The sequence below is a fragment of the Rissa tridactyla genome, chromosome 3 (assembly GCF_028500815.1).
Source record: "Rissa tridactyla isolate bRisTri1 chromosome 3, bRisTri1.patW.cur.20221130, whole genome shotgun sequence".
Taxonomy (NCBI): Eukaryota; Metazoa; Chordata; class Aves; order Charadriiformes; family Laridae; genus Rissa; species Rissa tridactyla.
This window is the reverse complement of record NC_071468.1, coordinates 59,893,033-60,469,748: the sequence shown is the minus strand read 5'-3', so window position 1 is coordinate 60,469,748 and position 576,716 is coordinate 59,893,033. Positions and strand designations below refer to the sequence as shown.

Sequence of the window (576,716 nt, the reverse complement as noted above, 5' to 3'; positions counted from 1 at the left end):
CAAATCTTGTTATCACTGTATAACTGGTTTCATTCAGGGAGGGTAGGGGAAATGGAAGAAGAGAAGGAGGCAAGGGGGTAAGCCAGGCGGGAAGGGCTGGCGTGAGCTCCCACGGCCGTGAGGGAGCGGGAAGGGCTCAGAGCAGGCAGCGCAGGGCAGGAGCATCCAGATACTCTCCAAGGCAGCGCTGTGCTGCCAAACCAAACCACCTGCAGATGCTGCTGGGGCCACAACTCCCCAGTGCTGCCTGCCCCAAGGCAGGGATCTGCTCCCCGAGCGATGGGGGCAGCCCGGGACACTGCTGCCCTGAAACAGTCACACAGGCTGGGAAGGAACTTAGAAATACATGCAAATGGAGGATTTCTGTTGTATTAGTGTGGGCAGAGAGTGGTTCCTCTGAAATAAGCAGCGGCACTCATGATTTAAGCTAGCCGTCCCACAGTCGCTGGAGTGTCTCCTGCTTATATCAAATAAAGCAGAACAGAATTTGCCTTGATCTGGTCTATATTGAAACCCTTTTCCAAAGCTACTTTGTGCTACTAACTTTGCTGGACTCAGTGCAGTTACTCTGAAATTCGAACAACACAGCAGTAAACAGATATTTATCTGAAGAGGTTTAAAAGCCAACAGCCTGGTTATGGAGACTGGTGAGATTTCCTTTATTGACTGTGCAATCATCAGTGTGATTTAGAGCCCCCACAGGGGCCCTGCTGCAGGCTCTCTAAGAGGCAGCTGCGACAAAAATCCCCCCACAAGCTCTGCTGGGCACTGCTGCTGGGGACAGCAGAGCTTGTGGGGGGACTTTTGTCCCCAGCTGCTGTCCCCAGCAGCAATGGCACTGGGAGGTTCCTCATGATCATCATCTTCCCACCCTCCTGGTCCTGCCTTCCTGGTGTCCTGCCCTCCCACAGGACCAGTTATTTGTCTGGCATCACACCCCTGCTTCCCAAGGTAATGAATTACTGCGGGATGCAGCTTTGCACTGAACTTCATTAACCGCAAATACTGTCATCCCTTTTCCTGCCACACCATGCAAGCCAGATATCCGTGACTATCGGCAGTAGATACGCATTTCTCAGGCTCCCGGGAGGACCCACTGGTGTGTAGCAGATGGTGCACTGGACTGATGGATGCACAGGGCTGGGGAGGTGATTAACCCTTCTTGTCTCTTGGGATCATATCCCAGTACAGCCTGGCACTCCTGTGCTGCTCCGTTCCCGTGCCAGTGCAAGGGGTTTATGTACCTTGTTAATATTGAAAAAAGAGGGATGTAAGTTGAGGAGCCTCATTCGGTACTGTCTTGCTCCATTTTTGGACAGCATTGGTACTCTGAAAAAGTACCAGGCTTAAGTGAAATAGTGGGCAGCCAGATCCAAAAAACTAGAAGTAAGCACAAGACTGAACATCAAGGTGCAGTAAGACGGATCCAGCCCCACGCTATGGGTGCGAGTGCCAGGGCTGTGTTATGTCTAAAGAAAATAGCACTTTTTCAGAGTATATTGAAGGGTTACTTTTGAAAGAAGTTAAGTAAGGAAAAAAATTGATCTTCGGGCAGTCAGCATCCCAACTTTCTTTGCTAGATAATCACCTACTTTTTTTCTTTTTGTTCCTTTCCCACTTTCTCACCAAAATTAGATGAATAAAGAGAGGTTAAAAAGAAAGAAATGGGAAGAAGAGAGAACATTACGCTTATCTGAAATTCTGATTTTTTACAATGTCATCTCTGCTGACAACTTTGAACAAAACATATTATTTTTTTCTTTTTTTTTTCCTCTTAACTCTTTTTTTCAGTGAGCTCTCTCTTACTGGAAAATAGTCCATTTTTGCTAGCAGTCCTACTTATGAAGAGCAGGAGGAACAATGGAAAGCCAGATCAGTTGGCATGTAAAATACACTTCCAGTCATTATATTTGGGAGCTCTGAAGCTTCTACTTATGATGCGTGCATCTCTGTGTAAGCGCTTCATGCAGAGAGCCCCGGCCACTAATCTCATTTTTTGTGGAAGAATCTATTTGTCAAAGCTGACAATGACATGAAGAAATACTGTGTTTTGGTGCAGAGATTCAGTCCCCGGCAATTTTCTTTTTGTTTCCCAGCCAGCATCTCGCTCCTGTCTGAGGTCAGACTAAATGATGTAACGGTCCCTTCTGGCCTCCCAGTCGATGCGCTGGCGGCCGGGGCTCCTCTCCCCGCTGACAGGAGCGATGGCTGCAGCTGAGACCCCCCCTGGGGACCGGGCTTTGGTCCTGGGCTCACACCAGACTACCAGGTGCTGTGGGACAGAGTTCACAGCGTGCACTAATGTGAAACGTGTCTCTTGCGATGATGTTAAACCTCCCCATAACAAGAACAACAACAACGACAATAAAAAAACCCCAACCTCTTTAACTCTTTCCCTCACACAGATACAGCCAAGAAACCCTCCGGTTTTATTTTGACCATTTACTCGTGGCTGAGGGTTTGATTTTGTTTGTTGTGTTTTGCAGGACTCTGCTGCCCTAAAGCGGTGTCTGAGCAGTTTCACCATGCAGGGATGTCGTCGAGCAGTCTCTTCAAATGCTGTCCCTGGCAGGAGTCGGGGCACTGCAGGTTTGCCTGACCTCTGATAATCTGACCGCGATACCACCCGACTCCTGTGACCCTCTTTCTCAGGATAAGGAGCGCTCTGCGGTCCAGGGCTGGGAGCACGAATGTGTTGAACCCCACAGTACGGGACTGGTCCAGCGCCCTGGGAAGTGCCTTTCCAGACTTACGGAAGAGAAGGCTCGGGTTTTTCTTTTCACCAAATTCAAGACGGGGCTCGAAGACCCAAGCAGCCTCCCCAGCAGTCCCTACCCTCAAATAACCCGCGGCGGCAGCAGCCAGCATCACCTCCAAACACCTGGGAAAGCGGGGTGCTGCCCGGCGCCCCCGCCCCGCTCCCCACCTCCCGCCCCGCCGCTCCGCACTCACCGACTGGGACGCGGGGATCCCCCCGACGCCGCCGCCGCCGCCGCCGCCGCCGCCGCTGCCCCGCCGCGCCGCCTCGCCACCCCGCCGGCCCGGCATCGCGGCGGCAAAGCGGCCGCAGGAGCGGGGCCGGTCCGCCTGGGGCGCGGAGCCGGAGCGAGTGAGCGGAGACCCCGCTGCCGGCTTTCCCCCCCCCCCCCGCCCCCCCCCCCCCAGCCCTCCCAGCCGAGGGAGGAGTCGCTGCCTCCCCTGGCAGCCCAAGGCGAGGGGACCGCCAGGATGCCGAGCTGGGCGATGGCAGAGCCGGGATCGCTAGGATACCCGTTTTCTCGCCCTAAAAGGGGGACAAAAGATCGATAGGTAGGGAGAAACGAAGTGAAAACAAGAGAAGACCCTTCATGGCTGCTTATTTATTGCTGGCACAGCCAAGCCCTCCCCACTGGGATTATTACTGAGGCAGCGCGGCAGGGATGAATGTAGAATCATAGAATCATAGAAGCATCTAGGTTGGAAGGAACCTTTAAGATCATTGAGTCCAACCATCAACCTAACATTGACAAAACCACCACTAAACCGTGTCCCTCAGCACCACGTCTACCCGTCTTTTAAATACCTCCAGGGATGGTGATTCCACCACTTCCCTGGGCAGCCTGTTCCAATGTTTGATAGCCCTTTCGGTGAATAAATTTTTCCTAATATCGACCCTAAACCTCCCCTGGTGCTACTTGAGGCTGTTGCCTCTTGTCCTGTCGCTTGTTACTTGGGAGAAGAGACAGACCCCCACCTCTCTACAACCTCCTTTCAGGTATGTATGTAATGCTGTAGGGTGTCGGAAATAATGAGCACTGCTGCTGGGGAACCTGCAGCCCAAATTTGAGTCCCTCTGGCATGCAGGAATGAGGGATAAGGCCAAGGGACATTAGGGATGGGGGACTGTGTCACCACTGGCCTGGAGGTAAAGGCTCTATAATGCACTCGTCATCCCTAAAAGTGTCCAGTTCAGTTTGGAAAACACATCCTCAGCATCCTCCTGGGCACAGGTTTGGGGAACCACCCTTTTAACTCCGGTAAGAATTGCACAGGGATCTTAAACAACTGTGAATGACTTTCTACTACTGAGCACGCTCCATCTTCTTATTGAAATCTAAGTGACCCAAGCACAGGGGGGCTTTATCAGTTCAAAGTGGGCTATTTCTTCTACAGACTTGCCTGTACTTAACCATCATATTTTACAAGTGACTTGCTCTCACTGAGCTGTGCTGCTTGGCAGCTAGAGATAAAGTTGAAGGATTTGTTTCAGGCAATGATGAATTGCCTCCAGATGGGACACTACCTCTTGCAGTCCGGGTTATGGTATTTAAGCTAGGAAAAAGCATAGGAACTGCTCTTTCCCATGAGAAGGACAAGTAAGCGTGCTGTCAAATGTGGGACGGATAATTAGCGCTCCAGTTTGTCCTTGAGGAGGGGAAGGGATGAATTATCACGTCCCTGACTGTCCACAATGCACTCCTTAGAAAAAAAAAAAAAAAACCACAGCAAAATATAGCACCTTTCAAAATCACTCAGGTCCCTTGAAAGGACAGGTAGATACAGACTTCTGCAAAAGCTGCATCTAATCACAGTGACTCTGCCCTTGCTGGTGTACAGCCGGCCGCTGCAAATCAGCTGCCCAGCTCTGCCAGTATTTCCCTCCTTTTCCTGGCTCTGTGTGATCCAGGGAGTTCTGGGGGGCTTTTTGGTTTGTTTGGGTTTTTTCCTCTTGTATTTTTTCAGCTTTATTGCTGAGCACATCTCTTGTATAAAATATTAATAAAACTTCCTTCCAAGGTGCCGGGTTCCCTCTGTGACACCCTCTGGCAGCCTGCAAAAATCAAGGGGGAAGTTACACGAGGTTTGGCATCATCAGTGCTACTATTGTGGAGGCTCAGTTAAGCCCTCCAGGACATGAACGCGGGCCAGCTTTTGTGGAAGTTGCAATATGTTCCCAGACAACATGATCAGGAGTGATTGATTTCTACATTTACAGATCTGTTTATTATTTGATATTAGCTAAAGTTGGACAGATAAAACTATGGCTTGAGGCCTTCAGAGAAGTGAGACAGATCGTTGCTTTCTGCCTATTGTTGTTTAGATCAGAAATGTCTTCTGGATCACCGCAAAGGGAAGAAATTTTTTCTACGCTCACACAATGTCTTGTCCAGGACCTATTGGAGATATTGGAGAATTTCAGAAGGTGGTAACTGAAGACTAAAGTGAAAGGAAGAAAGTGAAAATAAGAATTGCAAACATGGTCATATTATTTCTTACAATTCATGGTTCTTTTGGTGCTTATGCTAAAAAAAAGCCCCGTGTTTTGCTCTGCACAAAGCCTCAAAAGTGTCAGCGGTGTAAGATTAACTGTGACGCCTAATTAAAACAGGCAGTCTCCAATTAAGATAATAAAAAAATGCTATTTGAAATGCATAAGAGACTGAGAAGTTAAAGAGACACTTATCTTATCCAAGAGCTTAGCAGGCTTTCATTTGCAGATACTCAAGAGAAAAAAAAGTGAAAACGCACTCTGGAACATAGCCCAGGAAAATCAGAGCGGAGTCTGCGAGCTCCTGTGACGCTTCATTACTGAAGTGCCTGCTGCCAGCCAGCCCGTTTGCTTTTGCACTCCATCTGCCACGTCTTGTACATACTGAGATCCAGGCCCTGCTGCCATCCCTTCTCTTGACAGCTTCCCCTCAGGTGTCCCTAACGACACTGCTCGGAACACCTGAACGGTGCAGGACCTGCACCAGCACCCGGGTTTTGCTTGGGGCAGGGACAGCATTTCACTGACGTTCAGCCAATGTTGCTCGCTCTTGCCCCCCTGGGAGCTCCATGCCATACAGTAATAACAATAATTAGTTCAAGGAATTGATAGCAATTCTCCAAAACCTGAAGTTTATTTCAAATTTATTTTTCCCATCTGAAAAGCTGACTCGGTCTCCTTTGCCTGCTGTTGTTACTAAGCGAATTAGCTCCCGGGGAGTACATATGTATGTTCAGGTATAGAAACAGATGTACAAAGCCTGTGAGCACGTATGTGCGTGAGAGTGTGGTGGGTTAACCTTGGCCGGCTGCCAGACACCCACCCAGATGCTTTCTCACCCCTGCTCCTCAGCAGGACAGGGGGAGAAAATAAGAAGAAAAAAAACCCTTGTGGGTTGAGAGAAAGACAGTTTAATAAGAAAAGCAAAAATCTGTGTGCGCAAGCAAAGCAAAAAGAGGAATTCATTCACAACTTCCCATCGGCAGGCAGATGTCCAGCCACTCCATGGGAAGCAGGGCCTCAGCACACGTAATGGCTGCATGGGAAGACAAACGCCATAACCACGGACATCCCCTTTTCCTCCTTCTTTCCCTGAGCTTATTTTGCAGAGCACGATGTCATGTGGTGGGGAATATCCCTTTGGTCAGCTGGGGTCAGCTGTCCCGGCTATGTCCCCTCCCAGCCTCTTGCCCATTCCAGCCTACTCGGTTTTGGGGCACAGAGAAGAGAGAGAAAGAGAGAAAGCCTTGACACCATCCAAGCACTGTTCAGCAGTGATGTGTTATCAACACTGTTCTAGCCCCAAAACCAAAGCACAGCACCATACAGGCTGTGAGGGGGAAAGCTACCTTTCTAACTTCATCCCAGCCAGACCCAGCACAATCTCCATCCCTTATTCCCTAGCATTTTTGTCATGCTCAGGTCCCGCACTACCTAATATATCTAGGTATCCTCTGACCATCCCATTCTATCTGTTTCTCATTCCTGAAGTCCCCTCTTACCAGCACTTACCATTTATACTACATATTTGAACCTTCTTTACACCCAACAGTCAGGTTTATACATCCTCAAAGTCAGGTTTATACATCCTCATTAACCACTATACCCTGTTCCTTGACATACAGAGAGGTATTATTCCCCTGTTCCATGGAGCTCCCCCACAAAATGTCCATAACATCAGCCAGTGAGTCAGGCCCCATCTGTCCAGGCCATTGCCCAGTACAGGAGAAGCAGCATGTGGGATTGCTGGGCATCAAGATCACCTTGGATTGGGTCACTGCTGCACTTGCCTGGTTCCTGGTGAAGCTCATTCTCCATTAGTTAAGGCAGTTCCTGATGCGTTACTTCCTACAGCATACAACTCAATTCGTGGTTTATTTTTCCCCCAAGACTAAATCCCCTTGAGATACACACTGGATCTCCCCATCATTCCACATTACTTGCCACGTGTACCCACATCCTTGAGCGAAGACAATCCCATGAGTGGGCTTGCCTTTTTCCAAAGGGAGGAGCAATGCACACTGCTCTTCCCAGCCACCTCCCTACGTGCACTACAGGGACCTTATCTCCTCCCACAGTACGTGGGGCATTGTTTGGGCAGGACCAGGATGGTCAGCAGATCCTCTGCTAAATTTACATCCCAGTGTTTTCATGCCCTAGCACACAGTGTTCTCAGCAGTCTTAACAGTTCATTGTATCGTTCAATCTTTCCAGAGGCTTCTGGGTGATAAGGGGTGAGATACATCCAATCAATGCCATGTTTCTTGGCCCAGGAGTCCATGAGATTATTTCAGAAATAAGTCCCATGGTCTGACTCAATTATTTCTGCGTTACCATGTCACCACAAAGCTTGCCTTTCAAGGCCCAGGATGCTGTTTCAGGTAGTAGTATGGGTTACAGGGTATATTTCCAGCCATCTGCTAGTGGCTTCCACTATGATGAGCATGTAGCCCTTGCTTTGGTGGGTTTGTGGCAGTGGTCCAATATAGCCAAATCTGCCAGGCCTCTATTCCCTCTGTTCCAGGGAGACTTTACTCACTTGGCCCACTTGCTTAAGACACTTTGCACATTCATGGGTGACCTGTGTGATGGCTTCGGTGGTCAGGTCCACCACTTGATGATGAGACCATTTGTATGTTGCATGTCTCCCTAGATGTCCTGATGTTCACGGGCCCACCAAGCTACAAATAGCTCACTCTTACATTCCCCATCCAGGTCCACATGAGCTACTCCAATTCTAGTGGCCTGTCTACCTACTCATTGTTTTGATGTTTTTCAGTGGCACAGTTCTTAGGCTTGTGAGCATCTACATGACATACCTTCACAACAACGTTGTCTTCCCAGGCAGTGATGTCTTGCCACAATGCAGCAATACAGACAGTTGTACCTCTGTGCTACAGCTGGTCTGCTTCTATTGCTGTAACAAGCCCCACAGGGCATCTGCTGCCACCCATGAGTCAGTATAGAGATAGAGGGCTGGCCACTTTTCTCTTCCAGCAATCTCAAGGGCCAGATGGATGGCTTTCACTTCTGCAAATGCACTTGACTCACTCGACTCCTTCAACAGCTTCACCAACTTGTCTTGTGGGAGTCCACACAGCAGCTTTTCACTTCTCATGGTTTCTTACAAAACAATAGGATCTGTTAGTAAACAGAGCATGCTGCCTTTCACTTTCTGCTAACTCAGACGGTGGTGCTTCTTAGGCTTCTTGGGCAATCCCCTGAAATCTTCTTCTTCTGGCCAAGCCATGATCTCTTCCAAGACCCCTGGGTGGTTGGGGCTCCCCATTCAAGCCTGTTGCATGATCAGTGTTACCCTCTTACTGCACGTAGCGTCAGTTGCTTCCTTGGAAAATCCAGTGCCACACATGGAATCATGGTGCCCAGAGGAGCTGTGCTTCTGTGTCAACAACTTCTGAAGTGGCTTGAACTCCTTCGTATGCTGCTAGTATCTCTTTGGCTGTTGGGATATAATGGGCTTCAGGTGCTCAGTGGTCCCAGCCCCAAAATCCTGAAGGTAGACCTCAGGTTTTTCCAGGTGTTTTCTGCCAGAGGCTCCAGGTGAGGCCATGCTCCCCCGCTACAGCGTAGGGCACATTTCACATGGATGGTCCTATACAGATGGGCCAGTCACAATGGGATGCTTTTGCCATTTGTCCCCTGTTCAGCTCACCTCAGCCTCCAATACAGACAGCTTTGGGATCCCACTGCCACTCCAGAAATCCAGATGGGTTCCTCCTTGCTGTGCCCTGATGGCATTAGGGTACACTGTGCACCAGTGTCCACCAAAGCTTTACACTTCTGTGGATCTCATGCACCAGGCCATCAAATGCACACAGTCCAGTAAACCTGGTCATCCCTTTCCTCCTCCTGGCCAAAGGCAGGGACCCTCTGTCTGCAGTGTCGGACCAGTAGTCCCTTCTCCAAAATCAAGGGAGGCACTCTCAGTCCTCTTCTGTACCTGGGGAATGACTGGTTGTCTTCTACTATCTCAGGAGCAGCTGAACTGACAGGCATCTTGGGTGGCCCCTTCTTAGCAGCTCTCTTCCCCCACAGTTTGCATACATGGGCTCCTAACTTAGAGGTAGGCTCACCATCCCACTTCCTCATGTCCTCCTGGTGATGCAGGAAGAACCAGAGACTGCCCATGCAGTGTGTGCCTGGGCTCCCTGCCCTTCTGGCTGAGGAGAAGCGGGGAGGGCTCTGCAGGGTGCCCCTAACGGCCGAGACGCTGGCCTGTGGGGATGAGTAGGGAGACAGGTTTTCTTCAAAACATCAGAAACGATGGGATGCTCTCTCTGCAGTTGGTATATCAAAGTCTGGCCGGTCCATCGTCACCAGATGGCTGGAATATGAGGTCAGTGCATTTCAGACCATCCTCTTCTACATGATTTGTGTACACTGGACATCATCTGAATCTCTGGAGACCTAGTTGTCGTACAGGTCACTGTAGAAGACTTCCAGCACTGCTAATTCCCTCAAATATCGGATGCCTTCTTCTGTAGTAGTGGCAGCAATCTGCTTGCCTGTCTGGTGGTTGTAATCTTTTTGCATACTGCATACAATCTTTCTCCCAGGTTAGGGACCAGTGAGTTTCTGCTGATGGGGTGATTTCTTTCAATTCTTCCCCTTGCTTCTTTGTTGAAGGACCAGCTTCCTGATCAGACCCTTCCTCCTTCTCCTCCTGTACTAACTGACGTTATGGACCCGTTGACCTCTGCATCCAGTGCTTCTTTTTGACTACTGGGGCAATCACTATAGTTAGGGTTTCAGTCCCTATCTTACCCATGGTGTTCCCAGATGTGCTTTGGGTCCCTGCCTCAACCGTGCTCCTCTGATGGTGCTGAATGGAGGCTTGAGAGACATGGGGAAAGACCCAGTACAGTGCTAAGAGCCGCTGGGTTTCACTGGGGTAGGTATCAAGTAGTGCGCCAATTCAATGGAATTACACGCCTGTAGAGGTGTAAGATCCCAGGCTATCAGAGGTGATAACCAACCCAGGCAGCTGCCCAAATCCTCCCACACACCCTACCACCCAGGGATCGACAGCCTAAAGGCATGTTTCCTTGTCACCTCACTGACAATCTGTTTCCTCTTAACGTCAGAATGAAGCCTGCTTCCACACAAATGACAAAAAGATGATGACGTTAATCGAGCAGCTTACAAAAGGATGTGCGAGGACCTCGGGAGCAACGAGGTGGCCACATCAGTCCTGGAGGGAAAGAGGGATGTGCAATCCCTCACCCTCTCTGCAGGACAGCCCTCCCGGCACAGGAGCAGTACACATGCCAGGACCAAAAGCACGGCCACTGCTTTTATCAGAATGTTCCCAGGCACAGCTAAACACAGAGATAAGCGGTGCAGCAAAGAGGGGAGCTGAAAGCAGTTGCTGACGAGCCCTAGGCTCTGTTACACAGTAAATCGAGCTTGGGTAAACCAAACAAGCTCTGTGACCTGCGCAGAAGCCTGCCAATTATCAGCTACCACAGCTATAGTATGCCCAGATCAAAACTGTCGTTATCTCGTGCCCCACGTTGGGCGGCAATAAAAAGGACTGGTGAATTGATGATGGCCGGCTGCCAGGTCCCCACCCAGATGCTTTCGCACTCCCCCTCCTCAGCAGGACAGGGGGAGAAAATAAAATGAAAAAAAATAATCTTTTGGGTCGAGATAAAGACAGTTTAATAAGAAAAGCAAAAGCTGCGTGGGCAAGTAAAGCAAAAAAGAGGAATTCATTCATGACTTCCCATCAGCGGGCAGATGTCCAGACACTCCGTGGGAAGCAGGGCCTCAGCACGCGTAACAGTGGCTTGGGAAGACAAACACCATAATCCTCCTTTCCCTGAGCTTTTATCAAAAAAGATGTCCAGCCTCTTGTTTGTGTGCTGTCTGCTGTGCGAAGCTCTGTGGACCGTATTGGAGGGCTGGGAAGTGTGACCCACTGAGCCCTTGGCAGGGACCCCACAGTGAATGAATGTCTGTCTTTATGTGTGCGGGGTGGGGGGGGCTGTGTGTGCCCGGTGGGTCTCTACTTGGGAAGAGATTTGGCACCAGAGAGCTCATGGCTCTTGCACTGGGCCACAGGAAAGCTCTGCATCTGGGAGAAATGCTGCCTGCAGTGCTGACGGGCAGCAGAGAGCAGCGTGGGTGAGACTAACAAGGCAGGGGTACGACATGGATCATACCCCGAGCTGCTGTGTGTGGGTCAGGCGCTGCTAATGCTGTGGATCTGCATATCCCGGGATGTTTCACGACGACTGCTCCGGAACTGTATGTTGAAGGGTTTGTACGCTCAGAAAAGAGGCACATCCGCATCTTTTTCTTGTCCCCAACCCTGACTGGCAAGATCTGCTTGCAAAAGAGTCCAGACCTATGGTCTGGAGGGAAATGGGTGTCAGGTGGTGTGGAATGAGGCAATATTTGTTCCTTTAGGCCAAAGAGCAGCAGATAAATTGCTGGTGGATCCTGAGCAGTGAGGCAGCAGGAATGCATTCCTTCTGGAAACATTGCTACAAGTACACACAATAAGGCTTAGCTGAATGTTTGCTGAGCGCTCCTTCCAGGTCTCCATGGGAAGAAAACGTTAGTGATTTACGTAGGTGGCTGCTTATCAGGGACTGGGGTAGGAGCGGTGTCAGGGCCTGTGCCGGCAGCTCTGCTCTTGGGAAAGCGGCCAGAGGTGCTGGAGGAGATGAATAACCAGCTCCATCTCTGGGACTGCAGACTAAATGTGTTTAATGCAGTGTGCAAACAGAACAAGGTTGCTCCCTACACAGGGTTTGGCAATGAGCCCACAATAATCTGTGTTTTTTGAGGCACAGCATGCGTTTTTCAGGTAACCGTTGAGTGTTTTGTTTGGTTTTATCCAGCCTGCTCTACACGCAGTTTGGATTTGTGTCTGTGTATTTGATTTTAGATGTGCCCTGTCATTTCCAGTGAGATGCGCGACTGGATTTCCACATGGACAGTGTCCCTGGACATGTTTTCAAAGTGGCCAGGAGCTTGAGCTCTTCTGAAAATTTCCCCAGGTATTTTGGAACCCATGTGGGACATAAATTTTTTGGAGGATCTGCTCCAGGGAATAACTTCTGGTTTTCAGCGGTTTTGTTCTGCCACTTCCTTTATCCTCCTGGAAATTACAGGAAGATTTCCATAAGAACCATCAAACACAAAGCAGAAGTCCAGCATCCTGCCTATCTGTGTGCTACAGCCTCTGCTTCACTCTTACAAAGTGTGCTGGAGCTGTGTTGCACCTTTTCTTCCACCTCCTGGCTGAGGAACCTCATGATGGTGGTGCAAAGCTAAAACACCAAAATCTGGCTCCATAGCAAGGAAGTTACAAGGGTTACTCACTGGGACATCTGAAAAGATGGTTGAATATAGGCAGGTGTCGTGGATTAACCACAGACAGCAACTAGGACCACGAAGCTGCTTGCTCGTTCCCCTCAGTTGGGAGAGAGAACTGGAAGAGTAAAAGTGAGAAAAAACTCGTGGGTTGAGATAAAGACAATTTAATAGGTAGAGCAAAAGCTGTGCACGCAAGCAAAGCAAAACAAGGAGTTCATTCACTGCTTCCCATCGACAGGCAGGTGTTCAGCCATCTCCAGGAAAGCAGGGCTCCATCATAATAATGGTTTACTTGGGAAGACAAAACGCCATAACTCTGAACATCCCCCGCTTCCTTCTTCTTCCCCCAGCTTTATATACTGAGCATCACATCATATGGTATGGAATACTCCTTTGGTCAGTTGGGGACAGCTGTCCTGGCTGTGTCCCCTCCCAACTTTTTGTGCACCCCCAACCCACTCGCTGATGGGGCGGTGTGAGGAGCAGAAAAGGCTTTGGCTGCTTAGCAACCACCAAAAACATCAGTGCGCTCTCAACATCGCTTTCATCCCAAATCCAAAACATAGCATTACACCAGCTGCTAGTAGGAAAGTTAACTCTGTCCCAACTGAAACCATCACAGCAGGTAAATGTATTTTTCCTCCAATCTCATTCAAAGGACAGGCTGAAACAGTTTTGCTGAACTTTTTGAAAGGGTTCAGCCCAGGGCTGAGACATAGCATGGAAATACTCAGCAGCTGCAGTGAGAAAGCCCCGAAACCCAGGATCTCAGTGTGGACTAAGCAGGGGACATGTGGACATGTCAGAGGCATTGGACTAGATGATCTTTAAAGGTCCCTTCCAACTCAAACTATTCTGTAAGTCTGTGATCTTAGTGTAGACTGTGTAGGGTGACCCCAAGTGTTGGCTCCTCATGTTACGAGTAGATTTTGCAAAAGGTCGACACCTTCAGGGTTTATCAGAGGAGGGAAATCCAGACAGGTGTCACTAGTGCAGGGTGTGCAACAGGTGACATCAGTGTCTTTATATATGTCCCTGCAGCCAGATTGCTGTGGCCTGTCCTGCCCTCCAGTGCCTGCAGTGCCATCTCCCTCTGTCCCCTCTCCTATCCTTCTTACACCCACACACACACTTGAGGGATGCTGCTGTGGCTCTGATCAGGGATCAGAAGCTGCAGACCACCAGGGTCTCCCCTGTGCCACTGTGGGTGCAAGACCCAAGCTGCAGCAGTAGACATCATGAAAAGCTCTGTGAGGAAGCGGAAGGCTTCTTCTCAAACCCACAGTGGTGGAAGGCTTCTTATCAAACACAAAGTAAAAACCATTTCCTTCCAGCTGACATGTCCAGGACTGCATTTTACCTCAATATTCAAAAAATTGCAGTTGATATTTTCCATAGCAGCCAGGCACCCACCCTGCAGGGCCCAAGCCCCAGTTGTGAAGACCCATGTGCAGAGAGCAGCTACATGCCAGCCCCCGTGCACTGGGGCTCAGCTGCCCCTCTGGAGGCCCAGGCCCACAACCAACTGCCCTCCTTCGTTTCTGTGTCTCCTCAGCCCAAGTCACGATGACCCTCCCTGTGTGCTCAGGGGTAGCACCCAAAGCCTCATCTAAATCTCTTGGCCTTGCAGGACTTCCTCCGAAATATTCCCTCCAAACTCCTGTCGGCCGACCTCTATGAGAAGTGGATGCAAGCTCTGGAGAAGCCAAGCAAGCAGGAAAAAATTGAAGAATTGAAAGAGTAAGTTTTGCAACCAGAAAGTTTTGCAACCAGGCCCAATGTGAGGGACTGGCTGGTAGTGTCCAGTGACATCTCCTGAAATTGAGAGTCTCATTTAAAAGCCTGTCATTTACTTCAGCTTGCTATTGCTCCATGGGGATTTGTTTGGAGAGCTCTAGCAGCAGCACTTCCTGAAGTTATTTGAATTGCCCTATGAAAGGACTAGTGTAGGAAGAGGAGAGAGGCTGCAGTGCCTCAGCCAAGGCAGTCACTGCGCTGTGGGACAGGCACTGACAGGCAGCCTTCACATCTGCTGGCGGTGAGGTCAGGCATGTGGAGACCATGGCCGTGTTTTGCCCTTTAGAAAGAGCAGCTGTGGAGGCCAACTGGGAGTGCTTTGAAAGCTGCACAGCACAACTGCAGCCTTTCACGTGCCTTTGGGAAGTCTCCAGTGACATCTCCTGGTGCCATCTCATCTACTCAAAGACATGGACTGCTGTAATGCTTGCCTTTCAGTCAAGATCTCATCATTCAAGATCTTCTAATTAACCACACGCTCAGCTGCCGTTGGGGATTTCTGAATGATACTTCTGCTAAGCAGTGAAGAAAGCACACGCGTGCCTCTCTCTGGAGGAAGTGGAATCTGTCTGAGTTTAATTGAGACTTGCTCGAATAAAGAAGTGGTGGCTGCTGCACCATGCATTAACGTCACATTTTGTTTGTCTTCCTGCAGGGTGGCTGACAAACTGCCTAGACCAAACCTCGTCTTGCTCAAGCACTTGCTGTCTCTGCTCCACCACATCAGCCAAAACGCCGAGACCAACAGGATGGACTCCAGCAATCTGGCCATCTGCGTTGGCCCAAATATGCTGAGCCCAGAGACGGACAACACGCTCCCGCTGGAAGTGCAGAAGGAGATGAATGACAAGGTGTGTTGAACCCACCAAGCAGCCACCCGCTTTGGGGCAGCTCAGAGCCATCCCTAGGGGTCCCTCCGCCACTGCAAAAGCCAAATGAAAGAGCACCCCTGGACATCGGGGGTGCCCCTCAGCTCAGGTGCCTGCAATGTGATGGGCAAGGCTGTCCCTCGCCTCACCTCCTCTGGGCAATAGTAGCAGTGGCCCTGCAGTCCCCTACGTTGTATCACAGCTCCTGAATATTTGTCATGCAGAGAGCAAGGGGCACCTGGTGGGCATTGCCACCCACGGGCCCTCTGGGCAGTGAGGCTGAAGCTGTGGCTGATGGCGGTTTGTTTGTATCGGGGCAGATCAATTTGTCTGCGGCATCAGGCCTCATCCTCCAAAGTGGACTCACCCTCTGACTTTAAGCGAGGATTTTTTGCCCAGAAAGGTTGGACCAAATGATCCTTGAGGTCCCTTCCAACCTGCTATTCTATGATTCTATGAGTTTGACAGAAGCCACTCTGCTCTGTGCTGCCCTTCACACAAAGACAGCAGGCGGGAGCAGGAAAGACTGTTTAGAATGTTTTCATCCCTTTTGACTGGAACTGTTTTCTCTGTGCAGGTGACAGTGTTGGTGGAGTTCCTTATAAACAATTGCTCAGAGATATTTGGGGAGGACATTGCCTTGCCTGTCTGTGCCTCGGCTGAGGAGTCACCAGAGCACACAGACAGCTCCACAGGTATGCGAACAAGCTGGGGATGTCACAGACTGGGGCTGCTGGGCTACATTATTTATTTTGGTATGGGAATCCATCTGTGGAAACACAGAGAGTTGCAGAGGGTTCAATATGTTGTTGCATTTTTTTTTCTACAGGAACACTTTCCAGAAGTTCAAAATGACAACACCCACAGAACAAAATTAAATCCCAATGTTAAACATCTGCCTCAAGCACATTCTGTTACAGATGTGCTTATACCTCAAGGACCTTTCTGGCAGTCCTCAAAACAGAGTATCATTCTCCTAACACAACAGATCCAGAGGTCTCTCTTTTGTCACTGCGTCTCAGGAGGAACAGGCTATGAAAAGAAAGACACGTTTTCAGCATACTGATATCATATCAGTGTCCTTTTTTGCACTTGCCTTATCAGTTAACTTCTCCAAGAGCTGTTTATTCTTCAAGGTTAGCTGAAACTCAAACGTCTAGGCACGGGCTTCAGAAGTCTGTGGAGTGAAATGTCCTTTCAGGAACCGCTTTCAAGAAGAGCGGACGTTATAGAGTACATGTCATCAGAGCATGCACAGGTGCCTTGTGCATGCTTTAAATTTGGGTTTGAGTTTTGGTTTTGGCTTCACAAAAATAATTTTACCATTCATTTCTTGGATAATTTTTGCCTTACTGAAAGGCCGTGGTTGACTGAGAAGTTAGGTGACCACCACTTTTCACCAGAACAATGTCTTACCTCCTCAGCAGTCAATAATCATGTCCTTGCTTTTGAAATAGATTAAAATATCACCCGTCTTTTGGGCTAGTTCAAGATAAGTATTCAAGTTCTTTTATTTGTCAGTCTTCCGAGGCTGCAGTTGAAACACCTGAACAATCTAAACTCTGTCTGTGTAAAGAAACACAAAATCGTGATGAACACATGTCCACCATGATGGTCCTGCATCAAACCACTTTTTATCCTTGCGTTACATCTTTCATTCCTATTGTTTTCCTCCTGCTGTGATTTTGTGTTTGAATTACAATTGTGTTTGTTTCCTTTGGGTTTATTTTCTGTTTATTGAGGACCCTGAATTTTCTTTAAAGTATAATTTGGATAATTACAGCTGGTCTGTTAGGTATTCTATCCTATGATATATGTGCCGGTATGTACACTTAAGGATCACTTCTTCATGTAGGTCTTCACAGGGGATGGAGTTTTCTTTCCTTTTAAGTAAGAAGTGTTGTATATGTCTCTTGGATAAACATCCCAAGGAGAATGCTGCTGTAGGATGTACTGTTGATGAGTTAACTCCTCATATTCCTATTAAATCTCTTTTCTTACAACTTTTACAACTAGATACACCTTATCTGGGATGCACAGAGAGGCTGGAGCATGCTAACAAACTCCACCAGCCTGCCTCTGTTTCGCTTTTCCATATTTGCTGCCTAGCTCATCAACACCTGGCCTAGGCCGGATGAGAGCTCAGGAGGTCTCAGTCCAACCTCCTGCCATGCGCTGCTGGGAAGAGCCCGGCTCTGTCATCCTGCTGACCCCCCCACAGGTGCTGGGGGGCTGCTGTCAGGCTCTGCTGAAGCCACCTCAGCCCCAGGCTGTACCAGTCCTGGTCCCTCAGCCTCCCTTCACAGGACAAGTGCTCCAGCCCCATCCACTTTGGTGGCCCACTGCTAAACTCACTTCCGTTGATGAGAATTCTTTCTTTTTGTGCAAAACCCAACCCATCAATTACCAATGGAGTCTTTTGCAGCACCTCTGAATTGTCCTATTTTCTTTATTAAGTTCCTTCACCTTCACTGGTGGCCTGTTTAATTTGTCATAGTCATTATTCAGATTATGTATTTCCAATTGGGAGTTGAATTAGTGCCATATTCATTGATTTAGAAGGGCTATAAGGTTTGGAATACTTACAAAAGCTATATGTAGCTAACAATAACAAAGAACAGGTATTCATCAACTGCTTTTCAGGCACACTAAATAACTTTGGTTGCTTCTTTTCTTCCATAGTTTCCCACCACCAAAAAATACCATGCTCTGTACAGGCAGTGTCCTGGTTAGTCCTTGCTCCTGGCACGGAGCACGGTCATTATATGGTTTTGTCTGAAAGAAATACACTTTGGGAAATACAACTTTGTAAAATACTTCAATCAGGATTAGCCATTTAGACTCGTACAACGACTTGAAAAAGATTAAAACTGAATTTACTGTCTATTACCAGCAGATGTCACTGATAACACTAAAGCAAAGCGCATTCACCTGTGTGGCTGAAGTCTTCCCCCAAAAGCAGGTCTGCACACCCACCTATTGTCTACAGTTTGCACCATGGCCACAGGCAGTTGACGTTGCAGGCATTAATTTCGTATTTGTCATGCGGAGCTTATTCAGTGTAAAGCCCTTCCTAGCATTGTTCCTGCTTATCGTGCATTTTGAGTTGTGTAATATTTTTGCCGGAATCTCCCTAGGTTGGATGGAGATGGGGTTGGGGACCGAACTTCCCTAAACATACATCCATGGGAGTGACTGGGAGACCAGTGTGTCAGGCTTACTGATGCAACCTGGCGAGGTACCAAAAGACACACTTTCCATAGCTTCAGGTCAAAATCAAAAACCTGAAAACTGAAATGGTAATAAAATTCTACCTTCTGACTTGTTCCACAATGTTTGTAGCAAGAAACAGAGGATTAGGCTCATCCTGCAAAGATCCGTCATGGAGTTTGAAGTTGCCAATACAGAGGGGATGCCAGCAGCCACCCTCAACCCCTTGCCCAAGGCAGGCAGAGGGGAGAGATCCAGCCAGGATGGGCCTGAGGGCTGTCAGGGTGCTGGGAAATGACTAACAATAGGAAAGCTATCGTCATGTCTGCCTCTTCTGCCCTTCAGCCTCACTTGGGCATCTCAGCAGGCAACAGAGCGAAGGCTGCTGTTCCTGAAGCTCTTCAGGTTCAGAGCGTTATATGCCACATGTGCTAACCCAGCGGGCCAGATCCCAGAGAGTGGGATGTCAGGAATGACACCTGAAGAGACAAGTACTGGCTCCACATCTCATAGCCTCAAAAGGGATGTCCAGACTTTTCACTGGACCGCTTGTACGTGCGGCTTCACAGGCAGACCCTGCCTTCCCTCCATGCTGGGCTAGGACACCCAGTGATAATCAGGGCAGCTGTTGGTTACATGGAAAGCTCCCTTGGAAGGTGTCAGTTATTCACCTCTCTCTGTAGGTAGCTGAAAATAAGAAGTAATGAGATGTAACCCCTAACAAATCCACTCGGTCTGAGGATCTGCAGATTTCAATGTGTTAAGCTGAGTGTCTGTAGTCAGAGGCTTTGAGGTCAAAATTGGGCTAGTAGACCCAGACACTTTGTAAAGATGGAATATTCCTCTGTAAGCTCCTCTGTTTTTTAAGTTGCAGTAATTCAACAAACCGTGCTATATTTTTCATTTATTATTCACTCCTAAAAGTATCCAAATATATGTCATCCATCTGAAATTAAAATAATCCATGCTCACTACACCTGCCTGTTAGTATTTGAGAACAATCGCTCAGTTTCTTTTGATGACACACAAGACTGGAGTCAAAGGCTGGCAGTGAAAATTTCATTTAGGTGTCAAAGTCAATGGGACCAAGATTTCACATTGGTTTTGCTTCCACAACGATGGAGACTCCTGTCATGGCTTGATATAAATCAGCCTCATTACGGCTAAGTTTATCTGGATGAAAATAAATTAAAAGGACATTAAGGTGTGGCTTGTGAGAACTGTAAACATTTTAGCTTCTCTAGTGGAATACTATATGTCAGTTTTAGGGATTACTCATTACTGGATATCTTGTCACATCTATACAAGAGATTTAGCATCACTAAAAGGACTACTGTGGATATTTGTGAAAGGATTCAAGCAACCGAATGCTGACTTGAAGATTTGTTTTGGAAATTGTCCAAGGGGGAAGTGGTGAACTGGAAGATTTTAATTTCTGCCACTTCTGCTTTGTGCTTTATTAGCTGGAAAATTTAGTTAGAGTGTTAAATTGTTGCATTTAAATTGTCTGTGACATTATTTTTGTTATTTAGGTTGCTATAAGAAAAATTAATGAATTGTATCCATTGCAATAATTCGGGAATATTGGCTTATGAAAGGTCAAGACCATGTTTAGAAGAAATTTGACAGCTTGTGCTTCTTATCTGAATTTCACATAACATTACAGTACTGTGCAGGAAGTCCCTGTCCTCACTTATCTGAAGTGATGTGAACTACGCACAACTATAGAAAAGAAAGCATGTTTAGTCATAGCTAGAAAGACATACTCTTGATTTCATAACAACACTTTTTTAAAAGTAGAATGTGAAGAGTTCGATTGATTGTTTATGGTCTCAAATTGCCAACAGACTATAAGGTAAGTCTAAGGTGTTTTAGCTAATGCTGCTTGGGATTTCAACTGCTATAATGCAGGTATAGGGATATATGCATATATAACGCATAAATTATGGAAAGTTATGTGAGAACTTATGTTTAGGTATCCTGCAGCATCATTCATATGAGACAGTGCCATTTTTACTTCATTAGAATTTACAAATACAATCCAAGCCTGTAAATCATATCTATACTTTAAAGTCTGTGCTTAAGAAAACAAATGTGGCAAGAAGATAATACTACATTGTAAAAATTATCTTACAGTAAATTTGCAGAATGTATTAGAATAGGGGAAACAATTCTTTCAGTCCTGAAGTATGGTGCAATCTGTGTTCTTTTGTTAACAGCTAATGGCTGTGTTTGGTAAAAAACTCATAAACCTGCTTCCATCCTCCTTAAATACAATATTTGTTTAATGATAACAGCAGTATGGAATGCTTATTTGATGAAAAATATTTCTTCATATGGATAAGGTGTACCCAAGCTTATAAGAAAGAGATTATAATGGCCATCCCCGAGCCACCTTTTGCAAGTGACTCCTTGCTGGTGGAAGGACATTACTGCGCTCTGCAGTCAGTCACGTTCCTCTGCCTAAAATGGAATTATTTAAGTTCGCCCCAACTTAAAGATAGCAATAGCAACAGGATTTACTTAGAAGCCTGTCTTGTTCCTATGCCAATAAAAATTGCTCTGCACCAACCCAGAGAGGGCATCTTGCTAGCAGACAGATCGGTGGTTGGGCAGGTTCTGCTGCATTTCCTTCCTTTTGCCCCAGAACATTTGCAGAAAGCAGTGTTAGAAATGTGCAGCGGGGACAAACTGACACATGGGGAGGGAGCTGGTTGGTGATGAGAGGTAGCTGAGTTGTGTGCCTGACAGAAACAAGAGTTACAGCTCATCCTTGGGTCTGTGCTGTGCAGGGGTGGCAAGTGAATGTCTTGAAGCTGGAGGAAAAGTGAGGTTACTCCATGGTGACCAACCTTCATGCTCCTGTAAGCTGCCTGCCAAAATCCTCATGTGATCAAGGGTTAGGGAAGAGGAAAGAGCTCCAGCATGGGTCCACCTGCTCCCCATGGGCCCATGCTCTCCATGGGGGTGGACAGCCACATCTGCCAACGTACTTCTTCACCGAGCTGGTGCCTGAGGTGCCTGGCAGTGTCTGTGCCTGCACAACCCACTGCTCATTGTGTGAGACCACTCCAGCCGGGGAACCACACTTGCCCTGCTCAAGGATCCACTGCTGGCCACCCCTGATCTGTGATCCTCAATGACACAATCCTTCCAGATGCATACACTGCTTCTGAAGGGTATTTTACTCATGTGTCAGAGCCAAACTCACAAGCATTAGGATTTGCCAGAGCAACCCTCAAGGTCCTTACACTGGACACTTGACAGGTGCCTGTGGAGAGTCTCACGGTCCTGCTCCATGCAGTGCCAAGGATGGACTTGCCATGGGAGCCACCTGGGGCCACAGCACTACAGGGTCTTGTTGGGGACAGTGGCGGGTTTGTGGCCAAGGGCTGCAGGCAGAGAGAGAGCAGGCCGGCCGTGACACCACTACTGGGATTCCTCAAATCTTGTCTCTTCCACTGAGGTCACATGCAATGCTGGGTGACTGTGAGTGAATCAGCTGAGAAACATACTTTTCTGTTCCAGCCAGGCATAAAAATCAACTAATTTAAAAAAACTTAAGAACATGGTCATTGCAAACAATCAGTTCACTAATACTGGAATTCACAAATGCAGCTAATAGTACCTTTGTTTAACAACTATTGATTCAGTATATGCCTCTGTAAGTACACTCAGATTATTTCCAACAAACAATTTTAAAACTGCAGTTTTCTGGATTTTTACTTGAATTGCAATTTCCCTCCAACAGTAGCTTGACACATGCAGATGGGTCGCACAGGGCTGCAGCAGCACCTGTGGGAACGGCTGGGATGAGCTGAAGGAAAATGAAGAGGGTACCAAAGTCAGGCCTTGTTCAGAAGCTGAAACTCACAGGAGCTGGGAGAGCTTTTCCCTGTTCCTCTATGGACTTTGCGTGAGCTTCCAGGGAATACAATGGTTTTTTACTGCGTGTACGCACACATAGATACAACCAGAACATGCAACCAGCACTTGACAGAAGCTCAGACTGTGTCAAAGTACATTCATGAGAATGGTTCAAAGGAAACATTTGGTTCACCATATGAACTTGAGAAGAACCCAAACCTCAAACAACTTTTAAGACAGAGGCACGTGGGGACTGGCAGTGAGAGTCTCTGAAAGAAAAATCATGCACTGGCACAGCAGTGTGGGACTTGAGACTGGAAAACCCCTCAACCACAGGGACACAGTGCCAGCGCCCCTGACCTCTCACTTTCTACGGGACCTCATACTTGTGACTTTTGGACATCTACTACCAGTCTGAGGTTTGTTAAAAGTTACCAGGAAGTACAGAAGTTGGCTACACGCTTGCAGCCAGGATGGTATAAATGCATGTTGAGAGTGGGGCAGGTGGAATAACCGCCCTGCAGCCTATTCTGGACTGAAGCCCAATCCCTGCTGCTGGTCCTGTGGGACTAACCTCGGTGACCTACCCCATCCTCTCCAGGCCTGTGACCTCCAACCAAAGACTAAATTCAGTTTTATTGTCATTATTTACAATATATGCTAACACACTCCTGGAGAAAAGCATTATACGAAGCATCTGAGTCCGAGGTGCAGCTGCCTGTTTAAGCGGCTGTTGAAGAACTGCTCACCCTTATGAAACTGCTACCTCTGAGGGGCTGCTCAAGCCATGGTCTGGATGGCTATCAGCAACACAAACGGCAGTTGCATAAAAGAGATGTGACTTCGCAGCAGGACTGGCTTCCATTGCCAACCCCTATAAGCACGTGCTGTCTCTCATTCTGTACGTATGCAGCTTCTCTCCAATCCCCTGCAAGATCAGCAGAGCAACAGGAACACGGGTGAGGCAAACAGGAAGAACAACAGGTTCATCACTTGGCTTTTGCTGGGCTACCCACATCCATCCTGAACTGGATCCTTATATACCTGGGAGGTTGTGCCCCTGAGCCAAGAGCTGTACACTGGTATAAAATCCTATCCATATGGCAAGGGTACTCCTCAGCAGAATCACATGCCCGTCCTCTTTTCACTTCTCCTTAGGGATAGGGTCTTCCCCCATGTTGTTTTCCACTGCCCAAGGACTGATACGTTGGATTTCCATTATGTTTAAAATGAGCATGAGAGTCTATAGTGGTTCTCCAGCCTTGGCAGGAAAGGAATTAGGGCTTTTTCGGGAGATCTATGCTGAATATTGTTCAATACAATGGGATGATCATGCTCCCGTTCCCCATATGGTCTCAGGGCACTTCCATTCCTGAGCACAAAAATTAGGCTTGTCTTTGGAAAAAAACAACAGGAACAACTGACTCTTCAATGGAAAATGTATGCATCGCCCCTTCTCCTTCTGGCAGAAAGGCTGGAACAGGAGCTACCTGTGTCACACAACGCAACTGTACGTCCCTGCTACAAGGAAAAATCCGAGGACCAAGCCCAGCTGACCCCATTTCCAATTTCCGAGCTGGCCATCAGCAGGTGCCCGCTCAACCCCTCACAAGTGCCTCTGTGGCCCCTCGGAGACACCCCCTCCTCTCTGCTGAAGGCACTGCTGTGTACCACACGTGGACATGGAGCAGGAGAACGCCTCCGCCGTGTGTGGACCCACCGTGGGCCACAGCCAGTGCCAGGCTTTGCCAGGTCAGGTGCAGCACCAGCACGTGGCTCAACGTAGGGGAGGCAGGGGCTGGCACCACGCAGCCCCCCACGTCTCTTCTGCCGCACCGACGCCTCACCCTTGGTCTCAGCCTTGGGCGTCAGCGCGTTCGCAAGGCCTGGTCCCGTGCTCCTACGTAATAAACACGAGTGCTGCAGATGTGGAGCCTGGAATTTGTAGCTCTTTAGGCAGGTATTGCTGGTATTTTAATCACTTTCTCAAGTGGCCCATCTGGCTAATTCTGACAGCAAAGACGACGGTTTCTCACTTAGGATGAGAAGTCATCGCTTTATACGAGCAGTAAACTTTTTGGCTTGTGGCCATCTTCAGAAATACAGATTATTAATATTTATTTATATCAAATAACTGCCTAGAAAATACAGGCACAGACCAGTGCTCAGCTTGATAGAGCAGCACTACACAAGCACATAGCAAAGCAACCTTCCATCCCCCACTCACAGAATCGCCTAGGTTGGAAGGGACCTTTCAGATCATCGAGTCCAACCATCAACCTAACTCTGACAAAAACTATCACTAAACCACGTCCCTCAGCACCACGTCTATCCATCTTTTAATTACCTCCAGGGATGACAATTCCACCAGTTCCCTGGGCAGCCTGTTCCCATGTTTGATTACCCTTTCAGTGAAGAAATTTTTCCTAATATCCAACCTAACCTCCCCTGGTGCAACTGGAGGCCGTTTCCTCTTGTCCTATCACTTGTTACCTGGGAGAAGAGACCGATCCCCACCTCCCTACACTCTCCTTTCAGGTAGTTGTAGAGAGTGATAAGGTCTCCCCTCAGCCTCCTTTTCTCCAGGCTGAACAACCCCAGTTCTCTCAGCCGCTCCTCGTAAGACTTGTGCTCTAGACCCCTCACCAGCTTTATTGCCCTTCTCTGGACTCACAGCACCAGGCAAGAAAGAAGTAAGATGCATGGAGCATACAGAAACGGCATTTAGGTATCACAAAAGTTTATTGCAAGGATTGCCGTTTATGATTGATTAAAGATTGTGGAAAAAAACATGTTGAGTGAAATGACAGTTAAACATAGGGAGGACCGTGCTTGGTCAGAGCAGCAGCATTTCTAGACCAGTCCAGGCCTCTATCTCCAAGACCAGCTGACACGAATCGTCTAATGACAGCGTGAGGACATGGGAGGCTGCTCCCCAAAATGCTTCCGCAGGATGCGGATTTGCACCTCAAAGGGCTCCTGAATCAGAGGTGTTTGTGTTAAGCATCCCTGCGCAGATCGTGCCTAATTGCTTTTTGAACTTCTGACATCCCCGACATCCTGTAGCAATGAGTCCTAAGATTTAATTGCGTTCCGTGTGAAGGGGTACCTTCTTTTGAACCTGCCACCTCATAATTTCATTTGATGATCCCTCTTCTCCCTCAGCTGCTATGTTAAGCATTTCAGTAAATACTTCTCCTTGAATCCAGTGGCAACTCCATATTTAGAGAATTCGTCTGTGTTACATATATAAGATACACTGCAGGATATCCTCCCAAGTAGCAAATGCATATTCTTTATTATCTTACCAAGGTCTCACCAAAAAAAAAGAGCAAAAAGAAACCACCCAACAAAAAAAAAAACAAACAAAAACAAAACAAAAACAAACCTGGTGATCCTACAGCAGATACCTTATCTGATATGAGAGTAGCAATGCAGTATATGCAAGTAGTAAGCTAAGAACATGCGTAACACAATGGCACAGCACAGACCAAGAACAGGGATGCTATGGGCATTTCCACAAAACCAGCGTAGCTTAAGCAAGTAAAAACACATCTTCAAGTGATCCACTGCACTTCTAGCGCTTGCAATCTTTTGAGTATAGTCAGGAACTGGGCATATTTTTAACATTTTCCTAATCAGATATTAAAAATAAAGCAAAAATATTCAAATAGAAGGCCATTTGCTTTCATAATCAGTCATGTTTGTTTTAATACTGTTCTCTATTCACCTCCATATGATGCATCCTAATCTTTCCAAGAGCAAAAAGGGATAAAAAGACAACCCCACTTCATGTTGCTCTATTCGTGGACACTCTTAGTTTACACATTCATTGTGCATGCCAGTATAGGATTGGGAGGCTTGAGCATTAAGCCCCAAGCAGGGACTTTTCCATCAGTATCTTATACAGAACGGGCCTGGCCCTGTAACACCTCTGAAACCGCAGCATGTTTCAGACTAATGGAGAAAAGATGGCAGAATATAGGCCAACACGATAAGCTTTATCACTCCACTTCCTTCACTGGTAACAGCCAGTCTCAGATCTTAAAACAGATGCTGTTTTAAGAGCACGCACAAGAAATTACTGCCAGGGAAGTGTTTCTTCGTGACAGCATGGCACTGGCTGCCCTCAGTCACTTCAGAGAGAGGAGGACAGCAGGCATCAAAGGAAGAAACAAACTAAAATCAGGAGGAAGCGTCACCGAGTCCCTGAGGGGGAGCCGAAGTGACGAGGCCAGGCACCAAAGCCCCGAGGACGTCGCGCCCTGCCCCGGGGCCTCTCCCAAGACAGGAGGATGCGCTCCCGCCCTCCAGCCGCCCCGCCGGCGCCCAGCCGGTTCCCCGAGCCGGGCTGGTATCAGGGAGCCGTGACAGGGATCACGTGGGGCGGGGGAGGCGGCGGGAACCGGGCCGAGGCAGCGGCCCCTCAAACCACGCCCACCGCTGCACCTGCACCCGCGCGACACCAACCGCTGCCCGCGGGCTGCTATTTATAGGGCGCTATTTTAATCGCGCTCGCTCATTGGCTGCCGCCCCTGTGACGACGCGGGCTCTCCCAGGGCAAAGTCCCTCCGTTCCCTTCTTCCCCCGCGGCGCGCGGGTGGCGGCGGCTGCTGCTTTGCGCACGCGCAGGGCCTCTGGGGTCTGTGGGGCGAGGGAGCCGGGTGTTACCCCGATGGGGCCGGTTCTGGAGCGGCTCCGGGGCGGGCGCTCCATTACAGCCTCATCGCGTTGGGGAGGAACACTGTGGCTTCTTCCCCAGCTGGAGGTGGGGGATACCCGGGTCGCCCCTGTCCCGAGGTGCTGTGCTGCCTCCGGGCAGTTTGGAGCTGCCCGCTCAAGATGGCGGCGGGGCTAAGGGAGGCTTCCGCGGAGACGGGCAGAAGGTTGCTGCTGCCGGGGCAGGCTGGGGCGGGCAGCAGCGCCCGAGGGCGGGGTTGCGAGGGATCTGCAGGCAGGGGTGGTTAGAGCCAGATTTCAGGGGTTTCATCCCTAGCCTTCCCTGCAGAAGGGAAGAACATCCCGTGATTCTGCACGTCCATCTGTGTCCTTGCAGCAGCGAAGAGATGAAAGGCTGGCAGGGACAGCTGGGCTTAAGCATACACCTGAGGGGAGGGCGGGTGACAGGGACCAGCTGCGGCAGCCACAGCTGCTTTAGGTATTGGTCTGGCTGTAAAAGTGTGCTGTGGTAGCTCTGCATACCACTGACGCCGATGTAAATGAACCCTCAGGAAGTGGCCAGGCTGTGTCCATCTCTACATCTACAGACAACTTTAATTCAGGGTTGCTGATTTTGGTCTCTAGGTAGGAGCATCCTCACATTCCCACTCCTGCAGGACAGGATGGCACAGAGTCAGATGGATCAGGTCACTGCAGATTTATTTTTGGCATATTGCACAAGTGCTTTGTGAACACTTAATCAAATATGTTATCAGGACTCAGTGCCACTCAAAAATAGACTCCAGAACACCTGGCCCGTAAAAGCCATGTGTGACTTTCATACTCTGTTTATAGAAACAGTTTGTGATTATGGCTGGGTTGTACGCTTTTAGCAGCTGCAGTCCCTCACTTCTCCAGCAGGTCTGCTGGTACGTTGGTATGTACCTGAGATTACAGTCTGAAAACTCTCCTGGGGAAGATGAAAGACCAGATTGCCATTTCATGTGGTCAAAGAGCTCAACAGTAAGTGGTGTCAAGATATAGTTGTATTCTTACATGGGCGTGGATGTTTCTCCAGTTCACCAAACTCTGTTCAACTAAGCACTTTGAGAAAGGTGCAACTGCAAGTATTAGCTTGGCAAACGTAGCACGAGACTGAACAAGCAGTGCTAATTGCCTCCCTTAAGTCTTGCAAGAATCATGATCCCTGGAATTCTTGGCTGTAGCTCTCAGGAGGGTGCAGAAGTAAAGCCATGTGGAGATGGGTGTCATGGGGAATCCCCAGTTTTCTACAGCCAGTGCCTCTTCCGGCAGTTAGACAAGTTGGAAATGCAACAACGTATCAGTGTGTCCCTGAAGTACTCATTTGTGTAAACCCTTCCTCTCCCACAGGAATTTGTCTGCGCAGGCAAGATCTACCTTAATCTGGAGCCTGGGCCAAAAGACTCCTGGACAGTTTCCACCAGGTGATAGGCCTATCACATGCTAAGCACAAAGATGGTGAAGAAGCACTTTTTACAGTTTTGCCTGCTAACACCTGTAGTAAAATATTAATAATTTGGACTTTGGCTTAGTTAATGCCATTTCCTGAGACAGACCACATTTCTGGCAAGTGGAGTGCAATACACAAACTTTGCAGAAGCTCTTTCACTTTGTCCAACTTCTGTTGTAGGCTTTCAGAACCTGTTTATTTTATGGATTAAAAATTATTCTCAAAAGCATTGAATTGTTTAAACTAAAGATTATGCTACTGGTCACCTGGTAGTGCTTCTTAATTTCTAAAGAGCAATCCTGGGTATATGTCTTATACATATATTTAGAAGTGTATCATGCTTTCCATGTATTTACTCTACATATGAAGCACTGTTGAAAGAAAGACAAAGAAACACATTCCTCCCAGCATCTGCTGCCCATTAATTCATTAAAAGAAAATCTTCTTTCAGAAGGCAGGTTACTCAGGAATTACCCTATTCTATACTATAGGGGTTCCCCTGCTGTCACAGCTGAACCACTGTCAAGCTGTATACAACAGCGTACTATAAAATTTTACACAGTGTTTCACAGAGCTGGGCGCTTCCGTCACTGTTAGTGTTCCAACATTGATAGTGTTCCATCACTATCTAGAAAAGGAAATTGAGGAGTCTCTTGCCTCTCACATTCAGAGCTTGATTACAAATCCATTGAAACCTATGAGTCTTTTCAAGAATTTCACTGTATTCCAGGCCGTGCCCTCAGGCCATAAAGATTCATGGAATTTTTTATAAGCCCGCTGCTAAATTGTCTTTACAGGGGAAAAAGTTAAGGAGGGAGCAGAAAGTGAAGTCTGCAGTTTTAGTATAGATCTGCCTCATAGCTGGTTGGCTCGGACCATGTCATGTGTCTTCAGTCACTTTAGCCAAATAAAAATAAAACTAGATTCTGGTTTTAGAATAGTCTTAATTTAAAGCCAGTTTACAATGATTGGAAAGTCAAAGTTCACTGACAGTAAGGGTCCTGACCAGGCAACATAATTTCAGTATTGTTCCTCAATGAGTGGTTTTGGAAACTTCTTCCCAAATGCTTCAATTAACCAAAGTTTAAGAAGAAATCCAAGACTGTGTTATCAATTGATAAATCCATCTGTCAACTAAGATCCCACGAAAGCTCATATTTGGATGCAAAGATTTTATTACCTTTGAGCTAACAATATCAACTGCCTGATAAGCAAAGCACTTCTACTAATATTTGGAGAATAAACTGTGGCTGCTGGGATTATCCCCTGTCACTGAAGCAAAGCGAGAGATTCTCCAGGGTGTCATTGACTTAACTGGGAATTAAATCAGAACCTGTGCCAAAAGCAAAATGCAAGTAATTCCCCAACATTAAAACAGTGAAACTGCATTGTTAGTGGAGGTGTTGATTTGTGTGGGTTTTATCAATTAAATGTTGTAATTGTATTGGGACAAGCAGTTTTGCCACCACCACAAATCAAAGGCATCATCAAAGAATGTCAGCAAAGTTTTGCACTCGCTGAATCTCATCTGTTGGGGGGAAAAAGAGATTTGAGAGTAGTGTTTAAGAATTACATAGATCCAGTTTCTGCCTTGCCAGTGCCTGCCATGCCAATGCCTAGTGCACTGCTCAGAGCTTTCTGAGACACCAGAATGACAAATAATGAACTGTAACCATTAAGGAACAGCTTGTAATTGAGGAAAGTTTGGGAATGATGTTATAGTCATAAAAGATGCTAATTTTAGGTCACCTTTGTTAACACATTTTCATGATAGATTGCATAAAATCAGATTCAGACGGCCTCATTAATAAACAATTTGTAATGCGCAGGGAAGGGTAGACTGAGCAGTAGTGTCTGCCTTTGCATTCAGAAGGCTCTTTTAAAAGACTAATGTAAAGGGGTGCTTAAATAAAATGAATTTGCCACATGCAAAAGATCGCTTACCAGGCTGCCCATATTCTTGTCAACCTAATGAGAGGCTGAAAATCTGTTTGCAAAGACAGTCTTGTTGCAAATGTTGCTGCACAGGAAAATAATTGCACCTTTTATCGCGAAAATGTGAGCTCCAGAGTTCAGGGAAACAGTGCACAATTTTGCAGAAGGGAACACAGAGGTCATTTTGTGTGCATGCTCATTAGGGAAAGGAATTGCACCGGAATGTGGGAGGGTAGAGAGTAAAAATTTGAAGCTCCTGTGTCTACAAGAGAACAGGGCAGTATGTGTGCCACAGTGACTGACGATGTACAGACACCATACTGAAATGATTCCAAAAATGTTAAGGATGAAAATTAGTTTTACTGAAGATCAGTCACTAGAAGTTGTCCATCACCTCTCCCCCTACAGATTAGTCAACTATTATCCTTGAGCATGTACAGGAATGCCTGCTGGGTTCATGCTTTATTCAGGCTTCAGTTCAGCAAGACTCGCAAGTATACATATGGGGTTAAAAAATATTGTCATTTCACTGAATTATGGAGGATGCTTGGTTTCAAGAATGAACCAGTCAGTAGCCTCACAAAGAGGTACATGCCTTGCCACAGGGTCCTGGCGAACAGTTTGGATACCTGCAAGGAAACAATGCAAATCTGAGGAGGGTCTTGCAGATCCCAGTCTCCATCTGGGTCAGTTCCATTTGCCATTCATCAGTGAAACTGCACTGCTGGAAACAGTGTTACATCTGCAGAGAAAGAAACGATGCAGTAATGACGTTTGAAACCTGCTCTGTGATTTAGGGAACAAGAAGAGAGGAAAATCTGCCTCTTCTACAGAGGCAGATGTAACAGGACAATACAGGGGTTGTACAATTGTATATTTATAAATAATTCTAATTTTTAAAGAGTATTTTAAGGTGCTTTTAACAAATTACTCAGATGCTGGGAAGTAATCAATCCCTTGGGCTTCCTTTCTCACCCTTTTGGTTTCAGGTACCCATCCCGGGCCTGATCCCGACTGACTGAAATCCATGAGAGTTTTGGAGTAAGGGCAGGGCCTCTCTAATGCTGTGTTCATTCTGCATGAAGCAGAAGTCCTGTGGAAATAACCGAAACATTGATTTTTAAAGAGCATGTTGGGATCATTTTCAGTTCCTCGATTTTTTCATTAACAACATTGATTTATTTTCACGCTGTCACAGGCTGGTAGCGGCGCGGGCTGGGACTGGATCAAAAGTGCTTGGTTTTCTCCAAAGTGTTGTGTTTGCTCACCTGAATTTGCCACTACTCCCATAAAAATGCAGTACTTAATGTGACTCAAGTGTTTACACAGAACCATTGTAAAGGAGGCAGTAAATTAATTCCTTTATGGATAGACCTGTGGGTACATTCTGCTCACTGCCATGCTAACTGGATATTAATAATTAATGAAAAAAAGACATGAAGAATAGTGAAACCAACTCATTACACTGTTAGGATAATATAACATTTACTGGCTGCTGTAGCTGCCCTGTACATGTGCTCCAGTGAAGGTCCTTGTGCATCCCAGAGCAGCCTGTTCCCAGCCCAGAACACCTGGAGCCAGCTCACCCTGTTTATACGCAGTTTTTTTATTAACCATATTGCACAGAACAAAACTCTTAATCCCATAAGGCTCGGCCTTTGTTGTAGGGCCTGGATGGGCAACTCCAAGGAACCTTCACCTAATAAACCTTCTTCCTGCTTGCCGGCTGGCCTTTGATGAGAGAGTGTTTCAGGCAAATTCAGGATGAGCTGCGCCTTCCTTCCTTCCTGGGGACGACAGGGATCGATCTGCTCCTCGCTCCACCGGGCTCTCCTCTCTCTCCCTCCTCACCTGGGTGCAGCTGCCTCCCCAGCTGGGATAAGGGGTGAGGAGGGCTCAAAGAGGAGCTGAACCATGGGGTAGCTTGAAGGGCATCGTTGAGAGGCTGTGAAAGAGGAGGCATTGGGTAAACAAGTATTGAAAAAGCAGCTTTGGGTTGGAAGATACAAAAGGAACTGCTGAGCAGAGCAAATTCTGTAGGAGAGATGGAGAGGGACTCTTTATGAGGGAGTGTAGCGATAGGATGAGGGGTAATGGTTTTAAACTGAAAGAAGGGTGGTTTAGATTAGATATTAGGAAGAAATTCTTTACTCTGGGGCTGGTGAGACACTGGAACAGGCTACGCAGGGAAGCTGTCAGTGCCCCATCCCTGGAAGTGTTCCAGGCCAGGCTGGATGGGGCTTTGAGCAGCCTGGTCTAGTGGGAGGTGTCCCTGCCCATTGCAGAGGGGTTGGAACTCGATGATCTTTAAGGTCCCTTCCAACCCAAACCACTCTATGATTCTACAATTCTATAAATCCAGTAATAGCACTGTGGCTAAAAGTAGCAGAATGAGGCTGGTAAGATCCATTTCCAGACTGGCATGCACAAACTCTTAATCTAATGTCTGATAAGGCCCATAAACAGCTGGATTACTGCGATCCTGTGATCAGGCTGACAGAATCAGCCCGATTCTGACCCCACACAAGCGCAAAAGAATTTCTGACTTTGTCCCTGTATGCTGCGTGCAGGTCTTTTGGTAATGCTTAAACCATGAACACAGTTCAAGGTTATCATTTCACATTAACAAGGGTTGGCTGAGAGAGTAATCTAAAGTAACCAATTAAGAATTACAATGGGAGCCTGTCGTAGTGAAGTCATGGAATTTTCTCCACTAAACCCCTCGGTTACAGGCCTGGTCCCACCATCTTGACTCTGAAGGACTTTGACATCAGGGCAGGATTACAAGCTTGAGTCCTGTGGGAAGGGGCTCACTTACAAGCATCAGTAGTTTGCATTGAAAGAATTTGCAGCTTTCATTCTCTTCTCTGCAAGCAGGGTTTCACTGCACCTGTGTTTCCCGTAGATGGGTTCCACAGAATTAATTACTGGGTCTAAACATGATTCAATTACCTTTTTCCAAATGTTCTGAGGTGGCTTACAGGATGTGAGTTTGAATCCATCTGGGTACTGGATACATAGCATTGCATTTCTCCTCAAGGGAGGAATAATCAGGTTACCAGAAGAGCAAGAAAATAACAAAAATTCACATTTCAATCCTGCAATGTACTTTCCAGTGCAAGTTTTACTGGTTTGGGGGTTTTTTTTCAAAGTATACTCATTACAGAAATAAATAATTTAGACACGTGTAGTTGCTGCGATTGTTTTTCCCATGTATTAAAAATTTAAACAAAAATTTTATACCTGAAGTGAAAAAACTTAAACTCAGAGTTTTACAACCATGGTAAAAATCAGTGGTTAAAGATTTTACATCCAGGAGAGATAATTTTGATTATCTGCCTGGTCTAACATGAAACTCAGGTTGTCAGTCAGGAATTCCAGTAACTTTTGTTTAGGGCTTTGTTTGAGTTAAGATTGTCCTGCTGAAATTTAACACCTGCAAAAGCAAACAAAACTTTTTCGTACTTCTTATTTAAGTCATTCTTTACTCACCAGTTGCTGTGTCGTGGCATTTGAAACACAATACTTAATTGCTGCTTGAAGCACAGAAAAAGAGGTCGTTTCAAATACTACATATTGGCAACCATGAGGAAAATGGTGACTTTCTTTGCAAGCATGTCCAGCCGTTACTCCACCCCATGAATCAGCTGCACATTTCTTTGCAAAGAAATCTTAGTTGAAACACCACCACTATTTCAAAAGTCCTTAGCGCTGCACTCATGATATTGCATGCTGCATTTTAAGGTAATTCCTGTAAAGTGGAGGGTTTTGTTACATTCCTTTTTTTTTTTTTTCAAATAAGGGTGCAGACTGAACTCTGAGACAAGAAAGAACTTTGTGCAAGTCTGCGCTGTTATCTAGAGAATATTGTTTCTTATCTCTCTGGATCCGTACAGCACAGCTAAACCCACTACAGTGATGACTGAGCAGTTATTTCAGGCGACAGGGGTGGAGGGTACTGAGAGCAATGCAGGGAAGGAGCACATTTAGATACCAGGAAAGATAACTTGGTAGAAAATTATTCCTTGCTGTGACATTGCTCGCTTATGGGACAGCCTCCTGAAGGGATGAGGAGAGTTCCCATCAATTTGAACACAATTGGAAAAAATGCTGTATTGCTAGAGGGTAGGTTTTTTTTGCTTTTGTTAGTCCTGTCCACATTGCTTTCTGGGAGCACCTTAGGCACAGATCTCCAGGATGCCCCTGAGCCACATCTGCATCGTGGAGGGTCCCTGCCTATGAGACCGGTGGCTTTCCTTGCAAGCACGTCCAGCTGTTCCTCCACCCCATGAATCAGCTGCACATACACACCCTGTTTTGTTGTCGTCTCTAAGGCCCTTTTGGCGTGTTCCTGGCCTAATGCGTCAGGCAGGTGAAGGGAAGTTAGGCCAACAGCCAGGACTCTCCGTTTTCCCACTCTGTGCCGCTGTCCTGCCTGGCAGAGCAGCCATGGAGGGCTGGGCAGAGAAACTGCCCCACAGGCCTGGCCTGCCATGTCTGCATGGAGCGGGCCGAGCATTTCTCGCAGGCTTTCACAGAGACCAGTTTCCCCATGGAAGGTAGACAAGAAGCCACTCGTGGCCCTAGGCCCAGAGCACCTAGAGACTGAACTGAGGCCATGCCTGAGGTGACTGCTCTTCAACACGCTGTGTCAGAAACAGGCCCGTGTTAGCCAGTATGGCCTACTGTGAAGCCCTTGTTGTAACAATATCCCAAGCGCTAACAGGATCTGGCCTTAAAACTGAACTCTGCGAAAGGCCATAGCTGATGTTGTACTTTCACCTCACTTTCCATCTGCCCTGGTGGGCAGCCCATGGTCAGGGAGAACAACACAGGGCAGCCCGCTTGCTCATAGGAAAATGCCACACGTAACAGCGTAGCATACTTTAGGGACAACATGGTTCAGCCATCTCTACAAGGTGTCTCCAGCTCTTGTGCTCCTGGTCTCTCTCAGATCCAGCATAGAGCTAAGCATGGCTTTGGAGATAATCCAAGGCAAGTCTATGAAGGTCTCTAATGGACATATGTTCATGCTAAACCACCCAAAGCAAAGTCCGTAAGGCCAAATGACATAGTTGGGAAAACCAGACAAAATCTAGGATACAGAAACTCTACTTCATGCCCGATTGCTGCAACAACAATGTTTTTACCACTGCAAGATAATTAAACAATTAGCTCATGAGCCATCAGCTCCAGAGTCACCAGATCCTCACCCTCAACTGATACCAGGTGGAGGGACACAACACCCTGCTTCTGGAGTCCAGCAGCACCTCACCCTTCTCCTCCCACACTGTAAGCACTTGAAGGTCAAAACAGAGCAGTGGGCCAACAAATCTGGCTCCAAAGGGCTTGCTAGGAATTGCTGAGAGGTCATGCAGATGAGAAGGTGATCATAAGGTTATATGTTACATGCAACCACATAGCTTTTCCCCCTCATCTTACATTTGCCTTTTATTAAAAGAGACCAAAGAATTCATCATGTCACCTTTAAAAGCTAATCAGCTTATTAGTAAGTGAAATGCCGAGCCGTGTTCTGCCTAGGAGCAAATCAAGTCTGCGTGAAATCCTGGTTACCTCTGAGGCAGCACTTCACCTCTATTTTGAAGGCTGAAGTGGTACTCAATTAGTACCTAGGTCCTGAGTTACCTGCTGCAAACAGGTGAAATCCACCTGCTATTTTAAAGGTAGCGTAATGATATTATTTTCCAACGTGTTTTGAGTTGCTAGCCAACATGCTACAAGACTCAGTGTTTATCTTTAGTGTCATGCGTCAGAGGTAATTACTTCACAAACTAGGTGTGTCACTGGGAAGCACTGAAAACTCCCTTTGTTTCAGGTTGCCTGCATGCCTGAGTGTGGCAGGTGAGCAGTAATCAACCCGATCCCCTTCTCCTCCAGCAAGGCCTCACAGAAGTTATCTGGTTTGGTAGCCTCTTTGTTTCTGAGTTACTGACTTTAAGGCAGCTGGGGCTGATTAGATAAGGTGACTGTGTATCTGCAGCCTTGACATAAAATGGATTTAGTTTGCCCTCAGTGTTTAGCGGGGTTGTTGAAAACTAATTAAGGATATATGTAGCCATTTGTAAATTGTGTATGAGCTGTTCGCTATGAAACACAAATAGCTTTTTCTCATGAATGAATATTTGATTGCGGTACAGTTCCAGCTAAACTCTTGCAAAATATCAGAGTTAAAATTAAAGTCTGGTGAAAGTAGGCAGTGTTCTGCTTTGTTTAGCAATGTCACCCTGCTTATACCTGCCTTGTATTTGGTCTTGCGTCTTTATTAGTGGCTGCCTGTTTTCAGCATTATTGTGTTATCACAGAGCAAACAGGATTTCCCAGGAGATAGGTGGATTCTTGTACTTCAGACTCCAGCTTAGTGTCTTACTCCTGATATATTAAGGTCAAAATTACCCTCCTTTATCTGCGAGAGAAGTCTCCATTGTATATTCGCTTCTAGCTCGGTGCTGGGAGTTCCCTGTGCAGCCTGCACTGCCGCTGGGCAGCTGCAGCCTGAGTGGAGCAGACACAACTTTAGCTCCTCGTGGCACTTGGAAATGTTCTTGTCTACAGCAGAAGGAAGTGATGCAGAGTAGGAGGGCTAATGTATGACTAGCAATAAACAGCAGCACCAATATTATGTATTTTCTGTTTCTCTTGTTGTTGGATGCAGCTGTTAAAGCTAACCAGCCTTATGCTGCAAAATAAACCTCATCTGTAATGTTCAAAGGCGGGGAGGCCTTGTTGTGTAGAGCACTTAAATGAGGCTAGGCAAAATACAGGAAGATAATCTGAAAGAGACAGTACTGAGTGGAAAAATAGGCTAGAGTGATATTTGGGACCTTCTGAACTTTATCTAGTAACCTCTGCATCAAGCAATTTTTTCTGTTTCAATTAGGGAAAAATAAGAGAAAACAGTCATTTATTTTGATAGCTGGAGAGTAATGCTCAAATTCTATTACTTAGTGGAGGTAAGAGCCATGCTAAATGTTTTATCTTGTCTCAGTATTTAACTGGAAATTGCATTCTAGATAGTGCATCTTCTGAAATTGAATGAGAAATACAAGTGCCAGTCAACGCAAACAACTTTCACAACTCATACTGAAAGAGCACTTGTCTACGGAGAGAACTGGACAGGAGGTAGAATCACTGTCATTCAGTCTTGAGACTGGGATTTAAGGCCTTTCTAATGTTACAGGCTTGATTTGAGACTCACCAGGAGAAACCCAACAGCTTAGTTTACGCTGAAAGTCAAATAACATGGTCTTTCTGATCTTAAAAGGTGTGAGTCAGCATCATATCACAGGAAAAGAAAAGGTACTCTATGTCCATTAATTGTACATTGAACTCTACAATCTTATTTTAGCCCTAAAAGTCTAAATTTTGGCACTCTTAGTTAATTTGAAATTGCTTATTATTTGTATTTTTGAAGTCTTATAGCCTCATTCCCACCGTGAGAGTGATATAAATGTCAGCAGCACACATAATTGTAAAACAACCTGGAGTAAAAAAAACCTCCTGAACATAGACTGATGAATTATTTTTCCCTCTATCAACCAATGGGCATTTATTTTGCCTCCACCTTCCTTACTGCTCACACCTGCTCTAAGCACACATCTGTGCTCCATTTGTGAAGCACATGAACTAAGTTAGTTACAATTATTTGACCTGCTTTTTTTTGTCAACACTGTCCTTATACATCTCTAGTCTGATGTTAAAAACAAAAACAAAACTAAAAGAGCTGGTCCTGGTAGAAAGAGTTCAGGCTTGCAGGGGGCATTTGCAGTATATGGCACTCAGCTCTGCTTTTAATCAGACTCCAAATAAAAAACACACAAAGGAAGATATCAAGGTGGAATAGAGATTACTTAACCAAGGGAACTCCCTTCCTCTTTCCTTTCTTATCATATGCATTAAGATCATTATTTCATTTTGAGACGTAAAAGCTGCGTTGCCCCTAGTTTCCATTTGCTTTGAGTCTTCAACAAACATGGCTGGATTTACATGTGTAGTATAATCTCCACAAATTCAGTATGTCATGAACTTCATTTGTCATTTTACACATTTTTAAACAATGTTTTGTGACATGATTGTTCTCATTCAATAGATTCAGAAAACTTAGTGCTTTTTCTATTTGTTTATTTTTGTTGGTAAGATCAATAGTTCATTGTGGATTTCAGTTACACAGATGATTACCATAGATTTTCCTTCTCTGATCACATGCGTGTTTAAACCTGCCTTTACTTTGACTAATATTTTATCTATATTTTACCTATCACTATGTCTTGCCTTCCCCATCCATTGTAAATAATTTCTCAGTCTCAGCATACTCCAAATGTAAATGCCACATTATGTTTTGTTTCAGTCCACAAGAAGATTTTATTGCACACTTTGCATCACTCCCTGTGAAAGTTTCCCATGGAAGACAAGCAAAGAATGTGTTACCAGAGTTATTACTAAGGCAACTCTAATGGGAGCCAAAAGCAAACTGGCTTTGGAAATTTTCAGAATTTTTGCTGAGAAGAAACATAATCTTCCTTTGAGCTTTTCTCTCTTTTGATGATGGGTAAGAACAAACCAGATAAAAGCTTGAAGTCTTGTCTGCTTCTTTTTCCTTCTTACCACATTTTAAAATAATCCTTCATGAACTTCATTATATATACATTTCTTCATAACCTAGCATGTCCCCATAGGGCTCCGTGATGATCAATCAAAGGGTCAGGTAATCCCAAGCAACGCTTGGGGGTGCAGCTGGAAAATAAAATTAATGCAAAAATAAGGGCCTTCCAGCATGTAACCACTGGATCATATAATGAGATTTATTTGCAGGCCTGAAACCACCTAACCATTTGCTAGTACGAAGTAACTTGTGGGAATCCACGCTTACTGGAAAAAAAACCATTAACTGAACTTGGCAGCAGCTTCTCATTTAGGAACAACAGAAAATGAGGCACAAGCTTTGCACTTGTATATCCCCTTCAAAAGAAACTCAGAGAATGTCAACACTGCTTTGTCAAATAGATCCTGGTCAACTCTGACCTGAATTCATCAGGTTTTCAATAAGCTCAGTGTGGGTAGTGGGAAAGCAGCTCTCAGTGCAGACAGAAATAGAACTCTGCAGGTCCTTGGCCACTCTTCCTGAAGTCTGACATTTCAGGAATTATCATGCCAAAATTTCAGAAACTGCAATGGGGAATAAACTGCCTATTCAGTCACGCACAATGAAAAAGAAGCTATTGTCAATAAAACCATGTGGTTCTTTTTCCTCCTACAGTTCTTTCAATTGACAAAGAAAATCACCCTCTTGACTGTCCTCGATGAGGGCAAATCTCGTTAAATCTGTACAACATGGTGCAGAATGTGGCATCCTTTCTTTTAATCTCTATACTGAATGTCCTTTCTTTTAACTGCTATACTAAATGCACAGTCTGTGAGCTGTTAATAGGACAGACTTAGATACTATAGATTTCCAGTTAGTAAAAAAGCCCCAGAGTAAAACGGCAAATGAACCAGCAGAGATGCTGCAAAACTCTTCCAGCTATGCCTTGCCAAAAATCCTAAACCTGGGTGAAGCTTTCTATATGGAGAAACAAGGAGTTCAAGGCTGCCTCTTGTTGAGACTGTTCATTTTGTGTGAGTGACCACGAATGGTGGTTTTAGGGCACAGGGTTCCATGTTTCCCAGTTCCGGGATGATCCAGTTTAGGAAGTTTTACAGTGACTAAAAACTGGCTGGCACTGAGCCTGTTAAGCAAAAGCCACTTTATAGTGATAGGATTTGCTTGAGCAAATTATGGCAAATACTTGGAATTCATAAATGTTTCACATCAAGTTGGAATGTTATTACAGATTAAAGTAGACCAGGAAAAATAAATGGGTCTTCTCTTTAAAACACGGATGGCAGGCTTGATGAGGATGACAACGCACAGTTTGGTTAGGGGTCAGTAAGGTACAGGAACTGTTACAGAGAAGAAAACAGAAACTAGGTTCTGCTACTGACCTGCTGAGCAATTGAGATCCTTTCATCACCTCCTCTGCCTTAGTAATTCCTGTAAATTGCTAGTAATGCTATCCTCTTAATAAAGCAGGTTAAGAATAAGTGCTGGATCAGAGCAGATCTTAATCCTGTAATTTAAAGGCTTCCTTTTGATTTCAGTCTTACGCTTATTTGTGAGGTCTGACTGAAGATGCTGTAGTTAGGGTGGCTATAAAAGCTCTATTGTTTAGTTAACGCCTAAATCTAGAAGTAACCAAGTTCCATAGATTTTTCATGTGAAAATTTCCCTGGCTTCTATATTTGTACTTCTGCCCCAGGCTGTCTTGATGGGGGTTGATTTCTTTGCACCCATTTCATGCCCGCTCCGATGGCTCCAAAGGAGTTTCAGTCTGTAAGCATTCACAGATGATGCTTCTCAGTATTACACGATGTCCATGCTCCAAAAATTCAATATGCTGACTGTCAGGACACTCTAAAGAAAGGCAGGGTACTGAAGCCTTTCATCCCCCCTCTGGAGGAGAGGGGAGCTCAACTAGTTGTACTGCATCTGCAAAGGATGAGTGGGCTTCTGTATAAAAGGGAGGAATTATATACTCTCTTATCCATTCGAGGGGGAGGTGGGGAGAGAAACATAAAGAGCTCAGGGACCCAGCTATAGAAGAGACTTTCTTACTGCAACAAAGACACCCTGCTACCCCCACCTAACTGAGTAGCTAGTAAGGCACCACGCTCTGCAGCCGAGGTTTGAAAATGCACCTAGAAGAAGGCAAAAGCCCAAGAAGGAGGCAAAGGGTCTCTAACTTATGCTCCAAGCTGGCAGTTGTTCTGGTTCCTTCCACTGAAGACAATTCTGCATGTGTAAGCTCAGCATGTTCATGGTGGTTGGTTTTGGGTGGAGCGGCATTGAGTAAGCTGGTAGTTATGGGTACCATTGAGGTATCTACCTTTCCCCATGTATTGCAGGTGATTGTGGGAGAATGGCACAAGGTTATGTGCTGTGGCAAACAGGAACCTAAAGATTGTATGTTGCCACACTTAATTATTAGTCACTGAAATTCCTTTTGCCTCTAGGTCTGTGTGGTTAGGTAGCAATGGTAAGTGTAAAAATAAAAAGGGGTTTAAGCTTGCGTATATAACTAACATAGGGAAACAAATACTCACCTGACTGATTCAAGACATTGAAGAGATTATGATTTATTAAATGAGGCATCGTTCTGACGTGGAATCACTCAAACATGGAGCCCCAGGGTGACGTCTCTAAACCCATGTTGAGCTATGGACAGGAAAGGATTTTGGGAATGGAAATCTCCCAGGATGGAAATGAGCTTCCCATTAGATCTGTGCAATACCCTATCTCGGGCATACAGACACATGTACTTTGTTTGGCTTTTCTTTTTCCAATCACAACCAAAATCTGGATTTTAAGACTAAGGAATGAAAATATCTCACCTCTATCCTTTTCCACCCCCAAAAAAAATCCATGAACGCCACTTAGGCTTCTGAGTGAGAGCTGCAAAAGCTGGGTTCTTACAGCACTGCTTACTTGAAACAGTCGTTCCTTGTGCTTGGCAGCCTACCCAAAACACTGTGATAATCTGGTCTGGTCCATCTCCAGTATTATCCTACTGAATAAGGCACGAATCCCAACATAAACTTATTGCTTAACAGAAGTGCATAGAAAGCCTCCTCACAAATCATATTTTGTTAAATTAACCTGATCCAAGCAAATCTCAGTGGAATTGTTTCATCTGAAAACAGAGGCCACATCTGTTTCCCAAAGATGTTTGATGCCATGGCCCTTTGCTTAGAATCTGTTCAGCTTAGACTATTCACCTGCTCTTGCCAGCTGCCACCCCCAGGGCTCCATTTTGACAGTAAAGCCTCCTCTAATCCCCAGGGATCATGCAACAGGAAAGGAACATAACCGTGAATTCTCTCAGCCTCTGACTTGGCTTTCTCCACAGACCTGACACAATAACGATTCTTCGATTTTAATGTGGCACTATCAATTGTTGCCAAGTGGACTCTGTGGGGGAAGACACCATTTGGATCTTCTCCTATGCAGGAACTGTGTTGTTAGGGCTGTCCTTTTTGTTACCATCCCTTGATGTTTACCAGGCTCTCCACTGCCCTGTATTTTCCATTTACTGGGTTGTTATTTGCCTTGTTCTGTGCCTCCCAGTTCCTGTCCTATGCCGTTTCTGACCCAAGAGCCAGGCGCTGCTTGAAGTGGGGATGTTGCAGGCAGCAGCGTGGGTACAGGCTGTGCGATTTCTTTAATCCCACAGCTCAGCTGCATGCCATTGCCGGCACAGCGGAAGAGCTGCGTCCTACAGGCCGTTGCCCATGACTATGTAAATACAATGTGCTGGTACGACCAGCCAAGCGAGGAGATGCTGTGGGAGGCCAGCAGCTCCTACGGAGCTGACGGACACTTTAGCTGCAGCAGTGTGTTCGTGAATGAAGAGGGAGAAGGAACAAGGGGCAGAGACACAGACTTTGTCATCTTTGTATCCCTATAAATTGTTAGGCTACTTGCATGATCTTTTTTGGTCCTGATGAAAGGTCGGGGCCAGATGAATATACTCTTTTCTTTCTAGTTTCTGAGTTTAAATGGATTTTCAAACTTTTCTCTCTTGCTGCTGTAGCTGCAAATGTGCTTTAATACACAAAACAATCCTGTGTTTGGTTAAGTAATTTTATCTCCCAGCTTTGAACTGCAAGAAACAACACCGACTATTACAGACTCGCAATAGAACGGAAGACACGCCGGTGCCCCTCATCACAAGAAACGCCGGTAACCCATTCCGCCGTCCCGGGGCTGGCGGCAGGGTGAGCCCCCTCAGACTCCTCTCCTTCCCCGGTGCCGGGCACCGTTGCCCGAGCCATCCTCCGCCTTGGCAAGCGCCGTCCCCGCCGCACCGGGTGGGGCCCTGCCCGGCTGGCGGCGGCGGCGGCAGGGGCAGGTGCGGGGGCGGCGGCGCGCTGGCCCCGGCGGCCATGTTGCGCTGGGCAGGGCGGTGGGCGTGAGGGTCTCACCGCGGGGGAGGACACACTGAGGAGAGGCGACCCAAGGAGGCCCCGCCGCCGCTCGGCTGTGTCCGCCGCGTTACCGGGCGCCGCCCCCGCCCACCGGCACCTGTTGCCTGACGGTTCGTGCCTCTCACTCCGCGGGGCCTGGAGGCTGAACCCGAGTGTCCCCCCCTCGCGCCCCGGGGGACGGCGAGGCCGGCCGGGGTGCCCGGCGGAGCTGGGTGAGGCCGGTGCCGCGCTCGGAAAGCGCCAGGGGGGAGCGGCGGGTAATGGCCGGCGGCGGTGAGTCACCGCGGCGGCCCCACCTGCGTACTTAACCGCCGCCGGGCGGCCGGCGACGCACTCGCGGGCTGTGCTGCCGCCGTGGCCGGGAGCGGCTCCTTCCTCCTCCTCCTCCTCCCTCTCCCACCTCCTCCTCACAGGGCGCTCGGCTGAGGCGAGGCAGCCGCTGCGTGAACGTTTGCCTGAGGAGCAGGAGAAGCACCAGCAGCCCTCAAAATGCCGAAGCCGGTAAGCGGGGCATGGGGCTGGGAGGGGAGAGGACGCTCTGTGGGACCGTGCCGGGGCCCGCCCGGCGCTGGCCGTTGAGGTCTGCCCGCGCCCGGGCGCCTGACGGGGCGGTCGTCTCCCCGGTGGGGTGGTGAGGGCTTTTCCCGGGGCCCCGCCGCCTCCGCGCCCAAGGCTCCGCCGCGGCTTGTTTAAGCGTGAGCCCTCCGGAGCGGCTCCAGAGCTGCACCGAGCGGGCGGAGGGACGGCGGCGCCCGGGGTGGGCTGGAGGTGCGAGGGCCCTGCCGCCGCGGGGAGGGCGGGAAGGAGCGGTGGGAGCCGGGAAGGCGCCTGCCGGGGATCAAAGGGTGGATTTCTTCTGCGGCGCTCCCGATCTCGGAACACACAGCCCTCCCGAGCAACTCATACAAGAAGAGATTTTTATCGCCCTCCCGCTTAGCGAGGGATGGCAAAACTGCACCGGCTTCCACGTAGTATTTGCATGGCCTGTGCAATTTATCTACGGGAAGTGTCCATGTGTCTGCAAACGTAGGAGAAACTTTTTCCTCCCCCTTGCTTTGTGATGTAAAGACTAAGTGCCAGGGGTTCTTAATGCAGTTCTCCGCAGTGGTCTCTAGCAGTCATTATCAAAACCTGTTTTTTCTTTCTGTATTTTTTTTTTTTAATGGAACAAACTTGTCAGTCTTTTTCATCCCTCCTTCTTTTTTCCTTGACACCCTCGATTTTCTAGTGTTTTGGTGTTTGTTTTTGTTTTTTTTTATTTTGTTTTAAAATCTGCTACTATTCCGCCAGTTAAAAAAAAACAATTCCCTTGAGGAGCTAACTGCCTAACACGAAGCTTTGAGCAGTCATCGGAGCAGGTGCGCTTTTGAACACTGAAGAGCATAATCAAAACAGATTATTGTTGCTATCTATTTCCAATAGAGGCAATATTTCTTAAAATGCAGTGCAGTGAAGGACTTATCTGAGTATCAGCTACCCCCTGTGAAATGGGAGTAAAAAAAAGCTTATCTTTATGGTAATAAGTAATCGATGTTTTACCACCATAACATTAAAGTTAGTTTAAATTCCTACTTTTTTTTTTCCCCTCCAAAAAAGGAGTGCTTAGGTTAACTTATTTTGCAGTTTCTGTAAACCAGAAATGCACTCAATCCTTTTTAAGAACTGCTAAATCTTTAGTCTCCCTGGGTGTGTTTCACCCGTAGGAGGTGATCTATCACTGCATATAAAAATGTATACTGGAAGACCCTTCTGCAGATGGGGGAGAAAATACGTAATTTACAAAGCATGGATGTAAAAAGTTGTGTGTGAATAATCTCTCACTGCCTTATTAGCCATTTGCTAATTACAGAGTGCTTTCTTGAAATATCCTGGTCAGAATAATCTGAAATCCTGGTTTAGGACTAAGCCTTACTGGAAGCCATGGATAGGTGTGGAAAAACTCTTTAATCTCTTATAAAAAAAAAAAAAAATAAAATTACTGTCATGTTCGTCCTTTTACCTGACATAGCTATGTTCATATTATTCATAGATTGTGATTTTTGTTTGTTTCTTGGCTGACTAGCCAGTGAATAACAAAGGTGGATGGTGTAAACCACCTTCCACTGGGGAAGGACAGTTGTACTCTAGTGATTTGAGAAGTGACCTACTGTCTGGGATTTATGAAGAAGACTCTGTGTCAATAGTTTGTATGATACAAGCACTTTTTTTTTTAACCTGCTGTTCAGTAGGGCTAACTTTCACCTTACAGTACACAGAAAAGAGGAATCTTGCAGACGTTATTTTAATAAAACACACCGGTTGGTCCAACTGCTTCAGACTGAGACTGGATTTGGATCCTTCCCAACCCAGCTCATTTGTTCTTAATGCAGCTAAATAGGATTCCTGTCAGTTTGCAGGGAGCAGGGGGAGAGGATGTAAAGCTGTCACTCCAGAGGCAGAACTGTGCTCAGGATGAACATGACAACAGCCTTTGGCATGCGTGAGGAATGATAGCATGAACTCTTGGGACGCACAGGGAAGCAGTTTTAGTTTCTGATGGGTATGTGACGTGGGTACTAAATATTTATTACCTACGCTTGTTTGCATGTATCTTGTCTGCATGGCATAAGTAGATATGATGTTGCCTGTCAGACTTCATTCTGCTGTGGGTGAAGTTTGACAGGCTGGTCATCAATTCTTACAAGTAAAGATTAAGATGACGGAAAGCAAAATCTTGGCAACGCCCACCCCCCAAAAACCACTAAGTTAAACCTTTATATGAAACTTTTGTTTTAACAAAAATTATGCATGCACACACAAAGCTCGCAGACCATGTTTGGAATCTATTCTTTCACAGTAAACAAATGGTAAGTCCATTAACACTAGAACGTTAGTGATTTTGTATTTTAATTGAGTACCAAAGTGAAGTGCTAGAGAGCCAACTGTATTCCAGATTCTGTGGTGACATTCACTGACAATAAGTTGGATCTGATGCATGTTTACAGTGCTCAAAATAAATTTTAGTACCAGTTGAGAAAATAATTCTGACATAAAAATATTTGTTAATATAGGCAAGTGTTAATTTATAATTTGACACAGACATTCTGCCATGTGTAACAGTTACAAAGTAACAAGATCCCTCTGAGGTAAGCTATAAATATATAACTTTTTGTACCTGGTGCGTAAGGGTTTATGGCTGGGAGTTCATCAGCAGTTCAGATGCATAACTTTTATCTAGTCTGTACAGAGGTTCGTTAAGTTTCATAGGTGGTGAATTATTATGTAAGGAAATGCAAGAGATGTCATTTTGTCCAAATCTTGCTGTGTTATTTGAAGACAAGTGAAATGCCAAATAAACTTATTTGCTCAGCCTTGCATCTTTTTATTGATGGAGTGTCTGTGTGCTCTCTGTGTTTTCCCTAGATGTGTGTTACTAGTTTATTTCTGTTTGACTCATTGAATGGTTGGTGTTTTAGCAGAATTACATCCTTTTGCAAAACAAACCAATCTAATAAATTGTGGCTAGAACAGCATGGCTGTGGGCTAATGAGCATTACTTACAGAAGGAGAAGGAAATGTGATCTCTGGTCTATAGACCTGTTAATTTGATCTGACCTGCCAGCATTCTCTGTTACATTATCAAAAGTGGATTTTTTGTTTCCAGTTGGTGGAAAAAACTTAAAGCTTCACAAGAAATGAAGTCAGCTTTGCAGTAGAGCATTTGATGTATTGTCACACAAGAACTTTTAATACTTGTGTGCAGGTATATAAAACTGTGTAAAGAAAGTACAGCAGTAAATGCAATCTAACAGCTTCTCGTGCTAAAGAGTGGATAATCTCAAGAGGCACCATTTTTTTTTAATACCTTTACTAGTGGCCTGTGGTCAGAAAGCTGAGCATACTAATGAAATCTGCTTATACCATGCTGTTGAGAGGGAAGTATTATTGATGCAGAGGGTGGCCGTATAAAGGGGATTGAAGGACTGGGATAATAAGGTCCCATTGCAATAGTTAAACTTAGACGGGTGGAAGAAGGTCTCTAACTATATAGGATAGAAGTATATAGATTAATCAGTGGTAAGGTGACTGTTTTGTTGCCTGTGTCATCTGCAATGCATAGTGTTTCTCTAATGGAAAGCATTAATTGAAAGTGCTAGTGAGATCTTTCCTTGAATACATGAGAGTCAAATTCAAAGCAGAACCTAGAGAAGGGGTTTGGGTTGGCTAGAGGCAGAAAGCCACCTCATGATGAGGAAGTGCCTGGCTACTTTAGCCTGGTAGAATTAAACAAGTTACCTCTTCCTTCACCTGTATAAAATGTAAGGGGTTTAAATGCCAAAGAGGAGGAACTGCTTTAAGCAGAACTTGTGGTTTAAGGGACTTTTAAACATTAGAGCAGTTGTGTGTGTGGTGGGTTTGTTTTTTTTCCCTGCTTGTAGGTCTTATTAGGAGACTATTACAAGACCTTGCATCCCTTAAGGTAGTTTGACAAGGACACGATTTAATGCTGCTGCCTGTGGGAGTGAGGAGCTGGAACTGATGACTCAAAAGGTTTTTCCCAGCCCTGCGTTGTAATAATGTGCTAGTGTGAGCTAAGCGTTAAGTGGTTAGACAAGTCCTCCATACCTGTTTGATGTTGAATATACATTAATTCTGAAAAAAAAGAACTTGAAGACAGCATGCAGGTCTTCTGCCTAACCTTTAGCTGTCTGTTAACAGATTATGGTATTAAAATTAAACAAGTTTATGATAAGCCAGCCCAAGAGATGCAAGTGCAGTGACAGGAATTTATTCTAAATACAAATAATAATAATAATTGTTCCTAGACCTTCCCAATTTATTCTTGAATGTGTATCTGCTGACTACACATAGTTTTATCTCCAAGTTCTTCACAGTAGATATAACTGGGCTGAAATAAAAATTATTTATTTTTGTATCCTTAAGTGCTCGTAATTAATTAAAATACTCTTAGCTTATGGATAGCTATAGATTTAGTCAGGAATAAAATCTTACCCTTTCCTTGTAAGCACCAATTACAGTACATCAGATAATATGGTGTATGGCGTACTTAACTGATACCAGGAGGTGTATACTCTGGTGCAAAATGGCAATGTTAGGAAGCTTTAATTTGCCAAATATGAGAACTCCCACTCATAGCTGCAAAAGGAAGGTGGAGGATTCTATTAATAGTAAATTTAGGGAGTAGTTCACAGATGACTAAAGTTACAAGAGAATGAGCTCACAATTGTGCCAAAAATCTGAATTACTGCATGAGCTGAGTAAGCATTTCTGAGGGCAGTTTGTTCTGGGATGTTAACTGCTGCAGAGAAATCAAGGGTGTTAACTGTTATGTTAGTCACTACTTAAAGAATTTCTTAGCCTTCTTAAAGAGCGGGGGGGGGGGGTGGGGGGGGGAGATAAGCCTTCCTGTTCTTCGCTCTCCCTCCGCCCACATGAATGTCTTCCTCTGTCCGTGAAAAAAACAACCTGCGATACGTCAGGACTTTTTGAGAATAAGAATTCTTGATGACCACTGAAGATTCCCACATTAGTGTTGTTCTTGTTTGTCACTCTGTGTCCAAAGGGCTTTATGTGCACTGTAAATCCCATAATCACTCAATTGACCTTGAAGGAAGGCAGTGCTGCCTAAGATCACTGAACCACACAGCACTCTGTGTTAAGTAATGTGTTTTAGCTGCGTTGTGTGCTTGCTTTGAAGCCTGGTTTCAGCATTAGATAACATTTAGCCTGTGAGCTGAGATGTATAGCTCTTTGCAGAAGCAACTGAAGTCCTTGGCTTTCACTGGCACTGTACAGGATCTTTTCCCCCTAGGAAAGGGAGAAAATTGCTGCTATGTGAGTCTGGAAGCAATGTTCAGCTCAGTATAACAGCTAACCGTATTGCCCCTATATTACTCACTTGTTCAGATCCAGATTTGGTTCTCTTTCTAGTTCCTACTTCATAGTAAGGAAAAATCACCTGCCTTCCCTGCCTCTGCTCTCATCTTTGAGAGAGCATGAGTAGCAGCCATATTCTCAGCTGGGACTGATGAGCACCTGATACTATCAGCTGTCAAAGTAAAAGTCTAAGAATTAGCATGCAGGACTCTCATCTGACTGAGTGAGCAAGTGAAACTGTTGCTTGATGACCAAGGACTTGTATTTGACTACCTGTTGTGTAAGCTCGGCAGAAGAGGTGCTGGCACCCCTATACAAGGCCTGTGGACTCCTGCTAGTTTTGAGAAGGGAGTATGGAATTGCCCAGTTTGAGAGCAGGTTATTGTGTGTTTGCTTCTCCTTCCCATTTTCATGAGCAGGTGCTCTAGCTATTGGGTAAAACTCAGGCATCGCTATCACCATCTCTTCCTCTCTGTCCTTGTTTGCTGTGGTTGTTCAAACCTCAGTGTGGAATGTGTGAAAGAAAGGGATGCGAGAAAACGTGCAGTTGATGAATCTTGAGAAGGCTTATGAAACAGGTGCAGAGCTTCTCGGTTCTGCCAGGTCCACCGTTCTGCACATATAGAGCAGATCTACGAGCTGCCTGCTACCCAAAGCAGCAGAGATGAAAGAATTTCGCGTTTGTACCAGGGTGCCTGAGTTTAACCCGTGTAGCCTAGTAGAGGACTTCAAAGTCTGTACTGTAGGATCTGGGCTTCAGAGTTCTTTGTGGGAGCTAAAGTTATTCTTTAACACCTACCTGAATACACTTTAATCGTGAAAGCTTAGTTTGCTTAACTTCTTGTCTTTGTAGAGAGAAGTGTTTATAGAAAGTTCCTGGTGCACAAAGTATGTGGTGTGAATTGGTGGGTGGATTTGCATAATTGATATTTGGTGATATCAGTGTGGGAGAGAATAACTTTGCCCTTAAAAACTCATACAGCCATGCAGGCAAACTTTTGGAAGTTACTTTTTCTGTCCCTGCTGTGCTCTGGGTACACTTTGGGAATCACGGGGGCATGTTTGTTTGCCATCACACTTATAAAGTGAAGGGCCTGTGAAGAGTGTGAAACTCAGAAGCCCTCCAGCTGTTTTAGGAGTCAGGAAGGGGTATTTTGTCAATCCTTCCAATTGCTTTTCCTGTGCAATCTATAACTTCTCAAGAGCAATTTCCTTGTGCTTAGGTGACGTTCCAGGACTTGCAATGACCTCCCTTTATCTGGGAGCAAATAGCGCCCATTGCATACTGTTTGAAGTACCTTGTTGGGAGGTGTGAGCGTTGTAGTGTGTTGGACATAGATCAGGTTATCAAGCTATAGGAGGTGATCACATCACATAATTCCACTCATAAATTTTGCAAATGCCATGTGCTATGTTCCACTGAAGTCCATGGAGTAAAATGAAAGAGCTGATTACGGAACAGGTAAAACAGAAGGGTGGGGTATTGGATCAATAAATCCCTCTTTAACAAATGGATTCATAACTAGAATGCAGAATGAACACACATCATTACTGGGCCTTGTGTGACTTGTTACACTGCTATTTCTCCTTAAGTAAAGGCAGTTTTTGTTCCTTCTACGCTTTGACTTCTATAAGAACATGGCTGGCCTTGCCAGGTCAGGCAGAAAGCCCCTGTAGCCTAATAGTATGCCTCTGATGTCGGCCAAAAGCTGATGTTTGAGGAAGAGTATTTCAAAGATACACAGCATTGCTTTCCTTTGAGCTGCTGAGGTCCCGGAGTCTGAAAGTTCCTATATAATGAGTTACTAAATGGATTTCTGTGAACTTGTCCAGTCTCCCCTTGAAACCATGTGAACTCCAGCATCCACAGCATGCTTTAACAAAGGTTGTCCTAGATAACCTTCACGTTGTTTCGAAAGTTATCAACGAAACTCCTTGCTACAGCATTATTTGAAAAACTTTTCTCTTGTTCAGAGTGTTGGTGCTCTGTAGTTATTCTATCGATAGAGCAGTGAACACATGGTCCTTGTCCATGCTGTTCATATAGCTCATTAATTTATATGCTCTTACATCCTAGCCTCAGTTAACTTTCTTTCAAACCGAGAAGTCCTAACCAGCTTAGTTGATCCTTGCATGGAAATTATTCCGTGCCTTTAAACATCCTCAAGCTTCTTCCAGTTTACATCTGATGAAAAATACTGTTTTGCATCCTGTAATGTCTGCATTTGGGAAGAGCACAGTTGTTGAGACCATTTCTCCAACATTTGGTTCTTGGTCCCCTTTAAACTCTGAAGGCATAATCCTGTGAGAGCGTAAGTCGTAGATTCTCCTTGTGTTCACACAGCCCAGCCTGCTTCAACATAACGTGCCAGTTTTCTACCTCAGAAGAATCTTCATTGTACCTTGTGCTAGTACTGTTCATGCAGGGTCTACTGAAAGTGTTGAGAGCTGTGCGTTCACAGGTTGTGGTGTTGCCTGGTCTCCAAGTGAGTATCCGCTAGTGCTCTCTAGAACCTCTGCATCTGCATAAGCATTGGAGTATAAGGCACTGGTATTGGTGCTCGTATTCAGGCAAAGCTCTGAGGCTATTATAGCTTTTATTTAGAATATTCATGTCTTCAGACCCTGCCTCTGTTTTGTTGTGACTTGGTACTGTGAGGTTCAGCTTTTGCATAGATTGTTGCATACCTTTCATTTCTGAATGAGAAAGTCAGGCAGAGGTATGAAACGATGTTTGTGTTCTGGACCAAGAGTATAAGATACTCAATTATTTTTTTTTATTTTCCCTTGTGGGGATTGCAGAAGGATCATATTAGTTTATGTAGCTGACTTATAAATATTGGAGATGTTAACTTGTTTAAAAGACTTTGAAACTATAATAAAACTTGCAATCTTAAACCTCTATATTATTTGCACTTGGTCCCACGCTGATGTTTCTGATAGAAGAGCACAAAAGATGGTCTGATTTGCTCTGGACTCTCGGTGACTTCTTGAGGTAAAACTTAGTTGAGGATTGGTTGTGAGGCTTTCTTTAAACTTCATGTGTAAAGCCTTAGTCTTGCAACTTCATTATGTTTAATTAGATACAACAGCTGTCATGATAAAACAGTCTGTGTATGAAGGAGTTTGATCCCGTGGCCTGCAGCTTCCCTCTGTATTTATCCTTTAGGTACAAAGGACCTATTCTTGCTGCAGTCTGTGTTCCTAAATCCATTCTAATGTCAGCTGAGGGCAAATGGCTCATCCAAGCAGCAGTGCTGTGCTGAGCCTGCTGTCACTGGCTGTGTGTTCCTTCCTTGAAAAACACAGGTATTCCGACAGTGTTAATAGAGCATTATACAGTGTCAGAGAGTCTTTAAAGTGAAAGGTAATGTATATCAAGAGAGTGCCATAAACCCTACTACCGCTTCCTAGCCGTGTCTTGTGTTCAGAGTAAACCGTTCCTACAGATCTTGAGAAAGAGCAAATGTTTTGCATGAAAAACATCTGTGCTCCCCGGGTGTGTGGGGCTTTGTTAAAGGGCAATGTCTTGGGGCCTTTCAGGCTCAAACTGCATTGCTTTATGTCTTGTCAGAACGTAGGGCTGTCCCTAGGTAATTTAAGATTTTAAACAATTTGAATTGTAAAATCTTTAAAAGGTCTCTGTCTCAGTTTTTCAGCTGTCCCTAACTGGGACAGTTAACTTTGGATAGAGAAAGGTTTTTCTCTGGGAAGAGTACCTGCTTGGTTTTACGGTTTCACTGAGCAACTAATGTTAACTTTACAGAGCTGGCCAGAGGTGGAGAATGCTGGAAGTCTGTCTGAGGCCTAGGCATTTGGGAACCAGGGCTGTCAGAGATGCGATGTCATGCACGCTTGCCACACCTGCATGAAATCTTCATGATCTTCTGGCACGCAGAGCATTGTTGCTTGAGCTAAGATAAAGAAGTGAATTACAGCCATGGCTGCTTCAAAGCTTTTCACGCAGATGCTATGCAGTTGTTATATGCTGACAGAAGATATATCAGACTTTGGTTAAGGAAACTGAGATAGGCATGTAATTTAGTATGGCATCTTTTGCACAGATAAACTGAAAAAGTTTGGATTTATGTCCTAGGATTAGCTTCATGTTTAATTATAAGGAAGGTTTCATGCTATATCACAAAGAAGAGTCAAGTGACCTGGCTGCAAAACCAAACTCAATGCGTTGGCTTTTTTGTGATCTGTTTGTGTATGCTGGCAGGGAGGGGGAAGTTTGTTCTGAAGATTCAACCTGCTTTGCTAAAACTGGAATTTCTGGATGATTCCCCAGGTCTGGGTATTCAAGGTTTTCCTGCCCATGTGAGCACCCTCCCACCAACTTCATCAAAAGAGTCTCTAGCTTTCAGATTTCATGTCAAAATTATTCTTGGCTTCCCCTCAAAGTACTTTTTCCTCTCTTCAGAAAAACTTCCACAGAAATTGTAAAGCTTTTTCACCTTGCATGAGAGCAGCAAATACCTGGCCTCCTTTTCTCTTGAGTAAATTTTAAAAAATTCAGTGAAGTATAGCTAGTATAGTTATTGCTCCTTAAATACTGAGGATTACTACGAAAAAAAAATAAAATGGTTGTACAAGCTGTTGCATTAAAGCTGACTAGTAGTTAAGGCTACAACCATGCTGGAGAATTCTAAAGTAAGTACTAGCTTTCTAGCTTATTATATACACCTTTATTTACACTCAGTGGTATTTCCCCCTCTCATGGGAAGGTGAGCAAGGTCTTAAGGAACAAAGACTAGCCTATTCAACTCTAATTTTACCTGTTGCAAATGCAGCAGTACCTAACTCTGCTTCATAGACTCGGAGGAATTCCAGTGGGACGTGACTTAATGTTCCCATTTATTTGCAATGAGGAAGCAATGTTTAACACAATGAGATTTGAAATGGAACATGTCCTTCAGTTCACAGTCCGGTCTCTCTGATTTAACACGGTATGCTGAGAAACTTGGGTGGTTAAATCGGTGCAATGAGCTTGCCTTGTCAGTCAAGTGGATGCCAATAAGACCGTCCCCTACTCATGTTTTGTGAACTGATGAGGCTGTTTTCTCCCTTGGTAGCAAACTGTGTGCTTTGCAGTGTGGAAGGGAACTCTTGGGACTGTTTTGCTGTGCTGCCAGTGCCCTCTCTGAAATGTTAGGTGTTGCACAGGTAGTGCAGAAAAGATTCTGGCATGGGAGCAGGGGAGGAGCGTGTGGATCCTACTGAAAGGCTTTCTTCAGTTTTGTGCTGTACGTCTCTTTCCCACTGTCATAGGAATCAGATTCTCCCTCCCACAGAAGAGAAATTGCAGGTTTGTCATTTGCCTTCTCATTTTAGCTTCTTGGAGATCCTTTAAATCACAAAAATGTAGCACTGGGGGGGACATGAACCCATGTTGTCTGAAGGCCTCATGGAAGTGGTTATTCAGTATCCCAATATCTTACCACTCCAGCAATTATTGTTTCTTTTCCTGTTACCCAGCCTGCAAAATAAGAGGGCTTTTTGGTGTTTTCCTCTGTGTGCATTTAAAAGTTGCTGTCTTCTCCATAAACCCTTCATGCTTCAGACAGCTCCCATTTGGAAGAGACCAGCGTCATGCTAAGAAATCAACTCCAGGTTGAAACAAAAAAGAACCCAAAAAAACCCTGCAACCAACTCAAAACCACGTGATCTGCAGATTAGTGCAGACTTTCCTTGATTAATTTGCTCCCTTCCAAAATAAGCATTCAAATTTGGGTTACAGCATTCCAACTGGCAAGTCATCAGGCAAGCAGAACAGAGTAGTCACCTTCTGTAATGCTTCCGGTGACAAATACACTCAAGAATGTAATTTTTCCTCCTATGCAATAGCATCACACAAGGAAACGTGGTGTTTTTGTGGGGATTATAATAGGCCACATCCTTGTCTGCAGTCCTGCTGTACCCCATTGTTTGCAAGCCTGTAATTTGTTCATCTCTTTGTCTGCTTCTTCTCCGTTCTCACCTCTCCAAGTGTAACACCTGTAACTATTTCTCAGACCTACCAAGATCTTTGCATTCCGACCCTGTCCTCCTAAAGAGTTTCTTTTTCATTCTTGACTAGGTGCTCTTTGTGAACTTAAAGTGCATTCCATCTTCCAGGACTGGGAGAATACTTAACTGCGTTTTCTTATTCCCTCTACCCCACCACACTCATATCCCTCTTTCAAGACCTTGTCCTGCCATGAGAAGGTCAGAATACATTTCCCAACAGTAGTTCCAACAAGATGAAGGTGCTGAGCCCAACTGAGATGGAAATTGTGCTTTGGCAATCCTGCAGTGGTGAATAGAATTGATAATTTCCTTGATATTAATGACATTGTCTCTTGCTTTGACGGAAGCTATGGAGAATTTAGGTGTACAACTTGTCATTCAGTTGTAATTTCATGTGGCTCAGATTTGTCTGAGGTCAGAGACCTAGTCTATGTCATATGGGACCACATAAATTATATTACTAGATGGGGTTTGATTCATCAGGCAGGTTATTCTATCGGAGAAGAAACAACTGGCTCTAGGTGCTGTGTTCTTGACACATAAGTGTTCATGAGTACTAAAGAATAATATATTAAATTGAATTAATATCTGTCCAGTTGCTTGGGTTATCTGTGCTGCTTACTTCCCAGAGTTGCCCTCTCCTCTCCAGTCTCTGAACCATTAGCTGTTGACTGAAGTAACTTGAGGATAGAGAAATGTAGACGCTGATGTGTTAGTAGGTCAGCTCTGAGCTCTGGAGCCTCTAGGATTAATTTTTTTTTTTCCTAATCAAGGTTGAAAATTTTCCAAAATAGTTTCCAGGAGCTGGGACTACAGTTACTCCATCAATTAGCACAATATCTTTCTTTATTGGTGGGCCTGGAACCAACGAACACTAATGCATGGAAAGTAGAAGAATAGAGAGCAGTTTCAGTGCTCATCTGATGCTGCTATGTGAAATTGCTCTCCCTGTTACCAGAGATATCTAATCACTACACGCATCTATGAACAGGTCTGGTTGCTAAGGTTGAAATGAGATTACTTTGTCCATGCAGATGCATTACAACTCAGGGCAAAAAAGTTGTCTGTTATTTATTACAAGTACAATAGTAGTTATTGCTTGTGTTGTGGCAGAGTAGACCTGTGGAAGTGAGAATGCAAGCTTGATACTACTGCTTTCTTAGTAGTATTCTTAATACTACAGTTTTTTCTTTGTTGTTGTTAAGAATGACATATTCCTTCACCACAAGCATGTCCATGTGATATATGGTCAGTTTGCTTATGTGCAAGAAACCTTAACAGGTCTGCATGCTGTTTTTCACCATATGTGCTGTGCAGGTACAGTGCTTCAAAGCCCCTTATCCCCTCTGTGCTATGTGGTTGATCTGCTTACGTGTTCCAGCTGCTTGCCTGGGATTTCCAGACATCCAGTGACTGAAGAAAGAAGGCACGCCTATCTGGGAGGTTTCTCCACTATGATACTGCTAATTGCCACCACTTGGAAAGATACTTCTCCAGCATTTGCACTTGTAAACCTGCTATTTAAGAGACTCTGGTCTTTATCCCTCCTTGGAAGGAGGAAGAAAACATTCCTGAGCATTGTCTGAGGCATTTACAGCTGCATAATAATAATGATATGCAGCATGTTGAGTACTGGTTTGTCTTGCATATGTGGGTAAAAGTTGGTATTTACTACCCTTTATCTTATGTATTCACTGGAAATAAATTGTATGGTATTCTAAATGACTTGCACAACTTCATGATTTCACTAAACCATTTTATTATGCAAGTGAACTTAAGGAGTATTGGATTTCATGCATCAGGATGTCAAATATCCTTGATGGCTTACTGTGTGTGAGGGCTGTGGGGGTTTTTTCCTGTTCTGCCTTCCTCTTCCCCTCCTGTGTAGGATGTTTTGCAGTGGAGCTGCGATATCAGGAGGAGGATGATGGTTAACTTCAAAGATAATATGTTGCCTGCAACCACAGACAGATTCTGGACCAACAGGCTGTAGCTCAAGAATCAGACTTTAGCAAAAAAACCTACCTGTGCACCCAGAGTGTACAACACACCTGGAAACTGTGCATTTGTGAGATGAAGTGGTTGAAGAGGCAATGTCATCTTGGGTTCCTATCTAGGTCTTGGATCTTACACAGAGAAGATGTTGCCACTCAGTAGGTTGGCAATGTGTTACGTCCTTAAGAGACAACGTTTTCTGAATGTTTTTCAAATGGCACTTTCATTTTCAAAGTTAGATACCATATAGTGCACAGTCTCTGAAAGGCTGCAGTGTCCCATAGATTGATCTACTGACTTAGCATTAGAAGAGATGTTGTCTTAACAACAAAAAAGTAAGAACAAAGGCATGACTTGAGGGCATTGCTAAAGCAAGGAAGATCCCATTCTAACTACTGTAACTCCTAGTACAGAAACTTTCCGTAGTGTTATGATTATTTAAACTATATTCTGAATTCTCTCCAGCTCCATCTTTCATCTTACTTCCGCTGTCTTGTTGGAAATGTAGGTAACACGTTACAGTCCACTCTGAACAGTCTGAAGCCATGGAATTAGTGCTCAGCATTTGGTGTAGTAAGTTGTTCGGTTTCTGTTGTCTGTTACAATTCATGGAGCTCTTTTTCCTTTAAATGCAAATGGCATTGCCTTTTCCACAGCATTTTTCCCCTCTGGATCAAATTTGCTAGCAATTTTATGCATCCTGAGAGAAGGGAAGAGGAGCACCTTTTGTTCTGTAATGTTTTTGTAGACACAAGCAAATCTTCTAAGGCCCTATTTGTCATTCATTTTAAGTATGTTAGGCTCAGACATAAAAGTGTAATCATAAAGTGTTACGGCATTGGCCTATTGAGAGGGAAGCGTGCTGTGTGCATTTAAAAACCCTTATTTCATGTATAACAGCCGTGTGTTATCCCCTCTCCGTGCACCTTGTGTTCTGAAACAATTAAAAACTGCTTTCTTTTTGGTTATGGCTTCAGTTTCGTCCTGGGGTACTGCCAGGGTTTGGTAGGGATCTTGCAAATGACCTGCCTTGTCTACACAGGGTAAGCAGGACTTCACTTTCAAAAGTTGTCGTAACTGTGTTTTGCTCTTCTGTTGTTCAGAAATTAGCCTGAGTTGTTCCCTGTTTTCCTCCCCAACAATATCTTGAATAGTTTAGCACCTTGGGTTTTGATTTAATCATCTTGGCGCCATGGGGAGTTTCATGTGGTCTGAGCTGAATGCCAAACTGATCGTCTCTCAGCCTAACAGACACCAAGGTTTCTTCAGAGTGTCTAAACCAGGGCTTCAAGTGGGTTAAGCTCTGTTTGCTTTGCTACCAGCTTCTCTGTGGCTAAAAGCTTGTGTGGAGTGGTTGTAGGACATCCATTTAGAAGCACTGTTAAAACCATTATGTTCATCTTGAAGTCAAGGCTAAGGTTTGGAGATGAGAAGCAAGAGGACTTAATATGGCAGGAAGGAGACTCAAAGGATTTTCCCAGGCAGTCATCAACACATTGAGGTGACAACTGCTTGAGGCCCTGTCTCTTCTTACTCTGCCTGTCATGTGGCTAGCAGCTTGTCTGAGGGCACACCAGGGAGTTCCTCTTTGTCCCGCTGGTTGTTCAAGCCCTTAAGAACACAGAAATTAACCTTCACCACACAGCCCAAGTGTCCTTGAAAGCTTTTTGGGTAACCAAGCAGTCATGTTCCTGCATGCTTATTGCTTTAAATGACTGAAGTGGAAAGCAGATGACTTAAATTTTTGGTCTTAATACTGAAATAAAAGATGTAGCAGGTAGATGGCTTTAGCACTAAATAGCTCACTGTATAGCTGATCTTTTAGGAAGGCGACTGTATCCAGGAGGGACTTTCAGGGTTTCAGTAATACAGGGTATTCCCCTAGACTAGGGACTTTACCTTTTTTACTAGCAAATAACCACTAATGAGATGGGGTAAAAGATGAATGTACCGGTAGTGACAGGAATTCTGCGCTCAGCCAAGATCCTCCAGGTTTTCTGGTAAGGAGTGGGAAGCACATCCTTTCTTGTAAAGTGATATTTATTTTACACACCCACTGTGGTGCTTCAGCCAGAAGTACTAAATAACTTGCACAATACAAAACTGCGGATTACGAGCGTGTGTTTTCTTGAAGGGGGTAGAAAGGGATTAGAATATGATTAGGGATTTATTGTTGAGAGGGATTAAGCAACAGGAGCTTTTTAAGGTCACATCTTCAAATTGCAGTCCTGCTGTTCCTGATAATGTGGTATCTGAACTACTCCTTCCTTCCTACACTGGAAGCAGCGTTTGGGAAACCTTTGGTTCTTAAGGCACAGGAAGAAAGCCTTAAGCTTACTTCCATTATGGATCCCAAATGCTACAGCTGGGAAAAGGAGCTCTTAGAAAACATTTCTTGCTTGTTCTTTCTTGTTGCTTTTAGATGATTTTTTTTTTTTTTTTTTTTTTAAATCCTAATTTAAAGGACACTGCTTCATAAATGTAGCTTGAAAGTGACAAGGCACCTGAGCAGTCATCTTCTCTGGTTCAGTTCTGGGGTTCCATGTCTTGGAAACTGCCTTCAGTCATCTTTCTGTGGGAGGGTCCTCTGTCATCTGGGAGGGAGCAGGAAAAACAACCGTCTCTATAAATGTTTGAAGACACTTGATGCCTTCATGTCTTACTAAAAAGAACACAAAATTTTCTAATACATTGGACGAAACTTAGCTGAGGCAACTTGTTTTATTCACAGTTCTGTGTTAACTGTAACATTGCTTTACCTGACACTTAGCCTAGATTTTAAATATACTTTATTGAGTGCCTGGGAACTGTTGCAATGTCAAGGTTTTATAGTGAGTGATTCTGTTCCTCTTCTGCTCCTTCCTCTTGTTTCTTCAAATGTGTGCCTCTGCGCTGGGCACCAGTGCCGCAGCTGTAGCAGGCTCTCCTGGGCTGTTAGCTCTGGCTTTCCGTAATGTGACATTTGTAAAATGTTGGGAAAATGTCATGAAATCTTATCTGTGTGTAGCTTACCCGTTGTCTGGCCTTGTATTTTTTATGTGTCCACTTTTTCTTCTTTTTCCTTTAAAATACCAAGCTACAAATCTAACTTGTTAGTAGAACTACACTACCCAATCATACAATTTGGGGTTTTTTTTTATTTTGTTTTTAATTTGCGTTTGGGGTGGTAGTTTGGTTTTTTGGGTTGTTTTGTGGTTTGTTTTTTTTTTTTTGAGATATAGTATAATATTGCAAGCAATACAGTCTCCTGTAGTTGGAACAGTTGGAGATAATCCTTCCCTGATTTGCCATTTTGCCAGCCCTTATGCTATTCCCTGGAAGCTTAGTTGCTGCTTTTGCCTCCTGATTAACTGCTAATAGACTTTTTCTAGTCATTGCCTTCTGCATACAATAGTAACCTCTGTCTTGCAGCCTACTGCTGCCATTGCAGTAAATCTGGTTATGCTGTTTCTTCACTAACAGCAATAGCTTAGTGAACTCTTGCCCTATATTATCATTCGGTTCCCGTAGCTGCCGTTTTTGTGTGCTGAGTAGATTATTATGAGGGAAAGAATGAACGTTTATTGGGTTAATGCTGATTGCTTCGTAAGAATAATCTGCAGCCTTTTGCCTTTAAAACCTCAGATTAATTCCAGCTCTAATATAAATGGAAGTTAAATTATAAGTCTTAAATTTAATTTAGTCATTAGGGCCTTTCGTAATCCAAGGGATGGCCTGCAGGCAGCTATGCTGTGCACTCACAGGTGCTCTTACTCCAAGGGGGTTTAGGCCTGGAAACAGTCAACTCTGAAATGCCTTGCCATTAAACCAGAAGCTCAGTCCAATCCTGTGTTGAGTAGGAAAACCTGTAGAGCAATCTGGATAAGACAGCAAAGTCAGTGCCCCAATTAAGTTTCGTGGTGTGATAATGCAAATCTAATTGGGCCTTAAGTGTGTATATTACAGAGGTTACGGTAGTGCATCAAAGCATGGAGACTGTATTGTACATAAAGTACTGTGTTAACGCTGAGAAATAGCTTTAAATACATCTTAAACAATGCTTTTTGTTTTTCTCCCTAGATCAATGTTCGAGTGGTTACTATGGATGCAGAGCTGGAGTTTGCCATCCAGCCAAACACTACAGGCAAACAGTTGTTTGACCAGGTCAGTGAAGGGTTGGTGTGGGCTCTTGTTTAAGTTTGGAGTACATTGCAGACTATAGTGTTTTCTTAAGACTGGATTCCAAACCTACCTTTCTTTCTTCTCTCCACCTCTTAATCAAAGGGCCCTGGTCTGAACTAAGATCTTTAAATTCCATCACAGTAAAAGAAAAAAGCAAAAATCCTTGCAGATATGTTTTATGTTCCAGTGAAACCTGTCTTCCTAGCAGTGTTGGGTGATGAAATGTCATAAGGGATCTAAAATGTCTAGACAGCATAGGTAGCGTGTAAAAATGCACCTTTTGCTTTGAAATACAGCTTAGCTCTTATTAATTTCTGAAATTCTAAATTTGAAGTGTTGTCCCTGTGCAAAAAAAATCCCAAACCTCTTCAGAATCAGCTCTATAGGCATAGCTGCATTCATTCAGAAGCGGGGTTGGAGGCAGCCACTTGCCACAGGTGTTTGAGTTTGCCAAACAACTGAAAAACCAGAAAAGTTTGTGATCTCCATGCAGCAACTATAGCAACATGCCTTGTAAGAAGCCCTTGCGCAGCAAGATGGAGCAGAGACTTGTCCAGCCTTCCTCCGGGAGTTCCCGGGGAACTGGAGGGCATGAGTAGCCAAGACTCTCCTCCCTTACTGTTATTCTTCCTGCTGCTGCATTAACAATATAGAGGTCTGTTTGGAGATGGACCTACAAAGGTCAGATAAAGACAACTAAAATAAATAAACACCACTTTGTAAAACTTTATTATTCTTTTAAGAAGCTTGCTCTTATAAAACTAAAACAAGGCCAATATTTCAGCAGACAAATTTAACTTGCTGTTCTGGAATTTAAAAAAAAAAAAAAGAGCTTGCTCTGGCTATTCCTGCTGGAACTCTGAAAACTAAGAATTGATCTAGGCAGACTTCAGTTACACATAATAAGTTGTTTACAAAGTGTTATAGCAATTCCTTTGCAATTCTCCCCTTGTCCCCTGCTAGCCTTCATAGCAAAGGGTGGTTGAGCTTTAACTCAAGTAGGCAGAACCAGCTAAACAGTTTCCATTCCTTCTAAGTTTTGTTGGTACAATTTCTTGTTACGGTGAGTTAGCTGGAACTTGCTAGGCTTTATGGCAACTCTTCCAAAAAACAACTAACCAACTAAACAAAAATGCCCACAAAAGCCCAAAACCCTAACAAAAAGGAAAAAAAAAAACCCAAATATTTGGTGGGTTCTTGGAGGGAGTGAAAGGAGGAAACCAAATTATAATCACCGCAGAACTTTGCAGTACAAAATAGAGAACTACAAATTGTGTTTAGCATTAATAAACAAAAGGAATTAAAGCTATATTTACTGATGTGGGATAAACTTCAAGTATTCATTGACTGGAAATTTGGTGAAGTGCATATGAAACCTGCATTTTTATGGAACCAGCATTTGACTTTCCATTCACTGCTGACCACCCTTGCATCAGGGTAATTTCCTCCCCCAGCCCGTTTCATGTGAACCCAAAACAGAGAACTCGTGTTTTGTCTCTGAGGATACAAAAATCCAAATGACTAAAAGCCACTTTTTTAAAAAGCAATGCCTTAGATCAGACAGTGTAAGTATGTCCTGTGTTCCTTGTGACAAGGATTCAATAAGGACTCTTTTTTTCCCCACCATGTATCCACTAATGTTTACATCTGTTAACAGTCAGTCATCTCTGGCAGAAGAGAAACTACTTTCTTGACCTCAGCTGAGAAGCAGAAAATCCTGAGAACACGGAAAAAGTCAGGATGCTTCAGATCCAAGATAGTTCTAGCTTGCTGTCTATGTAGTTTTGAACTTGTGAAGACTGCTTGTTGCAGCACTTATTGCACTGTTGGGATAGAATATCACCTCATGAAGATTTGCTCCTTACATCCTATGGCTCTAGTTTAAAACCTGTGATTGGAAGTTCTTGTCTGTAGCCCATACCTTGGAGTGCACTTCTGCACACCGAGAGAAGGCTAAGGCAGAAGCGTGCAGCAGAAAAACAGGGAAGATGAAGACCATGTGTTTAGTTGCAACTGTTCTGGCATCGTCTCTTCACTTCTGCTGTGCAAGCCTTGTACTAGGCCCTTATCTCGAATGGAGTTTACGCTCAGATAAAGCCTATGGGGGCAACAAGTTTTTGCAGGTATGGGGAGTGGCCCGACTTGAACTGCAGAACCACTGGGGGGTGGGGGGGAAAGGGTGTTGACGAAGCAGGCTATTTTTAAAAACCACAAGATGACTTCTTTGCCTCCTGTCAGCTAGCAAAACTACTCTGGCAGTGCCTTTGTGCTTTAGGCTTTGCTAGCATAAATCTATCGTGCACGTAAGGTGGATTATAACTGCCTTTTATAGAAAGGGGAAGATAATAGAAACCTGTGAATATTGAGTTCAGCTCCACTCAAGCCAGACCTCTGCAGAGTTTACACCGGAACGGTCCGAGGTGTCCCAAGAGCCAACACAACGGGCTCTGCAGCTGGGCTGGAGTACCTCCCAGGCGGTCGTGTGCTGTCCTGGCCACGAGAAAGAGGTTCAAATGGAGGAGAGAGTGTCACTGGCAGTTTCTGTGGGTGAATGCATTTCTGGGTAGAGTGGCCAGACTTAAGATTTGCTGTCTCATGCATTTGAGGAGGTGGGGGAGGTGTCTCCCATCTTGAACAGAATGCCTTGGTTCTTATTTCTTCCTTGTTTTGCTATGGAAGAAGTTTACAAACCACTTCCAGAACACAGACTAAAACATTCATGTCCTCAGCCCAGAGCAAGGGCCGGTGTGGGACCCAAATGGCCAAATTGTGACGTTTAGCTTAATACTTTCTCCTTCCCTGCCTTTAGGTTTTGGGAAGAACTTGGGGGTCATAACTTCTGCAAGCTTTCTAACTTGATTTATGGAAAAAATGTACTTTTTCAGTTGTAAGAGACATTCAGCAATAATGACCTGATAACTGCTTGATTTATGTAACTCTTTATGTTAACAAAGTTGCAACACTTTTTTGTGCAACAGGAAGCACCACGCTCAACATACCCCTGCTTTTCTGCTAGGATTGAGTAAAGCCCAGTTCTGACCCTTCTAAAAATACATGTAGCTGCCAGAAAACTTGTCTGTGGTGAAACAAGACACTTTGGGGGAGGAGGTGAAAGGAATTTTAGTCAAGTAAAGGCTGAAGTATTTTTCAGACCCCAGCTCTTTTTAAAAAATATTGTGGGGTTTGGGGTTTTTTGTTTGTTGGGTTGGTTTTTTTCCTAAGGTAAACTCTAATTAGTGATAACTAGTTACTTACGGCCCTGCTGAAGTAGAATATATAAACCATAGCCTACTGAATACAGCCCACCATGTCTAGCTGTGAAGCTATCCCATTTCCTCAACTAGTAGGCACTGACCTCTTTATCCTTAAAAATTATGTTTACTTAGTTACATTTTTCATATTACTATGCAATTTTCTTGTTCTGCTTATATCACTAAACTTTGTAGATTGCCTATTATTCAATGACGTCACAGGAAACAGTAATTCTCAGTGTGCTAATCAGAATGGTGCATTTTTCCCTATCTACCTTAACAAATCCAGGAGGCTCTTGCTTACAGGTACAGACTGGCTTCTAGCTCACCAGTATGAAAATTTAAGGGAAACTACAGCAAAAACTGATTAAGTGTCCTAAAATCATTGTCTGTCTTAAGTCTGCTCTTTAGTCAGAGTGTCTCCAGCAATGGTGAGGGCGAAACGGATCCTTGGTTGAGATCTTAGACTTGTTGAAGCACATGTAGCTACACCCTCTTGAGTCTGTCATGCTTTCCTAACTTGCAAAGTAGTTTTAAAAAGCTCTCGTCTTCCACTCAGTTCAGCTCTCTATGATGATGCCTGCATCACTTTTTGAGGGGCTACTCTGCAAATAACATCAAGGAAGTGATCCAGATATGTACATAGTGGATCTTTCTAGATCTTGGCTCTGCCTAGAGCACAGCTTTACAGGTAGATGGGCTGTCAGCAAACTACTGGGCTAAAAGAACAAGTGGTCAAGAGTAGGAGGAGGTCAGGAACTTGTTAGACTATCTCCTCCCTGACAAAAAGGAATGTGTCCCATCAGGACTATTTTCACTAGTATGTGTGCCATCCAGTCAACAGATGATGCTTCTGGATCTTTCATCTGGTCAGTATTTATAATATATGAAATTAAATTTGTCCTAATGTTGGGCCATCCATGTATTTTTTTTTCCTTCAAAATGAGCCTTTGTGTGAGTTTAAAAAAAGAATACCCTTGACTGAGAATACTTGCAGCTTGTTTTAATTCTCAAAACCATATGGGGAGCTTACTGCAGCAGCTGTGTGAAGCATTCCTCAGCTGCTTCCTCCAGTCAAATAATCTTTGGCGACTGACAGACAAGGTCACTTGACTCATTAGTACTGCTAACTACTTGTAGTTAGTACTAACACCATTACAGACCATCTTACCGTAAGCATTGGTGAAAAAAGTAACTTAGCTTCACCAAGTACAGATTTAAGGACCAGTAGATACAAGCGAGCTGAAGCCCCGCCTGCTGCCAGTGTGCCAGTCAAGCAGTTGGTGGCCTGTCACTTGCCCCTTTTGTCTGTCTCTCTGTTTGCCCAGAATCATTTTCTCCTAGGAACTGAGTAGGACAAGTAGCTTAGCCTATGCCGTTGCTGTCATCTGCTACAGCAGCTGTATATCTTTGTCTACAAGGTGAAATTAAGAAATGCCAGATGAGTAAATTTAGGCTGTTGCCTGTACCTGCAGGTGATATGGGACTTGAGAGGATACCTGGACCTCAAGTGAACTGTTGCCTACAATAACTTTTTTTTTCTGGACTTTTCTGTTTCAGGTGGTTAAAACCATAGGTTTGCGAGAAGTGTGGTACTTTGGTCTTCAGTATGTGGACAACAAGGGATTCCAGACTTGGCTGAAGCTTGATAAAAAGGTAACAGACTTTGGACTAATTGCTGAACGAAGGTTAAAGTTTACATTATTCTTGATGTGTTATTGGTCGCAACTTTATATACCTTGTACCTGTTGTTGATTGTTCCTTAATTCTCATAACTCAGGACTATTTTTAGAGAAAACTTTCAGACCTCCATGAGAACTGTTTGGGTGAGGTGTGGCCCGGTGGAAGTTTGCCCTGTCTTTCTGTGTAAATTGTAGAAAGCTTTATAGCATTTGTCAGATGTACAGCAGCAGCTTGATATTGTACTGTGTTGGGTGCAAGCAGCTATTCTTGCTGTGACTGGAGGAGCATCTTGGCTAGTGATGGTTTTAGTCTCTGTGCAGGATCAGTTGTTGCACTAATTAGGGCTGAGCAGTTGCACTTCAAGGCTGGTCAGTTGTAACAGTGTGCGGATGCCTCAGATGTGCTCTTGTTTGTGGAGTTGCAATTCTTATGATGGTAGGAACTGTTTTCCTTGATGGGACAGTCAGTGACACACCTGTTAAATGTCAGGGGGCTGTTCTCTGTCAAATGCATACAATACTGGATGGGGTTTGCCATCTGATACAGCATGGTAAATCGTTCTCCAGTGACGAAGGCTTGCTGTGCAAACAGAATTTTACTGGATTAGTTGTAAAATATAATGCATCCCCCCCTGTTTTCTCATACCAGTAAGCAGCCAGAATTAAGGAATTCCAGTAATGAGTTGCCAGTCACTCACCTCTTAAGGCAAATGCCCCAAATCCTTTTTACTGTGTAAGGGCAATATATTCTGTTGTTTGCAACCCTGATTAGTTGTGGTGTCACCTCTGTCGTCAGGTTTCTGCTCAAGAAATCAGAAAGGAGAATCCCCTCCAGTTCAGATTTCGTGCCAAGTTCTTCCCAGAGGATGTGTCTGAAGAGCTGATCCAGGACATCACGCAGAAGCTCTTCTTCCTGCAGGTGAAGGAAGGGATCCTCAGCGATGAGATCTACTGTCCTCCTGAAACAGCAGTACTTCTTGGCTCCTATGCGGTGCAGGCCAAATTTGGAGATTACAACAAAGATGTGCACAAGCCTGGATACCTCAATTCAGAGCGTCTGATTCCTCAAAGGTGAAAGAGTTGGTTGATGCAATCTTCCATTTTTTGGGGTTTTTTTTTTTTGTTTGTTTAACAGTCAAGAATTTGCATTCTACTTAAATACAAAGAGTTTCACCGAGAGCATGCTGGTAACTGGCAATATGAATGTCTCCTCTATAAGAAGAAAAGAGCGGCATTCAGTCAAGAATGTGTCATCCCTGGAGAATGTTGGGTTGTGCGTCCTTAATCCTGACGTACAGTCCTAAAAATCTTGTATCTGGACAGCGTGTCTGGAGGCTATTTAGTCCATCCCCAGGATGGACTAATCACAGGATAAGTGTAAGTTATCAGACAAATGGCTTCTGTTTACTCTTCCTGATGATACGCTGCAGCAGTGTCTAATTCCAGGAATGACACTTTTGCTTTGTCTTAACCCTGTAATATCTACAGTGTGTATGTGATTCTTTTCCAGTGTTCTGCTTAGGCCTCTCATGTCGCTGGGTCAGTGACCAGAAAGGCTTTGCAGAGGGGTTTTGTTCATTCTGAATTGCTCCGCTTCACAGCGTACATTTTTGGGCTGAGTAAGATCTTCCTCTTGGTTTCAGTAAGGCTTCATGTGCAGCACTAGTTTTTCAGTCAGCAATAGCAAAGATCAGCATCAATGGATACTGCAAAACACAAAGTCTAATCTTCCTAATTTCTCTTTCCTTGTGTAGGGTGATGGACCAGCACAAACTCTCCAGAGAGCAGTGGGAAGAACGCATCCAGGTGTGGCATGCTGAACACAGTGGCATGGTCAAGTAAGTGTTTTGTATTGGTCCTTAGGCTGGTCACTTTTTTACTGGTTGATTACCTTAAGCTTGCGGTTCTACAACGTGCTTTTGAAATAGACTGCAAGAGTTGCCTGTGTGTGGGAACTCTTCATGTATGTTTTCTAGTCCAAGATCAAATTGCATGGTAAAACTCAGTAGGATATTTGCACTTGTGCTGAGAATGATGTCTTGCATGGCTTCCTGAGGATCCTGGAACTAGGTATAGCGTATCAGTGACGACTGAGTAGCAGGGTGAAAGTAAAGGTGTATGTCTAACCTTATGTTCATTGAAGATTTGCGTTGGCAGGTGAGGAAAGTTCAGATACTACACCTTTCCTGCTGACTGTACCTTGAGACAAGGATGAATGCCAAGAGAGATGAATGTTGCTAATTTTCTGTCCGGAAATATTAGGGCTCGGGAAATGGGAGTACTCTGTGTGTGTTTGTTCATAGGTGTAATATCATAACTTCTATAGTGAGTCCCAAATGACGAATGTTCAGTTTTAAACCCTGTATTTGATGTGTGTGTTTAGGAAGTTAATTGTTTCTTCTGAGGGCTTTGTGCTTTCTGAGATAGTTAGTTAGATAAATGCGAAGCTAACATCTGCTCTCCTTCCTGTCTCGACCAGAGAGAATGCCATGCTGGAATACCTGAAGATTGCTCAAGACCTGGAAATGTATGGAATTAACTACTTTGAAATCAAGAATAAGAAAGGAACTGACCTTTGGCTGGGGGTTGATGCTTTGGGGCTCAACATCTATGAAAAGGATGATAAGTAAGGCTTTTTGTTTTCTATTCTGATCTCCCAGAATGAGGGCTGGTGTGGGACCCAAAGGACATTTCTCATTTACAGGATCAGGGCAAAGTTTAGAGCTTGTTTGTATTACAGTTTTTGACCAGTAGGTAGAACTGTGCTAGGAAGTGAACTTCCACATCGTTTATGCCTTCATGGCTTTCCTGACCTTTGTAGCCTAACCTGCTAATGCTACCTACTGTATAAAAAGAGATGTCAGTTGTACAATGGCATCTGGCAAATCGTGCACAGTTGTAGAGCTGAACCCTGAACTAAGGATTTTACGGAGCTTTTCCTTGAGTCAAGTTGCCAGGTATGCCAGCAGTGGATACAATACAAGAACCTAGATAGGCTAACATACCTGCAGAGTGTTTGGACATCTAAGGCCATTCCTATAGTGAAGTTAATGATAGATGTGCGTACAGCTGCCTGGTTTTGAAAAAGACAGATTATGGGGTGGACACGAAACCAAAGCTGGATAACACCCAAAACCCAGGAAGGAGTGAACCTGTATATTTATCATGAATGAGGACTGAAATGATGTCTTGCTGAGGTATGCATAGTTTTAATCAGCCCTTCTGGTAAAGGCAGAGCCATTATTAGGTGGGAAATGATAGACTACATCTATAAATAAACACAGAAGGAAGGTGAGAACAGCTGTGTCTAAGCCTGCTAGTCTATTCTAATACTCCACAACTGAAAGATTGAAGGGGAGTTAAACCAGACATTTTTTAGATGAAGGTTGCTGTCTTAGAATGCTTTTTTTTTTAAAATTATTTTTTCCCCTACATTCTAAGTCTTAGTTTCATGTCACGAATCTATGAGACTATCAGTGTAATACAGAAGGCACTTCACATGTTCTACATCTTTGCTTCCAAAAAGCTTTGAATGCAACCCAAATGTTAATTGGAACTCTCCGGAGCTTCTGTTAAGATGGCAAAGAGAAATACAGTCTTTTCTGCAATGCTAATATGTGCTGTCACCCAGAAAACAAGGAGTGTCACTTGAAAGAAAAGTAGTTTCGCTCATGTAATACTTCGGTCTTGAACGACTAGTCTTGCTATGTAACCATGGTCACACAAACAGGTTTTTCGAGCTGCAGAAGCAGACAGAATATAGCCATTGACTGTAAAGAACTATCAAGAGCGTTTGCAAAACAAATACAGTGCTGGAATAAACTGCATGTTTCTGCTGTAATTCTTGCTACTCTGTAATTAAGTCTTTTGAGCAGATACGGGGACTAGAAAAATAGTAACGTGTACCTCGCCTCTGGTTTGTATGTGCAAAATTTGGGGACAGGGGCAAAGGTGAAAAAGCAAAGGCTTCATTGTTGAAGTTCAACCTGAGGAAAATGAGACCATGCTATAGATCTGCAAACCTCTGTACTGCAGTGTATGGCGGTGTCTCACTTCTAGGTATTTTCAAGCTTTTTTTTCCTGCATTAAAGAGCAGAGTCGGCAATGGAACTTATTAATAAGTGAATTATTTTACTTGTCTGTCCTGCTGTATTATCTAGGGTTAATATGACAGAGGCTGGAGTATTTAATTAATCTTAGTCTAATCAAATAATTTTCTTTATAGTTCTTACTTAATGTTATGCACACACTGTTGCTTAATCTTGCAGATGAGTTAAAGGTTAGGGAATGGTAAATTCTGCATAGGATGTATTTTATTCTTGATGTCTGATTTTAAATGAAGTGGGGTTTTTTATGCTTGGGCCCAGCAAAATCATGCTATGCAGTAGCTTTCAATCTCTGTGACAATGAGTCAAATTCCTCCAAAATTTCCAGTTTCCTTCCTTAACCAATGAGCTCCATACAAAGGATTCTTACAAAGTTTGAGCGGTTCACTGTGATGATAGACGTTTCTCTAAGTGCTAAACATGAAATACTTGTGTCTTCAAACCGTTTGCTAGAAATAATGGTTAGCACTTCAGTGTTTGTCAGACACACATATGGAAGGGTTAAATAATAACAAGACGTTGATCTTTAAGGTCCCTACCAACCTAAACCATTCTATGATTATCATTTATGTAAGACACAATTCTTAATCAGTAACTGCTGTCTGTAGAGAATATACCCTTCCTTGATAAGATAAAAGAATAATAATGTGATATTAAACATAGAACTTGAAATATTGGGTTGGGGGGGAATTAAAGGAATTACAGTCAAATGTGCAAGTCCTTGTAATATCAGAACTTGCTGCAGAGTATGGGCAGGTATGTAAGGGTATGTACTGGAACGGCTTGGAAACATTTGATCTCGGGAATAACTTGATGCTTTTTATATGCAAGACTCTGGAGAAATTAAAGCAGAGGAAAATCTCAAATGATTAGTGAAGCTTAAAGAAGTAATTTTAAACAAACAAACTGACCTGAGCTCCTAGGCAGTGAGGAAGAGCTGGGAGTCTGAGTCTCGCCCTTTGCTTCTTAAGGAGTCCGTCTCCAACAGGAGAGAGCCCACGTGGTGCAGCTCGTTGCACGACCAACATGTGAAGTTCTGCTTGGGGACTTGTGGGGTGGGCTGAAAGAGCAGTTTGCATGGAAGGAAAGAACAGGGCTCTCTGTTATTAGCCTCGCCTATAATCTAGGGGAGGGGGAAAAAAAAGATTAGAAATCTGCTTTTACCAATTGTGTTCATGCCTGCCCAGCATTTCAGAAGTGAAGGCAGCGTGGCGGTAACTGGGCTAGCTGTAACATGGCAGGGTAGACTTCTCTGTGGCTGCTAGACGGTGGGAGCAGCTGAGTTACTTTGGCTTTTGCCTCCCATGATGTAAGAGAAGCCTCCAGGAAGCGCAGCACATATACCTAAAGTCTGCATTCTGTGGATTTTAGGCCCTCACTTCAAAGTGAACTTAAAGCAGGTGTGTGGCTTCGGTAGAGACCATTCCTGTTGCATAGCCAAAGGTCAGTAGCGTGGCTGACCAAAATGAGAAGAGACTCTGTAAGGGAGGTGACTGGGCTTCTTTTTCTACTCCCTGTGGGTTTGTGGTTCAACTCCCGTCTTCTCTCTGTTGGGAGAGCTGTGTGAAGTGTTGCATCCCACTGAGTCTGTTGTTAGAAGCAGTGTGGGGGGGAAAAAATGTTTATTGCAGCATCTCTTAAAAATATTTCTCTTCTGTCCAGGCTGACTCCAAAGATTGGGTTTCCCTGGAGCGAAATCAGAAACATCTCTTTCAATGACAAGAAGTTTGTTATAAAGCCTATTGACAAGAAGGCACCAGTAAGTATATCTAGTATGGATTCCTGGGTACTGCATACGAACAACTAATGCTGTTTCGTCTCAAAATAAAGTAGTCTTTGGGAAGGAGAAAGCTGCAGATATTCTAGATGCAAAATGAGCCTTAGTATTTAGGGTCTATTTAGAGCTGTCTGGTTTTCTGTGCAGCATAAATAAAGGGCTTATGGTGGTATCTAACGTGGAGAAAGACAAGGATTTTACAAGTGCAGAGTCTTTTTTTTTTTTTTTTTTCTTTCTAGAAAAGTAGGTAACCCTATGCTTAAATCTGAGATTCTTTGCAAGTTCTGTGAGTCTTCTGTGTAGCCAGATTATACTGAGACCAGTCTTCTCCCTACTTCTTTCAGTGCGTGGAAGCTGGTGGGTAACTTTTTTGTTGTTCATTTAAAAAAAAAAAAAAAAAAAAACACAAAAATCATTCAAATGCTACTGCAAAACTACCTGTGTACATATGCTCCCTTCCACACTACTGGAAGAGTAAAAGCCAGTTAAGGGCCACGGTGTTCATTGACCTTGAGTACTAGGGTAAATGGCAGGGGTTTGATTTCCGTGGAAAACTGAAATATAGCTACCTGTGAATGTTGCTTTTTCAACACTTACAAACATGTTTTCAGAGTTATTTTAGTGAAGAATTATCAACTTTGACCTGTTGAGAACGTAAAGTGGAATAACTGGTATAGGTGGATCTCACTCTGTCAGTCTTGTGAAACTATTGGAATAGTTGAGAAAGGCCTCCTCTTCTTCTCTTCCCCCACCCCAGTGCTTGGCCTTGGTGGGTAAGTACAGCCCTGAGAAATAATAAGCAGTTTGGCTTTGGCAAAGAGTGATGGATTATAAATCTCTTTAACAGAAAAAGATCCTCCCAGTAATTTAAAGAATAATAATGCACAGTGTGCTGCTCCAGATAACGACCTGGGTTTTGGGGGAAGAGGAGCTTCTTTCTGTGATGCTGTTAGCGAAAGCCAACAAAACTCCACAGAGACAGAAAGCTGGTCTGTCAGGCATGCTTTTCTCAATAGAAGAGCCTCTTTGACTTGTTGTACATGTTATGAAATATTAATCTCCTGTTTATGGATCGCAGTTTTCCCTCCACTCCCCAACAGTAAATCTGACTGAGTTTGAAATGGGAGACTTGCAAGAGGCTGATACAGAAAGGTGTTAACACTGAAAACTTTAATTGCATTTCCTCCTTCTGTCAGTTGTGCTTTTCCCTCTGGGTGGTGGTATGTTTGAAGCTATGCCTGAAAGAAGGATTTATCTGGACACTAATTCTGAGCATTCAGGAAGTTGTCTGGGTCTTTTCATATGCTTGTGTCTCCTTTTAAAGAGACAAGTATTATAGCTACAGCGAAATAGCCAGGCCACCCAAGATGTGGGTTGGAAGCTCCCCTTTAATTTGGAGGACTCTACATGTCAGTGTTTAAATGGACACTAATGTAATGGGTAGAGTCCTGTGGCACCTTGACAGGAATAAGCTTTTTAATTTTTCGTAGAATCACAGAATGGTTTGGGTTGGAAGGGACCTTAAATATCATCTAGTTTCGACCCCCCTGCCATGGCCAGGGACACCTCCCACTAGACCCTCTCCTGCTGACCCGCGATCCTTCTCCAGGCTCTGGGCATCTGTTGCTGGCACTGGCATCAAACTGGTAGCAGTGGGATGGATTGAGGTTCCCCTCCCCCTGCAACTTAAGTTTTAGGCCTGTCTGCCCACATACTCCAACATCTTTACCACGTTATCTTTAAAATATCCAGTTGGGCTGATGGTACTCCCAGTTGTGTGAGACCAGGGGGAGGCTGGGGATGAGGAAAGGAACATGTTCTTTCATGGCCTTAAATGACAAACGCAACCACCATCCATGCCCACGGTATTTACTCCCATGGAAGTGAACCTTGCCTCAGGATAGGACCTGTTCATCACCATGTACACAAACTGTTTGTTTTTTAAATTAGTTGTCAGAAGTAGGAGGTGGGATGAAAACCTTCAGGGACAGTGCGCAGTGTCAGACCTGTACAGCTCGGAATGGCTGTGGCAGGACTTGGTGGGGCAGCACAGCACAGCACACCACAGCACACCGCGCTGGCTGCCTCTTTTGCAGTCAGCGTGTGGATTAGGAAAACGCGTTGAAGAAAACGAGTCTTTGTCAGCATATTCATGTTCCTCTTAATAGGACTTGGAGAGCTTTTCATTGCTTCTAGTGTGACTTCCAGTTTTCCTGGAGATAGCCACAACTTGTGCTTCTGAGCTCAGGCAACTAAAAACAGGATCGCTGCTGCCATGCAAGAATCTAGAGCCTGTGCGCCCCTTCTCAGTTCCACCTGTTGCCAACAGGGAGGCAGTCCATAGGAGAGCGATTCTAAGGAATGGGTACTGGTTTATAGTGGTAGTGTGGCAGCTTGCCCACTGCCTGTATCGCCGTCCACATAGTACACAAAAAAATGGCACATAGATGCAGAGTTTTTTCACTGTGTAACTTCAGACTGGGTTGTAAACATGGGTGGTCGTGGACTCAGAAAAATCGTCAGGCAGGTAATGGACTTGGCCCTCTGTATCCCTTCCTTAGCAGATTTGTTTCTGGAAGATCCATCCTGGTGTGTCATTTCTGTAAAAGCCTGGTTATAACACAGATAAGAAAAAATTTGGAGCTCTTCTTTTTGTAGAAACAGAAATTTTAGAATATCTCGTGTTTTGTTACTGCTTGCAACCCGATATTGGAAATAATCTGTATGTTTGGTGGTTCAAGAAAAAATAATAAAAAAAAAAGTTTTCTACTCGACACTCGTGTAACAGTCCACCTCAACTTAGCTAGGAAATGCCACGGAGAGGAAAGAATGATACTGGAAGGTGTTTCTGCAGGGGTGGGGATTTCTTCTCTTTCTTTGAAAAAACACAGTTGGTGCCTTGAATACTGATTCAAATAGATCAGGAAATTCTACAAAGTTACTTTAATAGTCTGCAATACATTTTTAGTTTTGTGCTTTATCTTTCTGTCACAAAGCCATGCAAACTTAAAAACTAATTACTCAATACTAGAGGTCTGTGAGTTGCCCAGATGGTTACCTGCCAACCCAGAATCTTTTGCAACATTTCCAAACTCCACAAGGTCTCCTCTAAATAGAAACTGTTAATTTTATCTAAAAGATACTTTTTCTAGAGGAGTAATTTGTCAATTCTATGTAAATTTGAAATGGAGAATATATGTAACAATTGTTTTGGCTTGAAATGATGTTGGCAGTCCCTACTGCTATATTTAAATGGACCTGTGTCATTTAAATATAATACTAATATAATATAATATTAAATATTGTCTTGAGTACAGTGAAATTAGTGGCAGGATGACCTGCCTGCAGCTAGTTGGCAGAAGGGAAAGCACGCTTGGAAAACTGACTGTATGGTGTCTTCTCTTCTAGGACTTTGTGTTTTACGCCCCTCGTCTGAGAATTAACAAGAGGATCCTGCAGCTCTGCATGGGCAACCACGAGCTCTACATGAGGCGCAGGAAGCCCGACACCATTGAGGTGCAGCAGATGAAAGCCCAGGCCCGGGAGGAGAAGCACCAGAAACAACTGGAAAGGTGAGCGTGACTATAGAGAGCAGGGACGGGGTGGCAAAGAGAAATGACGCTGAACTCCCAGGGTTCAGCAGGCAGCTGTACCTGCAGGGCAGCGGCTGGTAACGTGGGTTTCGCTTAGGCAAGGCCGTGAGCCACCCCGTGTGGCTCTAGAGCTCTGGCTTACGGGGTGGGCTCGGGATGCCCTGCGGTGGGACTATAAGCATTGCTCTGCTGGCTTGGACCTGTGGCTGTGTAGTCTGCTGTCCTGTTTGCGGTCTTGAGAGTTGCAGGGAGATGTGCAAGTAAAGGTGGCGTGGGCTCTTGCGTGGTGGCACACACCTAGAGAGGGCTTCTCCCAGCTCTTGAGTGTTAGGTCCCAATTTCTGTGTTGGGCCATGGGATGGTTGGGAGTAAGGGAGAAACCTTCCCAGGGAGGATGTGTGTACACTGTGAAGAGAGGAGAGGGGACTGGGAGACCTCTTACAGGCATGGAAAAAGGATTAGCAATTCCATTGGACTTCTGCTGCTGGCTGCACGTTGCTTATGATTCAAGAAATCGTGTCGCTTTTCTCCTGTCTTTGTGGCTTGTTTGTCTTCCTTCCCTCAGTGCTTGTGTTTGATGCCTCCTTGACTTTCCTTATGACAGAAGTAACAAAGTTAAATCTCCTCTGCTGTGCAGAGCAGAGTCCTGGTTTTCTCTCTCTGCTTCCAGTAGCTATTTGGTGTGCTAAATTTCTGGGGTGGGCAACAAAAATACAAATATTTTTTATGAAATGAGATATCCAAAACTGAGTAAAAATTCCGAAGCAATGAAGGAACAGGCTATATGTATTTCTGTCTTCTGGCTCTTGTTTTGTGGCAGTCACATGGTCATTTCTCATGGAGCTGCCTGGAGAAATGCCCAGCCAACTCTCTTGCCTGGCTGTAGCTTAGGTCTGAAAGCGAGCTTCAAGCATGAAATCTGTTTCTAACAGGCAACAACTAGAAAATGAAAAGAAGAAGAGGGAGATAATTGAGAGAGAGAAAGAACAAATGTTGAGGGAGAAGGAGGAGCTGCTGGTGAGGCTACAAGAGTATGAGGTGAAGACTCAGAAAGCAGAGAAAGGTAAAGTACTTGTATGGGCTGACCAGACCTCGTGTATTGTGCTCCACAGAAGGGTTATATGGGCCGCTGCCCACACCTAGCCTAAATCTGACGACACTGCGATCTCTTGTCAAGGTTTACTAATATCTGCCCGTACAAACAAATACACACGTGTGCGCGCGCTGCTGAGATCATCCACAGCGTGAAAGCAGCATAAAATCTGCTGATTGTATTTGGGAACTGAAGGTCACACGAACTCTTGTTTTCCCCCGTTGCCAAGAGAGTTTGGGTAGTGTGGCCTCTTCCAGCAGTGAGTAACAGAGCTCAGCTCTCAAGGACTCTTCACCTAACTCCTAACAGAAAAAGTACTTTGGGAACGAGCCTTTCCAGGGAAAGGGAAGCTCCTGTTTCAATGTACCGATGAGCAGACTGGAGACAGCAACATCTGATCCTTGCAGTAAACTGTCAATTAAGGGCAGCAGAATCATGTCGGTGTTACAGACTGCAAATATCTTGCAGAAGATTTAATTATAATGTGTGGCTGACTGCTTCTGAATTCAGTTGCTTGATGTATTATGCAAATAACTACTTTGAGGTGCGCAGTGAAGGGATGTTGCAAGCAGGACTCAAGTTCTTGTCATGACTTCTGCAGTCACCCAAGAGACTGCCAGTAGTCCCTTCGCTTTGACCGGGCTTGTGGACTAACTGCATTGAGCCCTCTTTTTCCAGAGCTCTCAGATCAGATCCAAAGAGCCATTCAGCTGGAGGAGGAAAGGAGACGAGCCCAGGAGGAAGCAGAACGCTTGGAAGCGGATCGTTTGGCTGCTCTGCAGGCCAAGGAAGAGCTGGAGAGACAAACTATGGACCAGATAAAGAGCCAGGAACAGCTGGTAAGACCCGGTCATGTTGAGGATAAGATACGTGGGCATGTTACTGTGCCCTTTGAGTAAGGCAAAGCCTTGTTCTCCAGGGAAAAACGTAGTGCAGTGAAGTACTAGGCCATGTGATAGTATCATTATGGCACTGGCTTCTATCACAAGCAATCTACTTTTTTGCTCTTAATTTCCTATTCAGTTTTTATTACAGTGGAGTGTAACACTTGGGTCTTTTCTCAGTCAACAATGTTTCGGTTTTCTGTTTGTTTTTTTGTTTACTTTAGTTTATTTTTTTAAGAGTCCTTATAACTCCAGTTTTATTATTCAACAGGCTACAGAGCTTGCAGAATATACAGCCAAGATTGCACTTCTGGAAGAGGCACGGAGGCGTAAAGAGAGTGAGGTTGAAGAGTGGCAAATCAGAGTGAGTATCTCTGTTTTACAAAGATGCTCTGAAGTTGTAGGCTTGAGCAGAGCGTACCGCAGTGCCCAGCCTGGTGTGACTTCTCTAAACATGCAGAGACAAACATCTCATAGACGAGCAGAGAAGGGCAGACTTGTGATGAATGTGCAACATGCCTGCAAAACACCTTTCTTCCAACAAGCCTTCAGTCAAAATTCAAAGTGGAAGCCTGTATAAAACCTAAAGGCGCGCTGATTGTCTTGGAGCCATGGAGGGGAAGGGGCACATGTATAAATGCTGCATTTATTCCATGATGTAATGTCTGAAAACATTATATCAGTCAAGAGAAGACGCTGCAAATGCAGCCACACTGCAGGTACCAGGAGTCTGTGCTGTTGTCCGTGGCTTCCTGGCCAGTCTCTTCCTGGTTAGGAGAGTTGAAAAATTTGATGCAGTAAATAAATCAAAAACCAAAAATAAACCACGCAAGGCTCAGTGTGCCCAGTGCCCTGTAACTAGTGCTGCAGGCTAGTTACAGGGAGGGCACAACCACTAAAGTAGCGAGGAAGCTGACTGTCTAGTGCATAATTGCATTAAAAATGCCAAATCAGGAATCTGAGTTCTTGCTCTGTGGAAGCCATGTTTATAGCTGGGGTGGTTTGGGCCGGACTGAGGCGAATGACAGAGGCTCTCCCCCACCCCTCTCTCCGAGCTCTTCAAATGGAGGACAGGATGAACGTAACTAGCTTCCCACAGAACCGTTTTTCCTAGACTATGTTTTATTGGAAGAAGATTCTTTGTTTCGATCCCCTGCACATTACACAGTGGATGACGATAGCATCACTAGCAAAATAAAAAAAAAAAAAAAGATGTTCTGCAAAAGACTGTAACAGAGCACTGTCAGCTGCAGAGATTTAACTCTTCGTTTCTTGCTTTTCATAGTAGATTGACAAAACTTGGGGAGATAAGCATTGAAGCATTCATTAAGGTGGTGTAAAGAAATGCATGAAAATATTTTTCACTCTTTTCCCAAAGGCCAAGGAAGCCCAGGAGGATCTGGTAAAGACAAAGGAGGAGCTACACCTGGTAATGACTGCTCCGCCTCCACCCCCACCGCCCGTCTACGAGCCAGTCAGCTACCATGTCCAGGATAACTTGCAAGATGAAGGATCCGAGTACTCTGCCTACAGCGCAGAGTTCTCCAGCGAGGGGATCAGGAATGACCGCAATGAGGAGAAACGCATTACTGAAGCAGAGAAGAATGAACGTGTACAGAGGCAACTGAGGGTAAGAAAAAGTTTCCAGGAGTGGGAGTAACGGAAACAATCAGTTCCTGGAAAATAGATCATTTAACCACTTGGTTAAGCACATAAACGTGATAGTCTCTGTTTACAGTTCCTGTATGGAATTTGTATTAAAGACAAGGTATACAAAGATCATTCTCATTGCTCAGGCTTTGAGATTACTTACATGATCCATAGTGTTTATGGAAAGCATAAGTTGTAGCCGTATCACTGATCTGTCCAGTCATCTAACAACTGTCAGTTCTCACCAAAGAACGCTACTGGCATGAGCTGAAACCTTCTCGTGTATAATCTGTATTTAATGTTCTTTATATTGCAGGCGCTGACAGATGAGCTGGCCCAGGCTAGAGATGAAAATAAGAGGACCCACAATGATATTATCCACTCAGAGAACATGCGACAGGGACGTGACAAGTACAAGACGCTGCGGCAGATCCGGCAAGGCAACACCAAGCAGAGAATTGATGAGTTTGAGGCGATGTAATAACGCTTATAACAAGAAGGCAGGACTGTGGGAAAGGCAGATCTTGATGCTGTGTTCTTGTTTTGGGTTTTTTTTTGTTGTGTGTTTGTGGTTTTTTTTCCCTGAGGAGGGAGTCACTGTATGACATTTAACAAATGTTCTCTAAACACAGAGGTGTTTGAATCTCCCTTTTATTCCATACCTTCTATTAAATTTGGTATAGTTAAAAACTCATTGTACTGCTGATCCTGGTAACTTGCTCATGCCTTTGCTTAGTGCCAAAAGGCCTTATGTCACATCTCTCTTGAAGCAAGAAAAATTTTAATAGGCCGTGCTTCTAGTTGAAGATACGTGTCCTGTGCAGGTGCTGGATTCAGCTTGGTCTAAAAATAAGCAACTGTGGGTGAATTTTGTGCCATACGTCTTTGTATTATTAGTTACAAGTCCAACAGTGGAAAAGACAGGTTGTAGAACTCGAGATCTGCAAGTACCTGTATGTACGTGTGTCCATGTGGTTTTACACCCTGTGTTTTGTCTTGATGACCACCACCACCCTGCTCCCAAAAGAACTGACGACACCTCAGAACTACTTTGTGTAGAAATTAGGCTTTTTCTGGTTGCTGTTCTCAAGCGGAGAAATTCTGCGGTGATGGCTCCGAAGTGTGGCATAGGGACCCTGATACCCTCCTCGCGTAACAGCTAGGCAAATACTCTGTTGGAATCTAATACACTACTGTGTTTGCATTCCAGCTTCATTCCTGATCAGTTATAGTGTAGTATTTATATATATATATATATTTATATATATATATATATAAATATAAAACATGCAATACGTGGATTGCAATACTAGTTTAAAAGAAAATAGTTTTGCTCTGTATATTTTGTTACTTTTCAGATTTAATAAGACTTGCATCTGTAAAAATGCCTGAACAACACTGTAGTCTGATACAGTGCAGCTGATTATTTGCTATAAAGCATTATTTGTAAAGATCATTTTTTTTACTTAATGAAAATTGTTATATGTACACATGATCCAATATATACAATTTTACTGCACCTATTTTTCTAACAAATTTTCTAATTTTTTTAAATGTTTGATTTAAAGTTTCAGACTCCAAAGATGAAGGGACTGCTTGTTTATATCACAGTTGTATTCTCTCTAGTAGAGAGCATTTCTGTGACCATTCCTTCCCCACTAATCTCCCCCTTTCCTTGAAAATCTGTTAGAAAGTGAGATACAGTATGTTGTCAGCTCTTCTCTTCCATTTACAACACCTATGCTGCTTTATACTTGAGTTGAATCCTGTGTGTGGTTTTTTGTTGTTTTGTTTTTTTTTTTATTTGCAGCAGCAAACACCTAAATAAAAGATCTGCAAAGTAACAAAGGACTTGGTGTCAAGTGTTTCTTGTGTGGGGTGTATTTCGTGTAAGGTGTGCTACTGCTCTTTTAGTTCCTGAGCTTAGCCTATGAATCCCTGTGTCTTTAACTCTAAAGTCCTTAAAGGCCGTGTTGACCTGGAAAGGAAGAAAGGAGAATGTGTGCTGTAATGACTAGTGTGACCATCTTCACCCAAGTCCCAGGGAAGAGGTACACAGCAGCAGCACCAGGTACAGTGTGTATGTGGAGTTCCTGCTGACTGTAACACTACAGCTGAGGCACAATGAACCGACACAGCAGTTGGGCCTTAAGCTTGCATTTCCACCAGTTCACATGAATAAGTGATAACCTTAGCTAAACTCTTGTCCTATGCTGTACGCCATACGGGTCAGACTTGTTAATACTGTCTTGCATCAGCAGCTGATAAGAACAAGGAACTTCCTACAACCACACTTACTCTATTAGCTGTTGTGCCACACTCCTACTGAGGGAGAATTTATACATTTACCTGGTTTTAAGCTCCGTGATAGAGCACGCATTTGGAAGGCATGTGGCCACAGGCCAGAGCTTTGTAGGATCATGTGAAATAATACTGCTACTGTACGTAAGTCTGAAGCATGGAGGTGTCAACATCACCCATCTGCAGCAAGTAAAGATAAGCTAGTTTTCAATTCTCTCTGAACATCTATAAAATATCAAGATCAGAGTGAAAGCATATACCCTCCTTACTTCTTAGAGAGAAAGCTTATCTATGATTAAATTTAATAATTACAGTTGGGCCGTGCCCAGAAATGGAAACCTGCATATTATCTGGCTACTGTTGCCTTGTCAGCATACTGCATTTGTTGCTCCTGAAGAAACAATACTAACCTTAAACTGCAGCTAGAGACACAGATAACAAAGCCTTAACTCTTGGAGAAATAAAACCTTCAGAACATCACATACTTTCAAATGCATAACTCTATTCCCCAAAAGATGGAGTAGGTACTGTTGCAGTGCACCTTTGCCCAGAGCTGAAAGGCATGTGCCGCTTGAATTTAAAACATCAGACATGGGGAAGGAAAAGTTGTTGTGTGGTAATCTCTCATGATTTAAAGTTTTCCTTATTTGAATGCAGTACAAGTGTGAAGTCCATCCACGTGTTTGGGTTGCGGAGCACTTCCTGCCATTGCCGCACTGATGGAGAAGCAAGGTCTGTGCAGCCAAACGATTCCTCTGCAAGAAAGCAAAAGGAAAGGTCACAGGGTTACTTTTCGCTTCCCTGACTTCTGGCCCAATTGACTACGTAACAAACAATCTGCTTCTCCCACTTCTACAGTGATTTCAGCTGTTCTGTACCTCCGAAGGCATTAATTGCAATAAACTGTAGTTATATTTTTGAAGCATTATTTACATCCTGTTAAAGTAGGATCATGCTCAGCCTGCAGCAAAGAACAATTTTTTGGTTGTATGACTTAAAAGCAGGGCAGCAGGTGTGCACATTACAAATAGCAGAATGGCACAAAGCCTCCTGCTTCAGTTCATCTCCAGTGACTTTAACGCATTGCTAGGCTTAGGGCTTGGATAGTCTCCGTCACTTGGCATCAGGTATTCCCTGCTCTAGCAGAAAGGAAAACGCTGGGTAGGACAATCAAAAGAAGCTCAGGAGGAAGCCTGCACAGCACTGACTTATTACTAGTGATAATACGCCTCTGAAGTGCATGTTGACACCATGACAGCGCCTCAATCTCTTTGAGCCTTTCATCTCAAATACTGAAACCAAAGCACTTATTCTCTGGGAAGACAGGGGTGAGAGACTCCAGTCTCTCTGGGCAGTCTTCAAGTGACAATGCTTCCTCGCTCAACTACCAGTTAAATCGCGCCTATTCAGTGAGCAGACGGTTTCTCAGACTTGAGAAATAGGGCTCTTTGCTATGGTAGAACAGAGCCCAAAACTCAGACATGCACAAGTTTCACTTTCTGTATCTCCCATTAATTGGCTTGATTTGTGCGTGTCAAATTATAAGCACAAATATACGGAAGGTTGGAGTCTACTAGATCATTAGTTCTTGTGCTTCCTTTTGATGAGACAGTAGTTCAGAGTAGCCAATTCTTAGAAAGACAGCTCGAGGAACAAGTCTTAAAAAAAAATAAGAAAAAAAAAATCTCTAGATGAGTAGCCTCCACCCAGCTTTTCTGTGCCTGTCTTACCATGGCCAGGCTCTGGCCCTAAAAGTTGCCACATGGCTTTCCTGAAAATTCCCCCTAACACCCTTGAGCTTCTGCACAGATCTGAACTAAAACACATGCATCCATTCTCGCAGGATCGAAGCCCAAGATTGCAAGTTGCTTTGGACAGGGCCTGCAGCTATATGTGCAGGCACATGACAGCAGGTAATAAATAGTACAGTGTAAATATTATTATTTAGAATGTAAACTAAATGAACTCTTTCCCAAATTACCTTCAATTTTTAGTGACAAAGAACTTACCTGCACCAAGCTTGGTGCCTCCAAGGAACTGATCACTTGAGCTGAAAGCTGACTGCTCCCAGACAGTCAAGTGTAGGCACGATTGCTGTAGCTGAACTGGGGTAACACCATCAAAGGCAAACAAGTGTTTCCACTGGGGACAGGCTTCTTTCTTCAGGACAGGAGTCTTTTGCTTCACCTCTGCTTGGCCTGGAAGGATAAGACAACTTCCCAAAAACAATGAGAGTTCAGCAAGGTTAGTGCTTGCTCAACCAGAAAATGGAACATTTGCAATAATCAACTATGACTCTTTGCCTTAAATAGCAAAAAAGTTCAGCTTAAGTGCAAGGCAGAACATGGTGCCCAGTGTGTTTATTTTGGGACTTGCTCCTTTTCCTGTCTGCCTTCAGTGTGTGCGCGGTGCAAGTAGGCTCTTCTGATCTGCTTTTGTTTTGCTGTCACTGACTGCTGAGGGAGTCTTTACTCCCCATTCTGTTACCCAATACTGCCCGAAACCTGCCTTTCAGTAGATAAAATGCTCACCCATTTCACTGAGGATAGGTGCCACAGCAGCTGAAATGGCTTTAAGAGATGTTTTAAGTGTACTCCAGTAGCACAGTTCCAATGGCATCAGATGCCTGACAGTAAGAAAGTAAAGCGAGCCCACATACAAGCTACTCAGTGCACTGAAGAAAAACTCAGTCCCTCCTCTTTTTAAAATGTCTACAATGAAGAGGATAAAAGTTTCCTTTTCAATGTATGCAAAGCTGTTTTTCATTCTGCAAAGGCACAGCTGAAAATAGGAATGAAAATACCTTCATGATTTGCACTTTTTCCCCTCTCCTAATAGCTACAAGCAGATTTTTAAACTAGTGAACTCTAAATTTTAATGACATCAGTAAATTCTGGAGTTCATTCAGGACCCAAACAGCCCACTCAGGTGGGACCCGTCACTGCCCTGCTGAGTGCTGCTGTTGGGCAGACACCCAAATGTCACCATTACAAGGAAGTCTGACTAAGAGTGTGGACAATGCCACTTCCACATGCCAGTCTCCTGACGAGAACACACTAATACTTACCTTTGCTATTATTTGAAGTGTTAGGGCTCATACGTACCCTTTAACGAACGAGTTGGGCACTCCAGCAGATCTCAGCAAAGGCAAGTTCTTGGCCCCAGATATCATAACCTGAAGCTGGCAGTTAGGAACTCCTTCATCTTTTTTTCCTGAAACAGGAGAACTCATCACATTAAATAACCAGTTATCTCAGCTGCTAGCCTGAGATGCTGCTGTAACTAAGTAGGAAAATGACTAAGCAGTACTACTGCGATAAGGACTCCTAGCGCTATATTAGGATCGTTTGACAGATTTCAACCTGCTTGTACCGTGTATGATTCACACACAAAAAAAGCAAGCAATAAGGAGCAGGTTGCTTTGTGATGCCTGTTCCAAACACAGAGCTTTCTGTTGTATTTGTGAAAAGTAAACACAGGGCAGTACCACAGGAGTGTTTTTCTGAAACAAAGCCAGAAGCAGGAGAAACAGCCAAACCCACAGTGTGATACCGCTCCACTATTAAAGCTCTAGTTACAGAGCAGAGACGCAGTACACAGGCTTGCACAGGGAGGAAAAATGGAAGAAAGCAAGCTGGTAACTTTGGGGTCATCTGGAAAAGAAAAGGGCACAAAATTAATGTAACAGCTAATTAGATCTTTCTATTGGTCTCTACTTGTTGCTGTGATCCTGAACACAGACGCCACTAGAGCTCTGAACGTTTGCATGCGTCACTATGATCCAGGGAAGTAAGGAAAGTGAGGGTGTCCTATCCCTGCCCTCCCCAAGTGTTTATTTTACTCCACCAGCAGGTGCTTGCTCAGACACTACAGCAATACTTAATGTACCTCACAAGTCTTTCATTACCAAAAACTGGATCCTGACTGTACATTTTGAACCTAACATCTTCCAAGTGAAACAATCTCTCTAAAGTGAGACCACTGGAGGAAGCCAAGGGTGCCGGTCTGGTACCCTTGCAGCCATTTCCCTTCTCCCTTTTTCCTAAATTGGCAGTCTCCACCTTGGGCAGTAAAACTGCTGCATCTCCTCCAGAATAAGGTCTACTGGCAACACCACGACAGGCACAAGCTGTCCAGCCAAACAGCTGGATGCATCGTACTGCTGTCATTATAATGTGCAGCTTTCATTGGCATTAAAAAGAACAAAAAGATGAAGTTGGCAAATGTCTGTATTTCAATTAATTTAAAATATAGCACACCACAAACCACTATTTGCAGTAGCTGTTTATCAATGCCATACAGGAATATTATATGAACATATTGTCAGTCCTTCATTGATCTCAATTATTTTCTAGCCAAAGGATTCATGTATACTGAAACGATTTATACCTTCGAACTGGAAATTTTTATACTGGGCTGGTACTGACAGTCTTGCAGACACGAGGAGTTCGCCGCTGTACTGGACAAGATCGTCTTCAGGCTTTTCAAGCTGAAGAAAGGGACATACAGAAATCTGCTTTACTGTAATCATTCTATTCCACGTTGCTCTCACAGATTGTTTACGTTTGCAACACATCTTCCTAATGGACTGGATTGACAGCATTTTTCCTTCAATGACCTCAGAACGGAGATCTTTTCTTAGCTTTCACTACATCCTGCTCTTGAGATACAAGCACAAAAACTAAGAATCACCTTGGGTTTGAGCTGGTACCAGTTGAACAACTGCATCGAGTTATCTTCGAAATTCCATGCTGCCAGTGGAATCACCACTTCCCCCAAAAACACCCTGTATTTGAGTGCTCCTGCATGCCACACAGATATCTGAAGCTGCCGACTTCCCAGCTGTGAGTATTCAATCTTGTACTAGAAAGATAAACAACATTTACACAGCAATACACAGGATGAACACAGGCCTATGCTCACAACCTGCTCAAAGGAAGCCCAGCCACATGGCTGACGGCATCTGGATGCAGACAGAACCATGTTGTCTGAATGTGCTTTGTAATTTGCATATTACCCCACTACTTAAATGCTAAATAATGCTCACCCAAATATGAAAAAACATTCCAGGAATACCTTGGCCTGCCTTGTTAAAGATGTTGATTGTTGATTCGGCACTTTAAATCCTTGACCATTTTTTTCTGTTTTTTTTTTTTTTTTTATATTTGCGTTTCACAGTCCCAGCAGAATTTGGCTGCTCTGGAGGTCAGTTCAAGATTAGGACACTTAGCGAAGATGCTAAAATTTCCATTCTAGTAAGTGGACATCTACCCAATGCAGTCACTAGGGGCAAGGAAGTAATTCAGCTGACCACTAATTAGAGCCCTGATCCACTCCTGAAACACAGTAAGAAACCTTTGAGACATTGTTGGGTATCTAATACACCTACATGAGACTGGTAAATGTGATATCCAGCCTGCAAGTGACCTGCACCCACATGGACTGAAAAATGGAGGTGAAGGCATGGACGAGGGCATCGCTACCCACATTTAAGCTGCTGAATCACAAGCTGGGTGTAGGCTTTAGGGCAAATCACGCCCAGTGATTCTAAGAGCACTTACATACATACAGCCACCTAAATGCAGGTGCCTTAATTTGCAGATGAATCCCACTGAGCAGGATCTCAGTGTCATGATACAGTTGACTTGCACTAGCACTGTGGTGGTCTTTTGACCATTTCTGCTACTCTGAACGAACTAATAATTAAACTAATTTAAAAGATTTCTAACTAAACTACCTTTAGTGTTCATGCAACCAATTCAGGCATGGCCCTCCCTCTCCCTTTATCAGTTCTGCATGGCTCTGGCATTGAAAAGGGACTATAAAATTAGGACCAGTTATTCCAACTCCAGGCTCTTTTTTCTCCCAACTTAAACCCTACATACATACTTTGGGATACATGGCCATCACATACATTTTATACAAATTTTTTGTTGTTGTTATCAAATTTTAACAATGGTCTTTTCAAACATTTTGCCTGTTTCACTTGCTACAAATTCTTGATGTTCGTACATACCAAGAGATGGGGGTAACTGAAACTCTTCTGTAGTTCAAGGAGCAACAATACAAGTTTGTCCCTCCACTAACCTTGTTTCATATCTTTTCCAAGACAATACATTACTGAAGAGGTCATCATCTTATGTGCTGCTGCAGCTTGCTGATGCACACAAAAAGATGGGTTCGTAGTGATCCGAGTACAAAACTGGAGCTGGGAACAACCAAACTAATCCAGCCCCTCCCAGCTGACAGTACTCAGCTTCAGCGTCACATTTCATTAAGTGTCTATGAACTGCGAATAACAGCTCCTGTTTTCTACACAAAGTTCTTACAGGGATGCAAGAAGTAATATTGCAAGGCATTAAGGAATTAAAATCATAACTACTGTTCTCTGGTGGGTTTATTAATGTTTGAAATCAGACACTACAGATTGCCTGACATCAGTTGCATGGGGAAAAGGAAGCAGACAACGTTTTAGAGGTGGTGGAATTCAGTTAGTGTTCAGCTAACTATAGAGAGACACTCCCAGGTGGCACCGACAAAAGGGATATTAGTTGAAAGGGAAACTTGTCTAAAACACTAACTGCTCTGCAATACACCCAGTTCCTGAATGCACAAAGTGTCTATGGAAGACACTTTGCTTTTGCCACATGGTAACTCGGAACACTGGAATTCATTAAAAGTGTTTTCATGGACAAAGGCAGACTCTTCTGATGGTTCGCAATTTACTATTTGTACCTCCAAAAGCATTTTCTCTTATTTGGACTGAAAAACATTATTTTTTTAATTATTGTTGTCAATGACTCCTAGATTTGCCCCCACCAGGACAATTCTGAGCTTGCAGGATTTTACATTGCAGAAGGAGGCATTACCATGGAAAAGTACACTTAGTGATACAAAATCTAAACCAGTACCTTCAAAGATTCATCGAATTCTGGATCCACTGTGCTCTTTTTGACAGCTGTCTTCCGCTTACTCCGAGGAGATTTATCAGGAAGTAAATAAACCTTAACATACCTTGTAGATAGAGAGAAGGATATATGGAAAGTGACAGGGAGAAGGGGAGGAGAACCAAACTAAGAAGAAAAATTAATTAGATGAGAGGAGTTTTTTCTTAATTCTTAAACAATTTTATTGACTTTATAATTTTCCAAGCAATAAAATGGAAAATTGTGATTTATATCCTTTCTCAATAAAAGCAGACAGACTATAATGATCCCTGTATATCATTCGGCTAATGTGTTTCAATTCTATTCTAACTGGGAAAGGAAAAGAATAGGAATTTTTTTTTTTCATACTCTTGGCATCTGATAAAATAGCCACCAAGCCACAACCTTGTCAGTTGTACTAACAGTTTTATGATGAAAACAAACAGCATATTATGTGCTCAAAGACCAAAAAAAAAATCGACTCAATCAACTTTAGGATCATTGCTGCTTCATTTCATGAAGAAAATACCTCATCTTTACAACACAAAGTACCATGTAGCAAAAAAAGGTCTAATCATATAAATAATACATAATAACTCACAACTCACAAATTCTAATTTGTAGCCACTAGAGTGAAAATGGGAGAGTGTCTAAAGTGCTCAAAATTTCCCTAACATTGATTGAAAGAAAATCACCAAAAAAAAATTCTAGAAGCCAAGTTGGACCAATATCAAGCACCAATGACTCCTACCCACAGTTTCTCATGTGCAGATCACATGAACAATAATATTTAAATATTCCCCTTAATATGAATTCAGTGGGCTGAATTCAGTGGGCTGTATTTGTGTTATGGCTTCAGAACTAAAGAGTATTAGCAATAAAGACTGCTGGCTCACAGGTTGGCAGGGAAAGGAGTGATTGTTAACATAATACTAAATATTTTTAAATGGTATTTGTTGTATTTATCTCAGGTATTATGTTTTAAACCAATTTTAAAACAGACTCTTGATTAACTTACTGGGTAAATAAAATCAGCTGTAGCTGATATCATCAGTGCAGAATTTAAACATAGAATCATAGAATCGCCTAGGTTGGAAGGGACCTTTCAGATCACCTAGTCCAACATCTTCCCTATTCATTCCAAACTCATCCATACGTAAAACTACCTTTTTAAAATATTCGGGTAGTAGGAGTTTTAGTTTCTTACTCCATCACCCCAGATCAATTTAATTAAAAACCAGACAGTCAGACCTCAAACCAGTCAACAAGCTAAATAATTCAACAGGTTTTAAAAAGCAGTTAAAAGTCTGCTTTTCAGCAAGTGCGTTAAGTGAGTACACTGACTGTACTTCTTCTGTTGGCCTGGAAACCAACAGAAATATATAAATATATACCAATAGAGACATAATATTCTCTATACAGCACTTCCCACATTGCCTTTCAGGCTTCCTGGACCTGTTTGCCTGGCTTAATTACTGAGACTTAAAGAACCTTGACCCACTTCTGAAGTGCTCTCAAACTGCCCTGCTTCACGAGCTGCTGTTCCAGCAAGGCTCCTTCTGTCACCAAGCTCGTCTTTACGCACAACCTTTGCAAGACGCGCAAAAGCCATATTCCTTCTGGGTGATGGTGACTGCACCTCCACAATTCCAATGTGGTCACTCCAGTGCTCAAACATGGCATGACAGCAGGGGCCAGAACAGGTAGGTAGTTATTCTACCTGGTGATTTTCTATGAATGGTTGCTGCATGGTCAGAGAGGATCGTTTAGTAATAAACAGACAAATCACCAAGGCTTAACTATCCAACCAAACATTTCTATGGCATATTTTATCCACAGAAGTAGGTATTTCTTCCTCTTACAATAATACATAGTTATTAAACAGCTTTAGATTTTAAAACATATTGCAGTATCTGAAATGTCTATTCTTATTACAGAAGATGGAAGCACAGAAGTTGTGTAACAATCACCCAGTGACCCACAGTGAGTCAGCAGATGAATTAGGAACATGACATCTCACGTTTTAGCCACATATGTATTAATTTTGCAGACACAACTTGAGAGCTAAAATCTGAACAGCTATTCTTGAGATCCAGAGGTGCTCATCAGCAACATAGATACCCATCTCCCTGGTCACAGGCAAGGAAAGAGACAGTTACTAGCAGAAAATGGTTAGAACGGAATAAGCACTGGTATGAAACCTATTTGTCTTGCAGTGTGTATATGCAAGAAGGGCTGGTATAAATTTTGGATGTTCTGAAGGTGCTAACATGGCATACCATCATATATCAATCAATTTCAATCACAACATACACAAGTATCTTAAAAACAGAATATTTTCCTTATTTATTTCTCCTTCTCTACTTACGGGTTACACTTTTTCTTCTTCTCTTCTCCATAAGCCAGGTTCTTGCATCCCTTGATGCAAATTTCTAAGATGCAAGCTTTGAAGATGTATCTTATGGCAAACTCTATTTCTCCCGTGATGTTAGCCTTGCCAAAATTGCCAGACTCAGTGCAAGTGCTGTTAAGACTATACAAACTCCCCTAAGAAAAGACAAATTTTGGGAAAAGTACCTTCAGGTCAAACAGGATAAAACATTTATTTCCCTCAAAGGTGAGTATCTTTACAGACATGACTATAGAGCTCCTGCAAATCACAAAGATTTAAGGTAACCTATATAAAACATTCTGTTGCTTCCATAACAGCCTTGAAAAACTATGACTGTAATTGCAGTTCTACTGCATTGCCTTTTTCTCTTTAGTAAGCTTTCTAGACTAAGTAAATGTTTTCTTAGGTAACTTCTGGATCTAGAAATTGTCTCCAAATAAAACTGCTATGTGGCTTCCCATGATAAAATGAGACAAGTTTCTGAAAGGAAGAGAGTGAAAAAAACCTGACAAATCTAAGAACAAAAAGATACAAAACATCAAACTAGACTGCATTTAATACATAGCTCATAGGGTACACTGCTGAGACGTCAGGTTCTATCATGTATTAAAGGAAACAAAAGTGGCTTTGTATATCCAGTAAATATTCTACAAGATTCCCCAATTCCATGTAAAAATGGCATACTCCATACTGCAGCAGACTGTTCAGAAAAGATTAAAATACGAAGACATCCAGTTGTCGTATTTTGGTGCATAAAGAAGATGTTTCTTAGCTCACCTCTGACACTTTGCTGTCCTCTCATCTACTCTTGCCTATGGGGCAAAGGTTTGGATGCTGTCCATCCACATATATAAACAACATTTGTGTCCAGCATTTACAGAGATCATGAAACTGCAATGAAGGAAGAGACTACAATCCTTTCTGTGGCCCAGCACAGACATATAATTTTATGGTGCTATCTAGCCTTCAGTGTAACAAATTATCAATTCAGTCAAAATAGTTTGGTCTCCATTCATTTAGAATGATACTCTTTAAGGTGAGCCCTAGAAATTTTTTACACAGCATATGTCATGAAGACACAATTGTTGTTGTGATTACTCTCACAGCAACACCGTCCCAGATTGCTAAGGTATCTGTGTAAGATCACTCCTCCCTCCGAAAGTAAACACCAACCCACGCAGGACTGGTTTACCAAGGAGTTCTGCATTGCCCAACCCAGCAGCTAAGAGTTCAGAATAGCGTTTATAAGATCATATCTCTCTTCCATGCAGATGCTGCTCTTTGTTTATGCAGTTTGCCAAATATTCATTTTAAAATTCACACCAACAGCTTAATTAGATTAAAGAAGCTATCTCCTCTATTTTATAAGCTTTAAGTAACAGACAAACTTGACAAAAGAAGGGTCAGATCCTTATTGAGGAAATGACAAGAAGCGTTAGGACTGTTTTGACCCGATGTTTATTGCAAGAATCTTGCTCCCTCCACAAGATGTGTTATCAGCATAATCAATCTCCCTTGCAGCTTTGTTCAGCTCTGGTCTTTCACTCACTGACATATTTTTATTCATCTGACCAGAAAATGCTTATTTTCCCCCAAAATCCTTCATGACAAAGGAATGCAAATAGATTTTTGTCTTAGCTCATATGTCCTAAAAAAAGTTCTGCAAAAGCCCCTAATATTTATTCCACAGAACCTCTTAATTATTTAGAGAGGCTGGGTAGGTGTTCTGATTAATGATGTTTGGACTGAGTATCACGTATGTCTCCCACCCGAGCAAAAGCCAAATACATTCAATGTAGAAATCAGTTATCCTTTTGGTTCTGTGAACAGGGATTTAGCAATGACTTCATGTATTGCACTCCTGGTGGCATGACTGGAAGCAACGCCATCTGATATTTTGGAAGATACATTTTCATGGAGTGGTAATCAACATCCAACACTTACCCATAAAGGGAAGTTTAATGGATCTTGACCTTTCCCTTTATAAGACAGTAGAAAATACTTCACTTTTAAGCCTAGGCTGTCTATAGCCCAGTTCAAACGGCTGTCATTAGAATCACAAATGTAATCCAAAACTGTTATCCATTTGTCAGTTTAACACCTTGGACTCCACAGTGCTGTAAACTATGAGAGAGCACGAAGGTCCTTGTGCATTTTTTTATTACTCTGCAAAGTGAACAGGCTGGTTTAATTTTGATTCCCTAAAAGTCATTTTAGTGCCCTCTTTTACAATATCAGTCATGGATTCTTTGGATACTTCCCCCTGCTTAACCTCATTGCTAATACATAGAAATTAGCTTCCACAGTAAATCACAGAAACTTTAAAGCATGTGCTGAATTCTTTTATACCTGGCTTCCTTCTCTCTCATTTGCAGGATTCAAAATGCTATCCATCAGAGGATGATTCAATGCCATCCCCTAAACCTATGAACTGCTCTCCTGGCTTTCATCACTGTCAGCTTCCTCTTCATTCACTGACATTCTGACATTTGAATTTCCACTGACATTTCCACTACCACAGTTCTTGCAGAATAACAAAGCCCTTCAGATAAATGAAGTTTTAAGAGAAAAGGCTAGCTACTAGGTTAGAAAGAACTGTGTCCACGATATCAACCCCAATATAAAATGGGGAGAACATTAGTTGTATTTGCAAATTTCAGAGGAAGCTGATCTATCAATTATTCATTATTAATGGATATATCCATCTATCAATTATCCATTATTAATTTGATTGGGCTTCTGCTGTAAAAGTATTATACTTTCACGGTATTACTATGAGGACCATGCCAATGGCAGTCAGCCTTTCATCAGATACAAAGTCAAGTAAAATTCTTCCTGCATTTTGTAATATAATCCAAAATACACCAACATTTTGCACAAGATCTTAGCTTTTGTATCTCCCCATTAGGCACCTGTTCTGGTGTGCTTCACCCTCCAACTTACATGTTTTCTGCCATCACAGAAAACTGCATCACTTGTGGGACTGGTTGTCATGTCTTCTTCCTCCTTGCAATTCCTTTTGGTCAGAATTCCACTGTCATTTTGGGCGCTAGTGATGAGCTGTTGAAGGCTGGGTGTACTTTTAATCTGTAAGAAATTCAGCAAGTAACTTTTTTTAATTTAAGAAAAATTTCATGATTCCTTCAGGAATGCTATCAGAAAAAAAATCAGTAAATACAATTCACTCTGATCAATGTCACGCAGGTGGCACACTTTCTAAGACAATGTAGTAACTTAATTTAAATGTTGACTTACAACTCTGTCATCCCAGCTAGTAGTACATTCATTATATTCATAATCTTCTAAAATCAACATACCACCACCTAATCTAAGGATCACTACCACAGCAACTACTAACAACAGTCTACTAATAACACACCAAAAGTAGCAATAAAAGGCCTTATTAGCCTTAAACAAAACAGTAATTTTGCAAGAAAAAAAAAATCTTGCCTCCAGGAAATTAAAAAAATTAAAAATAGTGTTTTGCAATATGCATGACACATGCCTATGTCTACCCATGCCAGAACAAATATAGGTTGAAAGAGACTTGAAAACAGAAACAGACTCACAAGTTCTTACTTAGCTTTTATTACAGAAAAAGTTTAAATTTCTGAGGTGTTCTTGACTTTCCTTTGACTAAGTCCATTCACCTTTCCAATCTTCCCATGAAAACGCTGATCATTTCTGGAAAATTAAGGTATATATAGTAGCAAAACTCCCTGAGATTTACCTTCAGCCACCTCTGTTACCAATAACAACAGTTAATGGAATGAAGAGCCAAAAGACTAATACATACAGCTAGAAAAATGCTGAAAATAGATTTTAGCTCATTCTGGCATGCCACTAGCCCTGGATAATACAATCTGTGCAAAGTATGATCATGGTTCAATGGATAGGAAAAGAGTGAGGTAAGAAATTATACATAGTTAGGATCTAAGAAAATGATTTATTTTAAAAAATTGTGTAACACGGATTACCTGAAAGACTAGAAAGAACATAGTGTGACTGAATCAACAAAAAGGATAGGGACTTACTTGCATAAAAGGAGCAGATAATATATATTTAACAAACCTAGGAACCCCTCCTGCACAGTCAGCAGAAAGCACTGAAGAATGAGGGCAACCGAGGAGATAATATATCGAGATTCCTTCTGAAAAAACAGGATGTGCAAAATCCAAACCAGTATGCTGTTATTATAGCACACAGAAATTGTTATGCGTAATAACTGCCCTACCTTAAGAATAGATGTAAGAATTCATTAAGTTCCCTTGTGAGAAGGAAACAGACAGAAAACGCATTCAGAATATAGCCTCAAAAAAAACCCAAACAAAAGCAAAACTTCATATTTCTCAGCAGAGAGATTGTCTTCCACTTTATGAAAACCTGGAACACCACCAATTTCATTTGCTAACCAAAACAACCTACTACACACTGAATTTTAGCTTCTACTTGGATCAGAAAGACTTCTCTATTGTGTTAAACAGAACATAAGCGAATGACAGGGCAACAGAACTACCAGTGCTAAACTTAGCATCAGGTCACATAAGCAAGACTCCCACCTAGCCCAGCTCTAACGTCTGCAGCAGCACGCATCTGCTGTCACAGGAGGGGTAACCCACAGCTACTGACACACCACAAGCAGCTCCCAAAGCTTGCACATGTCTGCTTGTTCCCCAACTGAGGCAGGTATAATTGCAGTTCCTTTAATGAACTTAGAGATTCTGATGATGAGGCGCCCTAGAAAATACTATTCAATGAACTTCCTAAATCCAGATTTTACACTGGTTGGTAGCTCTTGCCATTGGATTTTTTTTTTTTAACTATTACTGAAGTTAAATATAATCTCTTTCAACTTCAATCTGAAGGAATCAAGTTCCAAACGTATCACAAATTTGGAAAACTTACTTAAGAAACAGATAGTGCTCTTGAGACTGAAGTGGTGCCCCAGCCTTACACCCTGCACATTCAAAACAGCAGAGTTACAGCTATTACTTCCCAGTCATTCCTGGGAGAAAAATCCACACTTTCTAGCCGAAAAAAAATACAGTTTGGATTCATTCTCTGAAAATTAAAGTTCTTTCTGGGGTGGAAATCACAAGTAAAATTTCTACATCGTATTTTGTTATACGTTTCAGTAATTAATTGTTTTGCAAGTGTAATTTAAAACAGGTTTTGTCCCTAAACTTAAGTCATAGTTCTTGTAAAGATGTAAACAGCTACCCTTACTAAAGGAAAAACAAAGATGGAAAAGAAAAAAATAAATGCAAGAATAATGCAATAGTGCCATTGACAGACATTAAAAATAATTTTTAAAATCACAGTAAAGATACAAAAAAGACATCATATAAGTGCAGGGATAGACAAGTAAAATTTCCTTCAATATTAAAAAAAAAATAAATGGCAAAGATGACATTCACAAGAAAAAAGATCCACAGTAATTCTAGCAAAACTATAATTCTAGTTTAAATATAGTCTAACTGGTTCGAATGAAACAAAAGCTCCCTGACTCAGAGAAACAGTGCTCGGACACATAAACAATATTGAAATCTATCTTTCAAAATCTGTAATGCAAAGGGTGGACATAAATTGAGTCCTAAATCTTTAAATGAGCAATTAAAAACCCACACAAATAATTTGGAATCTCCTACTAACACATTTCTCAAGCTAAAGAATCCATATCCATCTTTTAAATATGACAGGCTGTATGTGATCAGCATGCAATGAAGCAGTTTAAGTTCATATTATCTCCAACTCTGATGTTTTTCAATGCATTAAAAGAGCAGTGCTCTGCCAATGGAATAAAGTAACACTGAAGTGTGGTTTGCCACAGTGAAAACAGCACTCAGGTAGTTAGTAACTGTTTGCCAATTTTGTTTATAAAATAATTGCATACAAAAATACCAGAACTACTTTCACAGAGTTCACAGACCTTGCTGGGCCAATTCAAACCACTAGTCCATGTGGTCTGACCTCCTGTCTCTTCCATTTATCAACACCTAACACTTCAGAGGAAGTTGAAAATTGTGCACCAAGGGAGCTGTAATATTTGCCATGAGGTCTGGCCCAAAGCAAAAGCTTTTCTCAGCATCTAATTCAGGCACTTAGCAGACCGCATTTACCTCATTCAGATGAACAAGGTGATTCAGTAAGCACCCATTATATGGAAAACTGAGTATGGACAAAGTTCAGTCACTTGAGAGGTTAAAGTGAAGTGTAAAGCAGATTTTGTAAAGCAAAATCTTCAGTGTTACTTTAAAGCAGATGTGTGACATCACCTTTAGCCCTGCACAATTTGTGGAAAAACAGATGACTGGATTTTTCTCAGACTTCTCAAGAAAACACTGAAAGCTAGAGACTGTAACCAAAGCAAAAGGAAAAGGGAAGCTGCCCAACAACTAACAGCAGTCAACATTTTCTCCTTGCCAAATCAAAAGTGCTCAGAAAGTGTCAGGATGGGTTTTGGATGGTCATAGCTTGGTCCTGTTCAGCAGCAAGAGGGGCAGGAGGAGGACAAGAGACCGAGCATCTCCCTGCAGTCCAATAATCACACAGAGCAGACATCAATCAGCCCCAAGAGAGACTGTGAGCATCTGAGAGCAAAAGAACCCAACCTCTCCCTCCCTATGTGAGGGTCTTTGTAAAATCTCAGTCTAACATTTCAGCTCTGGGCTGAGATCAAGTGTGCAGACTCAGTCAAAAACCTTGTGAAGAATCAGAGTTCTGGCCACAGTCAGTGAATGTCAGCTAAGCCCTGCTCATATAATAAAAGTCAAATTCCACTATGTAAGTCATTATTCTTACAAATATATTCCATTCCTGAAACAGCCCTTACAGTTAGAGACTGTGTATAATAATATGGATACCCTGCTTGTAATGTTGATGGCAGTGTCAGACTGGCTCCTTCTTTGCTTCCTTCTTTCCATGTTCTGCCCATAATCTGTGGTTAGGAGACGTCTGTCAGCCATATCATTCTGGGACTTAGAGATTTCTGAAGTGAAAATAAAGAGAGAAGTCACTATAACAAATGTTGCAAGTAATCCTTGCAAATCCAAGATTTATAGGCTAATTTTGTAGCTTTCAAATTTTCATCCTGGAATTTTAGTATTGATCTCCTAAGGGTACGAAACAGATGGGAAGGTAAATGCTTGTCCCAATTTGTATAATTATATTTTGCCTACCTAAATCTTTCCTGCTGTTTCAACTGGAAATTATATTCCTTGCTTCCTATCATTATAGCTGCTGCAAGGAATTCTTGTATGCTATCAAATACAGTTTCCTTGCAGAAGTAGCTACTACAATTCCTATATACAGTCTGATTCATAAAGCAGTTTGGTTTGGTTCAGGATAAAAGCAAGATCATTATAACAACATAAAGTGACATGACCGTGGAAATTAGAAAGCAGAGCATATTGGAAAATATTTAGACATTTATCCAAAATACGGATGAAAGGAGAGATATTACATACTCTGGTCCCAAAACACATACAATTTTAAGAACATGAGTAGCCCCCATTGACTTCAATAACATTACTCATATGGATAAGCATATTGAATTAGCACTTCAGTAACATCTAGTTTATTGTCAAATAAATCTATAGGACAATTGGACATTTAGTGCACCACTTTTTGCTTCTTATTCCTCAGGGTACAGTCAGAACTTCACTTAAAGTGAAGGGCAGCACTAATCCATGATTTCTGAAGCTGAAAACTAGCAGGCTTAGCAGCAGACACTTTGTTGTAAATCCCAGACAGACTCTCATGAAGAATTAACAACTTATAAGTGGTACATGAAATAGCTATCGTATGTTTAATTCATACAGAAGAAATAAATATTTCTCTCACAACATGAGCCTCTGTGGAGGAACCTCAGACAGCAGACAATATGTCATTAGGGTATTCAAAAACAATGGCACGCTTAAGTGTGATTTTTAAAGCCACTTTGGGTTAGTTTTGCTCTTAGCAGCAATCAGTCCTCAGATGTTTACTGTACTCTGTGTACACCATTAAGGCATCATGTGACATGCTCATAGGCAAGCTCAATTAAGTCATCTTGGACTGTAAATGAAACCGGGTTTTTAAAATACACAGTGAGATCAGAGATCATAAAGGAGACTGGAGTGAGAGATCTAATGGAGTAGATAGAATCTGAGTAGCTTGACCAGCAGTAGAAGCAGAAACACTAGCTTGCCTCACACTCTCTTAAAATGAACAGGTTACAGTGCAGGTTACTGTGAGAAAAAAAAAAATATTTTCAGTTTCTTGTCTATTCCTCCTTTGACTTCTCTACCCAAACGGTCAGTAAGATGGACACTACCTCCAGTGCAAGGGACAATTTTGCACTGCAAATAAAACTGCAACTACCAACTCATTTTACATTCACCAAATGGTAACCATTGGATTATAATCTCCTGTTGCTGCCAAACCATGTTGGAACAGGAGGTAACAGCATAAAGAGCAGACTGTACAATGGCAGCATTGTGCTGCGCGCGCTAGTCCTTTGTTCCCACTGCTCTCAGACACACACACGCACACTGGCTCCAGTGATAGAATCAGAGACATAACGAGGTTCTCCAGGTTTATTTACTGCAATACACAAGAGCTGGGTGTATTAAATACCTCTGCAAACCAGGACATTTTTATCTAGATAAGATATAGAGTACTAACTTTAGACACTCGTGACCGAAAGCATTTATCAGCACAGTACCAGGCTTCATTAAGAGGCCATGTTGCCTGAAAGAGCTGTTTTCTTAAGTCAAGAAGCCCAACTTTTTCTCTCTATAAAACTTCCTATGCTTTTTAATTATTGACTTCGGTGACTGCAACAGCCTGTTATTTTCTCAGAAATTAAAAGGTTCTACCCGATGATAGCACCTAAGTGGGGTTTCACATACAGCTGAACTGAGCTAACAACTTGCTGCCATCACCCTCTGCAACCACAGCTCTTCCCTCATCAATCCCTGGCTCCTAGATACATGGCCCAGCACCCTCTGTTGTGCAGTCTCCAACATATAGACCGTACCTTGAGCCTATTTAACTCACTAAACCAGCAGAAAAGTACCTGTGTGTTTTGTCTGGGTTAATGTTCTGCCCTTTTAATTATCTAAATCAGTTTCCAGAGGGGTCCAGAGACACTAGTGGTAATTCAAGTGAAGTGAAGGCAGCATAAGGCCAGAAACAGGGAGGGAAGAAAGACGTGGGAGGAGTAGGTCCTTCCGTTTGGTAGCAGCAAACTACTAAATTAGCTTGCTGCAGTCCTGACAGTGTTTACCAGTAACTGTGGGATATGACCAGGCTTCAAACTAACAGAAAGCAGAATAAATTACTTTGCATCCAATTCTGTGCTGTCTCAGCTACCAGCTTCCAGTAACAAAGAATCCTATGCCACCCTACACTACACTTCTCTTCAGGAGAGAGAGCCATTGTCTGTCTGCATAGATTTAGTATGTGTTCACACAAACACAACATTAAATTTTTGTACTTAAAGAAGAATACGCCTTTAGGATGGGTGGAAGAAGTTAGAGGAAAGACCAAACCAGAGCTAAGACAAGAATTAGGGGGAAAGGCAGAAAGGCACTAAAGCCAAATTTATTCAAGTTTAATCTCATATTTGGTGTTGTCTAAGATGATGCTAGTAAGAAAACACTAAGGGTTGTTCAAATACATGCAAATCTGCAAGCCCCTGAAATCTTCATGAGACTCAGAAGTTGTTTTCCTCTGGTCACTGATGCCTTTAATCTGTTCTTCACAAAGACAGGCTGTCCCCAGTGTAGTTAGCCTTAGAGGGGCATACACAGTCTGCACCCTAAACAATAGCAGGCAGCGTAAAGTGAATGGAAGGAACCAAAAGTATCAGAATGCAAGAAAAGTTGTTAGGACTGGGTGGCTCAGAAGTTTGCACTGAAAAAAACCACACAACTAGATGGACTGAGAAAGAGGAAGGAAGTCCTCTTGAAAACTGCCAGGGAATGAAAATAAACTCTACTTCCACTACATGACAGGTTCTTTGATGGGGTCAGTTGGGGTTCAGTCAGATAGATCACACCAAGATCACTACAGTAGAAAGTGATTATTACTCTGTGCTAACATGACATATAATTTATATTTTAAAAAATACAGTCGTTTCACATCTTTATAAAAAAGTCATTCTGTGTTGGTATCACCAGCTTGTTAAACAACCAGCAGATTACTGAAGGAAAATTAGACTTAGTGTACTATTTTTCAGGTTGGCTTAGTCTTGGCATTAGTCATTTCAGCCATTACTCAATACCTTTTGTTTATCACTATTTTTTGGCCAACAATTTGGACAAAAAATTGAAACATTTGACTACATTACTCTAGAATAACAAAGCAGTGAAAGTTACTTACTTTTTATATGTGTTGTGAGAGACAAAAACAAGTTTTCCACAGATTTATTAAAACTTTTAGACTGTCTGAGTTCCTGCAAATGGGAGATGCCAAAAGTAAGAAAACACAAAATATTTGCTGTTTTAAAGTTTCCATGATCACGTATCTACAGACCACATAACAATCAGATGGTAAGGCTGCAGCCCTTTGCTCACTTCTATCGACAAATGCATCTGAGGACATATGTTGACACAGTTGGAAACTATCACACTGATGCTTGAAGATGGAAAATAATCTTTTCAGTTCCATACTTTTTGACATATAAGTGGAACTCCTTATAGAAAGATCACATAGCAATTTCATAAATACAACTAATTACATCACTGATTTGTTGTAACGTATTTAATACTTCAAGTAGAAAAGTCTTATCCACTACAGATGGTCCTGTGCCTCTGAATCAAGAGTTTTCATCAAACTCCAGGTAAGCACGTATTAGAATGTTTACATAATTGCAACGTGCTTCAAAACCAGGGCCTGATGCCCCAGTCCAAAATGAACTGCAATCGTAATTTAGTGCAATTTCAATGAGTTATGAGCCATGTCCTACTATTCTGTCCACTAGAAACTGTAATGCAAAGGCAATCATCAAATTCACCACTTTTCATTCAGTAATGAAAGTAACGCATGGAATGATCGCTTTATAAACGACTATTGAGTATCATAGGATCATGGGATCCTTCAGGCTGGAGGGGAGCTTAGGAGATCTCAGTCCAGCCTTACGTAGCAAGGCATCAAAAACCAGGTGCAGTATTCTACTGCCTAATAAAAAAAAAACTCAAGAACTGAAAACTAATTGAAAACATCCCTCATGATAGAGTCTGGCCTTTCTCTCCTACTACCAATGCAGCATTAAAAAAATAACAAAGGAACACAAAGCAGCATTTATATTGCAATATGATGCTACAGCAGTTGCTATTTACTGCATTCCTGTGGCTGGCCTTTTCATACGAATGACACCCTAAGAGGAGCGTGTATGTGTATATTATGCAGATACATACATTTACTGCCATGTTGCTTCCTGCTGCGGATTCTGTGAAAGGAGGTGGAGTTGGAGGTACGACAGAAATTTTACTAGAAATTTAAGAGACAATAAAGAGTGCAACAATTAATGTATTATGCTAATAGATGGATAAATAAACCATATTCATGCACAGTATCTTTATTATCCGTCTTTCCTGCAACCTAAAGATCTTGGTTGAGATCCTGTGTGTTTAAGAGTTGCAGCACAGGCTTATTGCCTGTCTGTAAGAATTAGGACCACCTTTCTATCTTCTCAATCTTGGGTTGCTCTAGGCAGAATTACTAATTTAAAACAATCCCGAAGACCTAATTTAGGACAGGCTTCCCAGATTTCTATATGGCTGGCAATATTACAATCTGTGTCCCAAGTGTTAAACCACAATTCCTGTGTAACACACCTCATTCTCAGTTTCAGGGATGTTTTCAGAAAACAGTCATCTTTATTTACAATACTAAAAGGATCCTTCCTTGCCTGGGGCTAGAGCTGTTAGAGCCCCTTCACAGCATTCCAGCCATTTCATCTGTTGCAAATAGCCCTGGTCTGTGAAAAAAAATTTGACCATTATCTGACTGATTCTGTTATCACGGCACAATCACGGACCCTAAAGGCAGGCAGTTAACTTCCGTTTTGATTCTCTTTTACTTTTACCACATCTCGGTAAACACAAGTCCTTATGTAGCCCTGGTTAAGATCGTATCTAGCTGACTATAAGTTTCTGTCTTATGCAGCTATGCCTCACCAGATAATTATAATAAAATTGAAGCCCCCTCTTTGTATCTTATTTTACTTTTTATTTTTTTAAGGAAGAGGGTTTCTTTTATACAATATAGTTTAAGACAACTGTTATTTCATGATATATCACTGATAATAACTTCAGTATGGGCATGCTTAGGCCTCAAGTCAAAGTATTTATTCAGTGTAAACTGGATTTTTTACTTGTTTTAAGTTTTGATAAGTGAGCACGTTTTACAGCATACAGAGCTTCTTGTCTATTATTTATTCCAAACCAATCAAATCAGCAACATCTCCCATTGAGCAAATAATGCTATTGCTATTACACCTAGTAAATAATTCTAATCTCTGACCATTTACAAGTAGTGTGTAAATTTGAAAGACAACGGTGTGAAGAGGTATGCAAAAAAAATACACAGATATAACAAAAATAACGCATATTCCTTCAACAAAATAAGAAACTATTACTCTAAACATAGTACTCTTTTTTGTACTTGAGACTCTTTCTATGGATTGCCGAGAGACAGAAGTGGCATTTTCTTCTATGCTTTTATCATCTGTACTCCAGAAATATTTAAATTTGTTTTTCATAATAAAAAAAATACTGTCTGCTGGCTGGTTTATAACACACAATATATGGCCTATACAAAGTCTCGGTGTCCTAGGACCATTTGTCCTTTTATGAGTCTTACCTCAGTTTCTGATAAGATTTCAAGAGCTTTGCACCAACTGTTTCATGTCTGCCTGTGAAGGAGAAATAAAATAACACCCAAAGGTCATTTAGCAACAACAGCAGTTACACCTGTATAATACATTTTAAAATCAGTGCCTTTTCAGGAACTGGCCTGTGTTTACAGAAGCTCATGCACATGCAAGCCAGGAGTGAAATCAATCCCCACGGATGTATCCGCATACAAGCCAAGCAACACACAAGTCTCTCCTGTATCACAAACACCATCATGATTTCACCTTCACCTCTCGCAAGTGACACGTTCAGATGAGCTCTTCACAAATGCTGAGGACAACCATGTACAGATGCTAACAGGCCCTTTCCTAGAGGTTACTAAGTGCTCTCAGCCTCCTGAGGTCCAGAAGGTAGGTAGTGCCTGGGCCTACTGCACTAAATACTTCAACCATAAAAGTCAAACACTATGGAGAGCTTGAAAATGCGTACAAGAGCAGGCACATGGTCATCTCTTGCATCTTATGAAAAATTCTTTTCACTTTTCCTACTAGAGACCTGAACAGTCATGAAAACACATGACTAGCTCACAACCAGGAGCAAAACCCTTTGCTAGGGCCATCCCTGTGGGGAAACCTCAACCATGTCACGTTCCTCAGGTGAGCAGACACATGATGTAAAGAACACCAAGGAGCAATCGCTCCACCAGGCACAAACAATGAAGACTCATAAAAATGCAGTTTGCTCCTGAGTGAGTGCCAACAGGAAGAAGGGCTAGATGCAAGTAACAAATGGCCAACTGAAAATGCCTGGAGTGGCTTTAGCCACTAATCATTCCTAATACAGAAAGCAGCATGGGATCTATGCTTTGCTGAAGATGTTATTAATTATAACATTTTACTTACATATAAGTAGCAGATCTTGGTGGTGGTAGAAATAATAATCTTTTTTTGATGTTACAAATTTCAATCAGAACTCCAGACTTAATGCTCTGCTATTACTAAGTAATATTTGGTATCTTGATTTATTGCAGCATTATATGATTTCTTAGATTTTTAGTTTATTAGTCAGTAAGACAATCTACCACTTTTATGAAAATAGTATTTTTTCTTTATGTATAAGCTATACAAAATTAATGAAAAGCATATTGATGCAACTTTTTTTTTTACTCTGCAACATGAGAAAACTTCACTGTAATGTGTACGTTTTCAGTTAAACTTACTTTACAGTGAATACTTCACTTGTGTTATATTCTCAAACCAGAAGAGGGCACTGTGTCTCCGAGCTTGAAGGATACATAACCACTGCGGCTGCTGTTTTAAAAGTCTGCCATTTTTTAACCCCTTTAATCATATCTGTTGGTCTAATCAAAGGAACTGAACAAAACATATTCTTCCCTGCAGGCTTATAATCTATATATCCTTTAGATCTTTGTGACTTCAACATTATTACTGTTAGACTAATTCAGGAAAACGCTTCAAGCACCCACAAAGCTTTGATAATGCAAGGTGAGAACTCAATTATTTTACTGAAAAGAGGGACAGTTAGTATCTTGCAATATCAGATTCGGTGCCTGAGAACAACAGCTACAGTGCATTCCTTTTTACCAGCTATTTTTAAATCTAGATACCATGCAGATACTGGAAATGAAACTAACATTTAGCTACAGTCAGGCACAAAGTGAAATAGTTGCCTATCTGAACTGTTGCTTCATGGGAAAGAGGAAGGAAATCCTCTCCACCTTATTAGTCATTGTAGGTGAAAACGAAGACTAACAGCCCCTTCACTGGTGAAACACATTGCCCATAGGGCAATCCATCCACATCATCTGTAACTTCTTTTACGGTTTTGTATTTTTAATTGCACTGAAAAGACTGAACACAAGGCAATGCCGCAGCTGGCTGAAAGTAAAGAAACAGAAAGCATTTAGCTCACTGTTGATTTATAGCTATACACGTTTGTCTTTATTCCATTCTGTCATTTTTTTAAGCTTTAGAGTTTTCTCAGTGAAAACAACTGAAGTTTTAACTTCGACAAACCATGGATGCCAGATCATTTCCTTCCTGCACATGTATTTTAACATTTCTATGTTTATTTCATGTCATTGTATTTCTTAGAAGCCTTACACGCTCATTAATTCAAATTGATATGACCAGCAATTTTCTTATTCTTATTACTCATAAAAAATAAATTATACTTTTAAACACATTCTGCTAGGTTATGTTCATGTTTTATTTAGTGCATAGACAAATGCACTGCATGATAATTTCTGACAAATCTCTCACCAAGTGGAAGAAACATTAAATACAGTGGCAGACTACATTCTGTGTTTCACTTGGAGGACTACACGTTACACAGCAGTTTATGGTCTGTTCCAGCAATTACCTTCACCTGGATATTTCTTTGCTCGCTCCTCAAAGAACCATTCACCAGCCTTTACTTTAACATCTCTGAAAAACAGGCAAAAGACATTTGAATCAACTTTTCCAAAGTGCATTTCAAGTGTTTGATAACCATTTAGCAATCCAACAATCCTTCTTAATCCTGCCATAAAACTAGGATTTCATGACTGCTCGCTCCATCGACCGATTTTGCTGTGGGTCTGTAAGCAAAGGATTCCTCCCCTCCATTATTTTTTTTCCTTTTTGCTATGTAGGAATGCCCATGGAAAACAATATATACTGCTCTAGGCATTGCTCTGAAGCCAGGAGTTCTGGGTCCATTCCAGTTTACACAACCAACCTGCGTAACAGCCCCAGGCACTTCTGCTGACACCACTGCTTACAGCTGCAGCCTACTCTGAGAAGCAGGGAAAGTCAGTGATAGTGGATACGCTCCCAAGCAGAACTTGGGATGGCTACCAGGGAACACTGAGCTCCACAACCCTGATAGTGTGATAGCTTCATGGCCCATCTGTCTCCATTTTGTGGAGGTTAACATCAATGATGTCCATGTCATACACAGGCACCCGGATCACAGGATGAGAAAAGTAATGATTAACAAGCATAAAATGATATCAGACTAAATAGCTCTGTCAAGGGCAGATTTTCAGCAGATTTGACTCTTGCGTTTTGTTGTCTCCAACTGAATTACATGAAGTCTGCAATCTGAACTCATCCGTTATTAAAGAGGCAAAAAATTCTCCAACTGAGGAGAAGATTCTCTGGAGTCTTCAGGTTCCAAATTCTCATCTAAATGTTTTACTAATTTTTAGGGCATGTATAATATCTCTGTTCCTTGTGGATTTTCTGATGCTTATTATAGGATGAAGTCCCACTGCACAAATTTCCTCTGTGCAGGCACCGATAAACTTCCTTCTCTACCCAGTAGTTCGTTTTCCTTCTATGAAATTAATCTCTTTATTACCATTCCCACTGCCAAACTTGCTTGCAAACGGCAACAACATAGAGACAGTAAATTCATGTAAGGCTTGCCTCCTTAAGAAAGAAAAATCTCTAAACACAAGAGCTATGCTGATATCCACCAAAGGCCACGCAACAAAACCCCTGGGTCTGCCATTTCACACCTCACCTTACTCTATGGTAAGACAGACAAACTACAGATAGCATGCTGTTTGTTTTTTCTGTGGCTCGATTTTAAGGCATTTAAAATATACCTTTGTAAGTAGCAATGCAGAATATTAAAAAAAATTCACTACCTGTGTAGATCACACTATTTATTTTCATGCCTAACCATTGATCCTTGAGCAGAACTGAACACAGAGGAGTTTGAAAATTAGGTTAAAATAACTTTGAGACGGGATACTTATTTACTTTGGGCAGAGACCTATTAACTAATAAATGTCTGAAATCTTTGGCTGCACTAGATCTTCAAGGGCTCTGCATTGGTAGTGCCTCAGTTCTCATCTCCAGCCTTCCCCTTATGTTCTTCACACTACCCATGGTTATCACGCCAGAGTTTAATCTCCAGTTCTGCACAGGCTCATGTGATGATGAGACCACTAACAAGATGAAAAAAGATCTGGAGATCTGGAAATACACTTTTTTTTTCTTTTTTTTTTTTTTTCAGGCTAAAGAGTGTATTAAGCTAAGCTATGAGCAAAAGTATGACAACGAAGCTGATAAACAACTATCCTTGTCAAGTAAAATAGGCTAACCTTCTTCAAACCAAATGTCTGTCTAGACACCTAGAAGAAAAGACTCCTTTAAAAAACACACTATACCAACTCCATTCACATAAGAGATGCCTCTTCCATGTGAGGAATACAAACTTTGTCAGTTCACAAGTCTTTTTAAATTTCTTATTTTGTAAACAACAAACATTCACCTATCCCAGTTCTTCCACTGAGGCACTTAAGCACGTTCGTTACAAATATGACCCTAGTGTCTACGTGAGAATCTCCTAGTGCTGCTGCTGATAATGTTTTGTTGAGGAAAAAAATACGCTACTGGTAACCAAATCTCAAAATTGTGGTTGCTCTGGACTTGAAAATAAGCTCTTACATTTCTTAGTCATCCTATTTTTCCCCTCACTGGGGTAAACAAAATGCACTGAGTAACATTTACCACACTGCTGCGCTCCCTACCCTTCTTCACATTTGCAGCCTTGATGAAAAGCTCGCTGAAGGGAACGGAAGAAGTCTGACCTATTTTAATGGACTTTGCATCGTGACTAAACCAGATCAAACGTGCTGTCTCTCTGCTATAAAGAGAACATCAATGACAGCTGAAGAATTCCTCTATATTGGCAAGACAAAAAAAGTAATTTCCTCAAGAAAAAGTAAAAATGTCTTTTATTTCTTTTAAATAATGCTTTCCTGGTTTTACCATAAAATATCTGGACAAGCTTATGAAATAATTAAGGGTGTGCAGCACTATACAAGGCAGCTTAACAACTAGCTACTCCGTTAGGGGATTTCCACTGTGGCCACAAAATAACTGGAGACCAATTTAAAAGAAGAGGAAGTGGAGGGAGGTATCTAGAGGGGAATACTGAAAGTTAATTTTTTAACCTTTCCTTTTAGTGCTTACCGTGTGAAGCACAAGATAGGGAAATATATGCATCAAAATTTAGTAACTGCTTTATATCAAATATAGATGGAGCTAATCTGTCTATTTTATGTATAAATCACAAAATAAACTGAGGATTTGGAGAACAGATTTTTAGTGATAGTTTATAGTCTCTTCCAAACTATAGAAACTTCAAACTAGTAGTAGAAAATCATTTAGGTTAAGCCCAATACCTTGCCTTACATTTCTCAGGCATTATTTAAATCTCATTTTGGCATCTTAAGAGGGAGTGAAGTGGTGCGTTAATCTTGTGTTGGCATAAAGTAAAATTTAATCCAAATCCTCACCCTTTGTACAGGGTTATATATCATCCAGCAGAGCTCTTGATTCATTTTCAAAACTGTCTTTCTTTGCCTACATAATATTATTTTTCACCAATTTGGTTTAGAAAGATTCCGATAAATAGGAGGGACTATGATGGAATCTTTTGATGTAAAAATTATATCAATACAGTAAAAGATTGTTTCCCATTTCCTGGAAAATGAAAAAAAGCAAGGTGACACAGTAAAAGAAGAAAACAACTAAGAGTAAATAAATTTTGATTTCTGACCTCATTTAAACAATTCCTGATAATGTTATTAAAGCTTTTTGCTTTTTAAATATATAAAAAACATGACTTCAAATTATTCATCAATCCAGGTTCCTCACTCCTATAGTATGAGGCAAAAACCTCATGATTAGGAAATTGACAAGAAATTGGCTATACTAACCAAAACCACAGCACCTTCAGCAACTTGTTGTGATGCACTGGTTCCATATGGAGTCAGGGGAAGGAGTTCTATCTACAATTCAGAAACTAACAACTGTTAGCTTTCCCGTTATCATTTTTGTCACTCTGACTTACCTTGAAGATCCATTTTGCTAAATACAGGAAGGGAAATTCTGACTACATGAAGTAGAACATAAAATTCCCATCAATTTCATTGCTACCAGGACTTCATCCAACATTTTTATTGTGCCAGAGGCTTTGTTTCATTAATAGTTTAAGCAACAGATACACACAAAACCAGCGTGCATTCACTGGATAACTATTGTAAAACAGCACTTACCCAAACCAGTAAAATTTCTTACCCGTGAGCATAACAAACAGTGCATTTCCAAAGGCAGGGATTCAGGCAGACACGGCATTCAGAGCACACTCGATGACTGCACCCGTTGCATACTGCGCCTCTGTTCATCAATAACCCCAGTGATTTCTGACAGCGAGCGCAACATCTCTCCTGGTATTCATGGCTTACATTTCTTGCCCCTTTCCACCGAAGCTGCTGCAGCTGCAGGTTCAGTTTTCTAATCCCCCAGGTTAAAAAAAAAAAAAAAAGGAAAAAAAGATAAAATAGACCAAAACCCTCATGTAAGTCACAAGTTTGACCTCACCTGAGCACTGTCTGAAAGTGTCTACACACAGCATTTTTGCACTGTGACTGTATACACAACCACAACTGTGCATACAGAATAACCGTCTAGTACAAATGGGGTTCTGTTCATGTCAGTTATGCATGCCCAGGGCAGGGCACCGCAATTGTGCGTGCAAGTGATTATATATTCACATACAAAACCTGAGACTTTATGGTGCTCTCTTTCATTTGATGATGTTTTTTATCTTATTTATCCAAGAATCAAACCCCCTATCAAGTAAGAATAACCATAACAAATGCATCATCTGGAAGTTAAATAAAAACCATATCAGACCAAAATATCAAAGCCTCTCCCTTTCATTACCTTCGCTTCCATTACACATGCCAATAATCAAGATCTATGTTTTTAATTGTTCGCTACCTCATCAACAGTTGTCAGGGATTTTCTAACCCATTTGGACTTTCTTTATAACCCTTTACATACTTTTCACACTCATTTAATATGTCCAGGAATACCTACATAAATGTTTGCTGTAAACAAAGTTTAAGTTTCGACATTTAAGAGACTAAAAATTTCTAATTTAGCAACACAAATACCCTGTTTTACAATGTGACAAAGCAGGGTACAAGCTGCAAGGAAATCCTTGCCTTAGCCCTGATACAAAGCAAATAAAATGCTGGAGGATTATCCCTTATCCTTCACAACTGACACACTCAGAGATAATTAAATAGAATCCTTTTCCTAACGAATGACACCTATTAACACTAGCAACAACCTCCAAGGCAGTGTGGCGCGCTTGCTACCTGTTGTATGTGAGAAGGGACAGTGACAGATTCAGCAAAATGAAGAGGTATCCAATGATTCTTAACTCCAGTTTTGGCACAACATAAGTTACATGAGCCAGCCAAAGACCCAAACATGTTCTGTGTTACCAGAACTTTATAGGCATACATAGGAACACGATGAGAATGCCATAAATTCTTCATAGGAAAAATACAGGCAGCAGCTGAACTTTCTATGAAGGCTAGAAGTAAAATTCATCAAGTAGATTATTCACTGACCAGTATTTGCTCATCTTTACTGTAGATTAGTCATTAGTAATAGTAAATCCAAGAAGCTCTGGATAACCCTTAGTTTTCACAAAGAATAAAAAGGCAACAGCTAACAAGAAGTTAAAAAAAAAAAAGGAATACATTTGAAAGGACAGCAAAGAGGAAGAAGAATACTTCTGAGAAAAAAGGAACAGAAATACAGGAATAGGGGAACAGCAGATACCTTATTCTTTCCTCCTCTGTTTTTCTCACCATCTGGTCACGGTACAGGACTTCCAGAACAGCCTCTCGCTCCAGTCCCTTAAGGAAGTTCAGATTAAATTCACAGGCCATGTTCACCAACCTTACTTGTTTTGTAGACTCCTGTCCTATGGTCCTACTACATCCAGAACAATGGATACTACTCTATAGAGTATAATGTGGTCTGAGTGTGTCCTAAGTGCCTGTGCTCTGACTTGATTGGTGATATGTTTCACTGTGTCATATACTTGAAGAGAAAAATAACCGTGTCTGTCCTCACACAAGTCATCATTTAAGTGTCTCTGCTACCCAGGGAATATGAACAGTTAGCAAGGTCACTGCAGTCTTGTCTTTTTCACATGAAAGAACTTCTTGTTCTTTTCTTCTTTTGCTGAGAGTGGTTCCAAAAGAGATGAGACCTTGCAGCAAGGTCCCAGATAGGGCTTAATTGTCACCAGATGGAGAGACAATTCACTAAGAGATGGCATAAAGGAGCGGGGGTGGGGGCTTGTGGGGTGTGTGTTTTATTTGATCTTGTAGACTTGGGATTTTCAGACCTAGGGAAAAAAAGAATACATGTTATTATCTCTTCTCCTCACCTCTTCAAGACATTTCAAATAGTATGTGAAGACCACATTTTCCTATACTCAGACTTTTCATGCACTAATTCAGATAGAGGAGAGGTTTTAAGACAGTCATGTTCTTCAGACGGTCTCACCATATTGTCCATTAACACTCAGCCATGTACCATCACATTTTCTGTACAGTCAATGTAAAACAACCAATAAAGAAGCTTAAGTTAGTTTTGAACACAGGCCTACAGGTCCCATGATTGGAAAAGTCACACTGGTTGAGACAGAAGTGCCCCTTTCTAATCTAATCTTACTGAAAAGACAAAACATCAGAAGCCTCAGAGGAAAGAGGGGAAGATGCTCTCTAAGAGTCACTTCTATCAATTACCTATGTCTGTTAAGTCTTGATAAATGGTTTAATACCCAATAATGCTATCACCTTTGTTAATACACACAAACATTAAAGATATATATTATTTCCAGCTCAATGCACTAAAAATTTTTGCCCCAAACTGATGATATTAATGTACAAATATACGAGAAGTATGAAATTAAAACAGAATCACAACTGTGTTTTGGGTATATTCTGTGACCTTCACTTTTGTAAAACTTCCACTAAAATAGAAAATAATTTTAATATACTTTGCAGCAAACCAGAAAAAGAAAATTATTATTCAATCTAATTCACCTTACACACCATATTCAGTTTTAATACTACTGCCTAGTGTCTAGTGTGTATTACAAGAAAGGTAAGAGAGTTCCACTTACGGTACACCAAATATTAGAGACGTGTATATGAAAACCGGTTCAAGTGTTTCAAACTTAATCTGAACTAAATACATACAGCTAGCCTCTAGACAGAAGCTCTAGACACTAGGACAGAAGGGTAAATCTTTCCCAAAGCAGTTACTGATGTTTCACTGATGGACCTCATCTGAGAATCTGACCAACTATCTGCACTGCTGGATCATTATTTTAAAATACATAGTGACAATGTATTTTTGTTGATGCGGGAAATTACTTTACATACAGCTTGCTCCAATTAAGTTAATTTCACACAAAAAAGAGCAGGAGGTGATGATTTGTATTTAAAAACAGTATGCATTCTCTTCTATTTTTTTGTGAAACCCTTCAACAGACACCAAAAGGACAAAGCACTTCACAGAAGCAGTGTTAAAAAAGAAAAAAAAAAGATTGGTTTCCTGTGGAAACAAAAGAGACAGAGATAGGCATAATCATATTTTATTTCCTTACCAACTGCAATTTCACAGGAAATTACTCAGTTGAAACCTAAAAAGCCTGAGCAATTTTTTAACACACTGTATGTAATTTTCAAAGGCCCCTTCATCCTTCACCTGCTTTCATCTTTTACCTCAAGAATACCTCACCTCCCAGGACTGATGAGTGTGTTCAGAGCCTTCAACTCCATTTAGGTCAATACAATCTGAAAGACCAGTCAGTACAAAGGCGGGGGCTTCTGCACTATACAGGTAGCAAAGCACCCACTACAGCTTAAGTTACGCTCTCTATAAACTCCTCAGATTTCCAAAGGCTAGCATATCTACAATGTCATCAGAAAATCCCACTGAAGCATCAGTAAAAGCTAGCAAATTCATGATAGTTATTATTAGGTGGATCCAATAAAACTGCTTTAGAGATCTTAAAGAAAATATACGAATGTCTTACACAGCTATTAAGAACGTGCCACTGTAAAACAGTTACTTAAGAGCAACATCTGCAGTTAAGCAAGCACAGAAATAGTTGCTATTTGATAGCTCCTTCAAATTCTTTAAAAAAGGACCGGCTCTCTTCATAGAAGAGTGCAAAGTTTTCCATATTTCAAGCCTGTTTTGTTTGGGAAATGGGTTTCAGATGACACCTTAGTCTATGAAAAATATTGAAGGCATATCAAATCTTATTTAGAGATGCATGTAAATTTTTTAAAAAAATTTATGTTTTCAGCTATTCAATCTTGCATAAATCTAAATGGTGTGAGAGAAGGAACAGCTTGGAGCTTCCCCTTGTTTCCATTTTGGCTTGCTCACACCTATTCTCCCCAGGAGACATGGTTTCTGCCCTAGCCAGGGCAGGATTCTCTAGAAGGGCATTCGACCTCAGCCTGTCGCTGATACTACAAACACCATCATCAAAAACAGCTGGTCTATTGCTACACTTCATATCCTATTCACAGTGATAAATCATAAGCATTGAATCTAATGCCAGCAGTAGACTGCCAACAGGGACTAGGATGGAAAGACGAGGATCGTCTTCTGGCATCAAACAACAGAACAAGCTTACTGCAGAGTGAAGTGCCAGGGGCCCGACATCCTACACTATCTGTACTATGCAGAGAGGGAAGAAGCCACCATGGCTCTCTCACCACTGGCCAAGATCGTCACACGCTGCAGAGAATAAAGCTTACAATATACCACGTAGCCAGCAGCTCTACCAATATTACACCTGAACATCCGTATGGTTGGTTTGTTGGGGTTTTTTTAATCTTCATGAAGATTTAAGCTCAGACAATCATTGTGTTCTGTCAATTTTTCTTGCACATTCAGAGATAACTCAAAATCTAGCTTAACGACAAGGTAGCTTTAAGAATAAAGTACTATATCCCCCCAAATGGGGGATAATGCGTGTGCCCCACAGCAGACTTGAGGTCGTAATTGTTTCACAGCAATGTTCAGATTGGACTGAAAAGCGCTCTGTTTTCCTAACAGAAAAGAGAGCCTTTCTAACACCGAAACTGCCTACATTAGGTTAGTTTTTTGTCAGTAACAAAGAAGTGGTGCTTTCAGTAATGATGCTCCTTGGCAGGAAAAAACAATCTTAAAAACCTTCACAGATGCCCTACTTTCATATTTACCCATTGAATCCAGCTCGCTAGCTGTTTTACACAGTCAGCTAACCTCAGAGCCAACCACCTTGTATGTAAAACCAAAAGCAACAGTAACCTCTTTAAAAATATCATGACACTTCTCCCTTTTTCAGCACAAAGCTCACATAAAATACTTTGTTCAAGTATTATTTTAAATTACATACTTAAAATAATATAGCGTCAGGCACCTTGTAGATGGATCAGTAGCTTTCTGAAACTATCATGTGAAGTCTCAAAGCCATCTTAAAAGAGATGGGACAACCAACATGGTCACATTTTAGGAGAGGGAGGCATACACGCACACGGGGCAAACTCAGCAGACCATGCTTTTTTCACTTGTATCAGGCTAAAATAGTATGTTACGTAACTGAAGAGCAATCAAAAGGCCTACCTCAGACAAGATTAAGTTTGCAAAAGGTAGCTTAATTTTTAAGTTCTTGAACTTAGAAATGCCTGACTTAGCAAGCTATTTTTTCTTAAAGCAATTTTACATGTAATGTATTATTGATGTCCTTTCGGATCTTTAAGCACTAGCAAAATAATGACAACTAAATGAGTATAAATAAACTACTCTTCTAAAGTCACAGCCTTCATTGACTTGAGATAACTGGATTACTTCATCCATTAATCCAGAAGATGGATGTAAGACATCAGTAGCTAGGACACGGATTAAGGAGGTTCACAGTAAAAATGATCACAAAAGCTCCTGGAATTTATGGTTATTTTCCATTCTACAGAGGCCAATCACATAAATTTATTCTTACTTTAAAAATTACAAGTGTTATTTTATATTACCTGGCTGCAACAGTTGTATTTTCACATCCTTGCATACATGCATGCAAATTATTTGTAACTTCTTTGATAACGTTTTACCAAAGTTATGTCTTGTGATTTTAATAACATCCCACCCCAGCACTTAAAGTAAAAAACAAAAAACAAAACATAGCCAAACATGTTTTTAAGTTCCAGTTTGCTGTTTCCATGAAATCTTTGTAGTCTGAAACCCACCATCTCAGTAAGTAAAAATGCATTCCCCCGTGCGATGTCATATAGAATAGATTAAAACAATGTCCTTACCTTTTCAGCAGCCATCAAAGAAAGATGCATGGAAGTACCCTGCATTTAAGAGATGAGCAGCACTCTTATTACTTTTTTATCTTTCCTTAAAGAAAACTGGTGGCTGTTCTCCACCCCCTTTCCTTCCTTTGGGCACCAAAATTAGACTGATGTATATACGGAGGAGCATCCCCAAAACAGCTAAAAGCAAACACACTCAAAGAAGAGCTCTAGTGTTACAACAGCTTTTGCCAAGTCTCTGATTTTGTTACCAGTGACAGCAATTAGCAATCACAGACAAGTTATTCATTTTTCTAACATTAAAAAGAGACTCAGCACAAAAGACTATAAAAGCTGACTGATATCATCAAAATACGCTCAGTCTTCAAGCCACACACAGGAAGAGAAGTGGCTTTGAGTTCTACATTTCTTTTTCTGATACTATAGATGTGAAAATACTACTAACCTCAGTGTCCCCAGGACTTGCACAGAAAACTCTGCTTGTTTCGTAAACGGTTCTTTCCTGAAAACAAAATAGTTTTCTATTAAGGTCTGAATGACAAAGCAATTAGTACAGATAAAAGTTCGAAAGAATTCTTTTTTATGCATCTATGAAAAGAAGAAAATTATTTTACCTCACAACTGGAAATCTGATCTCAGGTAACGATTAAAAGTTAAAATATTATTTGGTTTGGATATCCCAATTCATTCTATTACAGAACCAAGGGTGAGTAATGAAGTTCAAAATTACATCCAAATTATTTTGAAGTCTGGAAAAGAAGAGAGGCTGTTCTTGTAGGCCAATCTCCTTTCTTGTTCCTGGGTCTACCAGATAAACTGTCTGTACAATGCAGAAGCCCTTCTTAGTGTTTTGGGTGTTCTAAGAAATACTACATTTTAGTTAAAATTAAACAAAGCACTGCAATTCTATTCACGTGGCAAAATTAAACAGCCTGCAATTTTATAACCTTATTAAGTTAAATAGGTTCAAACATTTCCACCTGTGTACGTCAAGTTCAATCACTTTCTTCAACTGTATCACTGAAGAGAAAGCAATTGTTAGTGGGGCACAGAGCTATGCTCAACAAATAATATTTGGATGATTTGGGCCTTCATTTTGGGCAAAATTTTAACTAAATAAAAGACCAGAAATAACCTGAGGATTGTAACTACCCACGGTGACAGATCTGTAGTATCACAAATCCAGGCTGAGGAACATTACCCCTAGCACCAGCTTTCCCCCAATATTTAACCAAAGCCTCAACTTTTAACTCATTGTATTTTTCTCTCTCACCCCCAGACATGAAAAACTGCTGCAGTATTTTATACATGCTAACAGTATAACCAGGTTATAGCCTTTTATTCTTTTGTCTAAACAAGCACCGCTTATTCAACCTCCCCATTGGCTCTGCTTTCTGCTCAGGGGGAGCAGGGAGCGCAGGCAGCACCCGGAGACGGGCCGAGGGTGAGCAGGGCAGCCATCTTCAGCCCCGCCACGTCCCAGAGCGGGTGCTGCCCGCAGGGCGCCCACACCATCCCAAAGCCAGGTGAGCAGTCAGGGTCGTCTTCTGCAGGAGAAGGAGGGCTGGACACAAGGCCGAAGCATAGCGCTGAGGTCTGCCCCAGAGACTGGCCTGGAGCAGAGGGCGCAGAGGAGGAGGCCACGGCTGAGGCCCCTTGGCGCACTCAGGCCGTCAGGCTGTAACTCCCTCCATCATCTCGAAATGCAACGCCTAAAGCTGGACACAGTATCCCTTGTGAGGCCTTGCTGCAGAGAGCGCAGTAGGAATGCTGCTTCCCAGGCCTGGCAAGCTATACATCCTTAATTAAGCCTCCCAGTACAGCATCTCCTAACACTGTAGGACAAATTGAGGTAAATCGCGCCTTATACACCCCCCTGCTCTCTTGTCTATGGAATGGCTACCGAGTGAGCTGGTCCTGCCCTGTCTGCCTTCCGAGCTGGTTATTCCTGCCTCAGTACAGGCCTTCGCACTTGCCCCCTGGAAGTTATTTTTTCCTTCGTTTAGGCTGTTTCTACAGCTCACCCAGGCCACTCTGAACCCAAACAGCATCTTCCACTGCTTACATCGTCTCTTGGAGGTTGGTATCCCATAAGTACTTTGGGCAATCTGTAAACACTGCACACACAGACAAAACCTATAAACTGTGAAAAGCGTGCCCTTTAATTTTATTGTCCAGATTCCAATTCTGGCTGCTAAAAATAACAGGATCTGCTTAGGACTGTGACAATACAGATATTCTTCATGACTTTCCATGGGTTAGTTCGTTTGTTCGCTTTTTTCAGTTCCTGAGCATACATGGCATACTCAGGCCTTCTTTCCAAGCTGTTTCCTGAAACGAGTCAGATGTTCCTTCCCACGGAAGGACCACCAGCATCCACCCCTCCGCCCTCAGAGCACGCTACCCGTATGGAAAACACAACCCAGACCAGCTGCCTCCTCTCCCTCTCAGTGTCGGGAGTCGGACAACGCCATGGCGCTCCCACCACCGCCCTGCCCAGGCGCCTCCGCGCCGTCGCTATGGAAACCGGCGCCATCTTGACGAGCGCTGGGCGGGCGGCGCTCCCCGTTGCTACGCGCCCGGCAGGCGGCGAGTGCACTGCGGCAGGCGCAAAGAGAGCGCCGGCGGGGGGGGCGGGCGGGGGTCGCACAAGGAGCGCGCAGGCGCGATGGCAGCCGTTGGGGCGGATCCCGCGCGGAGCCGGGCGCGCAGGCGCAGAGCGGCCGGAGGCGGGCGGGGCGGTGGAGCCGGGGGGCGCAGGCGCACTTGCGAGCAGCGGCCGGCGCGTGGGGCGTCGGCGGTGAGGGGGGGGGGCGGTGCCGGAGTGCCGGTTGACGGCGTGAGGGGGCTCCAGCGGGAAGATGGACGACTTCCAGTCGGGGGAGGAGGTAACGGGCCGGGGGGTAGGGACAAGGGGGAGGGCAGCGCCGGGGCTTCCCCTTTCGGGAGGCTGCGGGACAGCGGAGGGTGTTGGGCGATACCTGTCCGGTATCGGTCTGCCCCGGGGCCGTTGGGCGTCGTCCGTCCCCCCTGCTGGGCTGGCGGCGGGGGTTGGCGGTGTTTCCGAGCCGCGCGTCCCGGGCAACGCCTGGAGACAGGCCCAGCCTTTGTTCCTGCCGCCCGGCCACGCTGCTCCGCACCCGCCCCCACCTCCCCGTCGGGCGGGCCGGAGCCCTCCCGGGAGCTCCCTGTCCCCAGATGTGGCTACCGGCCGGGCCAGTGGGCCAGCGCCTTCTCTGCGTTTCGGGTGTTCATAGACTCATGACGATTCGATAGTTTGAGTTGGAAGAGACCTTAAAGATCATCCAGTTCCGGCCCCACTGCCATGGGCAGGGACACCTCCCACTAGACCAGGCTGCTCAAAGCCCCATCCAGCCTGGCCTTGAACACTTCCAGGGATGGGGCATCCACAACTTCCCTAACAGCCCGTTCCAGTGTCTCACCACCCTCACAGTAAAGAATTTCTTCATAATTTTTTCTCTTCGCTGGGCTCCTCTTCCCTTGGCATTGACCCACACCTGCTTCTCTCCCAAAAGTTGCCACTGCAAGTCACTTAGAGAAAATGCCCAAGCAGTTTTCATGGTTTATGGCTTTGCCAACAGGACAGAGCAGTGGGCTGTGGTGGTGAAGGCTTGCTGATGCGGTTGAGATCAGCGTGAGCAAGACTCAAATAAGCTATTTTTATACAGAAAGAAGAGTTCAAGCAGATAGTCTGCATGTTACAGGCACACTAATGAGACAGCTATGCCATTATACCCCATTAACATCTAGTTCCAACCATCCTGCCCTGGGCAGGGACACCTCCCACTAGACCAGGCTGCTCAAAGCCGCATCCAGCCTGGCCTTGAACACTTCCAGGGATGGGGCCTCCACAACTTCCCCGGGCAACTTGTGCCAGTGCCAATATGATCTTATTAAAGGATGGAATAGTGTTCTGTCATTTGGTAACTCAGTTACAGCACACAAATCACAAAGCTGGATATTGGGACTTTATCATAGAATGTTCTGTTTTGTCATCCATCTGGACCCATATACGCTCTCCCCCTAAAAAAGGGAGAGGGTCGAGAAGTAACAGCAACTCTGGAACCAAATTCTCAAATAGATCTATGGCTCTTTCCCACTTGTTTCCGTAGAAATTAGGGATCTAAATACCTTTGAGAATTTGTGTTGGATTTAGTTCAGTTTACTTTGCTGAGCCATGTTTGTTCTCACTTAAAGGTGTTTCTGAGCAGAGTTCTAGACTTTGTGAAGAAAAAATCTATATATGGTTTATCATCTTGCCTGACAGCATTCTTCATGTCTGCCAGCATGTCTGGTGTGTGTATTCTTGACTAACGCTCTATGGGAAAGGATATTTTGATAATTATAGCTCTTATTGTTAAATATAGTGGTGTACCTTAAAAGTATGCACCTGTAAAATTCAGTATCATACCCATATATGCAAATGAGGCATATTGAAAATAAATCAAAGTCAAGAAGCTAATAGTAAAAGCCAGTTTGCCACAGCACATAAAAGCTTTTAAAAATGTTGAAGCGTGTGAGGAAGTTGGTGCTTCTGAATGGTCAGAGAAAAGACGTTGCCTGCACATCTCCCAGGGCGTGCAGTTTCTTCTGTCAGGGACAACATGCAGCTGCGTGCTCATTTCTGAATGTCGCATGTCGTTGCAGCTGACTAGACTGTTCACCTTCTGACCAAATGTTTGATGAATATAATACTGAAATTATCCTGAACAGGTGTAACTATGTCCTGCCTGCACACTGGAATTAGGCTGTTGTTCATCTTTGCTAGCTGAAGAAGCTGACAGACCTCCCAGAGAAAACTAAGTTGACATATACTTGATTAGGTTAATTTTGAAATCTTTATTCAGTCTTCTGCAATTAATTAGTTTGCTGTTGCATGCATTTCTTTTGTTTGATTCCTTTCTTCTGGTGTGTGAGGCGAGGCTGTGAGATACCTGTAGCAAAAACGGGGTGCCTGGCTCGCAGACGCACCATGCGGCTCCCGGCTGTTTGAAGGGCTGTCGGGCTGCCCTCGGCTTGTTTTAACCACCTGACATGGGAGGCAGCAACAGCTGAGGGACTAAAACAGGAAAACATGCTAGCCATACAAGAAAACACGTAGTAGGTTTAAGATTAATAAAATATTGTGACCTTCTCTGTCCCCATTCTGCATGTTTAATCTCTGCTCCCAGGAGCCTGAGAGAAGGCTAAAGGTGGCGGGAATTCCAGCAAGCTGCATTTCCCCTTTGGTTTCCAAGGGGCAGTTTTCTTCTTATCCACAGCTGAGATTGTCACGGCAGCTTTTCCTTGAGCTGTGAATTGATGTTTTGCCCGCATCACTGCCCTGGAGATGTCGGTTTCATTTAACTGTAAGTTGTGTCTGCACACTAAGGCTATCTGTGCAACCAACCCCACTGTGAATTGTGGACATTAATGCTTATTGTAAAATGAGAATATATATGTACGGACCTGCTATACATATTATCTTAAAATACTTTCGAAATAAAATTTGAAAATTTTGATTCAAAAGGCCAGCCAGTATTAGTTCATCTGTTACCTTTCATGACTTTGCTAAGATGTTAACTGGACCGGGTTCAGGAAGCCAGAGTATGTACGAGAAAATAGAGGAAGACCAGCTATCTTCTGACTTGCAAGAAATCTGACAAGCATAAATTAAGCTTCTAGTGCATATTCTTAACAAAGCTTGAACTCTGTAAACAGAAGAATGTGTCCACTGATTATTTAAAATCCCGCTTTTTTTTTTGTAGACTTCCTTTGTTGTTGATGAAGTCAGTAGCATCATTAAAGAGGTAAACTAATATTTTCATTTTGTTGGCGTGAGAGTATAGTATGTTGTATGCTGTGTGCTAAAAGCCATTCAAGAAAATCTAGTGACTGATATGTAATAGGTTGCTATTAAAGTATAGATAATTGTTGATTTAACCAATGTACATACTTCAAGTGGAAATGATACCTAGCTTTAGTTGTTATATGCATTACAAATCCAAAAGATCATTAAAGTAATTTCATATGCTCCTCTCTGGTTGCAGTGTATGCCTATTAGAATTTCTAGGGGGATGTTGTATGTTAATCCCTATAGAGATAGACTTTATATTTCAGTAACATATAGGGGGTTTTATAGGCTATCTGCATATGCATGTTACTTTGTTCTTTTGAGATGCTTTTCCTCCAAAATGAGTTCTTGCTTGTTTGAAAGAGGATTGAACTATTCTTGTTGCTAAGATACAAGAATGTCCTGTCTAGAAAATTTCCAGAGGGATTTATTTTTTTGTACCCAGAACTCCTCTTAAAGGGTAGACTAGTGCAATCTTTGTCTTGCTGCAAAATTACTGTTTTGGTCAGACTCTGTAAATTGAATACACATGCTTTAATACATGCTCCCATCTCTTCTGAATCTGAAATAATTTTGTGATTATTTTTTAAACAATTTCTGTGAGGAAAAAAGATGTGTCAATGAAAAACATGCAGTTTTAATGTACTTTTATTTGTATCTTAAGGGGGAAACTATCCTCATAGGTAAAATGGATTATTTGGCTGAAGGCTTTTGCTCTATTAGTAACCAGCAACTACATGGGTCTGTTTTGCTTCGGAGTTTTGTTTCCCAAAAATGATTCTTCTGAAAAATCTGAAGTTCATTTCCATGGAAGAATGTGTGCAAGTGAGGCATTGTTGTGTGCATTTTTTCAGTCTCTTCAGGACTGTTTAAATGCAAGGCCCTTTTCATAACTCTGGCTTCAGGACATGAGATAGGAATTACAAATAAGCAAAATATTGCAAAATATCACAAAATGAAGAGAAGATGGAATATATGATAATTTCCCCTATGCCTGGCTCAAACTCTGACCTACGAGTTTTTTAGTAATTGAGAACACTTCCAACAATCAGTATGGACAAGTTGTATTTAGGGGTTTTTCTTTCTGTGCGTATGGGGTTTCATCTTTAGCGCTCCTTGTTGGAATGGGCGTCTTGTAGATTGACATCAGTGCAGCTTATTTTATGTTTTTGTTGCCAATAGGCCATAGAAAGTGCGATAGGTGGCAACGCCTATCAGCATAGCAAAGTGAACCAGTGGACAACAAGTGTGGTGGAACAAACGCTAAGCCAACTCACAAAGCTGGGGAAGCCGTTCAAGTACATTGGTGAGCGCAAATTTCTCTTGTTAGAACTGGTACAGTCGAGTGCACTGATGGGTGGGGGGCACGGGAAAATCTTAGCAAGAACCATGTCTAAGCTACTCATAAGCATGTATGTATGCCTATATTCATATGTATGTACTGTGCTAAGCAAAAATGTAGCTTAATGTTAGTGATAAATTACTAAAAGCTTCTCTCCTGACTAACAGTGACCTGTGTGATTATGCAAAAGAATGGTGCTGGGCTACATACCGCAAGCTCTTGCTTCTGGGACAACTCCAGTGATGGTAAGGAACGCAACTGTTGGGTTTTTCAGCTTGCAGCTTTAATGCTAGTCCCGTTAAGATTAGGCAGCATACTTTTCTTTTTTTCCAAGTGCTATAGGTTTGGAGTAATAGCACACAGTTTGGTATTTTTTCCATTTGGCTGTGATGTTAACTCTGCTATATATTAAATGCTCAGCTGTTACTAAGCTTGTGAAAGCTTCATTCCCAAGATTTTTACTTTAACAATTACAAACATGTATATAAGGCCATGCATTTAATCACTGTAACTTTCTTTTTTCTCTGAAACCCTTTTTTTGTATTTGTAGGAACCTGCACTGTGAGATGGGAGAATAAGACCATGTACTGTATTGTCAGTGCCTTTGGACTTGCAATATAATTGCCTTGGAATCATTCATCCTTCTCTTTTCTACTCCAGCACTTGATTCCATCTCTGCTCAAACTGTGAATACACTGAACAACTTCTGTTTTTAATGTACTTTTTAAGTAACTTTTTTTTAAATGTAGAAATGTGAAAACATGCTGTTACATGGTTTATGTTTGTACGTAGTATTGTACCAGTGTTGCCGTACTGTCTTAACACTTCAAGAACTTCTCTTCAAGGTGCTGATACTGAAATCTGCTGCAGTGTAAACACTTTCTCTAGATTTCTTTTTTAAGACCAATATAAATGAGACACCGACTTTCACACTTTGTACTTTTAGTTAGCATTAAATTATTGAAATTCATAACCATTGGTGTGACTCATTTAAACTTAACTCTTCTGTTACTAAAAAAAAAAAAAAGTTCCAATTCTTTTAATTCTCTTCAAGGTAGTTGAGGTACATAGCAGAAGATGAAGCACTTCCATAATTTTGCCAAAGTCACTACAAAATTGCAAGAAAATGAGATGATGCTTATCAGAAAGTAATTTGGATGCATTTTTGGGACGTGTTTAATCTTATTGTATGGTATTTAGGGCATGGAATGGTAACAGAAATAACTATCTTCCCTGAACAAAGACAGATAAGTTTTTTGCATTCTAGAATGTGAAAATTATTTGCATAGTAATAGAATGCAGAGAATGCAGCCAATTACCTGGGTTAAGTAGGTCTTGAACTTACCTGCTACCTTCTACATTGCTTTTGCTGATAGCGAGCGTGATGAGTTCTGATAGTTGGTGAAACATGATCCTTTCTGAAAGGGGCAAAAGACTGCATCAAGGTGACATTGCTAAGTAGCACGTGAGTAAAGTCTCCTGGCTCTAAAGTTGCAGAGCAATAACAAGTAAAGCAAGTTTTCAGCATAGGCTTGGATAAGGTTTTCTTTTTCAGCTAATTAAAGAAATGGGAGCATGCTATGAATTTCAGACTACCTCTGTGAACAGCTGTGCTGCTTCTGTAAGCAGTAGCTCCCGGCCAGTGAAGTTGAAAAAATTACTTACAAAGCAAGTAGGGGAGAGTATTCCTGGAGGAGAGTAAGTCAGAGCGACCTGCATTTGCTTGTGTTTAGGAAGCCCTCTCAAATGTTTTCAGAATCTGTCTCTGAACTAAAGCTGTTTAGAATGAGACGACTGCTGATGCAACAGTTATGTTTGCACGATCGGGAAGGACGTACTACTGAAAAATGAAGTGACAGTAGAGGATTTGTTTTTCATAGTGCTAGGTGCCTGGGGGTGCTCGCTGGGATAACTCCTCCACTTAGCGTGTCCAACCAGACTGGAGAAAACCCTGTGCTAGGCAAGGCTTCACCCCTCCGCCTTCCTGTCCATTTCTGCTGTCAGCTACGGTGAAGCAGCACCTTTGGCAGAAAGGCAGCTGCCACTGGCATTCACCAGGGGAAGTTCTACTGCCAGCATGAGCACAGCAGGCTTTGCATAGCCACTGCGATGCCATTTGAGAACACCAGTTCCCCTTTGTAAACTGGCTAGCCTACTTCTTAGGAAAATTAGCAACACGGTTTTCCTCCTCCAAGCCCAGGCAGGGTAAGCAAAAAAACCCAGCCCAAATCGTAATTCCCTGGTTAACCTGTGCTGACAGAGCCTCCTGGATCCCATCCTTGTGCAAGTAATCAAGTTTAAATACGCATAAGAAAATACACGGGTAAGTTATGAAAATAGTACAGTTAGTCATTCGCTAGAAGGAAAATAAAACCAAGATACAATATAAAGATATAAAACTTTATTATGAACATATTTAACAATGATTATGCACATTAAGTCTTCCAAGAAACTCAATACCCAACTTTTGCTTGAAGTAAAATATTGTTTTTTCCTTCATATTCCATATTAGCATGAAGTTTTCCAACATAAATGGATGATTTGCTGTCATTAACACAACTTCTAGACACATAGAATATTCAACACATCCTCATGCACACTTTTCTCAAAGCAGCACTTAATTACAGCTTCTCATTAAACAGAGCACTTATCTTACACATTTTTATACCATTTTGGTACACATTTTTTCCATATTTTCATTTTACATATTTACAAACTTCTAAAAAAAATTTTACAGTGATGCAAAGGTTATTACTGGCAAAAGGAAATGGGGGAAAAATAGGTGACTACGGTTACAAAGTTGTCTTTTGGCTCAGAGAAAGACAACGCATCAAAGTCTTTCCTAGCTGGATCCGTCCTCCCATTTTCCCCAGTATTAATGCCATGGGCTGGTTGCACTCGCTGTTCCCTACCAGTGGTTAAGCCTTATGCTTCCTATTCTTTGCCAGTCCTAGGAAAGTTCCCAGCCAACTCCAACTGTATTTCTAAAGCAAATACTACAGAAAATGGTTGCCATGAATGGCTCCCACTCAATGATTATTGATTTCTCAAAAGTCCCTCTTGATCATTGTGTACATGGAAGTCGCAGTTATTTAACAGATGGCATCCCCTTTAGAGCAGGAACACTATGTTGTGGGGCCTTTTTGCATGCTTATTTTATACAGTCCCACTAGTGATGGGAATATTTAATTACTGTAGCAGTAACGAAAGGAAAGCCAGCTAGTTTCTTATCCAGATCTCTTCTGTTTTACCCTTAGGTTACAAAACTTTACTCAGAGGTGAATTTATGCCACCTACTCCCAAGCTGTTTACAATCCGTATTGTAATATTCCTCAAATATTGTCTCTGCTTTCCAGTTGTGGAAATAAGAGGAATGAAAATGAGATTTCTTGCTAGCAAAATGATTTCTTCATCTGCTTCACTGCTTTTGTCTTTTTCTGTATATTGAAATTGATGCCACAGTGCTTCAGCCAAGCTTATCATTACACTCCAGCACTTCTGCAACACAAAACTATTTTACATGGCAAACGTTGCTTAAATATAATCTCTAAAAATTAACAAAGAAACTATTTTCTCACAATTTTCTTAGTAAGATACTTATTTTAAGTACACATTTCCCATTCTTGGCTTTCCTATTTCTATTTGAGGTGATGATTTTTTTCTTAAGCTGTTCCCAGCCCATTTCACTTGCCGTTTTGTTTGCATTAACTTTCCTACATCACGACAATCAAAGTTAGATTAAAAATATTTTCTTTAGTCACTGAAATCCCAGAGCATGACACTGTATTTCAGGGTTAACTGTAACAACCAGTTCAGACTGTAAGAAACATTAGTATACTTTGCACATTGGTCAAATCAAACATTTTATCTCTTCAGAACAATTTAGATCAGAAATAAAGAGTATCAGAGCCAAAAAGATCTGAATATGTAAGAATCGCGTAAATATCAAATTCTGAAGACCTGATTCCTGCACCCACTGTTACTCCAATGAAAGTCAAAAGGATTTGGGGAGTGCAAAGGATGCGTAGTTGGTTCCCAAGTCTGACTTTGCAAATTCAAACAGCTGTAAGCCTCATAGTAAAAACAAGGATGGGCTCTCCTTTTTTAGGATGCAAAGGTATTTCCCATACTTGTTAAAATAAAACTCTAAAAGGAAGTGCTGAAGGTACAGTTTACTACAGTTCACTGGGGAAAAAAAAAAAGCCACCACTAACTCAAAATACTTCTTTAGTGTTTTCCTATATGGTCTTCTAAACAGACACCAATTAATTAAGAAATTAAAGGAAAAAAACCTTCCTCTCCCCGCCCCCCCCCCAGCAGTTTCCTTGCTTTAGCCATACAATAGTGCTTTGGCTCCTAACAAATACATGATCCCTGGTACAGAAAGTTGTAAATTTCAAATACCCTCAAAAAATTTCACAGCTCTACATAGTTTTACAAAGTTTTCTCCCTCCCACACACAGAGTATCTTACCACACTTGTCTTTAGCAGGGCACTGATTTAACCATTTAATCTGAACTATGCCATGACAGAAAGGATGCAACCACATGAAGCAGTTCCTTTGATCCTCTCTTAGCAAACTGCTATCCTGGGAAGTCTCCCCTTCATGATCTTGGAACAGCTACCAGGAGAGGTTATTGTAATTGGAATGGTCTAGAGCAGTTGTCGCATCACAGCGGAACAAATCTACTTTTTCCTCAATACGATTCAGCAAATCTAGTAGGGCTTCATTGCACTCTTCTGCTTAAACTACTTGAATGACGAGTACAATTCCTTAGCATAAGCCAGCACCATTTTCTAATACGTTAACAGTACTTTTGAGAGTCTTTTCTTCTGCAGCAGGGCAGAGAAATTTTACAAGATAAATCACAGTTATGAATCCATGAAAAAAGGATACTTTCAGACAGGTCAAGTACCTGAAAATAAAAGTAGTTAGAAACAAACAGCATCCACTTAAATAAAGAACTGAATAATGGTGTAGGAGAAAACCAACTTTTAAATAGAGAAGCAGCAGCACTGTATTAGGAATACTTAATTCCCATATAACTCCATTCCGGCACAGACTGGAACACAGATAATCACTAAATGGACTAGTAAAAGTTCCGATCAGTACAGATGGCAACTGTGGTATGACAAAGAAGTTGAACTATGCACAGAACATGCCCAAAAGCCAACTCTCATGCATGTTCAATATGAGAGCAACCACAATTGTTCCTAGGATGTAGATTAACTATCTACTAATAAAACTTACAGAAAAATTCTGGTAGAAAAAGCCTCTAAAAATGAAATGTTTGGAAATTTGAAATTGTCTATGAAACTTTCGTACTGTATTCTCTGTAACAATCTCCTCCAGTATACAAAAAACCCAGAAAAAAGAATACTGACTTCCTTCTGAGATTTGTTACTGCCTAAATATTTCTATTTGAAAGGCCTATTTGAAAAAACAAAACAAAAACCAAAAGAAACACTTCTGTTGCAGCGGTAAAGCATGTTATGAAACATACATTATACAGATAATTTTGCACCACTGACCTATTTTGGCTCACTAGAAGTTGACTATTTGCACGTATCTCACACGTACAAATTTGGTAAACTCATTTAAATGAATTTAAAAATTGGTCTTAAGTCTATATCACTTCTTCAAACGAAGAATGGAAAGCTTGTGTTTTCTTGTATTAAAAAAAAACGAGAGAAAACTGTAAACCACTTCATTCCCTGCCTCCAGCTCAAAAGACTAAGGTAGAAAATTGAAAGGGAAATGAGGCACTTCGTACAGCAGTGGACAATATACAAAGGAGCTAACACAAACGCAACAGATGAATGACAGGATGCTGTACATAATCCTCAAAAAAACCCCAAGCAGCAAGGAAGCAATTTTAAAATCAGCATATAATCAGCGACACTTCTAAATGGAAATAGACTTAAAGATTTTAGTCCATAGACATCCTTCTATCTGGCATTTTATAAGATGTGTAAATATTTTGGTTTCTGAAGTTTTCACCACAACTTTTTCAAGCATTATTTTTTTCAGTTTTAACTTTGTAAACAGAAACAGAATGTCCTTCCTCGGAGTCGGTGTTCAGATGACAGCAGAGTAAGGAAGCCAAAGAAGTTGTCCATCTAGGAAAACTTCAGGATTGGTTTAATTCCAACTGAACAAGTCTGTCTACATCAAAATCAATCACTGTCCGATTCCTCTTTATACTTGGCTCTAATAGCTTGGCCATTCTGAAGTGGCATTTCTTCATAGTCACTCCTGTGAAACAGATACTTGTTAAAAACTCTGAATACGGTGTTCAGACAGGAAGTCCAAAATAAACTACACTGAGGCATCAAATAGTCATTTGGGTAAGAAGCTGGTATGGTATCTGTTTGCCTTCCTTGTTGGAGATACAAACAATATATTGAATTCTCTCCGAAGGACGATGCATAATAAAAGTTATTCCAGTAACTAAAAGCCACTCTTTGCAAGGATTCTTATAGAAGCAAGCTGGTACTATTACTACTCATCTAACTGAACAAAGGCAAGCTATCTCAGACAACGCCTATAGCTAGTCTAGCACAAATGTGTTCAGGTTACTGCAGCATTAACCCCATCCTCACTGTTCCAACCACTTCAGTGACCTTGGTAAGAGGTGAAAACATCGAGGGCAGAAAATGAGCTTGTTCGGTGTCTATACAGAGAAATCTGATCGGGATCAGTTTTCAGTGCTACTGTAATTCTCATATCACATAAACTCACAGAAGTCCAGGAAGTTTTGCTAGATTCGATTATTCTTATTTCATTAAGTGATGGACACCAAAGAAGAGCCATTCTTCCCTAAACCATTTACACATGAGCTGCCTCTTCGCTAACTTCACCTGGCTCCTGCAGCCCTTCCCAGTTTAAAAGGAAGGCCTTTCCTTTCACATCTCTTGCTGCCCTCATGACCTGCCAGCATCCCAATACTTACCTGTTTGTATCAGTGCCGTGGCAATCCCTTTTAGTAACCAAAAAAAGGAAAACCAAAATAACATGCATTCTCATTGCATTTGTGTTTCAGAACAAGGTTATGTTTCTGTTCTTTAGGCAGAATACTTTCACTAGCAACCTACAAAGCCTTCACTTATTTAATGAATAAAGAACATTACAAAAATAACACACCAAAAATAACTCTCCATAGGTATTTTAAAATCTTACCCATAAATCACATCATCATCTGAATCATTCAGCATAGAAAAAGCAGGATTGTCTTTCAACTGTGATTCTGGAAAATACAAATAAGGGTTAATTTAGCGCATTAAATACAGAAATTTGGCTGTACCTGTAATCCAATACTGAAGCAACAGACTTGACAACTTCCAAGACAGTCACTACTACAATTCAACAAAAATGTATCCAAACAAGAATTCTCTCCTTTAAATTCTTTTAGCCTTTAGACAAAACATCATGATATTCTTAAGAGTTAAGGAGATGACATAACTATCTAATCTTATTTTTAGATAGATATTCTCCATGTTGTATAAGTGTATTTCCTCCCTTGTGCAGTTTCCCATGTCATATTATTTCAACCTGCACATAAGAGTTATTAAGACAGATTTCATTATTTTTAATCATTATTCAAAAGTTCATATGCATTTAAAAGCAGAGATGTCATTAACTTCTTGGTTATTTCTAAACTACAAAAAAAATACACTGAAGTTGTAATCCCTTGTACGCAAGCCCATGAGTAGCCAGTTATTTTTCATCCTTGTAATAGACGGAGGAAGCACTCGTGCCTTTATGATGAGATGAAAGGAAGCACGTACTTTCCATTGGCTATTTAAGACAATTCCCTCTACCTTGTTTTAAGGCCTTCATTTCCTGCATAATCTGTGCTGCTTAGCTGCAGTTCATAATTATATGCCAGTAAAATTCAATGCAATGCAGGAATTTGCTATAAACACCTTTTCCCTGGCAGCTTTTTACCTTCTGCCTTCTATAAACTAATACTTCTTGCAACCCAACAGCAAGTTTTTAACTTTATCCTTACCCAGCCATTTCTCCTGTCTGTCTTAATGGAAAAATAGCATTTTTCTCTAACAGTTCCATCCATCTCTACTCTAAAAAGTTTAGCAATAGGATCAGCTCCACTATGTAGCGCCTTCTCCCTGCATATCTCTCAGCATACAAGACGTGATTGGGCAGGGTGTTAGATAACCTCATCAAGGCTCCCTTTCCCATAAAAGGTTGGACCAGATGATCTTTCCAGGTTCCTTCCAACTTGAACTGTTCTATGGTTCTATATTTATAATCAACGCTTACAGTGGAGAATGCACTCAGTATAAAAATCTATTTTACAGACTCTGTAAACTCTCTAACAGATTATCTGTTAGAGAGGGATAAAGCTTTATAATCATCATGTGAGTCAGATTACACTCTCTACATAGAAATGCAAAAACAGAAGTGCCACTGATTAAATCCTTTATCTCTCTTTACATGGGCTCTGTGCAGACGTCTCCCCCTAGCAAGTTCCCCAAAATTTCCCCACATTAGAGATCAGCTTCACTCCTACTTTTCCAAAAGCATGTTACCTATTTCAGAGTCCACTTTGCCAGCATGCCAAGATACTAACTTTATTGTTAGAATACAAATGAAGTATTGCTGCTCCTTAAGGACTGTCTGTGAGGCAGTGCAAAAGTTAGTGCATTATATGCACACATCCTATTGACTATAAGCTTGACCTAAGTGCATTCCAAGAATTCAAGTCCAACTGATTAGCTGTATACATTTTATGCGTTTCTTCATATTTCCAATACTAATTTGCGCAGGAACAGTGCAGCTTCTGCTTATGTTAACTCAAAGCAAATTGAAACAGTAAAGAAACAACTGAAATACAAAGATGTTACACAGCATCTGCTAAAATGACAGCTCTTGTCATCTGAGTTTGCCAGACAATTGCTTATACTTACCATACAGTGCATTCTTTGAGGGGGAATACACGAAAGCTAACGTGTAGAGATAAAAGTTCAATAAACCATAAAATGATAAGAATTCTGCTGGTAGTAAGTGTCAAGGATATTGCTCAATATAGCTCCGCACATTGTAACTTTGGATATGAGACCCAAACCATACATAAGCTGTTTCAATGGAAAGAATGCTTACATTACTAAGGTCTGAGAGCATGAATGGCTATACAAAACTGCATGTTTTAAATTCAATGACAATGAATGTACTCAATCTATTTAAAGGTAAAGCTCCCACTGAAGACAAAGCTTTAGCTTTAACACAAGTAACATTTGCTGAGATAAGGTTTACTCTTGAGTGGTGCAGTGCACGGTAAATCGAATAGTTCTGCCTTCAACAGCAAAAGAAAGCTGAGTAGGGGGATGTTCAGGTGGGGTTGTTTTGTTTATTTTTCAAAAAATTCTTCCTTGGCACAGTGATTGAGAAGGAAGGAGAAAGGACTATCTATAGATAGAACACTTGAGATGGCTTCTTGCGATCATTTTGGGAAAATACTAAAGGCTTTACATGTTGTTTTCTACTAGCTCCCAACACATATCTACGCTTATCAGTAAGCGGAGCAGTTGCAATCACAGAGGCACTTTCAGAAAGCAGAATGAACTAGGATCTCATGGTTCAGGTCCAGAAATACAGTTTGTAATCCTGTTGCCAACACACATCGGAAATAGCCTCTCTCAAGCCACTTAAATTCTCTGCTATTACCTCTTCCACGCGTAGACTTGGACCACTACGCAAATGCATTTTCAGTGACTTCTAAGCTATTAATTTCTCATATGTTTTGGTACGCCCCATGCCAACTGACAGGTATATAGCAAATTGAATTCATGCAGCAAACACACCCAAATTTGTCACAATAACTTGTTAAAATTACTTGAATGCATGCATAGCTACGCCTTCATTCCTTTTGAAGAATATCAAATGCAGTTGTGATTTGTGTGATGTAAACAAATTAGACTGAAACTGTCTCAGCTCACAATCTTTACAAACAGCCATTACAAAATGCTGACATGAAACCTCGATCAAAATGGACTGAACTTCAAAAGCCCACCTAGAAGTCAAAGGTCTCAGTTCTTAGGTACATGACTTTTAAGTAGCTTCTGCATGAAAACAGATTAATATTCTTAGTTGAGCACTATCATAACACAAGGATATAATTCTGATAATGAGTTGACAGCTCAGCAACAAAGTTGTCCTGTAGAACTTGTGCTCCAAAGCGTAGGTAGAGTATAACAATGCTGCGGAAAAAAGTTAAAGCATGTAAATGTACTGTGTCTTTAAACCACAAAATTGAAATGGTAGCTGATAGAACAGTAAATGAGAAAACAATTATTTTAACATACTGACCATTTATTTTAAGACACATTTGCTTTCATAGTTCTAAATTAAGAATGACTCTTTTGTTATTAAAAGTCAGCAGTCAACTGAGCAAAGCAGACCTCCCTCCCCCATGGTCTCTTTCCCTCAGATTTCACCCACTACAGGCAATACAAGAGTCAACAGTAATTTGAAATAACTGATTGGAGTGGGGGAGACAGATACTAACAATAATCTAAGAAATTAATTCTAAACTTCTGCTTTGGCTAAATGAAGCTTACAAAGCTACAAAAGAGGTGAACGATGCACTGCAGACCACTCAGCAGTACAGAAAACATCTCTGCTATGTGAACCTCTAAATCTTGCAGTGTATTGCTGTGGTAATGGAAATAATATAAAGTTAGCTCTAAAAGCCTCAAGAAGGATTAAAAAAATTAAGAAATGCTTGCCATAAAAATCATATCAAAAGACGTTCCTCAGTTTTACTGACAATTTTATTATCAACAAAATAATACAAAATAAACAAAGCCCTGAAAAAAAGGTTATAAAGTTACAATACTGAGAAACAGACTTTGAAAAGCCTTACCTAATGACAAGCACTACAAAGGTTAATGCAGTCAAGAATTTTAACCTGAGATCTGAAAAAGATTGAGAAAAGTTGTTATTAGCAAACTTCCACCTGCATCTAGGAGAAGGCAAGCCTGTTTGGGGAAGAATCAAAAGAAATAATCCTTACCAACATAAGGCATGTTACGAAGTTCTGAACATGCCCTCACTATCAGGAACAAAAGGTAGAGAATGTAGGTGGTTGCCACCACAAGGAAGAAGATTTTCATTCCCTAGAAGAAGAGTGTTAGTTTTTATTATTTAACAAGATTTGGTCTATTTCTTCTTCCCTCAATAGAAATCATTATTTCCCAAAGCACAACATAGAATGGTCCATTTATTCAGGGAAAGCAGGCTCATGAAAGGAAGCACAAAATGAGGATGGCTATACATCAAGGTAGGGCAATGTAAAGAAAGGATGTTTAATAGGAGTCATCATTTTGTTCACTGAGTTCACAGTGAGCTGAATCTCAATGATTTTCTAAAAACACAGCTCCTGAGAACAATACGAGGACCCATATAAATCAGATCTTCCTTTAAAACAAAAAAAGTCTGACATTTAATAGGACAGAGAATCTTGGCAGGAGTAAAGATGTACAAAACTGACTTAAGAGGCTTAAAAAAATTTCTTTCAATCCCAACAGTCATGAGTCTGTGACTAAAGTTGTGGTGTTGAGTCTCAAGATTTGCAAGATAATTACTCTTCTCATTGGGATGGAGCTCAACATGGCCTATGCATGATTTAAAGCAAAATTAAAAGTACCTTAGCCAGAATAAGACCAGCATTTTCTATTTCCTAAATTGTGTTATAGATTTTAATAGAAGAACAATCCCCACCTCCTTCTATTGCCTAACTACACGTGACAAGTTAATAGCAAGAGAACATTTCTGACTTACCTGGAAATTACCAGTGTCAACCCTGTATTGATATGTAGGATCATGTACTTCATTAACACTAGAAAAGATTCAAAATGAAAAAGTGGTACTTACATCATTACAAAAGACAAGGTCAAAAGCGGTACTGACCAAGAAACCCTCTAACAAAGAAAAGGTTTAAAGTTACTATACAGAGTTTATAACTAAGGATTTTGACTGTATAAATTGGTGCAATGCCATTGATTCCAATGAAGTCATGACAATTTACATTACATGACATCCCCCTTCTTCACAAACACAATTTTCAAGGAATATGGAGAATTTCAATTGTGAGCATGTCTTATCTCCCCACTTATTTTTTAGAAAATGTATGATCTTGTGAATTCCTGCAAGTCTTAGGGATTTCGTGTTTAAATTTATCCTTGGTGACAGAATCATATTTAAGAACTAAGTGTGGTATAAGCCCTTCCCTCACTACAATTCTGCTGATAGAGCATCAGCACAAGTATTTCCTACAACTGCACCGCTTTCAACAACGTACAATGGCATGGAGAAGGTTAGAAGGTATCTTCCTTCTGAGAAATAAAATAAGAGGCAAACACTTGAGACTAAAAAAACTGAGAAAGTTTTCTGGGTGGGGAACAGTGACACCTTTATGTTAACACAACATTTTGGAAAAAAAGAGAAAAACACTAAACCAAGCAAAAGAACTGAGTTTTAAGGGGAGAGAGCATTGTGTCAATACCAACTGTGCAGGTTTAATAGTTGAGAAAGTTTGGCCCAACTGTGTAACAGCTAGCTACAGACAGCACTAGAGGGAGTATTGTAGGGAGCCATAACATATTGACAAAGCGGTGATTTCTAGATCTCACTCTGATTTATAAAATTATGTACTGCTAGATCGTCCATGAGGAATTCTGTTTTCAAATCAGTCACAATTTGAAAAACAGAAAGATGTAAGAATTTGAACTCCATTCCTATATCATAATCAGAGCATTAAAAACCACATACAGCTAATTATAAACAATCTTCTCATTTATAAACAATCTTCTCATTCTTGAATACTGTCAGCTTGTTATTTTTGCATTTAATTTTAAATTACTTACGTTTGCCATATTCCCAATGTAACAGAGGCCAGCCACAATAGTCCAACAATAAATAATTTGGGCAGATAGAAAGTTAAGCACTTCCTTTCCCCCTGTTGAGAAAACAATAGTGTGGTGAAGTAGTGAACCCACATTTGAGATTTCATTCATTCTTGACAACAAAATAACTATCATCTTTGTTTCATTCAACTTGGACTAGATTAAGAGACTCACCTTTTGTATTTTTAACCTGCACAGATGATTACAAAAGACATAAACTATAGGAATATGCTCTAGAATTCATACTTATCTTATGCAGTATTTTAAAGTGGTTTAAAAAACAAGCAGCTACCATATACAACAACTAAACCCTTTAAGCAAGAACAAAGCATAACGGCATCATAATTCTGAAGACTGTCTAGCAATAGTTTAGAGTGGATTGTCCCATCTATCTCATTTAGTCATGCTAGCCTCAAGACAATCTACTTTACCACAAATATTTTTAACTCCAAAGCTTCACGTGTCACATTGTACTTTAAGAATAAAATAAATACCTCTCTTTAAAAAAAAATAGTTACATTTTTGTCAACTTTTGAGAGAACCGAGAAAACAAGTACTGTCTTCTCAGTAAGTAGTAGATACTGTTGTACCCTTACCTGTACTCTTATACCATGGTAGACGCAAAGCCAGAACAACAACAGTGCACACAGAAACAGTGACTGGAATAGATCATCCAGCATTCCAGGAAACCAGCTGTTCACCAGAAAAGAAAGGGGGAAAAATGGATCTGTAACAATATAAGAAAAAACAAGTTAAACAGAGGGGAAAAAGCACAGTCCTTTCCATTATGAAAAGTAAAGCAGAATTTATCTTCAGAGGAACAAAAACCCCTAGATTTTTTCAAATTACACCAGTAAATGAAATTGAAATTTGCTGTATCTTAAAGTAATTTACAAAGAAAATGGTGCCTCCAGCAGCAATCTTCTGTGCTGTAGAAATAATCTGAAATGGTAGCCAACATTACTAGAAGATTTCAGGGTTTATTAGACTTTCTACTAAACCATTGTTCTTGGTGATGACCTAAAAATTATCATAGAATGACTGAAAGACAAATATTATTTTGGTAATGCTAGAGAGTGATAGAATTTGATGTGGTTTACCAGACTAAAAGTAACCTCCATTCTTAACTAAAGTGCGATTATCTGAAAAATGAAGAAGTAAGACTTAGCAGACAACACAGAAATTGCATTTACATGTTGCTATATGAAAGCTTCAGTATGGTTGCAGCCACCTATTCCAATCAGAGCTTTAAACAAACAGACTTGACATTCACATGACTGAAAAGAATGAAATCCACCTACTCATTATGCCCTTGAATTTGATACACTTAAAAAGGGCTGTTTGTTTTGTTTTTAAATTAGTTTTCTGAAGCCTTATAAACAGCTGCTTATGAGTTCAAGGCCAAATTCCATTTTGCCTTCTCACTCTCTCGCTCTCTTTTTTCATTTTTTTTTTTTTTTTTTTTTTAAATGAGCTTTTCTAAAAATTCCAGGATACAAGTACCATTGTAAAGTAGCAGGAGGGGAAGGAGGATAGACATCCATTTCTGTTCAATACCCCAATCTCTCATGGAGAATTTCCGCAGGGAATGTGCAAACAGACACTATAAAACAATAACAACAAAAATTTTTAAGGAAGGAATACAGCCGTTATGGTTTTCCCGGAGTAAAGAGATAACACAGCACATCGCAAAGGCAACTTCATGAGGTGTTTGCCACTGAGAATATTGTAAAACAGGAGCCACATCTCCTAGCTTCCACTTCTGCTTCAAGTTTTCTGGCTTACCCCAATGCAAATTACTTAATCTCAAGCAAACTGGGAAGGAAACCAACTAATACCATGCAAATCAACAATGTATGAAAAAATGTTGCCTAATTACTGGTCACACACTACCAACAAATTCCACTTAAACTCACTTTTTAAAAAAAGATTCCATATCACATTCACAGTTACCTGCTGAGTGACATCATCTATGTGAGAAAAATGCTGACCAAGTGTTCAGTGCTTTAGTGTCCTTACTCTGAAAATTCTGCATTTTAGATTTTATCTTGTTGTTTTTTTCCCAAACACTTTTTTTCCAGGGCCAAACCAGGTTGGAGGGGAGAGATAATCTAAACTGTAGCATAATTTAGGTTGTAAGGCACCTCTGGAGGCCATTCGGCCCATCCTCACACTCAAGGCAGTGACGACTTTAAAGTTACATCAAGGTCATATTCAACTGAGTTTTGCTCATTTTCAGAGATGGAGAGTCCACACTCTGGGCATCCTATTCCAATATCTGACCCTACCTGCATTGCAAAAAAAATATTTTTGCTAGCATCTAATCACGATTTCCTTTGTTTAAGCAAAATTCTTTCTGTTCAATTCAAAATCAAAGTTCAGAAAAACAGGATTTCCCATTTATCCTATTTTCTTAATGTCCCCTTCAATACTACTTGCAAAAATATAAAAGCAGCAACTACATAAGTATTTTAGAAACATTTTTTTTTTTTACACCATTCAGTGATATCTCAACTCTGCTGCCTGGGGTGAAGTTACTAAGCACAGCACTACAGAGCAGTGTTATCAGCCACCTACATAATATACTCCAGAAAGAAAACAAAACAAAATCTTACCGTGACCATAAAAGTAAGAACTACAAAGACAAATCGGAACCATATTTCCACTTGGGAAAAAGTTGGATTGTAGGTCTTCCACTACAAGAAAAACGAAGAAAAACAGCCCAATGAACAATGTTTTGACAGGGTAAGTACGACATCAATAATTAGCACTTTCTGCAGATACTGAAAAGTTCATACCCATAGGACTAACTGATGAAAAGATAACCAAAGCTGCCTAATATCCTTGCTTCTCTTTTACCCTGCCATTTTGTAACATACTCAGTGTGCTGTCATGTGTTTAAGCACTTCTTAGGACAAACGGGATGTTCTTCATTGATTTCAATTCAACTTTAATTCAAAGTCTGAATGCCAATAATTGAGTAAATTCAGTATGGTCTTCTTTATTACCAAGGTCAGATGCATAAATTCATTATGAAGAGGTTGAAAAAGTACAGTCATGTTTCCTGTAGTGGTTTTGTTTTCTTAAAGCTTATTTTCTTGTTTGAGAAGTGGAAAAAAGAAAATCCAGTAAGGGAAAAATAAATGAGCTAATTAGAAATAAATAACTTTTTTTTAAGGAGGAAAAGCTCCTCCTTCTCCTCTAATTATTGGAAGGGCACAAGTATCAATTTTAACTTGTCAGTTTGCATAAACTCTGTTCTGTTGAAAATTTACCTCATACATGGCATGCTCCTCCTTTGAAGCCACTTTAGAAATGTAAACTCCCTGGTACAACATACGCTCTGCCCATGTGAACAAGAAGCTTTACCTTTCAATGGATTAAATATGTCAACCACTGTGTTGTCTTCTTAAAGTATAAATGTAGAATGAAACTTACATGTAGAGAATACCATTATACAAAGGCAATCTATGATTTCAACTGACATTACCAGAGATCATTGTAATAATGAAATAAAATGACAATTTTAGTTGCTGCAGGAAAGCAGGGCTTTGGTTTTTTTGGTTTTGTGCACAAGTCTGCCTTAAGGGCAGCCTGCAAAGCAAGATCATAGAATCATAGAATTGTCTAGGTTGGAAGATGATGCATCCTGGGATGCATCAAAAGAAGTGTGGCCAGCAGGTCAAGGGAGATGATTCTCCCCCTTTACTCCACGCTGGTGAGACCCCACCTGGAGTACTGTGCCCAGCTCTGGGACCCCAACATAAGAAAGACACAGACCCATTGGAATGAGTCCAGAGGAGGGTCACAAAGATGATCAGAGGGCTGGAGCACCTCTCCTATGAAGACAGGCTGAAAGAGTTGGGGTTGTTCAACCTGGAGAAGAGAAGGCTCTGGGGAGACCTTATAGCAGCCTTCCAGGTACCTAAAGGGGGCCTACGGGAAAGATGGAGAGGGACTCTTTATGAGAGAGTATAACGACAGGATGAGGGATAACGTTTTTAAACTGAAAGAGGGTACATTTAGATCAGATATTAGGAAGACATTCTTTAGATATTAGGAAAGAACTCAGGCAAGACAGGGAGGGTTTTTTTATCAGGGAACGTAGTGATAGGATGAGGGGTAATGGTTTTAAACTGAAAGAGGGGAGATTTAGATTCGATATTAGGAAGAAATTCTTTACTGTGAGGGTGATAAGACACTGGAACAGGTTGCCCAGAGAAGTTGTGGAGGCCCCATCCCTGGAAGTGTTCAAGGCCAGGCTGGATGGGGCTTTGAGCAGCCTGGTCTAGTGGGAGGTGTCCCTGCCCATGGCAGCGGGTTGGAACTAGGTGATCTTTAAAGTCTCTTCCAACCCAAACCATTCTATGATTCTATGATTTTATGATGAAAAACTGTACAAGTATAAATGCTCCAACACTTGGTCCTTTCTGAAATCTGGAACTAAGCAAAAGGGTTGTGAGTTTGGCGTTCCCCCCCCCCCCTTACAGCTAATTTTTAATGATGTGCTTTACGCACTACAATAATACAAATATTAATATTCAGGATGTTTATTTAATATATAAAAAACACTTTTGTTTTACAGTAAGATTTTTGCTTGCTACCTGCTCTGAACGTTGCATACAGGTAGAACATATCATAGTAACCTGTATTATAAGTTTGGTTTAGTTCCATTTTCTCCCAATGCAAATGTTTCTAAAGTTCTTTTTGGAGCCAATCAGCACACACTGATGATGAAACTTTTATAAGCAATCTTTAGCACTATGAACTAGCTAGATATTTCACTAGGGATTATTTTAGTGAATTATTTTATTAGCCCGCTTATTTTAGCTGAATAAACATTTTTCTCTTCCTCATAAGCACAGTAAAAAAAAAAAAAAAATCTTCATTTTTCTTTGAGTTTGTTAAATCTTTCTAGTCCATGCTTTTGTAAAGTCTCGAAAAATCTTGCTAATTCAGATACACCTACTGGAAAGGCTGAAACAGATACCATGCTTTAGAGAGGCAACATCTCTGAGCAAATGAAGAAAACTGGATGTTCTAGTCTAGCTTGCCTACTGTTAAAAATATCTCCCAAGAATTAGACTAAATTTATCTGGTCTAGAAAACAGCATTAGCAGTTCTGAAAGAAAAATCTTTCCTTACAGAGTTAAAAAAATTGGTCTAGACCCTTATTAACAGCAAATGCTACAATAGTTCTGACATTAGTAGTGACAGAAAAATTAATTATGATGCATCTTTATGTTTATCTTCAAAAACAAGATAACTTTTTTATTACAGTTAAAGCAGACTTCTACAGCATTAGTAACTAAGGAATTTCTTTTGCTAGCATAAAACTTTATACTTACTGTGAAAGTAATATTCTGGATGGTGTATGTTAGCTTATTTAGATCTTCCAAGCTAACAAATATGTTGTACTGAGTGTAGTTCAGGTAGCCAAGGTGAGCAACAATGATTTCACTGCATTTCTGTGAACACATACAGTGAAGAATAGTATGTAAAGGCGTTCAATTTATTCCAGAACACGCGCTGTTAATATAGGTTGGAGAATTTGTTTCCAAATGGTCAGATATTGATGATATTTATTATATGCCCTGCCAATCTTTATCAGTCAGAGTAAGACTCAAACAAGACCTGCAGATAATTTCTTGAAAGATACCAGGCAAAGCAGAAGAAACTGATAAAGTCAGTCAGCAGGATCAAAGCTTGAACCAATAAACAAGGCTAGCTTTTCACTTGAGCTGGTGAAAGCAACTGCTTGCAGCACCAGGAAGGATCTGAATAACTGTCAGTCAAGTTCTAGGTCATCGGACTGGGAGATGGGGCTATCTTGTGCTCACTCATTTTTAAAAGTTAAAAGGAAAGAGAAAACCCAAGCGTATTGCTCTCTTGGCTGTGTGTAATTAAATCTAATGGAACACTGTTCATTAATTTCTGCAAATATCATTTATATGTGTCTACATATAAAGAGAAAACATATGATTTACCCTATATGCTTATCACAAAAAACTTCAGCTAAAGGACTGGCGTTTGGAGAAGCTGTTTTGGATGTCTCTAAGTTTAAAAAATTCATTGCAAATTATACTAGAAACTCAAAATCTTAAACATTTCTTCACAGATGGTAAGAAATTTGGCTTTTTCAGAACACAGATGCCAGCTGAGTTCAACCAGACTTTCTGCTAGGTGTTGGGGGAGAACTCTTCTCTCCTCTGGAGCCCTATATCCAATTTTCTACTACAATATTACTTGCTTCACTGCTAATAAATCTACTTAGGTGGCTACGCAGCACACACCGCTTTGCTGGCAGAGAGCTACTCTAACAAGAAAGAGTGGTCTTTAAGGGGTAACAGACACAAGTCATAGAAGGAAACAGAAAAAGACGGATAGTAGGTATCCTGCTCAGCATTACTAGCTAGGTTGCAATTACAAATTAAACTATACTCCAGAGTCTTTCCCAAGACATGCTTAACAGATATATTCTTCTCATTTGCAACGTAATGTAACATGCACACAAAGAGATTTAAAGAAAACGTACTGCATCAGAGTTTTGTTTAAGCAGGTACATACTTGTGCACAACTGAGTAATCTTGTCCGATTGTGAACTTGGTTATTAACATATGGTGTGCTTCCATCCTTCACCACTCCAAGTACTTTGACTGTCATACTAACATTCTTTTTGAGGGACACTGTAATTAAAAGAGAGAATATTAAGCTATTGCTACATGCAGAAATGAAATCTCAAATAGAGTTCCAAGTATAGTTTAAAAACACATATCTAAAGATGACTCGAAGTTATTCAGTTATAATTTACTGGAGTAGGGGTCCTGTATATTAATAAAAAAAACCCAAAACTTTTTATTAACATACTTAGGCAGTAAGTCACAAATGCCCTGTACTGAATCTTGACAGATTAACAATTACTAATACAGTATTTCTAACATGCTTACAGGGAATTTTATTGAAAAATTAATATCAATACAAACTACACATCTAATTCCCCCCAAATTAAAAGAACAGAGACACAGATTCTCTAGATATTACTGCTTTCACAGAAAAAAAAAAAACAACCCCAAAACAAAACAACAAAACTTATCCCATGCACCTGTTGCTTCCAGTTCTCAAGATCAGTGCTCTCTGAGTCTTTACTGGAGGCAGGGCATGGGGGGGAGAAACTGTGTCAGAGGGGAAAACCCACCAACCATAGCCAGAAAGCAAAACGATCATGTACATGACAGATGAAATTAATACACAATACAAAATATACAGGTTGCTATAGCAGTTTCCTGAGAATTAGGTAAGATCCTCACCATCTTGCTGATCCAGCTCAACTACGCAGGTCAGCCACAGCTGCTGATTGTAAGTAGACAGTGGTGGCGAACTTAAATTAAATGGCTTCAGCTGTAAAAAAACCCACAAGGTTAGCACCAGCCCTTATTCTGTTACATGATATATCTGTAGCTATAATGATGAAAGGCATGTTATTTATGTTTGTGACAATATTCTTGGGAATAGATTTAATACGTGCTACTGTGTGGACAGTATAATAAACAGCTCAAATGTAAGTCTTTCAGAAAAGTAGCTTAAACAGCACACGTATTTTGCACAGCTCTAAAGTAAGGAAAGGTATGACTACTTAAAGCACATAAAAGTAGCAGCAATAAAACAAAAACATTAGGATACAAAATGCAAAATCCTGAGACCTGGCCTGGAAATAAAAAGTCATTTCTGGCACTTTACATCAAAAGTCAGGTTTGTGACCCCTCATCTGCTACACAGTTTTGAACCTTTCAACTATAATTATGAAAACAACAACTATTTTTCCACTAGGTTTCCTAAAAATCTCACATTCATTTCAAAAGTATAGAAGATATCATTAACAGATAAAATGTACATGCAGGAAAGACTTTTCTTATTTGATAAAAAAATATGCTTTTAAAAAAAAAAATACACAGTACATAATACGGCACAAATCCAAACATATACAGGTGACTAAAAGACCAACAAAAAAAAAAAAAGAAACATTCCAGTGTATTTAAAGAAAATTTAGTTTAAAAAACTAAAACTAAAAAACTAAAACTTTTTAGCACTTTAGTGCTAAAATTACTTTAGTTATTAGGTTGACAGCAAACAGCTAGACAGAAATAAAAATGCAAGAACTGAGAACCAAAATATGAAAGCTTTTGAGAAAATTAACTTGAAGGTTCACGTTAGGAAGCCAGATTCCATGTCTTGGTCACGTGACAGTGAACAGTTAACAAGAAAAAGAAAAATTCCTTCCCAGATGACAGAAAGGAAGCTCACAAGAGCATTATCATTAGTTGCCACTGAGAGCATTGTTTTTCAGTTTATGATCTCAATTTCTATTTCTGGACCCCCTACAAGAATCTCCAACGTGAACTCACCAGGGAATCCTATCAACACTCAACTGTTACTTTATCAGAAATCACTGTTCTGAAACACGTAGAATTCTCTACCTTACCTGCTCATGAAAGTAACAGACTACAAATTGCTGCTGAGCCACTCATGAAATAACACAGTGGTAGTACCATATTGCATGTTCAATTTCAAACTGGAAAGCACCATGTGGCCAAGAAGCTTTCCAGTAAAAATCTAAGTACTTAAAATAATTTGGGGGAAGGAGGGCAATGTTTAGCATTACTGACATCAAATAAAGCCATTCACATAATCCATCAATATTTATTAACTCTTACCTTTAGGCTGTTATTTAAGTCAGTTCTTGCTACAGAAGTTTCAATTACATTAGGACCTACAGAATATATAAGAAGGAAGAAAGAAACCAATATTGAAGGATTGAAATGTTCAAAAGACTATACAAAGCAGGTAACTAGTATCCCACTTTTCAGATGTTTAAACTGAAGAGTTAATCACTTAGACACTTCAATATCACTAATAAACTTGGCCTGAATGTTCTTTTAAGTGTCTTGGCCAAAGTATTTCTAGGCATGATTAAATAGGAAGCAAATTATAAATCAAGAACTCCACGTTAGAAGCCCTGCATGTGTACTCTAAACTCCTACAACAAACCACGTGGTATTTTTCCCAAGCTAAGCTGTACACTGCAATCATGAAAATACTCAGCTACAAAAAAGCTAGCTAAGCAGCAGTGGCACCGCTGTTAACAGCAACCTGAAGCTCAACAAGGGCTGCAAAAACCACCTGAAAAAACCACCATATTTAATTGCACTAAAAAGTTTCTATAGCCAAACTGCAACAACTATCTGATTTACATAGAGCACAGTGCCCATAATGCATTGCACTCAAGGCTCAGGTACCAAGGCAAACACATCCTGTTGTATTTAAGTGTATGATGCTAATGCCTTTTTATGTACATGTAGTGTACTTGCTTGTACAACCACAATAACAGTACTTTCTGGCTAGTGCTGGATCTTTATCACAGTGGTCTGAGCCAAAATACCCACGTTTGTTTAGAAACAGTTCTGTCAGTTCTCAGATTGGGCCCCTCCTTTTCTATAGAAATCTGGGGCTATATTATCTATATTGTCACATAAATATAATTGCATCAAAAGTTCTATAAACAGTTTCTCCTAAAACAGACAATCCATTTAATCAATGGAGTTTCATGGCCAATTGTAGTGGGAGATGTTCAGCTTGCTACCAGACTTTTCATGCAACCATTCCTCCACTCATTCTGGATACAGACACACACACTTAACATGTACTGATCAACTGCACCCATCCACTCACACCGTACCTCTAGTTCTGTATGCAGTAAATGGGAAGCAATAAAGTCATAATTTATGTTAGAAGAGACATCCAGAGGCCACCTAGTCCACTTTCTTGTGTAATTAGACTGGGTTGCTCAGGGCCATGTCCAGTCAAAATCTTGACAACCTCCAAGGACAGAGACTCCCACAACCTCCCTGGGCAAGCTGTTACAGTATTTAACCACCCTTACAGTAAGAAAAACTTTCCTAATACCTAACTGGAATTTCTTGTGTTCCAACTTGGTTCTGTTACCTCTCACCCTATCATCATGCACCCCTGAGAAGAGTCTAGCCCCATCTTCTGTGTATCTTCTGAAAAGGTTGTTGCAGACAGTGGTACAGTTTCCCCTTAGCCTTCTAAGGTACGCAAGAACACACGGTACCAGGGAGAAGAGGAATGCATGCATGTATGTACATTCCCAAAAGTATGTATCATGCATGCATATGTACATACACAAAAGGTCTAAACCAGAAAAATTACAGGCAAGAGTAGGAAAATGTCTGTATCTATATACTGGAGTGTGAACAAACACAGAGGAGATGTATAGCAGGTAGGGACACAGGCAGAACATATATGTGTATATTCGGGTCACTCTAGAGGCATCACAGCAAGATTTCTCTGTCCAAATGATCTCTCCCCTTCCATATTTGCATATGTCAATTTAATGTAATTTATTAATCCTCAAAACATGCTGTTTCAGCCACAAACTTAGTATTACAAAAATTATGCAAGAAAAACAGTTTTTCACAAAGACCATGGACTTCAAAGTTACTACAGAGAAACAACAAAGAATGAAGTTTATAAATGAGCAATATGGGATAAATCTGTGCAAGAAGTATTTTAGGTTAGCTGTCATGACAGCTCTAAACATGCAGCATTGCTTGGGCTTTTATAACCACTCTAACTACAATATTAACCATCTTACAGACTTTAAATGGAAAAATCAAGAATTTCACCAAAGCGTCATACCAGAATTACAGTTTAACTTCACTAACAGCACCCACCATAATGTCAATTTTGCATTATTGAACTTTTCAGTTCTCAAGTACATATAAACAGCGCAGATTTTGGAAGGCATTTTTGTTTTGAAAATCATAATTCAATTTTAGTAAGTGCTTACAGTTGGTAAATCATCATAATTCAGTCGTTAAGTCTTAACAAAAACAACAGAATGAGCTTTTTTAAAAAGTTTTTTTTTACTAGAAGATATGAACCAATATTAGGGCAGAGAGATCATAGTCACAGCTTTTAAGAGCAGCAAGCAAAAACAAAATTAGGTTCTACTGCTGTAACTGCTACTCCTCTAGCAAGCAATCATAGAAACATAGACTGGGTTGGGTTGGAAGAGACTTTAAAGATCACCTAGTTCCAGCCCCCCTGCCATGGGCAGGGACACCTCCCACTAGACCAGGCTGCTCAAAGCCCCATCCACCCTGGCCTTGCACACTTCCAGGGATGGGGCCTCCACAACTTCTCTGGGCAACCTGTTCCAGTGCCTCATCACCCTCACAGTAAAGAATTTCTTCCTAATATCTAATCTAAATCCACCCTCTTTCAGTTTAAAAACGTTATCCCTCATCCTGTCGTTATACTCTCTCATAAAGAGTCCCTCTCCATCTTTCCTGTAGGCCCCCTTTAGGTACCTGGAAGGCTGCTATAAGGTCTCCTCAGAGCCTTCTCTTCTCCAGGCTGAACAACACCAACTCTTTCAGCCTGTCTTCACAGGAGAGGTGCTCCAGCCCTCTGATCATCTTTGTGACCCTCCTCTGGACTCATTCCAATGGGTCTGTGTCTTTCTTATGTTGGGGTCCCAGAGCTGGGCACAGTACTCCAGGTGGGGTCTCACCAGAGTGAGAGGGGCAGAATCACCTCCCTCGACCTGCTGGCCACACATATTAAAGGTTTTTAAAGCAACTGGCCAAAACAATGCTGTGCTCATATTACTAAAAAGTGGTGATTCAATTACATTGTTATTGTTTTTCTTTTAGTCTTACTCAGTTAACAGAATCACATCTGAAAGCAAAGAACCACCCCGAGGTGGCGAACATGAAAACTGAACAGGCACAGAAAACGAGCTCTGCACCTTGTCTCACCCCAAAGATAACACAAACCCATTGGGATAAGGGAAAGAAAGTGAGCATAACTTGGGGAAAAAAAAAAAAAAAGTCTGTGTCTGTCTTGGGTTACAAAAACTTGAAGAGCATCAGCCACCACAGATTAAATTGTCTTGTTTTCTCAGATGAGAAGCAAGACTTCTGCCAGGCTTCCCAAACTGCAAATAGAGAAGCTGAGTGTGGGCAATGGCATATTCAAGTAGCACAGAAAATATGGCTCTATCTCCCACTTTTTCATTTACTTAGTGGGTTTGGTGAGCTTTGCTCAGACTGCACTCTATTGCTAGTGCCCCTCCCTCTGTTCACAGGAAGCAAGGAGCTGTCAACAAAAGCCATGAAAAACATCACAGTAAGCATTCAGTGGGTCTCCTCCCAAGGTAAACAGGATTCTTTTAAAAATAATTAAGTCATAATGAACTGTGTTCACGTTTTGTGAACAAAACTATCCAACAAACCAACCTTACAAGGACAAGAATCCCACAGCTGTGACAGTTCCTGAAGGTGATCACAGGCGAGCCCTGGGACCCCAGGCAGGTTACAGATGACCAAGCATTACTTACAGCAGTCAAGTCCCCTGGACCAAAGACAACTACATCATCAGACCACTCTGCATGCAGATGCAACACAACACATCAACACAGCTCTCTTTCAGGTTCTGCTATCAATTAAGAATTAAATACTCAGTTTTCTCTTCCAGGAGCACTGCTTTATGACTAGTCTTACGTAAAACAACTTTCTTGCATTTCTTACAACCAGGCAGAATCATAGGGTTGGAAGGGACCTCTGGAGATCATCTAGTCCAACCCCCCTGCCACAGCAGGGTCACCTTAGAGCAGGTTGCACAGGAACGCATTCAGGCGGGTTTTGAATGTCTCCAGAGATGGAGACTCCACCACCTCTCTCGGCAGCCTGTTCCAGTGCTCTACCACCCTCAAAGTAAAGAAGTTCCTCCTCATGTTTAGGTGGAACTTCCGATGCTCAAGTCTGTGCCCATTACCTCTTGAATAAATACACAACTACAGATATGGTTCACTTTTTAAGCCGAATGACACTAAATTAAGTAATTCCAGGGGTTTTTTTCCTTTATCATTCATATAAAATGCATTTTTGTAAATGTATTTATATGGTATACCAAATAAAATAAATACCAAAGGGCCAAATAATGCCCTCCAGCATCCTTAGCCAAGTCACAGGAATATCAGTGGTTAACCTTCACGAACTGAAATCTGTTTGGACTTTAGGCTGATACAATAAATCAAACAGCAGGAAAAAAGGTTTCATTTCACAGACAAATTTTATTATTTAATGCTATTATGAAGAATGTACTGCCTACAAGGCATGGATGGGCACAAAAAGCCCAAACAGCTGCCTCCAATTAACCCCCCCTTCTTTCCAAGGCAGGCAGGAGTGGATGAGTCCCAGGGTCTCAGGCCTGGGCAACCCACCTCATTCGAAAGGAACTGAAGGACAGGGCAAAGGTAGAGACAACCCTACAGACAGGTCAAAAGGTGCCAGAGTGGCACAGGAGAACACCCTGGGTGACATGGAAATAAGCAGTAAAGTGGGGGGACATGGTAACCTCCTTTTAATAATTCTTACATGAGGGGCGGGTTTCTTAATGAGCACAAATCCCTCCCTTCCCCTCTCCCTCTCTGTCACTTAAATTCTATGTTGACAAAGTTATCCTGACAGCAGAGTATTAGCTTATTAACACTGCAGTGATACCATGCTGACTTCTTTTTCAAGTACGTTTTAGACCTGGAAAAGCTCTCTGGCAGGAAATACTCTGGCAGGAAAAGCTCCCACGCTTTCCATCTGTCTAACGACAATCTGCATCTTTGTCAACCAGACTTCCACAGATCTCTGATCTCCAGGGTAACTATCCAGGCACTAAGTGCTTAGTCTCCCAGACCACGTCATGATTCCCACAAAGGTCTTTGAAACCAGAGACCTAAGCTCATATATGTTCAACAACAGAAGTTCGTATTTTTATATTACTAAATATTTTATATTTCTGTGATGTTTATCACCCAAACATTAAGAAGGCTTTACAAATAGTTATCAACTTGCCCACAGGAAATCATTAGCACCACCATTTTACAGACTGAAATACAAAGAAGAAAATTAATGTAGCAGTCAGCTAAAAAATTATGCTACAATGAAGCTGGTTTTGTTTTACTTTACTGACTCTTCCCTGCAAAGCAATTGCAAATACCAAATCTGTGTAGGTAGTCCTCCCATGAAAAAATGAGGTGGAAGAAACACTTCTCCCTCCCTGTCAAAAGTAATGCTTCCTCAGACATCTCAGGGGCAATAAGCTCATTAGCATTTAAATACATCTGCAAATACCAACAGGTTTAGACAAAGCATACAAGAACTGTTATCTTTTTAAAAGACAGCATCCTTACCTGCTATTCCTATGAAGACTGTCAAACCAAAACAAACAAAGAATACTACAAAGACCAGAACAAAATGCCGTTTGGACAGTGTATATAATCGCATCGGTGCCAGCCTACAGGAAGCAAAAGAAAGCACAGAATTATTAGCTGTCGGTCATATTTCTAAACGGGGGAAAAACAGATCCCATTAATTCCTCCACAAAGAAAATTAAACCAAAATCCAAGGTAACATGTAACACTAAGGAAAAAAAAATAAATTAATGCTACTTTAGAGGGCAATGATAACTGATAGGAATTATTAGACATATGTATGCGCACACACACCCGCACCCCAGAATGTATTAATTTTGCCCCTTCTTTCTATGCTAGGGTTTTCTACTGCCCTAAGACTTGAGCACGAGGAAAACATTTATCAGAGGGAGAAAAAGTTACATTTTTTTAGTTCATATGTTAATAATTTAAACAACCAAGACACCACATCTCCTGCAATGACAGCTTAACCTAAAGGGACTGACGTCACTAACAACTCGGTTACCCACACAAGATCTTGATGAGTTTTCTACACCCCATATATACACTTCCTCCCTGCAGGATCACCCCTAACAAGGAGTAAGGCAGAACTCCAGATATGCTAGATGTGCATGCTCAGGCTCTGCATTCTTGTCGGAGCTCCACTAAAGCTTGGGAAATAGAAATCTGAACTTAAGTTTATTATTAGACACTTAAACACAAATACACATAAAAGCAATGACATCTCTTCCACAACTGGTTGGTGGTTATCATTAGGTTAAACACAAAATAGAGGGGGGGAAAAAGCACTGAAATGACCAATTGCATTCTCTTGGAAATAGGTAACTTTCAGTTTCGTTAGCTTAAGGGAAATATGATCACAGAATTAATCTTATGTAACATATCCCTCTATCTTCCTTTTTGTTAAATGAATAGTTCAAAAAAGGACAAATCCACCATGTTTCAAAATACAGCCAACATATTGGTTTGAGTTATGCCAGAACTGAGCCAACATATAGTTGATTTTCTACTGCTATTCCAGCAGGTGTGATCATAGAAAGATGTAAAGTTTATATGGGAAAGCTGAAGTATTGGCGGGGGGGCTAGGGTGTAAAGGGGTGGGGAGGGAGATGTGTTGTTTTCTGATAAATTTGTAAGAGCACCATCATGGAAAGAAATGAAAGCATTAGGACTTTAATGACAGCACTCCCTTTCAGCTTGGAATAAAACTTCTTTTCGTCAGCTGAATGGTGCTCTTACTGGTTCACCACATCAATGAATAACTGCAGAAAAGGTAGCGGAATCCTTTCCATAAGGTCAGCCTGAATTCCGGGGCCAGGCCTGTATAACTGTCAGCCCTTGAAAGCAAGGCAAACAATTCACTTTAAACTAGTAAAAGGATTTTATAATAACTTCTATTTTATTTAAGAATCACTGCGTTCTTTCCAAACGAGGCACTACAAAAATAATTACATTATTCCTTTACTGTAAAGTTTGAAAGATCCAAATCTTAATTTAAGTCACAAAGGAGGTGGGGAAGGGAAGAAAATCCCACAGAAATAATGAGAATTGCAAGCAAGTAACTGTAAATGTCACAAGTTTGCACAAACTGGCTGTATGGGACCCCAGGCATAGTACCTGCAAACACAGCATAACTTCTCCTGCCACACACCCTTATCCTGGGGAAAAAGCCTGCACTGGTCTGAGAAGTCAGAATTGCTGATTGTACAGGCAAAAAAAGGTAAATCATGCATTAAATTACCGCAATCATAAGCGGGAACAGATCAGATCTCTGTCACAGAGATCACGACACAGAATTCTCACAGAGAAATGATTTTCATAGAACCACAGAATGTGTTGGGTTGGAAGGGACCTTTTAAAGGTCATCTAGTCCAACCCCCTGCAGTAAGCAGGGACATCTTTAACTAGATCAGATTGCTCAGAGCCTCATCAAGCCCGGCCTTGAACGTCTCCAGGGATAGGACTTCCACCACCTCTCTGGGCAATTTTAAGTTGACTTTGAAAAATGGCAATTAATAGCTGCATTTCAAACCGGAATTTGTCTGCACAACTTTTGCAGGGATATAACTACAGTGTTTTCCTTAAATCAATGTCTTAACGCTTCAGCCTTCATGCACTTAAACCACTTTAAAGCTATTACATCTGTACTAGTACTAAAATAACTATATAACTAAATAAAAAAGGTGCATTTTCCTATCTGTTCCAAGGGCTCCTTCAGTTCCACAGATCACCTGGTATTCCTTGACTGCCTAAGAACACCACGTATGGGATATTATCTTGAGATACCATAATACTAATCTTAACAAGAAAATCCTTGATGCAGAAAAATGGTACATAAAATGTTGATATGCCTAAATTAACTATAGGGGTTCAAGGGGATACTAAATGCTCCACGGAAGCACCATGAGTGCTCACCCAGTGAGGACCACTCAATATACAGAAACCAGGATTGGAAAGTCCATGGTTTGAGAATAGCTGAAGACTGGAACAGTATCATATATATGCAGGAAAGTATCACATATGCTCGTGCTGTTCTTAACAGCTTACGTTGGGGCATCCGCTTAACAGCTACAAGTCTGATGCAGGATACTTCTGACATACTATGCATATTCTTGTTTCTTTGCACAAGCTTCCTATTTTCCAAGTTTCTGTAGATGTTTCAAAGCGCATAACGTGAACATGAAAAGCAGCTTCATTTCCACAGTCCTCAGAGGAAAGTCACAAGAATTCACGCAGCCAACACTCACAGCTTTACAGCTATTAGCAATTATCACCTTGGTTTACTCACATGCCACAGCACAGATGCACTTGCAAGCTTTCAAAGAAACATGTTCCAGACATTGGCTCATTCTTTATTCCAATTCCTCTCCAGGTGGTGTAACACCCAGTAGTCAAAATGGGTAGGTATACACCTACCTAAGAATAGTCAGGCTGGCATTTAACAAAGAGAGAAGGGACACAGGGTGTCTTTTACCTCCTTCTTTCATACTGGTACTCCTGAAGTCTCATTTAAGCCACTGACTCTATATGCTACTTAATAGGTCATTAAGGCAACATGGACACTTTTGGGAAGAGCAAATGTAAGAACTCGGCCAAATCTTAACTACATTTATCATGACAGCAAACAACAATTTAGAGCATTCCTGTCAGATGATGTATTCTTCATTAGCCCTCACTGCAATAACTGAATTTCCTTGTGTGGTTTAAATGTCTCATTTCAACATATCACCAGCTGACATACAAAGCAGATAAATGACCCTCCCGTATGTTCACTGTTTAACATCTGCCTTTTGGAAAGAGATTATATAAAATTTATGAATATACATAAGTGCAAGTTGATGATCCCCCACCAACAGCTTCTTTCTTACATCGGAAAGGCCTAATAAAGAATGAAATGTCTGAAAGGCATTTATGGAAAAAGCAAAAAAGGTTCCTCTGGAAGCACCGGTTCAAACAAGTAAAAAACTGTGCTTTGCTTTACCAGTGGAAGATGCTTTAATCAGCCCATCCAAGGCAGTCTGAAGCTTGAGAGCAGCCATACAACTGTCTGCAGACTTCTCAGGCAGCTTTTACCACCTGTACTGCATTTTATCCTAACTCAGAGAGAAACCAAATATTTTATAATTAAATTGGATATCTCTGAAACTAACTGCAAAGGAGCAGAAAGCACTGATATACAGACAGAGAAATACTATACTTGGTAGTCAGTAAAAACTAAATTGCGTTAATGCAATTTGTGATGGAGTGAATTATGGAAACGCTCAGCCACAACGACTGCAATCTTTCAGCAGCCATTCATATGTGAGATGTAAAGGTAGGTTAAATCTTGCTCTTTGAGTAAAGTTTTGGCTCAAATGGTTAAACAAAATATTTCTCAGGCTATTCCTCACCTTCAAATCACTTCTCATGCCTGCACAACACAGCCTTTACTAGAGTAAAGACTATAATGAAAACCAGAGCCTTTTATACAACAGTTTTCACTTAAGACACTCACTTTACAGATGGGAAGGCTGTGACAAAAGTGGGATTAAGCAGTAGGTAGCACAGAGTTGATATTAAAATCAGAAATAACTCACTTTTATGCACAGTAGTTTTTCTGACATACTAGCCTCAACATCTCTGCCTCCAACTGCTCTTTTCTATTTTAGGCTCACTGCCAAATAAAACCATCAAACCCACTTTGATTTAAATGATTGTATATGCTACCTACATTCATAGTACTGGGTCTATCTGTACATACTGCACTTTTTCACGGTTTAAAGACATTACTTGCTTTGGTGTCCCTCAGAAGACCTTGAATTTCTTCTTGCAGATGTATTACACCATGGTTAATAACTAATGAGGCAGCACATGACTACACAAAAAGATGCATACAATTAACATTAGCAGTACTACATAGTACTGTTACATGACAACTGTCAGATAACTATGACTATGCTGAATAGCTGAAGTGCACAGGGAGAGGTTGGGGGTTTTTAAGTGTCTTGTTTGTGGTATTCACTGAAGTCTGAATAATTAGCCACGACTATGGCTCTGTCCATGCGGACACATATCCGGCAAAACAAGTTTTTCCTTAACAGACCCAATCTGAGAGAGGAGATAAGGGGCGGGTTATTCACCACGTAAGAGGGGAAACCTCAGCGTTTCTCTGAAGAAGTGGGTAGTTACCGTCAGGTTTCTGACCGACGAACCGTAGCCACATAACACTAATTTAATCCTCGGTGATCTTACTTCCTTAACGAGAATTAACGCGTATAAAAATCCAATGACAAGAGTCTGGTCTTAACAAGGGAAAAAGCTCGAAGTACCGCACCCGGCCAGAGGACGGCATTCCTCCTCACGGCCCCGGCCCCAGGCAAACAAGGACGCCCCCGGCTCCCGCCCCAAGCGAACAATCACCTCCCTATCCCGCTCCCGGCGGCGCCGGGTCGGTGGGCGCCCCCCCGAGACCTGCCTCCCCTCAGGCCGGCTCCCGCCGCCAACGCCTGAGCGCGAGGGCAGCCCCGCGAGCCGCCAGCACGCGCGAGGGTCTCCCCTCCCAGCACACAACCAGCGACCCCCCGCCCGGCTCCTCCCCGCCCACCACCACTCACGGCTCCATCCCGGCGCCGCATGCGCAGTGGCGGCACCACCGCCGCCGCCCGCCCTCTCCGGGCCGCCGCCGCCGCCTCCGTGGCACAACCGCCAGCGGTGCCTGCCGGCGGCTTCCGCGTGCGTCACCCGTCCGCCACGCGACTCGGGAGACGTCACGGCAACCCTCGCCACGCCGCCACCGCCGCCGCCGCGGGGCCGAAGGGCGAGTCCGCTGGCAGGGGGCGGCGGCGCTACGGCGAGCCGGAGGGGACACGGGCCGGCGCTGCGCGGCTCGCTCCCGGGCGGTGGCGGTGTCGGGATCCAGCGGGGTGAAAACGCCGCCGCCGCCGCCGCCGCCGCCGTCACCTGCGGGCGGGTCCGTGGTACTCGAGAGACCGGGCTGGTGCGTCACGTTCACGGAGGATTCAGTCAGCTCACAAGTCAGCTGGAACTTAAATCCTAAATTTAATCCCGAAGCCGCTACTTTGAACACGCCGCTTAATAAAAAAATCCCCAGATCGCACCTAACGCTATTTTATTCTTGCACCAGTGTTGAGATAAAGCTGGATTTTGTTCTGCTCTCCTATTAAGTAACCTGAGACTGGGCAACAGTGATTGTCAACCGATCCATTGGGTACGGATTGTGAGAATTAGGCAAATTTAAGGATTTTGCCAAGTTATATTTTTCATTAATTTTTGACAGCTCTAATATTTGTTTCTAAAAAGCCAGTACTGCAGTTACTTAAACACCTGGGGATACTTGGTGTCTAAGCCAGGATAAAATTCAGAGTAACTTCCCAGCTCTGGTATTCATCAAATACATAAGGTAGAGCCATCTCAGGATGACCCCAGAAATATTTAGATAGATCAGTCAGCATAAAATTTAAAAATTATCTCTTCAACAATAAAATGCTTCCATTAAAAGCTTACTTAGATGGTTTTATTGGAGTGACTTTAATTTAAAGGTACTCTCAACATTAATAATATTGTTCGTTTCATTCAGTTGCCCTGCGGGTAATTCACGTCATTACTGGTGACCAGCGGGACCCAGTATGTTTCTTGTGTAACACCACTAAACCCAAAAGAAACATGCTAGGAATTAATTCAGTCATTGATACTGGTATTTATCCCATCAGTTAGATCTGTGATTTACAGCATGATGTTCCTTTAGTAGTCTCACAAAAAGGCTGTCTTGAGAAATACATAATAGCAAGTGATGAAGGAAAGGCACTTATAAATTTTAAGTCAAAAAGAATCACAACCCTAGGGCAGAAAATAAAGCTTTGAGTAATCGGGATAACCTAACAAACTGTATCTGCTCAGAACAGGATGGCACTGCCAAGCCACAATTTGAAGTCATTAGGTCACACGTGACTATGACATGCAGCGTGTAGCTTTCAGCACACTTCAGGCTTCTCCAACAAGTTCCCTCTGGCCAGAAAACGATGGAATGATGCTTACAGCATCTGTGACGATTTCCAGTACTCTGGGAAGCGCAGTTGCAGAGTTACGACTGCTGCCGTTTCCGTGCGCACATCTGAGCTATTTGGATGACTGCTCCAATCCCTCTGGCACTCAGGTGTCTCACTAACATGAATGAATTTATTCTCCTCAAAACAAAAATACAGGCTTCTCATTGATCAGATAGGAAACTGAAGCACAGACAGACTGAGACTTGCCAAAAGTCACTTGGAGAAGAGCATGGGTGGCAGAGGTTGACATCCAGCTCATTTTAATTAGCCAGGGGTCCGCATTTCTCTTTGCCATCTACCAACTTTCAAAGGGTCGTGAGCACATTGACGTTGCACCCTGTAAGTTTTGTGAAAATAATGGTACTGAGCTTTCAAACTAAACACCCAGAGGAACTGAGGCACTGTGAAACCCCTCTCCCTCCACAAACACAGAGTCACTCAAGAGCCTCACTCTACTTGTCTCCTTACAAGAAGGTGCCTCACTCCGTGCCTTGTCTGACCTGCTCGGGGGTGAAATAGTGCAAGAAGCTGCGGTCTGCCTCATCTGTTGTAGAAACCAGACAGTGTATGGTGAATGCGGCTTGCAAGAAGAGGCAGGCTGATCTATGAATAAGTAAGCTGAATGGTAGCTCAGCCAGGACTCTACTTACACTAACCACCCTAACACTTAGGCTGTACCTTCATGACCAGTTTATACTTTCATGGCTGATACCTACAGCTTTAGTGACAAAAGGTGAAATCCAGCCTCTCTGTAGCCCTTTGATTTTTGCCAGCACAAATGTTTGCACAGTAGAGTGGCCAGTCAAGTAATGGAAATTACCTGATTTAAAGGTCACTCAGAAAAAAAACAGTGTTCTGCTGGACAGGTTGCTCAGTCACTGTGCAGCTACAGCAATACTTGTGGGCAGAAGAGGAAGAGAGCAGAAATGTGTGACCAGGGAAAAGAGAGTTAGGATGGCTTCTTCCAGCTGCTTATGCCGGCTTACGGCAGCCTAAAGCAATCATGAAGCTACAGTGCCAGTCTCCTCCTCCTGATGTTTCAAGCCTTCTAGCCCTAGCTGTGTACTTCACACTGGGGTCATTCGGGTTCTTCTCCCAGTTGTCAGGACCCAGCAGTGAGCCCTGGAAGAACAAGAGAGAGGTTCCATCTGTGGCTTGAGGAAGTAACCGAAGGTCCTGCCCTGGGTCTGGAAAGCAGCATGAACCTTCAGGGACTTTGACTGCAGTTCTCCAGCAAGGTCCTGCTGACCCCTTGGCTTCTCACAGACTTGCACCTTGAGCACTTGGGAGAGATTTTAAGAAGGTGAGAATTGTAGCCTTATCGCAACAGCCCTCTCTGCCAAACTTCAAGTTTCTTCTCTGACACACGCAGGCACTAGAGCTTCTCTAAGGAAAAAGGAACAGTGTGTCTTTATTGCTGAGTCAAATGATGTGCTGCTCTCTGGTCTTTTTGCCAAAGGAGCAGAACCACTGTGAATGAATTTTTCCCACAGGTTTCGAAGATTAGCTGTGTTTTAATGAACTGGAAGCACTAACAGGAGAAGCTGAGGAATTAAGAATATCGGTATCATCTATAATTACCTCTTTTGTTACCTGTATAAGCAACATCAAGCACTAATTAAAGCTGCAAGGTAAATAATACATTTCACAATGTCGTATATATAGTCTTTTCTTTTTGATGTACAAAATGTCATATTATTGCATGATAGGAGTTTAGGAGTGCCTTATTTAAAGCAGGGCAGATTGTAGGTCATTTATCTTAATCTCTGGGTATTATTACTAAATTCAGTATCAGCACCCTGCTTTCCTGTACAAGCTAATTGTGCAATGAGATATGTTTATTAACTCAGAAACTGATTTTTCAAGAATACCAAGTTGTTACTTGTATTTATGCAACTCTGATGTCAGACCACAATTTGGCCACCCTCCTGCTCTCTCCTCTCTGCCCGGCAGGCACTTTAATTGCTTGCTTTCCTATCAAAATATTTTCAGCATGGTGAACTCTTTGACGTTGGCTAGGGGGTAGAGTTATGAAACTCCCACTGAAATAACAGTGAGCTGATTGTGAGGCCTGGTGTCTTCTGGTGAGCTTCACATATCTGATGACATGTGGAAGAGATAAAAATGTAGGTGGTTTAGTACCATTGGTACTAAGCTGTCTTTGTACCAATAGTCTACCTAAAATTGCCGAGTGCAGGGGAGGGAGCCGTCGGCTGCCAGCCCTCCATCAGCAATCCCTGCCCTGCCATCCCGACCAGGAGGCATGCGAGTGGCGGAAGGAACATACTGGAGTGGGAGGGAGAGACACCAGAGAACAAACTGTTCATTCACGTGGCTTGTTTGGAGCAATTTTTCAGAAGTATAAATTAGAACAAACCTGAAGCTGCTGTAATAAGTCAAGGGCTGATATGCTTTGTGGCAGTCCTCTGGACTGATGGGAGAGCATAACACTTTTCCCTTCTTCTGCCTTCTCTCAGCTCATCTGCTGCACAAAGCACCTCCTGGTGTAGCACAGACTAATCTTAGGTGTACCAAGTCCAGACCAATCTTAGGTGTACCAAGTCCAGACCAATCTTGTATTTGGGTTACCAATGAGGTTGTTTACCATCACGCCCATTAGTCTGTAAATACACAGTCTCTTTTGCAAGCATACCATGAAGTGCCATGTCTGCCTAAGGGAACTATTAACCCAGACAGATGGTGTTAATCAGCGTGCTGAGCCATGGCTAACCCTGCTCTCTCCATCCCTCCCAGATGGCTGCGCAAACCAGCACTTGCTTGTGGGGAAATACACCAGGAGGCACAATTTAGAGACTATTCTGGGATATTGGGCAGAACAAACTCACCAACATTGACGCCCCTTCATCTGTATAGTGTGGCTGAGTGCCCTGGAGCTCTGTAGAGCGAGGATGGCGTAGCTTGAGATGGCTGAGGAGCCTGCCACCTTTAGTTGTCAACCCTGCTTAAAGAACAGGCTGCTCACAGACAGCTGCTGAACCACATGTTCATGATCACTGTGCTTTAAAGGAAACCATTACCAAAAGATGTCACTAAACTGGGACAGGATCAGAAATGACTCAGCCATTTGTGCAGCAAGAGCACACTTACTTGGGATAACAGCTTCACCAGCCGTCTCTGAGCTAGGTCATGCCCTCCCACCGAATCCCCTGTCACTGAGAATGAGCACACACCAGCACAGCATACAAATGGCACTCCTGAGACAACAAAAGCTATTTGCCTGCCAGTCACAAAGGGTGTTTTTCCATTTCTGTATCTGCTCCAAAGCTTTCCAGCTTTGAGTTTTCCTGTTGACACTCAGAGAAGGATGTCCTTATAGAAATCATGAGTGAGACTTTAGCAGCCAAATAAATTTTTTTTCTAGCAAATATTGATTACTTGCAAGCTCATGCCCTCCCTCCCTCTATCACTTAATGGACTAGACCGCTCTATTTCCAAAAAGGCAATGGAAACCACCAGTTGATGGCCAAATGACTTTGCTCAGCCGTCGGGACAGGAGAGTTAAGGCTGGCAGTGGCTGACAGCTACACATTTGTGAATGCAGTGCATGAGAGAGAAAAAACATGCTTTTATCATCTCTTCATTTTGTTAGTCTGGTATATTATTTGCTCTGATGAAGGTGATTACTTTAAAGAACCTCATGGTTTGAAGTAAACACAAGCCACGCTGCATTTCCTTGGTCAAATTTCCAAAATTCCCTCTGCCATCAGAGCAGTAAGGCTCTCCATTACATCCCTGGGCATGCTCATTTATGACCTGACCAAACATATTGTATAAAATATATAGATATAGAGAGAGAAGAAGATGAAGTATCTAATTCTCCTTCCTATAAGTGAGAGTTGGCTGTAAGAAGAATGCATGGTAACATTAGGAAACCCTCCTCCTTACCAGGAACCTAAAAAGCAGGTTCCATTGCTCCATCCATCAGTAATGCTAAAGGGAAACACTCACCAGAACAGCAGGTATGCAGTGACAGTAACAGTAAACTTATTTAACGCTAGGTCATTTAGGTTAAGACCTTGCAAATGCAGAGAAGTACTAGCATGATTTCTAAGTCACGAAATATTATTTCCTTGCCAAGAGCCCAATGTTACTCCATTTCATTCACGACCTGAGGCTGATACCTCATGGGGATACTCTCACTGAAGAAAGGGCAATCTAGCACTAACTCTACAAGCTCATTTGATTCAGTGGAGAAGCGTCTTCTCTTTTCAATACAGAAAGTCCTTCCATACACACTTTTAGTCATGAAAATGAGTTAATGACAATTTACCTTGGAGAGCTTGGGTTTCTTCTGGGAACAAAGCTGAATAAATGCCTCCCCCAGGACCTCTCATTTGTTACTCCAGAGCTTATCTCCCCCTCCTTTCTCCACTCTAGTGCCAATATTCGTTACTGTGCTGCCAGATGCACACAGGTACATTTCCATCACTCCTTATCACCTCCCATGGCTTCTCACACCGTGCTCAGGTACAAGGAGCTGCTGTTTTGACAGGCAGGATGGTGGCTATGTTAAATTCTGCCAAGCTGTCAGGCAGTGTTTCCAAACTCCATGGCTCTCCGTAGTTTTTGCTATTGTGAACAACAAGACAAATTCAACCTTATGAAGAACGACTGAGGGAGCTGGGGTTGTTTAGCCTGGAGAAGAGGAGGCTGAGGGGAGACCTCATCACCCTCTACAACTACCTGAAAGGAGGTTGTAGAGAGATGGGGGCTGACCTCTTCTCCCTGGTGACAAGTGATAGGACAAGAGGAAACGGGTTCAAGTTACGTCAGGGGAGGTTTAGATTGGATATTAGGAAACATTTTTTCACTGAAAGGGTTATTAAACATTGGAATAGGCTGCCCAGGGAGGTGGTGGATTCACCATCCCTGGAGGTGTTTAAAAAAAGGGTAGATGGGGCACTTAGGGACATGGTTTAGAAGTGGCTTTTGTCAGGGTAGGTTAAAGGTTGGACTCGATGATCTTAAAGGTCCCTTCCAACCTCAGCAATTCTATGATTCTATGATTCTAATGGACCACATACCCCTTCATTGGGGAAAACCGACACAGTGCACTGAAGTCAAGTGATCTAAGCAGAAGAACTGGGGCACTGTGCACGAAGACGATTACTTATGCTCAGATTCATAGTAAAATAGAGCTAGAAGAGACCTCACAAGGTACTTAATCTTTCCTTCTGTCTCAGGAGTGTATCTGCCAGATCTACGTCTTTCTTGGTATGCGTTTGTCAAAAGTTTTTAAAAACCTCCAACAATGGAGACACTAAAGTCTTCCTGGATAACCCTTTCTATACTGTTTGACCATCCCTCCCACTCAGAAGGTTTTTCTTAATGTCTTATGTGAACTTTTCTTGCTACAATTTAAGTTATTCTGTAGTATTTTGCCCAAATGAGCACCAAGTTTCTCTTTACAGAACCTCCTATTCCCCCAACTTGGATGTTTCTTTTGGGTGAGCAACTCCAGTTTTTCCTCACAGCTGTATTTTCTAGCCCTTTGACTGTCTATATCTCTGTCCTTAGGCTCTCTTCCATTGGCAGGCCCTTGAAGTGTGGTGCCCAGAACTGGACACAGCTCCAGCTAAGGCCTGGAGTGGTGACTAAATTATATGTCGTCTTGCAAACTGTGCTCCCATTTACACCCCAAATGACTTTTATCTTTGTCACATGTATAAGACAATGTCACTGTTGAAAGAAGTTATTTTATGAAGCATTATAATTCCCATACCCTTTTTTTACAAAAATGTTATATAACTGTTCATTCCCCAACCTGTGTTTGTGTGGCTGAACAGCGTTCCTTCTCTGTGGAGGTCCTGGCATTTGTTTCTCCTGATTTTCATTCTACTATTTCAGACCCTTTCTCTGATCCAGAAATTCTTTTAATTTATAACCCAGTCCTCCAACACGTTTGAAGTCCCTCCTAGCCTTGTGTAATCTCAGCACATTCATACTCTCCAGCCATCACTGGCCATTCATGGAAGGAGAAGACGGGGCCAGGGACAGAAGAAACGCGGGTGTAGTCTGCTCAGTACATTTGTCCCTTTTGACCTCAACCTTTGCCAGCCACTCTGATTTCCTAGCCACTTTTGCGCTATTTCAGGACTGTTTCACGGCTGCTTTATCCCAGGTTCCTCCTGCTTGCCATCACAGTGGAAGACGCCTACCACAGAGGAATGCGAATGGAAATTGCCTTTATCGCCTACATAAAGATATTAATACGTGAGGGCAGAAGCAGGAGTGTTGGCCCTCCTGCCCAGAGGCGCTGCCGGACCACGTCCCCACCCCCGCCCCGGGCAGAGCAGACCGCCCCACCCGCCGCTGCCCGCCCGCCCGGGACTGCGGGGACGCCGGGTGCGCGGCGGGGGTAATGGCATGGAGCCCGGCCCCGGTCCCCGCCCAACCCCCCCGCTCGCCCCGTGAAGACGGCCTGGTCCCCCCCCGGAGCCCCGACCGAGCGCCGAGGGTGCCACCCCGGAGGAAGGCGGGCGGGCAGGGCCTCGGGGCCCTGGGGGAGAGCCGCGCCCGCGCCCGTACCGGTAGTAACGGTCATCCCTGTAGGGAGTGAGGTCCTCCTTGATCTCCCGGTAGGTCTCCCGCACCCGCCGGCAGAAGCGCTTGACCTCGCCGCACAGCGGGCTCCCGAAGGCGGCGAAATCCGCCTCCATGCCGCTCCGGCGCCGCCTCAGACCCCGCGCTCCGCCATGGCTCCCCCCGCCAGGGCCCGCCCGGCGCTGCGCGGCCGCGGGGCGGGGGCGGTGCAGGAGCCGCAGCGGCGGCGGCGGCGGCAGGGGCGGGCCCTCGGCGACAGTCCGCGCCCGCGGGAACCGCTTCAGCACCACGGAGAGGGGCGGCCGGGGCGCGCCCCCGCGGCCCCGGGGGAGGCCGCCACCACCCCCGCCGCCGCCGCCGCCCCCGCCGCCGCCGCCGCCGCCGCCGCCGCCGGGCTCTGTCGGTCGTGCCGGGAGCTTCTCAGCCCCCCACGGCAGCGGCTGCCGGGCAGCCGGGCCTCCCTCCCCCAGCCCAGCGCTTCCCTCTCCCCTCCTGCCCGCAGCTCGCCGGGGAAATAAGCAAAGACCTTGCATTACCTCTGCGGAAAAAAATTTGATTTTTTTTTTTTAAATAAAACTGTTTCATTCTTAAAAATATACCAGCTCTATTTAAAATGAATGCCCTGATTTTTATTGTCTCTTTTAACCGACCTAAATAAGGCAAATTTGCACCACCAAAAGCGGCCTAACACACGTAAAAGAAATCCTATGTTAAATCCACTTTCCACAGTCATAATGCCATAAATGGTCTGACATTAAGAATGAAGCTGTTTAGATTTCCAGAGTGGCTTCTGCTGAGATCCCGTCAATTTGCAGAGTGCCATGTTAGCTTCACTTGTATTAAACTTTCCTTCCTAAACAAATTCACATTCACATTCACAGTTAAAAACTCAGTTTTAAATTATTATTTCAATTCAAACCTTAATAATTGCCATGAATTAATGTCAATGATGGTATCCATATTACATATGAAAATACGTTGCTATTGATATGTCATTATTGTTTAGAGAGAGTGTAAATACGGAAGTCTGCCATGCTGTCCCTCTCATGTATATATCTTCCTCATTCATATTCAGGAAGCAGGACAGGGGGTTTTTTCAGCGTTGCCCTTACTCTGTATTTTATCACATATTAGACCATGCACTTTTACTTAAAAACCCACTTCCATGTCTCACCAATATGTGGAGACAAGAGGTGCAGTGAGAGAGGGACCTAACATCTCCCCCAGCAGGTGGGAGAAAGAGAGAGGAAGGCTCACCTCTGACTGAGAATTTCTATTTCCTAACTCTGAATATTTCTAAGCCTGAGAAGACGTAGCAACAAGATAAAAGGCACGTGGACATTTAGGCTGGAGACTAGAAGATTCCTAATAACCACGGGACTGTTGCTCTGGACCAGTCTCCACAGAGAAGCAAAGAGCCCGGCCAGCATCAGGGTTGAGCTTGACCAGCTTCTGGGTGGCTGCTTTGGAACCTCAGGGACAGGCTCAGCGTGTCCCTTGTGCTTCTGTGGCCGTCTGTGTGCCACAACTTGGCAGCACCCTGCTCGTTACAGTGCATGTGGCTGATGTAGTCACGTAGGATTTTCCTGGAAGTGTTTATTTCCGTGTAAATGTTTCATTTGTGATTAAGATTTAGCCACGTCTTCCCTCAAAGCAAGAATTAAAATTCTTTGTTATGTGTGATGAATGTGCTGATTCCAGCTCTAAGGCTCAGAGGCAGGAATTATCAACGGGATCTCTAAATATTTACCAAAAGGAGGAAATAAAACGTTTAAGGCTTCAGCTGAGTGAAAACATATTCACTGCTGGAAGTTATGCAATTAGTGTAGCAAAATAATAAGAAATAGGCTCAAAGATTAAAAACTGATTACTATCTAATTACTTACAACTAAGTGACCTCTATTGTATTTATTTCTCAAAAAAACCCGAAACCTAAAAGCCCAGGGTTTGCTTGAGGGCACAAAGCAGCACCATTAGAGAGATGCAACCTGGTTTCCTCCCTGCTGTGCTGAACATTACCCAGACTGGCTTCAAACTGTGTCTGTCTCCTGCACCTCAAGCACCATAAGTGGACATCACAGCCCCTGTGGGAAGCTGACAGTCAGGCCTGCAGGTTGCTCGCACGGAGGAGGTGTTAGCACTGACCGTGTACTAACCCACCAACTTCTGCTGTCAAAAAACCCAAACACTGAGCCAGCAATGTGCCCTTGTGGCCAAGAAGGCCAAAGCTATCCTGGGGTGCACTAAAAAGAGCATGGCCAGCAGGTCGAGGAAGACCATCCTCCCCCTCTACTCTGCCCTGGTGAGGCCACATCTGGAGTACTGTGTCCAGTTCTGGGCTCCCCAGTTAAAGAAAGATAAGGAACTACTGGAGAGAGTCCAGCGGAGGGCTACGAAGATGCTGAAGGGAATGGAGCACCTCTCTTATGAGGAAAGGCTGAGAGACCTGGGTCTGTTTAGCCTGGAGAAGACTGAGGGGACCTCATCAGTGCTTGTAAATATCTAAAGGGTTGGTGTCAAGAGGATGGTGCCAGACTCTTTTCAGTGGTGCCCGGCAACAGGACAAGGGGCAACAAGCACAAGCTGGAACACAGGAAATTCTGCCTCAACATGAGGAGGAACTTCTTTCCTTTGAGGGTGGCAGAGCACTGGAACAGGCTGCCCAGAGAGGTTGTGGAGTCTCCTTCCCTGGAGACATTCAAAACCCGCCTGGATGCATTCCTGTACAACCTGCTCTAGGTGAACCTGCTCTGGCAGGGAGGTTGGACTAGATGATCTCCAGAGGTTCCTTCCAACCCCACCATTCTGTGATTCTGTGATTACAGGATTAAAATTACTGGGCTTGTGAATTGTAAAGTTTGCAACTATGTGAAGACTCAAGCTGAGTGTGTATTTCCATTGTGGTCTGTATTAAACTCTCAAAGACTCTTAAAAGGTAAGGAAATAATTTTGAGTCTCCAAAGATCAATGTGTCAATAAAACAAGCAGTGCACAGAGTTGTATGCATGCACCAGTTTCCAGTGCATGGACACCTCTGCCTGGGAAATGGCCAGACACAGAAAGCAGGCAGAGCTGCACCGGCCATGCCTGCTTTGTGCGGCCGGAAAACACCCAAGGACCACCCAAGGACTAAGCACATCTGTGTGTCTGTGAAGCTCAGCCACCTGCAAGTGACTTTGGAAAACATTTAAACAGACTTTTAATATCAAACAGGCACTTATATTAAAACTGCCGGTCTATTTTCTTTTGTCAAAACCTAATGAATGGAACATTTCAATTAGCTGCTCACTTACCCCTAGTCCTGCAGGTGCTAACAGATCATGCTTCTAGCCTTATCAGTTGTCCTTCTTTCCCGTCCAGTGCAGTCACGGCACAGATTGGGCCGTCACAGAAAAGCGTTTGGTTCTGCAGGAAGCACGACTTCAGTAAAAGCAAAGGGAGGCCAAGGTTTCATAGAGAGCTTTGCAAACAAGATGTAAGCGTAATCAACAATTACAACAATTACAATTACCTGGGACTTTGAGAAGTACGACTTGCCCCATTCATTTCAGGGCACCCTGACACATCTATCCAAGCACAGCACCTTCTATGTCAACCTTGGTTTGCTGCTTTACACAGCACATAGATAAGAGGGGCAGCATCAAAACACATCTAAGAACAAACCAACCTGAAGTAATACCGAGAGTCCTATAAATCTCAGTTAGAATTTAAGCATCTGGAACTCAATTCATCCCCCGAGTACTTCTGGACTTCATGACGGAGAGAAAAGCCCCAAGAGTCTAAGACTAAGATGTGATCAAACTCAACATCTGTTCCATGCACTCATCGTATCACATCACATGGACAGAGTTTATTTTGAGGGTGGAGCTTAACAGAAGTCCTCCACATAATTTTTCTTCCTGATTCTCCCCCTGTGTATAGTTAGCCTTTTACAGCATCAGCCACACATATTAAATTGTGATAGTAGCTAAACACAAAGCTTGGCAAGCCATGTAAAAGCACCAGGATTATTACTCTGGGCTCTTTCAGAAGCAAGAGCAGCTGGTGCTGAGAAGTTAAGGGAACAAATGCTGCCAACTCAAGTCCCTCTTCTTTCAGCAAAGGAACAAAACCCCCAAACATGCAGAAGTGTTGCTGCTTAACAAACACTTTCTCCTTCAAAATTGTTTTGAGCCAGAGAAAGGCAGTAGTGGCAGCTGCTGGCTGAAAAGAACAACTGCCTTTTTCCTTCCTAGTGGAGTTAAGGACTGGCACATCAGATGGCAGTGAAACAAGCACACGTCCATACGGACTCTCCTGAGATAAGAGAGTCTATGCGGCTGCTATCCAGCTGCAAATATGCTTCTGAGTCTTGCCACATACAGGAGCTGTCAGGAAGTATCTCCCAAATTGCATGAGTAGATACTGTGCTAAGCCCCACAGAAACCTCAGGACTTTGGTCCACCTTGCCCTCTTCTTCACTGCTGCTTTGATGCTGGAAGAGAACAACCCTTGCCTCGCCCCATCACGGCTTGACTGTCCCCTCCTGTCAGAAAACTACTTTGCCACAGCTAATCAGTTATGTGACGACAACTGTTGCCATGTAGCCCTTGCTGCGCATGCAGAGGATCACAGCAGCGTGCTGGGGACAGAAAGGTCGGGGGAGCTCAGCGGGACTGCAGCGCTCACTGCGAAGCAAGGCTTCTCATTTATTTGAAGAGGTGGCACAGAGGCATCAGCTGGGACAGCCCCTGACAGATCATCCTTAACAAATCATCTCTGAGCTGACAGGGGCTTTGGAGCCACAGCTGCTCTTGTCATCACTGGGAGGAATAAAGCTCTACACAGCTGGCTGCAGCTGGCAGTCCTGACCCCTGCAGCAGCAGCAAGAAAGACTCATCTCTCTTTGGAGATGAATCTTTCCTGAATCTGTCCTGCTTTGAAGAGATGTGAAGACAAGCAAATAAAATAAGATTTATAACCTCTTTTGATCAACAGTTAAGGAGAATCTCTTGCAAGGTGATTTCAAGGATGACAAAGAGGAAACCCTAATCACACCTGATTCACACTCTTGTCTGTCTCTTAATATGGTTGGGTTGCTCTTTTCTTGATTGTCACGTAGAAAGCAATGGGAAAACTGAAATCGTCTAATTGGGAGCATGACTAGGATATCTGTCCCGTACTAAATTAAAAGTTTAATATGGTGTTCCAGTGTGATTACTAGCTTTCAAATGTCAACTATACTTGGAATAGTAATCACCAGTGGCATATATTAGCTTAAATACCCCTGTTGTATTAAGAGGAATACTTGTAAGGGAAATAAAAACTCAACAACTTGTGATATCTAGATAACAACTACTGAGGACTTAGGAGTAACTGCATATATTTAAATGCTGCTTACTTTTTGTACTTTGGTTACCTTAGTCAATGAAATAGATCACCATCTTTACTTTTCATTTCTCACACAGCATATTGCTGCAAGTGTACTTTAGAGAAAATTTTAAACACAATCTTCAAACCGCATAGCTGTATTTTTCCAAAAAGTTTTAAAATGTTTCAGAAAATACATGGAATGTCATATCCTGCCAGTTTTATTTTATCTATTTTAAGCAAAACACCTTTATTTTGATTTTAAGATGCCCATTACCGTTCCTTTGAAAGTCAGGTCTCTTGCGAGATATAATCTCATCTCTCAAGAATATTTAAGATTAATTGACTAATAATCATACAAATTTGCATTATCTCAGATTAAAAATGTGTGATGGGTTGACCCTGGATTGGCAGCCAAACTCCCACCCAACCTCTTGCTCATTCCCCTCCCCTGCCCTGCAACCAGCTGGACAGGGGAGAAAAAAAAAAAAAACAGGAGCAAAAACCTTCTGGGTAGAGATAAAGACAGGGGATCATTTGCCAATTACTGTCAGGGGCAAACCAGACTTGACTTGGGGAATTTAACTTAATTTATTGTCAGTTGAAATAAATATTTGAGTACTGATTTGGATACTGGGAAACAAAACCCCAAAAAAATCAAACAAACATTTGAATGCTTAAGGAAACCACCTTTTCTCCACCTTTCCCAGGCTCATCTTCATCCAAGCACCTCTCCCCACCAGTCCCCCAGCATGGACTTATTCATAGGCTGCAGTCCCTCCAGGGGGTTGTACATGGTCCAAGGTGTGTGTGTGTGTGTGTGTGTGTCCTCCACGGACCGCTCAGTCCCTTGGTGGTGGTGGTGGTGTCCCTGCCCCACCATGGAGCACTTCCTCCTCCTCCTCTGACCTTGGTGTTCCTCTGCTGTTTCTCATTCTTTTTGTTCCTTCCTCCTGTCTCTGGCCTTTTCTAAATATGTTTCCACAGAGGTGCCACCAGCTTTGCTGGGGGGCTCAGCTGTGTCCTGCGCTGGGTCCATTTTGGAGCTGGCTGAAACCATCTGTGTCTGACACAGGGCAGCGCCCGCGTGTTCCCACCGAGGCCACCCCTGCAGCTCCCCACTGCCAGCACCTGAACACCTGCACCCCACACAGTATGTCATTATTCAGATAAATTACTTCATAATACTTTTCCATTATTTATAATACTTCTGTTTCTGAACTGTTTTCTGTGCATCTCAAGGGAAGCAATTAAAAGTAACATGGAAATAGTGAAAAGTGCCAGACATTTTAGGAAACTTCTCATCTCCTTTTAGAAGCAGCTTATTGCCTACATACACAGTCATAGATAAATTAATGGTAAGAACTTCTGGGTACTGCTAGATCTAACTAGGAACATGCAGTATCACCAGGGTCCTATTCTGTGCTTGGGAGCCTCCTTTCTCCAGCCAGTTGTTTCTGGTCTGAACCACAAAGCTGAAAACCCAGTTATAAATAGCACATGACTTTTTTTTTTTTTCCAAATAATACAAAAACATAGATAATATAGGTTTTGCAGCACTTGTTTGCAGCCCACTAGAGTGAATCAGCTCTTACTTGCACAAACCAACTCACAAACCTGTCTCCAACTCAGTCATATAGCACTACAGCTAAATTGCAGGATTCGAGCTTATTTCTAAGCTCCTGGGCCTGGGACCGTGTGTGGCTAAATCACAAACCCACAAAAGACAGTGACTCCTCATCCTCAGGCCCTAAATTCTCCTCCCCTTGGAGGAAAGAAAGAAACTGGGGTGTGCAGATGGTGAAGGAGCAAGAGTGTCCTCCAGCCAGGTCACCATCTGGCTGATGGGGGCATCAAGACCTTCACAAATAGTGACCTTTGCCTCTGGAGCCAATTCGCCTTTGGTCATTGCGTGTTTCACACATCTACCTCTATATCTACCCAAATGCATTTAACTAAAGCAGTCTTGATTGGAACACTTCACAGGATGGAGAATCCATGACTACTTTGAATTTTTTCCAGTGTTAATTGTTTTCATCATTAAATGTGTCTTGCTTCTTTTTTGTACTTGGCTTCAGCCCCCAGTCATTAGTGCTTGTTGTGCCTTTCCCTGCTAAATTAAAGTGCCTTTTGATACCAGTATTTTAGTTAAGTTTTTTAAGATAGTGAGAATTATTTAATTATGCTCTTCTCTGAAATAAGCTAAACAGACATATCTCTTGCTGTGAGGCATTTTCTTCAGTTTTTAGACTTAACAGTTTTTCACTCTCCCTTTTTCCAAGATAGTTTAAAAACCTGGAGAGCAGAAGCAGACCCAGTATTTTATATCAGGCGAAATAATTTCCTTCCTTCCACTTGCCCTACTTACCAATCTGAGGATTGTACTAGCTCTTTTTGCAAGAAGATCTCTTGGGATTGCTAACATATCACATTGAGACACTTGTCTGCTCTGACCTGTGCCTCCAAATCAGACCTGTAGCTTTTGGAGCTAAATTACTGATTTTGAAGATATATCCTCATGCCTTGCTCCTAAATGCATAACTTCGCATTTGCCTATATCAAAAACGCTTTTTGTCTGTAATGTTTCACTGCCCTGCCCTTACTGCACTGCTGGCAGTTTTGTGCCACGTCCAGATTTTGTCCTGTATTTGCTTTCAAGTCCTGCTTACTGTCAGATCTAGTACCTGTCTCTGCAAAATCCTATCAGAAACACTCCACTCAGTGATGATTCCACGTTGTAGGCTACTTTGTGAGATCTCTCAGTTCATTTGTAATCCACTTAAAGCACACCTCGTTCACACGTTATTGCTAATTTCTTTACTGGAACCCCGGGCAGTATTTCATCAAATGCCCGGTGAATGAAATTTTATCTACAAATGGAGGTAATAACCTCAAATAATGGTGTCAAAGGACACAGTGGGATAAGATCTCCTTTTACTCCATAATAACATATCACCCAAAATTACTTTCTCGTGGTTTACATCCTTATATTCCAGTTTTTAACTGACTTCTATATTATCCTTCTTATTATTTTGCCTGCTGCTGGGGTCAGCATCGTTGGCCTGCTTGTTTTTTTCAAATATTGTTAGCTAAGCATTTTCTCAGGCTCCTGAAATTTCTCAGGCTATAAAAAATTCATTAAAAATGCACACCAGTTGGCTGGAATTCTCTTCAGCCTGCTCTGTGCCACTCTTGATGACAAACTAGCCAAGTCTCAACCTTTTGAAAAAAGAGTGAAACAGGATGAACTGACACAGATCAATTCTGGTTATTACTGCAAGTCATTAACTATGCTGTCTCAGGAACGAGTTTGGCAGGACATTTAATTTTTTACTTATTTTTAAACTCAAGTGCAAACCCATCCATTTTAGCAGAAAAGGAAGGAAGGTGTTAAATGTGTTCAAGTCTAGCAATATGTTCTCCAAGAGCAGTATGTGACACCATCTTGCATTGCTCAGGGTGACAAAGTATAGCTAGTAGACTCCCACATTTTTTCTTAAAGTTAGCTTGTGTACCTTGTAGCACATGCACTTTATAGAGAGAGATTTTCTTATAGAGCTAAATTTGCAGAGCTGGCTCTGGATCTTGGAATCTCTTGACACACTGCTCAATGCCTTCACGTACCTTTTGCCTCCTTGTGTGAGAAATGAATTTCTTTAGAAGCATTTTATTTCAGGGATGTACGCAAAGTTTCAAGCTATAGTAGGATTCTATACAGTTATTGCTGTCCACAAGAGAGAGATGAGAATTATTAAAATTACAGCTCTTGGGATCAGTCACGGTTTGAACTAAGTCCACCTCCTGGGTGCTCCTCATTGCAGTTGTACTATGAGCAATCGGACCCAACATAGCTTGCTTTTTCACATCTCTGCATTGCTCTCAAGACTCAAATTCTTTGATGATTCAAGCTGTCTCTCCTGGCTGCCTGTGGGTGTACTGCTTGGTCCCCCAAGGAATTGCAATGACTATTCCTCCTGCTAGTTTGCTCAAATCCACCGCTTTGCAGTCCCAGGTGATTTCTGTTGCCGCAAGAATCTGTGTTTCACATTTACTTTATTTTTGTGACATACCATAAGACACTGCTGTAGTCTGCAGTTGCCTAATCTCCTCTGTCTTTCCAAAGATTATATTTGGTGCCTACAGCTGCACTCCATATGTTCATTCATCACCTGCTCCAGAGGAAAGCCCCCTCTCTCAGTGAATTCACACAGGCATGATGAAATAGCGTGAGCCATCCTGCCTTCCTATTCCTACCACAGGTGCACCTCAGAAATTGGTGTTTGCTTTGTGGATGCTCTCTCTTCATTCTTGACGCACCGTTATGAAAAGTCCCTGCCCCTCCTGAACACAGCTTTACCATCACTGATAGATGAGGTTCCTCTGGGGCTTGCTGGCATGCTGTATCACATGAAGTTGTTTTTATTTTGATTTATCTTTCTTTTTAATGGCTTGATGAATACATCAAGGGAAATAAAAAACAGGGCAATAAAAGGGAATTATTAGAATGCCACACTGAGGAGCTGAAATGATGGCTTATTCAACCACTCTGAGTCAGGCACAGATGAACATTGTTATAGGGCTTCTCTGTGTCAGTGCATTAGAAAAGTCATTGTCAGGAACCACCTGGGAGGAAAATCCAGTTAATTTGGTGAGCTTGCTGTGTATAAAGCTCCTAGGAGCAGCGTTCAGCTCATGAAGTCAATGAACCAGGGTCAGAAAATTCAGCTACTGGTGTCATTTGAAGTAGCAAAGTTTAATAATGCTTTTTGAAGACATGGGTGTTGCTGGACTTTGTTCAGATCCAGCAGCCTTTAGTAGCTTCAAAGTGATGATTAAGCTTTTAACAATGGTGTCTTGCCTGTTGGTGACACTTTTTTGCACTGTAACATTTAAGCTTTACATATTTATCAATAAAAACCTGATTACTAATACAGTAAGAATTATATAGATTCATTGTTTAAAACCACCATAAACAGACAACATCACATTTTCTCTTAACATGTTAATATACTACAAAACACTTGTAAGATTCAATTTCAAACAGAATAATTCATGTCCAAGTCTTAGGAATCTTCAGTGAAATGATCTTACTCAGTATCTCCCTTCATCTTTCATCTTCTGGTAGGTAGAGAATTGCAGTTTGCCCTTTGTTGAAGCGAAGGCGTTACTGATTTGGACATGTGCATTAACAGAAGAGGACACCCCAGACAATAAATGTGAAAGGCAACTGTTACGGTGATGATCCAAACATCCACTCCGTATCCAGATTCTTCTGGGTATCAGTTGCTTTGCCACATCTTGCAGGACTGACCAAAAGAGGTTTGCACTGCAGCAACTGCCTCCAAATTCCAGCGTGACTGTACAAGGTGCAAACTGACACAGCGCATACCCAAAGACCGCTGGGACCTACTTCATTCACGTTGTAAGAAAGGCTAATGAAAGCAACTCAGTGACAGAAAGTATTGCCCATCACAGGATTTCATGTCACCTATGTTTCAAAGACATCTGTTGACATTGCCGGTGCTTGGAGCTACACCTGCATGAGTTTTCTATCTCCTAACTTTCCCTCACCTATAAAAGCACTATCACTGTTAACATCCCAAAGAAAACACATAGACTCGTAACAGCTCCACAAACATCAACCTCAGGGGAGCGCATTCGACTTCATGGACGTCTGCAAATCTTGTCCAGGCTTGTGCTCCAACCATTTGATATTCTGGGCAAGACATAGAATTGCTGCACTCAAGGCTTAAGATCAAGAATAGTTACATCTTCAGGGGTAATTGTCACTGATTTGTACCCATCACTTGAGGCACAGACTGCATGCAAAAAAGTCCATCAGCTTTTCGTAAGATAATTTAGGAAGTCTGAGGTTTTTTCCAGTCACTGATTACCTCAGGGACTCATTTACGACATGGAGAATTTATCACATTAACTTACTCTCTTCTGCCACAAATTTGATGAGGCCTGAGTTGCTGATTGGACTAAAACCTTTCTCCATTGCTACACAGTTCTGTTCTCGAAACGAATACTTGCTCTGGATCCTCCGTTGCCTCTCTCTGCACCTTTTTTGTCATCTTTTGGAAACATGAAACATTAGATAAATTTTGCAGTTTCTTTATCGTTTGGTAGTGCTAATGACCTGGTGAAGTCAATGCCTAGTTAACACTGGTCATTCTTTGGATTAAATTCATTCTGTAGTAACAGAGACAACAATGATCTCAGTAGCCGTCACACTTGTAACCCATCCAATGTCGCCAGTGCCCGGGGGATACACAGGGACTCCTTTGGCTCTTTGTGGTGCACAACAATTAATACTTGTTCTAACAAATTCCTCCAACTCCTGGGCACTTTCCAACTCCATTCTTTCTGTTGGTACTTGAAAACATCTTAAGTTTCTACTTGGCCATCTAGTCATAATGTTTCTGTGAAGGCGAATCACTTCTAAACCAATTCCTCCTGATACCATTATGTGCTTCTTCCCTAACTTTACATACTTTAACAACATCAGAGAGGAAATCGACCAGTTAACAGACTGACAGCATCTGCCTCATTAGCACTGACTGCATTTATCTCGAGCTCTCAAACTTTTCAAACAAAGCTTCAACACCCACCCGATATTTTAAAGTCGTATGTACTTACAGGTCTTCATGAATTACCTTGAAATTAATCAGTTAAATCACAGCTGTCGGTTGTTTCATATGATTACTAACTCATTCATGTAATTACCACCTAACTTACCTATTTTGAGAGTAAATTTCGTTGTACATTATGTTCTTTGAATCTCTTCAGCTGATTACTTCTCAATTGCCTGCTACAATAAGGTTCTTCCAAGAGAACATAGAGATCCAATTTAAAGACACTTGACGTCATCAGTTGTCTATAAAACTCTACTCGAAACCATTTTAAACATCTGTTCTTTTGATTGAATTGTTTTCAACTTTGTCTCTTGCACTGAGTAATCTACGCATAATCGATTAACGGAACAACTTTGGGAACATGATAAATACCGCTTTAACTTCATGAATTCCATGTTTTGATCTTTCAGACCTGACCTCCAGCTTAGGACAGCTGCACTTCTTGGATCTTTTCTTCATTGGCTTGCTTGTAATTTCACAGATGAAAACAATCTTGCTATGAGGTTGTTCATTGTTATTATCTTTGGATAAATACATTTTCCTAATGGATGCAAATGGCTCATAGTATGCAACATTTTCTGTTTCAGAATATTGAATTTTAGATCACAATTTTCACCATCTTCTATAATTTTATTTTGATTCACTTCACATTTAATATTCACACGGTGACAATTTCTGCAAAAAAAAAGTTTCCACGACCACTGCCACTCTCTTTCTAGTGATGATGGCACAGATGACCATGATTGTAGATATTGCATTGAGATATCTGAATACAAGTGATTTCCACTAATGCATCATGAGTTTTGTCCTTACTTCTTCTGAAGTAAGGTATATTCTGTCTCATACGCTGCTGATCCACCCCTGACAGCTTCACTGACTTCCCAGAGGACCCTCTCTTCTCAATTGCTATTGCCTTCCTCTTTGGACAGCTTTTTCATCATGAACATACTGCAGTACTTCTGATGATACTCAGCGTGAGGCATTTTACTCTCACTCAATTTTTCCATGATCTCCAGAAGTGGAATCTAGTCATGGATTCTGGCAGCTCTCTGAAGGATGCTCTCTCAGTTTATAGTCTGAGCAGACACTTCATCAGCATCTGGAACTTATGAAGTTCATAGCAGAACTTTCAGTGTGAATTATACATACGCCACAGGTTTTGGCAAGATGTCCACTCTTTTTTCACACTCACTGACATGTTCTGTTGATCAGACACAATTGAAATCTGCTAAAATGTGTATATTTTATAAACTGCAGATAGAATTATTAGTAATGTATAAATTGAAATACAAGCAGTGGATTTATGAACAAAACTGGAATCTTGGTTTTAGTGTCTCTCTAAGCCATACAAATAAAGCCTGTCAAAATGAATGTTTGCCACCTCAGATTATACTAGCTACCACACCAGCTCAAGGAGAAAAATCTTAAGGTATGTTCACAGATCTGATGAAAATAAAGATGCTTCCCTCATTAGAAAGCATCATAAAATGAGAGAGAGAAGTCACTTAGAAGTCAAATCACAAATGTGACTTCTGAAGATAAGGCTCTGCATTTGGCTGCCTCTGTGTGAGGCAATTAGAAGACTCCACGATGTTTAAATCATCTTTAGTATCTTTCCTTTGCTATAACCATCTCATATAGACTCTTCCCTAAAATAAACACCCTTTCAGATTACAAAAAAGTAAAAAAGTCCTAAATGTCTTTGAAAGGAAAAGGAAGAAATTAATCTCACCAAAACTGCGCAACAAAGGGAACAAAGATACTCCTGTTTTAAGAGAGAGGACTATCACCACAGAGTGCAATGAGAAAGGAGGAGAACAAAGAAATGTTTCTTACTGCAGTTCAAATCTAACTTTCCTCCTTATCCACAGGGAAGTGAGAAATGGAAGAAAACGCAGAACAGTTGCAAAGTATATAAATATCAGGAGATGCAACAAAGCAAAACATTCCCCCAGATGAACGGGTTTCCCTTTGATCAAATGAAAAAAGATTTGAAATGCATCTGTTTTAAACAGAACAGAAAATGAGAATATGCAATACACAGCTATAATGGATGAGGAGCGAAATGAAAGGTCTGACACGAATCTCGATTGGTATGAAGTGCTACAGTGTTTTTTTCCTAATCTTGTACGACTCCCTCACTACTAGGTAATTACTTAGCTCCTGAGTGTATCCCATTAAGATTGCATAATGAAAGTTGGGCTGCGGTTGAAAAAATGATCAGTAAGTAAAGATTGCTATTTTATTACTGATAGCTATTTTGGTAGTAGCCAATAAAAAATGGAATATGCCATTGACCAGAGAACACCAACAACAATAACCTGTCTTGGTGAAAAAGCTCAAGATCTATCCAGTAGTTATTAAATCATATATACAAGCTTAACTATATGTATAGCCGCTATATTCCCAGTTTCTTTTTAAAAAGACCTTGCTTAAATATTGTTCCCTCACTGCACATATCTGTACTTGTCCTTCTGACCTCTAAACCAGACAGCATAAATACAGGGCACTGTGGACAAACAGCCCTTGTATTCATCTAAATCATAAAAAGAAGATAGCACTATGATCAACAACCACCGCAATCATGTATGAAAAAGAACAAGTAAATGCTATTAATCCCTCTATGAGGCTAGAAAATGATCACGGGAATCTTTCTAGGATACTTTCCTAAAGGCTCACGTTTTTATCTGTTTACTGCAGGCCCTGTTAATTGATAAATTTCGCGTTTGCATCATCTGCCGTTTCCAGGCAGGCATGTCTCAGTAGCCATCTCTCCCAAACAAGCCACCTTTCCAAATCTGTTTGCTTCCTTCATGCCTCCTCTCTCTCAAGAGCTAGTTACAGCTCCAGTGTTCTTATTTAGTCTCATTTATGTACTGACATGTACAGAAAGTTTATTTACAAACTACAAGTCACTACATGTGTTAAATTTAGCTAGTTGCACCCAGGAGAGAGGGGCCTTCCAAAAACAATCTTCCAGAACAACAAACCAAACTGCATTAGCTCAGTTCTGTGAGCAATGGAGATACAGATTGTTACCATGATTGAATCAATTACCAGTGCTGCAGATGGCTGAAACGCCCAAATTAATACTAAAAAAGGGCAGGGAAGCAGAAGATGTCTATATCTTACGTCAATATCCTACACAAAGAAGGAAAAACCTGAAAACTGCTGGAACCTTGATCTAAAAGGAAACTACATGAATCAACTTAGATCACCTGGCCAATGAAACACCAAAACTAGCCAAAGGAAAAAGCAAAAAAAAGCACAAGGCCAAAGCAGAGTGCCACAACAGAAGCTGTATTGCCGTTCCATTTCCCTGTCTCCAAACTTAACAACTAATTTCATAATTTCTGCATTTTAGTAGAATTTGAATTTCACCTGTAAACTCCTCTAGAGCCAAGGGAGATTTGACAAGTGTTGGCAGACCCCCAGCACTCATTCCCAAGCAGTGCTGATGCTGGAAGAGGACTTTACACAGTTGCAGTGCAACGCATTCAGACACCAGGTTGGGAATCCTCCCCCTTCTCATCGCCAGAGGCTGACACTCCAGCCTTAAGGTTGTTTCAGAAATGCTGGTGTATGAATGGTGACACTAGTTCACAGTGAGAATCCATTTAAGCCCAGTGTTTTGTCTCCTACAAGAACCATTTGCAGATTCCTCAGGAAGAGCAAGAACAGAGTAAATTCATACGGTATTTCCCCTAATACTCTCCCAGCCTCTGACTATTTTCAGCTCAGGGAACTTTCTGCCCCTGTTGCAGTTTCTTTAGAGTCACAATGCACTTTTCCAGTCTTGCTTGAATTCTTGTAAGCTTCTTGCATCACATCATCATTTGGCAAAGTGGTCTGCTGCTCACCTCCTTGAAGAACCACCTCCTTTTGTTTAATATCCTGCCCCACTATTATTTCACTTTATTTTAATTTTACAGCTCCTAGGTTTTCTGCAGTAAGAGACAATCTACAGAAAATCCCTACCCACCTTTCCACGTTACACCTGTTTTGATGGCTCTCTAGCCATCCCTTTAAGCTATCTCTTTTCCAGGCTGAAGACTCCTATGCTTTGCAGTTACTCCTCATGTAGAAGTTGATTTATTTCTTTGATTATTCTTTTCACCCTGCTGTGAATCTTCTCTAGATCTAATCTACCTTTTCTAAGACAAGGGGACTGGTACTGCACAGTATGCCAAGTGTGGTGACCAACAGTTTTATACAGTGACCCTGTATTTTCTGCTTTTCTGTCAATTCTTTTCCCAAACATTATCAATATTTTCTTCTTTTGCCTGCTGCTGAGCACTAACCTGATGTTTTCAGAGAGCAATCTATCAAACTCTCAGAGGTCTCTTCTGAGTAGTAAAGGTCACTACAGAGGCCATTACTGCAAAAGCGAAGTTAGAACTGTTGTTTCCCCATGTGTATCACTTTACATTTACCTGAGTGTCACCTGTCATTTCATTGTCAAGTTTCACAAAGATTTTCTGAGATTCTTGACGAGGGGCCATTGCTTCTACTATTTTGAATAACTTCATATCATCAGTAAACTTTGCAGCTCAGCGTTCAAACTCTTCGCAAGGCCACCCATGAATATGGCAAACAGGTGAGGATCTGGCACAGACCCCTGCAAAACTCTACTGGTAACCTGGGTCCATCACAAGGATCCGTGCCAGGATTCTCACATTTATGCCATTAACTAGGATGTTTATTATGCAGGTAAGCTACTTTACTACCTTTTTTATTTCCACAGCCCCCAGAATGCTTATATTAGGTGAAAACCAGAGAATGAACACTAGCCATCATGGCATTTTATTCTGTTATGACAGTACAGAGGAATCCCTCGTGGTAATGTTAAAATTTCCAGTAAATCAATGACAAAATGAGAAATACCACAAACCCCAGAGGTAATCTCCTTAAAAAGGAAAATAAGCAGAGGAGAAGTAGCACAAGAATCAGCTGATATCCAGGCAGATAGGCACATTATTACCACAAAACCTTTGCCATCTGTCCTCCCATATGAATGACACAAAGTATGCTGCGCTGGTACACACATCAGGTTCAGTGGAACTTGCGGAAACAGCTAATGAAAAGAGAAAGCATAAGGGCATCTGGTCATTTATTATTCAGGTCATTCCAGCCCAGATTTGTCATCTGCTTTAAAAGTATTAAAGGTGCTTGACAAAACGCAGAATACAACAAAAACAAGTCAGGAATTTTCTAGTCTGCAAAATTTTATTAAGCAACAGCTGGACAACTCTTACAACTCCAAATCATCAAGGAAAAATAGGGCAATCAGTCCATCTCTCAATCATGTAGACAGTAAAGAATTTGGACAAACCACATTTTTATAGGGAAACCAACAACGCTTTCTAGGCACCTCCTGCAAAACCTATTACACAAGATACATAAAAGGAGAGGCAGGTCAGGGTAGTTTTTAAGTACAATGGAAACCAGGTATACCACGGTATACTGAGGAGAGAAAAAAAGAAGAAAACTTGAGATTCCAAAAAATATATTTTAAAAATAGTATAGGTATGTAAAAGTACACAAATTGTGTACCAGATTTTCAAAAGCATTAAGAAAAACATGCTGGGCTTGCTAGCTTAAGAACGCATGCACCTGCATGACTATACGCTCATTAAATTAAAAAAAAAAAAAAGAAAAAAAATCCAAAATCATGTTCAAAGTTATAGTACCAAAATAATGCATTTATAAACAAATGCAACTCCCCTTCTTTTTCAGGAAACACTACAGTGCCTTTTCAATCAAATGCATCCCCATGCTATTCCACAACACCATATATTTTATCTACAATAAACAACGAGATCTTAAACAGACATACCCTTCCCCAAACGCACAACACACAAAAAGAAAAAGAAGCAGAGAATGCAGAAATAGTGAAATGAAAGGAAACCAAAGGCAAAACGTGTGTCAAGCAAACAAAACAAACAAAGGGAAAAATTAGGAAAGTTCTGAACAAATAACTTGAAACAATACAGGTAGGAATTACAAGCCGAGCACTATTCCAATGAACTACTTGAAACTCAGGTGTCTGCACAATGTTCAAAAATATTTCTCTTTTATTATTACTTTAATCTTAATCTGTATCTTAAACCATCTACTTGGCCAGTAAGAGAAACATTCCACAAATAGACAACATTTGTCAGGATTCAGAATTGCTGAAACAGATCATATTTTTAAATTGGAAATAATGTAAATTGGAGGGCCAGGATTAAGAATAAACTGGCAGGCTTTAACATCATACCATCTAATTTTTTCATTGAATGCTCTGGATAGGTAAGTATTCAGTGTTTTCATTTATTTAATTTTAAATCTCACAAAATCATGTTGTTTTAATCCTGCAGTCAGCTCTGGGTCAGCAAACCCGCACACTTGCATAATGCTCGACAACAATCAATTTGCCTTGAAGCACAAATTTCTCATTATAGATCCATTTGCAAAATCAGAAGTTGAAGGGTGAAGTTTTTAATTTTCTTAGCAAGAATTGCTTCACTGCATCCTATTTCATTCTTTTATTTGGTTAATTGCTTTTGTCTTAAAAATCTAATTTTCTAGCTGTAGCAACAATCAAACTGCCCAAATAACTTATCTCTTGATACATCTTCAGAGATATCAGGCAACACGCAAAGCTGTCTTTTAATCTGAAAACTTCTCTGCAGTATTTTTTTTAGAAGAAAATTAATTAAATACAAAGATAAAATAATTCACATAGACCATTGCTCACAAGTAGTAATTAATCTTATTCCTTGAAGAATGGTGCATCTAAATTCCAATCCTGCAAAGAGGACTTGTGGTGCCTACCTGCTGACTCCTCCTGAGAGTAGCAGGACTCTAAATTGCTATTTGCTGATGCAGGATTGTGCTTGCCTTGAAGGTGAAGGGACTTGAAAATGAAAAAATACATCTTCCAGAATTTTTCCATTTTTGTCAGCAGCATGATAACATTTGCTCTCTTATACTGGGAACACACCATTATGTCAATCCCTAAATAACACAAACAGCTTGCTCTCCCATGATGGAATCCTAGAAATGGGAATAAAAGGCAAAAATCTGAATGACTACTATATGGCCAGGACTTTACTTCCAGTATTCTTCAGGGGAGTTATAAGGAACTGTCAGCATAGTTGTTGGCTAATGCTTTATAATTTTCTTAAGTGGAGATATGGGTCATATAAGTCATTCTTACTTTATAATCACACAGTAATTGGAAAGTACATTTTGGGTTGGATCCTACTCTCTTATGTATCTTGACGTAAACGTGTAGTGAGGCTAGAAGTTGGCCCTCTGTCAACATACCACACAAGTGACTCATCTGTTACTAATCTCCAAGTGAGATTTACTGGTCTAGAGTGGTTTGGGCCCTGCAGAAATGTGCAATTTCCAAACTGTTGCTCTGGGAAACACATTCTTAAAAGCTAGTGAAAACTTACTCTGTCTTCTCTCCCCTTTCTCTCAATCAAATCAGTTTTTGCACGTGTTGCTCTATTCATATGAGGATTTAAACTGTTTCTGACAGATAACAGGGCACCAAGATAACACAGGATCACACACATCAGGCTGCAAAAAGCAAATGCACAGAAATTGTCTGAGGCAACGATCAGGCAAGCTCTGAAATCTGTTCAGAATTTCTGAGAGGACACTAAAAAGACACATCAAGGAAAGCCTGGACCTACAGAAAGTCTAGGCTCAAGGCTTCAGCAAAGTCAGATATCTTTGTCTGACACCTGTACACCTTCATGCATCTTCATAAAAACAATGGAACAAAACTGGAGAGAGAAACGTGGAACTGTTTTATTTGTGGTTGTATGACAGAAAGTTTATCTAATTGAGATGAACTTGTGTAACAGATTTACTGTCACACATCCAATATTCAGGCAGCCCATAGCAGATGTTACTGCTACCTTTGGAACTGAGTACAAAATTATTAACGTGGTAATTCCTTTATTTCCTCTTTCACCCCTTTCTTCTCATAGTTTCTTAGTGTGTTGCAGAAACATGATATTACCGCTGTTTCAAGCTAAAATTTGCCACTCCATGCATGGTGCAATTCATACCAGACTTTAAGCATCGGTTTTTAGACTCTGTTAGAAGCTATATTTCGAGGATATCAGCCCTGTTTTTTCAAAAGAATCGGGTTCTCTGTTGCATCCCTTTGCAACTCCAGTGGAGCAGATTCTGACTTCAAATGGCCACCACGGCCACCGGCTGGCACCAGCGCTTTCTCTGCCCAAAGCTGCTGCAGCCTAAACCCCGTGGCAGGTGCACACTGCTCTTGGAGTAGGCCTAGAAGGAGGAATGGAGGAACACCTGCTCCACCAGGTCTCCGATGGTGCGTCTTGAAGAGGCAAAGCTGCTGCAGGCAGCATCAGGGCTCAGCTCCATCAGCTCTGTGCAGCGCTAGCCCAGATATCAGAAGCACTATGGCTGGGTTGGAATCAGCTGAGTCCAGCTGAAAAAGGAGTGTTATTAGTCTGAGCAGAGGAAAATGCATCTACTGTTGCACTATTTCTCGTGCCTCAGCGAGCTTACTCCAAGCTAGTTTGCTTGTATCTCTGCATAGCATTGAATTATGCCATTGCCAAACCCTATTTAAACTATGCAGTGAACTTCTTCCAAACCAAACCTGTATCATTACACCCTCTTTTATCACATAACCCATCTTATTTTATATCTCAAGAAAAAGCACTGTACTAAGAAGATGGAAAGCAAATCAAGCCTTGTATTTTTAAAACTATTCCCAACTGAAATATATGGTTAGAAACACAGGAGGAAAACAGTGGAGAAGCACAGATTTCTGCAGGTCCCAAAGAAGTCATCTACACTCTTTGTAGTCTACATAGTCCTCCATAGCAAACTCACTGCCTTCAGCTGCCAAAAAAATATTTTTGCCTGCCTGCATTATGAAATTTTGCATACTATCCAGCAAAAACAGGTCTTCCTATACGCATTTTTAACTTCTTGCAGTAAAACATACTGCTAGCAAACAATTACTTACAAAGATGCTCTTTAAATATAAATAAGAAAGTGTGTATAACTCACTGATACATAGTAATAAAATAACCCCTAGATCACATATTACATAATGCAAGATAAATAATTTGTCTTTTGGACATTAACAGGAAATCTGCATTAAATTATCTTTAAAAAAAACCACTCAAAATTCCCTCAAAAAAACCCCAAAACAACAAAATAAAAACCCAAACCCAGCAAAAAACCCTGACAAAAAAACCCAAACATAAAACCCCTAGACAGTCACAATTATTGCACAACTAAAAAAAAGCTTTGGAAAAAACATACATAACTACTGCAAATTACTGTATGTATAAAAGAACTAGGTATTTCTGAACGCTTTGCTACATTCTTCCTAGAAGAACTTAGTTATCCACAGAAAACCTGGGTTTTATTAATGAAATATAAAATGTAACATCTGTCTTTCGACTGAATGCATTAGCAATCTTCAGGATTTAAGTGATTATTTCAGGAAAGGGCTTTTCAATTTTTTTCCTATGTTGTATCTCAATGAACAACAGAAAAACTGTCACTTTCACTTGTTCTTTGTATAATTTAAGATCCAGTTGCACACTCAGATATTTACATAATTCCCATTCCTTTCATTAAAATCCTATATATTTGAGAATATTTTCCCTCTCTAATACTGGGTATTCTCTATGCCATTAAAATCCTCAATTAAAGGGACTCTTAAATTATTTTCAAAAAGATAAAAGATTATCGTATCCTATAGCATTTTCTGACAAGTAAATGGCAAGGATTTTGGAAATTGCATTTATTTTCCTAATTTATGATAATTTTTCCTTATGCTTTGCTGTGGCAGAAACCAGGTCTCTCCTATGCCAAGACTCTTTGTAAGTGCCATCAGAAGGATGCAATCATGACCGGGGCAAAAGAAACCAAGTTACTAACTCTGCTACTTGTTGTATTGGGTTTCATTTCTTGGTTCTCCATTAGCATAAAACTACTGATAATTGGAAAAAATTGGCAATGAACCAAGTGAAGAGGAATACCATTTCTTGGAAGGTTAAAGAAATTGCACACAGAAGTCCTTCTATTAGATTAGATTTTGTTCAGCAAAAACAAAAAAATCATGTTGTTTTCACGTAATAAGAATTTTGGCTTAAAACTACAGGTGATGTTCCTTCCAGATGAAGATTTCTAACATGTGACTGAGTGGCCCTTCCCTCAGCAAGCAAGCAAGCAAGCCATGGTCTGTTTCTTTTCTTACAGCATTCAGTGTGTGCCTCTTGTACTCTAATTAAGGTATGACTGGTTAGCACAGACCTTAGGGCAGGGGGGGACACTCATCAGCCAACTTTCCTCCTTGTCTATTGGAATCATAGACTGAGAATTCAACCTACTGTCTTTATAGCATATAGCTCAATATAGACAAAGGGCTTAATAGTGCTTCCTCCACAAAAATCCAAGGGAAACACTTTCATTGTTTTTAAAGGGATCAGAACCAAATCCGTTTTTGTTCCTCCGTTCCACACACATTATACATACAGGCACTCAACTGATGAATAAATCACGCACGTGAGAAAGAATACCAATGGGCCCAGATAACTGATGGAAATTCAACAAAATTAATCAAAGCAAACAACGATCTGCTCAATGCCAAGGGGAATGTTGTGTTTGACCACTCCCACATGCAAGCAGAAGCTGCTGACCTTTGGGATAATACAGGCATGGTACCATCTACTTCCCCGCTCCTTCCTTCCTGCCTCTGCTTCCTCCCTCCAAGGAAAACATCTTGCAGGTGGTTTTTCCTGGACTTATCCTGAGGGACATTACCTGTGGATGATCTGCCTCGTCATCTCCCTTGGCAACTCTGAAATTCCCCTCTGACTGGCATTACACTCTCCCTCTGTGCTGTACAGCTCTAGCAGCCTCAGCGGAGCATAAGTTATAAGCTCACTGCGTGTTGGTAACTTCTACTACAGCAAGTTCTTATCTTATGCGATATGTTCCTCTAGAATAAATCAAATGCAACACACATTAGCCCTATCATTAGGACATAAGAAAAGCAAAAAGAGAAAATCACATCTATTCACCTTAAGTTACATGGAGTTTTTCAAGTAAGAAGTTAAACTGTGGATGAAAGACAAAGACAAAGCAGCCATCAACACCTCAACCAACATAACTTTCTCAGTGTGCCTTTCACTTCAAAAGAGTTACTATTACATGAATACTTTTGGGGTTTGTGTATTACTATGGAAACTACTTCCATATCAAAACATATTCTGTAGCAAAATGCAGGCAAGGAGAAAGAGAGAAAGCAAATAAATATGTGCACAACACACGGACCACACAGAAATTCTTCTGTGCAAGCAACCCTTCTGAAATGCTCAACAGGTCTGCATATCCACCAGAAAGAGCTGCAGTCATGCTACAGTTATTAAGCCTTCCTCTGTAACACTCCATGTAAACTTTGGCTTCTCGCTCTTCGCTGGAGCATGATATTCTCAACCCACAGTCACAAAGACTACTCAAGTAGCAAGGTGATAAAGGGAGGATTCTGTCCAATTTTTCCTTCCTCTTTCAACTCATTTGTTCTCCAGACAGCCATGATGTTGTTTCCTGTAATGAAATTGCTTTCCTGATGAAATTGCTTCCTGTAATGACTTGCTATCTTCTGTCTCCTTCCTAATTCAAGCACTGATAGATTGTTGTAGAACTTGATTCATACTGATTGCTAAGACTGAATACACTGGGCCTTCTCATTTGCTTGAAATACTTTGTTTATAAAGTGTAAAGACATTTAAATGAGGAGCATGTACAGGCGTGGCCTCAGAGGTACATCTGGTCACACTGTACCTCTCCCAACTACAGGCCAAATTGGAGAATACTGCTGATCAAGACGAGCAAAGAAGCAATGCTCATAATTATTTCCTTCCCTATTATCTGTCACCTACCGAAAGATGTTTATCCCCAATAACAAAAGAAGCAATGCTTGTAATTATTTCCTCCTCTATCTTCTGTCGCCTACTGAAAGATGTTTATCCCCAATAACAGCACACAAAACAAGCAGACATCAAATTCTTTGATACAGTGGGTTTTAAGATCACCCATTAGTAACAATTTTGTTTCTCTTTTGAATAATACATCATTATTTATAAATTAAACATTGACCTACATAAGCCTCCTTGGAACTTGTGGTGCTCAGTTATTATCAGAGATCAGAGAAGAAACACGTGTCTTCAAGTATTATAGCTTCTTTTTTTTTCTTTTTTTGCTGCTATCACTGATGTTGTTGTGGTAGTAAGTAGTAGTAGTAGTACAAACTGGACCAGAAAAAAAGTTATGTTCCCTGTTTTAAAAAGAACAGCATGATATAAGGCAGTCTATCAAAAAGAGCAGTCTTTTTTAATCCCCCTACGGGCTTACATCAGCTACTGTAGCAAACACGGCAGAACCACCACAACAAGCCAAAAGCCACACTTCTCCATGTAACACTGAATGGCTCTCAACCCTTTGCTCTTTCTGAGACCCAGCACAAAGCTTAAGAAGAAAAAAAGAAAAACACCTGAAAACAAACAAACGAACAAACAAACAAAACAGAAAACAGCCCCCCCCCCCTCCACCCCATGACTGATTAGAGTTAATGCCCTTCTGTTGGGCACCAAGAGACTATTCCAGTTTTACTGCCTTCTTCGCTCCCAGGCACCTCGGCACACCTAAAGCAGGCTGCCCTGACATTTTCCGGTTTGGACTTTACGAGAAGGTTAACATTTTCCTCTCTCCAGTCTCTGCTTGTTCATTTGAGGCGTTGAGTCACGTTAGCCAGAGCAACAGCAAAGGCTTGCACTGCAGAAAATGGATACTGAAAGTCCAAAATGTAAGCATTGCCATCAATCCTTCCAAACTGCATCACCTGGGAAGCAGGGGAAGAGGACAAGGGAAGGAAAAAGAGAACAAGGTCAAAAAAAGTGAACCACAGAAAAGGAACCAGAGAAGAATAAAAGCGAAATGTTTTTGCTTCTTTGTATGAACACCCCACCTCCTGAGCTAATATGAATGGGGCTACTCACAGAATGAGGTATGATGCCAAAGAAGAGTAAGAGAACTGTACTATTTGTCTGTATAGAGTATTTGACTGCAATATTTGACTCGATCGAGTAAATTGAGCTTTAAAACTTGCTAGACCGTATACAGCATTGGTGTAAGTAGACTGTCACCAACTACTTCAGCAGATGCGGGTTACACCAGCGCTATGCTTCCTGCAGTAAAACACCATTTTCTTCCTTGCAGAGGCCCTATCATCAGACCCTTAGGAAAACAGATTTTGTTGTTTTCAAAGAAAGGAGCTTTCAGGGAAGGGGAATAACCAACTCCCTGAATCTAGCACTTTAGAGCCAGTAAGCTGCATGTTCTTGGCAGTTCTGTTTTCCTTTGCATAAAGCTCACTAGCACATAACGACGCTGAGAACGAATTAGCAAAGGGGCAGTGGGAGCTGTTTGAAATGTAAAGCAAGGCTAGTCAGGTTGTTCATTGTTCTTCTGCAGGGAATATCTGAAGTTTGGCCTATTATTACTGCTTTTTCATTTGCTTCATCAGAAGCCCAGATCCTATTTGCTCTATGGTGAAGTTCCTTGAGCTAGAATGGAGGCTGTTTGCGCAAGCCTAGTCAGGCTTTGTTCCCCCACCAACAAAACCCGTGGCCAGGTGATTTTGCTCAGCTGTCCATGGGCACATATCCATAGCCATTTAACTGAAGAAGAAAGATATAAATGGCTCTGATCGCTGCCTTTTTAACGAGCTGTTGTTACAGACAAACAAAACCAAGAGACTATCACTGGTCACGCGTATTGGATAATTAAGACATCTAACTCCCAAGTTAAATCAGGGAGTTGAGAGCCTTGATGTCTTTAATAAATCAACGTGACTTACAGAGATGGGACAGCTGGACAAGGAAATAAATACATGTCTCCCGAGTCTCCTGCTCACCGACACCACTTAATAGCCTGGGTTTGGTGTAATAACATCCCACTCAGGCCAAGATGAGAGAGCCTAAAATTAAATGGTTTGATTTTTTGAACTATCCACAGATCCCTCTCCCCACAGGCAGTTCAGAAGCGGCGCAGGAGCACTTTGTTCTAGGAAGGGTCAGTGCCTCCCTTCTCTAGCATTAAGAACCAGCCCCAGAGGCCCGGTAACCCACAAGGGGAAATTTTGGCATGGAGAAAACCTAACTGCCCACCCATCTTCTCTACCTTAGCTATCTGCTGACTGGCCAACCTCTGTGAGCATTGCAAGAAGGGAGCAGTGTTCACTCAGCTAGCTGCCATCCACAACCACCAATGGCAAACGCAGCTACCGTTGGGGAGATCTGTTGTGTTTATTACAAAACCCACCTACCTTCAGCAGTGAAAGCCAGTGAATCTAAAGGAGGCCCTTATTCCCGTGTCCGACTGGAGTTAAGACCAAATATATTTTGTACATTTACTTTACAACTAAACTTCACCCTCCATTCTGAATCTATACCTTTGATGGTTGGTTTTTATCAACCATGTGGCAAAGTTTTTTTTCACAGAGCAGCTAACACAAGCAGGAGGCAACGAGCTGCATGAGAGGCAGAGCTTATTTCTGGCCCAACTTTCCCAACCCCCATCCCCCATCCCAGCCTGCAGTTGCTGCCCCCTCCTACCTGTCGTCCTTCCAGTTCAATCTGGAAGTTTTTTGCCGACTCCTGGGTCACCCGCCCTCCGAAGTCCAGCTGGTAGACTTGCGTGGCCTCATTCCACAGCGGTTGCTTGTTGGCCATCACGTACACAAAGCCCTGGCTCCCCAGCCTCCCATCCTCCTTCTCGCTGGCCTTCCGGCACTTGAATTCATCCAGCTCACTGGCTGTCCTCAAACTCCTTTTAGTTTTCCAACCCTTTTTGCTGCCCTGGCTCTGGTTCATCAGTTCGTCCCCACTAATAAAAAGCTCTGGCTCACTCTCTGAACTGTCCTGAAACTCATTCGTCTTGTTTAGCTTCTTGGACTTCAGCTGGTCTTTCTGGCTCTTGACTTTCTTCTTTTCTCTCCCCAGCCGAGGGCTGGATATCAGTGAGTTGAAGTCAGTCAGCGTCCTTGCCTCCTTTTTGACCTTGCCCTCAGTGATAGCCTGCACATTTCCTTCCTCTGCTCGACTGTCCAGGCGCTTCCGGCTCTTCTTGCCGAATTTGTCTGTCCTTTGAGGAACAGGGCTTTCCGTCAAGGAGAGCACCTCCTGGAAGGTGTCTGCTGTCTCCACCATTACCTCTGTGCCCACGTGTCCCTGCAGCTCTGCTGGTGGGGGAGACATCACTGGCTTCTCCACCACGAGGAGCGGCTTGGGGGGCAATGTGCCCTGGGGGTTCGGTACAGGTGGGCAGGTGCTGTAGGAGCTCCACGGGTGCAAGGCGATTGGCGGCAGCTGTAAACTAGAGCAGGCGCTACTTCCCGGGTACATGGGTGGCAAAGGGCAATAGGAGAGGTTGGATGGATAACCTGGCTGAAGCACAACTGTGGGTTCCTGCTGTGCAAACTGTGTTGGGGCCAGAGCTTCTTTGGGGGAGCAGGGGGGCTGCATTCCCTGAAGGGGAGGGGCACTGTAGCTTCCTGGGTAAGGTACTCCAACCCCGTAACTTGTCTGGAAAGTGGCAGTGGGACTGGTTGGAGACTTAGGGGAAACAAACGGCACTCGAGACATATCTAGATGTTGAGCTTGACCGATGATGAGAGGAGTAGGTTTTAGAGGGTTGGGCACTGAGCTCTGAGATGTCCTTTCCTGAGGAACCCATATCTCTTCACTCACCATAGGGTCCCACTGGTATGGTGGTGGCCGTTTTACGCTGAGGGCAGCCTCCGTCAAGGCCACGGGTACATGCCCACGTATTGATTTCTCCACTGGGCAGTGCTGAGAAAGGGCCTCATCCTCTGTGAAGGCGGAGTTGATATAATCTGCTCGGTCCCGGGAATTGTCAGGCGGGCTCAGCAAGCTGTAGGAGGACTGGGAGGCCAGAGGCGAAGTACTGACAGAGTGAGCGATGACGGAGCTGTGCTGGGAGCCACTCCCCGTGCTCAGATCAGGTCTCATGCCACCAATACTGGAAGCACTGCTACTAGCATTGGCACTACTGATGTTGCTCACACCACCAGTGCTCACGTTGCTGCTGCCACCGCCGCCGCTGCTGCATTGGCTGCAGGTGTACAAGGCGGTGGGTACTCTCTGCTGGTACTGCGCCGTCACAACGCTGCTCTTGGCTTTTGGGGGAAGTTGCAAGGTGGCTCTCTGACCGTCCACCAGCTGAGCCATTTTCAGGGCTGCCTCTCTGCTGTTCCTCCGCAGAGTCGCATGAATGATACTGCTGTCCAGCCTCTGCGCGATACTTCTGCCTTGGGACAGCTGGCTGGCAATGTCGGGGTAGGGCGGCGGGTCCCCGCTTGGGATGGAGTAACGGGGGACCGTGAGCCGGTTCAGGGTGGCGCTGGTGCAGGGCTGCTGCATCTTCTTCTCGGCGGCGGTGATGCGCAAGGTGGCGGAGCTGCCGGGCCCCGGCAGGGTGTAGGTGCTCTGGGCACAGAGCATCCTGGTGCGAGGCCGGCACACCTCCTCCACGTTCCCGCTGCTGTCGAATGTCGTTATCCGCTCGTACCCCAGAGGCGTCTGGTAGTGCCCCGCCGGGTAGAGGGAGAACTCCCCCTTTTTCAGGCAGAGGTCGAGGGGCATCTGCGGGGGGCCAGGTGGAGGTGGCGGGGCAGAGGTTGGCGCAGCGGGGATGGTGCCAGGGTAGGGCGGTGGGGGGTTCATCTTGTTGAGCTGCAGCTCCTGGGCAGCCCCGAAGACGACGGCGTCTCCTTCCACCATCTGTGGCCCTGGCCGTGGGGCCTTGGCCTTGGGTGGGGGCTCGTGCTCGCGGTCGCTGTGGTCCCGCAGGTCGGCCAGAGCGATGGCGGGGGGCGCAGGGGGTGGTGGGGCGAGGACAGGGGGTGCGGGGGCGGCGCGGCCCAGCTCCCCCCCGGCCAGCGCCCCTCCGGCCAGCGCCCCGGCCCCAGGGCCGGGGAACCGGCCTGGAGCCCCCGGGAAGGGTGCCGGTCCCGCCCCCTCGCCCCCCGGTTCTGCCGGCGGATTGGCCAGCACGTCCAGCTGCACGTTCTGATTGGCCAGCAGCGACTGGACCAGGCCGATGCTCTGGGTGGGCGACATGGCCTGGGCCGAGCTGTGGATGGGGGCGATGGGGATGTTGACGGTGCACGGCGGGCTGCTGGCGGGGGCACCAGGGGCGCCGGGCACTGCAATGAACAACACAGACTGTCACCCGCCGCCCCGGCACCCTCTGCCCCAGGGGCCCCTTGGGCCACCCCAGCCCCAGGCCCAAAGGGCCACAAGCCTTTGCTAACTGCAGCGGTTGGGTAACGGGCACTAAAATAAGGAATTTTCCTGAAGCGGTATTTCATGTATTTTGGGGTTTTCTTCAGCATTAGAGAAAGACATGCGGGTAGCTAAAAAAGGCTTAACGGGAAAATTTGATGGCAGCATTTACATAAAATTCAGAAACTGGGGGAAATTGTTCTTTAAAGCTCATTAGAAGAAAAAACACTGCACATCTTTTGTACTTTGTCATTCCACTTTACCTTTGACTTTTTAAACTACCTGCTATCTTCACGTACTTGCTTAAGCACTCTGCTGCATTTGGATGGAGTGCTATCAGATCCCCAAATCAGTGGATCAGACCTTGGTTTGAACAAGTAAGCCAGCCTGTCTCCACTGATTCCCATTGCACAATACCTATTTGTAATAGCTGGTGATAAATTTTAAAGTAACTTCTTGGGAGGGATGCTTCGTAGGTAAAGTTCAGAGCTCACTTTCAGTCTACGCTACGATTCCCACGGACTTTCACAATCTGAATTACCACTCACTCATCATCCTATTTTAACTATTTCTACTCAAATCAATAAAAGTTTTGCTGAATTGGGACTCGCTAGTTTTCAGGGAGGTTTTTTTGATAGTAAATACATCAACAAGCAATAGAAAGGATAATCCACTCAGAAACCTATGGTTGCCACTGGTCCTGGTCCCCTCTTCTCTGCCCGTAGTCCTAGGACCACTAATGCGGCTTCCTGACTTTCTCTAGGGCTGCTGCTACCTGATGGTGAGGCACAAAAAGTCCCCGCTGGCCCAGGCTGACTCCCTCTAGAGCCAGTCAGGTGTCACTGTGCCAAGCTGAACCGAGCTTCAGGAGGAAGATGAAATGATGCTCCTCAAGCCTGCCCTGATCTGACAGCAGTTATGAGTTTTGCCTTGGATGTTTATTGTCATCAAAGAAAAAAGAAAAAAAAGTGGAGGAAAAGAAAAAGGAAGTGTAAGACCTGCACTGAAGGCACTGTATAATACCTAGTATAATGTCCCCAGGCTCAATGAGCTTAGGAAAACTGCAGAATACAGACAACAATCAGGAAAAGGGAAGTATATATATAATCTCTTGAGTATAGTGGGTGACAAAGCAACCAGTAACGCAAAAAGAAGGAAGATGAAAGAGAGGAGAGAGGAATATTATGGAACGAAACACAAAATTTATAAAAGTTCCTGAAAGAAGATTTGTAAGAAAGAGATGTGAGGAAATAGATGGGAAGCCAGATGGGAAATGTAGGGGAAGATGTGAGGAAATAGGTGAGAAGCCAAAAAGATTCAAGAAGTGGGTACTATAGTCAGGGCAACTTCAGCATCGATCTCTGGACAGGCTGCAATCAGAAATGTGAAAAGAAGCAAACGTATATAGGAAAAGTTTCCCACACGTGGTGGTGGTGAACAAAGGACAGTGAGGTAAGAAGCAATTCTGACAATTTTAAGCAAAAACATGGATCTTGCTCAATTGTTTGCAATTCATTTTGCAAAAAGTGGTGAGAGTGATTCCAACAGGAACTACCACTGAAAAGCCGGAGCATGGCAGGGAAACTAGAACTAAGCACAGGTGCAGAAATTAAGATAAGAGGGAACAAAATATAACAATGAGAGGAAACAGTAAATACTATATTTAAACCCCCAAGAATATTGCAGATTCTTTATTAGTTTTCCAGTATAAAACCCACGGAAAATGATAAGCAAGTTGCATCAGTAGGTTTATGGGAGGAAAAGAGACTAGAGTAATATCCAGGATCATTTAAGTATGCCAAAGAGGTCTGTGGAGACCTCTTCTTTGAAAGACCAGATCAGGCATGAGATCCATTAGTCAGGACTCCTCCAGCCGCTGCCCAGTTCCTAACTAATTTCTAATTAAAATTCTTCTAATCTACCTATGCCCTATAATTACATTTTCAATAGCATTAGGCTTTTATCAGCATCAGTCATGAATGTGGTAGGTGTACAGAGGTCTGTGGCTATGCTGGCAAATTTTTATGGTAGTTTTGTTCGTTCCTTTAGAAGGAGACCGACAGCTAAACTTAAGACCCTCAGGCAGCGTGGTTCTGTGTTTGGCTGGTCATGCTTTCATCCTGTTGCCTGCAGGTTAGCAATTTATCCACCAGAGCTTGAGGTTTAGTTGTTAGCTTGGCTTGAGCAAGCCAGTCATGGGTATTAAGTTCCTTATCAAACAAAATCTCATTTGTCATGGTGTTGATTAATATCCCAAAGTGTTTAAACCCAATGTTTTTTTTCATTTCTCCAATGGTTTTTAATTGATTTGTTTGCATAATTTGCAAGTTAAATCAATTCACTGTCCATTTGCCTTGCCAAATCTTTACCGACTACATTAAAAAGCATCTGTCCCAAGAGTACCTCACTGTGAACTGCCCAAGAGCAGCTTTCGGCTATGTTTTTTTTTTAATCTATCATGTAATCATTATTTACACTGCAATATTTTTTTGCATTAGTATACGTCACTTTTTTCCTTCATATGCAGGCTTTAAGAAAGGATAGCCCCCAAAATGTTTTTGAAGATTTAAGTAGCCTCCATTTGCTAAGTCAGAAAAGAATTTTCAGAAGAAAGAAAAAAGTGGACAAGAAGAGGAAGGCTGTTATAGAGGACAGGGAAGTATGATTCTTTTATGAGTTGCCTAAAGAGCTGTAACAAAACTCTCTAACAATTTTCCCTATATTATGTGGTACTCACCAACCTGCAATTCTGAGTACCATTTCAGCTCCTTTAATAATATAAAAGGAATTGATATTGCAGATCTAATCCAATTTTAAGGAAGGGATGCGAAAACTTTATATTAACTTTTTTTTTTTCTATTTAATTTTTGTATTGCTTTCTGTCAGTTTGGACCATGTTTCACAACAGAAAATGTTGAGTGCCATCTATGCATTAATATATATACAATAATCAATGTCTCTATTATTTTCTTCAGATCCTATGGATGAATATAATGCAGATATAAACTAGGCAAGCCAAGCCCCAAACCGTGAAAGAATGGGCTTCATCCTAAGCACACAAATGTTTCTTTAGAAGCCTAGAGGACTACTCTGATGCTTGGGTCAGATGAAAGCTTTGGTGCTTTCAGCAGTCAAAACCTTGTTCTGAAATAATGGGAGTATTTCCATTTATTTCAATAGATTCTAGCATAGGGCTTTAATTGCTTTGCAGTACTCACACTCCTTCCTCCTTAAAAGGTACTGGCATGACGGCCACTCCTGTAGTTCCAAAAACCTGTGACCTGGCAACGGGAATCCCTCACTGATGTGAAAATTTTGAAAAGGTATTAATTCATCTTCTTGTCTATTATTTGTTAATTTTATTGGTATGATGATTTTTTTTTTTTTTTTCTGACTGGAGGAGGTTCTGAGTACTTCTAGTCCTTTTACCTGCCACATTCATATCACCTGCACCCAAGCCTTCCCTGCACTGCTTGAATCTTCTGCTACCTTACATCTCAGTGAAATGAGAAATTCTTCCTGATGCCCCTTGTTTATCGACACCTTACTATTTTAGCCTCCCTGTAAGACCTGGTATAGACAAAAATCCAAATGGGCATTTACCACTTCTCAAAGGGTGTCTGAGTTTTACGGGAACCTGCCCTCCAACCCAAGCTCCTATCAGCAGGCTGTGCCTTGCTGCCATCAGGTCACAAGAACGGCCCTTTTAGGTTTCCAACACATTAAAATTCTGTCCTACAAAAGTGCAGAATGCGAGGCTTTGGCCTGTGGAGAATTCTTAGCGAACTAAATAGAAGATGATTACTTTTCCAATGAACTTGAAATGTAGCAGCTCTATACACATCTTATTTTCCACATATTTTAGAAAACAATGTCGGTAATACATATTAGCCTTATTCTAATTCAGTTCTACAGGACCCCATCAGACTGTGGGATTTTGATTTGTGCGTTTAGTGCACAAATCACTAGGGCTAGTGACACAAGTGATTTGTCCTCCATCTAATTTAACCCATAACATGGCAGACCTTCAGCTCCTCCTTACCTGGTAAATCATCTTCGTCTTCGCTGAAAACATTTGGATTAAAGACAGGCAGGTTAATGTAGTCCATTGAAATCTTTCGCACTTCTGGGAGATATATTGTCATCTGCCTGGGCTGCAGATGCAGCAAACTGGTTTTATATATTACTGGAGAAAGAGTATAACAAGAAATATAAAAAAAAATAATCTGTTACACAAAGAGCATCTAAAGCTAAGAAAGGATCAATTCAAAGCAGACAGAAGGGCTATGACTATTTTTATTTAATGTATTAATGAACAAATGCATGTAAGGGCCATTCTTAGCCAAATCACTATGTAACACTGCATAAACAGGATAAAAGAGATTGTTACTTCTGGCTATTTCTCTTTAAATAGAAACAGCATCTCTGTAGTTAAATAATGTATAGAAATAATGAATTACTTCATCTTGTATTCACATCTATTTTTACGGAAGGAAAATAGTTTTTCCATTCTACTTTTGGAACTTTTCATCACAGGATGCTACCGACTTATATGAGTTTAGGGGAAAACTGGAAAGCTCCCAGGAAGGAAATCTGCTGAGGATTACTACATACAAAGAAACTCCTTCTGGCTCAGTAAGTCCCTGGGACCTGAACCATTGGAGACTGGGAGAACATCTGAAGGAAGTTTCACTACGCACTTATTCTACATATCCTTCCCCACGTATCTGTCACTGATAATGAGAGAATCAGAATGACCTCTGGCCTGACCCAGTAGGGTCATTCTTACACCATCTTTTGACAATCATTACAAAGATTGCGAAAGTCAGAAAGTCATAAATCAGTTGAAAGAAAAAGGTGGCTGGAACAAACCCGAGGGTTTCCATAACTCATTATTAAGTAGAGGGTGCCACTGCCCTGTAGTGGTAGCACTGGTTGTCCCCAGGGCGACAACATCCTGAGAGAACAACATTTGCCTGGAGGCTGGGCCAGAGAAGGTTCTCTCCCCCGTAGTTGGGACTCCATCTCTTGTCTGATAGTAATCAATGTGGCCACAAAAGATATCTATTTAACTAATTTAGAATCCAGGGCATCATTATGTAGTTCTGACTTTAACTATACAATGCAACATAGGAGAAAGTTTTCCAAAGAGCTTGTAAAACTCCTATACTTGCATTAATATTTCAATTCAGACCTCAGTTCTGCTAGGTGGTACCCTGTTCTTTAGCCTTCTTCCTTTCAACAGGACTATCTAGGGAGAATTGGCCTGCCCAGAAAAAGGTCAAAACCTAGACAACTGCTACTTTTAATGAAGGCTATCAATTTACTGATGCTCCAGCTAAAGAACCATATAATAAGGCTATGCACTGACTTGAACAATCTTGAGCATGGTGCTGTAAGAGCTTTTTTAACATTATTTTGCTATAATTAGTAGCTAAATTACTATAAAAATAATTCTATTATAGTGACTTAAAACCTATGATTTTTATAGTCTTGCAAAAATTGTCTTTATTTGTTTGCGTTTTCTTAAAAAAAAACTGTAAAAATAAAGGTCTGGGTTTCACTGTTAATTAGTCTTGTTATTACAACTGAGACTTTTAACATTTTCTTGTTCATCTCATTATTGTATTTATAGATTTTAGTCTCTTTTAGTTACAGTGAATTTTGTAAAATCTAATTCCTATTGTCCACAGAAAATAAGTGCTTTGTTATAGAAGCCTTTTGATGACTTAAAAAGAATCACATGGCCTATGTTTGTTGTTTGTTAGAAAGAGTTTGAGATGCAAAAAATCAATAGAGTTTACTTTTACCTGCACCAAGGTTAGTTGGTAGGAAAGCGGCCAAACCCACAATTTTAAATTTGGTTCCCCAGATATTAGATGTGACCTGAGCAAGGTAGTTGTGCTGCAAAGGAAAAACAAGATAATTTTCACCTAATAAAATCTGTATCAAGCTCTAATAAAAACCTGCAGGGCAATCAAGCTATTGCAAGAGATAATAGAATTTCAGCTTCTCTTGTTTTTATTTTATTGAAACAGCCTAATGTGCCTATGTAGCACCTGTTATACCCAGTCATTAAGAAGTCTCATTTTGGTATCTGAACACCACCAGAAATGATGTATACAACAGCCACATAGGCTGATTAAAGCTGTTGAGGAACGGAATAACGTGATGGCTGCTTAACGAGAATAGGTCTCTTTTCAGATGCTTGCTTCTCCTGCACAAAAGTGCAGCAATTCTGTATTTCAGAAAGTAATACACCCTGTCCTTTGGTTCTATGCTTAAGAATCACTTTATAGAACAATAAATAAGACAGAAATTAATTACTCATAATGATAAACATATTTTTCCTGGAGCTTCCAAAGCAGCTTCCCAAACCTCTGCTGCCATGGTGATCAAATTATGGGTCTGAAAACAACTGAAATGAAACAAAACAGAACTAAAAGAACGCAGGTTGGTATAATAAAATACGTAATCCAGACAGTTCTACAGCCTGCTAAGTTTCATTTACCCACAGGACATGAACACCATAAAGAGCACAAAATGGTAATTCTTTGCCTGCCTTCCAATGAAGGCTGTTCCACATAATCACAAAATAGAGAACACGTGGCCCTGTGAAGTAAGCATTTCCTTGTCTCTGCAGATTCCTAACAAAGCAGAGAACTACAGTGGCATTAGGACAGCTCTGAGAAACTAAGTAAGAAACATTTTCAGGTATGCTTTCAAACAGCCAACACCACCACCTAGAATAAAACCTCTCACGTGGATTCACACTGACAGAAGTTAGCGGTGCCAGGTTTAATATTGAACTGCAAGATGCAATTCTCTAGTTGTTCCATCCAGTAGCTGTAATTAAATGAAAAATTTTTATTGGTGATCATTGAGCTCTGAATCACAACTTGCTGCCTTTGGAAGGACATGCATTTGGACTCAGGTCTGGTCACAATGTACACAATACCTGAGTAATATCTTCTAAAGGAAACTCTCTTCGAGTTAGGCTTGGTGAACCAATAGAAGGTTTCCTTATTGGTAACCTTGGTGATCTTGATATCTCCTGTGCAGCTCGTGACATCTTTGGAGATTTGCGAGCTTCTATATTGATTCTGCACATAAAGTAATAATTAGAATCATCAATGGGCATGCAAAAATGCACAAAATTAAGTCTTTGAATGTAAAGATGTAATGAAGACAACTAGTATGGTGTTGTCTAAGTGACTAATGAAGACTGTAGAGTCTACAGGATGAAGAGTTACAGCTCAGATTTCAAGATAGGTAAGGCCTGACACTCTAGCAGTAACTGAGACTGGACGTCTTCCAATTCATTTAACAAAGCTTACAGCAGTTCTACCAGACACAATATATCTTCCACTAGTCCATAGAGAGGTGTACTGCTGAGCTATTTCAGCTATGCAGACGTTGAGCAGAGCCTCAAGAAATGGAAATATGACACCTGGGCTGGCAGATCGCCATGCTAGTACAGCAAACCAAGGTGACACAAACTTCGCCAGTCCTCTTGCTCTAAGCCAAAAGTTACTCCTGAGTCCCATTATACGAAGGGGGTCATGGTCAAGCACCTGAAAAAACTCACTGGTGGAAAAAATAATGAGCAAAAGCTACAGTTCAAAAGTAAGCTAAGGCAGAAAGGTAGGTTGTGGGTTTTTTCCTGAGCCATTTTGGTTTTATGCTCAGGAACTGATGGTTCTTTTGTCAAGTGCTAGTAAACTAAAACTTAGGTATTTCACACATTATATTCCCATATAAAGGGGTGCATTTCCTTTGCCTCATACTAGGACAAGCTTATAATAGAAAGTCTTTGGAAAAGAGTCAGCTGCAGCGAGAAGGCATCAGGGCCTCAATCCCATAACATCAAGCCAGCAGACAGATGCCCAGTGAGGCTCTGTGCAGGTGGAGGGTTCTGTCTACGCACATAACGAATATAATAAAGACCTTACAGGAAAGCATAACATTACAGAACCTTGGCAACCCAGTGTTTAAAACAATCTGCTTGTCTAGGTTCCGAGGAGAGGAGAGGAGAGGAGAGGAGAGGAGAGGAGAGGAGAGGAGAGGAGAGGAGAGGAGAGGAGAGGAGAGGAGAGGAGAGGAGAGGAGAGGAGAGACCTGGGGGAACAGAGGAAGAAATAGCCAAGAAATTATTACCTAGGGAGCTTAGGTGATTTGCTAGCTCGACTGATTTTGGGAGATTTCTTTGCTGCCCAGTCATCACTCAGTTCAATATCGCTGGAGTCCGAGCAGTTGCAGCTGTCAATCACCGTGGAAATCAAGCTGTTTCCATAGATTTCATCTATCAAGACAGGCCCCAGAAAATGTAAGTGCTGCTTCAGAAAACTGCTATCAGTTACAACTATCAGTCAGCAGAAACATAAATCCAATCCACAGGCAGCAGTGGAGATAAAACTATGCAGAGATAATCAACCGTTCTTCACTCTGCCTGGTATAAATTCCAAATTTCCAATGCTTCAAACTCAAGTGAACATGATTCAGAGAGGTGAACAGCATTCAGTCGACTTCAAAAGTGAGACTAAAGAATATTTTGTGCTAATTAGCAATCTATTCCCCAGTGTTCAAAATACAAGAAGTTCCCTTTTGTAAAACAGAAGACAGCATGGTATAATTTCAGAGGTTTGAGCCTAGGTCATGCTGAAGATTTTTTTTGCATCAGAAAAAAAAAAAATCAGATGCCACCTTCCATGTTGCATATATAGATTTTCTTTAACTCTTGAGGATTTAATATCTAAAATCTTTCTAAATAACTTTTTATACGGAGCAACAATTCAGTTCTACCTGCTTTTCCATCTGTTTTAGGATCCATGATGACAAACTCTGGCCGCAACTTGCTGATACGACGTCCTTTCAGTATAGGCACTAATCCGCCAAGGTATTCCAGGTACAGAGTATAACATGGACCACCGACCTCTGGGTCATCTTCTGTCCGCTTCATCGTGCAGTGAAGGCGTTCATTACCAGCTGTTGGGTAGCTGACAAAATCTCTCATATTGTTTGGGTCTGGGATAGGAGGCTTAATTAAATGAAGGAAGGAAAGAGAAAGTTTCCTATAGGTTATTAGGTTTTTTTCTGTGGTGACTTAATCCTAAGGCAACTAACTAAATTTAAACACAACTCTAACTTGGCAGGTCAAAATTAGTACAGGCTACCATGTGAGTTATGCAGGACCCCCACGCAAGACAGAGTGGCTGTGTATTGTTTATTTAGGTCAAAAGCAGTTGTACACAGAAAACTAAAATCAGTTACATCAAAGAGGAAGGTTGGACCTGTGGTTAGAACACTGAATTAGACAACAAACCTGTATTCAAGTCATGGCTCTAACACAAAGTTCTCTTTTAACTTGGGTAATGTGGTCAAGTCTAAGTCTCAGAGTATCTTGCCTCTTGCTGGCCCTCAAAGTGAACTTGGCCACCCAGGTTTCCGCTCCTGGTTGGTGTTGGTACATGCTATGCCACTATGCTACAATGCCGTCAGCTCTGAGAGAAGCTTGTACCTCTTATATCACTTCCAAGCACATGACCCATCTTTGCTGAGGGCCTATTTTGCATGCAATGTGGAGAAATATGAGCACAAAGCAGTTACTCTGCCCTGTTTCTAGAACACTGTCTTAATCCATGAAGAGCTCAGTCCTAAAGCAGTGGACTGCATTTGTCTAGGACAATGTAGCCTGTATGACAAAAATACTACTTATGTGTATAAGTCAACACGATTTCTTTCAACATGAGAATATAAGAAAAAAAAATGGGAAAAAAGGAACCTCCTTAACCTGACAAGATGGATATGGGCTGAAGAGAGATCTATAATGCAGTCCTCAAGCTGGAGGGGGAAGAAGGTGACTTGCCAGGCACTGGAGGCATGGCTGACCGTGTAGGTGGGAGTATGTGGCTGGGGAAGCGCCAGCGTAAAATATAAAGCAGTGCTGAGGAGGCTCCAGAAACACCCATGAAACTTTAGGGCCACATGGCTTCTGGGAACTCTGCTTCAGGCTCTCAGCTACGCAGCCCCATGACTGCTCCCCACACTGGCATCCCCTCTAGGAGGTGACAGAAGGGTTGCTGGCAATGGACGTGCCCCTGTGCTGCCTCTGCCCCTCTGATCCCTGTCATGGCTCCCAGCCCTGCTACAGCCAACTGCTGCCTTCATCCCATCCCATCCAATCCCATCCCATCCCATCCTATCCCTTGCCTTCCCTAACAGCCAAGCAAGCATCACTGATGCTCTAGAGAGCTGCAGGGGTAGCTCTGGGACAACATGGAATCACAGAATCATAGAATTGCTGAGGTTGGAAGGGACCTTTAAGATCATCAAGTCCAACCATTAACCTACCCTGACAAAAACCACTTCTAAACCATGTCCCTAAGTGCCCCATCTACCCTTTTTTTAAAAAGGATGGAAAGCTTCCTGGGGAGAAGTAGGCATGCTAGAAAGAACTGAGACACACTGGTCTGTTAAATATACCACATCTTTGGAGACAGAGGAGTTATGGTTACAGAAAGGCATATATTCTTTTCTGGCAAATGAGATGTTCCACAGTAGCACAAATTGCCCCGATTAGCAGTACCCAAATGGAACTGCTCTGAATCATTATTTTATAGGCATAATTTGTTCTCGTTTAATCTGGGCCAGCTCCACTGATTTCAAATTAGTTATTCTAGCTCTGCATTGTTTTAACAAGGACCTAAAACTGGCCCAAGAGGATGCTGTAACACATACACAAAAACTGCGTAACACAAAAATATACGTTTGAATATAGGGCATTCATCAGCTAATGCTCCAGTTTACAGGCTGTGATAAAGAGTTTGGAAATCCTGACATGTGCCTGAGGGCAAAACCACGAAACAAAGGGGTCGAGCAGATGGCTCTGCCTGTGGTACAGGAAAAGGCATAATATCTGATTCATTTTCCCATCGCACTGTTGGAGGAGTAAGGTTAGCAGAACTCACTGTCAGTAGAAATGCTTGGGCAGCCACAGATCTTAAGCATAACTTTCCTGGCAATATAAGGACTCATGTAACAAGCAGGGAGGCAACAGTTTTACCACTGTGAATCTCTCCTATAACTGTGACACAGCATAATCATCAGCGTGAGCTTCTTCAGAAGTCTTTGTGAGTCACCAGCATATTTTACCCTTGGAAAGGCCATCCCCATGGAATAACGCAGATTAGCATGTGTGAGCCCTCCTTTCAGATTTTAATAGGCACCAAATGGATCAGTGGGCTCTTGAAGAGGACAGGAATGACCCTTAATCAAGCTTTTAAAATGATAATTATGATAATTATAATATCGTATAATTTATCCATTGTCGCTTAGGAGCAGCATGGAGGTGGGGGGAAATCAAGCAACCCTTTCCTCTTCACACACACGTTTCTTTTCTTTTACCTTGATTGTTGGTATAAAGGCAGTGGTGAGGTATGAGCAGAGCCGAGGGGGCAGGGTCAGCTTGCTGATATCCTTGTCATCCCGCAGACAGCTAGCGATGGTCTGCTGGCACAGCAGCTGCAGACTGGAGACCCTGTGCTCGACTCTGACAACATACAATGCAGGTCCGGAAGCCATCAGCAGGCGCGAATCCCTGTGACCCCAACAGATGGAGATGATGGGACGCTGCGTGGGGAGGAAAAGGATACAACTTTAAAAGGGCGCACACTTTCTCCAAGATAGTCGCACAGCAAGCGACCGCATGAATTCAGCACCGATCATGTTACCCTAAGTCCTCCAGAAACTTAAACGCTATCGCCCACAAGAAGGGAGAAGAATGTGAACATCTGAAATTATCGATAACAGTGGTTGATGGGTATACAGTGCTTTTTACACACAAGGCTCAAAGCTCTTTACACAAGGGATTGTCTACCAAATTCATTACCTAGATAAGTGACTTTAAAGTCACACAGCATTACCTCACATCTTTTGATGCCCTATCCAGGTGATTTCTTCATTCACCTAATCAATCCTCATCCACTGGTAACAGCTTGCATTGTACAACGGAAAAGTTAAATTATATGCCCAGAGACAGTAAACTAGTGGATAAAACCCAATTGGCTTTCTTGTCTTGCACTGAGTCTTCTGCTGCACAGTGTCTCTTTTGAACTACTCCCAAAGAAAGTGAGCTGTGAAAGAGCACCAGGAACAAAACAGAGAATGGCCTTTTGTCTTCTGCTTGTCTACACACAGGAAATGTCTAAATTCATGACAGTAGAACCAGAAAGAGTCAGGGGCGACTGGCAGTAAGTGTCAGAACGAGGAGAATAACAATAAACAAACGCTGCTTTGGACATTATTCCCTGCTGCATGAACATTAAGAGTTTATGTGAGAATACTGACTTGTGCTTGCAAGGAACTCTCTTCCTAAACCCCATCTTTTTCATGTAAAGCACCAGTCTGTTGCGACCTCTTGTAGCCCTATCACTATTACTTTTGCTCTTCATGAGTGTTACCTGCATCCACCTGTCATCTCTTGCTTTCTGTGTTTCAAAGCATCTGTATTTGCGCATGTACACGTATTGTATGGAATTTCAACTGCACAGCTGCTACCTCTACACAAATAAACTACACAAAACTCTCACATCGTGAAGAATACTGTGCAGCAGGCTGTAATCAGTGAACTACAAAAGGTTTACTTCTTCCTGTGAAGGCATCCCTTCTTTTCACAATCTGTGACACTCAAAAGTTTAAGCAAACATGTTTTTCTTAGAAATTATGAACTGTATTTACCGACAGGTCAGGATCTCTTTGGAATATATTTGCTCTTCACAAGATGCAGCAAACGAGAATTAACTATACAGAAGACAAAAGTCAAGGCACCATGAGTAGTAACTTTTATCTACTCCTCTCTAGTAACATGGTACCCAGATACCTGGGTTAGATCAGCCCAGAAGTTACTAATCTCATCTGCGGAAAAAATCTTTCCCTTCACTTACAAATTCAAGATGCTTAAAGGTGAGAAACCAGGACAAGATGTTTTTATGAGAATGATATAAAGCAGAAAGCAGCTGCACAGCACTGTATCAATGTCTATCGTCAAGATAAAGGGTTGGATGAAATTAGTTTTTCAGTGAAAAGATCTTCCCTGCTATGTCGTCTTATCCTAGATTTAAATTTCAAGGAAAATATTGGTTTTAAAGTGGGAGGAATGAAGAAGCTTCATTTTCATTACATCTAGGCAACACCACACACACACTTCCATGGAGGCACAAGCCTCCAGGCTGACTGATATGCAAATGGAAAGCAGCAACATGTGAACCTTGTGATTTTCACAGTAATTGCTAAAGGCATTTTATAGTCGAGAACTTAAAAAGAATTGAAAAATCCTTTGTGTACCATCAATAACTATTACGTGGCTTGTCATAATCTGTAGGACAGAGCCTTAAATTTGATGAGCGATCACATAAAGTATCCCTTACTGATTGGTATTTTCATGATTTGAGAGTGTGGCTCAGCCCTCATACTGCCTGGCAGTAATGAGACAGTTCAAGCTGCTTGCAAAATAAATGCCATTGAAAAGGCACTGACACAAGTTAGGTACCTGCCATATCTACTATATGACAGCCTGAGAAAGGCACCAGTACAAGTGACCCTGATTACCCCAAGGGCTGAATTCCAGCATGGGCAGAACTATCTACCTGATCGTTACCATGGGATGCAAACTGCATCCTTCTGTTCACCTTGCATCAACTAAAGCTTACCTATAAATCCAGTGAAGGAACAAACAAGTATGTGACTCAGCACACAAATGCTTATTTATTGGATAGAGTTTAATGCCAGAAGAGAAGTCTAATATCCCAGCTATCATAATCCAATACAGCACATCCAGATAGCCCTACCATGAAGTCTAGTATTGCAGCTATTATAACCCAATATATCACACCCAGATAGGCCTCTCTTCTTCCACATACAGTCAAATGAAATCACTTCTCTCCTCAGGTTACCACTGCCTACAAAGATGCAGACAGCACCAGTGGAAGAACCTTTGCGATCTCAAAAATATTCCCAGGGTTTGAAATGTTGGGTGGGATCTCTGGCAACACAGCATTGTGGAGCTGGGGAAGAGCAGAAAGTCAGAAGTCGAAAGACATTGCCTCACTGCATGATTTCACCACAGTTTCCCAACCAGCAACCATAGTTCAGCTACCTTCTAAACTTCTCAATGTCTGATTCCCCTATACTCTGTTTATGTGTTTTTATGTAAACAGTAAGTGAGTGGGTGCATGTTTAAACACATGCATGCACACACACAATACCTACAAGTGTTGTACTGTTTGTAAATCATGACAATTCTACTCCTACATTTGTATATTTAGTCTCCCCACACACCTCACATGTCTTAATCTTAGTATTTTCAATCTCATCAAAGAGCACTTCTTCCATACTGGTTTGTCTTTGCTTACTGATTCAGACACGCCTTGCCTTCCTTTTCTATGGAATGTTCAGTCCCACAGCACTCCTCAAGCCTAAGATCCAGCAACACTTCATTTATGCTGAAGGGCTAAGATTTAATGTGAAGTTTAGGGAAAATTAGCCTGTCGTTACAGGCTTGGAGAAATAAAAGATCACCCAAATGCCAGGTCTGACCTGACCTTTAAATGTACTGCTCCAATAATATTTTTCAATAACTACACTTCCCACTCTTTCCCTTGAAGGACAAGGGATATGAACCAATTACTGCAGCAAGTCAGTTACAAGCTGGCTACAGCTTTCTTACCAAACTCTGCTAAGAAAAAAACAATTGAACTCTAACATCCAACCCAAAATATTGCTCCCCATAAAAACATCCACTTATTTGCATTGTTTTAGCAAAAAAAGAAGGAAAGAAGTTGTTGATACCCATATTGCACCCGTTAGAAAATGAACAAGCAGATTCTAGCACAGAAGAATTCTATTCTCCATGTTTGCACACTAGTTTTTTTCTGCTAGCAGCAAGGAAATGCAGCTACAAATAAAAAGTCCAATGATAATTTCTAATCTCACTTTGCATATATAAATATCACCAGGTTTTGAAAATTCTCAGCCCAAACTGTAAATATCTGAATGAATTCCAGGGTTTAAATACAAACGTGTAGGGAAAAAAACTTGAACTTGTACACACAGATAGGATTTAGCTCTATGACAATTATATATTAGAAATAATTGGCCAAAGGACAAAAACTGAGATGTTTTATCATGAGAAATACTGACTGAAAAAACATCTCAAAAAGGATCTCTTTTTCTATTTTTTTCTGAGTGGGCTTGAAAGTCAGCTACATCTACTCAAATTTGTACCCCCAGCTGGGATGTCAACTTCCCTTAGAAAAGCACGCGGGAATGGATATTCCGGCTCAAGCTCTGTGGTTGCTTCTTTTGTCTCTTACAGGAGAGAACATAATTTATATACCTTTCATCACTTGTATGCAGTTCAGTCAATGAAAACACTGTTCAAGCTGATTCTTGCCGCCTGCCTTGAGCTCAGAAATCCTGAGCCATGGGGCTTGCCTGCTGCTTGCTCTAATCTCTTGTCTGCTGGCACTGGGAGTCCCACTGGTAATGAAATAAAAATAGCATTCCAGGGCAGAAAGCCCAGTAACAAGCAGGGTTTTTCTCAGGAGGAAGAACCCAACTGCAAAATAGTATCTAGTGAACGGTATGTGTAAGTAAAACTCTGACGTACATTGCCTGCTTTCTCTCACTTTAGACTCCTCGTGTGGAGACAGGCACTTTTCCCTCTGCTTTTTTCAGAGAGAAGCTGGAAGGTGCAATAGCTGCAGTGCCCACTCGGCTCTTGTGAATTGTGTGTGCACATCTCTGTACTGCCACAGCATTCGTGGGTGCATATATGGAAAATATCAAGGTCCTTATTGATATTCCAAAGAATGTTTCACCAGGTAGTTCTAAACTGTTGCTCTTGTTTCTCTTTCTGTAAGAAAATAAACTCCTCTTGAAGCTTTGTTGTCACACAACAATAACTAAATAGGATAAATTTCAGGTGATATAGATGAAAGGCCATGTTAATTCAGAAGCAACAAACCTGAACACTCTATGTGAAATAAATGACAAAGTAAGCAAGGTCAGCTTAGCTGGGTAACGTAAAAGGCAGCTTCTTCTCTCCTTTTCAGGCCTTAGTAAAATAGCTTTCACACAACTACCAGGTTTCTGCAGGATCACATCTATCCATTCAGATGCCAGGACATTGCCAGCAGAGAAGCAGCCCGTGAAATGCTGTGCAAGCTGTTGCTGACAGCAGCATGTTTAGAGCAAGCAGGTCTTCTCAAAGACTCCTGGAAACCTCTCCCATAAAGATTTAGCCTTTGGTACACCACTTTGACTTAGCATGTTAAAATATTACACTGATAAAAATGCAATTACAGTTTTTCTGCATCTAATCTTGTTGCCTATGCAACTGATTCTGGAATATGCGGGGCTCAGTTCACTCTTATCCTCCTTCTTCATTGCACTTAAGGTTTAAATCTGTTCTTACAAGAGTCACACAGTGGTATAAAATCATAAACTAATGTAAATTGACTGTAGAATTATAGGTGTATAGATGAGATCAGCATCGGTGTTTCTAAATCCATGTTCTTGTTCCCCCGGTCCTCTCTGGGACATATAAAAAAGAAAATTATAAAAAGCGAATAAGGAACTAAAATATAAGCCACAACTTTGAACTGTTGGACAGAAAAAATTCACAGGTTTGTTTAAGCTGGCAGTAGGTCATTTTGAAGTGATCCTGTAGAAGACTCCTCTGTTTAAAGTTCAACTGGGAAGATACGAAGCAGATGTATCCACTCAGACGCAAGAGCAGGCAGGTACGGTAGGTTGGTATAATAAAGACCTGTCTGCACATCAGACAAGAAATTCTGAAGCGACAGAACTGGGTTGCAGCATTTCCTGTGAACCGCTTCAGTAAGACTGTAAAACAGTCTTGAATGAGTTGATTATTCTCATCCTTGCTTGATGTTGTGAGGATTTAGCAAATAATGGAAGAAATCAACATTCTTCCAATTAAAAAAAAATATGACCAGCAGGGCAGCCTGCTATTGTAATCACATTTTGAAATGTTGAAAAAGCAGGACCATGGAAAAACTGCCAGCTAAAAGAACTGGGCATATTTTTGGTACATCAGGTTGGTGATTGTGTACACGAGGGCGAGTATACTAAAAGCTAAGTTTTACAGAAATCGATAATATATTTTTGAATAGTTATCATCTGATCAACAGCCTTTAAGATACGCTCTTTGTATAAAATAACCAGCATCGACTCTTTGGAGTCACAGTATGGACCCTGTTTTCACAGAACTGCTTCCAATAAGATAAAAGTCTGGTGTGACTTTCTGAAGTCCCTTCAGAAATGTTTTCATCATTCTTTCAAGGTTCAGACCAGTTTGATCCTGTGTAGCTGAAGTTCAATATTTGCCCAACCCTTACCAACACTTTTTCAGCTCTTCCCACTGTATTCTGCAAATACATTCTTGCAGCATGTCAGGGTGGCAGGCCGAAGCCCCAGAGCGGGGAACAAGAGAGACTGTTACACCGTGCTAACTATACCACTCTGTTTATGAACACTATTTTTCATGCAAAGCCACTGCGTTCATTTGGATTCAGACAGAGGATGCCAAAACCATACTAAAGCTGGAGGAGAAGGTGGCATATAAAACACCTTGAAGGGATCCATGACAACAGTCATCATCAAGATGAGTAACCTGCAGTACCCAAATCTATTCTACCTTGGGGTTTGCAGTGACTTTATGTTAGGTAACGTTCCAGCCATGTTGCATATAAATCCTACATCAGTTTTAGACTGAGTTTTGTTATAAACAATAAAATTTCTTGTTTCCTAAATATCCTACCAAAGACGCTCCGCTCAGACAAACACTAGAAACGATGACGGTTCAGTATACCTTACTGATAAAACTTTCAGACATCTGCTTTATCAAAGAGTTGGAACAGAGGACCACATGGAAAATCAGTTTTGCACCTATTTTCTTTGTTCATTGTTGCTTTACTTTTTTGACTTTAATATTTGGAACAATGCTCATTGAGAATAAATGTGCTTTTCTAGTCACAGATTTGCTTGCTTCAGAAAAAACAGTTTTAGCAGAAGAGTTGGAGATGAGGAAATTCTTTTATTTTCTCTAATTCTTTTCTTCAGTAATCAGTGATGAATTTTATAAAATCCCATTAGAAGACTGACTGCATGGGGCAGAAAACTAATGAATTTACTCTGATGAATTTGTCATCAAATTACCGGGACCACTGACTCGCTCTGTCATCTTTGCATATATGTCTTTGGAGCAGAAGCACAGAATAACAAAAGTTACTAGCAATTTTTTTTGCAACGGCAGTTTTTATCTGGTTTTGATAGTAAACCAAATACTTTGCAGTGTTCTAGCATACCTGTCACTTAGCTGGTAATACTGTTAGACCAGCATTCAAATACATAGAAGCATAAAGTCCACATGAGCAGATACAGGTGTCCTGAAAGACCCCTCGCTTCCTCCTGCAGCTGAGTAAATAGGAATTTAAATGCACAAAATAAAGAGAATAAACACTAACTAAGAAGAGGAGAGGAGTGGCTTTAATTTTAGGCAGGTTTATGAACACAGTTTTTTTAATAAACATAAATACATCCGTTTGAATGACATTTTTAACCTAGTTTACTAAGGAAATGAGACTCCAAGACTGTGTTATTAATTGGTGGTTGCCACCCCCGCCCCCCTTCACTTCCAACCTGAAACTGTTGACTTTTCATCTGAAGTTGACAAAGGGGGAAGAAATCTCCATGACGTTAAAATGCTGCAATTTCAGTGAAAATTAGCAGCTGGAAAGAGCAGAGGGCCTCACGTTAGTATTTTCACTATGAGAAATACAGCAGTATGAGCTTGGAAATTACCTGTTCTGCATGACCTGTCAATTGTCCTATAAGTACTCATATAATGGCAGATTAATTAGCCCTCATGTCAACCACAATATGTGCTTTCTCCCAGTTGATTAAGTAGAGGAGAAAGAAGAGCTGGTAAGTTGATAGGATACAGGGAGAGCTAGAGGAAACGAAGGCATTGGAGGTGGCTGGGAACAAAGTTGGGGAGAGAGCGGCAGGAGATGAGCCTGCACACACAACCCCCTTAAGGCAACCTGACCCCATCAGTTCCACTGCTCAAACCACAGCCTGATTTCACAATTTTACACCGGAGCGTTACACTGGTTCAACAGCTAACACGGACACACGGTATTCTGGTACTGAAGTAACAGAACGAGGTTTGGTTTTTACCTGGTCTGGGAATGAGCAACACTGGTATAAATATGTTTTCTGCAGAATCGATCCAGAGAAGAAAGGGCTGTGCTACATTGCTGAAAGGGCTATGTTTAAGACCCGAAAGCTGTGTGTATGGGTAAGTCCTTTAGACACCTAAATCAGCATTAGACATCACTGTACATATTTAGGTTGGCTTTAGAGAACATTATTTTATACATTACAAAACTAAGGAATTCTATCTAAATTAGAGTGCTAACGTTAATAAGCACAGGTTAATGCTAAATACAAGCAAACACAAAAGCTTAGCAGACGGTTTACTACGTCATCCTTTTGTATCCATCCCAGATCAGGGTACTGAAAAAGAAATGATAATAAATGGTATCATCATTAATCATAATTAAGTAAATATATATAGCATTTCCCTTCACTTTTAGGTTCCAAAGCTATTATAAATTAATTAAGTTTCACTAGTAACAGTCAGAAATCAGAATGGAGCCAGCCTTATTCTGCAGAAAATGAAATAAACTGTAGAGTGACATTCAGCTGGGTTCTAAAATATCAGTAAAGCCCTATGAAGCATTTCGTGCTCCTAAGCAGCACACAGACCATGTGCTGACATTTACTTGTCAACTAACACAACCGAGGTAACAGTGAAAGTCTGTACAGAAGGTGGGAACAGAAACAAGACTTTCTGATTCATCCTTCTCCATCTGATGCCATAAAAAGTAGAATATTGCATCAGATCCACTGATTGTACATTAGAAAATTAGAGCGATAACAAGGAGAGAGTAATTTTGTGGTTATGACCCTGGACTTGGAATATTTTTGTCCAATTCTTGGCTCTGCTACAATGTCAAGCATGTTATCCAGTTCTCGCTCTTCAGTCACTTATCCGTGAAACAACCCAATTTCCTTTTTCTGTCTTGTGTGCTCATGGGCCAATGGTTTTGGGAAACAGACTGTTTCTCACTATATTTTTGCACAATGCAGTGGGCCTTAGAATCAGATGCACTCTTGGATGTCTATCTTAATGCAAACAATAATTATTTATTGTGCATTTTTATCTATATTGCATTTCAGAATGTGTTCAGGTTTTGTAAACTTTCTCACATTGCAGGTCTGTACCAAAGAGCTGATGTGGGAAAAGCATGTCGGCAAAGCATTGAGAACTGACTTCAAAATATCTCCTACCTGCACAGGTGTCTCCAGAGTGTAGATATGCTCCCCACGCACATTGTAGAACTTGACAAGGGCGCTTTTCAACAGGGAACCATTGCTGAGGTCAACTAGCTGGCTTTGCTTCTCCATGCCTGCTACTGCAAGTAGGTCTCCTTGTGTACACCACTGTACCACCACATCTGAAATTGCAAAGAGAGTTTGCAATAATCATTTGATGAGAATCAGTAGGAACAGCATTTCCAGATGCTGCAAAGTGACTTGAACTGCTAAATCACGCTCTCAAACATTACTTAAGTACTTAGAAACCTAAATCCTTTCATCGAAGTAGTAGCAAATACGCTGCATATGCACTTCCAAGAATGACATTCTTTTTATTTTGTAAATTGCAAAAAAGGTGTAAAAACCATTCATTTTTCTTTCTCTATGGTGAGTCTAGAATGTAATCAGTGGTTGCTCCTAAGTACAAGAATGTATTAGAGATACTAAAACTGATGTGGAAGATTGTATGCACACCTTTGGGGTAAATAATTGGAATTAAGTTAATACGCACAAAAATAATGTCACTGACTAAGACAGCAGCAGTAGAGAGCAGAGTATTTGTCTGGAAAGGCCTACAGCGCAAAAAAGAAGCGTATTTGGCAATGCCTCATGTTCCCACTGCTGTGAATATAACTTTTAGTATCACTCAAACTAGAGTTATATTTTGGTATAACACCAAACTAGAAAGACTTTTGGATTTTTGTCCATAAATACAGATGGCCTCTGTGTCATAGGTTTTCTTTTGACACATGACTTGTGAAAATCTACTCATCTGTCTAGCAGGAGATTGCCAGAAGGACACAGGGATTGCTTCGTCTCTCATATATGCGGATACGAATATAGGTATCAGTTACTTTTCCTACAGGCACCTCACGATGAGGAACGCCCACAGCTTAATTTGGGGATGCTAATTTCAAACCCTTATATCCTCCAGCTCTTTATCACACTGCAACAAGAGCACTAAACCTGTATTTTGTGTTTCTGCTTGTGTTCCATAGGCAGATTTGCACGTGCAAGTAATACTGAGCTAGTCTTTAAACTTTTTTACTCTTAAACCGGAGGTGAAAGGCAGCTATTTTGTGCTAAGACAAAGTGAAGGTAAAGACAAAACTTTTGTGCTCTGGGATGCTCAATCTGCCAAGAACCTTTTGAAGACATTTGTGGGCGAGAAGCTGTCTTCAAATGAAGAAGCAGGAGAAAAATAAGAGTTGGCAGGAAGGATCTCAAAATTGTTTCAAGTTGTCAACTTGTCATTTCCAGGGACTTCTATGTGCAGTTTAAAATGGTTTTGTATTATTTCAACTTTCTCATATTTCTCATGGGAATTATGCTTCTGTACGTGTCAGAGGCAAGACACATGTTCCTCAAGATAATTTTTCCACAGCTAGGCACCCTATGCCTCTTTTTTTCTCTTAGTCCTCAGCCCTCTAAGTAATCTGCAAGGGCATTTATTCATCTTTCTCAGAGAGTATAACGATAGGCAGGTTAGAAATCAGTAAGACACGCTGATCAACTCCACTTTTGGTAACTGGATTAACTACACAACTACCAAAGTGAAAAAGCAGTCTCCTTTGGATACATGTCTTCAGGTGAAACTTTCAGTTGTTCCCCATACCAAGAGGAAGAAGAGTGATTACCGTGTTCAGCAGTTTTCTCTCTCTCTCTCACAACTCCTAGAATTAGGCTGCTGCAAGGGCAGCAAAGGGCTGGCCACGGCTGCAGCATCCCCCCAGGACAGCACGGCTCTACAGCATGCTTGCACTGCCAACAGGGTCTTCAACTATTATTGAACCTGGACATAAAATAGCTCAACTGATAACTAGGTCTCAGCATAAGCACAGAGATTAGAAATCAGATGGAGGTTTCATCTAGGGTATCAGATTGCAAGTGAGTCAGTGGATCAGAGCCATCCTTCAAAACAACTTGCCAGCCACTACAGGCATGGATATCAGCAAACCTTGAATAGATAGCACTCTAAACGTGCAATAGCTCTGCAGGCAGCAGTTGTAGCTAACTAGTGCAACTAGTAGATGCAGTTCATCAGTTCTGCAGGTAGCAGTGTACTGAGAATCACTGAGTGAAGAAGTGTGAAAAAAAAGAAAGGATACAACTGAACAGTTCAGGACCTCCACTAGAACTGACAAAATTTCCAGGAGTGTTCAAGATGGATGAAAAGAAGAACTTGTATTTGGGTAATCAAATTCTCATCCAACAGCAAATGTTTTTTTGCATCAATTTAATATGAATACTCCCAGTAAAATGAAAGCTATGCAAAGCTAATAGAACAGCAAAAATACGTTGGTAATGCTTGAAATAGTTTTATAGTTGCTTGCTTTAAAAATACACTAAGTAGTCCATAAAGACAAGGGCATCTGTTGCAGAGACCACAAAGCTATGCTTACAGATTTCAAACAGAGACACATGAATTCAGACTCACACACAATACTGCAGACCATCCACTCTCAGCAGAATGCCAAGTGGCTGGAGAGGATGGAGACCCTGAACTGGGTGGTTTTGCACATTCTTGCATGTGATAACAACCAGTCACTTGAAAAATAAGCTGATAAGAACGTAGAAAAAAAGTTTACATCTATATGACAGCTATATGCAAAATACTTTCCACTGTACAATGGGTAGCTTCAGAACAACAGAGAGTGATATCCCAATCACCTTTCTCTTTCTGTCTTATACACATTCCCAATCCAGCAAGATGTTGCACATTCTTCTTCTATTGATGCCAACAATATTTACAATCATAAAAAATATTTCTACTGTAGCTTGTACATTAATATTTTGCTAGAGGAGGTGACGTAATTAAAAGATCTTTTTTTTATTCGTGAAAGTCGATGGGGAAAGAGAAACAGGACAGACATCCTCAGCAAGATAGACCCCTGCAACTTTAAATAGAGAATAAGATGGAGTTTGTTTCTCCTACTGTTTCAAGCTGAAAGCTAGGCTAGATGACAAGTCAAGACTACTTCCTCTCCTATTTACTATAATTCTGTAGAGATGCTGGGAACACCCCTTGGTGGATGTAACAAAAGCTTCTCTAAATTGGTTCCAGTTTCCCAGCCTTTAGGTGTCCCTTCATCTGAAGAAGTTTTCTGGATCACAGGGTTGCCCCAGGATGCTACATTTTGCCAGCCACACATTTCTTGTGTTGGCACAGATGGAAGCAGGAGTGGAAATGAAACCTTAAAGGTGACTTTTTAACCTCGTAAAACTACCCTACAAAGTGGATCACCCAAAAATTATTGGGCTGGTATTATGGCAACTTTTCACCAAAAATATCCTAGCGTTACAGAACAGTTAAGAGTCTCCTCCAACAGATTTTTTTTTTTTTTAAATCTAATATAAAATTAATTTATCTGTGGAGATGAAAAGAATCAATGGAACTTACATTTAAATATGTGCTTATGTACTGTAGTGAATTAAAACTTCTCCCCGGCAAAGCACCATAAATTGTACTGAGAGTGTTGGCAAAGTAAGGTACTTCTTTGATAGGTAAGAACAGTAAAAATTTCAATGTGAATTAAAGATTTTACATGGAATACTGATCTTACAAACATTCAGGCACATCACTTAGCAAGCTGTATAGTAATCAGCAGAATTTTTCTTCTCTCTGAATATGTTTCCTCGATAATTAATAGTTCTAGCAAGTGTTCAAAATTTGTGGGAGTCAAAGCAGCATTGCGATTCATACCTGGTTACCAAAAGCATGGGAGGAGACCTTGTGAATTAAAGATGCAAAGGAAGTGTTAAGTAGCAGAGGCGTTCACACAAAGAAGCATAAACATATTAGCACATTCAGCTGCAAAACAGCAAACAGATCAATTTGCTCTACAAAACTGCCACAAAAACATGATCTCAAAAACTGAAACATTTTTTTAAACACAAAAACTCTATCAGCCAAGCGCTGCTCTTTCACCAGCAGGTGTCACTGCTGGAAATGGCAATAACAGTGGCTGAGCGCTTCTGGGTTAGGAGAGACAACCGCAAATCTATACACAATCTATACACACATCATTAAATATACAAGAAAAACAGGAAGGGGGTGAAATGGCTCCCTTTTCTACCTTTCAACCCTGAGCGGATGATAGTAGGAGACAAGTCATCATAGTTGTTCATTAAACTGATGTCTCCTGACGTGAAGCTGACAGTAAGTAGTGGCTTGGTGTTCTGCACCGGGACTGGATACGCAGCTGGTCCATCTGCAAAAACAAAGCTCTGGAGTGAGGAAAAGGCAAGCAACCAGAAGTAATTACATCCAGGCTGAAATACACTGTACATCAGCCTACCGCCATCCGGAGTGGTTCCAAGCCTCAAACTCTACCTGCTTATGTCTGCAACGTCCATGGGCAAAAGCAAAGCAGGTTTAGCTAGTTAGTTTGTCTGCTTTTGTGAAACCCTAACGCTTTTACTTTGTGAATTTTTACTGCAGTATATCCAAAGTGATTTATGCATATACTCCCCAAAGTGTCCACAAATTGAAAACCAATGCTTTGGAAGGTTTCCTTGAGACCAAAGTTGAAAATCAGTGTTAATAAACAATATAATCACATTAAAAGCTATTTGTTAGATACACCTTCTACCTGGGCAAGTGCTGGGGACTCCTCCTGAAGTCACATAGAGACATTATAAGAACTTCTAAGAGAATATACTGACCTTTCACAAATTACTGTATTTTAAACGTTAAGAGCTAGGCAGCAGCATGAAAAATTACCTGCCAACCTACACAACAGGATCCAAAGCACTCAAAGGTAGAGGTGAGCCCAAATGGAACACCTGGTTTTAAAAACCATTTCTGAAAAGTCCCTGCTCCTCTGGGCTTGTTTTTCAGCATTCACTGAAATTCCCTTGCTCAATTACTTCATGACCAATATCACCATCTGTAGCATTCGCTGTTTAACTCTTTTCATTTACAATTTCTGATAGGAGATGCTGCTGGCCCCTGAAAAAGTGCTTCTCAAGGCCCGGACAGCATCTTTTCAGTCAACAAAAATGGCAGAGCCAGTTAAGACTCATGTTGCTTCCTGAGCTTGTAAAAAAGCTGATCAGAAAGCATTTTGGAGAAAGATGTCTAGTAATTAGCATCTCTCTGTGTATATAATTTAATAAGAAAAATGTATCAAACTTCCAGTCCTTCCTACACATCTGCATGAGTCAAAGGTTTGTCACCTTTGAGAGGTTTATGCTGCATCTGCTCTAAAGAAAACACATCATGTTTGGGTAATCATTAAAATAGGCTTGTGGGCTTGTAACGAGTCCACCCACCCCCTGATTGACTCAGAAACAGCTAGTGCATTCCGATCATCTAAGTTCTCATCTGTGTACTCTGCAACTTCACCATCCTCCGACTGAAACCTCAGTATTTTCAAAAAACAACGAAAACCCAATTTAATGTTGTTCTCTATCTTGCTTTAGAAGCTTGTGAAGAAATTTGAAGTTTGTTTCTTTTTTTCTAAGGTAAGAAATCTCAGCCAGTACCAAAAGTGAGGTACGAAAGCCAGAACAAAACTCAGTTTTAAAAGATGCTAACATTTTACCAGATGAGCATATTATCTTCTATCGTTATTTGTTAAAAACCTTTGCTTATTATATTCACACATACACACAATTCTGGAAAAAGTAGATTTTTTGACTGAATTGAAATTAAGAGTTAAAACTGCAAGAGTCCTCAATTCGGTGGTTCAGTGGATCTGAGATGCAAGCTCAGGATTATTTCTAGCTATTACGTATTTAAAGTTTTCACTGTACAATCACTCTTATATTAATTTAGTTCTTAATTTATTCAGATTTTATACCCTGGAACACAGAAACAGCTTACCTCGATCTTATAGACTAATCAACAGCATTGACAAGGAGAAGTATTAGCATTACTTGAATAAGAAGGACAGGGCTGACTACACGAATACCTAGGCCTCCTAGCTCTTTGCTATTGATGATTTCCAAAGAGTTTAAAACCAAAGCATTTCACTCAATGAGTTATATTGTCACTTAAGGGTAGGGAAGGATGTCTTCCTGACCCTCAGTCTGGCAATACGCTCTGAAGCATGGGAATTAGTAACTCCAGACAGCTCCAGTCACCGTCCTACTATGCTGTGCAGGAAGTATTTTCTTTTCCAATCCTTCTACGGAATTTATCGAGCTCTTTATGCCAGGACTATCAAGGATGGGACTATAATGATGAGCATTACCGAAATCCTATGAAACAGAGATAAAATTAAAGATGTACCTTCCACTATGCCTAGTACTGGTGTCTTTTCACATGAATCTATATAACAATGCATTAACTTCTGTGACTGCACTCTGACTACCTCCATACATATAGATCCCTGCAATACCTCACATCTGCTTACGAGCGAAAGCTGATATGCCCCTATCTAGTGGTTTTCACCCACCCTCACTGAAAACTTTGAGCTTTGTGTAGTTATCTCATTAGTGCAAATGGAGGCAGAGCAACACAGATGAGGCATGACCTACAGCAAGCCATGCAGTGAGGCTGGTGGCAGAGCTGGGAATGAACCCACTCCTCCATACCAGGCCTCTGCTCCATCCCCCACGCTACCTCCACAGGAACACACCATCTTTTGGCCTCTACCAGCTTAAAACCACGGCCATCCTACTGCTTCAGTACAGAATGACCATTCCCTGATGTTCAAGATACCTTCACAAATGCTTGCAAACCTGCAACAGAAGAACATGCACACAACACTACCTTGTGGTGGGGAATAGTCGTCAGAGTCTGTGTCGCTCTCGCTGCTGTCCTCCACCAGGAAGCTGGGGTAGTTCCAGGACATGCTGAGGATGCCATCTGACTCGTGAAGGAGTACGTGGGCCAGCATTCGGCCATGGCAGTCCATGACGATAACCTGTCCATCAGCAGTGCCAAACAGTACCTGAAAATAACAGAACAGTCCTCAGTCCCACCAAACGTCAGCCACCGGAGCCTCCTTCAAGTGCATCCTGCAATTAACTAGCTACACTGGAAATTAATTGAAAGCAAAGCAGTCAGGGGTGTGAAATGGTGCCACAATAGGACATCACAAGTCAAAGCACCAGGGTCTAGAGGTAAGTTCCTAACATCTCTAAGCAATTAATGTTTCACAGTGCAGTGCATTTTGCTCACTTTAATATGAGCCGTTACACTTTATTTGAACTTGGCCATTACTACCACCAAAGTGAGCTGGCAGAAGGGCTACCACAGATTCTGCAGTATTCTTGAATTATACAGAAACTTCTAAAATCAGTGGCAGAAACCGAGGTATGCATCAATCATAACAATACCAAAAGGCACAGCTGACAAAAATGAGGTCTTAGCAGAGATTTCAAACAGCTTATAAGGAACAGAAAGGTGAATAGAGGAGGACAGGTTATTCAGTTGATGAGCTGAGAGAAGGTGGGAGAACGTCTTCCAAGAACATGATCAGTCAACTGGAAGTAGATTATTATAGTCCAAGAGGAAGGGAATATATTACATGTTCAGGAAGAGATGAAGAAGAGCTTCTACCCACCATTTCAAATACAAAATGGATAACACAAGTTTTTTTCTTGCCCCTAAACTACTCCGTAGTCAATGTGTGCTGAATGAAGTCAGACTGACTAGAACCTACAATTTCTTTTTTATAAGCATTTTCTGTCTTGAGGCTTTAAGCAAGTTAAGATCATGCATATTTGATGAATTCTAGAAAAACATCAGAAAATAAGGATTATAAATCCACAAAACAATAAATGCATTAGCCAAGGCTGCTGCTGCTATCATGTAATTCTGTATGAGGTAAATACGTTTTAAAGTGAGTTTAAAGGCAATTATCAACTTGAAAATCAGCCAGCATTAAAAATGAAGCTAATAGGAAGGGTAAATTTTATACTTGCCCTTCTGTCTACCACCTATTTTTGGTGTGTGCAAATTTAAGATTCTAACAATTATATGCCCAGATCAAAAATTCGTCTAGCCTTACATTTAATCTCTAACAGTGGTCAAGTGTTTGGGGAAGAGGAAGAGAACAGGATGCACTAAACAGGCACCTCCCCTGTGCGCTCATGTAGTTTCCAGCAAAAAATACTGCCTCTTCTTTGATAATTGATAATTTCACTAGCTAACCTTTACCTCTTAACACTAAAAGAAATACAGAATAATTGTTCCTACTTACATTCTCAACATTGGTCACCATTTTATAGACCTCTATTACCTAATCCCTTAGTTATCTCTTTTCCAAGCTGAAGAATCGTAGCCTAATTAGGATCTCCCTTTACTGTTGCTGCTCAAAGCCGCCAGTCACCCTTGTTGACCTCTGCTATCAGAGGTCTTCCTTTCTATCTTCCTTCTGAGATGCCGTGCCAGACTTGCAGTATTCCAACTGTGTATTATATCAGACTTATACAATAGTATTCACCTAGGAAGCAATTGTCACGGTTGCACTTTTGAAAGTTTCAGAAAGGAAATGTGGCTTCAGGAGTCTCAGTCAAAAAGTACTAACATTTTTTCTACAATCAAGGTGAAAATCAGGAAACACAGAAGCTTGTAAAGTAGAATAGCAGTTTAAGAGAGGAACTTCAGTGAAGTCATCATTTACTTAAGAAAATCAATGGAGTTGTTTCACGTTATCAGAAGCAATGAGAGAACAGTATCTGGCTGTCTTAACTGTAATTATTACAAGTTGCAAATAGTTTTGTATTAAATAGCTGCTGGGTTAAAAGAGTGGCTAAAATTTGCTACAGGCCTTGGATTGCTATTCTTAGACATAACTCCAAGAACTCAGCCTTTGCTCATCTCGCACTCCCTTCTCTCGTGATCCTTTATTCTACTCTTCTTCTACTTGTGTCATGCCATCTTCTTTCACACTGTTCATTATGTCAATTGCTTTTACATGCATAATCAGTCCACAGCCACTTTCACTATCCATGTTCAGAACATAACTACCCTCTCTCAGATCTCTACAAAACAATCTTCTACAAAGCCAAAATCCTCCCAATTGTCATTGCTAACTTCTCACACCACTCTATAGAGTGTCACACCACTCACAGCCTACTCCATAGATTAGTTTCTTACCAGTCTCCTAGGAGTTTTGTAACTGCAAAATACCCAAACAGAGGAGGTGAAATGCTCTATTGTTTCTGAAAACAGCAGTATAAGAGTTCTGCCTCCTAAATTCCTGCAGAAACACTTCATAATTGGGTAGGAACAAAATGTTGGGACTCATCAGCCAGAGTTCAGTCTCATCTCAATCTAAAGCTAATTCTTTCAAGTAGCACTGCCCCCGATTCATTTAAAATTACGAAGTCCTACAGTAATTTCCAATCCAGATCAGAACAGCTGCATGTGGCCATCTTAATTCTTGCACTGGAACCTGAGAAAGCTCTTTAGCAACCTAGAAATGTCAGAGGGCGCTCTTCATCTCTTTAAACAGGCTATAGGTTTCAAGGAGTAGCTTTAAGTTTCAGGGTTATTGTAGCAATACAACCTTTAAGATAAAAGCATTTATCAGGCTGATAGTCCTGCTGGCTGAACTCCTGCTGAAGCTGTAAAAATGTCTAATGGTGTTATCATCCACAACATTACTCAAGTTATAAATGCCACACTCAAGCTACTTATATCAGATGAATAAAACTCTCTTGACCTTCAGAAAAAAGGTTGAGACACAGGGTATGTCTGAAGGATCCAACAGAGAAATTAAAAGGTTGTACTTTAGCTGCCTACATTCATATTTTTCAGGTATTTGCAGATCTAGGAGGCCTGAGGGAACGTTGGGAAATGGTAATGAACAAGTTATAGTGGCTTGTTAACCCTTGAATACAAAAGCTAAATGATAATAACAGTAATTAAAAAATAATCCCAAGTACTTATTTTTAAGTGGTTCTTTGGCCCCTTGTTCTGCTCTTCTCTTGTCTCATCTCCTCTCCTTTCATACTGTTCATTATTTCAACTGTTTTTACATGTATTATCACTTGTAGAATTGCATTTGTAGAACTATGCAAAATCTGATAATAAAATACCTAAAATCACTCACACAAATCACTCATACATTCAAAGTGTAAGTCATTTACACAACATAAATACAGTATTTCTTTACAAAGCATATCAAATACAAGGAATCCTGCACTACAGTGAAGCTGTAGCTGATTAAAAGTCATACAAATGCAGAGCAGTCTCTAATGGTACCCTGACGGTGTATGCTTTGAAGGGAAAACTCTGACAAACAGCATTGGGATAATTCACAAGCAATTTTCTAAGGGTATCAAGAGCTGAAAGTTGGGTTCGGTCCTGAAACATAAGTGTCTGGCTTCTCCATGAAATCCAAGCTTGGGGTGACTCCTACTTATTATGACAAATTCGAATACCTGAAAAACACCCTTCTCCAAAATGTGCTGGCCTCGTAGCCTCTGTGGTAACTTGTGATGAGTTTCACAAGCTAGTTTTGGTACATCTAAAGGGTTTTCATCAGTTTTTAAACTATTATCCAAGAAATTATCATTCAAGATTGCAATCCCTTTAAACGCCCTAGATTTCAGGGAGTCTTCAATTTTCAGTCTGAAATGTACCAATTCCTAAACGGTAATCAAAAGGTGGGGTATTCTGCTCTGAAGGTATTTTTTCATGAAGAAATGAGTATTAGAACAGCCAAGAAGCTAAAAAAAAAAATTCAGTCCAAGAACAACTTGAACCTCTTTGGTGACTTTGCTACATGTGGATCTGTTGTGTTCAACTGTCACTATTCCTCTGAGATGTGTTTTGATGCTGTAATGGTCTGGACCAGATACAGCACTAGCAGAAAATGGTTTGGCAGCACCGAGATCAACAGAGCTACAATGGAGCAACCAGAACCTGGAGCATTGAAGGTCCAAGCTCAGGAGGCCCCCTACTTTGTAAGAGAACTATAATTTAGTAACAGTGGTGTTATTTTTGCACAAAAGATATTTTGTCACTATTTAATTCGGTTTAATGTATGCAAACTGAACTGAGCCCAGCGACAGTAAGAATGCTCAAGATTTATGTTAACTTGAATACACTAGCCCAGGAGGAAAAGGGGAAGATCCTGCTATCTCACTACATCTGATTATAGGCAGTAGCTGAGAAAAGTCTATAAATCATAACAATTTCATTACGTCAATGAAGCTGTGCTGACTTAAATCTGCAGGGAACCTACCCACTGTCTGTTCCTACCTCCTAGTCTGTGCTCATTGTCAAAGAAGCTTTCCAGAACTGCAGTCACTTTGACTTTTATAATAACTGAGGATAATCCAATCCCAGCAATAAGGTATGCAATGACTCGATGTATATATGAGGGACAAAAGAAAGAATTATTCCCAATCTCAGGTTTTTGTTCTACAAACTGAATAGTCAATACTGTTGCAGAAATATATTGATAAAATAAGATGCTCCCTTCATGACATTTAGTAGCAACGCTGAAGGTTTCTAATGTTGATGGTGAAACAAAACTCCCCGGAAATCTCATCAATACATTTTCGGAACAATTGCTGTCATTCTGCATCAGGGCAGTGACCAAGGCTTTGACTGAAGCTCAAGTTGAAGTATTAAAAGCTAGACTTGCTGTAGCTACTGGAAGCTACTGGAGATAACTTCACGATAGCACTTTTAAAGCGAAAGATTCCAATATTGTGATGATAGGAGGCTGGAAAAGGAACATCTGCTTTACTCTTGTTGGCCCAAGAGTTTTAAAAGAACCTCTTTGACTTTTTAGAAAGAACGTACATCTGAAAACTGAGGGAAGAAAAACAACTTACAGACTCAATGAATTAAAACAGCATTGAAAATGAATCTAGTAAACTCCATCCTGTTCTGTCTTTCTGTGAAAATCCAAAATTTTCACAGAAAGACAGAACTTGCTTTGTTGGACTATGCAACGTGCATTAACAGTTTGCATTTAAGTTCCTGGATACACTGAAATGTTCTGAAAATTAATGTAATCTGCATGAATTCTCAGGTGGTCTAATGTCCCCTAAGCTGTGGCTAAGTTGCCGGTTTTATTGTAACTCCACTGAGCAATTTCTTGAGTTATATCTCTTCCTTCTCCCATAGGATAGGTGGAAGGACAAAGTGACCACACCAAGTTTTTCCAGGAAGTGACTGATCACATTAGAAAAAGGCAAAGGTTTAGATGCATACTAGAAGTTGCTTACTGGACCAGTCCAGAAAACGGAGCTCTATTGGACTTAAAATTCTCAAGCCTTCTACAGCCCTTATTAATGCAAATAACTGTATGCAACCCATAAAATGTTGCTAACTCACAACAGTTAATATTTTGAACAACAGTTAGTATTTTAAAATAAAAAAAAATAATTTAAAATATATAGCGTGACACAAAGGCAAACCCACTGTTCCAATTTTTATAATGCAAATTGACTACTTCTTCTTCCCCTTTGCAAACTGACTCCTGGGCAGTTCTAAGCACTGCTAAGCCATCCAAACACAGTAAGTAAAATACGCATTGTTATAATTTGCTGAGGTTTCTACACCTGCCAAATCATTCATGCAGAGGATATATCCCCAAAACACTAAAGTGCACATGCAGGTAATTCTGTCAGGAAATCCTAAGGGGGGCCTGTTTGCATTGGAACTTGTTGAGTTTTTCAGAACTAAATACACCGTTTCATCTATTTTTTTCTAGCCACCACTTTTAATGACACATGCAAAGACTTCTAAGAGGCTAGGGGGTCACGATCTCCCTCTGGAAGAAATGTCCTACCGAGGTCTTTTCAGCCCAGTTTACAGGTGTTTTGTAATTCCACGTTCAATTTTTGCTTTGACCAGTTGCAAGGTGTGGATGTAAACCTTATACTTTTCTAGATGCATTACAGGAAAATAGTGCTGCCCTTCAAGACTTAGAACAGAGATGTGATTATTTCTGCTAGCAGCTAAATTATTTCATATCCAAGATCCTTCATAATCTTTTGATGTACCAGTTGGACGGAGAAACTTGCTGCATTTCAAACTAACCTGTTCCAGGATCCCCTTTTAATTTCCTCAGAGTCAGTGAGGAGTTTCTCAACAATGAAGTAGTAGCCTAGGGCAGAAATCTCACCAGTATCTTGTGACCAAGTAAACCATGAATGACCTCACAAAAACTTATGCTCTGGGTTTTTAACATTCTCCAGGGCTCTGTGTCCAAAGTCTGGAGGATTCCTCTTCCACCTACCCACTTTGCAAACCCTGCTCTTTCAGCATTTGGTTTTACTCTTTGCCTTTCTGTTTGGCACACGTCTTGCTGTACAAACTGTTTGTGCCACTAACAGTTTACCCTGGGTAGCTCTGCGTTTGCAGCCGCCTCATCCAATGTTGTTTCCCTGACATTCCCTTTTTCAAAGTTTAGACCTGTCTTTATGCTTTTTCCTTCAGCCTTCTCCCCCATCTCCCCCGAAAGGAAAACGTCAGCACCGTACCTCAGAAATTACATTCTGCAAAAGTGCTAATAAGGCCAACTGCGTTTGCATTGTCAGAAGACGCTGAGCAGTTCAAGGAAGTTGAATTAGTACTGTTTGCCCTGATTTAACGACCTGCACAAACATTAGTATTCATGATAGAACAGCCTTCACAGTTGTCACCATAATGCCACCTTACTAATAGAGATAAATCTATTTTGCTGGTCCAAAATTAACTGAACTATAAACTGATTAATACACAAAATAATGGATCAACCTTCTATTTATGCAGGGAGGCTTAGGAAATACTTGCAAAATTACTGCCTTTAAATATTTTCATTCATAGCCCAACAAAAAAATGCCAGTCTTGCAAAGGCTGAGTTACAATATTTTGCAGTCCGTTTAGTTGTGGTATTAGCATTTTGCATTCCTTGTGCTCTTCTTGTTTACTGTTTCTCCATCATGAAACAGGAGACAGTGCAGCCGCTGCCTCTTAGGATACATTAAAAAGTGAACGTTTGTTTTTTCCCAGTGTGATATTTCTGGCTTTCCTTATTCTCACCTCAAAATGCAGAGAGACAGAGAGAAAAGCAGAGAGGGAGATAGCTGCCCTTCTGCTGAATACTTTTTATTTCCATTAAAAATTCAACCACTGTAAAATGATTTCTTGGACCGACACAAAAAGAGACATCACCACAATTCACACACAAGCTCAGGGGGAAAGCACTAGGTTTTCTTTGACTGCCTTTATGTCGGAAAAAACTGAGAAGAGTTTTTGTTTCCTTTGGACATAAGGAGTTACCAGCCCCACACAAGGATGATACACCACGAGATCATTCAGCTGACTGCATATATACACAGCGGTGAAATTCTCATTCGAGACCACTAATGCTTTCAAAAGTGGCACTGGTTTAGTTACCTATTTTCAGGCTTGTTTCTTCCCTCTCTAACAAAGTCCATAGGGTCTAGATAACTATTACAAAGCCCTCAAATGACAAGACAAAGTAAATACACTGGAGATCTTGGTGATAAATCCATTTAACGAATATTGAAACACTAAAACCTGGGAATTCAAACCACACTGGCTTTATTTCTCTCTAAAATTGTATAACACAGCTGAATGACTGAAAATGAGATACAGCCTTGCATGCCATTTCAGGAGTCAACAATGTAAGCAGTCTCAAAACCAGGATCTCAAGCTATACAACTACTCTGGACATGTGGGAATAGAAGCAATTGTCCAGGTGAAGATAATGTTATTTGAAAGCATTCTGGCAAATCACAGAAAAACTGATTATCATATGCCCCTGGACTAATTCTGACTTGTGCATTTCCAGGTACACACATTTCTATATTCTTTCTTGACCCTTGAAACATTTTTCAAGAAAGCATCCTAAACCAATTAGATTTTTCAGTCAAAAGAGTTGCCCTTCTATATAATGTTTAGTGAATTAACAATATGCTTCAGTTTACTTTAGACATGGAAGAGAATTCTGTTGTGTATTTTTTAAACTTGTGTCAGGTTTCAAGTCACATTCAAAGTAGTATGCAAAATGAATCAAAAGCCAGCAGCTGGAACACCTTCTACAGAACATCTTCTGTAGCTTTTAATACAGACAGCACTCCGAGTCTGGACCACTGCGCTCCCACAGCAGAAGTACTCTGGAACACTCTTCAAGCAGCGTCGTTTTCTGTTTTCTCACTAAACTCTGCCAGGAAAGTGCACGTGTCTCTAGGAAAACACATATTCTTCACATATCTCCAATTATATATAGCAACAAAAACAACTATTTGTTATTGTCAGGTGGGAAAATGCAATTTGTTTTACCCACAACCACCCAATCGGGCAAAGAAGTCAACTGATACACTTGGCAGTTTCCTGCATTGTTCCCAAGCCAGGTTTTAGTCATTTCCTGAAAGATATGTTGACTGCTGAAGCTAAAATTTCCTTCAGAGTTTTAGAAGTCTGAGAGTTTCTGCTGGGGTTTTGTGGTTTGTTTTTTTTTTTTGGTTGTTTTTTTTTTTCCTAATTGAAAATGGTATTACTTAGCAACAAGGACTGCATTCTCAACCAGGGAAAATGCAATAGAAAGCAGCTTAGAAGCAATGCCTTTGCTGTTTTGGATTTCATAACACAAAATTGAGAAGCTCCTGGGGTAAGCTATATGCGAATGGAGGCCAGCCCCTCAACTTCTGCATTCTCCTTCTAGGTCTTGGGTGCTGGCAGGGAGGGGTAACTCAGCATGGTCAGGAAATACGTAGAATGGGTGAGGTCAAGTATAACTGAGTCAACATGGAGACAGGCTGAGTAATAAATTGTTACCAAAATGAGGCACTGAAGAAGAATGACTATCCTCCTAAAAGCAAGGAAAGCAGGGAAGGATTAATCCTTTTTCAGCTGATGCAGTTGCCAAAAATCCCTCAACATCTGATCACCAACAAGAAACTGGCTCCTGGACAAAGAGCAGAGAGCTCAAGTTGAATCCACACAGGATGAAACACTGATGGGAAAGGTTTTGGAGAATAAAGAGATAGTGCTCCCACTTTCCGTTGGCATACTATCTCTTTTTGTCAAATCAGTGGAAAGACCATGTGGTATCACTTTCCAAAAATATCACCTTTCATCTCCAATTTACTATGAAACTTGGCCTTGCTTTCCCAGACAAGACCTAGTGCAGAAATCCACAGATCTCCTCCCTCCAGCTTCAGGCACTCTAATCCTCCTTCCCTGCACCAAGGTTTCAGACTGTCCACAGGCTTGAATACATTTGACCCAAGTTCAAGACCCCATTTGGCTCCTGGTCTTCTTGCTAACTTCCAAAAAATTGACGGATCAAGTCCCAGCAATAATAAAGTTTAAATTAACCACTCTAGTAGCTACATTTCTTTTGAACTGAAAGACCACAAAGCCCTGGATGAATCAAAGGGGTCCTGGGGCCAAAGCATTCTCAGCCAAGTGGCTCTGGCAATGGAATAACACAGACTGTTTCTGAAAAATGCTGTAAAACCTTCACGGTTTGGAGAGTTGCTCCTCTGTAAGAACTACACTTCCACTCACATGCCCTCTCCTGATCAACTCAAAATCTGAACGAATACATTAAAACAATTTTCCTACCTTCCTTTAGAAAAAGAGCAGCTTCGTGCAGCGGGTGCCATTTTTTCCCTGCACTGCCTAAAAACTAGCTTAAGTATGTGCTACTACCTTGCATAGGTCCTCAGTATTGCTATTTGCCCCACAGCATAACACAGCGCTTTTCAGAAACACTGTTTCAGATAACTACTCCCTGTCCCAAAGAACTAAAGACTTCAGGCTACACGCGTAAATCTTTCCGTACAAGCGACAGCAAGGTGAGAAGAGAGGCAAACAACTTCTTTCTTCCTGCCAATTCCCACACAGAGACTGGTTGTGTTTCTGTTTGCACTCCTCTTTACTTTGCTGACTCAAACACTGATGCTCCAAAAATGTAAAATGGTACTGAGTATAAAATGCTAAGTGGACACATTAACTGAATAGCACAATGACTCCTCAGCTCTCCCTCCATCTCTGGTTTGCCACTGCCATTGACATCCTTCCTTTCCTGAGGGAGGGGAAGACATGGTAGAATGCGCAGACCTTAAAAGCCCCCAGATTCTGGTCAACTAAAATAAGAATATTGTGACCTATCTGAGTGTCATGTTAGATCACGGAAAAGAGTTACAAGATACACTGTTGAGAGTGATCCTTACATCCTAGGACACTGCGTATCCAAGGGGATGCAGAAATCCATTCTGCCATTCGCTTTTTGCAGTAACAAACACCAAACACCCTGTCTACAAAGATGAGCAAAACATTAAAACAGTTGTATTCTTCCTTTCAGACAGAGTCATTAAGGGAAAAATTTCTTAGCAAGACTCATCTGAAACAGTGTTGACATGAAACATTGCGGGAGCTACAGAGAAAAAATGAGCCATGATGCTGTCAGCACATAAACATCCCCCATCTTACAGCCCTCATGACTAGAACAAATAGCACCATCTCATCAGCTCTCTCAGTGTCTTGCCACTACAGGCTGGATGAAGAGCATCAAGGGAAAGATTAGGCACGGCACAGATGAAGCGAGTGGGAAGAAGAAAGCACATTGAAGCATCACCTTGTTGCTCCGCGCCTTCAATTACCCGCTCAGTAACTGTGGAGTATCAACTAGGGTTTCTGGCAGGAAAAACCTTGTCTGGAATAAACCCACAGAGAGATGCCACGGCTCCTGGAGCTGCAGATGAATCCTAGAGGCTCCAAGGAGAACATCCTTGTTCTCTATCCTCCCCGAAGCTCAAGGCAAAGGCTATAAAGTCCTCATCTGAGTACTGAAATCTGCAGTGTAGCTGCTTATTGCTAGTGAGAAAAGGAGAGCACAACTGAAAAAAGGCACAGTGCACCAAGCTATTTAACTCTTCTCCTTCCTTCTTTTTGGAAGCTGTATTCTCAGCAGAACGATGCATGAAAACCTACTTGAAACAAAAAGGCAAAGGAAAAACAATGCTAATAAAACTATGTATAGACATCAGGAAAAAAAATAAGAGAAATCTATTATTTCAGAAATAGCTGCATAATGCAGCTTCAAAACAACATAATAAAAAGAGATGGGAGAAAGAAAGGCTAACCAGCACTTAAAATTCGCATTACTTTTTCAGCCAAAATCTGTCTATCACTATTATGTGGCATCATAAAAATCAAGTCACCAAGCAAAGAACAAAAACAAAGTATTACTGGCTTACAGCACATACAAATACATAAACAAGAATACTAAAGTCTCTGCAAAAATATTTAAACATTCTAAGTCTATATAAAACCCCACATATTTTGTCTATAAAAGGATGCAATAGGATAGTAAACATTCATAGAACCCTTAGCACAAGCAAGCAGAAATCATTAATTTTAATAGCAAGTCTGACACAAAGGTTTGAAATGCTTCTAAAAATAGTCCGAAATATAAAAGACAGTTAAGCTGTGGTGGGTTTTGTTTATCTGTTTGTTCTATATAACAAGCAGATTTATCTTGAAAGACAACTGAAGTCTCCTTCCCCTGTCCTCTTTTTGCATTTTAATGGTACTGCTCAATTATGCAGCATGCAACGTTAAAATCCTTATATGCGATTTAACCATTGTCTCCAGTCCTTGTGGCTTGAATAAACTGCCTAGTTAATTAATGACACTTCTTCAATGCTATAAAAAGCCTCTAGCCATTTTTCCCAGTAGTTCAAGTAATTCATCCATCGATGAAAATAAGTCTTTCAGTTCTTCCTCAAAGACTGTATCTTACAGTGCAATTCTGAGTGGCTCTGGTCATCGTGAATACACATGTAAACCCATTTCATGGTTCCTGCACCCAGAATGGATGGAGGAAAAGATGCATTTTTATGCGTTAAGACACAAAAATATAGATATTCCCTGGCGTTTTAAAGGCTCCTTTATGTCAACCTGTAAAGATCCTTAATAGGGACAAGTAGTAGTCCAATAAAGACCAAAATAATTGCTTACACTTTCAAATTTTACAGGCTGTAATTTTTTTCATTTTGTCCTTCCTTCCCTTCATTCATAATAATTAAGGTAAATATTTGCCTTCTCTATACTGCACCAGTTGCCTCTTTGTAGCTTCCCTTCATCATTCTGTCAACTCATTAGAAGGCTGTCTTCGAGATTTTTTTTTTTCCACACAGCTAGATGTCTGAGCATAATTAAATTTGATCAGTGTGACTACCGCAATAGCAAGGACTGCCTGAATCAGACGTGCGCTACAGCACCTGATTAAAATCAAAATGGTAGGGTGAACAGAAGCACAAATTCCTCATTCCAGAGCAGCAAGCAAAAGAAGATGTAGGGGAGAAGATGACATAATGGCCCAAACAGATACATCAAGGAATAAATTCCTTATTTTTAAGCCATGTTCTGGAAGCTAGGTAAGGCTACTATTCCTGGCTTTCAGCTCAGGAGTTGTTCAGAACGACTATTTCCCTGAAAAGGTGGTAGCAACTGCAAATCATAGTCCACAGATGAAAACAGGGGGCTCCAAAAGCAGATTCTACTATAATGGATTTATTAGTTCAACTTCCTGCCAGGGACTAAAGCCACACCGATACCAAGGAGCCTGAGAGGCAAGCTCACAAAACGCCTGGTGCCACCGGTAACCATTTGACAGCGTTTCTTGTTAATTAGCTCCTAGCACCTGCTGAGAACTGTGCCGTAGCTCCTACCTCATGGTAGCCACTTGGCACAGCACGGTGCTGATGCTATCAGGGACATCTAAGACACTAAGCGCTGTATTAGCACGGAGATCCCAGCTGACTACAGTACTGGACCCAGAAAGTAGCATGCATCCCCTCCTTCGTGTGAAGGTCCTTTCTGGGTCCTGGGCTCCACCCTGAAGCGCTGCAGGCAGGGTGCCACAGGCAGGGTGCCGCGGGCAGGGTGAGGGAGCTGAAGCCTGTCCCTGCCTCCTGCCTGTCAGGGAGAAAGATGCTGGAGCGTCTGCGGTTGCCATAGGAGTAGGGATGGCGAGGGCTGAGAGCAGGAGTGACTAAACAGCATAGGAACTGCCTTGCTGCACAGCTACTGCAAACTACAAAAGATTTTTTTAAAAACCCAACATACAGATCTCCTGCGCCCTGCGTTTTGAGTCAAACTGATTTCACCTGCTACGGGTCTCACAGGTTCTCTTCCAGTGTCTCCTACGACCCTGCAGTGCACACCGTATCTGTTCCTAATGCTGTGCTGCTTTTCTCTTCCACCGAGAGAAGAATTTTGTATGATTAGACATAGAACAGGCTGAAACTTGGGGCCTATATTTACATGTTCTTAGTACTAACGCATGTTGTGTTGTGACAGGAGCACAAACAACAGCTAATGTTGTACCCAGCAGGATGTCAATCAAATTAGCTAACTGCTCGTGTACCTATTTTCAAAGCAAACAGAAGTGAGCGTGCTGGCAAAGTTCACACGTACCTGTTGTCTGCCATGTCCTGGCCAAAGAGTCCTGGCCAAAGAATCCTAGCCAGTCCCCAAATTTCCACAAATAAAAGTTTATAACAGGAAAGAAGAGGGGGGAAAAACAGAAATGGGCACTTAGACCTGTCAGAAAAGTCTAATAATTTACACTAGCTGAGATGCAGGAAACAAATACAGATTAATAGCACTTCTTGGGATATTCAGGAATTAAACTATATTAATTCATTTTCATCAAGGCTTCCCTTTATTGGAGAGTGACTTCCTTCTGATCCCCTTCTCACACACAGAAACAGCAACAGAAACAACCCCAGTGAAGTCCAGGGAGTTACACTATATTGCTATAAACAAGAGGATAATCAGACCCTTCTACAGATCTCATCCAGTTCTCTGACACTGTGCTTTTCTCCATTGTGAACAGAAATAAACCTCTTTAATAGCTAAAATCTGGGAGAAGGGGAGGGACAGGATGGCCCAAGGGCAGCAGAAGTTGATAGAGAAATGTCACTACGAGCTGAGCAAGCACACAGGGGGGGATACGAAGCACTGGAAAGACATTTTATATGACTTGTGGGCTTAGGAAAAATCCTCAATTACTTATTGACATTGCTTCTATAATTATAAATAAACCCTTTGGCTAGATAAAACTCAAGTTTTCCTCACTTCGGAAGTCATTCAATCTACTTGGTATGTACACTCCCTCTTTGCAAACAAGCGTGGTACGACACCACAGAACTGTTTCAGGACAACGTAGAGCATTCTCTGATACTTCAAATTTACTTTTTATTTCAAATATACTTTCCATCCCTTCATGATCCTAGGTGAGCCTTCTCACCTGAAAAATACTCCACACAATGCTGAGGAAGTAGGCTCTACTACAGCCTCTTGTAGCCCTGAAAAAAACATTTCAAAACAGCGAAAGGAAGGTCGCACTCCTGAGTGAACCGATCCGTTCAACTTTAACCCAAGTGTGGCACTCTGCTCGAGACACAGAGGACCCAGTCCTGTAAAGTCCTCCAATTCTGTGCATTTGCTCATTATCCTCAAGAGCCCATCAGTATAATGGGGTTCTATGCCTCGGCCAGACTCATGCTCTGGTTATAGTATGCAGGAGCAGGAAACACCTAAAGCCCTCCACAGGAGCAGGAGTACAGACACACAATGAAGGGAGAAAATTAACTTCTAGTCGTCTACAATAAACATGTAGAATCACAACCTAAAGGCCTGTGTATTGAATCAGCTGAAGAAGCCCATAGCTCAAAGTCCAGACTCAAGACCTGGGTGTGAACCACAGTAAAAGTCTGCCAATGACCTTAATGAGGAGATCATCTGACGACATATGATGCTAAGAAAGCAAGCGTTGCAGTCAAACAGATGTATCAACTGTCCTATGACTCACAGTAAAGTTTGTCCCCAACAGACACGGAGAGCTCAAGAAATCCTGAAAAACAACACAGACACAAGAACAATGATAACACTCTCTTCCTAAAAGAAAATGCAGAACAGTTGCATCTAGTATTAATTAAATCCAATAACTTCCTCAGGGCAAAGTGCGTATCAAATCAGTTAAAAGATACAACTATATGCTCAGTTTCAGCAGAACTGTACTCCACCCTGGCCATCTCTCTAGTTCTCATCGCATCCCTAGGCTCTCAAAAGACTTTGGGAAGTGTTAACTATGGAGTTTCAACCACAGGTGGCATCAGCCACTACCTCAGGTGCTTTACTTACAAGCCTGTGTCAAAGCACAGCAAGGACATAAACTCAGAGGCCCCACACACTATGTCAAACAAGAAGATGGTTGGCAATACTGGAGCTCCAACCATTTCTTTCCTCCAACAGAAAGATGGTGGTAGGAAATCACCCTCCTCTTGCAGAGCTGCCACAGAGCCGTGGTGAGGAGTGATAGAGCACTAGACCACTGCTGTTGAATAGACAAATAGGAGAAAAGACGGAAAATGAGACTTGAAGAAAAGAGGAGGATGCGTGCAGCAGAGGGCTGAGTGAGAAAGTTAGGAGAACTGGGGAGTGAGGTGAACAGACACGCTATGCTGAGCAAATTTTTATCAGGACAACAGAAAACTGATACTGAACAATACATTCCCTTTGGAAATGTAACTTTTCAAGTTAATTGTGTTAAAGGTCATGGGACCATGGAATGTAACGTTTTCCAGGAATACTTTCACTAGCAATCTTCATGGTGCCACAGTGGTGACAAAAAGAATAGTATGAAAATACACATTTTGACATTTATCTTTCACTCACTGCATTGACAAGTAGATTACATTGGGCAATAGGGAAGACGCAGAAGCTACTGTAGACTAGAATAATATTCTGTTCTTATTTGTACGGATACAAATCAGCAGAGAAATCAGATAAGGAGACAAGCTTATTTGTATGTAATATATGCCATGTCCTTCTCCCCCAATTTGCTATTTTTAGTTTGAACTGATCATAGTCTCTTGCCTAGAACCTCAGTGAATCATATTTCCTTGTGCCTCTGGAGACAAATACATCTAAATACATATTAGAAGATCGCTTCTTTCCACCAAATCCGGAGAACAGCAAAAAACCCCATCATCAGTTAACATGCAAACCCCATAGTTAGGAGAACTGTGCAGAGCAACATCAAACTCATGACTGGTTTTGGTCTCTGTTTCAATGAGTTTGTCCGCAGCAGAATCTTGTAACTCAAGCAAGTGATTTTCACCCAGCTGGAGCTGGCCATTATGTTTGAATGCGCTTCTCTGGACACTGAACAAGTGTTTGTTTTTCGGGATAACCACTTACAGAGCATCCAGATTAGAAAGTACAAACATACTGGCTAAACCAAATTAAAGGCAGTCAGTCACCCCAGATTAAACACTCAAGTGAAGATATTTCTAAATACAGCAGCAGCAACTGAATACCACACAAATGGGGTAGACTCATGTTTAAAACATACGACTGCAAGCTATTAGATCTTAGTTCCCCTCCTACTTCTGCTGATGGTCTTTTCCTCTTGATCTTGACTAAATTATTTATTGTCAAGAATTACATTTCCCCAGATTCCAAAAAAAAAGCAGTTGGACTCTCTGGCTTTAAAGAGCAGTGTTGCAATAATTAATTCATTATTCTTTGCAGAGCACACTCTAACATTATTAGATGTTGCTGCAGAAATGCATTTTATTAGTGGTGTTATATTCCACCAGCAATTTCCAAAATACCTCTATCTTGTTTGGATTTATTGTATTCTAAATTAAAGTCAGTGGTTCCTTGAGTCTTGAACCAGTACCTTTTCATGGTGGTGTAAAATGAAGGAAGGAAAATAATCCACTTGTGGTCATAACACAGTTTCTCTTTGCACTGTTCTACTCCCATAATTTCTTTCATTTCTTTCTTTATATTATACACACATTAATTGTAACGACAGCAAGCATGTGGAAGGAAAGACGATTCCAGTAAGCTCACCAGTGAATGGCAAACGGCCATTGTAAATTCTGCAAATGAAACCTATGGGGTAGCTCAAGCCCTGCTATAAATGGTGATGTGGCCAATATCATATGCTTTATTAGATAAACAGTAAAGAAGAATTTTTTAACTGGCTTTTTCAAAGCTCAGTGACTTTTGGACTCAATGGTTGGAAAAATGGCCTTCTTTTAAATTATGTTGTTTGCATAAGGCTGAGGCCTCTCTGACACTTAATCAATTGGATCCATTTGCTCATGTGAAGGCAAACATAACCGTATCTGTCACTTGAACTCCTTTTGCTGCAAGTGCAGACGGGACAGATGTATACAGAAATGATCAGTCAGACGTTTACTAGTCCAGGCTGTATTTCTGCTCAAACGCATTTTCAAGACAGCTGTATCAACAAATTAGGGGTACAATTACAGATTCCTGCCTCAAACAACTAACTTTGAATAAGACTGCATGTGAACTGGGGTGAAAAGGGATGATAGGTAACTCGGTACATTATCATATTTGCCTAATGAGAATGACAGGATGAACTAAATTTTCGTTCTCTGTGGGAGCATCAGTTTGAGGGAAACTGTTCTTACAAAGCGACCATTTTATTTCACAACTTTTTAAGAGGTGTATCCTATAGCATATCGATGTAATACAATTAATATCTCTAAAAGCCCCATTACCTGTTGGTCATCTGGAGTCCATATGCCACAGGTGATCTGGCTCTCCAAGTTTATTTCTGAAGACCAGTGTCTTTGTCCGCTGACTGAACCGACCAGCACAAATCCATCTCTATATGAGATAAGTGCTTGAGTCCCATCATGGCTCCATGTAAAGTCGCTTACCTTAACATATCAAAGACAAGAAAATAGACATATGGGACATGTAGGAATTTTCTGTTGTTTTAATAAAAGGTAGCACTGCATGGAACTAGACAGGGCGACTATTAGCCCAGTCGTAGCTCTGATGTCATGGCTATTGGATAAAGCAAGTGTCCTTGCAAAGTCTCTTTGTGACAATTCTTGCATATTCCTTTCAATAAAGAAATGTTTCGTTTTCTCCTGTGCTTTTCGAAAGGTATACAGTACCATTCGTTGTCCTCTTCATTTTGCCTCTCAGGACTCAATCCCTCTTGACTGCAGAGAAAACGTGCATACCAACCTGTGCCCCCCGATCATTCACAAGCTCCACAGACCATCTGCCTTCGTATTGTATCCAAACAAATATTCCTCCATCTGCATCGCAGGTTGCTAATTTCTGGAATGGTTCGTTCCATCTCACCAGCACAACCTTAAAAGATTACAAACAAAACCAGCATTACCAAAACTGCATGTTGTGGTAACAACTATTTAGCAAGAACCAGTTAAACAATACTGCAAAATAAACATCACCTCATTTAAATCCTAAAGAAGATGTACAAAACAGTAATTTTCAGCAGAGCATTAGGCGCCTCTCAAGAACAGCTGGAATCGCTTTGTAATGGCTGTCAGGAAATGCACAATCTCTCACCATCAGGCCTTTTTGGAAGGCATCGCATGCTTTCAACAAAAACGAGCCACACACTGGATTTTATTACAGAAGCAGCAAACAGGAGGCCCCGTACAGACCACCCAACACTCTTTCAAATTATTTCCCCCACCGTAATCTCAGACTGTCAGATTCTAGGTCAAATCATCACCTCTTGCTGATTTCAAATGAAATTGCATGCACCAGTATCAGATTGAATTTGAATAGTCATATCAACAGTGACATTAAAATAATCCGAGAGTCCCAAATTATTAAAAAATAGAAGTTTCATAGAAAAATTGCTTTGCTACTGAGTGCAGAAGTCCCAAATACAAAGCAGTTTTAGGCTCTTCTCTCCACATTAGAGCTATCTGGGCTTTTCTGGAGAATATAATCAAGTCTAAACCTAACAAATTGCTCTCTCATTTCTAATTAATACCAATTTAACAAATACAGTATCTCCTGAGACTTCAGTATAAAACTGAAAAAAGCATGTCATCCTAGTGCTTGAAGCAGAAATTAGCTGTAAAACCATTCACCTCACTGTGACCAGTGACTTTTTATTAAAAACTTTTTTCCAAATTAGCGTTATTTTGAAAAAACGCAGATATATCCAGGATGCTTACATTCACACATGAGATTCCCCCCAGTTACTTCATAGAGACACAGCATATGCAAACAAAGAACGCATATATTGAAGAGTCAAGCAGCAGGGTGTTATTTTAACTACTTAATGGGCATCCAGCTCTAATGATGCTTTTTCATAAATCTAAAAAGGTAATTAACCATTTCAAAGAGACAGAAAGAGAAGATTTTCCGAAAACATATTTTGCTGTTTACAGAGATGGACTGATGCTCCTCAAGATTCCAGTCCTAAAATGAGCTCTAAGTAGACAAACCCACCACGCTTCACAACAAAATCAGCAGTCATTTTCAGAATTAGGATATAAATATGCATATCTGAAACCTAAACTTGACAGCTGAAAAAAAATGACCTTATGCCTATTTTGCGAGTGCTACACTTATTCAGGGAGCGTCAAGGGTCAGAACTTCAGAACATGTACATCAGTGGAGCTCGCCAGCCTGAAGCATCAACCCTTGCACGATTAATCAGCTAAAACTGTTTCTTCGTGCATACGTGAAGATTATGGGGAGAAGCCAGTACGACAAACCACCTCTCTCTTGTTAAGCAGCTAAGCAGAATCCCATGTGAGATTTTGCAGAAAAACACTTGCTTCTGCCTGACTACAACCTTGCAGCTGCACCCCAAGTCGCAAGCCCTGTCTTCAGTCGGGTGGAGTATATCATGGCACTAGAGGGATTGTATCACACACAGCTTTTTATTTTTTTGTGGTGGTTGTTTTTTGAAGAGCAATAAATAAAATATTCCAACACAGTAACACAAGCAGCTGTACTCTGGTAGAGGTCTCACGCTGTCCCTTATGTCTAAACAAGAACAGCACAGATTTGTCAAAATTTTGTTTTCTCTTTGGTGTAATTCCCATGCACACAGCCATCATCTCATCCACCCTGAGGCAAAAACTTGCCAGTAATGCCTAACAGTATTACAAAAGAATTCAAGAAAACCCCAAATGTAACACAAGGATGAGACTGAAAAACCTTTGTCTTTGAAGACTGAGAGCCGCTAAGACTAATGATGACTAGCGATAGAGTGGAAGGTACTTAACACCACTGAAAATCAGCTGGTTTAATGCTTAGACACTGCCCATGCTGGACATTTCATAGATCATACAGAATAAATTGCTACAGAAAATTTACGAACAAAAGATAAAATTAAGAGTTCAAATAACGTGTTTTTTTAACTAACACCATCATAGGTGCTACTATTTCTTAAAATTGCCTTGTTTGGCCTGGCAAAGATTTGAGACGAGCATATGATTTTATAGACTAGACAACATACCGGCTTAATGATATGAATTATAGGCAAAGTGACAACAGCTGCCTTGACGCAGTTTGTCTCTTTTCTGTTTTAAATAGGCATCTTGTTAAAACTTGAATATACCTTTTGATTCAAACTCTGTACAACCTGTCTTTTCTGTGGATTTGATAAAACATTAGAATAGACTTGAAGTAAACAAGATCAACCAGAGCCTCCCTCACTCCCTCCATCCCACTTAGATACAAATTAGTAATTTTCAAAATAACCTTATTTCTTTATAGTCACAAATGAAAGTGAGATAAAGATTTTACATGCCTTCCGATAACATGCTCATAAGGAAGCAGATCTGTAATTTGAAAATTCAACTTCTTTAAACATAGAACGAATATTATCATTTTATGAGGTCATTTTAAAGATGCTTCCATCATTTACATTTAACATCCAACTACAGGTGCTGAGTTCACAGCTGCTTTGAGTATTTTCAATTTCATTTTATTTCATTTTTCGTAACATACTGAAGCAGAGATAAAGAAAGGAAGAAGGATTGCCCTAAGTATTAAGATGACTTTTGGCTTTTATGTTGGCTAAAATGTAAAGCATATGAAAACATGCCCCATTGATAGCGCATTTAAATAACTCATAAGCTTGAATTACCCCTTTGCAAAGAGGAATTTTATTGCCAACCCATAAATGCAAAGATATCATTACTTTCACTAACAGCTTCAACTCAGAGGGGACCCATTTTTACTTCTGCCTTTATGGTTCTCTGCTTCCTACTTAGCATCTTCACACAGGTGAAGGACTAAACTGTTTTGAAAGAACAAAAAAGTTGGTGTGCCAAAATCTGTAGACTATTTGTGGTCCACACAATCTTTGCATATTGCCTAATTATTTTGGTTTGTCTGTTGTTTGTTTTGGTTTTTTTTTTTTTAATACCTATAAAAATTGCAAATTGTGCTTGTTCTACTCTAGAAAAATTCTGTATCACAGACATTAATGGACATCTAAACTGCTACCTCATATAGGAAATGATCTCTCATGAATAAAACTTCTAGGAACTCCTGGCCTAATATATTAACTACAACATAAAGGCCAATATATCGCCCCCAAACAGGATGTTTTCCATGAAGTTCAATGAGCTTTTGCATCAGAGTCTTATGTTTTCTTTGAACTCCTTTTTATACAATGCATAGTGGTGAAAATTTGTTTCAAAAGTGGAACATTCAGCATCTTCAATAGCTGTTTTAATTGTCAACTTGATTTTCAGGAATTAAATTTAATGAATCCTAAAGGTGCTAGAAACTCTCCCCAAGAACTGACTGTATACTATAATGCTGCAAACACAGCAAAATGATCAAAAAAGAAAATGTTTAAAAACTATTTTTCATCACAAATTAAGGATATGTGAGGATTTGTTATCCTCAACTTTAAAAAAAGCTTGTTTATGTATAAAATTAAATGGGAAAACACTGTTAACTTACACTTGGGAGATAAACCTGTGCATTCACTCCCAGTACTACAGACTAATCAAGGATGAAATAATTGATAACATTTCTCAATTTAAAATGTTGTGCAAATATAAAGTATAGCTTATGAAGCTCAGTTACTTCACCGTACTTCCCATCTTCACAGATGCTCCATATGGAAAGAGTCTTGTCTTGTGGCAAAGAAAACATCTGTATTATTCTAATTGAATAAACAACAGACAATAATTTACTTATTTTTTAAAGATCACTAAATTATGCTTCAAAATTTTCATTTTCATTCACTCGAATGCTTTTTGGTCTACTACTGCAAATAACAAAACAAAGTCCAATCAGTCTCTGACCCAGAAGATCATCAAGTTTCTTAGAAAGACACTGCCACAGACATCATGCAGCTAGCAATGTTATTATTTATTAAAATCTTAGACAAGAAATTTTGAGTAACTGCAATTTCTGCAGTAGCAAATATGTGCCCTCTTCCTAACAGAAGCCAGGCTTGGGTTTTAAATTCAATACGTGCTATTGACACTGTTACTGATTTAGCACAATACAAGACCGCTAAAATCTAAAGCATTCTGCCAGCTTTTGTTACCTATAATTTCATTACAGTTTTTGAAGGAGATGACTGAAAATACGATACCAATCAATTTCCCAAGAGCAGAAGTCCTTCATCTAGAAAACCATACAACATTCATTACTGAAATCTTACCTCTGTAGTCCCTTAAACATACGGTACATAACTGCTATAGAGGCAAGGGACAAATATCTAGAAAAAATAAACAGGTAAATAACTAGGGCCATTAGTTCCTAGAGTTCCTTACCAAATTTAAATAGATCTTATTACTGAAAGGAAACTACACTACACTGTAGTGAGTCATTTTTTTTAATCTCTGACCCTCCATGCATTTTACTGGGGAGCAGGCATATGCTCTAAAGATAGGGGTCTTCTCCAGCATTCATTTTCACATACGCTATGGAGATCTGCTTGTGGATGGACTATGGTAGCAATAGAGAGTAGAGAATAGTCGATGGCGATATTTGATAACAGTACAATTTGCTACATCTGGGTAGCCACGTTCCTTTATGTGGCATGAGCATTTCTGAAACTACAAGTGAACCAGGCATCTCTGTAGGGCACACAGGATTTAATACATTATAACTCCATCGAGCACATACAACACTAAACAGTCTATGCAACTTTTGTCCTTTTGCCCCCCAATAGATCATACTACACTTCTAATGCTATTGAAAGTGCTTCCAAGCAGTGACAGTGACAGGAACAGTCCTAACTGTTCCTAGGACAGAAATATAAAAAACTAATAAAGGAGATTAGGCTATTGCCTACAGTAGCAGAGTACAGAACTCAGTCTCTCTGAAGGCTTCTTCCAACCCTGTGCTTCTAGGAAAGTACGTAAGTTTTTAAATGAACAGACAAGGGTTGAAACGAAGCATTGGAAAAGGAGACTGCAAAATCGCCTAGGATCACTGAGCATCACCTATTTGCTGTATCAAGCAATGCTATTATGCAGTCCCCTAATAAGTAGATGGATCTTCACTCATGGTTACAAGTATAGAGAAATATATGCATATAGTGAATATAGTATGTGCAACAAACTGGCACACATGGTTTATTAATGGCAACAAAGATGAAGAGATGTATAAGTACATTTATCAAAGAAAAAAGATGAGTGTACAGTGGGGAACAGAAATGAAACATAAAAGTAAAGGGATCAGAGAAACCAATAACCACCTTCACTTGCTAACACAGTTCAGTATACATAGATACAGATATACACATTTAATGTGTATATACATTACATACATATAACATGCGTGTGTGCGCGAATACACATCCCTATTAAATCCTTGAGGAAACTATGCCAATTTTGTACATTTGTTGGCTTGAAGTTAGTTAACTAAAGTGGATTTTTATAATGAAAATGTAATTTAAAAATTACATAGAATAAGCAGTAGGGTTGCAGTTAACAACCTGTTGCTTCTCACTATACTTTACGTATAACCAGTGCTTGGTTCTAAATGGTTCTGTGTTTTAGTCCAATGAAACGTAAAGTTTAACTATTTTTAGTATTTTTAAAATAAAGGCTATTCAAGTTTCTCTCTCCTAATTTCTGCAAACAGACTGTTTGCAATTGGTCTTACTTTCATCTTCACTTATGACCTTCATTTCTTGCCATGACAATAATGCCATGATAATTCTCTCCATTCGAACTAGTTCGATTACGCAGACGAAGAGCATCACGTAAGTATTCTTCCTACTAATAACACGAGACAAAAAAAATCAGTAGACATGGTAGACAGCTAGTTTGCCTCTCCTGGGGTGGCACACTCATCTTCCTACCCTACTTATCTTATATTGCATTCTCTAATGATACAGTCCCTGTCTCTCCCACACCCGCAGAGCTTTGATTTTTTGTTTCCAGAGACATTACACCCGGGTGGAATTGCTTCGTTTGCATATGGAGCTGTCAGTTTCCAAGGTATGATACCCGTCAAGGAATTATTATTAAGAAGAAACTACTGCTATTAATAACAAACACTGTGCTGCAGGTAAAGAATGGCAAATTTATAATAGTCAGTGACTACCTTTCTTGAGAAAAACTGCCAAGTGGCAATAGCAGCTGCACGTTACATAGTGGGTAAAGGAACGGCAAACAAATTTTTGGTGACAAGAAAACACCATCCAAATTCTTTGTGTTTCTTTAGTCCGAATAATAAGAAAATGAACTGTCTTCCTGGAAGGACTGGAGTGGCCTTCAGATATCTCAGGGATGGATGTCCTTTAATAAACCTTACCCCTGCTGTGGGAGAAGCTGTGATCACTGGTGATGAGTGCCGACGGCACAGCAGCTGCTCACAGCCCCTGGGGGGTTCAGCTGCTGCCGTGGGCAGCACTTTCCATCCCCACTTGCACATTAGAAGTCTGCTGCTTTATCTCAGGATCCTACTTTTCCCTTGAATAAAGTGTACTGCTCTGCCAGCAGCTGTCATCTTGCTTTTTCTGCTCTTTGAAAAGGAGCTGCAATTTCTATAAATACTATTTAAACAAATACAACTACATTCTTGTGAGAGATAATATAAAAGCTACTAACTATGGAGGTTTAAAAACACAAGAAAAAATCCATGAAAAGACCAGATTTGAATAGCCTTTTGTTTTTTTAACTGGAGATCTAATTTCGTTTTATAACATTATCAATAAGGTAAGCATGAGATCTGTGTCCGCTTGGGACCTAACCTTGCACTAATTGAAATCAGAGATAAGGCTGGACCAGCGATAAGGTGCAGACCTTACTGAACCTGAAAGGTCCAGATCCAATTATGTGCCTTCTTCTGACCACAGACTTCATGTGGCCTTCACATGAAAACCTACTCCAAAGCAACCACCTAATTCAAACACCTCAGGTAAGGGTCTAAAGTTAAGTACAACGCAGGGATACACTAGAAGCTCTGTGCCATTTTGTTCAATATTGCTCTCATTTTTTCCCTCTTTCTCCTTGGTGTTTGTTTTCATAATGCTCAGAGCAGCAGGCACCAGGCTAACAAAGACTGAGATCATCTGCTCAGCTGTAGAAAGAGAAAAGGCCAGGCAGGAGCGGTGTAGTTTACCAGCAATCACCCTCTGAGTGAGCACAGAGGAGGCAACTATTCACCCAGCGCTCACTTGCTCTCCGTGTGAGCGGCTGGTACCCTTTGTGAGTCATAGTGTGGTTGTTCACCCACTGGGAAGAGTGTTGATACTCCCCAGCAAGTTTTGTCTGTTTGCTTTGCAGATGAATGCCACACATGCCTATTTTTAAAAGGTATCTTGAGGTTGGCATCCAACCCACCACACATACCTATTTCTGAAAGGTATCACACGGTTGGCATCCAATCCCCAATGGAAGGCAGTCTGACCTTTAAAAGCTCTAGAGGGTGATTTTGGCAAATAGGCAACTGCAAGAAAAACTTGTTTTGATAGCTGCTTTGAGGAGGGAATGTACTTAGTGTGAGTAAGTGTAAGTCTTAAAAATACCTAGACTGTCGACATCTCACTGAATACATTTAGGAGCCTTGATAGTAAACTGCCAAGACGTGGACTCGGAAAGGCTATAAAGCTTTACAAATCTCCTTACGTTCCGCAAGTCATACACTTCATTTTAAGAAATACACATCCAAAGGCTGTTGATCCCAAGGATTTGCCATGTAACCATTTTATACGTCCACAGAGCACAAAATATGCCATCTGATCACCTACCTTAGATGAAAGCATCCCCGATACCCCTCACAGGTACCAATCAAGAAGCATTATGCTCCTAGGCATGAAGTGGTTCACAGGGCCAGTTCCAAAGGAATTACTCTTTTCACTTTGGAATCACCATGTTTAATCATGGCTTCAAAGAACCACAGTTGCAGGGGACATTTAAAAAGAAACAGCAGCAACTAGCTGTATCCAAGGTATACCCAACAAATGTGTTTGGGCAGCTGAGGATCTCTGACAGGCCACTTGTCAGAACTGGAAGTTGCATGCGAGAAACAGAAATGACAGGCCATATGAACCTACCATGGATGACAAGATGTGGGTATCTGGCTACCACTTCTCATTTAAATAAGTTTCTTAACTATTCAAGGGCTATCAAAGAAAATAGCCGGATATAATCCAAAGGAAAAGAACTAAGGCATGAAAAGAGTGAAGGCCTGAAGTCAATCACAGATACATGCACAAGATATCTGCACACTATGTTTGTGGAAGGCAAATGGTTGGAGGTCTGCTCATTTCCAATCTCACAAACAACAGAGTGACAGTGAGAAGGTGTATGGTCTGCTTTTGACTCCCTTCCCTTCACAAGGATGCTTAAGTCCCAAAAGATTTTTCACATGAAAGCTAACTGTTTCCACAGAAAAATCTTTTTTAGAGTTATGCCATGCTCGTTTCCAGTGAGGGAAACTCCTTTATAGCATGTACATTACTACCACTGTCTCTTATAAATAGTCTTCCTGTCCCTAAGCATTCCTGCAAGGTACTTCTGGTTAATTGCCCATACACACTCCCTAGAAGTACAGAGGCAACCCCAAGTTCACTAAAAATAAATCAAAACTGAATGTTGGTAAGGAAGAGCAAAGGATAAAATAGCACTTTCATCACTTTCCTTTATAAAAAGAAAGATTTCACTTTGTTCTAGTTTCTGTAGAAATAAAACCACCACAATAAAAGAGAGATGACTATTCTAGATAAAGATGAACAACCGTTTTGCCTTAGATCAAAATACCCAGAGCAAAATAGCACCCCTCTCTAGCAAATTACTGATGAGCACCATTAGGAAAGGTCCATTGCTGTTAAAAATAAGACACGTGCAATAACTGTGCAGAGCTGGCAGTTCCTTGGGCTTGAGCATCTACAGTCAAATATTTTCCCACAAGAAAAAAAGCACCAAATTTAAAATTCTCTTGTATTTAGCCTACATTAAATTAAAAGTACATGAGCCTAATGCTCATTTTATTGACATCTGGCAAAATCACATTACAGATGGTATAAGTCAGGACCATTTTAAAACCTCCACATTTACATTCACTTTTGGGCTGTGTAAAAGAAGCTTTGTGTAAATGAACCTCAAGCTTTAAAAACAAAAGCAACACTCACTGACATCCACCTATGCATTGTCACCATATATCAATTCAGAGACCATGCACATCTTTGTTAGAACTTCCAAGGAGAGTGGGGAAACAACCAAAACACCTCATATAAGACAGATTTAAAATTCTGTCTTTTTTTCCTGGCTAAAAATACAGAAAAATATTGGATGCAGAGACACAGACAGCCTGTAGCAGAGCCTATGGCTTTTATTCTGTCTGTTCTTTTTAAAAATACGCAATCAAGGACAAAATACTGTTTGGAACCATGTATTATATCCAAAATGATGGATTCCCAAATAATTACCAAAAAACCCCCAGAGGAGACCGGATAACAACAAACATTATTGAAAACCATTCTTACTCAAAATGCACTAGCTCTGCTCTGCTTCCTCATCAGCAGCTACTTAGGAATTCCTGTAGAATCTTTCTGCCTCGTAAATGCCATCTTGTTTGGGAAAAGCCCCAGGCTAATGAATTGCTGGAAAAAGTCAGTGAAGTGATGAAGAGGCACTCTCTCCCTTACAGTCGACCTTCCCAGTTTGGTGGTTAAAAATTCCTAACCAAGTGTTCATATAATGGTGAAATATAATTTTATAACTTTACACGTATATATGCATGCATGAGAACATTATTCAAGGAAAAAAACCACTTGCATTACTAGGAAACTTTAAAGGAAACTCATAAAAATATAATATAAATGTTTTTTATAGAGTTGTGCTAGTTAACACAGAGACAAGAGGCAACACAAATTCTTCACCTTCGGGAATCCGTTCTGAGAATTGTCAGAAAAATAATGGTGTCTTGTGACCACATACTAAGAATCTGCCAGTATTAAATATAATAAGTCTGTCTGTATCAAATATACTAAGTTAACAGATAATTTTTCGCTCATCCGATATTCAAACTCATACAGCATGGCAATGAAGTAACATTATTCCAGCTTTCTGAACATCATTGTGGTAGAGATTTTATAATCAGAAGCCAGCCAATGACTCTCTTGATGATTTTGCAGGGTAGACTGTAACTTAGCTTGCACCTTCTTAGCTGAAATCACTGTAACAGTCCCCCAAACAAGTCGTATGTGGGACCTGACTGCAGCACAAGCTCTGTGCAAACCCTCTCCACGGAGATGAACTTCACCCTTTAAGAACTACAGTAAAAACTTGTCAGCAATGTAAACAGAAAAGACCTTAAAATTCAGAGGCAAGTGTCAAAAAGCGTTGTATAAGCATGATCATTTCTCTGACAGCTACAATACTTCAACCTTAATTATTTTTTTTCAAACATAAATAAGCAAAAATAATCCAAATTTCAGTAAGAACACAGATCAGCTCTTCAAATCTATTAACATTTCCCAGGTGATAATGGCTGTGCACTAATCTAATTAAGGTGAGTTATCAAACGTATTGGAGACAAATGGTATAGCTGGGCATTTCACTGCTGAAGTGGGACTACTTTACTATCCCAAATTCCCAAAGAAATACTCAACTGTCGTTATCCTGATCATCAAGTCCAACCGTAAGACCTCTGTGCAAGTTACATGCAACTGTAGAACATTTCTTGCCATCGGAGGAATATTGGTGACTGTAAATTAGTCACAGAAACTGAGAAAAGAAAGCATTTGTATAATCTTTATTGGGCTGCCTGGGCTGTCTTTGTGCGACTCACAGAAACCGTGCATCCCTAATCCTTTTGTGAGAATCATGAAATTCCCCCACGTTATTTTGCAAAGGTAGGACACCTGCTTTAACTTCTACCACAAGGCCACCATCTGACCTGCTCGCCTGCCAGCTGCCCTGAGTAGGTTCATTTATACGATGTTCAGCTAGCGGCATTTGGGGCAGCTATTGAAGCGACTGTATAATTGCCGCGACAGACACAGGAAACAAAGTGGAAAATTAAATAGTGTCTACCTCCAAGGCTAATGATGCCAGGGAATGCAGAAAGGGCAGAACAGCCACTCAGCACCTGCACGTCTCAGGACAGAAAGGTACAAAAGGAAGAATCTAAATTAACAATACCCATAACTGAAAATCACATGCCAAACATTCAGTTTAGCATATTACCATAAATACGACAACAAGAATTACTTTGTTAATATATGTATTAACCCATGGAGGGTATTAACCCATGGAGGTTCTGATTCAGGCTTGAGACACACTGGCCCGCCTAATTTGCAAATGATACAATACAAACTTCTGACAGTGTGAATACCACATAAGGAAATGCCACACTCTAAGAAATGCCAAATAGCAGATTTTGAAAATGCCATCCTTGCTTTGGCTGGCCTGCAATTCTGCACAGACTGTAATCAAAGCAAACTCCTGTAAGCAGTGGTATCTTTGTTTCTTGTTTCTTCATGAAATAAAAACTGTACCATGACGCAGTTGGACAAATGACCAATAATTTTACTTGTTTGACTTTCCAGAGAACACAAAGAAGCTACAAATAAGGGGTTCAATCAGTTACTCTGATAGAAGGATCACAACGGGCAAAGCGGACAGACCTGGAAAGCACAAATCACTGCTATTCCTCTTTACTACTGCAGCATAAAGAAGTCTCAACCAGAAGAGACCTTCATGTTGTTGGAACTGCACAGCTTAGCAACAAGGACAGTTCTTGAAGTTTTTAGCCTTGAAGACAAAGCAAAAAGCAGGCTGGGGAAGCACTGCAGGGAAGGCTAGCTCTACAGAACTGTACAATGACTGTATGCGCTCAACGCAGTCCAGAGGGCTGAACTATAGGCTGGGAATGTGATCCCTGGGCACCCTAGTGGGATGTAAGGGTCACTGTGAGACTACCAGATCATTGGCCATATGGGTGATAGGAAATATACATCTGACTATCTAGGACAATACTTGACCTCGTCTAATGCAAATATTAACAAAGATATTGATTACCTGTGGTGCAGAAAGCAGTTTTCAAGGAACTGAGCTAAGACTGAATTGCTTCTCAGAGACCAAAGAGCAACAATATTCAACCTTTAACAACCCAGACAGTATATGAACCACAGACTAGAGATGCAAGTTGTCTGATCTGTATCCAAGAGCCTGAGCCAGCTAGCTTACAAGTGCTGCATGAGTGTAAAGTAATTTTTACAGTTTAGATAGATATACTTCGGTTCACTCAAATAAGAGAGGAAAAGCAATAAAAACTACACACACCTCTTTTTTTCCCCAGTAAAATCCTTAAGAAAGTTTCACCAGGCAAAATAAGCAGATGTTTTCTATCCCAAGTCACTTGCTCGTTGACAAGCATCTGGAATATGACCAAGACAAAAACCTAGTAAAGGAATGAACTGTATTTAGGCAAGCACGTCTGTCTGTGCACTGCCTCTATGTTATCCAGATACCATTTCCCTCTTTCCTGTCCTATGAAAGTTTCAATGCAACCAGCTCTCTTTTCAAGTTTTCAGTAAAATGAAAACTAATCTGGCTAGGCACAGCAAAGCAGCAGAGGCAAGTGGCTACCAAATTTTTCCAAAAGTGAAAAAAATCTCCTAAATTAAGAAGGAAACTTCTCTACCATTTTATTTCAAAGCAAAGGTATTAGTATTTAAACAATGGTTTTGACTTGACAATTTCTACATCTCTGACAAACACCTTTAAAGAGTTATCAACTTGAAAACAACAGTTTCAAACAGTAAGCTTACATGAGACTACGTGCTACCCTACCTTAGAGCCTGTCCGTGTCTGTGCTACCAAGCCTTCTATACCAAGCCACTGCAGCTTTCCTCCCACCACGAAGCGTTCTTTCTACTCTTCGGGCTGGTACGCTCTCCATGTTTAAGTCTTCTCTCTCTATGTATCAGATGTTTCCAGAGGTTTTGGTTTCCTTTCTTTATGACACTTTACAGATTTTAAAGTAATGGCTTTTTAACACACTTAAAGAGTTTAAAAAACAAGAAAAATAATTGAAGTTTTGCGATATTAGATTAAAGGCAAATAATAAAACAAAAAAATGCATACTGGCAAAGTGGAGTCATGCAAAGAGTCAGCGAGTACTGTAATGACACGAAAAACCAAGGAACACATGACATTATTAAATGTTACTGTAAGTAATAGGATGATATTCAGGAAACTGTATTTTAGGTTAAATATCAAGTAAAGCTTCCAGCAATGAAAGAAATGGCTGAACAGTCTTCTAAAAGAAAATGTGGAATGAAGCCAATCTTTGGAAACACTTCATACAAATTTTCACACAGCATTAGCAGGTATTAGAAGGACTTAGTTTGTGTGTGTGTCAACTGATTACACGTGGTTATTGCAGTTCAGTGGCTCTGTTATTAAAACATTATTTTCTTATTCATTAACTGAGATTTAAGAAAAAGAATTGTGTTTTATTAATAAATGTAACAATTCATTATTTTAATATCCTTTTTTATAGAAAAGTATCACTTTAGAGCTCACTTGAGTGCTGAACTGTTGGACATATATGGAATAAAGATGTTATTTCAGCATGATAAGTATGTGATAAAATGAAAGAAATAGTCCTATTCTATGCATGAGAGTGATCTGTGTCTTTATATAGGTATGATTAAATCACAATTTTTTTGTCTGTCTATAGGCTGGAGGATAGGTGGTGGCTGCCTAGATGGTCTCACAGCTATTTTCATATCTGCATGCAGATCTGCAAGCAATCAGTCATTCCAGTAAGTTTTACTCTGTGTGTGCTCTTATCACGCTTTGAAATGTTAGTCTGCTAGCATTTTCAGAGTACATCTTCCTAACAAACAACAGACACAGTGAAACAGTCCGGGAGTCATTCACTTTTTCAGAAACCTTTAGTAACAAAGCGGTGACATCACTAGCATGATAACAAAACAGTTAAATTTGGAAATTATTTGGTCATATTATTAAGCAGCTAATGATCCTGGGGGAGTGGGCTAATTGTATGAGGTGGTTCTGAGTTCATCATATAATAATAGAGAAATTAGAGTGTCTCCCTACCTCCAAAAAAAGGGTGATGGAGGGTCAGAGCAACAGATCAAAGGCATGAAGTCAGAAATGGGACCCAAGAGCCAACCAACAGTGATTTTCACCAAGCAAAGTCCTCTACGCAGTACCAAAGAGTACTCTGTGGAGGACCCAAGGATACTACATGGACCGCCAAGTACCACAAGGTTTAGATGCAGGAGTGAAGGAGCCCCAGTAAGCTGACTGATGACCAAGCTCAGCTAGCACAGGGCAGGAGATGAAGCTGAGCTGAGAAGGCTCCAACTAAGCATCCCTGAACAGTGGAGCACAGCGATCCCACAGCTGCAGCTCTCATCTACCAGCTTCCTCCACCATCCCCTGTCCCAGAGTCTCAGCTGGAAGGTGGACATGTGGTTCATGGCAATCACTGCCTCCTCCTGCTCTGCGGTCCATCTGTACAGCCCACCGGCCAGAAGTTTTTCAGCAAAGCTCCATCTCAGTGCCCACTACATCCTTGTAGATATATCCAGCTTTGCTACCATTACCATATGGTAACTAATTCTAAGTATGTTTCTGTAGAAAACATCAACAGAAACATTGTTTTACCCTATTATGTCTGTGTTATCCATGATGCTGACATCTGCCCATGCTTTGTATGGGCCACAGCATGGGCACTCCACCTGATTCACCATGACGCTCCCAACCCGCCTGACATTGTATGCATCATCAGATCTCAAATTCAGTCTCTGAAGAATGATTTTGTTCTTAACACATCGTTTGCCGAAGCTGACACCTTTGTTGAGGGGAATGAGCACATGTTGGGGAGTCCTGGACAGTGTCTCTCATTAGAGAGTGAGAGAGTGCAGAAGCGACAGCTACTGGGCAACCCCCAGTGCCCAGCCTGACTCCCAGTCTCACATGATCTTGAAATATTAGATTTATCAATACTAAAAATAAAACCATGTGATACAGACTCATGCACCGTAGAGTCTGTTGTTATGCAGTGGAACTACATTAGCTCAGATACTGTAAATACGAGTCAGTCATCTGGAGTTAACAGCTTTATTTGCATTCATGATCCAGTTAGTTAACACTATTTTAATAGATATCATGCTAGCTTTTTATTTTTTCCAAAATTCTGTTATTATTACCACATAGGCATATACACAATTTATTACCCTTTGATTTCCTAAAACTCTGAAGTAGGCTGGGTTTTTTCCATACCATTTTACTGATTCAAGTCAGCAGGTTTGTGTTATGCTTGCCATTTGGAGGCCAAATATCAACATTTTCCATTAACATTTTGGAATTACCTTATCTTCTGGCAATTAAGCAGAAATTAGTTTCTCTTTTTGCATATATAGCTTTCACCTCTCAAGATGGTTTGATTTCAAAAGTCCTTTCAAATATGTATCTTATACTTTTAAGAGTTGCAGACAACATCATTAATTATTGGTTTGGGGTTTTTTGAATTATGCTAAAATGTCATGTCACCTAAAAAGAGGCACAACTCAGAGAATAACTGTACACCAGCACTGAGATAAACGCGCTTGTAAGATTGCAAGTACAATTCCTGAGGAGGTTGCTATCTGGTAAAATGGCAGGACTACATGAACTGACTGATGTCTGGCAAGTGTCAGAGTCAAATTCATTTAGGGACAAATAAAATTTAATACAACCGAAACCTTAATAAAAATTATGAACTGCTCATCACCATGTACTCACATACATACCATGTATTCCCATTCCATATCTGGAACTGCACCAAGGAGATGTGCTTTTGTAGGCCAAAAAAAATAAAAAATCCTTAGTTTAGTCCTGCCTATTTACTCTAACAGTTTAACTGAAGACATCAGGTAAAGACAACAGTTACATACGTCACGCCTTCATGGTAAGTGAAATGAACTCCAGAACACAAGTGCAGAAAGTGCTTTTGCTTTAGGGGCATTTTTAAGAGATGAAGGTCTTTTACTCATATACATAATTCACACATGACCAGAAAAAAGCAACTCAACACCTTCCACCCGAATTTACAATTGCATCTGTTCCTGACCTTATTACATTTCTGGAATCTCGCACCTGCAGGCTTCTGTTCAGCCACAGACTGAACAGGAGATGCCGGGAACCACCCTTACTGTCCCCCAGGCTGCTCTGTTCAGCCAGCGCCTGCAAACAGACTGTACCGTTCTGAATTCAGGCATCACCCACAGACAACGCTCTTTAGGAGAGAATCAGGACTAATTTCACATCTTGTATACAAACATTACGCAAATTACACCAGTGACACTTTACGTTAGGAAGGAAGAACAACCAGTAAAAGAACAGAAAGATATTCCCAGTAGCTAGAGATTGTCTTAAAATCTCAAGTGTGAGGCATAATACCCTCTTCAAAATTTGTCAGCATGGATTATGGCAGCTGTAAATATGTCTGGTATCCATTAAAATAACCTTTTAAAAACCTTGTTAAATTCTTCAGCCTAATGACTTACTGCTGTAGTGACTTCCATAACTTAATCACAGATCTGAGCAAGAATTTCATTTTATCAGTTTTGGAATTTCAAACATTGTGATTCTTTTAAACATTCACTTTAGTGCTTTAAGACAAGAAAAACATAAACTACCCCAATCTCCCTTCTCTAATACCATTTACTGGTTTATACAGTTTTAGCACATCTCTTCTCTGACTCATCTGCTTTCTAAGCTAAACAGTCAGAATTTTCTTCAGCCACTCTCCACAACCGAGATTTCCCCGATCCTTTTTCAGCTTCATCTCATGTTCCCAGAACTCCCACTAACTCTCGAATGCTATTTTAAGGTGAGACGAGGGCGTTCTTGATACATCGGCTTTTACTTTTGGTAACATTCTCCACGGTATTCTTTATTACTTTTCCTATTCTTAATGGTATGTTTTCAAAATTACTGGAATTTTTTCTTTTACTACTGTATTTTTCAAGTCAGCTGCATACCAAGAAAGAGCTTGCTATTCTCAGGTCCAGCTCTTTCCTACACAGAGGTCTCCATGGAGGTGTGTAGGATCAAGAGCCTCATAGCTCTCCATGCTCAGGGACCAAACACCTTTTAGACACTTCCCAATTCTGCCTTTTGGCAGGGCTAGTGGCGCAGGCACAATCCCACACCAGTGCTGTTTCATGCCTGTAAGAACAGAACAGTCCCCACCAGTTTAAAGTGGGGATTTACCAATGTACCACTGTTAGAAGGTCTAACTGGTTAACATGCCGCCTTCTTCTGTCTCCAATACAGGTTCTGAGACGTGCCAGAAAACTGACTCTCAGCAGTACCGTGTTTCTTAATAACCACCTGTGAAGGACAACGAAAACTTTCTAAGAGCTTTCATCAGTTAAATCAAATGATTTTCTATCTGCCAAAACACCTTCCTCCCCTTCAGTTTGGCATGGCACTATTTTCTTCTCTGAAATCTTGATGGCTCCAATCTACGAATTGTGACCTGTCAGTAACTATTATTTCAGCTAATTTAATGACGACCAGTATAAGCTTACTGGGCTGTAATTCTCCAGATGCTTTCTAGAGCCTTCTAACACATTTAGTTCCATATTCTTATTATGTTATTTCTAATAAAACTGTACATATTTTGTCTAACACCTCAGCAACCTCGTACTTGAGCTCTCAACAAATCTGCATGCATATCTGCAGTGAGGACAGGTACTAATAAATAACTGAACATCTCTGCAATACTCTTCTTTCCTGAATTGCTCCCTTTGCACATGGCAATCCACCCAGCAGGTCCACCAGTTGTCTCACTAACTTCCAGTTTCTCATTCACTGAAAGCACTCTCTGTTACTTGTTCCTGTTCCTTCAGCTATGTGGTCGAATGCCAGCATTTTGGTCTTCTGGGCTCCATTTTTACCTGTTGTAGGATTACCGTATGGGCTTACTTTCCTTTAAGAGTCCTACAGCCAAGCACCTTCTGAAGACAGTGGTTTTCTTCTCTCCAGACAAGGTGCACACGAAAGACTGTCCAGTTACTGGATCCCGACTGCAGGATCTCAGGGCAGAAGCACTGCCCAGGATCTGCTGTGGATGGGGGAACTGCCAAGCTTCTCCCTTCCCTGCTTCTCTCACTTGCAGGACTACAGGGAAGAAATGCTCTTCATGCATGGGCTTGTGCAAAGGATCACTTTTATTGTAACTTGCTCCCTGTTTGTTAGATCTCAAAGCACCAGAAGGTGACAAAACAATCTCATTTATAGTTTAACACAAAAAAAATTTCAAGTATTTTTCTGCAGCCATCAAGAGTAGAATCACAAACATTAACAGTTCAGAAGACAAAAAGCTGAAAAACTGTAATATTTTTAAGTTGAATTCATAAATTTTGGGCCTAAGACATGACTTTTGAATGCTTGTGTAAACAAACACTATAAACCTTAACTACGAAACACAAGACAATTAATGAGATGATCCCCTTATGGACCCTTGGTCTCTTAACTTTTCCTACAAGAGAAGGAGAGTTAATAGCACCATAACAGATTGAGGCTGAATCACTGACTCTTACTCTTTACTCATCACTTTTATACAGTGTCTATACATATGACACTCCAAACACTAAACATATCCCCTCGTGGCCTCTGGCAGCCACAGATGAAGAACAAGTAGAGCATGTTAACAGTACAACATGTATCGAAAAACCCCAAAAGCCCCACGTTGTTTTATCCTTTCATTATTGATAAGCATAATAAGCCTTTACATTCTGTGTTACCTAGGTTGAACAAGTATTTACTAGGCTGCTCTGTACCCAGGCTCAAAATAAATGAAACTTGGCTTGCTTTAACAATACAGGGCATTGCCTTCCCATATAAGTAACCTGACTTGACAGTTGCACTATGCAATACTCTGGTTTTCTAAACAATAAGGCCATGACTCTTCAAGGAATTCTACCATAGCACTAAACAGAATGAACATGGTTCAGCTGTAAGCGAAATGAGGCATGAGAGAAACAGTATGAATTGATGCACGCTTTTAACAAAAAGTTAGGACTGTTGAGTAGTGCCAGTTCAGTATTTAGGATCTACACACACACTCCCAGGTTGGCTGAATCGGATCTGCCAAGTGCCATGCTTTGTAGGAGACTCAGGAAGAGCGACTGTATAAATTTTCTTCAGTGGGCAAAGCTCCCATCTCAGCTGCTTGTTCCCACGCCTGGTTCCCATCTTACTGTTCCTTCGTTCGTGCCAATGCAATTGTGTGAGTGGCCACATGGTAAACCAGATCACAGGAATAATCTCTAGCAATGTTTTTTCCAGTGTTGCTGAACAATGCTGCAGGAAAATAAACTTCTTGAATAAGGTCTGATACCAAAAGGCTGTCCATGAAACCACTTTCACGCCCCTTTGACACCCCTGCAGTGATGGAAACACATGATGGCAGCACAGTGGAGCATGTTCATCTGATGGCAAGGCCTCACAAGCCCAACACAGCTCAACTCCTACGTGACTTTTGTCTGACTTGCTAAACTTCAGAGCTGAAGAAAGGCTACAGTCCTGCAAAGCTACAAAAGCTGCGTGCCTTCTGGGGAACTTTCAGCACGCCTTGCCCCCAGCCAAAAGGAAGAAGCCTGTTGCTTATGTACAACCCACAGCATGGAGCACCCAGCACTGGGGAACGCAAAACCCCAGACATCTGCCAGTTTCTTTTCACAGCCCAGTAACCCTGACATCTAAACACATAGGTCATCTCTGGCCACTAAAGCCTATTCAAAGCAGCAGGAAGACATTTATGAGTTAAAAGAGGATGATCTGCTCTTCTCATCATGAGGCTGACACATGCCTCAAGACTCTGTGCTTTGCTTCCTAACTATAAATTGAGAAAATATTCAGATCACGAGTGAGACTGGTGAATTTTGGGGGATTTTAGCACTTCTATTTTGGGTGCAAAATCATTGGCATCTTGCCCCAAACCGGCATTAAAGTCAAAAACAGAATTAATGATTGAAAGGTTTATTTTTCTTTCTTCCACAGTACTCTTTCCGTCTCCCACACTCACTATAAATAATGCACAACTCTCATGTGAAGCGCATTAAAAATGGTTGAAGGCCAGAAATATATACTCCACAAGCAGGTCCTAAAAAAACTTTTCATTTTGGGCAGCTAAGTGTTCCAGGCTAACTTACCCACCCACTCAGTTTGTACACAGATCTAGAGGATATGATAACTCATCCACAGTAAAGAGATTTTCTTCCAAATTGGTATTCTGTGAGCTAAATCCACACTGCTCTAAGACTCAAGCTGTGCGTACCCTCACCATTCAGCAAGGCTCTCATTTGAGACTCATCCCTGCTTATACAGACCAAGTATTTGAAGTCCACATAATACTTTTGACCATTTCTGGTGAATCTCAGAGTCCAGAACCTAACTCTCTGGATGTGAGATATAAGTAATTCTCAAGTTTTCACAGGGAATTATCATTATCTTGCAAAATGAGAACAGAGCTCCGGAAATAAGGGTAAAATTGACAAAAAAATATTTTTTTATTCTTAAAAAGCTACTATTTAATGTATAGTCACTACACTTAGAGGACAGCAATGCTATTCCTAAGAAAAGAAAGGAAGATTAAAAGGCTTCCATAGATCACAGACTAAGATTACTTCATTAACCTTCTTGTTTTCCTTCTCTTGCTAAAACAAATCCATAGTAGTTAAACAATCTTTTCTAATTACATTCTCTGTTCCTGAAACATACACTATCTATGCTTTGGTGTCCACTTCATATCACCACTGCGTAATATTATCCACAATTTACAGCACTGTATTTTGTTCACTAGTCCAGGTATCTCACGACTGATAGCGGCAGAGTTATGGGCAACGCAGCGCTCCCCTGAGAGCACACCGCAGTGTCACTGGAAGTACTTATTTTAGGACAGAAGTTCTCAACCTGGGAGTCGTCAATAGCATTCAGGAATTAAAACCGCCCTCTCTTTTCTCAAAATAGATGAGAGGAGGTGATTCAAAGAAAATGTTTTTGTAATGAGAAGTCAGTGCACAACGAAGACCATTCTACAGCACTGGACTGAACAATTTGGAGCGGCTTAGGGACTATTTTCAACCTGCAATGCATTGAAGCAAGTACTATGACAATAGATGAGGATGACAAAAGCAAGCACCAACTTGCCAGGGAAATATTAATGACCCCAAAGCATAACTGCAGGCATGTTGTAAGAAATGTGATCAGCCACAGAGCCAAGCTTGTAAGGAAGAACTGCATCATAAAGCACATAGACAACAGCTGTCTCAAAGTAATGCAACACTACATGGAAATGCAACATAAAATGTGATGTACTTAATATGTTTTCAATACAATGTTTTGTGGAACTTTCTTTTCCCTGAAAAAATTCAGCATCTGTACCTTTTCACTCAGATTTGAGTCAAAAGTATGTCAAAATATTTTTATCCAACTCTTGGCTTGTGTTACCTTACAAGGACAGGTTACAGAAGAGGAGCTAGGAAAGAAACAACCAAAGAAAGAGGCTGAAAGAAATACTGCAGTTGAGAAGAATATCAGCCTCTCAAATTCACAAGCACCTGGCTCTTCAAAACCAGCTGAATTGGGCTTGCTCCCGAAAAGAACATCTAAGAGCTTTAATGTTCTCTCGGATCAACCTCCCAGCAGAGTTGGGCGGCTTGGTTGAGGACTAAACTTGCAATAGCTTCCCGGAGCAAAGCAACAGCACGGATACCAGGCTGCAGAGCCAGCCTATAGCCTGCTGGCTTCCAGCCAGGCTCACTCTCATGAACATCAAGGCTCAAGAATGAAAACAACAATAAAAAAAAGCAGGAAAGAAGGAAAGATCTTAATCTAATGGGAGAGGTGGTGTTACAGCAAGAGCTTGAAAGAATTAACTCTGCACTTTTCTCAGCCAGTGCTTGACTGCCTTCACAGACTCCTGTGGGTGAGACAATACACTGATTTCTACTTCAAAAACTAGTAGCAAATGAGAACATTTTCTTGATCTCTATGCCACATATGATAGCATCTTCTCCTCTAACAATAAGATATACCAAAAAACTTTCTGACCTGAGCGTATTCCTCAATGACAATTTTGACAGAATGACAAAGGTCTGAGATATTCATAACAATTGTACTAAATATAACACACCAACCACTGAGATGCAATTGCTTTTAAATGCTAGATACCTATGACATTGTAACAGATTCTCATTTGAATTCAAGTCCAAATTCATAAGTACAGATATACACCCTAAACCAGCACCTGAGCCATCTCTGGCACAGCACTGAGGCACTCTCTCCGCTCAACAAGAGCTGCGAATATTAAGAGTAAGAATAAACATGAAATAAAAAAAGCCACCTTGTTCAAATGAAGGGCAGCTGTATAAAGTTCTTAAAACATTCATGTAACAATGTATGAAAATAAACGTGCTATTCTGCAGTTTCTCCCTTCCCAGCCCTATTTCTTGCCCTGCCGTGTTCCCGTGGCACTGCCCGATCCCACAGCCCAGGAGATCATGGCACAAGTGGCATTATCACACCAGCTACAAAGCAAGCACTCAGTACCGGGCTCCAAGTCGCTCACGATTACTTAATAAAGCCAGATTCTTCAAAATGATTTCATTTAAACTGAGTGTCATTAGGGAGGCCTGTATGTCTTTGAAACGACTCTCTACCAAGTTTGAGTCAGTTCGGCTGCAGACACAAATGCATCCAGTGCTGGCTGAGCAGTGGGTCTGCATAATAGACAGAAAGCTGTCCCTGTTACGCTACATCTATCATCCCCAGCAGTTCCTTTCTTTCTTCTCAGTTTCTGTCCTACCACAGTCATGCAATGATCCAAAGACAAAAAAGAAACAGTTATCAATCCGATAGAAAGGAACTGTCATCAGTAACATGACCAGCATCTCTCAGCTCTTACGTGAACTGCAGCACTCAGAGAGTTCAACAGCCTCTACAGAGCATGGTTAGAAATCATTATCCCCAAATTATTGATGGGGAAAATAAAGCACACTAAGGTGAATTAAATAGTCCAAGATCATACAGCCTGCGAGTGGGAGACTTGGGATTAAAACCCGTGCATCTGGAGTCCCAAACCACTAATATCTATGCCGGAGTGGTGGGTTCCTACAATAACTGTACAGGGAGAATAAGGAAGATCTGACACTGCTGACCAGCAATGGAGAGCTGATGGATAACATGACGGTAATTCTGCTTTGGTACTTTCAGGTTCTTGTAGGTTATATGGGGTCAAAAGAACCGCCTAAATTCTCCCATTTTTATAACCCTGAACACCTGATTTTCCTACCTTAATGGCACTTGCATGTTGATCTCCTATATCTCTGCCATATGAGATAAGAGCAACCTGTAACGTTAGCAGCCGGCTGTACCCCTAGACCCCCACCTCTACCTAGTGCTGGGAGATTTTACTGGTGGGCTTTGCAGGTATTTGCTGACAAGAGACTCATGAATGCAGGGCTTATCATAGCTATGGCAGGCCATGGGTTTTCGTACTGTTATCTGCTCTCCCCTCCCACCCATTCCTGCTTTCATTTTGTCCACAACACTTTCATCTCACCTGTGCTCCCTGTTTTCCCTATTCCCACCCTCAGCTCGGTTGTCTCAATGCAAAAGCAACCAAAGCAGAAACAGTCCAGCCTCATCCCCGTAGCATCGCACTGAGCCACGTTGTGGGACAGATACACGTGTAATGGGACCAGCACAAGGAGAGATGGGAAGATACTCAATAAGGAAGAAATCTTCAAAGACCTAATTGCTAAAAGTTAAAATGTCTCTCTTGGATTTCAAGGAGTTATAAATTGTTCAAATAAAAGACTTGGGGAATACAGAGACAGAAATCCCTATTCCACAATACGGAGATAAGAGAAGTTTTCAAAGAAAAAAAAAACCTATCGTCCTGAGCTAGATAAACAACTTAGAAAAATTTCAGCCCAAGTGGTTCCAGCTGACAAACTTGTAGGCACTGTAAAACACAGCCTCCTAATGAGAGGCGTCAGATAACCTCCATAACAGGCAGGGCTTTTACCTGAGAGAGTACCTTGCTGCTTTACCCAGGACACTAAGATATAAATCTGTTCTGTTAACCCTACCTGTACTTACTCCAAGGAGCAGCAGAGGACACGTCTGCTGCACCCTCTCCTCTGTGATTCACACGCTACCTAACAACTTCATGTATGCTTTGCTCCTGAAATACATCCTCCGCACAGCTCACAATACAGATTTCCCAAGCTAAACACAGCTGTACCAAAACACCTCTCTGTATTATATTCAGTGAAGTTTCCACAGCAGTATGAGCGTCTGGTTTACACACTATTACTGTACAACTGTTTGTTTCAAGACATATTAATTTTAAAACTGTCTAACAATAAAACTTTCTGAAATTAAAATCACTTAGCTTTGCCTTCCAGATCGGTTAACAACCAGATCTTGAGAAGAAAAGGAGGAGAAAGAAGAGGCAAGGAGCCCTCTTTGCTGGCAAAAGTTTGATGGAGAGGAAGAAATGCTTTTGAAAAATCAATTTAATGATCCCAATACAGGTTAAGTATTTGATGCAGTTACATCATCTACTGTATCTGCCAAGTTCTTTTTCTAGACTGTATTCCTGCTGAGCGCTAAGAAATCAGAGGCTTTGAATCCTGCTCACATTCTTCCCCAGCAGTTCCTCTCCAGTAAGCAGCCAATATAAAAATACCATATACCAAAATAATTCAAGAAAATTTTGTTCCTAAGTGAGAACTCAGTAAATACACACATGACAAAAACTACCTTGTGAGCAGTCCTTGCTTTCACTTATGGACAGTCACATACATGTAAGTACCCGATTGATTTACTCTACATGCTTTATTTCCAGACAAAATCCTTTCAGCTGATGACAACCATTTGAATTGGAGAGAAAACCTTAGTAAACAGTATTTCTGTGATTACCTACACTAAATCCGTAGCATGACCCATCTGTGCAAGGCCCACTTGGCCGATTATTTTAGGTAATTTGAAAACAGTGAAATCACAGATTTTCAGGAAGATGTATGGTTTAATTATAATTTCTATTAGTCCAACTGAAATCTCCAATCAGCAAGTAACAGAAGCATATCAGAGGCGTCTCCTCAACGGGTGAACACTGTCATATTCCTATTGTAAACCAGCTAAAAAAATACAAGCTTTAAAAAAAAAAAAATATTGCTTGGATTTGTACAAACATATGCAAAGATGTTTGCTTTCACTTCAATTTAACTGTTTTCCATCATGAATAATCCATTTAGCTAATCAACATCTGAATTACTCTAAGTAACACTTCATTCAATGTAAAATTAAATATAAAAAGAGAGCAAAAAGTAATTAAAGGAGGACATTATTAAGCTGTTGATTTATTCTTTGCCTTTTGCTAGCATAACTATTAAGTAACTTCCAGCATTTGCTGGTTGTAGATCAAAAATAAAAGCTATGCCAAATAATGTAAAGCGTTCTGAATCTACCAGTTCAGTGCAGGCGAATTACTTTTGAAAACTTCATTTCAGAAAGATCTTTCTGCTGTTACGTTATAGGCTGTGTTTTGCTCTCAGAAAGAAAAAGTAGGTACAAAGACACATCAATGAAGTTAGTAGAGTGACTTGGGATTTACACCATATAAATAAAAACAATGCTGGATTCTTCCTTTCCAAAACTAAGCAAATAACCATATGGGTGCTTTTCTGCTGAGCTATTTATTGAGGCATTGGCAGGCAGTCATTCATTCAACAGTGTGCCTAAAAAATACACAAACAAATCCAGCAACCATTCAAGTGAGGAGATGTTTTTTCAAGATACCAAAAATACACGCTCAGCAACACTGCCCTGTTTAATAAGACTGGGGTTACTACAGGACAGCCCACAGTCAAGTTCACAGAGGGGAAAACTTGCTGACCTGAAGAAGTCCTGCTTGACTTCCATCATTACCGTTAAAAACATGTAACAGCTCCCGAGGGAACAGCAAGAACAGGAGCTGCTTTCCCTCACCGACACCCACTCCCTCACCACATTGGTTTTGAGCAAAAGAGCAAAGACTCATTCGGCAAAGGTAAGTAGAAGGCATGCAGGTATTTTCTTTCAAGCCAGCACCAAATAACAAGATAAAGATGGCGAGCATATCAAAACACCACCACATAACGCAATCAGCCAAACATCTAAGAAACACCAGGAGACAGGGCTTTTCTAGAAGTTGCTACAGTAGCAAATAGGTGTTAAAAATAAATCTGATATTGTGAATTTCACATTTCAGTCAGAATGGTTCCTACAAACATTATCCTATTCTATTTTAAAATCTATTTTAAAATCTCACCATCTTAAATTTAAAGACCTGTCCACGCTGCAGTTTCACTGAATGGCCCCATCAAAGGCTAATCTCACCCCTGAAGGATTACGGATCTACGCACGACACGCTTCACATTTCCACAGTGTATTTATAGCTCAGGGTGGTAATACTCCTTGCAGTCTTTTTTTTTCCCCCAATTATTATAATGGTTCCTTGCAAAGAAGGAATTATAATTAGCTCTACTTTACAAAAGTTAAGGAAATGGCAAATCAAAAGATCTATACAACATTAAAAATAGTAATATGAGAATTATTCCCTTCAAAGTGCAAAGGGCAAACCTACTGAATTCAATCATGTAGTTATGCAAAGACACCAGATTTTTCAGGTAATGTCTCATACGAGGCCTCTGGAAACCAACTGTGGTGTTCTAACAGTCTTCAGTCCATAAGATGAAACCTGGTACCTTCATTACAAAACCTTTGTATGTAAGAGTGCATTGCCCGCAGCTTTGGCCATATGTTAATACAGTCAGAAATGACTCATCATTGTATCAGAAAAGCTTCAACATCACGGACTGAGAAACTAAGCCTACAACTGGGATCACAGCTTTTCATTGCCATCACATGAGAAGCAACGGGCTCAGATCTATGACTTTCAGGAAAATAAGTAAGGAAAAAAGGGTAAACAGTTTCTTTAAAAAAAAAAAAATTTACGAACAGTCACCCCAACCCATTTTTCACCCTGAAGTGGCCTATAGAGTCACATCTAGATTCATTCAAGAGCCAGTAATGCATGCGTTATCTTGGTTTATGCATCTGTATGAAGCTGCTGAACTGAGTGCTTGCAAGGTCCAGAGTAGGAAAAGGCTTTAACCTGAGATTTTCGTGTCTCCTTACCATGTGAGAAGCAGTTTTCCTCTTCAATAAATTAATATTTTAGTAACAGTTTAATCAAGTACAGGAAATCATCTACTAAAAAGGCAGCCTACTGCCTTACAGGAAATCTAGCCAAAGGGATCCTGGTATTTCCAAAAAGTGAGACTACTTCACAGATCAGCAGGCATCTAAAACTGAATAAGCTACGGATCAGTAATTCTTATACAAGTGTATGAATGAGGGAGAAGGAAAATGAGTTTTATCTACAAATGAAACCCAAGCAGACAGCAAAACAAACGGTCGGGATATAACAGCTTATATTTTCCCTTAACCCTCTTCCACTGCTGCAACCCAAGACCAGCAACATCCTTGTGAAATGGCTCCTCGGCCACGGAGATGTCAACTTCTAGCAGCCTGTGAGCAACTCCATACAGGCTAGGAGAAATATCCTGATTTAACCTAAGAGGCAGATAATTGCGTGGCTTGCTTTCTTTTACACCACTCACATTTTTTGAGCTGTATTGTATAATGTGAATTTTATAAATAAAAACACATTTGCTTTTATCCTAACCTGACTTAAGGAGAATTTCAAAGAACGCCTGGGAAGGGAGGCAGCGAACAGCATCTCAGCATGTTTTCCAGGAAGGTGGTTCACAGCACGAGCCACCGCAAGCCTCCTCACTGGCAACCATGATTATGGAAGTCCCATAGCATTCAAAATACTTGGGAAAACACCTGCCTTTCCAAAGAGCATAACATAACAGGCAACATATTCTTGTATCAACAATAATACTATATAAATTCAGAGGTGGAGTCATTCCTTGGTCCGTAACTTACAGACCAAACAGATTAGTCTAGATTTATGATAGAGTTCTTGCTCCAGCTATAAAGTATAACCCTGACATTACAATATAAACTGGTATTAATTTAAAATTCAAGTTTCTCCAGCACGTGTATTTTCCTCACCTTTGTTTATCTACTTAACATCTGTCATACTTCACCTCTTTTACCAGCGTATGTCTCTCCTGCTTCTGCACTCCTGGCCTCTCTTCCCTGTATACTTTGTTTCTTGCAATGATTTCAGTGGTTTAGTTGCTTTTCAGCAGCATATGATTCACTAGAAAATAATTTTTTTTTGTTAGCTGTAGCTATTTGAAAGCTGCAAATTAACAGTTGCACTCAGAGCTGACAAATGGACCAGATGGATGGCAGTCCCTCTCCCAGGCTCCAGCCAAGGGACCGATGGGGCAAAACCACATGTCAGGATGCGGACATGGGGGTCTCTGCTGAGCACGGCCCAGGAGCCCAAATTCCAAGCCGTAAGGCTCTCTGGAATCACCTGCTTAGAAACACACTTTCAGGAAGTTTAAAAGAAAAATAAAACCCACAGTCCTTTTGTTTTCACTAAACTATTTTATTCCATTACATGGAAGTAATCAGCCTTAGGCTGCAGCCCATCTCTACAGGTGGGTGTGCTTTTCCATATCTTCTCCATACACGACATGGTTCACATTGATCACGAAATCCTGGAAATACCACTTGTAATACCACTGGAAAAGTAAGTGGGGTTTGATGGCTAAGGACTAGCAGACGAGCAGTATCCTGCAGTTGAAAGAAGGGCTCCACCGTTCTCCCTTCTTCACTCTCCATTCTATTTTTGTCTCCATCTGGAAATCAAGGCCACTCCTGCCTTTGGTTGTTAAAGGCTACGAAGCTTGTGTTCAAACCTAAGTTAGTGCAAAACTGTATCAAATGTAAAAGGTAAATCTTACTGGCATTAAAAGCAAATAAAGTTTCTGCATCTCAGTTTTCTTTCTGTAAATTCTGATGTCATGTCACTAAGAAAAGTTGATTGGCCATGGCAACTAATAAAGATCAGTTTGCTACATACTCCTTTCTTCCAACAAGTCGTGAAACGCTCAGTTGGGTCAATGAAAAGCTACCTTCAGCATCCAGATTTTACAAATTCAAGTACCTTAAAAACATTATATTTTTCTTAGCATTTGAAGAAGGTGAATTTCAAATAATAGCCACCACTTTAATAGTAAAAATGCTGAAATTCAGTCATTTTCTTTGACAGGCTCATTACAATTGGGCATACATTCATGGAAGGTGCTCTCCCAGGTTTGGTTGCAAGTCTAAGTCAACTGTCTTGATCAACTAGCTTGATCAACTGGCTCTTTGAGATTAACATTATCTAACTGGCCAAGTACTAAAAATCACAGGGAGATGAAAAGAGTAAAGGAACAGGTGTAAACCACTGGTGACCTTGAGAAAATGCATAGTGAAATGTGTCCAGGGAAAAAGCCTTCCTGTGTGAGCAAGTAGCTTAAAGGCATATAGGCAGGTGTAAAGTGGAAGAGTGACAGAAAAAAACCACACAAGATAGAATACAACACTTACAGAGCTGTAAAAATACTTAGTTTGAGAGGGGTTTTTATTATTATTAAACTATGCAGCCATATTACAGAATTAATTGAACTCTAAAGAATTAAATTATAATAGAAGCCAATTAGAAGAACAAACTCTTCAAGCAGACAATTCAATCAGGTTACCAATATTACAGTTACAAGAGACAAATTTAGACCTTCCATCTCAAGATAAAAGTACCGTTAATGAGGTGAACAGATGATGACTTTTCGCACACTAATTACATAGGTTTGAATTTCATGCATCAACCCACTCACTCTGTCAAGGAAAACTGATGTACCTTCAGCACCTCTTCCAGCTAATGACCATGGGGCCATCCTAAGTCTTCCCGTGGCAAAGCGCTGTATATAGTCATTAAGTACAGCACACCCGCACCAGTATTTGTGAAAAGATCTCTCATCTTACACATGTGGGCATTATGCAGACATTGACAGTTAAAGTGTACTTTCAGTTCAGAGCTTGGCCCATGAGGAATCATGATCTACAGGTCTTTGTAACCGTCACATGCTGAAGTTGACTACAGAGTTAGAAACAAATCTCAGGTTTATCCTCCAAATCCAGTAACTGCAATTGGAATTTCAATATATAGTTTAAAAAAATAAAACAATTTAAATATTATCCTTTCATCTCAATTAAAAACAACATCCAGTCGCATGCTGTTGCTCAGGAAGGAACACTGAGAAACCTGATAAATATTACATGTTAGTTACTCCAGTATCCCAGTTCTGACGTTCAGTGCCACAGGGGATGACCTGTTTTTTTTTTTTACTATTTGTAAAATCTTCAAGGAAGAAGTGAATCACCTCTGTGTAAACAGGGTGTGGTGAATTCTTTCCATTTCAGAGGGAAATTTTCCACATGATATTGAAAAGGTAACCAGCAGGGCAATACCGCACCATTTGTTACCCTTTTTATCCTATTTAGAGGCTCCCAATAAACTTGTCTTTTTAACTGAAGTCCTGGCCACAAGGCCATTTGATTTCATGGGGAATAAATGGAATGCTATATATAAACCGCTTCATCTGTTTTTCTAAAGAAGTCTGCCTGTGGCTGCCCTGCAAGCGGACATAGTGAATGCCATCAGCAAAACAGATGAAAATAACCCACATGACAGCTTGGGAAGCAAGGCTTCGGAAAAATAATTTAAGGATGACGAGATTATTGCAGAGGCCTGCTGCAGCCTTATCACTCTTTCAAAGGCTTTATGTAAAAGGTTTATGGCATAAAAAAATATTATTGCAGACATTATAAATAAATGACACCTCTTCATACGCAAACATATAAATGCCTACAGTTCTATGCAGTATTATAGTAATCACAATGAAAACCTATTCCTAGTCACTAGTAATAAAATTAACCAAAGCCCATAGGGATACATGGTTGTATCTGGGTCCCAAAGGTAGTAGCCCTTTTCACTAACATTAGGAAAATAAATGGGCATGCAGTAAGACAACAGAATTGACAATTGTCCATCTGATTTCTGTGACTGAATACTAGTTTTAATATCTGTGAGGAATACCAAAGGCACCGTTACATGAAAATAAACATTGCTAACAACTTTAGCTCAGTACTCCACTTAAAACCAAACATAAATTGTGCTTACTGTAGTAAAACTGAAGTATGTGGTTAAATGCTTCCATGGAGTGTCGACCATAAAACTTGGTTCTTCATCTCACTTCATGTCCCATATTCAATATTTTATACCACATACTGTGCTATTTGGACTCAGAGAAGTTGTGGAGTCACAATTCTCGGAGATGCTCAAAACCTGACTGGACACAGTCCTGGTCTGCTCCACCTGATACTGCTTTGGGCAGAGAGGTTGGACCAGACAATCTCCAGAGGTCCCTCTAAACCTTGATTATTCTGTGATTCTGTACAGTTACAGATTTGGATAAACTCAGGAGAATAAGGCTTTATCCCATTCAACTATTGGTGTTAGAGTGGAAAGTGATTGTTTTTTTCCAGAAATCTAAACAGAAACAAAGAAAACCACTATGGCCACTCTACCCCATTATAAGCCTATATGTATTTTACACATTTCATGTTCACTCACACAAACATGAAGTGGTTTGACTTTGGCATGATTAACATTATTTGATGGGGTTTTTTTCATTGTTAAAATATCTCATGCCTTTTTATATCGGAACTGCTAAGCCTTCTATACCACTACAAAAGATATACCTATATATGAGCACGAGACACTGAAAAGATACGAAAAGAGAAGGTATTCTTTTTTTTTTCAGTGTGTAAAACTCTTCATTATTTATTTCTGATAAGCTGCAGTCAAATACAAGCTAGACAATATTCCAGAGAAAATCCTGCTTTGTTAATGTCTCAGGCAATTTCTACTTTTCATGAAAGTTTGAAAGAGTACCAATTACATGGTTCTCTAATACAATCAGTAAGTAAAGGGAAGACAAACAGGATTATGTACCTCTAAAAACATTCTTAAATATATTGGAAGGAGAGAAGCATTAAACATCTTTTACCATGGGGTACTTCAGAATATATACATGAAAAAGGATAGCAATATTCTGCTCTCTTCTCTCCTACATTATCTTCAAAAGTGAGGTCCAGCTCAGGTCAATAGCCTCCTCAGAAAAAGCCTAGTTACAGAACAGCCTTTAACATGACTGTGTTACCAAACTCCCTAATGTAGATGCATTTGTAAAAGCATATCATAGCTTTAACCAAATGCTTTCTGAGACCAGATGACAAAGCCCACTTCAGACATATACAACACTAAGGTTTTAACGTGACCCAAAGGGCGCCATAGCACTTTTCCTCCTCTTCCAATTCCTGATGTGTAAGATCGTGAAGCCAAAGAGGCAGAAGGGCATTTCTGACCTGGTGCTACTCTAACCTCTCCTCCTCTCATCATGTACACATCAGTCACACAACACCAATGCATCAACCGCTTATACCCATCATATGTATTATTCAGAGGGTGTTGTCAACTCATGGACATAGCCTGTAATTTTAGTGGCTATGCATGGTCCCCACAAGCAATGTATTCCTACAGCAATGTCCCAATATGGTCATATTTTACATTCTAAATTTAATTTTATGAAGTCAAAACATCTAAATGTTAACTGAAATCTCAGAAAATACAGATTTTTCAAACCTCTGATGCAAGATGAGATTTTTAACAACATTGTTCCTAGTCAGATCCTTAGTTCCCAGAGTCTATTATGTCCCCTTAGGTCTGAATAACACTGCTGAGACAATCTAACTGTGGGCTACTTCCGAAAGGAACGGTTCCTGTCCAACCTCTTCTGCTAGCACTCACTTAACCCCTACTTCAGGGGCTAATGTGGCAGGAAAACTATGAGAAATGAAAAATAAATTTAAAAAAAGAGAGAAAACAACTTGGGGAGGAACAGGAGTCTGCTTTTTTGGTAATAACCAGTCACTAGATTGGCATCACTGTATTGTAGACCATATCTTGTCTTATAGATATGATGACTCCTGCCTACATCTCTTCAATCAGGCCTTGGAATTACACAGCTGAAAATATAAATACTAAAGGATGATAGAATTATGTATCTACCTCTTAAAATGAATTTTTAAGAGGTAGATTAGATGTTCCTAAAAACATTTTCTAACCAATTACTTAATCCTGGATGTATGTTTTATTTTGTCAAGCTTTTTATTTCAACATCCACATACGCTAGTGAAGTTCCATCACAGGTTAAATTCAGGCAAGAAAATCAGTAGGAGGACATGTGTAGTAGTGATGATAATTAAGGGCTAAACTACAGTTGATCTATCAAGCTCTGAATAACAGATAATCCATGCCTGAGCTCATTAACACAATAATTGAAAGATGCCCCAAGACCTGGAATATAGGAGATATGACTGAATGTTTACAATGGTCCTTTCTAAACTCAAATGTCTGTGCACCTCCAGACAAGAAACAGCCCAAGAGAACATATAACCTTAAGTTCATAGTGCCTGCCTGGTGACTTCATGACCCTAGAGGGAGGAGGGAAGTTGTGCTGAATACAGAACTGTCACAGCCCATGTTCCCATTCCACCAATGCAATCACCTTCGCATCCGGCAAGCCTCTACCATCAGCTGCCCTGCAGAGACGGCTTTCCCACACATGCTACTGCCTACAGGTAGCTGTCAGGGGAACACAAGGTGCCAGCTGAACAGCACCGATTCTGCTACCACCCTGCCTCTCAGGCTTTCCAGAAGAGAAAAGGAAAAAATAATAATAAAACCTCCCTCAACTTCTGGTCATTAAGGCAATGCTAAAATAACTATTTTGCTCACATTTCACTTGGGTGAAGTTATTGATTGGTATGTGGAAAACTGCAGCCGTGGACAATCTGGCACCAGTTCTTCATTTTCAAAACCTTGAAGCAGCTATTAACTTACTTGATCAACTCCTCTGTTACGTTTGGTTTGTACTGCACTGAGGCTGATCATTTTCATTATTGGTAACATCCTTGTCACATCCATCCCCTAGTTAGCTTTAGGCTCCTTGTTCCCCCTTATGATGCCTTACTAGCACCACCGATTTCTACAGTTGCTCTGGAGACATTTTGCAAAAACATCTATGACCATGATCTGCCAACATTTTCTAAGCTGCCCTCAGATAAGCCTAGCACAGTTGCAGTCTGTGGATGTCCCAGCATTTTCAGCACTTTTTATTAAAAGCGATCCCTCTTTGCTATTGCAACCACAGAATGGCTGAGGTGTGAAGGTACCTCTGAAGATTGTCTAGTCCAACTCCCTGCTCAGAGCAGGGTCAGCTGGAGCAAGGAGCTCAGGGCTCTGCCCAGTTCGGTTTTTAGTATCTGCAAGGATACTCAAAGACTCCACAGTCTCTCTGGGGAACATCTTCCAGTGTTTGACCACCCAAGCGACAATGGAAACACAAAATTGTGCTGCAGTATCCAGAGGGCTAATTTTGTAGTGAGGAGGAATGATATGCACTGATGGCAGAGTTATTAAACAGCAGTAGGTGGATATATTGGTTAAAAATGTTATTCCAAGCCTTGATGGACTCCAAATACTCTGCATGTACTGTGCTGCTTTTTATGTGCATTTCATCCTGCAAATAGTTCAACCTATTTTAGCCTTAAGCCTCTGAAGTCTCACTGAAATAAAAGCTATATATAAAGTGTTCCCAGGAGCTAATTATCCTCCTGCTTATCTTTTTCTTGCCAGCATCATTCCTAAATTATTTTTCATTCCTACAGAAAAGCATAATACAGAAAAATGTTTAAGTATATCCAGCCTTTTTACCCAAACCATGTTTTTTTGTTACCCATCCAAACAGTAGATATTAACTAGTTTTTATTTTCAGTTCTAAACTTGGAAGACTGGAAAGAATATAAATATATTTGGTTTTACCTTTGCTGCTGCTCATTGTTATGCTGAGGCATATTGCTATTTGCCAGAAGGTAAAAGGAAAGATGAAATTAAGTGGGAGATAAGTCACACAAATGGAAGAGAGAACAGAATGTGAAGTGGGCTAGCCAAAAAACCAACTATATACATAGCATACTTTCTTCCTCCAAGAGATTTTTTTCAGATGACCTTCCTCAATTTTATACTGAGTCCTACAGATCAATAACCACTTTTACTATAAAGCAATTCACAAAGCACGGGGGCTATACAGAAAGCATTATTTCTAGGGATTGACTATTGCAAGTACTGCATGGGAAGTTATAGAAAATTCTACCCATTAAACAGATTAAGAGTGGTTAAAAGGAAAAAGGTTGTCTATAACTTTAAGGTAATGTATAATAATGCAAGTATTAGCAAATGAGAACCCCTTAAAAGTGCTTACATTATCATTTGCCTAATTACGTATTTTTAGTATTCTGTGCCACAAGACAAAATAGTATTATTCAACGCACCCAGAAAATATTGGAAATAATCTCTCTCTCAAAGTTCCGTTTCAGAATATCAGATTCATCTTATAAAAGTTACATAAATTCAGAAAAAATAAAAAACCCAAACTAAAAGAAAGTAACATTTCCCGGCCCTGGAGAACATCTCATTGGAATGGCAGGACTGAGCATGCAGGCCACCTTCTCCTGCCTGCTCTGCGCACAGGCACTAAAGCGTTCCTCCCAATGGCATCAAGAGTAGAGAATCATGCTGCTGGACCGGTCAAAGTCAGTCCAGAGCCATAAACATAGCAACTTTCCTCTTACCCTGTACCACTCAAAATGTGTCCTGTGCAAGGCAAAGGATCCAAAGAACAAAATCTATGAAATGCAGTATCTCTGTAATCAGATAACCGTAATACAGATGAAAAAGAAAATTTGAAGACAGACTAATAGCCTTGATTCTAACAATAATTCTCAATTTCTTGATTTCATATCCTTGTTTTCTTTTCAAATAAGTATTTTTGTTTTCCTTCATTTTTGTTTCCTCATTTTTTCCTTGCTACAGAAAAAGACAAAGCTGTTCTTTCATGACACTATGGGTAATCATGACAGCAGAGAAACCGTGTGATATTAAAAACCTCCAGTCTATCTAATTTTAGGTATGGACAGAATGCAAAGTAAAAACCACACAACCAGGTGGGTAGACGTACTTAGGTACATTTCTAGGCCACCAATTTCAAAATTACAAACTACACTGTAGACGGAAAGTATATGGTACTGGAACTGAAGTTGACAGAACCCACACTTTAGATAACTGAATAGAGCAGTACAGCTCCTACAAGATTCAAATATGTGAATAATTATGTGCAGGTTTGGCTTAAATCTTAGCCTCTAAGGCAAAGTCTTCCCCCCTCTGCTCTTTCTTTCCCTCAGTTTTCTACCTGTATACACATCACGAAAAAAAACCTGTATCCACATCATGAAAAAAAAAAATCCTTCCACCAAAATATTTCCATTCATTTGGGTAATGTTTATACACAGGTAATCAGCAATGTTTAGTAGCAAAAATGCAGGCATTTACCACTTGACTTTTTTTTGCCACAGAAATTTTCTAGCAAATGAGTCTTTATATGATTAAAGTCATCTAGGACCATTAGCCTCAGTGATGGCAGATGCAGCACTTCGCCCTCCCACGGCAGTCAGCTTGGCTTTTTCAAATGTAGATTGTTTCTTTCAGATAATCCCCAACACGTACTTTATAATTTAGCCACATGGCGCTAACCCATGTGTATCTGTCTGAATCAATTCCAAGAATGTCTTTCACCCCTTACTCTTCCATAATACCAGATCTTAAGGATCAAATTCAGGAAGAAAGATAGTACATTTGCATACAAATGAGCAGTATTATAATCCAGTAGCTTCACTCTCTGTCTCCTCTGGATAATTCAGATGCTATTTTTATTTCTGCAGCAGATTACCTGTGTCTTTCAAATAAGCAGATACATTGAAGGTCTTCCCAGGTGCTTGTGTAACCAATTCTATCCACTGGACAATTGATATTTTAGCTCAGCTGGAGACTGTGTCTTCAAAAGTAAGAAGTGAGGCTGGTAATGAAGTGAGACAAAATCTGAATTGCAAATTTATGAGTTGTAGCTTATAAAAAAGGGCTAGTAATCAGGAAATTAAATATTTACTAACATGTTTTGTCTCAGCAGGTGTTAACCATATTTCAAGATTTGTCTATAGCAATACAATTATGGGGTGGGGGGAGAGTATCTATAACTATCTACAAGTACAAATTTCAAGTTCTGATTTTCCTAGTACTGCAGAAATACCAATTACCATTTTTATATGTTGTAAGGCTTTCCAAGTAAACCAAAGATTCAATCACAGTTGCGTATGAATAATACCATATATATCAACATCAGCAGGTGTAATACTCGCACAAATGCAGAACTCGGAGGTAAGCCTAGATATAAAGTAAATTAAAAAGAGGTTACTTAAATGCTGAAAATCTTGCTTTAAATCATTCCTGGGTCCCAAGGGATCTTAGTGCAAGACTCTCTGACGTACTGTAAAAGCTCCCTGAAATCTCATGCATCATTCAGAAATTTTGCCTATTTATCTGTTTAAGGATTAATGGCCATGTCATCCTCCCCCACTCTTTCTAAATTAGCAGGGACTGATGGCTTTTGCTCTGTAGCAGAAAATTCCATTAAGAACCGTACTGCAAAGGGACGGCCACATCCCAGTGCATCTGAAGGACCAGTGACACAATCTGGCCTTAGGAAGATGACAGCCCCTTTCTTTCAGAACAACCGCCATCCTCCATAAGGGAAAAAAAAATATGCCACATAGACAGTCTTTGCTAATCAACCTGTAAGGCTTTCTTTTTGTTCTCTGGCTAGAAACTAAGGGGAAAAAAGTGAAAGAAAAAACAGTTCTATGTTTTTTAATTAATCAGCCTGATCCGGACTGGAACACAATACTATTATTTTCAGTCACAACTTTCTGATCACTAAAGAGCATCACAGAAGACCAGTAGTTCATGCATCTTAACTATGTAATTCTGAGCTTAGAAGAAAGCCACACACAAGAAATTTAACATTAACTCCAGAACTTTTAGTCTTTGGGGGTTTCTCTCTTTAATGCCAGGCTGTATTGTTCCAAATCTTTACAACTTTTTCATAAATTCACCTAAACAAATTGGGTACTTTCTGAACACAAATTCCATCTTAAGGAGGGCTTGCACTGGGAATATATGGTTGAAAAATTAACTTCCTCATAAATTTAACTTTTGTTCTGGTGAGTTCATATGATAACAATCTCCTGATTAAAGCCTTCAGCAGTCTGCTGGGTCTTATGCTAAGTACCAGTCTCAAGAGCTCTCTTACTTGTCTTAAGGTAAGGATAAATAAGGAATGGAGCTTATTATTTCTGCTGCTACTTATGATAGTGCTCTGAGGCTTTAGCTAAGATGAGGATCCCACGGTGCTAGCTTTTGGGCAAATACGCTGTAATAAAGAGTCCCAGAAGTTAAAAATCTACATACAAACAGAAGGATGCTAAAAGGGAGTTAATATCACTCACATTTTACAAAGGGAAAACCAAACCAGGAAGAGATTAAATGACTGGCCGAAACAGTCACTTACAAAAGACTGAACAGTTGGAGCTGGCACTGAATCACCATCTATTGCTTATTGAAAGACTGTCCTCCTCCTCTGCGAACTTCTATAGATAATGTTGAGGAACACCAGAGGTCCTGAGACCTTGCAGGGGAGAAGCCTTCTTGGCTATGAAGGAGCAAGCTTTCAAAGTGACGAAAAAAACCCAAAAATTTTATCCACATATAAACACACCTGCAAATGAAAAGAGCAGAAACAATTCACTGCAAGGAAATGACTGAGAAAATGTCTCAGCTAATAACAAAAGGAAAGATTAAGATCGAGACTGGAGAAAGCAAAGCCTCTCCATTCCCTCTATAAGTCAAACCTGCCTGCCTGGATGACACCAAAGGTGCAGCTTAGATGAGAGCATCTAAATCAATAGCACTTGAGCCTTATATTTACCACAGCCTTTAAACAACCAATACCTAACATGTTTATTATTTTGGTTTTAGAAGAACTCCTCAGCTGCTCAGCCAGGTATTTTGCTTCCACATCTCAGAAACGATGCCACTGGCCCTAAGACAGCCCTAGTGGATGGGAGCCTTATCTATCCTATCCTTACATGGGCTTAAATTAACAATTTCACTATCTCCCTTGGCAATTTAGTTTATTGGCAAGCTGCTCTTGCATTTTTAATCTACACACCCTTAAAGTTCATTTTTCTAGGCTGCAGTAACATAGGCTCATTATTTCTTTTACCCTGAACAGCCAGAGCAAGCAAGACCAAACTTCTACCAAAAAAAACTTCTACAAAACTGCTTTCCACACACATCCTTCCTTCAGTTCCTTTCCTACTTCTCTCTAAAATAAATGATGGTTTTGTGTTTCTCCTTTCCTCTTCAAATAGCATTCAGAACTAAACACAGGCTATGTTAAAACCTAACCATTGCCACATAAAACCCACATGATGAGTTTAGCAGATTAATCTTTATGGTGCGTGAGACTGAAGTGCCCACAAACTGCTAAGCACAACCCAAAGAGAGAAAGAAACACTGAATAGCTCATACACAGAATAAACCTAATAAGTAAAACTGACAGCAACCTCAGAAAGGGAAGAAACGGTCCTAATTCCTCTACAGAACTAGTTTTGGGGGGGGCTCAACAAGCACAGCCAGCCCTCCCTGCAGCTGCTAAGCACTAGATCTGATGCAGAGGAACTGGTGAGAGCATGACTGCCTCCTTGCCCCTTAAGATCATCTTGGCTTTAATGTCCAAGATCAGCATTAGTAAACTTCAGTCACTAGGAGTAAATTCAATGAGCTAGCACAAATTACCTAATATTCGCTGCAGGCTAAGAGCGCGCACACAGAAAATGAATGTAAGTTGGAGTAATGCACAGCAACTCTTTATCTTCCTTAATCTGTTCCTGTGTCAGAGCCTGTGCCACCTTGCAGTGTTTAGGGAATACAGCCCCAGACCAGCAACTGGCTCCAGGAAAGAGATCACTGCAAGTATCTTCAAAACGAGGTCAACTGTGGGATTAAAGCTGATTATTATCTGTTACCAGTGCAATTCTAACCATTTAACACCTACTGAGGTTGATTCTCCATCATTAGCCTGTACTGACATTTTTTTTATTTTGCTTTCTCTAAATATAATACAGAGTAGAAAACACAATTATTTTCTTCTTTTCCAGCATCTTTCAGTTTGATACGTGAAATGGGCATAGCTCTTCATAGCTGCAAATCTCCTGACATATAGTTCTGTGCTTATGTGCTACAATGGCACTAAACAGCTTTTAAGCCTTGTTATCAAATGCCTTACTGCATGCCAATCAGGGATTTACAGATTAATTTTTAAACAATTTGCCAGGAATCCTACAATATCATAGGCAACTGGTAGCGACTTTAGCACATAACATGGGTTGGCACTTCTGTCGAAACTTTTTGAGGTATTTGTACTTTTGAGCACCAACTATTATCATAAGTGATAACTCCAAGCCGGTTTTGGAGGCTCCCAGATAAAATCATGAATCATATAATATAAATTTTAATTTTCATAAATAAAATGACTGGTACCAAAATGACTGCTGACAAGTGGTGTTCCTCAGGGGTCAGTATTGGGACCAGTACTGCTTAACATCTTTGTCGGCAAAATGGACAGTGGGATTGAGTGCAACCTCAGCAGGTTTGCTGACAACAACGAGCTGTGTGGAGGCAGTCAACATGCTGGAGGGAAGGGATGCCATCCGGAGGGACCTTGAGAGGCGGGCCTGCAGGAACCTCATGAAGTTCAACAAGACCAAATGCAAGGTCCCGCATGTGGGCCAGGGCAATCCCAAGCACAAATACAGGCTCAGTGGAGAATGGATTGAGAGCAGCTCTGAGGAAAAGGACTTGCAGGTGTTGGTGCATGAGAAGCTCAACATGAGCCAGCAATGTAGGCTTGCAGCCCAGAAAGCCAACCATATCCTGGGCTGCATCAAAAGAAGCAAGGCCAGCAGGTCAAGGGAGATGATTCTGACCCTCCACTCCACTCTGGTGAGATCCCACCTGGAGTACTGTGTCCAGCCCTGGGGCCCCCAACATAAGAAGGACATGGACCTGTTGGAGCAAGTCTAGAGGAGGGCCACAAAGACGATCAGAGGGATGGAACACCTCTCCTATGAAGACAGGCTGAGAGAGTTGGGGTTGTTCAGCCTGGGGAAGAGAAGGCTCCGTGGAAACCTTACAGAAGCCTTCCAGTACATAAAGGGGGCCTACAGGAAAGATGGGGAGGGACTCTTTATGAGGGAGTGTAGCAATAGGATGAGGAGTAATGGTTTTAAACTGAAAAAGGGTAGATTTAGATTAGATATCAGGAAGAAATTCTTTACTGTGAGGGTGATAAGACACTGGAATAGATTGCCCAGAAAAGTTGAACACCTGGAGGTGAACTCCTTGGAAGCGTCCAAGACCAGAGTGGATGGGGCTTTAAGTAACCTGGTCTAGTGGGAGGTGCCCATGGCAGGGGGTTGGAACTAGATGATCTTTAAGGTCCCTTCCAACCCAAACTATTTGATGAGTCTATGAAATGCAAAAAGACCAGATATTTTGTAGTATGAAAAGGAGGAAACCCCACTATGTGGTTGTATAATTAAAGACTTGTTCTTGATGCCTGTGCATAAAGTAGAGAACTCATGTCACACAGCCAAATTTAATTCAGGATTTTTGTGACAGTCATGTACTCGGTATTTCATCTGCCATAGTGTTCTTTCACAATTTTTAAATTATATTGTACCCACTCATTTCAACACTAGAACAGGTGCAACGCGCCTAGTGCAATACCATTTTAGATAAAATGAAAGCATTTCATGAGTGAGAAGACCGCTTACCAGCACAGACGCTTTCAACTTCAATATATCAAACCATTTGGGCATTGGACTGTCCTCTCAGTAGGCATAAAAGGTATCAAGACATGAAAAAGAAGCTAATTCCAGAGATACTTCTTCAGTAGTAATAAAATTAGCGACAATTGCCATCTGTCATTAATTTGCTGTGTGCAATAAAGGATCATATAATAATATAGCAACATTTCTTTTATTACTAGCTCAACTTCCTGAAGAAAAAACCCCAAAAGACAATAATTATTAGACAGAATAATTTTTTAAGGATATGTATCTTTTCACAGATACATTATTTATTTTAAAGCTAACACCACGACTGATTCTATTGTAATCAGAATAGAATTTTCATCATTTTCAGCAGGCTTAAGATTCGACCCTAAATTTTGTGGTTCACCCTCAAAGCCCCTGGAGAGCTGACAAACTTTGTGTGCTTCTGAAGCCAATTCTTGTGCCTTGCTTGGGTACTTTATGTCAAGAAGGTAGTAAAAATAATGCATTTCTTTCTCTTACTCATGGCTGCTGTCACTGCACAGACTGTGCAGAAGTGGCCAGTTTAGCATGGCCCAAAAGGAGACATGGGGACAGTTAACCTGATTTACAGAAGTATTAAGCAGCCTTCAATCCAAGTGGCTTTCTGACGTTGCTCCAGTTTTTCGGAGAGCAAAATTTGGTTCTCTTCCTCAGTCTGCCTGCCTGGGACTGCAGGAGCTGGGACTGCTACGGAGCCGCACTCTCAGCCCAGCACTCAACTCAGTTGCCACTCTTCTGCCTGAATACAAGTCAGTGGTGACAGGCTCTGAGGTAAGTCCCACCCCAATGCTACAGTGAGAAGAAAAAAAGAACCACGACCAATCCATAAGAGACAGTAATTGCATAGAGATGCTGTGAAGTTAACACTCAAAAATTAATAACTTATTTTACACTACTAAAATGCATAGTAGTACTGCTCCCCCCTACAGGCGGAATACAAATCAAGTTTAAGTAGGATGAGCAAAAACTAAATAGATTTTCACTAAGCATCTCACAAATTAGTTCATTGCTTAGATTTAATTATTTATTTCCTTCCTTTAGAAAGTGTCCTAAAACCTAAAAATATCATAGGTGACAATCTCTGTACCTGTTCTGAGCTCTAAAAAATAGGTACCATACAAAACAAACCAACCAGCCAACTCGCCCAAGCATATACTTCCGAGAACAGCCATTATGCAGATAAGTTTTTTCTTTTTCATAATCCAACCTGAATACATTAATTTTCTAGGAACGTAGGATAACCTATGTGATTTTCCCACTGTATGCTTAAAAGGTATAACTCAGCTACATTGCACTTGTGTTTTCATCCCTCCACAGTCAATATACAAGCTGAAAAGACAGCATGTGTTGCGATGGCTTCTCATGTAAAAGGACTGATTTAGGATGCTTTTGGTAGCAATTCAACAATCGCATTAAACACTACTTCAATTTCCCTTTCCCCAAAGGGAAAGACTGAAATAATTGATTTTGTGAAATTTCTGCAGTCTTTCATTAGAACAATGACAGACACTTAAAAAGACTTCTGACAGTACGAGAAAGACAATACTGGAAGAGAAGCCTCTGGTTATCTTAATGCACAGCTACAAGCAGACCGCCTTCGGGTCCCATTAACTCCTACCAATTAATCTGTCTCAAGTAGCCCTCTGCATTTCTCTTGCCAGCTACATGTTGGAGGATTAGTATTTCAGTGGTACTTTGAAGCAATTTACAGATTATCGATAACATTGCCACTTGGATACTTACTTAGAGGTAAGAAATATTGCAAGGGCTTATAATTTTCATTTTCTCAATGAAAGACAAGTTTGCAACATCTGAGACAAAACAAATGTACTTTTTTCAACTATAAGAGAAGATTTTTATCCAATACAAGTTGTGTGACCAATTTTTCAAGTCACTGAATTCTGCACTGAGCTTGGTATTACATTTGGTGACCTTCTGGTGGCCAGACTACATGATTCACTGGTCCCCTCTTTCCCTGGGCTCTTAGAGATTTGAATAGTTTCATTCTTCTAAGTTACAATGTAGACACTGACATGAGGATTAAAAGAACTCCTCATCATTGTCTGCACTGACGTGCAAATAGCTGCAAATAAATACTAGTACCAAATCATTTTTGTTTTGATGTAAATGAAATAATCTTCAGAGTACATCTACATTCTTTCTTTAGGAGATTACGTAAATATGTTGACTTCTGTAGCTTTCAAACTTTCATTTTTATTTCAAATTAAGATTGTTCAAATAATTTCTCTAATGTTTCCAAAAAAACAGACTTGCTGATTTGTTTGTTTCCTGCTGGACTCCTTGAAGAGAACATTCAAAAGCAAAGCTCTACAAATAGTGACAGAATTGAACAGTACTGACCATCATAGATCTTCCAGGAAAATTAAAATCCTCTAATGTTAAAATAAGCCTACTAACCACCAAACAGCTTGCTCTCTTTACCAGAAGTTAATGTAGCTTCAAGTCATCAAGCAAGAAAAAAAAAAATAAAAAAATTAACTTTTGAAACAACTAAGCAGAGGCTTCCAAAGCCATGGAAAATGTGACTACCGAAAGACAACTCGGATGAAAAATGAACTACTTTTCTCCAGTCAACTAAAGAAAGCAAAGCATTATAAATAGGTCATAACAAAAACAGATTCTGCCTATAAAAAGAAACATCCAGTCCTAGCCATGTGCAGATCTATTTACCCACTACTGGAAATTCCTGGAAGACATCTGCTGAAAAGAAAGGCCATTCCCTGCTCTGGTCCAAACACTTCTCAACAGCATCAAATGGGAGGAGGGACAAAGAGAAAGGGGGTCTTGCTGGGTTATTTTTTTTTTCATTATTATTATAGTGAGAGCTTCTGCTTTGATCTCCTTTATTCTTCTGCTCTGTTCTCCCATCTCGTGTCTTTCACCGCAGTTGAACACCACCACAGCTGCAGGGCAGACAGAGCCAGCGTCCTATATGCTCCCCATCAAGTCAAAGCATTTAACTACATGATGCTTGCTACCAGACTTCTTAAGTGAGGTTCCTGCTGTTAACAGCTTCTGCTAACAGACATTATTATTATCACCAATTATTTTTTTTCCAAGTAAACATATGTTAGAATCCCCAGAAACATCTCTTTTTCCACTGACTGAAGCAATCTAATCCCAACTGGATAGTTTCACTTGCAGTTAACTTTTTGGATCTTTTCTATTTATGAACCAGTACAGAACCCACAATTACATAGTTTCACTTTTAAAAACTGTAGATAGCATATTTTCCCATAAATGCTGAAATCCAAATAGGCCAGCTAAGTAGTAAGCAAGTTCTTGCTTAATCCAACACAAAGCTACACTTTCTTCCCTTGATTTGTTCAAATATTAAGAGGAACTTCAGCTTCCGCAGTATTTTCTTTCTTTCAAACAGACCTACAAAGGTAAAAATCTGGTTTCTCAGGCAGCAAAAACAATCTCCTTTTCATAAGCTTAAACATTCTTCCTTATTAAAGTATTATTTCAAGTTGCTCCATAGAAATCAAATTTATCTTGGAGCATGCAGCAGGACAGACTGTCAGTCAGTTGAATTGCAGATGGATTTTCATCCATCAGTCACGCTGATATGGCGAGGTAGTGTAAGAAGCAAAATCCAGTATCTTGAAAAACAATAACTTCTGCATCAAAGCAAAGATGCAGTCTAAATTTTATTAAGCTTCACAGTCACAAAATACTCAAGTGTTATGTAAATCGCTGATACAGAGAATGAGATACAATATATTTGATTACTGCTGCGTCACATATCAGGGAACTAAGACAGCATTTCACATTAGGTGTGTGCTTTTTTTTAAGTAATAAAAAGACACCTATGGCAATTCAGAAAAAAAGTAAAGAAATATTAAAATTTAGATTTAGACACTGGGAAACAATTTGAAGGCTTGAACACTCTCAGAAAAAGGAAAAAATAAAAAAAGGAATGCATCAGTTAAGGAAACCAGCACCACAAAGAGTCACAAAGTGATTCTGAGAAAAATGATGAAAAATGCAGTTTTATTCTCAGCTAAGCCATTTTTCCAACACAACACAAGCTACAAGCTGTAGAAGTTAAAGGGAAATCACAGGGAGACTGGAATTGGAGCACAAATTCATGCAAGTAAATAAAGACTATCGGTCCAATGATGTAACAACGCTTTCCACTTGTGCAGCATTTTTCCTGTTCAAAATAACAGAATACTGTGACGTTTAAAATAAATTGTTATTCAGCTCAAGCTACATCAATAATTACAAATCCAAGTCATAGAATGAAGTTCAAAGAAGCAGACACAAAATTTCCTTCGACTGGAAGTTACTTCTCTCCTTTTCAAGCCAAACCTCATAGAAAGTGTGGTAAGGTCAGCCAATTAGCTTGTATCTGTCTTGGATCACACAACCTATCCTGTCTCTTTGAAAGTAGGCTTCTCCTCTACAGTCCTCTCCAAACTGCTTTACCTTGTCAAACTTTGCATGCCTGCAATGATTCTGTTCCTCAGTAAACCTTCAATCAATTTTTTTTTCATATCCCTTATCATAAGTAAATACCATTCTCCTCAGCCTGCAGCTCAGACTGAAGGATCAATTTTAAAATAGTATTTCTTCCTAAGGTGAGTCATCTTAAAATGCCAGTGCTTTACATTTTAGTATCAAAGCCATCATCACTTCAGCTCAAGCACTGATGCCAATGGATTTACACACGAAGCCCTGCCAAATAATCCAATTTGGATGGCAATTAATCTCTCATTAACTTTGCACTTTTACTTTAAAAAAATAATTTCTTGGACAAAAGTCTGTAGATCTCACCCAAGAATACATTAGTAAGCATCCCAGTGAGTCATAAACACCAAATACCTACTCAGTGCTGCTAACAAGACCCCACTGAGGTTGTTTCTGAATATTATCCTCCATAACGAGATAGGTTTAATCAACAGTGTTATGCAAAACCGCTATTTTACAGCTAGAAGAGACAGAGCCCCAAATTCACGCTGTGGTCTGAAGCTTCCCTTCTGTCTTCTCTTATCACTGAAACATAACGGTTTTAAATATTTATTTGGTCGGAAAGCTCATTTTAATATCTGAAGGTGAATGTTTCTTTTTACAAGTGTCAACTATGTTGGCCGAGCTGTTTACATTATGCAAAAGGGGCTAAAATATTCAGTTTTATAATGAAAAGATGTTTTTTTGCAGAATCACAGAATGGCTGAGGTTGGAAGGTCATCTGGAGGTCATCTGGTCCAAGCACCTGCTCAATCAGGGCCACCTAGAGCCGGCTGCCCAGGACCATGTCCAGGCAGCTTTTGAGTATTTCCAAGGAAGGAAACTCCACAAATTCTCTGGGCAACCTGTGCCAGTGCTCAGTCACCCTCACAGTGAAAAAGTGTTGCCTGATGTTCTGAGGGAACCTCCTGTGTTTCAGTTTGCGCCCATTGCCTCTCGTTCTGTCACTGGGCAGCACTCAGCTCTCTACTCAGCAACAAAAAAAAAAAAAAAAAAGAAAAATCAGACTTTACAAGGACTTAAGGGAGAATGAAGCAAGTGCCTTTGAAAGCACTTAAAGAAAATTTAAGTAACAATTAAGGCCGCGTATATGTTAATGTCTGCATTCCCTTGCTAAATTTCTCTTTTTCCATTTCCCAATACATTGACTCATTTACAGATTTTAGCCCTTTGACTAGTATTGTGTACTAGCTTTTTTCTGTTCTTTCCAAATCTTTGTCTTATGAGAACTAGTAGTAGTTTGTAGGTGCCTATGTCCTTCACCTACTCTTTGCATTTTAATATCTTCTCAAGGGAATGTGTTACATCATTTCCATATATTTATTTTACTCCATTCAACAATACTGATATTAGACATTTAGTATCTTCCTCACTAAACCTTTAAAAAATGTTCACCATTTTCAAGGGGGACAAATATTACTGAATTAAGTGATCTGCTACCTGAAACCAGAGTAAAGCAGCCTCATGAAACACAAGTGTGTAAACACCTCTAATAAGACCCACAAGCCTTCCCCTCAATGCATGAGATCTTTCTTAGAAAGGCAGTCACAAGAACTAGTTGCCAGAAAACAGATCAATACTTCAATATGTCAGTATTACCACAGCGCAAGCCTAGCAAAATATTACATACTTATTGCCTGGTCAAGAGAGACGAATCAAGTATACTGCTTACATAAACACATTTTTAAATGCTTACACATTTTAAAACGAATAAAGGTTATCTTATTTCTCATGACAAAAGTATAAGATATGGACAACTGATTATATGACACCTTTAAATACATAAAGGCTAAGGCTACAGATGCCAGAAAGAAGACTCTCACAACATTTCAAACACACTTATTGCCATTAACGCGTCAGGTGAACAGCTGCTCTGAATTGCCCACCCTATAACAAACCTCCCCGAACGTCTAGCCAACAAGGTATGTAACTTTTGTTTAGCTTCATGGCTTGATGTAATTTAGAAAGATTTCTCCAGGTTGTGTAGGATGGGCTTCCTGAGCACAGGCACACACCACAAAATCCAGCCAGAATTCAGGTCCCAGGGAGGGCTTATTCTGCAGGAATGAGCAGGACTCACAGCCTGCGCCTTGTTCACTTTGTGCTCTTCTTCCCTAACTCCTCTACATGGAAAAGTAGCCTCTATGGCTTTATTAGCTTCCCTGAGGAGCCTTCAGAGCATGAGCAAAGGTACAACGGTGACTGTGGCTCATCTGCCTGCTCACCCCCCGCATGAAGCCCCCTCACAGTGAGTAGCTCAGGGAGACCCCAGGAGCAGGGCCAGGGCTGCAGAGGCGGCTGGTGCCCCAGAGAGGACACATGACACTAAGGCTGCGCACCTCCAAGAAACAAACATGGCTTGCAGGAAAAAAAAAGGAGATGTAAAGCAAGCTTCTTGCAAGGGATGTGAAGATGCGGTCACAGCCAAGTAAGCCGGCAGCTCTCCGTAGTAATCTTGTCAAACCAAGCTCCCTTTTCTCCCACGAGCAAACAGATCTCACTTTCAGGTCCCATCTGTATGTACAATGCTCCAGGTCTGCCAATGGGATTTTGGCAAACTGACTGACATGGCTTTTGAAGCCGTTCAACATCTTTTATTTATGTGTGTGCATGTTGAATGCAGCCATCCTTCACACTGGAAAAAAATAAATACATATCATCATTCATCGCCACTGTTTTGACAAATATTACATGGAACAAAGAAGCAGGAACTGCACTGGGAGTCCACGTCAGGTCCTTTATCCATCACCAGTTAAAATGTCCCCCACTAGGCCTTCTTTCAAAGAAATACATCAGCTCTAACTATAACAAGTGGTAATCGTCATTATTATGTTGGTCACCATTCGCAACTGTAAAGGGGTGGCAGAGACAGGGAAAACAGAAACCAGCATTACGCCACTGTCTGGGTTTTCATTTCTATTATGTGCAGTTCTTCTTCCTCTAGTCTCAAAATGCATATAAGGCAACTTGAAAACACATTGAGAACATAAAAAAAAAATTATTCAAATTATGGATAGATCAGATTCTGTGTGAGCAACACACTAGCACTATTCAAATCAGGAAAATAAATGACTATGAAGGGATATCATATAGGTCTATTAAATCAGGAATGGCATGGAGTAAATAGGTAACAAATGCTACTGCTTTTTCCAGTGCAGAAAATAAAGGTCATTGAAGGAAATCAGAAAGATGGATACCCAAATGACAAAAGAACATACTTTTTCCACACAACTCATAGGTAAATTGTACTATTCACTATACAGGATAGGTCAAAATTTTACAGCATTCTACCAGTGAAGAACAGAAATCAGAAAGTGCTAAATAGTAGATTGCATACAGAGTGTAAAACAGACTATTCCTTTCATCTTATTCCTTCTACCCCCATCCTGCATACCTGGGCATAGCACCCATCTGTGGGTCCATTCAACACTGCAATGAAGAGGATGGGGCTTCCCAATGGTATGACAATTTTGAATTTATGAAGACAACTGTCTAAGAGAGCTTCAGTAGAGTCAGAGCTCTGCTTGAAGCGATGGAAATCACTACTTTACGTTCTCTTAGCTATTTCAATTAATGTACGTTTTAAATGAAAACAGCCACTCTATTTTAAACTCACAGATACCAAGCACACATTAGTGAAGAGGAACATGAAATTTGCAATGCCCTACTACTTTGTAAACCTCCACCCATACTGTTTACAACATCCTTTGGACACCTGTCACAAACCAGCCAGGTTATGACTCTCCAATTTATATAAGACTCTATAGGTAAGAACTGGTAGCATCTTCCTAGTCACCTGTAGATCGCCCTCGGTTACACTTTTAAGACAGGACAGTAATAACTGAAACCTGCTCCAGTTAGGTATTACACATGTTCTCCTGATTCCAATGCGTAGGGGATTCCACAAATGAGCTGCCCCAGCATCGGTACTGGGGATTGCACCAGGACCACTGGCAACAGGAAAGCATAAAACTTAAAGGTCACAGCAAGCAAGACACGGGAGTTCTTAAAACTGCTGTCTTTTTGCACGTCCACTCTGCCCAGTACTTCTCCAATTACCCTCCAGGATAGTCAAGTTCCAGCTTTCACAAGCACCAATTTCACATAAAGAGATTCAAAAGGAATGAAAGAAGAAAGAGCAATATATGGTAACATTATTATTAAAATATTTTTTATGCAAAAGGGTGTGACTGCAAGGGGGAAGGGAGTAAAAACTACAGGAATACTGCTTGAGGAAAACCAGCAGTGGAACTAAAGATATACTTTACTATTATTATTAATTTATTTGTACCATTTAAACAAATGCCGAAACGGGCCAAGTGGAAAAAATAACCATCAGTAAGAATCCCATAAATCGGCAGCTATGCAAAGCAGAAAACCAACCGCAGGTTGCCAGAAGGTGTAATAAAAGAGCAGCATCAGGTTCAGGGTGTGTTTGTTTTGAAATTTAGAGCCAGGAGCACGAGTTGATGTTACCAAAAATGCCAAGTCGCATGTTAGACTTTTCTCCCACCCTCAATAATTTAACCTGTTTGGGGACAATAATTTGGCACAGGTGACGGATTACAGTGCAGATTACAGACAAATAGGGTCTATTTGTGGAGAAATAACCTATTAAAAAGGGGATGGCTTAGATAAACCCTTGTACTTGGTTTTCATCAACCTATGCATTCTGATAGCTGCAAAGAGCTTTTCTTGGGAAAGATGAGAAGAAATCAAAAAGGTCAGTAAAATCCAAAACCTCAAAAGGATGCATCTTTTTACAACCTCTAGACCTCATCCTGCATAACATTTCAGTACTTGGGTCTTCTCTGCTTAAGGGGTGGATAAGAGCCCTGACACTGTAATTCCAACCAAAGAAAGCAAACTTCTGTTTCGGAAGAGCAGCTTTCTGACTTTTATCAGCATCACCATCTCCTTCCTTGCAGCTAGTTATTCACAGGCAGGTTGAAACGGCCAGGCAAAACCAAACTGAAGCCTGCAGGCTGCATGTCAGAAAGGCACTCTGCCTGCTCTGGATGCCACACTGCACCGTGACTTCCACCCCTATGTAATGACTTACATCTTTGTGTAACATTTCAGTGTGAACTTATTTTCTTGCCCTTTTCTGCCTGGCTTTACTGGAAGTCTTGTTTATTTCAGCTGAGCTATTTTGACCTATTTCAGGTCCCCTCCCTTTGCTCTTTTATCTGCTACCCATGTTTTTTCCATTCCTTTGAGCAGTTGAGAACTAATCCCTTTGTGGGTGGTTTGCAAGAGGTCTATTGGGCTTGTCCTTGTGCCCAATTATATTTTTTAAAATCTTGTCTGGCTACGTATTTTATTTGGCAGTTTTATGTAGGGATTTGGTTTTAGTGTTTAGTATCTGTTTTAATTCAGCCCATAGATGCTTCACAATAGGCAACTTAAAATAAATAAGGATGACAGTCAAATGGTTTCACACCACACATGGGCAAGAATAGAGTTGTTGCAATAAAGTATTTCAGTGATAAATGAATTAACAGGCCCGGACAAGAGGTAAACATCCAAAGGCGCTTTTATCTAATGCCTTTCATCTGAAAGGACCCTGGAGCACTTTATTGTATAGCTTTATTTATAAAAGGGAGATCATAAAATAGATTAATATTCTAAAAGACCCAGCATGCTATTTGTACTAGAGTTTGTCATATACTTGTACTCTTTAACAGCTTTTTGATGTCAGATGGCTTGGGTTTGGCATCCTTGTGACTGAGAGATTCTGCCTCGGCCTTTTCTGCTCTGTAGCTTGACTAGGTCTCTTACTGCTGGGATCCTTCACTGACAAAAACCCTGCAAAGCCGGGGAAGCAAATGAAGAACTTCTGCTACAAGTCAGCTTCAGGAACAGCCTGTCTCCAGTGACAGATCAACTCCAGCTACCTGCAACACAGTGCAACTACTGTAGATTTGCAGTGGCTCTTGCAGCTGTGTAAGGTGTAACAGTTTATCAGCGTCGGTGGTAACAACACAAAGGAGAAGGGAAGCCAAATCTCATTCCTTAGCACAGCCATGAGGAAGCACCTGGGCTCCACATTCATACCGCCTTCAGCAAGGCATGGGAATGAGCATATTCTACAGCTGCTGCTCAGGCAACATCCACCTGAGGGACAAATACAACTCGCTGGTACAAGTTGCCTATTTCTTTTTATTGCTTCTGGAACGGACATGACTGTAGTGCCCCACGCAAAGTCCCGTCGTGTGGCAAAGGAAGAGTCAAAGCACACAATTTTCTCTTAACACTTGAATAAGGTATTGGTTCATCTAGGTAGAAAACTGGGCATCAGTGGTCTAGATAAACTGTGCTCCTCATCACTACCTGAGAGAAATGTGGTATAAAACACCAGGCTGATCCCTTGGATTGACACCCACTGCTTCCAGTGACAATGACAAGAAGTGACAGGAAATTTCAAAACAGCATCCAGATTTATTAGCTTGCTAATAACCACCCAAAAATGAATACAAATTGGTGAGCAGCCTTCCATCAATTACGTGATTGTCATGATTAGAGTTGTTCCAAAAATCCTGAAAAATAAGCCTCTTATTTTCAACTTAGACAACTATTGGCTCACAGAAATAGAAAATCTGTCTCTTCAATTTTATTTTAAGTAATTTCAACGTTTCCCCTCCCTACTTATTCCAAGTAGTGAATGAAGAAAGCAGCAGACTTTCTTTAAGCAGATATACAAATATTAAGAATGAGAGAAATGGCTTTTAAAAAAATGTATTCTAAGTGAAAAAATTCAAATACTTTAAATTTGTAAAAAAACCCAAAACAAACCAACAAATAGAAAGTTGACATTATCACCAGAATATTATGTAAAATTCTATTTTACATAAATAACATGCTCCACTAAAACCAGTGCCATCCACACAAGTATTTAAATAACCCATCTTTCACTATTAAGGAAAATTATGAAGGAAGAATTCAATTTCACAAGAATGGCAGCTAAATCTATACTGACAGAAGTTACCCACGAGTGCCATAGTACAGTACAATGGAACTGTCACTGCTAAAGAATGCTCGTAAAAATAATTTGGAAAATTAGCCATCATCACATTGGACAGGGAACCCAAAAAAGCACCCTCTGCAACCACCTGGAAGTATAAAGGACATTTAAAGAGACATTTTACCCACTTTTTAAAGCCTCCTCTACAGCTTACGCGCCTTCTGTAAGGCATTTTCTGGGCTTCTGCCTCATTCTGGTAATATAAGGGCTTAAAAATGCAGCCTTAAGGGTGATTTATTTAACAGTAGCAACTATTTACTCAATAAATTTGTTCCCCACGTGTATTCAAAACTCACCTCTGCTGACATTCTAGATAAAAAGTTAACACCACAGAGTTATCATAGTAAAGAGAAAAGATAACATGTTTTCGTTGCTTTCACAACCAAAGGAATATCTTTACTCCTAAATACAACAGTTAATTCCATTATACCCGCTTAAACCCACTGCAGATACCATGTCGGACAGATGATATAGGAGAGCTAACCTACATTAACCTACAAAACTTTGATTACTGGTGAGGATTAAAAGCTCAACTTGATTTTTCAGACTGCGGTGGTATTTGCAATACTGGTCAGGATACAGTAAGTTTGCTGACAAACTGCCTGCATCTCTCAAGCAGTTCTGGAGTTAATTGACAGTAAGAAACTTCACTCCATGTACTATCTGACTTTCTTCTAGCTTTCACACCTATCCCAAGGGAGTCACACTACCCTGTTTCAGATTCAATTAAATGCCTGTGATTCTCAGTCTTAATAATCACTGCAGCATATAAGTACATCACAGAATTTTTTTAGAACACTTTAAAAGTCAAGCTCAACAAGGCAAGTTAGATCTAACATCTCTAACATTATCATCAGCAACACTGAACTCAATTATTAAAGCCTCCCATTAACAGGAATTGTGTTATACATCCTCTCAGCACAATCTGCATCATTACAATGATTTTGAAGCTCCAAACAGGTGATTTCTAAGCAGAGGAATCAACTGAATCACTATGAGCTGGATGTAAAACACAACTAAAAATCCCCTTCCTCTGACTGCTATACACTTAAAGTCTCAAGTTTTGAAGTTAGTTATGCTGTCCATCAAGGAATCCCTCAAGATTAGCTAGATATACACCAAAAAACCACTGCATTGGTGGCCACGTGCTGTGGGGCCAAATATTACTCATGATCAAACTCTGAAGATGACTCATGAAAATTTATTTTAAAATTGGCTTGAGAAATCAGATCCCCAGAAGAATATTGAGATTAGACTGACAAGAGCAAATACTTTAAGACCAAGAAATGCTGGCTACCTGTGTAGAATTATAGTATCTGATCATTTAATGAAAATTAATTAATTTGTCTTCACAGTTCTAAAGATAGTCAAATGGTTACTACCATTACTCAGAAAATGAGAAATACATCCTGGTTATGGTGAAAAGCTCAGAAAAAAAACAATCCTCCACATCAACATTCACCTGCCCAACCACAGGGCTTCACTTTTCTTCTTGCCCTTCACTGCATACTTAGTGATTTCCGAAACAAGTAATATAGAGCTTGTTCAGGCAACTTTCCCTCATCCACAGGTACCCCACAGGCACTGAACAGAAGAGAATTCCAAGGAGCCAAAAAAAAAAAAAAAAAAAAAAGAGGTAACTGAAAACTGAATCATAATATGTATGCGCCAACACATTCAAAGAAATGAACTGCTACGGTAAAACAACTGCAGGTAATGCTGACATTTCATAACTTCTGATAGCTTAATCTTTCTCTCTGATACACAATGGCTGTCTGACAAATTGCTCAAGCTTTACAAAAGAAACAGGAAAAACCTACGTGTTGCTCCTGACATCTACCATCAATCCACAAAACGATGAGCAGGACTGATATCTACTATCTACATTTAACTAGCAGCTATTAAAGTTGTCATGTCTGGTTTGGATCACTCACTACAGAGGACGAAGATATTTTGACCACATCTGATAGCTGTTTATGAATCAAGGGGAATTCAGGACCTCGGAACCATAGGTCCAAACCCAGGGCCTGGCAGAAAGTCTCATTAGAAAAGCAGCAGGCAGGCTTGCCCTCTCTCTGCCTCCTATCCCTTTCCAGGTACTTCTGTGTCTCGCATCCAGAGTCCCAAACTCCCATCCTACCCTTCAGGCTGCCCTGTTCCCCAGGGCCTGCTCATTCCCACTTCTACCTAAATTCTGAGCTCTTTCCCTGCTCTCTTGGATGCCGCTACCACTTAACATGTAATTAATTACATATTAGATCCCTACATCAAATTAGTAAAACCATCTGCTTGAATAAATGCCAGTAAAAATAATAATGGATGTTCATCATGTAAAACCATCTATTTTTCAACAGTACAATAATAACATTGGAAAGCTTACCATTTCTAGAGAGCAAGTAGAAATAATGCTAACTATTCAGGTGTTACCATTATTTGCACTAGCAATTTAAAAACAAAATTTTAATAGCAAGGCAATTCTAATACTACTTGTAGTATTAGAAAAAACTACCCAAGAAACAAGATTGCCTTCGGTATTAAAAAGCCTTCAAATTTCTGTCCTGGTGATTACAAACATAAAGACCACAAGAAACTTGCCCATAAAGACCACAAGAAGCTGCCCAAAAAACATCAAGTTTAAAATCTTTTAAGTCCATGTCTTATTATTTTCAGAGAGAAGATACACTTGCAACTAAACTTCAGTGTATTTCAGTACAGAAGTCTCATGCTCAGAAACTATCTTGAAAAATATCTCAAGTGAAATAATAAAATGCCTAGTGCACAGCAAGAATTTTCATCTTGGGTACATATATCAAAAATGTGCTTCTAGTTTAGTTTCAGCTACTAAAAGTGGGGAACTTGTAGGAAAGAAATACTGAAAGCACGTGAACAGCCATAGTAAAAGGGGACATTACTTCCTTCAAAACAAAACACCTGAATAGGCAAAATATGAGGACAGAAAACTTATTCCTTTGGTTAGTATGTGATTCATGCCTATTCACAACAGATTTGAAGAATCATTAATTAGAAAATAAGAATATTCAAAGGTCACTATGAAAATGCTATGCTCTCATTTAAAATAGTATGCCTTCTATTTGCACATTTATTGAGCTCCATATACATTTTTAGCTCAATACAGAACATTCATTTTATATTTTATGAAATTAGCTGAAAGTAAAGCATGAAACATTAGAAGACTGTATGAGGTCCCCAGATCAAGTGGTTTCGTTCCTCATTGACTTACTTTTCTGTGGAACAGAACTTTTCTATGGTTGTTATTTTTTTTTCCAACAGCTTTACTTACATGAATTTATTTTATCTGGCAGTATATATAACAAATCCTTTCATTTATATATATATATATATATATATATCACAGAATAGTTTGGATTGGAAGGGACCTTTAAAGGTCACCTAGTCCAACCTCCCCTGCAATGAGCAGGGACATCTTCAACTAGATCAGGTTGTTCAGAGCCCCATCCAACCTGACCCTGAATTTTTCCAGGGATGATGGCACATCTACCACCTCTCTGGGCAATCTGTTCCAGTGTCTCACCACCGTCATTGTAAAAAATTTCTTCCTTAAATCTAGTCTAAATCTACCCTCTTTTAGTTTAAAACCATTACCCCTTGTCCTATTGCTACAGGCCCTGCTAAAAAGTTTGTTCCCATCTTTCCTGTAGGCCCCCTTTAAGTACTGAAAGGCACTATAAGGTCTCCCCAGAGCCTTCTCTTCTCCAGGCTGAACAATCACAACTCTCTCAGCCTGTCCTCATGGGAGAGGTGTTCCAGACCTCTGATCATTTTTGCAACCCTCCTCTGGACCTGCTCCAAGAGGTCCATGTCTTTCCTAAGACAGGTGTGTGTGGGTCTGTGTGTGTATATATATATGTGTGTATATATATGTATGTAAAATACAACTTCTTTATATGATGTTTTCTAGTCATATGAACAAGCTGAAGTCTTTCAAGTCTTACAAACAATTTTTGATTATTGTCACAATTATGCATCAAAGCTGCAGAAAGACCAATTAAAATAAAAATGAGTCATGTATAAAAATATTATATACATACAGCAACAAAATTACATGTATCTGTCTCAAATGGTAGTTTCAGCTCATCTGTTTTTAAAGAAGGCATCTCCCTCTCCCATCTCAGGCATAAGGTGGCTCACTTTAGTTAGCCGCCGGTCAGGACCCTTGGGATGGAGAAGCACCCTACACCTGTAATTACTGACAGCTGCTGCCAGCCATTAAACAGACTCATCTCCCTGGCCAGTGCAATCACAACCACATCTTACCTCTTCACACAGAGGGAAGTGAGCGGGAAGCTGGCTGAGGCAGGACAATTTTAACACATATCCAGTGACCACAGAGACTAGAATGGTTACCACAATTAACCCAATGAAACTCCACCTCCAGTTAGGGCCTTTAATAATACATAATAACATTGTGTCAAAGTCTAATTTGAATCTGTTTAATCAGCAGATGACCTTATGGCAGCCATAAGACATAATAACAAGGTATAATTGGTTGCATAAGTACTATGTATTAAAATGACAATATTCTTATCTAATTTGTTAGCCTCCCGGCTGGACTTGTTTCTTCTGGAGAAAGTACTTAAAGCAGGACAAATTTTATCCTTATGAACTATTCTTAATTTGAAACACTGCTTCAAAAGACTTCTGATTTCCTTCAAACAAGAACAACATATATATATATTCCAATACATATTTCTCAATAAACAAGTCTTGGTTTATGTTTTTATAACTTGCATTTTTATAACTTCTATAACTTGAATATTGCTAATATTTAAAACAGCTTATGATACAGACGTCTTTCACAAGTGGAGTGCAGGGGCTGGGTTCCCTAATTAGTAAAAGGACTACTAAATCTGAAGAAACCATTGAGGGTATTATTCTGGAAGCAGTAAGAATGCTGGAAACGCAATGAAATTTAAATGAAACATGTAGATGTTTGATGGCATTCCATGGGAAAAGAGCAATCCCTACCTTAACATCTGTGATCAATGGGGCGGGCGTGTTGTGGGCAAAAGTAGAATTGCTAAGATGACATACGTGAGAAAGCATTTATCTTATGCACTGATAAATATAACTTATGGTAACGGATCACTTTGTACAGTAATCTGTGCCTGTAACTGTAACATCACATGTTCTTCCATTTCATACACTTTATTCAGTATTGGTCCCATTTAGGTAATGAAGTATATGTCTAACTCAAGATACTACCAGAAAAAGAAGTGACAGGTACTCTCAAACTGCAGCCTTTCTTAGACACTTAGTCCTCTGCATACTTTTAAGACACCTTATTTTAAGGAACCACTTTTTGAGCATCCATTCCCTACAATAAATACAAGTCCCTCCACAGTAACAGCATTTATTAATTAACCAGGCATTTAACATTATCACTTCTGTGCAGCAACTGGAAACACAGCTTCATTGTCTGCTCCCACAACACTGCTGAACTGAGGAGCAAGATATTTGTATATTACCACGCTCAAGAAATACTTCACAGGACCAAATCAAAATTAAGGGAAGGGAAAGAATAAGGAATAGGATCCCTTTTCCTTATGATAATCCTAACCCAAAGGCCTGCTTGTATCCCTTATAAACTGAGCTCTCTACTATGCAATCAACACTCCTTTTACCAACAGCAGAGCATCAGAAAGCTGTCTCACTGTATCCTCAAACCAGCCTTTTGGGATATCTTCACATGTACATAGTACACGTAAAGCTACCCTTTAAAGATAAGGTCATTCCTCGAGAAAGGTCCTCATTGAGGGTAGCTAGAAATTACAAACATATCTTTGGTTTTAGTATTTCGTAATTGAATAATCAAGCCTATCTACGTCTCCTTCCCACCTTTTTTTCCACTGACTTAATTCTCTGTTGTGTCTCTACCTGAATAGCGACCTGAATAGCGACCCTTTGGTGGAATCAGATTTTCTGTGAAACTCAACTTCCTCTAGCTGTTTTCAGGTTAAAGGTTTTAGAGCTGTCTCTTCCCTGAGTGGAAGAAAACACTGTCTGTCTTTTTTCCATCTTACTCAGATGACGGCTTTCTTCTTCAATGGGCTGAAACATTCCCTCTTTCTCAACTTCTCCAACGCCTCTTGAAGGTCTTTATGCTTGACCCCCTCTCCAGAACACTACTCAAGACATTAACTTCAGGAGGTCGCCATGCTGCTGGCCATTATCCTCTCTGGAAACTACATCTGTGGAATTGATTGCTGCCTTCTGCTGACTGTCAGTGAACACCAGATCCTCCACACATTTGCTCAGCTTCACAGAAGCCAGTGTCATTCTCAGCTTGGACAACATTTCTGAGACTGGCTTTACTACAGCCACACCTGACTCCTGCACATATACAGGTACGTGTACACACCTATCCTAGGTGGTGATGATCTGCTCCTACAGACTTGTTCACAGTTCTGCCTCGTCTGTCCTCGATGAAACAGTTACTTGCTGTTTTCTCATTTTACACCCAGATGAGCCAAGTCAGTAATTAGGGCACTGCTACCTTATGATACAACTTCCTCCAGAAGTCAGATGGAGAAAACTAACTACATTTAGCCTTTTTTTTATTACTTTGTTTTAAGCAGGGCTACAGATTTCTAAATCTTGCATCAGAATTATGCTCTGCAGCTTCTTCTAGAACTTCTTACCAAGAGGTGTGGCTAGTTCCATATAAGCAGTTTCTTCTCCTTTTCAGCTTAGTGACTATTTTCCTTCCCGAATTCTGCTCCTCTTGTGAAGTTACCCTCACATCCAAGAGCTTTGACTTTCATCTGCATTTTAATTATCTCTGCCTGTAATTCCTCATGAGGATTTTGACTATGCTTTCCAACTACTTGACTACTTGGAATATCATCTGGATTCATCCTCAGAAAAAATGTTCTCTGCCACCTCTAGCACATCAGTTTGTTCTCTCATTTTAGCCAAACTTGAATGGCTTCTCTCTTCTGCATATTTAGCACTGCCTGCCTGTCTGCCTTCAAGAGTCATGTTTTTTGATATTGCTCCACCAGTTTAGGTACAAAGCATTTCACCTAGACTTACAAACAGATTTCACAGAATCACAGAATGGTTGGTGTTGGAAGGAACGTCAGGAAGGTCCAAGGATCCCTGCTCAAGCAGGGACACAGAGCCAATTGCCCAGGACTGTGTTCAGATGGCTTTTGAATATTTCCAAGGTTGGAGACTCCACAACCTCTCTGGGCAACCTGAGCCAGTTGCCCTCACAGTGAAATAGTGTTTCCTGATGTTCATAGGGAACCTCCTGTAGTTTAGTTTGTGCCCAGTCTGTCACTGGGACTACTGAAAAGAGCCTGGTTCCATCTTCTTTGCACCCTCCCTCCAGGCATTTATATACATTATTAAGATCCTTCTCTTCAGGCTGAACAGCTGCAGCTCTCTCTCCTCAAACCAGGACAGTGTGAGGTGCTTCACTCCCTTCATCATCCTTGTGTCCTTTCATTGAACTCTCTCCAGTATGTCCATGTCTCTCTTGTAGTGGGGAGCCACCCAGAACTGGACACAGTCCTCCAGATGTGGCTTCAGCAGTGCTGTGCGGAGGAGAAGGATCATCTCCCTCAACCTGCTGGCAATAATTCTCCTAATGTAGCTGAGGACACCATTTGCATTCTTTGTCATGGCACATTGCTCACTCATGTTCAACTTGGCATCCACCAGGACCCCCAGGTCCTTTTCTGCAAAGATGCTGCCTAGCTGGGTGGCCCCCAGGTGCATGGGGTTTTTCCTCCCCAGATGCTGGTACTTCTAGTTGAAGCTCATGAGGTTCTTGTCAGCCCATTTCTCCAGTCTGTCAAGGTCCTTCTGGATGGCAGCATGACCCTCTGGCATATCAGCCACTCCTCTCAGTTTGGTGTCATCTGCAGACTGGCAGAGGGTAAACTCTGCCCCATCATCCAGATTGTTAAAGAAGATGTCAAACAGGACTAGACACAGTATTGATCCCTGGGGTACACCACTTGTGTACCTCGCCTAGACTTTGTGCCACTGATCACCGCCCTCTGGGTCCAGCCATTCAGCCACTTTTTGATGCACCTTCTCTGTCTGCTTATCCAGCTTGTACCATCAACAGCTTGTCTACGAGAATCTTACATGAGACAGTGTTGCCAGTTGTCTGCAGAGAACAACCAAAATTGCCAAATCAGGCTCCACCAACACACATCTTCCATCAACCTGAGAACCCTGCTGTGGTGCGAACTTCTTCCTCAGAGTGTCCTTTTGAATAGCAGAATAAATCCACTGTACCTTGCAGTTTCATGAAATTCTGACAAGGCTAAACAAAGATGTATTTTCTTCATTAGTAAAGTCATCTACATACATTTCATTTCCTTAAAATGTAAAAAGAATTGATGAATATACAAGGATACTATTTTCCAATATGCTAATCTGTCAAACAATTCCAGAACTGTAACACCACAGTTTTATTTTGAAAACTTAAAACCAGCACTTCTTTTTGAAAATTCATCAAAATTTCACCAGTTCAATTTCATTTTCATTAATTCCTGTAATATTTTTGTTATACAAGTGGATTACTTCCCTTTAAAGAAGCTCCTAATGCAAAGGGAATACGAAGAACTCCCTCAGAAGTTCATACATGTTCATAAAAGATTGCTATCAGAGCAGAGAGACTGGTTGCCCAAGGACAAGTGCCTATAAAACTTCTTTTGTCTGTCCTACTACATTCTAGCTATACTTGACAAGCAATTACTTGGTGCTCTATGTTCAATTATATTGTGAAATGTTTATGGTTTGTAATGGGTGTCTTATCTGTTCAGACTATCTGTAATTTGATAAATTCCTCTGGGAACTGTTTAAAGCAAGGCAGTGTCCTTAATGATTATTATGTCTCAGAAATGCTATCATAAAACCTGATTTCCCCACTATTCAGATGCTCGGTTTGTATGTATGTGTATACAAGGCCTTCAGAATTACATATTGAGTTATGACCTTCCTTTACTCAGAAGGTGCTCCTACTCCAAGCTTAGGTATCAACTGTCAGTAGTCATCTCACCTATTCACTACATCTATAGGTCCTCACCATTAAACTTCCGTTAAAGAAAATGCATTTATTTTCCTTGAACACTCAAATTATGATGGCAAAAAATCGTTCCTATCCAGAGCAATAGTGTACCTTCACCCTAATTCAAAAGGCAAGAGATGCCTCTTGGACATATTATTATCTTGAAATATGCATGTTGTTATCTTTCACAATTTAACATGAGTAAAAACTTAGCTTTTCATTTGTGATAAAGGTGAGTTTGATTCCATTTCAAACTTTTTTGAGTAGAATTATCTAACAACAAGACTGTAGTCACCTGTTATGGCACAGTAAAATGTTGACATTGATGACCCACTTACAAATATAATTAGTTTCTGTTTAAAAGCTGACAATACTGTTTTCATGTCATATATTCATTTTTTACCTGGCCTTGAGGGATGATTTTCTAGATGCTTATTAAAACGAAACAGAAAAACTGTAATTTAAAGTTCTCCTGAGCAGATGACCTATCCTTTGCGGGAAACACACTGTGTATGCATGACTGTAGCAGGCAAGTCAATGCAGCGTTACCAACCCACGTTACTTGACTACAGCTGTAGCAACATTGGATGGTTTGCTTCAAAGCCACATAACTGCTTAAGAACAAATATGATGCTGTACCTTAGTAAGAGGAGGGTGCACTGAGCAGGCAACCTACCCCGAACTCACAGAGAGCTCACAGAGCAGCTGGGATTCTGAGGCAATTGAGAAAGACAGACAGACAGAAAGGGCCAAATATTTGTGGAAGCAGAAGCTGAGTGTGGCTGGAAAAAACAATATCACCAAGCAAAGATAAAAGACACTTTGAAAACGGTCACACTTCTTAGAGTGAAGAAACTATACAGAAGGTGTACCGGTACAGTTCAGGTCATACCTTGGGGTTTGCAAACTGATATAGGGCACAGAAATGGGAAGCAGCAGGACTGCTGTTTGTCACTTAAGGGAAGAAAATCAATCCCTTCCAACTTCCAGCTCCATTTATTTTCTTTGCTAACTCTCTTAAGCAAAGGCTATGAAAGACACTTCTTGCATACCACACAGCATATTTAAGCTTCATCAGAAGTTTAAAAGATTGGTATGAAAAAGATTAACAAAGAGGTTTAAAATGTATTTTGGCTCGTTCAATACTTGTTTTAAGAAATTAAAGCATTCAAGCACCAAGCGCAGAGTAGACAGTTCAAGAAGGTCTAACAAGAAGCCTGCATGAAATCCCAATGTGTTTGTCCTTTCTGAAAATAAGTAATCAGAAAAGCCTGGCAATACTAGTCCCAATAGAAATTTAACAGAGACTGCCCGGTCAGGCGCAGGACCTAGTCTCCTACAAGTCACTTCCCACAGAAGCACTAATTCTGCCTCTCTCAGCAGCACTATTTTTCTGTAGCCATAATAGTTTAAGGACAGAGGAAGGGCATGGTTTGTAGACAGTTTTAGCATGGTATCAGCTAGCAGCATTGTAAAAACTAGGCAAACATTCATAAATACAGGTTCTTCTTCAAAACCTTGTATGCCCAAAAGCTGGTCTGTCTTTTCCAATTATACTAGCTTGCTTTAACAAAAAGATAATACTTCTGCCGACAAACCTTGTCCTGTCTTCTGCATGCAGTGCCACAAAAGCAGGAGAGATCTGCAGTACCACTGCAGTTTACATCAGTGTATGTCTTGTACCACTGAGGCTTCTATAGCCAAAAGGCATCATTATGGTATCTCTCTACCTCAAGATTTCTTAAGTGTTCACCAGTAACAACTGTTCCAGCCATTTCTGAAGGCAACAGTTGATACAAGGTATCCATGCTGTCAAGACTCACATGCTAACTTGTTTTTTCTGTCCAGGAATCATAATTAAAAAAATCACACTTAAGGTTCAAATGACAGTTACAATTAAAACAGACAAAGTTGGGGTTTTTTTAAAAAGAAAGCTTTCTATATTTTTCCTATATTCTTACCAGTAACACTATAAACCAAAAAACACTATTGAAAATGTTTGTTTGTTTAAAATTTATTTCCTATGGAAGCAATAGACTTCTGGAAAGAATCTGCTTTGCCAGAATTGCTCAGAACTTTCACATACAAGCTCAGAATGTTGGACAGAATAAAGAATAGCTTTCTTTTTAAAACCGGAAAAACTATTGGTAACCTCCTTCTACTCTAAAACAAAACCAAACCCAAGAACTGCACAGAGACTTCCACAACTAATATAGTATGAAAAGCAACATTTATTGAATATTTTTAAAGGACAGCATTCCTTTGAAAAGCTGTAACTAAAAATAATTCATTTGACAGTCCAGCTGAGAGACGTTTACATCCCTATCTACTTCTAAATACTGTGCTAAACAAAACAGGGTGGGTTTTGCAGCTGGAGTCATGGACTTAGGATACTCAAATAATTACAAATGTAAAAAAAATGAGTAATTTATGTTTACAGGAAAAAATGCTATGCATACTCAATAATGTATTCAGCATGTTACTTAATTCACTGCATCAGAATTTGCATACTCTTGCACTACTTTTTAATGCTTCAGTCCAGCAATTACCATACTGAATCATATTAAATATATCAAAGATGTCTTTTTAGTTAGCACAATTAAAAGAAAAATATGCACCTGCAAAACATTATTTTAAACGATGATAATTTAAGAAACATTAAGTGCCATAGAAACTGTTACCATCTTAATACTAGACACAACAGAACTCATTAAAAGAAATACCTACAGCAGCACCATCCAACCAATATGATTTGCAGACATCCTGTAAATCCTTCACTGGAAGGGAAGATCCCTGTAAGGCTACTGAAACCCACTGAGGATAAGTTTGTGCTTTTTTTCTGATTATCTATCACAGATCCCCCTGAAAATCTCTCCCCAGAAACCTCAGGATGGACCAGAAGCTGAAAGTCACTGTCTCTGTAGTCATATTTAAAAAAAAAAAATAAAAAAATTTCAAACTGGCATGCTTCAGGGCCTACTAGTCACACTGGGTGAAACCCTGACCTTGCTGAAGTGACCAGATATTTTTGATTTCATCCTTAATTTATCACAGAAATAATAAGAGTCATAAAAGGAATGCGCTCAATTACTTTTCTAACACTGTTTCCCAGTGCAGCCAAGGAAAGTCGAGTTAGGTCAAAATCAGAGACTTCTAAATTTCACTCTAATTTCTGCACAGCATTGCATTTACACGTGCAGGGGAGAGGAAGGTATTTTAGGCCACCACATCCTCTCTGCTCCCTGGCTGTTGATTCACAACATTGTGGCACAGTGGCATATCCTCCTGCCTTCTACCCTTTCTGCCAGACTTACAAAAGAAACCCACCGAGTACCAGCCTCCATCAGTTTGTTCTCCCAGACCAAGGGAAATGCTCCAAAGCAAAACTAAACCACGTGTCTGCAGTCATTCACATCTGCTCCATCCACTACCTACCCTCACAGAGACACCTCCCATCCCATGGTTAGAGATGCAACGTGTTCCTAATACACGTGAAATATGTCGCAGCTGCACAACTGCTGCACAACACACATTTCCCCTTTCTTCTGCATCAAAGTTGCTTCTCCCCCTTTAAATTTTAATTTTTAGAATGCTGAGCCTTAAGTAAATCAGATTGAGGGCCATAAACTCAATGCCAAAGTTAAAAAACAGATCTATCACAAAATGCAATATTTTCACTTCTTGCCATAGAATAAATGGAATAGGCTTATTTTAATCCCTGTCATTCTCCTTAGAAACTACAAAAAAATGAGGTTGTTAATTAAAATAATATGGCAGCCACTTCCTAGTTGCAAACTCTAAAAACCAACCTTGAAGCAATTGTAAAACCTCAAGCAGGGCTCATACTACAAAGCATTTCATTCTCAATTACTGTTCAATGTGATGAGTCATGCAAGTCCACCACTGTAATACGTGTGTCAGTAACTCCGTCCTGGGGATTCTTCATTCTTATTTGTTCTGATATGCTACAGGCTTGCTATTACAGTCAAAAAAGGTTTCAGTGAATCTCTTCAGCAATCATAAAAACATCACAAAAATACATCACCAGCATCCACCTTCATGACCCACTTAAAAATAGTCTCACGTTCTTGCCAAAAGCACAGCACTGCCGCATTACCTCTTCCAAATTTTCATCCTAAAACTGAAATACAACGTACCGCTCTGCCCACAGCATATTGCTATTTATACCCCAAATGGAAAGTATTTAGCTTTTGTATTTTCACCTCTTCCGCTCTGCTCATTACAGCATTTCACACTTTATAATTAAATGCATACTAATATTAAAGCAGCAATGTATGTCAGAAAAGCAATAAACTTGACTTGTCACATTAGTGTTATCCCAGAGAAAAATATGTAGAGGTATAAATCACCATTTCTGGGAACAAGACAACACAATACAATCCCAGAATTGGTCAATGAAACACACAGGCTCTTAAAGTTTTAAGTCAATCACATCCCTTTGGGCATATTCTGTACAACAAATGTAGCTTTAATCAGACACGTATACCAGGATATGCTTGCAAAATTAGCATTTTCCATTATGTAAGGGGGTACACAGAAGAGACAAGGTTGTTGTTGGCTTGCTTTTTAACATGAGAACGGGAAAACAAAACATTTATGACTTCTTATGCAAATATTAGCAATAAGCAGTGCTGTTCAACGTTTTCTTTCTTTTAAGTAATCTTTCAACAGACAGATTTAGAAGAAAAGGCGTTTTCTAAAGAAAATTTCTTGTTGTCCATTCAACTATACACCTTTAACAACTAAAAAAATGCTATATTACAGTTTCATTCCTACCAAAATCAGTAGGATTTTCCTATAAAAGCATAACATCCAGTAAGCCTGGTGAAGAGTGTTGTATAACACATCACCTTGTAAAGATGAACTTTCATCTACATTGACGCTCAAAACCACTTTCCAGTGGGAAAATCTGACAGCAGCCACAGACTCATCACAGAAAGCTAGTTGCACTAAAGTCACTTCTCTTCTTCCTTCAGTACCACACATTTTTGATCGCACCATACCAGTTCTGTAGTGCCATTCAGAGAAATGAATTGGTAGCCTCTATTCTGGTCATTCACACATTTTCTGTTACCAGGAAGATTAGTTACAGAAACACAATTCTTTATTAATGACAAGCTTGACCCAGCACATTTTAAGTGCCCAAATAAAAAAAAAAAGGAACAGAATATTTTCATTTCAGAGTTTCTCCTGTGCCAATCACTCTTAGGTGAAAGGATGCCCAAACAGCACAGCTCAATCCACACAGCAACAATGCAGTGACACAGAAAGATAATCTAATGGCCAACTGAGTAAACAGAGCAAAACTAGCCAAAACCAAAAGGCAGCATGCACATCAGCATCTTCTCCACTTAACAGGCACATACTTAAACCTAGTTTTGTATTTTCACATTCTGCAACAAGACTTCACATTCCCATAAACAGCACTTCCCTCCATTGTTTCCAAGACACATATTATGCAAAAGGAGAAAAATAGGTGCCCAGGTTCAAGAAAAAGTTAGAGAAAAAAATATGAAGAAATGAAAAGTGATCATTTTATCATACATTTCAAACATACAATGCAATTTGCAATTGAAAATTATACTGACAACTAGAGATGGCTCAAAACAAAACACTGGATTCAAACATCATTCTTCCCTTTGGGAAAAGGTGGCTGTAATTTTTTGAATGAACCTGATACAAACACATACATGTCTATAAATATAAAAATCTATATAATTTACAAAACACCCACACACCCGCATACAGACAAAATGCATGGAAGCAATTATTTAAGACTAAATATTTATTCCCTGATCCTTTTTTTTTTTTTTCTTAAAAAGAGAACTATTAAAGTTATTAAAAACCACCCACCTCTAATCTTTGGTGCAGCTTATCTTAAAAGGACAACATATATTAGAGTCCAACGAGTAAGTAGCACAAAAGACATTGTATCTTTGGTTTTAATTTCAGCACATACAATGTCATTCTACTCACTAATCTACAAGCAAACCTTTAATTTGGGCAGATTCTTTTCAAAGAGCACATCCAAACACAGCCTAACTAAAATGCAGAAACAAACTAAGTTCTCCCACCTGTTCAAGACACTCTGTATGCTACTGGGCATCATCGGCACTTTCCATGAAGCATTATGCAGAGAAAAAAAGAGGTGCCAGGACAATGGTAAAGCACAGCTGAAATATCAGCTTTTACCAACAGATTTATCCCTTTCAGAAAAAATAAATGGAAAAGTTTTTGTGTCGCTGTAGTCAGGACAATGCCTTGCACTCTGAAGTTACAGTATTTTACTGCAGGGCATCTTAACATTTTTCTGAGAAGTACCACTTGCCCCTTTTTCTAGCAAAATTAAGTTTTTCTAGAGATGATGGCTATCCCTTGCCACAGGCCATTCCAGTTTGCAGCTTCTGAAAAACTGTCAGTCTTCAACTGAGTTCCTCTCCCACTCCCCTGTCTTTCCATTAGTCTTCCAAGCCAGACTTTTAATACTGGTAAAAGCTGTCAACCATCACAATTTTTAACACCTTTAACACGCATTTATTGAATTTGCCTGGAATCTGGGAGGGGCTGGGGAATGAAGGAGAAAATAGGCCAAACCAAAACCAGACCCATTTCCAGAGAACCTCTCCACCATCAGCCTCATGTGCTCGAATTTACTAGAAAGATTCAGACAGATCCCAATCACATTTGGATTAGTCCTAAGCCTCCTTCATACTGCCCTGTGGAATTTCAAGCAGAAATACTACCAAAAAAGCTGCTATTGTTTCCTTTAAAGTGTAACACACATTTTGCTTACCTCACTGTTGTGGCCCCTCAAATTGAAGTTGATTCTCTGAGGGGTGTTCCGGTCCCTCCTGCAATGGCTGGAAGTAAAAGTGACGCCTACAACTCCTCTGCCATTGCCTGTTGCCAACCAGCCTTCCTCATAGTACCGCCTCCTGCACACCGGTTTCTCCTTCTCACTTTTGGGGACTCTCCCTTTCCAGGAGAGGCAGAGGATGTTGGAATCGCTGCAAAGAACAGGCCCATGTTCCACTGCTGCATACATGCTTTTTAAATATTTTATTTTTTGACATAAGAAAGTAATATGTCTAGTGCACAAAATTTAAATCAATTTTTTTTTTTTTTTAATTGATAAGACTGACCTGGGATAGATCATTGAAAGGGAGGAGGATGGGGTCAGTGTTTATAAATATCCACCAAATGCATAGTGAAAAATTCCTCTATAAAAGATGATGGCAGTTGGCTAAGAAAAAGTAACACTTAAAAAAAAATTCACGTTCATTTTTGTTTTTGAGTCTGTAGAGTGAGGGTGCACTTATCCTTTGGAGAAACAGCTACTTCATAAGAGGCGCTCAAGAAATGGTTAAGTCATCTTTTTGCTCAACTTGGTATAATCTTTATACAGCCTGAGATTCCAGTTTAGCGTAATGCAATTCCAGAGACAAAGAGTTGCAAATGTGTAGGTTTCAAGTAACTTAAGGCTTTTAAGATTTCCTCCAGTCAGATTTTCTTCAAAAGTTCAGTTGCAGAAATTTAAACACACGCACATACATATATATGTATATATATGACATTCATCTTTTCCAAGCTGCCCTCTGGCATATCTTTTCCATCTGATGTATTTCTGCTGCTAAAGCTGAAAGAGATTGCATAAAGGGAAAAAAAGGCACACAAACCGTGCGAAACAGACCCGAACTTGTGCAGGCACTGGTGTGCCAGGCCAGTTGGGAAATCCCTCTTGGTACTGAACCACTCGTTGGACTCAAAAGTTTTTGCAATCCAAAGCCAATCCCATTTTCATTGCAGCACTTTTTTTCCACCAGAGACCCAACACAGCCTGAACCGTTTATCACGCTATCTTGCCTGCTTTCCCACTTTTTGCTGCCACACACGAATGAAAAAGAAACCCCCTCTTCATTTATAGCAGAATCAAAAATGCTCTAAAGCTTTTGGCTTTCAAAGCAGATAAGTTTGCCTCAGGTGAACCATGAAGTTCTCTCTCCTCCGAAACAGGCTAAAATGTCAAGCTGTTTTTCCTTTACTTTTCCCTTTTTTCTGCTACAAGGAATCACAGGCTTTTCATCCTACCGTAAAAAACAAATGCCAGAATTAAAGCACATCAAATAAGCACTCTTTCAAAATCTTCTAAAATTCAAGGAAGGAAGAAATATAATCATCTAAAAAAGAAAGAGAAGCAGCATTAAAAATCTGACTTCCTGGGTTCACTATTTCTCTAGGTATTTTCCTTGCTTGTTTGATCGGATCTTTCCTTCTTGATGCTTGTCTACAGCACAGATTCATAGTTCCAGACACAACATTTGCAGCTGTACAAGAAGGAAACATATGAAGTATTCCAATTGTTTTATTTGAATAACATTTATGAGCTCAATTAATTAGTATTTATACCACACTAAGTGAAAAGAGGAAAAAGGAGAGGGAGAAAGAATATGCAAGTTTGATGACCTGCTTAACTCAAGAAGGACGACGAGGTTTGCTCAGTTCAATGCCCAGACTTGTCCCATAGTTCCTCAACTTATTTACTTCCAGTCATCATTACTGAACATATGGTCACGATTTATTAGTCCATTCACAATCTATTGAGCCCAAAGCAAAACGTGCCAAAGACCACACATTATTCCTCTGCGATAACAAAATCAGTTTCCTCTACCCCCTGTATTCTTCTGTTTCCCTCACAGCTATTGATTTAGATTGTGGAGGTATTTATTAGGCTTTTTCTGTGCAGTGGGTGTTTTTTCTTCCTCTTCTTGCAAACTTTTTTCACCCGTGAAGACCATGTGGAAAGTTGAACATTACTGGCAGGTGTCTTTCCATGGGTTACTGATTCCTGTGCTGTAAAGATGCTCCATCTGGTTCTCGAATTAATTTTCATCAATTGCAAAGCTCTCAGGAATATGCAAGAATAAGTCTATGTGATGACAAAAACATGTGCGTTTTCATGTACATGCAGTGCACACACCAGCTCACTCAATCTGGTACTCAGAGCTGCATCTGCCTCTTCAGTTTAGCTTTCAGTTTAGGTAACTTTGTAAGACGCCCGTCATTCAAAGCTTGAAATCCGTGGATTCTTCCAACTCTGCAAGACAAAGCACACACACATACAAAAAAAGAAAAAAGTTAATAAAATAAGCCACAAAACAACTTAAAGATATAAGGACTACTGTTACAGTAATCAAAGCATTATGATTCAGGATTTTACACTGGACTCCTATAAAATATCTATACTATATATAGATACACACAATATTCAGACACACACACATACGTATTTGATACACACACCAATATAAACTACAAGATTTTCTTTTTCACTTCCAGAGTTCTCCAAACTTTTCACAACTGACATGTATAACTAATGAAACATATCCAGGAAGGATACATTATGGAGGGAAAAAAAAAAGGAACTTTTTGGCCACAGTTGCTGGGCCAAGCTCTTGAAAGATTCCACAACTTTGGAGTGATGGTAGGGAAGGGAGGTCTCGGTGACAGAGCAGACACAGAGGGAGACCCCAAGGCACACAAACAGAATCACCGAATGGCTGAGACAGCATACGACCTCTGGACATTATCTGGTCCAACCACCCTGCTGAAACAGGGTCACCTAGAACAGTTGCCCAGGACTGTATCCAGGGGACTTTTGAATATTTCCAAGGATGGAGACTCCACAACCTCTTTGGGCAACCTGTCCCAGTGCTTGGTCACCCCCACAGTAAAAAAGTGATTCCTGATGTTCACAGGGAACCTCCTGTGTGTGTGCTCGTGCCCGTTACCTCTGGTCCTGTCACTAGGCACCACAGTAAAGAGCCTGGCCCCCTCATCTTCATTCTCTCCCATCAAGTGTTTATGCACATTGAAAAGATCTCCCTGAGCCTTTTCTTCTCCAGGCTGAACATTCACAGCTCTCTCAGACTTTCCTCATATGAAAGATGCTCCAAACCATAGAAGTACAGTGCTAAACTTAGTCTCAAAGAAGACTGAGAAGGACTCCTCCAGGGCTTAAATTACTGCTTTAAAGAGATCTAAGGTACTCCAAAATTAAAGCTTGGAAGTTTGAATCAATACAGATGAATTTTAAAGACTACCCAAATACCGCATAAGTCTCCACTTGAAAAAGGGAGAAAAAATGACTCAAATTCTGTTATATACAGAAAAATGTAAATAGAGTAGAAGAGATCAAGCAAAAGACTGTCCAGGATATTCCAGAAGTTGTATCTGAAGTGGACACATACACACAATTATTGCGTATGTACAGTTACTGCTAAAGACAGCTCATCTAAATTAAGAATTGCATTGCAATTCATCAGAGCTGTAAAAATGGTCTTGTCTCTATTATATACAGCACTGTATTAATCTCACATTTTGAGTAATTACCCCCTTTTTTTAGTCTAGCGTAGATGTAGCAACAAGAATTTTTTTAAAAGAGAAAAAGATAAGAAAACAAATTTATAGATATAAAGGTAAGGTTATAAAGTAGTTTACAACACTATTCAAGCTAGCACACTTATCAGGAACACTGTTCATGAGGTTTGGTGAGTCGCTACCAGAACTTTTCAGCATTACAACTAACCAAACATTTTAAAATAATGACTGCTACCAATTTTTTTTCGTCATAGCATGATGAAGATACGAGAAATATCACAGACTTTCCAGATTTAATGTGCTTCTCAATTATAGTCCAAAGAAAGTTCCTATAAAGGAAAATTCAGTAAAACTTTCAGAACACAATGGTTCGAAGAAGAATTTCTGCACTTATCCCATAAGCGAACTTGATCCTGTCAAGGATCAGCACTATTGTTTCCATACACACTGGGGTCTTCCTAACAAACATCTGCATTCAAGAGTTGACATTTTATATTAGCGGCATGTGTATTATGATGCAAGCCATTACTAATCCTGCAGAAAAACAAAAAAAACCCTGGTTTACTGAGAAAACAGTCTCTGAAACACCAGTTAGAGCAGCACAAGTTAAGCATTAAACAGAACTGTTTGAACTGTGCAAGTACCATGACTTTACAAGTGGATTTTAAAATACAGACAACTATAGATGCAGTGGCTTTGCACAAAATCTGTATGCAATTTCTGTCCTTATTCACTGCATACAAAATCAACACGTTTGAGAAAAGAACTCTTCGGTGTCTTGGCCAATAACCTTCTCTCACCTGAATCCCGTTTACCATCACTTTCAAGACTAGATAAGCCAAAGACTTCTCCGCTTAAAATATCATAATTGCATTAGGAATGCTGGACAGGGAGAGATAAAATCTAAAATAACTACAAAAGGAATAAAGTCAGTCATTATTCACATACCTCTCTCTCAATACAATGCATCCTACGAGAATACTCTACCTTTAAATCACTGAGAGTCAACGCTTCCTTTATGTTGTACTTACATTCATCAGACAAGACAAAAAATACTTCTAAGTCTGCAGTGTGAAACCCTCAAAAGATAGGCTGAATTAAGACTACATATATTATATACCAAGATTTAATTCTTTCCATTCCCCTGTCTTTCATTTCCACTGACTCCGTAATTTCCTAAGAAATAACCTAATGAAAAGATTCAGATGCTAGCCTTCCCTCAAGAAAATCAGTAACTAATTTAAACACCCCCCCTTCTTCTGCCATTACAGCAATCCCACAGTTCTGCTCCTTTTCACATGTTTAAATCAAGCTTTTTGCCTTTGTTTTCCCCACCATGAAACACAAGGGTAATGGTTACTACCTCTATTGTAAAGCTAAGGACAAAAAGCATAACAGAAGAGCTAGGTGTTACTTGCACCATCTTACCACTAATCTGAATTCAGTTTGGGCTTCCCATGTAAAGAGAACTTGGCCTTCCAGATGAAACTCATCCAAACTAAATTTTTAACTGCAGATTTTTTATAATCAAACTTTATGCATCTTTTCTTTCAGAGCAGGGCAAGGGCTAATCATAGAAGTACAATGGATTATGAGAAAGTATTTATTTTTGCTGGTAAGTTATTTCTAGCACTACTAGAACACTAAATATCAACAAATTGCAGTTACCTACTTTTACTCTCGCTTAAAGGGTAGCTGAAAATACATTTGCTCTGGATTTTCCCTTTAACAAAGGGAGATGCTACTGGAACTCATCCTCTAATACTGTTTTGAGTCTAAATCCAGTGATGTAAAACATTTCTTGAGTACTAATACAAGTAATGAGACAAAAACATATTAGAACTGTGACACAGGAAAGAAGGATCCACATGTATTTTATTTGATCTTGCTTTGAAAGCATAGTGCTTCTTGAATGCAAAACCAGCAACAAGTTATGTTTCCACATTATAGAAATAAATTTAGGCATTAATTTAAAAAAATAAGCTTAACAGTGGCTCTCCTATTTTATTGTCAATACTTGGCTTGTGCTTATCTCCTAACTGTTTACATTAACTTATATAAAGTGTAAGTGTTAAGCCACAGTCGGACAACAAGAAAAAATATTTTCTTGTTCTCATGCATCTTTCATTGAGGTGTCTCTCTCTTATTGACAGAAAGAAGTCATGCACAGCCAAGTGTACCGATACTGCAGCAAGCTCTTCACCATTTTATGTTTATTCAAAACCCCACTCTTCAAGGCTCCAGAGCAGAGTATCTGAAGGTGAGGATAAAAGGGGACTGGGAGGGGAAGGAAAGCAGAGAAAGAAAATTCAGGTGAGTACACACTATTTCTAAATTGTTATATTCAAAAAAACAAAACAACAACAAAAAAAAGGATTCACAGCCTGCATTTTGGAGATTCTGCCTGCCCAAACATCTTATGGAAAGAAACATAAGCTACAGTGTCTTTGAAAGGTCAGGCTACCAGATTTCAGGATTTTTCAGCCTAACCAGATTTCCTTCCTGTCAAATTTGCATGAGGTCAAAGAAAACTGCAGTTTTCCCTCCTTTTACAGTCTAAGAAGGAAAAACTATCCACTGGTATCCATGAAGATAGCAAGACACTATAAAATAATGCGAGACCACAAACTTGCATTTAGTTCTGAAGGATCAAACCACAACTGGTTCTGCAAAAGCTGATGGCAGATGATCCCACCAGCTATCAAATGGTGACTGTGGGAGTAACCTTCAAGATTACTGCTGAACACTAGACTACAAAATTGGCACTTTCTGTAATACAGTCACTACATTACAGGCTAAATACTATAGAGCTAGAAGCTGGCAAGATGATACATTTTGTTGTTTATTTGATCCAACTTATAAAGTAACATAAATTATTAAATAATCCTATCCAAAAGGAAAGAAAATGATTCAACAAAATTAACTACTCAGTTCCTAAAAGGCTGAAGTACATAGAAGAAAAGATAATTGGTTTGGAGGTAAAAGGATTTTTTTTCCATTAAAAAAGGGCCGATTCCACTGGGAGAAAATGTAATTTTGACCTGAATAAGTACTGGGTTTCCTCTTCTTTCACTCATTTCTTCTAATTATCTTTGCTTTACTCACCTTCCATTGTGGTATAAGTCATTAAGGTTAAAACCTTTTTTCATATTACACAATAATACAAAATTAATTTGGAGGACATGATTCTAAACAAGTACCTATAAGCTAACCAGTGTTGTAAAAAAGTTCTTCACCCCTAGAAAAATGAAGGAAGAGTGGAAAGGAAAAAAAAAAAGTTAGAAGATGCTAGACTTTTGTTCTGTTTATTCTGAAATGGTTTTCTCTCCACAATGTTTGTCCTTGGGTAATTCTATCTCTTCCCCTGCTCAGGGACAGCTGCACAGCCTGGGCAAGACAGTCAGTCGTGCTAATCAGAGATGTAAAGAGATCTGTAACCCCAGCACAGCTGCACTGAAACAGATATGTAGCAAAGGTATAATGCCAGGCACTGTAATAATAACTGCCAGACCATTAATACAGACACTGTAATGTATGTTATATGTACCTATATATTGTCAAGCAAATAAAACTGACAGAAAATGTATTTGTTGGTAAATTGAGAGAAGTGATGCTTGTATTAGTGGCTGTTCAGCAGACATTCATTGTGAATATTGACAAAAATTTATTTAAATGCAATACTCCAACAAACTTACAACCATCTCCTCCACCAAATTACACTCTTGGAGAAGTGAAAATAAAAAACAGTAGTTGATCGGCATTTCTGATGTGCTGAATGACCCTCCTGGGTTCTTGTAATAAGAGAGAAGGCAATATACGTATGTTGCATATATTTTTTAAAGTGCAAGATCTTTTTTCATGTATAGCTGTCTTAAATGAAAAATAAGTGAAATATTTGTATTATTTCTAGAACTAGCATATATACACTCCACTTCCAATGCTTGATGCTACACCATCAGATTAAATAGGAGTTAAATTAAAAAATACAGCTAGGAAGAACAAGCAAGAAACAAATTTAAAATGCCTTCAGGAAAAATATTTTCAAGAAAAACACCAAGGGTCCTTAAGCAAACTGGTAGAAGGTACTAATTGTGAGTTGCCAAATTTATACACGTTCTCCAAAAGGTGGAGGCCTGAAGACATGAAACACAGTACATTGTTAAAAACCTTGTCTACGGAGGAAGTGAGGTAAACAGTTATGCTGTTTGCAGAGAAAAGAAGCAGAAAAGACAAAAGCACTGCAGAACAGACTCAGCCCCAAACCTAAGGATTTTTGAGCTAAACAGAACCTACCAAAACATGCAAGAAAGAATACCTAATCTAGGTGTGGGGTTTTTTGTTTGGTTTGTTTTTTAAAAAACTTCCGTTAGCAACTATATACTTGAGGTGAATAAATATTATCTCCACTTGTGAAAAAACTGCCGCAAGTCCCTTTAATCAGTTACTGGTCAAACACACTCATGGGAAATCTCTGAGTCAAACAATGCTAGATCTGTTATGCTTATATGGCAGGGAAGCAAGCCAGAAAAATAACTGAAGGCTAGACTTCACAATACACAGCATTTAGCTGCAAGACAAACAGAAGGTAATTCTGCTCCTGCAGCTCTGATCACTTCTCTCTCAACCCCTAGCATAGCACAACATGCCCCGCACTTAAGCCAGCACGATCATTCAAGATGCTACACTCTGAACTACGTCGGAGAAATGATCCAATTAAAAATTTCAGAAATGAAGATTCACAACAGCTTAACCAATATAAATCTGGTTTGCTAGATTCAGCTGCACTCTCAGCTTCCCTTGCGACAAGTCATACTCCTCCAGCCTCTTCTAACACAAGCACCAGCACTCTTCCAATCGTGCAGTTCAGGCAGTCGATCTTACCAAAAACACCCTCTAAAACCAGCAATCGATTTTAGGGAGCTTCCCTTAGTGAACTCACCATGCATGTACAGCAACACTACTGCCAATGTAAGAAAGAGGGCAGGAGGTATGGCACCACAGCAGCCTAGATTTCAATCGGTTTGAACTGTGCTCAAAAGCTTTTTCTTTTTTGTTTTAAATTGAATCAATCCCTGACATAGTCCCAGTGTGGTCCCACATTCGGCTGCACTGGCAAAACGGAGAAGGTGGAGCTGAACAGAACAAGTGAGAAACAGAAGGGAAGAGTACTTGATACTAGTATTGCCACCTGCAGGCTTCTGATGACAAATCTTGGGCACAGAGTATTTCTGAACTCAAGGGTTTGCCCTCAAAAGGGAGGGACGCAAAGTTTGTCTCTTGAGGATGAATTTAAGATGGCTTCCGCAATGTCCTGGAGCCAAGGCTACCCCCATCAGCCAAGAAAATATGCCTCATTTTCAAATAAATTGAAGTGGGCTGAAATACTTCAGACAGATGTTGAAACACCTGTTTCAGAAAAGAAAAATGCACAAATATCACGCACTAGCCTCTTAAACAAATTGGAGATTTACACCACTGAAACACGCATTCAAAATCTTTAGAGATTAAAAGGAATGTGAAGTGTGACCAAGAAATTCCCTTCACTTACAGCATCAATCTTGACTCTCAAGAAAGGGCTGCAATCCTCCCAACGGAGAGAACACTGATACAATGTATACTTCAGGGAACATTTACTTAAAAAGTGGCAACAACTGTGTCTCATTAATGACATTCAAAGATCTTCAAGGAAAGGAGCCCCAGTTCTTACCTTCTCTTCTGCATTGAACTGACTGCGCTTACCTTGCCTGTAATTACAGAGCAATTTCTTTCCCGTAGGAATGTTCTGCAGCCTGCAAACATCCCTCGAGCCTGCCGCAGTTCCAGCTAGTTCCTAATTATCTCCAATATCTGCCCACAGGCTCTTTGAATACTTTCTTATGAACATACATTGAAGTTTTGATCCTCCCCCAAAATCCCAATGCACCTTTTTATGTGACACGTGCGCTGCAACACTGGAAACAGAAAATAAAATAAAAAAGGAGGGGGAGATGCAGGGAGAAAATAACAGAAGCCACCAGTTTTTAAAGTTCAGAAGAGCCTCATAAACAGGAATTATTTCTGTTGGACAGCAAGACATATTTCAGTCCAAAATCTGATAATCACTGCAGAGCAGTTTGAGCGCGGCGTGTTGCAGCAGGGAAGGAGGCTGCATCAGCCTGCCAGGAGGAAGCTCCTGGTGATGCCTGCAAGCTGCATCACAGGTGTGAAGTGGATTGTGGGTACGAGCTTCCCACCGCACAGCCTGTGCAGGCAAAACTGGTAACATATAATCCAGCCGGATCATTCCCTCCATGAAACTCAACACCTGTACTGAAGGTTCCTTTCCTGTATTGAAAAAGTCTGCTTGCAAACTGCTCAAGGAAAATCCTACTGCTTTTTTCTAGTAAGCAGCTTGGCAAGGCAACATCATAATCTTGCAGTGTCAGTGGTCCCCTTGAGCTTACGAAGTCTATTAAAACAAATTACATGAAAATATCTTTTTCAGTATTTCGATTCTACAAGCTTAAGAGGATCAGTATATTCCAGTTTCTTTTTACACTCAAGGAACATAAGACCATATACTACTTCAGTATCTAATGCTGTCACGTCACCTCAATACCTTCTCCATTAACCGTGTATAATGCACAGACCACACAGAATTACAGGAGGCTACCAGGAGAAAACTATATGCTTTCTTGTTATCTGTACTAGCTAGACTGCAATGAGGTCAACTCTTCAGCATCTGCTTGAAACAGCCACTACAGTTGATCTGTAGCAGATGGATGTACACAAAAAAATTAGACAAAAAGGTAAAATATACAGTATTTCACAAAGCTGATATAAAGCTTCTGAAATTAACTCAAGAATGACATTTTAAGAAAATTCTAACCCAATAACTAAAATGATACATTAATTTTCACTTATTGTTCTACCGAATGACAGCATGAAACAAAGACAGCTGATGAACAAACAAGTTACAGTGTCAGAATACAAAAATTCTATTCCTAACTATTAAAAGAATGAAAAATCTAAATTAAATATGCGAAAATCTAGTACTCAGTGGTTCTAAAACCTCAGATAATACCTGAAACAGATGCTGACTTCACTGGATCGTCAACCTACCAATTATGTAAGATATAAAACAAAAAAAGAAGAAAAATCTGTTATACTTTGTATATAACCCAAAGATTATCTTTGTCTGAAATCAGCCTATTTCTTTCTAAAAAGATATAAAACAAGACATTACATGTAAATATCCCGACTTGCTTATAACCATAGACCACCACAGCAACAGCCGTATTGCTGCCACTGCTATTTCTCCTTGTGTCCACATTGTTGTGTAACGCTTGTGTGACTGGTCAAAGTAGAATATGGAAAGGCTGCTAGGATTATCTGGGTCAGGAAAGATGAGTAACCACCTCGATGTTCCCAGGATGAGCATTTCAGTGCATTAATAAAACTGAAAAGCCATAGGAAAACATAAAGAAATGGCATACACTGTTCCAAACATGTTAAATACACCTTTAAATAACTGTAACATGGACAGTGAATGGATAAATGTTCCACAATAATCTTGGAAAAAAAAAAAAGGCAAATCCCAAAAGACAATCATCACATAGGAACAAATAATTTTACAAATTAGTGCACCTGACAGATTTAGTGTGTCAGTTGTATCTTCCAAGTATTTCCCACAGTGTCACTCCTACAGTAACCCATCCAAAAATCTATCACTAAAAATGGAAGTAAACAACATTTTACTGATGGGTAACCACAAAAAACATAAACCAAATATTCTGTTTTTTCCTGTCCATCCCTACTGGACACAAAGTCATTAAGCAAGTAAACCCCAAAAGACCCCACACACACATGGTATTTAAGGGGCCTGCTAACAAAACCAAATCTTCTTCCCCTTGCTCTCAAGAATGATTGAAGTACAGAATTAGGCTTAGGAGCCCTCTAAAACTTCCTTCCTGTTTCCATCGACATGGAGAGAGATATTCTACCCTAAGTATTCCAAGACAGCTATGAATTGTGTGTAATGCCTATCTGGTCCATTTAATTACCTTGCATATATTAATTTTTTTTGTTATTTCTACTGGTTATCAAGTATTAGTAAGATTTATGTATTTTCTCCCCCCTTTAAAGGCAAAATAGCAATAAAATAATACCATATCCAATCCATCAGATTTCTTTTTAGCTACTTAACTACATTTAGCATCTGAAGCGAAGTACTTTCTGAAGTCTTGTAACCAATGTAAGCAAAAAAGGCTGGAGAGCTAACACTATCACCTCATGTCTTATGTTGATTAAAGTTTGAGAAGCTAAACCTCACATCCAGAAAATATGTTAAATTGATATTTCCATTGACTGAAACTAGTAATGTGGCGTTTTATAAACGTAACTCACGAGCTTTAGTTTGCACTTTTATGTTTACAAATTTTCATTTCAGATTAAGAAATCCATCTCACAGAGAGCAACATGAACAGTAAAATAAAGCAAGCCACTGCTGCCTTATAGACAGACATCCTAGAGCAATGCAGCGCTGCAGGGATCTGATTGTAGACAGTGTCTTCTGCTGGGCAGTCAGTCTCCCACTGGGATGGGAAGCACGTACACTGGGATGTTCTACAATAAATGCGTTTGTTTCTTATACAGAGCCTTACAGACGTCGCAGGACTATTCCCTCTCAATGCTTCAACATTTTAATTTATCAAAATTTTCAACCACAGCATAGCAAGGCACTTACAGTTTCATAACATTCCCCCACGCAAAGCGTTCTGTGATTCTTGGATCTGTTGCTCTCCTTGCAAGAGCCAAAAGCCAAAGCACAAAGCAACTGCTATGGGCTGACAGCAAATGCCCTTTACTGTTGCATCTCAGAACTGCACCCAGATCAGCCAGAGCTCCAAGACTGAAGGCAAACCCAAGCCTGTCTTCTGGAAAGCCATGCACAGTTACAAGGAAAATCAGGATACACGCAAAACATCTGCTCTGTTCAACACTTGTTATTATTTTATTTACTCTGAAGCAGAGCTACAAATAACTGATGCCTTATCAATTTTCAAAAGAAGCTTCTATAATTACATTGGTATGCCCTGTGGAAACACTAGGTTTCTCATAGCAACCTTCAATGATTCAAACAGCTATCCCTGCTATTCCCACAGAATTATTAATACTAAGAGACCTTCATTCTTCAACAGAAGACCTGATAGGTGACTGGCAGAATTACCATTATCAATGGTAATCCAACAGCTTTATGACATCTTCTCTCTTGACAAATAAAGTTTTATGGCAAAATTAGCAATACACTCAGTACACAGTAAGGCAGGATTGCTTCTGTAAGATCTTTCTTATCACTTAAGATGCCTTGAACACACCCATTATAAAGTCTTTTTAGCAACCCTGTAAGACAGATAAGTATTATTCCTGTTGCAATAGATTAGGAAACTAAAGGTACGGGTCTGCAAGACAAGCAAACTGTTCAAAGCAGTCTATGCCATTGAAAGACTCCGCCACTCCTATGACCTACTCCACTACCCCTATGGCCTTCCTAGATCTAGTTGGCCCTTGTCCCTATGATCGCTGATGGGGGCCTGACAGACATCTCCTTGGGCATACTCCGTTTCCTAAAACATCAGAAAATAAATATTATAAAAGTGAGAAGTATTCTGCAGCCTTAGGGAGCTGGATCTACTCACTGAAGGGTCAGATGAATGTTGGAGCAGAAGCCAAGGAGCAGGCAGGAGCCACAAGACTTAGATGCAGGGAGACCTTTCAGAAACAGAAAAACATTAGATCAGCTCAGCTGATCTCCATGGGGCAGAGTTGGAGTATCCTCCTTAATACTGAAGGGAAAGACAGCATCGAAATCAGAAGGAAGAATTTACCATTACTGGCTTCCAGTTTGTGCTACAATCCTATCACCACTGAGTGTGGCTCACCTGACATTTTCCTGTCCATTTCCATTTTGCTTGAAAAGTTACCTGTTTTGGATCCACAGGAAAAGCCATAACCAACATTCTGCTTTTTATTCTCATATTTGAAAATATCCATCAACATTTGATGAAATGCGTCTTGTGTAAAAACACTTCTCCTGCAGTTCACTGCAGACAAATAGATACTCAGGCCAGGTTAATTCAAAATGATTTACAGTAACCAAGAATAGTTACTATTTCAATTATCAAGCAAGGAAACTTGATCTAAACACTCAATTTTAATTTGATTTTGCATTTGTACTCCTTTTCCGAAGAAAGCCTGTTAGTAGATAGTAACCTTAAACTGATGTTGATTTGAAAGTAAACATAACGTATATCTCATATTTGACATTTCATTTTTCTAACTTTAATGTTACAATACATTGACATTTAAGCAATTACATAATTTAAACACACATTTATTCAGATTGATGATTTTCATACTGTATGTTAAAGAATGGTAAATGGTCCTTCTCATTTTCTGGACCAAATGTTGTCCACCACTGACACACAGTATATGCATACTTAAGACTGCAAGTACACAAGGTACTCTGAAGTTTTACAAGGCCCAGTATAGAACAAGAAATTACCACTGCCAACAGTCAAATCCAATGTCATCAATGTTGCTGGGGATAGTAAAAAAAAAAAAAATTGCAATATTTTAAAGGATTACATTTTAGGATTATCTTCCAAACCCACAACTGTGTCAAGCTGGTTTCAAAGGAAACTAAAATTCTATTTACACAAATCCAAGCTTTACAAGATTCATATGCCTCTATTTTCTAACTTCAATGCCTCTATTAATAATGTTTTTCATTGAAAACAAAATATTTTTTTTTAAATAAAAGGAAGCATTATCTTTAGCTAGTGAACTGAAGTGACTTTCTAGATACTACATCACTACACCAGAAGAAATAGCTGATCTCAACATCACATTTCATTTTTATTATATTGTGTAAGATGAAAACAATCATTTTCAGGTTCTCCTTTAAAAAAACTGACATAAACTATACTGAAATAAACACACTATTTTCTGTCTATGCCTACCGAAAAAAACCTGTTGCAAGTTGATCTGCCCCTTCAGCAAACTAAATCCAATTATTTACCCAGCAATTTCCCTCATTTCAGTGATCTGATATACTTTAAAACTTCAGTAAAAAATACTCACATTATTTATTAGCAACACTATTTTACTTTAATTTTACAACCTATGCTAAAGGCTAAATTTACTACAATAGACTTAGACAAAAAATTCCACTTAAAAATAGTACCTTTTTATATACATTTTAGCTATCCCATAAATACTTTCTATGATAATGTAGTAAAAAAAGACTTCTGGCTGTGGTATTGTCAGAAAGGCTCCTCCTCCATTAAGGACCCATGTCTGCACTTCCATCAGAACCCGAAAAATCCTGAATCTCAGTTTAAAAGCTGACCATGAAGATAAGATCAAGCTAAAAAGCCAAATTCTAAAGTAAATTGCATGAGGTACAGGCACACATTTTCTTCTAATCATTCATCAGTGGACTGATGATAGTCTCTACCAGGTACAGCAGGAGAAGACGTATCAAGCTGTCACAGACAGACTTCAATACATTTTGTCTGCTAAAGCCCTTTAGATGTACTAGCTTCATTTCCTTAAAAATTCAGGAAAAGACAGAGTCTTCATATTTTGAATCTCAACATACACAAGACTTCATATGGATGAATATGGCACTAACAACACGTGTGTCAGGCAGATAATACAGGAGCTATGCAGAAATTAGTATTTCTACTTCCGCCCCCATTCAAAGCCATCTATGTATACACACAAGAGAAGAAAAATTGTAATGCTTATTTGCCAAACCCTGCAGCGTCATGTGGCAGCAGTACGTCAACCTTTAGAAGCTGGCTCCAACCTGATCAGTGACTGATCTGCTCCTTTCCAGCTGAGACATCAGGTCACAACAAACATTATCCCCGTCATGTGGCTAATGACAGAGCTGGAGGGAATCCCTCTAAGAGGAAAGCAGAAACACAAGGAGCAAGTTTCCGTCTGAGAAAATGGGGTGAATTAAGGTCATATTGAGAACAGGCAGGTGATTCACAGGGTAAAAAGAGCACTAGGTTAACATGTGGAATTCATGCAGTTTTATTTTGAAGCTCTTGGGCAGAAGGCCCAAATCAGACTTCAGGCATGGTATCAATTTCCTGGACTGAGTAAACAGGCCAACAGCCTGTACATACCTACGACAGAGCGTCATCTGCCATCTAGCACAAGGGACGTTTAATTAGCTTAGTAGGGATACAAGGTTTGGGGGAAGAGGGGTGGCAGAATCTGTGTCCTTCAGTCCAGCAACAGCATTTGTAAGACACTTTTACAGTAAAAAAAAAAAAAAAATTGAAACCAAAACCAAAGTTATTGAAGCATTTTTTTCATTACCATGCCAATGAAATGCTAAATCATTTGACATGAGAAAAGACACGTTCATAAAATCCACTAAGCAAGACAATCCTGTCTCAATAAATCAGACACTTCAAGTTCACATAGGGAGATAGGAGTGTGTTATTAGAAAAACAATGTACAATCAGCAATTAAGCAAAACAGAGATAAAATGCTGATGAAAAAATTAGGATGGTAGTGATTCCTTTCATATTATTCCAGTGAAGACCAAACTGATAGAAGTATCCAATAGGTGTTTGCCTTAAAAAAACAAATACAGATTGCAAACTCCTGAGAGGAGAGAGAGCATTATCTCCACACTAGATTCTTTACAGACACATTTTTGGCTATTACTGTAATCATATGCCGTGACTGGGAGAACAGAACAGGAGAAACAAAAATACCTCTTTTACAACCAATAAGCCTGTCTCAGCCCAAAACCTGCGTGTAATACCAACACTTTAATTTCGGTTTTGCATCTGTATGACACAAACATGCACCAAAAACCAACAGTGGAAAGCAGCATGCAACCTTTTCAACTGATCAAGGCCTAGGTTCAGCAAAATATGTCTTCATATGTTCAAACTATAAACTGTTTATAGTTAGACTCATCAGTAAGGATTTCAGAATATAGAGGACAAAAAAAAAAACCACCCAAAAAAACAAGCACAGACTAAATAAACCTACTCTAGGAAAACCTAAGCTTTTGCTCACTTTGTAAATACCAGAAAAAGTCTGCAGAAGATACTCCATGTGAATGGGTGCTAGGGCAAATAACTCATCATTTGAAGTATTATGTTTCTTAAGCCTTTGATCCTTCAAACAGTAGAGTACGGGATATCTCTATACTACATTTGAAAACCTTAATACAAGAAGAGAGATTATGGCTTTCAGAGCAGTGGCTATATATCGGTTTTTTGTCTGAATAGTGTTTTGACCAGAGTTCTGGGCTTGAAATTTTCTAAAACAGTGAACAAAAGGTCTTTGGCTGTCAGTTCACAGCCAGTATGCTGCAAAGTGCAATAGATATCCTAATGCTGCCAAACAAGCTGTGCACTTCTGTGAGTTATCTGGTATGGAAACCAACATCTCCCACAACTTTTCCCTCCCTGTTATCACTTACTTGCACTTTAAAATAGACAGCTTTGAAATATCCTGCAAGAAAAGCTTGAAAGAGAAGGTTTGAGTACTACAGTAAAGGCCACCTAACAAACATCAGAGTCTGGAGAGCAAAAACCTTAACAGTATCATGTTGAGGAACTACGTACAGTACCAACTGCATAGCCACAGGAACTTGTCCCAGAAGAAAAACTCCAAAATGCAGTGGGACAAGGCAAGAAACATGACAGCGCTAACATCTTTTGACAAATTTAAATCCCTGAGAGATCGCTGAATTTACTCAGCTACTCAAAGAAGGCAAGTAAGCTTCTGAAGATAGAGAATAAGTCTCAAAAAACAGAAAGAAAAGGATAGGTAAACAAGACACTTTACAAAGAGATGTGGTAAGCAGCTCAAGCTGAGACATCCAGGAATTGTCGCACCACAACTTAAGAAACCTAGCAAAGAAAATTATCATGAAAGAACACAATTTTGTTCATGGCATTTTTCATGGCATGTTTCATTTGTTCAGTTAAATTTCTGAATAAACATCTGCACCACAAAACTGATAACTCTCCAAATGAGAAGCAAGGACCTCCTTGACTTTTCTTACCCCTCTCTGTGACCTAAGGAATTTTATATTTGCCTCTTTGCCTTGAAGTACAATTCTCCTCTTCACAAGGTCTCTACCTGTACATAGATGCAAGAAGAGAACAGGCCTATTAACACAGTTGACTACATGAGAGAAATAGATTCACACCTGTATCATGACTTTAAGTCTTAATTTCCCTGAAAAGAACAGTGCTTTAGTTTAACCTAAGCACCCAACTTCACATATAATGCAAAGACAGTGCTACACCAAAGTTTAGGCTACACAATCTTAATGTTTAATTCTCATCTTGACAAATCTATGACATGGATAAATTGTATTTTGCATATTGTACACTATACTGTTCAAACACAAGTCTGGGGCATAATAGCTGAGTTAAGTATTAAAGAAGTTATTATAGGAATTAGCTGTCTGTCTTCCAGAAACAGTCCCAAACAGGTAGGGTGAGACTTTTCAACAAAAGAGTATCCCTGCTTTATTCGTACTGCTTCAGTAAACACAAACATTGCTATGGGACTGTGAAAATGAAAACTCCCACAATCTTACTCAAAAAAGAGGCTGGGGCGTGATAGGGGATGTGATACACCCACTCGATACCATGCTCTTTGGCCCAGGTGTCTATGAGGCTGTTTCGGAAATGAGTCCCATTGTCCGACTCAATTCTCTCTGGGGTACCATGTCGCCACAGGACTTGCTTTTCAAGGCCCAGGATAGTGTTCCGGGCAGTGGCATGGGGCACAGGGTATGTTTCCAGCCATCCAGTGGTTGCTTCCACCATTGTGAGCACATAGCGCTTGCCTTGACGGGTTTGTGGCAGCGTGATATAATCAATCTGCCAGGCCTCCCCATATTTGTATTTCAGCCATCGCCCTCCATACCAAAGAGGCTTCAAACGCTTGGCTTGTTTGATCGCAGCGCATGTCTCACATTCATGGATGACCTGTGCAATAGTGTCCATGGTCAAGTCCACCCCTCGGTCACGAGCCCATCTATATGTCGCATCTCTCCCTTGATGGCCTGAGGAGTCATGGGCCCACCGAGCTATGAATAGTTCACCCTTATGTTGCCAGTCCAGATCCACCTGAGCCACTTCAATCCTAGCGGCCCGATCCACCTGCTGGTTGTTCTGATGTTCCTCCGTGGCCCGATTCTTTGGTACGTGGGCATCTACATGGCGTACTTTCACAACCAGATTCTCTATCCGGGCAGCAATATCTTGCCATAGGTCAGCAGCCCAGATGGGTTTGCCTCTGCGCTGCCAGTTGCCCTGCTTCCACTGCTGTAACCATCCCCACAGAGCATTTGCCACCATCCATGAGTCAGTGTAGAGATAAAGTACTGGCCATTTTTCTCGCTCAGCAATGTCCAAAGCCAGCTGAATAGCCTTCACCTCTGCAAACTGGCTCGATTCACCCTGTCCCTCACTGGCTTCTGCAACCCGTCGTGTAGGACTCCACACAGCAGCCTTCCACTTTCGATGCTTTCCCACAATACGGCAGGACCCATCAGTGAACAGGGCATATTTCTTCTCATTTTCTGGCAGTTTATTATATGGTGGGGCCTCTTCTGCACGCGTCACCTCCTCCTCTGGTGACATTCCGAAATCCTTGCCTTCTGGCCAGTCCATGATCACTTCCAGAATTCCCGGGCGACTGGGGTTTCCCATTCGAGTTCGCTGCGTGATCAGTGCAATCCACTTACTCCATGTAGCGTCGGTTGCATGATGTGTGGTGGGGACCCTTTCTTTGAACATCCAACCCAGCACCGGCAGTCGAGGTGCTAAGAGGAGCTGTGCTTCTGTACCAACCACTTCCGAAGCAGCTCGAACCCCTTCATATGCTGCCAATATCTCTTTTTCTGTTGGAGTGTAGCGGGCTTCGGATCTTCTGTATCCACGACTCCAAAACCCTAGGGGTCGACCTCGAGTCTCCCCTGGTGCTTTCTGCCAGAGGCTCCAGGTAGGGCCGTTCTCCCCGGCTGCAGTGTAGAGCACATTTTTAACATCTTGTCCTGCCCGGACTGGCCCCAGGGCCACTGCATGGACTATTTCCTGTTTGATTTGTTCAAAAGCTTGTCGTTGCTCAGGACCCCATTTAAAATCATTCTTCTTCCGGGTTACTTGATACAGAGGGCTTACAATTTGACTGTAATCTGGGATATGCATTCTCCAAAAACCCACAATACCTAAGAAAGCCTGTGTTTCCTTTTTACTAGTTGGTGGAGACATAGCTGCTATTTTGTTGATCACATCCATTGGAATCTGACGGCGTCCATCTTGCCATTTTATTCCTAAAAACTGGATCTCCTGCGCAGGTCCCTTGACCTTACTTCGCTTTATAGCAAAACCAGCGTTCAGAAGGATTTGGACTATTTTACTCCCTTTCTCAAAAACTTCTTCTGCTGTGTTTCCCCATACAATGATGTCATCAATGTACTGCAGATGTTCTGGAGCTTCACCCTGTTCCAGTGCAGTCTGGATCAGTCCATGGCAAATGGTGGGGCTGTGTTTCCACCCCTGACTATCCAGCCTCGGAGCAGATCTCCGGGTGGTAGTCTTAAATAGTCGCTTAACCCTAAACAAGACCTGGAACGTATTCAGGAGACATAGCACTACGAACACGCTAGTTTGAGTATCCCAAGGATATTCAAAATTCTCAAAAGCTGTCATACCTGACCCGAAGGAGAAAAGGGAGGCAAAAGGGCTGGGGAAATTATTAACAAATTCTGAGAGACGGTGTCCAATGTACGGACAGGACAGCAAAACCGCATAAACACCCCAAAATAGCCGTCTGAACAGTGATGTTATCATATCATAAACAGATATCGCACAGGACAGCAGAATGATAATCCTCATCCCTGTTCCAGACATGGTAAACAGCATCGCAGGGAGTACATAAGCCATATAGGAATTTATGTAACACAGCCATGAGAACAAACCAAGCAACATGATGACCAGTGACTACTTACCTAATAAAATAAATGCATACAAAAAAAAAACCAAAACCGTTTTTTCCACGTTCTAGTTGGATTCTGTCGTTATCTCAACCCTTCGAGCCCCACGTTGGGCGCCAAAAAGGACTGCCGTGGTTTAGCCTCAGACGGCAACAAAGAACCACGTGCCGCTCGCTCGTGCCTTCCAAACACAGGAAGAATCGTAAGAAAAGGCAAGACTCTTGGGTTGAGACAAAGGCAGTTTAATAGAACAGCAAAGGGAACAGGCAAACAACAACAACAACAACACGGATAGGGGAATATACAAACGCGATTACGGAACCGCCGCTCCCCTCGCCGCTCGGACCCGGGCCGCCCCAGCCCGCTTTTAAGCAGCAACTTCCTGCCCCCTCCCCCGGCAGCTCAGGGTGGGCGTGGCTCACATGGCATGGAATACCAGGAAAAGTTAACCCTATCCCCACCGGAACCAGGACACAAATCTATGACATGGATAAATTGTATTTTGCATATTGTACACTATACTGTTCAAACACAAGTCTGGGGCATAATAGCTGAGTTAAGTATTAAAGAAGTTATTATAGGAATTAGCTGTCTGTCTTCCAGAAACAGTCCCAAACAGGTAGGGTGAGACTTTTCAACAAAAGAGTATCCCTGCTTTATTCGTACTGCTTCAGTAAACACAAACATTGCTATGGGACTGTGAAAATGAAAACTCCCACAATCTTACTCAAAAATCTGCAGCCAAAAAGCATCTCTACAGTTAAAGCTGTAGTCTACAGACATATTTTCCATTACACAGGAAAGACAGAAATGCACTAAGCTGTTGAATCAACCTTTCCGTCACAAATCATAGAATGGTTTGGGTTGGAAGGGATCTTAAAGATCACCTAGTTCCAACCCCCCTGCCATGGGCAGGGACACCTCCCACTAGACCAGGCTGCTCAAAGCCCCATCCAGCCTGGCCTTGAACACTTCCAGGGATGGGGCCTCCACAGCTTCCCTGGGCAACATGTTCCAGTGCCTCATCACCCTCAAAGTGAAAAATTTCTTCCTAAAATATAATCTAAATCTACCCTCTTCCAGTTTAAGCCATTACCCCTCGTCCTATCACTACATGCCCCTGTAAAAAGTCCATAGCCAGCTTTCTTGTAGGCACCCTTCAGATACTGGAAAGCTGCACCCTTACAAATGAATGAGCAATACAGACTTGTCATTGCTAACTCCCAAAACTCCTAAGAAAACATATTCTAATTCATCAACGCTGTAGACCCTTTCTGTGATTCACTGTCTGCTACAAACAGATGGAGGAATCTTTCAACTACGAGAGTTCGTTAGTGGATATGTCTGAATATGTGCACTACACAGGTACGTCATCCAGGCATGCACTTTTGCCAATCTCATTATTTATAAGTATCATTACTTTAACATCATTGCGGTGTCTGATGGTTTACAGATATTAAGCAATAGGCCAAGAGTTCACAATCTCAAGAATCAACAAGAACACAAGAAAATAAGGAGTCACGTAAACAGTATTTATAGCTTAGCCTATCCTATTTTAGCCCCCTCTCTTTAGGCAGCTTTTTTAGTTTAACCTTTACCTAGCCTATTCATCTTCAGTTGAGTGAACATTTGACTCATTTCCAACTGCACGATGATTTCTTTTAACATGACTCCGAACTGCGGACCTTTTATTCAGTGTCCTAGAAGTGCTCTACTAGCCTCAGTGATCCTAGGAGAAGTAGGAAAATAGCGTTATTCCCATTATACTGTTGAGTAAAAGACAATTAAGCATCTCAAGGCAATACAGAGGCTCATGGTAGATTTGAGAGAAGTACAGGAGTTCTGACTCCCAGTCTGCTGCTGTAATCCCCAACTAATGCACAACAAAAATAAAATCCAAATGTAACTGTTAACTTCGACTGACACAGGTTCATTTAAAAAATGAAAACAATTCATCAGAACACTCATCTACATGGGATTGCAGTTGCTTTTTAATATGTTGCATTTATATGGCAGCAACCTCCTACACAAGACCCCACTAGAGTAAACACCAAACAAGCAGAGGCAGAACTTCAAACACACTAGTAATTATTGGAATACCTGAGGTTATCTGACAGATAAGTCAGGCTTTTCCTACACAAATGATTCTGAAATCTGATCCAGAGGACGCATGCATTTATCTACTAGAAAGGACTGGAAAAGATGCCAAAATTCATCATGATTTCTCAAATGAAGGTAAAACTCCAGATCATTAAAATTAAGTCAAAACAGGACATAACCCTTTTCTAAAAATAGATCTTGCTGTGCAGCCAAGTATGTCTGCATACAATTGTTATTTATTTTTAAGTTGGGGCAATTTTCCAGATAGACTTTTTAGATCAGCTAACATAATGAGGTGCTTTAAAACAAAACAAAAAAACCCCTAAATTTCTTTCCTGACTACACTTGCTATAAAGATGTAGAGGAAACAAGGAAGCAATGACAAAACACAGTTTCACCTAGTGTATAACAAAATTGCAAAATTGTAAATTTCAATGAAGGCAAAGACAATAACAATATCAGCATCCAGGAAATAGGGTCCCAACTCCTAACCAGAAAGATTGGAAGGAATTGTCCTAACTGTTGTAAAAAAAAAAAACAACAAACCAACCAAGAACAAAAAAAAAAAAAAACCACGAAAAAAATACACCACCCCCCAAAAAAAACCCAGCCTAGTCAAGGACACAAACTCAAAGAAGTCGGTGTGCTCTTCAGCACATTCTCCAGTGCTTTTTGCATTCAACCTGCATCAGCTCAGGCCTGTTCTTACCAATAGTGTTATCAGCCCGCATTTGGAGAGGTGCGCTCAAAAACATCATTTGGAGCAATCAAAATAGAAACAGAACTGAGCACGGTCAGCATTCAAAGATCCTTCATTCAGTGCTTCCACACTAGTCCTGCCAGTGAATAAGGCAACAACCCAAACCTCTTAAGATACACCAAGGGAGGAAAGTTATTCCAAGAGCTTGAGAGTGTGTTACGCTCAGAAAGCAATGAGATATTAGTCTACACACCAACAAAACAAAGTGGAAGTAAACATAAGTGAAAACAGACAGACAGTTGCACATCAGTATGGAAATTCAGTCATCAGACATATCTGTCAAAACTGTGACAATACAGATGAAGGTGAATCAACATGATAGAAATCCTCACAACACATCCATCCCATTATATCTTCCTTAACCAAAAATGGACAACTAGTAGCAGATCTACTCCTGGAGACACTATAAAAATCATATTATCATTTCCCACGCAAAGGTCATTTGATTGTTTTAGGAGAGTTTTCATTCTCTGCCTAACATAAAGCAAATGCCAGTCATTTCTTGGTTTTCATGCTCATCCTTGGACAACAAGAAAGGACACAAATTCAAATCCAAACCAGGGAACAAAGTTTTCCTAGTATTTCTGGAGTTTCACTGTGCAATGCTATTTTAAAATCGGCAAGAACTCATTCTGGCACCACAGCACTAGACAATTAAATCGCAAATATTTTCTCTCCAAACCAACTAGAAGCTTCCTCACACCATTATTTAAACCAATCTCTAAAGGGGGAAGGGGAAGACTGAATTAACTATTCAGCCTTTGGAATATAACCTTCCTATGACAGTGACAAAAGACTTCACTGTTGCATCTCATTAAAATAGGACGCTATCTTTTATAAATCTTTCAGCATTAGTGGTCGCTTTTAGCCCAGAACCACCACTGTTCAGGTCATCTGTTCTCTGTATTAATAATGATTGCAAAACCCACCACCACAGTACTGAAAATGAAACCGTATTACAAAAATTTTCTATTTAATCTTCTTCCTCATCTCCCGAACTACAACATCATTCTCTAATCAGTGGTCTCTCATTAAAACCCTTGGAAGAAAGAGCACTTTCCAATTTCTTTATTAATAAAAAGAAGTACTTAACCTTCTGGAAATACAAGGGAGGGACTAACACTGTACAGGCATACGTCTAGCACTAGTACTGAACTCAAATTATACTTTTTTAATATGGTATACTTTACTCAATCTTATTACAGGTCCAGTGAACAGACTTTCAAATTCAAAAATTCTCTTTGCAACACTGAGAAATAACGTATATTTGATTTAATACATGTTTCACAGGGTTATTCTACTGCTATAAAGGAAGAGACAACGTCTCCTCAGCAGGCTGGCAAAACCTGGAAGGAATCCACCCCTGGAAGGTCTGTAACTCAGAGGAAGAGGACTTAATCACTTAATCCTATGATTTGTATTTGCTTTTAATAGAACCCTGTTGCTACACCGAAGTTTTTGTTATTGAGAGAAACAGACCCATTCTTGCTCACAGTGGTCTATTATAATTCATAATAGGACTTGCTATAGGTATCGTTAGAAGAACATGTCCCTTCCCCAAGCCCTCTAATCTTTTTTTTTCCTTTTTTATACCTTCATCTCCACTGGAAAAACTGCAAACGGTTCCAAATTGCATACCTGTAACATGAGCTGGTTTAATTTTTATCCCTTGCTCATTCATGCAAGATAGCAGATTTTCACTGTACTGGTTCCCATGTCATTATAAGATGCAAATACATTTATTTAAATCTCTCTCCTAGAATTCAATCACTTTCATTGCTTTATCTAATTAAATTCATCAAGAGTTACCGGACAATGGGAGCTGTAGCCGCATTTGCTGTTCTGGCAAATTAAAAAAAAAATAAAAATTAAATATATATATACACACACTACCATAAAGGATCTGTTGCCTTGGGCATCGAACACCTTTAAAGATCTGCTAACAAACCATAACACTCAAAAGGAGGAAGGAGGAATTTAAGCCAGGGATAAATCCATATCAAACTGGAAAAGCCCTCAGCAGTCTCCAGAGCAATCCAAGTCTGGAAAGGCAAATCAAACCCATTTGATTTATATCACTGTTTCTTTACAGATGAAGTGAATGTTCAAGTATTGACCATAGGAAAGAGCCATTTCATTTACATACTGTTTTGTTACCAAATTATTCAGGAAGGTCTTACTTTTTTTTTTGGACGACCATATGATAAATATGGTTATAATACCTGTCCGCTGCTTCTCAACTACAGAAACTCCACACGAAAATCTTAATCAAAACTTTATTCATTCTTACAAACAATCACAAACTTGGCAATCACTTTCCAAAGGCAAGCTTTTTATGCTCACAATGTTTCTACAGCTGCAATTCATATACAGATACGAACGCCACAGTCTTTACAAAAAGGCAAACTGCTAAGAGCAAAACTGGCTATAAGCAGTTCTCGAGTTCCATTTTAAGAGAAATGCAAAGCATAAACAAAGCGGACATTACTGAAAGTGAGAAGATTTTATGAAGAGTTCTTTTTTGTAATTCTCAGTAAATAAGAGAAAGTTTGCACACAAGGCCTGATATTCTATATGTACACAGCAAGCGGTCAACTTTATCCATAAAAGTTTCATATCAAATTTTATAAATTAAAAATAATAGTTTTACACCTTGCAAAATGAAAGGAATGGAGGATTGCAACTCAAGCTGGCAACATCTTAAGTAAAAATGGACACTTTGTCATTCTTTTGTCATAAGATTCTTGTGGATGCTAAAGCTATCGAGGGTTCAAAAAGAGATTGCGTAAGTTCACCACAGCTATTCAAAACCAAATGATTAAATACCAAATCATCTGCCTAGAGAGCCCTAAACTACATCCTGCTAGAAGCCACTGATACTTCCCTTCAGACACTCAGATATTTGCACGCCCTACAATACTCTTCCCTAGGCATCTGCTATCGTTCGCTGTTAAAAAACAAGATATTGATGTAGAAACACCTTTGGTTTGAGCTGATATACCATTCTTAGGTCTGTATTTTTGTGCCTGGGAAAAAGGAAGGTAAAATATCTAAAGATGGTTCAACACCTACACTGTTCAATTCCCTCACTTTGAAACACTATGTAGGGCACTTGTATGACAGCCAAGATATTTATATAGTAACAGTTCTTAATATACTTACATCACTCATGAGAGCTGGGGAAGACACCACAAATATATAATTCTTCCTCCTTCTCCCTTAGCTGAATTCACTCCCCCTTTCAAGTTTTACTTAACACTTAAAATAGCTTTATGAATAACATTTTTTATATTTTTATACAACATTAACTATTATCCACAGCCTATATTATCTGCAAGAGAGGATTTGTGTTAGTCAATCTCCCTTTTGTGTATTTTATTCAGATTTTAGACAGGTAGATCTTTGGGGTTGTGTTGTACTTTTTTTAGTTATTTACAACTGAAAGGATTTCCTAGTAGTCATTCCACCGTGACATTAAAATAGGGAGATCTGTTCTTTATCAAGCACAGGCAGTAATAACATTGCAAGTAATGTCTGCATGCCCAACAGAACAGGGTGCCCAACAGAGTAAAAGTGAGAGTGCTCTCTCCCTCTCACAATTTAAGAATTTTCTTAGCTATGGTCGTTCTCCAACTAAAGAGCCTCCTGTGGATTATGATCCATCACAACCGCAGCAGGCAGCCAACCTTTGCTTTTTCACAGTAACTTTATTTGCTACTTATTTTCAAAAACATTGCTCTTCTATTGTATTCTTAATATACATGCAGAAAGATTCTTTTCTTTCATATTGTGTCCAACATTTATGATTCTCTTCTATGTTTCTCATCTGCTTAAATGGTGCCAGGTACCATTGGTAAAGTATTTGCAGTAATTTTCTTTAAATGGCTATGTGAATGGGTTTGGCCTTCTTCCAACTTTTTCTTTGGAATTATTCAAACTAGTGAAACGAGATATATGAAGATTTTATTTAGAAACCAGTCTAGCTGCAAGATATTTGCTTCAACAAATATTTAATGAGAAGAGTGTCTTCAAAGGAGAGGAATCTATTCCATCACGTGTATAAAGCAGAGGAAAAACTGACAAGATGTATTAATACTGAGAAATTCTAGATCTTTGTATTCTAATGGGAGAGTTAATCTTCAAGTACATGCTTCATGAAGAGTACTTTGCACTAGACAAGATGTTGGAGACTATTCAAACACTGGGTACTATGAAAGCATATGACTATCCATTGGGTCTGCTAGCTCTGAAACTATGCAGAAGACAACAATCATAAACAAATCAGGACTTCTAGACCACACAAACAGCCCAGCTTTCCAGCAGGAGGTTCTCCAGACCAGCTTTGATGTATTATAGCTATCAAGGATAGCTATGCAGCTGAATAATACTAAGGTCTTTCATGGGTGTAAGCATAAAATGAAAACTATTATTATACTCCATTTAAATTATATTAAATTTTTAAGTAGTGTAAAACGATGTAAACAAAGGCATTAGTTAAAAATAACACAACACAGAAATAACAGATCAAATACAAAAGCATGGATCAAACCAAATATCAAACAAAACAAATGAACACAGAAACAGGCAGAAAAACTTCCTGGAACTGGACCTCTCGGAACATTTCCTCTTGGACCTTCTTTCCAAATAATTTGAACCCACACAGATCTAACTGAAGTCTAGCTGCTAGTCTGACAACAAACAGGCATTGTTTCTACAGAGAATCAAGCGAAATCACTGACTACACCTGTAAGACTACTGGCAAACACTTCATTACAGTAGGTAAGCCTTCGTCCCCTTTAATAAAAGGTTTACAGCTTAGATCTTTTAAGTTATAGGAACTCATATTTCTGGATAGCATTACACTATCTGGGAATGCAGTTCCCATACTATTTAGTATATAGTATACTACATAGTTCCCAAATTATAATCCTTCCATTATCAAATCTTTCATACACTTCCTAACTTGTATTTTATCCCTAAGCGACCCTTTAATGTATTGTCTTGAATTAAAAAAAAAGGCTTTCTGTCCTATTTTGTAAAGAATCAACCCAGTAGAAGACCTCCTCAAGTCCTAAACTAATTAAAATGCACCAATTATATAATTAGTGATAATCATCCGCTTACCACAACTGATAGAGATAGCTGGAAAACAACAATTTAAGGGTGTGGACTTTACAGAGTTTGTTCTGCTACCAGATGCATGCCAAAAATGGGACACCGAAGGTGATTGGAACTGTGGTTCCAGTCAAAAAAATGAAATGGGAGATTGCATACCATTTGTACCAGTTCTGCAAGGTGGAAATGAAGAAAAACCAAAAAGATATGAGGATGCTGGCCACGTAACTCACTCCTCCACACACCCCCACCTTTCCCCACCCCCACCCACCCCCATAAATATCAAGACACATCTGTACAACCTCTCTTAGCAGTGAAGCTCCCTGGTAACTGAACTAGAGACATGCACCATTACTACTTTGATCACCTTAACAGAAACTGTCCCGAATCATTCTCTAACTCATCAATTAATTTGGTTAAGCCTTCAGTAAGGTCTCTTCTGACACGAAGTCTGTTCTACTTAAAGCTCAGGCTTAGCTTCCAACGTTGGTATGGAAGGCACAGTATGAAATGACCTCAGGTATCACTAAACAAAATAAAAACGCCACAACAGAAAGCTGTACAAAACAGAAACATGAGTTTGTGGGGGGTTTATTGTAAAAAAATTAAATCAAAAATCTGATCTTATTGTTAAACCTTCTTATAGAGTTTCTTACAGCAATCACAGGCAGACAATTATCTCTTTATGAGCACTAGATGAGATGAGAATAATTACCCTTAGATAAGAAGAGAATAATTACACTGAATTCTTTTGCAAGGTGCTTTGAGACCTACTAATAAAAAGTACTGCTAAAAGCTGTGTATTATAAGTATGCTTAATAATTACATAAAATGAGTACAACTTTTCCTAGAGGCTAGTTATAAACAAAACTAATTTTATTTGAAAGTTCAGCTGAACCAGTCATTTTTTGTCATAAAAATGATCCAGTGAGTTAAGGAAAGTTGCACTGCAACAGCTTTCTTGGTGTAAGCTTACAATAGAACCATTTAAATCTATTCATGAACTTACTGAAGAAAAATATATTGAATACTTTAAATTGTCTATCATGACCTCAGTGTAGTTCAAAGTGGGTAGGGTTTTTATAATGAAATATGTTAGGGGTTTTAGAATAAACATCTGTTGACTAGATGAGAACAAATTCCAGTCTGTTGTTAGAAGCAGTGATGTAACAAACACACACAAAAAAAATCATCTTTCCATAGAAGTCATTCACAACAGTTATAGTTGTCAGATTTCTAAGCTATTTTTAACCTTATAAATATCTATCTATATATACACACATACCAACTACCTCCTTTCAGCCCCCAAGAAACTGATAATGACCTTACAAAATTCCACTGGGGGCGTGGGGGGATATGCAATTTTTTGAAATAGCTCCACTTCACTTGACATTCACATTGCCTGTGAAAAATGAGGCCCACTCGTGCAAATGTTCCTTATAAGAGCAATCAGGTTAGGAGCTCCTGGCATGAAGCTATTTCTTGAATTAGGATTGCAGGATCTAGTTGATAGCCAGCATCCCCAGGGATCACGATGATTTTGCTATTATGGAAAAATCTATGATGGTATTATTGAAACAGCTTTACCAGAAATCTTGATGTAACGAGAAATCTGTTCTATTAATAAACCTCTTCTTTTTATGCAAGTTAACTCTTTAAGCTTAAATAGTTAAATGTTATCAGTTTAGTCATATAATCATCTTCAAAGCTGTCAATATTTGTCAATACGGCAAAACACTATTTTGACCGAGTTCTTACTATACTGCATTTTTTATGCAGTAAACCAGTTATTTTAGGTTTTAAGATTTAAATTTTGCAAATTATTTGTAAAAACAGACATTAAAAACAATTAGTTACAGCTACCATATGTGTAGAAAATACCCGTTGCAAACACCCCTTACCTATTTAAAACACAGTATGTTGCTCATGAATCAGTTCATCCTGGCAAAATGAAATTGCCTATGACAATAATACGAGTGCAATTATTTTTTTTAAAGGCAAAGAAAAACCTTTCCCAGTTTTTTTTTCAAGCCTTTGTCTCATTCTTTTTTGAAAACATGTGTATCTAAATCACAGAAGAAAAAGGGCCCTTAAATACCAAAACATCACATTTGACTTCAGGAAGTCCCTTAACCTCAAATTGCTGGAGGCCTGGCTGGTTTCCCAAAGCTTCACAGCACGCTCACCCGGTTGTTATGGTGTTTCCTAAGCATCTGCTATTTACCACTTGCAGAAACTGGAATCTAAACTAGACGGACCTTTGATCTGACCCCATACAGCTGTTTTAATTGTATGTTTTAACGTCGAAGTCAAATTTAAGTACCGAATTGGTAAACGATTCCCGCACTTTTCAGGAAACCTTTAGGAAGCCAAGGTGCTCGAACGCAGACATTTATTGAAAGGCATGATGTGAAGACACAACACAAAAGAATGCAAAGGAGTTGCACACGCTAGGCGAATATCACCGGATCGCAGGGAAAATTTCCGAACCGTCTCCCCGAGAAAGGCGGGGGCGTGGGGGGAATATAGGAAAAAAATAAAGAAAATCGAAAAACACGGGGAAAAAAAAATAATCGCAGCGCTACAGGCAGTGCGCGCAGGGTCACAGGTGATGCCAGAGGCGGCGCTGCCGCCGCCCCCCGGGGCTCCCGTAGCGCCGGCCGCTGCCGGACCCCGGCCACTCGGTGAGGCGGAGCGGCGGCCTCCGGGAGCGGGCGGCGACCACCCCGAACCCCACCGGCGCTGGGAGCTCCTGGAGCCGCAGGTACGAGGGAAGGGACCGGGGTTTCGAGGCTGACGGGGGGAGGCGGGACGGGCGCCAGCCGGCGGCCGAGGCTCAGCCCGCCCGAGCTCCCTCAGGCGCGCGGGGCAACCGCCACAGAAAGGAGGCGGCGCGCGGCACACAACGGACGCGCACGTCCCGGCGGCGCCCCGGGACACACACACACACAAACGGACCTCGCTACCGGCCCGCCCGCCGCTGCCCACCGGAACAAAAGGAAAACGTCCCCGGAGCCGCCCGCGGCCCCGCACAGCGCCCGGGCCATCCCGCCCCCCGGCGCTGGCGCCCCCGCCCTGCGGCCCTGCCCCGCGTATCGCCCCCCACCCCGCACTCACCTCGGTGGGGCGCGGCGGCGGCCACTCGCACGCCCTGGCTCCCTCCCCGCGCCCGCCCCGGCCCCGCGCACCTCCCTCCCTCCACGCCCGCCCTCCCGGCTCCGTCTCTCACCGCTACCGGAGCGGCGGCGGCTGCGGCTGGGCCCGACTCCCCCACCACGTGACCCCCCCTTCGCCACGTGACCACCACACTTCCCCGGCCCGGCTCCGCCCCCGCCGTCCCTCCCGCAGCGCCGGGACGCAGAGACGGCGGGCGAGGGAAGCGCCCCAAACACTCCCCTGCTGAGCCGCGGGCAGCCCACGGCGTGTCCGTTACCCCCTATCCCCGCAAGGCCACGGACCGTTCGTGTGTCCCGGCCAGCGCCATGACGGCGTGACACTGTAACGCGACGTGATAACGGCTCATTTGACAAGGGGAAACAGCCGGGAAGGGGAGGGCGGCGGGGGCAAGGCGCCCGCCTCCCGACTCCCTCAGGCCCTTACCTTCCTCTGAACGAGGAACGACAAAGTCACGACTGTGTACGGTACCGGAGGTTATCGGGTAACGAAGCGCTTGGAGCTGACTTTTCCCTCCCACGCTCAGGGCCGACAGCGGGAAGGAAAAGGAGTTGGTGGCAGCAGCGGGGCTGCAAGTCCCATCACCCGCCTCGCGCTCCTCCCAGCAAAAAATCACGGGCGCTGGCACCACTGTGCTCCTGCATTTTGGTGGAAACCAAAAGCCACGGCGAGTGAAAGTTAACCATCTTGATTAGTGCCCCATGCTAAGCATAACCTTTGCTCGCAGAAAATAACGCTTACAATAACGGATCAAGGGGGTGTCTTACGGGAACAGTGCCTTTATCCTCAAACTTGGCAATTCAGGACACAGTCCAGAGATACCAACACTATAAAACCTGGGGGAGCCTCAGTAAAAAGGGATTTGTATTGCAAACAAACTCTGAAGCTGTATTCAGGTACCGCATCCAGTGCACATTCCCTTTCTTCAGAAAGGGGCAATGAAATACCTAAACAGAAAAAGTGCAAAGTGCTTAGTACTTTAAGGAAGCCAGGAACAAACTGTAACTATCAGCTCTAAAAAAGCCATCTAAAGAATAGTACATGGGGAGCAAGAAGTAAGGCGGCTAATCCCCTGCTGGCTTTAGTAATCAAAACTTACTGACCATTTCAGAAACTAAAAACGTAAATATTTTTCATGCTATTCACCAAAGCTCCATAGGGCATTTACCTTACAACCTATAGCAAACTCTGTGCCACAGGAACCTCTAGGTCTGTGAAAACCTGAAGCCTGAGATAATGTGTTAGAGCTAGGTATAGATTTCTTCTGTTGATATAATTCTCATTTGGAAATGAGATAGCTTTTTTACTGAAGAATTTCAGTGGCACTACCCAGACTAAACCATTGGGCATCCCTAAACGTGGAATAACAGTCCTATAGCTAAAGTGCAATAAAAAAATCATCAGAGAGTTAGAACTCCATTTCCAGATGTGTTACAACAGTTGATTATCAACTGGTGAGCTGTGAAGACCAGAGTCCCTGAATTACCTCCTAGATACCTGCAAAAGATAACAACAACCGAACCCCCCACCCTTACCAGCAAGCTGAGATTTATTATATTAGGATTACTTCAGTAGAAAATTTTGAGGATCCAAAACAGTTAAAACCACTTAATTCTTGTGTTTAACTTCAGCATCTGTGCCTTAGCTCAATTCCTAATTTACAGGCAATCATAAGAATTAAGGTTAGGTAGTAGAGCAAGAAACATCACAGAGCTTTTCAAAGCACAACCGCATCTCTAAAACTCATAACTTGGTTTGTAATCCTCTCCACCCGTGGCACAGTGTAACAGTGCTGCCTACTAGTCCCTTCTCTCAGCTGTATTAGAAGTTTTCCATAGCCAAGTTCATAATCACAAGAGAAAACTATGTCTAGTAGTTTTTCACCAGCCTCTACAAACTATGATCATGAGTGAGTGATACCTTGGAGGAGTCCTACCCACCCTGCACATGTTGAGGACTGAAAGAAAATACACAGGAAGATGAACTCTCTTATCATCACTGCAGCTCATTCTATCAACATAACACATTTATTTTCCAAAATCAAATTCACACAGATACACAAGAGTCCCTGGAACTAGAACCAGATACCTCAGACTGTGTATAAACCTTGCAACAGGGGAACAGATGATAAATCCCAGTTGTCTATAAGCAACTACGTGAACTTTTTTTGAATGTGGAAATTTTTGATTTCAAAAACAAAACACAAGGAAACAATTTCTTCAACTCACTTTCCTTACTCTGCCCAACTAGAACACCTCAATTTTTTTCTCTTCAGGTAAAATATTCACACTCATTCACATTAAATGTTTTCACTGCAGACACAAATTCTTTTTCCCCACATCATTTTGCTTTTCATGATTTCTTCCCCATTCACAAGCTCACTCTGTTCACGCTCATTTATGCAACTTGGGTATGTTGGGACAGAAAACAAAGCACAGGACTTGGTTGCCTTCCAAATGCAAGTGACATCAGCACTGCAAAGAATAGAACTGATTTCTGCAGGTGTTATCTTCCTGGAACTGGTGAGCTGATAGTTCTCTATATACTCTTTATACATTAAGTCAAGGGTGATTGTTTTCTTAATCATACAATCACTTCCTAGAAGTGTTCCATATGCTCCATGAGAAAGGGGAAGGACACCTGAAAAATCAAATATAACCATTATTGTTAAGATCCTTTTGAATCCCTTGATTTAATTCAGGGGGCTCGGGGAAGGGAGGGCTGCATTTAAGTCTCTTCTGGGGGTGTAGCTCTTCATAATTTATCTCATCCCAAAGACAGTTTAATTTAAAGATGCAAATCTAGTAAGTCCAGATAACTACAGTAAGAAAAATAAAAACGAAAAACCAGTTCTTGAGTTACCCAAGGGAAAAGTAGCCTATTTCTACCAAAAAAAAAAAAGTTCTTGCCTCTTTCAGTGTAATCGTTAGCAGGTAAGCAAAATGAGTTCAACACTGGCATGCAGTTAAATCCACACTCAAGCCTCATTGTTCTAAAAACTTGTCAATATCTTTGAGTTCAACAAACTAATATGCCTAACTATTTGCAGGACTGAAGTCTCTGCATGTAAAGTTTGCCCCAACTTTCTGAAAAATGCATCATTTAAATTCTATTTAAACTGCCAACAGAAAAAAATATTGGATTCCATTTCAGTCTAGAACAGAGATGGAAAGGGAAATCCTGCTTATACCTCTCATTGCTTTGATGACCTACAAGAGCTGCCTCCGTCAGACCATGACTGCATTCTTTTGTTGCTGGACAGTGACTTTTCAGAAAACTGCATCAATATTGCTGCTCTGCAACTCCTGAGTTGGATTTCCCAATGTTTAGTAGAATGGATGTGGAAGGATGTCTGAGCTCAGGGTAAGATTTTGGTATGAATTTCTTAGTAACATAGGCCAAACACCATAGAAAGTCCATTAATACTAACAGGTTTCGAGAAGACAAGATTTTCCAATTTCAGTTGCCCAACCTGTAATGTCTCTGGCTGGCAGTGCTAGATGGATGCCTCAAATGTCCCTGCCACTCCCAGCCATAGGGAATTCCGCTATATTTGAGCAAATACAGATTTCTTTTGAACCCTGAGTCCATCAGTGGTACTATTCATTAGTATAAAGGCATTGAAATTTAGCCTTTTAGTTCAGTTTATTTCCATTACAAGCTGTTAAAATGAAATATAATCAGTAATAAAAATAGTTATCTGAAGATTTTAAAGGGCTCCCAACTCAACTACTTCTGCTACACAAACAATCAAGAAGCCTAAAACACGAATGAAGCTACGTCATTATTTCACTCCAGTCTCTCAGTCCTTCAGCAAAGAAAGGAAAGCTGAGAAATACCAAAATACCCCAAATTGAAAGAAATAGGAAAAATTGCAAATTGCCCTTACGCATTGTAAAAAAAGGACATAAACAGTTCACCTTGTGGAACACTAACTCACAGGACCTAAACTAGAACAGGTACTTAAGGGTCTTGTGTCACACAGGGAAAACTGTTCTTGTAGATGCCTTCGTTATTTTATCTTCCTCCTTCACCTCTATCTGGATTTCCAGCATGAATGACTATCCCATTTTTAATGCACTGGAGAGTTTTGCATGCAAACTTGCTCACTGTTTTTACATGCAAATCTATTCACTCACACTTTTTCCACATGCAAACTTAACTCATTTTTGTTTGCTTTACACACTCGACTGATTCCAAAAGACATTTCCCTTTTGACGTACCTAACCTCACAATTTTCCTCCACCACAGAGGAACACATCAGACAAAGACAAACAAATCAGCCTCCCTGGGCAGATTCCCCAAGAAAGCGAGGATTTCCTCAGTAGCTGAGGAGAATAGCCAGGTTGACTGATGATTAACCAAACCCTTCAGTCAACTACCTGTTCACTGCAGCATCCTCCTGCCTCGTTTTTGTTGTGGAAGCAGCTCCAACCTTCCACATATATTTTTTTCCCCCCCTTTCTTCAAGGAGCTTAATGTAACCTGAACATGGAAAACAAGATATCATCCCAGGATACCAAAAGAACTAACAGATTAAAAGCAGCAAAGTTTTTTTTTTTTAAATTGTCTGCCAAGTGTAGGACATATAAGAGAAGACAATATACTTGTATTCAAGAAAGGGAACAATAAGGGCAAGCTCAGAGTTATCTATCTGATGTGAATGGCACATAAGGATTTGAAAAACATTTTGTAGGTAAGAATAAAGACACTTTGGTAAATGTACAATATGGACAATATACACTAAATGTATGGACAATATACACTAAGTGTACAATGGACAATATACACTAAGTTGAATAGAAATGCAACTTTTACATTTTTTCTTCATCAGATAACTGATGTGCTAAACAATGAAAATATATTCTTGTGTTTTGTTGTTTTTTGGTTTGTTTTTTTTTCTTAACTTTACTTAGTATTTCAAATGGTGCCACACAAGATATTAATTAAACCGAAGAGATGAGGATTAGTACAGATGGCAAGGGATCAGAACTAATAAGGATGGTAGTGGATCACGCTCCAAAGAAAATAGTTAGACTGAAGATATATTATAACTGGAGTCCCTGAACAATCAGTCATGATACTGACCTTTTTAATATTTTTATTAGTTGACCTTAGAACAAAAACATGAGCATGCTAATAAAATTTGCTGATGACACAAACTTGAGAATCAACAATACAGACTAGAACCAGAATATATATCATTCAGAAAAGAATGGATGACCCACAGAAGCTGACTAATAAAAAAATTAGATGAAATATGATAGTACAGAGTTCAAAATCATGAACTGAAGGACTTAAAAATGTTAATTTTAAACTGAAAGCATCAACTGGAAAGAGAGGAGGAGAAAAATCTGTATCTGCCTGCCAGCAACATAATATCCATATGGCATCAAAATTTGATGAGATCATGAAGGAGGCTAATACCCCCGGGGGAGCATCAAATTAGTTTTGTTTTTTCAAGAGAGGTCTGGAATATAAACACTATTGCACTGTTACTGTGAAGACTTCACCTAGAATCCTGCATACAGTTATAACCAATTACATTGAAGAATGATAAATTAAACTTCAAATGGGTAGAGAGAAGGGCCAGGGAAGACAGACATGGTTCTATCTATATGTTACTCTATTAAAAAAAAAAACCCCACAGTCAATTTTTACCTATTTCATTTGCTACATCAGACTAGGCCACCTTTTTATGCATTTCATAAGAAGTTTAGCATTATGAAACCCTAGTTCAAAGTGAGACCTTTGAATATGTCTATAATATAAAAAAGGCAATTAATCTAACTTTCTCAGCACAGCCCACGTTAGAATATTAAGATAAATAGCAGCTGGTGGAAATACTTCCAAGGTCCCTAGGCTTTTCAGACAAGTGCTTTAGTGGCTGAGAGATAAATTTCTATCTTTTTCAGCTTAAATCTACAGAGACTCATGTCATGTGTATATATATATATTCTTCAAAACCTCTTATCATTTCTAAGTGTGGTCTCATGAGCAGTTCAAGTAAAAGGACAGCACAGCAAAGCTTAAGCAATACTTTTTTTGAAAAATTCAATGGAGGCAACATTCAAATACAAAAATAGAAAATTATTGAAAAATACGGAAGAGATAGGCCATCAAAATACTCAAAGTTTTAAGTACCAGAATTCTAACAACAGTTTATCACCAGAGTCCCAAATAAGTATCCTCTGTACTATCACCCTCTGTAGTAGAAAATGCAACAAATACAGAGGACTGTTGCAAAATCAAATGTTAATTCTTAAAAAAAAAATCATAATTACAGCATGATACCTGCATTTGCTATGGGTAGTCCTATAAAGGAACACAATCAAATATTTAAGTCCTTTTACTCCACTGAAAAAATTATTTCAATCTAGATTTAATAGAGGAAAATACACTGCAAGAATATGATGAATATACTGATTGGTTTTTTGCATTTTTTACGGTTTTAGCAAGATATAATACAATGATAAAAAGCAGATCTGTGTACAAAGAGAAAAAAAACCCCAAAACTTACTTTCATGAATGCCTGATTAGTGATCTCACTGATCATTTTAATCCCGGTTTTAGAAGGACATAAAATAAATTATTGATGTGAAAGGTCTGGTTATCCTTATTAGCAGTCCAGTTTCCTATGTTTGCTCCCCCTTGAGAACCCCACCACCTGCCTGAGGCTTACAGATGCTACTCAGTGCAAGGACTGCAAAAGCATTCCTTTCCCCCTTAAATTGTAAGAAATATCGTTGGGCAAGGAAGAGTATCTTTCTCCCACAAGGTCAGCATACTGTAGCTGCGGCGATTATACATACACATTGCCTATGCGTATATACACATGCGCACACACACATATACACAGGTAGGTTTTTGTGTGTGTTTATATACATATATACACATATATATGTGTGTATATACATATACAAATATATAGACACACATACACAGAGCCTTCCTAACCTGTCACTCAGAATTGTGGTTAGGCCAGAATGTGATCCTACGAAGAGACTTAAGAATTTTTGACTGACAGCAATATTTAACATGCATGCATGTAAGCTAATATACTAGCATAATAAGATCTCCTACAACTGAATGCATATTTTCCTATGTATGTTATGAAGTACCCCCAACATCTACTTTTACTAGAGAATACTTATATTTTAATAGGAAGAGAGAGCAGGACAGACTTCCATTGTGCATTTTGTATAGATAGCATACAAAGCAAGGCTGCAGTTCTGCTTAGTAGGAGTAGCAGAAAAATAAGTACTCTTATGCCCATTTTACAGATAGGAAAATCTACACTAGGGTGAAGGAAAGCTACCTGCTTAAGATTATAAAGCAATGTCAGACTTTTAACTTCTCTTACTCTTTTAACTTGAACTATAAGTGGTGAGATAGTCTGAACAAAATAATGTTGTTAACATCTTCCCTTCTCAAAGAGAACTAATTTTCACAGCGCTAGTAGTAAGGCAGAAGCAAAACCATTCCTGTTAAACGTGGTGCTTAGTATCACATATGATCAGGTCTTGAAAGCTAGCAGAACAACTCCAAGTAGTAAGTTCACTGCACTTGGTAATAAATTTCCATTTGCAAGAACAAACCCTTAATTGCTTTGCTAATATTCGCTTTGTATATTTATTACTTTTCAATGATTTTCTTACCAACATCTGCAAGAAATTGGAACTAATGACTTGGTGTTTTGTCTATGTTCTCAACACTTGTTACACAATTTATGTATTTAAATGGCTGCTTCATTAAAAAGGATCAACCACTTGGCGCCAGAGATCATACTTAGAAAAAATCGCATTCAATACTTACTGGTGCACACACAAGTTATTCTCATATGTATTTTTATTTTTGTAGTTTTACACCCTCAGAATGCCTCCTTCCCACTCCCTACAGCTCCTTCTGGCTCCTGCTGTCACACAGCAGACTAAATAGGCAGAAATGATTAAAAAAAAAATGCTACTCAAAGCCAAAAGGGGAAACATTCACTAGTTCCAAGACTTCAGGTTCCCTGGTCCTCCTGCCAGATTTGTTCAGATACTTAGCTTTACCTACTTCTCATCCTCCCTCTCCTGCTCCTCTCAAATGCCGTTTGCATCTGCCTGTGCCCAAATGGCAACCTGGCCAGCAGCAAAAAGTTGTCACAGTCCTCCATCACACTGACCTCACCATGGCTGTGCTTGACAATATCAATTTCAAATATTCCTTAAGATATCAGTCCTCTTTTTTCTTAAGTTTTATACTGACTTAATAACTTTCCCAAAATTAAAAGACACTCTCAGTTTAAACCAAAAGCAAAGTCAAACACAGGGAGCATGCTTCATATTACAGCTGAAGAGAGATTTTTCTTTCATATCTTAATTTCAAGTTGGTTGATGATACAGAAGGCTATCGTTATTCCAGGGTTACTCACCACTACTGAATCTCTAGCTTCTGGAATACCTATATACCTAATGATAAACATACCACAAACACACAAAACTTATTTTGCACCCAATAAAGTCACCAACGTAGGAGAATCCAGAGATTAAAAGGAAGCAGAACTACACTATCACTCCACACAGAAAAGTGGTCCATCCAGGACAGAAACAAGGCAGAATAAAAGGAATAACATTAAGAAAATTTGCTCTCACAGTCCTCATGATATGTTCACTCTGATGATAAATGCAGGACCTTCTGTAAACCAATTAAGTTCTAGTTAATTGCAAGTACATTTTTTGGATAAAAAAAATTAAAATTCATTTGAGTGCAATCTCTCTCAATTTTGTCCTTATGTTCCTTGTGATCTTGTTCGATTTTAGAATTAACAGGAAATGCTAGTTACAAGCCTAAAATACTCTTCCCCCTCTTTCCTACCTTCTTTCTCTTTCATCCTACCTCACCCTTCTAGCTTCAAAACAGCAGGAACACAACACACAAAATGCTGACAGATTGTAAAGGTTTGCTTAGCATGTTTACCTCTCACTACTGACAGTATATCAGCTATGCCAACATTGTAGAAATGTGCAATACTTTCTTATCTACAAGTGATCTCTTCACAGCTGCGAGCGTGCCCATCATCCTGCACATCCTGAAATTTACAACTGGGTCCATCTTTCCTGTAATAGAAAAGTGAACAATTGTACAGCTCTGACAGCCAACTCCTTCAATCTACGGTCATCCAGAAATTTTGCTTGCTGTTTCTCTCCTGAGGGGCTAGTTTTATGGCTAATCAATTACCTGTCAGCGTTTTGGTGTGGAGTGGATTTTCTTTGGTGTGTTCAAGAACGTTCCTGCATGGGTACCATGAGTCTGTTTTTCTTTTGCTAAAAGAAGAATATTAATCGGAAAATAAGATCTCTTTCAGGAACCTTATACTTGCTGTTGTTACAACACCTAGAATTGCTCAAGCACAGAAAGCTAAAAGCTAACAATAATACTCTAAAATTTTCACTTTTTTAATTTGCTCACTGGACAGCAATTTTATAGTCCATTTCTATTCTGCAGTTAATCTGCTTATTACTGCTACACAATCAAAGGAGAGAAAATTACTTTTCTGTCTATATGAAAAATACAGCCACTAATGTCCTAGGTAATAAGGGTTTTTTTCCTCCCTCATATTAAAACTTAACTGGTAGGTATTGTGGTTTTTCTGTTTGTTTACATTTATATAGGTTTAAAGCAATAAAGCTACTCACTTTTGGGGGTAATCAGGGAAAAACTTTCTGTATGTCTCATTTCTGCGTACTATTAGCAACACTCTAGGGATACAGATGGAGAAATCCCCAGTACAGCCTGAAATAAAGTAAGATTGAATAGTTCTTGTATGTGTCTTCCATACAGTATGGTTCATGTGCACTGAGGAACAGGTACCCTACAATCATATGCATTTTGTATGATGAGGCAATAAAGAGAAAAACCCTTCATAAAAGTTACTTCTGACTGCATCAGCAGTGGCTTCCTGTGATTTACACTCACTAAAAGTGATGTAACTTAATACAGAGCAACTCCTAAAGCAGGCTAGTGGTGTAGAAATAGACAGACCTACCAGTAACATCTGAAGGGAAGTCCACATTTCAGACACATTTTAATGTAACGGAAAAGAAAGAAGCATAGAAAGAAAACATTGGATAACTAAACATCTAAGAAAATTCAAAGCTAAAGATACTACATTTGAAAATTTCTTACTGCAAATATCTTTCTAGAAGGATCCCTTGAAGTAGAATGTTCATCTTCAGCTGAAAGCACATCCAGAGAGAAAGACATTAATGTTCCAAAGCACGATAAGTCTCTGACCCACCATTGCGCATGCTGCATCAATTTTTTAAGAAGTTGTTTAAAAAATTGGTAAGAGCTCCCCTTACTGGTCTGCCTTCAAATTGTTAAGACTTCAGTCCTGAAAATCTTTTTATATGAAACAAAGATGGGTAAAATATTACTTTTATTCCACATTAAAAAAAATAAAGAGCTCCTCCACATCATATTTCTATCAGAGACCCCATTTTTTTAAATTTGTCATTAGTTGTTAAGCTATAAAACCAAAGATAATGACTTAGATTAGGAAGAATTTTTCTTCCATCATTATGAACTTCACCGATTTATTGAATCCTTAATTTTGTACAGCACATATAAGCCTTGGCAAATTCTGAATTACAAAACAAACATGGACACACAATTCTGACATGCTGAGTAACGTCTTATTTCCCAGTAACCTCCACCAGCTTTAATGGGATCATTTGTGGGATTATCAATGAGTCAGTATGGGAAAAGGATCAGAATCTGCTGTGGAATTGGGAACTGCAAAAAGATTTATTACAAAAGCTTACTGTTTTCCTCAATGGCCTACTGCCTCATTGGAAGAGCAAAACATAGCTCCAGGCCTGTGTTGGCTAATACGATTAAAGACTTGTTGATTATTTAAAATATATATATATACATTTAAAATATATATATATACACACAGATTAAGATTTTTAGCTTTTGGTTGGGGGTTTTTTGAGCCCTATTTTTCCAAGCTCAACCTAGGGGCTGACTGAAATTGGACGCTTTTCTTAGTTGGCATCATCATCGTAAAAGTTAAAATAAGCCATTTCAATGACGCCATGAAATACCATTATCTTCAATTCACAGTATACAATCCTCTTTACTTCAGCTCACACTAAACAATCCTGTTTAAAGCATAAAATACATGTTCTCTAGTTTGTTCTCGCATACTTGAGGTGGCCCTGCAGTTAATTTAAGTGAAGGAAAAAAAAGTAAAATCTGTTGTTATGCCACATTAAAAAAAAAATATCAGAAGACATGCTTTTGAATACACCCTACAATTCTGGGAATACTGTAAAATAAGATTTCTTAATGTACAACAGCTCTTAGAGAAGTTTGTGTACACCACATCACACTAGCCATCTAGCTCTTGGCACTGTGCTACATAGAACAAAAAACAATCATTATAAGCTCGTTACATTTCTTAAAAAAACCCCAAAACCCAAACAAATAAAAAATCCACTCTATCATTCATTCCAAATGGATGCAGATGCCTACCTTTTTATGAGACAACACTGGCAGTTTAGCTACAAAGTCAAATCCACTCACAATCTGGCTCTCAGGTAAAATGGTGCAATTCCCTGAAGCATTCTCTATTTTGTTTCAACAGTTTTCTTTCTTGAGATCACATCCATTCTCTCTACTGACCATTGGTTATTTCCTCTTTTACTTCACTGGACAATTATCCTCCATGGGCTAAATGTTGTACCGGAGAGAAGGGGACTTATGTGTTGGTAACATGCAAAGAAATTCATTATAATCCCTATCTATACTGACTAACTCTGGGTCACCTTCATCATGCTACGTTAAAAAAACCCACCCTCCAGAATTAGCTTATTCTAAAAGTATCTAAATATGTGACAGCATTTATGGTTATTTTCTTTTGTGGTACACCATGGTCACATTACACAGCTTTTCTCTGAAGACCACTAATAAACAAACTTAATCTGAGGCTTGAGCAAAAAACAAAACACCAAAAAGTGTTATTTTCAATAAAAATCATGAGGTGCTATTACTTTATTGTAATAGGAAGCTGCATTTTCAGTTTCCACCCCAAACATACACTCCACAAACATAAATTGTTTGCGTTGTTCAAATTTTCTTACCTTGCTTTAGAGATCTCGCTCATCTTTCTGTCAAATATGACTCTCTAGTTTCTGCATTTGTGGTAGTGAAAGTGGTACTTATAAGCCTGTTCAAAGTTACAGTAACTACTAAAGAGCAATTGTTTACATCACAAAACGCAAGTGAACTTGCAAGCTTTTTTAGAGCTATTAGGTATAAATAAATAGCAAATAAGAAATTAAGTTCAACTAAGCATCCTTCAGGCAATTATTCTACCATGCTCTTCCACCAGTAGACAAGATACTTTCAACTCAGATTGAAAGCAAAAAGTCAAGCACCAGCTCAGCCCTTAGCAGTGAAAATCCATCAAGATAAAATTTCTGCTTTAACAAGAAACAACAAAGTCTGTCATTCAAGCTCTATTTTTGCTGCTCAAACAGGACCTGAACAGAGTATAATCTCTATGCTAGACACTAGCAAAAAAAGATTAATTTATTAGCTATGGATGGAAGTGTTAAATTGACATATAATATCCCAAAAACAGCGAGAGCTGATGTTCTCACCATATCAGCTCTATTAGCAAAACATGTATATGTTTAAACAGATCTCCTTAACCTTTTATTCTCAAATGCTTCCGGCCTTTAAAAAAATATGATATTTTTAACACAGTGTTTCATTATGAGATCCACTAACCAATAACATTGCACAGCTAAATGAAAGCCATCAAAAAGATTTAAAAATCTGTAAGTTTAAATGTTAACTACCTTAAAATGTCTTGATATTTTTAAAGCTAGTATGTACTTTTCTCCCATCTGAGCAATATGTATACATAGGTATTCTTAAAAGCATACAAGCTCCAGAATATATGCATTTAAAAACACAAACAAACAAAAAGCTTTCATAGAATCAAAGAAAGGTTTGCATTGGAAGGGTGCTTAAAGGTCATCTAGTTCCAATCCTCCTGCCATAGGTAGGGATACTTCCCACTACACCAGGGATCTCAAAGCCCCATCAACCTGGAACCCTCCAAAGACGGGGCCTCCACAGCTTCTCTGGGCAGCCTGTTCCAGTGTCTCACCACCCTCACACTAAAGAATTTCTTCCTAATATCTAATATAAATCTCCCCTCTTTCAGTTCAAAACCATTACCCCTCATCCTATCACTACACTACCTGATATAGAGTCCATCCCCATCTTTCCTGTAGGTCCCCTTTAGATACTGGAAGGTCGCAATAACATCTACCCAGAGCCTTCCCCGCTCCAGGCTGAACAACCACAACTCTCTCAGCCTGTCTTCACAGAAGAGGTGCTCCAGCCGTCTGATGATTTTTGTGGCCCTCCTCCAGACTTGCTCCAACAGGCCCATGTCCTTCTGATGTTGGGGGCTCCAGAGCTGGACACAGTACTCCAGGTGGGGTCTCACCAGGAGTACAATTAACCAGGAGAAAAAGACAAGAACAGCAAGAATTTTATCGTAGACTTAAAAGGAAAATCATCACAGAAATGTAGCACTAGACACCCTAAATATAGAGAAGTTTGACAGCTGTTATTCTAACATGACTTTTCAAATATTGTCATTTGAAGAGAGAGTGAGGGATCATTTCCTTTCGTCAAAACTGAATGGAAAGTAAACTAGGATTCCAAAGGAAGGACATAAGACATTTAAATAAATTGCATTAAGCTATCACACCATGGTTGTCTCTCCATTAAATAAGCATCCAGTAATCTTACACAAATTAACAGTTATGACGTCAATGTTTGACCAATCTAAAGAGAGAGGTAAGGAACCTCTATGTGACTGGGGAAGCATCGACTTGTAAAAGAAAGAGATGAAACAACTTAGACCAAAACCCATTGTTCTATACAGTCAGAAAGAAGCACCAGAAAATACATGAAGAAGCTGAATTCCACGGGGCTATTTGCTCATCCACATGAGCCTGAATATATGCAATTCTGCAGAACTTTCTTTGGGCAGCTTTTTGATTAAAAACATTTAATGAAACTTTCTCCTGAAGCTTCCCTATTCCTGGGGAGAAAAGAAAAAAACAAAATCACTAACTAATCCGGTATCTACTGGACGAGAAAAAAAAGCAACGATGGGAGAGTCTGTAAAGATAATTATTCCTTATAAAAGCCTTTCTATTTACACTTATTTTTCTCCCAAAGAAAGATGGCATCTACCTGAACTACATGAGCAGCTCTGAAAACCAAGCTTCCCTTTGAAGTTATATCCTAGAAGTCTTTAATTTATAAATGATTACTTATAGATCCAATGAATTTGACTATTTTGAGTGGGAAGTAGGATAAGAGAAAAGATGATACATGTTGTTATTCTTGTTTCTGTATTCATAGAATAATCTGTATCATAATCTGTATCTGTCATATTTGTAGACACAAATCTGCACAGGTTTTGTCTTCATGCACTAGCTGACTTACTAAATAAGCCAGTGCCTGAGACAGTGAATTACAAATGCAGTGTAAAAAAACACCTGTGAAACTATAAGGCTTTTTCTTCACAGCAAAGTGCAATAGGAAGGAAGAGCTAAACTGAAGAAAAAAAAAAAGCCCAAACACCCCAAAAACCAAAACCGGTTTTCTTCTTCACAAGTAGAGCAATCAAGTCTTTATTTCCCCTTCCTGATCACATAGCTTGTTGTGACTAGGTATTAGCTTCAGTTGAAAAATTACAAGCAATTATATCTAAAGGATTTGTCTCCCATTTATGTTACCCCTTTAATTTGCTATTGTTGATACACAAGTAATCAGGTTACAATTAAAACATGATGACTTGTGGTAATGGATTTTGTTGTCCTCATCCCCCTATATACCCCCTTCGCTTTCAAAATCCTAGATTCACCTCACCACTCCCCAAACCCAGAACAAAATAGAAAGCACAGCCTTAGTAAAAGGAGGCAAGAAGTATGGTGCATTTTTAAAATGTTGGAGGGGGGATGGGGGGAGCACAAACAACAAAAACAACAACAAAAACCCAAAAGAAAACTCATACCAACTTTCATTTTGGTGTATAAGCCCCATTAAGTTAAAGCAGTATCTGACCATGCCTTCAACTTACGGGGATGTTCCATCAAGCAGAAATCATACTTTAACAGACATTCCTTACATTCTATCAGTCACACTATAACCAGATTTAATGAATTCCACAGGAATGTAACACGTCAGAGGAGTTCATATAGCATTCCAACACAGAAAATCTACTCTTAATCTTTTGGTCATACCATCTTGCAAAGCAAAAATCCTAAAGGAAAAACAGAAAGCATGCGTGAAAAATTCTCTAGGCAAGTCCTCAAGTGTATCATTTTAAGGATTTTAATAAAGATACCATAATCTTTCAAAATGAGAAATAAAATCCAATTCAAGTGTATCTTGCCTATGAAAATGATCCATTTTCTAGAGTAGCCATGTCCATGTAGAACTTACTAACCACAGTGTATCTATTAAAACAGCAACAAGCCAAGCTACTGAAATTCACCATTCCAAAACTCGCAGTAATCTCATTTCCCTAGTCTTGTTACTTCTGAGTAATAGGAAAAGAGTTCTGGTCCATTAACTCGCCCACTCTCTCCTGGAGGAAGTTAACCAACTCGGCTAACACAAAGACATGAGTTTCATCCAGGTCTTGTATGATGAACTTCTTTCCCAACGCATTTGACTCATCCAAGTAGAGCAGGAACTGCTTCATTGCTGGGTCACTGCAGAGACAAAAATACATCAGATCCCACTCACTGAATAAGATACAGTTAAAAACAAACAAAAAATACCATTTGAAGACACTCCCAAAGTTCTTTGGGAAATTAATATTAATTTCAAGAGTTGCTCACAATTTAATAAAGTTTATGAAGCTTTTGAAAAAGTTGTTTCTTTCACAATAGTAATTGCTTGGGTTACTTTAGAGATAAAAATAAACTGATAACAAAGTCTAATGAGAAGAACTAACTGCTTGATTACCAGATAATTGCCCCTATGCTGCTGTTAAAGTAGCTTAAAAAAAACCCACTCCAAAACGTAAACCCTTAATAAGGCAAGTTTGAACTTACATTTCTATCTTCAGCAATAGCACCATAAGAACATGTTTTCTTAAAGCACATTTTTGTTTAAGGGTAACCAAAACCCAGGAGAACATAGATCTCACTCAAAGTAGTATAGCACAGAAAAGAAGTGGTCATGTATGAATTGTACATTTATCACGCCATAACCGAACAGTCTCCTCTTTTTCATGATGTCACCTTCTAAGTTAAATTTAAGTGCTTAGGAGAAAACATTTTGGAAGCATGGAAATTACAGGTGACTGAAACAGCTGCATTATACTAAGCAGCTAGATAAAGGGGCTTCAAAATATAAGCACTTTGATCGACTGAATTGTTGAAGAATTCACACAATATTAATCTGATATTAGTTTTTACAAATCAGGAAAAGCTTGCTCTTCAGTAAAACTTAGTATTTGATTGCAACAACCAGCGAAGAACATGTGCAAGAAATACAGGAAATTGGAATCAGGTAGCTCAGGACTACTACTACTACTACTTTCAAAATTATAAAAATAGTTGCTTTGGCAAGGTAGTAATTCTGAAAAAGAACTCTTAATCACACAGTAAATCTTAGAAGAGCTCCTTGGTTGATCTTCTCTCATTTAAATGCAGTACGAGGACCAGTTCTCCCTTACCTAAAAGGTGCATATATACTGCAAGAAGAGGCACTATGAAACCAAACCCTGCCCCTGCTCTCTACCCAGCAACTCAAAAGACAACCTTTAATATTAGCCTCGAACCTGCAGAAACACAACTAGAGTAAGATGAGTTTTCAAACTACAAAGTAATTTTGAGGAAAGGAGAACGTGAAAGTCTGGAAGCTACATCTTCTTTAGAAGAGCCACTATTTATGTGCTCTGGCGTGTAAGAAGAGAAAAGAGAAACAGAAGAGTTGAGAAAAAACAGATACCAGAAGTACACGGTTCCCAGCGTTCTTCCACATCCCTTTTTGGATGGGTGCAGGGAGATTTATTTTTGGCTTGTTTCATTCAGCTGTACTTTAGTGACTCACATTAGTATTACTAGATGGCACAAGCTTTTGTCCTAGCTGGTACGACCAACATGTTAGGCAGTATCCAGAGACTGGTTTTCACACAATCAACATACAGAACTGTAACCAGTGCCAGTAGACGTATGTCACAGCAGAAACACTGAGCTCATTACAGTACTTGAAGATTATAATCTTTGATATGGTATCTTCTGAAAAGTGTAGCTATTTATTGGAAGAGTATGGACAAAAGAAAAAAAGACCTGCACAACATTTCAGTGTTTTATTTGCATGATTTACACATTCAGAAGTGTCTTTTTTACCACTCGCTGTCCATTTGGTATCTTAAACATCCTACGAAAACTGGGTTATAAAAAACTTGTATATAAAGTGTAAATAAGTGGATACGTTTATAGCAATTCTGCATCTTTTCCTAGGATGGAATTTTGTGCCCATTCATAGCCTACCTTTATGCAAAGGTGGGGAGAAAACAAACAAGCAAAACCAAACCAAGAGCTAGCAAAACCAACTCAAAGGTCAGTTTCCCAGGGGGCTGTTGAAAATGCCTGATGGCATAACAAATGCTATGGATTTGTTATCAGATAGAAAATTCCCTTCCCTTCCAGTAAGAATAATTAAGTTCCACCCTCATACTAAGTGAGATGGGGCCATAGAGCTGAAAAAACCACACAGATCTTTAGGTATGTATAAAGTAAACACATAAGGTGCAAAATTATGTATTTTGCTAACTGCTTGAGATTTTAGAACTTCTTGCCTCATTAGCCAAGAATCCTGCTCTGGGTACCTTTACATAGTCAGCTGCAGACAGGCAATTTCTTGTGCTTCAGAAGGTTTGTGAATGTACTAGCATGGAGCCAAATTTGAGAAAACGGGCCTTTTGTTATAGCAGAGTTTAGGCTCTGAACTGCTCTCACATAGCCATCCAGACCTCAGCTGGCTAACGTCCAGTCAGCTCAGAAGTTAACTGCTGCAAGATCACAGCTATATGCACCATGCAGACATATCACAAGAGGTTCAAGGTTCTTCTGCTTTTGTGCACTTATAATCTGTTAATATGTTTACAATCTAAGTGTACAGCAGAAACCTTATAAGTCATATAATGCTATGCAATGACCCCACAAAACTTGACTGATGCTTCCTTTTACTTTGAAGGTTAACTTTAGAGTCAGTTATCTGATTCTTAGTCTACAGACTTCAGATTGTATGAAAACATGTTTACTGCACATACATCAAAAGATTACTTTTCCAAACTACAACCATATTCGAGTATGATCTACAAACAGAGCCACACATCAGTCTTGAACTGATAAAAAAAGACAGGAAAGAAAGGATGAAAGATTACCTCATCTCCCTCTAGAATCAGTAAAGAAACACATTCCTCATAAACAATGAAAAAAACCCCCTACCATTATTTGTAAGCAATATAAAGAAGAAGGAACACCTAATGGTTAAGCATAAGTGGATAATAATATCTTGAAAAGAAAATAGGAGTCTGGAATTAGGATTACCTACAACTGCCTCTCTCTTTCTTCAAACAAAGGCTGCACTTTTGTCTGTTTGTTCAGCAACATTCCTCCTCACAAAAATTCATTTTTTTTTTAACCTAGGCTCTTGAGTTACTTAGAATATTACCAGGTCTAAAGAAATAGGTAGGCACAATGAGAAACAACAAGTGCTGTTACTAACCATTCAATCAGAACACCTTTCAGAACATTCACCATCTTCTCAGTTCTCTTACAAACACTGAAAGGAAGAGGTGACAAGAACAACTCCGGCTTTGACTTACAGACGTAAGCAGAGAAAACCTGAAAGAAAAAGAAACAACACCTTGGTTGAACTCAGCGATCCTTCAAGACAACTCACCAGCAGTGCTGCCTGGCTCTCAGACAGAGCGGCCGAGGGCTTGGAGAGGCACACACAGGGCCGGGCCGGGCTAGCAGGGCCGGGCCGGGCACACCACTGAGCTGCGTGTAGTGGTTTGTACCTCAAACCAGAACACTGCAAAAATTAAAGGCCTCACCCCTGAGAGCAGCCAGAGCAGCTCTGACTCCCCTCACTCCCGCCCACCAGCCCCACCGAGCTCCTCCAGCGGCTGCGGCCGACTACCGGGCCCTCTGGAGACGAGCCACGGGCTTTGCGAAAGGCGGCCCTGGGCGGCGGGAAACAAGTCCCAATGCACCCCTGGGGCAGCCGGGGGTGGCAAACGGGCGAGGCGGCTCCTAGCCGACAAGTCCCACCGCTCCCAGGGGCTCCGGTCCCATCCGCTCTTCACCTCCTCTACCACCACCGCCACCACCAGCCGCTTCCCTGACGACGGAGGCGCCACCACCGCCGTACCTGGCGCATGCGCGGCCCCCCCCTTTCCTGCCTCCGTTCCCGGCATCACCTCCGGATTGGTTGGGCTGCCTGCAGCGTGCTGACGTCACGGGAGCGCGTCGGGCGCCCGTGCCGGGTGCTGGGCGGAGAGGCGGAGGCGGAAGGTAGCGATGGCGTTTGCCCGGGGGAGTGGGGTCGGTAGTGGCGGGGGCGGGCCTGGTGGGGGTCGGGCTGCGGGGAGGGACACGGGGGCTCTCAGCCCCGCTGTTACCGCCTGCCGAAGCGGGGCGCTTGTTTACCTCAGAGAACTTGCGGTGTGTTTTCCTGATCTAATATTTATTATAATTTTTAACGACCTCGGCCTCGAAGTCCCTCACGGATCCGGGAGTGCACAGCGGCGAGCGCCCGCACCTCCCGGCCCCGGCGGGCCGAGCCGCGCTGCCCCGCCCGGGCGTGGGGAGGCCCCAGGTGGCCCGGGCTGGTTAAACACCTCCAGGAATAATAGTAGTGCCTTGGGTTCCACCTGCTCCGTGCGAAGGGTGTCAAAACGGGTTTTTCCCCTTTGGGAAGAGGCACGGAGTTACCCACGCTTTGTTCCTTGGCCGTTTAGATGTTGCGTTGACAAAAATTGTATTTTTTCATATCTTTTTTTAAAATATACCCTAGTCATGCAGTTGCGAGGCAGCAGTGTTCCTGCCCCACACAGGGGTAATGACAGAAACGTTGTCACTGCACAGCCTCAGCATAGAATCGTCTAGGTTGGAAGGCACCTTTAAGATCATCAAGTCCAACCATGAACTTAACACTGACAAAGCCATCACTAAACTGTATTGCTAAGCATTATATCTACCCATCTTTTAAATACCTCCAGGGATGGTGATTCAACCACTTCCCTGGGCAGCCTGTTCCAATGTTTGGTAACGCTTTCAGTGAACAAATTTTTCCTAATATCCAATCTAAACCTTCCCTAGTGCAACTCGAGGCTGTTTCCTCTTGACCTACCGCTTGTTACTTTTGCATGGGCTGGTGCAGGGGCTTGTTGCAGACTGCAGAGTTTCCTGAGACAGATGTGAAACAGGGTGCAGATTGGGCCTCTTTGCATTATCTTTGTATATCCGTAAGCATATTTGCTCTCAGACCTGAACGGAGGTTCCTGGCAACAGAGAAATGGTACTCGCTTTGGCCCTCCTATGTTTGCAGGTGTATGTTTTGAATTCAGGGAATTCTGGTGCCTCCTGTCACTGAAGTACAAGTTTATTGTGGTTACAAACTGTCATTAGTTAGGAAAAGGTGAGTACTGTGGTTCTGTGAATAAAGATAGTAAAGAATAGACAGAAAGTTTAGAGGCAGGGGAAGTGCCTCTGGAGGACTGATTATTAATGCCTTACAAGTGTCTCATGGTGTTGTGTACTCTGCTAAAGTGAATGGATAAACACAATACTGAAATGACAGAAGCCAAAAAGTTGTCTGCTGTGATTGTGTCAGTGCTGGGGTAATGCTGACATTTTTCCAAAATTTCCCAAACACAAGCAAGAGAAAAGGGAAAAATCAAAACTTCTGGGGAAACAGGAAAAGAGGGAAGGCTATTAATGGAAGGAAACAAAAAAGTCCTGTTGTTTAGAGAAATTGGACATTGACATAAAACCGATAAAAGCTCTTTTTTTGGTCTGTAGAGATTACCGTAAATTCAAGGAGAATATCAAGGGCTCCCATATTTCAAGATCAGATTTACTGATCAAGATTTACACACATGACATTTTACCATTTTGAGCTAATTGTCATTGTGGTGATATAGACTTAATTTGACATTTAATAAGGACGTCTGTGTTTCTAACAAAATAATTTGATAAATATGAGAAGAGTGATGTAGTTTTAAATCCAAATACTAAGACTTGAGATTAAGTCCAGCAAAAGTAACATGCAGAACTTGATTGTTGTGGGTTGACAAAGCCAATTTGTTTATTTTCCTAACTTAGGTAAGATTTTTTTATATAAATCAAATGTAAAGGCAGTAGCTTTTGCTAATACATAAAATGGTAAATATATGTGAGTGATAGAAACAGGAATTGGTGCTTTTGCATGGCCTAAATTGCCTTAGTTTTCTGTGCTTGATTATACTTTCTTTGAACGTCATTGTGCAGAGGTTAAGATACAGACTTGATCAGTGGTCCAAAGGACATGGTTCCTTTATGGTCCCTCCTGAATAGTCCTAGTTGTTCAAAGATGCAAGGTGATATCTAGAGTGTGTAAGGAAGTTGCAGTGTGCTTGTCTTTACTCATCTTCCTACCTGTAAAATGAAGAAAATTCAGTGCTCTGCATCATATGTACGTCAGGAGACTAAATTGTTTCATATTTCTGAAGAACTCTTACTACTTCCATGGAGACCTTTACTGTCAAGAAGATTCGTGCTTGCATTGGTTTGCTTGTACATTCAGAACTTTGGTAGTTTTAAAATACCTTATGTGTGTTTGTGAGATTGTTTGGAAGAAAAAAATCTTGTTTGATTTCAGCATTCGGTGAATACAGTGCAATTAGTCTGTCTGTATTCTGTGTCTTCATAATGTTGCATTGCAAAGGTCTTAATTTTAAAAAAGGTTCTCCTCTTCTTCATGGCTATGGCTAGGTTTTCATTCTTTTGCATGTGCGAGAATTTTTCTAGAATGAGATGTGTCCTCTATGTTTTATGTGTAAGCATGCCCTATGAATTTCATGAGCCCATGAACTCAGAGCATTTTAGAACCAATACTTATTTTCATTAACTAGAGGGTTTTTACATTCTTGAAATATTAGTCGGATTTACCCTTTAAAGGCAAAAATATGTAGTAGTTCTTGGAACCTTTTTAGCCAAAATACTTGCTAACGCAATCAATTATCAACTTTAAAAGCAGTTGGTGACTGAGTTGTATTAAAGCCCATGTCATACTGAGTAATGTCTTGATGGAGATATGACCGTGGCTGGTTTTTAAGGGAGAGTTACGAGGAAGTAGGAAAGGAGACTTTCAAGCAGAGAAGTTAATTGGAGATAAGAGTCACTAAAATCAACAATAACACATAATTGTATGAAAAACTGCTTTAAACTTTTCTTGTAGTCGAAATGCAGCCTATTAAATTGAGGAGCTTATAGACTTCTTTAATTAGAGCATTTTATATGGAGTGAAATGACACAAATATGGTTTAGTGTGACCTTTGCTGTATATCGTGACCTTTGCTATCATGACCTGTGCTGTAAAAAGGCAGGAAAAAAACTGCTACAGGTTTTCTGCTCTAATTCTCAAATCAATCATTACTTTTTCTTTTTTTTTCTTTTTTTTTTTAATACACAGAATGTCAGTGGCCGCCTACTGCATATTTTGCTATAGACAAATAGGAACCTCTGGTCCAGCCACAAAAACACACCTACCCTGGAATGATATCAGTAAGCACAGTTCTATATGTATTGATCTGAGGTATTAATAAAAAGGAAAAATCTGTGTTGGTATAAAGCCGTGTATAATTAAATGATACAAAAGATCTGAATCCTTGAATACTTTGTGATCAAAAGCTCTTATTTGCCTAAAGTGAATGTCTGCTCTTGACCTTGCTTTGCATAGTGATATGTAGAAGGACACTGGCAGATTATCTGGAATTGGAGCATGAGATGAGGGCCCCCTCCAAGTGCAATCTCTTTAAACTCTATTTTGTATCTGATTTTTTTTGTAACCTCTAGATCCATGAAACAATTACATCCGTAAACCGTGAATAAAGTATGTTTCTGTTGTTTCTTCCTCCTTATTTATTGATATTAGTTCTACAATCTTTCCTGCTTAATCTTTGCTTTCTTTGATGCCTTCTGTATAGAATGACAATTTTTACGATTCTGAAGTTTGTTTTTGAACATTAAAAGATAGGTTGTTTCCATTTCTGCTCTACAGGAAGCATTACATTTTTTTTCCTTTTCAATCGTCTCTGCCAGTTATTTCTTCAACATGTAGTTCCCTCTTGTCTGCATGCAAAATTCTTATGGTCTCACAAAGACAGAACCTGGTGGCAGTGGTTGTGGGGCAAATCTCCCAATTCATACTGAGGAAAAGAAATTATTCATGATAGGTGAGATGTGTTCCATTGGGTTTCACTGCTAAATAATAAGAGTTTCTCTGTATTGAGATCCTTACATCCAGCTAATCAGCTCAACTTTGTCCAGGCAAAAGCGCTCAAATCTCACAGGAATCATTAGACTTAAAAGGAAAATTGTTGCGAGTGGCATGTGTTTATTCAGCTGTTTGCTTTATAAATTAGATTCATATTATGGAATTCATAATGGAATTTTTTTTAAAAATGTATTTTCTTATGCAGACTCTGCAGAACTTCTCAAAGAACACACATACTCCTGTATGTATTCATATACATTGAAAAAATATACACACCATGTAAGAAAAAGTTAACTTAAAATAATCTAGAGTTCCAAATGAGTGCTAATGATACAGGCAGAGAAAGTTTACTGTTGATTCCTGCAGCTTAGCAATGAATGTAATTGATAGGTGGCTATATTCAAAGTAAATAGCACTGTCAGGATACATGTTTTATCATCTTGCTTAGGAGAGCAGGAAATTCTAGTCAAGTACTCTTTTCTCCGTTTGGAAATTTAGGTAATGATTTCCTGAAAGCCAGAGAGCAATAGAAAAATTTAAAAAAGCTTACTCTTAATGGCTGACATTCTTAGTGTCTGATAACTATGTTTATATTGAGGTGATGCACACAACTTTGTTTGACATTAATTTTTCATTTTTTCAAGGAAAAATTGCAAAGATAACTGGATCACTTATACTAGGGTAAGTTGTAACTGACAAGAATATATGTAACTTATCTGTAGAGTTAAAATTTTAATTCATGTACCTTTCAAAAATGTGACAATATTATGGGACCTTTAGACATGGTAGAATATAATTTTGAAGCATATTTTCTGATAGTTATTACTTATTTTGAGCATTTTAGTGTCTTTTCTCTACTTTGTTAAATTGAAATAATCTGCAGACTATTATATATTTGTTAAAATCTGGATGATTTGTACCAAAATGATTGTTTAACATATTTTTGCCATCATATTTTTTTAATTAATATTCATATGCACTTTTCTTTTATTTAAAGAGGTTTTGTGTTCATTACATATGAAGTCCTGTCCTTAAAGAAGTTACTGCAAATCGATACTCAAGCTATACATCATGAAAAACTTAAATCCTATGTATATGTACGTACAGCTTCTCTGAATCCAAGTGAATATCAAGGTAAGATGCATAATTGTTTGGATTCTAAAAATAGAATTTGAAGAGAATAGAATGTTTATGGAAGTCACCCTTATATAAGGGAGCTTATATTTCCTGAGATCTGTTACAAAAATAATATTGTTCACAATGTCACCGAATTTATTTTAAGCTGGTGGCTGGCTTTTTAAGATAGTTCTATACATACAGTTCTCTATATATGAGATAATTCTGTATATATGTGTCTGCGTATGTGTGTGTATATATATTTTTTTTTCATATATAGATATGAAAAAAATCTGAGAGAACTGTCTTTCAGACTTCCAGTAATCTACAAATACTCTTATAGGGATCACATACCAAGCCAGAAAAGAAATCCATAAAGCAGTGAGGAAAATTCTAGAAACAGAAGCTAAAATTTTCCGGAGACCTTTTAATGGTAGGTGTTGAATGCACAGCTTTATCTATCATTATTATTTTTGAATAGTAAAACATAAGCCTTTTAGAAAGTAAAATATTTTTTCTTACAAACTTAACATGTTATTTTGTGTTTGAAATGGTGTCAATATGACTTACAATTTTCTACATTAATATAGAATATTAGTATATTTTCTATGCATTAAAACCATTTCTTTTCCTGAAGTAAATGAAAGTGATGGTTAGGAAGAGATTTGAGATTTTTTTTCCTGTTTCAGAAGAGGTTTGAAGCTTAAGATACCAGGTTAATATTTGATACCGGATTTGTGTACAAAAGGCGTTTGGAGGATGAAATACTCTCAAAATTTCATTTTAGAAAAGTATGTTATGCTTTTATCAGAATTGCCAATATTCACTGAAAGCAGCAGTCTTTTTGTAACAGTATTGCACTGCTTTTTAGAGTAATTTAAAATAAGAATTTCAATGCATATAAGAAACTGTGCTCCTCAGGCATACTATCTATTCTTATTTAACTATCTGTTAAATAATTATAGCAATACGTACCTCCACTGTCGTGCTATGAAATGAATTGTTCAAGGTCAGAGCCTCAAGAGTTGCTAATCATTTCCAGCTCCTGCTGGAAGCTGGCAATTCTGGTTGGTAATTGCCAGCGAAGGGTTGCGTCTAACATATGTATATGAAATATCAACTTGATGCCACTAAAATGAATCAAAACCATCCTATTGATTTAAAGATCAGCATTTTACTGATCTTGTTCTGTCACTGTTTATTGTACTAATTTAATATTAAAACATTATGCTCTAAATTACTGTTAAGGACTCAGATATTAAAAGAAATAGATTTTTTTACTCAACAAATAGAAATGTGACTGTTAAAATGCTCATTAATAATAACGTGGGTTTTATTTCTTTCCTGCTAAAAGAACAATTTGGTACATTTGATGGAGAAGATCATGAATGTGCCTTATGGCTTCTCTTAAAGAAAAGTCAATCAGAAGACAAAGAGGTCCGACTGCAGGCTGTACAAGACCTGGCAAACAACAGTCACTGGCACGGTAATGTACGCTGATGTAGCCTAATTCATCCCAGAAATGCAACAAAGTTTCAGTTAGCTGTTTCAAGTCTGCTGCCAACATGAAAAAAACCTAGTAGCTGCAAGAAGTGTAAATACATTCTGAAATTTGGTCTAAATTATGGGGTTTTGATTTACATTTCAAGCAATTGTTCTTTCCTAATACTCTGATACAGCGTGTGTCTGCAGTGCGGTCTCTCTCCGCTTCCCCACCAGAGAACTGAAACCACTGCTGTGGTGTGGGAGAGCAGTTCATGTTCATTAGTTCCTTGTTTTTTCTGTTGGGGCTGCTAACGTGGTCACAAGTTCTGGCAGCGATTTTTATAAGGTTCTGTAGGAGTGAGTTTAAGGCCATGGTTAGGTTAAAAATTGGTTAGGAGATGATAGGTAGTAATAGCAAGGGAGTAATGACAAACTAGAGGTGGAGGACTTGTATGTGCAGGCATTATTTGTAAGCCATTTTCCATCCTAGTTATTACTCAGTAGTAATAAGTCCTCCCTGTTTCTGCAGCAGCAAATACCCCTGAAACCCCACGTAAAGGGCGTGTGTGTGTGTATGTGTGTCCTCCTTCCCTCTCCATCACCAGTCCACATAAACTAGGTGACACTCCAATCTTGACTCTCATTATTCTGGTAACCAGTAAGTTGAGGACTCTTCCAGTGCAATTCCATGCCATGGGATTTATCTTGTTTCAGATTGCCTCTTTATAATTAATTTCCCCAAGCAATTTACATCAAAGAGCTGTGTTTGAAAACATTTGAGAGCTAGGATGTACCAAAGCTGAAGCTTTGTGTACTAATTTAGTAAAATGTCTCACGTTTGTAGGAGAATACTTTTAGCAGGTGATCTCAGGATCTCAGTGCATGAGATGGCCAGTACTTGGAAATTTAGTTGCTTTTTGTTGTCTCCTTTGTAGTGCTCATTGTTGTAGTATTTGGATGTTTCACAAACACTAATTATTCATGCCAACTACCTCATGAGGGAAATCGGCTTTTTTTTTAACCTGATACTCCAAAACCGAGTCCAGGAAAGGTTGAGACTGAAAGTATGTGCTGACTTTTCACAGCTAGGACCAAATTGTTCAGCATAACTATGACTGTAAATAGAGTATTTTGCTTGTCAAAAGCACAGCTTCAGTGACTTCAGTTTGCAGCTGTAAGTGATCTGCAACAAAGCAAAAATGTGGCCAATCTGTGACTGTTTGTGAAAAGTATATTTTAAAGGGCTTGTCAGTTTTTCAGTTTTGGTCTAGAATTGTATAACCGTAACAGTGGTGGAAACAGATTTTTATAGAAAACAGTATTGATCCACTTTAAGGTTATATTTTCTTTTCCTTCAGTTTACCTCTTAATTTCAGTATGTAATTTCTCCAATTTCTCCAGCTATAAAGTAGGTAGGTTTTGGAAAGGAACAGTAGGTACTGTTTAAATCTGGTTTCCCTTCAGTAGGGTAACTGAAAATTTGTCTTCTCCCTTCAGTAAGGAAGGGCTACTTAAAACTGTACTGTGGTGCTATCCAGCCTTTTCTAAGGTCACCTCATTTTGTGACATTAACAATTTTATTGAAACATGCTTTTTGTATCATTTATAATTAAGTGCCTTGCAGCGTTTGGATTTAAGGTACTGGTTTTTAATACTGAAAAGTATTAAAGAAAAAAGTACGCAAGATGCCTTTCAAATTTTAACTCGGGCTCAGGGGATTAAGCTTGGGTTTGTATTTCTTGTATTCATTTCACAGTGGCGATACTGAACATTTGCTTTTGCTTGTGTTCAATTTACATCTGAGGACCTTTACCAAACTGGTCTATAATGAACAATCAGTGCCCAAGTGTATTTCAGCTCAGTATAGTGCTGGTCTGACATCCGCAATTTTTATCTTTTAGAACTTGTGGCTCCAAAATAAGAGCTTATTTAAGTAGATTGCAGAGACATGGTTCTTTTTTCAAGTATATTTACAAAATAGATCAGAAACTACATTTTAAACCAAATGAAATATTTAAAGTTAGTTTTTAAAGTTATTTTTAACCCTAACACTGAAGTTCTTGTACTACAGATTATCAGTATGGTACAGTTGCCCAAACCTGTGATCAAAGGACTGCTATAGGTCTGGCTCGATCTAAAGATGTTGACCTTCGCTTTTTCCTGCCTCCACCACCAATGCCAAAAATAAAGAATGTAAGTACATGAAAAGTGGCTATTAGATGATTTTTGCTTGCTTGTTTGTTTGCAATGCTTTTGTTGTCGGTAACCGTACTGAAGTGGAGTTCTTCTAAAGTAACTAATGAGTAGTAAAATTAAGACCAAAAGACAAAACTAGAATATAGTGATATACCCCTAGGGTATATCTGCATTAGTGAATGACATGATGGATACGAGTGTAGATAAATTATTGTTCTCGGGCTGTATATCCACATTATATATTTACCAGCAGTGAAGTTTGAGCCAGTTACCAGCCTGATACACACACTGCCTGTCTGTACCTAATAGGCAATGTGAAGCAGTCTTATATTAAGTCATCCTAGATTGCTTTGTTGGTACTGACAGAATCCTACTACACGTAGAGAGCACTCCTGGAGGCCTTTGCAACCTCACTGCGAGTGTGGTGCTCTGCTGTAGGCCGACGTCTTTACTGCCAGCTTCTGAGTACCAACAAATCCATATTGGATAGATTTGGCCTTGCTTTGTTTTTGTGTTAATTAGTAAGTGTGTGTATCTATATCTATATCTATCTATATCTATGATGGTTTGAGCAATCATGTCATCACATCAGCTTCTTCAATAAACAGAATTGACACATAAAGCATAATATAAGAGGTCTTTTGTAATGCTAATAGAACGAATGCTGGCAGAAGTCCCTGTCAGAGAATACCTGTATATCTTAACCAACAAAAATCTGAAAAACAGCTTTGATAGGTAGTGATATTCTCAGTTTTTGCTTTCTTATCTTTGTAACATTACATGGTGGTGGATCTGTATCTGTCAGTCCTGAAGTACTAGGTTATAGTAGTATATGGTTGTGTATATATTTTATTTTTACAGCAGTATGATTGCTAGGTGATTGAAGCTAAGAGTTCCCAATCTGCTGCTTAGGAAGTTTAAGAAAATCATTGGGGTAGCAATTGTTGCTCTGCACATCGGATATATCTCCATCTCTGATTGTAGCAAGGATTAGAATAACTGCAAGTTCCATGACTGTGGAAAACAAAATCACTTTGTTGAATGTATTTTCCTGTCATCTACCCTGGATTATTAAACAAACATCTATATGATTTTTTTTTTTTTAAGATAAAGGCTTGAAAGAAACGTTGTCTGTATTTTTTATTAGTAATTTATACATTTATTTTAATGGAGCAGCACCAAAATTACTGTGTAGGTAAGGATGAGCTTTTAAGTTTTCTGTGCCAAGAGGCACTCTTTTTCCTTCTGCCCTTCAGACCTATAAGGCCACCAAAGTATGAAGTTTAAAGCTTGCTTTTCATCACTCGGTTGGTCATTTTAGAATTATCAGTTTCCAAAGTCTTTACGGGTGTAACTATTAAGCCGAAGTTGCAGAGCACTCAAGTCTGGGGTTTGTATTTTATGGCTTTATTAATACGGATGATTCTCTTATTTCAGATCTTTCTTTTTTTTCTTGTGCTTTGCTTCATGCTTTGAACACAATAAGAGCTATTTGTGCTTACTTCTCACAGGACTATCCCATAGAAGATGAACTTCGCTTGTTGTTAGTATCTTTACCTCAGACTGGTCTTGATCCATGTGTCCAGTACTTCACATCTCTTGCTTTACGTGAAAGTAGTCAGACTCTCGCTGCGCAAAGGGTGAGTTCCCACCTGCAGAACAGAACTATTTGGGTTCTTTGTTCCTGCAGAGCTCAAAGATACAAACCTATTTCCATGTTTTTGAGCATTATAGGAGGAAGAGAAATACAGAGACTTTGACTGTACAACATAAGTAAAATCTCTTCTACACACAGTCTGTCTGCTTGTAAGCTTGTTTATCTTTCCCAGCTGTACTAACTGGTCTAGTGAAAGATTATGTCTTTACTTACAAGCCTTCCCATAAAGCAGATAATTCAACATTTTGTCCAGAACATTTCCTTCCCCTTGCAGGGCTCATAAAATGATTTTTCACGTTTCATCTTGTCATTGCTTGAGTGTTCTTTTACTACTGAGATGATTAAACCTCTGTTAAGTCTTACTAGCAAACTGATAAGTTGTTACCACACCTTGAATAGTAAACTCTTGTTATATCACATGGAAATGCCTCCCTGTAATAGTCCACTGTTGCCAAGACCAGAATTGGAAGAGTCCAGTGGTCCGTTTGGACTTGGAAACTAGGAATTCTTTAACTCTGTCTGTCCAACAGCTTCCCAAGTGGCTTTAGGAACGTCATTTTAAGTATCACTATTGCTTAAAAATAATAATTGTAGTGCTAGTGTGATCCACTATCTGTTGTGCATTTTATTTTTTATTAAAAAGTTGTGACTTTTTAAATCAGTGATTATGATTTTTTGTAAGATGCAATAGTAAAAATGACTGTCATATTTTAATAATGATGCCTGTCAGGCTTTGTTTAGATTTTTCAAAGTGCAATAACCTTTTATTTCCTATGACACAGTTATGTGTAATATTTTTACACTATCACTCCTTTATTGTTTTCACAACCAGAGCTCTTGCTACAAAGGGAGCTTTGGTAGGACAACACATTTGGAGGCATTTTGTTAATCACGCTGTTCTAGAAAACTGTTTTTTATTGAAGTTATACTGGTTTTCCTACTGCATGTTTGAGAGACTGGTCTTCAGAGACTATGCTATGTTTTGAAGACCTTTTTTCCTCCTCTTCTCGTTTTTGCAACTGTGGAAATTTAGATGCAGTCTGATTCTTGCTTTTTATGCTTAAGCAAATTATCTTAAATTAAGACATTCATTAAGAACATGAAAATGCTACATTTTCCCTCTTCATTGTGTGTTTTGAAGGTAATAGAGTATGGAGACTACTGACTGAAAATCTAGTTAATATTTTCAGTTAAAAATAGTAGATGGTTTTATAGTGTACTCCTGTGTAATTTGTACATTTTGAAAAGTGCGTGCATGCTGTGCACTCTTTATAGCAATTTCTATAGAACATTACACACCTAATGTTTTAGTTTAGAAATGCTTATTTTATGTAGCCATTTGGAATGTGGTATAATTTTTACTGATTCTCATTTCAGGGAGGCCTATGGTGTTTTGGAGGAAATGGACTTCCATATTGTGAGACATTGGGTAAAGTCCCTTCAGAGACAGTGGAACTCTTTTGCTTGCAGGCTTTAGTACAGCATTCTAAGGTAATTTGTCCTTTAAACTATAACTGAAAAGCTACATTTTTAAATATTCCTTTCTAATGCTCTCTCATATATTGGGAAGGAGTTGCCATTTCCTTGTCTCTTACCCCTCGCCCCTTCTGTAAGAGTGTTCAGACAACTGAAACTGATGTGAATTGGAAGGCAACATAACAAACTCAGTTTTTGTCATGGGAAGTGTATGTAAGTTTTGTTGTTGTTTCTAATTAGCCCTTGTAAGTTCTCCTGTAGTATATCTGTATCTATCTTTCAAGAAGTAGAAAGGCGGCTCTGACACAGAAAAGCAGAAGAGAATGCTTGAAGTCTGGAGGATTTAACAAGTCTTTTCTGCATAGGGCTACCTCCCACTGACATTCAAAGTCATTGGAGATAGATATTATAAAGGAACACTTAATGTTTCCACTCTGCAGCTTCTCAGTAAGCAAGATACTGATGATATGAAATTCTTAGTGCAGAGTATGTGTGGATGTGTGTGAGTTGGTGTACATCAGTTCAGAAAGCTTACAAGTGATCTCTTCTTATGGCTCTTAATCCAACTCTAGCGCCAGGTTTACATAAAGCAAAGTAGCCTCATGAATTCACTCTAATCAGAAGCCAGAACAGAATGCAAACCTTGGCTATTCACAAAGGCCCCTCCTTCAAGGGTCACTGCCTTTGGGCAGAAAATTGCACAGCATGCAGCTAATACAGTGCATCTTCCCAGGACCAGTCTGTTCTTTGCAGACACAGACGAAGAGTATGGAAGACTTTGTGTAACAGTGATTCTTCTTGTTTCCTATCGCTGCATTCTTCTGCATGCATTTAATTGCTCAGAAGCCTAGGACATTGAGAAACAGCGTTGAGAATACCAAATTGTTATTGGTAGTAGGGATGGAAAAAGTGCACTTTGCCAGTATTCCTTTCACATCTTCCATATACATAGAAATTCTGACTTAGTCTAGAATTTGGTTTATTCCAGATTTTCAGTTTAAACAAGTTGTGACTGTACTCATTCCAAATGTGTGTGTGTCTTTGTTGAAAGCCACAGACTTCAGGACATCAGCAGTTCCGTAACTACTACACATTTTTAAGCACTGTAGACAACACATTCAAGTAATAAGCATTTGGCCAATATCAGTAGTTGACACTACAAGTAATTAGTACATGTTCATCTGCATAGACTAGAATCTATTGTTGCCCTTAAGATCAATAATGATAGCAGTACTATTTGGAATGTAGAAATACCTTTGCATTTCAAAGAGAAGGGGTTATAATGATTGCATTTTTGATGGTGAACAGGAAGACAAGTAGCTCTGGTTGAGATAGTGCTTTAACAAATGCAGACAATTGTCCTGTTCAGACCCTTGAACTTTAGTTAAAATTTCATCATGCCAAGTGGAGAGCAATCTCGTGTCCCTCAGATGTGGAAGAGAGTAGAGGGATGGTACTCAGCATCTTTCAGGTTATCAATCCATTAGAAATCATGCATTTAACTTATTAAAGTATTTACATTCTCTTCAACTATGGCATAATAAGTTCTAGATTAATAAAAATTTCTGGGTAATAAGGGCTCTGCATCATATCAGCTCCTTAAAATTCCCTAATTTGTGAATTAACAGCATCTCAAGGAACCTTTTGCAGAATGTGTACTTATTGTCATTGTATTTACTGTATAATGCTAGGTTTCTTCTCACTGTGATAAAATTGAAGCTAAAGGAGGCCTTCAGCTACTGCAGAGGATATACCAGCAACGTAAAGATTCAGCAAAAATACAAAGGAACATAATTCGCATTATTGGAAATATGGCTTTGGATGAACGTCTTCATTCATCCATAGTACGTGCAGGTAAAAGAAAAGCAAGTGCAAGCAGTCTGAATGTCAGATTTCTATTCTAAAATTTTCAGAGGATTCAGTGCTTTTGTAAAATGCAAAGGACCATGGTAGTGTTGTGGGATTTAGATTTGGGGGGAGGGGTAGGTGTTGTCATTGGGTTTAATACAAAAAATATAGACAGTTTAGATGGTCTTGATTAAAAATTCCTGTATTGCTGTCTAGTCAATATACGTCAGTGCTACAGAGGTGTTCGGATTCTGATGGATGGTGAAATTTGGACTTGGTTGATGTTCAGTTCACATACTAGCAAAAATCTTTTGAGTTTCCTACTTCTACAGATCATCTAGCTTGTAGATTAGAATTTGTTTGTTTGTTTGTTTTTTATTGACTGTGTTTTAGTCTTATAAAGGAACAGACCAGCGTTCAGTCCCTACCTTTTGGAACAAAGTGAAACGTGCCTTCCTGCCCTCCCTTGTTTCATGTTAGGCTAGTAACTTCTGCTAAGCTTTGCTCTGATGCCCCTTTTTTAATACCCCTAAATATCGCAATGAAAGTTCTATACCAAATAAATAATTCCCAATGTCTTATTAGGAAAGAAATAAAAAGAAAAACAGAAAATATCAATCTGCTGTTGTGTACGTCCAAGCTGGTATCTGCCTCTTAAATGCAGTGTGCATTTTTAATCAACCTGTTGCAAAAAGAAGTAGCAAAGGCACAGCGAAAGATTGTGAAGGTGGTTAAAAATTTGGAATGGCTGTGGTATAAAGAGCAAATAACTAGACGAAGACAGAAGAAGCAACTGAAATAGAATATGACGGAGATTTATAAAATCCTCCCTGGCATAGGGAAGGCAAAGAGGGAATGGTCATCTGCATTTCTCGTAATGCAAGACCAAAGGTTCTGGTACATCAATTATCAAGAGGCAGAACAAATAAATATATTTTTTTTCTATACAGTGCATAACCAAACTAAAACTTGCCACGAAGCATTGTAATTGTTGAAGACTTACAAAGCTTCAAAAAGTGATTAGACAAATTCATGGAAAGAAAGAAGTCCGTAAAGCTCTACACACAGAAACCAAGTTGCTTGCTGAAAACTGAGAGCGTATAGTGGAGAATCAGCACTATATACTTGCCCTTTTATTGCTCTATTCTTTTATTGTTCTGCAACTTCCATTACTGCTCACTTTTGGAGAAAGACAGCTGGACCACAAAGACCTTTGGTCTGAGCTTTAGCATCATTCTTATGTTCTTATGATGGCTGCTAAAACCATACGTGTAGAGAAAGAGATTGTGACAGAAGAGTCAGCGGCTCCCTGGGGCAGAGGTCTCAGAACGAAAGGAATTTTAGACAGTAAACCGGACAGAGATGAGCAGTTGGATACTGCTGGTCAAGAATTGATAAGACTTCTCTTTTGTTTTTTATAGACCACTTTTGCTAGCAGCAACAAGATTTATCGGGATTTTAAAGAAACATATGTGTCTCTGTGTGTATAAAAGATAGTCCTTTGCATTCCTCAGTAGTCTATGAACATCCCCATCTGTGTCTAAGAAACTATATTTTGCATCTTAGGTAAAGTATTACAAAGTGTCTTTTTCTTGAGTTAGCTGTGACTTTATTGAGGAATGCATTCAAAGGTTACCTTCATTAATTTTCTTATGCTCCTTAGGTATAAATAGTGTACTATTTTAGAATAGTGAGGACATTTTAATTCCTTAAACAGTTTTTCACACACTGGATTTTAAAATTAGAAATGGTTATACTCTCACAGCAAGCATCAATTTTTCCAATTGCCATTATTCCTGTGGGTTGTTTTCTGTGTCTTATGCTTTAAGCTTCATTTTCTCTCTGGGACATTTCTTTTCTCTGTCTTCCCTGCATCTTACCTGCAAAAAAAAGGCTCGAGATCTGTTCTCTCTCTGACAACTGCACTGACCCTCTTCTGAGAAGGGGTTCTCCTTCAGATTGTAAGATGAACAGTAGTAAAATACATTGCCTCACTGCTCTGGATTTTTGCATTTTGGAGGTTCTGCTTATTTAGCATTGGCTTTCCTGCGGTAAAGAGAGTGAATTGAAATAATTCATTTTGATGTTACCATTCTTAAGTTTTAACATCTATTTTCACAAGTATACTTTGAAGAATGATGTTTCTCAATTACTCTGTTTGGGTGATGTTTCTAATTAGTTAACCTGATGCTTTATTTTTTCAATGTAGGTTGGGTTTCTGTACTTGCTGAAGTAATGAAATCCCCACATGTCATTCAGTCTTCTCATGCATCCAGAGCTTTGGCTAATCTAGACAGGGACATGGTGAAAGAAAAGTATCCCGATGGTGTTTATGTCTTACATCCACAATATCGTAGCAGGTAAAGCAGAAGGAGATATTGTACATGCTGTACTTCGAGTTACTTGTTATGCTGTTCAGGTACAAAACTTTGGAAGAGTTGCCATCAGAGTGCTGCTGTACTCATGTCACCTGCTCCTCCTGTTCTTTGGTGGGTTGAGAGGACTGAATTTAGATTCTCAAATAGGAGAACAACAGAACTGCTGGGAGCAGTCCACAGCCATGAAACGAGTAGTATTGTACTGCATGAAAAAATCCAAACAGAAACCATGAGATGAATTATTGCTTTGCATGCGTTGCAACCGCTTAACCTTTGCACTGGCTGTCTTGGGATATAGTGCCTTGTAATTATTCTGTTGGCAGCAGCACATATTGGTCTAATTTTACAGCTTCGATCTCTTTTAATAGTGATTGTGTATCTGGGACTGAAGCAGTCTCCAATGAGGTATGTCACTTAGTGGCAACTATTCCCAGGGTCACTGGTGTTAGTGAGATTACAGTGAAGATTTAATTTGATGATAAAGCTGGAGCTATCAAGCGGTATTAACAGTAGCTGGAGAGAATGTTTTTCATTATAGAAAAGTATTATTTGTGAGGTGGGTACTTTCTATACCTCTTTTTATATGTCTTTCTTCTGGGTGGATCCCTGTTTTTTGCCTTGATCCGAGTAACCTCTTTGAAATGTCATTAAATGCTGTCCATAAGATAAGAAATCACATATAGTGGTAAAAATAGCATTTTGGCATCCCTTAAGTTAAAAGTTCTGTGTAAATTTAATTTGCTACAAGAATATGTACCATGCATCTCGTAAAAATTCCTTTTTCTATATCAGTCAGCCCATCAGAGCAGACATCCTTTTTGTTCATGGTCTTTTGGGAGCAGCATTTAAAACCTGGCGACAGCAAGACATTGACCAGCGTTCGGATAAAAAGACTTCAGAAGGGGAAGAGGACTATAGCCAGTGCTGGCCAAAGGTAAAAAGACAATAACATTTCCACATGCGTCTGCTGTTTTCTCAATAATGAGAGCTGTCCAGAAGATACCTTTTTATAACCACCAAAGTATCTCTGTAAAACTTCAACTGATCAGTCCTGTTGGTAATCTCTAGTAATTCTTGTTTCACCCAGGAGAGGGAGCCAGGAACACACGAGTTAGTAACCCACCTCCATCCTTTGCTTACTTTGCAGCTGGGGAACGGGCTAGAGTTCACCAGTATGTAATAAAACAAAAGCAGTCTAGGTGTAAGTTGTATTTGGGGATTAACTGAAGAGCAAAAATCCTCTTTGATATTATCCCCATAGTAACATCTTTGCTCCATTGCTGATAAATTGCTTGCAAGAGTTTGTTAAGTACTTCAATTATAAGCTCCTTTTGGTTTCACTTTTCTTTAATTTAGACGTGGCTGGCTTCAGACTGTCCTGCCCTTAGAATCATATCTGTGGAATACGACACCCATTTGAGTGACTGGAAAGCAAAATGTCCTGTTGAGGCTCACAGGTAACAAACGTAGTATCTGCAGTTTGGAGGAGGGGCAGGAAGGAGACATGTAAAGCTGATCCTTGGGATCACCTGGTGTGAAACCGTGAATTTACCTTTCTCTGTTGCATGTGAAAATCAGGTTTGGAAAAACATTAGGTATGGTCATGGTGTGCTTGATCTTTTTAGCTTCATGAATAACTACTTGTGGCAACTTCCTAAATTCTTACAGTCTGTTCTGCTTCATGTTTAGGGGAGACACTAAATTATGCTATTAGTTGTTGTAAATATAGCATCAATTTTATATCTTAAGGGGAATATTTCTCAAACTTAAAATGACCCAATACTGCTTCATAAGCACAGCAAAAAATCACTGTACTCTGACTTTATACTCATGATAAAACGAAGCATATAATTTTCGTAGAATCATAGAATTGTTTAGGTTGGAAAAGACCTTTAACATCATTGAGTCCAACCATTGACCTAGCACTGGAAAGTCCATGACAAAACCACATCCGTCAGCACCGTGTCTTTTAAATACTTGCAGTGATGGTAGTCCCACCACTTCCCTGGGCTGGCTGTTTCAATGCTTGTTAACCCTTTTTGGGAAGAAATTTTTCCTAATATCCATCCTACACCTCCCCTGGCGCAACTTGAGGCCATTTCCTGTTGTCCTATCGCCTGTTACTTGGAAGAAGAGACCGACCCCACCTCGCTACAACCTCCTTTCAGGTAGTTGTAGAGAGCGATAAGGTCTCCCCTCAACCTCCTTTTCTCCAGGCTGAGCAAACCCAGCTCCCTCAACCGCTCCTCATAAGACTTACTCTCCAGACCCCTCACCAGCTTCATTGCCCTTCTCTGGACCCACTCCAGCATCTCAATGTCTGTCTTGTAGTGAGGGGCCCAAAACTGAACACAATATTTGAGGTGGGACCTCACTGGTGCTGAGTACAGGGGGACCATCACTTCCCTACTCCTGCTGGCCACACTGCTCCTGATACAGGCCAGGATGCTGTTGGCCTTCTTGGCCACCTGGGCACGCTGCTGGCTCATATTCAGCTGGCTGTTGACTAACACCCCCAGGTCCTTTTCCCCCAGGCAGCTCTCCAGCCACTCTTCCCCAGCCCTGTAGCGCTGCAGGGGGGTGTTGTGACCCAAGTGCAGAATCTGGCACTTGGCCTTGTTGAACCTCATACCATTGGCTTCAGCCCATGGATCCAGCTGGTCCAGATCCCTCTGTAGAGCTTTCCTACCATCAAGCAGATCAACACTCGCCCTTAACTTGGTGTGTCTGCAAATTTACTGAGGATGCACTCGATCCCCTCGTCCATGTTGTTGGCAGTGCTAGGTTAACAGTTGGACTCGATGATATTAAGGATCTCTTCCAACCTAAATGATTCTATGATTCTAAGAGAACCTTTTTCCTTTGTCCATCTAGAGTAAGTATAATGGAAGAAAATTTGAAAAAGAAATAAACATATATTTCTTTATTTATTTTAAGGTAATGTCTTTTTCATTACAAAATGGAAAATTACATGACCTGCTATTAATGCTCATTCAAGCATGGTATTTGATTATTTTAGAATTTGATAATACGGTTAATAAAAATGAAAGATATTGAAGATATTTTTAACTAGCAGGAGCAAAGATGTAGCAGTAGAATCACAACCTTATGATGGCCCTAAATGTATAGGCTCATTCACTGTTTCAAAAGTTATTTTTTATGTCTGTCAGCTATCCTAAAGCCTGTTGTTCAGCTGAAAAGACACATTTGAGTATCCTTTTCATATGTGTTATAAAAGCCATTTCTAGTGAGAATGCTGAGAACGAATAGAGATGAAGTGAATTACTTTGCACAGTGGTTGCCCCAATATCCTGATGTTTTCATTATCCATGAAATATCTTCTATGTTTGATTCTTGTTACACTGTAAGGAGTAACAGTGTTGCACTTTCAAGCTCGGAATGGGAATTGGCATTGGTTTTGTTTTGGTTCCACCACAGATTCATTTTCAACGTCTAACATATAGCTTATCTTTTCCAAAGCTGAGCTGAGCTCTTCATTTATAAAGTGGAGATTATTGTGCTTTTATACTATTCTAGTACAAAGCACTTAGAGATTATTGTCTGGAAAGTATAAAAGACACTATCTGCAATTTTTTTAATGTATTGATTGATCATGCGCTTAGTTATTAAATTCCTGTATGTTGCTCCACAATTTGAGCACTGTTTAGCAAAGTACATTTTTGTCAGACGTTAGGTGTATTCTTGTTTTAGGGGATAAAGCTCATTATGCATTGATGATGCTTTCATAAAATGAAAGCATAATTTTGTTACAATGTGTAAGTGAAACTATCTAAAACTCTATGAAGAGTTTTGTCGAATTAAAGCTAAAGGAAATGAGTGGTGAGTGAAATTAAAATTAAACTTTCTACCAAGATCAAGAGACTGAATTTAGCAAAATTCCTGTTGTCCTTGAAGCCAACCTTACAAAAGTTTTTGGCATTTTTCAATACAGCAACAATAATTAAGTAATTAGTGTTTTATGTAGCTAATTCACTTTCATAAATGCACAGCATTGAAAATTCATTCTTTTTTAACGTTGCCTTTTAACCTGTCCTGCTTCATCACGCTGGTGTTTGGTTTTTCTTTGCAGGAAGTCTATTGCTTACAGGAGCAATGAGCTTCTTGACAAGCTCAGAGCTGCTGGGATTGGAGACAGACCTCTGGTGTGGGTATCACATAGCATGGGTGGTAAGCGCATTGCCTCTTTGATAGGAAGCATTTATTTGCTGTTGCATTTTAGAATAAGCTGCTAACCAAATTCGGTCTGAAATGCAATTATTCAGAATAGTTTATCAAAAAAAAATTTGCAAAGAGCTAAAAATGGAAAATAGATTTCTGCTTTCTTAATGCATTATATTCAATAGCATGTTCATTTTGAAAGGATTTTTATTGCTGTTTGGTTTTACTGTGTTGATTTAAAAGCAACAAAATCAATGAGTTGAAATTCATGTAAATGGGAAACCAGAGGCAAAATTTTCTCCATGATTAGGCATATAGTAAATGTCATTATCAACACTTAAAGCAAACCAAAATCGAATTTGCATCATTCATTGACGTTTTATTTTAATGCCTCCTCAGGTTTGATTTGGTTTTTTTTCAACTTAATCTTAGATATTTGACAAACTAAGGACTAATCAACTGGGACAAGAATGTGGTTAGTTGTTTCATGGATAATATAGCATGATCATTATTTTCACAGTGGTTTAAATCCCTGCATTAATTCCATTTTTGTTGCCAGGTCTTCTAGTCAAAAAGATGCTGGTGGATGCTTCCAAGAATCCAGAAATGGATAAAATTGTAAACAACACCAGAGGAATCATATTTTATAGTGTACCTCACCATGGTTCCCAGCTGGCTGAATATTCTATAAATGCCAGATATCTTCTCTTTCCGTCTGTGGAGGTTAAAGAACTCAGCAAGGGTACGCTCGCTTTGCTACCATTTAACAACGGGGATCTATGCTGATGTGTTCATAATGCTTTTTTTTTTATCGTGCTGTCAGAAAAATCTGGGTAAAAACAACGAACCCCCTTTTGATCTTTTGGGTTGTGTGTTGAATTACTGTAAGTAATTCTGAGTAACTGTTTTCATTTGATTGCAGAGGCAAGGGGGGAAAAAAGGGAGTCAGAACAAGTTTACAGAAGATGAGTTTGGGTCATTTAGCTATGTAGTAACTCAACATGTGCTGGACTTCAGATTCTTATCTTCTAAACAAATACCATGCTATGCAGAAATAAACAATGGTTGCATATGATAGCTGGAAAAAGGGATTACAAACAAAATGCTATTCCTTTTGCTGGAGTATTAATTTTTCCAAAACATCTCTTTGGGAGTGCAGTCTTGCCAGACAAATGCTATAATCTTATGTTCAAGATAACACTGCAAAAATTACGTTGCTCTTTCTCAGATTCTCCTGCCCTTAAAGAGCTGAATGACGACTTCCTGTCTTTTGCCAAAGATAAGAAATTTTCAGTGCTGAGTTTTGCAGAAACCTTACCAACACACATAGGCAGCATGATAAAACTGCATGTTGTACCTCTGGAATCAGCAAGTAAGTCAAATAGCCATTTAATTTATTTAATTTTGTATCTATTCATGTAAGTATCAATAATGAGGAAGGATTATAAATGCTATGGTGGAAAGACCTAGAAAAATACATCTGTTATGTTGTGGCGTTTTTTGTTTAAACTTTTGGCTGAGTTTAAACTACAGTCTCCCTGCTGAGATCAGAGGCAGCTACATTTATATCCTAGAATAACAATTGTTTCTTTCAGTTTTTCTAAATGCGAGTAACGCTTGCTTATTGAAAAAAGCAGGGTAGACCCTGGTCTAATGTTACCTTGTTGTAGTCCATTCCTTTTAATTATGAGTAGCTGTTGTTTATCCTTATATAGGTAGGGTGACTAGTGTTTCGGAAGCTCCCACAAATTCCAGCTATTTCCTCTTTTAAAAAATAAGAAAGAAAATTAGTAAACTGCTATTGGAAGGAATAAGCCACAAGCTGTTTTTCAGTGTTAAGAATCCTTTATCTTCCATATCTCTGGCCCTCAAGCAATAGAGTTTGCCTTCTGAAGAGTTCTCTCCATCTTTTTGCCTTTGGTAGGAGAAAGGAAAACCAAACAATTCTTTCTCTTGCTTTGCTTATGCTGGTTCAACTTCTTAGAGAATTGTTTTAAGCCTGATGTTTTCAGGTCTCCCCTGAGCAAAGCCCTCTTCTGCACTGCCCAAGGTACCTGTAAGGTGTTGAACAGAAACCGTTGCTTTGGTGGGTTTTAGATTAGGCTTTCCACCAGCTCAATCCACTAGGTTCAAGGCAAGGTTAGTTGCTCTGAAAAAGGCAGATGCTACATCCCTGTTTTCCTGAGTCAATATTTAGCAATATTTTTTCAGTATGTCTTCTCAAGAAGCAATTGGTTGCGGAAACGTTGATGATGCAATTTTATTGGCGGGGCCTGAAAAACTGGGCGTTCATTTTTTTTTTGATTTAACAAAACAAAATGAAAAAGAGGGCTGGATAACAGAATGCGCAAATAAGCACTGTGCACTTATAATTTTGTAGCGTATTTCTCCTCTTCTAGAGATGACACAAATGCAGCGCATAAGCTCTCAAAAGCTTTTATAGGGTATGTGGCGGTTCAGTGGCACGCCACTCATTTTGTTCAAAACCCAGGTTGGCAAGCAATACGCTCACTTTTTCTTACATGCACGCTTGGGCACCTGAAAGCAAACCTTCATCCGGCTGTAGTGTAATTTTACATACTTAAAGATACAGGGTTCCAAGCAAAATGGAGGATTTCTCAGGAGGCTGAGTGAATAGAAAATAAACTGTTACAGCATCCTAACTTAAAAGTTCCCTAGTAGTGATAAACTGTCTGGAAAGAATAAGTGCTGTACTATGCCCCAAAATCAGTAGCTGTAAATGGAATATTTGTATTCTGCAATTAAGCAATGTAAATTTTTCATTTCCCCAGAAATGTGTGTAGTGATTTGTGGCATATTTCAGGTTCTTTCTAGTCCCATTCTTAATCTCCACATCAAAGTATTTTAGAAGGAAATTGGGTAATTAGTGGTGATCAGAGTCTGGATGCCCTATGCCTGCTAATGTCAATGCTTAAACTTCAGGCAGAACTTTGCTGTCAGTCAGGTGCTGGTAAATGGAGTTTTGTTTATTCAAAGTTGTCTATATGGAGAAACGTACATTTGTGTCGTAGAACTGTGACCGAATGTTTTACCAGTGTGGATTTTGTAGCAACATACAGCTCTATCTGACTATAACAGTGTGTATTGATGCTTTTGGCGCATTAAAAAATAATGAAGAGAAAACAGTTAAACTGAAGACAGAAGTAGTTGCTTTTGAGAGAGGAATTGCTAATGCAAGATGCGCTTTTCAGTCTAGGTGATCTTTTGAACTTTGGTAGTTTTTTCTTATTTTTTTTCCCCTCTCCTAGAGTTAGGAATTGGAGACCTTATTCCAGTGGATGTTAATCATCTAAATATTTGTAAGCCAAAGAAGAAGGATGCTTTCCTGTACCAACGTACATTGAAGTTCATTCAGGATGTTTTAGCCCAAGAACTTGGAGACTGAGTTTTTGCCATCCTTGGCTGTTTATTTCCTCTGTATGATGTAACACAGTAAGTTGTTCTTCTAACATTTTTTAGGGGATCTGCAGAACTACAAAGATGCTATGTCAATAGTATCTGCTGCTAAAATAATTTTCAGTACATCTCCAATTTAAGCACCTCTCCAACTTCTTTCTAAAATATATTCAACAAATACAAACTGAAGTCCTATGAACTTGGCAAAAAAGAAAATGCGTGTTGGGTTAGAGTGACCATGATCTGTCAACAAAATGTGTGTAAATTCTGCAGCAATTTGGCTGGGAGGGGATGGGGATTCAGTGGAAGAGAAGTTTCACTTATTCCTATAGATAGCCCTCTGGAGCAACACAGACAGACTATGGAGGGTGCCCAGGATATCTTCTTTTAGCAAAAAAAAAAGCTTGCTCTGGAGGTAGGTGGTCTCATTAAGATAAATATACATGTGGGACTAAAGTCTTACAGAGAGGATCAGAAACAATTAACCAAGGTGGTTGGTTGTTGTGTCAAAGTGTAGGAACAGCATATGGCTGCCGCAGAGCTTTGGTTTACTGTCCATGTTAAGTAGTCTGACTGGAGCCTGAAGAGATTTATCCAAGTGAATGAAAGTAGCATTTTAGTCTAGTGGCCCAATTATGAGAGTTTTTGTAATTTGCCTTTTCGTTTAATAGGCCACCCAGATTTGTCAGCAAATATGGCTTCTCTTTTCTGCATGAGAAACAGATAGGTTGGTACGTTGTCTTGCATAGACAACTGTAGTTGTTTTAATCTGTTTGCATAAATGAAAACAAAACAAATGTTCACCTTCTTGTACATTTCTCTATTAGCAACTTGTGAGATTGCTTTATTATGACAATGTGTAACTGGTCAGACTCAGAGCAGTTCTGTGCTTTTTCACATGGAAGATACAGAACAGAGGCTTAGCTCTTTGCCTTTATTCTTGGGACGTACCGAGAAGATGGCACATTCAAATCCCTGGCTCATGTCACTCATTTAGAAACTACTTCTTCACCGGTTTTAAAGAAGAGCATCAAAAATGCTCAAGTGGAGTAAGACAAATGTAGGCCCTGACAAGAAAGTTAATGCTTAGAGTTTGGAGCTCACGTAGAGAGAAAACTAAAGCAGGAAGAAATTCAGGTGATCATAGTGATCATGGGAAATGCAGAAGATCCCAGATGTTTTGGTTTCTTGAGGCCTAAGTCTATTTATTGGTGTAGATACAGAGAAAAATGGCAGTGTTGTCTTATTTGAGTTTATGTTAAGGATAACTTAACAGTACTGATGAGAAACAAGTATTTTTAGAAAAAAAAAAAAAGAAAAAAAAAAGGCAGTGCTCAGTCACTTTTTCAGTCTTAGATAGTTTGTAATGTAGTTACAAGCAGCCTAGGCTAATTGGGGTCTCTTTCCTTCCTTTCTTTACACTCCCGATCCTCCCTGAAAACAAACAGGCTATGGTTAGGCTATACCGCCCTGGCTGAACATTTGTTAAATAAGGCCTGTGTTGATGACAGGCTTAAGATGCCTGTTGGCGTCACTTACGTGAGGTGGATCTAATATTACTGGCCTTAAAATTGTGGCTATGAAAGCTACTAAAGAGGTGGGATGCACCTTGCAGTTCTGCATGGGCTTGGTGCAGGCACGAGTGGCTGTTGGAGTCCTGCCAGGTCCTGAGGCCACCTTGGCTGTGCCCACCTGAGAGCACGCCAGCCCAGGAGGACACTATATCTGAAAGCGCACTTGGGCCCTGACCTGATGGAGCTGCATAGTAGAATTCACAAGAGCAGTACGGAGAATGTACAGCACTACACTGGCAAAAAAAGAGTATTTTTCCCCCAACCGAGATGTAGGTTAAAGCACTGCATGGCAGTATTTCAGATAGAAAATGTAACAGAACTGTCGTAACTTCTAAAGAGGTTTATTCTTTTTACACTGTGGTTTAAACTTCGGAGTGTAAATATATTAGAACACTTTGTATTCACAAAGTAGAGGGTATGTGGAATTCATTGTGAACAGACAGGACTTCTAATAACTGAACGCGTGTTTAGTCTGACAAATCTTGTATAGATTTTAATAGACTTCTTTGGTTTACAGGGATTCAGATCAATGACATTACACATTAATCTCACTAAATGCATCTATGTTTTGTTACTGTAACTGGAACTCTTGAGGCAACTTTCTCCTTTTTGTAACTGTATGTATATGTATGTAACTTTTAAAACTAATATTTTGAAGGGGGGTATTGTTGGGGTTTGGTGTTGGTTTTTTTTTTTTAATATAGTAATAAAATGTGTCTGCCAAATCTGCCAAATGAATGCTCTGGATCATGTTCACTGTTGTCAAAGACCTTTTTTGCGATTGTCTCATGCTGGAAGAATGTAATGTTTACCCTTCATCTTGGGTTAGAGGCATAGTACTGGGGGGTGCTGCCCATCATCGATGGTTTGCCAAACTGAACAGGTTTTTGTGCTTTTGGATTTTGCAACCATGTACAGACATTGGTTTAAGGGCCAGAAGGTCTGTTGTGTAGCATTTGTGTCTGCTTCCCATTAGAAACGTATGCTTTTGTGCTTCCCTGGTGTCACATTAATTCAGAATAGTGCCTTTATGTAAATTCTCAAACTATGCCTTTAATCCCATCTAGCTGGGGACCCAGCTGCAGCTGTGGCTAGCAGGTATGTGTGAATTGTCTGAGCAAATGGTATTTCGTCTGCATTGTGGCATCCAAGACTAAAATACTAAGCTAATAGGAGTTTGTCAATTCTCTGGCACTTGTTGTCCAGCGCTCTTGTATAAATGTATTGGTGTTTTCAGCAGCAACAGTCCACAAGTTTTTAATTGCTGTGATTACAGTAGTGCAAGCTGGTTTTCCCTGTGATTTGTGCTCCATGGTGCCAGGCAGAGCAGCTAGCTAGAAAGGAGAAATTTTCCATCTGGTGAATATGTCAATTCTGGACAAAAAAGAAAAAGCAAAAATGTTGTTTTGTCAGAGTGGGAATTCTAAACAGTATTTTGGTTTTGGTTTTTGTTCTCTTTCTTTTTGTTTGTTTCAGTGGTCACCAACCGTGGTGGGGGGTTGGAACTAGATGATCTTAAAGGTCCCTTCCAACCTAAACCGTTCTATGATTCTAAAAAAAGCTAAAAAATTGGGCAGTTGCTATACCAAGGAGAACCACGTACCCCACCCCAAACACGAATGCAGCTGAACAACCAGGATGCCTGTGGCAACTTAAAGTTACTGTACTACAGGGTCCTGGGCAAGCTCACATGGTGTTAGTCTCTTGCCCAAGTCTGTCACATTAAATAAACACGCAGATGCTTATATACTTGCATCTGGTAAATCATTTGCACCTGGCTTCACAGCCAGCGTCAATGATTTTAAGATTTCCCGAGTGCTGGGTTCACAACATGGAAAATGTCATGGGATAGCTGCTCCCTACCGCCCATTATATGGCACTCGAGACTGAGAGCTATCACTGAGCCGGGCTTAGCTTCTCCCGACCATTAAAACTAGAACCCGGGCCACAAGCACCTGCCTCTGAAAAACACTTGGCTGCGGGGTTGGGCACCAGTGTGGAAGATAATGTATTGAGACAGGAGATTAGTCGGTCTTTGCTGTAACCTTTTCAGCTGAACTGTCTGTTCCTTTCCCTCGATTTGCTGTGATTGAGCAGTATATGCTGTCACTGACAGTATAAAGCAGTCAGCTGCAGGGATTCATACTTTAGCGGGCAGCTTGCCACATGCACAGACGTAAGATATAATGCTAAAGGCCAGATACTCCTCTTACTCAAGGAGAGTAATAAAGCAGATTTTATTTGACTTGTATAAATCCACTTTAATTGGCTTTCCTGCTAACGCTTTCATTAACATGTAAATTAGCTGTCCTAGAGCTGTTAATTATCTTTGCAGAAAATGCTGGATATGGTCATATAACGTACTCTTTCTTTTTTACTGCTCTTAATGTTTTATACTAAAACGTGCCTGTAAATATCCACTGTACTTTTTCTTAAGAGAAGGACGAAGAGGCTGAGGCTCTGTGTCATCTTGTAGGGAAACAACTATCTTGCTTCGGCATTACTCACCAGCCTGATGCCACGTTAAACTGACACTCACGTAAGAAGCTTAGAATTGGGTTTTATTAGTTTGGCCTTTGAAGGTTTTGGGGATTTTTTTTAAAGCGTCTGGCAGAGGAGGATGGCAGGCGCTCAAAGGCAGCGTCTTCTCTTACATGACGTCCTGTGTTCAAAAGTCGGTAGTGGCAGTGCAACAGGTAGCCATTACAAATAAGAATGTGGCTGAATTCCCACTTTCCAAGAAGCTGAGAATAAGCCACTTAATTTTCCTATGGGAAAAAAAAAACTCTGAGCTTTTTTTAAACATAGCTTTTCTGAAAAAAAAAACCACCAGCTGAAAACAAGGGGCTTTTTCAGCTTCACCAACTGCTTCAAAATGCTCTCCTTTATTTTAATAATAAAAGATCTTGATGCCTCTCTTAACAAGTTACCATGACAAGTTGCAATCTGTTTATCATTTTTAACTGCCTGCTTTGAACAAATGGCATCTACAGTGTACAGTTTTACCACACAGTCAAGGCAAAAGCCTGTGCAGCTACAGCAGGTAAGAGGCGCATTTAGCACCATGGATTATCCTTGCTGGAAGCTTGGGCTTCCGAGAAGTATGACTGCTGGCTTGCTAATAAACGAGATAGATTACTTCGTTATGAAGATCAAGTCTGCTTTGAGCTGAGCAGCAATACTTCATGAGCCATCTCACCGCGGTAAGTGACGCACCTGAAACACTTGCCCTATAGGCTCTGGGGGAATACTGGGTAAGGCTAAGGAAGAAGCAAAGCAGGCACGCAGGAGTATGTGCCTGGAGTTTCTACAGTGGTTAACGGGGGAAGCGTGGAGGGGGTGTGTGCTTCCCCTGTCGAGGCTGCCACATTCTGAACCATCGAGTACGATCATCTTTTAAACCTTTTGTTTGCAAGATCATTGCAGTTGCTTCCCAGTCAGTCTTGCTCTGTGCATTGTACCTGTCTCCTAGGTACGCTCCCTGTATGGATGCGCAGTGCACCATTTATTTACAGCGTGAGTGGCAAACTCATTATTAGGCTGTAAGCAACTGTTCTTCTCTGCAGGAGGGTTCTGCTGTCCCCACTCATGTGCTTGTGGCTTAGCTTCAGGACACAAGAGCCCGTGTTGCACTTGCATGAAGTTAGGTTCCAACACCTGCCCTTTCCTCCTCTGCACTGTGGAAATAAAAGGCCGACACGTCATTTTCTTCCAAAGCAGCAGCACAGCGCTTAGAAGAACGCGGTTGTAATGCAGGGGTTCATTTCCCTGGAGTAAAACTAGGCATTTCTTGCTGCTGCCTGGGCATCATCTCTCAAGGTTCTGCTTTACAGCTTCATCCCACGCACTTCCCCTTTTACTTTTAACACAGGAATGAGTTTAACAAGGTAAGTACTGGGGCCTGCCAACGCTGCAGCTACTTAAGATCCACCAGAAGATGCTGCCCGAGCCTTGTTTCCACAGCAGAAACATATGAGTGTTACTGCTGTAGTTACACTGTTCCCCTTTCCATGTTTGTTCCAGAGTAACTGTAGCAGTCTAACTATTGCAGATGAGGGTGCTTTATTTCAAGTGACAGAAATTGATTAATATATAAATTCCACAGGAAAATGTTTTTCTTAATGTCTTTTCCATACATCCTTACATGTCCTTACATATGAGTTGTACCTGAAAGAAGTAAAACCTCTTAAGATGGATTAATAAAAAGAAATAACTTAACAATACAGAATTTTTCAAACAAGCCATAGCTAATGTTAGGTTGTCTACTCTATACACTTCCCTCCAGGGGCAGTATCTTTACCTTTAAACATGAAAATGAAATGTAGCACGGACAGATGGTCAGTTTCCTTAAATAAAAATCTTTGTGCAAAAGATTTATTTTTATTTTGCATCATAATTATGATTTCTATAAGGACATTAAGGGGACAAAATTTTACAGTTCTAAATCCGTATTTGTCTTCATCAAGGTATTTTTGTTTTGTTCCAAGACAACCAGTTTATTGAACCCTTCTGACAGTGCACTGCTGTCTTCATCATCACTAAATGTAACCCAGTGACTGAAATCTTTCAAGCTGGGGAGTTTTACATTTTCTGGACTGTGTGCTGGAGAAGTAGCTGATGGCGCCTGTATGGAAAGAGGGCAGGAAGAATCCGTCTCCAGGTCCAAAAGATTGGTGTTCTCTGGAAGGGAGCTGGTATCTGAGAGCTGTGGGTGCTGGCCTGCTGGTACAGGAGGGCCCTGAACGTTGGCCACCAATTCTGTGGCATTTGGTACCAACTGCTTAGTTGTGTTGTTTTCTGGGCTGGCAGAGGACATGGGATCTGAGAGATCAGGCTGCATGGGGACACGAGCGTCCTGAGACCAGGGACAGAACCCAGCATTGTTGTTGTTGGAGTTGAACATTAACCCACTAAAAAGCGGGTTGTCGCTGCTCTGGAGAACTTGCAGGTGAAGAGCTGCAGGTGCCGACTTCTTTCTTCGTGGTGGCACCTTTGGGGCAAAGGAAGCGTTCTGGGGAGGCAGTGCCATGGCCTCAGCCGTGCTTACTGAGGGGGGCTGCCTTTCACTGCTCCCCCGGCTTTCCTGAGGCTTCCCAGGTTGCAGTGCTCTGGGTTTCGGGACTGGGGTAATCCTGGTCGGACTAAGAATAGCTCCGGCTTCTAGACAGGGCTCTGGCAAGCCAAAAGGAGACTGTACTGTCCGTTGGTCAACTGGCTCTTCTGGAGACGTGGCCTGAGGGGGAAAAAGAACAAGAAAATTGAGAACAAAAAGGGTACCTGAAACTCTGAGTCACTGCAACTAGTGCAAGTCTCATTGATGGCGTTACAGAGAAAACCTGACGATACTGGAAGAACAAAAAAAAAGCAGTACAAAGAGGCGGCTTGACAGCACAGTTTTACCCTGTACCTGCCTGGTTCTGTTCTCATGCATCGTGCCTTGGACCCGTGTCCATTTACAGGGTGCCATTTGAGGACAAGGATCCTATAGCCTGTTCACTCCCTGTATGAGAAATACATCTCTTTCTGGCCATCTCCCTCTGGTGTTAGCATTTTGCTCCAGGCCAAATTAACACAATTCTGAAGAGTTATTTCTTTGTTGTATCTTTTTTTGCTGACTAACATTATTTAAGCAAGAATGCATAGGGAGGGATAAATTAATGAGGCCATTAGCACATGCCTTTGGGTACCTTCTGATAGATAAGGCTGAAGGACAATTAGCTTAAGCTGACCCGAGAAATGCATTAATGGCTCTGTCATGTCTCACTGGTGCTAGGAACTGAAGCTAAAAGTAAGCTCTCAAAGTACAATCTAGCATATATTCACCATTAAAAAATATATTAATAACTGAAACCCAGCTCAGTCCAAGAGGACAAAGGCTGCTTCAGATTTCTCATACTCAATGTGACTGAATGAAAGCATTTTAATTCTTTATTACTCTCACATACTATTAAAATATAATATCCAGGCTTTTTAATGCAGTCAGAACATTTAGTCAATATTTCATGACGGACATATCCCCCGCCACTTCTGTCTATATGCTGTTCTTCAGTTGCCTACGTTTGACTGCAGGCTTGCTTAATGATCGAGGTGGACTGGGCAGAGGTTTTCAAGTAGACAAGTCCCATCTGAACTCACTCAGCTGGAGGAAGGAGTGGAAGTCTGAAGCAGAGTCAAACTGAAATAGATCTATTCCTGCAGGAGATCTCATATAACTAACACCAAAATAGCAATCCCTCTCAGCACCTTTCCGGAGTGCCCTGGGAATGGTGACAACATAAATAAAATAAACAGACCGTTCCTTGTTGTTAAATGTGTAAGGAAAGGGAACGCACTCCGCTGTTTTTTTTTCTTCTGTGAATCTGACAAGTAGAGATGGCACAAAGCGCGTTACCTAGAAGGGGTGAATGCCTTCACAAAGGAAGGTAAGGCAGGAGTCCTAACAACTTAGCACAGAGCTTCCTAGCAGAGGTTCTGTCAAAGGAAAAATATAAAAGGTTGTATGTGTCTGTCTCTCCTACTTAAATTGCTTTCACCATTAAATACTCATTTTAGCAGCTCTAGAGGTGAAGAGCTATTATCTCTGTTGTAGAGACATGACAGATGTTAAAACCCGAACACCTACAGGTTTGTATTTTTAAGAAGCTGAACTCTTGAGTAGAATCCAGAATTCAAAGCTAGATCCCATTGCAAGGTGTGTGAGAAAATTAGATGTCTCTGAGCAGGACACAGAACAGCAGACTGATGAAGAAGCTGCCTCAAATTATTACAGAGCAGACCACTCATGACGTGGTAAAACTTTATCACAGTAAACACTGTGATAAAGAAGGGAAAAGTCTTAAATCCTGACAAGGTTTAGACAAACCAGAAGAAAAGTAACAAAATTTAAGAGAATGGACTGACAAATAGAAAAGCTGAAAACGGCTGAGTAAGGAACTCAAGGCTCTATTTCCTTTCCGATCTTTCTTACATTTTTATGCCTTGCTGACTACAATACGCAAAATCATTTCAGCATCTGCTGGGTAAGGACTTCATACAGTTTAACAGCCCACCCCTCTTGCCATCATTCACGTTGTGTAACGGAGGCTGAATGCATTTTGCTGCAACTATCTTACATTTTCCACCCTGACGCCGGTCCTTTGCAGAGGTACTGGCTTCTTCGCAGTTGGAACTTTGGGTGGTGGGCGGTGGGGCACAAGCGCTGGTCCTGCCTGCGACCCTTGAAATGATGCCAACTTTGTGATGCTGGGAAGAGTCTCGGGTTTGGTGAATGTTTGGTTTCTAGTTGGAGCAGGTTTTACTGCATCTTCCTGTAGTCCTGAAAAGCAAAAACAAATAGTGTCTTGGCCTGATCATAGAATCATAGAACACTTTGGGTTGGAGGGACCTTTAATCACCTAGTCCAACCCCCCTGCAATGAGCAGGGACATCTTCAACTAGATCGGGTTACTCAGAGCCTCGTCCAACCTCACCTTGAGTGTTTCCAGGGATGGGGCATCTGGAAAATCAAGATAATGACACCAAGCACGTCTTGTAGAGTACTTTGGGAAGAACTGTAAATGCCAACTGGTGGTACAGCACGCAGGACTGAAAGTGATGCTGACCAGACCAGTATCCTTACCCACACCGAGTGAAACGCTTTATGTGAATTTCAAAATTAATGGAGAGTAAATCTGATTTCAAAACAAAATGAACAGCACTCTCGGAGGAACAAACAGCAAGATGCCTTATGATATTTCTAATTAAACTGGATTATTCCAGACCATATTTGCTCTATTTACAAATGAAAAGGGATGTTTTTCTCCTAAACTGAGAGCCTTGCAAACTCAGGTAGCTATCTCAGAGTCATGCTGCATTCTTTCTCATTCATTCAGCATCAGCAGAAAGACAAGCCCGGAGGGAATATTCACACTGCTTAAGTTTCAATACCTAAGCTAGTTTCCTGCTCTAACTTGCCCTTGCAGGAAGCTCTCTTCTCCAGGGATTACACAGAGAGCCTAAACACAGAGTAGCCTTTTAGCTTGGCTATTCAAGCTGAAGTGGTGCAAGCTTCTCACTAGGTTACAACTATACTTGTCGTCCAAATGTGAACAGAATGCAGGTTAGTTCTCCCACAGCTGTGTTCGCTCTCTAGTTCTGCTTGGAATAGTGAGCGTTCACTAAATACAGCAGCAAATATCCTTTATACAACTCTGAGCTAACACGGGCACCATCAGTTTAATAAGATACCATCTTTATCTTTAAATTTTTCAGACTAAATCTGGACATAAATAACCCAAGGTGCTCCTGAGTATCAGGTTCTACAGCAAACTATACAACTTGAGTCATCTTGAAAAAAAAAGCTTAATATTATCAAAACTGACAGAGAACACCAAGTACAATCTTGCAAGAATGCGTACGTCAGTGTTCAGGTGAGATTCTGAATAGAAATATGTGCATCTGCACTATGATGGGACGGATGAATACACCTACAGTTTTCTTTATTTAAAGATTTTTAGAAGCCAGTTAGAAAGCTGTGCTCACCTCCTTTAGCTTCCATAAGACATCTAATAGCTTCTTCTGCTTCCTCAGCTGTGGTGGTTTTGATCTGCTTGACGTTGTAAGGTTTACTTATTCCAGTCCGGACTTTAGGCTTTTAAAAAAAAAAAAAATAATACGAGAATGAGTAATCTTGAGAGAACTGATTTGTCTTGTACATCTGTAATCTTACAGCTAAGCTCAGGCACCTGTAGAATTCTGGTTTTGCCTGTGGCTATTCAGCAATCTATAAATACTACAGAAACGGTGGGGAGTCTTTTGGCAGATACTACATCTTTGTTACCAGCTGACAGAAGGCCAATGGCTTATTGCCACAGCTAGTCCCTTAGCCATCCCTTGTTCAATACATTAGGGTTCTCAACCAACAAGGAGTGGGGAGGTGTTTCCACATTCCGGTCTTGGTCTACTCAGAGGGCTAGCAGCCTTACTGGCAATGGTCGAGACTTTTCCTGTACTCTGGGCACTAGCATGGCCCATCAAAAAAGAGGTAAGAAAAGAATTAAAGCATATTATCATGGTGTTGAGAATTCAAGTTAGGATCTGTCAGAAAGCAGCACGTGAAATAAACCAACAGTGCCCTGGTCTTGCACCATTATCTCTTTCCCTCTTTGGCCTTTCTAATTCCTGGCAATTTAATCACATTCTTCTGGTGTCTAGCAGTTCCTACAGTCTAGTGTTACTGTACAAGAAGTTCATCTTAGCATTTCCAGCTCAGGCATGTGATGGACTTCCTTCCTTGTGTGACAGGTACATCATGCAGGTGATGCTCAGTGTCTAGAGCGTCTACGTAGATGGGGGAGATCAGGACAATGCTAAGTGGCCATGCTGAGGGGCAGGACTCACTGGCTGCTGAGGGGCTCCAGGTAGCAGCTTTGCCGTTGCCAGGATGGAGCAGGTGGAGTGGCTTCCTGGAGAGAGAGAACCATCTGAGGGGGACTTTTTGCCTGATGTTCCAGCTGAAAGAGGAATAAAAATGGCTTTTTACATTCAAGAGCTGGTACAACATTTTATCTGCAATGGAGCAAAACCAATGTGCTTTGAAATTGCTTATGATAAATAAAAAGAGACGCTGTCACCCTCCCTGCTCCTCCAGGGACAGACATCTTAGGCAAGACCTTCCTGTAGGACACCAAGGACCTTGAGTCCCTCTGCCTGAGTGCCAAGAGCCAGATACTTCAGTCTAGGAGGAGTGATGGGCTGAACTGTTACTGGTCTAATCTAAGGTGAAAAAAAAAAAATCTCAACACAGAATAAAATACTGAAATCTTGAGCTGTTTCAGGAAGCAGTTTCCTAGTTAGTCTTGCTTTCGTTTAATTAATTTAATAACCTCAGCTGAGCATTAACATTGCATTCTAAGCACAGAGATACGGATACCAGTGTTGTCACTTCTGTGCAACAGAGTCAGAAATGAATGGGAATAATCTCAAAGAACTCATCTTCCAGCAGTGAGTCTGACAGAACTTTTAATTTAAGACTGGAAAATACACATGGAAGAAAGACTTTCGGGCTGCAAGAAAAACGTGATGTATAGCTCGTGTCATACAGAAGGCAAAGATGATTATGCTGATGTAGCAATCAGCATTCATCCAGAAGTGGCCATAAAAACAGGAGCAGCACAGCACTGATGGCATCTCATGTGGGTAGAGCTCAGGTAAAGCGCATCACTTCGCCTTTGTGCCTCACTGAAAATCATGAGCCACTTTGCATTTCCTTTATAAACACAAAAGCAAGCAGGAATTTCTTGCAAAGCAGCAAAGGATAAAAACTGTCCATAACAAGTACTTTGTCAAAGCTTTTTAAAAAAGAAGATTACAATTAAGTCAGAAACAAACTGTAAGAAAACACTCAGTGACTTTGGAAGTCAGCAGGCATAAATACTGATATTTATTTTTATTGCCACAATGTGGCTGGTCAACTTGCTAACCTGAGCGATGAGTTAGTATGAAACATAGAATCATAGACTTGCCTAGGTTGGAAGGGACCTTTCAGATCATCGAGCCCAACCATCAACCTAACTCTGACAAAAAACATCACTAAACCAATATCTCTAAGCACTATGTCTACCCATCTAAGCACTATGTCAAACCTCCAGGGACGGTGACTCAACTACCTCCCTGGGCAGCCTGTTCCAATGCTAAATAACCCTTTCAGTGTAAAACTTTTTCCTAATATCCAGTCTAAACCTCCCCTGGCACAACTTGAGGCCATTTCCTCTTGTCCTGTCGCCCATTACTTGGGAGAAGAGACCATATGGGCCATTCCATCCTCACTAAAGGCATTTTTTGTGGAGTATCTGTGATCCTAAAGACAACTTCTCCCATTGCTAACTGCGGCTATAGTCAGGCTGAAAAAGACTAGGCAGCAAACAGAAGTACCTCAGCAGCCTGACATTTCAGAACAAGGTATTACTGTCTTCGTCACCCAGAAATGGCAGGCAAAACTGTTCAGCTGGGGCCAACGCAACGTTAAAGAAAGTTAAACTCACCGGGAGGGGGAGGCCTCTGTGGCGGCTGAAGTGGCCGAGGCCTGGTAGGAATGGACAAAGACCTGCTTGGAGTCCGACGGTGGTGTTCCCCGCTTGCCTCCAGCTCCCGCTTCAAATCAGCCAGGTCTGTATCATCTAGGGAAATTTTAGAAAGGATCTGTATTAGATACCCACTGGCTGTGATGCACCAACTCTGAGTGGTCAGGAGAGAGGCGATTTTGAATGGCAAGCCTCAAACAGGTATCTCAGCAACACAACATGACTCCTTTCATACTGTTTTGCTCTCCCTGAATGCACCCCTGCTCCCACTGCAGGAAACATCTACTCTTTTGTCAAATGCTTCTCTCTCTCCTTTTCCAGCATTTATTAACTGTTTGTGCCAACACGAAGACCGCCTGCATCTGATTTCAGGGTTACTAGTCACCTTGTGAGATTCTGAGCTTTTCACAGCCAGACTCGGCAGCAACCTGCTCTCGTTCAAACTGTGTCGTGGCAGCCACGAGGAGGCCAGTCACGGTCAGTCCCTTGCTCTTCCTTCCTGAACACAGGAATTCCCTCTGAGGATTAGACAACTATCCTTGCTCAGGAGAACTGTTTTTATGCCAGAGTAAAGTCTGTCTGAACGGCTCACTCATCACATCTCTGCTTTCCAGCAACATCTCCTAACAGGTACACCTACCTCAATCTGCTAGCCCTTGGCTGCACCTTAGGTGACTAGCTAATTACACAGGTCCCTCATCCTATCTAAGCCTCTCTGACAGCTGGAGAGGCGAGACGCAGAGATTGCTTTAGTCTTCCAGCCTGCTGCAGTGAGGGCTTTCACTTCAGTGCTCTCCCCCCACTATGGCTGCCCAGCTCTCTTCTTTACAGCTGCAAAATTCCCTGGGTTTAGTTTTGTCCCTGTGGTTTGGAGAGGCCGGGGAAGAAATTGTGTAGCAGCAGTCTCTCATACTTCAGGCATTTTTACACAAGTTCTTGTTTTTCAGAAAGCTGTGCTCTGCAGGGAATGCTGAGCTGCCTCACAGTTTCCAACTCCCACTAAGCAGAGGATGGCCGCCACAGACACAGAGCCTGTGATCTGCCCAGCCTGCCCTCCCCCTTCTCTCTGCATTTTCAATACTTCTAAGCTGCAGATACGGGCGTTATCGGGAGGATCCAAGGAGTCACACAGGCGCCTAAAAGCATGGCTTGAAATTCTGGCAGTAACACTGAATGCAAGACAAAAACCAGCCACCACCACTCTATCCCTTCCCCTAAAAGTCTGCTGGTTTTAGGCAACGGCTTCCAGGGACATCAGTTTCATGTGACTATGCCCTTCTCTGACCTCAGAAACACACATATACACTGTTCTGCCCATGATTGGATTCCATCTGTGTCTAGCATGAGCTGTACAATCATCGTATCTTCAATCAGGAGTTACTCCGGCAGAATTGGAAGCTTATGCAGGCATCTGAAATTGCAGAGACTTTCAAGATGGATTGAATATATTGTATTTTGAGTTGCGCGAGATCATGAACCCACCTTGACCTCCTTCAAACCGTACTTTACAATCTCCATTTACTTTGTGATATTTTTTGTGGAGAAGAGTTAGTGTGAGTGAAAAGAATCACTGCAATTCTCTGTAGCTTAATGAATCATCACACAGTAGGCCAGAGGTGTTTGGAGGGCAAGGCACCCTATAATAAAAAGTGATTGGCTTCACAGTATTTAATAATGACATATTACTCCTTGACTCAGGGCAAGGCTTCTGGGTCTGGCCACGCTGCACCCAGCCTATGACTCAAGGTGGGCAAGAAAGCTGCATATCACTCTGATTGTTTGGGAAATCTGTCTGTGTAAACTTACCAATTTCATTTAATCTTTTTGAACTCTACTTCTGAGTCAACCTTTGAAGGTATTAAAGTTTTCACTTTTATGTCAGAAAACAAAGCACTTCTGAGAAAGTGCAAAGACAGCTACTGAATCGCTTGCTGTCACAATGAAGTGTTTAATACGCAACCCAGCCTGTCAAAGCTTGGTCACCGAAGCATGTCCTGCTCACATCCCAGTGTAAGACCACCACTGGCTTGGCTAGCTCTTGCTGCAGCTTTTATCAGTATTCTCTTCACAGCTTTATCTTCTCTTTACTGAGACACTTCACAATATGTGCAAACAAGCCAGATGACCAGGAAAAAAGGTAACACATTTACGAAGCATTAAAAGAATGAATATACCTGTTGTGTGAACCCCAACTTCTTCAGAAATAAATAAAAACGGAACAAAGGAGAAACTTTAGGCCTCTTTGAAGTAAGTCATGTGAACACAACAACCTCCTGTACTGCTCAGCTTACACCTGACTGCACTGCCACAGCTCCTTGCTCAAAGGACAGAGCCAAGCCCATCACCGAATCAACAGGATCCCTTTGGCTTCATTTTGCTCTGGTCCTCACCAATCAGAAAATAACAGAGAAGTTTTTGTTGCATGGTCTGGTGCCGAACAACATCAAATGGATAAGACGACTTAATTTCTCATGACTATAAAAGGAAACCAGCATTTCTCAGCATTCTTTCCTTGCCCTGGGCTAGAGAGAAGGAGGATCTATGCTTTACTATTTGTATTGCTGTTATGCCTGAGTGCCTCAGTTACAGTCACTAACTCAGGGGGGACTGGGCACGAACATGTACGAAAAAGACGATCCTTATCTTTGGAGGACCTACAATGAAAATATAAATGAACGGGGAAATATAGACAAAAGGAGAACAAACAACAAACCTTCAGGCCTTGCTTCAAGGAAGGGAGATACTTTACCTTTATACAGTCGTGGGGTTTGGCCAGATTTGTTTGAAAGAGCTACGGATGCAAAATGTCCAGAGCCCTCGGGCATATCTTCTGCTGTGTCTGCTACTAGGTGTTGACACAAAGAATCATCTAAATCATCATCTTCATCCTCTACTATATCACCTAAATTAAAATATTAGATAACGAAGAATTAGTGAGCAAATGCATTCTCTGTCTCTCCCTACTATCAATCAATCAATTTATTGTACAGGTTGGGCAAGCTTTGTATGTAACCCATGTGTTTCAGTAGTTTGTTGCTATACAGACAACTGTACCATATATTGGGTTTGCTAACGTATATTAAAATACTAAATTGACAGGACAATCTAAGCAACATTTCTCTGCCTAGGCACAGTGCCGGCTCATGGCTTTAGTTACAATCTGCTTTTTAAGAAGTGTGGCTACATCACAAATCAAGATACCACACTCATACTGTACCTTCTCTGTGCAACCACAGTCAGTGAAGCAATTTCTCCCAACTTAGCTTAGACACCTACTGCTCACCTTCTGACTCATAGTCCAAACTTGAGAAGTCAAAATTTTCTTCCAGAAGACAGGAGTTTGCCGTGGGGGACATGGGGGCAATGCTGTCCCGTTTTCGAGCAATTTCCTCCTGAAGGCCCTTTAGCCAGTCCTTAGTCTTGGGCCGGATCTTCACTGTTCTGCCTCTAACCTAATGCAAAGAAAGAATTGTTTCCTCTTTGCCCAGCAACTTCACAAAATGAGAACACCTGAACAGAATAAGCAAGTGCTGCCAGTCTATTGTACAACTGCTTCAGAAACTGATGCAACTGAAGCTTCATTTCAGAGGCTAAATGAAAAGGAAGCACTCTTCCTACCCCCACAACCAAGTTTTCAGACTGTAACAATATTCTTAGAAGAAAATTAGGTTCACAGCTCAAAAGCATTGTTGCTGCATTTGGGAAATACTTGAGAAATAGGCGAAACATCAAAAATCGTCAAAATGATACTGTGATAGTAATAATGGTGTGGGAGGGTTCCATTTTTGAGTCAGTAGCTTTAAAACACACAAGACTTTGCTACTTGCTGCCATCTGTAAGGATGTGAGGATCTTCTCTGCTCAGAAAATCCCAAAATTACGGTGGATAGTATATTATTAAACAGATGAAGACCACAGCTGTTTATATGGGGTTCTAATTGACAAGCGGCTGAATGTGAGCCAGCAGTGTGCCCAGGTGGCCAAGACGGCCAATGGCATCCTGGCTTGTATTAGAAATAGTGTGATCAGCAGAAGTAGGGAGGTGATTGTCCCCCTGTACCCAGCACTGGTGAGGCCACACCTTGAGTATTGTGTCCAGTTCTGGGCACCTCAATACGAGAGAGATGTCGAGGTGCTGGAGCGAGTGCAGAGGAGGGCAACGAAGCTGGTGAAGGGCCTGCAGAATAAATCTTATGAGGAGCGATTGAAGGAGCTGGGACAGTTTAGTTTGAGGAAGAGGAGGCTGAGGGGAGACCTCGTCACTCTCTTAAACTACTTGAAAGGACATTGTAGAGAGGTTGGTGCTGGTCTCTTCTCACAGGTAATTAGCGATAGAACAAAAGGGAATGGGTTCAAGCTGCAGCAGGGTAGGTTTAGGCTGGACATTAGGAAAAAAATTCTTCACAGAAAGAGTGGTCAGACACTGGAATAGGCTGCCCAGGGAGGCGGTGGAGTCACCATCCCTGAATGTGTTTAAGACTCGTTTAGATGTGGTGTTAGGGGATATGGTGTAGGGGAGAACTTTGTAGAGTGGGGTTGATGGTTGGACTCGATGATCCCAAGGGTCTTTTCCAACCTAAATGATTCTATGATTTTATATGTGTTGCTCCATGACACGTGGGGTGAGATGCATCCACACCAGCAGCTTTGGCAACAAAATTAGTTTGGAAAGTTGCTGACCCAGGTTTCCAGCACCTTCACACACTTTGCACATACAACTGCGTTTTGGTCTGTGCCATAAATTACATCAATGAAATGAGCAAAGTTAAAAGATAAAACTCAAAATATGAAAGAGTAAGAGTTAAATCCATTACTTCAGTGTTAACTTTACAGTACAGCCCCACAAACAGTTTTGTCAGCATAAATGAGGGGGCTGATGAATTGTGGAGTATGTGCGTGGGAAGGAAGAGCAGGGGATGGGAAGGTAAACTCCTACTGCTAATGCTGAGTTTGCCACGGAGGTCAATGAATCATGTTGTTCCAGCTTGGTAGAAGGGGTTTATCTGATACACTTGAGAGGAACAAAAAAATCTCCAAACCACAACAGTGAAGATGGTTTGGCAACATTATAAAGTCACATATAATCTCAGAAGAACTGCTTAAAGTGCCAGAACAATGGCCGAGTCTATGTATTCTGCAGTGGTATCAGAGGCCAGATCCTAAGCACTGCTTAGGAGCTCCAAGAAAAGTCACCTCCTGCCTTCCCGAAACTGAAATACTGCATTAAAAGCCTCAGCAGCTGTGAAAGCTAAGGACTTTGTGAGCGCTAAGTTTCTTTGAAATAATGCTACTTGATTTAGCTAGAAACTCAACTATCTCATTCTAAGCAACTACTTTTTGAGAAATTTGTTATGAAATTATTATAGGTTTGAGAGAGTCTTACTTTGACACCATCTATATCCATAACACGAAGAGCCGACTTGCTGTCTGCAAATGTCACCAGCATTTGACCTCCACTGATCCTAGTAAAAAAAGGTAGAGGAGAGAATACAGTGCATTTTACTTCAGCATTAAATAAAAAGCGTTAAAGGCAAACATGATCGTTTTGTACAGCTTTTTATTTGTTTTTAGTTGTATTTTCCTCACAACTATTTTTTGGGGAGGAGCAAGTGATCTGTGAATCCCAGTTGTCCTCTTCCTCTCCCCCACCCTCCCTTGTGTGACACCGGCACCCTGCCCTTTACTGCACCACCCCTGAGGCAGCAGTACAAACATCTCAGCAGCCGTTGACAAGACACCAAGTCTGATACCCACACTCCTCTGTACTAACTTCCGTGGGTCTGCATATCGCTCACCTTAGAGGACATGTGATGTTCCCAAAAACCAGTATATCATGAAGCCCTAAAGCGATTAAAAAACAAAACAAAACCAAGCCACCAAAGCATGTTCTTTCCTCGCTCCTTTTCTTCACAAGGAAGGTGGTGCTACTGTTCCTGCAGGGCTGCTTTTGAACCCTCAACTTACATTTCGTACTTCATGAAACCATACAACAACAGGTCACCGTTTTTTTCCATTAATAAATAGGTCAAATACAACATAAACGAGTTTCTGGTCTTGTTTCCCAGGTCAACTGTCAGGTCTTTTGCCTGTATTTCTCAAAACAGAAGTCTCACAGCTACGCTGGAGCTGTGTACAGACTCCGCTAGAATGAAATCAAACTGCTCTGCAAGAAGGTGCCACACTCTCCCTCTCAAACTCAGTAGGTGATAAAATTGTGAGAAGCCATACTATTAAAAAAAATAAGCAAAATGACCCCCAAAAGAAAGGAGAGCCAGCCAGGAAATCCTCGTGAGCATGAAAGAGTGCTGGAAGAGAGCAGACCTCCTTGCGGGAAGTGAAGCAGGGCCTGAGGACCCACCAGCAGGAGCAATGCATGGAAATGAGGCCTGAATCGAAAGGTGATGATTCACATCAAAGCCTCTGCTATATGGTGCTGTACTAAAAAAAATTTCTCCTCCACGCAGCCGAGAGAGCTGTTAGACTATTTTTTTTAACAGGTCGACAAGAGGTAAAAGATATTCAAAACACTTGTATTCAATTTCTAATGAAGTCAACATGCAGTAAATTAATTCAGCATACTACTTTTTAATACAAAGTTAATTGTTGGGACAAAAATGGAATTTCTGGTCCGTGTTTTTGAAGAGATGACATGCCATTTTAGATCCCAAACTTACCTGACCAGAACAATAGTGCCATAATCCTCAAACATTTGCATAAGCTCTGTACGCAAGTCCTCAGGAAATTCATTTTTCTCTTCAGGCGTTGGTGATAGCAGATTTACCACTACTGTGGCATCCAGCGGTCCTTGGAAAGACGACACTTCCTGGAAAACACTCTCACGGGCAGCTTGATTAACTTCCTGAACTTCCACTTCTACAATAGCTAACACTGGCCTACATGAAACAAAGGAGAAACGCTTATTTAAAATTAAGATCAACATCACCCAATAGGAAATGCTTATATAAAATTAAAATCAATGTCAAGCAGTAGGACAGGTAAGCACTTAGTTGTGTGAAGGACAAACAGTTGTCCTAGTTTCAGCTGGAATAGAGTTAATTATCGTTCTAGTAGCTGCAATGTTTTGAATTTAGTATAAGAATAATATCGACAACATATTGTTTTAGTTGTCGTGATGTTTACGTTCGTCAAGGACTTCTTCAGCTCCCCATACTAGCTGAGAGGGAGCATAGACAGGACAAGCGGCCAAAGGAATATTCCATACCATAGATGTCACGCTCCATATATCAATGGGAGTTGGACGGGGGGTGAGAATGCGCAATCATGGCTCAGGCAAGTGCTCAGGCTGGGCAAGCGATCATTGGGTGGTGGGAGAAACTTGTGTTGTATCACTTTATTTTGTATATTCTTTTATCATCATTATTATTGTTATTTTCCTCTTCTGTTACTGTTCTATTAAGCTGTCTTTATCTCAACCCACGAGTTTTTTTCCCTTTCCCCTCCTTTTCTCCCTCCTCTCCCTACCCTACCTGGGAAGCGGGGAGGGGGAGTGAGCAAGCAGCTGCATGGTCCTAGTTGCTGGCTGGGGTTAAACCATGACAACAGTGTATTGTTTAAACTCTATACCTCTGTGATCATTTTTAACTCCATGATATCAAGTCTCATTGCAAATATTTAATTAAGCCTGCTACACCTTAGAAGAAAGTGATTATTATGCATGTTCTACACAGGAAGAGAAGCGGAACAAATTACTTAAGGTCTCACTGCAAAAAAGCACTATGGCTGTCAATACAACCCAGAACTTCAGTCTAGTGGATTGTTTCATTTTTCCTGTAGTGGAAGATCATGCCTTGCGCACTGTTATTTATATTTACCAGCCCTGCATTAGCTGAATGTAACAGTGAGGACACACCATAAAGGAATTCAAATAACAATTGTGTGCAGCTCTTCTGGCAAACCTGCAGGCTAAAAAACCCAGGATGCTTCACTCATTATTCAACAGCTGTCTCCCCAGACTTCTATAGACTGGGAAGGCAATATATTATTTTCTGTTAGACAAGGTCACGTAAAGATTTCTTCTTCCAAAAACTAAGGACAAGGTACTCTAACTGTATAATGTGGTTATGTAGCAAACATACATCAATCCATCACAATCTAAGCAGTCAACACTGGAAACTTGCTTCTTCAGCCATTTCTTCTGCGTGTTAGATCTAAATAAAATTAAGAAAACTGTCTGAAAGAGTAAAGCTTGTCTCATCTCAGTGGATGCAATCCACATTCTCAGATTTCCACCTGCAGAGACACAGAGAGCAGTAACTGGGATGGCTGCTCTTCTAACTGTGTCAAAATTGCTGCCTCCTACTTGCAATAAAGTAGGCTCTGGAATACACATTGCCAGAACATATGAAGGCAACAACAGCAGAACTAGAAAGGAGTAGTAAAGGGGAAAAACCCCATATAGGAAGTGTTAACAATTTCTATAAGCACTGTGAATCATAATGCATTTCCATATGTCACAAAGTTATAGCTAAGCCCTTTTTCCAGCACAAACCTTGGGAAAACAAAACTGCTGACTGTAATTAAAAAGCAGTTTTTGCAGCCAAGTTTGCTAAAATAGAAAACCCATGTACAACAGCTATGTCTCACAGATTGCATCCTCAGGGTCCTATATAATGAGTGCAGCAGTTCCACTGTGCTTTGTGGAACACAGCAATGTCAAAGCTTGACACAGAGAAATTGATTGCAAGAGGCATGTTCTTCCACTGCTGGAGGAATACAGAACAGTCCTCGCAGGCCAGAGCACCGTGAGAAGCACAGAGCCATCTACTGTAGGTCACTGAGTGCTGCTATGAGGAACAGTACTGCAGCATTTCCACAGGGCATGCAATGGGTGAGACAAAGACTATTCTGAATGCAAGGGAGCTTTCAAGGCGTATTTATTACAGAATTTGTTTCAGAGAAGTGAAGCAGTGACAAGTTTAAGAAAGAAAGATCATTCATATCCCTAAAGAGAAGTTAATTATATGGGCCAACCAGAGGCACTGGGCTTCGTTTTTTTTCCCCTCTTTCTCCCATCCCAATTTCTAAGGGAAGCCCAGAAGCCCAACGCTTCACTACTCTGAAGAGGTCACACCTGGCCCTATGTATATGGCTTACTACTCTTTAGGCCATACAGTTCCAACCCGCTCCTCTCCCACAGCAAGGTGAGTGGAAGTCCATCACAATAGCTTGGTTTGGTATCAAAGCTTTCCAAAACCAAGCAACAGAAAGCCCTCAGTTTTCTTTACCTGTTGCTGCAAATTACCCAACCCTTGCCGAGATCGCCGTACAGCAGAAATCAATACAGGACCATAGATGCTGTCACCCTGGTATAAAACCCACCATGAGGGAAAAAACCACCAAACTACCAAATGGATAATGAATACAGAATAAGGGTGTAATTCCTGTTACAGTCAGAGTCAGTCCCTGACTGTAATTCACCATGACACGTTTCTCTGATTATTTCCTTAGGACTTTACCTGTGGTCAGATGCTTGTAGCTCCGCTCTCCCATAGTACATCAAGGCTCCAGGGGTCCAGGTGTGCCTGACTTTAGTTTCAGCATTCAGATCACTGTCTAGAAGATTGATCTCTCCAGCTATGCAGCACAAAACATGATTTAAAGCTCACTCAAAGCTAGTTTTACTAACAGTTAAAAGATATCTATTAAGATGAACTTCACAGACCCGAGTAGTGGGAGGTAGGTGGTTTTTGTTCTTGTATACACCATTCACGGAAGAGCTTGTATCCTAAAGGATTTACAAGTTATAGACTAGGAAAAAAAGATACAGAAAGGACAGGGAGTGCAATAGAGAGAGTAGATCACTAGAATAAGACACCTGCAAAATGGTTAACCTGAATGTCACCCAATCAATTAGCTGCACAATCTGGGTTGACAGACAGTTCTGTCAGTATTTTCCCTCCTGTCCCATTATTGAGCATGGAGACAGATACTGTACTTGCAAAATGCACTGCAAACCTGAATAATACCGAGGACTTGGAGAAATATTACACAAGAGAGGAGAAAGCAACTCCATGCAAATCCAGCCTCCAAATACTTCCTTTGCAATGCATTAAGGTGACAGAAAGTGCTCCAGACATCAGGCCAGAGTGAGATATTATATTGCTGTCAATAACAGGAAAGGTTTTAGCTTACTGTTTGGGCTAATGGATAACTATTTCTTTTCTGTAGAGTTGAAAATGAGTTAACATGGAATATGGCATTTCCGCCTAATCAATCACACTGGGACTACACTTTCTCCTCAGAAGGCAAACAGCCCTCTAGCCTATAGCAGCAGAAAGAAGCAAGGCAAAAGAATTAGAGCTGAGGAGCAGAAGAGCCTCGACACCAACAGTAAAGGAGAGGACTTTTATAAACATTGGGAGATAGATCTACCTGCAGATGAGAGAATGGTTATGAAAACTGTCCCTGGGTACACAAAGAAATACTTTTTACTTTGTTATTGTAGTGACAGCTCTTCCGTTGTGCTGGCCGCTCATGATCTCAAAGTACTTTATAAGCACGAATTAATGGAATCTCCCCCAATTTCACATGCTAGCAGAAATATTCCTAAGAACTACCTAGGCAGAAGAAATTACACAAAAGTGCTTATACATCTACTGAGGACAACAGTTATAACAATCTAGCCATTATAACACGGGAACTTTATGTGGACTAATGATTCTGTTGAAAAGCAACAGAATAACTTCTAGATTACTACAGCTGGATTGTTTTCAGTTCTCCAGCGAGCTCCTTTTCAATCTGTAGCACGAAGCCTTTCTTCACATGCTTAAGAAGAAAGGGCTCGCTCTATCTCTGCACGTTATTCCAGTGAAGCCAAAAGAACATCGGCTTGAGTAAAGCCACTGCAATTTGACTAAGCCCACGCGACAGCTCTCAGCCCATAACTCACTAACTCCCTTCCTCACCATTCGCTAAATTAAATCCCCTTATGTGGGTTCTGGATGAAATCTAAAACAACTTTCAGATAAAGGAGGAGGAAAGACCCTACGCACCTGTTTTTTCAAAAGGCAGTTTCTTTCTCCACCAAAGCACTCTGTCAGTCCAAGCTGGGGTTCGGCACTTATCACTGGTATCGTAAGCCTCTGAGCCAACGTCATATTTATATGTTGGTCCAAAATTAATAGTCCCTTCATGGAAGTCTTTAAAAATCTATGAAAAGAAACACCATCCCTTTGATTAAGTTACATATGAGGTAGGTGCCACTGTGAGGTATCAACTTTCTTGCAAACAAACAACATTTTGATTTTTAAACAAATTACTACCTTCAAGTACTACAGACAAGGGCCTGAAAATGCAACTTTTTCACTCTTTCAAGGAATTAGGCCAAGCCAACATGCAGGTATTCAAGAAAATGAGCCACATTGCCTTACTTTTCCACTGGATTTTTGCTGTTGTAGTTGATCAAATTCCAAAAGTGTCTTCCAATCTTGACGTTTGAGAAAATAAAAGACTTCCTCATATGTTAGATCAATGCGATAGTTAAAATCGCCACACCAGAAGACATAGTCATGTGAGAACACGCTCCGCCCCTAGTTTAGTGGTACAAAATATTGTTAATGTTAAATCACATTCATGAAAACACCTTTTAAATGCACTGAAATGTACAACTCAGTCTCTCTGAGTTACTAAATACTGGACCAAACACTTGTCACATTCTATTTGTCAAAACCCGTCTTGTGCTAAAATTGAATGGTTCCTTCACTGTCTTTTGCATCCTGCTGAGATGAATTTTGTAAACAAGAATGTCAGACTCTGGACCCTGTTACCTGAAGGTATGTCTAAGCTGCGACCCCGGCTTTATATTCACAATTTGTTTATCATGAACATGAAAAATATACGTTTGTTTCCCTAACAAATTTCACACACATATATTTACATATTCTAAATATAACACAAAATGGGCTTCTTCTACCAAGGCACATTCGGCAGCAAAGGTCCTGAGTAAGAACAAGCTCCAAATTTGATCTTACGTGCACATTATATTTTTGTAAATGTATTGAAATAAAACGTCAATGAAAATTCACTCAAGTTCTAAGTTTAACATCCTACCCTCTAACCAGTCTTTTGGTTTGGTTTTTTTTTTTTCCTGTTAAGCTACAAACCTCTAAAACCCAGAGATTCGGAAAGGAAATGTTCCAGAGCTGTGACCGTCATAGCACTAGAGGGCACTCTTTATACGTATTATATACACAAGGTACATTTAGGAATTGTAAATGTAAAGGACATAAAATAGTTAATGAGGTATTAGAAGGAAAAACTACCACAAGCACAACTTTATGGCCATTTGGAACAGATATTCTGTGCAGGACATCCAGACTGTCAGTATTAGTTCTTACATAAAACAACTGATTGATATGCTGCATGTGCCGAGCCTCTAAACCTTGCAAACAACAGGGAGTTAAAATTTTATGCTTTGCAATCTAAATGCCATTTTTTGCTGAATAACCAGAATACACAAACTGGTCCATTCCCTCCCTGTTTTAGGACCTCTCCAGAGAGGCCTGAGAAAGAAAGCATTGTGGAAATTAAAGCAACCCACATTAAGGGAAGCAAAGAAGCACTGCTACCAAATCCCATGGGTTATCTACTGGCCTGAGGATTGATTTGAACTAGGGGGATTGATTTGACACGATTTAGGGGAAAAGTTATTAATACAGACCAATAGTGCCTACTTGCCACACTCTGAGAAAAGCCAGCAGTTCCTTGACAGTGACACATTCATGAGGACAAAATGAAGGGAACACGAAGTACCATATCAATGACCAAGAACTGATATATCGTACCCAGGGAGGAGCAGCTAAAGCGCTGATGTAGTGAGCGGCATGGATGGCCTTTTAGGAACCCTTACTAACTACTGCCAGCAAGAACTATCAATATCATGCTCTCCAGCTTTAAAACCAGTCACCTAGATCTTCTCCATGAGGCCTTGCAGATGGAGTTGCACCGTTACAAAAGATTGACTTGAAAACTGCTCAAAGGCAAGGACTTTTCAAGCACTGCAGCAACTATATTTTTTGAAAGGCACAGAACTTTTGTAAAGCAAGTGCGACATTGGGTGGTATCTGGTCTCCTGTGAAAAATGCTTCTTTTTTTCTTTTTTTTTTTTTTTTTTTTTTTTTAACATTTTCTTTACCTTTTTCTTTTATGCCCATTTTCTATAGCACTGAGATGACTTCTTTGATGACCTGTCATCAAAGATAGCCTGAGACCAGCTTTCATAATGTAAAGATACAGCCTTTATTTCCAATGTTTTTAGCATACATACACCTAACACTTACCATTGGGAAGCTGAGTTTCTGTGTGATTTCTTTATAATCTTCATTCCTCTCTTTCACCTGAGTCTGCCCAGCAGTTAAGTGACTGCATATAAAGCAGAAACTGGTACTATAGAACTGAAAACGGATGCTCACTGCTCCTTTATTTCCAGCTTTTCCTCCCATTCCTGTCTTCACTGTGTCTATTGCTACATCCCTGTATTTAAAAAAAAAAAAAAAAAAAAAAAAAAAAAGAAAGAGAAGAGAATGAAGGCCTGCAGGGGACAAACTTTCAATTAACTTGGCAACATAAAGGAAAAGCCAGTTTACAATGTCCGGTCTTCTCCCATCCAAAAAGCTTGTTGGTTTTAGGCACCATCTTTTAGGCTGCGAAGTTTCTTGACGATGTTCATGTTCTTATGTTTCATATAAAATATAATACAATAGAATAGAAATAAAGCTATTTGAAAGTCTTTTCCTCCTCTTCTCATCTTGCTGTATTGTTTGGAAGGGACATGATTTCTGAAATATTGGGAATTTCTACAGAATATACTTTTAAAGTTTACATCTACCATGATCTTTAAAATAGTGACAATGACTAATTTTACTATTACATTTCCTTTTACTTTTGAACATATGGGAATCTGCTTTTCAGACAGTTAACAATTTAATTAGTGTTACTATGTGTTGAAACCAAACTTTGCAGTTGATGCTGGATTTTTCAGTCAATTAAAGAGCAACAGATCATAACCTATAATTTGTTAAATCAGATGCAATAAAATCAGTGATTTCTGGGTACAACTACTTACACTGAACTCCTAAAATGAGTTCTGAACTGATGACAAATTGCTTAGGGCCTCCATGTTGTTAATTACATAGTATTTCAATGTCATGCTTAGCATACACTTTACTACAGAAAGATGACTTGGCAAAGCCAACCACCTGCTCGCAGGATAATTTCTCCCAGATAACCAGTCTACCCTGAGAATAAAGCATGCCTGTCTGATCAGATAAGCAAATTATGAGATCATTGTTGTAACCAACCCCGGCACCATGCATGTCCTTCCCAGTGAGAAAATCTTAACTTTCCAGATAGAAGACAAGCAGATCTGGACTAGAATATTACTGGCTTTAAGCAAGGGGCAGGCAGAAAACCACTAAGTCTTATTTGAGTTATTGTCAGGCATTCATGATCTGAATGATGCAAGACGTTACAGGCTGTCTTTTTACCCCCCATCAATTTTCTTTTCTCTTCCCCCCACATCTTTTCCCTCTCTCTTTATTTTCCTCTCTTTTCCTGACTGCAGAAGACCACCAGAAGACACCCTCAGGGTGGCAAAAGAGGACCATCAATGTTTTCTATGAAAAGATGGGGCTTAAGCACTCTGAAAGAGGCACGTGTTCAGTCTTTTCACTCTAAGAAGTTCCTTCCTGCTGCCTGCGTACTCAACTGCTGACTGATATTTATCTGATTTGCATTCATGGCAAAGGTTATGTTGAAATAACCCACCGTACATTCAGCTGCTTGTATTTCATCAATCCTTTCACTGCTATATAAGCTTCAGCTATTCTATCATTTTATTTCTCTGTTCTCTAACTTTCATCCTAATCTCTTCAATCTCTGTAAACACAGAAGCTTAGATTAGATATTAGGAAGAAATTCTTTACTGTGAGGGTGGTGAGGCACTGGAACAGGTTGCCCGGGGAAGTTGTGGATGCCCCATCCCTGGAGGTGTTCAAGGCCAGGCTGGATGGGGCTTTGGGCAGCCTGGTCTAGTGGGAGGTGTCCCTGCCCATGGCAGGGGGGTTGGAACTAGGTGATCTTTAAGGTCCCTTCTAACCCAAACCATTCTGTGATTCTATGATTAAGCCTTTTTTTGCACTTCTGATCATTTTTTTTTCCTTTTCTACACATGGGAAAAACTGCACAAGCATACGGGTTAGGTTTGATTACACTCACATAACACATAGCATTAAATGATGAAACTTGGTCACTAAAATCAAACCCTTCCCTTTTTCTCTTGAGTTTGAAAGGATTACATCCAATTCCTAGCAGATGGCAGCTGCAACAGAACCACTGTGCTGTTCTGCTTCTGATTTCCATTTAAACCACACACTTCCTGATGGATTACTCATATTTCTTGTAAGCCAGGTGAAAAGTCAAAGACTGACAGAAACACTTCTCCTCTGGACTGCTTCGTAGCAGCAAAAATATCTGATTTTTTAAAATCATGTTGAAGAAAAGTTACTGGAAAGGCAGCAATGCGAGACCATCAGGGTTACCTGGACTGCATTGCTCTACCTAGCCTACAGCACTTGATGTTGCACAAGCTCTGCACTGACCTTCTCAGTAGATATAGAATCATACTGATCTTCTCAGTAGATATGAGATCAGAGGGAAGAAAGAGGCAGCTTTGGATATTTTAATCACAAAATGCAGTGGCCAATCAGTGTCCCTATTATGGGGTGGAGGGCACTGTTTGGATGATTCTAGACTTTAAAGTCAGGCAGATGGCCAAAGATAGTTTTGTCTAATTATTCATTGCCTACCCATTTATGCTTAGCCTGCATAATTCTTGCCCACAGCAAAGGCATTTTAATGTAGATATCCCTGGGGCTTGGTAATCTTCTAGGGGCAAGAGGAGTTTGGTCAGTCTCCAGAGACATTGGTGCTAGTAAGCTGAGGACACACAGCTCTGCAGCCTCCTGACTAGGCACACAGTTCTGGTTCTTGTGACATCTGCAAGAGACAAACACTTAATGGACCCTTATAGCTCTCAATTCCATACAGCGTTAGTGGGCAAAACTAGCTCTCTTTCTCCCACCCACCTTTTTCCACCATTCTTTTCAGATCTACAACCAGCCCTGTTTCCATACAGAAGCACTAAGGAGAGAGTTAGAAGGTAAAACCTGCTCTTCGGGCAGACGCAGGTACTCACCTTCACTTGGAGCTCCAAACACTCTTGGACTTACTTGCTCAGGTTATTCCTTTCCCAAAAAGGCCGCGCCCAAGGTGCTACACCCTGACTGCCCACCTGGAGCATGCCCAGCTTCTCAGCTGAACTGGAAGAAGATATTGGCACCGTCTGGACTTTGCCAGGACAGAGGATGGACTCCAAGCTACTGCTGCCTGGAAACATGTCTCTTTCCCACACTGAGCAGAGACAGGAATCCAGGTTTGCATGACTCCCACCAAGATGAAAAAATCACTCTCACCCTCTCTAGCCACACTCCAACCCTAGATGTTACTGAAGACACAAGTTGGGTTGGGTTTTTTTTACCTGATGAAGGGGACATGATACGGGCGTACAAAGATGAAAAGACAAACACCAACAAGCTGTGCTGATGTCAGCTGAATGTAGCGATGAGTCCTGGAAATAGCCTTTTGAAGCTGCTCTCCCCACATTTTTCTATTTGTTGTACTGGAACAAACATAAAATCATTTAATGGAATCAAAACAAACCACATACAGTCAATAAAATGAGCATATTAATTGTGCCTTAGGTTTACAAACATCCCATTAGGCTGTAGAACTAGAAGTGCTGTAGAATGCATGGCAGAGACAGATAATACCTCCACGTGAGCCAGCCCAGAGTTAGCAGGGTGAACGAGCCCAGGCACAGCGCACAAATACAGTTATCCTGGTTTTGGACGTGAGAGGGATTTTGTCTACTGTGTTTTGAAAGATCCACGCTCACATGATGTTTGATACACTGGGGATAACTGGAAGCTGACTGTAGTACATCACCATAAAAACAAAAATCCATGTCAATCTCATGACTTGTAAGATTTCTTGTGCTCACAGTGAAGAGAAGATCTCTGACTGGGAGATGACTGGCTACCTACAGTTGTTGGCTGTTCTTAGCTGAAGGCTTGTGGGTGGGTGCATACACCTTCGCATCTGCAGACCTAGCTTTTTTTTATCTCCAAAGTCAACTCATACATGCAGATATACCGCCAGCCCGCAACCATGATAAGCGCTGCTGTAACTTGTCATTCCCAAAACAGACAACTAACGGGTCAGCCTGATGAATCAGCATTGGAAACATTATCTTCAGGCTTCCACCCTGATTGAGATTCAAAAGGATTGGCATACACCACAGCCTACTACACATGTTGACGTGCCAAGCTCAGGTTTTGCCTTTAACTCCTTCTCTGGCCATAATTTTCACAAATACAATTAGCCACAGAGACACTTTGTTCATTTTAGAATTCCCACATGAATGCCAATTATGTTTATAGTCACTGAGCACAGTTTTCCAACATCAGACAGGGATTTAAGGACAAGCATTAAATCAACGTTAACCATCAGAATTCTTCTCTGCCAACATACAGACTTAAAAGAAAACAGTGTATTCTATTGTACAGAAGTTCACAGAGAAACAGCAGCTTCCACATCATCACAGTGCCATTTGTCAATGGCAAACATATTTCCAGCTATGACTACAAGCAACAGACTTGGATGGAAGTACTCTATAGATATGACCATAAAAAAGAACAACTCTGGAGGCTTTTGTTTGGCTGGTTCCTTTAGGGGGGAGGGTGTTCTTTTAGTGTTGGTTTTGTTTTGTTTTGAGTTGTGTGTTGGTGTTTTTTGTTAGGTTGGATATTTATTTTTTTTTACCTACCTGGCATTCACAATATTCCCTGCACTTAATTCAACCATCTCTTCAAATCCCACTGCAAATATGTCAGGAGGGCAGCTCTCATCATCTGTTGGCAAGGGGGAAAAGTCATACAAGAGTTACTATTTTGTTGTTTCTTTTAACAGCTTGTTTTCTAATTTCTGTCAGAGATCATTCCTGTAGTTCTATCTTGTGCGTCCCCTGCCAAGCTATACATATTCATAGCTCCTTTAATCTAATCTCACCAAACACCCCCTGCAGCTCCTCTGAAATTTTTTCCTGCTTTTCTCTCACCAGTTGGTCTCCAGCTCTCTTGCAGGAAGCAGTTCAGAACACAGCACTATATTGTAGCAATGTTAAGATGAGAAAATATTCAATGTTCTCTCTCCTTCATCCCCACTCATCACTAAAGCCACATCATCTCACTACCCACCATCTTTCACCCACCTGTCATTTTACCCAACATGCTTTTCCTTTTCAACACTGATACCTATGTAACTGAACTTACTGTCCACACACCAGTATGTCACTTCCACCTCTATGCCTTTAGTAAATTTATCTACTAGTTTAAAGAAGCCTTTGAAGTTTCTTCGTATCTTCTTTCTTCTGAGTTCTTCTTAGATCACCTGCACTTCGGGTTAGGTTAGGTCAATTTAGAGCACAGTGACCCTCCCTTCCCTGGCCCAGGCCTGTGGATATTACCCTGGTAAAACACTGAAGATCAAATGCTCTCATATAATTGTGTGAAGCCTATCTGTTGACCATCAGGTCTGTCCATTGCCTAAAGGGATTTTATTTTTTTAAAAAACTGTTATACGGCCAAGGTAACAGTAACTTAATTCAACATGAAGACCTAAATAGTAGACAACCACAGAAACCTAAATTGGATCTGCCTTTGAAAATAAGAACAGAAAGAAAAGTAAAATACGCAGCAACTCTCTGTAGATACAAGGGTAAAACCAGCACGTGGCAGCTAGCCTCCTTTACTGGCTTATCATGACAGGCAGTACCACATGTGCATTTCCCATTAATAATTTTGCGTATTTGTCTTTGAACACTTCCCCATTTGTGTAGGTACTGCACTAACATTACCAGGAACAAAGACATTTCATGGTCTTAACCTAGCTCTGCCCATTAACATAACTCAGCTCTCTTCCAGAAGCTGCTTGGACCTATCACGCTATGGTTGCCTGTAGCATGTAGTCCTGCTCCTCTGGTTCTCTCAGGGGAAGGCCTGGCAAGGCTAGCACATGACAGGCTCTCAAGATATAATGATATCATGGGCATAGTATGTGCTAACACAACTAAACTGTTTCTGAAACAGACTGGACCAATCACGCACCTAAGCTGCTCAGAGTACAGTGGTCTGCACCTAATCACACACCCATGCACTCAAGCACTAAGGGTTCAAACAAGACAACTTCTGTAAGCAGCCAAGGATTTGAGGAATGAATTCCTGAGCTTCAAGATTAGGCACAGGACTATCCCTGTGATGCCTGCAGGAAGCTAAATGTTCCACTGTAAAAACAAAAGTACAGGTTTTGCCATCGTTTGCAACCACTCAATTTTTAAGTGACAGAACATTGAGTTTTCATTTTCCTTAGTAAAATCTGTAAATCTATTGCAATACCTGAACTTGTGCGTGTAAATAAGAAATTCAGCAGCCAATTTAAGCAAGCCACAAGCACAAGAGCTTTCTATCCTGCTAAAAAAAAAGTTTAAAAAATTAAAAAAAAAAAAGGAAAATGCCCTTCAGCAAAATAAATCTTTTTGTCTGAAGGCTTTGATAGTAACATTTCAAGACAAGCTCAGAGTCCAGATTGTACAGATATGTTTAGCTCCAGATAAAGACCAACGAGACATTCTGAGGGCACCTAAGCATGTACCTCCTGCTCACAATGAAGAACAAAGAACAGAGATATGGAAGAAGAAAATGAAATTTGGGATGCAGAATAGGCAGATACACCGCACGATGGTGTGAAAGAGACCTCTGAATTCTGATCTGCTGAAGGTTCAAAACAGTCACATGGAGGAGAGGGAGGCAGCACAAGTTTACATGGAGCTGAATACACCCCTAAGAACTGACAGAAAATGCCCTCCAAGATGCACTGCCTTTGAAAGGAACAGCTGGTCAAATCTTGTGTCTCAACTCACTGTCTCTAGAGATGCCAGCAAATATTGCTTACACATTTTGACTGTGAAGTCTTACCCTGAAATTCAGAAACTCCAGAGAGCTTGGGAGAATCCAGCAGCCAGTCTGTCAGCTCACTGGTACCAAGAATGTTGCTTCGAAACTGCTTTCCCCCGTTCACGTTCCAGGTTCCCGTGGCAACACGAATACGCTTGAAGCTTGTGAATTCAAACTGACGTTCTGACATGGCCTTCAAAATACTTGGAGTTACTGACGGAAGAGGGGAGAAAGAGGGTATTTAAAAGAAGAATGTGCTATAAAAGGATAGAAAGCATACAGACAGCAGCAACACAGTCACTGTGAAATAATGACATTACCCTACCAGCAACAACATGAAAGCTAAGGAATAACTCCAGTGGCAATGGCAATAACTACAAGATAACTGGGGCTGACAACGGCAATTTTCTTCCAGAAACCAGGCACCCTTTGAAAGCTTGTCAAGGGCTGGTCACTCACTTTCAGCATACATTTTCCTGCACTTCTTCACGTAATAAGCAAACAAGTTGTTTTTCCTCCCTTAATCTTTTCAGTTTAGCCTACAGTGATCAAGCATGTCACAAGTTATGACTTAAATTTTAGCCCTAAGAAGTTTAGAATGTGGAGGAAAAGGAGAAGAGCAGCACAGAGTCTCACATCAGTCCAAAACTAACACTGTTGTGGCTCTCTAGCCTGGTCAGAACTCCTCGCAGGAAACTGCTATACTCACTTATTTCTGATGAGCATAGAAGATTAGCAGCGTGCTTTTTTTGTGTGAGCAACTGAGGTAACCTTAATCTTTAACTGCCCAGTTTCACTGTCAGTTAGGCATAAAGAAGCTATCTATGTTCTCCTTCTGGTCCACAACAGGGAACAGCCCTAGGATTGAAGTGACGCTGAAAGGTTCACATCTGTCCTATTAAGATCCAGTAGTTCTCTGGAGCAAGCTGACTACCTGATTCTGTTTGTGGGTGCAATTATCCTATATTTTGCACGCAAGTATCTTCTCAGAGAGAGGTAAATTAGTTTACTCTAGATGGGTGCAAACAAATGTGTATATGTTGTGGACTATCAGGGTCCTGGAGTAAAACAGGGAATGAACCAACATTAACAACATAAATGTGCCTTTAAAGATCCAAATGGCTAAAAGCATGTGCAAACTGCTTTTAACTGCTGTGTCAAAAACAAGGAGATAAAAAAAATCTGAGCTCAAGAGACTTCCTCAAGACAAACTCAGACAGTGCCGAACTGGGAATATAGCCCTAAAATCTTTCCCTCTGGCCCAACTCCTCTAAACTGTCAGAGGAGATTATCATCAAAGAGCAGAGAAACATACTCAAAAGCCCAAAACAAAATACGAGAAATAAGCACGGTGGAATTAAAACACACAGAGTTGTGCTACAGTCACTTGAAAGCCGTGTTTCAAACAATAGATTTGTGCAAAAGCAGCTTATTTATTGATTTTTTTTTTCAAAAGGGTGCAATTGCTTATATCTGACATCTAAAAACAGACACAAAAGAAAACCGAAGGTTTTACACTTGCCTTACCCAGCAGTGCAGTGTGGTCCATGAGCATCTTGCCCTTGTCTGCATATTCCTCACTGAAAAAGTCACCCATAAGCAGCAACTCGATGGCTTCCTGCTTTACTGCATCAAAGAAATTTGACTGAATGGTGCGAGACACAGAGCGTGCACCATCCTTGAGTTTCCCAACCTACATCAGAGAGGAATCATCAGTGCAAGTGACACTGAAGGGTAAACTGGACATCTTTTTTACTTGTGAATAAACAGGCTTGCCATTTTTCTTTACCTTGTGCTTCCCCTCAAGGGCACGACTGCCGGTAAATACTCTGCTCAGATTATGGCCGTTGAGAGTCCACATCACTTTGTAGGATTCCACAAAGCGCTCAATTATAGATTTAGAGTTCAACCCAAGGCTCTCTAATTGAGCAAGCAGGATCTGGATTAGGTGCAGAAGGAGAAAACACACCACCACCACTGTTCTTAAATGTGCTTTTGCTTTTTATCCCCAGTTTAAGTATTCCAGCCAGCACCATTCTGTATCATAGAGCTGGCAAGACAGACTTGTATAACTGAGGCTTATGCCCTCTTTCCTGTCTTTCCCATAGAACAGACAACGTATGTAGTACAGACATCCACAAAAGGTCCTCTGACAAACTCACCTCCAGTGCAATGAAGGACTGTACACTATTAGTATGATCCAGGCAGTCCAAACAATTAATTCGAAAAGTACCTGTCTGCAGACTTTGGTAACCAAACACAAGAAGAGAGAGGAAAAAAAAGGTATATTTTAAAATATAACATCTAATCATGAGTTGATTGAATAAGATCATCAAATGTTCTGCCTGAATATACCCACCCACGTTTTGACAGCGCAAGCATGTTGTGCACAATATATGCCATTAACATATCTAATTACTCGACTACGTCTGTAACACTGTATTAGCAAATCCACGCACTGGTAATTTTGCAGATTCCAAACAATGGAGATGCAGTTAAGCCAAATAACCTATTTAGCACCAAGACTACACTTTATCTCAAAATTATATTTCAAGATGGTCATTTACGCTTATGGTCCAAACACAACAAGAAACCTGGGAAGACCAGGACAGGTGGTGCCTGGCTATGATGGGACAGAGGGGCAGGGACACTCACCATGGACTTACATGCTCGCCCTTTGTGAAGATTCCAAAGTCTTCCCAGTGCAACTTCAGCTGAGGCCCCAGCAAATTCTCCAGTTTCTCAGTTTTCCCACCTTTTGCAAATTGGTGGTAGTCAAAGTTTATCATGGGGGTGTCTTCCGCATGGGAAGAGGCCCATAGCAGTTTCTGTTTAGATAGGGAATGAAGGAAAACAAAATCTGCTCAAGCCACACTGTAAGGACTGATACTGGCAAGCATTTATCATTGCTAGACTTTGACTGTTTTGTCATATTTTTAATACTGAGAACTTCATAGGGAATTTTGAAAGGCCAGACATGAAAAAAGCAACCGAAGTTCACTATTTGTTTTCGTTCCAAAAGTAAACTGTGTTGTTAGACCTCAATTTCTCTGCAGGGGAATTCAAATTGTAACTGCCAAGTACACCTCAGAATTGCTGCGGTCTGTGCCCTGGCTAGTGGCAGCCCTGCAGCAGTGGGCTGCTGCCTCTGTGTGCGAGGGATGCTCTGGGCAGGCTCAGGACCAGGACCCTGATGGGAAGGGTGTCCAGAGCTGCTTAAGGCAGAAGAGCATAACAGTGCACGGGTATATTTTTTAACCATTCCTGAAGTGCCAAGACGTGGGAAAATGTGGCCTTAAATTTAGGTAGAGGTTGCTTGGGGAGGAAGTAAGAAAGAAATTATGTCCCAGAAAACATACCATAAAATGTTTGTGGTAAACCACAAAAGAGAAAGAAGAAGCACAAATAGCCACATTATTTTATCTCCAATTTCCATGACCTCACATACATTTCTATAATCACCACAAATTTCATTAAGGTATCTGCAAAAGATACAACAATAATACATCCTGCTCTCCATGACAAAGCTAGAGAGAACTGTTATATTAACTCTAACTATGCAAGCCTTTGTCTATTCCCTTCCCTCCTGCACATCCGCATCCCAAGAGACGGATGCTTTTCTCCATTTAGATTGTGACACAAACTGATCAAAACAATTCTGATATTACATTAAAAGTGTACATGCAGCAGTTACATCAGTATAATTGCATCAAGTAAGACATTAAGTCTTCCCTGCAGAAACAAATTTAAAGGCGTTGCATGGCATTTGGAGAGAGATGTGCAAAATATATTTCATTACACTGTCACAAAAGCCAAATCACTTGGTATCCGCTTCACTGTTGTTGATACCTCAACTTGCCTTTACAGCTGCTGGCAGTAGTAATGCACTTGAGGATGACATTTACCCATTGCCTCGGTGTAAATCAGTGTCAGAGTATTGGTAACTCTACACTATAGCATTGCTTTTACTGTAAGCATAATTACATCTGTTATAGGGGATGCTTATGAGAGGAACAGCATTACTGGGAATAGTATTGATTTTTGGTCTGGTAACAGCTGAAGGTTAAGTTGGTCATTTACCATTTTTCATTTGTTCTTGTTGCATAAACAAATGGTAGCTGTGACATTCTGACCAAAGCAACCCAGCAGCAGTTACTACAAGAATATTTTGAACCAACTCTGATAAGAATTACTAAGATTGCAGCAAGAGTTAGGAGAAGAAGAAGGAATACAAACAAAGGAAGATGGAGAAACAAAGAAATAAACTAACGACAGAAAAGTAGAAAAGTTTTCATTACTAATCATTCCCCTATGAATTACTTTATTTTTAATTCAAACCCTTTAAAATCATCAAAGTAAAAATTAACTATATATTCTTTCCAAACACCCATTATTAAAACAAAAAGGTAAAGACCAAGATGTGTTTGTTTTGAATGGGTACAAAACTGCAGTTTCCAGTGCTGTCAGTCTAAATTCTTTCAGCTCACAGAGTGCTTTTATAATTTATTTATTTTTAAACATCAATAAAGTTTAACAATTTAAACAGATCTTTATTTAAAATAAATGAATGAATGCAAGGTCTTTATTCTAGAGATGCCTTGTTTCTGACTTAATCTCTGTTAGTATGATACTGAACAGAACACTATCTTCAAGAATGCAAGTGTTTGATAAAATACCAGTATTAAATTATCAAGAAAAGTCAGATTTGTACCCTCATAAGTTATTTGAGCATTTTGCAAGGGGTCATCTCTTACCCCTAAATTTCAATGTTTTTGAAAATAAACTATAAATATAAATACTATTTTAAAGATAGGGAAATCAAGAGATTCTTGGAGGCTTATCTGTGTCATGCAAAAGTTCAGTAAGAAGCTGAGAACAGAAGCTAGGACTGGACTTGGCTTCTGTACCTTCCTCATTGCCTTGCAATTGCCTTTAATCATAGTCACTTTCTTTGGCCATGTTCTGCACAGGGGCAGACTTTCACTTTGTCACTTTCCACTGGGGAAGCTGATAGTCCTCCCCAGCTCTTTTGAAAAAAGAGGAAATGGTCACGCAGAAAAACTGTCAAAAACCTCAAGACACTCCTTGTCTTGAGTACATTATTCCAACAGGGAGGGAAACAAATCCAGGCAACTATGCACTGCTGCAAATCCCACCCAATGGCAATCTGTGGCTTTGTTTCAAAAATTAATTAGTTTTAAAAATCTGACCATCAGAATACTGCACTAGAACTCAGCACGGCTTTAATTCTACAATGCCTGACATCCTGAAAGAACAACCCAGATGCTTTCAGGTATTAGTTGTGCCTAGGGACATTTAGGGGCCAGAAAAACCTCTCTCTTTGTATACCAGACCACCAGACAGTCATCTGGTGCTCAGGCAGCCAATTCCCATTACAATCAGTGCAAGAGAGCTATTTCCCATTACAATCAGAGCAAGACAGCTTGCTTACACTCAGTGAGCCAGGGTCAGGGCCTGGCCCCCAAGCAGTTCTGGCAATCCCATGAGGCATCTCACTGCATAGGTGACTACATACTATGACAAAGCTGACCACGACTCATTTTTGCAAATGTGAACGCCTCTTAGGAGAATTAGAGCACTTTTTTTTTAAAGTCTGGTAAAGAGAATGTGCATAAATGTGTGAAGAAATAAGCAGGAAGGCAGTGCTGGAAATTAAGCCATGAGACTATGAAGCACCAATCTCTCAATACGTAACACCTAGTAAAGAGAAAACATCATTTCAATAGATATACTATTCATCACCTACTGGGCCAGACGGGAAACAGAAGAAAATGGAGGCTCAGGGGAAATCAGCAGTTTAAAAACAAAACAAAACAATACAAAACTGCTTTTACCTTAAAAGCTCTGTTGAGCACCTCCTCCCCTCCTCTGCTTCCCAACAGGTTAACGATCACTTGTTTTCCATACTGCTCTTTCAGAAGCATCATATGCCTACAGCAAAAATAACCATAATAGGTACTAAACAAAACCATGTTATGTTGCCTATTACCTTTTTCAAAATACAGAAGCAGAGATCACTGGTTGTTCAATCCAGCTGAAAGTTTCAGCCACAGCAGGTACAGACATCTTCCTCAGCTCCCTTGCAATCAATTATTAAAGTACAAATGGTGAAATTATGCAATTAATGGACACAGTATTTTGTATTGAACTTAAAGAAAGAACCATCTTAGGAAACAGGCCCCAGATTTTTTATGTCACTCTTAGCTTTGATATTGCCCTTCGTATTCTCCCACCTCTTGATTGTCAGCCTGGGAACTACATAGGAAAGACAACAAGAGGGGAAAACATATTACACTTCAACAGCAATTGCCCAGCACTACGCAGAGCTAAGCCTACAAAGAGTCAGCAGCAGCAACAGGACACAGGACTCCAGTGCCAAGGCCAGAGAAGTGCAAATGCACATGTCATAGGCAACAGGGTTCAAACATCTCTGAGTTACCGCAACATCGAGACGTTCACTCTCACTTAATTAAATTAAGCAGGAAGGTTAGTAATCGTAAGAACTGCTGCACTGTGTCAGACCAGAGGTCCTTTTAGCCAAGTGGTCTAGCCCAGATTATTCAGGACAAACACAAAATAGGACAAGTATAAAGTGGTATTTTCTTTGGCATATATCCACAATCTCTCAAAGCCTGACATTTAGGGACTCTCAAGTCAAAAGCTTTTAGACAGATGCAGAGACACCCATCCTCCCCTCAATAAATTTTTTTCAAGTTGGCATGCATCTGCTACAGGACTTGTGCTGGGTCAAGAAACCATTAGATCTTAAAGACATCTTCCATCACATACTAACAACACTGTAGTAGTACTTAAGAAGATGCTGGATAGAAATAGACAAGAAAAATAAAATAAACACTCACACAAATGAAAAGCTATTACATGCTGCAAAGCAACATGCAATGGCTAAGTGTCCGAAAAACAGCAAGAACACATCTTCTGGCACGCACCTTTAAATCTTATAACCACAAATAAGCCACACAGAAACCCATGGAAGGGGAGAAAAGAAAGAAAAAGTTATCAGCATGGCCTTCAAGAAACATGGCTAAATATATTTTCTGGTGCTACTTATGTTCCTGATTCTACAGCCAGTTCTCTGTACGCCAACGCTTCCCATACATTTGCACCCCTCTGATCCCAGCATCAACTTTCTGCTTCTCCGCCAATGTTGCTATCCTCCAACAAAACTGCTGAAGCTCAGGTCACCTGCATGAGTACTGTAAGCAGAGCTCCCCGAGGATTTCTCAGGGAGAGGGAACGAAAAAGATCCACTAACAAGATCACCGTTCACTTCTCGCAGTGCCTTCTCAATACATTAACCTATCAGATGGGGAAATGTAGCAGGCTAAATCCACTCTAACACTCTCAGAAAAGCTGTAGCAGGCTGTTAAGTTCCAGTGTTTTTTTCTCCATATAAGTAGTTGCTTATTCCTTGCCCATTTTCAAAGGACTGTCTTTTGCAGGCCTGCAAACAGAAAGGTCTCTAACTTCATCTAACCGAAAGGCTTTACTATGCACAAGGGAAAGAAGGAATAGTGCAAGTTGATCCTCATATTCATGTTTCTTACAAGAAAGCTATTCACTAGTTGCATCAGGGTCAGAGAGAAAAGGTTCTCTGAGCTAAATGGTGTTACAAAGTTGTTGCTTGCTAAGGTACGCTCAATTTCTTGGGCAGCACAAAAGGATGCTGAATAAGTTGTTTTCTTCTTATATAAATTATCACTGCTGTGGAATCCAAACCTTTAAGATGGAGCGGCATGGCAAGTTATCATGGCACCAGATGACCACAAGACCATGAGTCTCAAAGGCATTTGAATTCAGTAGAATTTAAGAGCCTTAAAAAGCTTGGAGAATATAGGCTAAGACCCTTCGGAACAGGGACTGCTATCGTGTATGGTCCCTTTAGGTTCTAATGCCTGTTTGGGGTCTTCAGTGCTACAAAACTATTAACAGTCACTAATGCCATGTTTGCTGCAGTAAATGAACTGCTGCAGTAAATGAAATCAAGGAATTAAGAGGCCTTACCCAAAATCAACATAAACTCTGATTTGCCAAAACCAAATCAAAACAGAAATTAATCACATGACCTGGCACTTACAAGTTGAAAATTTCCCACAGGCCAAACCCTTCCTGTCCTTTTCAGGCAATGTTCCCACTGATGTCCATGGGAGTTTGCCCTTAAAGGATAGCACTTCATAGTCAGACATTCAAAGGAATCAAGCTAACGTATGGCTTTTTTTACAGTTTCCATCCGACAAGCAGAGTATTAATGGTTTAAAGAGGTTTACAAGTCAGTCTTTGGGTAAAGTAGAAAAGCATCAGCATGACAGCATCATACAACACTGATCACAGAATAAGACATTGTTATTTCTGGAAAGCAGTAAAACAATGAGGAGAAAAACAAATCCAGATTGTAGAAGAAGCAGTGTTTACTTTATAATTACCTGGGTTACACTGGTAAAAAACACACGTTCTGTGTACCTGAAGTGTAAATTTGTGTTTGTTGTCTCACAAAGGGTTACACAGACTTTGCTTTTGCATACCACTCATCATTTCTTAGCTTTTACACAAACAAGCCAGGAGACCAAATTAATTCAATTACCATCAAAAACAGAAAGGAAAATGCACTTAAAAATCTGCAACACCTGGGGGATTGGCTATGTCATCTGAGAGATGTTTCACACCTCTCAGGATTTACTAGGAAGGCATATAGTTGTGGAGTTAAATGCTAGGCTGCTGTGTTATTGCCAAAGTGGAATGAAGCTTACCTGTCAAAGGCAGGAGCATTAGCTTCCAGACCTCTGTTAAGCCTTAGATGATAAGAACCCACCTAAATTAAAATATTGGAAAGAGAAGAAAGAGAGAAATAACTTCTTAAATTGTTAGAGTCCTAAATCACTAGATGTCTCCCTTTTTCCTTCAGAGAGAAACATGTCACTAGCAGCACCAGACACCTCTAACAGACTCCACACACCCACACACATAATATCCTTAATACAAACGCCACAGCTTTTATTAGACAACAACATTTACAATTACAAGTGAAAACACCATTATCATTAAGCAAAGGGATACCTACACATTTTTTAATGGCCAAACAAATCACATCCCTTCACCAGCTTCCTCTAGCAAATATCCCACCCTGCCTCACATGAGTATGCTGTGTGCCTAGTATTCTTCCTGCCCTTCCCTTGGCAGAAAAGGCTGCTGTTATGCCAGTTCCCATGGGTTGTGTGTCCAGAGTTATTTCATCTTTCATTATTTATAGAAACTAAAAAGCATCAGAACAGTCCTTTGAAAATATGAAAGATGAAATCCTGTGCCATCAATTTAATAGGACTTTTAATATGGATGTTAACAACAGTAGCCTCAAGCTCCTTTTGAATGCGTACTACTGTTATTACAGTACACAAAGGGCTTCATTCCTCTCCAAAAACTACACTGTTAATTATTTATAGGATCATGAATTGTTTCCTGTACTTCATCATCTTCCTTTGTTTTTCATGAGGTTGGTTGCAATTCTTTCGAACGCTGGTGGCAGCACACTCACATCCAAGGAGAAGAGTTATGAGTATTCACCAACATAAATGAAAGCTGCATAATCTAATCCAGATTAGGCAAAAAAGCAGACTGTGTCCCTACTAAAAAAACTGAAAATTCTGTTTAACTAGACATGCTACCCACAAGCCAAAAATACTTGGGGAGAAGATATACGGCTTCATAACATACAGAACTACAGTGCTGGATACAGCTACACCATGGGCAGGAGGTGTGCACAACCATATGGGCTGACTTGCTTTATAAGAAGCAGCCAGTATTGCACTGGATGCTGCTAACGGAGAGAACACAGATCCTTCGGTCATCTTCCTTCTGCGCTAAATCCAGTAGTTCTGAATGGGACCCAGGTGCTAGATTTAATGATTAAAAAAAAAAAATCAAATAACCTTTAAAGTATCTAAAAACCCAGTTACATTATGTATTCTCTCTACTAACACACGAGTATACTCATTCCAGTTTCTTATCCCTCTGTTAAGAGAATGCAAAGACCGCTAGGGTAATTCTTATTTGAGCCTGTAACTGTATATAAACTGTAATTCACAGGCCATGTGTAACCCGCTAAATCTCATGCAATAATCTGATTAAACTCTACATCTCTGCCTTGCAGAAGATCAGATTAGATCATCATCACCCTTTTGATTAAAATCTAGAAAACACACCATCCTGACATGATACTTTGTTTCAAAGTAACAGGCTCCTATAGAGCTCGCAGTATCCCTAGATACTCCAATTTTGCTGTGGAGGTCAATATCATCAAGCCAACTGGGCATTTCAGATGGGAAGGTTACTCCAAATCAAATGGAAAATGTTATAGAGATATTGCTGTAAACTTCAGCTTAGGACATAAGGACATAGTTCCTTACAAATTGTTCCCTGGAGAGGCGCACACAAACACATGAAAATGTTAAATTTAACTATAGCCATTTGCCTGGTTATATTCTGTTTATCTAAACACGCAAAATTTCCTACAAAGTAAATCTAAAATGAAAGAGCTCAGCATTTTCACAGAGTGAGCTTTGAAGCTCATTTAAAAAAACAATTAAATTTTATGTAACTTCTAAATTGTAAATAGCAAGAGAGATAAGTAAGGTAGGCTTTTTGATTATTTGTTTACCTGAAGCCCCGGTTGCTCCCAAAACAGTGGAACAGAACCTCTGATCTGCACAAAGGAAGAGACATCATCATCCAAGTAAATTGTCTGCAAAAACAAAATAAAGGGAAGGCGTTCTGCAGTCAGATCTGTCAGTCTGTGACCCCTTCATCAGGCAACTGAACTTCAAAGGGTAAAAAAAGTAAACCATGTATCTCACTGTATCCACTTACTGCTCAGGCACTTTTCCATAGTCTCACAGGCAGTGGAACAAGGCACGACGTATTTGCTTTCACGTCATCACAGCTGATTCAGTTCGCTACTCACCCGAAACAAGAGAAAATTTAAAACACCACCAGTGGCAAGAAGGAAGGAATCTTTCATCCACAATGAAGATGGATTTGATCTACTGGTAGAGACGCTCAGGAAGACCAGCCATATACTCTCCCTCTGTCTCTCCCACAAAATTTAACTGTGCAAAATGTCATTGCTCCTTGTGACCAATGATGGGTAACGCCAGGTGTGGGATGAGCTTATCTCTTGCTTTATATAATATTTCTTATTTCACTGCATGTTGTGCCCTGTCAGAGTGTCCAAATAAATCTCAGTGAAACCAGCAGCTTTGCCACTCCCATTCTGAGATACAGTGATCTGCTTCTTTTCCAGGAGGCTTACAGCGAGAGGCTCCAAACTCCCCATTTACCCCTAACCAGACCTCAAACTCTCCCTTAGTATTTGTTCTTATGACCACTGCTAACAAGCTGATTTTGAGTCAAATCTACGCGAAGTGCAAAGACTGATTTCCCCCTTTGCCTTCCCCCTCCACCAGCCCCCAAGCAAAGCGGTATATTATCTGTTAACTTAGCACAAAAGGTACTATCTTCAGATTCAGTATGACCACAGAGCAACTGTGCAAAGCCTGGCTCACTCCCCTGGCCTATACTTAGCCGTGGAATCCTGGCTGTTTTCCACGGCGAATACATGATACACATGATACACATCTCTGCTATCTCATGCATGACAATGCGTCTTCTGCAGCCCTGCAGAGGAATGGTATCCAGGTCATCCAGGTAGCTGCTTCTCTAACCGCATCATATCATTTAGCACAACTGCTGCCAGCTGGCTAGTAGCTCCCAAAATAGAAAAGAACATGAAAATGGGTTACTCTACAGCTTTAATGTGGTTTGTGCTTTTGGATTTGCCACTAGATGTGCTGCTGGCTGGGTGGCTCACGGGAAGTGCCTTCATTTAGCTTGACCCCTCATCTTTATAACCACTAACAATGTATAATTTTTAGAGCTGCTTGTGTGAAACAAAGTATAGCTACACCAGAGAGGTGGGTATTTAAATATTCTGTCACCAGTTTTATCTAACTAATCTTTACAATATTTTTGCAGAGCACTTACAACTATCCCCATGTCACTAAGATGAAAGGTTTAAGTGGCTTTGTTAAGGACAATGTCAGTGATAGCTAGCCCAGATGGAGTGCGAAACTGTATGTTTCAATGTCTTTAGCCTCAAACCAATGAATTAAGAACCCTTCTCTGTTGCATTGCATCCTAGCGCAACCACCTGCAAGAGATGGGGCTGCTCAGAGAAGCTTTCTTGCAGGCCTGCCTCACAGCTTGAGTGACGTGGATTTAAAACACAGTCTCCCAGTAAAGCTTTCTAAACATTGATGGTACCTGAGTGCAGGAACTAATTACCATGGCAACACACCGATGCACCTTTTCTTCGTACTTCTGTGCTCAGAAGTGTTCGTCCTGCAGTTGGCCTACAGCAGGAGTGAGCAAGCCCACCTTCTTCCTCTTTAACACATCCTTCCTGAGAGAGGTCGTGCCAAGATGAGTCAGTGACTTCTAAACACTGAATCATCTTTTCACTCACAGCCATGGACCCAGAGGAGCTAATTCTAAGGTAAAGCCAATTTGCATAGCTCCACTGACAGCCCCAGCACTATCCTGACTCATACTAAATGACGATCAGGTCCTGAATCAATGCAAAAAAAGAGTCAGGACTGGCTCACTTCAAAATTTGACAACAATCATCACCTTAGTGGTGGATGAGTTGAAACAAAACATCTAATGATGATGAATACAGACACAGCTTTATATGAAGTACAATTTGGCCGCTCAAACAGCTTGCTACAGAGGATTAGTTTTCTGTACTATCTTCTGGAATGTCCGTTTCTATAAGTAACTGAAAAATTGACAGCTCAAGTATCTCTTTGGCCAGCTCTTCTAGAAGTCCCAGCTGCAGATTAAAAGATAATAACAATAATTCTAATTTTAATACCTGCAGGTTAACACCTTCCTGAGCTATAGTTCCAATGGAAAGTACTTCATCAGCTACAGACCATGAATATACAACCTGCCTTCCTTATGCCAAATACAGAAGAAAAATACTGACCAAACATTTCTGCCTTTCTGCTCATATTTCCATTTACTAGTGAGTCAACATCCTAAGAGTGAACAGATGTTTGTTACTGCTATCACTCACATTTTCTGTTCATTGGTTTTCACCCATTACCTCTTCTAACTGTTTTCTGCTCTATTAGGCTGTCCATTTGGAGAACTGAACAACAATGAAAAGAATTCAAACTAATTTGGGATCATTCCTGTGATCTAAACAGGGTGCCCGCACCCTGATGTGATGGGCTGGGGGGTCCTCTGTCAGGTTGAGGTCTATTACAGAACACCCCTATGATGATAGGGCATTTTAAAGAAACTGTCATTTTCATGCACTTTGCCATGTAGCTTTGAGCTGGGAGCATAGCCTCTTCAACATAGTCATTCACAAGAAAATTCTCCACATGAGCACATTTCCACTTACAGGGCTCATCAGTCTGCTCTCTGGAGCAATTCTGTGGTCTTTCACAATCCTCTTACCTCATTCTCGTGACCCAGATGAATCCAAAATTATTTTCTTCCAAGCTGCCAGTGAGTTGGAAAAAGACCTAGTATTTTCTAATGAGTGGGAGAATAACACCCTTTTCTGCCAGTCATTCCTTCCTAAACAGACTGTAACCACTTCATTAAGCATTACAACTGTGCAAATCTACCCTGAATTTCAGCAATACCCACTGTCCTTCATTCACCACTCCAAGGAACATGACCTCTGGTCTTCACATTGCCTTCTACTATGTATGTCCCCTTGACCTTACAATAATAGTGGCAACAGCCTTCCTACCCGCAGACTTGTTAAGTGAGCAGGTTAAAAGACTGAGACTAAGAAGACTTTCCAGTTCAGGAACGGACATAATCTTAACGCCCATATACGCTATAAGGAACCCCATTTGTTAAAATCTTAAATAAGCACTGATAATACATCCAGTTTGAAATTACATTCATAAATAAAAGATTCCAACTTCGTTCCTTATGCAATTCCAGCATTTATGCACGGATAAGTACAGAACTTCTTTTCTCAGATTCTTCCAGGCCTTGATCATTTTTTGTTCATAATGGCATGTTTTCTACAAGCGCGTACCTGTCCCACTTTTGTTCTAGTTTTGACTTTATTACCCTGTCGTCCAGCAGATCCATTTCTCTTATTCTAAGGCACTACAGAAAAATAAAGAGTTCTTTAAGAAAAGAAACTTAAAGAAAAATAAACAGCACTTCATTTCCAGAATCTTCCTGTCCTCTGTTTTCCTTAACTCATCAACAAGAAATACACCCAAGAAGATCACACTGGTTTTCCTCTAAAAATTCAACAACAAATCAGTTACATTTTGGACAACATTTTGTCATTAGGGTTAATACCTACTGCTAAATGTCTGTCTTTGGGCTTCATAAAACTGTTGTGGAGTCTTATCTTTTGTCTTAGATCCAAAATGATGGCAAGTTGTTATTTATTTGCCCCAGGGAGAATGTTCATTTCTATCAAATCCTCAAAAACACTTGAGGACTACTTCATTAATCTCAAAGGGTCTGACCATCCAATCCAGGTCGCTGGATGGATTTTCAGATATTTTTCCTGCAGTTTCCATCAGACAACATAATAGCAACTGGATACTTAACCCATGTGGAGGACCTCTTTGCCTTGATAATAGATTGCTTGTCCTCTGACCTCTGGTGTTAGAATTTGCCATGGTTTTCTTTCCACTTCTGTTGTCTCAGACATTTTGTGGTCTCTTTCTCCAGCTCCAGGTCCGAGGGTGATAGTGCTGATAGTTCAAGAGGACGTTTCTCAGTCTTTCTCTTCTGTTGCACAGGGCCAGACTTTGCCCCCTTGATCCAAGGTCCTTTCCTGGTAACACAAGCTTCATGCACAGATACTACTAGTAAACTTCTGAGCAAGAAGCAAAATGATACTGCTTCTGAGCAAGAAGCAAACATCTACATCAACCAGCTGGTGTTCTATTCCCAGCATGCTCCTCCCATTCATCGCTTGGAATAATTTATTCACTAATCTCCTTCACTCAGCTTCATTAGAAGGAAAAAATCATCTACTCACAACTTCAAATGGCAAAATTCATTAAAGACTCACCAGGCACAGAGACACCGCCCATGATGAAGTGGATACTCATGTGGCTTGTTATGGGATCCCCAGCTCTGCCACACAACCCACAAAGAGCATGGATAACAGATGGCCTAAACATACCTCTCCATGAGTCGCTTTAACTCAGACCATGGGATCCAAAGATATACTTGCCAAAATAATCCTCTTTGCCCCGCCTGGGGCCATACTAAAACTTGATCCAGAAAATAAATTAACCACATGATTGCATCCATTCCTCTCCTGGAGAGCTATCCAACATGGTCTAGGACTTATTGTGAAATAGGGATCATTTTTCTTAATCCATGCCCAACATTTTTTTGTTAAACTGGAAGAAAGGGAAGGTTAATCCAAATTCATGGCATTTCCTTTTAATGCCTTGTCAAGATTTCCATTTTCTTTATTGAACAGTTCCATGAAGGGGAAAACAACTGAAACCGTTCATTTATGTTTGGTAAATTAGAGTTGTTCCCCTTAAGTCACATACTAAGATATTAAGAGTTTAGCATGACTCTTTGGAGGATAACTGGGGGAGGAGCTGAAATGTAAACAGTGACAGGCACACAAATTAAGTGAAGAAAGCACGCTTGTTTCTCAACACTATCAGCAGAAAAGAATTAGAAGAATGCGATACAGCCTCAACTTTAGGGGATTACTAGGGGAGGAAGAAAGGGTAAAGTGAAACATTTAAGCTATCACAGGGAAACAGAGACTGATTTTAAAACTATTTGAGGATTAACTGCAACACTGCAAGTAGAAAGGGCTACTATCCCACTACAAAATACCAGCAACAAATCTGGAAGTACACATTAGAGGGATTTCAAAAAAGCACTCTTTTCTCTTCCCTTCATATTTTGTTTTTGTTTAAGTGTTTCCTACCATTTTTTCTTTCTTCTTTTTTCTTTGTAAAGATGCAAGCCAAATGATCAAATATCTGAAAGATCTACTAGTAGCTTTTTTTTGAAAAGCAAAAGTTAAGTGAGATTTTTAACTTTTTCTCCCTTCTCAAACACAGTGAGTCACAGTAGTTAAGTGAGCCCACAAAAAATGACTCATTGCAGAGCTAAAATGCCACAAGGCTAACTCAGTGGGAGACAAAAGCATACCATTTATGCATAAAAGAGCTGCCTGGAGATAAGGCTAATTGTTTCTCCCTCTTCTAAAATCAGAAAAATGTTAGAAGTAATTCCTATTAAGGGGGGGGGGGGTAAGTCCTGGCTTTTCAGAATCCTAGGGTGCTATTTATCCATGAAAGCACACAGCCAGCATGCCATTATACTGTACAGGCTGCAGCAAATAGAAAAAAAAAATGTTATTCAGCCAAGATATTACCTCATAGGCGATTAGTCAGTAGTCTACTATGAAAGCAGGAGAGAGTTTATTCTAGGACTCTTCCTTCCTCATGGTAAGTGGATGCCAGCTTGAACTGGATCTCAGGCATCCCAGTGGTTAGCCCAACTTTGCTATCTTAGGACACGCAGCTTGGTAAAACTAGTGTTTATCACCATTAGCAACAGCAACCTTCTTTTCTTCTTTAAAAACAAAACCCAAACAAAACCACACAATCCTTTACAACTCCAAACCCTTGTTATAATTTTCAAGCTACTCGAGCCTTTAGCCCCATAACCATCTCACTCTTGCACTTTTTTGCTTACCCAATTGCAAAACACTCAAAAGCCTTCAGTCCTCCCACTTCACGGCAGTCCCTGGCTGAACGGGAACAGAGCTCTTCAGTTCCTGTGAAGAGTTTGACCCAGCCCCAGCTAAGAGAAGCATTAGCAGCCAAGTACTGTTTTGCCACTCACCAGGAGTCAGTCCTCAGGTTTTCTGCTGGGATGCGAAGGCCGTCTTATTTTTCACGCTAATCATTTACATCATAAAGTAAACCAGGAATATAATTAAATAGAATGAGTTACTTCTGACCCAACTAGTAAGCAGGATAGCAGAAGTATTTCCCATAATTAGACAACTGTTAAGTGCAGTGCTGCCAGTGTGAGACTGATCTGAAATAAAGCTGACAACCCTTTCTAACGTCTTCTTTCCTCTGCATTTCAGCAAGAGAACATTCTTCAAATCCTGAGTAACGTACTTTGCACTAATGCTCATGAGAAGGCACTCAACTAAAATAGCAGAATGTACCAAGTTATTACTTAAAATGGCATATGTCCCTTCTTCTGTTCCCAAATTCCAGGGGAAAATTCCACTTTTCGGTGAGCAGACCTATCTGCATCTCCCAATGCACTGACAGACTTTCTAGAAAGATGTAGATGCTGCAGGACCTGACTTGCAGTTGCTTTGGAGCAGAGGCACAAAAGCGAATTATTAGCAAAGAATTCAGAGGCTGACATTAGAGACCCAAGCCCTGCAGGGGAAGAGTTTGGCATCCAACAAGCAGAATTTGTGGAAGCCTGAACACTAAGTGGAAAGCTGCCAGGCCAGCCTACTGAAAACCTAGGCAAACCAGGAAAAGGAGGGACATGAACAAAAAGCCACTCACATCCCTGATAAGAACTCTGGCCGCTGGGCAGAAAGTCCCACTTGCAACATTGTGCATGCTTTGTGCACATCTTGGGGATCAAACCTCACCAGCAAACTCGGGAATACCAGCCTGCAACTCCACCAAGCCTTCAGCTGAGCAACGCAGCACTGTCAAGTCTAAGGCAGCTCTACATCTGTCCCTGGCAGGACCAGGTAAAGAGGTTAAAGCTGTACCATCACGGCAACAGCTTAAAGGAAATTTTGAAAGTGCCTAAACATTACTAGATTTTGGACAAACAGGTGCCCGAAGGCATGCCTGACTCATGCAGTGGCATAACAGACAGGACAGCACTGAGTGTGACCCGCTACACTCAGGCAATGCCACAAGGAAATACCAGTGCCAAAGTATGGGCAGTTTTGAGGGGGGTTGCCACTCTCAGCAGTCAGGCACTGAGAGCAGTCAGTCCGACAATGGCACAGCTATAACTCCTCCAGAACAAGTAATAACACAGCTAGCTTAAGTAACTCTACACTACACTCACTGTGTCAGGTAGAGATGTCTCACCAGCCTCCCCTTACAAGCATCACCTAAACAATCTACTTGCATTGTATGTGCACCTACATATACAGACACATACATACACATATAAAAACAATCTACGCTACATACAGTTTTGTAGATGTGCTCAGACACTCAAAACAACCAAATTTTAGGAGCAGATCCTTGTCCTTTATTGAAAACTACTACCAGCTATTTATCTATTCTGCTTATAGAGACATCCATTTCTGTATGATGGTTCTGACTGCTAATAATTACTACTTCTATTCAAAAAGGAAAAGGTGATTATACTTGAATAAGAGAGCGCTCATTTAAGCTGGCATAGAAGATTTCAGATTCTTCAGGGTCCATTGCTTTTTGTTCATTTTCAAGGTAGTAAGCTAAACCATGCGTAATAAAACCAACTGACTGTTATTGTGTTTGGCTGTGTCAATCAAGGGAGTCTGCTGAATGCATTTCACCCATATATTTTGTCTCAGCATGGAAATAAGGTTTTTACTATGTATGTATAAAAACCGTGTCATACCACCTCTCACTGAAGAGAATCCCCCACAAAGCAAAGGGGAATATAAAGCAAATTCTCTTCCAGAATGAGCTGCACTGGAATTTGCCTTACTCTGAGAAGATGGTGTTTTTTCTCCATTTCTTTTACTAGACAAAGATGATTTGACTCCGAGTGAACACAGGTCCTTTGCTGGGCAGCTTCCTCTTAACTAGAATGATATATTTGAGCGCTGAGAGTTTGTCTTCACCATAGCACAGCATACACTACCTACTTTCTATAAATGTTGTTCTCACTAGTCTGCAAAAGCCCTGTGAGCAGCAGAAAGTTAATAATCACCCTTATTTTATAGCTGAAAAACTAACTGTACAAAGGAGTGATAGCTGCAGTCCAATATGGCACACAAGAGTAACTTGAAACATGAATATTTACGATCATCAGATTTTGTATGATTCTCAGTGACTTCCTTAGAGTCAAAAGCAAATCTCAGCTCTAGTCTTCGCTGAAAATCACCCCCCGCATCCCCAACCAAATTATTTTACATAAATGTAGACACAGTTATGCCACTGTAGTGCAAGGGACTTTCAATGGCTTGTCCAGAAAACCTGATGGTATGGACTAACAGAGATACTTAAAATGAATGAAAGAGAAATGAACTGCAGAGACCATACTTTTTAGAAAGTCTTTCACACTAGCTCTTCTCCAACATTCTACAGCATGGGAAACATGACAAACTTTATAAAAAATATATGATAAAAATATATGCAGAATGTATAAAAGTGTGATATTTATTCTGGAACAGATTTGAAAACATTCTTTTGTTTAATACATGGGCCTTATGACTGATAATTCTAAGCAAGTTTTGTGCAATTGAGAAACTTACACATTGATTTCACATGAATTAACATGCAGAGCGCTCTGAACGGCTTAAAAAAACATGTCTATATTTCACTACAAGATCAAATGGCCAGACTTTCACATTCAGGAAAAAAATCAAAAGTATTAGTGAAAATTGTATGCATGGAAAACTCAGAAACACAGAAAAAGAACAGATCGCAAAGAAATGCTTAATGGGCAGGAATAAAGAGATCTGACATGCAATAATATTTTAAATGTTATAGGAAAAAATACTTGCTGAACACCTTTAATTCTTGTTGGAAACTCTGCCCCAACTAAACTTGAGTGGACTGAATTATTCAAAGCTATTGGATACATCTGCTTACCTGTTCTGTCTCAACGAAGTTAGATACATGTCCATCATCATTGACCCCTCGAATGTGAAACCGGGCACCAGCTCGCTCACAGCTGATGCGAGAGATGAGGCAGGCTTTCGCCTTCTTGTGGGAAGCATAAACAGTGCGAATGTCCACTACACCACAGATCACTTTCAGCAACCAGTCAGAGCAGTTCACCTGGTAGTGTTTGAAGGGCATATGCAATAGTTGGTTCCTGAAAGGGTCAACATACACATTACTGAATAAAATAAGAGAGATAGGCATGGGTGCCACCCCACAACAACCACTAATTTAAGCAATTAATGTTCTTTGAACCTTTCTTTGTTGTACCTTTATCTAAAACCAGGAAATATCAGGAAGAAATCCTCGTGAACTACTACAGTGAAGAGAACATGGCAATTTTTAATAGCACAGCTACCACCAAGGTGCTGTCCTTATATCTTGTACCTCTGTCTTATAAATTCAGATGCAATTGTCACCTCTTTCAGCTCCAGAAATACCCTTATACGTAGTAATCTTTTTCATAAATTACAGTGCTGTCAAGCTAACTACTTTTTGACCAGTACTGCCCAGACCTTAGCATACACTACAGGATGAAGAGCCATTTGAAAATCCACCAGGATTTTCAGGAAAACATTTCCAAGCGGAAACTGGACCTACAAGTCAATGGAAATACTGCAAAAAGTGCTACTAAAATTAAGAGGAATGCCTGTTTTAACCTTCAATTTATTTTATGATCAACAACCCAAGAAATCTATCATGCCTGGTTAACAGTGATGCTAGTTTCTTCTATTGCTATGGTTCTCCCCATTTTGTTTTTCAAAAACGTGCCTTTAGTCACAGATGAGGGCCCTTTTATGATTGTTTATTGCTCAACAGCAGATCTGTACAAGAGTTATTATATGTAGCAAAACTCCTGAAGAATTGTTCTTCTAGAGTACAGCATTTCTCTGAAAAAGGTGCAAGTCATTCTTACATTTTTAAACTAAATATGTAACTGAAAAGGCAGCTGTAAACCAATTTTTGGTATCTCTTCCTCTGTGAGTAGAGCTAGGAGAAGGAGGTGGAAGTTCTCACTCAAATAAATTCCGGTAGAATGTTTTTGTTGTTGCAGTTCATTTAACAGGCAGTTTGTGTTGCTTATAACTAAGGTCATCTGGCACTTTTCATCACGTAACTGTTTATTCCATTGTTTACTTTTCTCAAGAATCTATTGTTTGGTCTGAAATCTCCCATACACATAATTGCCTCAAGATAAATTTTCTTTGGAACATCTTTCTGCCCTAAATGTGATGACGTCTCCATTCACCCCTGTTCTACAACACATAGGAAAGTGGAACCTCTTCAAGGCCTACTTCTAGATTAGCCAGAAGCATCAAAGAAGGGCAGCTCAAACGCTTACCTTCTGAGAAGAAAAGTTTCAAAGGACAGTACAGGTAAAAACAGTTGCTTTTTACCTTAAAAAGGTTTTTTTTGTTAAGGGATATTGCCACCTTAGGAGTTTCATCACTGGGACACAGCTTGTTTGTGCTATGTGTCTAACTTGACATGCTTGGAGAGCTTTTTTGAGAGGGATGCATAATTAGCACAGTTCAAAGCAAATTTTACATCTCTCTCTTCTGAGTTAAACTCAAAACACTAGATCATACCAGTCAAAATCACATCACAGCTAGAAAGATTATTTAGCCTGAATGAACTGCTCTCTCATGTTTATTTATCATCCATTATAAACTTTTTTGCTTATTTAATATTCACGTACTTTGGGCCACACAACTTATCACACGTTTTAGCAGCACACCAATATTTAACTCTGCCAGTTATTTTCCACCTACATCATATACCCCTCCTTATTTTCCAGTACAGCTATGCTTCCTGTGTGACCATCTTTTTGTTTACAAAATAAAAAATGAGAGTATAGGAAGTCAAGCATTCTACCAGAACTTGTAAAGCAAACAAACTGAATTAAACCAGGTGAACCCACCTAGGGAAGACGGAAGACAAACCCCAGCATTTGTGTACTTTCCTTTCCACTCAACCAATACTTACCACAACAAGAAATACTTTTTCTTTGCTTTATAAGCACAAGAAAGTAAGCAGTACAGAGCAGTGTAGGAAACGGGAGTTTCCTTTTGTGCAATATACGTTTACACTGAGCTACAGACATATTAACATTGATGTTTTCAACATAAAAACTAGGGCACATTGAAGCATTAGAACTACAGACTTTAAACACACACACTTTTAAGAAATAGAAGATACTTCAGCACAAATTATGAGATTTATGAACAGCTCAAGTGCAGGTTTCTATGAGATAACTTTTAAAGCAAATTATTAAAAAGAACTGCAGGGGAAATTATTCATGACGTACAGAGACATGTTTCTGTAGTGTGAGCAATACATCTTTGTGTTTCCTTCTTAAAAACACAAAATGTCCAGTTATTAGAATTGCATTTCACTATCGGATTAGTTTCAACTAAACAGAAGTGGGGTTTTTGACCCAGATTTACCATGACTTCACTAAAGTCATATGCCCTGTAAAATGACATGACAATGAAATGAAAGGAGATGCACCTGAAATGCATATGCTCATTTCCTGCTGAGAATTTTTGACCAATAAGATACAGCTCAGGATAACAGAAGACTTTGGTATAACTTGCAGTACTAACCAGAAGAACGAGTTACCAGATTCATAGTGGTTATCACCCTGCTTCTGAGCCCGCACAGTCAGGTCAAAGTTTGAGCCTGCATTAGGCCAGGAGAAATAGAACATCCCAGAGTTCAGTATTTTCTTCAAGGCAGTAACGCGCTCCTCTTCCTTGGTTTCTTCCTGGAGAGGACAGAAATCTGTTGCAGTAATTTTGTAAACTTCAGCGTCCAGGATTTTTCCCACCGATGTACAGCCTGTCACCAGGACCAGAAAGTGCAGCCGAGTGTTACCTAGAAGGTGACAGATAGTTACAAAAGGGTTACAGGCAGACACAGGCTAGCTATGCCATTTCACATCAGTGCTGTCACATGCAATGCTGACAGGGCTCCAGCAGAGGCCAGTATCTTTGCTTCAGAAGAAAATAAATACAAACAAGCACGTGGCCTACATTCATTTCCATTTCTGAATTCTTTTTGATGGCAGGTGAGTGCAATTGCAGAATATTCCACAATACTTATGCATTCCCACCCTCAGCTGAATTACAGTGTGTTTTTCCCACTTACTTCCCACTGCAATGAGCTTAGTGCTGGGACACTACGCAAAAATTAAATTTCACCACCCCAGACAACTACAGTTTTCATGGGATTTGACTGAAGGGAAAGGTAAAAGACTGGTCATTTACGAGATAAAGTGTATTCCTCGCTATGAATTTTTCAACTGACTCCTGAATTTTAAAGATATGAAGCATTCAGATTTCTTACTGGCTTCAGCTAAAGCTGGGTGTGTTCAGCCATTCAGAAAGTTTCAGTATTACCAGTTCTTGAGATTTTGCTTTTTATGTCACAAAAGAGTGTACATGATTAGATGACAACCTCAATGATCTCTAAAAAGAATTCCAGCTCTCACGGCTGTGAAGCAAAATGTGAAATCATGAAGCAGCTGAACTTCAGGAGCTCCAAAACTAAAAGATAAATTTTGAAGCTTGAGAACACCACTCTAATCAGATCTTATGTACACAGCAGGATTTCAATCTCTGCTCATTCTCTCTGAAATGATAAAGTAATTAAGAAATGATAGAACAAATGTTCTGAAAACACTGGTTTTGCTAGGAAGAAACCGTTTGATTTACTTAAATTGGCCTCTAATGGAGACAATGTCATCCTATTCATACCAGTTATTAAGAAAAGGTAGAATTGAGACCGAGATTTATTGCTCTAGCATAGCAGAAACAACAGCTGACCTGCCAAGTGCAAGCCAATTAGCTAAGGGCACAGTGACAGCCTAGGACAGCATGGTTTCAGGCAGCAAAAGGAACGCTTCATAGGACCACTCTTCAACCCTTCGCAGTGGCCTACTGTCTGAAAACGCAGACCAACTCTCATGCAACAACTATTTTTTTTTTTTTCCTGAAACACCAGCAGAGGAGACCTTGCTTCCAGATCACAAACTTGAGTTAGGGGTGGTTTTCAGCAGGGCCAGAATTTTTGCGTAGGCACATGGGACTGGAATGGCAGGACAAGGTAGGAGATTAGATCTTATTCATTCTGTTCTGCTGACTTCAGTTTTGCATAAAGGCCAGTGTAGGTGGTATTTACTAAAAAGCTCTGTTCATCACATTTCTTTCTGTAACAAGGGTATGTTGTGTTCTCTTTCTTGAGTGTTTTTCAGAAGTATGTCTTCTGTACTTTCCTAAATGACACCCTAGCGGAGGGTCAGAAGGACATGAAACTTGATATTTTATTCCTCCTTTGCACTTAAGTGTGCATAACTATAAAGGATTAAGCATAGGAGGTACATCAGTTATCACCATGGTAGCTTACACCAGACTAAATTCTGTCTTGCAGCCTCCAGGAGGGGTAAGGAGGAGTTAGCTGGCTCTCAGGATAGCTAATAGCTTCTGTAACTTTGCTGAAACCATGCAAAACTGATCAGCTCAAAGTAAACTTCACTCATGAGAATCTGGAAGCAATGTATAGAAACGCTATTAATATGCCTTACTATCACTCATTTTAAGGCACAGAAAACCAGTAGTAACAGACTTGGAGAGCTGTCTGGCTGGGACTCTAAGACAAAGAATACAAGCACTTTCATTGGCTTCAGTGACCTCAAACTTTCCTAAAGGGTTCAGAAGAGATCAAATGGAAAAGTCAAGATTAAAATAGGCAAAAAGAACAACAATTTAATAATAGTGGTCTCAAGCCTGTGCCCTGCACCATTTTTTTCACAGCACAAATGTAGCCACAGGGTCCTGAGCAGAGGTAGGGCTCCTGTCAACCCTTCATCTTTTTAGAACCTCACGCAGCAAAATTAATGCTATTAAAACACTACTCTGATACTCATCTTTTAATCATGCCTCCATTAAGGCCTAAGAAATTACCCACCACTAAGATATACAGCTACACACAGTGAAATACAGCTTTCCCCATCTTCCCTTCTTTGCCAGCAACATCAGTTTATGTCTGGGAACCTCTTCTTTCAATCCCAAACCTTTTTTCTTGCACTGTCTTGCCCCAGTGTCTTTCTCCTCAACCCAGACTGCCAATGTTTTTAAATACATTGATAACTACATCGGACAAGTTTGTGATGAAAATGACAACTGCACTACCTCCGCTCATGCTTTCACTTAGGCATTTTGTCAGACTGAAAATGCTATTCCAAGGAATACAACAAAAGTGTTACATATCCAAATATGTACCTAATACGGCAGAAATCTAACATTACCAGCCTCGGGAAAAATGCTTCTGCTTATTTGCAAGTCACTGAAAGTCTGATCACTATTGTGGATATATTAAAGCCAAAAATCGGTCCATTTACTTCTAAATTTAAACTTTAAAAAGTCAATGTGGTTTCTTTTCTGGTATGTAAATGTCAACAAGCTATCATCTTTCCTGTTGAAAACAGCTACTTAACACGAAAACACATGTACCAACCACAACCCTACCTAAATGCACTTAAATTTAAGGATAGAAATTGCTTCAGTCAGGATGGATGCTGCTACTGAAGCAAGACATTTTCATAAAAAGCAAAATTAAAATCAACTTTCTCCATTTATAAAAATTGCAGATGCTAAGTTATTTGGTAATTGTTCATTCATTGCAAGGAAAACAACATTTTTAGCTGAGAAGAATTTACTGAAAAATTCTGTTAGTTCCTAAACAATTCATTTTTATTATCCAGTAAATCTCACAAAAGAATGCAAGAAGTTGCATTCCTTGTTTACTAAACTCACCACCAACATAGCCCCCCCCAAAAAGAAAAACCAAACAACAACAAAAAACAACAAAAAACCCTGCTATCAACACAACATAGAATTTCCTACAGTAGGTGGATTTGTGAGGCCATAGCACAAGTAAGAGAGGATTTATTTTAATTAAATTGGTTTTGCTGAGCAAACTGTGAAAATAGCACAACTTTAATGAAATGGATCAAACTGAAACACGCAGACATTCCTTAAAGCTAGAAGGTACTTCCCCTTAAAACAGTTGAGACTATTCCATTAGTCCCTGCAACCTGAACTTTTCAAAACTGCAGCTCACTACCATTTCCAATCCTGTAATTACATTAAAAATACTGCTGCTTTTAAGTTTCCAGTGAACTGGAAACTGGTTTTATGCAATTAGCACTTGAAGAACAAGACTAACACCAATCACAACAAAATGCATCACATCGTCCAGTCAAATTAACCTGGCGGCAACATTAGAAAGCACATTACCGGTTTACAACCTCTGAAAGAGCTAAACAGTATTCAAGGTATTTATGTTTGTTCTGTCCAGAACATCAACAGCAACATGGGAAAAAAAAAATACTAAAGCCACAAAATGAGCAGTCATCCTTTAAGTGTAAGCTCAAATTAGTCAGGAAGCTGAGTTTTAAAATGCTGGCAGTGCATCCTTAAGATCAAAGGGAGAATTAACACTAAATCAGTTTCCTAAAGTCAGTAGCTCTGCCAGTACTACCACTGCAGCCAGTCTACAGAGGCTCCCTGCTTATCTGGAATAGGAGACAGAACAAACTCCAGCCTTTTTTCTTGAAAAAGGAGCCCAACAGTTCTTATCAAAAAAAGTGATTAATGAAAGTACACTGGGTGGAAAATTTATGGTAATTTTCCCTTGATTTCACGTGCAGTACAGTAGCAGAAAGCACGTTATATTTGGCTGACAGCTGCAAAGTGCATGATGAATGGGGGCAGCGCTAAGGCCAACAAAAAGTAACACAAAAAAAGAAGAAAACTTCTTCCTGTGAAGTGATCAAGACTCCAGGTCTGGCTCTTATGCTTCACTTTGTACCAACAACCACATCAGCTGCACACTATTTACCGGACCCTCCACTTTGGAAACCAACCTTCTTTTTTAAAAAAAAACTTTTACAAGTAGTTTAACGTGCAATTCTGCTTCATATTAGCCTTTCTAAACTTTACACATAGGCGAAAGTGATTTAGGAACATAAGAACTGCAATTCACAATGATACCTGCGGAAACGACCCTCATTTCCTTAGGATGCAATCTTGAATGTTTTAAAGAAAATTCTGAAATAATTTTAAAGCAAGAACTGAAGCATTCCTTACTGGTCATGCTTTGTATAGCAACGCATTTATGAAAAAGCAAGACCCACCTACGGTACCAAAGAAAAAAAAAAAAAAAATCTTTCAAAACTTGTCTCAGAGATGGGTATAAATGTTCATGCATCGTGACCAAGATCATTATTTTGCCCTATTACAGCTATAAATAACCACAACAGTCTGTAAAGAACACTTTCGAAGAAATGTAAAAAATGTTTTGCTCACAGTGATGTGTACTGAATGCCCTTTTATCAGATTGCACAAGGGAGGCTGAGGATGGAGAATATTTGGCATAGAAACAAGACAAAAACAACTTGCATCCATTTTTTTCAAAAGCTCTTGTGAAACCAACTGCCTTAATCCAAGTTGAACAGGAAACACAGTTCTGGTACATCACACCCGACAATAATAAGCTGTAGATTCTGTATTTAACCTGTCTACATGAGTCAAGGCAATTGTTTCCCCTGCAGTTTGTGGGATGCCTTCAGAGTCATCTATTATGAGCTGCAGTGAGGAGGCAATATTCAGTTCTTATTTTGTCCTTCTTAACTGCAAATATTTCACTCAAGACTGCCTTTTCCTTTAATAAAAAATAATTCGCTCCAGTTTTTGCTCTCTTTCTCCATTCCAACACAGTCATGCCATTGCCTTTTGTTCCCTCAGCCTGTTCTGTCTCCACTCCACGCATACCTCCACTTCACTTTGCAGTCCACTGAAAAACAATTTGCAAGGTATTTTTGCCTCTCATCTGCCTTCAAAATTAGCAACAGAACATGGCAGAGGAGCTGATTCTAAGCAACTAGCTGAAAATCTCCAAGGAAATCTACAGCAGAATTATGAAAATAACCAAGATTTTCCAAACTACAGTTTTAGTCTCAAAGATACTCTTTCTCCCTCTTCTAAATACAATTACGTACTATGAAATGCTCTAAACAAATAGAAAACAGGTACTTAGCTGTCCTTTTTGCCTTTGAAACTTCTTCCTTTCAACTACACATCATATATGTGGAAGAGCAAGGGTATATACACAAACAAATTTAGAGTGCGTCCCCAAATCCAGCAGCTGTATTAAACCAAACAACCTACGTGGTGATGGTGTCAAAATACTACCTTATATATGTACCCTTTCCTGACATCATAGTGTCTAAACCAAACACTGCAAAGCCAGCTCTTTTAATGCTTTGCTTAAGATGTATTTGCCACTGCTAGATCTTCCTTGGCAGCAAATTCTTGGCTGAGATACAGCTCAGAAACACTGTACAATTCATTCTGCTGCCATCCATCTCACAAAAGAAAACAGAAGAACTTAGTGAGTCATGTTAACAGACATAAGCACATAGAAGTGAGTGTTATTACTGGTGGGAAACATTAACTTTGTGAGTCAGTTTCACATATTTCATCTATTTTCTTGTGAAAAGCATGATCTACTTTGGCAGGCATACAATGTGATTTATTTGGATTCCTAAGTAGCAATATTTACGGATTAATTAAAGTGCTCAGAGGCATCTTTCATGTCTTGAAAAAAGTCTCCCCTTCTGCTCTACAAATATGCTCTTTTAATATCCCAGTGGAATGCACTTTCACAAATATTTTCAGTTAATTTAGTACTTATGGTCTGCAGGTTTCCAGTAGTACGAAAAAAATACTGATACTCCTGTATTTTTAGTCTATGTGATCACTGATGCTCAGTGAAGAGCAGGGCAATTATGCCCTTGCTTGCAGCTGCTAGAATACATTATATTAAAAAAAAAGAAAAAAAGAAAAAAGTTACATTGCATTCCTTTCTAGAGATAATCTTTTATGTAAGGAACAGCTAAAGGGGTGGAACTTACTTGTAAGATGGAAGATCTGACTGAGACTATGAGAAAAACATGGGCTACCTCTGGAATAGTGAGACAGCAGACACACAATCATCTTTGCTTTTTTAAACATGCTCAGCCACAGGAAATGTTTGCTTACCTTTGCTTACCATTACACCCTGACCCTCCTGACTTTTCATTCAATCACAATTAGAAGTTTGCATCCGGTAGTTGACTTTTTTATCCAATTAACAATAACTTTTTTAACAATCCCTTACAAATTAAGTCCTGTGCAAGGACTTGTAATTTAATGCTAGAACAAGACAGAAGTGCAGTGACAAAGCTCAGAGAGGAAAAACCTCGCACTTTAAGGACACTGAAGTTAAGCATGTGTTGTTCCAAAAGAAATTAAGGACATGGGAAACACAGAAATAAAACGATAAAAGAGAAAAAATAAGGCGGAGAACATTTCTCACCCCATTAGAAATCATTCACCTTTTAATATGAAGACTAAAACCGGATATATTTAACTCCCATCACATACAAGAAACTACCCTCATCTGTAGCTTGAAGAGCTTGAATTCAATAGCTACATTCCTTTACTATTACAACAAGATTCATTAGACTCCTATGAAGAAAAACAGGTTCAAGTGCCAACAAAAACTAATCACAACCCCTCCATTTTTAATTACATTAACAAATTGATATTAATCTCCATAGAAACGCCTAACTAACTCCACAGGAAAAAAAAAAAAAAACCAAACAAAAAGCCCGCATTCATTTTTAAAGACTACATAGGCCTACTGTTTTAAATTATGACACAGAAATCTTTCAGATTGTAGTCACCTTTTCATATCAATCTCAACTCATATTACTCCAGCTATAAAATGGTAAGCAGGCTATAAAAAGATACACTTACACCTACTAGTCTAAAGACACCATTGCTCACACCACCACTGCCTTCGGCAGATTCCTTGACCAAGCATCGAGTTATATGGAAAACAGTCTTGTCATTCGTTGAAGTCATAATTAAGGCTTACTGTAAGAAGACCATGGGAAAAAGGCATATAGTGCTTCTTGTTTTAATGCATCTTTTTCATCAGTGAATTTGACGTCTGCTGTGTAAGATACCATTACCTTTAAATTAATGACTGCGGTTCTCTTCCTAAAACATGCTATTTCCATTAATATTCCTGCAGACAGTGTAATAGCAAGTCCTTTGCTAAATCAAGAGTCCCAAACTGTACAGAAATTTACAGCAATAACGATAAACACTCCTTACTATACTAGCTGAAGTAAAAGGCTTTTGCAAATCCTTATCCATGTAAATTAGCCAATTAGAGGCAATTGAGCATTATAGCAAGGACTGGCAATCTGTATTATTGCAGTCTCAGATTACCATGATTAATCAGTGTTTAAATATGATCCCTCAAAAAAAAAACGTAAGAAATCTTATCTTGCTTTGGACAAATGTGGTAGAGGAAAAAAAACAGCAATTATCTGCAGGCAGCAAAGAATGTTAGACAAAACAAAAGTGAGAAAAAATCCAAAATTCTTAGACTATCATTTAGAGATATGCTTTTGGCACAGCATAGAAAAGAATCTTTTCCAGACTGTACATAACGAGGTGCAATTAGCTTTCACAAGTTAAGGAACTGGACAACTTCAGCCACTTGTTGTCTTTTAGCGTTGTCTTGGCATTTTATAGTCTCAGTCATACAGATGGTCACTTACCACATTTAAGCTGAAGCTCTCCTAAGCAGCCATAAGCATCCATGAGTTTTTCATATTGTCCTTTGATTGCATCCTTTTCTTCTGGAGCTGAGAAACAAAACGAAAGGCAACAAACCTTACTTCTCCAGTCTTCACAAAATTTTTAGATTGCTATTGCCTACACCAATGCTTCCCGGTTGATTTTGCTCAGTAAACAAAACTACAATATATAGTTAGGGTTAAAATGCTGTAAGAACACAGTGATTAAAAAGTGAGGGGACAGAAATGCATAGCCTCTCCACATACCACCCTGGAAGAAAGAAGGGCACTCAGCACCTTTCCAAACAACATGGTACTGTGCCACATGAGTTTCAGAATAAGTAATGAATATACAGGCACATGTAAACTTTACACCATTCTAGAATAAGAGCAAAAATAACTATTTGTCTGGCCATAAGCTAAAATATAATATATCTTTTATTGATGTGCAAAAAGAGATTATTTCTGTTTCCAGAGTCTTACAGTCTAATTTGATACAGAACTAGATTTTTTTTAATGCAAGATAACATAATTTGATGTAGATACAACATCAACTTATTTTAGTGAAGTAAGAATTAGCTGATTAAAAATAAACAAATAAAGCACCAGATGCTGATGTTAGATTTGTGTATTTCTGCAACAACTGAATTCAACGGGTGCAAACCGAACATTTAGATACTAAGCCAGAACATGGCCCAAACTTGTCACTGGCTACTTTCAAGTAAAACCAAAGTACTTCCTGAATGAGTAAGTCTGTGTTTTGTATATATTTCTCAATGTGGGGTAAGGTTAGCCTCATGAATGAGGAAAACCAGCTGTGACCCCCAAATGTCCGTTTACTTCTTGAACCACTGATAAACAGCAACATGGTACTTTTCAAGGTTAGCAAATATATGCTCCTAATAAACTTCAGCAGTTAAAAAAATCTGAAACATCTGGGCATATAAAGGACAAACTGAACTGCCTGCAACGGATGATAGAACAGAAAAGAAAGAAACAGACTTCTCTTTACAAACTTCAAGAGGCAAGTAGCTCAGTGAGAAGCATGCAAAACAAATAAATATCCCATATATCACTGATATTTTGAAGTGAAAGGAATCTCACTCGCAAAATTCCTTAGCAGAGGCAACCCCCAAAGGAAATCAAAAAACGTTTGTCCCAATTTTTGCACCCATGACAAATAAGGAAGACTTTTAAATTTTTTCTTAATTTTATTTTTGCTATCAGAATTTTCACAACTTATCTATTCTGCTTTCAGAAACACTGAGTGAATCAGGAGAAACTAGTAAAATGTTGATACCACACACACACCAGTGAAACAAAACACAAGCAACAGAAGGAGGATAAAGGGATTTTTATTGGGTAATGTAAACCTCTGGAGAGTAGCAATTTAAATATTCAGCAACTGCACCTCTTAAGAGCTGAGACTCTGGAAGCTCAGTTCTCTGGCACTTCAAAAAAAAAAAAACTTCAGCAAAAATAGTTTGATAGTCAGTGGCCAGTTGGCCCAAACCGAGACAACTGTAACATTCCATTTTTTCAAAAGACTCCATGTCAAGCCTTCCTTATCTATTAAAAAGAGGTTAAAAAATTGATGTTTCACTTTCCACAGGCATCTTCACTAAGTAGAAAAGAGCAGCAACAACATACTGACATGCTGACTTCTTCCATACATTTGTTCTCTGCCTTAAAAGCTTATCTTTGTTCCCTTTAAAATAAAAGGAAAAACCATAAATCAAATTCTTGCTCCAGATATTCCACCTTTAGGAAGAAACAGAGAATGACAGAAACAGCACGAAATTCAGATCTCAGACTGATGCAGGAGCTTGTAAACTTGCAGGCTAGGAACAACCTGAAAGCATTTTAAACACCTTGAAAGCAAGGTGATACTCTTCAAAGCAGAATTATGGGTTGGAACAGTGGCTGTTAAAGCGTCTGGTAAGAGCATGATCCAAAAGAATGGAATTCCAATGTGGAAATAAGCAACACACAACTCATGACACTAACAGCAAGAAGCGCCTGACGCTGGCACGTACAGAAGCCACTGAAGTTTCCCAAGTCAAGCCAGCAGCATCACATGTGCATCATCTCCTGGCACAGGACTTTTCCAAACACACAGAAAAATAGTTGTGTTTTGCCAGCAGCGCTACAGAAATACCCCATCGTTCTGGGCAGGCCACTTGACAGAAGATTCGCCCACGCAGCACCATCAGTCAGGGCATCAGTACCAGCAGAGCTCCCTACACGGGAGGAGCAGGCTCCCAGCACAAAGCTCCAGGAGGACTCTGGGCTGTGTTGCCATTCTTTTTGGGTGGCTAACAACTCACTGATAACTTCTACCACATGGCAGATTCTGTTATTTACCTTAGGGTTCATCTTACTCCCTGAAGCCATTTAGACTCAGAAACCAAAAAAGCAACAAAGGGATCTTTCCTTCACACTTCTGTGCACACTCTAAACAAACAACGTGCTGTAAGACTTCACCTGGGGATTGTCTGAGAGGGAAGGAACATGCTGAACAGGCACAGCTAAGCCTGTGGGTCATGCAAATGGAGAGGCCAAAATATTTTAGTGCATACAGACCAAATTTGTTATAGATAGTGATGGAACTTGAAGATTCCTGTCCCATTAATATTCCTTGGTGTTGCACAAAATCCTGAGATGCACTGTCACCAGTGGCATTCAGCGCGGGCCAGGGCAGGGCCTCAGGTGGCAGCTCCTGCACGCTGCACCCCCTCCATAAGGGCCCTCGTGACTGGGGGGGCGACTCCTTCATCCCCCACAGCCTCCAACCTCCCCGGCACTGTCTCACTCCATGCCCTGCCAACGTGCAAGCAAGGATACAGGCATCATCCCTCAGCACTGGGAGGTCCTAGCTGGATTCTGACGCACCCCAGCCAATTTTTTTTTTTTTTTTTTTTTTCAGGGAGTGAGGGATAAGGAGGAGGAATCCCCAACAACCATTATAAAATGCAATACACAGAAAGGATGACCAAAGTGTGACTTTAAAGGGACATTATTGGAGAGGGCTTGAGCCAAGTTCCTATCTTTTTAATAAAAATAAATCTTTGTAAATCTTAAAAATTGCCTACTGAAATCTCAAATAACTGCCATCAAAAACTGGTCTGAAACATTTCCTAGAGTATTTGCAAACAGTGCTAGGACACAAGAGCCAGAATTAGGGAGAGAGTGACTAGACAGAGAACAAAACTAAGTGATGTGCTTCTGCCTTTGCTGGACAAAGAAGAGAGTTGAAGGGAAAAATTACTACAAAACTCTAAAGGATTGTTGATGAACAGGGAAAATATAAACCATATCTGACAAGTTTCAACAACATTGAAAATACTGTTTTAGCAACAACATTAGACAGCTAGATGTGTCCAAAGACATATAGCACTTTTCTAATCCGTAACATGAAAATGATTTCCATGTTTCTGTGTTAAATGTTTCAAAGTCTGGGTTTTTATTCTGCAACGGCTTTCATAAGAAGTCTGAAATGCAGAGGCAGCGAGCATGGTCTGCTTGAAAACCTAGGACAAGGACTGGATCTTTAACTGTACTCTGTTCACATGTAAAATCCTTCCTTTTTCAAGCCAGACAGCTTGAGACACATACATACACATATCATTAATGCACAATACTGCCACAAAAGTTAATGAAACTCATGAAAATAAGTTTTCTACCTAGAGGACAAGTCAAGTTTACAAATACATAGTGCATTTGTTTACTACTTAGTAATAACTATAGGTAACTAAACAGTGTACGTAGTAATTACCAACTCCACTAAGGCTTCCCATTAATATTTTTTTAGTAATCTTTCCTTCCACTTAAGCATATAATTGAGTATCCACCCTTCTGCAATAATTACCCCAACTGTGTTGTGTTCATAAAAGCTTTACAGACCTGCACACTGTCTGCATTCCTCAAGCACTTTTCTTAATATCAATTATGTAAAAGCTCCTGATGTAAATTATATATAAGGTTGGCATGTTAGCTCAAAATTTTAACCCTTGCAAAACAAGAGGCACACAATAATTCAATGAAATCAAGATACAATAAGCTCAACCAAAAGTGACGTTTTTCCACACGTAAAATATTTCAGAGCCAAAGAAAACCACCATGAAAAGAAATACAACTACATATACCACTTAGCCTATCCAAGTGTGACTTCCTCCTTGTAAAAGCTGCAATTTCAATTTAACTGCTAGCAGGAACCAGCCAGACATACAGAGTTTCCTTTATTCAGCCCTTCCTTAGGGCTGATCCCCCAGACTTCAGCAGGAACCAGCGCAGCTCTCAAACATAGGATGCCCAGAAAGGTCAGTGACTGCAGTAAGAGGCGGAAAGGTACCATAGTTCCAAGTCCACATTAAGGACAGACACAGTAATACCTCCAACTTAAAACTGAAGAAACAGCTCTTGAAGAAAAGAGTCTGGGACCAGATTACAGATCCTGGCTCTCTCCTCTGATTCCTAAGCCTGATTCTGGAAATATGCGCCTGCTCAGCTGTAGGTACCGCTATACGTATATATTCTGAAGCATTTCTAAGTACTTTTAGAAACATAGGTTTGGTGTGATGGGGTCTCAGTAACTTGTTTCCTTTATTTGTGTCGTTTAGCGTTTTGTGGAAAGCGGTGTAAATTTTCCCCCAAAAGAGCAAATCTATAATCTAACAGAAATTTCATACACCAAAAAAAAAAAATCAAACCAGAACACGTGAGAAAAAAAATACACGCACTACCTTCAGCATCTTACCTAGAAATATATGCAATGTCTGGCATTATATGAGGTTAGATAATTAACTTGCCTCCAAATTCTGTTTTCTGTCATCCTCAGACAGACCTAAGGCACTTTGTTGTATTTTCATTTATTTTCATTATCTTTCATCACTAAAATCTTCCTGTTCACATTCAATCTGAGCTACACTGGCATTATGCAAATCAGACTGTAATCTGAGATACCATATAGGTTAAGTAATACAGAGTTGGGAAGAAGTCTGTGATCAGGGTTACTGTTAAGAGAGCCTGAATATTCAAAACATTAAACAATGTATTTACCAGTTTTCTAGAAAGCGAAATTTCTGGTTGAAAATACAACAAACAAACCAGCAAAGTGATATTTTGGAAAGATCAGTTCACTATCTTTCTATATTAGGTTGAGAACATTCTATATTAGATGGAGAACATTCTATATTAGATTGAGAACATTCTGCTTCTAGTGAGGGATTATGTTTTCATACTTGCATGTGTATATATGAATATATTCATTCACAACGGAAGAAGAATGGACTCATAACACCACCAGGTTTCTACTCGCCAGCCCTGTGGACTGCAGGCCATCAAGAACATGAAGACACAAGGGAAATCCCTAAGTCATTGCTCTCGAGCTTGACCATTAGCTTTATGTGGTTCCTGTCATATATTACATATATTAACATAGAAACTTTTAGTCACTACAGACATAAACCACCAAGCAGAATTCAGACCTCACAACCACTACCAGCTTCCTAGCATAGAAAATAAGTCTTGTACTCTACATTTATACCAATACATCTTCCCTCTTCTCTGTACCCAATTTGCATTTCAACAACAGAGAAGGAACTTTAACACACGCTTGTTCCTGTAACCTACAGCAGTGAATTTCAGTCTGAGAAACCATAGTTTGCAAGAGCCCATTGTCAGCATAATGATTTTAAATTTAAACAAGAAGTTTTAGGAATACAGATAAAATTGAGAAATTAGCTATATAAATATTCTGGCATAAGAGTAAAAAAGAGTCATGCTGTAGGGCTCATTGTTTTCCATAATGTATAGTGCTTAGAAATACACACACAATATGTTTACAGAAATATTGGTGTTTGATTTCCATACACCACTCAGTGGCACATTTATCCACCTAAGTACAAAACTAAAGATAATTGTAGACAGCGAACGTATGTAGAGCACAGAAACTGCATTCTGTACAAAAGGAAAAAAAATATGCAGGTAAATAATTGCCACTTCCTGGTTTTGCATCCCTCCCCCAGCAAGGCTATACCCTGATTGCACTCAGCCGCGTCAGAGAACCACACATGTACCTGCAACTGCAGACACAGAGAAGGCATGGAGCTGCTCTGCGGAGTCTACACACTCCTTAACTCTAGGTAAGTTTGTCTCTAGTAAAGGCTTAATTCCCATATCTGTGGGTGAAAGTCTGGAGGAAAAACTTCATCCCTATTTGCAAAACTATGCACTGTTATCAGCTTTGAATGTCAGTATTTTCAAAAGACCATGGTCACTTGGGATCCACTGTAACAGGTGTTCAGGTGTTGTAACATCCCTCATTAAAAGCGATTGCAGAATCAAAGTGCTTACAAAAAAAAAAATATCTGTGCACCCTTTGGCTCCACCCTTGCAAAAACATATTTTTATGCTGCATTTCAATAGCAGAGCACTCCTGTTGACATCATTTCACTGAGATTACCTGCTATAATAAAGTTAAATAACTACATTTTCAGCACTATAATCTTAGTTTAATTCAGTGACTGCCTTGACAGCAATTCAGAACTGTCTTGTGCAATTCACTTGATCTATAAAGCATTAAAAACTGTAATGTGTATTAAAAGTAGGAATAGCATTTGTATCTGCACTTCCTCTTGTAGAAGTAAAAACTTCTAAATCAATGACAATTTTTCTTCACCCTTCATGACTCTAAGTTTCTTCCATAGAATCTATTTATTGATGTTCTATTTCGAAAAATTCCTGGAAGAATTGTTTCAGGCTGTCACCCATCCTTCTGGAGATGACTGAAGCTTCAGGGTTGCCAGTGGCAAAAAAAGCCTCTTGCAAAATGTGCTTTTAAATTCAAAACAGTGAGTTTTACCCTCCACCCTACAGTGACATCATGAGAAAAGGAAGAAAAACTTCCTTTATCAAAATATCAAAAATATTATTTAATTTACGACAGAACAGAAAACATTTACGTTGATATTACATTGCTATATGGATTAAGTAAAGGGGTTTGGGTTTATGTAGTTACGTTTTCCCACTGTGATCTTTGATTTCTTGATTTTTCAAAAAGTTTCTTAGGTTAGGTTTCCATTACAGCCCCAAGTGTTCTCATTTTATAAATTGCTGACATCTCAGACAATTGCAGATCTCCATAATACTTTCACACTACTGATATCAAATGTGCAAACATTTTTCAGGTTAAAAATATTGCAATAAGGAAATTCTGAAATATAACCAATTTGCAACTAAAATTGTCATCATGGTTTTATAACATACTGAGAGAGGAAAAAATATAGTCACCCAGTCACAAGACAGTATCAAATTTTTGGTTTACATATGTGAAAGGGTTTATTTTAATTATGAGTTTGCCAGCGGTTTATGGCCTGTGTAGACACTGCACTTATATAAGTGCGTGGTTTTTTAGATTTCTTTTTTGAAACGCCTCTTCCCCTAGGATGATTCTCACTCCCTTCTGCCGCTTGAAATAGGTTAAATTCAACATTTAAGTTTCTTCTAGTACAAAAGTATTATGGAAGCAACCGAACTTTCAAAAAAGTGCAGATGTCATGCCTGTTCAAGAGTAAAGACACTTGGTAACTATGGAAAAAGAATCATGAACAATGACTAAAATTTGCTCTCAGGCCTTCGGTGTCCATCCATGACTATTCCTTTCTACAGTTCTATTGACACGAGGCTGCTATTGCAAAACTGCATAAACTGTTGTACAACTTAAGTGCTCCAGGTATACTTATCTGCTTCTAGTTAGCATGGAAGTTTGCATAAGGCACAGTTGCATAATTCCTCCTCACCACAGGTATGCAATTTTAAAAAATGTTATTTTAGAAACAGAAAATTAGACACAGAAGCCAAAATTAACACAATCCTAGGGTTAGTATATCTGAAACCACATGTATACAAAGTTTGTTAACCTTCCACTGAAGTGTTCTATGGTTAGTTAACAACCTAAGCGCCAGTCAAACAAAACAGAATTAATGTTGTTTCTGTCACCACCCTGGCTGTGTACCTTCCTCTTCACAATTCTTGTAAATTTACCATCACAATACCTACCGCTCCTTTTACCTCCTTTTCTGGTCCTTAGCTGCATAAACAGAAGAGATGATCTAACCAGGCTCAACTGGATAAACTAGCTTTTCCTACAGTGCAGGAACCAACCCAGGCAGTAAAAGAGAAACCAAATGAAACAAAATGACAAAGTTATTAACATGGCGTGGGCTGGATGCCAAGGCATGCATGATTACAGTTATCTCAAGAGGTAACATTGGACTTTGAAAAGCCACCGCAAACAGGCTTTTATACTAGCCCCTATACAGATCACTACTTAAAAATTGTTCTAACACACGTTTTTAGAGAGACTATACAAATTCTCCGATCATTTTTAGCTATAGCAATTCAAATGGGAGATAGCAACACTAGGGGAGAAAAATCTATTGTAAGTAAGTTGATGATTCCATTAACTGGCGAGATGGCAAATATCTTTCCAGCTACAGGTCATACAAATGGCTTGGGGTCAGCTATATGAATACTGGTCTCTTGATTTTATTCATGCATATTGGTTTTAGGCAGCGGAGCTGCTTTAGATTTGTATCAGAATAATGAAATACAGACCCAAACCCATTGATATCAATGGAGAGCTTTAATGTAAACAGGTTTTTGAGTCAGGGAGTGAGTAAAACACTGCTCAGTACTACCAGACTTTCCACTTTGTCAGTTCATTGAAAACTGACATTTTCACTTTGTCAGTTCAGAGAAAACTGGCACACACAAAAAAAAAAAAACCTAGAAAAATGTGACATATTCATGTCCACTATTACCAACAAATTTAACAAGAAACTGAATCCTTGAAGTATTACACAATATAAAATTCCAATAAAATTTATTAAAAAAACCACAGTGCGGCAATAACAGATCTTTATCACGACAGGTCAAAATTTTTCCACTACCAGAACTATTCTTGTGAAAATCAGCTACTACCTGATGACCTTTTTGGCTTTCTTCATTCATAAAATTCCCAATATCTAAGCTTTTCAGTCTGGATGTCTTGCCACCCCACACCATGGGAAATTCAGACCAGTGGGCCTGGATCCTGAGCTGATATTGTGACTGACATTGTACAAACCACAACACACATACAGTTCTTACTACAAAGAGTTCACAGTTTAAGTCTTCCCCTTTTCCTTTGAGCTACTTGAATATGGACTTCTTCAACACTGCGAACAGTGGCATGATTGCTGGAACAGGTAAGTATTACATGCAAAACAATTTAAGAACACGGCACAAGCACAACACATTCCCCTGCATTACTTTTTGTGCCTTACATTCTCAGTCACCTCATTTTTCTGCCTTAACATTAGCATTGCATTAACTCATGGGTGGCAAGTATCAAAACACAAGATGAGACAACCCTGAGCACGTTACGACTTCCACTGCCCCAGGTGAGACTGGAGCTCCTCCAGTAAGAGCCAGGCACTCAAGCAACCACATACAGTGCAAACCACAAGGGCAGGTACAGAACAACAGCAAGAAGCCAGGTTTCCTTATGGCACATGAGTCTCAAGTCAGCCACCCAAAACAATCTCTCCTGTGAACTAAGTATCTTGATGTACCTGAATGGAAACTTCTTGAAGAAGCACCGGGCCCCATCCCTTTAGCTGGACCCTCCTGTGCAGTCAGTAAAGCCCATACAAGGCTGTAGAGTATAAGTCTCGCACAGTTAAGGTGGCCTGTGCCCAGACGCCATAGCCACTGGGCAGGCAGGGGGCCTCTCCTGCTTCTCCCACCCCGGCTGCCGGCGAGGAGGCTGAAGCCATCCCGAGCAGAGAAAGAGCCGGTCAGAGGTGGATCGGGCCTGCGGTCGCACAGGGAGGAGGAGATGCTGGTCGACCCTCCAGGCCCGGCAGGGCACCGGGGGTCACCCCAAACCGGTTGCAGGTGGGCAGGCCTGTGGGGCCATGACGGAGGCCGGGGTGTAACGTGAGGGGACTCTTAAGGTCGGTGTCCCGCCGGGCCTAGGTCTGCGCTCTCCCCGCCGCAGGGGGAAGTTCCCCCAACCTCCTGGGGATCGGCTGCTGCCACCGCTCCCCGGCACCCCTCCATTGACACCACAGGGGCACTAGGCATGTACCCACAGACACGCCACCCCCCCACGCCACAGCCTCCCACCACAGGCACCGCGCGGGAACCCGCCGGCCCGGCCCAGCCCGACCCGTCGCGGGGCACTTACTGAGCGCCGCCACGGTACCGGCCTCCAGCAACAGGCAGTCCTGGCGGCTGCGCGCCTCCAGCAGGGCGCTCGGCCCCGGCTCCTGCTTCCAGAGCAGCCGCAGCCCTTTGCTCAGCGCCATGGAGGGCGCAGGGAGGGTAAGAGCAGGGGGTGCCGGCGATGAGGGTGGGATGCGACCCCCCGCGCGGGCGGCGAAGGAGCCTCCGGGAGCCGCCAGCAGCCCCGCGCCCTCGCGGGAGCTCCCCTGAGCGCGGCTCCCCCCCGGTCCTCGCAGCCCGCTTCTCCCGGGCGGGAGGACGGCCGTGTCCCCCTCCCGGCAGCCGGTCACCTCAGCAGGCCTCCAAGCGCCTTGTGAGAGGGCGCCCAGCGGGGAAGGGAGCGGAGAGTTGGTGGCTACCGCTTCTCGCCGGGTCCCGACGGCTGCTGCCTCCTCCTCCTTCTCCTCGAGGAGCCTCCGGCTGCGGCCAGCGGGGCGGGAGCGACTTCCCCCTCGCCTCTCCGCCTTTCTCTTCCCACCCACGGTCCCTCGTAAACTTTCCAGTTAACTTTGTCCCTCCGGCTCCCCGGCTGCGGCTCCTCCTCCTCCGGCACAGGTACACGGCGCCGCCACCCGCCCTGCGCCGCGGGGAGAGGGGAGGAGCGGCGGCCGCGACCGCCCGCCACAGCCGCGCCCGGTGGAGCGCTGAGGGGCCCGGCCCGGCGGCGCCGCTCCCCACCCCCTCGGCGGCGCGTTCGGGCCGCGGCGGCTGAGGTGAAGCCCCAACGGCCTTTCGCACCGTGAGGCGAGGAGGGCCGGCCCATGAGTGAAATGCCCCGAAATCCCTTCCCGGGGCGGGCGGGGGCTGCTGCCCGGCTTTGCCCTGGGAGAGGCTGCGGTGCTTTCCGCGGGGAGCAGCCGCCCGGGCCTGCCGGCGGTGAGGCGACGGCCGCGGACACAGCGGCCGCCCGCGGGGTTCGCCGAGAGTGTCGGCCGTGGCTGGAAAGCACGGTCCCGTCTGTAAAGCCTTGCGGGTAAAAGACACAATGGGCGTTTTAGGTTGACTTTATATAAAAGTGCAGTTTCTTTGGTGGTTTGGTTTTGGTTTGTTTGCTTTTTGGTTTGTTTGGTTTTTTTTTTTCCTCTGATACTGCAGGATTCACATCACAATTCCCTGTTGAAACTGTGCAGGATGACGTGCTATTTTTTTCCAGAGTTCAGCCGTAAGGAATGGGTTTGGGCCCCCCACAACAGGGAAGGCATTGAGGTGCTGGAGTGGATCCAGAGAAGGGCAACGAAGCTGGTGAGGGGTCTGGAGAACAAGTCTTACGAGGAGCGGCTGAGGGAGCTGGGGTTGTTCAGCCTGGAGAAAAGGCGGCTGAGGGGAGACCTTATCGCTCTCTACAACTACCTGAAAGGAGGGTGTAGGGAGGTGGGGGTCGGTCTCTTCTCCCAGGTAACAAGCAATAGAACAAGAGAAAATGGCCTCAAGTTGCACCAGAGGAGGTTTAGATTGGACATTAGGGAAAATTTCTTCACCAAAAGGGTTATCAAACATTGGAACAGGCTGCCCAGGGAAGTGATTCTACAATTGAGGAGGTGGACACAGGTACACAAATGTGTTCAGATGAGAGAAAATTTGCTGTAATTTCTAGCAGAAAGTGTAGTCCTGTTTATACACAGGTAAATCAAGCACAATTCTAATTTGTTATTATGGCAGAATTATACTTTACATTTATATGTAGAGAAAACTGCAAAATTAAAAAGACCCAAACTACCGTCTCTTATTACTCTCTCACGTTAATGTTGAGGACATCAGTTATGGCTATGCTCTGCCAGGTGGACTGTAACAGTCCCTTTCCCCATTGAACTTGATGGAAACAAACTGAAAAACAGGTACTGTTCCTGTCACACACCTCTGTTGTATTTATTTTATAACCAGTAGTAATTTGAAAAGAAGATTAATTTTAGGTAAGTTTTATGGTGCCTTCTTAAAAGAGAGAGCATTTTGAAAGGATCTAGTAGGGAAAGTGGGACTGGTGTTTGCATAGGGCTTTTTTTTTCCCCGATCCTAATCTTTGATACAGTATGTGGGGTGAGATAGAGTGCTGGGTAATGTAAAATAAGTTACCCAGAAACCGTAGAAATTAAGTGAGCAGGATGAAAAAAAGTGAGAGAGCACACAGCTCAAAGTTTGGGGGCTTTAGAGGATGTCAGAAAGAGCGTGAATTAACCATTCTCGATTTTAAACAGAAAAGGGTTGCCTTTCTTACAGCTATCCTATAGGAATGGCAGACCAAGAAACTGTCTATATCTTAAGGGAACATGTTGAGCTCGACAGATCATCTTTTAGATTACATTTGGAGTTGAGCTGTCTTCTGCTCCTCAGCATTTTTTCATTTCATCCTCCTTTCTCAGTGGAGTTCTTCCTTTCCTTTAATCTTCAATTGTCTTCATGATGGTTTCATCATATTAGTTTATTTGCCCATCTTCACACTCCCATCTTTGGTTCATTATCGCTCTTTCTAACTCTGAGCAGTCACAGATATTTTGCATTGCTTTCTGAATGTTCCCACAGCTAAATAGTGGGAGGTGATCTTCCCATGTCTCTGCTGCCTTCAGCTGAGAGAAGCAACAGGTCGGTGGGCTATATCTACCATTCTGCATCCAGAGAAAAGTGGGAGTATTTTGGGGGGTGGAGTATCTCTTGTCAGCAGTAAGTGCTCCTTTGCCTTCCTTTTCTCCTTCCAACTCTTTTTCCAGCTCCTGTCTTTAGAGGAGGGGGAGGGAGATCCTTCTCTCCCTATCAGAAGGGGAGGAATCCTTAAGATCTCATGTTTGCTGGATGCAGAACTATGTGAAGTACAGTTCAAACAAAATTGCAGCACCAATGTTAGAGGGCCCGTCTCTGTGCTAAGAGGATACGGCCTTCAGCTGTTTGGTTCCTGTTAACTCACCTGGGACATAAATTGTGTTGAAGATAATGTCCATACTGTGTTTATACATATTTTTAAGCGCAGTTCTTTTGCTATCATTAGAAATTCAGCCGTTACCTCAGCTGTAGAAATCACCTCAGTGATTCTGAACACTTTTATCTTCTTCCAAGTCATTATTCAGTTTTGTTCGCATTTCCAATCCCATCCCCTCCCCAGCCCCTTTTTTACCTCTGAAGCATGCTATGCATTATAATGGCTCCTGCTCCTAGGTCTTTATGGTAATGGCTGTTTACAGTATCTGGATAACTGCCTTAATGAAAAGGAGTCCTGCATTCTGATCTTAGCAGGTAGCTTGTATGTTCGTCTGGAGACACATCAGAAGAGGAACAACAGGGGTGTTACAAAACAAAGTTTAGCAGAACTAGGGAGAGCAGGGTGTATGGCTGTCTGCTACGTCTGGAAGGGCTGTGTGAACCCCATATCCTAGACTTTGGGGCATGGAATGGGTGAATGTTCCTGTAGTATTCCTTGTCTGTCTTTATGTGCTCTTTATCGAGTAATCTTTGCAATCTGGGACTTTTGTACAAAAAGCTTTGGTGATACACAGTAGAAACAAAGAAAGAATACCTGTCTCTGTCCAGTGTTATGCTACTGGAAGTAATGGTAATTATTTTAAAGCTCTGAGACTAAATATAAAAGGTTACTTATGACAGCATTTCCTGGAGATTTCTGGCCACTTGCACATAGCCTCAGTGTCCATAAATTCCTCAGGAAATGTGCGTCCCCACAAGGTCATTGAAAACAGTTTGGGTTTTGCCTTTTATGAGAAACTTCTGACTTCAGTAAGTAAAGAAGAAATAGGGGAAATACCTCATCATAGCTTTTCCTGCATATGACATTCAAAACAACTAGTAACTGCTGCTACTATGCAAAATCTTTTATTGTTTTTACATTTTCTAGTTAATGTTAGAATGACTTTTATTTAAAGCTGAATTCGCCACAGAGAAGCATTTCCAACATTTGTAGGCTAAAGTGCTCCAAATGTTGCTCTGAAAGTAGCTGTGGGTTTTTAATGTCACCTCTTACACTCTCAGTGAAATCGAGAGAAGAGCTTGCTATTCTAGTTGGTTATGCTTGTCTTGACTGTGTAAAGAACTTTGTGTGCAAAAGACATCTGGTACTTTGTTATAGAGACAGTGTGAGATACTTTGAGTTAGGTCGCTGTTTCTCAACAAAGTCAACAGCATTTCCTTAAAAATAACTCTGAAGAGTGGAGAATGTGAGAAGCCCAAGTGATAAATTAGTATGCTTTATTTGTGTGTTTAGAACTTGACAAAGAACATTTGACCTCACCTTGAGTGTAAGAGCAGTGATGCAGAGACATCTTCTTTACTTAAGCCAATGACAATATTTTCAATTTTCCACTCCTGTTTACAACATTTCCTGGTGGTAGCTCCCCATAGTCCTTGTCCATAGGGCCTGTGAACAGCAGGAAAAAGAAACTTTTAATACTAATATTTCTGTATCAGTACCAATTAATTGGAAGGGAGAGGAGTGGGTTAATAAAGCAGACCTGAGCTTCCAGGTCAGCACCAAAACATGTGCCTAAATTTATCAGTAGCCTAAATCTCACAGCTCCTTGCTTGGGTGAGACTTCTCAAGTGAATAAATAGTGCAGGTTCAACTGCTAAAGGTGGTTGGACTGGAAGACACCTGGCTTTAGGTTCAGGCTGAGCTAGGGCCTATCTGGCTGCAGGCTGTAGCTCCAGATTGGCAGAAGGCCAGGCTGTGAATTCAAGCTCTGAAGGTGTACCAGAAGTGGCTGAGAGATGCTCTGGTGAAGTGCTAACTGTTTTATAAATGCAGCTAATGAAAAATTGTTTCTGAAGTGTTGTTGGGAGGTCAGTGGAATTTCTCACCTCCTCTTCCACTTATATTTTAACTGTGTGCGTGCTAAATGAAAGGGCTCTCTCTAGAGAGGCAGTTGACTGCATTCACAGATACTGGCCTTTTCTTAAGAGACTATTTTCAGTTACTGCAGCTGTTTTAAAGCTTAACTTCCTTCATTCCAAAACTATGTGCAGATGAGCAGCATTAGTCACACGGCGTTTATTTAGGCAGTAATAGTGACCAGACAACCAGATAAAATTTTTAGTCTTTCTTCCAGACTGACATGCTTATGATTAGTTGTAGGTATTGCTTTCTCACATTCAAAGGATTAGGAAGCCACAGAGTTTTCCACTGGTTCTTGCCTATTTTTCTGGAACTCCTGATAGGAAAATCAAAATGCTTAATAAAATAGCAAGTTCAAATTTAAAGTGAACTGCTTAGTACCTACACAGAGAGAGTTGTGGCATGTAAGTTGGCAGTTTTTCTCCGTGAGTATATGCCTTTTCTTATCTTCTAACAAACTGTGTACCCTCTCTTGAACATCAACAGTGAAAGCAGAGTTTCATGATTACCCCATATCAAGGAATATGGTTTTCATGAGATGAAAAATGGCTTCCTCTTGTCTGTGAGTTAGCTGTGAAGAAAAGTCCAGAAAGGGGCGATCCCAGATTGCCTGTTGTGGCTGTATAGTAGCTATAATTTTCAGACAGGGTACAGGAAGAGACTGCCTGGTGCAGCAAAGTCATTCCTAACTTCCTTTCTAAATAAGAATTGAACTATTCTATTGATGCTGTATATTTGTAAGAAGGTGTTTTCCTGGTTGTTCAGAATCTGTGAGTTTCATTGTCTGTTGAGATGTTATAGCTAGCCAGACAGAAACAGATGAATACAAGGGTGGAAAATACAAGAATACAACAGAAAGCTGATTATGATACAGGAGATTAACCTGAAATCTAAATAATGAAAACAAATAAAAAACAGCCGTGTATTTTTTGGACTAGACAAGTCACAAAAATTGGAAAAGTTGGGGAGAAAATGCAGTTAGTCAAGTCACAGCAGGGCTTCATATATGTATGGATAATTTTCATGGCACAGTACACATTATTTCTTGAGGAAAATGCTAGCTTCTGATCCCTCTTGCTATAATTAATTTGTAAATGAATTCTGTTAACACAAGAATCTTTAGTTATTTTGGGTAATATAGGTTACGTATCAGAAAAAAAAAAAGGAGCATACAGAGCAGAGGCATTTAAATGCACCTATAATGAGGCATTTAAAAAATTAGGGCTGGGAAGAGAGGGCAAGGAGAATGGAGTTTCCATGCTCAATACGTAACTCTAATGAATGTTAATTTATTTAAAGCTCATTGAACTAGAATCTGCCCTCAGTGTGATCAGGCATTTGAGGGAGAATATATTCTATGGAGTTTCAGCATGTAAGCATTAGTGGGAGTTGTTTGAACACTCATAAGGATAGTAGAGCGTGTTAACTGAGTTTATTTTCTGTGTTGGCTATTTACAGTTGTAGCATTTTCTAATAGGATTTTGTTAGTTAGATGAGCACATGTTCTGTATTCACAGAAATGCATATATAAAAGTAAAGGAGGCTGATATTTTAAAGTAGTCTCACATTCCAGTTCTGCTTTTTTTCTTGAACACATAATGCAAAGCTAAAGCAAAACTAAAGAATTTTTTGTGAACAGAAGTGAATGTTGGGTACAACATGTCCATGTAAAAGTTTCAGATTTACTCAAGTATTTGAACAAAGGGGGGGGGGGGAAGAGGGTGTTCTATTTGAGAACACCACTTTGATACAATCAAATCATGACATCAATAGATTTTTAGAAGTGCTTACCTTCAGAAACATGAATTTGTAACAAAAGCACATGAAATCACTGCTTTCCAAAAGAAAAAAGTAACTAACTTTGGAGAACACAATGGGCAAAAGTCTATTGCTATTCTTTGACTCTTATTTAATTCTGTGTAGATGAATACATTATCAGCATTTTACTTTTTCATACTTTTATTCAGAAAGATCTCACAGGTCTTTAAAACTGCATTAAACACAGCATGTGGCAGCAGTGATCTGTGCCATTAGCCTGGTGGAACACAACAGCTATCTAAGGGCCAGTAGCACCTCCCTACAACTCCAGAGAGAAAGAGCCTTATGTCTCTGTGATGGCTAGGTTAACTTCTCCCAAATCTTAAGTAACCCAGAACTCCAGTTCTCATATCTAAGTTCCATGGGAAACATTCCCTAGGTGTAAGGTTCAGGATTTATTTGCTGCATCTTCCTTATGATACAGAATTTCTATCTAGTGCCTTTGATAATGGACTACTGGTTGTGTGCCAGATTCTAACCCACATATTAAAGAGCTATGTATTCAGTCACCTTCCCAAAGCAACCCAAACTGTCTTGGACACGTAGATTTGCTCTTCTGTTATCACATCAACACTTTTTTCCATTTCAGTTGTTTCTAGTACAACATAGGTGGTGCTTTTAACGTGAAATTAGACCTGTTTCTATCATTTTGTTTTATAAACAGATGCTTTGTACTATTATGTCTCCTCATGCTTTAGAAAGCCCTGTCATTCATTTTCAGATTTGGGGGTGGGGTGGGTGGGTGTCAGACCAAAAAGCGAGGGGAGCATGAGGCAGTGTAATAACACATTCATAGGAAGGAAGGAGAACATATTTGTTTACCTGTAAGCCTGAGGGTTTGGGGCTTTTAAACTGGTTTTTGTAAATTTTGAAAAATCTTGTAAAAATGGCATTGGGCGATAAATCTTAGGTGTTTCTCCTCTTCTCAGCAGCTTTATGACAAACCAAATAGTTTGAAAAGAGTGAATATGAACTAGTTCAAATCAGAATAGTTAATGGAGTTCCTCAGTACACCACCAGCCACAAACTGGCATAGGGTAAAGAAAACTAAAACAGTAAACCAGAGCAAACTGTGTAAGGAGTCAAGCTATTTCACAGCCCCATAATTTTTGTGAATCTTTATGGCTAACGTGGAGTGAGTAACATATGTTTTTCTTGGAAGGAAAGGAGGACTATAGAACGAGGTGTTCAGTTCTCTGTCAGCACTGCTGCAAAGGGGTAGCTGATGAAATAGCACACTGAGTGTGTGTGTGAATGAGGGGAACAGACCAGAGAAGAGAAGGACTGAGGAAACACCATGGTTCAAAGTTTGTTTGACCAACCATTTTGTTATGTTACATTATTCTCAATGCACCAATTGAATCCGCGGACTATGTGTATGTACAAGTAAACAATAGGTAGGCTTTCATTCTGCTTGCTAGTATTTGTTTTTTGACAATTTGCCTTGTTTATTTAGGTGTGCCGTTCTGCTTCACTAAAACAAGATTTTGCATTGCTTTTCCAAAAAGAATTGCCTGTACGTCTAACTTGTGCCACATCCACTGTTAACATATAAACCATTATGGCTGTTTGAGTTGAGGTTGATGAAGAATGATACATTCCCACCTCCAGGAGCAGGTGGTTTAGATTCCACTGTCTGTAGCCTTCATGCAATCCCTGCCAGCCTGGGGATTGGTCATGGCATGCAGAACAAAAATGATTAGTCCCCATAGGTGAGTAGGCTAGTTTAGGGCTTGCTGACCCTGCTGATTTAAAGTTACAGGAACTAGAGCTAAACTAATTTGCAGGCTACTATCCTTTTTTTTTTTTTTTTTTTTTTTTTTTCTCCTCCAAATGTGTCTGTGGGGTCCTCAGGGTGGAAGGACCCAGGTAAAGGAGAGAGTCTGCACTCTATTCCTAGGACATTTCCTCATTTTTGGTACCAGCCACTGTTACAGGTACCCCAGTAGTACCAGTGACCTGGGCAGGCTGGTGTGCGTGGGAAGTGGTGAGCGCAGAGCACGGGCAGGCCAAAATAATCTCAGCGGTTGGTAAAGCTGGGGTGTGGGGTGGAAAGGCTGTGTGTGGGTGTGGCTGGAAAAGCTCAGCAAAGCTGTGGATCTGGGGGAAAGCCAGCTCCTGGGGTGTGGGAATTACAGTGCCATGTAAAACTAACTTTGGAGGGCAGGGGCAGCTGGAGTATGACACCCGTGCTCACGTCTTCCCCTCTGTCTGAAGCAAAAAGTAACAGCCCTACTTCTGTCACGCACCCAGTCCGCTATCCTTCACCTCATGCAATGGTCGCTGCTGTCTTCGTTACCTCTACTTCATTAGCTCTTTGGATTGCCTTCCTTGCTGCCCTCATCACCAATTTTATCTTCCTTATGCTCCCATTACCCTTCCTCTCCTTTGTCCCTCCCCCTCCCTTCTCCCTGCTTTGTCCTCATCAGAGACCGAATCATCTTCTTAGCTTCTCATCAGAAGCCCACTTATTGGGCTTTTTGCCCAAAAGTTAGTCCACTTTTTCCCCCAATTAGTTTGCTGATAGTTAGCTTCTGTTATTAGTAACATAGGGAGAGTTACTGCTTGGTTATCCCTGCAATGGCTTCCTGTGTTTCTTAAAAAGATGGGTGCAATGACAGCTTTCCTGTGCTCTTCTTACAGAGTAGCTATCTTGAATAATAGTCCCTGCATATTTTGGTAGAAGTTCAGCTGAATTCTCTCTTTACTCCTTCCAGAAATTTGAAATATGGACTTTGGCTGGTCTTGGAGATTTATTGCAAACTACATGAAGGGCCAGAAATGGTGCGGATCGTTTTCCACATGGAAACACTGATGCACAGAGTTCATAGCATGCCTGAATAAAAGCAGAGATGCCCTGTGAGCTTAAACATGTCTCTTAGAAGACAGAGTAACTAAGCTTAGTGAGCTGCCGCTCAGAATCCTGCCCTGATACAGGAACAGAAGTCTTGGATGGGCCAGGATACTACATATTGCAGAGAAACAGTTATAAAATGACTACTTTTAAGCAACCTGCTGCCTTAAGAGACAAATCTGTGCATGTTGACTAGAATTATTACATTAATATATTTTTTTTTTATGATCATCTGCAGTCAAACTTTTGCCTAGTGCTAGTTGTTGAGTCCCACAGGAGAAAACTCCAAGATATCCTGTGGCAGATTTCTAGGGCTGTTTACTCACTGTGCCAGAAGCCAGCTACACTCACACCCTCTCTTGGCCTTCATGGCCACCAGCTCTCTGGCACAGCCTCTGTGGCAAGGTACAGAGCAGAACCAATATGCTTTGTAAGATCTTAGCTGGCTCCAGACAGCCAACCGAGGTGTCGCTGGGTTTGAGGGGGAACTGGACAGTGACAATGCACATCTGTCTTGTCTTTCCGCATGCTGCAGAAGGGTTCATCACCAGACCTGTGTGGGGCACACACACGTGGAACCAGCCAGGGTTCAGCAGTGGACCTGAGCCGATTACTGCTGTCTGGCTCCACAGCAGTGAGAAACAGCCCAGATACCACATACAGCTGTGCACAGCTGCAGGTGTCTGCAACCAAGTCTGTTGCTGCAATCTAATCCCATGTGGGATTAACTGCAGACAAGAAATACAGATAGCATTCCCCTTTGTGTAGCTACATTTTTATTGTTAAAAAATTAATTTAGTATTTTACCAGTAATGGAATAAGCAATTAAAATCTAAAGTTAAGCCCAACAGCTAGGACATTTGATGTCTTCTACAAAGTCACTGGGATAATGCCAGTGTTTGGCTCACCCTCGAAGAAAAGCATAAGCCAGGAAACAGTATTAAGGCTTTTTGATGCTCTAGAGATTCAGCCAGGACAAACGAAATTCAGAGGGCACTGCTCAAGTCTTACTCTAACTGGTTATTCTTGTTTTATGACTGCATCTTCAGTGTGAAGATTTTCTTTTGCTCCCAACTCACCCAACTTAACTATGCCACTATTCATGTCTAATTTAAAAAACAAATACCAAATACAATCTAATTTTTATTCTGGGTCAACACCATGCCGACACAAAGCCAGGAATACACAGTAGCACTGTGCTCTACTACTTATTTGCAGTCAGGAGGGTTCCATCAACCACGAGCTGGACTGACCTGAATAATGAAAGCTTACAACATATGCGTAGCCTTTGCTGCTTTGCAGTCACTAGCACTATTATACCATTCAGTTGCAATGCCTGCTTTATGGAAGACACATGGATGCTTTCTCATTCCTCAGCTGGCCAGCGTCTGTAAGCTGATGAAAAGCTAGAAGGAAGATTTGCCCCATACTGCATTACCCTGTTGAAAAGCAACGTGATGATATCAAAGAAAAAAAAATACTCTGTTGGATATACATAAATATTTATTATCAGTTTAACTTCATTTTACTAGAAGTCTTTAAACAGTTTTTCTTTTTTTGCCAAAATGTTGCATCTCTGACACAGTTGCTACTGTCGTAGCTTCCCTGCACTGGGAATGCACAGCTTACACTTAGATTCCAAAACAACCTATTCAAGATAAAGAACCTTCAACTTTAGTGCATACAGATCTATTTAAAGATTGGTAAAAAGACACCCTCCCTTCCCCCTCCCAAATTAAGAGTCTGTTACAAAGAGATTTCATTACCAAAAAGTGAATATACAAATGCTAAAAAAATGCTGGCTTGAAAAAGTGATTTCAGAATTTACTGTACACATTGTAACAATTTATTATATAAGCTGCTTCTACATGCAAGGAGATCTTACATTTGGTGTAAAACATTTATACACATTCTTTACAATTTGTACATATTTAAATGGCTGTATCAAACAACACTGCGCTATGGAATTTTGGAAGCAAACAACTAAAATTGGGAGGAGAAAAAGACAAGGTTTATAAAATGTGAACAAAACCCGTGACACTGAATAGCATCTAGACTTAGACTTAGGCTTAGTCTTGTTTGGTTTGGTTTCAGGTTATTCAGGCAGACCCAGATTTTCCTTCTTGCACACAAAAGTAACACCAGTGCTAAACAGAATAAGGCAACTATTCAACCAGCAGACTGTACCCGTCACTTAGAATGGCTTCTTGGTAAAATGCCTTTTCAGAAATTTTATTTTTTGCCAAAATGTTTATTTTCTAGGCACATTTTAGCAAAAACTGCATTTTGGCTTTCCTGCTTGCTTATGGCACAAAATGAATTACTGTCGTTGGTGCCCATTGTGAACAGGATTGGTGGTAGCTGTTTTGTTTTGAAAAGCCCTGGCCTCAAATGATATTTCAGTAGTATGAAAGAGGACATTGGGCCACTTGATAAGAGATGATGTTCAAAGCAGAGAGTTTGTGTGACAATGAATGATGTTATTCAGTACTTCTGTCACCTTTTAGTTTGCATTAGAAGGTAACAAAAAGTAAACCCAAGCCAAGAGCATACCATACTACTACATGAAGACCTGAGCTTAGTTGGAATCTAGGGACTTCTACTACTTTGGGTTAGATGTGGCAGTGTCCCCTCTGCTGAAACACCTAAAACTCTCAGAGGAAGAGTACAGGGAAGCTGACCCTGTACAGCACTGAGGAACACCAGTGCCTTATGGCATAACATCGGGGCGGGGGAGGGGGGGCATCAAAGTGCTGGTATGGAAAACTGTTTTTCACACCTTCCTGAATGGCTCTTTCCTTGTTTATACTTTATCTTTTTATACAGTGCATAGCAAGAAAGAGCGAGCCTGACATAAGCTCTGAGGTGCTGCACCACAAGTACAAGATTTAGTTAGAAGGAAAAAAAAGAAAGGGAAGAATGAATGATATTTGCCAGAAGTCATAGTGGGAGCAGTATGCCATGGCTGCATATGGGAAGCAAAACTTAGAACAAAGCGTTCATTCAGGAGATTATCATGAACATGTACCAGAAACATACACGAATATAATTCCTCCTGGCTACTGAATCGTTAAAGAGCTCAATTGAATATAATGAGTATTAAAGTCTCAAGCTTGTCTGCTTTCCCACTTAAAAAAAAAGATAAATTTGTAACTCTGATGTTGATTAAGAGTTTTTGGAAGAACATCAGCAACTCCGTATAAAGTCCATGGCAACATACCAGTCTGATAATTTAGATCCCTATAACTGACAGCATTATCTAGCTGTTTTTATTTAAATAATGATACAAATGGGAGAGCATTCAAGATAAGAGAACCTTAGGCTGATAAAGTACGATTTTAAATAATTCTTTTTTTTTTTTTTCTACAACTGATTTTTGTTGGTTGGGTTTTTTTGGCTGGCAAAGGCTAACAAGTTTTTGTTGGCATTGCCCCCAAATCAGAAAAGCACTTCGGAGTTGTTCTTTATTGTTGACTACTCCTTATTCTCTACATCACAGGAAAGCGGCTGAGTGCCTGCCTCAGCTTCTGTGCAATCTGAAACAAAGAAACAGAGCATATTAAATATGTAGTCACTGTACACTATGCAGAAATGAGATTGCAGGCTAAGATATTACACAAACTGTTCCCTCATTTTCTGAAAAGCTGCCTTCTTTACTGCAGATGTGTATGTAGGACTCTCAAAGCATTCCGTTATGAAGACTTTTCTTCTCGTGTACACACTTTCCGCCTTGTTTATTTTGTGCTTTCACGGGTCAGGTCGTGTCAAAGAAAGTATTGTAGGCAGGGCTGTCATCCTGCCTACTAGGTTATCTACCACTGCACTATGCAGGAGGGCTACAGGAACAAAGCCAGACTTTTTATGAAATCCATTTCCCTGCTGAAACAAGGCCACACATCAGAACAGAGGTTCTGTGCTCTCACTGCAGCTCTCATGGAAGCCAGCACCCCACATGGGAACACAGATCTGGTTCCAGTACTGGGGGACAGACAGTTGGTACAGAGAGACTTGTGAGGCTGCAACCAGAAGAATTATGACGGACTGGACAAGAGGCTGAAAGAAGGTAAGGAGAAACCTAGGCCTAACCCCATCGGATATGTCAGAGAAACTGAGCAAGGTGACCTGATAGGGAACCTGAAGTTCTCATCCACTGAAAATACCTCTGAAGCCCTGCTGGCACCTTTTATTGCTGTGAAGGGCAACCAGTTGCTTATATTACTCCTTTAAGTGAGAGAAGTCAGGTTCCAGCATGCTCAAACTTACATGTTTTACCAGCATATCACATTAGAAAATTTGTTCTCAGGTTTCATTTAAAAAAAAAACAAACAAACAACCCAAACAATAAAAAACAACAAACCACAAGGAGTACATGCGTAAGAACGCTTTTAAGTGAGAACTAAGGTTGTAGGCCAAGTGCTCAGAGTTAGCATATTTAGTAAGTCACCTAAACCACCCCAGTCCCGCCTGCCCCACGCTTGCATACATCAGGCTTTAAATCACGGAATCACGGAATCTTCAGAGTTGGAAGGGACCTCTAGAGATCATCTAGTCCAACTCCCCTGCTAGAGCAGGATTGCCTAAAGCACATCCCTCAGGGCTGCATCCAGGCGGGTCTTGAAAATCTCCAGAGAAGGGGAAGAAATCACAGAAACTTCCCTTCATCCTCCCATCCTATGGGAGGGAAGTTCCCTTCAAATGGTTCATTGTTGTACTCAGTGCAGCAGGTCTTACTGCATATCACAGAACTAAAATTCTTCATAACCTTAGTACTGGCATTGATATAAATCAAGCTATCAACACTTCACAACACTGGTTTTTAGGTCTAATAGGCCAAATATGACGTACTCATGTACACAGGAAAAGTACCTACAGGAAAATATTATTTTAACTCATTCCTTGTTCTTTTATTTTTTTTATATGTATGATTCTTCAAATATGTGCTCTGAGAGAGGCTCACACAAAAAGATGATTAAGTACTGCGAGTATTTCTTAAAAAAAGTAGCAGCCCAGTATGTGCCAGGAAAATGGCACTGAAATACTACACCTTACCGTTTCATAAAACTGTGCCTGCTGCTCCAGATACAGACGAATGACACTGTTGTAGTCATAGATCCGGTTACTGTGGAAGTGATTCATCTCAGCTGCAATTAGACCCAGGAGGCAAATTATTTAAGAGAAGCATTCATAATTAGGAACAGTTTAGCTCAGTTGAGATTAGTCAGTGTGCAACAAGCTCAGTGTCCAGCCCTGCCAGCATAGTTATGGTTCTCATGGTTCCCCAATCCATTTTGCCTGCGGCACTCAAGTTATGATGGAACCGTTAGTAAAATTGGTAAGGTGTCAATTACTCACTGCTAAAATATGGACACTTCCTGCATAAAGCCAGGTTCTTGTTACAATACTCAGGTGTACAAAGATTTGATAAAAAATACCAGCAGGATTTTGTCCTACTGAGGTAACTGCTCTTTCCTGAAGCGTTTCCAACAGAATTTGGCGAGGACATTCAGATTTCCAAGGGTATAGATATCAACTTGTAAGCCACAGCTATAAATATTTAGCTCAAAAAAAAAAGAAAGACACAGCCAGGAGTGTCTGACCCATTCTTGACTGAGACTGTTTCAGTAGGATCTGCTGGGGTCAGATGGGGTTCACCTTTTTGAAAGGGGCAAGAGGGTCTTTGCTCACAAGTTAGTGGGGCTCATTGACAGAGCCTTAAACTAGGCTGCAGGGGAGAGGGCGGCAACATCAGGCTTGCCTGTGACAAGCTGTGGGACGACAGGCAACTATTAGAGCGATGGGGTGCTAGCGAGATCCCACAGCTCTGAGACGTGCTGGCTACACTGCAGCACACCTGAAGTCTTACAGAGATGAGACAGGGGCTCCTGGGGTAAAAGGAGCCAAGAAGGAAACACCAGTGAAATACCCCAAAGGAACTAAGGGATGTTCCTCTAAGAAGGTGACAGAGCCAACAGCCCAGCTGAAGTGCCTCTGCACCAATGCCCACAGCACGGGCAACAAACTGGAGGAGCTGGAAGTCACCATGCTGCTAGAAAGCTACAACCTGATTGCCATTACTGAAACCTGGTGGGACAAACCCCGTGATTGGAGTGCAGCTATCAATGGCTACAGGCTATTCAAAAGGGACAGGCGAGGAAGGAGGGGTGGAGATATTGCCCTCTACATCAAGAAATGGCTAAGAGTGTGAAGACCTGTCTCTGAAGAATAGCCACAAGCAGGTGCAAAGCTTACCAGCTAAGAATTAAGAGACCAAGGCCAACAAAGGAAACTTTGTGGTTGGTGCCTACTACAGGCCACCCAATCAAGGGGAGCCTATTGGTGAAACCTTCTTACTGCAGCTACAGGAGGCATCATGCTCGCAGACTCTCATCCTGCTGGGGGACTTCAACCACCTCAACATCTGCTGGAAAAGTAGATGTGATACTGCACCTGATGGTCACTGACGCAAGTGAACTAGCTAATCCATGACATCGAGACTGGAGGCAGCCTGGGCTGCAGCGATCACGGACTGGTGGAGTTCACAGTCCTGAGGGATATGGGTCAGGCGAAGAGTAAAGTCAGGAGCCTGAATTTTAGGAAAACAAACTTCCAGCTCTGCAAGGAGTCAGTCAGTAGGACCCCCTGGGAAACTGCCCTCAGGGGCAAGGGAGCAGAACAGAGCTGACAGAGCTTTAAGGACACTTTCCTTAGAACTCGAGACCTCTCGATTCCCAGGTGTAAGAAATCAGGAAAGGAAGGCAAGAGACTGGCATGGCTGAATTAAGACCTGCTGGTCAAACTGAAGGGCAAGAAGGAAATGCACAGGCAGTGGAAGCAGAAACAGGTGTCCTGGAAGAGTATAGGGATGCTGCCTGGTTATGCAGGGATGGGGTCAGGAAGGCCAAGGTGCAGCTGGAGCTGAACTTGGCAAGGGACACTAATAGTAGTAGTAGTAATAATAATAATAATAATACAGGTATGTCAACCAGAAAAGAAAGGTCAAAGAAAGTGTACCCCTGCAATGAGCAAGACTGTCAAACTGGTAACAACGGACAAGGAGAAAGCCGAGGTACTCAACTTTTTTGCCTCAGTCTTCACTGGCAACCTCTTTCCCCATACCTCTCGAGTGGATGGACTGCAAGACAGGGACTGGGGGAGCAAAGTCCCTCCCGCTGTAAGAGGAGATCAGGTTCCTGACCACCTGAGGAACTTGAACATACAGAAGTCTATGGGATGCATCTCCTCAGGTCCCAGAGTCCTGAGAGAATTGTCTAATGTAGTTGCCGAGCCACTCTCCATGATACCTGAAAAGTCATGGCAGTCAGGTGAAGTCCCCAGTGACTGGAAAAAGGGAAACATTGCACCCATTTTTAAAAAGGGTAGAAAGGAGGACCCTGGGAACAATTGACCTGTCAGCCGCACCTCTGTGTCTAGGAAGATCATGGAACAGATCCTCCTTGAAGCTATGCTAAGGCATATGGAAGACAGGGAGGTGATTCAAGACAGCCAGCGTGGCTTCACCAAGGGCAAGTCCTGCCTGACCAGCCTTGTGGCCTTCTATGGTGGAGTGACTACATCAGTGGACAAGGGAAGAGCTATGGATGTCATCTATCTGGACAGCTATAAGGCCTTTGACATGGGCCCTCACAACATTCTTCTCTCTCTTGGAGAGGTATGGATTTGATGGGTGGACCGTTTGGTGGATGAGGAACTGGTTGGATGGTCAGATGCAGAGGGTAGTGGTCAAGGGCTCAATGTCCAGATGGAGATCAGTGACAAGTGGTGTCCCTCAGGGGTTCGTATTGTGACCAGTACTGTTTAATATCTTCATCGATAACACAGACAGTCGTATCGAGTGCACCCTCAGCGAGTTTGTGGACAACGCCAAGCTGAGTGGTGTGGCTGACAGGCCTGAGGGATGGGATGCCATCCTGAGGGACCTAGACAGGCTTGAGAAGTGGGTCCATGTGAACCTCATGAGGTTCAACAAGGTGGGGTGCAGGGTCCTGCACCTGGGTCAAAGCAACCCACAGTATCAATACAGGCTGGGGGATGAAGGGATTGAGAGCAGCCCTGCTGAGAAGAACTTGGAGGTACTGGTGGATGAAAAGCTGGACATGAGCCAACGATATGTGCTCACAGCCCAGAAAGCCAATCATATCCTGGGCCACATCAAAAGAAGCGTGGCCAGCAGGTCAAGGGAGGTGATTCTGCCCCTCTACTCTGCTCTGGTGAGACCCCACCTGCAGTGCTGCGTCCAGCTCTGGAACCCTCAGCAGAGGAAAGACATAGACCTGTTGGAGCAGGTCCAGAGGAAGGCCACAAAGATGATCAGAGAGCTGGAGCACCTCTCTTATGAGGACAGGCTGAGAGAGTTGAGGTTGTTCAGCCTGGAGAGGAGAAGGCTCTGGGGGGACCTTATTGCAGCCTATTCAGTACTTAAAGGGGGCCTACAGGAAAGATGTGGGCAACCTTTTTAGCAGGGCCTGTTGTGATAGGGCAGGGAGTAATGGCTTTAAACTGAAAGAGAGAAGATTTAGACTAGATATAAGGAAGAAATTTACAATGAGGGTGGTAATACAACACTGGAACAGGTTTCTCAGAGAGGTGGTAGATGCCCCATCCCTGGAAACATTCAAGGTCAGGCTGGATGGGGCTCTGAGCAGCCTGATCTAATTGAAGATGTTTCTGCTTATTGCAGGGGAGGTTGGACTAGATGACCTTTAAAGGTCCCTTCCAACACAAACAATTCTGTGATTCTATGAACCTGAGAAACAGCATTACTGAATCTGTAACACCTTTCAACACTTTCTGCACCTCATGTCAGAACATAGCTTATGGCTGAAATAAAAAGTTAAATATATTTGAGATACCAATAGAGGGAGACGAAATATTCTAGATTGTAAGAGTCATCGCAGAGGTCTTTTCCATTGTTACCACTTACACAGCACAGTCCTCTTGCATCATTGTGACCTGAAGGTGGGTGGGTGGGTGTGTTTTGGTTTTTGTTTTTAAAAATCGACTTTGTGTGCTGGTCTGACTGTCCTGTAAAATACTGACTACTCTTGGCTTTAAGTCAGCTGAAAAAGATGCAGCTCCCTCAGCAATGGGAGTCCCAGTGAAGTCAGTTACAGGATGCACTTCAGGGCTTCATATCCTGCAGAACTGTGCCCTGACTCCTCACTTCCCCCATGCTTCAAGTGCAGGCTACTACATCTCCAGTTTACAACACCCCTAATCTAAAGGGGAAAAGTTCATTCAAAGAACATCCAGGAAATAAAATCTTATCCACAACAACATTAATCTCAAGTGGATCATGCCTGACTAAACCATGAGTCAGAAAAACACTTCTGCACATGCCAAACTGCTTCCTGCACCAGGGCCCGTGCTTTTTCTTTGAGAGACGTTGTAATTTCAAAATGAAAAGAATCAGTCTGGTGGTTGTTTTTTGTTTGAGTTTCTGTTGGGTTTTTGTGGGTTTTTTTGTTTTTTTAAATTGTGTGTCCAAAACATGTATCTTTTGCAAGAGCAATACGAGAATTGAAATAAAACAATAGGCAAAATAACTGCCGTTTTAGGAAAATCTAAGCGGGTCACAAAAACCATAAAACCCTAGGCTGTTACTATCATTCCTGGTAGAACAAAGATTCTCTTTCAAAGTTTGTTAGTTAAGAGATGTCCTTCAGAGGTCTACAACATTGCCATTTAGCCCAGAATTTGGTTTACCTTGTAGTGCATAAGCCATCGTGCTCACACGTTTCACCATGTTCTGTTTGTCTTGTGGCGTTATTTTACTGGTTGCAACTAATTTATCACTTTCCTTCACTCTTTCTATTGCTCCCTGTAGAAACCAAATGCAGAAAGATTAGAAGAGCAGATTAAACTAGTAGTCAACTTAAAGGTCTTTATAGTCATCTAAAATGCCACTGGCCACATTTTGAGCTTGCACACTATACACATATATATACACACACGACAGATTTTGCCTTCCCACATTTTCACCCAAAGTTTGTTATTTCACTTTATTGCTTTCAAGAGCTTTAACAGTTTGCAAAAAGTGACTTCAAACACAGGCATGAACACAGTCACTAGGAAACTGAGCTTGATAAAGGCAGTAATACACAAGGATATATACAGAAAGGACAAAAGGACCAAGTTTCAAAATGCAGCTGGGCCAACACAACAGACATCCCAAACCCTCAAACTATCAAAAGCCTGTAGAACCTTATTTGCACATTATACAAGATGAGACAAACTATCTTCCAAGAGACTAAAACTCATTGCAATTTATAACTTTCAATTCAGGAAAATCCTTGCGTCACATAAACAACACGCATAAGAAGAAATGCATCCCCCTTCACAATGTATTTGTGCCAAACAACATTCAAGAGAATCTATTTACACATCTCTTGGCAGTAGGCTTATGTTTCGAGTTTTAAAAACATTTATTCTCCTTTTATGGCATCTTTCCCCAAGGATTATGTGGGATGAGGGACTGTAAGTGTCCTGAAGAAAGAATACACAAATCTGATATGCTTTTATCTTTGCTGCTCTCAGAAGTATGTTCTTGTTTTATACATTTAACACTTCAAGTGGTAAAAAAAATAAATAATTGTGTACTTGTTTAATACTTCAAGTTTTTAGTTTCCTGAAATATGTTACAGCAGACACATGAGCATAAGGGAAAACTCTAGAACCAAAAAAAAGCAGACTATCCAAGACTAAACCCGATGGCTAAATTATTGTTTCATTATTTGGATGGCTTTTATATTACAGATAAAGTGGTTGTTTTTTGTTGCTGGTGGTGTCTGTCCGTGCTTTCCCCCCCTCCCCCTGAAAAGTTAGCCCTATTCTCTATTATTTTTTTTTTTTTTTTAATATTAAAGAAACTTCTAGGCAGTGCATGATTATTTATCACGCATCAGTAAGCTAGCCATGTAAGCATACACAATTTTTCCTACAATACTGGTGTGGTTTAGTATCAGCTACCATGCAAGAGTCAAATACTACAAATTTACATTACTGCTGTTGACCACACCGGGACATGAAGTTAACCTGAAGATAATCGTGAAGCTTCTAGTACTCTACTATAGCAGAAAGTCATGATATTCTCAAATCTCAAGACAAGTTCTGGCTTCTCTCCCCTTTAAGTATTTTTTATTTTCAAAATCAACATGCCGGTTTCACAGAAGCTTTCAGTGTTTCTGGAAGCAGGGGCCAGGCTGCTGCACAAGCGCAGCGTGCCATACCACCACTTCTGTTGCTCTAGATCTTCCTACTGCCCAACCCTTAAAAGGAAAGGCCCTTCACATACCTTATGAGCTCCTATGATGTCAGGGAAGCAACCAAGGAATCCCTTATATTCATGATTTGTTTCCATCAAAAAGTGAAGATCTTTTTTCGGCTAATAAATAAAGTGTAAGCATTAGTAAGAATACCTGTGGCATATTAACATTACAGAAAAGAAACCATGATGCCAAAAAAGGGTGAGGGGGGGAAAAAGGGAAGGAAAGAATAGAAAAAACCCAAACCAAAATTCTGAACTGTTTGTTGCAAGGTTTTCATATTTAAAAAGGGTCATTATTAAAATATAAGGTCTTTGGAGTAAGGCACTGAGCACCAGCTGACAGATGCCTCTGTTCTTTGTTTCACTCAACACTAACTTAAGTGAGGGGTTTTGCCTCAAATTTTCCCTGAAGAGGCATTACCAGTCCTAGCAATAGCCCTAGTAAGCCACAATCTCATTACCTATACAGATATGTGCAAGCACAGGTGCATCTCAGGTTGCCCAGAGAAGTTGTGGATGCCCCATCCCTGGAAGTGTTCAAGGCCAGGCTGGATGGGGCTTTGAGCAGCCTGGTCTAGTGGGAGGTGTCCCTGCCCATGGCAGGGGGGTTGGAACTCGATGATCTTTAAGGTCCCTTCCAACCCAAACCATTCTATGATTCTATGATCTCCTTAGTTGCTGACTTGGAAAACTGCTTTAAGAACTTTCAGACTCTACCTTGAGACCAAGAGGATCTGCATTTCGGAGACTTTAAACTTAATACACTAAACGTTAATTTATGACTTGAATGCTGACACCAATCAGGATATATTTAAGCAAGATTGTTACTGAAGCATGAAACTGCATGTCAAGACAAAGAAACGCAGCAAGATCTAGATCCCGTAGACATTTGGGGAATGTAGGTAGAAGGTAGAAACCCTATCCTTGATTAAATCTCATTCTTTGGTATCAGTAATGAAGACAGCTCACTGACATCAGAAAACAAACGTGTTTAAAGAGGAACTAAGTAATCATTTTGATTTTTTAGAAACCAGAATGTGATATTTCTGATCCAAGAGAAATACCCTCCCATCACATCCCCCCTAAACTGACAGAGTAGAAAAGAAGATGAAAGTGCATTAAAAAGTATTAATAGTAATTACATTTAACTGATCTGCAGCACTAGCAGTTATGTTTTAACAGAAAAGAGAAGTCAGAAGTGATCCAAATAGGTGATACGTTTGTGCACGCTACACCAATGCATTCGTAATGCTCCTACCTGATCTGCTACAAGACTGGCAATTTCTTCATAGGTTTTTCCTGCCTCTGTTATTGCTCCATTGAGATCAGATTCTCCTAAAAGTAAACATCAGTGTTCAAATTACAGTAAGTTGACTACAGTATAAAATAGCTTGTTTTGGAATAATAAATGCCTAGTCCTCATTTTATAACCAGTAATAACAAAGCAATTAGAAAAATATTAGTAGTTTTTATACCATTAAAGTACAAAAACTCTGAAGACCTCGTAGAAAATGAATGCTAAAGGGACCACGTAAACACTGTACTACCATAGTACTAGCACTATTCGGTTCCACATTTCATCATTATATGTAGTTTAAATACATAGGTATCACCCCTCACGAGCAACAGGAAGCCTACCAGAACGGGAAGGGCGGGCGAATGAGGAGGGCAATGCTAGAAGATAGACTAACAAAGCTGAAGAGATAACTGCTGTTCTGATTTTTAACAGATGATTTTCATACCTGATAAGCCGAAGGAGGCCCAACTATCTCCTTCCCTTGCCAAAAAGATTTCTGACCCTTTAGGGAACTCTTGGATAATATTTTCAAGCTCTGGAAGAATCTCTGCTTTTGCAAGTGAGTTTCTAATTTTCATCATCATATGAAATAGATCAAAGGGCCCCACAAACTACACTTAAAAATACAGATACCGCCACAAATCCTATGCTAGACAACACCACAAGCGCTCACAACGCTGTATTACTAACAGGGCATGGCTACGCAGGACAAAGATGAAAACGAGCCTTACATTCTTGGGTTTTTCATGCCACTTCACCTTCCCAAAACACCACAGGTTTTTTCCATCCTTGTTAGCTTGTCCAAAGCATGTAGTCAACAGTACAAAAAGCAAATTGAGGTAGAGAAAGGGGAAGGTATAATTTGAACATATCAAATGTTAGCTTAAGAAAGAATGGTTTTTCTCATCCTTTCAGACATGTTTGGATATTAGGTGGCAGCTAGTCTCGTACAAACGTTTTGGTTTTATTCTATAGACATTCATCAGTGACTTAATTGAAAATTACCAAACATTGATTTCATTAATGATTAATTTGAACATTAAAATACCTTATTTTACTATAACATATGGAGTAATCCATGCTAGAGATTTATTAGATAGGATTCCTTCATTTTAGCATGTCCTAAAGGAAACAAGGTAATGACTGAATGTTGCTTCGGTTCTATCAATCAGTTCTTACTTTCCATTAGACTGGTTTCATAAAGCCAAAAGCTTTGGGGGAAAGCTACTGATCCTAAGAACTAGAGAGTCCAGCAACACAAGCATTGTTAAAGAAATAGTTATCTGGATAAAATAAAAATAAAAGCAATATGAAACCCCATTGTGAGCTCCAAGACGTACATAATTCAGGAGATATCTTCACGTTGTTGTAAAATAAAAACATTTCAGGGAGGTCAGTTTCATTATTTCAGGTAGACTTAAATAATTTCATTATTTAAGAATTCACCTGAATTCTGCTCAGATATGACCTTGAGGTAACTGCTGCTTAGGCAACTGAGTCTTAGATTTTAGGACAAAACATGATGCGGCTTTAATTAGAACCAGAAGCCAGGTTGCTCTAGATGCTGCCATTTGTTTCATAACGCCATAAGAGACGATGACTGTTCCTATCTGAGCAAAAAGAAGAGTATGTATATTTGAGTAGAAAGAGAGAATTGTCCCCTTTTGTGCAGAACCCACTCAAAGGGCCTTCACAGATTGGAGCTTCAAAGAATCCAGACAAACCCTTCCAACACCGATCCTCTTTCATTTGGGGGCAGCAGGGCAGAAAGCCAGCTTGTAGAAGGCACAGGGTGCATTAAGAGTTTCTACTACTAGCAGAGGCATTCACGCTCCTCCAGAAGTAGGGCTAAGGGACAGTATATTTAACAGTTGTTCCAGACAGTGGATCCCGACAATAGGCAGACACACAAGTGGTAGAATATCTGCAGCTCCTCACGCATCCTTTTCTCCTGCAATCTCTTTTACAGGTAGTGCCAGCGCAGCCTTAAGTCAGATTTCATCTTTTATCTGCTGCACCCTCCAAGTTCTAATACACGTTATCAGCAGTGTCACACCATGCCCGTCGGCCAGTCCCTACACCAGGCCACCTTGTCAGAGACACTGCACACAACCCACATGCTCACCCAGCAGAGTTACTTAAATTCCAGCAGCAGATAGCTCCCAATCACTGTTGTCAGCACAGGTTTTGGTCAGAGTTTTGTTACTTGGACAGGGCCAAGTTTCTATCTAGCATTCTCAGCTTCTGAACCGATGTGAAGCAGGGAATGAGTTTCTTAACTCAAGCTGAGAAAGCTGAGCTGGGTCCCAGTGCAATGATATACCAGGATGTCAGGTGTTCTTTAATCAATGGAAAAGCAGAAAGCCCCACATGCTGCTGACACAACAAAATTAAGGCAGGGTACATTACATGTATCCACCCGAGAAACAGAGAGGGCTTAAAAGCACTGACTAAAGGTAGTTGTCAAAAGACCAGTTAAAATGGGCAGAAATATTCTACAGATATTTTAACTCAACCACAACGAGAAACTGATATTTTCATTGATTTACAGGCCTGCATGCTGTCATAGGGAGATGAAGGAAGATGTAAAAGTATGAGGAGCCTTTTGGAGATGTTTAGCAGAGAATCTCTTAGCAGTTCAACTGCTTGGCAAACGTCAGTGATTATCACCTCTGAGGGAATACACCAGGCACACTGAGGGAACTAATGTTCTGTGAGGCTTGATTAGGGCAGCAGATTTTTTTATTTTTTTTTTGTCAAGAAATGCTTTTGTTTTCTTCGCTTCTCTTTCAAAGCATGTTTTAACGGAATCCAGGAGTAGGAAAGAGATCAAGTTTGATGTACTAGGGAACTACTTGTAGCAAGACTTTTCTTGACAAGTACACATCAGACTGATAATGCTCAGCATGCCAGCAGACTGGAAGGCAAGATGTGCCTGTTGCTAGCTGGCAGGATAGTGAAACTTGCATGTAACTGCCTAACAAAATTCCTGAGGGGTGATGCAGGATTAGGAGATCTTACTATGGTTGAATGGTATACCACAGCCATTCACATTTTCTTGATATAGGAGAAAGACTCGCCCAGATTTGGCACCGCAGAAGAGAAGCCATGCTATTTAAGGCTGCGTCAACCTAAGAGCATCGTATGATGCGACAGCATAGGCAAGATAGTGCCAGGCTGCAAGACACTTGCAGGCATATTCTGGAACTGTCCAATATGCGTTTTTTGGCCAGGATCATACTTCAAAGCATGTGCTCTTAAAACCAATCAGACAGTACATAGGCCCATGGCCAAGATAAGAACCTCTCAATGTGTCCTTAATAGTTCTAAAGGTACCCTTGCCTCTGCAAATACTGGGGACAGATTCCCAATATGCATTGTGGCTGGCTACTAACTGATAAGACTCATTCTACAGCATAAGAAAGAGAGCTTCAGTGAGTCAGATTAGCAAGTGTATCTTGCCTGGTGCAATCTTAAACATTTTAGGTTGGCAATCAGAAGAGAAGGCAGCAGACATTCACCACACATAATAAAGCTTTGCAGAGCAAGCAGACAGCACTGATGAAAGAGGCAAGGAAAGCAGATACATCCCATCCTGACTGTGCAAGTGAACCAACTAACAGTGTATTCAGTATGACAGAAGTCATCTACCAGTAGATGGAAATGTTCATATCATCAAATCAGTCATTGCAATCTTCAGCAGCCTATACGTTTGAACTTCCACAACTCAAGTACTTAAAAAAAAAAAAAAAATAAGAAGAGGATGAAAAGATTCAGCTCCTAACAGAAACCGAACTGAGTGCCTTTAAGTATGGCTGAAGGAGCCATTCCTCTTTACTGATAGTCCATAGAAGTCATACCCCATACTCAGCCTAGATATAGTACTTCATTTGAAGGAACAGGTCCCAGTGCCTTCTTTTTAACATTGAGAACAGAAGAGGCACATCCTATCAGTTCAAATCCAGGTGCTTACATCTCTTGCACAGAGTCTGCTTAATCCACAGACCCGTACCTGAGAGGCAACCATCAAATGAAATTGTACACGAACAGCAGGCAGGACAGAGTCAGGGCAGCGGTTATGAAGACATTTAAAGCAACATGTGCACTGCACTTATTCTCTCTTCTTGGGAACTCAAATTAAAAAGCAAAGAATCCCATATATTACTAATTCTGAAAAAATACACTGGTGTACCAGTTACTAAAAAGAGCAAAGTATATGGAATCAGGACAAAGGCATCAGTGGGAAGGGCATTTTCCTCAGCAAGATACTAGGGTGCAACCAGGTACAACTGGGCAAATGGCAAAGAGAAACACCCTTGCCTTGTTCCCAAGCATCATGGGATCTATTTTTTCATACCATTCAAAGATGCTGGAAATCAAACTGAAGCTTTCCTTCGTAAGGTTGATCTGCAGTTTTGCATCCTAGCTTTAAGTCACATTGTTTTCCCTTTACCCTGGCAAAAGAACGTGTGTTATAGTTCAAGCAATTTTCAGTCCTTTCTCAAGAATTCTTGCTACAGATTGTATCTGGCTAGATTTACAGTTTTCTAACCTATGCTAAGAGTACAGGACTATGCAAATCCCCTACTTGGTTCTCACATCCAAAAGTAATGTTTTATGCTATGCTCCAATTCTAACTAAGCAGTCATCCTGTTGAAGTACAGGACAAAGATGAGAACAAACTACATCAGCAGAGAAGCTGAACTTGGTGTGGTTTAATACATGGGTTATTGGGAAAAAAAGCTTCAAGAATACAAAGCAAGGGATAGATGAGTAGTCAGAGTAAGTACTGGTCCCAAGTCCTAAAATGAAAAGATTTCAGGAAGCTTCTGTGCCATAACGTTTTACGTTTTAGAACAAAGAAAATTTGCTATTAAATCTAGGAAAAAAAATAAATACATTTGACAGAAGAATCCCAGAGAAAATGGACTCCATTAGCTCCCTGTGGGATATGAGGAAATATTTTCCAGTTATCTGGAAAACATCAGCAGAATTCAGTATATCAAAGTAGGATTTTAAGTTTGGCCTAAAGACTAACATTTTAGGAGAACTCTGAGCAACTGATGCCCTCCTTTTACCTCCCACAACTTTCATACCCTACATGACAGGCTCTATTTTAGAGCTCCTGAAGGAGAAGGAAAGGTGAAGGACAAGAAAAGCCTACAGCAGCCAACATAATGATATCTGAAAATCTTGTAGTAGGTTTTCCATCCCCATGTGGAATTGTTGTTTCATTAAGTCAGTCACACAATAATTCCACGACGGATATTTTCAAGGCTGCACCTTTTCCCCTTTCCTTTGATATCACAAAAAAAAAAAAAATGTTACAGCATGTTTTGTCAGTCGTGTCAGTGACCAGATTATATATTAATGAGATCAAACTAAACTCCACCACCCCCAACCCACCACATGATTATACAGTGAGAGAAAACAAGATTTCAGACTAGAATCTAAAAATCCCGTATTACACACAGGGAAACAAGTTTTTAATATTTTTTCCAGAATCATGTTTGGCATCTGAAGTTCAAAGAGGAAAACATGAAGATCTTTGGCAAAAGATGTGCCATGATGTAATTAAAGTATCTTTTGTTAAGTGAAGTACAAATGAAGCTATAGAAGTACCTTGGTATCCACTAGTGCTGAAGACCAGTGCCAGGCTCTGCAATGCTTTTCCTATCTTCTGGTATTCCTTGGGTAGTGCTGAAAGGGTGGAAAAGGATTGGGGAAAAGAGGGAGACAGAAGCAAAAACCCACAAGGGTAAGTGAGACTAAATCTGCAGCATTTCCAAAACTTGACAGAAGCAGATGTCAAAATCAACTAGGTTTTACATTTCCTCTAGTGAAGCATTTACAATCACATTCTTACCCCCTCCCCTGCTACAGATGTTCCAAAACTGGATAAAGCAATTGCAATCTGGATTCTTGAAAGCCACAAACAGTTGAGGAAACAGTGTGTGACTGCTATATTAAAAAAAAATAAAATAAAAATCTCACTGCACTCCTATCTCAGTCCTCATATGTATACAGTGAGATTTTTTTTCTCCCCCTCATGAGCAGACTTTGACCTGCTGGGGGGTAGGGTGGGGGCAGAAGTGGTGCAGTGATATGAAGAATAGATCTCATTAGTATTTTAAGAGAGGGGATTATTATACAGATGTATAATACCTAAACTCTCCTCAAATCATGGATTTTGTATTTAAAGGCTCCAGAAACCAAGATTATCTAGGGATAAAACCTGATGCAAGTACCATCATAATAAAATTGTTTTTTATAATCTATTTATTGAAAACGTATGCATAAATTGCTTCCTCACAGTGAAGTCAATAAGCTGTGATTTATGAGTGCATTCATTATTAACACTCTGAACACCACCACCCCAGAGGCCTAAAAAGCAATCTGAAAAGCAAAACCAATTTTTTGTAAGTTACTTATGCTAGCAGAAAAATAACCAAATAGATGTGCTTTTTGCTGTCAAACATTTGTATTCAGAGGGTACACTGTCCAGGTAAGAAGTTTTTTTAGTTGCTCTAGCATCCCACACAATCTGATTTTCAAAGAGGAACCTCTCTGTGTGGTAAAAAAACCCAAACAAGCCCCCAAACCGCATAATTTTGTTGATTATCTTTCATCAAGTTGTTGCACAGAAGTTAGATTATTTATGATAACTGGTATTTCTTATACAACAGGTACCATTCAGAGTACTAGACTTCTGTTATCAGCCATTAACTTGTTACTGAATCCGCAATGGAAACTTCAGTGAAGAACGTTTGGTTTCTTTTCACTTGCATTTAGGAAGTTTCCATTGTCAGTCATTTAAAATGTCATAGACTAGAATGCACGTAACTATTGCTCAGGAAGTGCCAAAAATACTTCTGACTAGGAGTTGGGAACAGAGCTGACAGGGAACTTAAAACCTAAGAGACTACTGAAATTCTTCAGTTTTGTGTATCTCGATTTACCAGTCTCCTTTTTCTACTCAGTATGAATGTCTGGAAAGTTAAAATTCTCAATGTAATCACACCTGACTTACTGTGTTTACACTAACTACTTAATAGCTGTATTACAAGAGCCATTTCATATCTAAAGCACTGAATCTCTGCTGTAAGCACAAGTCACAGGCCAGCCCTTAACGATGGTGGTTTTGTTCATTACTTTTGTAACCGCAAAACAATGCTAATTTCTAGGCTCATCTGAGGGACCTTATTTCTTCCCCTGAGCTCCACTTCCCCTCTGGTATCATTTCCTAGTGAAGCGAGATCTGTACAGTGTTAGATCTATATCCTGTGTTAGTTAGATTATTTTTGACCAGGAGGAGGGTCAGTGATGCGCAGAAGGAAACTCTCTTATTCAAAGTGGAGAAACATAAGTAATTTAAAGTTCACATCCTACAGATACTAAGGTCCAATGTAATCACTACCAGAAGAGACTGGGCTTCTATGCTTCCCATTCCCTCCAGTCAGCTGCAGCGTTAGATTAGAAAGCAGCAAAGAGATAACTCGGGAGCTGTACTTACTCCCAAGTCCGGAGACAATGCTTTTTTGTGGGAGTTAAAAAAAACGGGGGAAAAAAAAAGGGGGGGGGAATGGAGGAGATTTGAGGAGATTTATGTGATAGGTCTTTGGTTGCCAGACACTACAGCCTGCCCTGAAGTGTTTCTCATTATGATCCTCAGCTGTAGTACCTGCTTCCTTTCAATAGCTGCCTTGTGGTGGCCACAAACACTGAACACTGCTGTGGACTAGGAAATTAGAGCCCAGGCAGAGTCATAGGGACTTGGTGTGAAGTTCTGCAACCCTAAATATCTGTGGGAAGGAAGAGACAAGATAGGAGAAAAAGAATTGGGCTAAAGATTAAGTTAGAATCAAGTTGTTTTTTCTTTTTTCAAAGTAATTTCATCTTTAAATCACTCCCTCCTGGCATGCAAGAATCCTAAATAAGGGGTTAATAAAATGCAATCGTTTACAATTTCATCAAATAGACAGGTCTATTTTGCCCATGTCACTAAAATGTAGATAAGTGACAAATATATGAGAACAGGTCCAACAAGGTCTTTAGCTGGATTACTAGAAGAATTTAACTTTTAATATTTTTAAACCTATGGACAGGGACCAGATATTTCTGTTAGGAGAGAAAGAAAAAAAAAAAAAGCACAAAAAACTACTCCACAAACAAAAATCTTGTACAATTTATACTCTCAGACACTGAAAGCAGCCAGAATGCCATACGCCATATGCCAATCCTCACGATAATTTAGGATTTCCTTTAGTTTTAAGATGTGCCTTGAATTATAAACAACAAAAACTATGACCAAAAAAAACCCCAAAACAAACACCAGAGAAAAGCAACACAGAAATGACTGCCAAGTTCAGAAAGGACACTTACGCCCTGTACACCTCTTCCAGTGTTCTTGTCCCACTGTCAGCAGTTCTCTAACTCCATCATCCATTGCTTTGGTGAACCTACCCACTGCATCACATTTCTGTTCTCTGTGACATTTGGAAAAAGCAAAATGAAAGAGCAGTTTAACAGATGCATTATGCTAACTTTAAACGCAATTATCGAAATGTTTAGCAGTGTCAACTAGATATTAAAAAAAGAAATGAGAGAAATAAATGAATTCATTGAAATCTCTGTCATTTCACTGAATTTCCTCCCTTTAGATACATGCATTTTTCATTCTATTCCCCCCCACCGTTAAACATATGGTACTGGACTATAGTTAGTTACCTTCAAAACAGAAGTCAAATATCCTCCCCAATGAGATCAAATATTAACAGAACAGCAAAATCTGATTTGAGGAAAATGCATCCCTCGAGCACTTAACACAAATAGAAAGACCCCACATTGACAGTAAATCAGATGTTAGAGTAACAGAAGTAGCAAAATTTGTACAACAATGAACCAATATAAATAAAATAATTTTTCCAGATATTTTAATAAAAGTCTAAATAGGTAAATAAAAATTAATATAGCAGTTCTTCTAGGGAAATAAATATATGCATAACTTCATATTATATTGATAATACCATTGTGTTCAGTCGTGTTATGCAGAGGAAAAAAATCTGATGCTCAAAAGAGAATTGTGAATTAGTATGTGCCTTTTTACCCCTCTTTAAGCATGTTTTGATGCAGCTATCGAAGCTTCCCATTAACATAGCCTGCATACACAGCAATGCTCTGTGAACTCTACAAAAGAAAACTAGATGTATATTTTCTAATTTTCAATGAGAATTATTCAAACTGCATCAGATCTTACAAATGCTCTCAGCCAAAGCCCGTATGAAAAGCTCTCACAGCAAGGCAACCCCAAGCGACTCCCCAGAGCCAGGGCAGCAACTCCAGCTCTGGCCCAAGCACCTAGAGACTCCCACCTCCCCAATGATGCCTTCCTCAGCTGGAAACACTCCCCAAAGAGTTATTTGCACAGAAACAGAACCTGGACTTTCCAAGAGACCCTTGTTTTACTCCAATTTTCACAGTAGCAAATCATCCTTTTAATTTTCTGTGCTTCATTCTTTACAGTATCATGATCACAGAAAAAATTCATGAACCAGCACAGGGTTACCATCCTTTGATCAAAACCAGGATGACACAGTACTGCCAAAGTATTGGCAAAATTGTTTCAGTAAAGAGCTTCTTTTCACTGAAGAACCTAAGAACTACTGAAAAAGCTGGTCTGTCCACTTACAGGAGTAATGGCTTTTGAGACTATGTTCATACACACTTTTAACAGCACCCTAAGATGTTCCCAGGCACTGGAACATGGTGTGGATGTCTGAGGTGTTACAGCCACCCCTGTAATACTGGTAGATAGATCCCCAGAACCACCTCAGGCTGCCAGCCCCAGCCCAGGAGCCAATACCCTCTGGGGACCATTCCCCCTGGGCTGGTTGCCTGCCCTCACCCTGTCTGGGGACAAATTGTTCAGCAGACCACACGCTGGTCGTTCCCTGACAGGGTTCTGTATGTAGTATAGACTCACTCTCTCCTGCACCCTATGTACAAAATCCTTCCTCTGGTTCACCCTTTAAGCTTTTATACCACCGGGATTTATATAAAATACTTAAGTAGTCAAATTTGAAATCCTCGTGTTCAAAGTGACCTAAAAATGTCCATCTTTCTTACTAGTACAGAACTGCTACCACACAGCTATTATATACATCTTAAAATGTACTGCATTACTTGGATAAAACCTATGCTGGGGTACTTCCACATGTAGGTACACTACTGCTTTGCTACTATAAACACTTCTATCTAATTTATCCAGTTTCAGACACAAAACATTATCCAAGTTCCTATGTTCTACAACAGCAAGCAAAGCATGCCATGCATACTACGTATCTTCTAAGAAAAATATTAAGCCTAAAGGAGTGAAATAAAGGCTGCAGAGTAAATCCACTCTTTCACTCTATGAAACCCAGAGGTCTACCACCAAGAGCGCTATACATAAAAAAGTGTATGTATATCTAACATATACACATATAAAATAAATATATGCATTTGCACTTCCAGAAGGATGCCCCCAATATACTTCCATAGCAATATAAAACATAACTCCATAGGATCTGCCAGTACTCTAGCTCATCAACTAGTTTTGCATACATCTTTTTAGGATCAGTATTCAGCTGCTGAAGTCAGAGACATTACAATGGAGTTCCACCAAGTTTTGGAGAGGTTGATATGAAAGTCTTATTCAAACAATTTTTCAGCTCTGCCTTGGTGAATGCTTCCTCAAATACGCACGCTTAATATTCTCATTTTATATTAGCTCAGTATCTGTTGTATATCCAAATGCATGATGTCCATGCAAAAAGAAACCACCTTACATTTCTACCATGTCCAAATCAGGAGCTTCTGGTTCCATTGTAGAAAAGATCATGACTCCAACAGTTTCATCCTTTTCTGCCTTCCGCTTTCCAGTTTTCCACTCCTTAAGAAAAAAAAAAAAAAAAACAAAACCCCAAAAAGAGAAAATAAAAAAATACAACAGACAAACATTTGACCACCACTGTTCATGCAGCTTTAAAGGCCTGTACTTAAGCAGTGAACAAAATGTTTAGAAGAACAGTTAACTGATAGACTACACAAGTTAAAACCTCTTAAATGAGTTTCAGTGGGGTCAAGGTTTCTTAAAGTTTTCCCCCCCTTGTGCACTTTGTTTTCTAGATTCTGGGGTAAACAGACCCTTTTTGTATATTACTGAAACACAGTGTAATAGCAATTATATTCAGCTGTCTCTGCACATCTGATAGTGCTGATATCAGAAGCTACTCAAGAAGATCATGAGACTATTACGCAATTGCCATACTAAGTTTAGTGGGAACAGATAAAAAGGTTAAAAATTCTACATGTATTGCAACATCTGTCTGTTCTACCAGTCCATAGGTTAGATACTAAGAACTGCTGACTAGCTAGCATAATTATACAATTCTCCACTGGCCACCCAAATATCACGTCACGAGGACTGCTACTTTCTATGTTATTAAGCCTCTACTTAGAGGATCACAGAGTAATTCTTGCTGGAAGCGACCTCAGAAGGTTTGTAGTCCAACCTCCTACTCAAAAAGGGTCAGCTATGACCTTAGTTACTCAGGGCTTTATGCAGTCTGGTCTTCAAAGCCCCCAAGGATCATTTACTTTTTCAGCAAAGTCTGAGTATTAGAAGCATGACTATTTTGAGGAGAAAGCAGCAGAGTTTTCACTCTGTGTAGTTACACAAATTAGTAACAGAGCTGGAGCTCAGTCATGAGGAAACCATTATTTACTGAAGGTGAAGATATTAAAACCTCTGTAAAAAGCATAAGAAAATGCTTGGGGTGGTGGTGGTGGAGGGAATAAAAAAGGTATTACATCAAGTAAGACTGCAGCATAATGCTATTACAACCCATTTCAGACAGAATTGTGTTGTTGAGGGAGGGGGAGATGTTTTTAAAATATAATACAGGACCAGACACATCCTAGAACTGTTACCCAGTAGCTTCTGCTAGCAAAGCAGCAGAGGACCACAGTAATTAGCAATTCCAACAGAGACAGATCAGAGCAGCAGCTAAAAGAGTTGTCATGTATATTCCTATTCTGCTGGAGAACACAAAGGGTCCTTAAAAGACTGGCAACAAGGCTACTTCAAAGAGCACACCTCTGTTGGAACGGCACATAGCATTTCACACAAGCAACTTTATGCGTCATTTTGACCAATCAGCTTAGTTAGTTAGTTAGTAAAGCCAGCAGCTTTCAGCTCGTCACTACTGCCCACAGGGAGGCAGACAAATGAGAAGGCTGCAAAGCTGAACTCTTCCTCCAAAGTGGGATGGTGCTAGGGAGCAATTTCTCAGACTCAGTCTGTGTCAACTTTATTTCCTACCTTCTCATCTCGGAAATTGAGAAATTGCTGGAAAACTTCACTTTCTGAGACAACAGGATGGCGACACATCCTCGTCATCCAAGCTTGCAGCCTCTCCATACGCATTTTGATAAATTCTTCTTCAAAGCGCCCTGTTATATGTTAAACGGTAATTGTTACATTTCTACTTTAACACCCACTGCTTTTTTTTTTTTTAATTAAAACTGAATCTGTAATTCAGATGGTGAGTTATTAACCATTTAATGACTCCGAATTTCCAAGAAGGAAACATTATGCTGACAAATCAGAACTACCTTAATTACAGTATCTTGGTTACTGACCAAGAGTACTCCTCCTTTTAAAGATAGTCAGGAAATATTAAAAAGCCCTAATTCACCCACAATTCAAATCAGGTTTTTTTGGGAAAAAAAAATAAAATAAACTTTTGTATGGAAACATTAAGTATTCAGATGACCCAAGACAGAAGCTAGGCACAAGCTTGGAATACAGGTATTTTTCTGATACAGTCTAATAAATTCTTGGTCAACGTAAAGCTCAATAATGTTGGAGAAAAAGGAACTACTTACTTTCCAAGTTGTCAGGTCCTAGCTAACAAAGCTTTTGAAACCGGACTGCTCAGATACAAATAGCAGATTTAAAAAAGCAGTACCTCCCATAAATATATTTCTGTATACATAAATGAATGTGTTGGGAAAAAAAACTCAAAAAAAATCTCAATAAATCACATGGATGAAAGTGGTTAGAATACATACATGTAAGACTAACTGATTTTTTGGTAGTTAAGAGATTTTAACACAACCTATTTAAAAAAATAAAAGGAATTTTGTTACTTATTTAAAACAGTAGTGCATCATCACTGTGTATTTACAAGAACCTTTTAGTTTTACCACAAACTGTGCCTTGAGAGAATCTTTTCCAATTAAAAAAATGCACGACGTCAGATTTCTGAAGCATACAGTGAATAGGATGTATTTGAAAGGAACAAGAGATTCCTTCGGCACCCAACTCTTCTAATTTCCATAGCAGCGCAGATGACAAATTTTGAGCGCTTGTACTCTTTCAGTATAATTCTACTGTGTAGTTACTATGGCAGCAACTCCACAAAGTTGAGATGGGTTTTTTTTGTGTTATTTTTTTATTTAGTTTTTATTGCAAATATGGAAGCTAGCAAGACTAGCAGGTAAAGAATACAACTAGTGAAAAAAAGACGTCTGGGTATCAGTACATGTCCTGTAAATTATCTAGAAAAAAAAAAAATAGAAAACAACTACTATAGAAGAGACATTGTTAAACCTGCAGCAATAACTTGTTCCACCCTTAATCTATACTGAAACCTCTGCATCATTCCTGCCAGCATAAGGATTGCAAGGCAACAGGAACAGCAACGCTTGGAAGTTATGTGCTGGTCACTAGGCATATCGTTACCAGCAAATCATGATTCTTCGCAAAGTCAGTCTGTTTGTAGAGAGTCTTGCTTTTCCAAGACTAAAACACAGAAATACTTTTCTAGACAGTCTTCAGAAAGAAGCCTCCTAAACACAATGAAAAAATTACTATTTTTTCAGTTTCTCATCATGTTTCAAAAGAGACGTGTGCTTTTTTTTTTTCCTTTTTTCTTGAGACAAGTTACCCTCTCCCACAGACTCCAGAGGACTGAAAATCACAGGCAAGCTTTGACTGTGACGCCAAATTCTTGAGTCTTTTAAAATACAGTTACAATAAAATCTAGAGATCCCATCAGGTCTCATGGTTTCCTTTTAGTCCACATGAACACGTTCAAGAAAAAATACTGGTGAATTCTAAACATGAGATTAAGGGGAGGGGAGGAAGTCGCTTCCTCACTTTTCAGTTTCCTCGGCATTTATCCCAGCACCTGCATCAATGCTTAGCTTTCTTCAAACCCAGCAGAGCTGCCACATTTTCAGTGATGCCTCCAGGCACATGGTTGGCGACATGCCGGCTTTTGTGTGTTTGGTTTTGGCTGGTTGTCTTAAAGGCCATATAAAATCTTACCAGAACACACTCAAGTGGAAATAGGCAAAAGTAATGCATTTTCCTCCTATATAGGTGTCTAATTCTTTTCTTCACATGCACTCGAGCACACTCTTGTAGAAATGAAGTCAGAGACTATTTGAAAACACACAGGTGTTACCATATTCAATTGCAATGACTCAACTCATGAACATTTAAAAGGGTTAAATACTACTTTTCTTGAAGTCAGAACAAAAGACTTCCGTAAGCATCAGAAAGTTTGGTCAAGCTGAACTAACATCAAACCAGAGCAGAATGCTATACAAATGTAAGATGCTTTCTAAATCAAGTGTGAAATCAAGCAACAGGAGAAACAGCTGCAACATTTTAATTGTGAGCAAAAAACCCCAGTTTGTCAGTGGATGCTCCCTTTCCTCTGGGAGCTTTGCTTCATATGCAATCAGTGCTTTACAATCAAATGCAAAAGAAAAAACGACACACACACACACACACACACACAGAGAACCCCCTCAAAAACCATTTCTCCAGACAATCAGCAAACATGGAACAGAAGTAGTTATCTCTTCTCTCCAGTAATCAGTATTCTCTTCTGTAGTAACTAGGGTGTTTTGAGGTTTTTTTGTTGGTTTTAATTATTTTATTTATTTTTAAATCACTGGACTAGATAAGTAAACCTGAGTTCTGAAATGACGCACTTACTGCTGATATTTTATTATCAACAGGCCATCACAACTCATCATAATTGTTGAATGGTGAAAGGTTGGGGTTTGTTTTTTTTTATACCTCCTTTAAAAATAGTGGGAAAAGGCAAGAAATAACTGAATCTTGTAGAAGAGTGATCTCCTTACTTCCCATTCCATGAATTCAAAACTGTGAAAAATTACCTGTTACTTGCTTGTCTGGAAGAGATGGGATTGGAATGGCTAATCCGAATTTAACCAGGAGACGCTCATACAACCAGTCAAAGTGCTTATATCTGTGGTTGACAGATCGATTAGTGTTCTGTAAGAAAAATACAACTCTGAATTTTGACAGGCATCTACAGATAGGGACATGAAACAAGTGTGACCAGAACAGTAAGTATGTGGAGTGCAAATAAAGTTTACGATTTAGAGCCTTGAATCTGTAATTACAGAAGAACCTGAAATGCTAGAACAGAGTAACTCCTTGGGGAAAAAAAATGTGTGACAACTACCACTTACTCTTACAACCCTGTTACCAAGTCACACAAACTGTATTATTTATATGTACAAATGACCCGTATTTGCAAGAGAAGATCCTGTTTCAGATACACTTACAGTGCAGGTCAGCTGATATTCAATGTAGCTCTTGAGACCATACATTTTAGAACCTTTTTTGGGATCTGCCACCACACAGTCAAATGTAGAGGTAGGATAAACCCACATAGGGCCATAATCACCAATCTGTAAGAAATCGTAAATATTATCTTTAAATACATCATGTTGTACCAGCTGCAAAAAAGGAGACAAATACTTTCTCTCTTCACTTAAAAGTTTCCATTGATTTCAGCAAGAGCTTGATAGTCAGGAAATAGAGGGGTTTCTCACAACCACAGATGATTGACCACAGTTGTTTTTGTTTATCTTATTCCGTATTTTACAATTTTTCCCAAATAGCAAAGGAGTGGTGAATTCTAGAGATTGCTACTTCAATCACATCTCACTAGAAGAACATACATCTAGAAGAGTTTGTTTTTTAGATTGGAAGATGACCTGGCCATCATGACTGAATATTGCAAACCTTTATAAACGTAGCTCCTATGTATTAGATAACTAGCTCTGCCGCCCAATCCCAAAAAGGCTTATTTTCATGATCACAAGTAATAGAGACACAGCATGAGAAAAAAAAAGTATTGAAAAATAAAAAATTAGCACACTTAGAAAAAAGGAGTTAAGACTTGACCCTGAAAAATCTCTCAATGATATATGACTCTGAAATGTAGTTTACACAACTTAAAATACTTAAGTGGTACGTGGTTTTATTATGACAGTTCTATTTCTAATTATATGTTCAGCATCAGTTGAACCCAAATATATATAGCAACCTTGAGGCTAAAAGTTAAGTTGGGGAAAAAGGAAGGGTGGGGAGGATAAAAAAAAAAAAAAAAACAACAAACCAAAAAAAAAACCCAAACCAACCACAAAAAAACCCAAACAAAAAACCCCCCATCACAAAACAAACCACACCACCTCCACACAAGAACTACACTCACATCCCCAACTTACAATTATGGGAATTTTCTCTTTGGGTTTTGCTAGCTGCTTTGCCAACAGATACTGTTCCATCCCAGGTTTTGCAAATCCAGGAAATCTAACAATAAAATGAAGTGGTAAATTTATTCCATACTTTCCTTCCTTTGGCATATGCAGAATTACCTGCCACTATAGGAAAAAGCCGTTAGTATTTCTCAAGTATAGAAAATAATTTATGTGGAATACTTAAACCACCAACCATTTGCCCCAAAAAGAAGAAAAGCTTTAGCTACTGAGCTTTTATTTGTGTAATACAGGCCCCTTCTTCCAAGGTAGAGTAGCTATTTGTGCTCTGCAACCCATCAGAGCAGACATAACAGGAGGACATAAAATAAAATCTGCCACTCCCCTGCAGTCCACCCTCTCTAGAGATGCGCACACACACGTACAGGCTCATGCACACCAGCCTGCCCTTTCAGATTATGAGAATCAATCATCTGAAAGAACAACGAACTGCAGATTTATTAAGTGCTTCTAATCATGAGTTATGTTAGATAATTTATTCACCAATTAGAAAGAAAACCACACACAAAAAAAGTCACTGTAACATCCTTAAAGTCTGTGTAAGAAGTCTTACAAAAAGCAAGAGGTGGTTCTCTTTCTAATTAGGAAGATACCTCGCCCTTCAAGTACTGCCAACCTGCTGCCGGCTTCCAGAAACACGGGAAGTTTTTAGTAGGACTTACTTCACAGACAAATAACGCTCTTAAATAAGGTATGTTTATGGTGGTTATACTAAATGGATTTGGAACAAGTAGATGCCACAATGATGCAAAGGCAAAGTTGCAAAACTGGACAAAGCCTCCAGTGATGAACAAAATCAACTGTCTCTGCATGACTAGTTATTAATTTTGGTTACCTACCACACAGATTATCACACAGTAGCTTCTCAGAGTAACAGTAGTTTTAGAATAAACAAAGATTAAGTTGTAACATGAGATAATGCTAGTATAACCCTGACAAAGCTTCACATTATTGCAAGATTTTTACCTAAAAAAAAAAATAAAAAAAATATCAAGGTTTCTGTGGCTCAAGAATCAATCTGGGTGATGCACAGACACACGAGAGCAACTTAAATTGCTCATGAACTCTAAGGCAGCACATTCAACCAGTCTCACTGTATGGACAAGCCATCCATCACCTTTCATTTTCACTAAGCACATGAACTTTAGATCTTGCAAAACTATCATTTGCCTGTATAACACCTCCAAAAATTATACAGCTTTGTCATGTATTTTCAGATTTTCATGGATCTGTGTTCTCTGAGCACACAGGGAGAATGCTGAGCTACAAATCCATTTCCACTTTTACCCCTAAAACTGTAACATTTACGTTGCATAATTCAAGAAGGTTGAATGGTCACACATTTACACAACTTGGAAAATTCCAATTCTCTTCAATATATACACATTTGCCCCATATTTTCCATTACTTGTTAAGTGGTAACTTCATAGCAGCTGCACGAGAATTTCCACGTTGGACCCCCCCAGCCTCTGACGCTTCAGTCTCCTTGTAACCAAGGTAAGACGGTGAAGTTGATTTCGGGTCATCCCAGTCATCATCCCAGTCATCGTCATCAGCAGCTGCTGAAGTACAGGGGAGGGCAGGGAAAGAAGAAAGTTAAATATTTTCTCTTTAAAAACAGAAGCAGCTACCTTAGCACTCATACACAATCAACAAGGCAGAGCTAGTTCAGCCTTCTATTTCATGATTTCTCCTGAATTAGCACCATCCCCACCCAATACAACCTGCAAAACACTATACTAGAAGTCCATTGAGGAAGAAGGGGGGAAAAAAAAGAAAATAAAAAAGAAAAAAAAAAAAAAGAGATGCTGGTGTGTTAAGATGAATTCAATAGTGTTCCATATCCACAGACTCCACATTAACTTTCCCCAGTTATGAGTTCTCCTCTTAATTTAGGCCTTTACTACAAAAGTGTAGAGAAACCTTCTGAAAGGCTATCCACCTCCTAAAAGTAAGGATTTAAGAGATGACTTCTTCACAGGCCTGAGGGTACAAAATCAAGGGTGTTTAACTTCCAGTTATGCAAGCTGAACAACATGCCTGAGAATAGATCATGTATGCACAAGACTTTGGCTCGCCAGATTTCCATACAAGTTTGAGACATCTGTTACGGTGGATCTGATTTAGCAGGTTTTGTTTGTTTGTTTGTTTTTTATTTATTTATTTATTTTAAAAAAACCTATTATTTTAGGGTCCAGTTTCCCTCCGTGGCAATGTGCTACTAGGAAGCTGCTTTTGTTTTGTTTTTCAAATAAACCATGTTCTATAGTTATGAAAGATTAAGCACTTCTTACCTCTACTATCCACCTACTCTAATGTAGTAAAAAGTAAGAGCATTATTAGCACACCTGGTCCTTGATATGCCTGTGGATGACCAAATGCTGCTGCTGTCTCCCAGTTATTTGAAGCACTGTTCCTCTGGCCAGCTGTACTTTCAGGTTTCGTCGCCCAGCTGTCAACAGCATTTCCATTATCCCAGTTCCCAGACTTCCCAACGTTCCAGCTGGACCAAGGATCACTGGCATTGTTTGCCTACATGGTATAAGGACAAAAGCAAAGAAATTGCTGAAGAAATGAGCAACGACCACGTACTTTCATCTTGAAGTCTCTGATCTCATCCTGATAGGCTGTGAGCTTGCATTCAGCACTGCACTTGTTCGATTTAGGAGCAGCTGCCAAATCCTACGTTCCCAGCTACACAGCTCTTAAATGCAGTAAGCACCTGGAAAAACTGATCAGCTTTCCAACCATATGACACCAATACATACTAATAAGAATGTTACATCTCCTCAGGGAAATTAAACTATTTGTTCCAACAGTGTTAGGAAGCACTCTTACCCATGATAATTATTTTACACTAACACCTTAAGTATGGTGCATGGGAACTATTAATTACATAAAGCCATGGACTAATTAGCACGTTTAAAACAGGAACACAAAAGTCAAGAATTAGGTTTTTCCAAATGTTTATTTTATCAAACTCAGATTAATGGCCTTACTACAAGCAAATTGTAAATTGCCCACCCACACCATCGCTATTGGTGTGACAGTTAGGAAGTTAGGGCCAGCAACCTGCTTGGCTTCCCTGTCAGATCTTAATTAATTCACTTTGAAGACAAGGGAAGGAAACAAACATCTGCCAGGGAACAGTCTGGCATTTCCCTGTAGACCCACTCTCTCAGTATAAGCTTCTGGTGAAGGTAATCACACATACCCTTCTGCGGATGCTGCTGTGGAGGTGGAAACCTCAGTGAGAGCGTAGAGCTGACACGTCTCTAACTACTGCATCAATTTGTCAAGTTAATCTGTCAGTAAGTTGGAGTAGTAGCTTAGCATCCTGCTCAGCTCCTTGATTTTAACACTAGACTTTGCAAAAGCATTGTCTAGTTAAGTGCAGTCTACTCTAGACACTCAGTGCAGAGACTAGCTAGCAGAAAGAAAAAAAAAAAAACCACCACACAAATCAAAATCCACACTCCCAAAGTATAGGAGGAAGAAGGAGGAGAAGGGGAAAGAAAGCAAACAAAGACTACAAAGCTTGTCTTGTTCAGCAGAGGGAGAAATGGAGTTTTGTAAAATGAAGTCTCAAAACCTACAGAAGCCAGTGCATTATTTTTATAATGAAGCAGCATATCAAAGAAAGTATGCCTAATACAAATTAATTGCTATTAGATTATAACATTTACATACATCTTAGAACATTTGCCAGTACCAAAATTCAATAAAACTCCCACTGAAAGCTAAATTGTTCTCTTCAAAAATGTTGAATACGTTTGTTTCTTACACAAAATGCACAAAAACAGGTGCACCTACTCCACACTCCATTTTTGTTCACTAAAATTCTCTTCTCTCATTTCAGCTTCGAGAGATTACTTAGGAATGAGAGCTCTCACTTCAGTTTTTCCTAAAACGAAGTTTTCTGACAGTCAGATTTCACAGACACTATCAAACATTTAAGATCTGAAAACGCTTTGGACCTGTACTATTGATACAACGTAACACCTATTCTTTATGTACAAAATCCCCAAGATCTGGAAATCAAGACCAAGCCCCAAAATCAGGGGAAATCACCATTCAGAAGACTCACTAGAGTCAGCAGGTCTTTAGGAACTGAAGGCATGAGAGAGATTATGTGGACAGCTTCTATATAGACAGTTTGGGTGATTTGTTTTTGAGGATGAAACTGATGCAAGAATACTACTCCCTAAGGGAGTAATGTCATTGAGGTCTACCTAATTCTTGGATAGCTGATACACAGTGCTACTCTCAGGAATTACAAAGTTGTTGCTGGTGGCTTATGAGGTACCAGCCTGCTCCTCCTATGATGTTCACCTGGTAAGAGTTTATGCAAAGAGAAAAAAACCATACACACTATCAGTCAGAGCTTATAATCTTTGCTAAAGGAAAACACATACACTGGGGCTCAACCACATGGGAAAGCGTGCCTGCTCCTAACATAACTTAGAGCTCCTAGAAAAGAATAGTTTGCATAATATTCATTTGCATATACTTCTGCAATATACATTGTGCTGATCACTAGCAAATGAAAGCCCAGAGGTGGGATGATTGCCAAAAGGCTGAGTAAAGTTTTCCTCTTCTCTGCAGTTCATGCGAAATCTGGTACATGAGTGGGTGGCAAAGAAACCTTAAGATCTGCTGCAAAGCAAGGGGTAGGTAATAATATTAACACTGGGTACGTACGTTACTAAAGAATGACTGTCAAGAGTGACCATCACCAAACTTGCAGACAGGTACTGATATACACTAAATGCTGTACAGCAAGGAGAAATGGATTACTTAAACTGCACTCTCAGATATTTTGTCTTTATGTACCCATATGGAAGCAGTATTCAAATCAGAAAATTTCACTTTTGAAGTGACCAAGAAAGTTCTGGGGTGAGCTCTTGACCCTAGGTGTATTGCCCACAGGCTATAAAAGAGGTGGGATATGCTATTCCCGGATATGCTATTCCCACTCAGCTTCTTTCTGCCAAAGGGTCCACATTTCTTTCTGAGGCACTGGGAAAATGGTAAGAGATCAGTTAGAAATATATATATACATATAGACAACACATCTCAAAGAGCATTTACAGGTCTCCTTTCACCTTTCGTCAAGTGTTTGCCTACATACACACACACCATGGACGCTTCTAAGTAGTAGCCAAAAAAAAAAAAATAATCAGTAAACGTGGAGAAGGGGTCAAGAATCAGGCCTGCCATCCTCGAGGTCCCATAACACTGTGGAAGGCCATGTAAAGACAGCATTTATTAAAAGGGTAATCTTGGCTCCAGTCAGCAGTTCTGTGGATCTCAGCAGCTGACAAATTCCATATGAGAAGCCATTTGCGTGGCTTAGCTCTGGTTGAGTAAACCCTAATTAAGACAGCAATTCTTTTGTAAGTGATTAAATTATATGTTCTCACACCTTTAGTTTTCCATAACTGAAACTGATAATCCTCTGATCTCTCTTTAGTCACCACAAAAAAGATGAAGTGTCCTTGCAAGAAGCTGTTATTTAGTCAATATAACTTGATACAGCACACCTAACATCCAAATATATAATCAAATGCAAATGCATAGATATAAATGCCACACCATGCATAATTAAGAAACCTCAGATGGAACATTGTATCTCTTTGCTCTTCAAGATAACATCTGGGAAGACCACACAACCAGGCACGCACAGTCCAGGAGGCTCCTCCAGTGCATTGATGATAACTTTTTGACACAGGAGCCTACAAGGAGAGGAGCACTCCTGGACCTAGTACAGACAAACACAGAGGGACTGGTGGAGGACATTAAGGTTGGGGGCACCCTAGGTTGTAGTGATCATGAAGTGATAGAGTTCAGGATCATGGGTACTACGCACAGAACAACAAGAAGTAAAATTACAAACTTGGATTTCAGGAAGGCTAGCTTTGATCTCTTCAAGAAACTGCCTGGAGAGATCCTGTGGGCTAGGGCTCTGGAAGGCAAAGGGGCTCAAGAAAGCTGGTTGGTATTCAAAGACCACTTCCTCCAAGCTCAGGATCGGTGCATCCCTAAGAGAAAGAAATCAGCCAAGGGACGCAGGAGACTTGCATGGTTGGGCAGGGAGCTTCTGAAAAAGCTCAAGTGGAAGAAGGAAGTTTACAATAAGTGGAAGAATGGACTGACCCCTTGGGAGGATTACAAGAATGCCGCCAGAGCGTGCAGGGATGAAACACGGAAAGCCAAGGCCACCTTGGAATTAAACCTGGCAAGGGATGTCAAGCTCAACAGGAAGGGCTTCTACAAGTATATTGGAAGCAAAAGGAAGACCAGAGATGTTGTGGGTCCACTGTTGAATTAGACAGGAGCCACGGTGACAAAGGATGCGGAGAAGGTGGAGTTACTGAATGCCTTCTTTTCTTCAGTCTTTACTGCTCAGCCCAGCCCTCAGGAGTCCCAAGTTTTGGGGAAAGTAAGGGGGGAAAGAAGACTTCCCCTGGGTTGAGGAGGATCGAGTGAGGGATCAATTAGGTCAATTAGATATTCACAAGTCCATGGGCCCCGATGGGATGCACCCGAGAGTGCTGAGGGAGCTGGCAGAAGTCATTGCTGGGCCGCTCTCCATCATCTTTGAAAGGTCCTGGAGAACAGACGATGTGTCTGAGGACTAGAGGAAAGCCAATGTCACTCCAGTCTTCAAAAAAGGCAAGAAGGAGGATCCGGGGAACTACAGGCCAGTCAGCCTCACCTCCATCCCTGGAAAGATGATGGAACAGCTCATTCTGGGCATCACCTCAGGGCACGTGGAGGAAAAGAAAGCTATCAGAAGTACTCAACATGGATTCACCAAGGGGAAATCACACCTGACTAATCTGATAGCCTTCTATGATGGCATGACTGGATGGATAGATGAGGGGAGGGCGGTAGATGTGGTCTACCTTGACTTAAGCAAGGCATTCGACACAGTCTCCCACAGCATCCTCATAGGGAAGCTTAGGAAGAGTGGGTTAGATGGATGGACAGTATGGTGGATAGATAACTGGCTGAAACAGAGAGCTCAGAGGGTAGTGATTAGGGGCACAGAGTCCAGCTGGAGGTCAGTGATGAGTGGTGTTCCCCAGGGGTCAGTACTGGGTCCAGTCCTCTTCAATATATTCATCAATGACCTGGATGAGGGGATGGAGTGCACCCTCAGCAAGTTTGCTGATGACACAAAGCTGGGAGGGGTGGCTGACACACCGGAAGGCTGTGCCGCCATACAGAGAGGCCTGGACAGGTTGGAGATTTGGGCAGAGAGGAACCTTATGACATTCAACAAGGGCAAGCGTAGGGTGCTGCACCTGGGGAGGAATAACCCCATGCACCAGTACAGGTTGGGGGCTGACCTGCTGGAGAGCAGCTCAGCTGAAAGAGACCTGGGAGTCCTGGTGGACAACAGGACGACCATGAGCCAGCAATGTGCCCTCATGGCCAAGGCAGCCAGTGGCATCCTGGGGTGCATCAAGAAGAGCGTGGCCAGCAGGTAGAGGGAGGTCATCCTCCCCCTCTACTCTGCCTTGGTGAGGCCGCACCTGGAGTACTGTGTCCACTTCTGGGCTCCACGGTTCAAGAAGGACAGGGAACTGCTGGAGAGGGTGCAGCAGAGAGCTACCAAGATGATTAGGGGACTGGAACACCTCCCTTATGAAGAAAGGCTGAGGGATTTGGGTCTCTTCCGTCTGGAAAAAAGACAGCTGAGGGAGGACCTTATCAACACTTCTAAATGCTTAAAGGGTGGGTGTCAGGAGGATGGGGCCAGGCTCTTTTCAGTGGTGCCCAGCGACAGGACAAGAGGTAACGGGCACAAACATGAGCACGGGAAGTTCCACCTAAACATGAGGAGGAACTTCTTTCCTTTGAGGGTGGCAGAGCACTGGAACAGGCTACCCAGAGAGATGGTGGAGTCTCCAACTCTGGAGACATTCAAAACCCGCCTGGACGCGTTCCTGTGCAACCTGCTCTAGGTGACCCTGCTCTGGCAGGGGGGTTGGACTAGATGATCTCCAGAGGTCCCTTCCAACCCTATGATTCTATGTACAATGAGATTGAATTCAAGAATAAACTCCTTAAAGGCAGCTGATTTTCCCTTTTGTAGACTATTACAGACTTGCTCGCTCCTACTGTTCTAGGAGAAAAACCACCACTAACAGAGAGGGAGCACATTACTAAATATTTTAAGAGTCTTCCATTAAGGGCAGATTCACACTCACTATAGAAACAGATCATTACTGGTGAGGGCCCGGGGGAGGGGGCGAGAAGTCTAGTATGTTTTTAAAGAACTAATTATAGTTGAATGAGAAAAAAATTCCACCACAACAGGAAAATACTCAGCTTAGGGGTGGAATGTCAGTATCTTCACAAAATGAATCATTAATTAAATAGAAAGAATTGACATCTTTGCTACTTTATGGAGCATCCAGAGTTATAGACAGTAAAGCTAAGGTAAGTCACTGAGGCATCTCTCTGCACTGCATAAAAATCTTTTTTTGACCTCTTGGCCAACTAAAGTGTTCCTGGCAGACTCCTTCCTCATATTAATGGATGCTCCTGATGGACAAATAGATCCATTCTACTCCTGAGGGACAAAAGCCAAAAAAACATGATGTTCAGATGCTAAAACCAAGCACCTAAAAAGATCTAGGTAACTGTGCCATCAAAAATTACAACCTCCAACCATAACAAATACACTTTGAAAACTACTCTGAGAGACAGAAGCCATGCTGAAGCAGCGAGTAGAGAAAGTAAGTCTGATCAGATCAAGGGAAGCTCAGGACAGCCAAAGCTGCAATGAGAAGTGTTACGCTCCTGAAAAGGGGTTGAAGAGAGACAGATAGCACAGTGGGATGGCAGAAAATACAAGAGTCATGGTGGCTCAGCTGAATAGCTAACAGGAATGAGCAGACCTCTCCAGTTTTATAGCTGCCTTAGTTACCTGCATGGAGACAGAGCCTTAGGCATACTCAGACATTACACTAAACCCAAGTTCTTTGGATAACAACCCCTGAATAGATACATTAAAAAAAAAAAGTGAACATAGACAGTCACCCTAAAAATCAAGCTTTTTTCCTCCAGGAAGAAACGTGAAAGGCTAAAAGCCTACTCTGCTGCAGCAATCACAGAACTGCCTTCACTGTGCTGTATTTACCATAGAAGAAGGGTGAACATTAGCAGATACCGAAGCAGCTGCCACGCCCATGATATTCTATGCCCAAGCTTTCTTCCTGGTAAATCATTACCTTAGCATTGTGATCCTGGGCACTTCTTTCACTCCTGAAGGAAGACCCTCTTTTCTACTGTACAATTAACCATGTATACTCCTTAAAGAGATCCTCTAGGAAAAGCAAGAGTGGAGATGGGCTAGGCTATAAGGGATAATCAGCTTTATGGACTCACATACTAGAATGTTCCTGTAGACAAATACATGAAAGCAACAGTAGAGAGGACCCTCAGATGCAGCTGACAAGGAGGCAGTAACAATGCTGTCCAAGGAAACTATTTGTTCTTCAGCTGCTCCTGTCACCTCGCTTCCTTCCAGAGGAAACCATCATTCAGCACCTCCACTCCCAGGCCTACTGCCCCTTTCATAAAGTAGTCCCTGCAAAGAAGCCTGCTCACAAACTACATACAGCCAAGGCACACCCACAGGACACTCCTTGCTTTCATAGAATAGAATAGAATCACAGAATGGTTCGGGTTGGAAGGGACTTTTAAAGGTCATCTAGTCCAACCTCCCCTGCAATAAGCAGAAACATCTTCAATTAGATCAGGCTGCTCAGAGCCCCATCCAACCTGACCTTGAGTGTTTCCAGGGATGGGGCATCTACCACCTCTCTGAGAAACCTGTTCCAGTGTCGTATCACCACCCTCATTGTAAATTTTTTCCTTATATCTAGTCTAAATCTTCTCTCTTTCAGTTTAAAGCCATGACCCCTTGCCCCATCACAACAGGCCCTGCTAAAAAGGTTGCCCACATCTTTCCCGTAGGCCCCCTTTAAGTACTGAATAGGCTGCAATAAGGTCCCCCCAGAGCCTTCTCCTCTCCAGGCTGAACAACCTCAACTCTCTCAGCCTGTCCTCATAAGAGAGGTGCTCCAGCTCTCTGATCATCTTTGTGGCCTTCCTCTGGACCTGCTCCAACAGGTCTATGTCTTTCCTCTGCTGAGGGTTCCAGAGCTGGACGCAGCACTGCAGGTGGGGTCTCACCAGAGCAGAGCAGAGGGGCAGAATCACCTCCCTTGACCTGCTGGCCACGCTTCTTTTGATGTGGCCCAGGATATGGTTGGCTTTCTGGGCTGTGAGCGCACGTTTTCAGCTCACATCCAGCTGTACCTCTGAATTCTTCTCAGCAGGACCACTCTCAATCCCTTCATCCCCCAGCCTGTATTGATACTGTGGGTTGCTTTGACCCAGGTGCAGGACCGTGCACCCCACCTTGGGCCCACTTCTCGAGCCTGTCTAGGTCCCTCTGGATGGCATTCCACCCCTCAGGCCTGTCAGCCACATCACTCAGCTTGGTGTTGTCCGCAAACTTGCTGAGGGTGCACTTGATCCCACTGTCTGTGTTATTGATGAAGATATTAAACAGTACTGGTCTGTACTGCAAGCGCATATTGTCAGCTCATGTCCAGCTTTTCTTGTACCAGTACCCTCCTTCTCAGCAGGGGAAAATAACCAAACCACCAGTGTAAGAACTGAGTTACTACCATGAAGAGCGGAACAGTTAGTTTTTTGTTCTTTTCCCACTTCCAATCCCATTTCCTCACCCGTGAGGTTATTCAGAGCCAGAGTGGACTACAGACTGTATGGCTTCTGCACAGTGCAGGCACAGGATTTTCAGGATTTGACTCCTGATTCAGCTCAAAAAAAACCATGTTTGAAATACAGAATGGTCTTTTAGAAAGATACATAATTTAGACTTAAGTAAAGAATTCTCAGTGACGGAATGAGGGGAGGGGGAAAAAAACCAAATCTGTTGTAAACCTCACTGCTTAAAGGAAATTATTACTTTTTTTAAATTAAATTTTGCTTAGTTTTAACTTTCAGACACTGGAGATCCTATCTTCTGGTTTTTGTTATGCACACCTGCACATATAAATGGCAATCAAGTCACCTCTTTATATGCTTATCTTCTCTTGAGCTGATTTCAATCCTTAATGGTTTCTTCTTGAAACACAGATGAGAAATTTCAGACAGTTTTCCAAGTAGCAGTCACAGCAATGCCAGAAACAGAAGAAAGACTCCCTGTTTCTCTCTGATGTTCTCTAGACATCCCAGGATCAGGCTAAAAAGATTAAACAAGGCTTTATCCTTCCTTTTTGGGAAAAGCACTCTGTATTTTTGTTTGGGAGGAGAGGACAGGGTTTCCCTTGTCACCTTTTTTTGGAGGAGGAGTTGAAGATTATTACTGGCTAAGGCTTTTCAGCTTACCACTTTCGGTGACAAATGCCAACTATTCCATCTTAAAATAAGAAGTGCTCAGTGAACAATTAACAACAAAAAATTTAAATCAGAAAGGAAGCTATATACTGCAGTAAGCCCCCTGCTGTGGTGAAGGGGATTCTGCAACACATGCATGCCACTGCAAGTGCGCAAGCAAGTAGAAACACTCATAGGAGGGCTGATAAAATTGTCATTATTAGTAAGTTAAAATATTCTTTATATAGTCAATGCCAAAGACCACTACACAAAAAAACTACAAGACCAATTCACAAAACATGAAGTCAAATGAAAACAAAGCTACAAGAAAAAGAACATACAAACACTGCAAATTGTGGGAAACTATTTCAATAGTCAGATATTGTCAGAGGGTATGAGTACAGACAAGAGGTGAGGAGTGATCAAAGTACTCCAGTTTAACACCTTGCTGCTGGAGCCTTTGCATTCCACCAAAAAAAGCTCAAGACAGCTCCATAACTGGAATTGGTACAATCAGTGTCATATGTTGGACAGTTATTTTTTAATATGTGAACACGATTCATTTCAAAGCAAGCAAGCCACTGTTTCCAGTACTGTATGGGAGTCACTGCCTGGTATTTTGGTTAAACAATAATTAGTCACAAATTCCTGTTACCAGTCTGAATGCAATATTCCGATTGTGACTGGGGGAGGGGAGGAAGAGCAGCTTTCAAACTACACATAGCAATGGAGGATGTTATAGTGTCATTATCTGTAACAGGAACTAGAAGTTACTAATCATGAAAGCCAAAGTAGCATAAAACACTTTGGGTTGGTTTTTTTTGGATTTTTTTATTTTGTTTTGTTTGGGGTTTTGTTTGTTTGGTTGGTTTTTTTTTCTTCTGAACAGTTCTAACCCACCAGTTTTGCTTATATTTCTTTTTAGATATCTTTTGCACCATGCACTTCTAGACATTACTTACGCACACTTAGAGACAACCTCAGACTTAATCTTGCAAACATATACATTTATGCAGAGTTAAGGTTTATTAGTCAAGGAAGCAATCATTTCCCAAAATCCATAAACAATTGTAATTGTAACTTCCACGGTGAAGCTACCTGCCTAATTTATAAGGTAATTTAGCATACTGGTTTAACAAGACAAACTGGACTCAACCAAACTGAATGAGTCACATTTCCCATGACGATACTTCTACTTTACTGCACACACAGCAGCAACTCAGAGAATGGAAACACTGTTACAGGAATGCAGTAACATGCATGTCAAAACTTCCACATAAGTAGAATGGTGCACTCTTATTAAGAGCACTATATTTATTTTCTTCAGTCTTCACATTTATTGCTGCTCATAGCAGTTGGGGGTGGGGGGAGAAGGTAGTTATGGTATGCAAATTTAACCATGACAATTTGCCTTTCCAGCACTGAGTTGCAAAGAGTGGAAAAGATATGAAATAAAGAAAGCTCTGGGAATAGCTTCTTTAGCTTCCTCCTTATGCACGTTCAACAGCTTATGTCTACACAAAAGGTAACTTAAGAGTTGCCTCAGGTCCTGCACACCAATCTAGGTGTTTTCACTACTATTTATTCATCCTGCCTACACCGAAGTCCCACAGTTTTCTGAAGGAAAAGGGTTTTCTACACATAAGACAGTCCATGTATTTTCATATCCTTCAACAACTGTGTAGCAGCTGATCTTTCTTCCACTGAAAGAGAAACTGTCCTGAGTGATTTCACACTTACCAGTGGATAAAACAATACAAACACGAGAGGTTTCTGTTAGTTGCTTCCTGTACTTACTCATGGGCACTTGCTGCTCTGCCCACAACATAACTGAGACACGAAACATATGGATTCACTAAGGTCACACTGGAATTAACTGACAAATCTGCAATTCACAAAAATGGGAATTCTCAGGATACTTACTTCATCCAGAACTTACTAAGAAGATCTGTACAGTCATCTTCATACAGAAGTATGCTTGGCAGCGATTATAGAATCAGCGTCAAGAAAAGGGAACAAACTCCTCTACAAATGCAACTTATGGTTAGCTACAAGAACTATTTTTATATCTTAAATTCTGTGAAGCCGCATCTACAGCTCCTACGTCAACATAGCTAGCGATCCACTTCCATTCTGAAACAGACAGGCAGTACTCCAATTTCATTTATACATTTTTAATACTAGTTTTCTATTCTCCAGTGGGGAAGAACAAAAACAAACAAAAAAAAAAGGCTAGACTTTAAGCTCTAGAGGGAAGGGAGGAGAAATCATTTAGATTAAAATATATAATATACTGAAATTGATAGCATTTCTATCCTATGTTCAAACATGCATGTTACACAGGCTGTAAATAACTGGACTACATTATACTAATTGTACATACTGTGCAGATAAAGTTTTAGCTTCTTAATAAGGAGAACTAGTTTGGGCCAATATAGTTGTAATTTAGATTTAATTTAGATGAAATCTAAAAAACTAAGACAAACCCTATTGTTAAAACAGAAAGATGATATTTATTCACAGCTGTTAAAACATTTTAAGTTAGAGAAATGAAAAACCACCACAAGTTGTGGTTTAGAATGGAGAGAGATCACTGTTAAAACTGCAGTTTCTGAACCTGAAACACGTGCAAAATAAATGCATCTGTGACTTGAGAAGGACTAGTCTTGATCACAAAAAGAACCCCAAACCGAGTTGGAGGAGACTACTCAGAATGAATTTTACATTAATGCTTGTATTTCCATACATACTTTAATTATGAAGGCTCCAAACTGCAATGAGAAACACTATTTAAAACTGTGAAACAGGATATCCATTGCTGCTACAGCCCCTGGAAGGAACTCTGCATCAAAGAAATACCACAAGAGAAAAATATACCACTCCTTTTTCAACAGAAATGAGAAATTTTGTGTTCAGTGTATTTCAAGATGTTTATTTGGTTTAACCTGCTATAATTTATATCCATTTCAGTGCCATTATTGCCAGTGTTATTCTAAGACCCGAAGAGTTTACAGGTAACTTACTTTAATATGTATATGCAATTCTAGCAAACAGAGAAAACCTTAAGTGCTGATACACTTAACTCACTGGTTGTTCCAAATGACAGTCTAAAATTAGCAACCTGCATTGCCACTCAGAGGAACAGTGGATTGACAGAGAAGAAAGATTTCTCATTCCCTTTCTGTGTCCAACGGCTACAAGGTCAAAACAGCGCAAGACCTGTACAAAAGCTCCATCTTTGGCAACTAAGGATTACTTAACTTGTATTTTGTTGAATAATATTTTAAAGGCTTTTCAGACATTAAACTGCAAATGTTATGGGCAGATGTAACATTAAGTTCTCCTATCTGCTTTTCTCCTTCTGAGTGTAAAAATAGACGCCTTGAGTAATTTTTTTCCCTTGTTTGTGTATAACTAGCTTCATTGCTTCCTCCGATTGCTTTCATCTCCCCAATATCTTCTACAGGTAGCTCTTTGAAAGAGCAGCTGCCAGCTTTACCAAGGCAGCTATTGTGATGCAAGGAGTGAACTGGGGAAGAGTGAGCTGCCAAGGGTCATGCGGAATTCTCTTCTCCTTAGGAGGTACCTCTGTGCCCCTTTTCTATTGTAACTTTACACCTGTGGCAAACGCAGGTAAGGCACAACATCAAAACGTTGCTGTGATCATTGTATCTTTCTCAGGGAAGAAAAGCAAGTAAAAGCAGCTGCTTTTAGTTATGGCTTATGAATTACTTTTTAGGAGATTATTTACTGAACAACAACAAAAAAACGTCTTAGAAAAGGACAGATAGGCAGTAGGTCAGTGTTTGAGCTGACGACGTTTTCTTAACAAAACAAAAAAAGCTATGGATTCCAGAGTAGGAAACCAAAAGCCTCTTGTTTGCCTGGAAAGCAAGGGTGCTGGAAAGGTATGAGTGTAGACAGAGGGAAGAAGTTTATTTTGAGAGAGAGATATATGCATGCATAGAAACCAATCTGGGAAAACGGTAATGATTTAGGGTTCTCTATCATGCCCAGCATTGCTACTTAAGAAAAGCAGTCGTCCCCTCAGACCTATCAGGGCATATGAAGATATGCCAGCAAAAATATAACATATAAAGCTGAAAAATAAATCTGTTGGAATTTTTTAAAGCCCTATCAGAAGCACATTGCCATTTGAGATATTTCTAAACTGACAGGCTAACCAGTTCAGAACTTAAAAAATAAAACTAAGACAAAAAAAAAAAGCTATAGACAAAGTTTGCATTCAAATATACCTGGTTGTACTGGTTTTGGCTGGGATAGAGTTAATTTTCTCCACAGTAGCTGGTATGGGGCTATGTTTCAGATTTGTGACCAAAACAGCATTAATAACACAGAGATGTTTTCGTTACTGCTGAGCAGTGCTTACACAGAGTCAAGGCCTTTTCTGCTCCTCACACCACCCCACCAGCAAGTACGCTGGGGGTGCGCAAGAAGTTGTCAGGGGACACAGCTGGGACAGCTGACCCCAACTGACCAAAGGGATATTCCATACCATAGGACTTCATGCTCAGCATATAAAGCTGGGGGAAGAAGGAAGGGGGGTACATTTGGAGTGATGGCATTTTGTCCTCCCAAGTAAACCATTATTATGATGGAGCCCTGCTTTCCTGGAGATGGCTGAACGCCTGCCTGTCGATGGGAAGCCATGAATGAATTCCTTGTTTTGCTTTGCTTGCATGCACAGCTTTTGCTCTACCTATTAAACTGTCTTTATCCCGTGGGTTTCTACACTTTTACCCTTCTGATTCTCTCTCCCATCCTGCTGTGGGGGGACTGAGCGAGTGACTTTGTGGGGCTGAGCTGCTGGCTGGGCTTAAACCACAATACTGTGGTTTAATACCGCCCCCCCCCCCTCCATAGCCTGAACACACAAGTTTCATTTAAGATCAAGTACTTTGTATATTGACCTAGTCACTCATTAAGGCACTTGAAAAGAGTAAATCAATTGCTTGCAACTGTGCATCTGAACACAGATCAATCCAAACTGCCTGAGCAAACTCATGTTATCATAACCAAATGCAGGGTAATACATCTGGGAAGAAGGGTCATACCCACAAAGCAGATCATCATATTTTTATAAAACAGTGGCTCTAGAAGAGAAGCCAGTATGCAGGGGATGAGCAATCCAGTATAACCTCCTGATGCAGTATTACAGGAGCCAATGCAGTCTTTCACTGTATTGGGCTTTTCTACACCAGAGCAGCAATGACAAACCTGTTTGATATCACACGAAGTACACAGGAGCAATGCACACATTTTACAGACAAGTCACGAGATCAAAGAGACTCCAGAAGAAAGCTGCTTTTTTTTTTTTCTGAGGGCAGGAAAAGTGCCTTAAACCAGACAGAACAAACAGAATTTCTTAATCAAGAGGACAATTAGCCATAGAATTTTTGCAAGGAGAAAATACCATACACTAGAGAGCTCTCTGATCTGGGAGAAAGTCTTAACATCTGAAAGCGGAAGCCAGACCGCTTACTATACCTATTAAATCTCTATTAGCAATAAGCCACTGGAACAAACTACCAGATGTATGTCAGAAGCTGAAGAAACTAGACTTTAAATCAAGATCTGTTGTTTTTCTAGAAAATACATATAACTAAACTGCAGATACTGAACTCAGTTAAACCGAGAAAATGGAAAACTTGACATAAAATCCTGACCATGCAACAGGATGGTTCCTACTATGAAAAACCAGGAAAACAAAAAAGACCCAAACACACTAGCCTGAGGGAATTTGCTCCCCATCCTCCTCCTACCCCCCCAAGTATCTTGCCTGGCCTTGACTGCATCCAGGTACACATTCTCCTCCTCTCTCTCCTATTAATGTTAGCAGTACAGTTTTACTGCAATACACTATAGTACCCTGGTTCTCCCAGCTGTCTCACACAGCATTTGAAGGATAATGGAGAGGAAAAGGACACTTATGAAAATAAGGCACTGAAACAGGTGAGACAAGCTGTCTGCCTGAAGTTACTCCTTTCCAAAATTTTTTAAGAAGAAACTGCAATTTCTATGTATTACGGGGCCAGTATACCGGTGATCCTGTGTAAACTGTATTGTAAAGTGATCATATTTTCCAGCTTTTCTCTCCTCTAGAAATACAACTTCCAAAACTACATTGCCATAGTAATTATCATTTAGGATATAATAGATACCTTTATTTTAACCTTTCCACTATAGAGGCAAGGGCTTTTTTTTTTTTCTTCCTTTGTCCACACAGGAGTAGCTTGTGTTAAGCACAGATTATCTCTGATAGATGCCTCTACCACCATTCAAAATATTGTATATTCATTTTGTTACTAAGCAATTCTTCCTAGGTCAAATTAAGTGATATGTTTCTCTTCCTTCAGAAGCGGAACAGTATTCAGATTTGACAATAGCTGCTGCAAATATTTCAAGCTTATCCAGAAAAAAAGTTTGGTTAGAAACTCTATAGAAGGAAAAAACAGGGCAAGGGTAGTGGACAGAGCAGAAGAAATGAGGGTACCACTCTACCTTCGAATTACTCAAAGTTTTACTGAGGGAAAGTGAACCTAAAATCAATGCTTTTGGCTCAGTCTGACATGAGAAATTCATGAGGCATTTCAAGAGTTCTGTGTTTAGCCTAAACATTTACTGGACATCAATAACATTGAGACAGTCACAGTGAGGTCCGGAGTTCTCACTATACATGTGATGTCAGAATTACAATCTTGGCATTGTCTGGATGAATACAAGGAAGCACAAATAAAACAATATACAGTCAATGAACTGTCATACAAAAATGCACCATGTACAGTTTTCAAGAGATGTCACTTTGTGTCAAAGTCCTGTGGTGCAAGTTACAATTAAGAAAACTAATAACTGGTATTTAACTGACCCACAAACCAGGTGTGGTAAGTAAAGCATTTCCTTTCCAACACAAAAGACCTCTGCATGCTGCTGCTGGAAAAAACAGATTTTGTACTTATGTTGACCTGTGGAGTTAAGAATGTTTAACTGTTCCTACATGTGAGACATGCAGCAGTCTGTAGACCATAATAAACAGTTTGTGTTTAAGATAACGTACGTCCTCAGAAACTAAATACTTGCTGCTAATGAACTGACACAGCAGGCAAAAAGCTAGGAATAGAGGGAGAAAAGAAAAAAAGAAAAATATATCTTCCAGCAAAACCAGTCAGCCTCTTCTCCAACGGACTGGGGACAATGCATGAACTTGCTTCAGCTTTTTTAATCAAAGATGCAACTCTCACTCAGATTCTGAAAGAGATATATATCCATTCATTCTGGCTGATGATGCCTAGACCACCCAATTGTAGTAGACATAAAAAAAAAAAAAAAAGAAACTTTGGTTCCTTAAAAAGGTTAGCATACTAACACAAGTAACTTGAAAATAAAGTAAATTTGCTAAGAGAGTGCTTACACAGAACTGAGGTCAAGACCGAGGAAGTCACAGATTTATATGACTGCAGACTGGAAAGAATAAAAATGCTCTATTTCTGAAAATGTTAGAACACAGTACCTGAACAGTCACACATATCATTAGTATTCAACAAGTGTTCCCTAATGAAAACACACTTTAATTAGTACTTTTATGATGGTTCACAAATACGGTACAGCACAATTGAAGGGCAGAAGTACTTACGTCAACAAAACTTGCCATGCCCACTGTGCCTGAAAAACTGAGAGACATACCTGATTACTGCTTTTTGCAGCAGAGTTGGTCTGAGCTGTATTTGAAGAAAGGGAATCAAAAAAGGCTTGATCAGCTAATGAGTTGCCGCAGCTAATTCCATCTTTTGCACCTTCGGTTATGATCTGAAATGGAAAAAATCGCAAGAGATTTTTCATGCTTCCAATTATCAAATTATGCTGCTTATCATATATAATCATCCTAACATTCATGTCACTAGGCTTTAAGATGGTTGCATATACCCTTTTTGAATCCAAATTCAATAGAACCTTTTACAGGAAACTGATGTGATAATCTGAAAGATTTACTTCCAGAAGAGATGGAATTGGTTTGCATGACAAAAGTGTATCATGTAAGACTGTTGTAACAGTGTAAACCTATCTATAAATTCCTTAAGGATTAACAAGGTTAACATTACTGCTTGGAGACTGGGAACTCAATACTCAAGAGTATCAGCTTGGTACAGCAAGTGTGGAGAGCCAAAAAGCTACAAGACCATGACCTAGCCAACTGAAGACAAAAAACGGGGTCACACGAGCCAGCACTGCGTGTCCCCCATTTTTATATATTTTTTTTTTTTTTTAATAAACACAGCACTGGTGAAGGAAGGGAGGCACACGCCTGCAGAAATTACACACAGAGTCTTCACCTAACTGGCAACCTGCAAACATATAGACAGTGGACCATCCAAGCATGAACTGGATTCTGGTCTTTGCATTGAGACCCCCATTCCATACCCACCCCTATACTACCCATCTTTAAACAAAGAGAGATCAACAGACGCTAAAGAGACAGCAAAGGCCCTCAGGAAGAAGAAAAGCTTTGTAGTCCCTGGATTTGGGATCCCATATCCTGAGCCCCAGAAATGGGGTTACATTCCAGAGATTTATGAGTGTGTGACAAATCAGCCACCTGTGTAAACTTGCATTACTCATTTCACTTCTGTATCTTCAGACAGGAGAACAAAACAATTATTGGATCACGAGACCCCCAAAACCAGGAGCAGACTCAAAACAGCTCATGTTCTGCATGTCACCAGCATTCACTATAGACAACCTCCTGTTGCGTTTCTTGGGAATCCACTAAGAAGCATGGTACCTTTGCCATTTTTGCACTGGTCTCCAAAGCCAGCTACAGTTGCTACAATAAGATTATATATTCCAGGCTTTAACACTGGAAGCTTTATGTTTGAGCACTGCAGTTTGATCAGCAAACCACAAGATGACCTTTTCAGTAGTTCTGCTTTCCTAGTGTAGAGCAGTGTAGTCACTTACCTCAACGTAATCTGTTGGAACAAGTCCCCTCTCGCCTTGGCTGTTTTTTCCTTCTAACCAGCCTCCACCAACATCCTAAAAGAAGTAATAACAGAAATAGTTTTGCTAGATGGATCCCATGGCACGCTTTAAACAGCTCAGGAGGAAGCACTGTCTTGCTGTCAAAACGCAACATTCGAAATACAGTTATGACTGTAAGACCACGAACAAACTCGCTTAAATCTGCTGAAGCGGCAGAAACTAATTTAAACAGAACAGACTATGCTTGTTTCACACAGCTATTGTGGACTTTAGATTTAACAAGCATGAAGGGGAAAGAGGTTGATTTTCAGCACTTTATCATTTATGAAACAACAGTCAATTGTCTGGACACAGACCGCACCAAAACACAGCTACGAGTATGCCAATTCCAAAGCACTAATTTTAATCATCAGATTATAAAGAAACAAGACTTGAGGAATTAACCTATTGGTAACATCTGTAAAATCTCTGCTTCACTTATTGACGGTGCAGAGATGTGTGGTGAGTGGGAGCTATAATCCATAAAAATATCAAGGATAATCTAAGATTAATAGAGGCATATGTCATGCAAGATCTGGGGACACTCCTTCTAGTTTACATTTAATTTCAGAGGCAGGTCTCATGCCAGTTCAGTTCTGATCTCAGTGGGGCATCCTGTTACTGTTTGTTTTTTTAAAAACACATATTCCACATATACTAAGAAACCTTTGCAGTTAAGCAAAGTCAATTCCAGGACATTATCTGGAATAAGCCAGTTCTGTTTTAAATCAAGCTGTTCCTTGAACACATAGTTACATGTCAAGCTAACTCACAGCTGAAATTTGGACCCGTATATGCTAGGCAGCAATTATTGACTTTCAGGTTTTCTTAATTTTCTTTTTAATGGATGTATTTGTTTATTCACAATTTTTTTCTTTCACTTGGAAATTTTATGTAATCCTGCACATAGTAAGAAGTCTGCTTATGTAGTCAAGATTTTAAACAGCAAAGATCAATCAGTTATTGAAAAAACAAACTTTCATTTGCTTTTTCTTATGTACCTAAAAGCTCACACTCAAGAACACAGAAACAACTAGAAATCTCAGGTTACAGATTCAACTAGTTTGGTTAAACTGCAAGAGCAATGACATCTTGAGCCAAAAATCAAGTTGTACACACAAACTGTCAGTGCTCAAAAGTACTAATAATTTAAGAACTCCCTGATAGTATTACCATAGTATTTTCACCACTCCTTCCCTGTAACTTGTCCATATTGCTTTAACTATGAAAGGACATACAATTTAGCAACAAATTTTGTCACAAGTTCTTTGAACAAATTTGGAATGCTGAAGTCATTCATTAAGAAACTCAAAACTGAGAAGGGAGCTGGCATGTCATATTTAAATGCAAGTGGCAAGCACCTGAAAGTTTACATACGCACAACATGTGGAACATTAGGCACACGAAATAAGACAACACATTCAGATGTAAAGGGTATCACCATCACTAGCTCCTTCCTCTGCCTTAGCACTCAGCTCTGTTCAGAGGGTAACAAAGCTGAGCAAATTCCTAAGTGTGTAGGCACAATCTGAGAGGGCCCCTGTCCTCCAAAATTGCTCATTGCATTTGTTTCCACAAAACTATTAGAAAAATTTTTGTATACAGTTTATTCACTAATTCTTCAGGGGAGGGTAGCCAGGGCTTTCAGGTGTCACCTAGCACCTTTTTTTTTCCTTCCATCAGCTAGAAGTAGGTCAGGAAAGTGAACTGAAGTCTTAATTCCATCTCAGTTTTCTTACCGGGTTGGTAATTACGATGATCTCCCCTTCACTGACAGTCAGCTCGTTGTTTCCAGGCTCAGCAGCAAAATCATACATAACACGAGCCTGTATATGAAAAAGAACATAGCAGTGAACCTTCCAGCTTATTTAAAAGATTTAATGAAGGACGTACCAGCACAACTTATTCTTAAGTAGCAGAAATAGTAAATGGGGTAAGGCCGGATGTACACAGAGCAACTCAGCATGTAGGAAGCTAGCATTTCCTAAATTTGAACTCCAAACAAAACACTAATGCAAACTTTACAAGATTAAAGTCTTCTGCAGAGCTTGAGATGATCATTATTTTCCAGGAGGATTCACAGTTTAAGACTGGCTGTTCCCTGCCATGTCCAGAACTATCTGTACAACTTTTTCCAGGGGAAGAAGGAAAGACTTCTAACTTTAGCAAACAATCCAATTAATTTTATTTTTTTTTCTACAAAACACATTCCAACTCAAATTCGGGTAAAGGGCACTGTTTCACAGAGCAAGCAATTCAGAAAAGGAAAAACAAGTAATTGCAGATGTAGATAACCACTTCTGCACATAAAAAGTAAAATGTAAAATTATGTTTCGAGGCTTTTTGTATACAGGATGAACTATGCAAATGCACGAACAAACAGTGAGAGTAGCCCTGTTACATGTTGGCACGAGGGGGGAAGGAAAAACAAAACCAACCTAATTTTTAAGTGTTTAGACACACACAAGGCTTTGCTGTGTACTGACTCTGCTACTACACTACATAAAGAAATGTTGTTTGAAACACTGACAAAGTTGTCTAACATTTAAAGAACACTTCTGCTTCTTTATACAAAGAATTGTGACGTGGCCTAAGATTATATTCCCAAACATCCTTTCATTGTCTTCTACTAAATTCCTTTCTGATCTAAAAGTAGAAAAAGCTCTCAGGAATTACAAACTGATGAAAACCATGTTTTCCCCCTGACTCAAAGGAATATCAAGAATCAAAGTTTTAGCTTTCCAAAGCTCTTTTTCAAGCGGCATATTAGATAAACTTTAAACCTGACCATAATAAAGCCTTTATCTAAGCTTCTTGTTCCCTGAAAGAAAACTCATCACACTACTAGAACTTATAAAAGATTAAAGTCTTACTATTTACACCTCAAGTTAGCCAAGTGCCCCAGAAATAATTAATACATTATTTTATCTGATTGATGACAATGCTGAAGTACCAGCAAAAGGAAAAGCTGGACTACAGGTCAGGAAACGCAAACAGAAAAACTACAGATTTTAACAGACAGTACTGGCAGTTATAACAAAAATATCAATACTCAATACAGATTACACCATAGCCCTTATTTCTCCAGCTAATACAGGATTAAGAGCAGCAGAAAGTTTACTTCAGGAAACACACCAGTTTCCCTAGTATATCTTGAATGAGGCAAGGCTATGAGTCTCATCTTCACCACTAAGACATATGCTTTAATTGCCTCAGCTCATAGAGAAGTGGGCTTTGTTCCTGCAGGTTAAAAAGTAAATCCAAGAAAACAAATTTTATATTTGTGTTACTAATAACATCAGACACTGTGTACAGCAATGAAGTCCTTGTACTTGGAGGTCAGGGGGCAGAAAAAACCCAACCAATCAAACTCTAATTGTTTCTGCCATAAAGATGACACTAAAGTCACAATTTCTGTTGAAAGCAAGTTAATGATAGGAAAAAAATACCAGAAGACAGACATTCACTATCGAGCCTTGCCTGTCTCGAAATTGCAGGTTGTTATGAATCCCACCTAGACATCCCTTCTTCTAACATAAAACCGGAAAAAACACAGCTTCCCTCCCCCACATTTCGTGAGTATCATGTGGAAATACTTTTGGCTGGTCAACAGATACTTTACTTCAGTGTAAATAAAAACAGAGCCCAGAAAAAAGCATATGTTGTAGTTCAGCTGACAAAGCCAATTCTGAACCACATACACAACAAATCAAATGCTTTGTCTTCTCCACTTGAGAAGCACAACATTGCAGAAAACCATGTGTCCCAAGCACTCTGAATGCTTCCTTGCATGAAAGCTTTTCCCTTAGAACTGCAGCTTTCAGCACTTCCAGATTATGCCGTGCAAAAGCAAGATGAAGAAAACTGTTTTCAGCGACAACACTGACTGCTTTCCTTCCAGCAGAAAGTCATGCAAATATAAGAATAAGCTGCCTTACTTTCCTTAAGAAGTAAACTGAGAAGAAGCAGCATACCTTTTGAAATACAAGAACATTTTAAGTAGAGATGTAGAAAATGCCACCCTCCAGGCCTCTCCCCTCAGCAGTAGTTGATGAAGGCGTTGAACGTGTCCTTTTTACAGCAGGCTACCAATACTTACCCAGTTCCTGCAAATCAGTTTAACAATGCTCAGATGCTAGGCATCTGAACCGTGGGGGAAGCAGCTTTCTTAACTAAGGAGCCTTCTTAGCCTTCTTCAAGCACTACACCAAAATATTAAGTTCTTGCTTTTATTCACAGGACTGACGAGAGTTCACCAGGACAAAGGGAAGATTTTACCAGACTTCAGGAAAGCTAGTAAAACATCCCACAGTAATGACCACACTGGAAACCTAAGATACATTTGTGCACAATGAGACAATAGATGCAAAGACTAGGTTCTCCAAATGCAGCCAGGAAATAAAGTTACTCAGAAAAATCTGGAAGTATTCAGCTTGTAGGGAGGAAAAGACCGAGATACATAGAGTTTAATAAGGTAATTGCGCCAAAGTCTATCTATTCACCTGCTCCACGTGCCTGTTTCAAAAGTTGTGAAAAAAGTAGAAGGGGGGGGGAATTACAAATCCACCCAATAATTTTTGCCTTACTGCAGTTTAAGAAATTGGAAATAAAGAAAAGATAAAGCATTAAGCAGTGGGCAGTGAAATATTCCTATTTTTTAGAATGATAATAGTAATTGCACCTAAGCATATTAAAACATAAAGATTCTTCACAATGAAAGCAGTACCCAGATTAGCGAAAGTATTATTCCTCTGCAGACCTAGAGAAGACTTAGCTTATCTCCATTACTTTTTTCTGAGTCGAGTACCACCCCCCTCTTCTCAAAATATTAAAAACCAAGGGGGGGGTGGGGGGGAAAAACCAAGAGCATTTGCCAACATATTTCTGCAAACAGACATAAGACTATGCAACTGTCAGTGTGTCAAGACTCTTAGCATAAATTAAGTGGGAAGGAAGTTGGCTAGCAAAAGTCATTAAAATAAAATTCCAATGAAGAATCCCAATGGAATTCCATTATCACTACACTAAGTTACTAGAAGAGTATCCAAGATCTCTGCGGACATCCTGATGGATTGGCTCTTCTGTATTTCCCCCAAAATCTTGAAAGAGGTGATAAAGCAATAGAAGCACCTATTTCTCATAAGCAGAATCCTTCTGCCTTTTCTAAGATTTTTCACTCAAGAGATGCTAGGCTCAGATGGAAAAGCAACTTACCCCCAACCCTGACAATCTTGATGTACACAGGCACACACCTGCCCGCACTACAGTTCACCTGTAGCAGGCTACATCTTTCATGGAGAAGTAGGACTGTGCATTCCTCGCTAGCCATGAGCGTACCAGCTAATGCACATCAGTTCTGCTCACAGCAGCTTTTATAATAGCTTCCCTGTCTAAGCCTCTGTTGATAAGAATGATTAACGACCCACATAAACAAAAAACAGTAACCACTCTAAGTTCACGCTTCTGAAGCAAAATATTTTTGTAATGCTGGAGTTCCTGACACAGAACTGCTGCTTTACAATGAAAGTATGCTTTATAGCACTAAACTGGAAAAGGCACTCAAAAACTGGACACACCTTTGAAAACACTTTCCCTAAGGACAGGACTTCATTGTATTAGAAAGAGCTCTTATGTTATGCCATGCATTCATCTGTTTCAGCCATGTGTTAAAGTTTGGGAAACCTGTACCACAACTGCTTCTCTTGGACAGCTGGCAGCGGCAGACAGTACAAAGGAAATATCCATAAAAGGTTCATAGCATGAAATTCCCATAATAAATACACGCCTTCCTTTCTTCAGCAGTTCAGTACTTCAGCCATCCAGCAGTGCTCTTTTCAAGGGACAGGGATTGACAGGTTTAATTTGCTTGGTGCCATTGTCTCAGACAACTGCTGTATCACAGCAGCAAGGATGGTAACACTTCCCAGGTTCATGCTTCACTTCCCAGTTTCCTGCCCTACTGTTGGGGGCAGCAGTTCCCAGATTCATGGAAAGAGGATCAAATTCTATATTTCTGTTTTGGAAAGTAAAGGGAGAAAATAAAATCTTTTCAAAGAAACCTGCACCCCACTACAGAAGCAGAAACCATAATTCGGGAAGTCTGGTAAAATGTCTTTTAAAAAAAAAAAGTTAATCCTTAGGCATCAGGGTTTTTTTTGGGGGGGAGCTAGGGCTGTTCTTCACAAGTCAAGTCATTAAATTTTAAATAGCCTTGACAGTTAGCAGATTTGAACTTTTCTTAAAAAGCTTAAGGACAGCAGCTTAAACTTTTAGTTGGAATGAACAACAAAGGGCTTTTAGTAACCTCAAATAACTCCAGTAACATTTTTGTTATGAATAAACTTCAGAAAGGTTTGCTACAAAAACTGCATCAGTAAGTACAAACATTCTTCAGTAGGTCTAGCAAGCACAAGCCTTTGAAACCAGCTGCCTGTGAAACACTGATAAGCAATATGTTGATCACACCTGGAAGCACAGGACAGAACAGAAAAACACATTTCTGTCTTCTATGACTTACTTTTATTCAGTCTCTACTACAAGTTTTTTTTTGGGTTTTTTTTTTTTTTTTTTTTTTTTTTTTTAAGATGTTTGGGTTTTTTTTGGTTTGTTCCCCCCCCCCCCCCCCAATTGCTTTTCGCACCAATATTGTTTTTAGAAACAAAATATTAACTCTAATGGACAGTTCTAAGACAAGAAAATAGAAACAGCATACCTGGGACACTGGACTGAGCAATTGAGGAAGCAGAAAGAAAAGAATAAAGACAAAAGCCCAGCTGCATGTGCTTGTTTTGGCTGGGATAGAGTTGATTTTCTTCAAAGTAGCTGGTATGGGGCCATGTTTTGGATTTGTGACCACAGTGTTGATAATATGGAGATGTTTTTGTTCTTGCTGACCACTGCTTACAGACAGTCAAGGCCTTTTCTGCTTCTCACACAGCCCCACCAGCAAGCAAGCTGGGGGTGCACAAGAAGTTAGAAGGGGACACAGGGGGGACAGCTGACCCCAACTGACCAAAGGGATATTCCGTACCGTAGGACATCATGCTCAGCATATAAAGCTGGGGGAAGAAGGAGGAAGGGGAGGGAAGTTCAAACTTGACACCGTTTGTCATCCCAAGCAACCATGACATGTGATGGAGCCCTGCTTTCTTGGAGATGGCTGAACACCTGCCTGCCAAATGGGAAGCCGTGAATGAATTCTTTGTTTTGCTTTACTTGTGTGCATGGCTTTCTACTATTAAACTGTGTTTATCTCAATACATGAGTTTTGATACTTTTACAGATTCTCTCCCCCATCCCAACCAGGGGGAGTACGTGGCTGCATGGTGCTTAGTTGCCAGCTGGGGTTAAACCACAACAGTCATTTTTGGCACCCAACGTGGGGCTTGAAGGGTTCGAAATAATGACAGATTTGATTGGAATGTGCTAGCTCAAGTTTATAGGTGTTATTGCTGTTTAGCTATTAGACCGGTTTCTGTTCTTGCCATGGGGCTTGCTTACCTCACTGTATATTAGAGTCTAGTGCTCATTAGTGGCTACTTTTTGCTTTTGCTGCTTATCATCTTACTCTACTGTGCCTGGGAACATTTTGATAACAGCAACAGCCATGCGCCTGGGCTGGCAGATGGCCAGGGCATCACTGCCATTTCTGTGCTGCTGTACTGGACAGGCTGGAACTCCAGCGTTAACTCGCGTCGAAGGGATTGTGACCTGTGGATGAGCCCATGCGGGAGCAGGGCACCCCAAAGCATCTGTGCCCATGGATAAGTCCACACCAGAGCGGGTGTATCTCGAAGCATCTGTGGCCATGGATATGTCTGTGCCACAGCAGGTATACCTCTGAAGGGACTGTGGCCCAAGGATAAGTCCACACTGGAGAAAATACACCTTGAAGCATCTGTGGCTGTGCATGAGGCCACGATGGAGCACCTCAAAATGTGCAGCCATGGATAAACCCATGACAGAGCAGGTACACCCCTGGAGGGACTGCAGCCATGGGTAAGCCATGTTGGAGCAGGGTCACTCTTGAAGGGACCGTGGCTGTGGGTAAGGTCACACTGGAGCAGGTATATCTCTGAAGGCATTGTGGCCATGGATAAACCCACACTGGAACAGCTGCACCTCAAAGCGACTGTGGCTGTGGGTAAGTCTATGCCGCAGCAGGTATACCCCTTTTGCTCTTTGATCCTCTCACCCATCCCAGCCAGGAGGAGTAAGCGAATGGCTGTGAGATGCTTAGTTGCCAGCTGACTGCAAATAAATCAGTTCAGAAACGGGCAGTATTTTTTTATTACATCCGAAAGAACAGTTCAAAATGAAGCATTTAATCTAACAAGAGGCAATACTCTGCAAACAAAAGGCAATTAACTTGAGGTGGTTTTTCCATTTTCTGTTCTGTACTGTTTGATCTTTCACAACAATTTGCCCTGTGATTACTGTCTAATATTGTTTTTGAGGTAGTTTACTGCTCAGAACTGCAAGAACATCTGACTTGTTATCAGCTGAAGAGTCAGCATTGAACTCCTAGCTGTCCTCATTGCATCAGTGAAGCTACAGAAACGATGTAGGGTAGGCAAGGCTCTTAATGACAGTTTAACCACTGTTTCATTTCACCATTCATAAACAGACTACTTAAGTCACCACGTTTTAATCAATGCATCTTTGAAAAAACTCTCAGCAAGTCCCACACACAGTAAGTCCCACTGCTGATATTACTGAGGGTACTGCAAGAAGTTTAAAACAACTGGTGGCCAAAGAGCTCAGAAAAACAGGAAGAAAAATGTTTCAGAAAAATAGGTGGGAGCCCCCCACCTCTTTCCCACCTCAGAGCACTGACAACACTACCTTTTGTCCAACAGCAGCTATTGTTTGGATAGGACAGATTTAACCTTTGCCCCACCCTTTATCCTGAAAGCCAAGCTCACTGAAAAGCCACTACGCACTCCAAGACTGAAGAGATTTTCACTGCAGCAGCTGCAACATCTGGGGCTATGATTTGACAAAAAAAAAAAATGCCTCTTCATTTTAGCCCCCCTGTCATAACTGCATCAGACTGCTAGCCTAAGCGTATATTTGGATACTCTATGCAGAAATATCAAGAGGCTTTTCAAATGCCTATGCCTCTCTGCCTGGAAAGGCAGCTACCTTCTGTCTTGCCTACAGTAAGCAAGTCTCTAAACATGTTCCTCTCACAGGCACTCCTCAGAGTCAAGAAGCAAACAAAAAAAAACAGAAGATGGAAGTATATGAGGACACTAGGGACACTGTTTTCTTTGACAGACTCCTACAGAAGCCTTACCTTAGGAATTCAAGAGATTATAGATTATCCTAGAAACTGGAAGTTAAAGTGATAAAGTTTTATTACAAAGGAGAAAAAATCTAATGCTTATCTTTTTAACTAATACAGAGCAAATGGAGAAACTATATATTGCTTGTAGAGTGCTAGGCATCATTGTCCTTGTGTATGTGCTCAACAACATCTGCCTAGAAAAAACAACACCTACTAGCCTGAAGGAACCGAAGCATCCCTTCATCATTTTATTAAACAATAAGTAAAAATTAAAATTCACTTGTTCAATAAAAACGTCCCTTTAGTATTACATCTCTTTTCTAACACAATTGGCTTTTGCTTTCTGCAACATCAGAATTAAAACAAACTCACCCAAAAAGTGAAACTAAGAGCTCCACATCTGGACTAAGAGAGGTCACAATACTCAGATATCATTACTCCAAGTTCTCTCACCAGCTGTAACTGCTGGATCCTCACATTAGTGTACAAATTCACATTAAAAATGCGTCTCCTGACCTGCTGGCTCACTTTCTTTGAGAAATTTTTCAACTCTAAAGTTCAATAGCCTGCAGCTTGTCATTTGAAGTCAACACCACTGACTATAAGCACATTAGAAGCAAATTAAATACAGATAAAAAGCTGAGAAACAAAGAATTGCATCATTTTTTCCTGCTAATAAAACATGCTTGCAGACAGAGGAGACAGAACAGGGAGCTCCTCTTCAGCCTCAGAGCTGCATGTGCCTACAATACTTCAGGCAGGTATTTAATTAAGTATTCACACTGGATTAAAAGGCCTACCTAATATTGCAAGAAAATGGTTAACAAAGCATGAACAGTTTCCAAAATGCACTAAACACAAAGTTTGAAGCATTTATAGGGTAAGGGACAGTAATGAAATACTTGATTCCCACCAACATGCACGTGGCTTAAACCACTGTCACTTTTAGAATTAGAATAAAGGTGTAAAATAAGCTTACCTTGAAACCATTTCTGTACGATTTTGTGTAAGAAGTGACTAGGCAAGTTTTCAAGTATTAAAGAGACTTGAAAATGTTTTCTCTAGTAATAAAGACAATGACTTACTAGCTTTTTCAGTAACTCAGGCTTTCCTCAGTGAGGACAAAATAGCTCTTGAGATCTTAAAAACAGATTATCTCTTCTGTTCTACCACGCAGGACTTCACCATCTTGCTGAAAATAATTTTTTGGTCAGGAAAGAAGACCTGACCTCTGTTCAGGCTAGTCCAGCTCATTTTTGGTTACATATCTTATTTTTGATTTACAGAACATTTATAGCTGTCTGCCTGTAAGCGAACTTCAGCACACCCCAAAGCTAACTGAAATGCTCTCCTGGCCAGCATTACATGCAGCACCCACACTAACTTGCATTCAAGTGAATTTCTACACATCGGGTGGCCCCTTTTTCAGCTCAAGCATCTAGGACTGAAAGTTATTGATGCAGTATGAGGACTAAAATGGTTATAAGACTAGGATCTCTTAAAAGAGTTAGAATGCAACAGATCTTAACATCTTAAGGTATTAAACCAAATTAAACCAAATAGCTTCTTTCCATGAAGTTACAAATTAGGTGGGTAGATAACCACTTCCACAAAGCATGAAGAAAGCAAAGAGAAACTACCGTATTTTTCAGGTTTACAACAGGGCTTAAGAATTTTAAAGTCTGCATTACCTGTAAGCAGCTCCGTAGTTTTAAAAAGCAACATTCAAATTCTGATATTTTTAAAAGAATCATCACGCACTATTAAAAGAGGTGCTTTGTTACCTTTTGTGGTGTTCATACAGACTCACTTATGGGGCACTGTCGAACCAAACAACAGAATCCCCATGCACCCACGTAGTACAGAAGCAGGGGGAATTCAGTTGCAGAAATACGTGCAAGACACTCATGTGATTTAGAGATGTTTCCAAATACTGATTCAGATACTCCTGTGAATCACATCTGAGCTTTCAGTTGGGTTAAGCACCTGAGGTTTTTTTCTTGTTTAAAACATTACTTATAAACCCGTATCAGTTATTAACAATGTCCTGCACAACTTTATCCATGAATGAGGAGCTCCAATGCTATCAGAAGACCTTTTCCAGAATCAATTTACTGCACTGCTCCAAAGTGCCCAGAATTTCCCACATTTTCCTTTCCGGATACCAACCTATTCGGCTCCCCAATAGCCTGGGGACTAAACAATTTCAAATATGAGAAGATTCATTCTGGTTACACCAGAACATACAACTGCAGCCAAGTACAGCATGGCTTTGTATTTACGGATGTTAGGCAGGATGCATTTATCTCAAGTGTGATTAAAATCTCTGCCTAGATTAATCATTAGCGTGCCTCTGAAATCAAACTGCAACACTCACAACTGTTTGCTGAGACAATATTTAACTGTGTTTCAGAATTCTGCTGTGCAGAGTCCCCTGAAACTTTAGGGCGATCAGTGTTGTACCCTCACAGTCCTGTCCCCAAAGAACAAAGCTGGTAAGAGGTGAAGATTTCAGAAAAAGCCTGCAGCATTCACCAGAAAAATTGCCACATTAAGACAGCTTGTAGTCACACAATAGTGCTGCCTCTATGAGAGCAGAGATTAGAAAAAAACCCAGTGATTATCCCAATAATTGGAGAGGCACAAAGTTTTGCTAAGGTTATCTAATGAACTTCAGGCATTTTCAGACTCACCACACTATTACAGGTTGAGCATTTCAACGTACCAGCTGCACAGGCCAGCATAGAAGCAAACAAAGAACTAGCAAAGCAAACTACCTGCATGTTAAAATGATGCTACTTCAAATAAAACTTGACCTGTGAAATACAGAATGGAATAGCTGTACTACTCTCAAGTCCCAAACACAGGTAATATTAATAGAAAAACAAGTGCTCAATAGTGGCACGCTAACCAAAGACAGCTGGGAAGGAATGTAAAATGCAGCAAAACAGATCCTCAGCGTGGAATTCTGCTAAATTCTCTGTTACTTGAGTAACTAATATTAATCAATATACTAATGTTTTCGGATCTCTTAGTTCTTTTTAGAAACACTTCTTTATAAAAGCCCAATAACTGAAGCATTTCTATGTTTACTCTTATTATATGAAGTGAGGAAACTATTACACCAACATAAATGTATTACCATTTTATCAGATGAAGCTTCTTTACTCTAGAAATGGATAAAGTTCAGTTTTTATGGGTTCTAATGTACCCAAGCCTACAGCTGTTTTAGGCTTTTCTGTTGACAGTGTAGAAGTACAAGACCCCGTGAAGTTACAAACTGGCCATGTTAAACAGCAGCTCAAATAAACTAGGCTCAGTCATTAGACCTGGCCAGAGAACACCCAGCACTTGAACTGGACATTAGTCACCTGCGATTTAATGCTACACAGACAATAGCAGTATCGCCCTATCCCACTTTAAGTCAAAAAAAAAAAAAAGAAAAAGAATGCCTGGACAAAAGCTTTTTTTTAAAAAAAAAAAAAAAAAGAGAGACAATGAATGACAGAGCTGGATTAGGTCATACGATATTTGAAGTTTCTCCTTTAGAAATCTCCATCTTCCATTACCTAGGAATTGATTTAAATTGGATACCACACAAACTTTTCTTGCACCAGCAACCTTTGTAGTGAAAGAAAGCATCAAAGAAGTCAGAAAAACATGTTTGAACTGCTGCTTCCTTACAAATTAGTAGAAAGTTTGGCAGCTTGACAGAATGTGGCAGAGCTGTTGATATGAAAATTACAATTCAATAACCGTATACAAACTTCCAAGAATACGGTCTGGTTATTTGCAGCAAGGAAGATGCTTAATTTTGTATTCCATAAGCAACCATTTTCAGAAGACAAATACAGGGCTATTAAGGGAATAAATTACAGTACTGTTGAAAGAACTGTGCGGTAACTAGGTAAGCACTAATTACATTGTATTACCATATGTAACTGCAATATTCAATTACTGAATTAAATCTTAACCCCCAAAAAAGAATTAATGCAGTGGAGGAAATAAAAAATTTAAGCTTAATTCTCAAATCTGATGAAGTTGCAGAACAAAATGAAGCGCCTCATCAGTCATGGCCTTACTGCTGCAGAAAGATGAATTGTATAGACTCTCCAGGCAATCCCAGGATTTAAATCAGAACTATCAGGAACAGTAAACTTAATAGCCTTATATCAATCATCTTTCTTTTGGAAACTGCCCATATAATCATGACAAAGAAAAAAATTCTTCATACAGAAGACAGAACCAGTTTCAAGCTATCCTAAGAGAATTCTTATAGTTGTTCTTGAAAATTAGTCATTTTTTTGTATCAGTCAGGAAAACAAACACTTGAATTCAACTAGAATCAAGAGGACAACTTATTCTTGCTCTGAACATTGAGAACTGCAGTCTCAGAAGGCTGGGAAAAGCAAAGCAAGTCCAAAACCTACTGTGTATAAACAGAGATACCATACGAATACACAAAATAAAAGCACAACAGTTCTCTTGCCAAGGAGGAGCAGATGGCAACTCAGAGCAGAAGTCAGCAACACAACGGTATGTCATAAGAAAACACCCGTCAACGAGTTGTACTTCAGTCCCACTTTTGCAAAAAGCGGGACTGAATGATTTCACCTGGGCAAGTCCCACTTGCATAAACCCCAGGTCAGGCATGGCTGCCCATCCCCAGAAGCAGCTGTTTCACTTGGACTCCCAGGGGACCTCCCTCAAGCTGCACTGCCGGCCTACCTTCCTACCACCTCCTCTTCCTTCCAGCCACCTATTTTGCACATTGGAAACCCCTCCTGTACAGTGGCTTCCTTTAAGGGGCAGGGCCCAGTGGAAGAGCTGCTCTAAAATACGAGAGGAAATTAGAGTTTTTACCAAACAAAAGATACTGTTCACACACACAAGAGTCACTGGTTTGACTTTACCGAGCACACTTACTATGAGCATGTACCCTCTTATTAGCAGCGCCCAGGATGGCTCACACACTGCTCATACCATGTCATGTCCTGAAAGTCCCCTTACAACTACACAACAGCTGGATCAGCCTGCGTAAAGGCAGCTCCCCACACGAAGAGTTGTCCCTCACGCCCCTCTCCTCTTACTCTGGGTCTTACAGAGAACTATCTATCAAAGTTAAATAATTCTGGTCTCAATTGGCTTTTTTTAGTGTTGGTTTGTTTTGGGGTTTTTTTTGACAGAGGTTTCTTACCCATACGAAGCTCAAAGAGAAAGACTGCTTTGGAAAAAAATGGTAAGGCTCAGAGCTTAAATTTTCCAGTATGCAATATGTATATATTTCTCTTCAGTAGCATTTAAATGTTGCTTATTGGACTACCACAAGACTGCTTTGGTTTTTGAACTTTGTGTTACTTGGGACGCTCTTTTCCAGTCATAAATTGCTGAGAAAGCAGGAATACAACTAAAGAAAGTAAAAGCACAAGCTCTGATTTTTGCCCCCTCAGAGAGGTTTAAAGGGAATTTGAATGACCTTGTAATTGTGAAACATACTTTGAAATAGAAAAGGTTTAGCTTTAAATGCTGAACACTGCAATAGCTATTTACTTTAAATAATTCCAGATGCCTAAATGCTGATCTGTCCTACTGCAGTGCTGGTTGAAACAAATCACCCCCACTATTTTACAGTCTCTACTACCTGCTTTTGTAATGTTTTGCAAGACTGCTTCCAACACCATCAACGTTGCAATTGCTTGTAAATTTATACAGGAGGGAACCCATGTATTCAAAACAACAAAGTTCTTGTATCATTTTCCCTTTGTAATCTCTGTAAACTCTGATATTTGCCAGATGTCCTAATCAAATAAGGAGGTCTTTATAAAAGAAGAATATGTGGATATTCAGTATTTCAGGAGCTTTTTCAAGACCTGAAAAATCAGAGGTTCTAAAAGAGGAAGACAGTTCAGAGGAAAACCTTGAAAGAATGGAGTAAAATAGGCTCTTTTACAAAGTCACAGTTAACTGTAAAGATTTCTTGCTGAAATAATACTTATGTATGGAGAAATTCTACCAGAGTGAAAACCTGAATCGCTGAGTCTATAAACCAGATGAGGCTTACAACATCTGATACCAGACTTCCTTCTCTTTAGCTACTGTAATCATGTTTTTAAATGATGACCTCTGTAATGAGTGTCTGGTGACTCAATGGCCAGGTGCTTAAAATAACTTTGAAAAACTGAGTCAGAGGAATCATTACCCAAGCATAACATCATATAGAATCTCTCCAGCTTCCCAGCACAGAAACTGGCTGGCAAACAAAAAGCCCTTGCACTAGTAATTGCTGCAGTGTAACATAATGCATTTATCACTGTACTTTTAAAAGATCATAATGTCAGACAGAAAGACAAAAGAACAGAAAACCTGCATCTTAATAAGACTGTATCAGTTCTCATGATCATCCTAACATCTCACTCCATCAATAGGTCAGGAATCTTTGGCAAATTTGCATTATCAAACATTTTCACCTTCTCTAGTTATCTTGCTGCCCCTTAAAAAAAAAACAAAACAAAAACAAAAAACCAAGCCATCAAACCAAAATAATCCAGAAAGTCCCAGGAAATATTTTCACATCTACTTAACTATAGCTTAAAAAAACCAAACAACTTTTCATATGATTAAGACCATAAAATCAAAATTATTACCTCACCAAATTAGTTTTGTTCCACCACATCCTACACATATAAATCAACTGTGATCTCATTCTCTGCATTACAACTTGCTTGGCTGAATTTAAGTAGTGAAATGGATTATGAAGTGATCTGCATAGTAAAAGCTCATCCCAACTGACACATATATTAAGATTTATTAACTGAATATTCCCTTAAGATGTGATTTCCTAGAAAAGTCTCTACTTTCAAAGTTATGACAATACAGAAGACAGACTTGCAGAACACAGTTTGGGTATTTTAGAGGGCTTAGCACAGAGGGATGCTTCACTTCCCAGCTGCAAATCAGAACAAAGAATTGCTTCTCCCTGATTCATAATGCAAACAAACAAACAGCTTCGTGACGGTACAAATGAAAATGTGAGACTTCTTTGGGGGAGCCTTACACTAGTAAGAGCAATAGAGAATCAAAAAGAAAGATGAAAGGAAGGATACACACTCGAGAAAAGTAACCTTTATTCAAAGTCTAATGTGTTGCTATTTTTTTCCTACGTTAAATTTTCTTGTATAAATCATGACCTTTCCTCACAAGAACCATGCTAAATTCAACTATAGCTAGCTAGTGACATTCACAAGAAGTTACCCAACATTATTGGATGGACAAAAAAGCCTTGAACATTTCTGTGTTTTAAAAGAAGACATAGCTTAGCAATACTTCTTAGAATATTCAGTCTAAGCTTTCATCTCAGACGACTTCTTCCCACAAAAGAGGTCCCAGTCCTACAACCAGAACCAGATAAATGAGTTCTTAAAGCAGACAAACCATTGAAAAAAATCTAGAACATAACAGTGGGATACAGATGCCCATAAGGTAACAAAGAAAAGTTTGTTGCTATTGACACTGAGGGGCCTAACCACATAAACTTTATCAATACCTGGCCTGTGAGATACCTAGCTTGCAACAGTAATGTCATCAACTTCAACAGTGTTACTCCAATAAATCAGAGTTTATTGGCTTCTAGTTCCAACTTCAACTTTCAAATTAAAACCCTCACCACACTTAGCAGCACAGGTTCCAGAAGAACTGTCTTGACTATCAGCATGCAACCTATCAACTTCACTTAGTATCATCACCTCCTTCCAAAATTAGGACTTCACAGATGGCAAAATACCAGCCTTTTCAAGAAAAGGACTTGCCTACATTTTAAAATAATAAAAAACTAAAACCAGACTGAGTTAGGGAAGACATTATTTAAAAGCCAGCATATCGCTTCCAAAAGAAAGGACACAAGTAAAGCTGGGACACGGCAAACTCTAGTGGGGAAAGAAGAGCAAAGGCCAAAGAAGTCAAGAAGGAACAAACAGAAGAATAAGAATCTCATCTGTGGCTTTTGCAAGCAATTGTCACAGATATACCTGTGAAATACTGCATTTTCTTTGTGTCTGAGTTTTGAAATTTTTTTTAAGCTTTATTCTTTTAGGCTCAGGCACTTTTTGCATTCTTTTGTGATGCACAGTTAAAAATAAGAAAGCTCAACTCTGTTTCTGAAGGCAGCAAACATGGATATGTAATGCCCACCTCGAAGTCAGGTTCAGTTAAATTACAGTAAAACTTTGGAAGTTAGCATCTCCTAAACAATCCTTTTTTTTGTTTTGATTCGTTTTTTCACTTGCTTCAGTTTTTAGAGCATGTGACCTTAAGCAAGCCTTTAGGGAATCATAAAATCCACTGCCAAGTTACAATAAGGATCTAGCCAACCAAAGAACTGCCAGCAGACGTCTCAGATCCTCCATTTCCCATTTATATTTCCACACTTCACCAAGAGAGTCTCCCCCTCCCCACTTGGTCACCTCACCCACCTTTTGCATCAGCTCTGAGCAAGCCTTCAGCTACTATACCTTCCCAGAACTGGAGAAAATAGCTCCACTATTTCCATTCAGTTCATCTTTTGCCTGACAAGTGTTGGAGTCAACTTCTGGGACATACAGACAGCATAGGATGAGGAGCAAGGATGGAGTAATGGTGCCTGCTAGCTCAGCTCACAGCATCAGACAGAGCCTCCAACAGCCTTCAGAGCACTTAGGGCCTACAGCCATCCCTGACCCATTTCAGCAAAAGACTCCCTACCAAGCTACCAGTTAACAAATATGCTAGGAAAGCATCGGTAAAGGCCTTTTTGCATGAAAACAGTAGTCCTTTCCACAAAAAGCTTTTATTACTTCAGTAAGAAATCCAGTAAGTTTGAAAGGTACAGGGAAGAGCCATCAGATTACATGACTGTAGACAATGTCTCCATATCGGAAAACCCTGGGAACTTTATTGCTGCTGTTTATCAAAGTGGGAGGCAAGAAAACTGGCCAGGGTTTACAAGGTAGCTGTGGAAGAAATACCTACTTCCCTTCCACCCCCCAGGAAACCTAACACTTTGATACAAGCTTTTGTAAATCTCGTAGACAAACAGATAAAACTGGAAACAGAAGCTGGGCAAATTTAGGTTCAAAAATCAAGAAGCATCAACAGCAGGAGAGCTGATGGTTAAAAGAAAAAAGAAAAAAGGCAGAACACATTTTCCATCACTGAACGCATGCAAATCAAGACTGAACTTTCTTCCCCCCAGTCCTCCTTGGACAGTATATTCTAGTTTAAACAGAAATTAATTCAGGAAGTGCTAATAGCCCGTGCAGCACAGGCCAGGCCTGCCTGTCAGTCGCCTCTACCAGCTATATAGGATTTGACACCATTACAGTTTGAGAAATTCACACTCCAGATGACTAACTATACCTTAGTTTTCTTAATGTTTTCACATACAATACAAATACACTTTGCATATTTATTTTAAAAATAGGCTATTTTGGAAGGAGCACAAGCAGAAGATGAGAAGTTTGATTACAATTTAAAAACCAAAATTTACTTTCCAAGTGAAATGGTGACTGGTTAATTGGCCTAGCTCCTAAAAACTGGTCTTCAAGCCAGTTACTCTCTTACGCTGTTAAAAAAAATCTATCCTTTACTACAGATGACACTTGCACAAGTTTAACAAATTAAAATCCAAAACAGGGCAATTCGCAGAGAGGGACCTGTCTCCTGGGTAAAGCTCACAGCAAATAAAGTAAGCTTCTCTTCAGTACTGCTCTCAATTAACAACATATAAAAATAATAATAAAATAAAGTCCTTACTGATACACTTCTCAGTTTCACTTACCAATTTTAACCTTCAAGTTAAAGTAAATTACCATAACTTGCAATGTGTAGAATGATAGAATGAAATGCACCACCTGATTTCAAGCCAGTCACGGTTAGGAAGTTAGAAATTATACAGCCTTCAGTTTGAGGCCATAATGACTCCAAAAAATTGTTTCAAGAAAAGCAAAGTGAAAGTTTCCAAACTTATGAATAAAACGTCTTCATGCGTTCGGCACAGAATGCAGGCTCCTGTGAGGATACTGCACCTCAAAGTGAGGAGAGAAACAGTAAACTGTTTTAGTACAGTTAGCATACTGTATATAGTTAGCACACTGCGTATATGTAGCATATGCATACACAGAAGTAATTTTCTTTTTCTTGCTATCTACAAAAGTTAAGGTTGAATACATATTATTCACACACACATCCCACATTCCACAATCAGTGGAAACCACCAGTATTAAAACTGAGTCCATCAACAATATTCTAAAACCTCAACAGAACATAAATTTCACTATATTAATACTTCTTAAACCACTTAAGTGATTTTAAAGCCTAAACCCAACTTCTCTGTGCTTCTGAAAAAGTTTACTAAAACATGAGTAACCATGAACTTATACGGTTACAGACACAGCTACTTATACATTACATTCAACACATTCGAGATGCAGAATTTCTCCAGTACTGAGAAGCGCAACACAAATAGTGGACTGTATGAGAACTGCCTCAGCGAAAGGAAGTTTTCAAGCTGCTGGCCAAGTTTATGGAATCAGGTGACTCCAAGTACTACTTGAAATACCAAAAAGCCTTCTGCACTATTTAGACAATTTGCAGATGACATTTACTCGTGGATGTTAACCCACACCTACACAAGCAGAGATGCTTCCATCAGCCAACATCGTAAATAAATACTGTTAATTTAGAAAGAGACAGGTTTCACATAGGATGGGCTAATTTTGACTGTTGCATTAATAACAGATACTGTTGAAGAACTGAAAAAATAATTTCGCTTCCTGCTTTTGCCTTCTTCTTTTTTTTTGTAAAATCAGACCCTGTCATTAACAGGTCGCACATCACAGACTCTGGGCTCCCACAGCCCACCTACCCCCCCCGCACGCCGCTCAAGGGGGGTCCGCACCAGCCGCCCCGGGGCGGCGGGACGGCCGTGGAGAGGGAGGTGTCCCCGTCCACAGCCCCGCGGGGCAGCCTCCCGGGACACCCCGTCCCGTCCCGGGGCTGGGCGGCAGGGCCCGCCGCCGGCCGAGGCCTTTCCCCGCCGCCGCCGCGCTCTGCCGGCCAGGGCACGGTGGAAGCGGGGCAGGGGCACCCGGGCTGCGGGACCAGCAGCCCTCGGCGGCTTTTTCGGTCCTACAGCCACTCCGGGCGCTGGGCCGGGGGCGCGAAAATAAAGCCGAAAGCAACTTTCCCCTGCCCCGGAGTTGGCGCTGCCCCGCCGAGCCCTCCGCGCCGCTCGGAGGGGCCGGGCAGCCGCGGCGAGGCCCGAGCGCGGCGCGGCGGGAGCGGGCGGCCCCCTTCTCCCTCCTTCCCTCCCTCCCTCCCGCGGCCGGCGCCGAGAGACAGGCCCCGGGGAGGGGACTCCCTCCCCCGACCCCCGAAACGCAGCCTGTCCCCCCGCGGGGCGCCCCTCCCGCCCGCCGAGCCCCTCCGCTGGGCCTTGCTCGCCTGCCGGGGTCTCGGCGCAGGGGGCGCCGCGGAGCCGCCTCACGACCACCCGGGGCCGCGCCGCAGGGTTTGCTCACCTTGGTGGCCATGGCGCTGCCGGTGCGGGCTGGGCTGCCGCTCTCCCCTCCCCGCCGCGGGCCGCGGCTGCTCGGTCGGTGCGTCCGGCCCGCCCGCCGCCGCTGGGCCGCGCAGGCGGCTCCTCCTCAGCCTCCCCCAGTCGCCGCCGCCGCCGCCGCCTGGGGGCCGTTGGGCAGCTCAGCAGTAAGGCCGGGCGCTCGCCAGGCGGGGGCTGATGTAGCCGCACGGCGGTGCCCCTCTCCTCACACCCCCTGCACGCCCCCGCCCCGGCCGCCCCTTCCCACGACGCGACTCGGCTCGGCTCGGCACCCGGGGGCGTTGGTGGGGCCGTTTGTCCCCAGCCTCTCCGTCAGGGCCGGAGGGAGGGACGGGCGGCGCGGCGGGGACCCCCGGGGGAGCCGCCCCGGTCGGTCCCCGGGGGTGCTGGCGGGGGCGGCCGTGCCGCCGGGTTGGGACCGGCACCCCGCAGCCCACCCCCGGTGGCTTCAGCGGCTTCGCTTCGTAAGTCAGTGTTTGCCCCCAGATTGCCGTGTGCGGAGCGGGGCTGCCCCGGCACGGCGAGGAGCCGGCCTTCCTGCCCGCGGCGGGGAGAGGGCTCGCAGAAAGATGTCGTTTGTCTCTCGGTTGCTTTTGAGCCTAAATTTCGAGGCAGCTCTTATACGAGGAGAGCATTTTTCCCTCGGCCAGGCTCCCTCTGCAGCTGTTGGAGTGATGTCGACCCTCACCTCCTGTTGCAGCTGGGCCTTGGGGTGCAGCCGTTATGAACAGCCGAAAATAACATCAAGGAGCGGGTGGGGGTGGGCAGGGTTCTTGTCAGGCACTCTACGACCATCTCATAAAAACTAGCTGTGACCCCACTTGCTTTCCAGCCTGCAGGAGGGACACGATGGGAGGCTGAAACAAAGGGGTTGGGAAAATCCAGTGGCAGTGATCATGCAAGGTACTGCGCCATCCAAAAAGCACGACTTCTCATCTGTGTATGTATACTGGTTGGCCTGGAATCGGGAGATGTTTCCTTTCTGTTGAAGGAAATAATACATCGTATAATTGTCAGGATGACCAAGGAGAGTCCTAAGAGGCAGGTAGGCTGTTGGGAAGCTGCACAACTTCACATCTGCATTTCCTTCTCCATAGAAACTACAAGCTTCTCTTCTGCTATTGGTATGGTTTCTCAGTGAGGCAGCTTTATTAAAAGAGAAAAGTGTGTTCACGGATATTTTAAGTTCGAAAAAAATTTTCCAAGTAGGACCAGTGAAATATTTTGTATGGAGAGTGAGGATGAGGAATTAGGAGGAAGCTGGCTGTTCAGCCACCATCTCTTTTCAAATGATTGAACTGATGAACTTGAGAAGTTTTCAAGCTCCTTCACTGCAATTTTTAACTTTTTCAGAACTCAATTAAATACAAAAACTCCAACTTTTTATTTCTTATAACAGCAGTATCTAAAGTGAAACCTTTGTGTCTGGCCCACAAATGACCCTTCATGATACTACCTTTAAGTTGAGATACTGCATTAAGGATCAGTTTTGCCCTATGGTCCCTCCCAGACTCGTATTTCATCCACTGTAGTAGCAAAACTCTCTGAAGCCGGCTTCGTCGCTGTACTAAGGGACCCTCTTCTTCCACCTTCTTGCTAACAATCTTTCCAACGTTGCACATTTTGATCTGGTCCATCTAATGAGGATCTTATAAAAAGGATAGAGGTGTGAAATCAAGAAACCCAGCGCTGTCTTGTTTAGGGATCCCCAACTGACAGGTATGTGAAGCACCCTCTATCCCTTCGCCAGATGCTATGTTTTGCTATGTGATTTATAATAAACCTGTGGCTTTTGCATAAGCTCAAGTCTGTGTCATTCTTTACCTGCAGTCAGAAGAACTGCCGGAGAAGCTTAGACTACAGCTGCTAACCAGTGTGCTTCAACAGAGCACTGCTTGCCAGCTGGGGAACAAAGAACAAAGTCATGATTTATTCAGCCTCTCTATATGCTTAAAATTTCCAGTTTGCAGTTTTCCACCGTGAGGTACTCCCAAAAATAAATCTTCCTTGACAAGTTTGAGGGATGAAGGAAATGTTAACGATTCTGTCAGGGTGAGAGAATGTTCTGGGAAAATTTTTGGTGGGATCTTTCCAATACTATTTGCAATTAGTTGCCATTATTTCCTGTGTTTAAAAAAAGACATTCTTAGGAATCACTTTGGATTGCAAATAAACATCTCTTCTTAGCTGCAAACTTTATTATTGCATAACACAAAGGGACAAATACCAACAAATTGGTAATGAAATCACCTAAAATTTCCAAAACTTTCTAAATTAGTTAATTTTCTGTTACCAAGCTGAGTCCTAGTTAATTAAGATTAGATGCTTGCTTAGCACTAGACATATAAGAAACCCCAGTGGCTTCAGCGGGCTTGTTTACATACCTAAGCATTTGGCAGGTTGGACGTCGCGTGCTCTGCGTGGAGCTTATCAGCTTTCAAACACAGTTGGCTCATTATCCACTTTGTACTAAAGCCCCAGTGTATGCTATAATAGTTAAATTTTTCCACCTCAGAAAAAAAACAGTCAATAACAGAAGAAAATCCCTTGCCTGGCTCATAAGTGACTTTTTTTTTAATGTTGTCTCTACAGATTTTTACAAAGTATGTATTTTTGCAGTAAACTTGTCTGCAGGAGTTCCCAGGAGCAACTGCTGCAGCAGAGTTCAGTGAGCAGCGATCTGTTGCAGAGCCTCATCAAATGAAAAGCTCCTGCCAACAACACTATGCAAATTTTTTAATTAAAGATGGACTCTGAGAAAGGACATGGAGAACATTTGCTGAATACTGTTCTCTGCTGGGCAAGGCCTGCCGGTAGCTTCAAGATCACTAAAAGTCGGTGACCTTGTACGTCCTGACTTATGCAAGCTTGGTGGGGAATGATAAAGAAAAAATAAGGTTATTTGGATAACCTTCAAGCTGAAAACCATCTGGAGAAAGAACTATGGTTTGTGTTTCTAAGCTACTGTCCTCAGGAGCGCCTTGAGGTGGTGCACCTTGGATTTCTCCCTGCTAGCAGGCCGTGCCCTTAGCATTATCTAGGTGATGCACGGGGGTGACTGAGGTGGCCCTGACGCATTTAGCACAGCTGGGGAGGAACTTTGAGGAACAATTATTATCTTCAGTGGCAACAACTTTGCAAAGGGAACAGCCTGTCAGACACATGTATTCCCAAAGTCTTTGCAGGAGGCATACTGAGGGTAATTGCCCTTGGTCTTTATTTTCCAAGGCGTTTTATAAAGTGAGAAGTGATTATTTTTTTTTTTTGGTTGAGAGGCTATCAGTGTGGTACGTATGATAACATCAGTTCCATGCTACATGTGTTTAGCTCAAGATTTCTAACTATGTTCATCAGGAAAGCCTAACAATGACTAGGGGGTGATTACAAAAACATTTCAAACTTTTCTTACTCCTTTTAATTATCATGTTTACCTTAATCACCTGATACACCTCTTGTTTTAAGAGGAGGTAGAGATTTCACATTTCCAAAGCCTTAAAATGAGCTGCTTAAGCAATGAGTTAGTTTATGGAACAAAAATAGCAGCAGTGTATGCTTCATCTTCAGAAGCCATATCCACACAGCTTCACCTACCTCTCCCCAAGAGGTTCTTTGGCTGGTGGTGTGTTTTCTCTCAGCTGACCAGCGTTTCTGTTTCAGAGTAGGGTTAACACCATTTCTTTGGTGTTTCTGAGTAGTTTGCGAGAGCGCGATACAGAGGAAATATTGTTTCCTCCTATCTTCCCTCTCCTCCCTTCCTCTCCCCCAAAACTGGACAGAAAACGACAGGAGCTGCCACATCCGTGAGACCTAATGTTATCTGCACAGAGCAACAGGGGAGCAGCTGCTGAATCCCATTTGTGCATCGCTCTGTGCAACGTGGCATCGTTTGCAAATCCTATCCGAAAAACACATTTGATGAAACGTTTTCTGAGGAAAAAAAAAAAAAGATTATTTCCCTTTATTGTACGTTGGGTGTCTTTGGCCAGGAAGGCTGTGAACTCTTGAATCATATGGTATTTGAACCAGAGCACAATAGCCTCTCCTTCACCCGGAACTTTATGTGGCAGTTTAAAATGGTGCTCAAGAGATTACAGAGACACTTTTCAATCTTATTCTGCAGCTGGTGCTGGAAGATCACTATCAAACCAGTAAGGCAGCCAATCTTGAAACACCGTAGGATGTTAGGTCAAGACTTCCCTAGTTCATAAAAGCAGCTTTAGAAAAATGCACCCAAAATTGCACCCAAATTCCTCTGAGTTTTTCAGTCTTATATTTTGTCTCTGAATAAGCAGTTCTGAGAAAAACTGTGCTTCGTACATTTGCTTTTGACTTAAGGGGTTTGTCTCCTTAGAGCTGGTAAACAAAGGCCATTATTATCTGAACTCTGGCATACTATGTGGGCCTTTTTCAAGGTAAGTTCTGATTTGACATAGTTACGTTTTTAATAACTATATAGCTAAGATTGGCTTTGTGCTGTGTATGAATATGCCACTTTCTTTACACTGGGGAAAAGTGCAATGCTCTACCATGCTAAAATCTGTGCTCCAAGGGTGGGGGTTTTTTAACACATCTTTGTGAAGCCACTGACTTTCAGTCTTGGTGGACTCCCTTCTCTTTAAAAACCCATAAAAACAACTGCTAACCACTGAAGATGTGAAAAAGCTACGCAGAAAAAAAAGTGTGGGTGTTCCAGAGACAAGGTGGTGTTGCAATACGCTTTTGGACGCTGTCAGTTTATTGAGAGCATTTTCTTTTCTTTTTTCTTTTTTCTTTTTTCTTTTTTTTTTTCTTTTTTGAAGCTGATTGCAAAGGTCTTGTTTTGGGGTAAATTTGATCATCCAAGAGGGGGATGTGCAGACCTTTATGGGAGAGCTCCATGACTGCAACAGTTAGGAGGTGGCTTGGTTGTGATGGTCTGTTCTTTCTTCAGATAATAGGGTGTGAAAAAAATGGGTTTTCCCCTTTTCTCCTTTAAATGTAACAAATGTTTTGACCAATTCTATTATTCTTCTTCTGCCTTTACAGCAGAATAATCAGTAATAGATGTATGGGGTGTTTTTTTATCAGTATAAGCTTTGAAAAAAATGATACAACAAATCATGCTTTCTTGTGCAAGCAAGAAAAAAGATTTCCTGAAACACCTAGTGCTAATATAATTCTTACTTTTTGCATTCCCTTCTTTACGCTGATTGGTAGTATAGTATATATGCTTGATTGATAATATAGCATATATGCTTCTATCTGACCTAGGATATTTGTGCACGCCTATGTATCATGCATTTTAGTTGGTTTGCATTTGGATTTTTTGTTCATACTTCATATTCATTTGGGTTTCAATGCAATGACTGCTGAGGTCAGTAGGTTTTGAACTCAGCTTGCCTGGAAAATAGAATACAGCTTAGTAAAAAGAATATTAAAAAAAGTATAAATGTGTCCATTTTGGTGTTTGCTAGTTTAGCAAAAGTGACGTTACTGTTAGCACTATTGATTCTTACCGCTACTGATCCACTCCATCTGGAGTGATGACTGCCTGTGGCTCATTTCCATTTTTTCCTGTCATCGTGGAAGGGCTCAGCCAGCTGCCATATGCTGCCGTCTCAGGGGACTGCAGTCTCGACAAGCAAAGCAACAGGAGTGTGTTCTGCTACGTGCTTTGATTAGATGTACAGGTACATCTACGACTAGGTCCTGTCAACATTAAGAAGCCAAGGATTGCACCCAAATTGTCTTCCGACATACAGATCACTAGTCATACTAAAGATGTAATTAATTATTCTTGGCAGATGGTGGTCCGGTTATTCATCCTCATTGAGTAACTGCTTGAGGAGGAAGATACAGAAGGCTGCAGGACTAACCTGAGAGATCTGAGCCCTCTTGCTCTGGTCTCCAAGCTTCTGTGGAGGGGAGCGGTGGCACTCTATGAGTCTGCCAGCGTAGCACCAGGCTGTACTTTTCAAGACAGCTTATTGAAAGTAGGAGCAAATCCATGGGCACTTGGCACATATTGCATTTATATCCAAATTAAGAGCATGGTCAGTATCAAACCATCGTAAGGTACGCTTTGCGTTGTGATTGTGATCATGCAAAGCTGCACTTATGGATAAATGGTGATTGTCATGAGTGTATGCTTTTTACTGTAAATAAACTAATTTAGGTGGTCTCCTTTATAAAAATAAGAATTATCATTTTACTGACCTGACCAACATGGATCTCGAATGTGGTTTATCCCCGGTTTAATGCTTGCTCTCCAGTGTTCCAGCATACAGCATTCACTCACACTTTTTCCCTCATGACACAGACAGAAGTTTTGGACTAATGTGATTCTGAGTTTCCAAACTGTTTGTGTTTTTCCAATTCTAACAGATTTATTACTTCAGTTACATTATTTTGTGCTTTCGTCATGGAAATTTGGGGGATTTCAGGGCCTCTAGCTAACTGTGTTTTCATACACAAGAAATTCAGTCCTGTGGCATTTATGTGGTGAGATCACCAAAAGGCTCAACCAGGCCTTAGTGTCCTTTGCCCCTTGAATCTTGTTTTGAGGCACCGTTTCCTTTGGAAATAATTGACAATGCGATTACTTCATAGGAAGAAGCTGATGATCAGCAGCCGCCCAGCATTCATGAGCCCATCTTTAACGAACGCATGTCAAGGTGACGAGAACTGCTCCAGCGCAAATGCGGAACAATATTCATTCCCAGAAGCTATTGTTCATCTGCATTTTCTCTAGTAGGGTTAAGGTGTCCTGCAGCTAGAGGAAGAGTTATGAAGCCTCTTTCTAGTGCATATATATTTCTCCCTTGTGTCAAGCCATTTTAGAAATCCAGTGCATAAACTGTCTTCTAGCCCAGACAAGCCAAAAATGGGATAAAGAAAAGAGAGAAAGTAAAAGCTGTCATGAATTTCATTATACAATCACTAGATGTATTCCTTTTATATAGTTTTTCCTGTCTGAGGAAGGAGCTTGGAATCTTGAGGTCCCCTCTTTACCCTACTTTGTGGGATTTGTTCTTTCACATTATAGCCGATAAAAACTATGCTATCCTAGCAGAGAGATAATAATGTACAACAGAAGAAAAAAGCAAAGCCTGTGACTAGATGATGGGCTACAAAAGAGGGTTTGTAGGCTGCATACCTTGCATTGCTGCTGAGGAAATTATGTGACTGTGGGCAGGTCAGAAAATTTCAAGTATCTATGAAATTGTTTATAATCACTGCCTCAGATTAGGGCTTGCAAAAAAGCATTTCTCTTTGGTTGCAGGGCACAGAGCCATTCATTAGCAGGAGTATTAAATAGCTGGCTGTTCCAAGATACCTCATAGGAGTAGATATTCAAATCTTTTTGAAAATCCACTGTAACTAACAGGACTGATTAGTCTACTCAAGCATTTAATTTATTACCAGTGCTAAAATAAAAATGATACCTTAGAGATTTAAGTGCTTCATATCTTTCTGCATGTGAGTATTAAGATGTTCAAACTGGCTGACAGTTCTTTTCTTCAAATTACCAGAAGCAGCCCTAGAGGTAGCTCTAGCTACCCTGAAAAGGCAGATGTCCAAAAACCTACAAATATTTCCTGGAAATCTGACCCTTATACTCACATTAAAGAGAGGAGACAGAGGGGAATAAATCCCGCATCTCCCTTTTCCAGAGTACAGTTTTTCTTATTTTTCTGGTAGTGGGTAAAATTTGCAGCTTGCTTGGATGAGGAGCTCTAAATGCATTCTAAATGCATTCTGTAAATTGAGACTTCCCCTTTAAATTTACAGAATATTCTTGTCCAGACTGTTAGAACTGAAGGGGGACATAACAGATGCAGCACTCAGTCATGTGCTCTGCTCGTGGTTAGCCACACAAAGCCAATTTTTTTGGATGCTAAGCTACACTTTTTTTTTTAAGAAAAAAGACCGAACACAGCTGCTCTTGACATCAAAAACAGTCACTGAAGAAATAAAAAAGCAGTAAGCTATCCAACTAACAGCTGACATTTAAAATCAATCTCAGTGAGTTTACCTAAGAAATGCTGAGGACAAAAAAAGGACCTGCTGTACCACAAAGTACCTTTTCTCGTTTGCTTGAACCGTATCTGTGCACTTTTTCAGCATATCACATCATTCAGTTTGTTGCCAGTAGTGTGTTTACCCAAAAGGGGTTCTTTATCAGGAGCTTGCTGGCATTTGCCTGTCATTGCTACCTCAGTCCAAGGTTTTTACAAGAATAAAATACTGCTGCTACAGACAATGTTGTCACAGAAGAGTTAAATTGAAAGGATACTCCTTTGAAGTTGTGGTAACAATTGGAAGAGGAAATGTGACTGGAATATGACATTCAAAAAAAAAAACCCAAAACAAAGACACAAACCACAAAAAACCTTCAGCATTGCAGTGAGCCACAAAACCTACAAATATTTCTGATTTTGTTTTGTGACTCTTCTGTTTCCAAGATTTGTTTTCTACCATAAACATCCTTGCTTTTTTCCCTCCTGTTTCCAGCAGAGCTCCAATGTTTTGGAGCAGTATACCTGCAGTCTTTACCTGCCTGCACCTCTTCCAGTTCTCAATTTATCACTTCATTACATTTATTTGTCTGGTTTTATCAAGGCGTTTTGGGGGCTTCATGCTGAAGGAATTTGTCTGATAATTTATTTCCCAGGCAGCACAAGAAGTTTTCCCCGTAGTGTTACTTCAGTAATTGGGTTGGTTGCAAATGTGATCGTTACCGTGCATGGTTTTTCTCCCTCCAAGCATTCTGATTGATTTTTTTCCAGAATGTGAATTTAATTCTGGACATCCTACCAGAAATATTTCCAAGTCCCCTGAACATCTGCGCTGGCAGCTGCCTTTGCATTCCTCACGGGTGAGGCTCTCCCAGCCACCCTGACTGCCCCAAGGTGCCCTGCTGCTGCCAAGGGGAAGGAGGCTGGGATGTAAGGTACCTAGGTAAGGTATAGGGCTGTACTGTACCTTTATAGCTTTATCATGGTATGGTGGCAGTCCTTGGCCATCTTAATTATGATCACGGCCCTCTGTGTGAAGAACTGTACCCACACTGAACATTTTGCCCACCTTTCCAATAGCCAGCGTGTTTGTTGTGCTTCCTAAATGGCTCCTTCTTTGGCTTGCAGGGCAAGTTCAAAGCTTTAATTCCACATCAGACCCAGAGGTTTCTTTTCTCTTGAATGTTTAATGACTGTCAAATTGAAGAGAAGCGTTTCCTACTGCTTTTTCAGGTCCACAATGTCTCTGCAAAGAGGCAAGCCCTTGGCGCCGCAGAGCACCCTGAGTCAGTGAGGCAGTTGCAACACAGAAAAAAAATCAGGGCCTTCCCTCACTCTGGTCACTAGAGTGGTTTTCTAACCTGCCAAGCTGTTTCCCCAACACACATAAACCCACCTGTGATTGCTTACTCCAGGCCACTTCTGCCACCGCTAACCCCTTCACTGCTCCCTGGCAGTCCCCAACCAGACCCTCCTGACCCCAGCTTTGATCCCAGCTGGCAACAACCATTTGGGTTTTTTTCCTCAAGCTACAGCTGCTCAGAAGCTTCCTTGCACAAAAGCAGTTATAACTGCAGACTTCTCCTCAAGGACAGATGATTTATAGACTTAAACTCTCCAGCCTCTCAGTCGCGTGATCTGGGAGAGGACGGACAACAGGCAGAGAGGAACTTCTGCAAAAAGGTTGTTCACCTGGAGCTAAGGGTTGTTCCCTGATCCAGACAAACCCATTCACATGCAACCTACGGCCAATGTCATAGCCAGGTGTGTTTCCTTTAAACAAAGAGGATTGCTCCTTTAACTTAGCCATCAGAATACCCTGATCTGACCCACCAGGGATATCTCCTGTCCATGTAGATGCCATTACTCCCTTGGTACCATCTGTCTGTCTGGAAACATCTCTGCAGCCCAACCTGCAGTGGTTTCCCCTGCAGCAATCGCCGCTGGCTCGGTGTCCTCGGTCAACTGCCCCTGGCTGCGTTACAGCCTTGGATTTTGTATTCTGGAATAATTTTCTCTCATTTCCTTTTTTATAAGTTGTAAAGTCCCCCTTATGGCTGCTTTGTGTGAAGAGAAATCTTGACTTCTATTATGTTTAATTACAGTGAATGTGAGAAAGGACACTCCAGGCTGTTTTCAATGGTGTTCCTCTGACAAAACACCTCCTTCAGGTATCCCCAGTAACCAGCAGTTTTTGTTTCAAGTGTCTTTCCAAAATAACTGACCCTGATAGTTGTTATTCTTACCAGTTGGCTTCTGGGATGCAAATGCCAGCAGACGGCTCAGAGTAACCTAATAGCATTTATTATTCTTTCCTACCTGCTTAGCAGAGTCCAGGGATCGCAACGTCAAAATAATTTGAATGTTACTGTCCTATGTAAAAGTCAAACCAACAGATTCTGCTGTGAGCTTTTAGTAAGCCAGTCAAGCGAGGAGAGGGGCACAGCCTTGTTTTGAGGCACAGGTAGGTGAATTGCTACGCAATGAAAGTCTCTCTTGGCTCAGAGACAGCCTCAGTCAGCAAAGGGCTGGGGCCTGGCAGGGGTGCTGTTGCTGCTGCTGCTGCCGCCGCTGCTGCTGCACTTTGCTCTCTGAGGCTTATTCTCTGCTGCCAGTGACAGAAGTGTGCAGGCAAGTGCCCTGGCTGCATCAGGGTCTGAAGGTCATTTTAAAATAGAAGTTGAAGGCGTAATATCTTCTCTGTACATTGGTGTCAGCTTTGCGTTCTTATGCCACTATTTGGGCATTGTCTCCACTGATAAAGGCTGTCACAATGTAAGTGTATTCCTGTTTAAATCAAACTGGTGTCTTATTGGTCAAACAAGAAGAGAACCCTTCATTTTACTGCGTAATCCTTATGGCAGAACGGTTCGTGGGGTTCTCCATAACTTCAGCATAAGTGTTCCCAGCAATGGTTACTAATTCTCCTTTCTGATGCCACAGAGTCACAAAATCTGTGGAACTGGCACACTGCTGTTGCTCTGAACATCAATCCACGTGGAATATACCTGTGCTGATGCCAACAAAACAGAACCAAGCCTCTATAGTACTCCTTTTGTCACCAGAGAGCCCAGAGGTTTGCCAGTCTTCTGTGACTTGCCTGTGCTGGTGGGCTAAATGCAATAATTTACATTGATAAACCATCAGACTGCTCCCTGGCTCCATTTTGGCCCAAGCTAACTAGTGCCGCCCTAACCTGCTCACGGGGATAGTCTGAGAAGGATAATGGTAAGGAGACCATTCCCAATAGGCAGTTTGAGGCAGCCACGCTGTGGTGGAGGATGAGAGCATTTACCAGCAGAGACGTGAGCTGCGACGTGCCAATCGGCCTCGGTGTCTGAGAACATTCCCACGCACACTTGATTTAGTAGGCTATACACTTAGTTTACTAGTGTATACTAGCGTACACAGCCCATAATACCAAAGATCCTGACTGTGAAAACCTAGCAATAAGTTTGGGTTTAGACAAGGCGTAGAATAAAGATCTTGAATCGTCCCTGAATTTGTCGAAAACATAGGTGAAACCTCTCACATCTGAGATGTTTCAGTTAGCCGCATTTTGACTACCAGAAATTCTTCCAAATGGTGCTATTTAATAAAGATTTACTCCTTATCTTCCTCCATGACTGTTTTTATTTGGAAAGCCATATGGCTTATTCTGCAACACCCGCTTTCTTTCACCAGGAAAGCGCCTGTTCTTTATCGCTGGGCAAAACTAACTCTTCTCAAAGGTGAATTGTCTTCAAATCCTTTGAAAGTAGAATTTCAGAATACATTTTATTTCATCAGTGTTGAATTTACTGACTCTGAATTTCATCAAATACCCACTTTGCTTTTGGGATTATGATATTGGGAGCTTCTATTTTGCCATATACATTCTCTGATGGCTATGCTTCCATCAGGTCCCCACTTACCCAGCACCTCATTTCCTCAGGAAGACATTCATAGCCATTTCAGTCTCTTCATCTGACAGTTTTTCACCAAGTCCTCGATTGCTTTATTGTCCTTCTCTGTACTCCTCACAGCTTTATAGCCTGCTGCCTAGAAGATGGTGAAGGTGGCCAAGAGACAGATAAAGCCTTCTCTGAGTTATCTAAAGTTATAATAGTCATTGATTATTCACCATTGTATTTTCTAGCCTTCTCCCTTAGAGAGGGAATGAGTGAGATTTCTCTAGCATGTAATCTGCGTCGTTTGAAAGAGAAAACTTAAATGGGTGCTTTTTCTATGTGTTTGACAGGGTAATTAACTTGGAAATCAATGTGCATAAACATGCAGGATCCTGTTGGACTGGGTGGAGATGCTGAATTCAGCACATGAAAGACTTTAAATTTATGGACTGATGGATACAACCGAAAGGAACAAAGTGTGTATACAAACAACAGGATTTAGGGTTCCTCAAGACCAAGACTGACACAGGACATTAATTGGTGAAGAGAACATGTGTCCTACAAAATGTCCTAGGCTAGAAAGCTAAAAAGTAATATATACTAGCAGCTCTGCATCCGTAATAATTCAGAATTGCTGTTTGAACTGCCGTACATTTATTTTCAAACACACAGTTCAGTAGATAACAGTGTACTTGCCAAAGCCTATGCAAAAAGCAAGGAAATTATTTTGTAAAGATATCTTCCTTTGTAATAAATTACAAAGGAATAAATTAGTATTACATTAAAAAGGAATAAATTTGTATAAAATTACAAAGGAATACATTTGTATTAAATTACAAAGGAATGCTAATTGTCACATTTTGATTACAAAGCTTGACTTGAATAAACTAACACATGAAATAACTTAAAATAGCTTTTCAGTCATTTCTTTGGTGAACTGAGCTTTGAGACCTGCATAATTGAGTAGGAAAATTTTGAAAAGCTGATGCATAATTTGTTTTAACTAAGACAAGTTTCACAAATTTGCAGGGCCAGTTTTTATAACATGCTGGTTTGGGTTTTATTTTTGGAGAAGATTAAAAATACTGACACTAAATTCTGCTAAATGAACAATGATATCTCTGACATTGACATGGTATTTTTTGCAAGAAAATGTCTACGCTTATAAGTTTTTGGAGACTTCTGAGCTTCAAATATCTTAAAACCAAGAAATTGTCCCTAACACCCTTTCAGAGCACATTCTTACCTGAAATCGCTGAATCTGTGAATACTGCTGCTGGGTTTACATTTTCAAAAGCTATTTCACCAATAGAAACAGAAAAGGAAACTTAATATGCAATTATTTAGCTATAGGGGAGAGTAATATACTGGAACAATAAAGGAAATCTTAATATTCAAGCTACTAAAATAAACAGGTTGATAATGATGTTTAGTAAAATGGTGGGTGAGACATAGTTCAGAAACATGCAGGTAATATGTATTATGAGTGACAGAAGGATAAGTCGCAGTCTAATGGGAAAGGAAGAAAATGTTGATTGTTTACTATAAAACTTGGCATTTTGTCTTTGCTAAACAATGTGCTTATACTCCCATAGCACAGCGTTTCCTTTTACATATGTTCAAAAGCAGGCCGGGATGGGGGATGAGGTCTCAGAAGAGAGGAAGAAAAGCTGTATAATGCCAATTTTAAATGGAGGGAAAAGGGGGAAGCAGCTAATTATAGCCTTTTCAGTAGGAGGAAACCACTTGGAAGAGTCCTGGCCCTTTGGGAGGGACTGGGAAGCGAGGTAGCTGTCAGGATGGCTTTACAGCTGAGTGGTCCCAGCAGACAAAGAGCATCTGTCTAGGCAAGGAAAGGAGGTCACGTTTAAAAGCAAGCTAGCTAGGGTAGAGACAAAGACTGATCCTAATCTCTTAGCTATGTTAAACCTGTTTTAAGTAGCATTTACCATTGGTTTGGTTGGGGGTGTGTGTGTGTTAAGAACATGTTAGCCCACATCTTTTTAAACATGACCTGTTTTCCTTATCCGGGCAGAGACAAAATGGATTTTGGTTTTTTTCTGTCAAAGGGAAACAAACAAACAAACACACAAAACCCCTATCAGGCAAATTGGTAATTTATGTGGGAAACAGATGTGTTCTGAACAGCTTTCAGTCAAGCTTTTTAGTAATGTATTTCAATGAAGATTAATTAAAGATTAAATCTTCAAAAACATGGTCACGATGCTTGATCTGACGGAGAAGTCCTGCAGGAGTGAGGTGGGAGCGCAGCTCAGAGACAGTAATTGGGTCTTGACCCAGAATATTTCACATCCAAGGGGATGTCTCCCGTTTGGGGCTTTGGAGAGAGCTTTACTGGGGCTACCGAACATCACAGCAGAGGACGGGGAGCCTAATAACTTTATACTGGCAGTCCACTACCCTTCTGCAGTATTTTTCTTCTCGAGCTGCTAAGGTATTTTAGCTTACATCACTCATCAAGGAAATTAAATAGTACTGTTTCCTACTGGCTAACCCAGGTGCAGAGAAGATATGCACAAGATTTTTGTAACCTTTGCTCAGGTTGGTGGTTGCTCGCTGACGTGCCTTACCCATTGCAGTCAGTGGGACTGCTCGTGTGTTTTAATTGCTCATCAACATGAGTAAGGATGATACTACCCAGCCCAAATGCCTGGTACACAAGGTTATACAGGAAGCATGTGGAAGAGCTGGCAGTAGTCTCCTGATTCCAGCACCTCTACTGATTAAATAGGTGAAAGTTCAATAGTATTAAAATATCAAGTCATCTACTGCGGTAAAACCTAATTGCAAGAGATAACACATGAATAAAAGGACCAGGAAAAAGGAACCCATAGACAAGCGTCACCCAAAATTGTAGACCCTGTGCAGAGAATCAAAATTCGTTCCACAAAGTCCTTCTGTGACATTAGTGGTTTTATTTGGTGGAGGAGCTGGTCCCACAAACCATTCTGTGCTATCTTGCAGTCAAAGCAAGGTGTTTTTGTGCACCTGTCAATGAGTGGAGGAAGAGAAGCCAGATGTCTGTCTGGATTTAATGAGTTGAAATGTAGGTGGATAGAGTCTACCTCTGAATAAAAGTTCTTGGTTCTGATCTAGGAAAGACCGGGTTTATGAAGTAAACATAGCCTAATGCACAGTATGAATCATATAATATTTTATGATAACATTGGACTGATACATTTCCAAAACAAAAACTTTCTATAGGACTTCATATTCCCAGAGACTGCAGAACTTTCAAGTGGGAGAAAAATATTATAAAAGCGACCATACTTAAATTCAAAGCACTAACAGGTTGAGGGTGGTTTAGCCAAGGAGTTGTAGCTACCTCACAAAGTGCCCTGTATCAGTTCCACCCTTCCAGCCATTACTTTTGACTTGTGGCAGATAACTTGTCCCCACGAAAGACGATGTTCCAGACTGGATCTGCTCCTCTCTTGCCACTGAAATTGCTAGAGCAGGTGCCGGTGTGGGAGGCAGCAGCTTTTTATCCAGCGTCGTCTCCAAGAGAGAGAATCACAGGAGGGCACAGTCAGCACACTGCACGCCAGTTTCCATTTTCCCTGTTCTCAAGAGCAAAGGTTGTTTCCAAGTTTATGGTTAACGATTTCTTGAGAAGGCTTTTAAAACTCAGATGCGTTTTTGTCCTGTGTGACACCAAAACAAAGCAATGTTGTTTGTGAGAGAGGTGCTAATCGTTCATTAGAAAAACTTTCTGCCAAGTTCCAAACCCTTTTGGCTTTGCCTGAGCTGATGGAACATTTGGATTTATAAAAGCAGAGAGAATTTTTGACAATGGGAATTTTTTTTGCACCTAAAAAGCAGTTCAAGACAAAATAAAACATCATACATTCTCTCAAATTTCAGGAAATTGTAAACTGTTGGGCTTTTTCCTTGTCTCATTTTTTAGCTTTTCATAATTGCATAAATAGAGCTGAATACTAAATTTTTATTCATGAAGATTTTAGAGCCTGGTGAGCAAGGGAGTTCTTGAATTAACTCCATTCAGCAGTATACCAGCACTGACACTGCTCAAATACTTTTAAACCACACTCTGCTCACGTCTACACTCTTCGTGTTGACTCTTAAAACTAGACATTATGTGGCCTTTTGTAGCCAAAGAGACCTTGCACAGATTTATCCTGACACTGGGAACTCTCACATAGTTTTAGTCTCAACAAAGCCTGATTCACATAGAGAAGTTACACTCATTTTACAAACAGAAACAGGCTAATGCATGTAAAATGGTACATTTTCTTGGGCACAAGAAGAAGATTTTAGAAGGATTTCATAAGGTGGAGGATAACGTACTATCTAATTCTAATATTTCATTATTAAAAATAATTACCATGTTCCTGACTCACACCCCTTTACTGACCATGGACAAGCTTTGCATCAAGTCTTATGTGAGCCACAAGTGAGAACTGTGTTGCTGGGCAGACAGATTAACCTCTTTTTGATGATGGGAACACGTCTCAGAACAATGAGCATGTAGTCAGTGCCTGCCAACAGGCAGAGCTGTCTTTTTGTAAAATTTAAATTGATTGCCCTTTCAGACCACCAGTTCTGCAGAAGGCTGCAGAGTTGGGTTGTTGCTGTCCGTGGACTCTCCTACATGGCAGCCTGGGAGTTAGAGAGGAATAAGTCCTGTATTTTCTGACGTCTTACAGTTCCTATAACAGTGAGCAGGAGCAGTGATTCGCAAAGTTTTAATGCAGTTTCCCCCTGTTGCCCCAACCCCAAGTCCTCTGTTGGGGGAGAGCTGACATGCCCCAGCAGCAGCGGTTCTGTCCAGGCAACAGAAACTTCTGTGAGCAACGAGGTCATGGAAACTCGTGAAAGCCAAACACTCATGTACAGCACTGAAGCCTACAAGGTGCTGGCCACCACTGCAGTTACAGTGATGTCTGTTGTCCCCTGTTTATGTAGGGGACAGTAGCCAGTTGTCATTTGCTATGCTAGCTTGTCTCTATTTCTTTGCTTTTTTCAATAACTTATCTTAGAAGCTACTTACAGTATTAAAAGATAATCTATTTTACAGAATATCATGGAGGGCTATTGTGTAAGTATACACAGCTACCCATACTTACTTTGGTTGAAAATTCATATGTACTATAAAAACTCTGGAGCATGTTACAGTTTCTTAGGCATTCTGTTCAAATATTACAGTTTTAAGAGGGATACGTCATTCTGTCATCACAGAAAGATGACTGAATCCAGCCTTGATGTATATGCATTGATTTTGATGGTGCTACCAAAAAGTTACATTAGATCACAAGTCTTCAAAACCAAAAACTGAATGTCTTGCTATCTGGGCTTTAGAATGGCAAAGAAGGGAAAAACCCCTCATGTTTTTTTTCCAGTCACTGCTGCCTTTACCACTTTGTTCCGCTGCAGTTTGAAGTACTTTTCTATTCAAGGTAGCATATATAATTATCATTTGTTGAGCTGGATGCTAACAGCACCTATCTGGTCTCATGTAATAGAGCTGCACTCGTAAGTCTTGACAAACTGTTCCTTAATCCTAACATTACAATTAAACCCTAGCTGTGTGCTCTGCGTGGCTGACCTCTCTGCTTTAGAAAGGCCCCTGCTCTGTGCCAGCGAGCTTGTTGTCGAGGTTACTTCCACTCTGGCCGACGTTGTCCCCATCACCTGGCTCACACCCAGAAAAACACTCAGTGATTCATCACTGCAGCCTGGAAAGGCTGAATTACCCACTCAGGGATTCCTAAGTCATGAGTTTGTTGCTATTTCATCACGTGCCTTGCTCTGGATTGCAGGCAACTTCCTTTTCTCAACTCTTCAACTCTGATGGGCCAGCAGTCATTTAATTGACTCTCTACTACTCATTATTTACTTATCCTCCCTAGGTATGAGTGCATCGTGTGTGTGTGTGTGTTTTAATAACTTGCTGGCCAAATTTCTTCATGGAGTGAATCACACTCTTCTGCCAAATTCCTCCACCACTGTCAGCCAATAGAGCCCGTTCGCACTATTCAGACGCAATAGCCACAAACAAGGATGGTCTGATAAGAAAGTCCGGAGGAGTCTGAAAAACACAGTGAAAGATCCTCTCTCTGAGAGGTGATCTATACTGGAGCAATGCAAAGGTAGAGCTCTGGTGTCCCTATGGTTTCCAGTGCTGATCTTCATCTGCAAAACAATGTCAGCTGTCCCCTGTTTTTGCTCCAAGATCCTTTTACTCTCATCCCTACAGAGACCGGCTGAAGAAAACAACCCAATAAACATGAGTAAAACCAGAACTGACTCCATATAAATTGCCTATGTGGAATATCTGACTTCTTTTTCCAATGTGGTATAAAGTCTCCAAATACCTTCAAAGTTACATTTTCAAGTAAGCTCAGCTTATATGTAGACATTAAATGAAAAAGTTTTCAAAAGAATTTTGCACTCAATGCATAGAAATCTTACAGAAGCTAGCCCTTCATAGCCGCTACGATGCCTCTCACGAATACTTTGGAGGAAGCAGCAATTATTATACACATTAGGAATTCATATAATTTAGATTATAATTAGATTTACATCAGGAGGAATAGATGTAACACAGCTTCTTAGGCAAGAGTTGACATCATTTTTCCCTAAAATCCTACAGCAACTATCAAGGTTGCACTCAGCAGAGGCCGTGGGAACATAAACAACACAACCTTACAATCTCTAACAAATCTTAAATTTCACCCTAACGACCTATATACCTTTAATCAACCTTCACCGTTGTATCTGTATGCATCTGTTTCAGGCTGGGTTTATGCATAATTACAAACTAATTTTCAAAAAGACCTTCATAACAGCTTCACAATTGCCTTTGCATATTTAAGTATCTCAGAATCACCCTGACTAGCAAATTACATAATTAGTTCCAAACAGGAGCAAAATTCAGGATGTTTGATAATTTTTTTTTTTTTTTTCACAAGCCAGTGAAGGAAATTGAGTGTCAGACACATCCTGAGATGATGGATGGTATCCTGCAATTAAAAGGGTTCTATTCTACAAAAAAGGCATTTCCCTTTCCTACCTTCTCCACTCATCAGAACTGTATTGCTTGCTTGGGGAAAAAGAATGGAGAGATGGGGTTATTTTTTGAACAATACCATGCTAAACTTAGGTTAAGCTCCTTGTCTGCCTTAGGGCGATATGCCAGAGGGATCAGGAACTGTTATCACCACATTGTTACAGAGATGGCAAAACATACTGTGGAGACAGATGGATTCAGTCTGAGGCAACTTTTTTTTTGGCCATCCTCTGAAGCGGCTGAGGACGTTCCCTTGCACTGTGTGTGATGGACCATCTCACCCTTCCCCCAAAACAAACTGGGCAGAAATAATGGCTACTCTACCGAAGCAGCTTCTCTTCCTTCTTTAGGAGAGCTGTGAAACCACATCGTGCTGCATCCAAGAGCAATCCTCTTTGCTGTTTCCCTAATGCTTGTCTAACATAAATTATTAAAATCACGCATGGGCATTAACACACAACATTTCGTACAGCTTTGATTTGCTGTACTTTGCTGCTCTGTATCCCAAGCTGCTCACTGGAGGTTGAATTTCCTGAAAAACTAGTTCCTAAATCCAAATTTTTATCTTGCTACAATGCATCATAACTAGAAGGAGCATCAGCCCCCTTGCATGCTACACAGAATCCCCTGTCAGACCACCTGCCCAAGTCTCAGAGCAGTTTAAGCAGCCCAGCATCCTGAAAATGTGCTGTTTTCACTTTGTGTTACATGTGAAAAAAGTGCCATATCTTTTCTGAAATAATTCTTGCCATAACTGTCAGCACTCACTATATCTACTAGTTTGGCTGTAATTACTAAATTCATTTTTAGAAGCAGATGATTATGATTATTGGTATGTTAAGTAATTGAAACATACACCTTAAGAATTAGATTTCCTTTTCAGCTGAAGAACTGAACGTGGTTTTTGTTTGACAGAAGGCACAAAAATACTTAAGGTAGCAGAATAATCGTATCCTGAGAAGAATGGTACCCTATATACTAGGAAGAATTTTCAGCTCTTTCCAAAATTGTATGCCCATGCTGATGCTGCCATGAATTTCTTTGAATTAAGGTATACTGGTGATCACATTTTATGTTTGAAATGACATAATTTTCCTCGTCTTGACTTTTTCTCTTCTAGCTTTTCTCTTCTCATATTTCCTCAGACTTTATACTCTGTTATGCACTTCAAAAGTTTTGGAGAGCCATTTTCCTGTGATTATGCAGAGTGCAGATTATAGTGAAAACACTACAGAGAGACCTATACAAGGTCTGAAAAAAATCAGTTGCACAGAAGGCCAGCTGGAAAGAAGACACTGAGTTACGGGAAAACCAGCTGTATTTGATCTCGAGATGGATAGTCAAGGGGGACAGGAATTTCCATCTTGGATGCAAAGAAACAAAAGTGATTTTGGATAGAAGTTACAGCATATGTTGTCTGAACACTGGAGTCCATTTAAATAGATACTGAAAGTATCAGTATATCAGATAATAGATACTGACACATTTAAAACGCATCCTAAAAAGGGTTACCAGTTTCCTTAATCAAAATATTTCATGTTTTATTTGGTTTAGATGTCCAGCAATTGATGTTTTAAATCAGATGCACGCAGCTGGATCTGACTTATTTCAGATCAACATTTTCCATTTGCCTCACATTAGTCACTTTTGGGAAAGATCGGCTTTCTGGGACTTCAGACCATTTGTTCCAGGGTCGTCTTTTACTGACATTGGGTCTGTTTAGACAGAGGCTTTTTGACACAAATATTGCGTAAAGCATAAATATAGCACGACACCCTCCGTGACTGTCAGCTCAGTGACAGAACTGGATGATTCTGCTAAACAAAGCCAGGAAACAGTCGAAAGTATCTTGGAAGAAAAAAGCAGGAGGGCAAAGTAACCTTTTAGTCACCTCACATCGTCAGGGCCAAGAATACAAGCAACCTAGCTTTATTTAATTCAAGCATCATACTATCCTTTGAAATGCTCACTAGATTTAAATGTCATACATTAAAAATATAAAGCCATTAAGTTTTTTAATTTTATCTGCACATCAAATGACACTGTAAGAAAATTATTTCCAATATTGCCATTCACCGCATTTTAAGATCTATTGCTCTTTCCATGAGCAACTCCCTCACTGAGAGGATGGATTTCAGCTGTACAAGCTCCAATCTGGACTGAAATCTGGCATCAAACCATCTGGATTCATAACGTTAATAATATTGATCAAAAGTATGCAATGCTTTCAGAAGAGCTATTTTCATCTATCGAGTTAACGCCGTAATGTTTTCCTCTCCTTGTCCTGTTACAAGGGGCAGCCAAGGAGAGTGCTCAAAACTCAGAAGCCAAGGGGATCTCGGCATCCCCTGAGTTACCCTGTCCTCAGACCTCTCCAAATTATGGAGGTTGGAGGAATGCCACAGCGTGCTCCCCTGCTCACCTTCTGCGGGTGCACACAAATCCTCCCTTTCTCTCCCCAGGTACGAGCCCGTAGGCTGGGAAGGCTGTCAGGGCACGGCGCCGTAAGCCCAAGGAGGTCCTCTCCTGCCCAGCCCTGCCAGCCTTGGGGCCACGCTCCTCCTGCAGCACAAAGCAGCCGCAGTGCAGGAGAGGATCTGGCTCTGCAATTAATGGCAGGAGCGCACACTGAACTCCTTCTCAGAGCAGCAGGCGCAGACAGACGAGGTTGTGTTCACTCGCACACAAGCGAGCATTTATTCGGTCCTCTGCAGACTGTCTCTTTCGCAGGCACCCGCCTCTCAGCTTCCCGTCTCCTCGAGCAGGGGAGAAAACACGGGAGCAGAAGCCAAGGACTCCTGAGTTTCAGTTTGACTGCTGGTATTGACTCATTGTTTGGCCTTACTTAGTCATTTAACCTCTCTGCTTTCAGTTCCCTCACTGAAAAAGGACAAAGCAGCTGGATGTGACTGGGCAAGACTGTTCTACCCAGGAAAAAAATCGGGGGGTCTGCTCTTGAGAGCTCTCTCCCAAGGTCCTTGATGGAGACAGAGCGAAGTGCAAAGGGCAGAGTCGGGCTGTGACCTGTAGTATACCACTACTAATCTTTAACCTCTGAAAATGGTTTTCCTGGGCTCCAGTAGCGCAGCTCCCTGTAGCTGGTATAATGTAGACAGCAAGTTATTCTCTCTCTCCCCGTTCTAGCAAAGGAAATCATGGCTTAACTCTGCTTATCAACAGTGTGATCCCTCCAGTTCGGAGCGGGTGGCTGGTTGCCACCTTCCCCTTGGAAAGAGAAGGTCACAGAAAAGGCTGCAGGGTACAACCAACAGGCCAAGCTTCAGACACCAAGAGGCCTTTGAAGGAAGGGAACTGCTCTGCCTCAGAAAATACCTGAGTGTCGTGGGAGACCTTGTAGATATCCATCAGCACACCACCAAACCTATTGCATGAGAGACGAGAAGTAGTGTTGCCCAAATGGCTGAAACAATACAGAATGACATTTGTGTCCACATCTTGTGGCCTGGAGAATTTCCTCCTAGCAAAATTTCATGGTAAAATTTATATTCTGTGACCTTTGCTGAGTGTTCTTTGCTGCCATATGTCTCCCACACAAAATATAACTAGCAGTATAACATCACGATTTAATTATTAGCAAAAATGAAGATTCAGTTCTTTTTTTTCCTAGTTTCTAGATTTTAAAATTCTGTTATGGTGGCATTTCTTCCTCAGCCATAAAAAACAAGGCTAGAGGTTGTCATTTATGATTTGGCTGCAGGAGCTGAAGCTTAGAACAGCAATCCAATGGCTTTTGACCAAAGCACGAAAGCTGGCAGCACAAGAACCTGCCAACACAGGCATTTGCCAATATTAACAGATAGAAAAGATGGGAAAATATTTCAAAGCACTAGTGAAGAAGCTGAAATGCTTTTTAACTGAGGGGTGTATTTCTACTTTGATTCCACAGGGATGAAGGTGGAAGAGGGTGCTACGCAGTTCCAACCAACACAGCTACACTAAGCAGAGCCTGAATACCTGCCAGGGCACCGGCTGGGCTGGCAGCTTTATGATTCCTATTGCTCTTGCAGGGACACAGCACGGAAGCATACAGCAAGGGTGGAAATCAGAACACGGGCATGTGTGTGCCCCACACATCCCACCCTCGCAGGGCACCGTCCGTAGGCAGGTGCATTGATATGCTCCCATCCACAAGGCAAGGGGCTGTGCTCTGGGCAGGAAGTACAGCTGGGGTGGGCCAGGAACAGAAGACTTGGCTTCTTTTTTCATCCCCAAAAGAAGTCAAGCAGAGGTCAGAAGAAGAAACTCAATCCAGTAAATTAGTCAATCCAGTTGGCCTTGGAAGGCATACTTCAACTCCCTGCTCCATCATGGCCCTAATTAGATGCTTCACAGGAAGTCCACAAAAGAATTTAAGCACCAGCCAGCTATTTATGTGCCTGCACTCCTCCTAAAATCACCAAAGCAGGTAGAAGGTGCCTACCATCTTTGCAGAGCTGGTCTTTACTACCTGGGTGTGACAGCGCTGGCAGAGAAGCAAAGGCACAAGAAGTCCATCTTCAAGACTTGAAGAGACATGATGGAAGAGCCCAACCATACTTAGCACAGGGCCACAGGCAGACTGAGCACAGGTAAGGTGAAGCGCGTTACCAACCAATCTGCCAGCACGTATCCTAGGCTAGTTGCAAGAACAAATGCAAATGGTTCAGACATGAATGACAGTGATATGTACTCTACCAGCACCTCAGACAAAAATAGTAACATCCCCGCCCTGATGGCTAAATATCCCAAGGCAGCTGCGGCTCAGGGAGTTAAAATGGGGGAAAGATCCTACATAGAAGCATAAAGTCCCCTACTAGGTCTTGTAAAGTCCCAGGTTTTGGCATCCCTTGGGGAGGTTGCTCTGGTCCGCCAGTTCCTGCCCCAGCGAGGGACTGAGGTGCAGTCTGCTGGCAGAGGTTTTGTCCCTCAACTTCCCCCAGGCCTCTTTTTGCAGAAGGAATGATCTGGTCTTAGGTAACATTTCAAATCTCACGTTTTAGAGAAGAAAAGCCAAAGCATGCTGATTATAAACCTGATTAAAAGATATTTCAATGACTAATATGTCACATGGAGAGATAACTCGCTGCCTGTCAGAAGTAGGGTTTGGGCAAGCTGTTCTTCACAGAGGCTATACTGCACTGGAGGGATGTAATTAATACTGTGTCCACAGTAATGGGTTGTGTGTATTAAATCCCATGAATTCTACATGACAAATCATACTATATACTGCCTCGTAAATTCATATACTCATCTCAAATATATGGATAATTATGTGAAAAAACCTGCAATCTGGAATATGAATGTTGTCCAGCCTCATGCGGAAGGACATTCTGCTTCACAGTGGGTTTACAATCTGTTAGGGCTCAGGTTGGCTGTGAAGCAGTAGTTACTTAATAGAGTTTAACATTTGGGAAGGCGGTAATTGCACACAGTCAGGCTGAAGCAGGAGAGCACAGCAAAAAGTGTGGCAGGAAGAAAAGTGAAACTCCAGGCTCAAAGGTAAAGTAAAAATGAGATACACTAATGATCCTATCTTGTTAATCTAAGGTTCTCTGTTGCAAAAACACCCCGAAGAGAAGACAAAACATACACCAATTGCACCTTGAGAAGACAGAATATATAGCATGATCAAACCCTTTTTAGCATCTACAGCTTGTCACCTAAGTAAGGTGAAATCGAAAAGACCTTCACCACTAGATAAGCAAGCATGGTTTTCTATACTGTCTCTTATAAGAATCTATCGGGAGGTTGGGGCAATTACTAAAAGGTGAATGACACCTCAGGCATGCCTTACTGAGCATGGCAAAATGATAAGGAAAACGTCACAAATCGGTCTTGCTAAAAGTAAAGTTGTTTCAGAGCACAGGTTTTTTTGGGGTGCTTTGCTTAGGGAACATCTTCTGCACAGATGCTTGATTGAGCCTCAAATCACCTAACTAGGGCAAAAAGGGCTGTGCAGTGCCATTAGTGCGGTACACAACCAATAACTTCTGCTGAAAATACATTATGTTGGGAGCACTCATTTCTGCTTCTCTTCACCAAGAAAATTACTTGTTCAAACAAAACTATTTGGTTCATTGGACTAGCAATGGAGTTACTCCAGCTGGATATCTGTACAGCAGGCAGCAGAATGCACCCCTTCTTGTTAAAAATGCTATACAAAAAAAGGTGACAAGCATCACGCACAACAGCTATGAAAATGCTGACGTTCAGACAACCTATCTTTGCCTTCTCGGAATTGCTCTGGGAGATCAACAACACAAACAACGGGCAAGGCAGCCAAACCCTTCTTCTCCCAGCCTCTCGCTGCCCTGGGAGGAAAGCCTGAGCATTTCTCCCGGAGCCTGCTGGGATCAATCTTGGTGGACAACCTTTCCTGCGCTTCTGATCAGAAGGTCTTATTTCACTAGAAGAAGGGACAAGGGGAGAGGAAAGGAAAGGCACGGGCATAATTAAAGCTCTCTGGAACACAACTGCATTAGCTAGAACCCCTGTAGGTTTACAGAAGTGTACCCTAAGAGTAAACAACACATCAGAGACTGAGCACAGGGCTCGGGTGACAGATACTGGCTTCTGCCATCATTGCACAAATCTGAGGGGGCCAGAAGTCAAAATGACAGAAGTAGCATTTGTGGATCCCAATTAACACTGCAGCTTCCCGTGCAGGCACTGTGAAAGTGTCACGTAAGAAGTCATCTCTCCACGTTACGGTGAAAGATGCTCTGTGGACAGCTTGAAGTATGTTCTCTCAGCCCCTGCTGTAGAAAGTTATGTACATTTAACTGCACACTTTGACAGTTAAAACTCCACAGTCACTTGTACTGCCGGGCAGCTGCACAAAAGGTTCATACCCCCGGTTCTCCTCTGAAGCCCAGGTAGCCTAAAAGGAATTTTGATGGAGTTTACCTGGGGGCAAATCTCAAGAACGGAGATGGATGCCAGAAACTTGTTTTTCTAAGTCACTTAACTGGATGCAAGTGCCAGAGAAAGTTGTTTCTGGAGACAGCCCAGGGGCTCCTGAGCTTTGCTTCTGGAAGAGGAAGAGCTGAGGAACCTGTATACGGTCTGCAGGGACTACTGCTCTCAAGAACTGGCCCCACGTGTGTCTCCATAAGTAAGCAAGTTACAGTAAGCCTAAATTCAGTGACAAACTAGTACCACAAACAAACCTTGGAGAAGCAATCCACCTATTTGCTCTGCCTCAGAAGGCAATGGAGGGGGGCGGGGGGGGGGGGGGGGGGGAGAAAAAAGATTTAATATGGAGATTAAAAGCGAGGAACCAAAAAAAAACTAAGAAAGTATAAAAAAATGTTTTTGAGGAGGCAACATGTATTGAATAATTAGGGAAACCCATTACCACATGTATCACAAATGCCAAGATCTTAGTGGAAAGCACTGGAAATCTCTAGGGAAACAGAAAAGCACTTTTTTAAAAACAAAAACAAAAACAAAACGCACCCAAAAACTGAACACCGTCATTCTGGATGATATGAAATGGCTAAAAATCATCAGGCTTCATATGTCAGGCCTGCACTTTTTGGAAGAGATTATTTCCTCACTGCTCACGGCAGGATATCGTATGTCTTCCTTCTGGCCATTGCAAACAAATGGGGCTGGACTAAACAGATCAATGAGCTGACAATTGCTCTAGTTCTATGTTGTATTTGTAATTAAGTTGAAAGAAAAATTTAAATTTGTAACATAGTTCTACTTTTGAAACTTGCTCTGACTTCCTATTTTATTAATTGTACAGAAACACCTCATACTGATTAAAAGTACCCTGATCAATAAGGAAATAAATTAACCAGTTCCAGGAACGTTTTCATGTGAAACCAGCCTTGATCGAGTTAGTCTTAATCATTTATTAAGACACTACAGATGCCACCCCTCCTGCTCTCAGGGAATTAAATCAAAAGAAACAAATATTTAAATTCTGTTTCTTTTGAACAGATATGATCTACTTGTTGATTTTTAGGCAAGAAAACTATGCTATTCATCAAAACTTTTCTCCTTAATCGCTTTTTACTTTTACACTAGTGCTAGTGAAAGAGATAAAAACCTAATTTTTCCTGAAGTTTGCTGAGATGGACTTGATTTAGAAAATTTCTTGGTCATTTTCTTGCCTTTTCAGTAGGAAAGAAATTATTAATATTTATTTTAGTTAGCAAGCTAATTTGTATAGCTCAAATGCTTCAGAATGAAATAAAGTTCACTGACCTGTTGGCATCTTTTCTTGTTCTTTTGGGCACTAGGAGAGTGGTTGCAAGCCAAGCAGATGCAGCTGGTCCTCATTCCCCTGTGTCTACTGTAGACGTATAATCACTACCATTGGTTGACTGAAGGCACAATCACTCCTCTCTCTGCAATCTATTTTCTTATCAAAATAGCTCAATCAAGCAAAGAAAGAAAGAAAAAAAGAAAGCTACATCCTGGAAAACTGACATTCAGTTTTCAATGTGATTTAATGATGGACCGAAAATAAGATATATCTTCCCTTCACAGGTGTAGTAATTTTAGTCAACGTGAAGATACCTGAATCATCTTGAAATGCGTGTTGAAAGGACAGAAATAAGTGCAGAAATAAGACTCTGTTAACGATATAGACCCACATACCGTGCAGAAATGCAGATCAGAGGGAATACGGGTTTGCACAATCTTAGGAGATAATAACGAGGATCTAGAAGGCTAATAACAAGGGTAGCTACAGCACAGGTACATGTTCAGCTGTGGATAACCATAAAGTTGTGGGAGGAATCTGGTACTTAGAAAACTTGCTCTCCGCGTTGGGATGGTTACAGCTAGACTGCAAGGGAAGGAAGTTGGAAGGACATTTGTCTTCCCTTTCCTATTTCGCATCTGCTAAGGACAGTCCTAGCGTTCAGACAGTCCCATTGCGTCACTCCTTCTCAACTCAGCACACAAGTTTGCCAGACGTTAGTGACCTGTGCCAACAATGAGATATACTCAGTCAGGCCACAGCCCAAATACGAAAAGTCAGAATATTTCCTCTTCTCTTCCAACTCTGTGTGTTTTAAAAGGGACTGGCCTGCATTCTGGCTCACACAGTCAGCGCTTTGAACGACTCTAAAGGCTCTAAGGCTAATGTCATTGAAAGGTCTCCACGCCAGAGAGTAAATCTCCAGTGGCACCATCACTGTGTAGCAACTGCACTGCATTCCTCTTGGATGAGGAAGCCTGGATCCTTGCACACTGCCAGCTCTTTTCTTCTGCCCTGGGTTCTTAAAGATACTATCAGCTAAGCCTGGGCTGCAGCAATTTATGGGGCACCAGTTTGCTACTCACGGAGCAGCAGAGCGTGCAGCTGTCACTGGATGAGGCAGCACAGAGTTTGAAGTCTCTTTTGTACAATCTGCCCCCAGAGCTGTACCATCTACCCTACGATCATAGGGTAGGATCCATCTCTTTTGCACTGTGCTATAGGCAATAAGGACTCCATAAAAACTGTTTCAGGATCTGGAAGGTGGCAGCGTTATGCCTCAGAAAAGTACTTCCCCGATGCCTTGGAGAGGCAGCTGGAGGAGAAGAGCCATGATTTAGCACTTCAACACCTTGGCATGTTTGAACCCCCGTGCAACCCTCAGCAATCCGAAGAACAGATTTACAATGAAGCCAACAGACCTGCACCGAGATCTTCTGAACCTGGACTGCAATCTGTCACCACAGACTCTGGAAGAGCAGGAATAGGTTTCAGCTCAGTATAAAATCATGTTGCCTGGAAAAGTCTGTCACAGCCATAAGTTCTCAGTTCTGTTCCTAGACCATGAAAACGACTGCTCTCCCTTCTGCTAGTGACTGATACCATCTTTGTGACAATGATAGCCTTTTGTTTCTTACCAAAGTAATAAATAAATTTTAAAAAAATAAAATTTGGGCTTCTTTTAAGTCCAGTGCAGCAGCAACAGCAGCAGCAAACAAGAACAGCTCTTTTTTTTTTTTTATGGACTACCAACCTAAAGTTCAAAAATTGCAGGTAGTCTGAGAAATAGAATCTGGAAACCATTAGACCTTATTCTCTTGAAATTTTAGCTATTATTAGATCCCTGTATAGTATCTAACATATGGCCCAAGTTACCACAAACTTTCTTTCAGCAGTGAACCATAGGAAATGCGTTCCACTTAAGAAATATAATGCCACTTTGCATTAATAGAGTAAATATCAATTTAAGTGCAACATTGTCACATCTCCTCTCCTTATGGGATGGCACAAGAATAAAGCATCCCCGAATGGAGGCAGTTTAATGCCTGATGATAATTCAGATAGTCAGGGCAGCAATTTTCCTCTCTTTGTTGCCTGTAACCTGCCGTGACTATTCCTGTCAGAACACATGTTTATCTACACACAAATATAGTTATTACAACGTGTGTAGGTGCAGGTATGTGTGTACATATGCATATACTAAATATATATGGTAAATGTCTGCATGAAAAATACTTGATCCATGGCAATTCTATAATGCAGGGTATACTTAAAGCACATCACGGTACAGCATCTATTACTCTGTCAATCTGGAGCACCTGGGGACTGCAGAACATGACAAACCTGAACTCCAGAATTGCCAAATTCAAAATCACTGGTAAGCATTTTCATTGTACTAAGTAAATTTAACTAAACACAACTCTTCTCTGGGGGGAAGGAAGGGAGCAAGAAGCCGCTTTTTACTTATGAGGAAACAGAAGATTAAGTGAAATTGCTGTTCTGCCTGGGAACCGCATCTTTGTATTGTAACACAACATTAGTTTCCAAAATGAACCTAACTAGTTTGCAGAACATTTGGTACAGTAAACATGATGACAATAAACAACTTGCTTGAGATCACACAGCAAGTCAGTGATCCAGCTTCCCGACTGAGTCCTACGACTTAGTCACTAAGGGTAGATCTGCACGGCACACTTACTCCAGATGACTGGCTCTACTGACTGAACACCAAGATTAATTAGCTTACGATTACTGCGCAGACGTGCCTTAAATGGTTCTTACAAAACCCTCTTAGTACTACTGTCTTGTATGCAGAACAGGGCTTTCGCCTCTTTCCAATTACAAGAATCACAACCTGAGAGATCATGAGTGTTTGCGAAGCATCAAATTTCTATAGCAATGGCTATTATAATTCTTCTTTTGTGTTTCCCACTTTTTTCTTTTTTTTTTTTTCTTTTTTTTATTTTTTTATTCCCTGTGTCATCTATAACTTCAGCCAAGTGGCCAGTTCAGAGCTCTGGTCTTTCCAGGTCAATGACATTTTTACAGGATTTCTGAGGACTTTTACCTCTGCTCACTGAGACACAAATCTTTTCAGAAGCACTTCTCTGCCAAGTGCTGAGCTGAACCAGAGCCTGACGTGCACTCTAGGCTCTACTTGTCTTTCGCACTCGTCTCTTCCTCTGCAACTACCTGCTCTTACCCCATCGAGCCGTTTGTAAGTTATAATTGAAATTACTATGGAAAAGACTGAACTCTTGGAAATGTGGTGGCCTGTTTAGGGCAGGAGGTACACGTACCCAAAGTTTCCTGCCTTACGCACCTTTCACCCGCTCCTTAGAGCTCCCTTTCAAATCCTTTAAACACCCTTACAGCACTGCATGAACCACGGTATAAGGCACATACTACCTGCCAGTGATTAGTAGCTCCCTTCTGGCCCTATAGAGCCTCTTGTCAGAGAACATGAGTAACGCTGCTTAATTCAAGTTCTCTGATAACTAAGTAAATGCAATAATAAATCTCTCATAGAAATGGGCTGCGTTTCCAGAATGGGAGGGGAGGGAGCTCAGGAGCCCTGACCCGGACGGTTTGTTTGCATGCTCAGAGGAAGAATGACTGCTGCTGGATATTGCAGGAGCCGAGGCCCAGGATATCGCACACCAACACTTACTGGAGCTTTACTGGGGAGCACTGGTGTTACCCATGACTGTGAAGGACACCTGAGGGACTAACTTTGTAAATCCACTAACATTGTAAATCCACAAATGCTTTATCACTACCAGGTGGCTTGAAATTCCATGCTATGTTGCATTTGGTTAGGTATTTGCTATTGTTGTGATTTTATCTGGAGTGAAAGCACAGGAAGCGCTGCTTTTGAGGTCCTTGCCCAGAGCTATCAGGGCGCAGCTGCCACAGGGTAAACTCTGTTTACTCTGTGTGCTGAGCAAGCAGAACTCGCATGTAAAAGTGAAACAAACTCCATATATCCAAGAAATTTCAGCACAACGTGTCCTAAAGCACAGAACTGTGTACAAATAACCTCCTTACCTAGACTTAAAACAGGTATTAGTTCATCCCTGCAGTAATACAAGACACGTTCTTCCTTTTCTCCCTTCCTTTCCTTCTCCCCTTCCCCTCCCCCATCAGTCCGACAACAGACCTCCATTTCCGAATGAGATGAGGACATGACATTCATGGTACACACAGAACGAGATACTCAATGGGTGGTCAGACCATCACACAAATCCCTCACAGAAGTATCCTTTTTTCCAGAGCACGAGAACTACCAGGACCATATAACACCATCCAGCTTTGCAGCCTTTCTGGGAGCGCTTTAGCTGAGAGCGCCTGACAGAGGTGTACCAATGTAATGCCTCTTCCGTCACTCTGCAGCGTGAGTCTTCCATGATCATCACCAACAGACTCTCGCGAGTGTCTGGAAAATGGAAGCCCTCCACACTTTTCATAGCAAGGAATGGGGACCTGTGGTGTACTGAAGCTTTATCACAACTGCATGACGAAAACAAGATTTCTTTCCAAAGAATCATGCCAGTTGTCTTCTGAATTTTGGATGAGCTGGCATAAATAGACTGTCACAACGCATCCATTGAAACTAAGTTATTTTAAATTTCCTTCATCTTCCCTATGCTTTCAGGTAACACAGTAAGATCTAACTGCTCGTTCATCTTTTCTTCGCTTCTATTTCAGTTTACAAATGTTGGAAATCAACATTCTGAATCTTCCGTAAGATGTTCCATTTAAGACCTTTCCAAGCAGAAGTAACAAAGCCTCGCAAGCCTTCCTAAACAGGGGGTAATCGGCGCGTGTTACCTTGCAGGAGATATAATTTAAACACTAAGAAAATGTGTCGAATGGTAAGGCTACTGAAGCAACAGAAGGTGTGAGCCTGGAGAGGCCGTGAAGTCTCCCTCATTACACACAGTATAGGCAAAAATTATTCAGGTGTTACAGAGACAGGTATTTGTATGTGTCGGGACACAAGACTGGGTTAGATGCTTTCAGGGTCCCTTCCAGCAATACTTCGTAGTGACTATTTCCTGAATTTAATCCAGGTTTTAACACTTTCAACCCATATATTTTGCTTTCTGTGAAATATAATTTACTGCAGTACTAATACCAGTTTAACGACTTCACTGGGCTACTTGCCTCTAATTTAGTTTCCTCACAGTGAAAACAGGGGTGTGGAACAAAAAAAAAAAAACACAAAAAACCACCCTTACAAAATATATTTCACTTCCTTGTAAACTTTCTCTTCCCAGAGGCTAGGACATGGGTTAAATTAGAACAAATGACCCCAGTTTTGAGACTGGGAGGCTTCAAGCAGAAAAACCCAGCTCATTTCCCAAAGACATAAAGGTTCTCACTTTCTTGGAAATTATAAAAGACAAATAAAACCCCCAAATCCCAGAATTTACTGAGAGCAACATTACAACAGCAAATAAGAGAGAAGGGCAAAATGTAATCTGTTTACTAGCTCGCACATACATCTAACTCTCCTCACCGCTGACTATGATTCTACCTTTTAAGAACTGAACTTGGCATCAATGTGTATCTATTTACTTAAGTATTCCTGTAAAACATTAACCTGAGGCAACAGTGATTCAAAGCTTGGCAGATACAGCAATAGAGAGGTCATATGAAAAGGGATTTTTTTTTTTCTAATTGTTAATCTTATCTAAATCTTAGTTGATCAAATCCCCGGATGACAAGGTTTTGTGTAATGCCATGTGTGCCAGCTTCCAACACCTCTTACATACAATGGTTAAAATTATCGATCGCTTAGGCAATTTTGCAGCGTTGCAGGTGGGAAGGGAAAGACTGTCAGAAGACCTTGACTGTAGACAAAATTTTACCTCTTGGAAGTGGGGTCCTTTTCCCACATAGGAAAGATTACAAAACTCCTTCCTGCTGACTAAATAGCTGCTATATCAAAACCATTTTGCTAATTTTGGTTTGGTTTTTTTTTTTCCCCTTCAGAGCGTGAATTCTTTGGTTATTGCAATTTAGTCAAAACGTGTTTTTATAGATGTAATACTTGCCAATACAGGACACTATTTTCTGAAAGAAAAGAATGTTGCTCTGGGACGAATTACAGTCCTTTTGCAATGCCCTCCCATTGTAAGAATTTTTCATTATGTAGAACTATCTTCTACATAATGTCATCTTCTACCGTTATGCACAAGTGTCACGTGGATCCACTTCACAGGTTTTTTTCATCAGTTTAATTAAAAACTGCAGTAGAAGCTTCCCATAGTGTTGCAAGTGGCCACAATTGCTGCCTGGAAACTTTTCTTTTTAAGATTATAGTGGCTGTGAATTATACTTCAGTAAATAAACATTTACCTAAACAAGTGGAAGAGCATGCATCTTAAGATGGTCTGATAAACAGCACATTTGTTTACAGCACAGATACCTGCTGCAGAGACATATTTTCACAGGAAAAGAACCATTACATTTTCTGTAGGACTGAACCAGCACATCACTGAACCCAGCGGCACCAAAATAAGCAGTTTTTCTGAAAGAAAAAGCAACAAACAGTATTTGTTTTTATAAACCTGTAAGTTTTTAAATGCTCCAGTATAACAGTACAATTACACAGAGTTGTTTCTGTTCCCGCTGCCTTCTAGACCTGGGTGCATAATCTTACATCCCTGATATTATTGAACATGGAATGATGAACATTGAGCAATGATGAAAGAAAAAGAAAATTACAAGCAACCGATTTGCTCTAGTATTGGGTGAATCACATTTCTTTTTGTGTATGCCTGTTCACTCAAGTGTTAAGTATTTTCTGAATTATAGAACACGTAACCTAGCTTCATCCCTTCTGGAAAGACAGGTACTAAATCATTTATAGGTTGAGTCGTCCACCAAGCCACTTACACAAAGTAATCTGCTATCCTGAAGCTTTCAGCAGATTTCCAAATGAGCTGAAAGAATTACCTTAAATAAAACTCAGAAACACTGGGGAGCTGCAGAAGTACATTGAAAGAAGCTCTATTCTGAGGCATATTTTCTTTGAACAGGAAAACAAAGTCAGATATTAGTCAGTGTTAGATGTATGTGGCTGAAAGTCCCTGCTATAGTGGACTTGCACGTAAAAGAAATCAAAGCATGGATTATTTTGAAGAGTTTTCCAAGGAAAAATAGACTTAGGCAATCATCCTGAGCGTGTGTGTGTGCATGCGGGCGTGCATCCTCCTAACAACCTTGAAGCTACCAGAGAACGATGACAGCCAACTGTTGTACGGTGGGCCGGAGGTGGGGGTTCAGTCAATGTGCCGAGGGCAGGGCAGCCCCTTAGAGCCGCCGAGGCAGGCTGGAGGACTGACAGGATCCCTGCGAAGCTCAGCATGGACCAAGGCAGAGGCCAGCAGCCAGACCACAATAACCCCCTGCGGCGATATAGGGAGTAGCATCGCAAGGCTGTGGGAGACAGTCAGGCTGCTGTGACATGGGAATCACAGAAAATGTGAGTCTTGGGCAGCAAATTGGTAGCCCAAGGCCTTCGAGTGAAGAGAGGGAGACAATACATATTCTTCCACCACCTAGCTCAGACTCAAAATTGGTGTGTTTCCAATTTACGAGGCAATTACAAACACCAACCAGAGTAGTGGTGACAAGTGGCATTAAGTGCAAGTAACAAAGGTGAGCGTGGCCAGAAAAAAGGACTATTTAAAATGCAAAGAAATGTAGAGCAGCTCTTTTCACATGTCAACTGAATGTGGCTTTTTGTTTGTTTTTGAAACGTTTCATTGACAAATCCAATACAATCTTGTTATTCCCCTATTCTTTGAAACCTATGCAACTGTGGGGAAAATTTTTTCAGTTCATGCATCACCAGAAAAAGTTAAAATTTATCTGTTCACTTGATCACAAATATAACTGCATCTTTGTAAATTCCTACATTCACTAAGGAAACTAATAAAGACCTACACAAGCAGGGGAAAAAAAACCCCAAACATATAAATTCCCATCTCAAACTTGACATTTGAGGCCCAATGGAAGGCTACAGACCTCACCATCTTCTGAGTTAAGAACTGGACATCTAAAACTCTGTTTGTAGTTGATCCTCTGTTTAGAGAGGTGCAACTAGAAATCAAAAGAGGAACACTGATAAATGTTCCTTTAGAAGAAACGTCCTAGTAGAACATCCTCCTCACAACAAAATCAGAAAAAACAAAGCAGGACAGAGCAACATCCAGAACCACGTCATTGCCACCTAGAAGAAGAAACTGCAGTAGAGATTGTAGAGGTAAGTATTTATGCAACTCAAGTGACAGAAAAGAAACCTGAAAACTTTTTCTGCTCCTTGTTTGGGGCAGAACTTTAGAAAAAGATTTACCGTTGAACATAATGAAGCAAACCGCTGCATAAATCTGTGAGAAGAGACAGGAAAAACACCTCAGATCTACACCATGATTCTCAGGACAGCAACTGGCTCTGTGAAGTCAGCAGAGCACCTTGGCAAGACATCACACCTGGATATTTGTTTTATTGTTGATTTGGGTTATACATTATCTGATACAATAGACGTAGTGTTGAAAACCTAAGTTTAAAAAAAACAAAATCAAACAGATTTCTACACTCAAGAATAGTACCCTGTTCTTTTAATCTCTTATCTTGTTCAGAAAATATGGCTTATTTAATTACAAAAGTCTACATATGTCAAGAATAATGTTACACGAACACAGTACTTGCCATTTATGTGCCCTGAAAAGGTAAAACCAAAATAAATACAAATCCTTTAATTAAGTGGGGCTGCCTGCACTGGGTCAGAGATTTTATCCTCTGAGCTGTATTTTTCTGTTGGAAATTCCATGTATTACCTAAATTTACCAGCACTCTAAAGACAAATATCCAAAACCCTGACTTCCTACAAAGAGATGCATATGGTTATATTTCTAAATTACTTGCAAATTGTAAAATTAATCTTAATAACTAATCATTTTACACTGCATGTTAGTACTCAAACATTTCAGTTATATAAAACTGCATAATTATAACCATGGAGAATTATTTGAACAGCTCTTTCTGGGGTTCTTTTTTTGGTTTTTTTTTTTTTTTTTTTGAGTACTGCTGTCCTTTAAAACATATAGATTCTGTAGAAGGAAACAGGTCAGTAAGTGAGAACCAGTATCTGGCTTATACTTACCAGCCCCGGTCAGGGCAACGGTCAGCCCCGATTGCCAGCCAGCAGGAGCCGTGGGAGCGAGCAGCATGCAAGACCGCAGCTGGGAATGGACAAGCTGCGGGTTACTGTGGGAGTGGGCTCCTGAGTCCTGCGGGCTACCAAACCACATAGCAGGGAAACAACAGTCACTAGTCTCAGGTATGGCTGGGTCTCTGAATGGGGAAAGGGAGAAAATAGCTAGCTTTTGGTATCAAAGATAAGCCCTGGGGTTTTTTTTGGTTTTTTTTTTTTTCCTTTTCTATGAGAAATAAGTGAAAGCCAGCTTCAGAAAATGCAAGGGAGAAATTTCTGTGTTTTGAGACTGATTACTTACACTGTATTTTAGCACAGAATTCTCAGTATGAACAAATGTATATAATGCAGATGTTCAAGCACTGATAATATGAATAGCATGCAGGGTCAATAGCTAACGTCTAGAATAAGATAAAGTACTAACAAGTTGTAATTTTTAGGCCTGTACACATGCTTCGTTTGCATATAGTCATCACGAATGGGCTCCACGCAGCATCCCCACTCTTATTTTCCTGATAACATATAGGCATTGCATCTGACACTGCACTGGTGCTACTTACAACGTGTTGCTGTGTATCTCAGTGGAAAGACACTAAACTAAAGACTTTGAGGCCACCTCGTTACACTTATGTTGCTTTACATTCCCACTAGCACTAGTGAGCACAGACAAGTATCAGTTTGTATGAATGTGACACTGCTTGTATGAGACTAGATAAAATCCAACACACTACGCCGTGTTTCTGTTTCCTCTAATGTAATCTGATGTTCTCTCCTTACAGTCAGAGAAATGCATATCTTTAAGACATTTTATGTATGTATTCTAATCAGCACTGTACTCCTTAGTTATCCTCAATGTACGTGTTAGTAAAACTCTGTAGGATGCTATTGTCATTACAGCCCGTGGAAACATGTAGGAAGAAGAAATGCAACTATCGGTCTCAAAACATGAATCCATTCCTCAGGCATCAGGATCGCTAATTATTATGTCAAGAAAATAAGATCAGAGCAACTGACTATTGAGCAGATAGGAGAGGAATAAAACTTGCCATAATTCAGAAACAACATAAATAGTTAAAATAATACCTACTTTAGTCTCTTAGATTTGCATAAATTAAAACAAAGCCTTACCAGCAGAAACCATCTCTTTATAATAATTCATGTTAAGGCTCATGAACTAACGATACTGATATGTACAAGAAATCAGGTCATAAGATTTCTAGACAACAGGTTGTCAGAGTGGCGGCGTGACTGAGGGTAAAGACTGAGGCAGACACATCTGTCTGCCAGACTGGCAGATCCTGAGCTCATTGGCCCCAGGATTTTCTGAGGAGGTGTGGAAAACAGGATGACAGAAGGGAAAAAGATACCCTAAAACGGAAGACAGAAATTTCCTCTGCCTCTCTTTGATGTCAGAATCTGGAATCTAGAGCAAGTAATCTCACATCAACTGCGCTAATTCTGTTACTACTTGTGCAGTAAAGTCTTGCGACACAAGTACTAAAAAGTAGTGTGGGTTTGGGGTTGTTTGGGTTTTTTGTGGTTTTTCTTTTTCTGATTCATGTAAACTGTTTATGGTATTCCTGACTAATCCTATCAGAAGTTTGATTATCAAATCGTTAGAAAAAAAAGGTATGATGTGTTACAGAATATTGATTTAGAAAGAGGATTTTAATCTTTGACATGAGAGAAAAAATATTCACAAGTAAGACAAGAATATTAGGAACAGCTGCTACTCATTAATTATGGAATTCATTTCACCTTGCTTTCTTCTTCAAATGTAACTATAACAAAAGATAGACATTGTGAATATGAAAACAACAGTAAGACTTTGAGATGTTCTTTTTGTATTTCAATAGAGATGAAAAGTCATATAGGCAATAAATTAAGTACTAAATACATAAACCTACTATTTCTTTAAAGATTATTTGTGCTCCAAAAGATTTTTCAATTGAAGTTCTCGGAATCTGCGAGAACTTTTCAGAACCTTGTTCTTCCTTTCAATTTAGAAAGAAAACCAAGTACACAAAAATATTAGGTATTTTCTGCGTGCTAGAAACTTAGCTGGTTAGTCAGCACTACTGAGCATGCTTTTAATTTTCTGTGACCTACCTAGAAGGAAACTTAACACTTTGTTAAAAAAAAAGAAAAGTAAAGAAAGCTCGTCTAGCTGTGGTTGCTGCCAGGAACTCCTCCCTTCTTATTCCGGCCAGTAACCGCAATCAGCTGCTGCGCTAGGAGAAGGCACATAGCAGGGCAGGCAAGTTAGAAAACCTATAACCAATTTCTTGTTTATTGCAACAAAGTTGTGGTTCACCTGCAAAACCATGCAATAACTACACATGCTTACAACTGAATTAAGTTAATACTCTCGTCTGTAGGTAGCTTGCCTTTTTTTTTTTTTTAAACAGAGAAATGAACTTTCCTGGTGACAAACTATGTGAAGCCATCATACACTAGCCCTCCCTCTCCTGACAGCGTAGGAGACTCTGGAAACAGGTCACAGGACACTAACACATTTGCTACCAAAAACCTCATGCTTAGCAAACACATACACGACAGGAATCACTTGCTCGTACCCTTCCCACACACACTGCTTTAACTGCAGTGCCACCACCTTAACACAACTTTCCACCATTCTTTGACGTTCATTCCCTAACAAGTACAACACCTAAATAGCCCACCTCATCTTCCACCTCACCACTGTCAGTCCCCGACACGGTCAGATCCTCGCAGACTGCTACGGACAGACTACAGAGCATAACACCAAAGTCGGGTACCTGCTAAATTCACATCCCTTTCTCAATTGTGTACGGTGCTTTTGAGAGGAGCTCAAGAAAGGCTCCAGGAATTGTCCTCACATCACAGATCCCTCAGACAAGCTGCTTTAAGGGGGTCCCTTCGCATCCTTTGCATAAGTACATCCAAATGCACACAGGTAACTTCCAGCAGCTGTTACTAGCTTGAGGTTTGGGGAGATTTAAATCATAGTGGCCTTAGTTTTGTTTTTCCAAGTTTTCAGAAGAAGCCAGGTAGCTGAAGTTGGGAAGGGCATAAAATACATCAAGGTAACACTGGCACTAACATTTTGTTGCCAGTAGAACTGATTTCAGTATATATACTGCAAAGTAAATCTATCTGTGGGACAGATCTTTTTGGTTTGTAAACTGCATCGTTTATCTAGCCTATGGTCTTAACTCCTATTTGCACACTAGTCACGGAGACTCTGACTGAATTCCAGGTTTCATGTCCAATTGGCAAGACTACTGCTTAGGAAAACACTTTTACTCAAAGGTGAGCATATTTAATGAAGGCATCACCAAGAAACAC

General features: G+C 40.9%; 10 protein-coding genes across 30 annotated transcripts; 4 read left to right on the top strand and 6 right to left on the bottom strand.

Moving 5' to 3' along the window:
• The first annotated feature begins 14,221 nt into the window (after positions 1-14,221).
• On the top strand, positions 14,222-16,116 carry LOC128906878 (T-cell activation Rho GTPase-activating protein-like). Its single transcript, XM_054194923.1, has 4 exons — positions 14,222-14,335; positions 15,048-15,243; positions 15,839-15,956; positions 16,091-16,116. The coding sequence occupies exons 1-4, from the start codon at positions 14,283-14,285 to the stop codon at positions 16,114-16,116; spliced, it is 393 nt and encodes a 130-aa protein (XP_054050898.1). The 5' UTR covers positions 14,222-14,282.
• Positions 16,117-43,399: 27,283 nt separating this feature from the next.
• EZR (ezrin) lies at positions 43,400-81,391 on the top strand. Of its 2 annotated transcripts, XM_054194930.1 has the most exons (13): positions 43,400-43,963; positions 61,403-61,486; positions 66,316-66,411; positions 67,234-67,508; positions 68,192-68,275; positions 68,917-69,063; positions 72,206-72,302; positions 75,729-75,892; positions 76,846-76,976; positions 77,685-77,845; positions 78,162-78,254; positions 79,269-79,520; positions 79,857-81,391. In XM_054194930.1, the coding sequence occupies exons 1-13, from the start codon at positions 43,952-43,954 to the stop codon at positions 80,019-80,021; spliced, it is 1,761 nt and encodes a 586-aa protein (XP_054050905.1). In that variant the 5' UTR covers positions 43,400-43,951; the 3' UTR covers positions 80,022-81,391. The 2 variants fall into 2 exon arrangements, with proteins under 2 accessions (XP_054050905.1, XP_054050906.1); XM_054194931.1 differs by lacking the exons at positions 43,400-43,963; positions 66,316-66,411; positions 67,234-67,508 and having other exon boundaries at positions 61,428-61,486.
• A 932-nt stretch (positions 81,392-82,323) lies between these two features.
• SYTL3 (synaptotagmin like 3) lies at positions 82,324-116,507 on the bottom strand. 2 transcript variants are annotated; one of them, XM_054194929.1, is made up of 16 exons: positions 116,207-116,507; positions 111,660-112,233; positions 110,100-110,315; positions 106,390-106,448; positions 104,009-104,060; positions 102,562-102,634; positions 101,525-101,597; positions 98,023-98,147; positions 94,103-94,246; positions 91,136-91,314; positions 88,753-88,855; positions 86,534-86,704; positions 86,231-86,330; positions 84,946-85,054; positions 83,851-84,056; positions 82,324-82,596 (listed from the first exon to the last, which is right to left on the bottom strand). In XM_054194929.1, the coding sequence occupies exons 2-16, from the start codon at positions 111,767-111,769 to the stop codon at positions 82,466-82,468; spliced, it is 1,851 nt and encodes a 616-aa protein (XP_054050904.1). In that variant the 5' UTR covers positions 111,770-112,233; positions 116,207-116,507; the 3' UTR covers positions 82,324-82,465. The 2 variants fall into 2 exon arrangements, with proteins under 2 accessions (XP_054050904.1, XP_054050903.1); XM_054194928.1 differs by having other exon boundaries at positions 106,384-106,448; positions 116,207-116,506.
• Positions 116,508-118,984: 2,477 nt separating this feature from the next.
• Positions 118,985-124,375, top strand: DYNLT1 (dynein light chain Tctex-type 1). Its single transcript, XM_054195651.1, has 5 exons — positions 118,985-119,094; positions 121,975-122,016; positions 123,243-123,366; positions 123,570-123,647; positions 123,953-124,375. The coding sequence occupies exons 1-5, from the start codon at positions 119,068-119,070 to the stop codon at positions 124,021-124,023; spliced, it is 342 nt and encodes a 113-aa protein (XP_054051626.1). The 5' UTR covers positions 118,985-119,067; the 3' UTR covers positions 124,024-124,375.
• A 1,413-nt stretch (positions 124,376-125,788) lies between these two features.
• TMEM181 (transmembrane protein 181) lies at positions 125,789-163,858 on the bottom strand. 2 transcript variants are annotated; one of them, XM_054195649.1, is made up of 17 exons: positions 163,714-163,858; positions 150,599-150,702; positions 145,041-145,096; positions 143,637-143,727; positions 142,897-143,015; positions 141,678-141,797; positions 138,945-139,025; positions 137,833-137,932; positions 136,926-137,056; positions 136,291-136,382; positions 135,206-135,263; positions 134,439-134,541; positions 134,289-134,340; positions 133,541-133,623; positions 132,334-132,423; positions 130,583-130,649; positions 125,789-129,658 (listed from the first exon to the last, which is right to left on the bottom strand). In XM_054195649.1, the coding sequence occupies exons 1-17, from the start codon at positions 163,842-163,844 to the stop codon at positions 129,580-129,582; spliced, it is 1,557 nt and encodes a 518-aa protein (XP_054051624.1). In that variant the 5' UTR covers positions 163,845-163,858; the 3' UTR covers positions 125,789-129,579. The 2 variants fall into 2 exon arrangements, with proteins under 2 accessions (XP_054051624.1, XP_054051625.1); XM_054195650.1 differs by lacking the exon at positions 163,714-163,858 and adding an exon at positions 155,713-155,901.
• A 17,064-nt stretch (positions 163,859-180,922) lies between these two features.
• TULP4 (TUB like protein 4) lies at positions 180,923-354,766 on the bottom strand. Of its 5 annotated transcripts, XM_054194507.1 has the most exons (21): positions 352,049-354,766; positions 351,441-351,638; positions 350,088-350,303; positions 349,140-349,694; positions 348,879-349,018; positions 323,585-323,683; positions 321,411-321,483; positions 308,150-310,450; positions 238,509-238,637; positions 238,031-238,192; positions 220,263-220,443; positions 217,621-217,755; positions 213,518-213,684; positions 204,485-204,709; positions 201,884-202,118; positions 201,239-201,383; positions 200,040-200,184; positions 198,892-198,985; positions 197,124-197,267; positions 190,391-193,002; positions 180,923-188,616 (listed from the first exon to the last, which is right to left on the bottom strand). In XM_054194507.1, exons 8-21 carry the CDS (start codon positions 308,399-308,401, stop codon positions 188,500-188,502), a joined length of 4,743 nt encoding a protein of 1,580 aa, XP_054050482.1. In that variant the 5' UTR covers positions 308,402-310,450; positions 321,411-321,483; positions 323,585-323,683; positions 348,879-349,018; positions 349,140-349,694; positions 350,088-350,303; positions 351,441-351,638; positions 352,049-354,766; the 3' UTR covers positions 180,923-188,499. The 5 variants fall into 5 exon arrangements, with proteins under 5 accessions (XP_054050482.1, XP_054050485.1, XP_054050486.1 ...); XM_054194510.1 differs by lacking the exons at positions 323,585-323,683; positions 348,879-349,018; positions 349,140-349,694; ... (1 more) ...; positions 351,441-351,638; positions 352,049-354,766 and adding an exon at positions 339,973-340,016; XM_054194511.1 differs by lacking the exons at positions 323,585-323,683; positions 348,879-349,018; positions 349,140-349,694; ... (1 more) ...; positions 351,441-351,638; positions 352,049-354,766 and adding an exon at positions 339,861-339,913.
• A 552-nt stretch (positions 354,767-355,318) lies between these two features.
• On the bottom strand, positions 355,319-359,425 carry GTF2H5 (general transcription factor IIH subunit 5). Of its 3 annotated transcripts, none has more exons than XM_054194524.1 (3): positions 359,335-359,425; positions 358,749-358,867; positions 355,319-355,717 (listed from the first exon to the last, which is right to left on the bottom strand). In XM_054194524.1, the coding sequence occupies exons 2-3, from the start codon at positions 358,781-358,783 to the stop codon at positions 355,537-355,539; spliced, it is 216 nt and encodes a 71-aa protein (XP_054050499.1). In that variant the 5' UTR covers positions 358,784-358,867; positions 359,335-359,425; the 3' UTR covers positions 355,319-355,536. The 3 variants fall into 3 exon arrangements, with proteins under 3 accessions (XP_054050499.1, XP_054050500.1, XP_054050501.1); XM_054194525.1 differs by having other exon boundaries at positions 358,749-358,871; positions 359,374-359,389; XM_054194526.1 differs by having other exon boundaries at positions 359,300-359,354.
• A 59-nt stretch (positions 359,426-359,484) lies between these two features.
• On the top strand, positions 359,485-386,102 carry SERAC1 (serine active site containing 1). 5 transcript variants are annotated; one of them, XM_054194523.1, is made up of 18 exons: positions 359,523-359,542; positions 360,579-360,668; positions 362,703-362,794; positions 364,151-364,187; positions 364,504-364,640; positions 364,966-365,055; positions 365,977-366,108; positions 368,179-368,300; positions 369,815-369,943; positions 371,338-371,451; positions 373,128-373,290; positions 375,494-375,644; positions 376,455-376,596; positions 377,019-377,119; positions 379,753-379,850; positions 380,401-380,583; positions 381,070-381,213; positions 383,111-386,102. In XM_054194523.1, the coding sequence occupies exons 3-18, from the start codon at positions 362,704-362,706 to the stop codon at positions 383,245-383,247; spliced, it is 1,971 nt and encodes a 656-aa protein (XP_054050498.1). In that variant the 5' UTR covers positions 359,523-359,542; positions 360,579-360,668; position 362,703; the 3' UTR covers positions 383,248-386,102. The 5 variants fall into 5 exon arrangements, with proteins under 5 accessions (XP_054050497.1, XP_054050498.1, XP_054050494.1 ...); XM_054194522.1 differs by lacking the exon at positions 360,579-360,668 and having other exon boundaries at positions 359,485-359,542; XM_054194519.1 differs by lacking the exons at positions 359,523-359,542; positions 360,579-360,668 and adding an exon at positions 363,332-363,465.
• Positions 386,103-388,877: 2,775 nt separating this feature from the next.
• SYNJ2 (synaptojanin 2) lies at positions 388,878-462,911 on the bottom strand. 6 transcript variants are annotated; one of them, XM_054194513.1, is made up of 27 exons: positions 461,169-462,911; positions 446,654-446,740; positions 438,582-438,852; positions 435,904-436,129; positions 426,669-426,752; positions 424,765-424,826; positions 421,834-421,930; positions 418,634-418,806; positions 418,141-418,222; positions 417,768-417,917; positions 417,506-417,671; positions 416,000-416,191; positions 413,794-413,878; positions 412,447-412,587; positions 409,190-409,382; positions 407,282-407,440; positions 406,904-407,060; positions 405,368-405,485; positions 402,566-402,784; positions 401,275-401,353; positions 399,176-399,344; positions 398,642-398,794; positions 395,854-395,988; positions 394,211-394,323; positions 393,353-393,461; positions 391,945-392,147; positions 388,878-390,065 (listed from the first exon to the last, which is right to left on the bottom strand). In XM_054194513.1, the coding sequence occupies exons 1-27, from the start codon at positions 461,197-461,199 to the stop codon at positions 389,265-389,267; spliced, it is 4,455 nt and encodes a 1,484-aa protein (XP_054050488.1). In that variant the 5' UTR covers positions 461,200-462,911; the 3' UTR covers positions 388,878-389,264. The 6 variants fall into 6 exon arrangements, with proteins under 6 accessions (XP_054050488.1, XP_054050487.1, XP_054050489.1 ...); XM_054194512.1 differs by lacking the exon at positions 461,169-462,911 and adding an exon at positions 456,903-457,529; XM_054194514.1 differs by lacking the exon at positions 461,169-462,911 and adding an exon at positions 456,903-456,924 and having other exon boundaries at positions 438,582-438,742.
• A 5,014-nt stretch (positions 462,912-467,925) lies between these two features.
• SNX9 (sorting nexin 9) lies at positions 467,926-537,211 on the bottom strand. Of its 3 annotated transcripts, none has more exons than XM_054193931.1 (18): positions 536,970-537,211; positions 517,868-517,954; positions 516,069-516,143; positions 514,797-514,919; positions 498,020-498,203; positions 497,080-497,230; positions 495,621-495,705; positions 494,673-494,798; positions 494,259-494,376; positions 491,383-491,513; positions 489,848-489,951; positions 487,404-487,507; positions 484,644-484,721; positions 478,983-479,059; positions 477,752-477,841; positions 476,164-476,278; positions 471,490-471,581; positions 467,926-469,976 (listed from the first exon to the last, which is right to left on the bottom strand). In XM_054193931.1, exons 1-18 carry the CDS (start codon positions 536,979-536,981, stop codon positions 469,929-469,931), a joined length of 1,800 nt encoding a protein of 599 aa, XP_054049906.1. In that variant the 5' UTR covers positions 536,982-537,211; the 3' UTR covers positions 467,926-469,928. The 3 variants fall into 3 exon arrangements, with proteins under 3 accessions (XP_054049906.1, XP_054049905.1, XP_054049907.1); XM_054193930.1 differs by having other exon boundaries at positions 497,080-497,233; positions 536,970-537,209; XM_054193932.1 differs by lacking the exon at positions 536,970-537,211 and adding an exon at positions 521,343-521,474 and having other exon boundaries at positions 497,080-497,233.
• Between the last annotated feature and the right edge of the window lie 39,505 nt (positions 537,212-576,716).

Coding starts and splice junctions, on each gene's coding strand:
- LOC128906878 (XM_054194923.1), top strand. CDS start 14,283: ATGCAAGCTCTGGAGAAGCCAAGCAAGCAGGAAAAAATTGAAGAATTG. Junction 15,244..15,838: donor AGAAGGAGATGAATGACAAG/GTGTGTTGAACC, acceptor TTCTCTGTGCAG/GTGACAGTGTTGGTGGAGTT. Junction 15,957..16,090: donor GCACACAGACAGCTCCACAG/GTATGCGAACAA, acceptor TTTTTTCTACAG/GAACACTTTCCAGAAGTTCA.
- EZR (XM_054194930.1), top strand. Junction 72,303..75,728: donor CTATTGACAAGAAGGCACCA/GTAAGTATATCT, acceptor CTTCTCTTCTAG/GACTTTGTGTTTTACGCCCC. Junction 79,521..79,856: donor GTGTACAGAGGCAACTGAGG/GTAAGAAAAAGT, acceptor TTTATATTGCAG/GCGCTGACAGATGAGCTGGC.
- SYTL3 (XM_054194928.1), bottom strand. CDS start 111,769: ATGGCCTGTGAATTTAATCTGAACTTCCTTAAGGGACTGGAGCGAGAG. Junction 101,598..102,561: donor GAAGCAACATGGCAGTAAAT/GTATGTATCTGC, acceptor TCCCATTTGCAG/GAACTCAGACAGTCTAAAAG. Junction 86,705..88,752: donor AATTCGATGAATCTTTGAAG/GTACTGGTTTAG, acceptor TTATCTTTCTAG/TACAAGATTGAATACTCACA.
- DYNLT1 (XM_054195651.1), top strand. CDS start 119,068: ATGGACGACTTCCAGTCGGGGGAGGAG. Junction 122,017..123,242: donor TCAGTAGCATCATTAAAGAG/GTAAACTAATAT, acceptor TGTTGCCAATAG/GCCATAGAAAGTGCGATAGG. Junction 123,648..123,952: donor CTGGGACAACTCCAGTGATG/GTAAGGAACGCA, acceptor TTGTATTTGTAG/GAACCTGCACTGTGAGATGG.
- TMEM181 (XM_054195649.1), bottom strand. CDS start 163,844: ATGGAGGCGGATTTCGCCGCCTTCGGGAGCCCGCTGTGCGGCGAGGTC. Junction 143,728..145,040: donor ACTTAAATAACAGCCTAAAG/GTAAGAGTTAAT, acceptor GTTTTTTTACAG/CTGAAGCCATTTAATTTAAG. Junction 141,798..142,896: donor GATTACTCAGTTGTGCACAA/GTATGTACCTGC, acceptor ATGTGTTCACAG/AAATGCAGTGAAATCATTGT.
- TULP4 (XM_054194507.1), bottom strand. CDS start 308,401: ATGTATGCAGCAGTGGAACATGGGCCTGTTCTTTGCAGCGATTCCAAC. Junction 238,638..308,149: donor TGAGGGGCCACAACAGTGAG/GTAAGCAAAATG, acceptor TAATCTTTTAAG/GTTGTGCTGGTGAGATGGAA. Junction 238,193..238,508: donor TGAATGATCGGGGGGCACAG/GTTGGTATGCAC, acceptor TGATATGTTAAG/GTAAGCGACTTTACATGGAG.
- GTF2H5 (XM_054194526.1), bottom strand. CDS start 359,323: ATGGGACCGGAGCCCCTGGGAGCG. Junction 358,868..359,299: donor GACCGGAGCCCCTGGGAGCG/GTGGGACTTGTC, acceptor TTTTTCTTTCAG/GTTTTCTCTGCTTACGTCTG. Junction 355,718..358,748: donor AAAGGTGTTCTGATTGAATG/GTTAGTAACAGC, acceptor TTGTCTCTGCAG/TGACCCAGCAATGAAGCAGT.
- SERAC1 (XM_054194518.1), top strand. Junction 366,109..368,178: donor AAACAACAGTCACTGGCACG/GTAATGTACGCT, acceptor CTTGTACTACAG/ATTATCAGTATGGTACAGTT. Junction 376,597..377,018: donor ATAGCCAGTGCTGGCCAAAG/GTAAAAAGACAA, acceptor TCTTTAATTTAG/ACGTGGCTGGCTTCAGACTG.
- SYNJ2 (XM_054194512.1), bottom strand. CDS start 457,023: ATGGCGCTGAGCAAAGGGCTGCGGCTGCTCTGGAAGCAGGAGCCGGGG. Junction 407,061..407,281: donor AGCAAAAATCCAGTGGAAAA/GTAAGGCAATGT, acceptor TTCTTTTCATAG/ATTTTTAAAGACTTCCATGA. Junction 393,462..394,210: donor CTGGAGCCCCTCAGCAGCCA/GTGAGTCCTGCC, acceptor TTTTTTTAAAAG/CCTAAAGTCCGGACTGGAAT.
- SNX9 (XM_054193930.1), bottom strand. Junction 498,204..514,796: donor CTGCAAAAAGCAGTAATCAG/GTATGTCTCTCA, acceptor TATACCATGTAG/GCAAACAATGCCAGTGATCC. Junction 471,582..476,163: donor GATGGCTTATGCACTACAAG/GTAAACCAAATT, acceptor GTCTAATTGCAG/CTGAGATGAATCACTTCCAC.